The following is a 455,338-nucleotide window of genomic DNA, read 5'->3' as shown; positions in this document are numbered from 1 at the left end:
TGAAGAGACTATCACTTTTTGTTCTACGTCATAAAATACACAAGCACATGCCTGATGTGAATTTTCACATTGATGTGTTTTTTAAGTGAGTACCACTTTATTTGTTTGAAAACTGTTGTAGTTCTTCAACTGGTGTCAAAAAGCTTTTCAAATATGATTAATAAGTAAAGGTGCAATAAGCATTATTAATAAGATTAATAAGCAAAGTCTTAAAGACTGTATATAGATATTTATTAAACAAGGTTAAACTTGTGTCGGAAAACATGTAAATTAACAATCTGCTGGAGTCGTGCACATGATGCAAATGTGTTAAAGGTTAAAGACAGACTCCATCTACTCATTTGTGGAGTGTGTTTAGTGTAGTTGTGTTCTAATGACATCAGTCAGATCTCAACATGAGCAACATGTTTATCTGTTTTATCTTGTGCACACTGTATGTACACAGAAAGAAAGAAAGAAATTAAATGATATGATATCAGGGTTAATGAATAGGGGAACGATGAAGTTCTAATTTTGACATAAAAATAAAAATACCTAAAGAATACAAATAAATGTAATTTTGGCTAACACAACATGATGAAAGAACAGAAAAAAATTCAGGCAGGAACATGTTGACAGACATATTGTCCTTTAGCAAACAATGCACGGAGGATGGTGCAATTCCCCATCAGTCCCGGGCAACGTAAAGGACAGTCTGGAAAGTGGCCAGGATTTCAGCATCAGTAAGAGGATGTAATCCTGACATCGGGTTAGATAGACCAAGGGGTAGGACCTTTCCTTCAGGATCCAGACTGTCCTTTACGTTACTGTCTGGGACTGATGGGGAGTTGCACGATCCTCCGTAACAACGTGGGATGAGTTTGAATCCGCTTTCCTCTCTGCTTTTCTCTCAGAGAATTATGAAGACAAACTGTCTGAAAGGGTTCGGACAAGAACACAGGGTGAAGGAGAGTATAAGAGACTTTGCATTTACATACAGAGCTCTCTGCAAGAGGTGCACCTTGACAGACAGTGAATTTGTGAAAATGGTTCTAAAAAATATCAACCCATACCTTACGCAATCAGGTGAACACAGTCAACAAACTGTTGAAATTAGGCTAACAGCTCGAAAAAGACAATGAACAACAATTACAATATGATGAACGTGTGAGTTCCAAGCAACCCCTATCCATGCCTTAAAGACCCATTTCCAACTGTCAGGCAGATAACCTGCCTTCAGTGCAATGCTGGTGATGTAAAGGCCATCACTCACCTGGCAACTATCCTCACATTGTCTCTTCTCAGTCCCAGTCACCTCAGTCCACCTGCCAACACCATTCCTCCAGTAGCAAGCGGAAAACATTTCCAGGTTCTGAAATTGCTGGTCCACCTGACAGTTGCTCTGTGTCTGCCAACTTCCCACACAAGTCACCAACAACTTGTAAGAAACCACCACCTACTTCAGTTGTTCCACAACAATTGACCTATGGCTAAGCCACGCCCCCTCCACTCACTCGGACAAACAGTCAACATTCGGTGACAGGCGCTATATTTAGTTATGTTGAAGAGGAGTGAAAAGGCTACATATTTTGCTATAAAAAAAAAAAAAAGTTCCCCAGTTGTTTTTGTAGAAACTTGTCTAAAATGTTGTGCTTTAATATGTAATTAATGGTTCATGATCAAATTAAATATGTACAGGTCTAAGTTGCATACGTTTCCAGGACAAGCCTTTTTACCATCTTTACCAAGAGTACCTCTCCGTTAGTTTGGTGCTACAGTATTTACATGAATCATTCAGCACAACACTGCTAACATTTGTTATCTTGGTTATTTACAGATACATTAATGAAGCTAAGTGGCATGATGTTCAACGCAGCTAGAAGCTAACGTTAAAGTTTTCTAATGTTAGGCTAACGTTAGCCTAACGTTACGTTAGAGATGTTAAAAATAACGTTCAAATAAGTTGTTGACTTAACGTTACCTTAAAACAGATGTAGACATCCTTGTTTAATTTATCCATGTTTAGTTGGTGTTGTGGTCTACCGCATAATTTAATCCAGAGCAGACACTTATCTCGGTTGAGATGTGGCTTAATTTGGAAAGGGTAAAAAATACACACTGTCGCCCAGCCTCTCGGGATACCTAGTGTCGGAGTTGCATGTACTCCATGCACACCGTTTGAACATTTTAAACTTAAAATGACAAGAAAAAACATAAAAACGAATGAATACTGATTAACTGCAATGCATTTCAATGTACATGGAAGCAGAGAATGTCCGAGTGTATTGGGAGCTATGCGCACTGTGATTGGCTCATCGTGTTTGGGGGCGTGGCTTAGCCATAGGTCAATTAGTTATACCACTCAGTACTGGTACATGGAAGGGAAAGGCCATAGTTGATACTGGTCCTAGCTACACTCTTCTACATTAATATCTCCGGAAGGAGCTCAGAAAGTCTCCATCCATGGACCCGGGTCCTCTCTATCTAGACAATGAGGAAGCAGAAATTCCATTAGGATGGATAAACATACCAAAAAGTGTTCACCATACCTTCATTGTCCTTTCTGCCAAAGCCCTGGTCTATGCAGACATGTTAGAATTGGATTTATCTTCTCTAGTGGGCTGCAGATCAATGTTGCAGATCAAAAAATATTAATTTAAGTCTAATCCTAAAGAGGATTATCCTTTCCACCCAGGACATTCGTGTGTACCAGTTATAAACTCCCAACAGCCTCTCCTTACTAACTTTTGTTCCTCCTCTTCAACTTGATATACTGTATCTCAACCACCAGCCTACCTGGACCGAAAGACACTAATTCATATTGCCGTGAATGATGCCCACTTACCTCCTGAAGGCAAGTAACAGATATGACAGATCCCAGAGTCAACCCCTCAAGTTTATACCCTTCGTCCAGGACGTACTGAAGTACTAAAGCATCACATACCACCAACCAGGTGCCTATAAAACAATGACTGTACAACACGACACCGGCCAAACAAGCTGTCATAAAAGAGCAGCTGAAGGAGATGTTGACTGCTGGCATCATAGGACCATCGTACACTGGATGGGACCTCATCTTGGAAACTAAAAAATATGGAAGCCTCAGATTTTTTGTGGACTACAGGAAAGTGATTACCATTACAGAGAATGATCCATACTTTTTACCCAACATTACTGAGATCATGGACTCATTGTCTGGAACGGCCGTTTTTCCACCGCTGACCTTAACAGTGGCTACTGGCAGGTGATCATGGATCAAGAGCGTAAGCCAAAGACTGCCTTCACAACTCCATCAGGACTGTTCCAGTTTAATGTAATTAACCTTTTGGGTTAAAGAATGCTCCAGCAACTTTCCAGAGGCGTGGAATTGCCTGGAAACATTTGTTTTGTCTACATTAATGACATAAGTATTTACTCACTATCTGTAGCCCAGCACTTTTTCGACCTCAAGGCTATTCTTCACAAGCTGCAAATGGCTGGCTTAACCATCACGTTGACCTAACAAGCACGTTCTGCCATCAGGAAATAACATTTCTGGGACATGTTGTCAATGTCTAAGGCATATCTGCAGACCCAAGTAAAGTGGAGTCTATACGGTCATACCCTGTGCCTAACAACATCAAAGAGGTCCAGCGCTTCCTGGAGTTAGCCGGGTGGTACCACTGGTTTGTACCAAACTTCTCCGGGATTGCTGAACCTATCAATGCACTGAAAAAAAAGGATGTTCATTCCTTTGGACACCGCAATGTCAGGAAGCCTTTGAACATTTGTAATCCTGTCTTACCTCTCCTCCCATTCTTGGCCATCCATTCCTTACCTTCAACTTTCTTTCACTGTCTACATTGATTAGTGACACTGGTTTGGGTGCCGAGTTGACCCACCGGAAGAAACAGAGATCGGAATAGGTTATTGCTTATCCCAGCAGAACCTTGAACTAAGCAGAGACCAATTACTCAGTTACAGAAAATGAATGTTTAGCTGTAATATGGGCGCTGGAAAAATGGCAGCACTACCTAGAGCACAAACTGTTTACTGTCATCACGAACCACTCAGCACTAAAATGGGTAATGTTGTCACGTGACAACTAAAGAAAACTAGGTGAGGACTCAATTGCAAAAGAATAGTGATTTATTTAATAAAAGAAACATAAAGTAAAACAAAAACCCACAAGGGGGAAAAACATAATATAAAACAAAACAACAACTTCAAAATCAAACATACCGGAGGTCACGGGAAAACAGGAGACGTATACAAAACATTAGACAACGATCCGACAAAGACTGCAAACAAGAGGAGACTTAAGAAAGGAACAAATCAAGAGGGGACAGGTGGAAGAACTCAAACAATAATCAGGGCGGGACGGGAGGGACAGGAGGGACAGACCAGGGCTGGACGGAAGCGACAGACCAGGGCGGGACGGGAGGGACAGACCAGGGCGGGACGGGAGGGACAGAACGCTTAGTCCTGGGAGGCCAGGGCGAAGCACACAGGTCATCGGGCGGCCAGGGCGAAGCAGACAGTCCATCGGGCGGCCAGGGCGGCGAAGCAGACGACCCATCGGGCGGCCAGGGCGGCGAAGCAGACGACCCATCGGGCGGCCAGGGCGGCGAAGCAGACGACCCATCGGGCGGCCAGGGCGGCGAAGCAGACGACCCATCGGGCGGCCAGGGCGGCGAAGCAGACGACCCATCGGGCGGCCAGGGCGGCGAAGCAGACGACCCATCGGGCGGCCAGGGCGGCGAAGACCCCCCATCGGGCGGCCAGGGCGGCGAAGACCCCCCATCGGGCGGCCAGGGCGGCGAAGACCCCCCATCGGGCGGCCAGGGCGGCGAAGACCCCCCATCGGGCGGCCAGGGCGGCGAGGACCCCCCATCGGGCGGCCAGGGCGGCGAGGACCCCTCGGGTGGCCACGACGGTGGCTCAGGCTCAGGAACAGCAGACACCGGCTCAGGTACAGCAGACACCGGCTCAGGTACAGCAGACACCGGCTCAGGTACAGCAGACACCGGCTCAGGTACAGCAGACACCGGCTCAGGTACAGCAGACACCGGCTCAGGTACAGCAGACACCGGCTCAGGTACAGCAGACACCGGCTCAGGTACAGCAGACACCGGCTCAGGTACAGCAGACACCGGCTCAGGAACAACAAACACCGCCTCAGGAACAACAGACACCGGCTCAGGAACAACAGACACCGGCTCAGGAACAGACACAAGAACTGTAACAGTCACAAGAACAAACACAAACACAGAAACAAACACTGGCTCTGGCGCTGGAACAGGCGCTGGTTCTGGAACAGACATTGGCTCCAGCTCTGGAACAGGCCTTGGCTCTGCCTCCGGCTCAGGAACAACAGACACCGGCTCAGGAACAGACACAAGAACTGTAACAGTCACAAGAACAAACACAAACACAGAAACAAACACTGGCCCTTGGCGCTGGAACAGGCGCTGGCTCTGGAACAGACATTGGCTCCAGCTCTGGAACAGGCCTTGGCTCTGCCTCCGGCTCTGGAACAAGCACTGGCTCTGCCTCCGGCTCTGGAACAGCAGACACTGGCTCCGGCTCTGGAACAGACACTGGCTCTGCCTCCGGCTCTGGAACGCGCACTGGCTCTGCCTCCGGCTCTGGAACGGGCACTGGCTCTGTCTCCGGCTCCGGAACAGGCATTGGCTCTGCCTCTGGCTCCGGAACAGGCATTGGCTCTGCCTCTGGCTCCGGAACAGGCAATAGCTCTGCCTCTGGCTCCGGAACAGGCATTGGCTCTGCCTCTGGCTCCGGAACGGGCACTGGCTCTGCCTCCGGCTCCGGAACGGGCACTGGCTCTGCCTCCGGCTCCGGAACGGGCATTGGCTCTGCCTCCGGCTCCGGAACGGGCATTGGCTCTGCCTCTGGCTCCGGAACAGGCATTGGCTCTGCCTCCGGCTCCGGAACAGGCACTGGCTCTGCCTCCGGCTCCGGAACAGGCACTGGCTCTGCCTCTGGCTCCGGAACGGGCACTGGCTCTGCCTCCGGCTCTGGAACGGGCACTGGCTCTGTCTCCGGCTCCAGAACGGGCATTGGCTCTGTCTCCGGCTCCAGAACGGGCATTGGCTCTGCCTCTGGCTCCGGAACAGGCATTGGCTCTGCCTCCGGCTCCGGAACAGGCACTGGCTCAGCCTCCTGCTCTGGAACAGCAGATACTGGCTCCGGCTCTGGAACAGGAGACACTGGCTCCGGCTCTGGAACAGGAGACGCGGGCATGTCCAGGATCCGAGCCAGACGCTCCAGATAGTCCGTAAGTGCCTTGGCGGCCACACAAATGGGCATTTCTGGATCGGTCTCTGACTGGGCAGACTCGACGTGCTCAGTCTCTGACTGGGCAGACTGGACGTGCTCCGTCTCTGACTGGGCAGACTGGACGTGCTCCGTCTCTGACTGGGCAGACTGGACGTGCTCCGTCTCTGACTGGGCAGACTGGACGTGCTCCGTCTCTGACTGGGCAGACTGGACGTGCTCCGTCTCTGACTGGGCAGACTGGACGTGCTCCGTCTCTGACTGGGCAGACTGGACGTGCTCCGTCTCTGACTGGGCAGACTGGACGTGCTCCGTCTCTGACTGGGCAGACTGGACGTGCTCCGTCTCTGACTGGGCAGACTGGACGTGCGCCGTCTCTGACTGGGCAGACTGGACGTGCGCCGTCTCTGACTGGGCAGACTGGACGTGCTCCGTCTCTGACTGGGAAGACAGAGCGTGCACTGTCTCTCGCTGGGCAGACGTGACGTGCACTGTCTCTCGCTGGGCAGACGTGACGTGAACAGTCTCTCACTGGGCAGACGTGACGTGAACAGTCTCTCGCTGGGCAGACGTGACGTGAACAGTCTCTCGCTGGGCAGACGTCAGACGTGACGTGAACAGTCTCTCGCTGGGCAGACGTGACGTGAACAGTCTCTCGCTGGGCAGACGTGACGTGAACGGTCTCTCGCTGGGCAAACGGAGCGTGAACAGTCCCTGGCATGGCCCCTCTTCTCCGCTGAGTCCTCATTTGGTCGGATCGTTATGTCACGTGACAACTAAAGAAAACTAGGTGAGGACTCAATTGCAAAAGAATAGTGATTTATTTAATAAAAGAAACATAAAGTAAAACAAAAACCCACAAGTGGGAAAAACATAATATAAAACAAAACAACAACTTCAAAATCAAACATACCGGAGGTCACGGGAAAACAGGAGACGTATACAAAACATTAGACAACGATCCGACAAAGACTGCAAACAAGAGGAGACTTAAGAAAGGAACAAATCAAGAGGGGACAGGTGGAAGAACTCAAACAATAATCAGGTAACGAGGGGGAGGGATCAGACAAGGACAAGAGCACATGGCCCACAATAACAAAACACCCATGTGCAACACAAGACAGGACAGGCATGTGACAAATGTCTTCCACAAAAACCACAAGTTGCCTCATCAGGTGGGCCTTGCGACTTTAGAGATTTGATTTTATCTTTGAATATCATAAAGAAAAACTAAATATGGCACCTGATGCTCTGTCTCAGATTCTCACCAGTTGTAGCCTGTACACCATCAAACAGGAGAATGCTGAACTTCCGATGTCTCCTGCTACCATCTGGGAGGAACAGCACAGAGACCCTGCAATCACAAACACACTCGAAGCACCAGCAGACAATTATTCACCTCTAAAAGACAAGTATGAGATAGTGGAGGATAAACTCGTTTAGTAATTTTCCCATATGTTATTTGAATAGCACTGGTGAGACACTACAGTAAAAAAAATATGTATATGTCAATTATCAGATTTTGGGCTATTTGGCTTTTCATAAAGTGTGGTGGTTTGTTTGTCAGATTAGTGGAAAGAAAACATCCTAAATACATTTAAGTGTATCTTTTTATGGCACTTAATCTATTGCCGTCCGTAGATTTCAATTACAGTACATATCTTTAAAGGCCATTTTTTTCTGGCTGTTGACAGTATTTTCTGATTTATGTAGTGATACAAAGAGAAGTATCCGTTAGTTGTAACATGCATGTTCTGTGCTCCCCCCTTCATTGTGTATATGGTTCTGTCCTGTCACCTAGTTTTCCTTAGTCTGTTTAATTAGTAATTTAATTCACCTGTCTGGTTAATCAACTTATTAGTTCCTTTTGTTTGGTCATGCTTATAACCCTTACAAAAAATAAGTTTATTCAAGTGTGCTATTAGTATACTTATTTTAAGATAAAAAAATAAGAAAGTATACTTTCAGTCTACTTTTTATGTACTTCTCAGAAATATACTTCAAATTGCACTTAAGTATCCTTGACTTATACTGACAGAAAAGTCTAAGTATATTTGGTCTATACTTGTTGATCGAGATATACTTAAAAGTATAATTAAGTATTCTAAGTATTCTTGGCTTGTACTTGTGTTTACTATTTTGATTGAGTAGCTTATTAAATACTTTTTTTAAAAACATAATACTGCACACTGTCTTATAAATTAACATGTTCAAGTTTATATAGTAACAAGCTTTCAGGTGGAATAGCTTAAGAGTAAATAAAATAAGCATGGAACTGAACCTGATCTTGTACACAGCGATAATAATCCCTTCCGAAAAATACGTTTATTCAAGTGTTCTATTAGTGTACTTCTTTTCAACTAAAAATAAGAAACCATCTTTCAGTCTGCATTTTATATACTTCTCAGAAATATACTTAAAATTACTCTTCAGAATACTTGACTTATACTGAGAGAAAAGTTCAAGTAGATTTGGCATGCAATTGTTCTTAATATTTTGATCGAGATATACTTAAAAGTGTAATTAAGTATTCAAAGTACACCTGGCTTGTTGTGTTAACTCTTTTGATTGAGTAGCCTATTAAATATTCTTTTTTTACATAGTTCATACAGTCTTATGAAACTTACATTGTTTGAAAATATTGATTAAAATATTTATATAAAACAGATATGTTTCTAATTCTGCGTATTTGAATTTTTGTGTTGGCTAGTCCACTGGTAGTGTACATAGGGATTTACTTTAATTGTACTTTAGTCTTTCCCCACCATTGACTGAATTTTCCAGCTATCCATGTTTTCACTGTTAAATCCATGTTCGCCGGTAGGGGCGCTACGACACATCTTCTAGTACTGACTACCGAATCTCCGCAGCAAAACACAGGAGAAGAAATAGCTGAAACAAGCGATAGAGAAGATTGCTCACTCAAATGTAAAATAACGTGATCGTCAAGCATTAATCACCGTATAAATCAAAACTGCTTAATGTTTCCAAATGAAATGAAGAGAAAACGACTGTGAAGCTTTGGGGTTGTTGGACTCGGATCTACTCCATCTGTGTTTTGATCATCGCTCTGAATCTGATCAAGGCGTAGTCTTTGACAAAAATTGATTTTTTTTCAAATTTTTTGTTTAAAATGTTGCCTTTCTTTATGAAAATTACCAACATTCAAGTTTTAATAAAAAAAGGATGCATGAAGCTAATAAAATGTTTTTAAAATTAAAGTACAGTTAAAGGTATTTTTCAAGTATAAAAAATAACATTTGAACATAGTAGTATAGGCCTTCAGCAAGTGCAAAAACAATATATAAATAGTAAACTATAAGAATAATGTTAAGTTCACTTAAAGAAAACTTGCAGTATAAAACTACTAAACTAGTAGTTTACTGAGAGTACATTAAAAGAGCACAAATATTATATAATTAGTAAACTACAAGTATGATGTTAAGTTCACTTAAAAAAACTTGTAGTATAAAACTACTAAACTAGTAGTTTACTGAGAGTATACTTTAAAGTGTAAACTAAAAATTTGCTACAAGTATTAAAATAGTAAACTACTAGTATACCCATAAGTTCACTTGCAGTACAAATGAGAAACGTCCCAAGCGGTATTAAAATAGTACACTTACAAGTTTACTACTAGTACATATTGACATTAGTATACTTACTAGATAATTATACTTAAAAATATACTTGAACATTACTTAAGTAGGCCTACACTTCATAAAATGAACTTGAAGTATACTTCTTTTTCGTAAGACTTCAGATCTCCCTTATGTTTGTCAGTTCTCGTTAACATTAGCATGTGTTTTACTCCTGTGTCTATTTCCATAATATTGTTATTAAAGTCTATTTGTTAGTTTTATTCCTTGTCTTTGTGTGCTTCATACCATGCACATTAGTAAAGTTTGAGTATATTTTTAAGTATCCTACTTACAATGAAATATACTTGTAAGTGTACTATTTCAATACTAGCTACTTGGGACTAAATTGGCCCACTTTTGAGAATATTTTAAGTGTAACAGTTGTAAACTTTGAGTACACAACTGTTTTACAACTAAGTTTTTGTTTGTACTGCAACTGTACTACAAGTGAACTTATAGGTATACTGATAGTTTACCAATTATACTTGTAGCACATCTTTAGTGTCAGTGGCAGAGAAAAAGTTGATTTAGCTTCTAGAGGTGTGGAGAGCCAAAGGGATATATAAAATAAAACTGTGTTGTCACTCATTCATCCGGAATATTGAGTATTAATGCACAAGCCTTTTAAATGGATTTGTGAAAAAGAAAATGATATGCAATACATGTTTATTCTGAATATAGCCATACAAAATGACTTAAACATCAGGGCCCGTATTCATAAAGAATCTTAATGCAAAGAGTAGCTCCTAGTGACAAAATTCTAAGAAGATTCTCAGAAATGTGGGCGTTTACTCTTAAAATTAAAGAAAAATAATAAAAGTAATTCAGAAAGCATCTTAACTCTTAAAAGAGGTCTTAAGGTCAAAATTGTTAGGAGCACGGACGAGGACTTTTAAGAGGCTTAAGCGTTTCTTTAGCAGAGGAGAAAATGGCAGAAAGACGAAGAGGGAGAAGAAATGTGTTGCAGACAATAGATGACAGTGAGTTAATAAGACACTATAGATTAGATCGTGCAGGGATCATGTTTGAGACCGATTTTATTAGAGACACAATAACATCTCCAAAACAGCGCAGGAATGGCGTAGTGCCACAAATTAAATCGCTACTGTACATTAAGATATTTGGCAGCTGGGAAAATGCATCAATGCAGCAGTGATGATTTGGGTCCGTCACAACCTTCTGTAAGCAGAGTGATCACAAACAATTACAGCTTTCCAGAACCTCTTATTGTGTCGCAGTTCATTGTATTTACACTGGACATTCCCACATTGCAGGCTCAAAAAATTGAATAAATAAACAAATAACAGGATGAACAAAACTGCAATCACACAAAAAAGAAAATATTTGCACTTAATTTTGTACTTTAGACTTTACATATAATGACACTGAGTGATTCTGTGATAATAAATGCTTATAAATAAACACAATCTGAAAGTTCCTTTATGCATGAATACTTGAAACATTTCCTCAAAACAGTTCCTTTGTGTATAAATATTTGACACACAAACATAGATGAGGAACAAAACACAGTTCACTCCAGCAGATAAACTAGTACCAAAACTGTCTGAAAGTGTAAAAGAAACTATAGAAAGAAGTACAACCTGCAAAATGAACAGCGAAGATGGACAAACCACTGATGACTACGAAAATTGTGACATTATAAAAGGTAAGATTGGAAGAGATCATAGACTCAACGCAAGTACTGAGATAAAAAAAATTCACTGTTTTCATGCTTTCAGTTGATGTGTTCTTTGTTTATGGCTAAATAAAGAGAATAACATCATGTATCTGGTGTTCAGGAAGTGCTTGTATGATGATCAGAAGCTCCAGAGCGGCTCTAATGTGTTTGGTGCTGCTGTGTGTTCTTCTGCTGACTGCAGTCATAGTGCTGGGCGTCATGTTCGCTCAAGAGAGACAACTAACCAACAATACCACAGAAGAGAGAATCCAGCTGCTAACCACGATTACCAACTTAACTCGACTAAACGTACAGTTAAAGCAGGAGAAAAATGAAATGTCAAAAAATCTTGGAGAAAGCGGTAAACGTGACGTATATTGAAACTTAACAACCAAGTGTCGTTTTTTGTTTTGTTTTTTTACAGGATAATTTACTATTTATTTAGGTGAGAAATTCAGGTTGATGGGAATAACGTGCTTAAACTTAAACTGGTTGTGTTTACAGATGGATGGATTTACTATAAATCCAATCTTTACTTCCTTTCCTCTGAGAAGAAGAGCTGGACTGAGAGCAGAAGAGACTGTACAGTGAGAGGAGCAGATCTGATCATCATAAACAACAGAGAAGAACAAGTGAGAAAACTCTAACTGGATAGTTTATAGGAAGAAAATGGGTAATAATCTTTAAGACCTAAATGTGTTATGGTTTCATTTTCTCAGGATTTTGCTTTTTGGAAAATATCTGCTGGTGTTGGTCAAGTGTGGATTGGTCTGACTGACAGTGAATTGGAGGGCAGATGGAAATGGGTTGATGGCAGCACACTGACCTCTGGGTGAGAAATGACTGAACTGATTATCTAATAAATGATTCTCACAGTCAGTATCATATCACACAGATGTTGATCTGTTGATGCAGGTTCTGGGCAGGTGCAGAGCCTGGAGGAAAAACAAGCGAGAACTGTGCCCTAACTCATGGATCAGGATGGGATGATTATCCATGCAATGATATTTTTAAATGTATCTGTGAGAAGAGAATTTTGAATTAAGTCAAGTCAAAATTAAGTCATTTCAGGTTATTTGACTGTAACCCTGTTCCCTGAAAAAGTGAGAACGAGATGCTGCCCGAATAGCGCTCTGGGGAAAGCATATTTGTTTGACCGGTTGTGAACACGTGTGGCAAACACGCCAAGATTTTGGCTTAAATAACCTATGATGATGACGTCCTCGGAATGTGCACGTCAGAGGCTATAAATAGACGTGTGACAGGTGCGATCATCTGCTAATTTTGTCTGAGCACGTCCTGAACGCCCAGTGCGGCAATGAAGCGTAGCATCTTGTTCCCGCTTTTTCAGGGAACAGGGTTAAAGTCAAGTAACCTGAGACCTACCCTTTCAAAAGCTACACTCAATGCTGCGCGAACAGCGCTATGGGAACGAGAAATACCAACGCTGCCGCACTGGAATTGTCTGGATCCCCCTCAGATTTTTTTTAATCTGTAGTGTTTTTGTAGTGTGTGCGCACAGACATGAGAAAGGCCTCAGACATGAGCTTGGGATGTCGACTCAAGGACATGTGAGCCTGGAGTAACATGAACATCCAAACTATAAAATCTAATAAAATCGTAAAAGCCTAATATCGCTCATGGTGTTTAAGATGGACGTGACCAGTGCATTGAGACAGCTTTGTCCGCATGGTGACGAAGTCCCATACAACCCCTAAATAAACAGTTCTCCAGGCCGGAGAGAGAACGCTTTTGATTCTCAACCCCAGATACAGAAGATGAGCGAGGACGACATCCGCTGTTGAAGCGGAAGCTCTTGAGACTTGGCCAAAATCAGCCAGTTATCCATGTAGTTTAAAATGCGGATGCCCTGGATTCACAACGGAGCCAAGGGGTAACAAGCCTTGGCCGAATTGAAGAACCCGATATTGGTAAGCTTCAACCCCTGAAAGCAAACCCCAGGAACTTCCTGTTTTGTGGCAGAATTTATATTTGAAAATTTGCATCATCTTCAGAGGTCAGTTAAGCCAAATTCTTGGAGTATTTGCCACACGTGTTCACAACCGTTCAAACTAAAATGTTTTTTTTTTTCCTATAGCGCTGTCCGTGCAGCATTGAGTGTAGCTTTTGAAAGGGAACTGCAGGTTTATGTCAAAAAATACATAAAAGTTATTTTTTTAGGAGTGGCCCTGTAGAACCAGAGACGCCATCCCTGTTTAAATGCAATGGGCAGATGTGGAACATGGGTTTTTTTGTATTTAAAAATCAGATTTCAACTTACTTTTTTAAAAGAATTTCACATTAAAACTGTCGGTCTTTGAAAGTTTTTACCATTATTAACTTTTTATGCTTTCAATGTATTTGTGTATAGATTTAATTGTTTTTATCTCAAATATGGAGATCACTTATTTCCCTATTCTCTCCCATACCAAAGATTGTTCCCCTAAAACAGTTTGAAAGTATACTAAGTATTTACCAAGTAGGGGGGGAAGAAGTTGAGGTTAAATTATATGATGTGTAAAAACAAAAAAGGTAAATATTACATAAACAACCTCTTCCAGTCACGTGATTTTTTTTCCCAAACCACTTCAGCGGAAATCCCGCCCTGCAGCCGATTTAAAAGTTTTCATTGGTCATGTCAATCACTGTACTGATTGCCTACACCAAACACTGATCCCTAAACCTACCCGTCACTGTAACCTAAACCAATGAAATCGGCTGCAGGGCGGGATTTCCGCTGAAGTGGTTTGGGAAAAAAAATCACGCCTTCCAGTCCATATTTAATTTAGCCAAATATTGTATGTTACTTGACATAAATAATGTGCTAGCTATGAAATTAATATAAAATTTCATAGCTAACACATTTTCCCACACCACCCATCATAACACAATTAAAATTAGCATATCCATTGAACCTCATTTAAATAAACACAATACGGATTGTTGAAACACATATTTATAGTGACCATCTTTGAAGTTCCTTATGCATTAATATTTGAAACGTTTCCACAAATAGTTCCTTTCTGAATAAATACTGACCACACAAACACAGATGAGGAACAAAACAGGAACACTCCAGGAGAGAAACAACTACTAGTTTCTTGGCATCTTGACAACAACAAAACAGTCGAAAAGTGTAAACAAAAAAAATAAAAAGTGGCACAACTCAGAAAATGCACAGAGAAGATGGTGGAAAAAACATTGATGATGTCCAAGAATATGTAGATGTTGTAAGAGGTGAAGTTGGAAAAGAGGAACTCAACTTAATGAAAATCCAGTCATCTGAACTCACAGGTACTGAGATTAATCATGTATGACATACTATTTTACCACTTTCAAATTATTTTTAATTTAGTTGAATGACTTTAACCATTTCTACTGCACTAATATTGTCTAGGTTTGTGAATGATGGTATGGATAAAGGTTTGATGATGGAATCAAAAGAGGCATCTATACATCAGTGCAGAGGCTGTAAGAGATATGAAACTTAAGATTGTACTTTTCTTCTAAATAGAAAGTGAAAGATCATGAAATATTAATACATCCTGTGGAAAAAGAATACAACATTAAAATTGTATGCTAACATCTAACAGCCACGGACCATTTCAACTAAAAAAAGAAACATTCCTGGAAGTCACAGCATTCGAAACAGGACCATTAGCCTAATTGAAAATAACTGTAACACATCTGGCAATGGACGTCCTGAATTCTAATGAAAGCTAATTGCAATAAAGTCCAGCATTTCTATTTTCCACTTTTACTAAAGTTTTAATATTTTACCCAAACAGAATGAGTCACATGGGTCATTGCAGATGAACATTTCAAAAGCGCTCAAACATCTTATTGTATTAGTTTAATACATTTTTATTTTTTAAAAAATATATCTCTTTATTGAAATAATGAAATGCTGTTGGCTTTCAGGCAGTTAAAACGTGCTGGGTCTTGAATGTCTCACTTTTAGTTGTTCTTTATTCTGTTGGATCTATCAGATCTAATGAGACTTTGGAAGAAGAAAAATGTTCCCAAAACTTTTCAGTTTTACCAGTGGATGAACAGAATTGATAAATGAATGAGCTATTTACAGACCAATTCACTAGACACTACTTTTTCTTTTAAATGTGTTGATTTAATTGGTACATTTCACTGTGTAATATGAGAGATTACATACAGTCAGCTGGTCATTTTCACAAAATAAACTCTCTCAGGTGCACTCAAAAAAATGATTCAAGCCCTTCTTAGAGGTGACACATTTAAATCTAATTTGCTTTATTTAAATAAATCTATTTAAGATCATATGTGTAAATATATTTAATTGGTTTAACTAAAAAATTATTAATAGCTCCACTCAAAAAAAATATTCATTGGATGAACTCAATTAAGTTGTGGGCAGGATTTCCATCCAATAAATATATGTAGCCCCACCTCAATCTGAGTACATCCATTCAACAGAATGTAAATCAGTTAGCCTAACTCATTTGTAATAAATAGATGCAAAAGAATATAAACGAGAGAGGCTAGCTTATTTTTAACAAATACTTATCACTAACCAGAATGACTTTATTTCTGTCAGGCGTCTACAAATGTTTTATTGAGAATTAACAGGGGTTTAACTCTATGTTTTCCATTTGAAGTCACCATAACAGTGATCAATGATTCCATTAGTTGGGCTCTTAACTCTTATTATATCTATTGTCTTTTTTTGCTGCTGTGACAGTGTGTTTGTTAAACACATTTGGAGCAGCAAAGAAAGCTAAAGTGAAATGAGATCAGCTGATGATGGTTAATGGTTGATGGTTTTATAATCATCATGAACCAGACTGATTCACTGAGGTATTTTAATCTAACAATTCTTTTCCCTTTAAGAATTTGTTTAATGCAGCATCCAAATGTATGTAGGTGTGTTTGGCTTGTTTTATATATAAAAAAATCCAACTACCCCATAAGTCATTGCGCACCGGTGACGACAGTATTTTTATTAAAAAAACGATGGATGATTGTTCTTGTCGCCTAGCAACTGTGACAGCTACCGATGACGAGCGGGAGTAACTTTTGAACTGTACTGAAAGTGTACTTTTGCGTTCATTCGTTTTTCTTTTTTTAACCCGTAATTGAAAAACGAAAAATTAACGGTTGTTGTATTTTTAAAACGCAAAGTTGAACACCAAATTTTGAATTTGAACTGTAAACAACAAATGCTGCGCAAAAAAAATGTAAAAAAAAAATTGACGTATTTTCAGATTTTTGTTTATGACTTTTTGCCACTTTATTAAAATATTCAAAAATTAATATGCTAATATTAGACAGTGTATTCAGTACCAAGAATGAGGTAGACTGTGATTGACTGACAATGTAAGCAATATATGTGGCCATAATGGGGTTTGTTTGGCTCATTTATAAGAAAACAGTTCCTTTTAGTGAAAATCTTATAACTTATAACATGCAAGTTATCTGAACACCAACATTTGCAAATTTCATCCACACATTTATTGTGTCTTGTACATAAAGATATTATAAAATGAAACACAAGACTCTTTGCCACTCTGAAAGTACCTGGGAAAACTGAAATACATTCTCATGAAGCTCCAACACTGGTTTTATGGACAGATATTACAGTGCTGGAGCTAAGCGTTTTGTTTTGTGCAGACTGAATGTATGAACACTGAAATGAACCTTTCAATGATGTAATAACAGGAATTAATCAGATTTAGTAAATAAAATTTTAAGAAACATAAAATAATGCATAAAGAATACAAAAGGCATTTACTACTTGTGGAACACTTGTGGTGCAGATTTATTCAGGCAGAAACATACTGACAGACTCACTTTTTCTTTAGCCAAAAAGGCTCCAACATCTCAGCAATGCAGTGTAAAAGGCAAGAATATACCAGCACAAAACCAGGGACTTTTACACCATAATGAACCAATGACAGCTGTAACAATTGAACTCAATGTTTTAAAAAAAATTGCGAAAGTAAAAATTGAAGCTTTTAGACCTGACTTTTCATTTCTGTCTCTGTTTGCTGTTGTTCAGAAGAGAATAAGGCAGTGTGAATTTTTTTTCTGAAGAGATATATGATTAAACCAGCTATAAGCACTAATAATACTAAAGGTAATACAATGTAAACCCAGAGCAAAGGCGATGATGTCACCACATCTGGTCCTGTTTTTTCACTTTGGTTTCCTTGATCAATTAATCCATTTCCTTTTTCTGCTGGTGATTCTGCAACAAAAAAAAGTAAAGAAAAAACAACATTACTACACTGTGATAAAGACAACAGATCCATCTATAATTATACTGGAACATTACTAGCGAATGCCAACTATGTAATGATGTATTAATAGGCCAGTTTTACACACCGTTGAGGATCAGCTGTACAGTCTGAAGTTCTGATGAGTGTGTGTTGTAGCAGATGTATTTTCCTGCATCAGTGTATTGAAGATTGTTGAGTTTGAGGGAGAAGTTTCCTCTCTGATACTCCTGTGGGAATGTTTCAGCTCGGTTCTTGTACTGTGGATTCTGTCCTGCTACCGACTCTTTACCCTTAATTATACTATACACAATTGTGTCATTATTGTCTCTCCAATGTACATTAATGTCTTGAAGTTTAAGATCATGTTCAGTTGAAGAACACGGCAGGAGAACAGAACCACCAATAACAGCCTCTACTGGTTCCTGCAGACACACTGAAACAACAGAAACTTTAACTGTAAACACACAGTCTGTGGCATGAATATATCTTTTAAATTTGGTTTGTTTTGCTCTCACCTTTATTTATCAGCACTGCAAACACACCGATGAAGCAGGAACTGCAGAAACAGAAAAAATATATTTTTTCCTGTAGGTTGCTCAATGAGCAAAGCCTCAAAGTAATTCCTTCAGATCTCTTTAGAAAATCAAGTAAATTGTTAAAATGAGGTCATTTGGTCTTTATCATTTAAAAAATAATTACTGTAATTTATTTATTATTGAATAATTCCATACATTTTAAACACATTGTTTATATTGGATAATTGAGTGGAAGCATTTCAAACAAAACAAAAAAGGCCTCCTGTTAATGCTAGCAACAAGCTAACATCGCCGTGTTTCTTCAAACAGCGTTTCATTCAGAACATACCTCACAATCATGATGCCCTAATATTGTTCAAGTATACTGTATTAAAATATGTTAAATATTTCAGAAATTACGATGAAACAATAGCTTCAAAACATATAAAAGAATTGCGTATATGTCAATATGCTATATCCGGCTTGAAGCATCTGACGAAAGCAACCACGTGAAATGATCAGACATGCGCACCAGATATGATATGTCTTAATCGTTCTCAACTATATTCAAAAATCCTGAGTATCGGGGAGAGGTTGAAGTTGACTGACACATGCTTTGAATGTTTGTTCTTTGTCTTTTGACCTTTTGAATCTTCACCATTACATTGTTTCTGCTGCAAGTCATTGTATCGACAACAATCTGTTTGTTATGTCTGTACTTTATAGTTCATCAATAAAACAGCACAAACTTCATGATATTCAAAGATATGCTATTATCAGTAAAATAAAGATGGATCATTTAATCAGCATACATCTGTCATGATTTAGGGAATTCTACTGATGAGGAACATCCAGGAATGGACTGGGACAAAAACATCGGGCCTGGCATTGACCCAGACTGGCCCACTATCATTAACACTACCCATCTTTTCCACACAACTCCTATTTCTTAAAACCTATAAAGCCGTGTAAAGAGTAAGCACGTATGAGTGAGAGTTGACACAGTAAATACTTCAAAAAATGTTGATTTATTAATAGGCTAAAATTAAACAGTGATAAATCCTAAAATAAGCTATAAGCGGCATTGGCATTGTGTGGAAGTCTCAATTTCATTTCAACCTTCACAAAAGCTACCTCACAAACAGGTCCTAAAAATACACCCTATTCACCCTACAGCCTAATAAATAAACAAAACAAGAAAACTGCCAGTTGACTAACTTAATGTTGATGAATGGTGAGTAACAAAATAATGTTCTCAATTTCAATAAGACAACATATCAAATACAAATTAAAAAACTTTTAGCTCAGCAGGGAAGACATAAAATTTGCTCACATCAGTCATACGTGAGGTTGCATTCTTTTTCACACCTTTTTTAAATTTAATGAATGTCAATTATAAAAGCACTGTATAAATAATCATGAACAAAAATGTATTGAATAATGTTTACATTTCATTATTAACTTACATGAGTATGAGATTGAAGCGTCCTTTCGTAAACTCCTGGAAAACACTGCGTTCTGGATCCTGATTCTCAAGTGAATAAGTGAATGATTCTCAAGTGAATGATGTCTTATATATTGCTGTCTTTGAATCTTAGTACATCATCATGGCTTGACTTTAGTTCATTGATACTGTAAAAACATACTGTATGTTTCCAGTGACACCCACAATCATGAGCTGAAGAGAAAATTCCCTTTCAGATGTTGCCTGTTTTTAACAGCATCAGTAAATGCTGATAGAAAAAACAGCTCTTACTCTCTCCTGAAAAGAAGAAATAAATCAATAAAAACACAATTTTTTTTCTACAACAATACCTGCATTGTCATGTCATGAGAAGAGACGCAGGAGGACAGTTTTCAGACCAGACAAGTGAGTGATTTTCCCTCTGAAAATGAACAAAATATTGATAACAGTACACACACACAGAGAGAAAAAAGGTTTAAAAAAATATAGATATCTGATCTATTTAACCTGTGAACTTGTTTTTCTGTTGTGTCTTCCACATTCCTGCTGTCAATCCCAGTCTTGACTTTAGTTTACTGTCACTTAAAAAGCATGATATGAATGCAGAATGTCCAGTAACACCCACATTTGTGTGCAGAAACCATGAATACAAGACCACATTTGCGACTTTAGTTAAACAACGCATTCGTCTTTAATATTTGCATTGTTTTCATAAATCCCGGAAGAGAATTTGAATTTGAGCCATTCATGGTTCCATCAGGAATTTCCTGTTGGATTTTAGAATTTGTATTCACTATTTGTGAATAAAATAAGGTTAACATTACGTGAAGAGACTTTCAATTTTTGTTCTACATCATAAAATACACAAAACCATGCCTGATGTGAATTTTCACGTTGATGTGTTTTTAGATACCTTGTGTTTGATGCAAGAAAACTGCTGTAGTTCTTCAATAGTAACTGGTCTCAAAAAACTTTTCCAGTGTGATTAATAAGTAAAGGTGCATAAAAGTCTTAAAAACTGTATATAGATATTTATTAAACAAGGTTAAACTGGTGTTGGGAAACATGTAAATGAACAGTCTGCGGAGTCGTGCACACGATGCAAATGTGTTAAAGGTGAAAGACAAAGACACCATTTGTGGAGTGTGTTTAGTGTAGTTGTGTTATTCTGACATCAGTCAGATCTCAACATGAGCAACACGTTTATCTGTTTTATCTTGTGCACACTGTATGTACACAGAAAGAAAGAAAGAAATTAAATGATGTGATATAAATACGTGAATGATGAGCAGTGCATATTTTAACATAAACATGAAAATACATTAAGAAAATACAAAATAATTTTATTATTGGAAAGCACAACACCATGAAAGAATAGAAATGTTCAAGCAGCAACATATTAATATATCAACACTCTTTTAGCAAACAATCTTCCTGTTTGTGTTTCAAGATCCTTTTCTGTTGTACATTCTGTATAAGAATAATGTGATGCCAATAGAACTTAACAGCTCAAAACAAAGAACCAATGAAATCTGAAACAATTTGTCAGAAAAGTGAAAGGTGAAACTTTTAAATCTGCCAGTCACGTTTTGTTCTTTCATGACAGAAGAGAATAAGGCAGCTTGAATTCTTTTTACAAGGACAATTATGATCAAATAATACAGACAATATAAGCCAATGCCATGATATCACCACCTTGTCCTGAAACATCTTGTTCAACTGATTCATTTTCTGCTGTTTAATCTGGAAAACAAATTCTGATTGTTCTGATGGTAACATTCTTCTCATTTATGAGAAAACGTTTACTTTTAGTGAAAATCGTGTTACTTATATTCAAATCAATGCAAATGAATTGAACACCGACATTTGCAAATTTCATCTACAGATTTTTGTCTCTTATACATAAAGAGATCATCCACATACAGAAAGCACAAGGCTCTTGTGAACACTGAAAGTATGAACACTGAAATAAACATTTAAACATAGTTTAAGCAGATTCCCCTCCTGAAGTTCTGTTTGCTTCCCTGTGTTAATAAATTTCATTTTTTGTATCAACAATGTTAATGTGCGTTGTTCCTCCTTTCCCCACAATTTTCTTTATTGCTCCTTCCTAAAATGCATTTAATACTGGCAAACACAACATGATGAAAGAACACTTGTGGTGCAGATTTGTTCAGGCAGAAACATACTGACAGTCTCATTCATTTTATCTTGAGCAAAATATCAGAAAAGCTTTTAGACCTGACTTTCTATATCTGGTTATTGTTGTTCAGAAGAGAATATGGCAGTGTGATTTTTTTTTTCTGAAGAGATATATGATTAAACCAGCTATAAGCACTAATAATACTAAAGGTAATACAATGTAAACCCAGAGCAAAGGCGATGATGTCACCACATCTGGTCCTGTTTTTTCACTTTGGTTTCCTTGATCAATTAATCCATTTCCTTTTTCTGCTGGTGATTCTGCAACAAAAAAAAGTAAAGAAAAAACAACATGACTGCACTGTGATAAAGACAACAGATCCGACTATAATTTATATACAGCAGCATCACTAGTGAACATCAACTTTCTAATCATGCATTAATTAACAAGTTTCACACACCGTTGATGATCAGCTGTACAGTCTGAAGCTCAGATGAGTGTGAGATGAGGCAGCTGAACTCTCCTGCATCAGTGTGTGTGAGATCTGTGAGTTTGATGGAGTAGTTTCCTCTCTCATACTCCTGTGGGAAACTTTCTACTCTGTTCTTGTAGTTTGGGTCCTGTGTCTCTGAATGAAGGCCTTTAATTATATCACACACAATCTTGCTGCCATTGTGTCTCCAGTGTACATTAATGTCTTGAAGTTTAAAATCTTTAGTGGAAGAACACGGCAGGAGAACAGAACCACCAGTAACAGCCTCTACTGTTTCCCGAAGAGAAACTGAAATGATACAAACATTAAGTGGAAACACACAGTCTACCGTTTTGCAGTTTAAGTGTTTGTTTCATGCTCACCTTTGTTAATCAGCACTGCAAACACACAGATGAAGCTGAAACTGTAGAAACACAAAAAAACGATTTCCTTAACCTCAACCAGAAGAGCATTTTGCTAGCAACTTTTAAACATTCATAGAAAGCTCACACACCCAAATTAATGAAAATCAGGTGCAAGACAAAAAATAGAAGGCACTCAATGTCATCTCAACACAATCATTGAATGGTTATTCTCTTATTAATCAGAACATCAATATTTGTAAGATTTATTCTATCTGAACATTTGTTGGGTCATTGGGTAACAGTGATCTGTGAATTTGACTTTGTGAACCAGGCCATGCCATTTGTGGACACAGTTTTTCATGTAGATTTTGTAAAAAATTAAAAATAAAATATATATATATATATATATATATATATATGTGTGTGTGTGTATATATATATATATATATATATATATATATATATATATGTGTGTGTGTGTATATATATACATATATATATATATTGTTTTTATTTTGAAGTGAACTTAACTTATGTAAGATGCCCCATCACAACTGGGGCAGAATGTCTTCATTTAAAGTTTGCACGAAACGGAAGTTGCAACAAAAGTCTTTTCTTTCTTATTATGACGTACTGTATATGAGATTTTGTCCACAGGGAATTAATTGTGGGTGGTTGTGGTTTGCTACTGGTCAAACTTATGTGAGAGACAGTTTCTTCTGCCCTCACACCAGGACACATGAATTTTAAAATAATGATGTGCATGGATGATTCATTTATAATAAATACTGTAATATTCCATACAGAAATAAGAACTTTCAATTTTGGTTCCATGGTGAATTTAATCAATATGCATTATAATCCATGTAGTTTTTATTTAAATTTAACTTTTTCACTAATTATCATCATCACTTATGTATAGGTCAATTAAAAAAATAATTCATAGTCTGTTGCTATTATTGATAAAAAATATATATAAAACATAGGCCTATAGCCTAACTCATAGTGTGCTTAAGATGAATCTCTCTTTGAATGCATTCAGTCATTTGACCATCGTTATTCAACTAAACTGTTCAAATCCATCAATTTTGCAAATATTCAAATTATTTCCCTTAATAATATATTGGATGTGGCATCATCATCGTGCACAGGTTAAAATCTCTAAATTATTACAGTTTAGCAGTTGATCTTAAGTTGGCTCTTCACACATCTTACCTTTCTGGGAAACCTTAAATGCAGTGTAATGCTAGGCAAATCAAAATATATAAACTAAAACTATAACAGTGCACATGCACTGAGAAAGGTAGGCTAATACAAAATGCTAACACTATGCTTATTGGCTAAATTAAAATGTTAGTAGCTATTTACTGCAGATAACCTCTTTATCGTTAATAAACCAAGCCATATTTAATGTATTCATTACGTTAAATGCTTGTTAATAAAAATAAAAAACAGTTGATGGCCAAAGCAGACAAACCAGACCAAAAGCAAACACCAGCGCTTCAGTGCTGTCATGGGCTAAAAACTTGAACCTAATATACACGTCTTTGTCCAAACAGCGTTTCATTCAAAATCATCCTACCTGGTGATCACCATATTTCAATATTAGATTCAAATATATAGCGTAGGCTATAGATATTTATTAAATTATGGTCATGTGCTACTTTTTAAACTGAAAGTAAGTTATCGCAAAACTTCCGCATTAAAATGCCAGACATCCCAAGTCTCCCGGAAGTTCCCTGATGCCCCCGCAAATTAGTTCAAATCTCCCGGAATCAGAGCGAGCGAGCAAGAGCTCGCGAGACATAATACACTGTGTGCTCCGTAGCGCGCGCACGAGAGAGAGAGAGAGAGAGAGAGAGAGAGAGAGAGAGAGAGAGAGAGAGAGAGAGAGAGAGAGACCTTGCGTGTGTGTGCCTCATGAAGCGCAGCCCTGAAATGACTTTTTTACAGGCTGGAAAGTTGTTTCGTCAAATATCCAAATACATGAAAAGTGTTTACCCATCCAGCACATGTCCAACACATTAACCATATTGTAGCTATATTATGTATGTCACTTCTAAAATGTGGCTAAAACCAAATTAATTGCCTCCTTGGTCAACCAGCATCACAAAAAAAAGACAATGGCGTCGACATGATGACTTGAGTGTGAGAGGGAAGCTTCGTAGACTCATCTGAGAAAACAAGAAAGAAAGTTTTCCATGAATGTGCCTTTCAAATGTTTCTTGTTTATTCACATTTACAGATGCAGCTGAAAACAGCACTCAAGGAAGAAAGAAAATAAATAAAGGCTGACATAAGAACTTACATGTATTGTTTTTTGTGTTCTTTTTTTCTTCATATCTCAATCCAGAAAGATCTGCTCCTCTCGCTTTTCATTCCGATGTGCTGTAAGTCAGTTAGTTTAGCAGCAGCTTTTATTTGAACACATACGAACATCCTCTGAAAATGAACAAATATGAATACAATGCACACACAAATAGTTATCTCACAGGACAAGAGTGCAGTGACGCCCTCAGGGAACTGAAAGAAAGAGAAGCGTAACAAACAGCATGGACTACTTTGCATTTCAAATTGTAGACAGATAGGCTGAAAAAAATATGTAGGCCTATGCATATAGGTTTGATTGCATGTGTTTGCTAGTTTGATCTAATTTAGGCCTAATTGAACTGTTTGGCACACCAGGCTATGTGCTTTTGTTATTTAATTATTTATAGACTCATTTATAATGTAATCTCTCTCTCTCTCTCTCTCTCTCTCTCTCTCTCTCTCTCTCTCTCTCTCTATATATATATATATATATATATATGTGTGTGTGTGTGTGTGTGTGTGTGTGTGTGTGTGTGTGTGTGTGTGTGTGTGTGTGTGTGTGTGTGTGTGTGTGTGTGTGTGTGCAATTCATGCAAATATCTTACCTGCAAAAGCAGAACATTTGTATTGTGTGTATTATTTTGTCTAGTTCGTTTCTAGTCAAATATTATTGAACCATTGAAGAAAAAGTCAGGTAAATTGACTTTTTTTAATAGGAAGTGAGAAAGCAATTTATTATGAGGCCCAGCACACGTGACATTCTGATCTCGGGAGCTTGGTTTGTTTTCTGACCATCATGGGACGATTTTATGGATTTAATTTTAATTTATTAAAGTAGTTTTAATTCAATTAAATTGGAAATAACCTATTAAACATGACAGTATTATTATTTACGTCATTATTTAAAGTAGATCCTGAGGTTCTCTGCTGCCCTCTAGAGGCTGTAATGATAGTTCTCCACAATATCCACCCGCTGGAGATTTGTGGTCTCACCACTGGATGGCAACTGTTACTGACTGACTCTCTCTGTGTTTCATGTGATTGGCTGTTCACTGCAGAGTTGTCAACTTTTGAGTTTTGCTTGGAGTGAGATTTGTTGACGGGGGTGGGGGTTATGAGATTTGTTGGCGGGGGGGTTGTAGGCTACTGTATCACGTGCCGTTTGAACTGACGCGCTACAGCGATCTGTCACATTTAAATGCGCCAAAACGTTGGAAATATTGACAGAATCTGACAGCTGAGAATTTGTTCCATATCAAAAGTAACCTTCTCTGTCTAGTCTGTCGGTGTCAGTGTCCTCTTTGTCCGCGATTTTTCGCTGCGTGACAAAATGCAGTGGTCCAATTCAGTAGTTAAGAGCCTGAACTTGCTTATAGTAATTCGGAAATTAGTGCACATGAGTGAAAACAAATACAGCACAGAAGAATGTCTTATTTAGCGTGAGATTTCATTGTTGAACGTGAGACCGTGAGATTGAGGCTGAATGCGTGAGTGTCACGCCAGATGCGTGAGAGTTGGCAACCCTGTCACTGTAAAATGTCACACTTTCATGCGCACACACTTAAGATTAATCATACACACAAGATCAAACCCCGAGTTGACAGAGAACGGTTATGAAGCGTGACCCACCGTGTTGGATTAGTTTGGTCTTCTCAGCTCAGTAACTGTGAGTTTGTTCACTCCACAGAATCAACCCTGAAGTTTTCAGTGACTCAGGAGATTTAGTCGATGTTTCTCTGCAGTCACTCAGTTTAATCAAACACAAACATCTCACTTTAATATGATTAACAATATCAAAGGTCTTATGAAAACAGTGGTTATTAAAGATCAAAATCATTTTGAGAAGTGATGATGGAGCATTAGATGTTGTGGTCAGAGTTTTTGACTTCCTCTTCTTGATGTGGAAGGTTTTTGTCTTCCTGTCTTTTCTTCAGATCTGCAGTAGATTCATCTTAATGTTGTGTGGAGGGAAACAGAATCAAATTGAAGTGTTTTATTCTCGACAACATGAAGATCATTCAGCTTCAGCTCTGTGAGTTTTTATGAATATATTTGCATATGTTTTGTCATTAATTGTTTTGTTATAGGTTTAAGTGATCTTAATTATAATGCTATTGCATTTTTTTTTATCTTATAGATGTATTAATCTGTTGTCATGCTGCAGTATCAGATCAACTCACTGATTCGGGATCAAATGTGACCATAAACTGTGATCTTGATGAAAATGAGGTTTATTGGATTTTACTGAAAACACCAGATCCTCCAACAGTGATTCTACGGTCAATGTCAACAACGTCATCACCTTTTTACACGAATGAAACATTCAGACAGAAATATTCAGTGCAGTTTAAACATTGTCTGGTTATTAATAATGTAACCGCTGATGAATTAGGAGTTTATTACTGTATGAACACACGCACACCTCCAAAACTCAGCAACAGCACCAGACTGCACTTCACCGGTGAGTTCATTTACTCCTCTATTGATCAGAATGATGATTAGTGCAGTTATTTACTTATTTATTCACTACTTCAGTTTTTTTTTACACATAACCAACATAATTATTTATTTTCATTGGTTGCTCCACACAGATATGAATATATTATAAGCTAGATGTTGAAACGTGCTCCAGACTGTTACTGTAATTATGAACACTTTCTTTACAGAATCAACTCAAATAACTGAGTGTCACAATCAGAAAGTGGTGAATAATATTGATCAGAATCAGACACAATGGCAGATTATTATTATCATCATATCTGGACTGATGAACGGGCTTCTGCTCATTGTGCTGATTGGTGAGAGACTGTTCTTTAGTTTAGAAAATTAAATATAAAAATATCAATATGATTCTCCTTTCCACTGGCAGGTGCGATTTAGTTATTGTGTAAAAGTTCTTTGTTTAGAATTGTTTATTTTGACTGTTCATCAATGAATTTGGCAGTTTTGTGTATTAAAATATGACTTTTAAATTTTAAGAAAGAAAAATACAACCTTTGGTAAATATTGAATCTGATTTCTCTGTTCTATTTTTAGGACTATTCAAAGTTTTTATTGTTGGAAACAGAAGGTCAGCAGAAGAATCACAACTCAACACTGATCTACAGCAGAAGCGAGTTATAGAAGAGCATCAGGACCAGTTGCAGGTGAACTCAAATTTAGAACCAAAATTTATTTCTGTCTTGATAATTATTGAGAATTCTTGCTGACTCACTGTATTTCAACAAACTTATTATTTAGATTATGAAATTCATTTTGGTTCAGCGATCAATGTCTACCACGTCACCTACTTTAATACAACATTCAAGTCAAGATTTAATAAATTTAATTGATGAGTCACATCTGTGAGAAAAAAGAAAAGGAAAAACATTTGTCATTGAGCCAAAACCTTACATCAAATTTACTTGACCTTAAAACAAGTTTATTTTAATCAAATACTGTCATGGAACAGAAGAATGCAGACAAAGATTAAATCCAAGAAGAATTTGTTCTCATTTGTAAGTCGCTTTGGATAAAAGCGTCTGCTAAATGAATAAGTGTAAATGTAATACTGTTTTCCTCTTTGCTCTTTCAGTACGCTGAGGTGGATTTTTCCAAACTGCGTAGAAATATTCACTCCAGCCAAATCAACAGCACATATGCTGCAATAAAGCTGCCGAAGTCATGAACACACGAGTATGACTGATCTATATCTAAAAATAAAAGTTTGTGTTGTTCTTGTTATTGCAGTTGCTGTTTTACAACTTAAAACAGTGTGTGCATTAATTCTAAGTGGTACTTTGGAAATCTATAGTTCTTTGTTGTTTACTCAAACATGTTCATGTTCATTTGGGTGAGGTTTCATGCATTCTTTAGAATATTAATACAATTATTATAATTATAAGTATTACTGAAATTTTTACTTAAATAGCAAAAATAGTTCTAATGTAGTCGAGACAAATGTAGACAAGAAAATGTTTTCAGCACTTCAAGTTCTCGGAGAGATAAGAGAGACGCATTCATGAGTATTTATTCATCTGGGTTTTTTCTCTGTCTCTCTGTATGTTTTCCATAGTTAGCGTACTTATGACAAAAACAGGGTGAAAGCAGGTCACGTTCTTGAGCCTTGTGACATGAATGAACACTGCACACTTTTGCACGTATTGGTTTTTGTATACTGGTAACTTTTTTATTTTCAGTAAAGTTGTTGCAAATGGTTTACTATATTTAAGTATATAATTAATATAAATTATATAGGCTGTATTATTAAACAAATGTTGATATCTTGTTTTTTGAAATCAAGAGTTTGCAAAGTCCACCGGATCATTGGTGTAAATTCAATTATTATTTTGCCTTGTGGAATATAATGTAAATATTGGTTATGTGAAAGAGTATTAAATAAAATACATAATGCAAGTTTTGTCAACCTTTCTTATTTTTTAAAATGATAATATACTTATTATATAAATGGTTTTACATTCAACGGCTCAACCATGTGGTTAAACCCAACAGAAGTGCTGAACCAAAACCAGAAATATGTTCCACTGGTTTGGTCACTGAACAGCCAATGACAAACAGAGTCTCTCACCTTTGTCTATAGTCAGGCTTGTTTATCATGAACTGAGTGCAGTGTTTTCCCAATACCTTTGTGTGTTCATGTATCTCAGTTCTCACAATTGTCTAAACCTCAAATGGAAACAACAGCGCTGCAGTACGTCTGCTAAACACTGGCTCTTTGTCTGAATATCTTGATCAACCCATTTAATATCCAGAGCATTAGACAATTGTGTTGTAACATGAAAAGCGCCTTCGCACTTGAAAGTTTCTATTGCTGTGAATGGTAAGACTGCAGTTAGTCTGCAAATGTCAAAGCAGTTTCACATGAATCTAGGCCAGGGGTCTGTAACACATAGCACACGAAGATAGGCCTACTGAAATGTGTGCATCAGAGAGAAAGAGAGAGAGAAAGAGAGAGAGAAAGAGAGAGTACATTTTGAGGTGGCACTTTCTCGTAGCCATGCAACACTTTTACATAACCAGGCCTATATGGCCAAATAAAAAGTGAAAAGAAATCGTAAAATGAACATTCACGCTACAGTCTTTGTGAAGTCAGAGCTGAACCCAATCTCAATGCACTTATTGTGTGATAGATGAACATAGATGTGCATATAAAAGTATGTAATAAGAGCAATTATGCCGTTCCTTTTTAATTACAGATCGTACTGCTTCTGTAACTAATTGATATAATCTTTTTGAATATTTGCAGGGAAAGGCTTTTTGATTTGTATCATTCAGAGCTTCTGCTTCTCTCCGCAGGAGTGGCTCATCTCTATACAGAAAACAGTGGGAAATATCTGATTTTATGTGCATTAACATACGCCGTTTTATGATCTTGAGATATTTAAAATGGGGCAAAATGTATGTCTATAAAGGAACGTTTGTGGATTTTTTCTTTTCTTTTTACTTTAGATTTCATTTGGTTGGTGGCCAAAAAAAAGTACAGAAGACAAGAAAATAAACTCAAGGATGTGCAAAGAAAATGTATATCAGTAAAGAAGCACAACAAATGCAGAGCATATGGCTACATGCACTCTTATTAATGAATAATTTATTTAGCTTGCATGAGTCAAGATTTAATAAGTTAAATTGATGAATCACATCTGTAAGAAAAAAGAAAAAAAAATTAATTGACCCAAAACCTTACATCAAATTTACTAAATAAAACAAGTTCATTTTAATCAAATACTACTGTCATGGAACAGAAGAATGCAGACAAAGATCAAATCCAAGAAGAGTTTGTTGAAACACAAACACATGATGTAAAAAGATGAGCGACTGGAATGTCGATCATTTAAAATGAAACTGGAAGGAGAATGACTGTTCGTATCTGGTTGCAGGCAGAGATTACTGGTAACTGGAAGGATGGCTGCTTGAAGAGGAGAGGATCTGAAGACTGAGGAAGACAGAAGACTTGACAGCTCCAGACTGATTCCCAGGTGAGGATTCAGTTAGGTGTTCACGGTTGATATTCGAATGAGAAACGAGTTACGGCAGATTTCACTTTCCATGCATGCTTTGCACAAGTTAAATGGGATCTTGGGTTTAATCTTATGTTGGGATTTAAACAGATTTTTGTTTTCTGTAGAGACTGTACTGTGGTTTGGTCTATTTCTGAGGATATGCCAAAGAACATTAAAACTATATTGCATTATTTAAATGCAACATATAGTTTTACAGTCAAGTGTTAACTACTGTATGTGTGCTTGTGCTATTGCTATAGTTGGAGGTTTAAAGATTCTGATGTTAATGGTTTTAAGCAATTAAGTTAAGTTTCAGATAGCTACACTGTAAAAAAAAACGTTTTCATCTTTTATCAAATCAACTTAGATAATTAATGTGGTTAAGACAACATAATATTTTTGAGTTTCTATTCATTAAACCAATCTCCTTTGTTGTATTAACTCAAATGTTTAGTTTCAATTAACTCAAAATTGTAAGGTAACCACACTGGAAAAAACAATAAGTAAAATGTACTTGTTTTTTCTTTGGCAAGTTTTTGCTCGCATATTTTTTTAAGTAAATTTCACATATGGAATTAAGTAAACTCTTCTTAACTAAGTTAAGTGAAACAAAGAAAAAAAGTAATTTTCTCGTAAAAGGTTGAGTAAAATCTATTTAGTTGAAGTTTCCTTTGCAATACATTTCGCTCAAACAATATAACATTGAATTAAACCACACTTTTAAAGTATATGCTTAGAAACATCTAAAACAAGTAATTAATACAATAGATATTGTGTAAGACACTATACATAGCAATAGTTACACATTCAGTGAATGCAGAGACCTCAATACTTGGTAGACAATATACAATGACGGTATCATTTAATGGATCGTTTTATCTTGTTTCTGATTTGGCCGGGTTTTGCACATGTTTAGTTCAGTTTCCTATGTTTGTTATATGGTTTTTCATTGACTATTTGAGTTGTTGCACCTGTTGTTCATTTCATTGATTACTTTGCCTTGATATTTTAGCCCTGTGTGTTTATATCAGTTGTTCTGTTCATGGTTTTTGCCCTAGTTTGTTTTGAGTTTTGTTGCATTTAGATCCATTCTTATCGTTTTTTGCAACTATATGCTGAGATTTGTCAAGTATGTTAAAATGTTGCAAGATTGTTTTTTTAATACTACAAAAGAAAGACTAACACAGATGTATGTGACCAAACCAAACCAAAGTAAAAGATCATATGTTGTAGACGGACAAGAGGCTGCGAATGGTAGCTTTACTCAACTCACCAAGATCCACCCACTGACTCTTACTCTTACTCTGATTGATGTGGGAAACATCTTTTTTGTTCCTATCTTTGATTCAGAGCTCTGCAAAAGAGTTGATCTTAAATGGTGTGTGGATGTAGTGTTTTAATACTCCGCAACAACATGAGGGTCTTTCAGCTTTTACTGTGTGAGTTTATTGCATTATGAATATATTTACACGCACTTCATAAATTGTTTTACGCTGTGGATTCACAGTGGTTTTATGTGATTAATTATAAAGCTATTGTATTTATTTATTTTATATTATAGATGTATTAATCTGTTGTCGAGCTGCAGTCTCAGATCAACTCACTGATTTGGGATCAAATGTGACCATAAACTGTGATCTTGATGAAAATGAGGTTTATTGGATTTTACTGAAAACACCAGATCCTCCAACAGTGATTCTACGATCAATGTCAACCACGTCATCACCTTATTACTTTAATACAACATTCAGAAAGAAATATTCAGTGCAGTTTAAACATTGTCTGGTTATTAATAATGTGACCGCTGATGAATTAGGAGTTTATTACTGTATGAACACATACACACCTCCAAAACTCAGCAACAGCACCAGACTGCACTTCACCGGTGAGTTCATTTACTCCGTGGCTATACAGTTATTATTAACTACTTTGTTTTTTTTTGTTTTTTTTTTAAGCGCCAAAAAGAAAATTTATTGGATGCTTCAGTCCACAGAGAGATGAATATGTTTAAGTTTTGAAATTGCAGTGTGGAAACCGACAGTAACAAAGTGTGGACACTTTCTTTACAGAATCAACTCAAATAACAATGTCACAATCATAACGTGGTGAATAATATTGATCAGAATCAGACACAATGGCAGATTATCATCATAATATCTGCTCTGATGAACGGGCTTCTGCTCATTTTGCTGATCGGTGAGTGACTCTTCTTTAAGAAAAAATAATTAAAACAGCAAATGAAATGCAGTTTAGTCAAAAAATATATACAGTATATACATATGATGCTCTTCATATTCAGCTGATGTTGTCGTAATTGTGAATTTCCCATTATATAGTCTTTTGACTATTATTTGGCATCTCTACTATTTAAGAAAGATATATAACTGTCAGTAAATATTGAATCTGATTTCACTTTCTTGTTCTTATAGTGTTTGCTGTTGAAAAAACAGACATGTTGGAAAAACACATTCATGATGTTGATCAACTGCAGACACGAGTTACATATCAGCTTCAAGACCCAAACAAAATGCCATCAATAAAGAAGACCTAGTACTTTAGTTGCATTAAGCAAATTTAAAAATGTGTTTGTATTCTTCAATAAATGAACTAAAAGGTTCTTTGGAAATGGTCCGGCATGAGTCACAGATTTTCTATTTTAATGTTGTTGACTTATACATTGGTGTATTAGAGATATTTATATAACTTTTATATAAAATATATTAATATGTACATTAATTATTATGTTACTATTATTGTGAACATATATATATATATTAAAATTTTAAATCTACATGCTATAGTGTGGTTAAACTCTAAAAAGTGCTAAAGAAAAAACAGAAATGTGTTCCAGTTGGTCACTTGTTCATTTGACAGCCATTGACAAACACAATCTGTCACCTTTGTCTAAAGTGGAGGTTTAACCTTAAACCGCATATACCAATGCTTTTATGCATGTCAGTTTCTCATTGTTTTCTTAACCTCAAATGGAAACAGCAGCATGCATGTCTACTGGGGTTTAAACACTTTACGGGATGATGCTCCTTGTTCTGTAAATTTAACGTAATTTAATTTTAAATTACTATTCAATAAATGTACTTAGATATGCTATGTTGATGCACATTTTGCACCGTTTTCTGTAGGGTGGTGACACACCACTCTGAAAGATCATATACGACCTGCAGATGGCAATAGAGAACCTAGGATACACAGAAATAATGTCTAAAATATAGCTTAAATTGTTATTAATGATTAAAATCACAGTTATTATCATCGACGCTGTTATAGTGAACTGTGTTATGGAGTAAACAGAGTGTACTTTTCCTATTAAGAAAAAATTCATTGTCAATATTGACATTGTTCGAATTGTCAATAATGACCTTTGAAATTTACTTTTTTTCTACTATCATAGACTTGCTGTATGTTCTACCTCATTTAGAGAAACATTAGATGAAGAACCAGAAACATTCCCAATTATTTAATCTAATTAAAACAATTTGTTTTTATTATATTAAAAAAAAAAAATTATCAAACATACACAGTCTGAAATTGTTTTTAAAAATAACTAAATGGATGATTGAATAAAATGAGTCAATTAGCAAATAAGTTATTATTAATCAGTAAATCAGCAATTTATATCAACGTAAAACAGATTTTACTGACAGATTGGCATATTGACGGCTTGTCTGATCTTCTGACGATGTTGTAGAATTATAATTTAAGCAAATTTGTATGCTGAAGCTTAACTCTTTCTCCGAAATAGCAACTTCACCTATACCAGGGAAGAGCATTAAGGTAATATAATCACATCATGTGACACCAGGTTAAACTTGAGCTGGACCTATACGTCATGTTCAAGAGAATAAAGAAGCAACGGTTTCTGATGAAATAATCAGAACAAATGATCTATACAATATACGGTTCCATACAATATTTGCAGTATGTTCATATATGAATAGCCTATCTATAGATGTTTTAACCCATCTTGACCTACGTAGGATTATGATTTTTGTAATAATCTTAAAGAAGTTGTGAATTATACGATTCAAAGTTTATGTATGTGAATGTCCTGAAATTAAAAGTGTAGTTATGCCTAAATACCTCATTATTATTGTCAATATCATAAACATACATGCAAGCACAAACCATAACATCACTATTTTAAAACATAAACGTTAGTGTCTGTATGTGTTTGTATACTTGTACATGTCTTTTTATGACATTATCATACTAACCTGATATGAAGCTTATTCTTGAAATGACAGATAAGCCCGAAATGAAACACAGCCGTCTGTGTAACCATGATCAGAACGGACATCTGATGGAAGAATAGCTGCTCTCATTCTAACAATGAAGTGAAAGTGGAGATATGATCATTAGGGAACAAAAGATTAGAAGCAGTTTCTTTATTTGTGGACTGCTTGTTTAGTCATTATATTTCTTGTATACACCAGCTATAATTAGCCATTCTAATGTGAATCTTTCCATAGAAAAAATGAGTCTGTCTTTAAATGAACTCTTGTCTACATCACATTTCCTCATTAAGCCCTCAACGGTCATTATCAAAAATAGCACCAGTTGAAGAACCTCAAGAGAATTGGGGCAGCTCATGCCAAAAATAAAACCTACGGCTCCTATTTTTTATCAGAAAAATATGTTGTATTTGCCACATTGAGGAGAAATTGAACAGCAAGAAACAGAAAAGTAGAAAAAATACCAATGACCGTAGGTTTTATTTGTTACATTTGCTCCTTAATCTATGCCTAACACCAAAATGTTGAGATTTATTTTCCTGTAGTGTGTTCATCACTTCCATAAACCTTAATTCTGGGGAAAACCTGCAATATTTCCATGGTTTTAAGTGATGCTTTGTTTATATTGTGTCTATGTCAAGAAAAGTGTGAACGCAAGATGTTGAAAAAGCCACTCCCTCTCCTGCCCTCCCTGGAGACTATAGAGACAAGCCACAGTCTCATTCAATCCGGCTACACACTGAGACATTGAAGAATTCACACACACACACACACACACACACACACACACATGCACACATCAGTATAGACTGCTCTAGTACAGAAGGTTATAGACACACGCAGAGGGGCTTCCCTTGTGAAACCACTCACACAACTGCCTATAACACTTTCTACCTCTTGCTTGCAATCTCACACATAAACAACAGCTGGTAACATGTTGCTGCCAAGAGCTTTGAGCCTGTTCATCCTGTGGGGTAAGAGCCAACTCTTTTTTTTTCTTTACCCCAAAATATAGGGTTTTGCATGTTCAAAGTGTGTGGTCTCTCAACTTTGAGTTTCTGGAAAATTGTTGCAAAGTCAAGGGTAAAGTTAACGATTTGCATCATATTATGTCACTGTAAGATATTATACATTCTTAGATATCGTATTAGCATGTGACAGTCTGTAATTGTTTAACAATTGTTAAATTATTCAGTGACCTTGTGATACCTGGTGATATCTAGTGTTTGTATGTCATACCTATAGTGTTTCATAAGGTATAACTTGATGCTAAATGCATAACAGGCACTATAAACAAACTTCAAGGTTGATGAATGTGAGAGTGCTGCATTTTTACTGCACTTAAAATACTGTTAATTTCTAAGCCCTCTTTTTAAGTTAACATAGTTAAACTGTATCCTTAGTTACGGTGTATGAGTTAAAATTTGAATTTAACCTTCACACCTATTACACAGGAGAAAGTGCTGAAAAAGTAAAATCATGCTTCCATGTCTTTGATATTTTTTATGAATGGGAGTTTTGCATAGTTGAAAACTTTGCTTTTTGTATGGATTACTGTTGTTCAGTATGACTCAGCTCGTCTGTGACATTATTTATTTATGTGTTAAACCGCACAATTCCCAGAATTCGACAGGACACTCCCAAAGTTCTTCTTAGACAATCTCTTAGAAATGTGACACCTGAACCCACATGACACCTGAGCACATCTGAAGCTAGTAATAATGTCCTTTAATCAGCGTTATTAGTGTCTAACAAAAGTATAACACAGAGGTCTACAACCCTGCTCCCAGCGACCCACTGTCCAACAAAGTTTATTTCTAACCTGCTTTAACACAACTGCCTGTGATTTTCAAGCAATCCTGAAGAGCTTGATTAGCGGGTTCAGGTGTGTTTGATTAGGGTTGGAGTTAAACTCTGCAGGACAGTGGGTCTCCAGGAGAAGGGTTGAAAACCTCTGGTATAACAGATGAGCTGTTGACATGAGTAACATGTCAAATTTTACACTGGAATCTGACTGATCTGTTTGATATATCTGCACGTGATCTGCTAAAATTAAACGCTTGAAGTCATAAATGGTTTGTAGACTTCCTGAAAAGAATGAATGTGCTTAATTTGAACTCCTGTTATATTTTGATTATTCCATTGACTCTGTTTAGGTTGTGCCTCTTGTGTGCGGTATCGGGCTGAATTCAACATGGTGGGGATCACTGGTTGGATCACCTTTGACTCCACGGAGCTAAAGCCCACTGTTAATCTCACAGGAATCGGAGCGTGTCGATCATTCAATATCTCCCTTACTACGTTCCCTGTTATGTACGGCCATTTTGCTTCACCCTGTCAAAAGTCATACATAGGAGACAGTGTTTTCACCTTTTCTGTAGATTCTGTAGGCACGCCCCAGGCTGCGGTGAATGTGTCTGCTCTATTTGAACAGCACCTTAGTCTGGAAGCCCTCTCAGTGCTAGTGGAGACATGTAACGGCACAAGGATTTGTGCCGGACTCATGTCGGAGTCCCGGGTCAGAACGTGGCAGGCGCGGTTTTTCAGTCCCGTGGGTGGGAACATCTTCATCCGGCAAGTAACAGGAGAAACAGGGGCGAGGGTTCTCTCAGATCTAAGAACTGTCAATCAAACCAGGACTTTTACAAATGTCACAATGTTAGTGTCACAAAGCTCTGTCACCAGCTGCACTACACTTCTTGGTAGCCTTGATCCCAGAAGTCTTACAAAGCTGGGCCTTCTGAGTGTGGGATCACCTCTAGAACCTGTGAAGTCTCGGCTGGAAATCTCCGCTCTCAGTTCTGGTGTCCGCTTCGCTGTTCTCAACTTGACCTCAAGCTACGCGTGTGCAGAGATCCGAAGCGTTGAAATGAAGGTTGTCAGTGCTGTCCTAAACATGCAAGGGATTAAAGGCTACTTCACCTTCCATCAAGCATCTCCGTTCGATCCCACCACCATCACTGTTAACCTGACAAACCTGGACAGAAGAGTTGGGCCGTACCACGTTCATCAGTTTCCCCTACCCCAGATGAGATCTCCCTCGGATAGCAGCTGTAGCAACAACAATGTTGGGGGTCACTGGAACCCCTTCAATGTAAATGTTCAGGCACCAGCGTATCCGCCACCAAGAGGGTCCACGCATGATCGCTTTGAGGTCGGAGATCTGAGTGCCAGGCATGGTTCTCTGGAGAATGAGAATGACTTTCAGGCCACTTTAATAGACTGGAACCTACCTCTGTTTGGGCGGAATAGCATTGTGGGTCGATCTGTCGTGATACACTTGCCCAATTCGACCAGATTTGCCTGTGCAAGTATAGGCTACCCTGGCCAAGTGACTGTCGCCAAGGCGGTCTTTCGTGGACCGGTTGTAGGGACGGTCCTGTTCACCCAGCTCAGTGGTGACCCATATTCTGATGTCTCCGTTTTCATGGACCTATCTTACGGACAACTCTCTGCAACTTCTACACTGAATCACAACTGGCACGTCCACAACTATCCCATCAGCACAGAGACAGACAGTGACAAGTCAAGTTGTCTGTCCACTGGAGGACACTGGAACCCATTCTACGTAGACACCACGGTGAGTGCATACACTGTTAACTGTGGTCCTGACAGTCCTTTTGCCTGTGAAGTTGGGGATATCGCTGGCAAGCAAAAGACTCTGGACCTACAGTCTGAGATGGGTACGGTGGCTACCAAGAACTTTTTTACGGACACAACCTCTTGGGTGTCTGGAATGATTGGTCGTTCCTTGGTGGTACATGGTCCAAACCAAACAGCTCCACGGATCGCTTGCGCAAACCTCACCTTGTTCCGCTTTCCCTCTGCTCGCTCAAGTTCTTGGTACGGGCCTGAATCTTCTGAAGGTCAAGTCCGACTCTCCCAAGTCTCTCCTCAAGGGCCAACAATCCTAAATATCTCCTTCACCGGGCTTAACGCCAGAGCCGTTGGTTACCACGTCCATATTCTTCCAATCAAGAGTGTACAGGAACCCTGCTCCGACAGTAACATCATGGGGCACTTCAACCCGTTTTCTGTGAACGCAGCCTTATCTCCAGATTCAGGGATTGGCACGGTCGACCAGTATGAGATTGGAGACATCAGTGGGAAGTTTGGATCCCTGACGGGTCAGAACAACTTTCAGAACCAGTACATGGATGGTAATATGCCACTTTCAGGTCCGAACAGCATCATTGGCCGGTCCCTGGTCATACATTATAACAACGGCTCAAGGTCAGTTATTTTATGAATCATACATCCTCAAAGCAGTCATCTGGCATTTGGCCTTTCACAACTTTTTGAACTTTAAAATAAATATAAGGGATAAGTTTGCTTCTTCTTAAGCTATTTAGAAGCAGAACCATGAATAGGAAAACAACTGCAGGTGCAGGTTGTGATACAATTCCCATTTCTGCATCTTGTCTCAGTTCCTCATTAAGTTTATGTCAAAGTCTGGCACATTTGCCACATTGAGGCAGCAGTGAGACTGTCAACTTTAAAAAAAAAAATTGTTCCCAACGGGAAAAACAGAGTATTCCGCAAAAAGACCTCATATCAGTTTTCTGTAAAGCTATTTAGAACATTATGGAGTCAGATATCTGAAATACCTAGCCATCCTGTCATGAAAAGCATGCGTGGAAAGATTCACACAGCTCATTCCTCTACACACGTCATTCATAATGTTTATTTATACAAGTAATACACCAGTTTCCTTTACTCACCTAGGAATGTGGGAAGAAAACTGGATAACTTAAGGATAACTTAAAATGGTTTCTTTCCCTATTTACAGAATGAGGTGTACAGACATCTCAGCAGAGGACGCCCCAGATGGAAATTGGGTGATTGCTGAGGCCATGTTCAGTGGTGCTGTAAATGGGACAGTGATGATGGTAAAAAAAAAACACACAAAAAAACAAATAGCAGATCTAAAATGGGTGTTTTTAAGAATACATCACATAAGTATATTTTTTATAGCTGGTGTTTGCCTGATCAAAACTCATCATCATGATGGTATGGTTTTCTGGGTGGTTGCCAGGATCTAAGGTGTTGCTACAAAATTGCCTATTTTGAATTTCTTCTACTGTTTTCATTGCAGCTAAATTAGAGGGAACTGTAAAAATAAGTATCTCCCTCATCTCCACTCTCTCTCAGCCTAAAGTGGTTTGAAATCTACCGTCACTTTAAATCTGCCACAAAAAGATGACACTGCTAATAATGTTAGATGGAGGAGGAAGGGGTGGTGAGGGGTAACTGGGTGAGGCTGTGGTTGTGCAGGGGTACAGCTCTTGTCCTGCTGGGACGGTATGACGCTCATCTCTACCACAGGCAGATGGATCTGTCACATGCCGCACAACCGACCTGCAGCTGTCTTGTGGTCTTGGTGTTGTGTGCGGAAGAACGATTCACATGATTTACAATAACAACAAAAAATATATATATTTTATGTTTAACACATTTTTGTAAAGTGTGTTAATTTGTCGCCTTTTTCGCCTTTTTTCGCCATTGGCTTTTGGCTTGCTTAGTTTGGGACATTTAACCTTTAATTTTGAATTTAACAATACTATTACAACTTTACTTTCATTTTATCTCTGTAAAGCTGCTTTGAAACTATTTGTATTGTAAAAAGCACTATATAAATAAAGGTGACTTGACTTGACTTGACTAAAGAGCATCTGGTGCACTGAAGAATTTGTCAATAATTTTGTTTTAAATCTTTGCTTCCGTCCATTTCACCTGTCAAGTAATTTCTTAGTTTTACTTGATTTTTTCAAGTTCTTCATTAGTAATTGAATTCAAAGTGGTCAAACAAGGCAGTAATACCCCATGATACTTATTGTTTTTTTCCAGCACAATAGGATGCATAATACAATACTTAATATAATAATACAATTGAATGTTTTTTTTCCCAAAAACATTGCTTAAACAGTAATCATTACATATATTATTATGTATCATTTTTACAAATATATATAAATATATAAAAACATACAAATATTTATATAGCCCATAGTTTAAAAAAAAAGATATTATATTTAATATATTAATGATAAGTGATACACTGTATGTGTTTTTAGAACCAGCAGACCTTTCCAGATGGCAGCTATGGTGACGTTATGTTAGAGGTGGATGTACTGGCATCACAACCATTACAAGTAAGTTTGATTTAATCCGATTTTTCATTAGTCATGTTAGCTGTCATAATAAATTTTAATTTCAATGAATGTGACAACCTTTATTATTGGTTTCTAGTTTGCAGAGGCTTCCTGGTACATTGCAGATGAGCCGGTGAGGTCAGATGGTTCATGTCCGGGGGAAGATGAAATGTTTAATCCATTCAACATTACAAATGTGAGAGAAGATTAAGGCCTGTTTTCTCATACATTTTTGAATATATCATGCAAAATAATTAAGACAGAATAATTGTCTCTCAGATGAACAACTGTTCTCAGATGATGGCTCTGTCCTGTTTGGCTGGAGATCTGACGGGCAGACATGGATCCATAAGTCTCACCAAGAGACAACTGTTCACTGACACTCTGTTGCAGCTGGCCGGAGACTTCACAGGTAGCAAATATGAATAACTTTCACACTTGCATTATATACATTGTATCTTCATGCGTTGGAATGAAATTATTCATAACGATTAAAATAGAAATTGTCTCAATGTTTAACCCCCAGTTGTCCAGAGGTCACTAGTTCTCAGACTCAATAGCACCACAACTACATGTGCAGATATTCACCCAGAATCCCCTTCTGCCACGCAGATCTTCCCCAAAAAGGCGTCCTTCAGCAGGTGCGTTCAAAAATACAGAAATGTCCTTTATACAATTAACTTGCAATTTATCTGCTTTTTATGTTCAAACTATTAACTGTATCAACCTGACTACCAAAAATCTAGTTTTTAAGGATTAGATTAGGTAGAAGTACTGTAGATCCTTAAGGGAGTTCACTGTATTAAATAACTACTTGAATTTGTCATGTCATGGCCCATGTAATGATGCATCATGATACAAATTGGTGTTTATATCTCAATAACTATACTAAGAATATCAGGAAATTTCACAGAGAAAAACAAAAAAATCAACAAGGAAGAACAATGCTTAGATAATTAGATCTGTTCATTTCCGTGTGTAAACAGAAACCACAAAACTAAGTCAACAATCAAAAAACACCATGGATGGGAAATGTTTGCTATAATTCAAAAAGAAACACACGCTTATTTACAGATGACAATGACTCTTGACATTACACAATGACTCCTGGCTTTCTTTAACACATGATATGTCACATAAGTGTTTAGTATATGTTGTGATGATATTGAAATTTGGATCCATTTTATCACATACAAATAATCAAAAGTTAGATTACAAATTAAATATATATTTTTCAACAGCAATACATGTTTTATTACGGCCCGTTGACTGTTGTGTGCAGGTATGATTTCCGTAAGAGAGTGGCGGATGTGCTAAACCTCCACATATCCAGAGTTTCCATCTTACCTGGTTCTCCTTCACAGAGGTCTGATGGGAAATGCCAGGATGTCAATTATATGGTGTCAGGTAAACAAAAGAATATTACTTTTGGGTCGATTTGACCCCATTCAGTGTTTAGCGTCTCTAAATACATCATTTAAAAAAAAAATTTGCTTCATATTTAAAGACTTTTCCTAATTTAATGGGGACAACTGGGTAAACATAAAATTAACATGATGACATGTTTTCAATGTTCTGTACACATTTTGTAGCATCGGTGTTCTTTGGGGTCAATTTGACCCAAGGCTCATTTTGCTGTATAAAGTGACAGTGACAGAGGCGAATGTGTCTGAGATAGACGATAATTTCTGATTGGGAGGCATCCTACTCAGATGAGCATGAGACTCCTAGTGTTGGCCCTCATGTTGTCTAGCAGATAAATTAACTTCCAAAAATGGAACTTTATTATGGTCCCGTTTCCCACTTGAATGACAGGGTACAGCTGTGGCCGAATTTGAAAACTTTGCTGCTTCAGTTGTTATGATGTTGATTCACATTTTTCTAGTTTATTGTGCAGGGTGATCAGAGGCATTTTACAGATTTGCAAAAAGCTTTATCACAAAACCCCAAATTTCACTTTTTTTGTCCTTGGCACCAAATGACCAGCTAACACAGTTTTACTAATCATATCATCAGCACATGATTGCTATAAAAGGAAGGAAGAAGTGCTTCCAATCATGTGTTCTTCGGTTAGCAAAGATGTGCAGCCATCATCTTTGCATCAAAATGGCCTCACACATAAGGAAATTTCTCTCCAATAAAAACATCAAGGATTGACTGAAATTTGGAAGTACAAGATTTGGACAGAAGACTGGTGTAAAGTTATTGTATCTGATGAAGCATCCTTCTGACTGTTTGGAACATTGTCCAGAGAAGAAAAGGCGGGGGTGGGGTTGAGGGGTTGGTGGTGTTTAAAAAAAATCACATTCTGGGGGTTTAAGTGAGATGGTTCTCACTGCGGAACATGAAATCCACGGGGAGGAGTCGGATCCAGATCCAACTCCTCCCACCTTACATACACCTCAACCTAGCCAACTCCGCCCCCTGATCCCTAAACACACCCCTAATCCCTAAACCCAACCCTAATCCCTAAACCCACCCCTAATCCCTAAACCCACCCCTAATCCCTAAACCCACCCCTAATCCTACCCCTCTCCACCCCTTGGATCTTGATCCGACTCCTCCCTGTGGATCTCATGTACTGCATTGAGGTGCTACTGGTTTAAGTTGCTGGGCTCAAATTGACCTCTGTGGGTAAACAATGTTGGTAGATTTGAGGGTAACAGGAAGGTTACATTTTTACTTCAGCTTCACTCGACATAGCGTTCATAGCGTGAGAAGCTGAAAAAAAAAAACAGTGAGATCTGACGCATGTTTTCACAGACTAATGATTAAAAATGGCTCAGTGTTTAATGATATGAAAATAATGCTAACAATATATATTGTTATACAATAATAAGAATCATATATTCAAGCACAAGAGCTGACAGAAAAGAGCCACACTTGTATTAGATCTTTTGAGGGTCGGGGGGTGTCTCTTCATATATTATTGAAGTTATTGCTTTCCTCTGCTCAACTGACTTAGTATGGTTTTTCTTTCAAAACAATGAACAATCCAGTCCATTCAAAAGACACAAAAAAGGGAAATTGTGCGGTAATCTGATGCGCTGGTGGAGCATAGAGACATGGTGAAACAGGAGAGCGGTATATGACAGAGGTCTATACCACAGGACAGCAAGAACAACGGGAGACATGAAACTAAAGTGTAAACTATTTGTATTTTTAGATGGTGTGTTTTATAAGAAACTTTTTGAACTATACTTCATTTTTTTAAAGAAAATGTGATGGGTGAATGTTGTAACTGGGCTGTGGGGGGTGGTTGCATACTAAATATAGTAGACATATTGTTGTAGTTCTCTATAGGGCATAGTTGAAAAGATCATTATAATATTTTAAGATGACTGGTCAAAAGACACTACTAGCAAAACATAGTGTTTTCATGCACTGGTCAATTTTGAGATTTTGGTCCATTTGGCTGTTCATAACATGTTTGAAACTAGTGCAAAGAAAACATCCAAATACAATTTAAGTGTTTATTTTATTGCACTTTATCTATTTGCATCTGTAGATGTCAGATGCAATAGGCCTACATGTACACCAAATACACCAAACTTTACAGTTTTATTTCTATCTATATTCTGAAGGTTTTTACTGAGGGGTTTGTTCATATATAATTTTCTTAATTATATACAACACTTTATTCCCAGTGGAAATGTATTTTTTTCTGGCTGTTGACAGTATTTTCTGATTTATGGAGTGATATGAATAGATATCAAAAATCCCCTCATGTAAAAACTCTTGACTCTAATATGTCAACAAAATAAAACAAGAATTTTGAACCTAGCTTTGTCCAATGTTCATATTTATGTTCTGGGAATTTACGCAAATAAGTGCATATTTAATTATTTTAAACATGTATTTTTAGAAAACTGGTTATACAAAAAATACTTGCATGTTTTCTTACTGAAAGCAATCAAATGGTGAAGTATGATGATATCTATTAGTTACTTCTTTTTTCACTCTATTCACCTGAATTGTCTTGCGTTGAAATTTGAAAAATCCAATATAAGTCATAAAAATGAACGAACTTTAATAGGTTAAAACTGTGGGGGGGAAAATCATTATAAATGACCAAAAGTTAAATGGATAGAAACAATGATGTTGTAATAACCTGTTTTCCAGGTAAGGTGAGCCTCGAGAAGCTGAGCTCAGTTAAGACCAGTGACAAGATGGGTGTGTTCAAAGAATCAAAGACGTGCACTCCAAGTAAGCCTGACCTCAGTGTTTATCAACATTTACATCATGGAAAAGTGTTTTACACTTTTAAACCTGGAATATATTCCTTTTTCAGGTGGAAATGCAGGACTGATGCTGGTCTCCTGCAGGATGTTACTGTCCGTCATGATGGCTGCAGTCTTCCTGCTCGGGTTACTGAGGCACTAGATGGACCTTTTGAGGCATTTTTTTTTTTTTACGTTTCATCAGCTGAACAATCGGCATGTTGTTAAACAACAGTACAATCCATTAAACACATACTTCTATCTCTTATAGCCAACTTTTCACTATTGTCAGTAAATTAAATGAAGCGCTACCCTGTATACTGTAAAGAACATTTCTCCTTTCGTCATTTGCATTTTACAAACCCATATTCATTTAAGACATTTACATGATCATGTTTCAAACGTCTTGAACTTGCTGCTCTGCTCTTAATGGTTTTCAAAGTAAATTCCATTGTAAATGTGTTGTAAATTCACTGTAAATTCATCAAAAGCCTAACTTAATACTGTATTATGCTCCTTTATTCCCATGCAACTCAGATTTCTATTATGTGTATGTTTTATGATGCAATCCGTTTGAAAAACAACACAGCCCTGGTTTTCATGCAACATGACTATAATTTGTTATTTGAGCCTGTCTTAGGCCTTACTAACTGTTTGTTTTGGGTTTTGTGTGTGTGTGTGTTTTGTGGATGCCTGACAGATGACTTACTAAGAATAATTACAAATAAAAAGTTGGGGGGTTAAAAAATTAGTCAAAAGTGTTAGTAATGACTTTTACATTGTTTAAATAAAATCTATTTCAAATAAATGCTATTCTTCAGAACTTTCTATTCATTAAAGAATCCTGGAAAAAAGTATAAAGTATCAATATTAAGCATGCAGCACAACAATTTCCAACATTGATAATAAGTAATGACCGCATAGAATGAAGGATCATGTGACTGAAGACTGGAGTAATGATGCTGACAATTCTGCTTTGATCACAGGAATAAATTACATATTCAATTAGATTTTTTTTAAATAATAATATTTCACAATATTACAGTTTTTACAGTATCGATTAAATAAATAGGCCCATAGCCATTGCGAGCTTAAAATAATTCTTTCAAAAAAACAATACACTCAAAAAAATGAAAATTGGTAGTTGTTGGTCCTAAGAATCTAATTATGTTTAAATTAAATAATGCTCTTACGTTTGTGCATTAAAATTAAAACAGTTGTGTTGACAAAATTAGAAAAAGTGATATTTCCCATTTACACAGCTCACTTGTGTTAAAAGAATGAAATGCAGTTGTGTTGCTTCTGCAGTACCGCACTTTGGTCAGCAGGTGGAGCTGTATTTGGATGGTCAGAGGACAGAGGACGCTGGCGCTGACTGTTCGCCACTTCTGCTTCTGACTCCTGGCTGATTTTAGATATTAGATATTAGATCTTTAGATTTTTAAACTCTAGATTTTATTTTTTATTTTTTAGTTCTGTCTTATATGTCTTTGTAGCTATCACTGGGTGAAGCATCTACTCGTTTTTTTTTTTTTTTTTTTTTTTTTGGACCTCCCTGCACGGTTTTCCACTGGATTTGTATGACTGTGTAGCTTACCTGCTACTTTCCTCGCTCACACTGGCTTACAGCAAATCGTCCTCTCGCAAATAGAGGCACGACCTGGACAATCCCGACGCTTTCTAGCTCCCACTGTTAGTGGTATTGTCCCGGACAGTCCTTCAGCTGTTTCGGTGAGGTTTGGCATTGTTTTGCCTCCGATCACCTGTCCAGCTTCTATCTCTGTGTCGCCAGCTTGTGGCAAACGGCAATCATCAGGCGAACATTCAACGCGATTGGTACGCACGATGTTGATATACTCCAATCTGCAACTGCTCAAATATAACAACTACTCCGCTCCAGTATGCATCTCAGACATCAAACAGTCTGGACTCCTACGCAGACCACGTTACATCCACAGAAGTTCCCGCAGAAAGTTTGTTTACACCCGGTCTTCTATTACATCTATCTGGTCAGCTGAGCGCAACGTCGCACCATTGCTACGTCATCAGAGCGCTGTTACTGCTTGGTCTAGTGTCCTTGGAAACGCTGTGAGGCACACTGAGTGGGACAGAAAACCAGGAGTGGACCATAGCCTGCTCAGACCCGTGCAGAAAATCACAAATTCTTCACACATTAAAATAGAAAAATAGAACTTTTAAACACACAATCATTGAATGGAAAAGCAAGCTTCATACATGATCACATCTTGGAAAATCGGACTGACTTCATGTGCCTCACTGAAACTTGGAATCAGCCAGAGGTGTATTCTGCCATAAATGAAGCCTGTCCCTCTGCTTACACCTACCTTCAGAAAGCTCGCAGCACTGGGCGGGGTGGTGGTCTTGTGATAATACACCAAACTAAATTCAAACTGTCCGCTTTGTCACTACCTGAGTTTTCCTCATTTGAATGCTTAGCTTTCAAATGCAAACCCCCTTTTCCGATGACAATATTACTTATCTACCGCCCACCCAAACCAAACTCAGCCTTTATTGATGAGATGCACAATCTACTCACAACACTTGGTCCTACCTCTGCCAATCTTTTAATACTTGGAGACATGAATATTCACGTTGACACCCCTGCTTGTCACTCAGCTGCAAAATTTTTACAATTACTAGACTGTCTGAATCTTATACAGCATGTTGACGTCCCAACACACACCAGAGGGCATACTCTTGATCTGGTCATCACTGATTCTGTTTCCATCAACAACCTGCAAGTGTATGATCTTGGCTTATCTGATCATAAGTTAATTTCTATGGAATTGCCATTCCTGCCCCCTCACTCCAAGCCTAAACGCCAAATCTGCTTTCGTAACATAAAAAACATTGACCCAGACACCTTGACCTTGGATCTCCTGCATCTCTCCTCTGCCAATCTCTCATCAGCCAGCGAATCAGTCACATTTTACAACAATTCACTGTGCAGACTTTTGGATCTTCACGCCCCCATCAAGACCAAAACAGTGTCTTTCGCTCGCTCATCCCCATGGTACACCTCGGAGCTGCGGAGAATGAAGACACTTGGCCGTGCCCTTGAGCGTCGTTTTAAAACATCTGCACTAACCGTACACAGACTAGCCTATAGAGAACACCAACAAGCCTACTCCAAGTCACTTAAAGATGCACGGTCACAGTTCTTTTCGGACATCATCAACAACAATCCTGGAAACTCCAAGCAGCTCTTCTCTACAATAAACCATCTTCTTAAACCTCAGATTAAAATTCACACAGAAAACACAGAGGAACACTGCAACAACTTTATCACTTTCTTTAGAACAAAAATAGACTCCATCCGATCGCATCTCACTGGTCCCTCTGCACTACCTGCCCTTTCTGTCAGTTCACAGACTGGATTCTCCCACTCTCTCCACTGTTTCTCCGAGGTTTCACAACTTGAAATCGAGGGAATCATCAAAAAAATGAAATCATCTTCCTGTGCCCTGGACCCCTTCCCTACTACCCTCATAAAATCAAATCTCTCTGCCATAAGTCCCCTTATCACAAAAACAGTAAACCACTCCCTCCGGTCTGGCCATGTTCCTTCACCCCTCAAAATTGCGGCTATCACACCACTTCTTAAAAAAAACCACTTTGGATCCGGAAAACCTTGCCAATTTCAGGCCCATATCCAACCTTCCATTCCTTTCCAAGGTATTGGAAAAAGCAGTTGCTGCTCAGCTCCAGGACCATCTTCAACATCATAACCTATACGATAAGTTTCAGTCAGGCTTCCGGTCCGCCCACAGCACAGAAACAGCTCTGGTCAGAGTCACAAATGACCTTCTGATGGCAGCCGATGCTGGCTCTCCTTCACTTCTCATCCTTCTTGACCTCACCGCAGCTTTTGACACTGTCGACCACAACATCCTTCTCAACCGCCTCCACAGTGATATAGGATTATCATATTCTGCCTTGGACTGGTTCACATCCTACCTTTCTGGAAGGACCGAGTATGTCAGTTTGGGTGGAGCTAAATCTCACCCACATGCTGTCACATGTGGTGTCCCTCAAGGGTCGGTACTTGATCCAACCCTTTTCATTCTTTACATGCTCCCCCTTGGCCGCATCATAAGCCAACATGGTATCTCCTTCCATTGCTACGCTGATGACACACAACTTTACCTCAAAACAAACTCAACCCCCCACCCCCTCACTTCTCTGCCTTCATCCTCATCCACACCACTCCTACTGACCTCTTGCCTGGAGGAGATTAAGGCCTGGATGAGTCAGAACTTCCTTCAGTTGAACTGTTCCAAAACTGAGGCAATCCTTGTCGGCACTCTTCATCAGGTCCAGTCGTCCCTGATTACCTCTATCACCTTTTCCGGAAAAGACATCCCCCTCTCATCAACAGTAACCAACCTCGGTGTAAGACTTGACCCTCACCTTACATTCGACAACCATATCAAACATCTGTGCAAATCATCCTTTTTCCACCTCAGGAATATTGCCAAACTCCGTCCCACACTCACCCTTTCCGACGCCACAAAACTTGTCCATGCCTTTGTCTCCTCCAGGCTGGACTACTGCAACGCACTTCTCTATGGGATCTCTAGCAAGAGTCTGCAGAAACTCCAACACATACAGAACAGTGCTGCTAGGATCCTGATGAGAGTGCGTAAATATGAACACATAACACCCATCCTTCAAGCACTTCACTGGCTTCCCATCTCCGCCAGGATTCACTACAAAATCACTCTCCTCACCCACCAATGCATCTATGGCAATGCACCACTATACCTCAAGGAACTTCTCACCCAGCAAACATCAACCAGAAACCTCCGCTCACAAAATGGTAATTTTCTCTGTCCACCCAGAACCAAGCTCCGGACCATGGGAGACCGTGCTTTCTCCTCTGTTGCCCCACAACTGTGGAACTCATTGCCAGACCACCTGAGGGTTCCACAGTCAGTTGACCATTTTAAAAAAGGCTTAAAGAGTTTTCTATTTAAAAATAGCTACAACTAATGCTGAACTTAACTGTTTTTACGTTTTCCTTTTCTTGCCCCTGTTTTTACTTTTGAAATAGGTTTGCTGTAGCACTTTGAGATTTGTTCGCAAATGAAAAGTGCATTACAAATAAAATTTATTATTATTATTATTATTTGCACATGCGCAGATGGAAAGCACATCCAACGATCCTTCAGCTCACTCAAATTCCCTCATCGCCATTTTGTGCAGTCAAATGCAACATTTCACAATCAACGTTTTGTCTTTGTGGACACAGAGGTGAGGTATTTTACTTTTATGCATTTATATAAGCTAGAAGCTGTCAGTAGATTATCGCGAATATCGTGTTTTGTATGTTAGGCTATTTTAATGAAGTTGCCGCGTTCCTCGTCTGGTTTTCGCATTTTTGTTAGTTAACGTTAGGCATAACGTTACATTCGTGTGTTTCCATCTTTTATAATATGTATACTTGTTAACTTTGATGTGAATTTCCTCACACAAAGACACAAATAACTTATTAAATTGTTAGTTAATAAGAGTTTCTCCATTTATGTGTTAACAGAGATTGTTGTGTGTACGTTACTGTATAAAGCAAAGCACTTTCACATTTTAGTAATGTTATCAGTTTTAATAACTGTCTCAAATAATGGTGTTGAGCATTTTTATTTAATGTCAAATGTTAACTCTCAAACTTTGGAAGACCCAAATAACAGCTATAAACACATTTGACATGTGAATAAGATGGCATCTGATGTTAGCTAACGTTAAGTAATACAAGCTTGGTGGTTAGGCCTAATCTAAAGTGTAAACTATTTATCATGGATATACAGATTTTTACTGTATAGCATACCACTTATTAATAATTTATAAACCTGTATTAACTAATAATTTAAAAATTAATTATATCTGAATTAACAAAACAATAAAAAAAAATTGCATACCACTTATTAGTCATTTATAAATGTAGTCATGTTTTGTAAATGATTAGTTCATCATTAACTAATAACCTTATAAGTGACTTATAACTAATTTAACAAAACATTCATAAAATGTTAGCACAGCACTTATTAATCATATGTGAATATAGACATGTTTTGTAAATTATTAGTTTATCATTAACTAATAACTTTTAAGTCACTTATAACTGAACGTTATTATAAAGTGTCACAGTGTTGTTTATATCATTATTATTCTTTGGTGACTTACATCTTGTTTTTTTTCTCACAGAGTTTTGGAGTTCTAGAGTCCTACATGTGGCTGTGCAGAGATTGTGGCTCGTCTCACACATCAAGATCAAAGCTTTTAAAACACTTCAGGTTGGTACATGGACACTATGGCCGCAGACAAGCATATCCATGCGCATATTCTTACTGTCCATGCACTTTTAAAACCTGGAATGCACTGCGGTCCCACTTATGCAGATCACATGGTAGTGAGCAGCAACCTCAAAAGCAAAATTCTAGCGAAAGTACAAAGATAAATTGTCATGTTTGTGGTGTTACTGACATTCCTTCAGTAAATGATTACTTTCTCCACATAAATAAGCATTTGCGCAGTCATGAGACAGTAAGTTGTATGTTTAAGGACTGCTTGTTTAAATCAAATGTGTATAGCACATTTAATTCACATAAGAGGCGAAAACATTGTCAGTGTTCGTTGACTGATTTTAAGGAAGGAATAGTGAAAACACAAGAAGTAAGAGGAATATCTGATGACACTCTTTCAAACGAAGAAATCAATACATCTACGTTAGAGGAGGATTCCGATTGTATTGATACAGGAGAGGTTCCAGAGAACTTGCCAAAGTTGGTAGAGCTAAAATTTGCTTCCTTGCTGTTGAAGCTTGAGAATCACTATCATGTCCCAGGCACAGCTGTCGATGAGTTGTTGGAGGACTTGCATTATTTACTGAGTGATGCTTCTTTCCCTTTGTCATACAGAATTATTGTAGACACCTTACAAAAGCACAGGATTGACAATGATGAGTTTCTAGTCAAAGACCTTGTTACATCTTTAAGTACAACAAATCCTTTACTCACAGCAATAAAGCATGGTGGTCCACTAGCCTCTGCATTTAAGCGTAAAGAATATTACAGGGAAAATTTTAAAGTTGTAGACTCCGTGGAGTATGTTCTTGAGGCCAAGAGAAACAGAACTTTTCAATATGTTCCAATACTTGAGTCTTTACAGAATCTACTTGGTCAGAATGACCTACTCGACAAAGTGGTTGAAAGTCACAGTTCTCAACAGTTAAGAAGAGATGTCCATCAGTACAGGTCAATTCAGGATGGTCAGTTTTTTAATGCAAATGATTTCTTCTCAGATGAGTTGAGGATATCTGTGTGCTTATATGTCGATGACTTTGAAATTTGCAACCCTCTCGGGACGTCAAGAAAGAAGCACAAGATATGTGCAATCTACTGGATTTTGGGTAATGTGCCATCCATGTTTCAGTCAACTTTGTCTTCAATTTATCTTGCCGTTTTGTGCAAAACAGAAGACGTGAAGACATACGGATTTGAGAAAATCTTGCGACCTCTTTTGCAAGATCTCCAAACTTTGGAACAGCAAGGTGTGTATGTCCACCAGCTGGGAACATTCCTTAAAGGAACAGTACAATGTGTTGTAGCCGATAATCTTGCTGCACATTCAATGGCTGGCTTCATTGAGAACTTTTCAGGAGAGTACTGTTGTCGATTTTGTACAGCTTCTCATGCAGATTCTCAGACCAATGAAGTGAAGGCAGGTGAATTTACACTAAGGACTGCAGAACAACACCAAGGATATGTGAAACTTGCAAAGGAGAAAGGTGTGAATGTCATGGCTGTGAAAAAAGCATGTGTTTTCAGTGACAGCCTTAGCTACTTTAATGTTACAACAGGCTATCCTCCTGATTTGGCTCATGATCTTTTTGAAGGCATAGTACCAGTTGAGCTGGCAGAGTGCTTTTCTGTACTTATTTCAAAGAAGATCTTGTCTCTTGATCTGCTCAATGAACTTATCCATAATTTTCCGTACAAGTGGGGTGATAAAACAAATCGACCTCAATTGGTTCCACAGACATTTGCAAGGAGAAAATCCGTTGGTGGCAATGCGCATGAAAATTGGTGTCTGTTAAGACTGCTGCCATTGATTATTGGGCATTTGGTGCCTGCAGATGAACCTGTGTGGCTTATGATTTTAGACTTGAAGGATATTGTGGAACTGGTTGTGTCTTCAGTTCATACAGATGAGACCATTGCATATTTGGAATGCAAGATCTCTGAACACCGTCAGAAGTATCAGGAGCTGTTCCCACTTAAACGACTGCTTCCAAAGCATCACTTTTTGGAGCACTATCCAGAAATGATTCGCTGCTTTGGTCCTTTAGTTTTGCTTTGGACATTACGTTTTGAAGCTAAGCATACCTACTTCAAACAAGTAGTTCGACACACAAATTGCTTCAAGAACATAACACTAACTTTGGCAAGAAAACACCAATTGATGGTTGGATATAACCTCCACATACCCAGCCCTGAAAAGACCACCTTGCAGGTCAGACGTGTCTCTACCATCACAGTTGAGGTCATGAAAGAGGATGTCGTACAATGCCTTAATTCTAGATATCCTGGCATCACCACTGTCAATGTTGCTCAGAATGTTTCTTATGATGGCATTATGTATCGAAATGGCATGATAATTGCCCATGGGTCTCTTGGTGGACTTCCAGAATTTGCAGAAATTGCTCAAATTTGTATAATCGAAGACAACCTTGCTTTCATTGCCAAAAAAATGTGTTCATGGTATCGAGATCACTTCAGGGCGTTTGAATTGGTACCAACTCTTGAAATGTGCTTAATTACCCACAATGAGTTGAAAGACCCGTACCCTCTTGCAGACTATAAGGTTGGCGGTGTCCGAATGATTACCCTAAAACGACACATACTAATAGATGAGGTGTAATAACCAGCCACTGAAGTCCTGTGTGGACTTGTCTATTTGATGTCTATTTCATTTTATAGTAAACATCTATTTAATGTCAATAGTTTGGATTGGTCTTCTGGTATTGTATTCATATATTCATCCCCTCTCTCTCTCTCTTTCAGATAAGTTTGACAGGATGGGTACCCCAGCCAAACTTCTAGTAATCTTGGGAGAAAATAATTGTGAAAGGTTAAATCTCCCAACTGGTATACCAAACTCGTTGAATGACCTTAAAAGAGAGATCCAGACACAACTGAGAGTACTTGAAGATTTTCGACTTCAATTCAAAGATCCAGACTTTAATGATTTTGTCAACCTCACTTCTACTTCAGACATACAGGATAGAGCTACACTTAAGGTCATTCAGTTGCCTACATCTACAAGTTTTCCAACTACTTCATCTGTGCCAGAAATAAATGAGACCTCTTCAGTATCATCTTGTGACACAGACATAATCTCTTCCTCACAGTCATCTTTACTTTCAACTCCAGAATCTGTGTCCTCAGTTAGAAGTCAGGCATGGCCTGAACGTTTCCCAGTACCACAGTTTAGTTTTGATGCTGAGATTCAACTGCAAAAAGCTCAACTTGCTTATCAGACTGATGGTTCTGTCCTGAGCCCCAATGCCAAGCTGAAGTCTGATATTTTGGATGCTTTAGCTTCAGAAATAATAAAGTACAAGGCATACCCTACAAGTGCAGATCTTGATGATGTTGCTGCTGCTATGGTACAGAAGCACCCGTGCCTCAAAGAAAAAGGCTCTGTGAGCGGCTACTATGGCTGGAAAATAAGTTTGAAATATAAGATGGCAAACTACAGAACTAAATTGAGGAACATAGGATGTTCTGAGTTAAACATCAACTCCCACAAGCGAAAAGGATCCATGGGAAGTCCCAACCAAGTGAAAAAACCTAGAAAAGCCGAGGTTAATTACTGTCCAGATTACCCATACGGTGAAACAAAAGATACCCTTGAAAAGCAAAGGATGACACTACTGTCTGAGGTGACTAAAAGAAACAATGAGCAGGTTATCAAGGTCCTGATGGAGAGAACATTTGCGCTCCGGAGGCATGAGGTGGTAGAAGATATGCTGTTCATCGCCGAATTTAGGAACAGATGGCCAGCACTCTTTACTGAGAGAGAGGTAAGTCTTTATATGTAATGTCAGTTATGATTAGATACTTGGATGGTTTTTATAATTCTAAAATATGAAAATGTTAATTTGTAATTTTGTATGTCATCTTTTAGTGAAGGTAAAAAAAAAAAAAATTGTTCAATGTTTTTTAAACATGTTTATCAGCAGCCAACATGATTTGTCCTTTCAAAATTGTATTAGGTATCTGCAGAATTCAGTAGGATTACAACTATCCCTTTGGTGTCCAAATTTATGGGTCAGCTGGATCATTTCTCAGCCCAGCTCCTCAGAATCTTCAGGAAGAAAGGAGGAACAGCAACACAGAAGATGACAAACATCCTGTCAGTTATGGATCAGGTATGTTCTCTAAATTCATCATAATTTTAAATCTGACAATAATTAATAATAGATCCAAGATGTCCATGTCTTTCTTTCTTCAGTCGAAAATAAATTAAGGTTTTTGATGAAAACATTCCAGGATTTTTCTCCATATAATGGACTTCAATGGGAACCAAACGGTCCAAGGTCCAAATGACAGTTTCAGTGCAGCTTTAAATGGCTTTAAACAATACCAGACGATGAATAAGGGTCTTATCTAGCGAAACGAGCAGTCATTTCAAAAATAAATAAAAAAGTTTAAGTTTTATAAGCACAAATGCTCGCCTTGCTCTGTTTTGTGATGCGCGTTCGTGACGTAACGTGATACGCAATTACATTGAAAAGGTCACGAACAAACGTCACGAACACGCATTACAGAACAGAGCAAGGCGAGCATTTGTGCTTATAAAACTTAAACTTTTTTATTTATTTTTTAAATGGCCGATGGTTTCGCTAGATAAGACCCTTATTCATCGTCTGGTATCGTTTAAAGCCCTTTGAAGCTGCACTGAAACTGTCATTTGGACCTTGAACCGTTTGGGTCCCATTGAAGTCCATTATATGGAGAAAAATCCTAGAATGTTTTCATCAAAAACCTTAATTTCTTTTCAACTGAAGAAAGAAAGACATGGACATCTTGGATGACATGGGGGTGAGTAAATTATCAGCAAAAGTTTTTTTAAAAGTGAACTAATCCTTTAAGTATCCCTTTAAAGTCTGGTATATACAGTACTGTGCAAAAGTCTTAGGCATGTTAATATTTTCACCCCAAAAAAATGGTTTTAAGCCAGGTATTTAAATCTTTTACTGCAGTGTGTCAGTACAAAATGTCGGTTTACATTTCCAAACATTCTTTTTGCCATTAATTGTAATAATCCAGTGACATCTTTATATGCACAAGGAGTCTGACAATAGCCAATATGATCCACACAGAGATTGGATCTCATCATCATCAAGTCTGTCTATGATTACATGAAGAAACAGAAACACTGAGAAAGATTCAATCCAGAAGATCTGCGTCAACATCTCTAAGACACCTGAAGAAACCTTCCTGCGAAGCTACAGTAATTTTTGTACTGTTTTAAAACATAATGCCATAAATAGATTTTATTTACTTAACTTCTATTAACTACATAAAACCAATACTTGGTGTGACCAGCCTTTGCTTTTGTCCAGGTACACTTGCTCATAGTTTTTCAGTTAGCTTTGCAGGAAGGTTTCTTCAGGTGTCTTGGAGATGTTGACGCAGCTCTTCTGGATTTAATCTTTCTCAGTTTTTCTGTTTCTTCATGTAATCACAAGAATGACAAACTTGACTTGAATGAAAACATCACAGTGGAATAATCTGTATAATGCTACTTAAAATGTTACAGGTACAGTAACAAGTCTAAAAAGCAAAGTGCTAACTAATGCTCATTTCAAATTTTTTCAGAATGACACCATCGAAAAAAAACGGGAATGCATCTTGAAAGCCCTTATGGTTTACATGAACGAAGACCCCACAAACCTTGTGAAGGAGTACTTGGTAAGTTATTTACTTAAAAAAAAACCTATTGTATGTTTCTTTACAACCAACTCCCACTTTCACCCCACATCTGTTATTAATTATTTCTATTTGTGTTTTACTTTTTTAGGATGTTGAACATGATGAAGCCCAAACTTCAGTGCGCAACACCACCCTAGGCATTTATGTCATCGTACATGAAGGGGCAGATGCTACAGACGCTTATGAAGATGTCGGCATTATCATTGAAGGCGTCCAAATACTCGAAAACCTGAACAATGTGGCTAATGCTTGTTCTGTGATGCTTGGTCTAATTTACACTTTAAACTTGGCTTACCCACAGGACCTGAGGTACACTTTTGAAGTATTTCAAAAGATTTTTATGGAGCTAGATGCACACAAGCTTTCAAACAAGGTCCATGTCCTGAAAAATAAACTCCTTTCGTAAACGCTGTAACTTGATGTCAGGAGTAACTTGATGTCAGGACCAAGAGCCAGGAAGGCGTAATGGAGTTTGTTTTCTCCATAATGTTGCATACTGTTGCATACAGTACATACATAATACTGTTATTTTTTTGTTTTGTTTTTATGCAATTAAAAGGAGGCAAAAGAAGACTGCTATTATTTTTCAAGTATAACACATGTATGTGAATATTTTATAAATCCTTTAATTTAAAGACAACATGCTTTTATTTATTTTTATTTTCTTGTAATAAGCAGATTCTTTACATTTTGAAAAGTAAAGTTAGTCTTTTGAGATTACATATTTTGTATAAGTTATTCTTGTTGGAATTTTGGTTGAAAGTTTTCAGAATTGTTATTGAATGGATTCAATAAAAAACTGGAACAGAATGAAAATGGATTATTTATTTTGGATGAATTTAAAAAAATTAATTTTAGGATAATTGTAGTTAATTAACTTTATTGTTTAAAACAAAACCAAGACTGGTAAGTTGATTCAACTAAACAACATTGCATTTACCTTAAGTAATTCACTTACGTTTACCGAAATAAATAATGTTACTTAAATCCAACATAACCCAGTTATGTGCATTCTGTTGACATAAAAAAGTTAAGTTAGTCCAACATATCATTTTTTTGAGTGTATATAGGACTTTATCTATCAATATATAGGACATGCTTTATCAGTTTTTTTATCTGATAAAGTTTTTTATCTGTGGAAATTCTTCATCTCGTGTTAATATGGGGTACCACAGGGCTCAATTCTGGGTCCAGTTTTATTTTCACTATACATGCTCCTCACTTTATATGCAATTTTTAGAAAATATAACATCTCATTTCATTGTTGATTTCATCAATTTTTATTCAGTTATGACTTTTGTCTAACAAGTCATGCTGTAGTCAGAAGCTGTTTCTATCAACTCAATATATAATATAGTTTAACTAAATATAATTTAACTTAAAAAAAATAGTTTTCATTTGCTCTTCATTAGCAATACATGTCCACTAGACTTCTGTAAATCAGAAATCAAAATAGACTAGAAGTGGGAGATTCCCATGTGTGCCGCTATGTGACTGGAAGAGCATGTCACGTGCCCGCACACGTCATCACTGTAATGGCAGCTTCCTTTGCACACTAACACAAGGAACAGCAGAGTTTTACCAATAGTTTACATTTCAGGACTCGCTTCTCCAAGGTAAATGGTGAATTGTTTGATGTCGGTCATTCACTATATGGGGTGCATGCACAGAAAGCGGCAGTGGATTGTGCAGCGTGAGACCAAGACGAGTGTTATTGTTGTCGCTTGCATAACATGCGTTTGTTTTGATAATCGAGGAAGCGTCTGCCTGCGCGCACCACACAATCTCTCATTTGATAAAATAGAAAAAAATGTATCAATGTGCGTGCTAAATAAATAAAACTTAGTAAGTGTGTAGACTAATACCATTTCTGTAATCGAGCAAATTTAGATTAACAGTACGGGGGACTGCCACACCTACCACGGATATAACATAAATAAATTCTAACTATAGTATTGTTTTGGTTTAATTTCAGTTTACTTATGCGCTGTTAATTCCTCGTACACTGCAAATCTTTCGCCTAGATGAAAGCTCGCTAATTGACTGTTTAGATGTAGATTGTTTATATTGTTGAACTGTGGATCCCGTCCACCCAATCAGATGTCGATATGATAATTCCATTGCAGTGATTGGATGATGAAACCGTTACCTCTCGATGATGTAGCTTTTTGACAACAGTGCATGTTATTTGTGAATGAATAGAGCGCGGCTAAAATATGTATCCACAAAAATAAACTGTAAAGTATTTAAAATATCTTTGACTTAATTTTACTGGAAGCTTACAAAAAAGCATTAACCATTCTTTCCTCTAAATCAGGCATAGTAAGCTATACTGTTTTATTAATACTGTAAAATCATAATCAATTACAATAATAGTCTCTCATAGAAAATATGAATATTTATTTATTCACTCATTTGAATCCTTCATTCATTGACGACAATGACAGAATCTTTTATCTTTGAAAAATAATGTTTTAAGTGTTAGTCTTTTGCGAAAGGAACCAATAAAGCGCTTCAATTTCACATTTGGTAAATGGTTGCGTAATGACAAAATAAGAAGACGTAGACAGTAAATCTTTAACTATGGGATGGACGCATTGTGCCACCTGAGAGACAGTCTGTGCAAGGTAAAGGTTAACAATCTCATATCTTTCCAACTTTGAGCGCCACGTTAACAGTAAGACCTCAGGTTCACAGAGGGAAAATGACTACAGGTAATTCACAAAAGCCTTTTTATTCTTATATCCAGTCTTGCACAGCCAGAAACCATTTAGCTTCTGTCGACACTATAATAACCTGTTGATTTCATGTCGATAGACTTGGAAATTGATCTGATGTCACTTAAGTATTAAAAAGTAGTCTAGCACTTGTTTTAATTTATTACAATCTTATATCAAAGTTGAAAAAAATCACAATCCTGTGAACAGATTTACTAAATTAATATTTTGGTTTGCATATAAATGTAGATTTCTTTCAAACAGGGATCATTCGACTGAGATTATAGTTGATTAGCATAGGCCTGAAAGTGAAAAGTTAATGTGTATTAGAATTAAATAGGGGTGTAACAGTATATTGTGCCACAATATATCGCAATACAAAAATGCAACAATACGTATCGTGGATAGTGGCAATATGTATCGTGGATAGTCCGCCCAAAATAAAAATTACTGTGTGAGAAAAAATTCAAGTTTGAGAGTTTTAGTGTAAGTACTACATTAAACTACTATATATATATATATATAATGTTGATTATAATGTAAAATAATGCAATGGGGGAATATTTGTGGGTCCTGATAATGCCAAATGTCTGATGTTACCAGTAAAAAGTGCCCGACATTATTTTAAATGTATCTAGTCAGTGAAAGCATATTCATCTACAATAACTCCGTAATTTCAGGTTCAGAATCATGAATATTTTTATTCTGGTGTCACCATTGTCCTTGCGTTACAAGCACCAAGTCCAAGGCTATTCATTTAAACCCACAATGTAATATCAAATTTAGCATTTTAATCAACAGTACATTTTTTGTTAACCTTTTATCATATGTCTTGGAGTATCCAATAATATCGTATCGTGAGTTCAGTATCGTAATATGTATCGAATCGTGACGTGAGGGTATCGTTACACCCCTAGAATTAGATATCGACTAAAATATTACATTGGCAAATTACTAATTTTTTTGTCACTTTGTAGTCATTATTGTGTAAATTTTGCCACTGACCTTTCTTTCTCTCTGAACAGACGCTATGTCCCCAAAGATCACGGTGGAGTTGCTCCGGCAGCTCCGGCAGGCCATGAGGAACGGCAAGTGCATCTCAGAGCCCATCCAAGCTTACATCATCCCTTCAGGAGACGCACATCAGGTGAACCTGCTCGAAAAACACATGAGCTGTGCTCCACTAATGTGAACCCTGTGATTTATAAACACACAGTCTGTGATTTATAAATATACAGCCTCTGTTTTATAAACACTCCACTTTACAAAAATGCTGCCTGTGATTTATAAACATGCAGTCTGTGATTTACAAATGTACAGACTGTGCTTTATAAACATACAGTCTGTGATTTATAAACGTATAACCTGTGATTTATAAACATACAGTCTGTGATTTATAAACGTATAACCTGTGATTTATAAACATACAGTCTTTGATTTATAAACATATAACCTGTGATTTATAAACATACAGTCTGTGATTTATAAACATATAACCTGTGATTTATAAACATACAGTCTGTGATTTATAAACATATAACCTGTGATTTATAAACATACAGTCTTTGATTTATAAACATATAACCTGTGATTTATAAACATACAGCCTGTGATTAACAAATGTACAGACTGTGATTTATAAACATACAGTCTGTGATTTATGACATACTACCTGGGATTTTAAAAAATTCAGCCTAATAAATATTCAACTTGTGATTTGTAAACATAAAGCTTGAGATTTATATATACAACCTGTGATTTCCAAATGTACAGACTGTGATTTATTTATATATATATTGATTCCACCTTGTAAACATTCAATCTGTCATTAAATATACAACCAGTGAATTCTAAATATACAGACTGTGATATATAAAAGTACAGAATGTGATTTATAAACATTCTGCATGTGATTTATAATAATTCTGCCTTATAAACATTCAGTGTGTGGAGTGTCTCAGTCGTGTCGTTTAATTTCTGTGTTTTATAAACATAGAAGCTGTGTCCCAAATGACACACTATGCACTCATGCACTATGTACTCATGCACTATGTACTCAACCGTGTAGTGTATGAACTTTATTCTTTTATTTTGTCTTTCAACATCAGATTCTGATTGCCCCCCCCCCCCCTCCGCTACGTAATTAAAGCTGAGACAGTCGAGTGCATGAAGTGTCCAACATTCTACACTTGTTGGTTAAATAAGTGCATCATCCGGGTACTTCAAGGGGCCATCGGATGCAAAATTCACTTTTATATGGTGTTTGCATATAAATGTGTCTTTGCAGTGTGTGGTCACAACCACCATACAATGAAAAAGAAAATCATTTTTAATCCCCAAAATTGGGGTGGGGTGAGCAGTTGCTCATTATCATTTAAAGAGAACCGAAACGGGTCGCTGTGAACAGAGCAACCATTGAGGAATTTTAACCAAAGTATGTTAAAAACTTTACATGAAGATCCTAAAGAATCATACCAACTTGTGGAAAACGGGCATCCGATGACCCCTTTAGAGTGCACTTTTTCTTTTTAGAATTTTCAGTGTGAACGCACTATTTATACTACAAAATGGCATAGAAAAGTGCACAAGTACACGATTTTGGACGCACCAACAGTCCTTGATTTATAAACGTATAGTCTATGATTTTTAAACAGACAGTTTTTGATTTATAAACATTCAACCTGAGATTTATAAACATACAGCATGTGACTTTTTGAACATTCCACCGTATAAATATTTAACCTGTGATTTAAATGTACAACCAGTGAATTGCACATGTACAGTCTTTGACTTATAAGCATACTGCCTGTGATGTATAAAAATGCTGCCTTATAAACATTCAGTGTGTGTGCGTGCGTGCGTGCGTGCGTTCGTTTCATGTGTGTTCTTTCATTCTGCTGGATGGTTAAATTAGCAGTAATTAGGACTGATTGCTGACAGAGCTGATCTCACTTTTCCCCTTCGTCTCCCTCTTTCCCCCGCTGCATCTGTCCATCCTGCAGAGTGAATACATCGCTCCCTGTGACTGCCGTCGGGAATTCATCTGCGGATTCAACGGCTCTGCAGGTGCGTGCAGGTGTCGCTCTAAGTTTACTGAATTTTGCAATAAACAAAATTGCACTATGAAAATAGTATAATTTAATACCCTCTTTAACTGGGTCACAGTCGAGATTTATCAACTATTGCTGCACAAACATCATAATTGAACACACATATTGGAACAATTATGTTTATTACAAGATATAGATTACTAGCATAAATAGAGATAAATCACAATCAGACAATATAATCCCAGATGCACACACACACACACACACACACAAAAAAATGTATCGACATTGCAACTACAAGAAGTGCAGTTCACCCCACCTCAATCTCATTCACCCAAAGAATGGGGAAGTAAAACGAGGATATGAGGTTCATATGTTATGCCTATGAGAGACCACTCGTCATGCATGATTTATATCTCAGTGACGTGGCCAGATTTAGTTTTGACTGTGGTGGTCAATGAGACACGGACTCATTCAGGAGCGGCATGAGGCATAACCCAACATCCCTCATATACTACTACTACTACTAATAATAATCTTAAATAATTTAAAAGTAATAATTTAATAAGAATAATCTAACATTTAATTTACATTTTAATAATATTATTATTATTATATTTATAAATTAACTACAATAAATTAGAAGTGAGAATTTAGTAAGAATAACTACTATTTTTTTTCTATTTGTTTTATATAATATATTATTGTTACATATTATTATATATTAACAATATAATTTTATTTTTGTTTATTATTATTAAGTGCAAATCTATTATTATTAATGAATATTTAATTATATATTATTATTTTAAAGTAATAATTTGTATTTAATAACTAAATAATAACTAACTGTATTACATTTAAATCAAATTAATATGATTATTATTAATTATAATAATACGTATTATGATGTTAATTATCATTATAAATTAACAAAAATAATTTAAAGTCATCTAAAATGTAATTACAATTTTTAACAACATTAATAATTATTATTTTAAATGAATTATTTTAATTTAATAGTAATAACAAAAACAAAAAAAGTAAAAATATTTTTTTAATCACAATTTGTATATTTTTTCACTTTTTTGATGATAATAACAAGTGCTTCTGGTTTTTGCTTGTGTTTATAATAAACAAAAAAGCGCCTGTTTGCAGGCTATAGTTAAGCGATATATTCATTAATGTTGTGTGTGCTTGTTTCAGGGACTGCTATAGTCACAGAACAGCATGCAGCTTTATGGACAGATGGGCGGTACTTCCTGCAGGCCAGCCAACAGATGGACAATAACTGGACTCTGATGAAAATGGGTACAGGGCATGTTTGCATAATTTTATGACATGCAGTTGCTAAGTCATTACATTTGTTATCAGATCGCTGCTATTGGAAGCATGTTGCCCAAGCTGCCACTTTTCATAAGCCATTAGAAAACATTAATTTGAATATTTTCTTGAATTTAATATTGAGCCACATTCTACTGATTCACATAGATCAATCTTGAGGTTTATGTCGATTAATCTATATACACCGTTGTTCAAAAGAGCAATTTGAATATGATAGTTATTTTGTATGGTCAGGACTGAAGGAAACACTGTCCCAGGAGGACTGGCTCATCAGCGTTCTCCCAGAAAACTCCAAAGTGGGAGTTGATCCTTGGATCATTGCTGCCGGTGAGGATTCAACAATAACACCTTTGAATATAAATAAAGTTATGCACACAAATATTTTCATCCATATTAGTAGGGGTATCATGCAACTTTTTCATTTAGGGGAACATATTATTTGGGTACAAATATATTTTAGGGAATTCTTTTTATTTATTAAAAAGTAAATTTATATTAATAATTTTATTTTAACTGTACATAACTCTCTCTCTCTCTATATATTAATATATATATATATATATATATATATATATATATATATATAAATTTAAATGGCATGACGCTTCTACATATTAGTTAGACTATTAAACTATTAAAATAATAGATATAGTTATCCATACAGATATTTAACTCTGTTAGAATATTTTTCAGTTGACTCTTATGGGAAGGTTTTGAATGAAGTAAGGCCAGATCTAGTTTTAGATTTTTTATCTAAGATAAAAAATGTAATTTTTAATCTCTTTTTCGCCATGAATATAGCCGGTGTAGCTGGCATGGTGTTAAACTATAAACAAACAAAGAAACAAACTTAGTTTTACTTTGCTTTTACTGTGGTTGCATTGTAAAACGTCATGCATGTGCATCAGCTGTCTGTGATTGTGTTTGTTCAGACCAGTGGAAGAACATGTCTAAGGCTCTGAGCAGTGCGGGTCACTCTTTAGTTGCGGTGCAGGACAATCTCATCGACGCCATCTGGGAGGATCGGCCGCCTCGGCCCAGCACCAAACTCATCGCCCTGGGGCTCAAATACACCGGTCAGCACTTCTCAATGGAGGATAATTACACACTATATACATTTGATTGACATTTAACCAGTCATAAAGTTTGTGCTGCTGAACATTGAGACAATTTTTTTGTTGCTGTTTCCATTGCAGGCCTAACCTGGCAAGATAAAATTACAGCTCTGAGAGGAAAAATGGCAGAAAGGAAGATTTCCTGGTTTGTGGTCACGGCTCTAGATGAGATTGCGTGTACGTATCAGCGTACGGCACGGTTTGTGTGTGATTTTTGTGGTCAGATCACGACCCAGCACTCGTTCTCCTCTCCACTTTCCTATTAAGAGAGCTCTTGTGTCAGTTTAGCTTGTGTTGATGTTGATCATTATAGACTTGATTGCGTGAGGCACATGCTCTTTGGGAGGGTGAAATTCTTGGAAATGTTTTTACAAATAAACCTCTAAAAATTACTTGTGAGATCATTGGAATGATTACTGAAGGATCATGTGACATTCAAAACATGAAATCTCACTTTCTCTCTCCAGGGCTTTTTAACCTGCGCGGGTCAGATATCGAGTACAACCCCGTGTTCTTTGCTTACGCCATCATCGGCATTAGCAGCATAAAGTAAAACTTGCATTCCTGATTCTTCACTTTATACTGATAATTTCCCAGGTTTCAAAAACATGGCCTGTGCTCATTGCTGTCATCTGGTCCATGTGTTATGTTAGATTGTTTGTAGACACCAAGCGTTTGTTGGACACTGCGATCCGGCAGCATTTGGAACTGGACGGCAAACCGGATGTGACCATACAGTGCTTTCCGTACGAGTCCGTGTTCACGGAGCTGCAGGCGGTTTGTGCGGCGCTGGCGCCCAAAGATAAGATGTGGATTTGCGACAAAGCCAGCTGCGCTCTTACACAAGTCATACCTAAGGTGAGTCAAGATCCTTTCAAAAAATCCAACTCAAAGGAAGCATATACTGGGACAATTAAAGTGGTCCCAAAATTGTACCCTGAGGGACGCCCCATACAAAAGGGGCCTATTTGGAGGAAAAATCCCTATGTTCACAGCAAATGTCCTATCCTTTTGGATAGGAAGTAAACCACTGTCATATTACAAAATATGTCATATTTTTAATGCTGTTTTATCCCTTTTTTATGGTTGCAATTTGACCAGGTTGCTGTGCTCAAAACTTGGAACGTCTAGATATTAGAATTTTCCATCTAAAGTCGTCGAATATGAATAAATATTATTAATTAAAATTGATTACAATTTTAATTGTCCAGGCCCACAGAGCTGCAATCCCATACACACCCTTATGTCTGGCAAAAGCCGTCAAGAACCCCACAGAGATCCAGGGCATGAAAATGGCACATGTAAGTCCACGTGGCTAGAGATATTCCAGAAATCGTAAACTTTTTTGCCTAATTAATCACAATATTTTTATCACAGATCAAAGACGCCGTGGCGTTGTGCAAACTTTTTGCCTGGCTGGAGAAAGAGGTATTGTTGTGTACAATTTCTGAAATTTTATCCACTGGAAATTTATTCAGGAAGACTTGTTTTCCTAGTAAAATTTCCTTATTGGTTGAATGATTATGAATGAAAATATAAGAGTATTTGTCATTTATATAGATTCCCAAAGGTACGGTCACAGAGATATCAGCAGCAGATAAAGCAGAAGAATTTCGCAGGTGAGTCAAACATGCTGCATTTGACTTGCAAAAAGAACCAAACAATAAATTTTTCCACACTTTCCACACAAATTGACTTAATTATATTTTTATATAATTTTATAAATAAAAACAGTATCATAAAACGGATGCCATCATTGGCAGTGCATTTAAAAAGCTGCATTATTTGTTGTTTTTCGCTTGTATGAGATTGTGGCACCACCATCTGGTGATCTGTGGAACTGCAGACACTAAAGCCGCAACAAAATCTGCTTTCAATTGAAAATCTTTTCTTTTTTCTCTACCTAGTCAACAGAAAGACTTTGTTGGGCTGAGTTTTCCAACCATCTCTAGTGTCGGTCCAAATGGGGCCATAATACATTACAGGTGGGCTGCTGTTGTAATATAGTATTTAACATTCTTTTAAAGGTTTTTTTTTTTTTTTGGTTGGGTTATTGTTTAAAAAAAAACTGTCTCTTTCTGATCTGTCGTTTAGGCCTCTCCCAGAAACCAACAGAACTCTTTCTCTTAATGAAGTTTATCTTATTGACTCCGGCGCTCAGTACAAGTACGTACACAAACACTGCAGAACAATAAGCGCTTCATTTATTTTGATATGAAAACATTTAAGAAATTTGTTATATAATTATATATGTATTAATATATATATATATATATATATATATATATATATATACACACACACACACACACACACACTGTATCTCACAAAAGTGAGAGACCCCTCACATTTCAGCAAACATTTTAGTACATCTTCTCAAAGGGCAATACTATAGAAATGAAACTTGGATATATTTTGGAGTAGTCAATGTGATGCTTGTATAGCAGTATATATTTACTATCCTCTGAAATTAACTCGGCATACAGCCATTATTGTCAAAATAGCTGGCAACAAAAGTGAGTATACCCTAAGTGAACATTATTATTATTATTATTATTATGCATTTTATTTATAGGCCCCTTTCTTGAGACTCAAGGTCACCATACATCATTGACAAGACAAAACAATAGTTAAGTAAAAACAATGAAATACAATACAATTAAAAAAGGCAATACAGTTGTGATCAGAGGGAGTAAGCTTTTCTAAACACATGGGTTTTGAGTTTGGATTTAAAATGTGAAAGGGAATCAATATTACGGAGATCCGGTGGAAGCGCGTTCCAGAGCTGAGGAGCAGAGCAGCTGAAAGCTCTGCTCAACATAGTAACAAGGCGGACACGGGAACAATCAAATGGATGGAAGAAGAGGATCTAAGTGTGCGAGCGGGTGTGGATATATGGAGGAGGTCAAAAAGATATGAAGGGGCAAGATTATGAATGACTTTAAAAGTGAGAAGTATTTTATAGTTGATACAGTAAATGATGGGGAGCCAATGGAGCTGTTGTAAGATAGGAGAGATGTGATGAATAGAGGGGGTACGAGTGATAATATGAGCAGCTGAGTTTTGGACCAGTTCGAAGTTTATGGAGGGTTTTATGTGGGAGGCTAAACCAAAGGGAATTGCAGTAATCTAAATGAGAAGTGACTAAACTATGAACAAGAATGGCAGTGGAGTGAAGCGTGAGGAAAGGACGCAAGCGGTTGATGTTTCGAAGATGGTAGTAAGCAGACGGGTAACATTATTAACATGAGACGTAAAAAGAGAGGGTGCTATCGAAGATGACACCCAGACTCTTAACCTGAGGGGAGGGGGAGATTAAGGAGGCATGGAATCCTAATCCTCCTAGGCATGGAGTTCACCGGTGCTGCATAGGTTGTTGCTGAACTTCTTCCACTCCTCCATAATAACATCACGGAGCTGCTGGCTGTTAGACACATGGCGCTTCTCCACCTTCTGCTTGAGGACGCCACACAGGTGCTCAATAGGGTTCAGGTCTGGAGAAATACTTGGCCACTCCATCAACTCCAGCTCCCCAGTACCAGCAGCCCTCATGCAGCCCCAGACCATGATGCTACCACCACCATGCTCGACTGTAGGCAAGACACAATTTTCTTTGTACTCGTCACCAGGGCATCGCCACACATGCTGGACACTATCTGAGCCAAAAAACGTTTATCTTAGACCCAGTCCCAATTCGCCTACTTATACTACGACCTAAAAGTATGTACTCTTTTTGTGAAGAAAAAGTACATGAGTGTGTAGCAAAAGAGTAGGCAAGCTTTGGGACATACTATCACGTCACCTTTAACGGACAGCTCTGTCGCGTGTTCCTGTCACTGTAAACTGCCCTGTCAATCATCTTGTCGCAGTTAAAATCCTCCATTCAATCTAATTTTATTTCCTACCGTTTCGGAGAGAAAAGTTCCAGCAGGTTCATCTGGCAGTCGTTGGTCTTTCATGCGGAGACTATCCTCATGTGTTTGCAATTTGAATATAGGCTAATGATGCATTTTAAAAGGTAATGGCTAAACGTATCTTTACAAAAGTTCACAATGCTGCTGCAGATGCAATATAATGTCCTCAATGTCTGTAGTTTTTTAACACTTTTCACTCGTGTTTGTAGTTCTAACCGAATCCCCGTCCAACGCGCGATGGGTTGTGGGCAATATTAGCCGTTAGAGTGCGCATCGATCTGCACTTCGGATTCTGACCGGGGGGGGGTTTGATGTTTACAGGCACACACGCACATTTGCACCCACACCCAAGGTCTTTCGCTCTCTCCCTCTCTGTCGTGCGCGTGCTACACGGTTTGGAGCTCGCGAGCTCTAGACTCCGGGAGATTTTAACTAATTTACAGGCATCAGGGAGCTGCTATCAATATGCGGGATTTTTATAGGTTAATTTTTTTAAACAATTAAGCGCGACTCCAAAAAGGAGGACAAATGAGTGTCCGGCTTGAGGCTGTGCCGGACGCCGGACAGGGGGCCTAAAATCCGGACTGTCCGGACAAAATCCGGACGTATGGCGACCCTACGCACAGCACGAGGACTCGACTTCTTTCTTTGTTCCCAATCTTCTTATAGCCTAGGCCATCTTTGTGGAGAGCAACATTTCTAATTCTCAAATCCTTAGAGAGTTATTTGCCATGAGGTGCCATGTTGAACATCCAGTGTAGCCTGGCAAGCCAGACCTACATCAAGATGTTAGGTCTGGGAACTCACAATTGGCATGCCTCAATCCGAGGGGCGGGATAAACGGTTGTCTTTCAAATTCCCTCTGCACACAATAGGACAGCGCTACAACCAACCAGAGCAACGGACAGCTGTGGCTGAGTGAGTCCCATGTGTTTTTCCACCAGCGGAGCGTTGATATATTAAACTTTTGCCGTATCCGGTCGTCGAAACTCCGAACACATCTTCCTTTTTTAAGAATGACTTAAGTGACGTTCTCTTATCTCCAAGTTCTTAACTCTTCTCTTAACGCCAGCAGCATTTTCTTTGTTTTCAAGTAGCAGGAACCGTCACAACTCTGCCGTTATTATGTTAAGCCCGCCCACCAACTCTATACACGATTTGATTGGCCTGACCAGAGTTTGGTTTTTCCAGCTCGAATGCCAACGGAGAGTTGCTAGACCACACTGGCTGCAAAATCATTTTTGCTGCCGCTAGGGTGTGTCTAGATTTTTACGCAACATCCAGTGGTCAGTATAAGAGAATTGTACTCAAAGCACAAATTTGAACTGCTCTAACACAAGATACACGAATGTGTTTGGTCCTGTCAAGCAGACAAAAACATGAACATGATGAATAGCACATGTGGCTTTGCATGGTTAAACAATGTACAGCTATTATCACTTAGGATGTACTCACTTTTGTTGCCATCTATTTTGACAATAATGGTTGTATGTTGAGTTATTTTCAGAGGACAATAAATATATACCGCTATACAAGAAGCACATTGACTACTCTAAAATATATCCAAGTTTCATTTCTATAGTATTGTCCCTTGAGTAAATATACTAAAATGTATGCTAAAATGTGAGGGATGTACTCATTTTTGTGAGTACAAAATGTATATAATGAACATTTTTATCTTTGAAATCCAGAGATGGGACTACAGATGTGACTCGTACGGTGCATTTTGGGACTCCATCTGATTATGAGAAGGTAAAACATGTTTTTTAAATTTCCTTCAAGATCAAACTCTCTCCTTACTTAATAGTCTGAAAAGAAACTATCAGTACCAAAAATGTGATCTCTACAGGAATGCTTTACATACGTCCTAAAGGGACACATCGCCGTCAGTGCTGCGGTTTTTCCCAATGGTACAAAAGGTACGTCCTTAGAATCAGAAACTTGAGGTTTGGTTTGTTTTGGAGCAGTTTGAAGTGCTCTAATGCTGTGTAGAGTAAGGTTAAGAGAAGTGTTTGGTCTCAGTTGACTGTGCTCTTTTCTACAGGTCACCTGTTGGACTCGTTTGCTCGTGCTGCTCTCTGGGACTCTGGGTTGGACTATCTTCATGGTACCGGCCACGGCGTCGGATGTTTCCTTAACGTGCACGAGGGTCCGTGTGGCATCAGCTATAAAACCTTTGCAGACGAACCACTGGAGGCCGGAATGATTGTCAGCGATGGTACAGAAACACACTTACCTTTTTTTCTGGATTTATTCATTGCAGTTTTTAAGGATCTGAAAGTGTTTTAATACTCCTTTTTTAACCTATTTCTGTAATACTATTATAAGGCAACATTATTGCAACTCTGATGACTTAGATGTTGTTAAAGTTTATGTTAAAGTTGGTTCAATATATTTTTGTACAATATAGTCTTGTGCATGTTTTATTCCAGAGCCTGGGTACTATGAAGATGGATCTTTTGGCATTCGGATCGAAAACGTTGTCCTGGTCGTTCCCACAAAAACCAGAGTAACTATTGCATCACACCACTCAATAATCAGTTCATAATTATGCTGGGGAAAAAAACATACATTTTCTGATACAACTCATTTAAAAGGTGCACAAGGTAAATTTTGTCCAAATATTTGAACACATTCTGGATGCTTCCTCCACACCAATAGGTGTCAGTATTGTGTCTAAGATGTAACAGCACAAATTAAACCAAAAATGATTTAATTCAATTTTGAGAGGTCTGAAAAACCGACATTTCAGCTTTTAACTTTCTTTTTTCAGTATAACTACAGGAACAGAGATATTCTGTCCAAATATTTGTTTGCATGATACTTCCACACCAATAGGTGTCAGTATTGAGTCCAAGACATAAACTAAACCAAAGATTACTTGATGCACGTTTGAGAGCTTTTATTTCAGCTTTCAACATCATTTTTTTTTCAGTATAACTACAGGAACAGAGGTAGTCTGACGTTTGAACCCCTCACCCTGGTCCCCATCCAGCTGAAGATGATCAAGACAGACCTGCTCACACAGAAGGAGGTAAGAACAGAGCGATACTACAGTTGGGTGGCAATGGCCGACTACTTTATCTAAAGTTTTTTTTTTTTTTTTACATAAATATAGTTCATTTTTTATATTATTATTAGTGGTGGTGCTTTAATTAGCTTGCTAACAGTTTGCTGTGTTTTAGCAACAAGGCAGTTTGTACAATAACTATGAAAAAGTCTTGCAAACATTTTTATAAGTGTTTATTTAAAAAATAAAATCTAATAACAACAACTTAAGAGAAAATGATTGGAGATGCCTAAAGCCCAAAGCGTACTTCAGTTTTGATGCGTACGCCATTTGATAGCGTGTCCGATACATTAGAGCGCACCACAAAGTACGCATACCCTAGCATAAAAACTTGTAAAAAACAAAATATACGTTCAGGCTTTATGCTTGTGACAGCTATCTTGTAATAATCCACAACATTTGAGTGCATGAATCCTTTAAACCTCTATGAAAATGTTTTTGTTAAAGCATGGATTGCTGTAATAATATATACTTGTCAACCTGCAGCGTGATTGGGTGAACGACTACCACAGGAAATGCCTGGAGACGATTGGAGCAGAGATAGAGCGGCAAGGCGGGAAGGATGCTCTGGATTGGCTGATCCGGGAAACTCAGCCGATTCTCTAAAAATTTTGTTTACAGTTTTTTTTTTCCCGTTGTAACAATCGACAGTGATTTTCTTTTTTCTCCCTGTTGTTCTCTTTCAGTCTTCGCCTCTATTTGCTTTTCTGGTGGATATATTTTATTTTCTGCATCTTTTGTAAAGCACACTTTCAGCTGTTTTATGCGCTAATTAAAAACTGTGTGAAAAAAGACACACACTGCCTTTTACTTTTGCTCATCCCAAGGAATAATTCATCCAAAAAATAGTTCAAGTTCATGTTCTTCCAAACCTGTAAGACTTTCTCAGCTGTGAAATGCAAAAATGTACTTTTTGATAAACATCCAAGCTTCTTTTTTTCCGCCTAAAAGCATATATTAACCAGATCTAAATCCATACTCTAACTTTGTGTGAGGAACAGATGTAATTAAGCTAGAATATAGCGCAGAAGTCGTGAACCACATTTATGCTGATTTTTTTTTTTTTGGTCACCATTCACTTTCATTGCAAGAAAAAGAGCAGCGTGAACATTCTGCTAAACGTCTCTTTTTGTGTTCCTCGTAAGAAAGTACATGATATGGGTTTTGGATGACATGACGGTGATCAAAGTGTTCCTTAAATACTAACTTTCCAGGACTATCTACAGCTGCATGTAAAAAATGGGCGGGACTAGGGTGATCCCGCTCTTGGGGTCGCTGGCGTAGTCCTGCAGCGTGAGTGGAGTGTGAGGGGGGATCCTGTCCTCCTCGTGTCCCACCGGCAGAGGGTTGGTGTAGATGTAGTGGATCCGCGAGTTGTCCTTCGGCCCCTCCTGTCGTCTGAAAAGGTTGAGCGGGTTACGGAAACTATGGGTTTTCTTCACACAAGTAACACCCACTGGCTCTTCGGGAACCTCGCAGGCCACGGCGCTCTCATAGATGCGTGCCCTCTTATGCTTCCTGTGACACAAAAATATGTACCATGACAGCTTTTAGACACAATTTAAGATCCAATTAGAAGGTCTTGACCAAATAAGACAGCGATATGGAACACTTGATGATGAAGGGGAAAATAAGATGGGAGGAAAAACTAAATTTAAATGCTTTTGAGGTCTCTTGCTTTGTAAATGTTGAAAATTGCTTTGGAAACTATGGATTTGCTCGCAAAAATGTTTGTCGAGGAGGGGAAAAACTATATTTCAGTGTTTTTGCGAGCAAATGCAAAGTTTCTCTGCATGGGAAACGCAATACTTTTGCGAGAGAAGGCAAATGCTTTGCGATATAAATCATATTCCAATTAATTTGCATCCCTTGTGTCAATCGCAAAGCTTTTGTGATGGAAATAATGAGCTTGGATAAAAAATGTTTCTCTGGGATACGCAATACTTCTGCTAACAAACTCAAAACCATTTAAATAAATTATATTTATTATATAACTTTGTGTTGACTTGCAAAACTTTTATGGAAATATAAGAAAGTGCGAAGAAAAGCAATATTTCGATGCTTTGCAAAACATGTGATGGGAAAAGTACAAACTTTTAGTTTTAACCCTTCGAAATAAATATATTTTTAATTTCAATGAAGTTGCCATAATGTACTATATTTTAGTTTGATAATGTTTTTTATTAAATATTTTGTATTTTTAGGTACTAATTTTATCATTTAAAAAAAAATTGATTTTATGGTACTAAATTATATTTATGCAGTATATAGTATTTATTTATTTATTTATTATATAGACCTGAAAAAGATTTCATGAATCTTGAATGCTTTTGTGCAGACTTACATTTGTTTTTGTTTTTTTAAAGACGACACATGGCAGATTACTGCCGAAGTAAAAAAAAAAAGCTATAGAATCTTAAGTTTATTGTTTTGAAAAATGCACAAAAATACTATTTACAATTTTTATATGAAAGCTATATTTTCCAAAACGTTCTACTCTAAAACTGTAAGAAAATCAAAGCCATAAAGTTGTGTTCCAAATTTGAGGTTGATATCTCAAAAAATTTGCTTTCAGTAAGATTTTGTTTGGGCGCAGTACCACACGCTTCCACTAAATGAAATTTGTCTACCATTTCCAATGCATGAACAAACGTGTGATTGTTTTATTCAGGACCATTTAACCTTTTTCAAGTGTGTGTGTGTGTGTGTGTGTGTGTGTGTGTGTGTGTGTGTGTGTGTGTGTGTGTGTGTGTGTGTGTGTGTGACAACCTTCACAAAGTTTTATAAAAATAAAATAAACTTTTTTCAGTAAAAGCACCAGAGGGTTAAAATTAAACTTCTTTCTGTGAAATATTTTGCTTGAAAAGTCTGTTTGTGCTTTTTCCTTGCCAAATTCTGAGATATTATTTAATGCACAGAAATTACAAACATTATTAAAGGGTAACTAAACCCCTGGTCAGAGCAGGTCATTAACTAAAAAACGTTGTTTTAGTGTTTAGTTACCCTTTAAGTGTGGCTGAAATGTCCAAATATTTTTTGGCCTATTTCACAAGTCTGTTTACTCACCTTCTGTGTCTCTGATATAAGATACAGGTGATGATTCCTGTCATTGTCAGGATGCACAGAGCTATTGAAGAAAGCACGATGTTGAACACTTTGACTTCTGTGTGAGGAAAGTGAGACTATTGTTTTAATGGATAAAAAATTAAGCATTTAGACTTTTAAGGAACATTAGCACATATTTTGAGACAGAAAGCTAAAGCACATTTTTGATAAAACTTCATATTAGTTAAAACACGGTTTCCTCACCATAGAGAGTGGCTTGTGTTTCTGTCTCGCCTGGTTCCAATGAGGCCGTCCCATTAAGAGACGGAGTGATCCCTGTTAGGCTCATGTTGCTGATAGCATAAGCCAAAAGTGACCAACAAACTGTTAGGTCTGGAAAGAGGTGGTCAGAATATTCATTAGTATAAAGCCATGTGACTCAAGTGGATTTGGTTCCATGGAAACGGCACAACCTCATCACCCCACAGTGGCCCCTTAAATTCATTCAAACAGTTTGGGGTCCTTAAAGATCCAGGTCACATCCCAGAAACCCACAGCAAAACATTGAAAGTGTTTTTGTGCACAATCCAAAGAATTCAGAGGACCAAATTCATCTGGAAACTTGTGGTTGCGCAAAATAAAAGTGAACAATTTCATAACGTATGCATCTCCTTTAGCAGGACCTGTTGCAGTATGAACAGATAATAAACACAAAGCCTGCATTCATTAGCGTTCATGCTTCATTTCATCTGGGATTTTACAAACAAAAATACGCAATTAACTCTGGCACTCGACATGAGAATGCTGGGAAATAATCCCATGATGCTCACATGTTTCCCACATTGTTTACAATGCACCGCATATTCTTGATTTGCCTTCAAATTAAAAGTTTCTGAAATAGTTATGGTTTCTATTATTAGACAATCCCACTGGACATTCTCTTTACAAGATAAGCAAATATCGCTTCCACATTTCCTAAAGGACATTCCTCAGACAAATATACACAGAATTTGGCCATAAGCCTCGGCTCATTAAATCATTGTGCAAATTAAATAAATTATCAGTGTCTCCACACATAACTAATGTTTCGTGGCTATAATAATAAATAGGCTGTAGCTTTCTGGTAATATTGGCTTTGGACAGATTATGGAAGATAACGACAGCGAAATATACCAGATTTGATTTCAAACAGCATTTCTGTGCACGATACGATACATAGGCGTATGCAGGCCTACACAGGATTTACATTATATGTAGCCTATGCTAGGATTTCATGCTCGTGCAGTGCTCACATCAACCACTAGATGTCAGTGTTGTCGCTCAATCATGACGCTTCTGACGTACAAACTATTTTTAATTAAATTAACGTCAAGGTAATATAGTACAAAGTATTGAAACATAAAATGTAGAGGCACGTATATATGAATATAACATGATGTATGAATAAAACATGATGTATCTGAGCCTTACAAAAATAAAACAAAATAAAAACCGAAACAAACTGCAGTTTTGAAGTTTTGCTTGGACATCTGTGTTCAAAAACAATACATTACAATTGCTACATTTTCTAAGGTGGATATACAAACTGGCATAACCGTAGACTAAACGTTTAGAAAATGAGAACATTTCCCGTCGTGCGTCTGTTTAAATCGATGATGATTTTACCGCGTCGGGATTCATGTTGGAGAGCTGACGAGTACAGGTGATGTTAACTTATCGATCACACATGTCCAGGATTTTACACATTAAACCAATAACTGACACCTTTAAATATATCTGCATTGTATTATAGCTTATAAATTAACATCGCTCTTACCGTAGGCCTATATCCAAAGTACTCGCATAAAGAGGAATGCTAACATGCACGTAAATATCAGCCATAAAGTGAATCACATTTCAAATTAGCCTACTACACGTAAACAACTCTGAGAAGATGTGTCATGAATCATTGACCTCTGAGCTACAGATCTATTGGCTCCTTTTCAATTATCTTTGTAAAGCCTTAACCAGTTGTTCTGGTGGAAATTATGCTGTTGTCTAATTTTTTTATGGCTAATGGTATCAAATATTTTAAGTTTTAAGACATATGTTGAAAGGCTCAATCATCATAAAACACTGTATTTCAAGCTTGATACCAGCAACATGTGGAATAAATTACCATCTTGTTTGGCCTCCAGCCCGAACAAGGGATGGATGCTGGATTTAATTATTTGTATAAACGTGTTCCTCTTCAAGTTGTGCCAATGTCAATTGATTTGATGCATATAACCGTGAATTCATGGGATCACTGACACCTCATGCCCTTGCTGAGAATGTTTGCTGGACAGCCTGGTGGGTAAAACACAGTTATATTGGGCTCAGACATGGGTCAATGAGAGGCTTCAATGCTGATTTATGACAAAAGCCAGTTATAACAACACAGAAAGATCTTTCTCACCATACGCCAAAGGTTGCCACACAAATACCAAGCAATTCTTGTGGTTCGTTCTCAGCGGATTGCCTGAAATGGAGCATTTTTGCTCATTTCAACAATCAGACTTTTTCCATTTGCATTCCTCACAGCGTGATGAGGCCAATACAGGTGTAAACTAAATAAAATATTGGTAATGTAAGAGAAATTCTATGGTGTAAAAGTGTCATTATTTAAGATTTTTGTGACCAACTTAAACCTGTTGCGAAATCTGTGCAGAGTTCCCAATGGCATGGATTTCTATTAAAATTGTCTATAGATTTCGCCCTCTGATTTGCCGAACAACGGGAAAAATTAAGAAATTCTGTGGCGTCTCATAAGATGCAGAAGTTGCTTAACTGCCTATAGTTTTTCTTTACAGCGCGATATCACCAACTACTGGCCTGGCATGACTAATACAGCATGATATTTTCATTACAATAAAAGCTAGATCTTCTGTAGAATTAATTTATTTGGGTTTAACAGTAATGCAAAGTGGCCGATAGTCTAAAAAAGGTTCCAAATAAAATGGTTCAGTGTCTGTATCTTTATCAAAAAATAGTTATTCTATGTTCTATATATTCTATATATTCTATATATCCGTGTGCATGATGTACAGATCTCTTCGTTCAGCGCTGTTCTGTTTGGTTCTGCACACTGAGATATATCAGGGCAGTTTTACATGGACCATGACCCATTGAACAGACTAATAGGGGCTTTGTGACCCTGGTTGACCCTACATACAGACATTGGGTATTTATAAATGCATACACACTCCAAATCACAAACGCATTTACACACACACACATATAGACATGCATGCAGCACAGAGCTGACAGAGTCATAGACTCATTATGAAAGTAGGCTGTAATATTTAGTCAAAAACCCTAATAAAACCTATACAGTTTGAATTTAGATGTTCTCTTGCAGTTTCCTGCAGAGAGTAGTGATATGATATTGTTTTTCATTAATGTCATGCATCGCAGCTTTATCTATACAGCATCAGAACATGTTCATGCTACAGAGCCAGCATGACTTCATCTAGCAGAAATGTAAATCATACTTCTATTCTTCACAGAGAAGCTTTTGTTTTCTTTTGCATTACTTTTTTGTTAAATTACGCTATAATCAAACTTTTTAACAGAAAGTTTTGGCATTGTTTGTTTGGCATTTGTTATTTATTTAGTCTCTTTAAAAAAATGATTTGATTAGACCTTTGGGGGACATTTTTAGGCAATATTTGTCCTCAAAAGTATAGCTCAGCATTACTTTAGTATTTATATTTATTTCAGGTGTCATTTTAATATCAGTTACATTTTTAGCATTTCATGTGATTTTTTTTCATTTTTATTATTATGTTTTTAAATATTACTATTTTTTCCTTGTTTTAGTTCAGTTTTAGCTTTTAATTTATTTCAAGTTAGACATTATAGTGCTTTAGCGTAAACTTATTTCATTTACATTTCCATTTTTACATGCTTTATTTCAATGAAGAAAACCTTTTTTAGCTTACGTTTTAGTTATAATAAATAATGATAATAACCCTACAGTCAGGTCAGGAAAACAATTTTAATTTTTGATCTAAATGAGGACACACCATAGACATTATATATATATATGTGTGTGTGTTTGTGTGTGTGCGTGCGTGCGTGCATGCGTGTGTGTGTGTGTAACTAATTGTTTGTATTTCATATTTTACAAAGCATTATTTATTTATATTGCAAAATGTACCCAAAAGCAGCTTTCTTTTTCTGTCAAAAAAATAATAAAACTTTCCTTAAAAAGTCTTGTCTTCATAAATGATAATTGGACACTCTTACAGTATCTAAAGTACATGACATGATTTAAACTCTACCAACAATGTTCAGTGAAATGTTAAACATGAATGCTTAACTGCATAACTTAATGCTTAACTAAAATAAGTAAAGGCTAATCATTCCCCAAACATTTTTATTAATTTCTCTGCTGATGCATCCAGTAAACAGAGAGGAAAACTGATCACTTTTGTCTCTCCTTCAGGGGTTTTTGTATGTCCCGCCTGTCCCACCTATAGAAACAGACTGGTATATGGTGCTAGTGGGGCGTTTATGGCTAAACTGACCTTTATGCAGGATCTCAGCGTGAGACGTGTGTTTCGGCTGGACCGATCTCAAAACCTGCTGGGCCAGACTGAACCGGTCCTGCTATTTTCTGCTCCAGGACTGCTTACAGTTTGGCAAGTGACCCGTCACACAATGTGGGAACCGGTGGAGAGTTCATTCAGTAAGTGAGGCAGAGACAGAGCCAAACGACAGTGAATGGAAGCAGCACTCAGACATTGTAAACTACTCAAACAAAGACGTCAAACTCCAGCTCAGCAACAGCTTCAGTGACAATGTGCAGGATAAAGACGCCGTGCTGTGAATCATTTCCAAATGTGATGTGGCAAGCCTAATTAAACTTGATTTAGTTACTTAAATAATTGTGTCCTTTTGTAAGATTTTCAGCTTTGAGAAAGAACACAACATGGCATTGTGTTCATTTGCATAGTCAAAGTCAAACTTAGATTCGCTGTGTCGCCAAAAATCACTAAAAAGAAATGTCACTGAATCTCATTAAAACAGAACAACCTCTAGTCTCTGTCACTGCAAAACTCCTTTTTGGCCAAAACCAGTTTTGAAGAGACACAACATTTTGTTGTCTACTTTGTGTATTTTCCTGTAGCCTCTTGACTGGAAACCCCGCCCACAGCCAGACTTCATTGGTCCAAAATCCCACTCCTCATAAATATTAAACAGACACGAAAATACTGATCAGAAACATCAGACATTACAGAGCTCAACAGAAAATATTTTGTGTAATTTTTCATTTTAACTGTCACCACCACAAATATGATCAAATATTATAATTGCTGAAATTCTTTTTAGATGTTTTTCATTAAATGTTAATCAAGGTGTGTGTGTGTGTGCGTGCGTGCGTGCGCGCGTGTGTGTGTGTGTGTGTGTGTGTGAAATGTAACCATTTTTTCCCCCTGCAAATTTGGAGAACATTTTTTTTGTTACACACATTAATGTAGGAAATATAATATTTGAAAGATTAAACATCAACATTTTCTACAAACCAACTTCACATGATCAAACATTGATGAACTTCCCACTAAAACACTATGACTTCATTCATTTAATAAACCTACTTTTGTCAGAAAACAATGCAAAAACTAATAAACCAATGTAATACCAACCGTAAAGTTTCCTACACATTCTGCATCTGTCATTTTTGCGAGAGAAAACAGTTTTGATTGGCTGTTATTTTGTAGCGTCGCACCGCTCTTTCAGTGTGTGTATAATCAAACTCAGTACAATCTAGATGTGTTGCGTGGTTGTGGTTTGTTTGCAGTTTAGACGTGGAGTAAAGCTGACCTGAAGCTCAAGAAGAAACTCGTGTTCATTCCAGCATCACCTCGGGATCGACTGTGTGTGGCTTTGATTATTTGATTGTTTGTATGAAGTGAAGTGGACCGACTACTATCGGCACATTGGTGATTGTGTTCGCTGAGCTGTGGTGTCTTTTACAAAAGATCAAAACAGAAGACCACCCAAAAACACACAGGGGTGCCATGCTGAATCAAGCGACGTGAAAAAGTGTGAATATAAATAGACATAAATCAGACATTATAATACATAGTATGTTTATGAATTGTAAGCCGTTATAAAATATGACGTGCCGTCAGCATGAATCTTTAAAAGAGTGCTGTGCTCTATAAGTCTGACATATTTTAGGCTGAATTGTGCATCACAGATTAATCTCTGTCTGTTGTATATCTCCGTTTCACCCTGTTTTACAGATCCTGGATGGGGGAGCCTGCCAGCCCACACAAACACCCCAGTCGGGACGCCCCGTCGGTTCATTAGTGATGGCAAGTCCTGTCTGAGCCTTTCTCTTGTGTAAACACAGATTCTGTCCATGTGATGAACGTCAGCGGAGGAGAGCGAATGAATGAGAGAAGGGGAAGAGAGGATGTTGTGATAAGTATCTATTTCAGTAAGACGACAACATCTGATCACACTGTTCCAGCTGAGCTCACTCACTATATTAACGTATTAACATGTTTCCCTCATATGCTGCTTGGTGAGTGAATTGTAGCTACAGAAACCTTGATGGGCCAGTTCATTTTTTTTTCTTCTTAATTTTGATTTATCAAAACTTCTTAAATTTGATTTATCTGCAGCATATTGTAATAAAATTGAGCAAAAAATAATAGGCTATATTTTATAATAATATATATATATATATATATATATATATATATATATATATATATATATGTATATATATATATATATATATATATATATATATATAATTTTTTGTATTTTTTAATATATATTTTAATCATAATATTTATTTTATTTTATGAAATATTATGTGTAATACATTTTATTAACATTATGTTACAAAACATACAATATATAATAAATATAATAATAAATATATAGATACTGTTTAAAATGCAATATTTTCTTTAATTATAATATTTATTTTCTTTACATTTTATAAATATTTTGTGTGTTTTTTTATAATAGTATAAGTCTGTTATGAATGTATATGTCTATATATGTGTGTGTGTGTGTGTGTGTGTGTGTGTGTGTGTGTGTGTGTGTGTGTGTGTGTGTGTGTGTGTGTGTGTGTGTGTGTGTGTGTGTGTGTGTGTGTAACATTTTTATAATACAATATATTTAATATTATACAATATTATATTTAATTATTATATATACCAATATATATTTTAGTTAGATCACATTGTATTATTTATTTTTATAGAATACATAATTTTATAATACTGTATATTATCAAATATTTGCAATTTGTAAAAACTATAATAAGAAATATACAGGTCATATTTTATAATAAAATATCATAATTACATATAATACTTAATACTATCTTTTGTAACTGAATTTTATGTATTATAATACTGTATAGTATATTATAATATATACTTATATATTTTAATTAAAAAATATTATAATTTTTCAGTCCAGCAAATAAAAAAGAAATCACTTTTTTATATTTGTCCATTTACCGTTACACTGAGAAGCAATGCATAATATACATTCAGTGAGACACTTGAATAAACAAACAAACAAACAAACCCTGCAATTGTCTGTTGTGGAAGATTTCACACATCAAGATTTTCTCCAAAACAAATTTGACATTATCCGATCAACTTTCCTCCAAAGCAGAAGATCTACTTCAACACACCTGCCTAAATAATCATGACATCAATAAGATACGGATTGTTGTTTTTTTCATATCATTATGGCTTTCGGTGGAGAATGAGCCGCATCCACAATGAAACACCACAAATGCTGCCAAACAAGATCTTCAGTGCAGCCAAAGCGATCAGCATTAGCCGGATCCTTCACTAGAGGAAGTGTGGATTGAATCAAACTCATCCCAGGAGCAGAAAGCGTTTTGAACTGGACTACACGTCAACACGGCCTCTGAAAAACCGCCAGGCTGCGGCAGTAACTCAGTCTCATCTACATGAGAGACGGACACACGTGATGATTCATTACGGGAGTGTGAACGCAGACACTAGCCATGCCAGAACTGAGACATTCCTCTCTGTCTGTCGGCTGATAACAACCTCCAGCAGAATCCGTCAGGACAACGGTGGCGGACCATTCCCGTGCCAAACGCAGAACTGGCTTAATGTTTTACTGAAGAAATGAAATCTTTTACACCTGCCAAAAGCAAAAACAAGATTTTTATATTTTCTGGGAAAACATACTCTTTTGCAAAATATGCCACTGCAAAGCAAAGTTTGAGAAGGTGCTGCCAAGACGTTCTGAGAGGTTATTAGACCATTGAGAAGTACAGAGATATAATATAATTCCATTCAAAAGATTGAGGGCAGTAATTTTAAAGAATTCATTTAAAAAAAATTAGGACATTTTAAAGATATTATTACTTTTATTCAACAAGGATGCATTCAATTGATTAAAAGTGACAATAAAGACATTTATAATGTTCCAAAAAAATCTATTCAAAATAAATGCAGTTCTTTTAAATGTTCACTCTAAAAAATGCTGGGTTGTTTCAACCCAATTTTGGATCAAATATGGACCAAACCCCAAATTTGAGTTGAAACAACCCAAAACAATTTAGAGTGGAGACATCTTTAACAAAAATAAAAACAACAATATAATAGATATAATATTATTTATATAATTTTAATTTATAAATAATAAACATTTTAACGACTGAATGGATAAATTCACCGGAAAGTGGAAACTATGAAGTAGATGACTCTTACATAACCCAACACTGACATATGCCAACACTGTCTGTGTTAAAGACATCCAATAAATGTTGAAATATTAGGAGCACATCCAATACATCTGCAAGCCATGAGAATTAGGTTCTAAGGGACCCGATGGAGAGCCGGGTGCTCGAAACCTGCTGAGAATAAAACTCAAGATCAGTCAAATTTAAGCACTGTTTCCGGCACAGTAATAACCATCCATTATGAGCTCATTAATCTTTGAGTCTGACAGCTATTTTCTCTCACACTCCACGCTCTTATTGGTACAGCTTTATGGACGAGATTTTATTTCTGCGGTTTTGCAGCAGGGCAGCAGCTCAGATCCATCAGGTGGGTCTTGCACTACAGGAACAATGTCAGAACAATGTGTTTCTGTAAAACGTCAGACTTCTGAGTGTGTGCATGATACTGCACAGCGGGCGCTCGTATCAGTGGATACTTCTAAACACATTCCAGCGGTGAAGTTTATGCAAAAGAGCCGTTTTGCTACATTACATATCCGATGCTATCAGCAGATCTCTCCTGAAGCGGGAACAGAATGAGACTTATGGAATGAAACTGCATTTTTTGATGTAATTGTATTTGTACTGCAACAATGCAGGCAAATGGGAAACAGAAAAATGAAAATAGGTCCAAAAAGCTACTTTTTTTCAGTTACTAATGGGGTGAAGGGAATGTTTGTGATTATATACAAGTACTTTTTGTAGTGGGAGTAATTTTCTCCTTTTTGCGATGAAAATTTGAGATGATACTTAGAAACTAAATAGTATAAGCTGCATGGTTTGCAGTATCATTCATGTAGCACAAATTGTTGAGGAAAATTACATGCCAAAATTGGTTAAAATCCTTAACGCTACAGTACACGATGCTAGCCTTCATAAACACTACTAATGAGGGGTGTAATACGCTGTATCTATTCACGAGTTTGATACAAAACACTGTTTCGGACTAGCATACCTAAATGAATGAACTCACCCTGGAGTCGCTCCAGAACAGATGTGGTCTTGGAGTCCGTCCATGTTTCGCCTCCTTTGAGAAAATACAGAGCCGAATCGTTTGATTAGCACAAATCGGAGTGATTAATCATGACATATTTACGCTGCAGTTGTGGAAACAAAACTTTAAGCACAAAAAGATGCGGCTCTCATTTCTACATTTCTACCGTAAAATATCTCACCACCTTTGAGGGAATTTCACATTGGCTCTGAGTCAACGGAGATTTGATACAACTCACAAAACAACTATAAAACTGGCAGAAATCTTTACTCTGAAGGCTTAATTTTAGCATTTTCAGCAAACCAGACATTACAGGGCCGGTAAATCTGGCTGAGATTAACCCACCGTTCAAACGCTCAACATATCAGATGCAACGTCTGATGGATGCACTTGTTCGAATTTATGGGAATGCTCATAAGATGGTGTTTTTCCATGGGCACGTACTCATCAAGAAAGATATTCTTGCAAAACGCACTCTCGGTTTCTCAGGGAAAGAGGCTCAGACACTCTGGGGAGAGATGGATGTGAGGAGGCAGCAGGAGGCCCAAAAATAGGCTGACATCTCTCACATGGAGCGCATAGGAAAAATGTGCCCTCGAAGAACAGTTTTCACAGGAGACAGAGGACCACAAACTGCCAGAACATCTCCAGAACACCATGAACTATGTATAGACTCCTTTAGAAATGATATTTGCTTTCTGAGGTTAACTGCAAGTCCAAGAACAACAGGGTTGAGGGTTTAACATTGTACAGGCAACAGGTTCAAACTGCAGGTGATTTCACCAAGTACATCTTTGTTGATCCTGGAACAACATTCCAATTAACCAATCAGATTTGAGGGACAAGTTTAGCTTAGGTTTACAACCAGGGTTAAGTGCTTCTACATCAGTTAGCCTATTCACCAATCATTTCCCTCTGATTTTAGGGATACATTATTGGTAAGATTAGGTTTAGGGGTAAGGATAAGGTTAGGACAAAATTTTCGGACAGGAATGTTGTTCCAGGATCAACAAAACATGTTGACCCAGGAACATGTCTTGGAAAAATCACAGTGACCCAAACTGCAATCTTCTAAACTCAAGAAAAAAGTTAAGAATAGTTTGTATTTATAAGAATGTAATTTTTTTTGGGGACTGTTCTCAAGAAGAAGAAAAAAATAATTATTATAAACGTTATAGTCATTGTAAATAACTCTTCTCTTTCAACAATGAATGTAGTCATCACTGTGTTGCATTCTGAAGGGCTAATCCTTGTGAGAGCTTCCAAGGTATAAAGGGTGTAGGGGACCAAAAAACTGTTACTTTGGAACGCACTTCTGCGTCAATTTGTCAAGCCAACAAAGGAGGCGCCATCGTCGCACAATTGTGTATGTAAAGAATAATGGGAGTGAAGTGTCCATCACTTGTACACTTAGAAATCCTTAATTCAAAAGGGCCCTTTGAAATGGCCAGTTTTGATCACTTCGGTTTGGAATGACCCTTCGATATGGTGGCCATGATTGTTCTCGACACCAAAGTGCTATTTGGAGGCGGATTTATCGCGTATTGGATTTGTTGTATTAAGTTGTGGTCACATTTATCATTATTCTGCGAATTTCAATAGGAATCCCGTCAATTAGGAATTTGCCGTGAGAGTGAAAGATTTACCCACACAGATTTCGCAATTTATTCAAGTTGGTCACGAAATTCACTGCGTTGAGCATTCAGACGATGGAGGTTTTTTACTTATGAAATTGACCAGAAATTGAGCAAATGTGACCACACATTACTATAGAAGCTTGTTTCAGCCACAGAATAAAAAATGAAAATGGTAACTACAACCTTTTATCTCACAATTCTGACTTTTTATCTCAAAATTGCGTGTTATTAAGTCAGAATTGCGTGATATTAAGCCGCAATTGTGTGTTATAAAGCCAGATTTGCGTGATATATAGTTGTAATTGCGTAGCCTGGGGAAACCCAGACAAACTTCCGGCAAATTTAGATTTGCTCTGCAAGTTAGTCTGGAGAAGAGCCCATTCAAGCTCATTTCCAATCTTTCCAAATCAAGGCACCAATCACAAACGTTGAGGCGGGCTTTACAAGATGACGATCGATCTGATTGGTTGTTATGGTCTAGGCTGTCCAATTGCGCCCAGAGACATTTGAGCGACGTCCGTTGGTGACGCCCCTTTGGAAGTGAGCTGTCAATGAACCTTCCCCAGACCCTAACTCAGTTACAACCGAGAAGGGTCTGGTTTTAACCAAGCTAATAATTGCGTGTTATAAAGTCAGAATTGCGTGATATAAAGTCGCAATTGCATGTTATAAAGTCAGAATTGTGAGAAATAAACTTGCAAAATGCATGTTTATATCTTGCAATTCTGACTTTATAACTCGCAATTGCGACAATATATCACGCAATCGCGACTTATCACTCAATTCTGACTTGCGAGATGTAAACTTGCAATTGTGAGATAAAAAGTCATAATTTATCTTTTAAAATGTTCTATTCGGTGGAAACAAGGCTCCATACTTCTCAGTACTCATTACAATCCTTTTATTCTCGAGAATGTTTAGATGTTAATATCGAGATGTTCTTTTGAAAATATGCAAGAACTTTCTATTAAATGTTAACTGTAGCAATAACACATATTCTTTAACCCTTATTTGCATAAAATGAGATGTGTTTGTGCTGAAAATAATGACTTAAAAATAAAAATGCTCGTGAATAATTACTTGCTTACTAAACCAGTACATATATCACCGCTCTTACACTCTTACACGCATACACATATGCGGCAGGTGTAAGAGGCGTGAATCAGGTGTCGCCAGTGACCGTGTCAAGCTAGACTAGCTCAAAACCAGCAGGTCTAAGCTGGTTTTGACAACAGGGTGCCCTGTGAAATATTTCCTCCATGTCAGGAGTTTCTCAAAATGCTGTTTTACGCAGATGCTTCTCTTTTTTCATCAACTATTAGGTGGGCTTTCCTGAGGGAGACAGCAGGCAGGTTTCATCCAAGCTGCCAACTTAAACATTGAAACTACATACAGTGTAGTTTACGCTACAGTGCACGCAGTCATCCGAGCGTGGAGGACCGGAGAGGGGAACAGAGCCGAACTGTGTCCCAGGAGAGGGGGTTTAGTGTGATACCACTGCTGCCAGCAGCAACTCGCAGAAAACCTCTGCCCGTCCACTGTGGAGAGCTTCTCGCGTCTCCGCTGTCAACATTTAATCCCTTTGTACAGGTTTGTCGGATCATGCTGTTTTAACTGGCATCACTCAGAGACGGACCAAACAAACTGTTCAGACACGTATATCGACTGGGACGCAAAGCATAGGAAACGCAGCATGATTAGACTCTCATATGTGTGATTTACTGTAAATGAGAGTCGGATCGTGAGCTGAATGTCAGGCGGTGAATGTTTACTTTTCCAATGCGTCGTGAGCAGGAAGAACCGCATGTGCTCAAACAAGCAAGAATGTATTCGTGATGATGGTCAGTTGGTTCATGAGCGATACTTACAAAGTCCACTGAGAGGTTCAGCTGGAGAACAGTGTTTCAGCAAACTCATGAAAGATATTTATAAAAACAAATATTCCAGGCTGGTTTATTTTCTGGCTTGGTGTTGACGGATCAGCACAGTCCTGCTGCTTAGCGATAAAACTTCTGATCAATGTTTAATTTATTCAAATATACATCAAAAAAGCAATTTATGCATGCAATGACTAGAATGCAACTCTGTTATGTATGAATTACAAATATTTTTGTGGGGCATAGTGTCAACAAAAAATGATAGGGTGATACAACTGCCCAGATAACAATGAAGAAAAATAACTTTAAAATTAAAAGAATGAAATTCTAATTAAAAAACTTTATGTTTGGCATAATATTGAACTATCATTTCTTTCAAAAAAGTATATTATAATTATTTTTGAACTTGTCTGAAGTTGAAACAAGTTGAAAAACTTGTCTGACAAATCAAAGGCATGTGATGCACCAATATTGGGAAACATGCAGGTTAAAAAAGGTCACAAATTCTCCTAAAATATCAGATAATTTGACATTTTTATGATGAGGCAAGATTAGGATGTAAAATGTCATGGTACCCCCAAAAAAACAATCATATTTATAATGGTCAAATCTAACTCTGTGTAAAAGCTTGTGTGTGTGTGTGTGTATATACAGTATATATATATATATATATATATATATATATATATATATATATATATATATATATATATATATATATACATATATATACACACATATATATATACACATATATATATATATATATATACACTGTATATTATAGTCTATAAAAACTTTTTTGTTTGATGTGATTAATTGCAGCAAATCATTTATTTGACTGCACTAACAATCGATCATATTTAAAAAAAAAATAATAATAATAATGATGTTAAAATAATAAGGTTTAACCATATTTTCGATTTGAAAGGAAAATGTGTTGTTACTTTTTCTTGATGGTTTGGTCACATGACATTTGTAGAGCCATTAAATCATTTTTGGGGGAAAAAAAAGATGTGTTTTAAACTTGACCTTCATTGTCATAGACATGCAATTGTCATTGATGAATTGGAAGAAAAAGAAAAGCAGAGAGTTCAGTTCGCCACACCCCAAATGCTCAATGTTCTCACAAAGAGAAAAGAGGTTAAGAGGTTGAATGAGCACTGAACTTGAGTAAGAGCCATGAATCCATGTGTCCGTGAGCCAGACCCTTGACGATCATTCCTGTGTAGTTCTCAAAGCTGTCGGATGATCTAACTGACAAAAACCATACAGAGAGAAATCCACAATAAGACAGTTATTCCCAAGACTTCTGTGAAAATATTCACTCAAAGGTGTAAATGCGAACAGACTGTAAGCTTTTTGTAGGCTTCTGGTTTCCAATTTAATCAACTTCTGAAGGAGTGTTTTCCTGATCGAACACATATGTCTACCAGTACATGTTATTTTACTAATCTGCAACACTGAAGATGTCTACTGAAAAATGACATCAAGTTATTCTGGGTAAGATCATCTATAGGTGTTTCCTGACTGAGTCCTGTTTGCATTTCACAGATCATCTTTTGGCATAAACAGCAACCTCTCCAGACTATATGGAGGAAACCACTAGAGATACTGTCAGTATGCATTGTCTTTGATGAACAATAAGGAAGCGGTGTGTGTGTGTGTGTGTGTGTGTGTGTTGGGGGCTCCCAAAACAAGCCACAAATCACTATTGATGTAAAACTACTAAAATATGAGTTAGACCAGGAGTTTTTAAACTTGATGCTAGGACACTGTATACTGTACTGTATAAAGAACCTGTTGTGGCAAAAATTCTGTTAAACATCATCACTGCGTAAGAGACACTCAGAGTCAAATTAATAAAAAGAAAAGTATTTATGTCCATGGTGACCAAGGTGGCTAACCAGGGGCGCAACTACCCAGTGTTAGAGGGGTATGCAGCAACAATTTTTTGGCGCCCCCCCCAATACACACACACATATCATATATATATATATATATATATATATATATATATATATATATATATATATATATATATTAACAATGTTAACAAATAATAAAAAGTAACAGAATAAACAGTTACAAACATACACATATACACATACATACATACACACATATATATATAATCATATTGTGTGTAGCTGTCATTTGTATCAAAATGATCATCCATCAAATCTTCCTTATACCAGAAAATGTTCTTTTTTTCTTTGCAAATCCCTGTACTTGTGACAATGACAACAATGATGAGATAAATTATGTCAGTGAACAAAAAAAAAAAAAAAACAGAAACAGATTTTGTCCAAGTGGTCAACAAAAGCCTCGTTGCTGTTTGCCACTTGATCATACATATTATATAGCACAGATCTTTAAAGAGAGAGAGAGAGATGTGACCCTAAATACAGCTTCCATGTCACCCAGCAGATGTAACTATAGCTTGTATGTCTGACAGCACAGATAACATGAACATACATGAATGGTAAAACAAAATCTATTTGTTTCCATGATAAACCAGCCTTATTGCATAAGTCATGTTTTCCAGCTTCTAGTCATTTATTGTGCATGCTACCTTATATTTTTCAGTTGTTATTTTACTTTAATAAAATTGAGATATGTCATGCATGGGATTGGTACCATAAGATTTAACCAAAATCTAAATGTAGATATCAGCGATATTATTTTGCATTAAGTTAGCAAACACTTGCTGTTAACATTAATATTTGCAAGCCTCCAAGCTTGGTAGCAAATCTACGCATGATTCCATGGTAAACCAGAGATATTGCATTAGTTGTTTTCCAGATTCTTGTCATTTATTGTACATGCTACCTTATATTTTTTAGTTTTCAGCTCATCAACCTCCATCTCCTCCAACATGCCATCTCCTTTAACCTCCTTCTTTTTCTATTTTTAGCCACCGACCGCTTTTTTGCTTCATTCATCTTTTTCGAGTTTCAACGATAACGCACTCCTGTGCTGCTCACTCAGCGCTCACGCGCGCGCCCCCGCCCGCTCGCGATACCCTTCTATGTCAAAATAAATTCAATGATGGAATATTATGAGGGCGCCGACGCCTACTCTAGCCTGTTAGTCCTCTAAAATTTATATACCTTTTTTTATATTTAACTTGTATAAATTTTATATAAATGTATATAACTTATAAAAAATAGATTTTTTTTTAACCATCGCTTTGGCGCCCTCATGATGCCCGCATATAGCGCATACCCACTTTTTGCGCCACTGTGGCTAACGATGCTTTTGGGAAACGCACCCCAGAACATCCTAGCACCTACACAGCAATATGATGAAAAACAAATCAGTTAGTAACACCCTAGCAACCATCCAGCACACCTTAGCAAAAATCACTTAGTTGGCAAAAAAAAAATTTCTATTTGTAAAGTATTCTTGGGTGCGTAGTTTTAGTTTATAAAACTTGAAAAACAAAAGTAGGAATTCACACCAAACAAAGGATTCTGACAGCGAAATCTGCACTGGCAAACATGTCTTGCATTTAAAAAAAAAAATAATTGATTTCTCGATTTTTATCGTTTTTTTAAACGATATCGAAGAATGGTCATTATGCCGTTTTCAGTTGATGAATGAACATAATGTAACGCCTCCCAATAAATCGCAATAAGCTTTGTGCTTCCTTACATTTTATATCATATGAAAGGTCACAGATTAGTTCAGTTTTATTACGAAATTCAAACAATAAATACCTTTTTGGCGCTCTTTCGTGGCAGATCTGTTTCTGCCTCAGTTCAAACAGCAACAGCTCGAAGCGCTCGTGAACTGCTCATCTCTTCCTCTTTCCTATAACAGCACGAAATGAACATGAATGAACATCAGCAGCAGGTAATGGTACGTTAAAAGATGCAGTAGCCCACAACTTACCAAATTTTGTATCATGTCTAATGTAATGGCTCAATCTGTGTTTCAACAGCTCGTAAAATCAATGTCATAACGTCAGGAAAGCCATTCAACGACCCGTTAGTCAGGTAAAAAAGGATCATTTTGCTAAATATATGATCCATATTACATATTCATTAGCCTATATATATATATATATATATATATATATATATATATATATATATATATATATATAATTTTTTTACATTTAATTGAATAAATATTTCAAGTTTTATGACAGACATCATTTGAAGGTTTAAATGCTATTTTAAAAAAAATTGGAGTAGAAACATCATTATGTAATTATAAAGTTAGTATTATAACTCTATTACTATAAACATTGTCCTTGTCTGTAATTTTTGTGTTTGTAGACAATCTATTACAATTATTGTAATTTAACTGACTCTCTGTAGCCTGTAGTTTACAGCAGTAGTTGAGATTTTTTCCTTAAGAAGATTTGCCACATACCGTACCTGATACATCCAAGATATCTAATCAGAATTTAATCGAATCACAAGCTTGTGAAATCATGAAATTTTTGTCAATACCCAGCCCTAGTAATTAACCTAACTATAGTTTAAAAATAATTGAGCAATCATTATGTAAGTGCATCAGCTGCATGAATTCCCCTCAGTTGACATGTGTACGTGTTAGCAAGAGCGTTAACAGTCAGCAGAGCAATGCCTTCAGAGATGTACAGATGTGCGGACAGAAGCAGTATTGTGTGTGTTGCGTATGAGTTGTGTAAAACAGATCGTTGCCTGCTCACCCTCATCTCATACCACCCAGATCACTGCATACGAACACGCCTGAGTGACCGCCAGCACTCCCATAATCCTCTCTGTTCCTTGATACTGAACAGAGAACAAGAAAGCACATTTTGCAGCAGTTACCTCAAATTTACCATGGTAACATTTACACTTCAAAGGTCCTTCTGCAGTTTTCCTCCAGGTTTGCCAGTGCTACTGTAGAGTTCGCACACAGAATTTCCACCATCTCTTTCTCAGTGCTAAGAGGCTAGCCAACATCAACAAACCTTTATCCCACAATTAAACATAAGACGTAAGTTGTATACATCATCTCCTTTGTTTCAGCTGCTTATACACCCACAATTCCATTGGGTTCACCCCACCCTGAAAAAAAGAAAGGTTAGCAAGATTTTAAAAACACAATAAGACATCTGCTTTGACGCTAATTGCTAGCGAAGCTGGAACATGTTGACGTGCTAGTGCACTACATGACTTACTGGGAGATATCTACTCTACGAGAGCGGACTGGAGGCCAAAATCACTCCAGAGTTGATTTGCAAATCCCAAATAAACTGAATCATCAAGGCCCGAGTGGGCGGCATTGACAACTATTACACTAAGATATATAGCTTTGTTGAGAAGAGGAAACGAGTGGGGTCATAAAGCAGATCCTAGATCCATCCAGTCTGGGAGTATTAGCTTTAAAAATCAGTTCTATTCTCCTACTTAAACGCCATGATGTGATGTCAGAGTAATCGAAAGCATCTGAACTCTCTGCTGCGTTCACACTTAGGAAACCTACTTGAACTTACGACCCTCAAAGCCAAACAGGAAAAGGAGACCCTCGACCGAAAGGGTTTAACGTCAATATCAGGTGTAGATCTTCAGCAGCTATTATAATCAGAGACCGATCGATCGTAATTGTGCAAAGCGATTTGAGAAATCGGACAAACAGTGAATGCTTGAAGGCCAAGAAATCACAATTCTGAATCCAGGTCGTAAGATTTGAAAGGACTTTAAAAGATGAATCAACGCCAAAGATTAATTACATGATAAATACGGGTCCAAGCTAAATCAACACAATCAATCTTTTGAAGGTTAGATGCTGAGGTTAGACGTTTGAAGTTTATTCATTTAAGTATATTTTCATTTAGATAAAATAAAAAGTACATTAAATATATTCAATAACAATGGAAGATGCACCTAATTAACTCACAATGCTCAGACATAAAATTGCACAAAAAAGCCCAAAATAAAACTAAATATTTATATAATTATCTGTATGCATGTGCAACAATAAATAAAATAAAGCTACACTTAACTCAAATATGATCCAATATAAAATAAACATGCATAAAAAATAAAATAAGAACAACAACTATTTAACTCCAATAGATACAATGAATGCATTAAAATAAAATAAAATATATTTGGATAAAAGCACCTACTAAATGCATTAATGTCAATATAAAAAATAAAAAATATTGTTGGCTTTTTGACAAATTGCTTTTGTTCCTCTTTTGTAAGTCGCTTTGAATAAAAGCATCTGCTAAATGCATAAATGTACAAATAAACAAATACATTTAAAGAAATTAAATAAAAATTAAATAAAATATAATATTGTTGGCTCTTTGACAAATTGCTTTTGTTCCCCTTTTGTAAGTCACTTTGGATAAAAGCATAGATGTGCAAATGAATAAAATAAATAAATAAAATCCAAAATAAAACTAAACCTAACTAAGATATAAAAATAAGTTAACATTAATACAAAATATATATATATATATAAAATGATTTTTTGGTAAGGTAAATACTACTGAAAAACAATGTAATTTACAAGAAAAAGTTAGTTCAGGCAAGAATTAAAAAAAACTAAGTAAATTCCATATCAGTACTTAATAGGGGTGGGGTAAAAAATCGATTCTTAGATGCATCGCGATGCGGACGTGGACGATTCTGAATCGATTCACAAATGTCAAAAATCGATTTACAAAAAAAAAAAAACGCAAAAGACGGAACTCTGAAGCGCGGAAGTGCAGTGCCCGGACCGTCTGTCTGTGGCGTGCGCACATAACAGAGACGCGATGGCTGAGCGCGAAATCCAAACACCCTCCTCGTTAAAAGCTGACGTGTGGAAATATTTCGGCTTCTATGAAGTTGAAGGGGGAAAGGAGCTGGACAAGAGCCACACTAGTTGTAAGCTTTGTAGAATAAAACTAAAATATTTCGGCAACACGACAAATATGAGAAGCCATATGACACGTTTCCACCCAGAGGAAGAAAAACACTCGGCTGTACCAGAGCCGTTTCTCTCATGGCTCTGGGCTGTACCGGTGTTCAGACGATTTCTGCTGCCTTGTCTAAAAATGCTACCCAAACGCAAATCGATCATAGATAATGTTGATTCATTCTCTATTGTTTCCATAATGGTGTAAATCTCACAATATTATAACATCGTTATTTCATTTTAATCAGGGTAAGTGTATGGGGAGCATATTTGGATATTTTAAATGAACTAGCAATTATCACATTTGATATAACAAGTAAAAATGATATTATTATATGAAATAAAATTATAATAAAATTCGAAGTTAAGAGTACAGTATAATGTACTGTTTTTATTTTTAAAACGGTGTGAAAAGTAAAAATTATCATGAAATATTCATCTTTGACCTGTCAAAGTTTCCTACAAGTCTCCACAGCAAGGATGCATAGATTTATGGGCGTGGTAAGCAGAAGAAAAATGAGTCTGTACATGTGCATAACCAGTAAGTAGCACATCTCGATGGGTAGCATGAATCGTCAGAACACCTGTTGTTGTTATATTATTAATTTACTACAAGTATGCTGCTAGTTCAGGCACACATTTATTTTCCTGTTGGTTCTTTGCAATGTTAATAAAATATATTGTATGTTAATTCTTTATGGGTCATTACTTTGTGCTTTTAAAGCAAAGTATTTATATTCACACACACACACACACACACACACACACACACACACACACACACACACACACACACACACAAGATTCAGATAATCGATAATCGCTTTTGAATCGAATCGCAGGCCTCTGAATCGTAATCGAATCGAATCGTGAGGTGCCTAGAGATTCCCACCCCTAGTACTTAATGCAAGCGAGTAGAAATGAAAGCGTAAATATCAACTCAATAAAATTAAGTAAAAATTACTCAACTTTTCTGATACTGGGGTTCCCATCATGCACTGGACCTTGCATAATTAATGAGGTTCATTTTTTCACTGGTTTCCAGCTGTATTTACACTGTTTTATCATTGCTTTTGTTTGTCAGGATTAGTAACTTGCCATTTTGTGACATTTCGAGTAAATTTTCTGCTCAAAATGACACATTCAAACACAAAAACGATCCATCAAATGTTACCGTCATTGTGTATTGTCTACCAAGTATTGAGGTCTTTGCATTCAAGTCATTTTTGAACATCTGACATGATGAAGTATAAATTACTTAGATACTCTAAGTAAAACACATACTATAAATGACTGGTATAGTACAATAAAATTGTTTGAGTGAAATGTAATGCAAAGGAAATTTCAACTAAATCGATATTAATCAACCTTTTACTAGCCAAGATAAAATTACTTATTTTCTGTGTTACTTTCACTTAACTGGGTTAAGTAAAGTTTACTTAATTCCATATTCCAAGTAAATTTTAACTTAAAGATTTCTAATTAAAGCTACTGATAAATATGTTTAGGTTTTTACTTGGCAAATCTTTATTTACAAGCATTTTCTGAGTGGAAAAAGTTGCCTAGCTTTTTTCAAGTAAATCCTACTCCAAATTTTTTTCAGTGTAACAAGAACAAGCTACAACTAATTAACTCAAATACATAAAAAAAATATAGTAAAAAGGAACGAGTGCCACACCTAATTCACACATAATGCACACACCTGCACACTAAAAGAAAAAAAGGTCACTGCAGTGTGACATCGGAGATGAGAGGACGTGTGTGTCTGAAAACATAAAATATGAGGGTCAGAAATGTAATGAGTGGTCATTAATTTTTATAGTCGGAGATCTTTTGGCAGGTCCTGGAGGCAGACAGAGATCAGGAGTGTTGACCTTCAGAGTGTCTGGACAGAAGAGGTCAGGGACAGCCCATAAAAAAGACATTAACTGTCAATACTGCTTTCCCCAGTAATTCAATACGCTTGGGTGGATAAATTGTGTAACTTGAATTTCAACACCTTTTAAAAGAATTTGGGAGTAAATTCATGTATTACACTGCAGTTTTGGGACGAATGGAGCGAGAAATTAAATGTCTCCTCTGCGAGCTCTTGCATATAAAAATGTTATGTATCTATCCTCTTGATACAACTTGTAACAAACCAGGAATTCAGAACATTGTTTTCTTTCATAACTCACCAACTGTGACTTTAATTTCAAGGTTTATTGTTTCTAAAGTGCTTGAAAAAAGTGCCCTTTAAGAGGGAAATTACATTATTTTCAACTAACTGCCAACTAAAACTTTAAGCTAATTAATTTTCCCCTTTTTATGACAGATCTCGAGCCGGAGCTGGACACGAAACACATTTTCTGCCTGCTTAGAGGTGCTAATGAGAGGGAAATGACTGCGGGCCATGCAATTCAGGTCAGTCAAAGACTCTTCAAATAAACCACTTCCCTCTTATCGTACCATCTAAACAGTGAGTGAGGGGATAAAACGTGTAATCTTACACAGCGTACGACCTGACTATCAGTTAGCAGCTGAAAGTGCACAACTATCAGTAAACCTGCCTTCCGTACAGTCGTGGTCTCTTACTGTATGCCGACGGCCAAAAGAAATAAACAAAGCAGAGATGGCAGATAGTGTGAAAGCCACTCACCACCAGTCAGAGAAAACACACATCACTCAGTCGGCTCACAAAACCACAACACAATCTCAGCAACACGAATGAGTGACGAGCGTCAAACTCTCGCCCACACTGATCAAATAGAGGCGCTTGCTTTAAATAGATGTGAGAAAGAGATATGAGGTTCAAATAAAATATACAGTGACTGCACAACGTGTGTGAGATTTTTTACATCGACTGTTTTTTCTTCTTCTCTGTATTTGTAAAGATTTGGATTTTAGATTGTTAAAAAAACAATGGCAATACAATATTATGGCTATCATTTATTAGGGTTATCAAAAGATTATAATTTAAAACAATTAGAAGTTGTTTTTATGTTCATTATAATAACAGCTTGACACTCCGTTAGTTTTTAAGAAAAGAAAAGTAAAACAAAAGCGAACATTTTGTAAAAATGTTTGAGTGCTCAGCTGGTGAGTCTCATTTTTCAAACACAATATTGTTGGTAAATTAAAATTATACTAAATTCACTAAGATACAAATTGTATTCAACCCAATAAGAACAGAAGATGCATCTAGTTAACTTACATTAACAAACATATAAATGAAAACGTAAGCTACAGAACTTAAACCCTCAGACATAAACCCCTCGGTGTAGCTTCCCAAAAAACTGAACACAAAAGCTACACCTAATTAACTCAAATCTTCAGACATAAAAATGCCAAAACCGAAACACACACACACACAAAAAAAAAATCTGAAGAGAAGCTACAACTAACTCAATTTCTCGAACAAAATGTTAAATAAAAACTACCAACAAAAGCTACACCTAATTAACTCAAATTCTTAGACATAAAACCTCCGAAACAAAAAACAAAACCTGAAAAGAGAACCTACAACTAACTCAAATTCTCGAACATTAAAATGGCAAACAAAACAAACAAAAAACAAAACCTGAAAAGAGAAGCTACTACTCACTCAGTTCAATTTCACTCAAGATCTTCAGACATAAAAACACCAAACAAAAAAACCTGAAAATAGAAGCTACAGTTAAAATTCTCAAACTTTAAAACGCCAAACAAAACAAAACAAAACATAAAACTTAAAACAAAAGCTACACCTGTCAAGGTCGCTGGTTGCAGCACAAATGAAAGTTGGCAGGATCTAGATGCAGCAGCTTCTTTTATTAAACAAACTCAAATCTTGACAAAAACCTAAAAGGACTCTGAAACAAAACAACGAACACGATCCGTGCAGACCAAGAACTGAAGAAAACACAGGATAAAATACACTGGGCAAACAAATGATCTACTGAGATATAATTGAGAAAAGATGTTTGAACAGAAACTCAAATCAAATCAGCAACCATAGTAACAGAAGAGAACTGAACAAACAAACTGTCAGCAAAAACTAGAACTGAAATACAAACATGAATCAAAACACACTAAACAAGTGACAACACCTAATTAACTCAAATTCTCAGACAAAAATGCCAAACAAAACATAAAACTGCAAACAAAAGCTACACCTAATTAACTCATATGCTCAAGACAATGCCAAACAAAACAAAACAAAAACCAACAAAAAACTGAAAACAGAAGCTACACCTAATTAATTCAAATCCTTTAAAAAACTGCCAAACAAAACAAAATAAAACAAAGCAAAACAAAGTTTATAAGTGAATGAATGTAAAAATGGCGATTTTGACAGCATTAAGGACAGTGCGGCACATCTGATGCTGATGAAGGGCTTGAATCTTACTGATGTACCTGTTGTGGTACATGTGACAAAACCAGTGTGAAATGCTGCCGTAGAGTGTGTGATGAAGTCCTGACGCGTGAGGGGACTCGGTCAGGTCAAGGACTGGTTCCACACACTCCACAGGGTTTCAGTCTGCGACAGTAAACACAGAGCGAGAAGTAATTGCCTGTTTTGGCAGTTTTTCCAATGAAATTGTTAACAGCTTTGTCATAAAAATAACATTTTGTAATGTATCATTTTTTGTTATTGTGACTATAAATACTGCAACATATATATATATATATATATATATATATATATATATGTAAATGTTTGTCTTGAAAGAATATCAAAATAGCTCACAAACGTATTCTAGGTTACAGCAGCTGAGAAAATGTCTGTAAAACTTTTGGAGTTTGCGTATTTACAACATTTAAAACATTTGACCATTATTCTTTCATAAATTTTATAGGTCAATAATTTCAGTTCAGGGTATAAAAACCAATGACATGAGAAAAATTTTCTCACTTGACCTAACTTGTTAGAGAGCATGTGAAAACTATAATATTCAGCAATACTTATAATCTTTCAGGAAGAAATTATTTAATGTATTGAAGAAGAGAAACACCACAATGTGCAATATGTTTTTAGAATCACAAAGGGTAAAAAAAATAATACTTTTCAAAGTTCACATGACTTACTGGAGATCGGAGACTTAAGGTTTTGTTTTATTTAAAGGCACACTATGCAGGAATTCCGTTTTTGTCTCCCAAGATATTGAACAGGTAATGTTTCACGATTTCATACAAATATTAGGCTACTGCATAGTCTACTGAACTACTGATGACGGTAAAAGGATAATAATAACTATATGTCATGTGTTATTCTACTTTATAACAATAAAGTTGCCTACCGCGTTTGCTGGCTTATAACGTTTTTACATGATTGCTGCTAAATCACAAGTAAATAGCCTATAAACTAGGCCTACTGTATAATTTCATTTCTGTTTTTTGAGTGTAATGTAAACATTGTAAAACGCCAGATGACATCAATAAAGTTAAATGTACGTCGCATTATTTAATAACATTCGCCGTTATGATGTCATTAGACATGATTATTGCAATTTATCATAATAGTTTGCCAATTGTGCTCGTTTATTTACAACCTCTAGGCTTATTTGTGTCCTGATAATTATGTGAGATATTGACAACTGTTGTCATGATAATCTCATGATAAATTGTTGGACTGGTCTAATTATCAACAATGGATGAATGAACAGCATCGTAAAAAATGACATACTACAAGCAAGCGCAACAACATACAATATAGAACGCAAACAAGTTTACAAATAAGATATTTACTTACTAGTCCATCAACAAGATGCTGTTGCATCCAGTGCTGCTGTTTAGCTCGCGCCAACGAGTAAATGCCCGAGCGAGTGGGACTCTTGTCCGGCTCCTCACGCGGTCAGATTCTCATTTCCTTTTCCTAGTCTCTTCCGACGGCGTTTTCTTTGCTTTTTCCATCTTCGACTCGAGTATCACGTCTGAAATGCGCGCAAGTGTCTTCGTGCTTCATATGTTGTTGTTGATCTATGGATGTGTGTGACGTCGTTGCCGTAAAGCATTTCGTGATTCTCGCGAGATTTGTCGGGGGCGCTCCTCTCACACTTGCATTGCTGGTTTTTCCAGCGGCGTCCCTCCCTAGCTTTACTACCAGGATGATTCATCCTACTATGAGTTTGTTTACCACCTAAATGACTTTGAAACTGTTATATTAAGGTAAAATTCTTGCATAGTGTGCCTTTAAGAAACAACTGAAATGATCAATAAATCATTTGCGATTTTAATAAGCAAAAGCATTTAAAAAAAAAAAAGTGTTTTAATGTTTCAAACAGTTCAAAAGTTATTACTGATAATTAAAGAACCTTTAAACATATATATAGAAAAATTTAAGGATTTGTAAATTAAATGAATAAAAATAACATGTTTTTTGTTGTTGTTTTTTTGGTATTTGTTGCTATGAATACATATATTTTTTAATTGATATTAATATCAGATTATAAAAGATTTTTAAATTTTAGTAATTTTTTGTTGTTAGATTATTAACACATTAATATTTTAAGAGGAGTACAGAAAATACATACATACGTTATACTCAAATTGTTAAATAACGACAACACAATATGATTTACTTCACGTTTCTTATCCTAGACGTGCTACAGATCTCTGGTGAAAACTTTAGACTTTTTCTCAGGCCAAAACTTGACACCCATCAGAGTATCAGTCATAATTAACAGAAATGCATCTCTATAAAGGAGGACAGTTTCTCTCTACAGCCCCGATGATCACAGACATGTTTCGAAGGTCCGTCTTGATGTTTCTGGCTGAACTCCAAACCTGCAGCTTTTCATCCTGAGATAAAAGTGCTTGTTTGTGATGCATGGCGCTTACTTGAAGATAAACACCTTTAACTAATGGCTATCAGGATTTTCTCTTTAACCACAAGACAAATACTTCCTTCCCACACAGAGGAGGACTCATCAGCTTCATTAGTCATTTGAAGTAAGTGTATATTAACAGATGTGTGAAGTTTGCCCGCCTGTAAATCACACAAGTGAACGCCTCCGAGCTCTAAATCGTGAAGCGGGCGACAGAAATTCAGGAACAAACTCACTCAATATCACATAAGCAAGATGTCAGACGCTGAGAGCCTCCGTACAGGAATTATTATGTGAGCTGAAGAAATGAGCAGCGTGTGTGAGCGTTTGAGGCTGGCGGTTTGCAGTTTCATCAAATACCGCCTTTACATTAACATACTAATACTATCGCTGCAGTATGTAGTAAACCTAAGTTACTAGCCACACAGCATTTTCACTGGCCACAATTTTGACATCGATACCATGGGAAAAAAATGCTACATAGATATTTTTAATATTATCTCATAATTTGACTGCAGGTATATTAGGGTGCTGTCACTTTAAGACCTGACGCACAGATCCATTATGCTGTTACACATGCATTTTCTTTCTTAACTGTTTACGTTCACTTAAAACATAACTACTACTCGTCAAGACTGGCAATATAACATTATTTTGTGTGTATTTGACTGTTAACAAGAAATAAGCAGCGAAATTCCCATACAGAAATGTAATATATGTAAATATATGTAATTTACATATATAATGTCAGTGCCCATGTATGTCTGCTGCCTATATGAGAATGTATGCAAAATTCATATATATAAAAGACATAGACATATATGAAACATATATTTCAAAATATAGCAAAAATGGCCGTTTTCATGTAAGTGCCATATATTTTCCAGTATATGCACATGAATGTTAAATATATGTAAGACGCATATATGTATATATGCATATATGTACTTATTTCAATGCATCAGTATCACATGCATGTATGTTTACATACATTTATTAAATATGTGGGAAACAAATATCTATGTCACATATTTATACTTAATGTTGTCCATATATGCGAGAAACCAATGCTATACTGTAATATATGCAGATATTTGGTATCATATATGGATGAACTCAAATATTTTCTTCACATGTTTGGACACATAAATGTTCATATATGTGGCAGGCATATATTGTGTTCTCAGATAAGTCAAATAAATGTATAGATATATGTCATGCTATTTAAAATATAAGTACATATATGGCCATATATTACATTTTTGTATGAACTCAATTTAGTACTGAGAGGCGGCTTCAAGTGCGCGCAGTTTGAGTGTAAGCACAAAATCAATACGTGCAACAATCCTATGGTGAAATTCAAGCCCTGTAACAGCAACAATATTCATCCGGAGCAAATGAAACGAGTGAGTGAACTGTCGGAGAGAAAGCGCAGCTGGTATCGTGTATCTATTCGATATGAATCGAATTTTTTTTGACAATGCACTTGTGCGGTATACAACTGAGCAAACCACAAAGAATACTGTCTCCCACAATGCAATGCGCTACAGTAGTAGAGGCCACTATTATCATGATTATCACTTATTTAATCGCAAAATTTTTATGCAAATTTGTATTAAATGCAAAATAACATTTTATTTCCAAATGTAAATGGAACCCAACCTGATCTTATGCCAATTTTCATATAAATTCGTATGATGTCATTTGTACGGAAAATATACGATTTTTAAAAAAAAATCTAAGCATGAAATCTATAACATTCGGCGTAAGCAAATCATAAGAAAACGTACAGTATGAATGAGATTGAACAAAATCAATCGAATTAGCCACAAATGCACTAAAGTAGTTGCAATTTGCCATGAGTGTGTTGAGACCAAACATGCTAAATTAAAGGCAATGGAATAAAGTAATGCAACATTAACATACTACTCATACTATTTCTGCAGTATATAGTATTCGAGCTGTACACAGAATGCAAATTCAGTGTGTTTAGAATAAACAGATCAAATAACATTTTCAAAACATGCAGTCTTCACAATAACAATGCTGTCTCCTATAATGCAATTTGCCACAGTAATAGAGACCACGACTATCACTTTTTTCAGTCATTAAGCACAAAGGTTTTATGCAAATTTGAATTAAATGCAAAATTACCACATTTCATTTATAGCATGTATATTGAATCCAATCTAATCTCATGAGAAAACTATTACAAAGTTGGTAATTTCATATTTTTAAAAAAAGCATGAAGGTCCAGCCCTAAATCTAACCATCTATGGCGCATAAGCAGATCGTATGAAAACATACAAAGAGAATTAAATTAAAATGGTTACAAATTGCCATGAGAGTGTGTTGTAACAAAACATTCTAAATTAAATGCAATGTAATAAAGTGATTACTACTATGTGAAACATTTTCACATTCACATTCTGAGTACTTGGCCAACAATGCACTTGGTTGAATGAATCCCTGTGGATCATAAAAACTTCTCACGTTTAAAAATGTGTAATATTATTTTTGATTAAATTAACTATTAAATTAGATTTGGATTTCAATCAATCAATTGGTCGTACTGTTGCAGCTGTCAGCACGTGTGTAAAACCAAATTAAGAGTAAAAACAATAAAAACCAAAACAGATCCACTAAATGATATATTAATTGAATACATGTTTGTGATGACCTGTACTTTCACTAGAAACCACTCACCGTCCCTGAGGCAAACCTCTTAGAGGATATGACATCATCATGTCTGGAGTACTCCAGAACTCTCTGTATTAGATCGCACTGTGAGTTTTAATGGAAGGGTCATTAGATCTGATTGACAGCCCAAGGGATCGCCCTTCATTAAGTTACACCAGTAGATTAACCCCTCATGTAGGAAACATCACGTAAAAAGTCTCGGCTGGGTTGTAGAACAATCAAAAGCTGAAGAGCTGAATTTTCAGCATCATTACTCCAGTCTTCAGTGTCACATGATCCTTCAGAAATCATTCTAATATGCTGATTTATAATCAATGTTGGAAACAGTTGTGCTACTTTTTATAACTTACAATACCTTTTTTCAGGAATCTTTGATGAATAAAAAGTTTTAAAAAAGAACAGCATTTATTTATAATAGAACTTTTGTAACAATATAAACTACAATTAAAAAGTTTGGGTTCAGTCATTTTTTATTAGAATTCAGAATTGTTTTGTTAAATTGATTAAAAAAAAAGTAATAGTAAAGATTTATATTGTTAGAAAAGATTATTATTCAGAAATCTATTTTGAATTAATATATACTCACACAATTTATATTTACAAACGTTTATGTTAGATGACATTAATCCTGACTAAGCGATTTGACTGCAATAGTACCAACGCTTTAGTTTCAACTTAAGTAAATCTTTGCAGCTGGATGCAAATCCCTTAAATTAAGAAAACATTCAGTGATAATACCTTTACAATTTTCACTAATGGATTTTTTTAACTTTCTTTATGCAAATGGGAACTGAAACTCTAAACCTACAGGATGAGATTTCCAGAACTCTGACTGAGCTCATTATTAAATTCCTAATCTACATTTAGATGCATTAACTGACAGTTGATGTCATTGCTGTTACCTACTTTTGTAATATCAGTGAACCGAGATGTATTCAAATCGCAATTTTTAATAAACTGTAGTCAACAGATAGCCTGACTACGTCAGACATCGTACTTCCGCTCAATTTCAATTCGCATCTGTACTTAGTCTGAGACATCGACATGTCTCTCAGTTTTTCTCTGGCCTGAAAACAGCCAGCCAATCAACGAACAGAGGGCGGGCTGAGAGCCATGACGTAGACGCTAAGCGCCGAGTTTAAGATTGGGGAAATCGAAAACCACCGCGGATATGGAGACACAGGACGCAATTCGCTCAGTTGTGGAGAATATTCCTGGCATTTCCAAACTGAAGGCCGAACAAGAAGAGTGCTTGGTAAACATTTTGAATGGAGGTGATGTCGTGGCCCTACTCCCGACAGGTTTTGGTAAAAGTTTAATGTATCAAATATTACCGATCGTCAGCGAGAAACTGGGGAGGCCAAAGGCCGGCCAGGCGATAGTTGTGATTGTGTCCCCCTTGGTTGCACTCATGGAGGATCAGGTTAAGTAGGCAGCAAAACTCGGTCAGCCATGTTCACTCCGGTATTTCGCTCGATGGTTTCGTTTTCACATTATGCATGTGTTTACAGTGGAAGTTCGCATGCGGCTGAGCTGGCGAATACCACAAGTCATAACCAAACGTGATTGGCTTACGGGTAACCAATGATTTTATACTTCACACAAGCGCCCCCCCAAATCCCCCCCCCCCCCCCCCTCCGCCCCCCGGGGATAAAGACAACACTTTTCAATGATGCCATTCCAGACTCTGTCTATGAAGCAAAGCGAAGTAGCAGAGTTTGGTATTACCAGGCTAGTCAACAGAAGCATTGTCTTTCATTTATGTGTGTTAACTCAACAATGCTGTCTAGGTATCCAGTGACTGGGTTTTGAGGTTACTGTGTCCCACAGGGAAACCATGGCGTCACAAACTACATTAAACATAAATAGGCAGCAGTGCTTACTCATACACATACTTCATTTACTTAGGCTGAAGAATGTGTATTCTTCTGTGAACCCTCATGTAACAGTCAAACAAAAAGTGAGGGCTCTTCTTACGGTTTCTATTATATCTGATGCATCAACACTGTTTCAATATGACCCTAAAGATTGATGAACGCGGGTAAAAACACACAGACATACTCCCTGCCTGCACAATATCGGACAAATTATCAAGATAAAATCACCATTTAGCTCCTGCTGATGACATACTCCCTGTTTTTCATTCCTGCAACAAGGAAAATTCCCTCTCGCTGTTAGCTTTTAAAATCAAACCTTGTGCTGGATGTCTAACTATATAATATAAACATCTGAAGACATGCACTCATGTTCGATCTGACACTAAAAGCCAAGGGAAAGTGAGAAAGTTGGACGGGCATGGCTTCATGGATCCCAATATTTTTGACGTTACCGAATTATCTCAAGAATAAGAACCCTTTTTAGGATTTTTTTTGCTGAACACAAAAGAAGATATTTAAAAAATATATGATTAACCAAACAGTTGATGGACCCAATGGACTTCCATAATATGGAGAAAAAAATCTATGTCAATGGGGTCCATCAACTGTTTGATTTCCGACATTCTTCAAACTAATTTATTTTGTGTTCAGCAGAAGAAAGAAACGCATACAGGTTTGGAACAACTTGACGGTGAGTAAATGATGACAGAATTTTTATTTTTATTTAAACATTTATCTGGGCAAGCCAAACTGCATCTAATGGCCTCTGATTCAGCCAAGCAAGACCAGACACTGACAAACACACAAAGTAGCCCGACAATGGGTGGAGGTAAACAATCTGAGCCAGTTGATGTTGTCTTCAAGCGCACATGCGGCACAAACTCTCTCTCTCTCTCTCTCCCGGTTATGGATCAGTGGAGGCTAACATAACGCTAGGATAAACAGGAATGGAATCCATGAGACAGCTTAAAGCCTGATTTCTCAGGAATGAGGGCGGGGGTGTAGTAAAGCTGTCTTACTGAAAGGTGTCTTCTTACCTTCAGGTCGAGCGGAGAGGAGGGAAAAAAACACACGCTGACACACTCCTTGCATTCCTAAGGGATCTAAATGACATTTTATGAGGAACGCACAGGCCCAAAGATCATCAAGAGTTTATAGCCAACAATAAACAACAATAAAGGTAAGCGGAGCTACGGAAGCCCGTGACACACGTCCTGTCTCTAAAGATTAGGGTTTTGCCCTTTTAAACTCACTCTCTGGGTTTTCCTCTCAACATCCCTCTGTCGCTTTTATGACCGAAGCTCTGGATTAAGGCTGGTGGATGGTGGTCGTTTCACACTCCATTGGTGTTATAAATCAAGCACCTCCAATTCTGGCTATAGGAGGCTCGTTAAAAAAAAGATTTTGTTAGGATTACCTTTATTTGACATAAATAGTGCTTACCTTAAATCGAATTGCTCGCGAAACAATTGGATTTACGATTAAAAGTATGTAGACTTACAAAGGGCTGGATCTAGAAACCAGGTTTTAATAGAAACTTGGAGGTGAGCTCTTTTGACTTTGTTTTAGTAAGTAATAAGTTATTCCCTAGTATATCAACATACTAACAACCCCTCAGAACACCTTACAAACAACATAACATCTTAAAACCCACCCAGAAAACCTTAGCAACTACATAGCAACAACCTAACAACCACTCAGAACACCTTAGTTATTATTGCAACACCCTGGTAAGGAACCACATAACTAACAACTAACCAGCAGAGCCATAGAGAGAAAGAGTTGTGACACGCTTTGATCTCGCCGCTATGGCTGTCACATGGTTCATGTAAGCCCCAATAGTTCCAAAACATACGCTGGCTGTCATGTTCTTCTATGGGACAGACAGCAGCGATTGCACTATTGAACGGTAAATATAAAATAAAACACACACCCAAGTACTTTTTAAGCTGTTATTGCATTATTGCATTTTGTTAATGTTAGTTTTTCATTTGGAGAGGCAGGGTGACAACGAAATACTGTATATTCTGTCACAGCTGACGAAGTCGCGCTAGCTAACTATAACTAGCAGGCAGGGCTTGAAAATTGGTTGAAACAACCAACATAAAATATAAATAATTACGCTGTGCATGTACAAATGAAGACCAGTATAAGCATCGCAAAGGTCCTCTGATACAATATAGACAGTTGACAATTCAAAAGAGGTCGATATTTCAGAAACTTAGGTTACCTCCGGAACAACTCGCATTCACCACTCAAAACACAGCCAACACGTCACACAATGAAAAGTTAGGATATCCCAAAAATACAATTAAATAAATTTTGCTATGAAGGTGGTAGCGATTCATTACATTGATTATTACGTTGACACTTAAATGGCTTGCATATAATAGTATTTTTTTCCCAATACTTTTTTGTGTTTATTTTTGTAGGGAAATGGGGTGCTCACATAACGTAGAATACAGTTACAGCACAGCAACGACCATTTGCAGCAAATTGTAGTAAATACGAAGGAGAGACGGCATTAACGTTAACAGTGTGGTCAGTTGAAATGAAACTGGAGATATGGTTACTGACTGGTTAGTAAGAAACATCACATTTAACTATGAACTCCGTATTTACACATTTCTGACTGGTAGCTAACGTTATGAAGTGTTGATCACATAAGCTAGCTGCAATTAACTATTATCTTCCAATAAACATTAACTAAAGTTGGCTACATAAATTACAACTACTGACTAGATTCATGAGAGGACAGCTAATGCATTCAAATGTAAAAAATATAGTAATTTCATCAACTTAACAGCGAGCGTACTTCGGAAACACTGAAAATGAATGGGGTTCAGTGCTGGAACTATCAGTGTTTGGAACTATCGGCTGCTCCACGACACACGTTACTTCCGCATTCCAAAGTTCCCATGGCGGTCTATGGGAGTGTCGTAACTCTGTTTTTCAACGGCTCTGCTCACCAGCAACAACATTTCAGGGAATCTTAGTAACGGCATAGCAACACCATAGCAATAACCTAGAACACCATAACAACAACAAAGCAAAACTCAAAAAACTGTCAAATGCATAACAACACCCTGGCAACATACAGATCCCCCTAGCAACGCACTACAGTTGCTTCTATGTGGTTGGTTGCCAAGGTGTGGTTAGTTTGTTGCTTGCTATGGTATTCTGGGTGATTGCCAAATTTATTAACAGCTTCGAAGAGCACATTAGTAACAACTTAGCAACACCTTGACAATCACAGAATACCCTCACAATCACATAGCTACATGTTAAAAAACACCTTAATTACCACATGGCAGCTGATACACTTCAGAAAATCTTAGTAATGGTATAGCAACACCATAGAAAACACCTAGATCACCATAGCAACCACATAGATACATGTTAAACAGCACCCAGAACATCTTAATTACCACATGGCAACACCCTAGCAACCACATAACAACACACCAGCAGCAACACTTCAGAAAATCTTAGTAATGGTATAGCAATGCCATAGCAATCACCTAAAACACCCAAACAAAACACATAGCTGCATGTTAAAAACACTCAGAACACCTTAATTACCACATGGCAACACCCTAGCAACCGCATAACATCATACCAGGAGCAACACTTCAGAGAATCTTGGTAATGGTAGAACCACACCAAATAAAACACCTATAACACTGTAGCAACCACATTGCAAGACTCTAATAATGCCTCAAAACACTTCATTAACTGCATAGTAACACTGAGACAACCATCCAGATCACCAGCACACTACGATTGCTTAAAGGTGTGTTGAGGGTTTGTTAGTGTGTCTCTATGTGGTTACTAGGGTGTTCAGGGTGATTGTCAAGCTAATTAACAGCCTCTCAGAGCCCCTTAGTAACCACAGACCCCCACCTTGGTAATTACCCAAAACACCCTAGCAACCAAATAGCAACATAAAAAAAATACGCAGAAGACCTTAGCTACACCCTAGGAACCCCTTAGAACATGATAAAGCTCTTCTGTAAAAGCTCTTCTGTGCTGATTTTGTTTATGCGTATGTGGCTGTAATTTTTGATGGTTCATACATGTATCCAACATGTGGGTAGGTGTTGTACAAGTTGAAGGTTTATGCTCACTGAACTCTGTCTTGGAGCACACTCTCATAATTGGGCCCATATTACCACCCGTGGAGGAGATGACAGTGTGAGCGCAACGAACAGAACCAGGCCTTCTCTATAAACCAAAGAACGGGTCAGGAACAACAGGCATCCGCTGTTGAAGCACCGTGGCAGTGATATGCTTTAACCAACACAGTGTAGATCAAATGCCACGATAGACGCGGCGGGCAGCAGACGCCTGCAGAGACGAGGCGGGGGTTCTTTGATTGAAACAATCTAGGAGTGCATTAGACAATTTTTTTATGTAGTTGTCAATGTACGTCAAACTGAGCAAGAAAGGCCTGCTGGGCTTCAATCAACCACGGCTCTTGACAATTTTTTATATTTTTTTTTAGTTAGCTCCAAAACTGTATGACTTCCTTTGGTTTTTGGAACACTAAAGAATATATATTTGAAAGTAACTTTTATTGTATGGACAGAAACACAACACATTTTACACAATATTTGTGTGTGTGTGTGTTGCATGGAAGAAAAAGTCATACCGGTTTGGAACAACAAGGTTAGTAGACTAAATGACAGAATTTCCATTTTTGGGTGAACTACCCCTTTAACGTTCAAGAAGTGTAATTAATTATCCATTTTATTACACAATTTTAGCTTATCATTTAGCTTGTAAGGCAGCTTCTTTCTCTTCAGAGTAGCTTAGCTAATGTTTTTTTTAGAGAAGTTGATAGCTAGCTAATATTTTTGAGTATAGCTTGTCAGAAACTTTAGAAATTGAAGAATATTTTATAAAGACTGACTAAAATCATGCTCCAACGTGTTTACGCAATTTTAACTTTTACTTATTTTATCATGTAGCTTGTAAGGCAACTAGCTAATTTCTCTTCAGGATAGCTTAGCTAATGTCTATGTAGAGTTGTTGTTAGCTCAGCTAATATTTTTGAGTATAGCTTGCCAAAAACTTTAGATATCAAAGGGGAATTTTAAAAGAATGTCTTTAAAGTACTACGAAATGTTTACAGTTTTAACTTTTTACTATTTTATCATGTAGCTTGTAAGACAGCATAGGCCTACTTTTTCTTCAGAGAGCGTAGCTAATGTCTCTGTAGAGTAGTTGATAGCTCAGCTAGCTAATAATCTTTGAGTATGACATGCCAATAACTGTAGATATCTAAGTAGATTTGATAAAGACTGACTTCAGCATGGCATGTAGCTTCCTGTCTATTCCGGGATATGTCTTCAGTTTTGTTTATTTTCTTTGTGTTAAACACTTGTAATGACTAGCTGTTTCACAGATAGCAGCTCAGAAATCAGAAAGCCTTTTACATAATTGAGATTTAATAGAAAAATTACGGCATAGTTGACGAAGCACTCAGGGTTATTATTTAACCAGCTGTGAAAATATGACTCAGGTTTCACTGAGAGGAGGAAAAATATTCATTAAATATTCACACTCGCTGCCAAAAAAGATTCAATCCACCTCAACTTCGGTACATGTTTCACTAAAACACAAACTTGATTAGAAAGACGCTGAGGTGTTATGCAGTGATATTTTGGAAAAACATTTTTACAGCTAACATTACCACAGGAACTTATGTTCTACTAATTAAGGCTCAAAAACGCTTACGGCTAACGCTAATTCAAGCAGAATGTGCTACGATTGACTGAATTACGTAATTTCCTCACGATTATTTGATAACATTTTCATGTTTGTGAAGTCCTGTTATGTCTTCACTCTAGTGTTCTGATATCTACAGTACACATACATGTTCACATAAATGGCTCCATTAAGTTCTCACTCTCACCAGCCGCCTACGACAAATCCAAGACAAGCAGGAGTTGGTGAAAGGTTGAAATCGCTGGCAAATAGAACAATCAGCAGCTGAGCCTTTGATAAGCAGCCTGGCCCGGAGGCCAGACACGTCTCTGTGAGTGTGTGCGCGAGAGATTGACCCTAAGAGGTCTGGGCGGTCATAACTCAGACTGAGAGGGTACTGTGAAAGGGTACATGGCAGGATTTAAACTCTTCTGCCCTGACAAATTATTCTCTTTTTCTACACGGCTACACACACACAGTGTGTGACATGTCTTAATCGCACCCTTTAATTATAGATTGCAGTCTGTCAGCGAAGAAACAGATCTAAGCCTGAGCTATGATGGGTTTAGTTAAGTTGTTAGTTCTTAAAGGGCCAGTTCACCCAAAAAAGAAAATTCTCACTCTCACATTGTTCCAAAGCCATATGATCTTCATTGTTCGCTAAAAAATCTTCCCCTTCATAGTATCCCTCAAATCTAATATGCACTTCCGCATATTGCAATGTAGAGGCGTTTTCTGTAAATAACGACTAAAATTGTGCATTGTTTGTCACATTTCAGATGTTCCTGAAGACTAAGCAACGCAAACATATAAAATGTTTTTAACCACAAATATTTTTCCACACAAATGTACATATTTTGAGTCAATCCCAATTATGTTAGACCACGAAATGGAACACTAGAGACTTAATAGCCAAAATATTAATCAGTAAGCAATTTCTGATTTGCCTTACAGTAATAGTATAACTTTTTTCAGTTTTACCCATAATCCTTTGTTTTTCTTAAAGGCTTTCTTCAATGAACTCATTTAGCAGATCATTTCCAACAAGTAAGTGGGTGTTTCTCGTGTGTGAGCAGGACAAAGAGAAACAAGTTAGATTAATGGCTGCCATCTTGTAGCCGCCTATGAGGAAACCTGTAACATGTTACTCTAATGTGGTGTAGCTAGCCTATATAAATCAAACGTCTTTGTGGCATTTAAATAATAATCTGAAACATCTCTCAACGTGTAAAGGAAGGAATAACCATTTATTACACACAATGGCTTTAAACAGAAAAGGAGGCACTCGCACAAAGAATGGTGGTTGAGTTTGACCTTCAACCTTTCTATTTGAAATCATGTTAATGTGGATGTGTGAATAGTCTGAGGCGAACAACTTCCTCTGAATGCGCTTTCACACTTCATGGTTCAAAGCCGGACCCAGACGGAGACCTCTGGAAGTTTGTCCATCTTTGTGAACGTGCCCTTAGTTAGAACGGCCTCTGAACGTTGCCTTAACATTTGTGTTCGGAATAAAGAAAAGGAGAAGGGGAGTCCAAACTCAACATCCAGGCTGGAGTCTGGGAGTTCAGGCATTGTTTGCAGCAATCAGAGGTTCGGGGAATTCTGATCGGAATTCAGTGAGCGACGCTGCCTCTGTAAAGTGGTACTTGTCAAGGAAAAAGAGGGAGAAAGGGGAACAACGGGAAAGAGAAGGGATTAGAAGGGATTCTTTTATTTTTTGCATTCACTGACGCGTGCGTATTAAAAGCATTTTAGGTAATGACTGGGTCAATAAAGTGACAGATCCCACCTGTTTACCATTCAAGAAGAGGCAAAAGTAGAATTTGATTTTCTACAATTTATAATCTGCAATTACGACTGTTTCCATCTCTCTATCAGCCTCACTGAGATAGGATACTCCTATACTCTAATTCTCTACTCTAAAGTCCAAATCTATTTCTGAGAAACAATAAAAGACTACGGTAAGGAAGTTTTCCAGAGCTCATTTTAATGGAGTAATCAGGCGACAGCTCCAACTGGAATAGGCTTTACAGATATCCAATGGCAATAAAGTCCAAATGCCAAAGCCTTTAATCCAACCATTAACAGAGAGAGAGAGAGAGAGAGAGAGAGAGAGAGAGAGAGAGAGAGAGAGAGAGAGAGAGAGAGAGAGAGAGAGAGAGAGAGAGAGAGAGAGAGAGAGAGAGACCTGACAAGACTCTTAAATCCTCCCTTAACTAAAGCTGAGTTTGACCAACTGGCCAGAATTTCTGTTTCTTTTAATCAGTTTGATCCTCCCTGTAAATGGTGTTCAATAGTAAACACCATAAAACAATTCATTGGGTTAAATAAATATTGTCTAAAATAAAAGGAAACTCATCAAATCAAGTCTTAATAAATAGACTTGATTTGATGAATTTCCTTTTGTTTTAGACAATGTCTATTTAACCCAATGAACTGTTTTTGAATGAATAAGTATTTTGTTAATGCTAAGGATAATTAAGGAGATTTGATCTTGTCCAAAAAAAAGGGTTTTGTGTTCTCTCAGTTTACCATGTTGCTTTTCTGCTTTTGTTGCATAACAATTGTGACTATCTGTTTAAACAATGTTTAGATGATTTTCTCTAATCAGTGAAACGTCTCACATCAGCGATAACTGTGATTTCAGGATTTTCTCTCATTGAAATGTAAACCTGGTCTGGATCTGGCTCTTGATGCGTCTAGTCTTGGTCTGGTCTCGACTCCTTCTCTACTTTAAGGCACAGTGGAGCATTTAAGTTTCCAGATGCAGGAAATTGAAGATGATTCATCAAAGTCAAGTAACACAGATTGCGGGTTAGTTTTACTGAATTTGGCTGCTGTTTGTGAGTGGCTTGACGCATGCATTGGGCAGCTGTTCATATGTCACGACCTTGGCAGTAATCGCAGATGTGAATTTGTAACAGCTAACTGTTTCGGTGATTAAAATCTAAATGTTTAAACAGGCGGACACATTTGTTTCTGCACAAGAACAACCAGAAATATTTTATGACTTCACTCCACATTTGCAGAGGAAATCTAGATGGAAAACTAGTATGCAAAACTTGCAATGTTCAGACGGTTGCTAAGGTGTTGGTAGGGTGTTCTGAGTGGTTCCTAGGGCATTGCTAGAGTGCTATGTGTGGTTGCTAGGCAGCTGGAGTTTTGAGTTTTGCTATGATGATAATAAACCCATTACTGGTTCCATCCTCAAGTCTCAGGCCACATTTTCAATAATAACATCCTGCAAACAACATCGTTTTCAAAAAAGTTGTCATTTACATCAACCCGCATAAATACGCCGTCGAGCGCCATCATAACTATGCCAAACTGGTCGCTCACATGACGTTAAGCATTTTCTGGTGCGTAATGTGACTTTGAGAACCCTGTTTCTCCCAGTTGACACGGCAACACATAACCGGCGTTCAGAAATCTCCACTTTGGCCGGAGTTTTTAGAAATAATTGTTTTCTGTGATAAAAACTGGGTTTTCGTGTAAATGAGAGGCCAAACCACAGGGAAATATCTGCGTCTTCCCTTCGTATAAATGGGCCATCAATGATGTTATGAACCTTAGAAATGTGTAGGATCCCTTTTAAATGTTAGCCTGTGGGATTTTTCCACCCAGTTTTCCATCTGTCAAACGAAAATCAGTTTTAAGTGGAAGAAGACTCTTATTTACATCTGATTAAGAGATTGAGATAAAGGGATTGAGATAAAAGGAGTGTTAAAGTATCTCTTTTCCACGAATAGATAATATTAACACTAGTGCATTACATTTTTAGATAAGCAAACACATGAATTGGCCAAACCTCTGCTTACACACACAAATCATTTTATGCCTGAAAAATCCAATCAACCATGTCTCAACAGAAAATTTACATTCTGTGTAGATTATTGGCGCCAGATAGAAAGCAGTGATCTGAGATAACCCTCCGTCTGATAGCAGCTCTCGATCCATTGTTATGGTACATGACTGTTTATTATTGCTTCTGTAGTAAAGATAACTAAAGATCTCGCTCTAGTAAACACATGGATCAGCGACCTCTAAACATCTTCATTCATATAACGTCAACATCAGCCATGTTTGGACAATATTTTCCCCAGAATATCCTAAGTAAAATCCATTAGGAACATCTAGTATACATTTAACAAATATTTTTCTATAAGGAAACAATAAGAGATAGTAAAATGTATCAGGTATAACAAATCAAGAGTAGATAGTGACCAGGTGTGAAAAATAAAAACACATTACCTTAAAGAACATCAACTAATATTTCCAGTTGTCTGTCTTCCATTTTATATCTCTGCTTCACTCTTATATTTTATTATAAAACATAATGTGTTTTTTGGGTGATTTAAAATATCATCAGTTTTTCTCAGAAATTGCTTGTAATCGGACTACAGTTACTTTTCTATTGATTACATGATTAGATGTTATTCATACAAGGACAGTAAGGGGTTCATAATTTACGTTTTTTTATTATTTTAAAATTATTTTAATCTAAAAATATATGTGATTTTTTAAATGATTAGCTTTAAAAAAAACTGCAGTTCCTTCACAATCTCCAGTCTGGGAAAACCTGACATAATGTAATATTGAATGCACTCCATGTTGTTGATACATTTTTTAAATATATTTTCTTTCTCTTTGTATTTTTATATCAATATAGTATAAGATAATCCTATTCAATTCAATGTGATAAATGAGTTAGGACAAAAGGTAATCTAAAAGTAATCCAAAAGTAGTCAGATTATATTACCTAAAATGTGTAATGTAATGGATTACGTTACTAACCACAGTTTTTGTCATGTAATTTGGAATCAGTAACAGATTACAATTTGTAGTAATCTACACACCACTGCATATTTGTGTATAAGCATCTAATAAACCTCTTAAAAAGAGCAAATAACCAACAGTTACCAATATGCCAACCAACTGAGAATGTTTTAGTTGCGTACTGCAGATTAGCAAATTCATTCAATTTTGTAGCTAAGTAGCTTAGCTTGTCCTGCACTTTACCTTGAGCGCCCGTTTGACACAAGCTCATATTCTTCTAACACACCGATTATGGCTTTGCAGTAGTCTCATATGTAAATATTTGCCCTCCAAAACGGTCATTAGCGTTGGGTTATGAATCACAAAACTCGTTAAGAGGAAGAGTAAATAAACAGCAGAAAGACCAGGTGGAGGAAAGTGTGTGTGTGCGTGTGCAAAAGAGTCTATATTTCAGTCACCACACCAGGACTGCTGTACCAACATACCCTCATCCAACTACCTGAGAGTATTTTTCTTGTTCGGGGCAGTAAAATGTGTCTGAGAGGAAGTCATTAAGATGATGTGTTATCTGAGCTCCAGATGAGTTTGGAGTGTTTATTCCCTGCTAGTTTAACTGACCGTCAGATTGCATCTACACATATGCAGGCTTTGTTTCCTTGAGATATTTTATACCCTCTGCAAAAACATTTCTTAAATTATGATCCATTTATCACCAAAACCAACAAACTTCTAGGTGACCCCATAACCCCCTGTTGTGGTTGTTTGCTTTCTGTAAGTGCTTCTTGAATGTGCTTAGAACATTTAAACCGCAGAGTAAGATCTCTAGGAGTTCTTCTTTAACAAATCCAATACAAAAGCCATGAGACCCTTCACCCTGCGGGTTGGCAGTTAAAGCCATCTTGACAGGGGTCATGGTAGTGTTAAGGCAAACCACAATCCCTCAAATGTGTTTGTTGGTGTGACAAAAAACAAACATTTACCCGAACACAAAAGCCACTCCATATCGAAGGCAGCTGCTGTGAAGAGTTTACAAAGGCTTTGGTAGAGCATGGTGGTCTGGGAGGCATCTATCTCTCTCTTTCCCGTTTTCTGTCATATTGATCAGGATCACCTTGTTATTTCATCTGCTGAAAGCCACCAGTCAGTTGTTCATTCAGACCTGGGTGTGATTACCTCATTGCATTAGCTCAAATGGCCGATTTAAGCTGGAAAATACAGATAACGCAAGTTATTCTGTTAGGTGTACAAGGTTTCCAGTTGGTAATTTACAGCTATTAGCTGGCTAAGTTGGTTGATCTGCTAGACTAGCAGTGGGTAAGTCTGAAGTGAACCTAGTGGACCATCTTGGTCAAGTTTATTAGAGATGCTAAAACACCTTGGCTTAAATTCTAGGGGTCTATGGACCTTGTCCCAAGTGGCACGCTTCATGTGGACTGTAGCCTTTGTTTGTGCAAGTCCATGATGTCCATAATCCATAGGGTATCTCATTTCCCATTTTATGATTAAGAAGGGTCTTCAAGATTAACTAGATTTTGCTAATGGAGCTTGAGCTTAAGTTTTGGCGTCATGATCAATACGCCATTTTATGTTGCTAGTCATTTTATGTTGCTTATGTTGGCTAGTCAGTAGACGTAGGTTGTAGCAGCAAACACTGTGAGATAATCATGCTAAATTTCTTCGCAAAATAGGCCAACTTGGCTTGACATTTTTACTAGTGGAGCTTTTGCTTAAGTTTTAGCGCCATGTCGCGTCAATCAATATGCCATTTCATGTTGCATTTTTATTGGCTAGTCAGTAGACGTATAGCAGCAAACACACTGTGAGATGATCATGCTAAATTTCTGACACTGTCAGAAAATTATCGCAGGCTATCTTTGGTCACAAGACCATGATAACACCCGTCTTTTAACCTCTTTAAATGTACGACGTATGACCACCATTTAGGAGCAACGACCACAGAAATTGTCTATTGGTCATCTTTCGTCTGGGATAGCCCAAAATCGTACAATGTGTACAGAGCATAAAGTGTGGTGTTCGAGCAGAACAGCAACTGGTGAGGGTGGCATTTGGGACAGGACCTTTGGCTTAACCTACTATGAGCAACATACCAGCTACCAACTGTGCCATTCTCGCTTCTCCTCTCCATCCTCCCTTCTTTTTTCAGTTTTATTCCCTGTCGTCTTCTCAGTAGGAGCATTCCTCCAGATTTAATGACACTTGTCGTGAGACAGTGGGTCAGAGAGGGTTGGAAGGACATGTTGTGATGAAAGTCAGGATTGAGAGAGAGGGGGATGGGGTCAGTGGTCAATCTACCCCTGCACTCTGGCCTCTGTCACCCCCTTCTCCACGCCGTTGAGTTTATCTGTCAGCAGATGGCTTACCCACCCGCATACTGTTGATTCAGGCAAAGACACAAAACAAACGGAGAATTCACCTCAGGCTTAGACCCGCTCACCCGTATCCAAGACTGAATGTGCCATTCACCTACAGCTCCCAAAGGGCACCCTAAAGCCTCCCGCCATGTCCACGCTTTGGTGACATATTGTCGCATGGACTGCTGGGTAGTAGACTAATGTAAGTTACACACCAATTTAGGGTGATTGTGAGAACCCTTTTGAACCATCAAATGACATATGGGACTCCCTGTAGTCTCTTGGACTTTACAGATACACAACAACTGTCATAAGTATGCAAGTCTGCATATAGTACTTGATTTGGAAAAGGGTTAGCTTCTCTCTGGTCCTATTCCAAATGCTGCACGTCTCGTGTTCTTCTTGATTCTGTAGTGATGTTATTCAGTCTAATCCTTCTCCTGGAGGGCCACTTTCCTGTGCAGTTTAGCTCCAACACACTGGCCTAGAAGTTTCTAGTGATCCTAAAACCCTGATTAGCTGGTTCAGGTGTGTTTAATTAGGGCTGGAGCTAAACTCTGCTGGATGGTGGCCCTCCAGTAACAGGATTGGACACCCCTGATGTAATGCATATACTGCATGTAATGTGGTTGTGTCGAGCACCCCTATGAACCATAGATGTGCTTACAAGAAGGCCAAGAAACCACACATCCACATCCTACAACCAATCCTACAGTTCTAGGGCCAGTTGAGTAAGATCACTAAATATATTTCAAATAAGATCTCATCATGATAAACAGGATGTGGCAGATACGGGAAATGAACAATCAGCTCTCTTGTGACCAGAGCATTGCCAGAGAAACGTATCATGGAAACATTAACCTGATGGGCACAGCCAAGGTCACCATTAGCATCTAGTTTAGTGCTAACTTTATCTCTGTCATAGTTACACACTCCAGGGATTAATGAGGACTAATCTGGCCTTGGATGGAAGATAAAAGGAGCACATTTGTTTTTAGATGCAGGGGAAGGATTGGGAATTATTGCTGCATGGGTCGGTTATGCACAAGACCAATGAGGAGCCTTTGTTTGAATGAGTGCCAAGTTATCTACTATGGTGAAATAAATGCCTAAAATGATATCTGGACTTTTGGATGCCCATGTTTAGCAGAAATAGCTTGTGAAAATGGACCAATACTCTAAGGATGCATAACTCATGTTTACCGACTGCAGGGAAAATCAATTAGAGAGTATTGCCTAGATGGATGGTAGTTTACCTCACACAGAGTTCAAGTATGCGCACCTCTACATCTCCTTTAGGGAAGAGATAACTCCGTGTTCAGCTCCAGAACAATCGTGGGGGACAAGGAATGTCATTCAAAAGGCTCATAAAATGGGATGCAAGTAGCTGAGTAAGGAATTTAGAAGGGGGAAATGCTCCATCTTTCTCCAGAGTCCCATTTCCCAAATGTGTTTCACATGAGATTTACTGCATGTGATGTTGGTGATTTTGATGACAATTGTTCGCATAATTATTCATTATTATATAATTAGAGTATAATAATTCCAAACCTGTATAACTTCATTTCTTCTTAGGGACACAAAAGGTGAATTTTTAATAATTGAACTGGCTGCTCTTTTCAATGTAATTTATCCACAAGATTCATAAATGACACAAAAGCACCATAAATGTACTCCATAAAACTCATACATTATATTCCAAGAATTCAAGACATGAGGGTAAAATAATGATGGAATTAAAATTTTTAGTTGAACTAATACTTTAAAGGCAAGGATGTGTCTAAAGTATTTACGCTGACGTAATTTAAAAGCGCAGACAGGAACTATGGAGGTATGTCCTGGTGAGCCTCTTGTGTTTCTCTTGTTGGTTTTGCTTTGTTTGTTTCCAATGAAGCAACCACTTCACCATCTGCTCCTGCATTCAGAGGAACTTGAGCCCTGAAGTCCGACCCTAGAGCCTGGGATGTGGGGTCGAAGAGGACGTTGCTGGACAATGGTTCGGCCAAATGACCTCCTCTCACTTCAAAAACAGCCCCAGCACCAACAGCCTGGACTCATCTCCTAATGGCCTCAGCTCAATTACTAGAGAAAAAAAAGCCCTCGCCAGGGCTTGTTCATCAAACCGTATCCAAGACAAGCAGGAAATTTCAAAAGGACAAATTAGAGACATGCATGCAAACAATGGCGAATAAAAAAAAAAGTTTATACAAATTAGCCAAAACAGTGTCACTGGAGGCACATTTGACGATACCTCAGAGATACCGCGGGGCTACAGACAGCGACAAAAGAAGTGTGGGAGAGGCAGAAGTACAATAAGCTTGTTTAAAAAAACAATTCCTTCTTAAATTTGCTGGCATGATTTGCTTCGCCTAATGAGAACACAGCCGATCAATCTGAATGGAGGAGAACAAATACTCAATCTGTTGCTGAACATCTGTTTGGAACAGAGTTGGGGAAGATAAACATTAAAAGTTGTACAACAGTCAAGTTGACCTTTAAAAAATGAGCTACAAACTATTCAAAATATTATGTTTAAATAAATAAGATGCACACAAAAATGTAAAACAGTTAAAAATATATAACTTTACATATGATACCTACATTATTCAAAACAATGAGAGTCAACTTTAATTAGACAAAGAGTGAGAGTTTTACAGTTGCATTGACCATATGGGATCCATCTTTAAAGCAACCCCAATCAGACGTAAATCACTCCGGCTGTCGGATCGAGAGTGGATCATGTTTTTAGTGTTTTCTCAGAAACGGCAGGTGTTGAGAGGGTGACACTTTAACGATGTGCCCATTATACAAAAAAATGGATTGAGAACCAGCCAGCATCAGTTAAATTACCAACAGACCCAGAATCACAAAAGTTGAAACGGTGTTCAACATAGAAAAATAACTCTAGGCAGGAACAGAATGATAAACTCAACTAGAGTAATTTGACAGCGTCATTCTTCTGCATTTTGCAGTCAGTAACATCTCTTCTTCAGAATTTTATATATCTACTAGAAATACGACATATAGCTAAATTTCAGACTTGCACAACTGAATTCACCTCCATAACAATCCAAATAGTATCAGAAAACATGTCACTGTAATTCAACACCCAAAATACAAAATGGCTGCCAAGTTTTGAAAAAAAACAAAATGATAAAAAGTAAATTGTAAAATGTGTCATTGTAAAATAAAGAAAATCTAAAACTGCACATTTATTACACAATAAGCATGCGGTGGATTTTTCAGTGGAATTCGATTTGAAGACAGATTCAATGAAGAAAATGGTTTAAACCTCAGACAATTTTGGCTTGATTGACAATTTGATGCTCCTATTGCGCCTCAGTGTTCTGTTCAAACAAAACGCACACATTAAACATCCTTTTCATACCTCGAGTGCAATCACTGTCCATAATTACGCATGTAATGTGGCTAAGGGTAACATGACTGAAAAAGTCCACTTGTCGCTTCATGCGGAGAGGAAGAGAGCAGTCGTGATTGTGAGAGTTCTGCTCTAATGAACCTGCACCTGCTTCCAATCCAGGCTTCTTGGCTGAGCAGGAGGAAGTTTGTCCTCTCTGATTATATCACAGAAATGTGCTCTTAATGTGTCCGTCCTCCATTTCAGCGCTGAGAGGGAAACGTAATGCTCCGTAATGAGCCTCATTTTTCTTTGCTTGATAAAGGGAGGACAGAAAAAGCACTTCAGTGCAGAGGTCCTGCTGAGCACAAATAAGTTTAATAGGAAGTTTTCGGACATATTATTAGCTTAGATTATTTGCTTATTATCAGTTATGGTAATACATTTAGAAAGAATAGAACAGAACAGAATAGAATAGAATTAGTTATTTATCATACATTTTGTTTACATTTTTGGTTATAAATGTAGAAGTTTGGAAGAAGAATATAATATAAGATAATTTTATTCATACATTTTGTTGACATTTTGGTTATAAATTTTGAAAGAATATTATAGAATTGTATAGAATTGAATATTTTCAGAAATGTGTTTACTTTTTATGATTATTTTATGATTATTATATTATATCATATTATATTATTAGAATAATTTCTGTTAATATAATTATTATTAATAAATGTGTAAATAATAGAATAGAATAATATTTCCAAAATCTATTGATTTCTTATTATTTTAGGACATATATTATATTATATTATATTATATTATATTATATTATATTATATTATATTATATTATATTATATTATATTATATTATATTAGTAATTTTCCTAAATAATTTGTTGACATTTTTGGTAATAAATGTAGATATAATATAAAATATGCTGTATCTGCTGTGCTATGTTCATGCACATTTCATGGCTCCCTTTTCTAATGTTATCTTGGCTTTTTCAACCTCCTCCTCAGCATTTAAAATTTGCTGTCAATTAAAACTGACTGGTTGCTACGTTTCCACCAACACCGAGCAAAACACGAGCCGAATGTGCGCTTGCCCTGCTGGAGAACTCAATCTGATGTCATGTGCCCCGTCTCGGCCTGCCACGATCTTTACTGACTGTCAGTCGAGGGAATCTCAGGACAAAATCCCCAAATTACTTACTCAACCCCCTTTATTCTCACTGATGGCCCATAATCAGTGTATTTAGTGTCACTTCTTTGTCTCATAAGATTTATGTTCCTTCTATGGCTCAGATTTAGAAGATCTTCTATATTTGACGACCGCCCCAAACCCTGTATGAGGTCTGTAATACCTGGAGAAAGCTATACGGTTGCATTCCCATTCCTGATTGGCTGCCTCAAGACTCCTTTGAAAGTATGTGACATGAAATCTGTGTGAAAAAAAAAATATAGGTCTATGCTGTATTCATGACATCCACCAGCTTGGGCTAACGGGTCATGCTAACCAGCCAAAACCCTGACCTTCTTGCATTTCAGCCATACGGCCTCAAACAAGCAAACAATGAGCCCTATCTGCCCCCAACATCAGGATCCATGGAGATGGGGCAAAATTCAGAATATGCACTTGACAAATATGGCCGTCTGGAAGTGTGGGGTGGGAGTAGTTTCTGAGGCAGAGCGTTTACGTCTTTTGTTTAATAGAAAGAAGAAAAAATGCTTATTGAAGGTCTGCCAGAATCCGACACACAATGCTGCAAAGTAAACGTCTTGCCATCATTTAAAGGATCTTTTTTTCCCTCTTGCAAGCACAGTTTCAAAGAAACTTTAGAGAAAATCCATTAGGCACTTAAAGACAAATGCCTGAAATAAGGCTTTCAAAGCTGATATCTGGGAAAGATCAGATCTTGTTGTAAAAACGCATTGGAATTTTGCTCCAACTCTCCAATGATTCATTAACTGATTCACTGGAAAAATCCAACATGGATTTTCAGTGAAGAAAAAAATGAATTTCAGTCTTTTTATCACATAAAACTATCACATGACTTCACAAGACTTACAATATAGAGCACTTGCCGTATGGACCACTTGTTTTTGTGTAAATTGTGTTACGCTTCAAAGCTTTAGTCCACATTTATTGTAATTGGATGGAACAGAGGAACACAAAAGAAGATATTTTGGCGAATGATTTGTACATTTAATGAAAGTCAATGGGGTCCAAAACAACACGGCACCGCATTGACTTTCATTGTATGGACAAATAACACTGAGATAGGTCTGTGTGTTCAGCAAGAAGAAAGTCAGTCATACCGGTTTGGAATAAATGATGACAGAATTTTTCATTTTTGAGTGTGGCAAAATTTCAGATGCGTGCATTAAACATTAAAACATGGTGTAAAAGCAGCCCAGAAGTCTTAGCAAATTTTCCTTTGGCTCACACACGTTTGTTACTCAAAGGAGTAATAAAGAAGCGAGAAAGCAGACCGAACTTAGACAGAAGTGTTCTCTCTTTGTTCAGGGCTGATCCTTGTAAACCTGGTCTGGCTGAAGCGATTAGACCTGGTCTATAGGGGGTCTCTCATGCAGACTTGACAGGAACCAGCTGAGACTCCAGGAGAAGTGTTAAACTGATAACTACCCCAACACAAGACCCCCCAGCATTCACTGTTTACACAGGATGGACTTTCCCTTATCTCCTCTGCATCTGATATCTACTTTAAACACTGGATATATGGAAACCATTCCAGTTCTTTTTCCTCATTCACTTGAGCTAACAATCGTGGCGCTTTTGGTATTTCATTTCCTCGCCTTGTTTTCCGAGCAAAACCTACTGTAGCACACCGTAAAAAGTCAAAATGTACCTTGAGGAGCAAATTTTAGCTGATCAGACACTTAAAAACTTCTTTTGTTGTTGTAACCTAGCGTAATCTGGTTGATTCAGTCGTACTAAATGATATTCCAACAAGAATAAATCCAGTAAATTTAGATGTTACCAAATAAAGAACTTTTGTTTAAATTACCTGAAACTTGACTTATTTTTGCAGAATTGCCATTTTTTCATTTTATTGAAATTTTAACTTAACTTTGTTTTTGCTATTTTGCATCATTACATAATGATATAATAAAATATTTCAATATAGCCTACGGTAAATAATAATAATTATAATATTGTATATACTATTTTATATTATATATACAGAATATATATATATATATATATATATATATATATATATATATATATATATATACATACATACTCAACAATAAATAATGTTATAATTTTATTAAATTATGTAATGTAATACAATTATAATCACTATTGCAGTAGTATAAATAATTACATATTTTAATATATGACAATACATATATTAATATATTTTATGTATTACTAGATTATATATATATATATATTAACAATAGAATATGCAACATATTAACAAATATATACAAAATATATATTATATATACAATATATAAAATGTATATACACACAATTATATATATATAAAATCTTTAAAAAAAAAATTAAACACTATTGAAGTAGCATTTGTTTCCGGTGACTGCGTTGCCGCAAGTTGCCATCAAATAGACTGAACGGTTGAACGGTTTGTTTAAAAAGTCTGATAGAGAGTGATTGTTTTGTATTTGCTGTGCAGCCGCAGAGACCAGCAGAGGGAAGCCTTTCATCCCCTTAATGTGTTCCCTCTTTTCAGAGATGACAAAAGTTGTCCTCTGATTCCTAACAAACATCTCAGCTTCTCAGTTTGGAACATAATAAACCGTGCGTGCGTAAGGAGCGAGTCTCTCAGGACAGATGAGAGCGCTAGCATGGATCAGACCACAGGCTTTGCTTTGAGTGCTACGACACACCTGCTGCTTCTAGAGGCCTATCGGCCAATGTATACTGATTCTGAGGACTGAAGTCTGAGTATGGCTCGAATGTGTAAATGTATATTGTTTAATGGGTTTGTGTTTCTTTGACTTCTTCCCTTTTTTGTAAGGTTTGTATGTTTAGTATATTTGAATTAACTGTAATCACGAATGGATGTAAATAATCTCCATATGGAATCTTGGACCAACAAAAGTCTATCATCACATTCATTAAAGTTTGTACTAGATGGGAATCAATACCGTAACATAAAAAGAAACAACTTGAACAGAAGAGAGAAGGAAACCTACTATACCACCAAAAACCTTTAGAACGCAGTCATTTTTATTATGCAACCATAAAGGGCCAATTATATATAGTCAGCTTAGTCCTGATTAAAAGATTATTGTGAAAAAATTACAGTAAGCATTTTTTATGTTGAAAATAGCTTTTAGGTTTCATTTGGTAAAGATCTGGCTAAATGTATCCAAGTACACATTATTTAATATATGGAATAACTATTGTTATTGAATTAGAAAATTGTAAATGTACAACATATAAACAAACAAATATATTCACATCAATATATTAGTTATTATAATTACATATTTTTTTCACTGTTGTAGTAGCCATTAGTTTCCAGTTCCAATCAAAAAGACTAAACAGTTTGTTTACAAATGTCTGACAGAGAGTGATTTTATATTACCTCTTTATAGTCCATCATTTTTGTACATTTTATAATTGGTATCTCATATAATTTCATAAAAATATGTCTTACATTTTGGTTAACTGCCAATAAATAAACCCATATAAATTAGGGTACGACAACGATGTACTAAAAACTGAAAAGTTTTTACTTTGTGTTTTTCAAATACAGACGACAACATTGTCAAAACGTTCCAGATCAGGGAAAACGATTGAAAATGCTGTATGATTCGTGCCAGACCAGTAGAAGTCACTTTGTAAAGAAACGCTACGCACCTATAGACTAAACATGTAATACACATACGCATGACGTCACAGTTTTCACAAATTTGCGTTTTTGTAGTTTACACTGATACGAAAACGGTATCGTTTTCAAAAACTTGCTCTGAAACCCATTTTCAAACATTTACGTTTTCAGGCCCCCAAAGCACCATTATCGTGTAAATGAAAGGCCAAAATGCATATAAAGTTTTCTGTTTTTAGTTAAAAATGGTGTAGTGGCCCCTCAGTTGCTAAATTATTAGTCATGAATTAATAATACAACTTTTTTTTTACTAAAATGGTACCTTTGGGGTAAGTTGTGCCAGATGCATTGGGGTAAGTTGTGCCAGTTCCATCAACTAACAGTGATATTTTTTACAGCATTTAGAGGCGAATCTCAAAAATTACAAATAATGTTTCAGTAACAAAGACCAAAAATTCGCAACATTTATATATTCTGAATATTAAAAAAAAATCCTAGATAGTTTAAGATAAAATAAATAATATGCATTGTGCATTACTAAACTGTTGGTACTCATTTATGCAAATTGTTCATGTATTCCCCAACAATTAAACTTAAACCCATCTTGTCTCAATCCTCATGGCCCAGAAGAAATAGGTAAAAAGTGGCACAACTTACCCCCACTCTCACCTAGTGTAATCTGTTTCAGTGAAAAGTAAATAAACACAAATATAAAGTGATTTATTCACTGTCTTGCGTCATGCATTCGTCTTCAGTTGTCCGTCAGCTCTTTGTGAGAACAAAGTGAAGGAAAACGTTTCTCTGAAACACGAAACCTGAGGATATGAAACGTGCCCTCTGACTTCTAAAGTGATACAAGTTGCAGAGTTGTCACTTAGGTCAGTAGTGATGTTTAGTAATCTTTTCAACATCCTCCTGCTCACTTGCACTTTAAAAAAGGCCAAGGGTTGAGATCAACAATGTGAACATTAACGCAGGATTTACAAATATCACTGGACGCTCCAAAGCCAGAAAAAACAACTAAGTCAAAAAAGTTTTAAAGCTGAAAATCCAAGCGTTTGATCTCAGATCAAAAGGGATCCCTAAAATACTCCAGGTATACATTTAAACAACAAAGAAAATACTTCTGTTGTTTAACAGGGATGATTGTTTTTCCACCTGCAATATTGTTTGTTATCCGTGCCAAACGTCATTCCAGTGACTAAATATTACGAACTCCAAGACTTTTGAAGTGCCACTGAAACACAACAGACTCTCGATGACCTCAAAAACATATAATTAATGTTAAGTTTGTATACTACTCCTTTTCACATGCCTGTTGTTTGCACCTCGGCTGACCGCTTGATAACTATCAACACCCTCTAAAGTTTACGGGCTGTTAAGGGGGTTTGGTGCAGCAGGGTCTCTCAGCGTGAGGGTCTGAATGTAGCCTATTAAAAGTGTAACACAGTGTCTCCACTGACTCTGTTTGAAAGGTACTTCACCAGCCACTGTTTTATGGAGACGGACACTCACATGCCCTTGCTTTGGTCTGTGCTCGTTTTTTTTGTTTTTTTTTCGCATGGTTGCAAAGGCCTGTTCAACTGGACGAGAACTTTGTTGTTCAATCAATCAATGCATTCGAATATGCTGCGTCAGGACGCGTCACGCGAGTGATAGTGATCGTGAAAAAATGTCATGACGCGTCTTAACGCCCCATTTGAATGAAAACAAATGCAAATTAATTTTTTTAAGAGCTTTGGCAGAGCAGATGATAACAGTTTGGTCTATTAATTACGCAAAGGTATCGTATGGCTTCAGAGAAGTTTAAAAAGTAATAAATATATAATTAAAAAAAAACGTTAAATAAAAAAGTTATAATTTTTACATTATATAATTTCTTTCAAATATTCTTACATGTTAGTTAACAGCCGATAAATATTTGGCAGATTAGTCAAATTATTATTGAATTTTTCTTTTAACTAAAATGGCAGATTTGGGGTAAGATGTGCCAGCTGCTTTGGGGTAAGTTGTGCCAGTAGCATCGACTAACCGTGATGATATTTACAGAATTTGGAGGCAAAGCTTACTATAACAAATATTATTTCTAGCACAAATACAATTACAAAATGCAGAAAATTATTTCCCAACATTGAAATATTCTGAATACTTAATACTTTTCCTGAATAGAGAAAAAAAAAATGCTGCAAAATAAAATGTTTTAATGTAGTGGTAAAGTCAATCCAATTTCCCATGGCTTTTATCTCGTGACCAAAAATATATATAATTTTGTAACACTTGTTTGGCAGCTTTTCCTTCACATTTCTTTAATTATATTTGTCTACAAAACTAATTTCCAGCATTTAAGCATAAGCTTTTAGGTCTTAAAAGATCACAGAAAGTGTGTATTCAAACTTTTGCCTGTATAAAATTAAGATACACCCGAATCATATAGAATCCTAAAATGGAGGGAATCTGAATGCGGCTGGTAAACTGAGAGCCAGGAAATACAGCAGCGCCAGTTAAGTGAAAGTCGACTACCAGAAAAACATGACATGAAACAAACAATAACAAATCGAAGCATTGAGAAACAACAATACTGAGATAGCAGCAGGGACTCTGCTTTCTCCGCTCCACTGAGAAAAAAAAAAAGATGCAGAGGAAGATAGAAACAAGAGAGAGAGAGAGAGAGAGAGAGAGAGAAAGAGAGAGAGAGAGTCAGACTGTCACTGTTGAATCTATGCCAGAACATTTTGGGACCTTCGCTGGAGAAGGTGTCTGTCGAAGGAGCGGGTCCAGCCCCCCTCCTCCTCCTCCTCCTCCTCCTCCTTCCCCTCCTCCTGAGACGGGGGGAGTGTTTCCCTCTGGTCCTCAGTCTTAACACTTCGCAGAGCTCTGAGACGCCACACTGAGCTCTGGAAGTTAGCTGTGACGGACAAAGCCACACACACACACACACACACACACACTTGGCATGGATAGCAAAGTTCTAGCGCTGGTGGCCCTGCTGACGCTCGCCATACGGAGCCCAGAGACTGACGGTAAGTGGGTTACGACTAACATTTACAGATTTACAGCATTTCAGTTTTCAGATGATGCTTTGACGTGTTGCAATTCAGTTAAGTATAAATAACAAAACATTGTAAAATAAAGTCGCTGCCTTACATTTTTAAGTACAATCAACTCACAATCAATTTATATTTTACTGACTTGAGTTGTTGTTTAATCTTGTTTAACATAAAAAAGTTGAAAATTGCTTAACTTATTTTAATAAGTTAAAGCAATGTAAAAACATATGTTGTCATAACTTACTGATCTTTTTTTTTTTTAAGTGTAGCAAGACGGATACTGGTGTATCATCCTGGGCATCTTACGCTAAAATGTTTTATTTATTTTGAATAACACATTTATAAAAAAAATTATTATTTTATTTATTATAAATGTATTAAAATAATATAGAGTAATGTACAAGCAATGTAATGTCGTAATGTAACAAAATAAATGTATTCAAAAAGACTTAAAATGTTTTTGGTATTTTGAAAAATACATTTATATTGTGTAATATTTAACTCATTTTAAATTCATCACTCAAAATGAAATATATAAAAAAAGCAAAGCTAAGCTTAATGAAATTACAAACTAAACAAAAACAAAGCAAAACAAAACAAAACAACTACACTGAACAAAAACAAAGCAAACTAAAAAGTAAACAAAAACAAAGCAAAACTAAACTAAACAAAAACTGAACTGAACTAAACAAAACAAAACAAGAACTCAAAGCTTTCCTATTGAACACTGAATAAAATGGTGTAGGATTTACTTTGAAACAATTTTCATTGTTTGAGAAATTGCTTGTAAAATTCACAATAATTACAAATAAACAGCAAGTAACATTTAATAAAACAGGAAATCTTTAAGTAGAAACCCTGCAATTGTATTTTCTTGTAAAACATACTCCAATAATCTTTGTTTTATTTACAACTTCGTAAAAGTTTTTACAGTGTATGTTCTGCAGAAATGTTTTATTACTTGAGTCATAAATTGCAGAACTGCTTCCAGAATAGTGACTGTTTTCAGTTAATGGTCATTAAGGAGTTAACGATCATTAAGAGGTTCCATTAATATCATCTTACAGCTGCTAAATGCCCTGCATAAATTAGCATATATGTCTTCACTTATCTGTACATGTCTTTACATGTTATCGGGCCTGATCTAGAAGGACAGAAGGTTTCGGCGAGATGTTTACTTGGCGGGTCTCTTTGTTGTTTCTGCTGTGCAAAAAAAAACAAAAAACCTAGCACTGTTTACTTATCCGCAAGCTCTATTAATTACTGTCTAATTAGGGAATAGTAAGCAGAAAGTTCCTGCGCTGTTCACTTGGCACAGTGTTTAGTCAAGGCTTAATGGGCCGGTGTTTAACATGATAAAGGGAACAGAGAGTGTCAGAAATATCTGTGGGAATTCAGAGTTTGACTTGCTTCATAACCGGGTCGGTTTCGGCAAAGAGAAACCAGGGAGATGTGAAACCATTCAGAGAATGTTCTTCAACAGATTCATTTAATGCACATATTCAGGACTAAACCTGTAGTGGCATAGTGCGATTATGGGATTGTGCCGTATTTAATGTTGAGGACCCTTAGAAAGGCTCCTGATGAAAAATGTGGCGAGTGAAAAGCCAGGCCGGCCCCTGCGTGAATGAACGAGGGCCACTCGAATGCAGACTAATCTCTTTTTAATGATCAGGGTTTGTTAATGGACGCAGGTGATCGGACACTTTCAGAAGATGCTTTCGAGAGTTCGGGGATTTGTGTTGCACTGTAGGATGATATTGCATTAACATGAATTATGGATTGCTTTAGTTGGGAATTAAGTTTCTAATATGTCATTTCATTGTGTCTTTTTTTCTAAGTTCTGAATACAAAGGTTATGTCAAGTCATTTTAAAGGTTCAGATTAGCTAACAGCTGTTTAAACTGGGGGGAAAGTTGTTTTGAAAGATTTTGACTTTTTTACTGAGATTGTTTAGTCTTTACAAAAAGACTAAGTTTGATAATCTGTGGCAATGTCAAAAAAAACTATTGGGTCTTTTTTTTTACATAGGAAACAAATCAGTACATTCAATTTTAAAATTGAAAACGCATGGGGTTCTGTTTTAAAACATCTATGCAACATTTAAATACATTTTAAGCTCAATTTCCATGAATTAATGAAAATAATAAAAAGAGGAGCAAAGGAATCATCTTGAGCAATTTAAATATTTTAAAATGAGTTTATAAAATCTGTATTTTGAAGATTTTATTCATTACAATTGAAACATTTTGGATTTTTACGTTTAAAAAAAAAAAAGAAGTCTCTTCTGCTCACCAAGGCTGCATTTATGTGATCAACAACAGTGAAAATAGTAAAATTGTGAAATCTTTTTGAATATATTTTAAAATCCAATTTATTCCTGTGATGCAAAGCTGAATTTTCAGCATCATTACTCCAGTCTTCAGTGTCACGTGATCCTTCAGAAATCAGTATTTAATGTTCAAGAAACATTTATGATTATTATCAATGTTGAAAACAGTTGTGCTGCTTAACATTTTTAAGGAAACAGTGAAACATTTTGTCTCAAGTTTCCTTAATGAATAGAAAATTCAAAAGAACAGCCTTTATTTAAAATAGAAATATTATGTAACATTATGAATGTGTTTACTGTCACTTTTGATCAATTTAATGCATCCTTGCTGAATAAAAGTATTAATTTCTTTCAAAAACAATATACCGACCCCAAACTTTTGAATTCATTAATTAAAATGCATTAATTTATCACTTCAATAAAAACTGTAACTTTAAATCTCTTTGATATGAGGCATTTTTCATATTTCTCCTTCACTGACTCCATACTCTCGGTTCTGATCCCGTCACAGCTAAACCCATCAGTCTGGTGGAGAGATGTTGGTGCCGGTCCACTCTCAACACCGTCCCACAGAGGAGCATCCGTGAGATTAAGTTCCTCCACACACCCAGCTGCCCGTTCCAAGTCATGTGAGTCGACATCCCACGGCCATCTATCTCTCAACAGCAAAACTCTACCACATTTTTCATGCTTTACACAACTGCATTAAAGTACACCAACGATAGTCCTTTTAAGCGCTCCAGAAATAGCTCTTAAAGTTGCACATTTCCACAGTTTTAGGAGTCAAACCATCCGGGAAAGAAGCAATGTCCTGTTATTCAGTAACAGAGTAACAAAAAAGGACCAAATGAGAAAATTTGAGAGAGTGATTTTATCTATTATGAGCATTCAGGTTTTCATGACAATAATTGTTAAGGGTCAAAATGATTAGCTTTGTGTTACGGGTGACCTTGTCCTTTTCATTTTACCAGCATTTGGTATTACTTCAGTGGTCTGGAATGTATTAAACCGAACCATTTGTACCCCGTCAGCAGGAGAAAAGCCAAAGCGCTACAGGGGATCAAGGTTACAGGGGTTACAGAGGTTAGCATGTAGCCAAGGGTCATTTGGGGAACAAACTTTGGCCGGAGGAAATCACCTTTAATCTGCCACTTTCCACACATCTTGTTTAGAAATCCTTTCGGATTCATTGGCGTAGATGAAAGACAGCCACCTACCCTTTCCCCCCTAGACACGCACATCACTCATTTTGTTGTTAGCATTAGCTAGCTGTGAGGTAATTACTACCTGCTGGCTCGGTCCCAGACCACCGACAAGCTCGCCCAAAAGATCGTTTAGACTAGCTAGATTAACTCAGAGCCCAAATCACAAACAAACAAACAAATAAAGCAAACTCTCTCAAGATAAACTCAATGGAAGACATCCCGCCGGAAAACAAACAAGGGGTAGCATTACACTTTTAGTTAGCTTACTGATCGGGAGGTTGATTGGGAGGATTCGTGTGTAGATTCGGGGTTAAGCGGATCTTTTATCTGAGCCGACGGCCTCCATTTGTCTAGACAGATTGAGAGATCCGTGTGTGTGTGAGGCGTAAGCAATACGAATAGGAGCCATTTGAATGGCAACGTGAGCCGCTAACTCTCAAACACAACCTTTTGCCACTGAGGTGCGAAGTCTGGGTGTCATTTGTGTTGTTTTCTCCATGTGTGGGTGAACGAAGCGTTCGAGGGTATTATTCCTGGCTGGGCCGAAGCAAATTTGGAGGTCAGATATCAATCAAAAAGATTTCTGCTCAAGTTATTTCAGACACTTTACTTTTTTTATTTGTCATTAACCAAAACAATCTCCCAGCAAACGTTGTTTTTTTTTTGCAAATACCAAGGTAAATATTGCTAGGCCTAGTTATTGCAAGGATGTGATGGATAGATAGTTAGATAGATAGATAGATAGATAGATAGATAGATAGATAGATAGATAGATAGATAGATAGATAGATAGATAGATAGATAGATAGATAGATAGTTAGATAGATAGATAGATAGATAGATAGATAGATAGATAGATAGATAGATAGATAGATAGATAGATAGATAGATAGATAGATAGATAGATAGATAGATAGATAGATAGATAGATAGATAGATAGATTGATTGATAGATAGATATACAATACCTTTTCTATGACTTTCCAAAAGAGGAAAAAACGTAGCAGTTTTAATCAGTTTTCTATATATTAATGCCAAGGTAATAAAACAGAATTTACAGTATTACAAATGTAGATTCATTCTTGAAATTGAAAATGTAAAAAAAAATCTAGATTTACGATGTTAATAACTGGAAACACATCATCACAGTCTGTTTACTTCAAGAATGATAATTATTAAGATATTAATGTATCAGTGTATTGATAATTTTAGAGGAAATCAAATAATGAATGTTACTTTAGACAAACTATATGCACATGGACAGTTCTGGCAATCTCAGTCAAACTCTTCAGAATCATCAAATATTCCGAACTTCCAGACAGCACAACATTATCCTTACGAACCGACCCGCCTCTAATTCAATCCAGTTATCTGATGGAGCGCAGTGACTCAAGCCAGTACAGTAGAGGAGCTGAATAGAGGAGCTGAAACGCAGTCCATGACGGACAGCTGATACGATCTGATGAAACACACTGTAGAACCGCAGAGGGAGAAAGGTACAGTCTCTCTTTTACTCTCGTCCGAAACAAATCCCTTCTTTTCTCTCTCTCATTACCAGTGCCAAGCTGAAGAACAACAGAGAGGTCTGCATCAACCCCAAGACCAAATGGCTTCAGCAGTATCTAAAGAATGCCATTAACAAGTAAGAAGAAACTCTTTCTACACTAGAAAAAAAAACAGTTCAGTGGGAATCATGGGATAAGATACAGTCTGTTTCCTTATAGACTTCAAAACGTTGAATTAAAATGTAAACAAATCTACTGAAAAACAAATTGTGTTTAAAACTTACACTACAAAATGTTTATTCTAAGGTGCCACGACACGGTTTTCAACAATACACTGAGAACTCTTTGTGTTTTGGTCGTTCATTTACACAACAACAGTGATTTGAGAGCCTGAAAATGCATTTTTCAACAGGTTTCAAAGTGCACATTTTTGAAAACGATACCGTTATCGTATCCGTGTAAACCGTGAAAACGGTGTCGTCGTGTGCACGTGTATTACGTGTTCATTCAATAGGCTCGTAGTGTTTCTTTACAAAGTGACAATGCCATCTACTGGGCTGGCCTGAATAATACAGCGTCTTTAGTCGTTTTTCGCGGATCCGCTTGAACCGGGATCGTTTTGACAACGTTGTCAGCTGTACAGAGAAAAATGCAAAGGAAGCTTTTCTGTTTTTAGTACGTCGATGTTGTGTAAGCGTACCCTTACTGATCTCTGTAATAAGTTTAATTTAATGTACATAACTTTACACATAACACTAGCTTCGTTTCCATTACCCTTCATATTGAAAATGCTAATTGAGAATACGCCCAATGGAAACACATACATTTTGCAAAAACGTTTTTACGCTAACATGAGGTGGTTTTTCAGCCAATTCGAAAAAGGAAAATTTCGCAAAACTGCAAACAGTTTTTCCGCACTTAGAGATCGCCTGGTGAGACACCTGGTCACCTCACACAGTTCCTCTGTGAAATCGCGAGCTATAACCTCCCAGAAACACTGCCAAGTATAAGGGGCTTTTTTCTTGTCATTAATGCTTTGATAACACGCTTACGTGTCATTCGATTAAAAATAATGGCTAGTGCAGTGGCTGCGATATACATAGACCTACCAACATTCGTTGCCATGATATCTGGAATGACTTATCGCACGAGACAAAAATTATGTTTTAGTCACATAACATAGGTTAATGGAAACGGCGTCATTTTTTTTATCGACATTTAGGAAATATCGCAAAAGTTTTGCGCAAATCTGTAATGGAAACCAGGCTACTGATACAGTATGTGTGATTTTTCAATGTTTTCAAAAAAATAAACTATAATACAAGATTCGTTCAAACTGTCAAATAGCTATGGCTTTTGAGGTAATTTTACACCTCTAATTAAAAAACACACAAAAAATTAAAACAATGCCTCACATAAGAAAAAATATCATGGAATTTTTCACCGATTTATTAAAAATAAATAATGAAATGCATATGTTCTGATGTAATGCGTGTAATCTGTATGCAATCAACTGCATTCAATTTTCAGTGAGAAGGATTTACAGAATGTGTCAATTTACTTTATTACATCAAAAGCAAATGTAAAGGTGCTGTAGCATTAAGTGATTTAAAACAAATCTTAGCAGCAATTTACAAGTTGTTGTTCTTGACAATTAAATGGCATATGTGGAATGTTATTGGGTAATTTAAGATTATATAAATTACACGTTTACCTAAGTAGGTAATTAGGCTCCAGCACAGAGCCTTAAGCATTTAACCTCTGTTCATTGATTACACTAATTGTAGATTAATGATGAGGTAACAGGCAGAACAGAGAGGTTTTACACCACTATAATCAGCCTCCTTTTGTGCCACTGAGCCAAACTAACTGATGCCATTAAAACATAAAAAGGGAGAAAAAAACACTATTGGTGTGTTGATTATTATGGGTCAGTCTGGAGCAGAGAAAAAAATTGAAAATCCAAAATTTTGCCACTCCAAAACTAATAATAATGACAAAAGCAAATAACAGTAAAACTGCTAATTTACAAACAAAAACCCATTCAAAAATATGAATAAGTGCTATATTAGTATTCTAAATACAGTCTGCTCTCTAAGGCATTCTGTGAATTATCTAAATTTATTACAATAAATCTAAAACTTAGTAATCTTTTTGTTCCAAGTGACCTATTTGCAAAATACTTTTTGACAAAACTATGTTCTAGATTCATTAAAAAAAACATGCTGCATGCATTAACAGAATAGTTCATTCAAAGACTACAATTACAACTTTCATCCTCAGAAATGTAATAAATGTTCCAGCATTGACATCTACAGTATCAGTCTTGAAAGTAGTTCTGTATGGAAAACAAAACAAGTGGTAGTTCATCTCTAATATTATGACTTTTCTTTCCCTTTCAGAATAAAGAAGTCAAAGAAGCGTTCAGAGTAAACACGCGAGGATGTGCGGGGAGGACCATAGTGCATCTCTGACCTCTACAGAGGCACACGTCCTCTTCCCTCGCTCTCTTAGATCACTCTTCCTCTTTCTGGACTGCTTGCACAAACAGCACTTCACCTAAACCAGCCTGCAGCTCACCAAAACACAACCAAACGCCTTCATACCGACGCACTGCTACTGCTGGCTGTGACTATTTACTGGTGCACGAGTGAGTGTATGAGTGAATGAAGCGATTGAATGTGACCTTGAACGTGTGAATGTGAAGAGAAATATTTACAGGTTTTCCGCAACTTAAAGGGCCGTAAAAATGAGAGTTTGCGGATTTGTGTCATAGGGATGTTTAATCTTTAGGATAGTTTGGGAGTAATAAGGGACGCAAGCAAGTGAAAAATACGCAGAAAGTTAAAACTGCCCCTGTTCAAGCTCACTTTTAATCTAGTCTAGGTGTCTAAAAGCTCATCAGCACACATGAATGATCTAGCATGCCAACGCTACCTCTGTTCCAAAACCTAATGAGCCGCCTACCAAGACACCCAATGGGAGAAACGACAAAGTAAACAGCCTTTTATTACATTTACGTCAGTATCCGTTGTATTTCACAACTGAAGCAATCCCAAAAATCATTGCGACAAGCTCAATTCAAAATCCAAGGCGGGTATGAAAAGCAATTCATAAATATACTCAAATTTTATTCAATATTAATAAAAAGTTAAAACTGGACTATTGTTCCTTGTATTTCCATGTGTTTTTATTCTGAAAAACTGCGCAATTAGCTTAGCAACATGCTAACGCCAAACTGTTTGGAATCGATTGTGAGCTGAACATTTGTGTGTGTTTCAAATCAATCACTTACAAAGTTCCAAAACAGTTTACATGACACCAATTTCAACTAAAAACGTTGAACATTTTATGCGTTTTGGACGTTCATTTACACGACTACGCCGTTTTGAAGGGCTGAAAACGCAATCTTTTGAAAACGGGCTTCAAAGTGCACGTTTTTGAAAACGATACTGTTATCGTCTCCGTGTAAGCAACAAAAATGCGAATTTGTGAAAAGATTTTCAGTCTAAGGGTGTCTAGTGTTTCTCTACAAAGTGACATCGCCATCTACTGGCTTGGCATGAATAATACAGTGTCTTTAGTTGTTTTCACGGATCCGTGTGAATTGAAATCGTTTTGACAATGTTGTCGTCTCTATGTGATTAATACAAACGAAAAACGTTTTGATTTTTAGTACATCGTTGTGTAAATCTACCCTTAGAAGATAGGCAGTATGTGTTGTGCACTTAGCAGTGCACTATGTAAGTAAGAGATAGCAAGGTTTTGGAACAGAGACACGTTTGGCACAGGGCTCCAACTACAAGAATCATAGTTTCCTGCCTTCCTCTTCCTCTCTGCTACCTGTGTGTAGCAAATGCCATACACTGAAATTCAAGAAATATGCAGTTTAAAGCAGATATGCTATATGTATAAAGCAGGTGTTGTTAATGCAATCACGCCATGGCAGCTTAAAACTTCTGCTCATGTGTAACGAGCGACATTCCGTGACTCAGGCCTTCATTAACAGCATCTGCATACAGATCTGTACTGTCGAGTGACCTAAATGTGTGTCATACTGGTTGTGACTTGGATCCAACAAGAACAACCAACATGTAAATATTCTCCAGCACTAAATGGCTGTCAGTAAATGGGTTGAACAGGGACCAAAACTGAACCGCATAAATGCTAGCGATTTTTTGTAGACTAAATTAATATTACTTTATGTATTCCATATGTATCGTCAATTGTTTTTAGCCACAAAAATAAGATATGACTGTGATTATGGTTTCCATGACATTAACACATTTATCTAACACACATTGTTTCTGATCATGTTTTGACTCAAATGCCCAATTGCTGTAATGTTTTTGAGCCACTTTAAAAATATAAGGAGTTTGTAATGTAATGATTTATTTTTGTATTTTGTATTGATCAATATGAATAAAAACACAGCAGTACAATATGAAGTCATTTCTAGAGAGCATTGTATTACAGATCACACTTCCACAATTATTCACTTGTCCGAGTTATATGCTGAATAAATAAGCTTTCCACTGAGTTATGGTTTGTTAGGATATAGGACAATATTTGGCCGAGATACAACTATTCTGGAATCTGGAATCTGAAGGTGCAAAAAAATCGAAACATTGAGAAAATCGCCTTTAAAGTTGTCCATTCATATTCGCAATTGTGCTGCATTCACACACAGCAATTAATGTTTTTTTTATATTTACAGTAGGAAATTTACAAAATATCTTCATGGAACATGATCTTTACTTAATATCCTAATGATTTTTGGCATAAAAGAAAATATATATATAAGCACATTTTTCAAATATATATTTATATATTGTTTTTATATACACATATGTATACATACATAAATTCATCCTCACATTTCCTTATATGGATTTTCCTCTGTAAACTCTAGGAACCATAAACAAATCCAACATGTGCTTTTCATCAGGTCTTTCTAATAAGCACTGGACAGATGTATGTTTCTTTTGTTTTCCACTGTAACTATATGCAACTTTTTTATTGTGAAAATGTCCTATTAAAAGGGCCCCAGTGTGAATGTTGCCTCAGGGTCAGTAGAGCCAGACGTCTGCACCCTAAAACAGGGATTTCGGGAAACGACATTTGCTGGACCGTGACATATCAAATGCATTAATATTTACTAAGATTATCAATGATAATGGGAAAGGACTGAGAACTGAAATCTCTACATTATTAATCACCTTTTTCTATTAGATATATTTTTTAAAAAGTCTCTGAGACATGTAATGTACAACCACACCTACAAAAAGGTGGTTCAGTTTAACTCCACTGTTGGTTTGTGTCAATCAGAGATTGTCAGTCAGTAAATAATTTTCAGAGTGCTGAAATCAATACAGCTGGAATTTATTGTAAAAATCACGCGTCATTTCTTCAAGATGTTTGACCCTGAGGAAAGGCTGGACCCCTGGACTCATTTTTAACACCTGAGTGTATGATATCTGTAGTGAAAGTTTGATACGGGTCCTCCGCACCAAGGTGTCACTTCTAAAACTGGAAACTTTTGACACAAATTGATTCCTGGTCTGACTAAGCTTAACATACTGAGAACAGAGGGGAACGGTTTATGTGGACGGGTTTAAAATGTGCTTTCAAAAGTAATCAGGGATTGTATAATATACGTAAATCAGCAATACTAATAATCTGTGTTGGGAGTAATTAATTAATAAATTATCTAATTGCTGAAGTTTAATACTTTTCCCTTGAGGGATTACTCTTAATATTCCTGTAATTTAATTACAGCTACTTCTGCAGTAATTGCATGAAATAGTGTTTAGACAATATAACACAATAGTGAATAGTAAAAAAAAATTATCTGTTTTCATTTAAAAAAGTAGCCTAAAGTTACCAGGTTGCCGTAAAAAATTTTTTGTAAATGCAATGAAGGAGATTGGTTTAATAAATAGCAACTCAACATATCATGTTATCTGAATCACGTTAGTTATCTAAGTTGATTAGACTGAAAAGTATTGTTTATTTGAAAGAATCGAAAGTACAGTTTGGTGTCCCTTTATTGTTTAACTGGTCGAGGTTAATAGGATTTAATTAGTAGCCTAATAATCCAATATTTTTTAGAGAAAGTAATTACAATCTGATTACACTGTTGAAGATGTAGGCCTAATTAGTAGCTTGTAATGCATTTTTTAGAGTAACTTAACACTGCTAATAATGAACTCATGCGCTTCACAAGTAAGCTAATCGAGTGGGTTTCGTTTTGGGATATAAATAGAGCCGCATACCAAAATCAAGCTCCAGTCCTCCGGTTTTTTACATCCAGATGTTCATTACCGAAATACATTGACATTCTGCATAATAATCTGGTGTATAGGCCTACGTGCTGCGATAAAGAAATGTTTCTGGTTCAATGACTAAATTCACGAAAGGCCATCAAATTCAGCTGGAGATCAATCTAAAAGTCCATGTTATCCTGTCTCTGGAGAGTTGGAGTAATCCAGGGAGTGAGTTTCGGTCATGTTTTACTGTACGGCTCTGAACAGCTCAATCTAGTACTAATAAGAACCACACACAGCAGGTCTCGCTCTTTGGGCGCACAGGAACCGCAGCGCATTGGGCTCGAATCAATCTCACGGCAATTTGTCCCGTCTTTCCTCCGCGCGGGAGAATAGGCTCGTGACAGCGCGATCCTGAGGGAAACGGTACCGGACACCTTCATTTCCTCAAACACAAGTCTATTTGTTCGTGAGCCAAATAAATGAAGACTTATCTGTAGCGTGCTATTTCATCTGATGCGCCTGTAGATCTTCATTTTGAAAGTTCTTGGAAGGTTCTCGGGGTTCTGCAAATTGTTATCAGAAGAGTGATTTAAGATCCTCGAAAATGTTTGAAACCGCTCCAAACCACACAGAAACTGGGAAATCAGTGTCACAGCAACTGGTCTATTTGCTAATGAAATGAAAATGCCAAAAATGAAAATGATGTCATCATTTACTCACCTTCAAGTTGTTCCAAAACCTGTATGAGTTTCTTTCTTCTGTTGAACACAAAAGAAGATATTTTGAAAAATGTTGGTAACCAGTTGACAGGATTTTTTGTCACCCTATGGAAGTCAATGGCCACCGTCAACTGTTTGGTTACCAACGTTCTCATCTTCTTTTATGTTCAACAGAAGAAAGAAACTCTTGGTCTGAGTCAGAGCGGTTGTATATCTTTTATTAAATAAATGTTTGATATTTTTAGACAAAAATACTGATGTATTCTTTCACAATGACATAACACTATTAAAAAACATGCATTATGTGAAATGGTTTAAGCAGAAGTCTGAACCAGGTCAGTCCTTTTTGAGATCTCTTACCTCCAGTGTTGATGTATCGCTTCCTGGCGGTAGTTTTCATTCATATTTAATTAACTTTTTTAATGTCTTTTACAGAAACAGAAAGTTGATATAGGCTAATTCAAATAAAACCTCTGTGTTACACAAATGAATTCTACAAGATCAGGACGAATCCTGTAGTTGGGATCAAAAAGTTTGGATCAAACTGGGGATATTCCTACATTTTTATGTTGCCAGAACAAAATATGATAGGTTAATTGTACAAAACTACCACAATGCTACAGTGCGTTGCAAGGGCATTGCTATACAGTTGCCAAGATGTTCCTGGTGGTTTTTAGCACATTTCCATAGGGTAGTTAAAAGTGCCCTATAGGCCTATCTAATGGTGTCCCTCTATCAGTGTGTCTATGGTATTTTTGAACCCATTTTTCATCTTCCAGGTGTAACTCTCATTAGCCTACTTTTAAAGCTGCACAAGTGTGTTCATGACAAAAGTGCAGGACGAGTTAGACACAAAAAGTTTGTTTTCAAGGATATGCTCCATCAAGCTGAAATCTGATGTTGTCCACACATTTTGTTGTGCCAGCAAAACAACATGAAAATCTACAAGCTTGAAAATAAAAGAGCTATTGCAGTTTTCTGGTTTGGGTCAGGCTCTCAAAAATGATCAGAGGCTACATTAACGATATGGAGAATCACCATCCTGACAGACAAATGTCTGAGTGCAGGACAGGACAGGACAAAAAGTTCATAGCATCCTATCAAACATCCCTCGTGTTTGACAAGCGACATCCATAATGGGCGGTTCGTAACTGTAAACAGATCTGGAATGTTCCAAGATCCATCATGACTCGGGAAAACTGTTTCCTTAACCCTGGGATGGAGTGAAGGGTCAAGCTGCTGCAGTAGGCCTATTGAAAACAGGCTGTTCAGAGGAACAAGACAGAGAAAGATGGAAAAGGGAGAGAAAGGTGAGGCTGTTGATTCATATGCGGGTTTGGGCACACACTTTATTGATGTGATTTTAATGGGATGATTTATCAACCATGTTATAGCAGCTCTGGTTTTTCACTGGAACGGAAATTTCGATGGCTATACAGGATTCATTCATTACTCATAGGATAATTTCTTAGTTTGTCTGTGTGGGTTTGTTTAGAATTTATTTATTGGTAAGTTAGCCTACGTCATGTCCATTAGTACATTTTTATTTAAGATTAATCACTTCAGATTTTGGCTTCATTGTTGTGTTTGTGTAGGACTCAATAACCACACCGTGTAGCTTCGTTCATGTTGCGTTTACTCAACTCACGCAAAACTCACATTTGTTGACCCTTGCCGTAAATCACTGCCGAAAGCCTTAAAGGCCCAGTAACATGTCACTAGCAGTGCATAGCATACAGAGTCCAACAGGAAAACAATGCTGAACATTTTCAGACATAACATTTTCTCCCCCCCCTGGAAACTGAAACATAACATTCAGCCCACATTCCCCAGTGTCACAATCACCCTGTCACATAGTCCCCATGCCAGACGGGCGGGACCCTCATTCTCTGAGGGCGTGCTGGCCGTGAAGCTGCGTCGGGCGGCCCTGGTGGATTACCCCCCAACCGGTTAGCTCTTGGCCTGGGCTGCCAACCTAGAGCCACTGCTGGGGACAGAGGTGATACAGGTGCTGTGGGGGCTGCGACTCTGTGCAGGCGGTTTGAGTGCCAACGAGTCCCATTCTCCAGTCTGTAAGTGGCAGGACCCAACTGCTTAGTCACCCGCAGGGGCTCTGACCAGTATGACTGCAGCTTATTTTGGCGGTGGAGGTGTTTGATCCTGACCCAAACCCCTGCAGAAAGTGAGGGGTTTTGCACTCTGTGCGTGGCATCAAACTTTGCCTTCATCCGAGCCTGCGAACCTTTCACCTGAGCTCTGGCTTTTTGGAGCCCTGGGCTTCCACGTGTAGGAGCTGGCTCAGCTCTCAAACAGTCCAGTGGTTGCTTTAGTTCGCGCCCAATCATGAGCAATGCAGGTGACACTCCAGTGGTGGAATGTTTGGATGTCCGGATGGTAAGGAGAGTTTGGTCGAGTGCGTTGCTGAAGGTTTTCCCTTCCTCCAGACAAGCTCGGATTCCATTTTTAAGAGTTTTATTCAGTCTTTCCACCCCCCCCCATTACTCTCTGGGTGATACACTGCCGTCCTGATGTGCTTGATGGACCGTATCGTTAGAAACTCAGTGAACTCTGCCGACACAAATTGGGGCCCGTTATCCGTTGTGACAACACTGGGGAGGCCCCAGCGCCCAAACAGGTGGTCCAGGCGGTCGATGATGGAGTGTGCAGTAATGGAGCTCAGCTGAAAAACCTCTGGCCACTTTGAATGAAGATCGTGCACAACCAGCAGGTAGCGAGCATGAGCAGGTGCCCCGTGAAGTTTTCCACAGAGGTCGACCTGAATATGTTCCCAGGGTGAAGACGGCCAAGGGGTCGGGGTGAGAGGGGCTGTGGCAGGCTGACCAGTTTTCCCACTCAGGAGGCAGCAGGCGCAGTTACGTACCAGCTCCTCAACATCAGAGTCTATGTGGGGCCACCACACTGTGTCACGGCAGCGCTGCTTCACCTTGACCACCCCCAGGTGTCCCTCATGCGCCATGTGTAGTACTCTGGACCTGAGAATCTCTGGAACGACCGCACGGTGGCCCCGGGCCAGACACACTGCCCCCCAGCAGGAGAGCTCGTTGCGGAAGCGGTAATAGGGAAGCAGCCTGTCATCCACTTTGGCCGGCCAGCCTTCCTGGAGGTAGGTACGGAGAGTTGTGAGGGCCTCGTCTGTAGCTGAGGCCTGCTGCAGCTCCGCCAGAGTGACTACTGAACTGAGGGGCCCGTGCAGGATGTGGACCCAGTCTTCGTCACTCTCTGTGTCTGGTGTCACCTCGCCCGTGTCCTTCGTCACAGACACAGCTCTAGACAGGAGGTCGGCCACCGTGTTGGCCCGCCCAGGCATAAACTCCAGACTGAAGTTATACTGGTTCAGCCTGTCAGCCCACCGCAGCAGTCTCATGGGCCTGTGCCCCGAGCCTTTAGTCGCCAGCAGTGCCGTCAGCGCTTGGTGGTCTGTGCGGATGGTGAAAGGCCTCCCGTATAGGTAAACATGCCAGCGTTGGCACGCCCACAGGCAGGCCAGGGCTTCCCTCTCCCCCACCGAATACTTCTGCTCTGCTGGAGTAAGTGCCCGTGAGGCGAAAGCCACCGGGCGTTCCACCCCCTCTTGAATCTGTGAGAGCACAGCGCCTAGCGCCACCCCGGAGGCGTCGCAGGTGACCATAGTGGGCGCGGTCAGGCTGAAATGGGACAGTGTGGGTGGGGACGTGAGCTGCCGTTTGATGATGCACACGGCTTCGTGGCAGGCCGGGGTCCAGTCCCACGTAACATCCTTCCTGAGCAGCCGGCGGAGGGGGGCCGTTGAGTCAGAGTAGTGTGGCATGAATCTGAGGTAGTAAGCGGCCATCCCCAGGAAGGAAGACAGCTGGGATGGTGAATGCGGGTCTGGCAGGGACAGAATGGCCTCAGTGTGGGACATAATCGGGGCGATGCCCTCCTTCGAGAGCCTGAAGCCCAGGAACTCGACCTCCTCAACCCCGAACATGCATTTCTCAGAGTTCAATGTGACCCCATGCTGTTCGAAACGCTGAAAGACCTGCTCCAGGCGATCGTCATGCAGTGCGGTGGAGGGCGCATGCACCACCACGTCATCCAGGTAGATGGAGACACCCTGGATACCAGCCAGTATGAGCGACATTATCTTCTGAAAACAGCTCGGGGCTGATGAAAGCTGAAACCTGCATTTAAACCTGAAAACCCCCACGTGTGTGACAAACGCTGTAAGATCCATGCTGGCCGGTGCCAGAGGGACCTGGAGGTAGCCGTTACGTAAGTCCATCTTACTGAAAACAGTGGAGCCGTGGAAATGGCTAGTGAGCTCCTCAGCCGTAGGTAGGGGGTACTTATCAGGGATGATGGCTTTGTTGACATCTGTGAGGTCGACACAGAGCCGCAGTCCGCCCCCCCTTTTCTTGGCTATCACCAGGTTAGACACCCACGGCGAGGCGTCGACGGGCTCTATGACGTTCGCCTCCACCAGGCGATGCAGTTCGGCCTCCACCGCGTCACGGAGGGCCAGGGGAATGCGCCGTAGGGGCTGGATAACAGGGCGGACTGACAGGTCCACAGTGGGCTGGTGTACAAAACCAGTCATGCGTCCCAGCCCGTTGAACAGTTGTGGGTAGCGGTGAGGCCAGGAGGCGGCAACCTGCAGGACATGCAGACCCCTAGCATCACTCACAGTAAAACCTAAGGCAAGGAACAAGTCTAGGCCCATAATGTTAGCTCCCTTCCGGGTGATGCAGAACTTGGTGGCAGGCGCACATTGTTGATCATACCTGACGGGTAGGCGGGCCACACCCAGAGTGGAGATGGGAAAATGGCCGTAGCCTAACAGGGGTTTAGCCGCTGCTTCCAGAGGCACGTGACTGAAAAAGCGGTCATATGTGCATTTGTTCAGAATTGACACTTTCGCCCCTGTGTCCACGAGGAGTGGAATGAGAGCTGTGCCCACACGGCATGTGCAGAGCTTGAACGAAGTATGTGAGGTCTGTACAGTGTTTATAGGGACAGCCGCAGTATCATGGCAAGCAGGGGAGGAGCGACAGCAGCGTGCAAAATGGTTCAACTTGTTGCAGTTACGACAACGTTTCCCCTGGGCAGGGCATGACTGATCTCTGGTTGCATGTTTAGGGGAGCCACAGTTGCTACAGCTCTTGTGCCCCCTCTCCCTGGGCCCCCTGTCCACTCTCTGCACATCCAAACGGTCACTCACCCAGTCAGCCGCCTCTGCAGTCTCTGTGTGCTGAACTGACGGTGGTGATGATGTCATAGGCTCGTGCACAGCGCGGCCGAACTTGCGCGCCTCCATTAGGGCCGTTTCTAACTGCTTTCCAATTACTAAAGCGTCCGTTAGTGTCGTGGAGTCTGGCTCTAGTAAAAGTCTCTCCCTCAGTTGGTTACATGACGTTTTCTCTATTAACTGGTCAACTATAAGTCCGTCCTCCAAAGCCCCAAAATCACAAAGTCTAGCCAGCTCACGTAATGCTGATACATAGTGGACAACGGTCTCACCCGGCTTTTGTGTTCTCTGACGAAACTCAAAACGGTGCATCCGCCGGCTTCTTCCGGAGCTGAAGTGGGTCTTCAAGGCGGCCGTGGCTGTGACGTACTTATCATCCGATAAAGTGAGCGTGGCGAAGATTCGCTGTCCTTCCTGCCCGAGACAATGGCGCAGGAGCGCGCACTTCCTCGCCTCCGCTAGATCCGAGTGTCCCAAAGCCAGCAAATAATCCTCAAACGACGTCAGCCAGCGATCCCAAGGAACAGCTGGGTCACCGGGAACAGGTAGGAAAGGTGGCGGTGGTGGTAAGACGAGTTCAGACATCCTCGTTCGCCAAATGTTGTGTTTGTGTAGGACTCAATAACCACACCGTGTAGCTTCGTTCATGTTGCGTTTACTCAACTCACGCAAAACTCACATTTGTTGACCCTTGCCGTAAATCACTGCCGAAAGCCTTAAAGGCCCAGTAACATGTCACTAGCAGTGCATAGCATACAGAGTCCAACAGGAAATCAATGCTGAACATTTTCAGACATAACATTCATGACTCCCAAAAGATTGCGGCGCCCATGGACTTGGCTTGATTTTTTATATAAATTATTATGTTTTCGTTTTATTATGCATGAGTTCAACTTATTTCAAATAATTTTACTGAATAACTTGAGAATATTTACCAACAGGCCTAACTCTTGCATCCTTTGAAGCTCCATTATATCATGTGACTCCAGTTTCCATGTCTTATTGCAGCTTTAGGATATTTCTTTTCTCAAGATTTAACAACAACAATTTGAATGAACATAGATAAACATATAGCCTATAGGCATACAGTAGCCTAATTCAGTAATATCACTTGAGCAAGAGCGTTGTTCTTTCCCTTATGCCTCGTGCCACACGGAAGACCACGTCACGCCTCTATACATCAGTTCAATAAACAAGAAATGCATATTAAGTATTCATGTTTTTGGACACAACACCGCAAGATATGCTATTCATTTTTGGTCCGCCAAAGAAAATAGATCCAAACGAAATAGTTCCGTTTCTGATCAACATTTAGCAGTGGTGATTCGTTTATGAATGAATCAAAGTTTTTGAACAAATCAATTCAGTGATTCATTCAAAAACTCTCTCAATATTGCACTTGTCGCCGCCTACTGGAGAAATCATGTAACCTGCAGAAAGGCCACTAGAAATCCTCACCATTTACAGCCTTTCTGAACTAAGCGGAGTGATACAAAAGTGATACAAAAGTATCGGCCAATCAAACTCGAGGGTCTAAACTAAACTGCAGAATCAATTTGGTCTGGTGACCTGCTGCCTGGTGTTGAAATCTAAATTACACAACCATAATGTTTGTTAATCTAGGCCGTGAGAAACATTTTTCTGACATCCACAACTTTCTTGAGAACAACAGTGTTCTGATATTTTGTTAGCAGTAATTTGTCAAAACAATGGGTTCATATCTATGTCTCTTATGCTGGCTGACCGTTGCATGGGTGAAAATAGTTCAGAAGGAAACTAGTTTCTTGGCAGGACAATTTGGATCTTGAAACAAAAATGCAAAAACTATATTATGGTCAGTTAAAAATTGTACAAGAGATGAAATATTAAGTCTTTCAAAACCTATATGTAAAAGTTCAGTGAAAAATACATAGTTTGTCTATAAGTCTGGCAAGAATTAAGGTACAAAAACGAAGGACCAAATTTCACATCAACATGAATGAAGTGGTTGTCAGATCGCACTGAAGTCAGCCAAAAGTCCAGAGTTCCCAGAAAACCATTTATTCAAAAATGAAAGTGTATATTTTCACAAGGTCAGCGACACAAAGTTGGTCATAAATGGTTTCACACATCAACCTAACCTATTTAAAAAGCACCCAGTATCATATTTACACACATGTCTGCTTGCCAACTATCCAAGGGTTAACAGCACATGGAAGAGCAATAAAACCATGTTAAATAACACAATAAATGATTTCTCGCACATTCTTCAGTGAATATTAAGTATTATTGTCAGTTCTAGACCTGATTCAATAGATGACATGGCCCTGTTGCTCCCTGCAAATAGGAACAATCTGCTCTGTGATATGGCTTCCTATCTGAAATTAAAGGAAGATATTTTTGGAGGCCGAATGAGAGCAGATGAGATATATGGCCGACTGGGTCGCGTCAGAGACATAAGGAGCCTCTTTTGGTCCTACAGGAGCAATAACCACAGTAGCAAATGAACCGATCCAGGTTCCTCTAGTGCTGTCTTGGGAGCACATCAGTCTATTATAAACAGACACCTTTTTAAGCCGTGAGAGAAGATTCAATGAAGACCGGTCTGACCTTCAGAAGGACCACACAGGTGAAAGGTCATGGGACCCCGGTCTGGGTGGCATGATGGAATGCTCTCCAAATAGCGCCCCTGGGGTACCATGAGGACATCATGATGCAGCAGTGGGAACAGTTTCACGGATCATTTTGAGTAGCGTTAAATCATTTATGCGTAAACCTGGAAGTTAGCATCAACTCTGGTTCCCTCAATTCATTTGGCTTCTGGATTACTGCAGATAATAAGCTCAGTGACCGACAAAAGTTAATGGCTCTTACATGTTGTCTTCATCAAGATAATCATTACAAATGAACACAACTTTTATGAATTTTGAAGCCTAAATATGATCGCCAATAACCCATTCACAAATCCATTGTCTTCTGGAGAATTGAGTGCAAAAATGCTCAATCGTTTCCGTAGTTTACGACTCATTTCTGCAGCACTTTACTGGTTATTAGCTGGTCAACCAGCCACCGTGTTCTCAAAGATGTCCTACAAACTCAGACTAACCACTAGCTCAGTGTTTCCCAATCCTTTTCCTTAATCCGCAGCAACACACATTTTTGAACTCTTCAAACAAACCTGATTAAATTTCATCAGCTTGTTGGTAAAGACTCCAAGACCAGAAATAGATAGGTAAGGCTAGGTCTACATTAATCCGGATACATTTGAAAATGGCGTTTCCAATTAAAAATGCTCACCGTCCACTCTAGCGTTTTCAGGAGTTTTCCAAAAGTCTCTCATCCACACTGAAACGCTGGAAAACGCTAAATTACCTTTACTGCATGCGCATGCGTAAAACCTCACAAAAGCTCACTGAGATGATAGGCCCTACAGACGCAAATTGTACAATTCTTCAGACAGGAGTGTATAGAGTATTTGACAAATATAGCATTTGTATAACTTCAGCTGTTGTAAAGTATGCAAACACAGTGTAAGCATCCCAACGGGAAGCAGAAATTGTCCAACTTCAGGTCTCCGTTTTCAGGTCCTCCCCTCCTGCACACAGCAACTCTCGCCGATCACTTACATCCAGACGCAGCCGATGTCCAACACACCTATTATCTTGGACTAGCAAATGACCTATAGACCACCTTGAACCACCTAATGAGCTAATGCCCATCTTGAACTAACAAATAAGATTACCAAATTGAACTAGCTAATAAGCTAATGACCAGATTGGACTAACAAATGACCTATAGACCAATTTGAACTGGCTAATGAGATGATGTATATATTGGACTAGCAAATGACCTATAGACCATCTTGTACTAGTTAATGAGCTAATGGCCATCCTGGACTAGCTAAAGAGTTGATGGCCGTTTTGGACTAGCTAATGAGCTAATGACCAGGGCTGTTTCTCACAAGCGTTGTGAGCTAAGTTTATCATATTGACTGTTGGTGGCAATGATTCTTGGGATGCTTTTGGGAATGCTTTTGGGAAACGCTGGCTAGGCCAGTTGGAAACCAACTACCATACTCCAAAACACAGCTATCATCTTAGGCAGGATTTTGTTTCAGCCGGGTAAAAGTGGTGTACAAACTGATATGGCTAATGCCAGTGGGTTCTGTGGGAGTGATGCTATTGCAATGTGACTGTATTGGTCTCCATGTTCGCAGAACCGCTTGGCACAGTTTCATCACCATCCTGGGACCATAAACAGAAGGTTGAGACAGAGAGGTCTGACCTCTGGCCATTTATCCTCAACTTTGACAAGTCACATCAGAGTCCACGACCCACCGGGCACCACTGGCACTCCCATAACAAAGAAAGAAACCTCCCTGTTACCATACACAGTCATATCGAGCTATGCTAAATTATATTGATGAATTATGTAGACAACAAGATTGCTTGGAAAACACACAAGACTTCAGTTAAATATGAGATATATTTAATGCCAGAACATGATCAGCGGTTTGATAGCCATCATACTTTTATAGGCTATAGCTAGCTAATGTTTTTGATATAATTATAGTGTAAGATGACAATGACATCTTAATCACCACTATAATAAAACATACTTGGTGGCAATTACACAGAAATAAATTAAGAAATGATTCTATATATGTAATCAAACCTGTAAATGTAATCTGATATGAATGAAAATGACAAACAATAATTCAAATATGCCTTACTTATTCAGGACAACTTTTGTTAGCAAATGGCTAAGACATCACAAAGCTATGGTGAAGCTAAACAACACAATCACTGTACTTTTAGTTTTAAAGACATGACATGGCATTCATAACACACTTTTCTTTAAGGGAAAATGAATTATCACATGGAAGTAAAGTAGGATAGGACTTTCTTTAATCTATAATTGGATCACTAGGCTAATACAATATGGTTAATATTATTTCCCCCCTTCTATGGTTACATCAACAAAGAAGAAAAAGCAGAGAAAGTTAATGAAAACTGCAACAACAAACATTTTATTTCTTCAAATATAATGCAGATTGATGGTCATTGATCTTCTAATCATAATCAAATTAACACAATTTTAAAGAAATAGGTCAATTGTGATTCATTATTTTTTTCTTTAGTGCATATCAAATTTCGGAAGTGTTTCTCACAGTTGTTATGGGAATTTTGGATGTCATGTATGGAAGCAAGTCAAAAATGAGTCTACAGTAGAGAGGTCAAATGATTTGACTTTGGACTCTAGAGAGACAAACTCTAGTGAATATTAGCTTGAGACCTGAGATTCTTGCTAAAGGACATCAAATATCTTTAAACATGAGAAAAACATACTTTCTCTTCTAGAAACTCTTTTTTGCCCCCCATAAGTCAGACCACAGACAACCCAATGGGAGTGAGAGGAGCTGCAAATACAGGAATAAAATGCCCTAGTGAAAAAAAGTATACTTTATTGTATTTGAAATATATTCCCTTTTCAATACTATAATGCATATACTAACAGAACATTTTTTATCTTTTTAAACATATTAAAAGTATTAGCATCATGCTTTTACACTTTTTTACAATACAACTTAACAACTTTAAAATAATTGTACTTTGTACAAAGTATAGCTAGGTTTTATTTGATTATTAATGTGTATTTGTCATTGGAGACAAAGTTTGCAATTTGTTTGAAATAAGCCAAAGGTATTACTGAGCATATACTTTTTACTCATATATAATACATGTATGGTATATTGATTGTATGTTTCGAAGACACTCGTAATGAATTTGTAATGTACTTGTAACACAAATAATGTACACTTTAATATCACTAATCAAGCATGTAATTAGTCCCTACAGGCATATACTTAAACTATACTAAGTATACTTGAAGTTGTTCCAATTTAGTACACAACAGTACACTAAATACACTTAAAGTCATGCTTTACTACAATGTAATTACAGCTAAAATATACTTAGTACAAAATTAGTTAAAAATAGCACACTTCAAGTTACCTAATCATTAACACACTTGAAGTATACTACATTAGTCTGGCTGCAAGTATACTTGGTATATCTTTTTTCACCAGGTGGGGTGCAGGAGTTTTGACCATATCAGATCTATGCTTTGGCAAAAGGCGTGAATGTTGATGGAAGTCGTATTTATTGTGTTCAAAAAGACAATATGGGTTAATTGAAAAAAAAAAAATGAAAGAAATATTCAGCTGCTTATAAACGGCATCTTATCAAGGATGTCTCAATTTCACCCCTAGTTTTGTTGGCTTGATCTGCAAATTCAAGGGAAGCTTTTTGGAGCTCAATTTTTCTTTTTAATGATGCTCTGTGGGATTAATTTTGGTCGCTTGGAATGCTTTTTGTTTATTAGTACATCCTGTCATGTTCTGCCAAAAGAATTACTCTAAAAGTTCTCTAAAGTTTACACTATTTGCATGACTTCAATTATCTCTCAACAGGCGTTTAACCTTTAACATAGAATAAAGCCATCCGTTTATGACTGCATGATTGTTCGCACCACTCTAAAAAGCAGAAATGTGTTTAAATCATCTGTTCAATAGCGTAAATGTGATTCTTCCTATAGCAGTTATGAGAATTCCAGATGTGAGCCGCGTTTAAAGTATTCACAAAGGACGTGTCACATTAAATTAACTGCTGGTGGTAAGTCCAGGGGCTTATTTTAATTGAGATGAAATGTCCTTTTATTATGAAGAGAAAGACTTGTTTATTTTAGAGGCGAGGCAGTATTGAAAAGCCTGTTTCAGCTGAATACATTTAACAGGGGAACATGCAAGTTCATAGGAAATGAAAGAAATCGAACGGGGTATTTACACTCAAAACAAAATGAATATGTAGGCTATATAAAATAGTGTTTTCAGCAGGATATATTGCATGGCTTACATTAAACAATAGAATAGCAATAAAACAGATGTGTTAAGGTTCACCTGTCACATATTTCGCCAGAACAATCGCCAAAACAAGCTTCAGTTCTCAATAGTGCAAAGAAACTAGTGATGACATGATGTGAAAAATAAGTTGTGCAGATATGCCGCAAAAAAAAAATCAGTGCTTAAATGTGAGCATCAGACATTTTTATACTATACTTCCTGAATCTAGCGAGCTGTATCTACTCTAGACAGCATGTTTTTGACAATATAAGCTCAACACAATGGATGCGTTCCAAAAGGTAGGCAGCAATATTATGCTTCCTTTTAAGATACCACATTTCGACCAAATTCTAAGACAGAATTGCATGTATCCTACTCATCCAAGGCAATCCCAAAATTGCGACAAGCTTAGTGAAAAGAAATCATTCAAAATGACCGACAAGCTAAGCGATTTGTTTACTACAAATACTTGTATTCCATTCAATACTGAAGTCTTAATAAAAAAAGTTAAAATTACTATTTTACAATTCTCAATATTTGAGTTTATGTATATTTTATGCATGCGTATTGTTAGCTTAGCAACATGCTAACATCAAACTCTGTTGGAATCAATAGAGCGCAATAGTTCCCGTCCACTTTTTAAGCGGCGTTGGTTCCAGAAGTATTCTTTCCATTCATTTCTCTGATCATAGGGATTACAAAAAAGTCTTTGGCTGTGTTCGAAATCGCCCCCTATACCCTCATTCACTACTCCATTAACATAGTCCACTTGAAGGAGTGAATGAAAACGAGTGAGTGAATTCGGACACTGAATGCGCAAGAAGGGCTGCTGCTTTTGCATAGCTTGTGCTTGCTGTATAATAATCAGTTGAAACTTAGCAAACTGGAAGCTCCAGTAGTAATGAAAAGAGTTATCTTGTACTCTGTCATGTGAAATATGTAAAAGCCTTAATTAAACAATTCAGCAATCAAGTAAAAATGAAAATCAGACAAAATACAATGGTAAAAGACTGTGTACTTAACGGCTGAGGAAAAGAACTACAATCCAATATATAACATAAAAAAATATGCATATTCAAAGATTTAAGTACTTTGAGAGCGTTGGGAGACCGACTGGATTATGTCATTGTTGTTCACCACAAATTCCACTGTTGATTCAACTAAGTTGAACTAATAAGGACAGACAGCTTCAACAGAAGCAAATACAAAAAATAACTGAGTTTATAAGTTGCTCATGGAGGAAATTAATGAGTTTTACTTCCTGAACCGACTGCTGTGAGTTTTGCGCACTTCATGCGTGTAGATTTGCTTCCTAAATTCCTAATAAGAGGACTGCTAATCAGTCACTTATTTTCCAAGTTGTCTTAGAAGGTGTTGCATATGTAGGCAGTAGGAAGCAAACTAAGTTTCGTAACAGAGCCCATCAGTGCCGACTCAAAAACAGGACTGTGGCATCCGCCTGATTCGTTCTGAAATAATGTTACATACCAAAGATTGTTACATGCAAATCTTCAGGCCGCTGGGATTTAAAACTGACACCGTGAAGAGATGTACTTGAATTTCATTACAGCTCCATATGTTTTATATAAAAACCGTTCAGCCCACTACCACAACAGTGGACTAACAAAGCACCCTTTATCCATCCAGTTCTATTGAATGAAAATCCGAAATCATATTCAGGATAAAGGTTTGCGTAAACATTATTGATGGTGTATATTACACAGAAAAAAGCAATGCTACTCCCGGGTTATAGAGTTGTCCTTAAAACGAACCAGGCTATAGCTGTACAGTAGAGTACATTAGGACAGTGTGCAGAATTATTGGGAGGATTGTTTTGCTTGCATTTGTGTTGTGGGTGAAAAGGGAGGTTCTGATTCCTGTTTGACTTGTCGAAAGCCAGGCAAAATGTTTATTAGTCTAACAGTTGGACGTCAGTCTCTCAGGGTGGGGCGCACTTGTTCAATACAGTTTTATATACATGTTGACACATATTCATTGCCATCAGCACAATGGTAGCAAAATAGTTTTTTAGAAAAAAGTGAGCACTGCACAAAACTTGCCACCGTCATTCTTAGGGTACGCTTACATGACAACAAAGTACTAAAAACGTTTTTGTACGTAAACGACAACAACGTTGTCAAAGCGATTCTTGATCATCTGGATCCACGAAAACGATTAAAAACACTGTATTATTCAGGCCAGGCCAATAGATGGCGATGTCACTTTGTAAAGAAACACTATGCACCTGTAGACTGAACACGTCGCATGACAACACCGTTTTCACAAATTTGCTTTTTGTAGTTTACACAGAGATGATAATGGTATCATTTTCAAAAACTAGCACTTTGAATCCCGTTTTCGAAAGTTTACATTTTCAGGCCCCCAAAACGCTGTTGATGTGTAAATTAATAAGATTATCTTACCGGAAAAACAAACAAACATTTTACCATTTTATAATTGAATATTTTTTATAGTACTTGCAGTATTTTTCAGAGTACAAAAGATATATTAAACGAAATAATTCCAGTATGTGCATGTAAAGCAGGTCTTAGGGATGTAGAAAACCTCCAGGCTTTCCTGAAGTTTTTTTTTTTAAGGAGTCTATAGCTTACTTTTCCACTACCCCAAATCAGAGTCGCCCCTGGGGCAGCCATTATGCAAACTGAAGAGAGCGACCCAAGATCCTCAACGGTCTTCCAGAGGAGCTGGTAAAGACGCCCTAGAGCACCCGAGCCGAACATCATCCGCACATGTGTGGAGAACAGATCCAGCTGTAGGTGAGTGAGAGGGTTTGGTTAAAAACACTTTGTAGGTGTTAACATAATAAACCGGGACTTATTCTGAGAGTGAATGGATAGTGATGTTGTTTAAGAGACTTGCTAAAGGCCTGTGGGCTTCAAAGTCTCCACACGGCAGCTGAGTAAATATAACGTAGGAAACCAGGGGTCAAAAAAGGGGGGGACATGATGAAGGCATGATGAGAAAGATGGTAAATGCAAATTTGAAGTTATCTATATGAATTACTGGGAATAAAAGCATTTAGTAAGATCAAAAGAGTCTGAAAGCATAATTTATCGTAACTGCAGGTAAAAGGACACCAAATTAGTGCTCTTGCTAGATCAGAAGGTGAAAATATCCAGATATGAAGTATGTCGATATTCGGTTCATGATAGTTTTAAGTGCCATGAGAGACAAAAACCAGCCGTGGCCCTTAAAACACAATCAGCAGTTAAAACAGAGATGATTACTGAAATAATATTTCTACATATGACCCATCACATTCCTTAAAGAACATCTGTATTTCAGTGAGAAACTCCATTTTGTCTTTTTAGCACTGCTTGAGTGAGCCAGGACAAGATCCAGAACAAATACTTTGGAGTTTTACTTTGCTTCGCTAGTCACTAACTGTCAACGCTGTCAAGGATGTAAATGTTGCGCTAATTCGCCAAATCCAACATAAATGGAAGCCCTGGGGTCTAAATCAAATAAAGCCTCTGCAGAGAGACCTCACAGCAGATAATCTGGGCAGTACATCTCATGATGTAAAGGATTCAAGCTAAATTACTTGTAGTTCTGGGCTATTTGATTTTATACAAATGGAAAAATAACTGAAGTGCTATCTTGTTGCAGCCCGATTAACAAAACCTCACTCGTGCTCACAAATCTTGGCCAAATTATAAAATTGTGCTTTTGTAGAATAAAGAAAACAGCTTGTGGAGCTCGTCACAAAAATGAATAGAAACTCAGCGTATAGGTTACTAGCAAGCTCTAGAGTGCCATCTTAACTTTTGTTTTGGGTTGGCGCATGGATCGTCTCGTCTTCTTCTGCTATTTTTCCTGTTGTGACGGTTAGCAAACAGCGTTGCACTACCGCACGCACCCCCTCCTGGATTGGAGTGTGGATCGCCTGTGACTGACTGTAGCAGAGTTTCCATTACAGATTTGCGCAAAACTTGTGTGATATTTTCTAATGTCGATAAAAAACTATTGAGAAATGACGGTGTTTCCATTAACCGATGTTATACGGCTAAAACGCCATTTTGTCCTCTTGCAATAAGTCGTTCCAGAAATCATGGCAACGGATGTTGGTAGGTTTATGTATATCTCAGCCACTGCTCTAGCCATTATTTTTAATCGAAGGAGACGTAGGCGTGTTATCCAAGCATTAATGGCAAGGAAAGTCCTTGGGAGCGACCACGTATGAGGTGTTTTTGGGCGTTTCTCCCTCATATCTGCTTCAAGGTCTTGATAAATTGCCATTTCTTTGTTGTTTAGAATCCAGTATTCCAGTAATACTTTTGTCTTTTAAGAGTTTAATGAAGAACACCGTCTCGTCTTCTGTCCAAACATACCGCGTCATCTTTAATGAATGATTGACATTTACGTACGGCAGGTGACCTGTAAATACGGGGAAAAAAATCCATTGCAGTTTTGCGAAATATTCCTTTTCAGAGTTGCCTGAAAACCACCGAGCTTAAAAACATTTTTGTGATATATGGGAGTTTTTGTGAAATTGACGCGTTTCCATTGGGCATGTTTTCAACTGGCATTTTTAATTTGCGCAATTTGAAGGGTAATGGAAACGTGGCTTGTATTCGTCGTCTGACTGTATGCACCGAACCGTGACGTCCATAGCTTGACACTCCTAATATATATTGGAAAATACAACCTCTGAGCAGCAAACTGTTTCTAGGGTAGGTTCAGCGAAGATCAGTCTAGATTCCTTAACTGTCTTGAAGGCACGTTTACAAGTCCTTTAAAAGTGACTCATGCAGGCCTGTATTTGATGGCTCAAGAGATGTTTACCTGCATCAGTGTTTACCAGGGAAAGTCCTCTCTCTCCCCAGAGACACACTGCTCAGTGAGATTCGGAAAGAGGTATACACGTGGGTTTTGAGCACAATGCGTTATTGATTGTGTGGTGTGCTAGTAGTTTGTGTGTGTACCCCCTAACGAGGCCAATGCCGCCCTCTACGGAAGCATTGGCGACTGCAGAGCAGTGACAGCAGGAGACAGGAAGAGCCACAAATACAGGAACAAAGTGTACCAGAGACAGAGAGCAGACGCGGGGAGTAATGAGAGGAGAATCACACGTCCACTAATCAGAGAGAGAGAGAGAGAGAGAGAGAGAGAGAGAGAGAGAGAGAGAGAGAGAGAGAGAGAGAGAGAGAGAGAGAGAGAGAGAGAGTGGGGACGGACGGAGGGAGGGATGCTGTAAAAAGATTTCTGGTAAGAACAGTATAGAGTCATGGTATAGTGGTAGTGCTCTCATTTTCAATTTGGCCTACACCACATTACCCAATCCTTTCTTCCACAATCCCCTTCCTTTGATAATTGGTGAAAAAGTCCCATGGATTTACATTTGAGGAGGGATCCGAGTTGTCTCTAGGTATTAGTATATCATAATGGCTTTAAAGGGATGGTTCACCCAAAAATGAAAATTCTGTCAGTATTTACTCACCCTCGTGTTGTTCCAACCCCGTAAGACCTTCGTTCATCTTCGGAACACGAATTAAGATATTTTTGATTAAATCTGAGAGCTGGATCACTCCTCCATAGGCTTCTAAGGGATTGACACTTGCCAGCCCCGAAAAGTTATTAAAGACATCGTTAAAATAGTCCAAGTGACTACAGTGGCTCAATCTTAAGTTTATCAAGCGATGAGAATACTTTTTGTGCGAAACCCCTTCAAAAATAACAACTTTATTTCAACTATTAATTTCCTTCTCTATGGGCCTCTAGTCAGTTCACTAGTGTGATAGCGTAAGCTTCTGTGTTGTACGTCACATATAGGCTCACTATTGGCCGACGGCCGATGACGCTGGTCATGTGTGTGATGCGTGTGACGTAAAACAACAGAAGCTTACGCTATTACACTACTGAACTGACTCGAGGCCCACAGAGAAGGAAATGAATAGTTGAAATAAAGTCGTTATTTTTGCGTACAAAAAGTATTCTCGTCTCTTGATAAACTTAAGATTGAGCCACTGTAGTCACTTGGACTATTTTAACGATGTCTTTAATAACTTTTCGGGGCTGGCAAGTATCAATCCCTTAGAAGCCTATGGACTAGTATGGAGGAGTGATCCAGCTCTCAGATTTAATCAAAAATATCTTAATTTGTGTTCCGAAGATGAACGAAGGTCTTACGGGGAACAACATGAGGGTGAGTAAATACTGACAGAATTTTCATTTTTGGTGAACTAATCCAACCACCAGTAACCAAAAACGACTTGAAAAAAATTAACTGCCTAGAATTCACCTAGCCACGTGGAAAGCAGCACACACTTTTTTTTTAAACACAATGTAAAAACTATGTAACTATATGTAAAAAAATATAGTTTTTATATCTTGAACTCATTTTATTATTAAAAAAATTTATTGAATAATATTCATATAATATAACATTATAAATAATTAATTATATCATGTATAATTAAGAATCGGAATACGACCTGTGGCTCTTCTCACCAGGGTGACCCTCATTATCATTAACTAAAACTATTAAAACATTGGTATTCATTTAAATAAAGCTGAAATAAAAAATACTAATATTCAATGAAAAAAGTTAACTAAACAACATTGAGAAATTTGCCATGGTAAGTTAAGTAAAAACTAAATCGGAAATACAAATAAATTACATGATCTAAATAGTAATATTTCAACAACAAAAAATACAAATGACAAAAGCACATATCAAACAAAACTAAAAATGAATCTTAATTAAAATGAATACTGAAAAATCAAATTAAAAGTTAATTCAAAATATTAATACAAATTATCATTGTATATAAATAATACTAAAATACCCCACACATGCATAAGTACACGCCAACAAATATACGTACACAAATGCCAACACATAGCAGCACACACCCTCACACATGATGCGAAATATGCAGAAATATTAGTCAGCACACAAGTATGTGCATTCAAACAACACACATTCACTGCTCTTTTGAGAACCGTATTTAGCATCAGTTGTGCATTATAGTCAACACAATCAGCGGACCACACAATAGATCTGTGTCATAATTTATGTTTGAGTCTGCAGACAGACCATCTAAGAATAAACAATTGTTTCCACGGCTGTTGTACTAACGGTATGTGTAGCAGGAATCCCCCAGGGTTTTGTCTTCAGTCCCATACAGTTCTTGTAATGGTCTATAACTGGCCCTCCGTGGGTCGTTACTGCGTAGGGAACCCGAATCACCTACTCCCAGAGACCTGCTATCTGAAATCAGCCGCCAAACATAACACAACAAATCAACTTATCAGCCATAAACCATGTTCACTTCAGATTACAGACTTTGAGAAACAGATTGAGGGAGTCAGGGAAAGAGGTAACAGGAACCATGTAATTTGCAAGAGAGGGATTGTCGTGTGTGTGTGTGTGTGTGTGTGTGTGTGTGTGTGTGTGTGTGTGTGTGTGTGTGTGTGTGTGTGTGTGTGTGTGTGTGTGTGTGTGTGTGTGTGTGTGTGTACGTACATGTACAGAACAATCTGAGCCAGGCTGGGTGTATTCACTATGAACCCCCTGCTGAGACAGAGGCCTGGGATAGAGCAATACAGACATACAGCTCGATCCCTTTGTCCAGCCTTGAGAACAGACTTGTGGTCACCATCTGATGATAATAATATAATAATAATGCGTTACATTTATATAGCGCTTTTCTAGGTACTCAAAGCGCTTTACATGGAAGGGGGAATCTCCTCAACCACCACCAATGTGCAGCACCACCTGGATGATGCGACGGCAGCCATGATCTGCAAAAGGAATAAAACAAAATGTAAAAGTCAATTATCATTTACCTACAGTTATGCATTTCTAACATTCTTTTTTCCATTCTATAAAAAGTAGAAATCACAACCAGGATTGACAGCAGGATTACTGCATAAATTCAGCATATACAGTACTAATATCTTTTTATAACATCAATTAAAAGTTGACATTAACACTATTTAATGTAAAAAAAAAAATTAAACATTTTAACATGAATGCATTAAATATATGTACATTTAATACATTTATTGCATTATAAAAAATATAATTATTTATTTGCGAATTATATAAATTCCGTAAAAAAAGGTTCATTATTTGGTCATAATACCATTATGGGACGCTTTACTATTATAAATGGTCTACATACCATTATATGCATAGTCCATAAGTTATTTCCGTGTTAGAAGACAACAAGTATTTTGCATCTAAAGCTTTAGTGGACAATTATACTCTGTACATACACATTTAAGACTGGCATTCTCATAACATCTCTGTGAGTCTTCTGAATGCTTCTAAATCAAACCAATATAAGGCAGTTAATTGTCCATATAAGGGTGAATTAAGTTTTGAGTAAGTATATGAAATATATTTAAACCAGACCAAATAAGGCAATGTTTCTGTCTTTAAGATCATTTTTCCATGAAAAAGAATGAGAGAGATACATACAAAAATGTACAAAATAGAAAAATATAGGAGGGGGAAAAAAGTACTGCTAAGGATTCTCAAAAATAGCAGCATTGGATTCTTAAAGGATTACTCCCAAGTGAAAATGGAAGGGGGAACATGGTAACGGTTCAAAAAGGAGACTATATGAACTCCAAAAATCAATTTAACAGACATTTGGCATGCTAAACAATAACTCCCCAAATGAAAACTGTCTATTGTCTATTGTATGGGGATGTCGCGCTTTTCTCATGTACTGAAAATATCAGCGATCAGAACACTATTACTGGAAAAAACACTAACTCAGAGAATGGACTCTCAGCTTGTTATCTTCTAACAGTCCTATGTGTTGTGTCTTATGTCTAACACAATACGTGTAAGACACTTAGAACATATCAGAACTAAATAGAGCTTCGGTAGAATCTCATAAAAATATGTAAGAAAAAATATACATATCATTTTAGATAGATAGATAGATAGATAGATAGATAGATAGATAGATAGATAGATAGATAGATAGATAGATAGATAGATAGATAGATAGATAGATAGATGGAAGGATGAAGGAAGGGATGGATGGATAGAAGGAAGGATGGATGGATGGAAGGAAGAATGAATGGAAGGATGAAAGCTGAGATGATGGAATGATAGATGGAAGGATGGATAGAAGGGTGAAATGATAGATAGATGGAAGGATGGATGATAAAAGGATGGATGGATAGAAGGAAGGATGGAAGGAAGAGATGGATTGATGGTGGATGAAGGTAGGATGGATAGAAAAGATGAAATAATAGATAGATGGATGAAAGGATGGATGGAAGGAAGGATGGCTGGCTGGATGGAAGGAAGGATGGCTGGATGGATGGATGGATGGATGGAACGAAGGATGGATGGATGGATGGATGGATGGATGGATGGATGGATGGATGGATAGAAGGATGGCTGGAAGGATGGCTGGAAGGAAGGAAGGAAGGAAGGATGGCTGGATGGAACGAAGGATGGCTGGAAGGATGGCTGGAAGGAAGAAAGTAAGGAAGGAAGGATGGCTGGAAGGAATGAATGATGGATGGAAGGAAGGAAGGAAGGAAGGAAGGAAGGAAGGAAGGGAGGGAGGAAGGCTGGATGGAAGAGAGGATGGAAGGGAGGAAGGAAGGATGGATGGATGGAAGGAAGGAAGGCTAGATGGAAGGCTGGATGGAAGGAAGGAAGGAAGGAAGGAAGGAAGGGAGGCTGGATGAAGGAAGGAAGGAAGGATGGCTGGAAGGAATGAATGAATGATGATGGATGGAAGGAAGGATGGATGGATGGATGGATGGATGGATGGATGGATGGATGGATGGAAGGCTGGATGGAAGGAAGGCTGGATGGAAGGAAGGAAGGGAGGAAAGAAGGCTGGATGGAAGGGAGGGAGGAAGGCTGGATGGAAGGAAGGAAGGAAGTGAGGAAGGAAGGAAGGCTGGATGGATGGAAGGCTGGATGGAAGGAAGGCTGGATGGAAGGAAGGAAGGAAGGAAGGGTGGAAGGAAGGCTGGATGGAAGGAAGGCTGGATGGATGGAAGGCTGGATGGAAGGAAGGAAGGAAGAGAGGGAGGAAGGAAGGCTGGAAGGAAGGAAGGAAGGGAGGAAGGAAGGGAGGAAGGCTGGATGGAAGGAAGGAAGGAAGTGAGGAAGGAAGGAAGGCTGGATGGATGGAAGGCTGGATGGAAGGAAGGCTGGATGGAAGGAAGGAAGGAAGGAAGGAAGGGAGGAAGGAAGGCTGGATGGAAGGAAGGGAGGAAGGCTGGATGGAAGGAAGGCTGGATGGATGGAAGGCTGGATGGAAGGAAGGAAGTAAGGAAGGAAGGAAGGAAGGAAGGAAGGGAGGAAGGAAGGCTGGATGGAAGGAAGGGAGGAAGGCTGGATGGAAGGAAGGAAGGAAGGGAGGAAGGCTGGATGGAAGGAAGGAAGGAAGAAAGGCTGGATGGAAGGAAGGAAGGGAGGCTGGAAGGAATGAATGATGGATGGATGGAAGGAAGGATGGATAGATGGATGGAAGGAAGGTTGGATGGAAGGAAGGAAGGAAGGTTGGATGGAAGGAAGGAAGGAAGGTTGGATGGAAGGAAGGAAGGTTGGATGGAAGGAAGGAAGGCTGGATGGAAGGAAGGAAGGAAGGTTGGATGGAAGGAAGGAAGGAAGGTTGGATGGAAGGAAGGAAGGAAGGCTGGATGGAAGGAAGGGAGGAAGGAAGGCTGGATGGAAGGAAGGGAGGAAGGAAGGCTGGATGGAAGGAAGGAAGAAAGGGAGGAAGGAAGGCTGGATGGAAGGAAGGGAGGAAGGAAGGCTGGAAGGAATGATGGATGGATGGATGGATGGAAGGATGGAGTGGTGGATGGATGGAAGGAAGGGAGGAAGGAAGGAAGGGAGGAAGGAAGGGAGGAAGGAAGGATGGATGGAAGGAAGGAGGGAAGAAAAGGAAGGCAGGCTGGATGGAAGGAAGGAAGGAAGGAAGGGGGGAAGGAAGGAAGGAAGGCTGGATGGAAGGAAGGAAGGAAGGAAGGGAGGAAGGAAAGAAGGATGGATGGAAGGAGGGATGGATGGATTAGATTAAACTATAATTGCAGCATATGAAACAGGTTAACATATTACAGTAGGTAAAGGAAGGCTGGATGGAAGGAAGGATGAAAGAAAAGGAAGGCAGGCTGGATGGAAGGAAGGAAGGAAGGAAGGAAGGAAGGGAGGAAGGAAGGCTGGAAGGAATGAATGATGGATGTATGGATGGAAGGAAGGAATGAATGATGGATGGATGGATGGAAGGAAGGAAGGAAGGATGGATGGATGGATGGAAGGAAGGAAGGAAGGAAGGCTGGATGGAAGGAAGGAAGGGAGGAAGGAAAGAAGGATGGATGGAAGGAAGGATGGATGGATTAGATTAAACTATAATTGCAGCATATGAAACAGGTTAACATATTACAGTAGGTAAAGGAAGGGAGGAAGGAAGGCTGGATGGAAGGAAGGGAGGAAGGAAGGCTGGATGGAAGGAAGGAAGGATGGAGTGATGGATGGATGGAAGGGAGGAAGGGAGGAAGGAAGGCTGGATGGAAGGAAGGATGGAAGAAAAGGAAGGCAGTCGGGATGGAAGGAAGGAAGGAAGGAATGAATGATGGATGGATGGATGAAAGGAAGGAAGGAAGGAAGGAAGGAAGGAAGGAAGGAAGGAAGGAAGGAAGGATGGATGGATGGAAGGAAGGAAGGCTGGATGGAAGGAAGGAAGGAAGGCTGGATGGAAGGAAGGAAGGAAGGGAGGAAGGAAAGAAGGATGGATGGAAGGAAGGATGGATGGATTAGATTAAACTATAATTGCAGCATATGATACAGGTTAACATATTACAGTAGGTAAATGTATAAGCTCTATCCATTGTTACTATGACACCTGTGAAGGACAGGCCAGATCTTCTCCAGGAATGACAGTGGACAGAAACATCAGCGTGTGCAGGTGTCCTTGACAGTCCAGAAATGTTCTCAACCTCAAATCTCATATTCTATTACTCATGGCTGATATATGTCGGTACAGTGCATCTGGTGTTCAGCAGGGCTCAGGGAAAAGCTCGTACATGAAGCCTGTCAGCGGGAGCTGTTTTTACAGTTCCTAACCCCATCCACCCTTGAGACTCATTCGTTGGCTTGCATGCGTGTCACAATGCAATCTCAGTATCTGAGGGGAAACTCTAAAAAATCATATCTAAGACCCATTTCCATGTCCCACCTGTGATTATAGGTCTTGTATATTTGAGTAAAGCAGGCAGTCAAGCCAACATAAATGTTTAGAAGTCCTTCAAATGTCCAGTACACATTATTAACGGCTTCTCAGTCGTCTGCTACACAATACATGAATGGTGTCTTGGTGTTCGAGTCTTGTAGTCACGTATTATTCATCATTAGTCATCTATGAGCTGGAGTTTGTGTGCCCCTCGAGGCCTCCACTCCTTGCCCCGCAACCTGTGTGTGATAATGAGGGAACGGGAGAAGTCAGAGAAAAAATGCCAAGCTACAATCCCGGTACATGCCTGCCTGATGCAAAAACTTTCCTTCCTTTGTTATCCAAACTGTTTTCTGCGAGCAGCGCGAGGCATGTTTCTAATTATAGTCCAGCGGAGGCTCCCGCCAACATGTGATTCATGGAGCAGGTGATCCAGAGACTCTTCCCTTGAACGTCTGGAGGAGAAGGACTCGCAGGATTTACACTCAGAGTCTTGCTGTGCTAAATCAATACTGCACTACTGTAAACTATATGCCCTATCACCTACAGTATTTGGTGATGTTTGCAAAGTCCCTACTTACTAATAGCCTACTTAAGCCATTTTGGTACTAGCTCATCCTGCACTAGTCTACAGACATGATTGACTGAAATCATGCGGCTTGTTTGTTTGGACAACAAAACAGACAATTAAAAGTGTGAAAATCTCATAGACTCCCATTGAAGAAGGGTCAACAATATCTAATATTTATAAATCTTTATATTCTGCACTGTACATGGCTCCTAGAAACATAGAACTATAGATAGAATGATGGATGGAACGATACACAGATAGATGGATAAACAGATAGACTGATAGACAGACAGACAGATGGAACGATACACAGATAGATGGATAAACAGATAGACTGATATACAGACAGACAGATGGAACGATACATAGATAGATGGATAAACAGATAGACTGATATACAGACAGACAGATGGAACGATACATAGATAGACAGACAAATAAGATGGATGGATGGAATGATAGATGGATAGAACAATAGATGATATATGGATGGATAGAGCGATAGATGGATGGAACAATAGATGGATGGATGGAACGATAGTTGGATAGAACAATAGATGATATATGGATGGATAGAGCGATAGATGGATGGAACAATAGATGGATGGAACGATAGATGGATAGAACAATAGATGATAGATGGATGGATAGAGCGATAGATGGATGGAAAAATAGATGGATGGAACGATAGATGGATAGAACAATAGATGATAGATGGATGGATAGAGCGATAGATGGATGGAACAATAGATGGATGGATAGAGCGATAGATGGATGGAACAATAGATGGATGCAACAATAGATGGATAGAACAATAAATGATAGATGGATGGATAGAGCGATAGATGGATGGTACAATAGATGGATGGATAGAGCGATAGATGGATGGTACAATAGATGGATGGATAGAGCGATAGATGGATGGAACAATAGATGGATGCAACAATAGATGGATAGAACAATAAATGATAGATGGATGGATAGAGCGATAGATGGATGGAACAATAGATGGATGGATGGAACGATAGATGGATAACTAGATGGGTGGGTGAATGGATGGATGAATGGAACGATAGCTAGACAGATAAGATGGATGGATGAATGGAAAGATAGATAGATATAACAAATGATGATCGATGGATGGAATGATAGATAGATAGACAGATAAGATAGAGGGAACGATGGATGATAGAACTATAAATGGGTGGAACGATAGATAGACAGATAAATGGACAGATGGATGGAACGATAGATGGACAGACAGATTGATGGATAGATAGAACGATAGATGAATAGATGGATATTAAAGGGATAGTTCACCCAAATATTAAAATTCTGTCAGTAATTACTCTCCCTCATGTTGTTCTAACCCCAGTTCCAGTTCAATAGTGTAATAGCGTAAGCTTCTGTTGTTGTACGTCACACGCATCACACACATGACCAGTGTCGGCCAATAGTGAGCCTACGTGTGACGTACAACAAAGAATTTTACGCTATTATACTAGTGAACTGACTAGAGGCCCACAGAGAAGGAAATTAATAGTTGAAATAAAGTCGTTATTTTTGCGCACAAAAAGTATTTTTGTCGCTTGATAAACTTAAGATTGAGCCACTGTAGTCACTTGGACTATTTTAATGATATCTTTAATAACTTTTAGGGGAACAAGTGTCAATCCCTTAGAAGCCTATGGAGGAGTGATCCAGCTCTCAGATTTAATCAAAAATATCTTAATCCGTGTTCCGAAGATGAACGAAGGTCTTACGGGGTTGGAACAACATGAGGGTGAGTAAATACTGACAGAATTTTCATTTTTCGGGTGAACTATCCCTTCAAGCCACAACATCATTTACACATTAAATAGAACTAGCACACTCTCTAATTAATTCAACGCAACACAGCTATGGACTATAAGGCTTAGTAAAATGTTCACATTCATCCTGTTGAAAAAGCAGCTTAAACCTTCTAAGTTAGCTGGTTGTAAAGTAGTTAGGGGAAGATGAAGCTGGTTAGCCCAACTAAATAAACTGAACACCAGCTTGACCAGACCAGCAGACCATCAAAACCAGCTTAAACCACCTCAAACCTGCTTCTTTTCCAACGGGATCAGCTCTTGAAATACATTCAGCCTGTTTTTCCAAGAGCAAATGCTCCACAGATTTGTCACACCCTTGTTGATCAGTTTACTTAAACTGTTCATTGGAGAAAACAAGGGGAAATCCTAACAGACAGGAAGGTTCTCCCTTTATAAAACGAGACTCAAAACTCGCAGTGCCGAAAATATTCAGGCAACAAAACAATGCGAGAGCAAAATATCTGGATGACAAATTTGAGCCTCGACGACTAACAATTGATCAGAGTGATGTCACCGCCACTATCACCGACTCAAAGTACTCCTGATCCGTGTACAGGAATCCAGCCCGCGTGATAATCACTCTCGGGTCCCAAATATGCACAAAAACAAAGGAACTCGCATTCAATATGAAATAGCACAGCGGTGAAGTCAAGGCCAAAGCAATATTGTTGATCTTAGGAAGTGCGTCCCTAATAAACACAGAGGTGGGCGGTCATCACGCTGAGCACAAAATAAAGAAGTCAAATCAGGAGCACTTGAAGACATAAAAGAGCTATGAAAGTGCCAAGGGCTTTTCAATACTCGGACGTGGTTTTGCAGAGGGAAAACGTCTTTGTTCCTTTGTTTAAGTGGAGCGGCTTGTCTTGTGGTCCGATCTAAGGTGCATTATAGTTGTATCCTTATGTGCAGGTCATATGCCCTGTCAAACTCATTGCAGGCTGACCCCATATTCATAAGAACACACTGACTTTTTCATAAATAGAAGGAAGTACTTCAGATCACTATAGGCTTTTGGAAAACACGACTTCCTGATTATGTGGTAGTAGGCCTATATGCTGATTAAAGATGATAAATGTGTCTGACACATGTGCTTCCAACGTCTTAGCGAATTTTAAGCATGACTGAAATCATTTTTATTGTTATAGCAATAGCCTAATATACGGGGCTCATGCAAGAACATCAAGATCATATAGCCTTCTCTGTGCCGTAACAACTGGGTAGGGGTGCCGCAGAATCTCAGCTTTTTTCCAACTTAAACAGCCTAAAATTACTACCCTAGGCTACCATATAATAACATCTTATAGAATATATTTTAAAAATATATCAAAACCCCAACATATGAGCATGTCCAAACGAATATAAATAGGCTACAACAATGGTATATTTCAAATATAGCCTATTTAAAGTTTAAATCGCCCGCTCCGCTCAGCCCTCTGTACTGGTGCGCGCTCAATTTAATATTTCACACAGAGACAAGATCGGGCAAAGATGGAGCTAGCGTTCTCATCGCTGGCATACGTGAAAAACAAAAAAGGCAGCGCCTGTCAGTGGAGCAGATCTACGAGTTGCACTATCCTCGATTTACCCCCGTTTCAAGTGTCCTAACTACACGCGATAAAAGGTATCTCTTCCATGTTAGTCATACGGTGTTTGTCCTAACCAGCCGCGACGGCGACAATTCTATTTTAGAAACAATTTCTATTTTTCTGCGACGTTGCGGCTGGAACAACAAACAGTGTGGCATTGATAATCTCAGGTACTGTTTATGTGCTTAATTTAATTTTAAAAGAATGCAATGTGACTTTGAATATCCTTTAGTGCTCCAGCTTTGTAGCTGTAAAATCAATAATTCACCTCAGATCTTGAAATTAAACAAATGGAAACAAGAACGTTCAAACTGTGAACAAAAAAGTGTATTCTTTGACAAAGATTTTAACTTGACAAAGTTTTAGTAACTCAGTAGCTTATGTATTTTAAATAATATTTAAATGGAGTAATATTTGTAAATTTGATTATGTAGCCTACTTATCCGTTTTCTTGCTAGTGCCGTCAAGATTACTCTCTGGTGCTGTGCACTTGCCACGAGACTCCGCCCACACGCTGTTCTGATTGGCTGTGGGTTTTGATTGATTTTGACGCATCTCGCAGTCACTCCGCGTCTAGTGTGGACAGACAAATATTTGTGCTGGAATCTAATCGCATTGCATCTGGATAATCATTGCGTGTCGCCGTCTCGGCTGGTTAGACGGAAAACTCTGATTAAAGGTGCTCTAAGCGATGTCGGGTGATGTCACTTCTTGTTGACGGTTAAAGTATTGTCAAACAAAACAAAGGCTAGCTAGACCCTCCCTCCTCCTCATCCGCGTACTAACCCCCCAAACCCCGCCCCCAAATCCTTCTTGTCGGTTATTGGCTGGAACAGTTTGTTATGTTTCGTGGTGCGGGTTAGCCCAGTTTGTTTTTGTTGCCGTTTGTGGAGCCTGGGGTGTCTGCAGAGACCACGTTTTTTACAGTGTGTTCAGGGGACAGGCAGCTAGCGGATGGTGAGGAGATGTTTGCTGTATGTGACAAAAAATGTTTTGGCCTAAAAAATGTGTGACATCGCTTAGACCACCTTTAACATGGAAAAGATACCTTTTATCGCGCGTCATGTCTGGTTAGGACACGGTGTAGGCCTATCTCTGTTGTGATGCATTCTTTATAAATTCATGCTGCTGTTTATGCTTCATTTGTTGTTTGCTTAATTTTATATAGGCTATGCATGGGCAGAGATCGGCATAAATACATGGGCATTTAATTAAAATAAAAATACAAAATACTTTGTGAAAAATGTATTTAGATACAAATACAAAATACTGTGTGAAAAAAAAGTATTTACATAGCCTACAGTATTTTGTATTTTGAAAATACACAAAATACATGTGAAATTGGCCATCCAGTGCAGGTATAGCCTAGGTCACAGACAGTGAATGAAGAATCTACATAGGCCAACTGACTTTTAATTAATAACCTCATCTCTGTCATTCTTTCTTTCTTTCTTGTAGTGTCATATCACCCATCTCTAACATGCAGTGATGCTCTAAACACATTTGACAAGCTCGCTGATAAAAATCAACAACCGATCAAGACCGATTGGCTAACACTATTTTGCCACTTGTCTGTGCTTTTATTCTTTCATGTTAACTGAAGGCAAATCTGAATAATACACTATATTAACTTTAATCAGCAAGGAGCCTAGAATTGATCATGACATCCTCACCTTATTCCAAAGAAATCGCTGATCCAATGCGGAGATGTACTGCAGCTCACACATGCATGAATGTTGGGGTCGGGGGTGTGTGTGGACTAGTTGATGCATGAACCATACCCTGATAAAGAAGTTGACTGGCAAAAAGTATTTTATGTATTTTGAAAATACAAAAATACTCATCTTTAATGTATTTAAATACAAAATACATTTTTTTTTCAAAGGCTTTAAAATACAAAATAGTAGGCTATTTTGTATTTCAAATACATATTTTGAATATGTAGCCTATCTGAAATACTGCCCATCCCTGGCTATCAAAATCACTATAAAGTGCCTTTGGTGTTCTTATCAGAATCACTCAGTCATCATGAACATAAATCAACAAATATTTACACACGTGGTGCAGTGGATAAGACACATGACTTTGGTGTGAGAGACCCGGGTTCGAATCCACTGTGATACACCAATGTGTCCCTGAGAAAGACACTTAACCCCTAGTTGCCACAGGCGTGCGACCTCTGAAATATAGCAATTGTAAGTCGCTTTGGATAAAAGCATCAGCTAAATGAATAAATGTAAGTGTACACATAGAAGTACAATGAGAAATCTCTTGAAATGTGTTTTTCTCATTTTATACCATTTTCTTTGATTGGACGTATGTGACTTTGGTCCACACGCTGCTCAGCTAACTTTAGAGAGTGTAAAAAGTGGTTAAATGACAAATTTTTAAAAATAAAATTAATATTCTTATTTTTCTCAAAAAGTTGTTTTATAAAACAAGTCAATGTGATAATTTATATTCTATTTTCATAAAAATATTAAACATATGCATGTATACACGTTTCGTTTAATTGGGTTGGGGTGCGTGGGGAAAACGCTACAAAGGGGTGCATGCTTTCAAAGTTCTGGAACCACTGGCCTACACCATGGGCCTTTGTGAGTTCTGATTTTTAACAGGTTTTAACAGTACATTACGTATTGATTTGCGGTCAAAGGTGGTATTCCTGCCTCAAAGCCAATAGATAAACAAACAGACTTGTGCGTTTTCTGAACATGTCGGTGCTGCTTGCTAGGAAAAAACTCACCGTCATTACGTTGGAGTTGGCCTGAAAAATACCAGAATATGCAAAAGCAGCAATTCCCAAACTGTGGTCCGTGGGGGTACTGCAGGTGGTCAGTGGAAAGGCAAAATAAATATAAAATTAATTTTTTTAATGTGAATTTCCTGGTAAAATGAAGGTAAAAAAAATATTAAGTAAAAATAATATGTAGGCTTATATTGATATAAAATTTTAATTAAATTGTCAAGTTATTGTGTGATTAGTGGGGCTCGGCCGTGACGTTCAAGTTCAGTGCCGTAGAACCACAACAGGTTAGGTGAGCATTTATTTAGTTGTTTGTTTGTTTTTAATATAAGCCTATATTAGACAGACGATAAAAAGAAGGGAAAGATGTGGAGGGGGACAAATGGGGGTTTTACGTTCATATCGGGCTGGCAAATAGACTCCAATGGCTTTTCCTTTTGACAACTTTTGTTTATTTTTTAACCTGGAGTAACGTTAGGCCTACTGTGTTTTCATTAAATGTGGCAGAGGCAAATATGTTCTCATTATCACATCACACGCATAGCCTTTATAGTTTATATGAATCGAAATGTTTCGAATGAATAAGGCCTGTTATTATTTTAATTTCCAGTTCGTTTCTTGATCTCGCGTTTCTCTGAAGATAAATAATCCCCTAAAATCGCCAAAGGTTTTTGAAATGTTGACTATATCCAAGTGTTCTTATTACTGTATAGATTTCATACTCCATTGCTATGGAAATAAGCCTGTTGTTCAAATGAACCTGATTATGCCCTCGGGCGCTTGAGTAGGCCTAAATAAATAAATTAACGTTAAATATGTGACAGCCGTTGCGTGCAGTAAACTTTCTTTTAACAAGCCGGTTGTACTGATGTGATGACCAGTTATAGTTTTAGTGCTAGTAAGCCTTAGAGACATCTTTTATTATGTGTATTTATTATGAGGTGGTCCGCGAAAATTCTTGATTACAAATAGTGGTCCATACACACAAAACGTTTGAAAACCCCTGTGCTATGGCACTTGTTCTGGGCAGTTGCTTACCACCCTGAATCAAAAATAACCCCTCTACCAAGTTTCAGTAGCGTTTTAATGCCAAAATATGTGTGTGGCCCTAAGTAAGTCAACGGTGGGATACAGGAGATTGTTTTTTTCACCCCGTCCGCTGCGTGATTAGAGATATTATCTAGTTTCTACTGACATCTACTGGTGAACGTTGAAATCGCTCATGGAATTAAATCATAGGTTAAAAAACAACTTTATATTATATTATTTTATATTATATTATATTTACATTGTCTAATTCCTGGTATAAACAACACTATTATAATTTATTTCATTTATCAAAATGATCATAGGTCAAAATACAACTTTATTATATTATATTATATTATATTGATATTATCAGATTCCTGATACAGACAACAATATAATAATTTATTTAATTTATCATTTAGCAGACGTTTTATTTAAAAGGACATACATTCAAGCTATACAATTTCAACTCGGTTCATTTTTATTTTTTTATTTTTTTATTGTCAGTTCAGGCTCATATTGTAGCCTACTGAAATGTTTTTGATATCAGACAAAATAAATATCTCAGAATTTACAGATTACCAATTGTCTCTCACAACAACAACCCTTTGTCAAAAACGTTCAATAAAAAAGACAACATGATACAAATAGATCGAATAAGAGACTTATAAACAAAGTACTGGCATATTGCACGCACGTTCACTCATGCACTCTTTCCGATGACACTTGTCCACTATAAAGGTAAAAAGTGAACGAAAACGAGTGAGCGAAGTCTGACGTCATTCTGCTTCCTGTTTGAGGCGGGATTAGTTTTGTAAACACGCATTCAATATGATGTGAACGGCAGCAGACTGTAAACACAGCATTATCAGGTAAAATAACAGCGGTCCTGTTTTACACAACCGAAGAACGCTTTATCCGATTTCAGCTGCATCTAAATTAATGTAATAACAGTCATTTATATGAATAAACTTACATGCCGACTGTCTTACACAAGTCAATGTCACGCGAATGACTAATAATGTCACAATGGATATGAGTTGCGCAATGAAGACACTAGACAGTGTTGATGTGGTTTATCACTACTGACAGAAGAGTATCTAAACATGTTTGCTTTTAAACGCCACAGTTCATCTTCTTTGTTTATCAAGCAGACATAAATAACTGGCACAAGTTCATGATGGCTGCAGATTCAGCAGAGAACATCCTCACTGAAAGCAATGATGACATTCTCAGGTACCCTGTTCCCTTACAGTGCTATTAAGAAATGTATCTTAAAAAACGATCTAGAAAGCACATCATATTGACCTTGAATGTACTTGCTTTGAGGGGGCATTACATTTCTCCTTGTTAAAAAAAGTTTTACACCTACAGAAATAAATAGTTGGCCTTCTTTTGACAAAAATGCTAAAACTCATGAAAGCTTTTATTTTGGCTTTGTCCAGACTTGACAGGCTTGTGTAAATATCAAAGATGATTGTATTATACTATGCATGTTTGTATTCTATAGTATTTACTGTAGTATAGTTAGTAGACTTTATAAGTTATACAAGATTTAACTCATTTAAGTCAGTTTAATATGAAGTTGTTTGTACTTCTTTTTTTTTTTTACAGTGTAAATACTGCCTACTTAAAAAAAAATTCAATATTATATATAGAATGCATTATAAAACCTATGGAAGCTTGTTTCCGCTAGAAATAAAGAAATAAATGCTAGAATTAAAGTCAGAATTGCGTGTTATAAAGTAAAAATGTGAGATATAAAATTAAAAAAAGTTAGTCGACCCCCCCCCTCAGAATTGTTTTTTATATCTTGCAATTGCGACTTTGCTGTATATCTCACAATTCTGAAAAAATAAAAAGTCAAAATCGCGTTTATATCTCGTAAATTTGACTTTATAACTTGCAATTGAGAGAAAAAAGTCAGAATTGTGAGATTTAAAAAAAACGCAAATACTTTTTTCTTTTTTTATTCTGTGACGGAAAAAAGCTTCCGTAGAAAGCCCCTTGATGTGACAACAATGTTGGTATCACATGACCTACCAAACCTATACAATTCACCTCAGTAATTAACCCTCATTATATCAGATCGATTGAACGGTATCGGTAGTTATTCATATGTAGTGCCATTCAAAACTCAAACAGGCTATTGCATGATTTTAAATCCAAGCCAATAGGTGGCGGTATAGAGCATAACAGATTTTTATCTTTATACATCTGTTTTTCAGTCCTGATGACCTGTCAGAAGTGTTGGCGGCTGGAACCAAGGAATCTCACGATAAAGCAGAGAACTCGCCATTTGTCAAGGACTTCCTGAGGGGCCGAATCAAACGAGAACTTTTTAAGGTGAGTCTATTGACTCATGTAGGGTTTGATAAAAAACAGCTTATCATGTTCTGACCTTCACGCTTGTGCTATTTTGTCATCTTATCAACCCCAGCTTGGCACAACTGGCCTGTACTATGTTTATTCTGCCATTGAGGAAGAGATCGAGAAGAATAAGGACCATCCCATGTTTGCCCCACTATATTTACCCTCTGAGCTTCATCGGCGAGACGCCCTGGCCAAAGACCTGGAGTATTTCTACGGTGAAGACTGGGAGAGCAAGATCTCCTGCTCGGCGGCCACCAGGCCCTACGTAGACCGCATTCACGAGGTGGGTCGCAACGACCCGGTTCTTTTGGTTGCGCATGCTTGGACCCGCTACATGGGTGACCTATCAGGAGGGCAGATTCTAAAGAAAGTGGCTCAGCGGGCCCTCAAACTGCCCCCTACTGGTGAGGGGTTGAACTTCTACCATTTCGAGGGCATCCACAACCCCACGGCCTTCAAGAGGCTGTACCGCAGTCGGATGAACGAGCTGGAAGTGGATGCTGAGACCAAAGAGAGGCTGCTAGACGAAGCCAACCTGGCTTTTAAATATAATTTGGACGTAAGAGGATTATCATAGACCAAGTCTTTTAGGTTATGTGATGTGCAAATACATGAATAAAATAAGTCATTTTCGTACCTCACTCCATGTTCTTTGCTTTTCCGTCAGGTATTCTCAGAGTTGCAGGAGATTGGGAAAGACATTGAGGAGGAAGTGCAGGACGTTGGCTTCCCTGCACATGGGGATATGGATGGAGACATCAGTAAATGTCCCTACTATGCAGCCAAAATGGGTGAGGAAGTTGTTAGCGACAACATTTAAAAATGTTTAAAACTTAAATTTTTACTGTACTGCTTTCCTTCTTGTCTGTCTAGCGGTGAGTGGAAACACGACCTACGCATGTCAGTTTGCTAGGATGTTGCTTCGACAATCCACAGTACAGGTGATTCTGGCCACATGGGTCGCTGCTGTTGCCGGATTGGCTGCCTGGTACCTCATGTGATCACCTTTTCCCGAGTCAACCAATCAGAGATGAAAATAGGAAACGACTGGGCTTCAAAGTAAAAATCTTTCACTCACTGGGTCTTGTTGTGAAAATGTTAATGCTGTTCATATAAATGTTAACCCTCAATCTATACAACATATGTGTATTAAAAACAATGCAAGTTTTTAGTCATACTGAGAGAGGGGATATAATGTTCTTTATCCTGTTTTCACTCTCAGTCAAGAGTGTTAGCACACTTTTAAGGGCATGCAAGAAGTAAAGACATTGGAGTTGCTTAAAAGGAAACAATTTATGTCAGAACTTTATTTTTCTGTTGCACATTGTAATACACACGGTCATTGAAAATATATCTAGGTACATCACTATGCAGTGAATGATTCATAAGAATTAACTCAAACATGAATGTTATAGTTTCCTACAATGCTAATCACAGTAACCACATCAACTCAGAAACGAGAAGTGAGATAGAGATAGAAAGTGCAATTAAATGCAATTTCATTCAACTGTCTAACACTGTAAACATCTGTATGGGTTATAGAAACTATGAATCATAGGAACAAACATCAGATTTTGAACACAATCCCACCAGTTACCAAATTTATCTAATAGCTAGTAATGAGTTTAGAGAAGTATTTAATTCAACAGTATACTTTATTTTAAGTACGCCTATATGTATATACTTATATTTAAGTATATTCAACTATATACATATAACTATTTATTTAGCAGCACCTATAAGGATTTTATGATCTTAAAGGGTTACTTTCTTCTGTTGAACACATAAATAAGATATTTTGAAGAATGTTGTTAACCAGCCAGTTGATGGTAGCCACTGACTTCCGTAGTATTTTTTTCCTACTATAGAAGTCAATGGCTACCGTCGACTGTTTGATTACCAACATTCTTCAAAACTCAGAGGTGCAAATTCATGTGTGAAAATTATTCTACATGCTCCCTCCCAACCATTCTTTCACAATTTGAGCCTGATGAATCTTGACATTGTCATCCTGGAATATGGCCATGATGTGACTTTCCTACATGGTTGTTTAAGAAATGAAAAGCTACACACTCTATCAATTAGAATTAGAAGAACTGTTGCCAAATATATAACATGGTAGAAACATCATAATCACTGCAATAAAGATCCAATTACAGACTCTTAAGTATTTGCCTATTTAAATCCAAACATTTAAATCACTGTTTTCAATCAAATCAATGTATACTTTAACACAGCATCTTTATTAGTCACGTTTTCAATGAGAAAACAATATCCAGTGGTGTATGACATGACATTACACAAAAAAAGTAAATTCATGACAAACTCCCGAAAACCTTCTCAAATGCATTCCTGTCCACCACTCGCCCCAGTCTGGTGGAAAAGTACATAGTGTCAGAACCGCTGTAGCGCTTTAAACGAAGGATCGGCTCTCCTTTGGTGTCCCCTGAGTCTCCAAGCGTCATGACATCAGACACGGGCACGTATACGTCCCGCCTGTGACCCCAGAAGGTCAGGTGCGACACCTTTAGGACGGTCTGCGTTGAATCCAGATACATCATGCCCACCACTCTTCTGACAAAGTGGCTTATAGAATACAGCATGAAGCCAGCAAACACTGAAATGCCTGTGGTGTAACTCATCAGCATCCCTGAGGCCTGTCCCTGCAGGTACAGATAATACACAGCGGGCAGTAAGACCACAGTGATGCCCGTCTGCATCAGTTTGAGTCTCGAAAGAGCTCGCAGGCCTTTGATAGCCGGGAAAGCATACATTAGATTGAATTCTCTTGAGGCAAGGTCAGAGCAGAATGACACAGGTTGAATCTGCAGGGTGCGTGAGCACGTAATGGGCATCCGTGTACTTGCGTGTGTTGGGTCATTGCTGTAGAGCACCTTAGCTTGTGGAACGAGTCCTGCATGATGACACCGGCGCCCATTTAGAGGAAGACGGGAAATTAAGCGTGATGACATCATCTGAGGAGACAGTAACCATGGCAACAATTGTTATAATTAATACAACGGGCTGAAATTAACTTTTCAACTTTGGTAATATAGCTCACTTGCTCAAAAATACTTTTAACACGTTTATTCTGTTGATGAAATTAAAGACACTGTCAAGGACAATCATAATGCGATTGGGCTGCTAATATATGATAATGTCAAAGGAAATACACCAAAAAAAAGGTCACAATAATACAATTAAATGTATTAAAAGTAACAATTTGTGCTGTTTTGAAAGCACTTACCATCTCTACTCAAGTTTAGTGCGTCGCCCGGTGCTTCTGTGAAGCTGGACATAATAGAAAGTCAATTAAACTTCAAAATAAAAGTAGGAGTTTTATTGCTTCACAATATTTTTATATTAACTTGTCAAATGTAAAACTGTTTTCAGTTTTAAAATAGAAAATAAAGCGAATAATAAACGTTGTCTTATTGTTTTGACGCGTTTACATTTTTGCGATTTGCAATTGCAGGTTTGGAGGACACTTTCTACCGTATTATAGGCAGCAATGATAATGACAAAGAAATACATCAAACAAATGGTCAAAATAATATAACAAATTGTATTATATTAACAATTTGTGCAGTTTTTAGACTCACTTACCATCTCCACATCAGTTCAGTGGTTCAGTTCATCTCGCAGTGCTGCTGTGAACATGCACTTCATAAATAACAATCTTTAAGTTTTTATGGCAATAAAAATAATTGTATATAACGTTAAATATATATATATATATATATATATATATATATATATATATATATACACAAATGTTTAAAAAAATAATAATAACATAAACCGTTGTTTTGATGTCACATTATGTTTTTGCTAAATGTTTCCTTATCAACCAAAAATCATTTACGCACAGGGACTTTTATTTCTTAGTCAAGTTATCCTGTTCTATTGTAGGACTTTTCAATCACAGCATGGCATAGAGAGTATTTTAAAGATCTTGCGCTCTTTGTCCGAAATGCAGTTTAAAGCAATTTATTCCGGAATGTCTTCAACATCAGATGACGCTCTTTATCGTGATGAGGTCAGAAGTCAGTGGGTTCACGCAAGCAATTTCGAACGTTATTCGTGATGTCATCAATACATCATGACAGTTCGTTTAGCAGGTTTCTGACAGACAGACAGTTGTGTGTGGCAATGAATTACTCAAACTGAACAAACATTTTGATGACACTCGCAATGTGGATTTCCTCTGAAAGCAACGATCAAGCAGTATCCTATATTTATTGATTTAGTTGCAGAAACAGCGCTTGGTTTGGGTTTGTAGGTTCGTTTCCTCATCATGCTTCAGTTAGGAGACGGGCTCACACTCTTCTCTGCTTTCTTCGTCGTGGTTCTGCTGGGAACCCGAAGCGCCGTCTGGCCCACGGTGCTCACGGCTTCTCTCTACCTGTTTCTGGTGATTTTTCGGTTCCCGCAGGTGCCCTCCAGCCGGGCCAGACAGGTGTTGCGGCCCGGGACTAGAGCGTTTCCGAGCGGCGTGTCAGCAGTGGCGCACCGCGGCGGAGGACACGACGCTCCCGAGAACACCATCGCTGCTATACGGACGGTGGGATCAACATACTGATTGATTTCGGTTTAATGCGAATAGATTTATTTTTTCTCGCGTGGCAGTATTAATTTAAAGCCACTGTATGCTTATTTTTAAAGTCCCTTCATAAAGTGGTATTTCACAGGTAACGTTAGGGAAAAAACACATCACTGACAACATGAACGAATTATTGTTTTGATTCGGATCTTGTTTTGAATCGATTCAAATAAATGATTTTTAACGAATCAAATAAAAATGTTAATTGAAACTTGACAGAAGACCTGAACATGTCCGACTCGCGATGAACCGACGAGTATTGCAGTGCAAAATAATATCGATTTAAGTTCGATAAACACTATATTTACACTTAGCAGACGCTTTATCAAAAGTAACTTAGATGAGCAGAGAAAGCAAACAATATTCACGGTAGACAATGTCACGTGTTAGAAAGCTAACTTCTATTAGGAAACAGAGAAATGCAGAGAAGATATACAATTACAATATAATATGAAATATATAATTTACATAATACATTATATGGGTCATTCCTTGTATTCGGTGGCTTTTGGCCAACATAAAATGTAGAAAATCAAACTCGGTTTTTAAAAGAAAATGTTTGTGTTTTCGTTTTCAGTTGAATGTGTTTTTGTTTACTTTTTAAAGTACTGCATTATTGATTATTCAGAAAAGTTAATTTTCACTGAATTATTAGTATGTTTTGTTTTGTGCTGATTTTATGAAATTATTGTAAAAGAAAAGCTGAACGGGTTGGACAATGTGATATCAGGATGGACAAAATAATTACAGGGTGGACGAGTGGTATACAGAATGGATGGATGATTTCATATCTCTCACATACAACCAGTTACATAATTAGTTTGAACTGGATTTAGATGGGAAACAATATGTAAAACATTGTCAAAGAGCTTTAAATACACTACTTCTTTAATTGGTTAACCAACTGTTAGCATTTGTTGTATATTCATTAACTGCGTTTTGACTAAAAAAAAAAATCACATGAAAGCAGACATTTATATAATAGAGTGCATAATACATAGCCTACTGTGCACTTGTGATAAGCATCACATGCTCCTCAACCTTAAATTCATCATTTCTTGTAATACACATTATGAAAGCATTGCGTTAACTGTTTTCCTCAATCTACAGATCTAAGCAGTGGTTTCTTCCTCTTTCACTGACTCTGATTTCTGACTGAAAGGCAAGTGAGAATGGAGCCACGGGTGTAGAGCTGGACCTGGAGTTCTCGGCGGACGGGGTTCCCATTCTGATGCACGACGACACCGTGGACCGGACCACCAACGGGTCGGGACCGCTGAACAAGCTGCTCTTCTCTGAACTGCGCAAACTAGATGCAGCCGCCAAACACAGATTCAGGTTAGATGGGAAGAACGACAGACTTGTTTTCAAACAGAGAGTATGAATAAGCAAGTGCAAGTTGAAGACAGCGGGCGGCATGTTTGTGTGTATTGCCGAGCAGTGAGCGTTTTCGAGGTGAGAGGGTCCCGACGCTGCAGGAGGCTGTAGAGGAATGCATCAAGCACCAGTTGATCGTTTACTTCGATGTCAAAGGTCATCCAGATGAGGTACTGTCGCAACTTGCATTGTCTCTGCGTGAGTCCATTATTGGTGGGATCCCTTGAGCTCTTACTTGCAATCGTTTATTGATTTAATGCTTCCAGAATGGTAGTGCTTTCATGCATGTTATCTGTTGTCCATAGGCAGCTGCAGCACTAAAAGAATTATTTCGGAAGTATCCAGTGCTCTACAACAATAGTATCGTCTGCTCATTTGAGCCCAAAGTCATCTATAGGGTAATATCATTCAGTTTATTTGCATCTGATGGGACTTGAGTTTATCTCGGGACATTTTTGGACTGGGGTACATTGCCGTTCGAAAGTTTTGGATCTGTGAGATTTTTTGTTTTTAAAAGAAGACTCTTCTGCTCACCAAGGCTGCATTTATTCGATAACAACAAAAAAAACAGTAATATTGTGAAATATTATTACAATTTAAAACAGCTGTTTTCTATGTGAATATATAGTAAAGTGTCATTTATTCCTGTGATCTAAGCTGAATTTTCAGCATCATTACTCCAGTCTTCAGTGTCACGTGATCCTTCAGAAATCAGTATAATATGATGATTTGATGCACAAAATGCATTTCTCATTATTATCAATGTTGAAATCAGTTATTTACATTTCAGGATTCTTTGATGAATAGAAAGTTCAAAAGGACAGCATTTATCTGAACTAGAAAGCTTTCGTAACATTAAACACTACCGTTCAAAAGTTAGGGGTCAGAAAGAATTTTTATTTAATTTCTTTTGGCTGAAAGAAAAAAATAAATCAATACTTTTATTCATCAAGGATGTATATAAAAGACATTTAATATATATATATATATATATATATATATATATATATATATATATATATATATATACACACAAAATATTCTATTTCAAATAAATTGTTCTTTTGAACTTTCTATACATCAAAGAATCCTGAAAACAATTGTACACAACTGTTCTCAACGTTGATAATCAGAAATGTTTCTTGAGCATCAAATCATCATATTATACTGATTTCTGAAGGATCATGTGACACTGAAGACTGGAGTAATGATGCTGAAAATTCAGCTTTGACATCACATGAATAAATTACACTTTACGATATATTCGCATAGAACAGCTGTTTAAAATTGTAATAATATTTAACAATATTACTGTTTTTTTATATAAGAAATTAAGCCTTGATGAGCAGAAGAGACTTCTTTTAAAAAAAATAACAAAATAAAACAAATCTCACCGATCCAGAACTTTTGAACGGCAGTGTAAATTGGACAGTAATGCTGAATTGAATCGGCTGCTCACCTCCTTTCCAGATGCGGCAGGCGGATCCCAATGTGGTGACTGCACTGACCCATCGGCCGTGGAGTCTGAGTCGTTTGGGCGACGGGACGCCGCGGTTCTCGTCCGCGTGGAAACAGCACTGGATGTATGTGATGGACGTGCTCCTCGACTGGGCCCATCATCACCTCCTGTGGAAACTGTGCGGAGTCTCTGCCTTCCTGGTGCAGAAGAACTTTGTCTCGCCGTGAGTCATTCCCTCACTTCCAAAACTGGTCATTTCATCGCCATTTTTACATAATTATTGTGAAGCCATGTCATTATGTGCATTACATTACCGTAAGATCTTTAACACACCTGCCACAGGCCCTAAAATAAATTGCGCATATCAGTCACATTAAGGAAACCACTGTATGTAACCGCTGAAATGACCACTGTGTGGTTGTGTTTCAATACAGACTAAAGCACTGACCATTATTCTTGACCACTGCTACACAAGCCTAACACTTTTATTCTTTTAGTCGTCTCTTGAATGCTACTGCTGGGACCTTCAGTGGTTTTTGGTGCTGTCAGGGATCATATTATTGCTTATATCTATGGTTAGGGAGACATATGGACTGCTTGGTTATTCATTATCATCATACTTTTTTCAACATTTCACCTTTTCATATTTTAGGGACTACAACTCCTATTCAAAATAATCAAATATAGAATTTTCACCTGGCAAAAATAAATCAAAAATCCATAGACTTTTGCTGAAGGAGGGACCTAAGCCATAAATAGTAATTGAAATATCAGAGACATGTGACGTCCCCTAGAAACACACTAAAGGCCCGTTCACGTCAAGGATGATTACTATAAAGATAAAGATATAGTTCTAAAAATCATTCTCAATATTAAAGAATAGCAGAGATCCCACCACAGCTATAACGATAACGGCACAGAGAAACGATATTGTTGGAATCACTTTCAGAATCATTTTATCCAGCTGGTGAACAATACAAACATAGAGAGCCAATCAGAACGCATCCTGCTGTAATGAGCTCGAGCATTTAAAGTGACAGACAAGCACACGCTTAGAATAAGCAGGTCCGCTGGTGTGGACGCTAATTTGGTTATCCTTCTGGTTATCGTTCTTGGTGTGAACTGGCATTAAGGCTATGAGAGTGCAGCAGGGATGACATCATTTTTTAGGCCGTTTCAAGGGAAACCAGGGAAATCGCCCTGGGCTCTCTACAAGTTGTAAAATCTGAGTTAGAATAGTTTGCAGGAGTGCAAATTTGAAACACAATGAGGCTGTGAAAGCGACTAGTGAGTAGATGAGTTTACCTGTTCAACGTAAAAGCTTATAAAAAGTAAGCGGTGTAGCACTGATGTATTTATGCTGTAGAATAAATGAGAAAATCTCTTCACCACAGCCCTTCTTTCAGGCATTTAACCCAAAGACAGTCAAGGACATGGGAGTAAATCTGAAAATGAATCTGTGTAAGAACATGCCATAGACAAAAACACTAGATGTCGCCTTGGGGTTCTAAACATGCGTCAAAACCGGCGCCATCTTGGAACAGGGGTCTTGTCATAGGAAGTAGCTAGGTAACGCTGAATTCATGGATGATGCCGGACTTTTGTGCGGCGTATGGATGTTTACACGAACGAAATCTAAAAACCAGACAGCAATGGATTACATTTCACAAGATTGTGAAATTTTGTACATTTTTTGAAAATTTCTCTGGACTCTATAATAAATTCATGTCTGACCGTTGGAACGAACCAAAACAACTAGAAAATCGCATTCATGACGATTTATGGTGATTTTATTTCCGTTAGACCTTTTCCTACATTGACGCTGATGAGGGGCTCCCCTGTTTCAAGATGGCGGCTCTATTGACGCATTCGTTCCAATGAACTGCCGTAGCCAAGGCGACATCTAGTGTTTATATCTATGGGAACATGCAAAGTGCATCCAAACGTCAGCGCCATCTACAGCGTGGGAGTGTGTGTTGTGCTTTGAGATGGTGACTGTGTTGTTTCATCAGGGACTATGTGCAATACTGGGCAGCCCGAGGTGTGGAGGTGGTGGGCTGGACGGTGAACACGGCTGTGGAGCAGCAGTACTACCAGCAACTACTGAAGATCAACTACATCACCGACAGTCTCGTAGAAGACTGTGAACCGCACTACTGAAACGCCACTTGCTAATCATTAGGCCTTTTATAATTCGAGCAGCTAACCTCTGTGGTTCTTTACTCAAAATACTACAATATGTGTCTGTATTGAATTGCTTTAGGCAGCATGCTATAGAGACTTAAATTTACAGGGTAACAAAGTGCTTTCATTGTGTGAAATTTTTTAAACGGGAGATGTAAAGTATTAATGTTTGATTGTACTGTACACACCCACTCAGGTGAGCCAAGTTATGACTTTATAGATATTATTACATAATTCATTTGATACGGTTCCCATTTTAATGATATTATTTATGAGTTTAATGTATGGCTTCGTTCTCAGTCATGACATTGTGTATGCCTTGCTATTTAGGTTTGTTCATTGTTTGGGAGTTTTGTATTAATAGCTAATGAACAGGTTGCATTTAAACAACATGTCTATAGTTATATCTTACTTATGGGGGTTCAATAAATTTATTATATGCAATAACAATGGTCGTAATCTGAGGTCAGTTCTCTGGCAGCTACCAAATGTCAACCTAATGTTGGACAGATACATACTAATTCAGGAATACTTGAAAGTGGCACGTTTCTCTGTGTTCTCTGCTGATTATAATATAATAAAATGAATACATTCTTAATTAAGAGTCATTTTGTCACAGACGTTGTTTTTCAAGGACTGTTGTACAACAGTTGTTGTGTAACAAATGCATCAGACGGTTTTCTTATTTTATTCCATCATGTTTAATGAGTGAAAGGTGTAACTTCAGTACCTGCATCGCAGGTTAGTGAGATTAACGTTATGGTTTAATTAACCCAAACACAGCGAGGATCAGGACTGTGTATCAGGTAAAGCCTGTCCGGCTCCCACATGGTGCGTGAAGCGCCTCATAGTTGCACACATTTGCGCAAACCGCAGTCTTTACTATTACGCATTCGTTATATTGTATATTAATCCATATTTGAAGGCATGAAGAAACTAATTTTTAGATTTTACACAAGAAGAGTCAGTAGCTTGCATGTTCCCCACGTGGTGTGTGTGTGTGTGTGTGTGTGTGTGTGTGAAGCCCCTCGTTGCAGCGCACATGTGCGCAACCTTAAGTTATCATTATCAAGCAGTCTTTTATGAGCGTTTATCAGTTGTACGTTTGTCGGCATGATGAAACCCGTGTTTAGACTGTACACAGCGCCCGTTTTACGTCCACAAGGTGAGTAGGTGAAAGGTGACCCCGGTTGTACGTCGCGGGGGGCGTGTCGTGACGTCACGAGGAAGGTTGCAATCTGAACGTCCGAATTTTATAGCATAGTCCAGACTGAACCAGAACTCTGAAAGTTTCTCCGCAGCGACACATCGCACACAGGACACTCCGCGAATTAACCCGACGCGTAATTAGGGTAATAAACGCGCTTAACCTTCATTGACCTTACGCCTGCTGCTGTGAATGTGAGTAAATACACGGCGCTTAAGTCCCGTTGGCTGCAAGCGACTGAACGACAGATTTGCGAACCGGATCGACGCTGCTGATTTCCAAGGTGGCTGCGTCAGGAGAGCTCCGTCCTGAAGGGGGATCGCGTGACGTTTCCTGGTGTGCACATCGTGACATTCGCACTGACCGATCCGTAGACCTCGCGTGGATCTATCGTGCCGCAGGGGTCCTTCAGAAACCGTCTCGCACATGATGTACACAATAACCAGAGGTCCCAGCAAACTTGTTACACAACGGAGAACAGGTACAGATTTGAACGGCATGCACAGTCTATAATATAAGAGCAATCGCCGTCACTGATCGGTAATTTAACGCTAAGAATGAACAATCCTTTAATCTGGTTACTGACATTAGAGACATATTAACATATTATTTCTTGCAGGCCCTACGCAACAGATTGAGAGCAAAGCGAGCGACCTGAAACAGAAGCTAAGCCCCTGGCTTGTATCGGAGTGAGTAATTAAATGTATATGCACTAACGTTACCTGAGCTCGCGATGCTCTCTTCACGTGAGTTTAGTCGCTGAGGGGAAACTTAAAAATTATTTAACTGCACCTTTAAAAATGGGCTCAGCGTACCAGTCTCGTTTATAAGCTAAAACATACTTAAAAGTATCCATACTGAACAAGCTGGACTCTAGTATAAATCAGGACGTCCTTTTTACGTCTTTGCCAAAGTCCCTTGTTTTTTATTGCGCCGTGTGACCTTGCAAGTGTAGCGCGTGCGCGCGTGGAATGACGGCGTTTTCCAAGATTCCGTCGCGATTCTATTCGTCATCATTTCTGTAGACGGTTTAATAACAAACCTTTTGTAGTTATTATAATAACGCATGCTTGTCACACACCCCCTTATATTCCCACAAGGACGTTGTGCTGCTTTCGGAGGCTAAAGAGAGTCACGGCGTATTTTACGAAACACATTCGCGTTTGTGTCTGCCTTTTGTGTGTTTGATATTTCAATAACGATCAATTTATGTCTGGGCTATGCTGATATAACCATCAACTGGGTTTCATAACGTGTAGCTAGCTGTCACTATAGAAACGCCATTGTGTAAGGAAGGAAGTAATTGGTCTTAAAGGAACAGTTCACCCCAAAATTCCAATTCGTTTTCTCGCCCTCAAGTCGTTAACTTACAAACATGTATGAATATGTTGAAGAATGTACACGTTATTTTCCTCATAATGCACATAATGGGGTTGGCTTTCTAAATTAACAACCTGTTCTTTTATTTAAATGAAAAGCATGAGAAATGAATCGAATGTTAAATGGATCAATTAAATATAATGTATTATGAATGGGGTCCAAATGTAAAAATTCAAGGTTATTGAAAACCCATAATAATCAATGTGATTTCCCTTTGTTTGTGTAGTTCACCAGCACCGAAAATTGTATTTCACCGTCTGAACGGAAAGCGGTACCACAGATCCACCTCTCCAAAAGCTGCCAACTCTACTGAAGGATTCACCCCAGCACACGAGGACAATGTTCGATTTGTTTATGAGGGTGAGGTAATTTTCCAGAACACCAGTATTTTGGTCACCTTGATGTTTAAGACCTTGAGGAAGCCCAAGGTTGGGTAGTATTTGCCAAGACCGTAATACACTGAGGAGAGATTAACTGGATTCAAAGCTCTACAATAACTGGAAGTTGTTAAAAATTTGCGGCTGCAAATGGTGTATATTATGTGTTGAGCCATTAAAACAATTCTGAATCACTATAATTGTACTTTGCGAGGTAAGTTCAGCAGAGTTTGTGTGAAAAGGGCAGTTGTTATCTTCAGGAGGGTGGCTTTTGTCTGCAGGCCAGACTCCACCTCCACAGGCTGATGCAACGGACCCTCAAGGGCAGCTTTATGCTCTTTTGTACAGAGACAGGCTAGTCAACTGAGGCTTTAAACTTTCTAAAACTGCTTTACAGTCAATAGAAAAGACAACCGGTTTAGGGAGTGTAAAGGAAGTGTTCAGAATCTGCAAAAGTAACCACCTATTTTTCTACCAAGATCCCAACGAGAAGAGCATGTTTTTCTAGCTGTAAATTATTTTGGTGGAATACATGGCACTGTGAAATATGTATTCGTAAATAATATCAGGGTTGCTAACTCTCACGTATTCAGTCTCAATCTCACGGTCTCACGCTCAACAATGAAATCTCACGCTAAATTAGACATTCTTCTGTGCTGTATTTTTTTTGTGCACTAATTTCCGAATTACTATAAGCAAGTTCAGGCTCTTAACTACTGATTGGACCACTGCATTTTCTCACGCAGAGAAAAATCGCGGACAAAGAGGACACTGACACCGACAGACTAGACAGAGAAGGTTACTTTTGATATGGAACGAATTCTCAGCTGTCAGATTCTGTCAATATTTCCAACGTTTGGCGCTTCTAAATGTGACTGATCGCTGTAGCGCATCAGTTCAAACTACACGTGATTCAGTAGCCTACAACCCCCCCCCACCCCCCTTCAAAAAATATCACTCCCCCCTAAATCTATTTCAAATTTAATTTTAAAATCCTTTTAGTATACAAACAAATAAAAAGTATTTATTTGTATATATAATTTTTATAAAGTAAAAAATACAACTGTCCCTCCCTCCCTCATATACATGATATCATTTTTTTGATCGCAGCTTGGCAGGAGGTGGAGCAGAAGCTTGGAGAGGGATCCCAGCCGGAGAACGAGAACGGGAAAGGGCCGGTGCAGTATGCGGAGAGAAGCCCCAATCCCGGCATGAAGAGTCAGTCAATGACTTCTGTCCTACTTACTTTCTTTAAATAGTCTCTTCTTTGCTGACTTGTTCTCTCTGCTCAGCCTCTTGGTCATTAGGATATACATATTCACATTATTCAAGTAAAAATTTAAATTCTGCCATTTACTCACTCTCATGTCATTCCAAACTTGCATGACTTCCTGTCAGGAACTCAAAAGGATATATTTTGAAGAATGTTCATGTTGCTTCCACATTATGAAAGGGAAAAAAAAGTGTATATTTTGTGTGGTGTTTTATTCATATATGGTCAAATCAAAAAGAACGTATTCTCTTTTGACAGATTTTGTGCCTATTGATCTTGAGGAGTGGTGGGCCCAGCGCTTCCTGGCCAACATTGTCAACCTGTCATGACCGGTGCATGATGGGGCATGAGGAGATGGTCCTGACTGAGGCAGTGCAGCCTGACTCTCCTGAGGAGGTCAGATGATCATGTGAGATTCACGCTGTATGAATTCAGCCCTTCCTGTGGAACTGTTTGCCCAGCCGGACCCAGATTCTCTCTCGTGCACACGGAAGACGATCAGACATTTTTCTTCTGCTTGTCTTTCTTTGTTAGAATGTGAGATGTCTGTTTTTCTCCACAGATCTTTGCAAAAAAAAAGTGATGTTATAAAACAAAACAAAAAAAAGTAAAGTAGAAAAATTTTCAAGACGTCTTGGTTCTGTTTTTTTTTTCTCCAACTGTTGGTTACAATCTGAAATCATGGGGTGAATTTTGCAAAGATATGTATGGGTCATATTTTAAAATAATTTTTATTCTTCTAATCTGTATTGTCTGCATGTTTTTATGATTTAGTACAAGTGGGAATTTTATTTATTTGATACAATTATGAAAATTATAATTTCTGCACACATTACATATGTAGTTTAAAAAAAAACTTTACCTAATGCCAATTGAGTGAGTGCAATTAAATGTGCTTGTTTGTCATGAACATTTGTTAAAATATGACCCACATATGAAATCTTGACTGATTGTTTGAGGAATCTGTAAAACTGTTGGGTGAAAATAAATTATAACAGTTGAAATGAAATTAACCAATTATTGTATAAAAACACGAGGCACATTAAAAAATGTATTTTAATTACATTATCCAGACATTCAATTAAATTCATTTAAAAATTATATTTTCAATTCAAAAACTGTACAAAAAAAAACAATATGAAGCTGATAAAAAAAGGCATTATTCAAATCTTTCACTGGAAGGCTTAAGACCATGAGTGTATGTTAGGTGTTTATCAGCTACTTTTTTTTTTATTTGGGGGAAAAGATGAACATTTTAATTTAACAATTTCTTATGAAAATGTAGTATTACCACATTATTTTATTTCAGCCCTCATGCAACTCCTCCATTGGGCTTAGCTGTTTTTTTCCTCCCTCTTCCAGCTGCACTGCCATTAGATTTCATTTTCCCACCTCGCTTCCTGCGGGAAGAAGCATTCTGGCCTTGTTTGGCCGTACTGAAAGTGATGCACTGGGAGTCCAGGAAGTCTAGAAGCTTAGCAGCACCTAACCTGATGCCTGCTGCTTTCAAGCTGGACCGCAGCTCCGCCAGGGAGAGAGGCTTGTACTGCAGCACTTGTCCATACAGGTTTGGGTCCGATAAGATGAACTGACGAACTGCGAGGAGTTTGTCCTTTTCACGCACAACAGCCTGAGACGCTGTGATGCCCTCGCTGTCCGACTCATCGTCTCCGGACATACACAGCTCTGGGTTCGACCTGGATAGAAGAAAAGGGTTGAACAATATTTAATTAGGCACTTTTCCATTGCATGGTATGGCTCGGTTTGCTTTTCCACTGCAGTTTAGTACCGCTTCAAAGTGGGTGGGATTATAGACTGATCATTATAGTTGTGCCACCTCTACTACGTGACATCATCGTAAATGTGACAAACAGAGATGGTGCTCAATGCAGAGCAAAATGGGAGGAGCTCCCCGTTTTCTGGAGCTCCACCTCGCTAAACTTAGTGGGATATCAACAGGCGCTATCAAGCCTGTTAATGTTAGTGCGAGTTCAACCGTGATGGAAGGACAAGTTTGTTTTGATGCGCAAGATGCTGGCGTACATAATATTGTACTTTTCTCTAATATTTGTCATGATTATGATAAATTATTTATCGTTTCTGTGACAGACACGTAAACACTTAAGAATATTGCACTTCTTTACGGAAACCGCAGTCTTTACTATTACGCGCTCGTTGTATTGTATTATTAATCCATATTTGAAGACATGAAAAAACTAATGTTTGGATTTTACACAGGAGTCAGTAGCTTGCATGTTGATTTTACACAAGAGTCTGTAGCTTGCATGTTTCCCACGTGGTGTGTGTGTGAAGCCCCTCGTTGCACTATGTGTGTGTGTTTCTAAAAACAGTTGAAACTTTGTATCTATGTATTATTTTCTCTTTATTACGATGAACAGTTTCGTTATTTTCCTCACTTTCACTTTTAAAGCCGCTTTAGACTTAAAAGGCAATGTAAAAGCTTACTATCTGTGCAGCCCTGTTTATTTTTTGTCCACCGCAGTAACGTGTGTTATTTGTGAATTAATCTAAATCATCTGATTAATTTATGAAATAAAAAATAATAAGACTAGGTTACCTAATCTACCCTTTTTGTACGTAAATGTAAAAGCATAGGCTACTCCAACAGGCCAGTTGTAATTTTTTTTTTATATTGTAAATTTAAATAGAATATTGACTGTAATATTGTAATAACGTTACAGAATGGATGAAAGACCCAGAAGCACTAACGTTACTACCTTTCACACACCCTGACATAATCAATTACCCGGTTTATGGTATCGGTGCCTACACAATGCAAGAGTTTAGAAGCTTTAAGTCATTAGAAGCTAATGAATATTTCTGATGCGACTGGGTGCAAGACTTACAAACCAACAAACCTGTAAACTACGAAAGCTCAGTCATACTTGAGGTTTCAGGCGTCATTTATATGTGGAAATAAATCTGATACAGATATATCTATAACAGTACAGATATACAGATATATCTATAACAAATGAAACAACTCTTGTTGACTAACAGAGTATTCATTTTGTTCATTTGTGTTAGATAAAAATCGATCTGGTGCTTAAATATGCTGCTTTTGAAATCATGCTGAGTGCTCGTAGTCGCTGCTGCTGCTGCGCGAAAGTTAACCTGCGCGGCCCCGCCCACTAAATCCAGTGAGGTGAAGCTGGAGCTCCAACGAGGGGAAGGGCTGGAGCTCTAGCTCCTCCTATCTGGCTATGCATCGAGTACCACTTGCACAAACACGCAACACAAACAAACCCACAGCACAGGAGCAAAGGAGCATATCGGTTTAGTATCGGTACGCTTGGAATCTCAACCGAGGTGGTACTATTTAAATGAGCCGTAACGAGCCGTACCATGCAGTGGAAAAGCGCCATTTGTATTAATATTAATTGTGTGTATAGCAGGGATGGATTATCACACAAGCTACCGAGCATGTGCCCAGGGCACTAGACCAGAGGGGTGCCACATATAAGCTGCGGGGGGCTTTGTCCACCCCCCCACCTTTAGACAGGTCTGTGCCCAGGACACGACCGTGTCTTAATCCGTCGCTGGTATTTAGCCGTAAAGGAGCAGTACCTCTCGGACTCCGCAGTGGAGGATGTGCTAGAGTTTTGAGAGGCTGATAAAAGCTCATCTTCTTCACTTGGTGGTAGTTTCAAAGGGGAGACAGCAGGGGGCGCTGTAGGTTGCTTAAAGGAGAGCGGCACAGACTGGGAGTTGCAGGCATTCGGGGGGTGTTGGGGTCTAGAGGTCTCCTCCTCGGATTCGGAGCTCTGCAGCTGGTGGGTGTACTGATGGATCTCTTTCAGCTTCAGAACCATCTGTTTCTTGGGCAGTGGACGGACACCAAACCTTGACAAAAACAACATTATGCATCTCTGTGTTTTTGAGCATTTTGCTTTGGCTATGTGAGGCCAAAGTTGCACAACATCTGCATTTAATTCTCATTTGAAAGCTGAATATTTTAATACTTTTTAGAAATACTATTCTTAGGATGTACATAATGTTGATTTGGTTTCATAACGTGGCTATCACTGTCAATCAAGAAATGGCACGTAAGAGAGGGTGTTTGTTTATACATAAAACAATAAACACACCCTATTCAAAATTAAGACAAAGTACTTGGATAGCTTCTGTGATGAACTCAGATGAATTAAAACACCCTGAGGGGAACTGACTAAAAATGATTCTGGGACCAGCTAGTTAAAAGTCAATCCTAAAAGTTCATAACATTAGTTCTGAAAATAAAAAGTTGCAGTATAATGTATTTCACTTGGTTTGATATTTTGATAACTATTGCAATGACATGAAAACATTTTAAGTGTGACGGTGTCTAAATATTTTTATGCTCACCTATTGAGTTTGTTTTTGAGTTCAGGTGTGTCCATATCGGAGTAGCCGGGCATGGGAGTAATGGGTACCAGCGGTCCTTTATTCCTCTGTCTGCAAGCAACTGTGCAGTAAAAGTTAAAATTAGCGTTAAGACGGTTTTCTAAAACAAACAAAAATAAATGACTAACAGGAAAAAATCTTACAGGGCTTTCTGAATGCATAATTAACAGATCTGTGCAGCCATGTCAGAAAACATAATTAACATGGTTTAAAAAATAAAGAAGACAACATGTTTTACCTGGAGTCTTAAGTTCAGCAACTCTCTTGGAAGAGGGAGCTGCCAGTCTCTGAGAAAGAGGAAGGGGAGCATTCTCTTCCTCCTCCCAATCATCCCACATGTCAGGGTCAGGTAGACTGTGATTAAACGGACCTGGACTTGGATCAGGAGCTTTGTTATAAGCTCCAGATGCAAGAGGAGACGTGGCGTGTAGACCTGTCGTTTGTCCCTTACCCTTGAGACCTGGGGGACTAACTGTACCTTCACTACTATCAAGTCTTAGACTAAAGTGGGGCTTCTGGCTTGCAACCCCTCCATCCAAGCCCCAAGAGTCGTCAAACGCTATAGGAGGCTCATCCATGACACAGAATGAGTTTCCTGCAATATCCACCACTTCTTCAACACTTTGATTGGGATGCTCTTCTTCCACACTTCTTCCAAACTCATCCTTGTCACAGAATGAGTTTCCCGCAATATCCACCACTTCTCCAAAACTTTGATTGGGAAGATCTTCTCCCACTTCCATTTGCTCAATCCCATCGTTCTCGCTCTCTCTTAATCCTTCAGGATGACTATAACTCAGAGTTTTTGACGATGGACTGGAGCATTCATGCTGAAGAGAGCTACTCTGCTTCTTCTCAGGTGTTTTACTAGGGGAAGGAAAACTCAGTTGTAGAGACACAAGGCCAACTTTCCCCTCACAGTCACCAACCATAGGGGAGCCAAATGGGATCTGACGTTGTAAAGAAGAGTCTGAATGGAGAGGAGTGCTACTTGAGGGCTGTGGGACACCCTGGGCTTGTCGTCCCATGATGGTGCCAGTATGGGAGCCATCAGAAGCCCTTGTAGAAGGGACCTGAGACAGTCTTAGAAGTTGAAGTGGTCTCTGGTAACCTGGTGAGTGATCCGTATCAGCGTTAAGATGTTCTTTAGAGAGAGTCTGATCTGATTTGAACAGTTTTGACAAGGGAACCGGCTCCTCTTTAAGGCAGTTGCTGCTTAAAGATGCAAAGCTAGTAGGTTTCAAACTGTCCGAGAGAGAGGAAGAAGAAAAAGAGGACGATGCAGAGCAAGATTTTGGGAAGAGTTGGGTTCGACGCATGTTAACGCAGGTCTGGGTAGAAATACAGCGTGTGGATGCAACCGGAGTGGCTGGAATCAACCACGAAACCTCAGCAGAGCCATCAAACACACTTTCATTTGCATCCCCAGGACTACAGTGCTCTGATCGGTCAGGGGTGGCTTCTGTATCAGTTGTCACCTGCTTGGAAGCATTTACCTGTTTTCCAGCATAGCCTTGGGATCCAGATTCTTTGAAACTGTTTTCTGCAAGTTTAACTTTGCAAGCAAAGCTTGTGGATGGTTCTGAGGGAGATTTAAAAGGAGATAGAGGGGACAAACCACATTTAGTAGTAGCTGCATTGTCACCATCCACATCCTCACTGGAATCATCTGAGAGTATAATGAGCTCAACCTCTTTGCTGTGTGATTTTGGAGGGGAAGGAGGGTGTTCTTTTCCCTGGCATTTTGAATGGTCTTTTCTTAGGGGAGACTTGCCTTTATCTACTGTATCTTCACCCTTATGTGGAATAGGAGACATGCCAGGCATGGGAAAAGAAGTCTCACCTGACACACTTGAGCTTAGCGGAGGGCTTATAGACAGGTCAATCACTTCACTGACACATGAAGGGCGAAATGGGGCAGGTGTGTTTCGCTGTAGTGTGCGTGGTGTCTCGTAATGTTGTTGCTGAAAGCATGATGCTGGTGTCTGTGACGGTTCCATGTATTCGCCTACAGACTGGGAGAATAAACGATCGTAACTCTTGTCTAGACTGGCATCTGGGTCTCTGTTTTCATTTATGCCGTCATCAAATTCTGGAATCAAACTAACTCTCTCAGTCTCTGGGCTAGGCTTTTTAAGGGTTTCTGTTGGACTTGTTACTATGGCAGCCTCTGTCCCATCCACGCCTTGTTTGTTACTATGGTAACTGCCGGCAGACTTCTCTAAGAGGGATTCTGTCTCATTTTTCTCTATCCCTTCATCCTTTTCATTTTCGAGGGATGCATGTGCATGTCCCTCCTCTTCCTCGGTCTCTGTCGCAGTCTCCATCTTCCTTTGCGTCGCTGCAAACTCATAGATTTCGTCAAGCTCTTCCTCATCCACCTGGTCCTCTTTCTCTCCATCTCCTCTCTCTCTCTCCTCTTCCACATCTCCTTCCTCTCCACCAGTCTCTTTAAAATCATCCTCTTCTTCGCTGTCCTCATGCTGCCACATTGATTGGAGGAGCTCCAAGAAGTTGCTTTCTGCCAAGTTCTGGTCTTCTTGGTCCCTGAGATGAGGCTCAGGCGCTGGAAACATTTTAGATTCTCCTCTTGGGTTTTCCTCCACGCTTCCGGTATATTCCTCACACTGCTGTTGCAGCTCAGCCAAACCAAACCTGAAACACAACACAGAGTTATTATCCACAATAGACCATCACCTATAATATATTTATATAGAAAAACAATTGTAATATTTGAACCACACCATAAAGGTTGTAATACTGACCTATCAGCAAGCTCCTGTACGTGTGGTAGCAGTGCATGAGTCAGAGGACAGTGAGCAGTGTAAAGATACTGCAGGAGGGCCAGTACTGCCTCCCCAAGCACATCGCCCAACAACACCCTCTGAGCAACAGGCATACCCTCCTCCTGAACACCAAACCCTGAGTCGTGAACCTACAAACATATGGAACCATCTTGGTTATTTATCTGCACTTCTTAATGGTTATTGTTTGTGGCGTCAATGCAGAGATGCACTAACCATGTTGGCCAGCAGGGGGCATCGTGTGTACAGCATAAACGAGTGCGTGAAGAAGACGTCCCCACTGTCTACCTGTAACTGCACATCACTGAGTTGAGGGTTGTTGACCATACTGCTCAGATCTGATGATAGCTTTGAAATGAACACCTGAAAAACACATCAACGGACATAGAAAAGTACTACAGAACATTTAATATTGAGCCAATCATGATAAAGTACAGTAATATGAAGATACAATTGAAGGAAATTCTTACTGAGGCTGTTTTGGGTGTCTTATTGTCATTTTTCTCTGGAACAAACCCACTTGAGGGAAGTTCATTCGTGGCATCATCTTTATCTAAAGAACAGGGGACAGTGAGCCGAGTGTAATAGATGAGTATTTTTGTTTCACAATACCAGTATTACCTGACTTGTCCCCTGTGGCTGTGTACTGGGTGAGGGTCATGCCTTCCTCTGCAAGCTGCATCAGGTCCTGCAGAGCCTGGGTGCCTGGTGTACCCGAACAGGGATTGAGAGGACAGATAGTCCTGTGCTGTGCTGGGCTCTGATCCGAAGGCTTTTCCTGGAACAAATCGGCCTCTGTGGTCACAGCTGGAGGTTTCTCAACTGGAGTTACTTCAAGAGACTTGACTTTTTCCTTCTGAAGAAGTAATATAAAGAAACTTTAAGAAACAGCATTCACAACATCTTAAACAAACAAAATATTCAGTGAGAAATAATGTAGAACGTGATTTTATCCATTGGGATTTGAATGTAAAATGAAATTGATGGCAAGGAATGTAACAATCACGACTGTCCCTATTCTAAATTCCTAACTAATGATATGTACTAATTTTCATAATGTAGTAATGTTGGTTCATGTTTTCGTTAAATTATTTACATTCGTTATTTTTACAGTTAACATTTTTAAGAAATGCATTTAAAAATTGTTTAGAATATTTTTCTTTGACACTGTGCAGAATTAGACAAAGGGAATTTAAAGTAAATTTTCCAGTAAAAATATTAATTAATACTCTAGCTGTCACAGAGTTATACATTAAAAGTACAACTAAAGTTATTATTGTAAATTATAAATATATATGTTGTACTAAAACATAAATTCTAACGTTTACATAGTTTATATATTCATGTTTATAAAAATGCAATTTTTATAGTGATTTCATTTTGATAAAAATACACCTTTTTTATGAACAAACATTTTTGTTGTTTTGTTGAACAAACAACAAACAAGGGGAATCTCTTAAAGTAAATGTCTCACCTCTGGTGCAACCCATGGCTGTATGAAGTTGCTTAGTTCTGATGTGTAAAACTCTGAAACCGAGTCTGGTCCTCCTCCGTGAAGAGCACTTTTGTCCCAGAGGGGGGCGTGAGGATGGAGAGGGAGTGCGGAGGGGGACAGGGTGGGTGTTGGCGGAGAGGGGGGTCTGGAACGGAGCAGGAGAGATGAAACCCGCTCCTGTCGACGATTCAGTGCTGTCTGAGGGTCCTGAATGAGGAGTAGTGGTGGGTGGACAGGAGATGCTCCCTTCCTTCTTTTTCTACGACCCTTACCTGAAAGAGAACATGAATGATATGCTATGTGTAATAATCTACAATTTTACTGCTTTAACTGAAAAAAAAAGGTGAGTTTACCTGCACCAGGTCTCCACTGTAAGACAGGAGCTGCTGTTGCTGGAGGGCCGGAGAGCTGAGCCAGTATCTCTCTTTCCTCCACCATCTCTTGCTCCTTTTCCATTTCCTGCTCAAGTAGAGAGCGGGACAGAGCCAGAGCCATGATGGTGTCCTCGTCCAACTTCTGGGCTTTCCTCCTGGTTCTCTTTTTCACAGGCACACCATCCCTCCTTGTTGTGCTCCCTACTTGTTGTCTGAAGAACATAGAACATGTAATTCAATAAGTATTTTTACAAGATCTCCAGGGGACAATTTTTATTATTGTGGTGTAAAGCAGGATGGGGCCGAAAGCCGTGGGAGCGGAGCGAGGCCAGTGGAGTCAAGGCTGATGAGAGAAACCTGCGCAACACATCACTCTCAAAGACCATGGAGGAGCTCTGGAAGGTTAAAAGGAGGAGCCACAACAACGAAGGGCGAGAGAGGACCAGGCCTGTGACTTTTTAAGTTGTTTTATTATGTTATAGGCAGCAGTCGGCAGAAAGCTCACTGCTGTTCTTTCGTTTGGTTTATTTTGTCATTAAACTTTATGTTGACTGTTTGCCAGTTCCAAATTCCTTCTTCCCTGAGCCTCAACTTTACTACAATTATATTTATTTGAAAAAATGGTAACTCTTTTTGGAAGAAAGTTCCATTTGTTAACATTAATTAACATGAACTATAAATGAAAAAAGTTATAAAGAAAAACTAATAATGAACAGTTGTTGTTTTTTATTAACTTAAGTTAACAAAGATTAATAAATACTGTAACAAATGTAGCTATTGCTTATTTTTAGATAATGCACTAACTGACATTAACTAATGGGACCTTATTGTAAAGTGTTACAGAAAAATGTATTTTATGTCTATAAATATAATATAATTTTTATTTATTGTATTGAAAAAGTGAGGGTAAAATTGTGCACAAATGTCGTGAAAATGTCACATATATATATATATATATATATTAGGGCTGTCAAAATAACGCGTTAATTTCGATTAATTAATCTGAGAAGAAATAACGCGTTAAAAAAAATAACGCAGATTAATCATTGTTTGGAACATTTACTTATAACAAACGGAGCTCGTCAACTCTAAAGTACCACATCAATGCAAAGCATCCAGGAGTGTGTGCGTGAGTCGGTGAGTGTGTCTGAGAGAAAGCGCGCTTGTGTGTGTGTGTGTGTTGTAACTTTTCACGCGCTCTCACGTCACACAACCATTTTCTCACGCACAGAAAAATCGCGCACCAAAGAGAGGACACGGAAACAGACAAGACAGAGCACGTTACTTATGATATTTAAAAAAATCTCAGCTCTCAGATTCTGTCAATTTTATTACGAAAATCAAACAAAATACCGTTTTGGCGCTTGTAAATAGTGACATGAGTCATGACAGATCCCATAGCGGCACGTGAACCGATCATCTCTAGCTAATAGTAAATACACACGAATGACCAATGTTGAAAGATACAGTAGGGCAGCCTAAAACTTATCGAAATGTATATTCCTCGATCAATCAGTGTTTTTCAACCGCGAAAAGAGGTCAATAAAACAGCTGGAGAACAATTATGTCACATAACATTTAGCCTAAGTTACCTCAGGAAAGCCATTTCATGACCATATAGCACGTTATAGTTGGCTATAAAAAAAGAGCTATAGAGAGTATTTTTCTAAATTTATGTAGCCTACTAGTATATTACATGTGTATTATATTTTTACTTATAATGCGTGTTTATTACAAATAACAACTTTGATATATTTAATTTGAGCTATTTTTAACCTTAAATATACCAGCTGATATGGCTCTCTGTATTTTTACAGCATTGGGTGAGATTTTTTTTTCTTAAGAGAAATGAATGCCTATCTTGTGTACCTATTTATCCAAATGAGTCAATATTGCATCAAATCACAAGAATTAAATTATATTGAAATCGTGAAATTTGTGTCAAGCAATAATAATAAAAACGTAGCTTACCAGAAATTGTACCATGTAAACATTGTAAGATTGTGTATGTGATTAATTTAGATTAATTAATTACAGAGTATGTAATTAATTAGATTAAAAATTTTAATCGATTGACAGCCCTAATATATATATATATATATATATATTTTTTTTTTTTTTTAATACACATAAGAACATTTAAATTTTTTAATAAAATCTCACAATAAAGAAAAAAGGTTAAAATGTGTGATTAAATCAAAAGGCTGGCTTACGATTGGTCGGAGGAGTTGTGGCTCACTGTCTCAGCAGCTTGTCTCCTCAGAGCCTGGAGAAGATCATTGGGCTTCACACCCATATCAGTCGAGCAACGCTTTAGGTGGACAGACCGGCTTTTTTCTGATTTAAAACACTTTCCGCAAATGGGACACTCTGGGACCTGCGGTCTAGGGTGTGAATGATGGGATGCCGAGGAAGCGCTGCTTTCACTGGCATCCAGGCATCTGCGGAGCAGGAGAAAGAGGCAGAAGACAAAGGTGAAACTCAAAATGCAATGTTTGTGAAACATAAGAATGATGCTACATAATCTAGTGTATGTTGTGGTTATAATGCACCTGTTGATGTGCTGAGTGCGTAGCGGGGGACTCATGCTCGACAGATCTTTCTGACAGAGCTGGCAGAAGAACAATCCTGCCTCTTCCACGTTCCCAGCAGCCCGAGCCTCTCGATCCATCTCCTGCTGAAGCTGAAGTGCCAGGGCTTCGTCCCCACTCACATCTTCTGTAGGAAAACATGCACATACACTTTTAGCAAAAATTACTCTTATTGATCATGTTAAAAAAAAAAAGCCATAAAAACAAATTCTGTTTTTCAATTTAAATCATTTTTTTTCGAATTGTGGTTTAAAGTCATAAAGCAATTAGCGATGTTTTGCACCATATGCCACAATTTTTACAGTAGAAGTATGCCTTTATAGATGTTGTAGACGATTTAATTGTAAAATGAAATGCAATGACTCAATGGAAGAGTCCAGCACTCTGTAAAGTCTCCTCCAGCACATCCCAAAGACTTTCAATGAATTTAAGGTCTGGACTCATAGATGTCAATTCATGTGTGAAAATGATTCTTCATGCTCCTCCAAACTATTCTTTCATAATGTGAGCCTGATGGCATTGTCATCCTGGAATATGGACATGATGTTTCTTCCAACATGGTTGTTTAAGAAATGAAAAGCTACACACTCTATCAGTTAGGGTTAGAAGAACTGTTGCCAAACATATCACATGCAAGGAACATCATCATCACTGCAATAAAGATCCAATTACAGACTAAGCATTTGCATATTTAAAGCAAAGCCCAGACTTTTTGGTATATGTGTGTATATGTATGTGTGTATTCATATTAATAACTAGATAATTTATGTATGTTTTACAGACCTCAGCTCAGCAATAATATATATATAAATATAAGCAAACCAAAAATACGTATTGCTAAGCTGAGGTCTGTAAAACATACAGAAATTATCTAGTTATTAACTAACCTCTAACTTCATTCCTAACAATCTGCGCAACTTAATATGATGTGTCAAAATAAGTGAATGCGTTGATGAAAATTGACAGGCTTGGGTGGGTGATCACTGGGTTTGTAAAGATTCGACACCATACCTGTGTGCTGGATCCCGGCAGTGGTGGGACAGTTTCCCTCAGACTCTGAGGCTGTGGGTTGGTTAATCTCAGCATGTAGGAGTCTCTCTGGACTGGCTCTCTTAAACTGTTGCATTCTGCGGATCACGGCATCTTTGACCTTCCCTGTGCCAGATACATCAGGGACAGGCTGGGAAGCATCGCCAGATACTACAGCCTGTTTAGTCTTGATGTTACTCTTTATTTCAGTCTTAGCAGCATCCTTAGTCTTCTTTCTCCTCTTAGGGGGGTTTCTTCTAGAAGAGGGGGAAGATGGCTCCTCATCCTTGGCTGCTGATCTTTTCTCATCTCCAGATCCTCCTGCTCCTTTCCTCCTCACTCTTTTAAGGAGACGAGAACAGAGGTCGGTGAAGTCCTGATCCGAGTCGTCCATGATGAGCCAATTACACACATGATCTGTCACATCAGTATGTATTATTAAACATCATTTTAATCTTTATATTGAGGATGAAATGCATGAAGCTACATCAAGATTGTCTGTTTGGTTTTAAAAAGTCAAGGAAGAGATGTAATGCATCATATTTACCTTTGTTTACATTTTACTTTGCAACTAGTTAATATCGGTGAACGTACTTTTATCACGATTCATATAATAACTTAAATACAGACCGTCGGCAAGACGCACTTCATTTGATGTCTTTAATACAGATGATTTTATGTCGTCAAACGACAATTTCCTTTCCGTAAAATGTGCTGCAGAGGTTTATGTTGTTCAAAATACTGTCCCGCAAACCGCCGCAGTGTAACGTTACTTCCGGTGACGTGCAGAGCGCGGTGACGTATGACTGCATCGATTGCGAAACAATCATGTGATGTAACCACAAAACTTACGAAAGGGTGAAATTGTTGAAAAGAGGGTAAATCACACTAAATATGTCAAATAACTAATTTAATTTATCATATTACAGTAAGTATTAATCTATTATATACACTTCTAAATCTGACAGGAATTAAATAAGCCCACGGACGCAACAATCTAACGTTAATATATATATATATATATATATATATATATATATATATATATATATATATATATATAACATTATAACAATAACATTAAAGACACATGGTTTTGATCTGTTGCACACAGTTTATTTAACAATATGGTATACAAGTAAGAAATAAGTTTTTCAACCAGTTTATACAATGATTCCATTCTCTCTTCCTTATATTTATAGTACTTTACTTAATAACTTGCATGATTTACATTAAGGGAAAGAGGAGAGCCCCTGTTCAAGTTTGTGTGAGAGGAATGAGGGTCAATCCCAGAATCCATAACCGCTCAGACAAGCGCTTGATCGCCCATTCCCCCTCGCTCAGCTTAGGGTCCCCTCTCTCTCCCTCTCACTCTCTTTCTAGCTCTCTTTACATTTATATATCTGTATAACAAAATTAGGACAAAAAGCAACAATTTTCTACATCTGCAAGACAGAACCTCTGGATCCAGGCCAGTGAGATGTTGTAAATGTGTACATGTCCTCTTGGATTCTGTGTTGTATTGTCTGAGCGATGCATATGTGTGTCTCTGTGTGTCTGCATACATGCGTATGCACAGTTCCTATCAATACAAACAAATAGTTATCCTCATACAAACTTCACAATGAGGAGAGGAGGAAATGCCTCCGAATGCATGTCTGAAAAAAATGGTACAAACACTAGAATACAATCGCCAGGAAGAATGACAGACAGAGCAGAGAAACCCTGACCTAAACTCCCAAACAAATTTTACAGTCTTCCAACACAAAAATGCTGTAAAGTTAGATAAGGTACAAAACAAATGGTATGAATATTATAATGAAGTTTCGTAATTTTCTTAAAAAAAGAAAGGGCATAAAACCAGACACCCCGCACCCCCGAAACAAAACAAAAATTAAACTGTAAAACAAAGCATTGACCACACATGGGTCTAAACTGAACAAAAAATATATTCTTTGTGATTTATATTTCTCTCAAACAATTTTCAAATCCCTCTTAAAAGGAAGAAATCAGTCTTGTTTTTATGAAACAATAACATTTCCCTATCCTTATCAACATAAATTTTTTTCTTTTTTTCATACATTTCTTCAAACTTTTTACATGTCATTACAAAAATTTTAGAATATTAGAGAAAAACCAACAGAACCACAAAAAAAAAAAAAAGGAACGGGGAGACCGTGGTGGGTGGAGTCTCCCATTAAACGCTACAATCCCTCCACAAATTTCTCCAGCGTGTCTCCTGTTGTGTCTCCCACCATACCTAAGTCACTGGGCAGCCCTCCGCGGTTGGGCGTGTTAAGCTGCGGGAGCATTGCACTCTGCTCAGGTGTGCCCAGGTGTCCCTGCTCCATGGAGCCAGACATGGGTGTCGTCAGGCCGGGGTGTGGTGACCCTGTGTGAGACGGCACGTGCTGCGGTGACGGCTGTGGCTGAACCTGTGGGGAAGGACTGGAATGTGGAGGAAGTTGCCGCGACGGAGGTCTAGGTGACTGTACGGGAGCCGGTGAGCACACCTGGTTACTGAGTGCATTAGCCATGGGCTGGCCGGGTAGGTGTGCACCTTGCGGCTGACCGGAAAGCAGGTGAGCTTGTGGGCTCATGGGACTTGGTTGCCCCGGTGAGCCCATTGGAGGCTTGAGGACGACCTGCTGTTGCGAAAGCTGCTGCTGCTGCTGTTGGAGCATGCGTTGGTGCAGGAGGTTGGGTGTGCCGTCCATTCCCATCTGGGCCATGGGTCCACCTGCTCCCTGCATGGCCAACTGCTGCTGCATTCGGAGTTGGGTGTAGTTGGTAGCAGTCCCCTGTGCCTGGGGGAACTGGCCATGTGTCTGCGGCATCACTCCCTGCTGCTGCTGCTGTTGTTGCTGCTGCTGCTGCTGTTGTTGCTGCTGCTGTTGTTGTTGCTGCTGCTGTTGTTGTTGCTGCTGCTGGTGTCGCAAAAGCTGACGGCGGTACATCTCCTGCAGCTGCGGGTTGTTAATGAGCTGACTCTGCGGTCCAAGAGCTGCCATGCCTTGTGGTGTGGGCTGTTGCTGCTGAGGTGCCATGCCAGGTCGAGGCACTCCCTGCATGGGAGCCATGTTGGGCATCGCTGGCTGTGTTGCATGCATGCCCTGTGGTGGTTGTTGCTGCTGCGGCTGGTTGGCATGGTACTTCAAAGTCCTCTGTTTGATGAAGGCAGCCATGAGTTGCGGGTTCGATTTAAGGATGTTCAACACCTGCTGCTGTTGTTGGGGCGAGCTGGGTGACTTGAGGGTTGCTAGCAGCTCCTGCAAGGCATTGGAGGCGATGGCTCCGGGTCTCTGTGGTGCTTGCAGTCGCGGACCCTGTGTGGGCACCAACATGCGTGGCTGTTGCGTTTGCTGGGGCATTGTGGGTCTCTGCATAGGCATGGTCTGCTGTGGGCCCTGTGTAGTCTGTTGCGGAGCAACCTGCTGCTGAGCCACTTGCATGCCTGATTGAGGGCCTCCAGTCCACTGTCCTTGCGACATAGGCTGCATCACTTGCTGTCCGCGTGGTCCGACAAGCTGCATGGGCTGCTGCATCAGGCCTGGCATGCGCGGCTGCTGGTGGTTCATGGGAAGGCCGTTCATGGTCATGCGATAGTTCTGGTTGTGTTGAGCCTGTGCGACCATCTCTATGTGCCGTGCCATTTTGACCGCCATAGGCGGAGGCTGCTGCTGAGGAGGCTGTTGGGGCGCCGGCTGCAGTTGGGGAGGCTGCGGGAGCGGAGACGGCTGCTGGTGTAGCGGGGAGGCCTGTGGGCCAGGCTTGCCTTGTGAAGCTTGAGGAGGGGGATGTCCATTTCGGGGTGCACTGGGATAAGCCGGAGACATGACGCCTGCTTTGGGCGTAGCTGGCTGGTTGGACAGTGGTTGCTGCGTTTGAGGGGTGTTGGGTTGCTGATGCGAGGTGGGTGTGCTGGGGGTTGTTGATGCAGGTGGTGACGGCAGGCTCTGAGGCACGGCTCGGCCCTGCATAGTGGCCATGCGTCTCCGCATCATCTGCGCCTGCTGCACCCTGTGTTGCAGCTGCTGCTGACGCAGTTTGTGCTTGATATTGAGGCAGAAGGGCACGGGGCACTTGTTCTCCTGGCAGTGCTTGGCATGATAGCAGCAGAGAGCAATGAGCTGCTTGCACACCGGACAGCCACCGTTTGTCTTGCGCTTGCAGCCCTTAGTGTGCTGCACCACACGCTTCATCTTCTGGCAAGATGGCAGGGAGCAGTTGGCATTGCGGCACTGGCAGGCATGCACCAGAGACTGGATGCAACGCTGGATGCTCAGACGCCGACTCTCCTGAGGACTCTTGGAGGCCTCGCCACTTTGGTTGTTGCTGTCATCGTCCAGACCCAGACCCCACTTAACCATCTGGTGCTCATGGCCCTTAGTGTTGTAGCAACTAATGCACAGGTCAAAGTCCTGAGGAAAGATGAGGACACTGATCAAGCAAGGGATTACTAGAACATAAAAAGTCATCTCATTATAAGAAGTCAAGTAAAAGTTAAGATGCATTAAGAACTGAACACAACATATAAGGATTTGTTTACACAAGGGCTGCAACAACTAATCGATAAAATCGATTATAATCGATTATGAAAATCGTTGTCAACGAATGTCATTATCGATTAGTTGGTCTGCTTATGTCACGGGGAGCGTTTACTGGTACGCACACACACGCAAGGTCTCTCTCCCTCAGGCGCTCTGCCGAGCGCGCGCGCTACACGGTTTGGAGCAGTCTCTTCTGTCTCGCATGCGCGGTCTTGCTTGCGCGCTCTAGATTTCGGGAGTTTGAACTAATTCGCGGGCATCAGGGAGCCGCAATCAATATGCGGGAGACTCCCGGGACTTCCGGGATGTCTGTATTTTGTCTCGAGCATCAGGTTGTGCAATCAGTTCGCTCGCAACGTAAGTGATGGATTAAAATAGCGCTACCGCAGAAATAGGTTAAATTAAAACGGTGTTTACAAAGTGAAGCATTAAATATAAAGGCAGTTAATAACAGCAGCAGTAAAATATTGTTTTTTAGTCACTGTACTCAGTGGTTTTCAGCGAATGCTTGTGCACTAATGCATAATTTCTCCTGTCCTTTACTCAAGCCTGTTAGCTTGCTGGGTAACGTTACCTCCATTCCGTTCTCTTTTTATAGCATTTGTCTACTAAGTTTTAATTGTTTTTCAAACGCGATCTACTGCGGCTCTACATTCACACAATTGTTTTCAGTCTTTCTATATTTATTTAATCAATTTATCCTTATATTATATTCTTTTATATATTATATATATAATATATATTATATTCTTTATCCTTATATTCCTTATATATAATTAATTTTAAATAAAAATTAAATGAATTATATATTTTAGATGTTTTTAGTTTGTTTTTAGTTCAGATATTCACATCTGAACAACATGTCTGTGTAAATTTGTTTTAACAAAAATTGTGTTAAAACATTATATGTTGGATATAATTTTTTTAACAATAATCATGTTTGTCAACTTGCCATCAGCAATTATCATTAAAAACAATGCAAATATTGATATTAGTAAAACTCGATGTGTGGCTTTTGCACTTTTTAAAGTACACTTTTACACATAAATACCCTGATTTACGGTTTTATTTAGTTATAATAAAAAAAAATCTAATTTAATTTCTATCCGATTAATCGATTAATAGAAAAAATAATCGTCCGATTAATCGATTATCAAAATAATCGTTAGTTGCAGCCCTAGTTTACACTACTAGTAGAATATTAGCTATCCCCTAATACGTTTCCCTAAGTTTCATACTCCCAAGAGGTTTATTTCTTTTGCGCTCCAATCAAAATAAAACCAATAAATGCACCCATCCACTACTGATCATTAAGGACAACTATAGCATGTTACAGGAGGCTCTGGATCTTACCTCACAGAGAGTACAGTGCCAACGTGTCTCGACATGGTGTTTACATTCATTGCAGGTGTAGACAAAGCGGTCCTGGCCCTGGTTGTGCAATTCCACCAGCATGCACATGGTGCTCCACTTACAGCGCCGCAAAGAGCTGAACTCCCAGTGCTTATCCCGTGCTAATGTCAAGAAGGCATCCCTTCCGTCCATTAGATCGCAGGTCAGCGGGGGATCGGGGTCAATGATGGGTAGTAGTGAGTTGACTATGGGCCCAGAGTGCAGATGGATTACAAAAAACACCTGGGAGAACAAGTAGGAACAGGAAAGAGGTTTCTTCAAGTCATTCCCAAGGAAACCACTTGGCTTACATGCATATCAAAAGCTGACATTCAAAACAAACAATGCAAATGAATCATGCAATGCCTCAGAGAGCAGGCTAACGGTCAGATGAAGAACATATAGTAGACCTCTTTGTGTTTCTCCATTGCGGCGTAGAGTTTCTGAGAAAGGTCATTGGCTACATTCGGCATCCCAGGTTTCTTTTTATTAGCTCGGCTCACGCTGCTTTTATTCTTATTTGTTTTCTTATTGTTCTTCTTCTTCGCATTCTTACTGTCCCCTGGCGTGCCCTGTTATAAAGGAGGAAAAATTCAGGATGTGTAAATAGGACGTTTCAGGTTTATAAAAAACAGGAATTACTTAAACATCACATAGGCCAGAGATGTGCATTCATCTACAGAGTATCAAAATATATATAAAATAGGCTTCTCTCATTTACCTCTGGAGTTTCACAAGCAGCTGTGTTTTCTTCTTTTTTCCTCTCCTCTTCCTCTTGTTCCAACTCCTTGATGCTCTCCTCCAGTACATTGGGCCAAAAATCACCCTCAAAATATGGAAGTTCGTTTGCACTTGTCAAACGGTCCTCTGTGGCTTGCTTAAAGATATCCTATCAAATAAAAACACCTTTCATTTATACCATATACTGAGGTACTCGTTGGCATATTCACAATTAGTTGGTTTCTATTTTACAAAAAGATCATATGGTCTCTGCTATACCTTGTAGTCGTGCAGTATTCGCTCAGCAAAGGCCTTGTCCAGCATTTTGCGGTACCAGTCTTGCAGGCGCTTGGGTTTGGGGATTTTCTGGTCGGCAGGGTGACAGTGGAAGATATAGTCATCACCTTCACTAGGCGGACATGCCCAGATGTGCGCCGTAACGAATCTACAGTGGAAATGTTCAAAGTTCAGGCCATGAATGGCAACTGTACTTGTTGGACTTGAATTAAAAGTAAATGGTGAAACCTACCCAAGCTTCTTGACGTATTCCAAATAGCCAATGAGAATTTCGTGATAGACTGCCGTTCTCAGCAAGCGAGGTCTGAAGAAGTGAATACTATCGAGGTACGATACGTATACCCGTCTAGGTAGGTAAAAAAGACAAAGAGACTTTTAACTTCATTGCATATCGAGCACTATAAGTTTTTGCTTTAAGTATCTGTTTTTCGCTAAATAACTTGGGTAACAGTTTACCTGGTGTTAGGGAAAGGACAATCAGAGCTGTACTCTTGAACGTGCATGCCGAAGAAACACACGTCCACTCCGTCAATCTCCTCAAAGGCGAAAAGTGCTTTGGTTCTGTAGGGGAAGGTCTCTGACATCTCTCCTGTGTCTACAAACCTGAAACGAAACAGGGGATTAAGCCACCTTTACCTTTTCAAAGAACAAATATTAACACGCCACTATAGAATCACCGTTTTGCTTAATGAACCAATATTGAAACGGGTGAAACTTTGATCAGGCAAATAAGTCTATCACAATATTTTTTTTCTATACACAACACAGTAATACAGAGCAACCAAATCAGTTAACTGATTGGATTTGGCATCCATACTTGCCCTCTGAAGGATCTTCTGAAGGTTAAAACACCATATTGTGAGATTGGCTTATAGGAAAATAAAAGGTAAGCAAGGTTAAATTTACCTGGCCTTCATGCCAGGTTTGATTTCTACCATCTTGTCTGAACTGGCTACAACTCGCACAAACACCTCTCCAGCTTCCGGATGGTTCTGTCGCTTCAAGTACTTGTTCACCCGATCCTCTATGTACGTGCCTAACCGTGTTGTCTGCAACCCTGGATTGAAGACGACAACATTTAGCACAAAAACAATATTAAAGGGATAGTTTTTAATGAAAGCTGAAAGATTTCACCATCAAATATGGTTAATGGAACATGCAAATTTGAGCTTCCATTTACCATATTTGATGTGCTTTGTGTGTGCGATGATCAGTGTTTAAGGCTAAATATGTCCATTATTTAAACCAATCAAATATCTTCAGAAGACTTAAGATAAAACCGCTCTATTTATATGGATTACTCTTACGATGTCTTTATGAACTTTTTTTAATCGTCAAAGTTTTGGTTGCATGGACTTTCAAAGGGACAGAAATCTCACAGGTTTCATGAAAAATATCTTCATTTGTGCTTCAAAGATGAACGAAAGTCTTACGGGTTTGGAGCGACATGATGGGGAGTAATTGATGACAGCATTTTCAGTTTTCAGGGTGAACTATTCATTTAATATTAATGCATTACATGAACAGACCCATTACTTACTTTTTGCTGAAAACTTGTTCTCTTTTCTCGATTTTCCGCTCTTTTTCAAACAGTTAGAACAGATGAAACTGCAGAGAGAAACACTTCATTAGTACCGATTTCCCACATTGTGTCTAGACTCGATATCAAAGCAACAATGTTCACTCTGCGGTGCTTTAAAACTCACCCAGAAGACCAGATGACATCATAATGCAGGACACATATCTGATGCATCTTCCGCCCACAATCTTTACATTCAACAAACCTGAGAAGAGGAAAATTGATTAATGGGGGATATAAGCTCTGTATTCTTGCAGGTTTCACTTTGGCAAGTGTCTGAATGTGTAATCACTAACTGCAAGTGCAGGTAGTTAAGATGAAACATCATTCGGATTATTTTCCTCCAGTTCTTACGCATTTGCAAGCAGGCCAATGCAATTGCGCCTTTGTAGGAGGTGTGGACTTGGACAACTTTAGGATATAATACTGATACTTGGAGACTGTTAGTGCTACGTTTGTGTGGTGGGAGTGTTTGTATGCTCCATGTTGTTAGAACAGGGGGCGCCACTGAGCAGAAACAATGTGGTGTAACGATCCAGAGCGGACAACAGTATGAGGCAATACCGACCATACGGCTATTCTATTAGAGCATGTGTTACTTGATAGTGTGTTGATTGCTGCCTCATGGAATTCTGGGAAACAAAGTTTAGCATTTACTCACGGCTCAGGATCTAACGTGTCATTCTTCTTCCTTTCAAACTGGTGTTTAGAGATCATGCTGCATTCAAAGAAGATCAGATAAAGATTGAACATTTAAAACATTCAAAGGTTTCAAAAAAGATTAATTTGGATTCTTGATCCATAAAATCTCCTAAACAAAGCTTGAATATAACTATTAAAAGAGAAGGGGAACAATCACTTACGTCTGTGGCTGAGCAGGATCATCTCCAAGCGTCACACTGTCACCCTGAATCTCGTTGAAGCACTTTTCGCAGAAATGATACCTATAAAGTCACAATAAACACAAGTGGAGTCATTAATCACTTTAGGAATTACATGCAGGTGCACAAGCGATTCACACAAGAGCGATTTATTTATTAACATTGGTATGATGGTTATTCCCTGAATGCCTGTTGAATATGACAGTACAAATGTAATGTGAATGCTTCCAAGAGTTAACTGAGAAAAGTTAATGCCAGGATGTATATAACTAAGAATAAGTGGAAACTCTGCCAAATGCTGACATAAAAAAGACCAAATTCAGTGGATGTGAGTGTAGAGTGAGTGGCTGTGTCTGTTTGCCAGTGACATGCTCTTTGCTACAGGGGGCGCAAGGGAGCTTGTTCTGAGGTAGCAGGCAATTTGCAGGAAAAAGAAAAACTCATAAATGTGCCAGTGCAAATATTACAACTGCCAATAAATTAAGACTGGCTGGAGACTTCAAACTGAGTAACCGTGAAGAAAGAGAAAAGGGGAGGGGGTTGAGAGTGAGTATGCCATCAAATGTTTAGCAATTACAGGTCCTTCTCAAAAAATTTGCATATTGTGATAAAGTTCATTATTTTCCATAATGTAATGATAAAAATTAAACTTTCATATATTTTAGATTCATTGCACACCAACTGAAATATTTCAGGTCTTTTATTGTTTTAATACTGATGATTTTGGCATACAGCTCATGAAAACCCAAAATTCCTATCTCAAAAAATTAGCATATCATGAAAAGGGTCTCTAAACGAGCTATTAACCTAATCATCTGAATCAACTAATTAATTATAAACACCTGCAAAAGATTCCTGCGGCTTTTAAAAACTCCCAGCCTGTTTCATTACTCAAAACCGCAATCATGGGTAAGACTGCCGACCTGACTGCTGTCCAGAAGGCCATCATTGACACCCTCATGCAAGAGGGTAAGACACAGAAAGAAATTTCTGAACAAATAGGCTGTTCCCAGAGTGCTGTATCAAGGCACCTCAGTGGGAAGTCTGTGGGAAGGAAAAAGTGTGGCAAAAAACGCTGCACAACGAGAAGAGGTGACCGGACCCTGAGGAAGATTGTGGAGAAGGACCGATTCCAGACCTTGGGGGACCTGCGGAAGCAGTGGACTGAGTCTGGAGTAGAAACATCCAGAGCCACCGTCCACAGGCGTGTGCAGGAAATGGGCTACAGGTGCCGCATTACCCAGGTCAAGCCACTTTTGAACCAGAAACAGCGGCAGAAGCGCCTGACCTGGGCTACAGAGAAGCAGCACTGGACTGTTGCTCAGTGGTCCAAAGTACTTTTTTCGAATGAAAGCAAATTTTGCATGTCATTCGGAAATCAAGGTGCCAGAGTCTGGAGGAAGACTGGGGAGAAGGAAATGCCAAAATGCCTGAAGTCCAGTGTCAAGTACCCACAGTCAGTGATGGTCTGGGGTGCCATGTCAGCTGCTGGTGTTGGTCTACTGTTTTATATCAAGGGCAGCAATGCAGCTAGCTATCAGGAGATTTTGGAGCACTTCATGCTTCCATCTGCTGAAAAGCTTTATGGAGATGAAGATTTCATTTTTCATCATTTCTGCAAAAGGATTCCCGACCAAGTATTGAGTGCATAACTGAACATAATTATTTGAAGGTTGACTTTTTTTATATTAAAAACACTTATTTTATTGGTCGGATGAAATATGCTATTTTTTTGAGATAGGAATTTTGGGTTTTCATGAGCTGTATGCCAAAATCATCAGTATTAAAACAATGAAAGACCTGAAATATTTCAGTTGGTGTGCAATGAATCTAAAATATATGAAAGTTTAATTTTTATCATTACATTATGGAAAATAATGAACTTTATCACAATATGGTAATTTTTTTAGAAGGACCTGTACATGTGAACAGGCCTGAGAGTAAACTATGCTAGCGTACACATATCCACACAGGGAGGTTTAATGCCAGTGTTTAATCTGACGAATCAAAAAAAAAAAAGCTATCGCTCCTTGCCAAACCCTGCACACACAAAACTAAAAACCACACATGACAGGGAGCACGTCTGCTTGAATTGCAAGTGTCCTCTTAAACGTATCCTAAGGCTGTTGACAACATGGATGTTACCACAAGGAATGGTAAGTGTGTCGTCTCACCTGTTCTGATAACTGTAATAAGTGCCATCTCTGGGTATCGTACACAGTTGCTTCCCGTAACAACACAGTGTCTGAGGAGAAAACTCGTACTGTTGGAGGAAAGGAGAAAAGAGTTTAGAAACATGAATGGAAAATCCTGTTTATGTCAGTTTGTGTACAGATAACCAGTATGAGTCAGTTGACCATCTAATATCAAAATACTGGAGGTACTTCAACAGTAGCACTGAAGATATGACAATAATTGAACTACTGTTGTATTACTACTACTTGCGCCACAAAAACTGAATCAAAATTATGTTGGCAAAATTAACGACTTAATTAATAGACAAAACTGGATAATGTCTGATGTGGATAACATGCTTAGAAAATAACGGCATGTCAAAAACTGCATGTGTTAGATATCCACTTTATTTTTACGTTTCCATAAATCCAAATATTTTGCCTTTTGACATTTTTGCAGTTATTGTTTAATAGTATATTTCCCCATTATTACTTATTATCATTATTATTATAATCTTTGTGGAGAGATTGTTGCACACTCATTTACTATAAATAATATAAATGTATTATTTTTGTGGAGAGATATTGTATAACCATTTATCATGCAATTTATACAATATTTATTAGACATTTGCTTGCACATATACTATTATCATTATTGTCATGCAAAATGATTATATAACCATTTATTATACACTTATATATTTAATATACATTTATTTGCACATTAGTATTGTGGAAAAATATTATTGGATAATTTATTAAACAATTATATATTTAATACACATTTATTTGCACATTATTATTACACATTATTGATATTTTATAATAATTCTTATGAATTATTTCTGTGAAGATATTATAAAGCAACCATTTACTAAACAATACAAAATTTCACATAACCATTTATTATACAACACACACACTTATTAGCACATTTATAATTATTATTAATAACAGAGGAGCAATATAACTACGACTTATTAAAAAATCAAGTCACCTTTATTTATATAGCATTTTATACAATACAGATTGTTTCAAAGCAGCTTAACAGAGATAACAGGAAAATAACAGCATCAGATATGCAAACCTTCAATTCTGCAGTAAAGCAGCTATTACAAGACAATAGTGGCATTGTTCAGTTCTGTATTCAATAATACATTAATTTGCACATTATTATTACCGCTGTTATTATCAGCGGAATTAATATGACAACAGAATCGAAGCTGAAAGTCAGTGATCATCTCACCTTCCTCCCGCAGCAGTAACCGAGGCCCTGCATGACCGGGTCGATCTCCTGCTCGAACACCTCAGCCAGTTTAGAGCAGTACTTGTACACGCGCGATGTCTTCCTGTTGTACAGCCACGCGTTGTTGAACATCAGCCACACGTCGTCTACGTACTGCCAGGGCTCCTGATACTGACCCGTGTCTAGTTTGCGTTTGATAGTGGACAGGTCAATGGGGTTCTTCACGATATCGAAGTAGTCCTTAAGGCAGGAAAGGAAACGCCTTCATAATGCAGTCAAATATGTACTCGTAGAGTTTTCACACTTGGGTATTAGAAATATTTTCCAGTCATTTCACAGAGGTGTAAGCACATATGTATTTAAGACTCACAGGGATGCCCAGAAGTGTTGGGTCCACAGGCTGTCGGAAGGGCAGAGACTCTGGATCCTGCCTGTATAGAGACTCCAGCGTCGGCATCAATGCCTGCCGCAATTCTTCTGGCTTAAAGACTGAGAAGAAAGAGAGAGCAGGAAACACAACAGACAGGGACAGACAAAAGATTAATGAGGACCTATTATACTTTTTCACATTCACAACTTTCTTTAGTGCATAATGTAGCACAAAGTCACTCCAGAGAGAGTTATTCTCTATATAAGTGCTCAGTTTCCGAACTCCCTGAAATTATAGTCTTTCTTCCGGGAACAAACATGTCACAATATTCCTCATTTAAATAATTTTGGTCCAAGGCATAGGCGAGGCTCGGTTGAGTTAGTAGTGTGTTGAAACTCATGGTTATAGTAAGGGGCGTGACATTTCCCAACATGGCCAAAGTGGGCCAATTAGAGAACATTGTGCTTTTCAGAAGAAGTAGGGGCTTCATAGAGACAGAAACTAAACCGAACGTTACTAACAGACTGGAAAGAGAGGAGCTGCAACAATTGAGAAAATGTGAAAAATAATAACATTGTTGAACATTTAAGCTTGAAAACCTCTTCTTCTAGTGGACCCCAAAAACAAAACGAAGACTTTGAAAAGGGGCATAATATGGTATCTTTAATGAAACTAACAACAAAAAAAACTACAAGGACAGAGAATTGTAGAGCTCACAGAAGAGAAAAATAGAGAAATAGGTTCATACTTTTCCTGCGAGACTGGGGCGGTGAAGAGGACGTTGTGCCGTTTGTCCTGCTTTCATCTTCCTCTTTGGTCTCGGTTTTCAAGTCCATCTTCTTGTCTTCCGTCTCCATTGGCTCCTGCTTGGCCTCCAACCCATCTTGCTCCTCCTTTTTGACCAATAGGGAGCCTGTGTCATCCTCCGTCTAAAAGAGACCAGAACAATCATCAGAATCTGACACTCTCATGCCAAGTGTCTCACTCTCAAGTTTGGGATTGTTACATTTTTTTTAAGTCATCATTTTTAAAGAGAAAAGTGCTCATCAAGGCTGCATTTATTAGATCAGAAATACGGTAAAAACAGTAATATTGTGAAAAATTACAATGTTACGTTTTCTATTTGAATATATATTTTAAAATGTAACTTATTCCTGTGATTCAAAGCTGAATTTTAAGCATCATTACTCCAGTCTTGAGGCTCACATGATTATTCAGAAATCTGAAAATAAAATACAATACACATACACAACCATATATAACTATAATACACACCTCCATCTTGGGCTCTGTTTTGATGCTTATGTCATAGTCCTGCTCTTCTGTTTTAGTGTCACTGTGCGGTACGTCAGGTACGGCATGCTGGGAGTGCAGCTCGGCGCTGGCTGCTGATGCTGGAGTGGGTACACGGTTTTCACCACTCTGAAAAAGAGAGAGTGTCTGATTTACTGCCTTTAAAACATTTTTATTTGAATTTTTTCTTAAAACTGAAAAATTACCGTCTCATTTTTGGCAGATGACAGTTTTGCTTGATAACAATAACATAACTTTGTTCCAAAACCTAGTGAGCGGCCTACTGAGGTCAAAGTTGAGCCTTTTTCCCTAAAGGTGGCGAAATTTCACGGGCAAAAGGTCCATGTTCTATTTTGTAGTGATGTATGAAGCAGATTTGTGTTGGTCAACACAGGCGAATGTATGAATGACTTGAACCCGTTGCGAAATTTGCATGGGGAAATCTTTTACCTTCTCGATTTCATGCTATTAAAATGACTGGATTTCGGCCACAAAAATTTGCCGAATAACTGCAAAAGTTACCGAACATTAAAGGGCGTTACACACCAAGCCGTTGGCCAATGTCAGACCTTCAATGATTGTCTGTCGGAATAGTTTTTTTCCAATGTGTTCTGCATCATCAGCAGTAGTTAGACTTTTTGGTCAACTGATAATGTTGAATCGGTAGCGAAGCATGTCGGTGACAGGTATCACCCTGACTGGCTGTTCTGACTGGCTTAGTGAACTAGTACAGAAAAAGACAAACGGAAGTTACGAAGCAAGCAAACGATGGTAAACGATAGTAGAGAGGTAAACCAGCACTGCTTTATGTCCTAACCTCTAAGCTAAGGTTTCCCTTCTTGAATAAGGAATGAAACGAAAAACAACTACTGCCACCTGCTGGTATGGAGTTATATCCTCTCACGCAGGCGGAGGTCGTACTTGCTAGTTGGCCATTGGTTGTAGTCTTTGCAGAGTGTTCAAGAGCAACCTTTGGCCTGGATGCATGCGACGTGATGCAAAACCACAGTTGGCTTTCGTCCAAAATCATGCAGCAGTTGAGCTGACTGAAAAATGTAACCAAAGAGTGCTATAAATTGACCAAAATAAAAGCTTGATGGTTTACCGTTTGAAAATAAAGATATTAAAGATATAGTTGTTACAAAAATGAAAATTCTGTCATTATTTACTCTCCCTCAAGTTTTTTGTTTTGTTCTGCTTAAGCCAGAAGAAGATATTTTCAAGAACGTGGGCAACCAAACAGTTGATAGATCCCATTGACTTCCATAGTAAAAATGTATTGTTTTATAGTCATATTGATGTATAAATCACAAATATTTGGGCCAAATTGTGCAGCCCTACAAACAAGCATTTCAAACCTGGCCTCTTCAAAACAAAACACATTTTAAATTAAAAAAAAATAAAGAAGGGCGTGGAAAAAAAGAAAATCGCAATTAATTCCCCCAAATCATGTAGCCCTAGTTTCATATGAGGTGCGATTTGTATGGTGCCTAAAAATATTCTGTCCATGTCCTGTATGAGTTGGATATAAGGTTTAATTTGGGTCAGGATGCTGCCTATGTGGGGCAGCTCACTAGGTTTTGTCACGCTCATTTGAGGACGGCTCTGCGGGGTCTCACCGGTGTTCCAGGGAGGGGCAGCTCCGCCTGGGGCTGCATGTGGGGCGGGGTGCCCTGAGCAGGGGCGGGGTTGGGTGTGGAGGCCTGACTGGGCTGCAGTGCTACTGGCAGGTTAGTGGTGCTGGCGGTGGCGTTGGGGGGTGGTGTGGCGCGGAGTGGAGCCTGAGGGGGCGCGGGGCAGCCTAGTGAGGGGCCCAAGGGCCCAAGTGCATTCAGGGGAAGGTTAGCGTTCGGCTGCTGCTGGGGAAGGAGAGATTGCACGCACACAAGCAGGGACAAAACTTGTTAAGAGGGGAATCGGCATGCGGAATGATTACTTTAGGAACGTGAGTGCATGTGTGCACCTGTGAAACGGCCGCCTGCGCGTTGGGTTGGCCCATGTTGACGTTCATGGCATTGGTGTTGGCAGGGAACTGCGGTTGAGCCATGAACGGCGTCTGGTTGGCCGTCTGCGCCACCATGTTCCCAGCGTGAGCTCCCAACATGCCTTGCGTTGGGGGCATTCGCGTGGGAGACATATTTATCTGAAAAAGAAAAAATGGCGAGAAATAGACAATGAGGTGCGTGTTCAGAAAATATCGAAAGTTTTAAACCTAAATGAAAAATACCTTTTTAGTGAGGCTTTCTTGTAATAGTACATTAACTTTAGTACATGTTTAAATTAATCATTACTCATATCCCGTTTTTTTATTATCATTATTGATTTTCCATTTTATGCTTTTAACTTTTAATGTTATTGTTATTATCTATTATTGGGTCTTATTTTTAATCCTAGCGTCGATTTCTTGTTCTTGCCTCCTGCAAAACACTTTGAACTGCATTGATTTGTTTGGAAAAGTGATATATAAATAACATTTTATTGATTGATTGATTGGGCAAGGAGCCAGAATTGAAGACTGACCGTAGGGACTTGGTTCATGTTGATCTGCTGATGGTTTATCGGAGAGGCAGCACGGGTTGCCATGGGAGCCTGAGACATCGGCACATTGGGCATTGCACTGAATGGATTTATCCCTGTTGGAAAACACATCACACAAGATTGATAACGCAGAGTTTTTTGTTTCAAGTTGAGAAAACAAATGTGTTTCCCAGACACGATTTGCGGCAAATGGGACTGGCGAAGTACCATGAGACGTCTGTAAGCGATTGATGATCTGATTTGTCACATTAGGTATGGGCACGGGTCCATCTGAAGAGAAGGACGAGACAAAATGAGATCAGAAAACTGGCAAAGTTTGTGCGTTTTTAAACCTCATGTTGTGTTCAGGTTATTTTAAACCGAAAGAGTTTTTTCTCCCTGCTAATTAATGTTATCACATTGGACTAAAACGTACTCGCATAGGGTATAACAACTTCTTCCCCATTTGACAAAACGATTGAATCCTATATTTGGTGATAATATAGCATAAATGAGAGATGTAGGGTTCTATGACTCACTCTGCCGAGGTCCCATGACATTAGGCTGGTTGAGGGCCGGTGGCTGTTGTCCCGCTGCGGTCATGGGTGCTTGGTTAATAATCTGCTTCTGTAATCGAGACCTTCTCTTCTCCTCCAGTTCTTTCTGTATCTTATAGATCTTCTCCGCCAGGAAGTGATAGTACTCGTCCTGTACAACACACACAGACTACATTATTAAAATCAACAGTACCGAAGAATTTCACTTTATCCGCCTTTAGGATGAGGTGTAAGCTTGACTGTTGGTTTGCGCTCACCCTGCTGTTGGCAGACTCGTACATATCCCCTTCCACTTTTCGTGCGTACGCCACCAGGTTCTCCATACGGCGGTCCTTCAGGGCGGCGGGGTCTGGCGTAGGGAAGATGGCCTGCACACTAAAACACACAGAGTTCAAAACTATGTTTTTTCTAAGTTTAAGTTACTTATTACAAAGAACAATACCCCTGGATCAACAGGGCATTGTTTCAATTTAAAATATACATAAATTATATAGCTGAAGTTTATTTTATTTTATTTAAGATGTCTTAAACTTGGTCACGGAAACAGGAATCGCAATATGGCTCAATGTGAATATTAAACTTCAATAGGCGATGATTTGCTACACATTTCAAAGTGAAAACGTGGCGCTGTTGCACTGTTCTACAGGCTCGAGGTTTCAGAAAATATGGTGTATATTAAATAAAAATAAACTGCATAGTGCATTTAATCCAATGGTAATATACATAATTCCATAATTATCAAATAAACAGAAATATTTAAAAACCTAGCACAGTTTTTGTATTCAAATAAATTAAATAATTTTGCTTGTACATGTCTCCTGTCCCATTTTTTTGTTAAATTATTTGATGAATTGTTATTGTGCAATACTGGAGTAATGATGCTGAAAATTCAGCTTTGATCACAGGAATAAATGACATCTTAAAATATATTAAAAAAGAAAACTTATTTTAAACTAATAATATTTCACAATATTACCGTTTTTACTGCATTTTTTATTAAATAAATGCAGCCTTGGTGAGCAAAAAGATTTAAATTTTATAAAATATATGGTTACACTAGGTTTAGGGTCCAATTCTCACTAGTTGCTTATTAGCAGGCATATTACTAGGATATTGGCTGTTTATTAGTACTTATTAAGCACATATTAATGCCTTATTCTATAGGACCATATTCTACATCCCTTAATCCTACTCAATACCTAAACTTAACAACTACCTTACTAACTATTAATAAGCAGTATTTATGAGTTTATTGAGACAAAAGTCATAGTTAATAGTGAAAATTGAACCCTAAACTAAAGTGTGACAAAATCTATATAGTGCAAGAGCAGCTTGTACTAACAGTTTGTGTACGAGGTGGTTCCGGAGGTCCTGAGTGACATGCTCGTGCCAGGCTTTCCTCACACCGGTGGCTGACAGAGGGGCCGCTGTGGGCAGGTTACCCATGCTGCTTATCGTAGTGCCGTCCGGCATCAGCTGACTGCGCCAGGGGAATCAGGAGACTTAGTTAGCAAACAGATTTAAAACATACATTTGTAGCAAATAAGAGCTGGGGTGTGTTTTGGTTGGTGCGTGTCCGTGTCGTACTTGTTAGAGTTAAGTGTTGACGACATGGTGCCATCTGGGAGCAGCTTAGACTGTTCTGATGTCGGGACGCCGATTTGGTTCAACTGACCACCCCCTTGACAAAAAACAATATATAAATATACATAAATGATATACTATATATAGTTTAAATATCATTTATATACAAATTTCATATATTTTAACAATATATATGTACTTGTTTTAATTTATTATATTCATTTATGATTTGACACCATATCAGCAGCAATGGCAAAATCAACATTTAAATTTCCAAAAAACAAAACAAAAAAGTTACAAAATCATTTAAATACATTGTTTGTAATAATTTAATAAAAAAAATTATATATATATATAAAAATAATATTCAATATTAAATTGTTCACATTATATTTTTATATAAACTAATATATATATATATATATATATATATATACACATTTATATATATATTTTTATAAATATATATATATTTATAAATATATATATATTAATTTAATATATTTTTATATATACACTATATATGTGTGTGTGTGTGTGTGTGTGTGCATATACACATACATACTAGGGCTGTCACTTTACGTTCGAAAATCGATTGCACAATCGATCGGACCAACCAACACAAGTTTCGAAAACGAAAATAGAGAATCGATTTTAACTGCCTTTTTTTTTAACCAAAAATGTTTTTTAGATAGACAGATCAATACAGTACACAGAACATGTAGGATGTTGGAAAATAACAATGTCTTTTCTGTTAACCAAATGCTTTTTAATATTCGCTATTACTTCAGTGCAAGTGAACAAGGGCGCCGTTATTTGTTGCTTAGTGACGTGTGTGTTCAAGCAAGCCAGAAATGCGCAGATTCTGCGCAATACGCTGTATTTAATATATCACGAGGACTCACGAGTTGCGTATTTGCGCTAAATCCACGCAGATTTGGCTTACACGAACTTCCCCAGCAAAGTGGGTAAACATAGAAACCTGCCAAATTGGCTCGTGATATGACAGCGTTACCCGCCAAGGTTCAATTTATCCGAATTTGAAGGGGGTTAATTTCAATCCTTGAATGCTGCACTCCTGTTTGTCATTGTGCAAAAAACTTCACGCCAATAAATCATCAGAAATATTGCTGACTTGTGCGCGTCTCAAGCGCCCTCTTTACGTTCGTCCTAATGCCTGTTAGTTGTCTGTGGATTTGCCAATATTTGGTGTTGAAAATGGAAACGTCGTTAGACATGGAAAAATCGATTTTATAATCGATTCAATGAACACATATGTCTCAAAAATCGAACAGGATTTTTTCACAAAAGTGACAGCCCTAATACATACATGTATACACACACACACACACACACACACACACACACACACACACACACACACACACACACACAGACACACACACACACACACACACACACACACACACACACACACACACACACACACACACACACACACACACACACACACACACACACACACACACACACACACACACTACCATTTACTACTATTAATACTACTATTATTATTTCTTTACAATAAAGAAATTAAGTGTTTACCGAGCGCATTGATGGGTCTCATCTGCTGCTGATGTGGCGTCTGTGCAGTCGGCTGCCCGGGGCCCTGCGTCTGTGCAGGGGACTGGGTCTGTGTGGGGCTCTGGTTGCTGTAGGGGAGGCCGAGGGCAGCGTATGCCCGCTTCATGGAGCTGGGGTCGATGGGCGTGGAGCTGGGTAGAGCGGGCGCCGCCTGCTGCCCCGTGCCGACCGACCCGATGGGGGATTGCAAACCAGCGCTGGGGGGACTCAGCATTGCTGTAATGCAGGTAAGAGATGTTAGAAGCCTTCTGGGAAGACGACGTCTGCATATTTCAAACAAGATATAAAAATATATATATATATAAAAAAAAATCAAAACCTGCCAAACAGCCATCTGGAAGAAAACATTATTTGTGGGGGAAAAAAATGAGGAAAGTAGAAAGGAAGGGGAGTGAGTCCAAGACGCCATTTGCATGAGGAAGAAATATCACAACGCAGACTCTCCAACATGTAAATCCCACAGTGCAAAAACAAACACTTTAGCAGCCTCACACTCTCCGGGTCATGATGAGAGACGCTTGGAAGAGGGAGAGGCAGTTTTCAGGTTTGCTGGAGCTGTAACAGCGTGAGATTTTAATGAGTCACCGGCGCACTCAGCCAGCGGGGCGGCACGATTCTCCTCATCTTTCGAGCCCCTCCTCCTCAGCACACATACACGGGCCACATAAAACATTCATGCACTTTTCCTCACAGATTCCAACTGAATATTTACATATCCAGAAAACACCATGCAACTGAATTTGTTCTAATTCTGAATTTTGATCTAAACATTTAAATGCTTGATGGACAAACAGCTCTGTGGACAAATATAAACATTGATTACAACTATTTTAATGGATAATGTTTAAAGCATGAGTCGGAAAAAGTAATGTTTTGGATACTGTTTAAAGCTTGTCAAAAAGTAGTGCACTTAATTGTAGAAGAACAGAGGTTGCAGTGCGCACACAGAAAAATTCAGGAGCACAGAATCTTATCAACGCTGTCCCGCGACTTTTAGTAATAAAATAGCGGCTATTCTGAAGTAATTAAACTCACAGCTTCGTTATTAATAGAAAGAGAGAAACGCTGAACAGACGCAGGTAATTGACACACGCATCTCTCATCTCTCTCAATAATTAATTCAAATAAATACTATAATTCATTCATTCAAATAAATGTAATCTTAAATCTCAACAAAAGGAATTATGAAATGAAATATAAAGATATCAAGTCTTACTTGGGTGGATAAAAAAAAATTGCATTTAATTTAAATTATAACTATAAAACATTCTCATTTGATGGCAATTAACATGTAATTAAGTGTCTGAAACATGTAATTAATTTTGAACTACTAAACTGGAATCTGACAAATCTACTTTAGAAACTACTACAGAAACTCAAATATAAGGCAGTTTTGGATTATTTCATAATTTATAATTCTCAAGCAAAAATTTCATTTTTTATAAATGAATTACAACTATAATACATAAATAGTATTATCGAGTAATATAAATATATAAATAATAATAAACATAAAATACAGAATTATTAACTGTGCGCGTAATTATTTGATATTGCAGTGAAGTAAAGAAGAGGCGGATGTTTGCCGCAGGAAAGACTCACGTTGCTGGTTGCGCTTGTCACTGGCGTTCTTCAGCGGGAGGCAGACGGGACAGTCGTGTCTCGTGCAGTTCTTCCAGTGCGAGATGATCTGTCTCGATGAAGCACAGTGAGCCACTGCAGAGACAGAGAGAGAAGAAAGCCTGAGCCAAAGTACAAAAGGTCCTGTGGGAAAGCAGGTCTTCAAGGAACTGTACGCAGCAGACGCGCGCACACACACACACACAGACGTGATTTTAAAGCATTCAGTAGTACTCGACTGAACACACACAAAGTGCTTTTCATGAATTATTGCACTTAAACGGTCATAAATGCACAGAATTGTCAAAATGCCCATCTTGGCAAGTACTAGGGCTGCACGTTTTCAAGTTTTTCATTAACCGTTAACCGAGGCCCTTAGCGGTTAATACTCGGTTAACCATAGTGTACGCACCGCAACCCCGAGATAGAGACACACGAGAAAGGGGTAGTTCATTTTTAACACCTTTAATAACTGCACAAAACATCTTTAACTTTTAGGTGGCAAAATTTTGTTTTAGGCTACCTAATTCTGTGAATTACACTGCACAAACCAAAAGTACTACTGCCAAATGAAGGAGGGTCAGTTCTCCCCAGAACATAAAATATTCATTTTATTTTATTTTTCGTATTCGCATTTATATGGAACAAACAATTGGACGTGGCAGTTCTGGAAGCGGCACTAAAACTTTCACAGAGACCTCAAACAGAATGCACAAAGCCTTTCTTTAAAGTGAATTTCGTTTTGTATTAATTGTATCTTAATTTTAATCAATGTTTCATCAACCAATTACCTGGAAATAAGAAGTAAATATAGCAGACATTAGATAATACGGAGCCGCCGGCACGTGAACTGGAGCTCATCTCATAAACGAATTCCGAAACTCAGCGTAGGCTATAAGGTAGCCTAGTTGTCTCACAGACCTGATAAATAAATCTATATTGAAATCTCTACTTTTAAACACAACAATTCAAAACGAAAGAATACAGACTGCTCTCTGCTTATGTAATCCGTATGAAAAGTGCATTTCTCTCTGGCGCGTTCACTGCGAAGATCGCGAATCAGCATTGTCAACTTCATCTTTCCAGCTGAGTGAGCCTGGAAACAATTAAAATGTCTCCTTGCTATATTTGACATATTCATAATCATTACTTTTGCCTGTTCTTTTTGAGAGCTTTTAGGTTATTGGCAGCGCAACCCAGGCTACATTACATGAACGCGTCAGCACCGAAAACATGGAGATGGAGATTTTTTTTAAATAATCGCACAACCTATTTGATATTCCAATTAAATAGGCTACTCAGTTAGGCTACTCATCCCAACCAACTATTAAAAAAATGTTTACTTGTAAGCGGTCTTTTTACATGTTAGTTTTTTTCTGTGAGCGGGAATTGAAAACCAGGAGTGGACTGTTAGCGAAGTGATTACAGAATGCTAGAGTGGAGAGAGGAACGTGCTTTCGCTCCACTCCAGGCTTTCATCACATCCCCCTCAGCAAGGTGAATACACCTCGTCTTTCCTTAATTTAAGACCTATTCAAACTAAAATTAAGACATTACACTATTTGAGAAATGAAAGCCTATTTACGGCCTTAAAATTATGAAAAGTGAACTTCTTGTGGACAATTCAAATGTCTGGGAGCGCTCTGGCGGTGCAAAAATGTATTACAACTAAATTCAATGCACGCCATTGACGCCACTTAAACGAGCAAAATGTTTCACTCGGTTACGCAATTTTTAACGGTTAATCGGTTAACCATGGACACCCCTAGCAAGTACTCACATAAACAGTCGGTGATGTCTTGACGTGAATGTAAACAGTAAAGAAATAATGCATGTGTATCATTATATTGGATGACAATTTATTCAATTTCTGTAGTATTCCTGTACCTGAATACTGCTGGACCAAAATTAAATCCTTAAAGCACTCTGTGTTTCCTTTGTATTTTTATTTTATTGTATTTACTTGTGCTTCTGCTTTTTCTTTTGTTCTTGTTTACTTGTCTATTTTTGTAAAATTCAATTCAATTGAATTTCAAATCAAGCTTCCTTGTGCTGTGTGCAACAAAGTGACCCCATTGTAAAAACACAAATGCATAGAATCACCTAAGGGGGGAATTCCCCCCCGATTTTCCAAAATGAAATTCAGGCGCTATTCCTCACGTATTTTTAAAGCAGTGGTGTTAAGTGTTTGAGTAATTATAATTAGTCAAGTTTCTTTTTTTATATCATACACAGCGATCAAGACAATGATTTATTGCTGCTGTGATTTACTGTTTTGAATGAGGTGCAAGAATAACGATGATGATGGTTCTAGAGAGACACGGGTGTCACCGCGGGCAGGGAACGACAGGAAATGAGCTGGCAGCGTGGAGGGTACGTTTGGCACCACGCTTGCGTTTGAGTTGAAATGAAGCCCTGTGCTCCGGGTCCAACAACAATTACAGCCCTAAGGGCAAAGCATCGGGCCACTGCAAGCCCTCTCGTGCCGTTTGCCAACTCCTTTTACAGCATTATACCATAAAAGCACGAGTTTCTCTCTAAATGGACTGTTATATTTGAGACCGAGCAAAACATTTGCTCTGGAAACTCCCTGTTTGTGAGAATAAAACATTACTAGTTGTGAAACGAAAAGTGTTAGGCTAGAAATAAACTTATGAAAGTGCACAAATGTGATATTTGACATCCTTTCTTGTGGTGGTTACAAACCTCAATGGGGCTACTTTCGAATGTGCCATTAAATCGGATGTTATTGAAAAGCTTGGTATAGAGCTGCAGCATAGTCTGACGCACACAATGCTCTAAACCCCACATCAGGACAAAAAACATCTCATTACCGCTCTCGTCGAGACTAAACAGAGCACAGAATGCAGGTTAAAGCTGTCTGCTACTGCACACCTCAACCCACAAAATACAGCAGACACACCTCAATGGATTCTCTCTCTCTCTCTCACACACACACACACACACACACACACACACACACACACACACACACACACACACACACACACACACACACACACACACACACACACACACACAAACTTTCTGCACGAAAATCATTCTCCACGCAACCCTTGTTCCAAACCCAACTTGTTCCTTTTTAAGATTTGAACTTGTTTTAATAAAATTTCATGTTATATGAAAATAATATTGTATACATGCATGAAAATAAACATTTTAATTAATGAATATTTTGTTTCAATGCATGTAATTCTTCAAATTATTAATTCTTCATTAATTTGTATAAAATACCAGATAAAAAATGTGCACTTTATTTATTTATATATATATATATATATATATATAAATAAACACAAACATATTACATATAAATTTAATCATTTAATAAATAATTTTATTGTTTATAAGTTAACATATTAATTCCTGTTAATGAATATGGTATTACTAAAATTAGTATAAATTAGCAAAGAAATAGATATCTTGTAATACTTTAGAACAACATTCTCAACCAATCTTTAGTAAACATTTTCACGGTTTACTGTCTGCTATCTATTCTTGCCACCTCTGTTTAGCAACTTTATAATATCGCCCTTCTGTAACACCATCGGCACAAGTTTTCATGTTGTGGTCAAAAGCAGAGAGTGACACTCATTCAATGTCGACTCACCTTGGCAGGATTTGCCGGCCTGGCAGTGTGTCATGTGGTTGAGGACGTTCTTCATGGTCCTACAGTGGGGCAGGGCACAGGCTCGCACCTCGCCGTTGGCCTGCTCGCGCCGCTGGCACTTGTGGGCGTGGAGCAGCAGAACCAGCTGCTGTTGGATCAGCTTGCGCTTCTCCGGGTCGGCCGTGGGGCCTGCGGACACGCTCTGACCTGCCACCATCCCCACCGACACCTGCTGCTGCTGAGGCTGCGGGCGAGAGAACCAGCGACGGCATCACAGAATTAACTTTGGCCTGCAAGCTCCATCCAGTTTGTGTGCATGATGGGAAACTCACCATGTTTGGCACGCTGGTGACCGTCGCTCCTTTAAGGTCAGCTGGAAATGGGGGCAGGCTGTTGGGAAGGCCGCCTTTATTCTGAGCGTTCACGCCAGTCGTGCCCATTTGTTGCCCTCCACCCTGGAACTGACCAAACGGACTGTTGCCACCTGCCATGCCCATCTACAAACGAAAGAAAAATGGAAACATCATTCCAGATGAGTCATCATAAGTTCCGGACAGAATCTCATGTAGAAAATTACACCTGGTAAACTACACAAAATTTGATTTCGCTAAGGAAGATCTCTCCAATATTCCTTGAGCATTGTGAAGAGTTTTTCAGGATCTTTGTTATTGTAGTATAGGATAATTTAGAATTGTTTAGTGCATTTCCGCAGGTCAAATCCAGCCATTTCAACAGGAATCAATGCGATCAAGTATTATATAAAACCAGTTTGTTTGAAAATGACTTCTGTGTGAGCTGTGCTTCATACAACACCACACTATTGACAACAATGGACCTTTTCGGTCCACAAAATTTTGCCGAAATGTCCCTGCACCCTAACAGATTTTTTTTATCAGGCAGGTTTCAATATGAGCGTTCATTTCTCCTTTTTTACAGTTAAGATTTTCACCAAACGCTCACTTAAAGGTATAGCGGAGGATTTTCTTTTTCCGGGTGGGTAGCCTATACTATTTGTCCACCTAAGTGTCAATCATTCTGGTGATATGTTTACGTAAGGCCGTCGTACGTGCTCGTCCCAATGTAGTTTTCTCGTTCTGCGCATGCGCACTTTCAGGTGTATTATGTGTGATGAGTTACTGTTTCAGCCATTCCTTTGAAAATGGCCGAGGGTCGAAAGAGAAAAAATGTATACGTAGTGTATGATAAGAAGAGAAAGGCCGCAGAATATAGAAACAAGACCAGAGTGATTTTGGGTGAATATTTCACACGCTAGCGTGCGCTAAAAGCACAGGTTGGGCTTCCCACTGATGCCGCAGTCACGAAGATTCTACTAGACAGGTAAAGTTTGTCCTGCTATTTGGTGAAATCCATTTAAAATCACTGCTAGTAAAAGTTAATGTAAGCTATGATTAGCGATGCTAGCCCTGGCACAAGTCATGCATCGCGTAGACACGGTAAACATCTCAATTTGTCTAAAGTAGCCTTATGACCAAATGGTAAATGGTATCACGCTGAAATATTCTAAAAAATTGTGTGTTCATTTTCGATAATTACAATGTGTTCACCATAGTATTTATTACACAAATGCAACAAGCTACTTCTCCATTGATTACCATGTCTTGAGTCCTCGGTCACTCAACACGTTTAATAGGCGTTCCCTCTCGGGAGCAAATAGAGTGTTGCGCATGTGCATTTTTAAAAAAAATTGGAGAGCTAGTCTTCTCTAAAATTCGGAAAGATCCTCCGCTATACCTTTAAACTTCCTTAATTTAATAACGCTTACATTTAACCTTTAGTATATCTCAATATGAATATTCTAATCGATAATGAAAACAATCAATTCTGTTATTTTAGTATCACTGCGATACGATTAGTCTTTTATTAATATTTGTAATGTTTTTTTAGTTAGAAATTTTGGTGTATTTTTATATAGTCTATATAACTTTTATTATTTTTTATTTCTTTATTTCCTCTCGCCTTAGGAGCCCTTTTAAGCGCTAGGAATCTTGAGGAATAGCTTTTATATTAACTGGGATTTTCCTGTCACTTTTAGGGGAAATTCTAAGAAAACGTCATGACTCTGAGAATTTTCTTAGAATTTGGCCGCTAGGAGCCATTTTTGCACAAAAATTCTTTAGGGATACGGGCCCTGGTCACAGGGTTCCTGCACACTTTTTAAAGTCAAATTTAAGGCTTTTTAAGACCTTTTTAAGACTTGAAGAAATCAAAATTAAGACCGTACATTAGGGGTGTGCAATATTGACAAAAATATATCTCGATATTTTAAACGTTTTGTTGATAATAATTAGATGATATTTTACTGATTGTGTTTTTGTGCTGGTGCAATGGCTGGTTTAGGCCTGTTGTTGACAGCAGACTCACGAAGATATTCATATTTTTCATATTCTATGCAGTGGTCAGTTCACAGCAGTGACAGAAATGATTAATTAACGTGCAATATTTGCCACCTTAAATTGATTTCCAGGGGCATTTTCACCTATATATGGACATTTTTTCTAAACTTATTTAGAGTTATGCATCACCTTTTATGTAAAATACTAACATTCAAATTATTCAAATTAAATTATACAGTAATTATACTTATTTATACAATAATACTTAATTACACAATAATTATACAGTACCACCGTTACCAGTCAAATTAAATCATTCAATCAAAATCCATCTTTGCAGTTCAGAGGTGACACAGAAGCAGCATCAGAAGAGGCATTATTATTTACACTCCATTTACAATTGCATAAATAAAGCTATGAGATAGTTTAAAAAAAATCCATATTCAATATTTAAATATGAAATGATTTCTAATTTTAACGTTTTAATTAAAGGGTACTTTAAATATGAAACTAAAACCGCCAGTAGGCGGCAGCAAGTCACTGTCTTAATACCGTAAGCGAGTTGAGGGATTCATTCATTCATTCAACCGATTTGTTCAAACGGCTGATTCATTCGGGAAAGAAACAAGTGATTGTTCATTGAATCGTTAAAATGACTCGTTTAAAACGTGGATTTCAGTCAAGAAATCATCGGTGTCTGTTGCATTAGACTCTGCTACGGTTTCATTTTGAAATTCTCGTCAGCGAAATAAAGGGAAAACAAATAATATTGTCAATATGGTGTCTAAAAAGTAACTCACAATGTTAATTTATTTTTAATTTAACTATTGTATAACAAAATATCACACTTGTGCACGGGAAAACGGCACTCTTACTGATGTGATATTCTAATATAAGAACATAATATAAATATAAGACAAAAACTAATTTGGGGACATAGGCCTACCTATCTGACACATCACGCACTGACACATCACGCAGTGAAAGCACGAGAGACAAATGCGATGTCAGCTCACAGTGCCTCGTACATCGTTAAAACAATGATTACAATATCATAGTAGACAATACAGATCGCACACCCCTACGCACAAAGAATGAACTTACTACTGAACTGATATTTGCCAACTTTCTTCTTTTCTCCTGTCTCGCGTGCAGGAGACAGACGTTATTCTGCCGGCCGCGAATGTGATGCGAATTGTCACGTGAACAAGCAAATCCACAAAGATAGAATAATAAAAAATAATACTACGCTAATTAGATAGTTTTAATTTGGAAAACATTTAGATATGTCTAAGTCGAAGTGTCATCTAAAATTTAAGACCTTTCATAAGTAAAAATAAGACTTTATAAGACTTTTTATGGCCTTAAATTTTAAAAATCTAATTTAAGACTTTTTAAGACTTTTTAAGGATCCGCGGGAACCCTGTGGTCAGAGCCTGACTCCACCTACTGGCAATATTTTAAAAATGCTGGAAAAGTGGGCAGAACCCAGCGGAGGGGGGCGTGCACCTGAGGTGCATCTCTTTGTATGGAACCCTTCAACGTCACCAACAACCGCTGCGTCACGAACCACCGCAAACATCCAATAGGAAAATTCAACTGCAGTAGCCACCGTTCAACCTGAAGAGGGCAGCACTCAGACGTTTTTACACCATATATTGTAGAATTAAGACACTTTAAACCCAAATGTCAAAAAATTCACTGGAATCAATGAACAGAATTTATGAAGCTCCATTCTAACAGATCATTAACTAAAAAAAGTTGTTTTAGTGTTTAGTTACCCTTTAACTAAAATGTTTATGGTTTTAGTTTTAATTAACAATAATAATCCTTCAGTCAACAATTAAAGGATTAGTTCACCTCAAAATGAAAATTTCCTAATAATTTACTCACCCCAATGCCATCCAAGATATCCATGTCTTTCTTTCCTCAATGGAAGAGAAAATCAGTTTTTTGAGGAAAACATTTCTGGGTTTTTCTTCGAATAATGGACTTCAATGGTAACCAGCGTTTTGAAGTCCAAATTAATGCAGTTTCAAAGATCTTTGAAGTGCTTGAAACGACTGTGCACGATCGCAGCTGAGGAGGAGAGTCTTATCTGGCGAAACGATAGGTCTTTAAATCTTTTAAAACCTAAACATTTTTTTTTTTCGAGTGTGACCTTTCAACGTGACGACATAGTTCCCGGCGCATTGCAGATCAGATCCGAACAATTGTAGTTAAAAAGTATATATATATATATATTTGGGGTGGCACGATCCACCTTTTTTGCCTCCAATACCGATTCCGATACCTGGGACTCAGTATTGGCCGATACCGATCCGATCCGATACTAAAATAATAATAAAAAAAACAGTGCCAAATTACCAATAAACTGTATCTGTATGCCTCACTGTGGGGAAGAGACTGTGATTATTATTTTGTTAAAGGCATCAAAGCTTGACTTAAACATTATTTTCCTTACTTTGTAAAACAATACAGATAAAATATGTACTATATACTTAAAAGACATTTATTTTTAAATTTTAAGCGCAACTTTTTAATGAAGCAGCAACATATGATAGATTGGACAGAACAACTAAGGCTATCAATAAACTGCCATTCCGCAAAAGTATTGTAATATGAAAGGCTCCAATTCAGAGCTGCACGAAACACTTATGCACATCCCGTGCGCAGAATGATGCGCTCGAAGCAACATGGAGTCACGGCGCGCAGCGCGTCGCATTGAAAAGTTCAAAGCACAAAAGTAAGATATACATATATTTCTTTATTTATTCATTAGTTTGAGCCTTTTAACAGTTTTAAATTTCAGTTACTGTGCGTGTGAAGAGCAATTATATCGCTCTCTACTCCAGTGTTGTGATCACTGAGGAGTTGTGTTGTGATCTAACAGACACCCGGTTGTAAGTAACATGTGAAACTTCAGCACGTTAAAGTCCTTTTATGCAAACCATAGACCTTTATCTACAGATCTACAGTATAATAATAGGAACATTGACTCATCTTGGAGAGAGTTTCATCGTGATGACTGTTTTACCCGAGCGCGACGCGCTGTTTGAGTGCTGAGAATGACTGACAGCCGCAGCGGAGGGAAGCACTTAGGTGAAGATTAATTTAACGATTTAAATCTGTACCTCACATTAAACTATATGTAATGGCTTCAGAAAACTTGGAATATAGTACACGGAAACATTATAGTGCTTTATAATGTTTTTGTGCCTTTTGTGTTGTATAACAATAACATTCGTAGGCTATACAATATCGGATCGGATTTGGATGGTCTCGTCTGGCGATACCCGATCCGGCAAATATTACTAGTATCGGAGCAATACCGATACTGAATATCGGATCGGCGCACCTCTAATAAATATATATATATATATATGCACACTTTTTTTTTTAAATGACATGGATATCTAGACATGGATATCTTGGATGACATTGGGGTGAGGAAATAATTAGGAAATTTTCATTTTGAGGTGAACTAATCCTTTAATTTTATTCAGCAACGCCACGAAAAATCCTCACAATTTCTATGGAAAAAACCGACAACATTTACTTAATTTTGCTATCATATTTATATAACATGAGCATTTGCATTATGCAAAACATCATGGCTCAACAGTAAACAGACAATTAAATGTTAAAGTCGCACATGTATATCAATCAAACAACACACATTAATTTTGATCAAAGCATTACTACATTTTTCGCAGCTCAACATGATCTTCAGTATGCAGGGCTTCCCCCGTCACACAGACTGCCCTCCCTCTCCCTGTGCTGATCTCCAGCAGTGTGCCGGCCGTCCACTCTCCTCTGTTGACATCGCTCCAGCAAACCACATAAAAGAGGCCAGCGGAGTGGCACACGCACCAACAGCCCCTCCTCTCTGCTCACTCATTCAGGAACACCAACACACTTCTCACGCTACTCGCTCTGCTTACTCATCCACACACATACACTCACTCTCTCTCTCTCTCTCTCTCCAGGAGCAGCCAGGATTCCCTTTCCCAGTAGATTTAAAGGCCCATTCACACCGAGACTAACTATATAAATAATATCTATTAAGATTTAATAATCATTCTATTTCAGGGTGGGAAATTAGCACCCGCCACCAGGCAATGGCTGGTACTTTTTCAAAGTGGCGGGTGACTTTGCCTTGTATACCAGCCACAGTGGCGGGTAGATTGTAAAACATATTTTTATTGGTTACTATTTAAAACATTCCTTGTAACGGATTGGACATCTTTTGTCAAAGAATGCTGTTGCTAAGTAAAAATAATGCACTTTTGTCGAATAACTAATTTGATTGGTATTCAGCGCTGTGCGTCACGGACACAGCGCACGGACATGGCGCTGAACGGACCGTGACACATATAGCTGAGCTGAGGTAGCCTACAGACGAAAGGAAAATTTAAAAAATGTGGCGACATATACCCGGTGTTAAGAGGCCCGCCGCGGAGTCAGCAGTATATGAATGTACAAACTATTGAGGGCGAAGTAAATAAAAAGTGAAGGTACTTTTCGAACAAGTGGCGCATTGATGACGAAGGGAAAACGAGGGAATGGTTAGCCTACCTTCCCGTTGAACAGTCCATGCACTGTACTTACTGTCGAACCTATGCGTCGTCCGAAAATGCAAACAATTTGTTCATTAGAGGAACAACTAACCTTAAAATAGAGTCAATAATGAATATGACCAATTCTATTCAGAAACGTCCATGCGATCGGCAAAAAGGGCAGACCTTTTCGGGACTACGTTTGGATGTGCAAGTAAGCAAATTACTAACTTGAAGTTGTGTTTTGTGATGGCTAGATAGCTATCGTTTTTTTAGTTTAGCGATAGTTTTAGCAGCCGCGAGGATAAGAGCCGATACCATGGGTGCTCCGGAGCTCGATTATGTGTCAGTTAAACTTTTCATCTCCAATCCTATCTGTATTTGTGCGAAGTGGTGCTGTCCTGAGTTGAAAGATAGCCTACTTTACGGCTTTATTATCGAGTTAAGCCTCTGGGGTCGACAAACGCACAGGCGCGTTTTGCTGGATTTTTTTTCAAATAGCAGCAAAATACATTTAAATACTCCATCATTTATGGTCATACAGACTTAACTAATATTAAAAACTAAACTGTAAAATAACCATGCATAAAACTCTCTCAAAAATACAAACATGTACATACATGTTGCTCACATATTATGGTAGCCCTGTTTGTGCTAAATAGTGCTTTTTTTTTTTTTTAAAGGGCGTGCGCCTGTGAGCATCCACGGACGAAAACATAAATTGGCGCCTGAGTGCAGCATAACTCATATTGTTAAATGGATAATACTAATTACATATTTGTAATGGACGTCAATGTTATCAAAGTCACAGTTCTCATTCATAAATTTTAATTCCAGAAAAAGTGGCTGGTAGATAATACAAGTGTCTGGTAAAATTGGGCATCCAGCAGCCACTGTGGCTGGTGGGCAAAAAAGTTAATTTCCCACCCTGTTCTATTTCTATGAGAATAGTAGAGTCCACACCACAACTATAAAGATAACAATGAATAATATTGGTGGAATCACTTTTAGAATTTTTTTCCAGCTGATAAATGATAAAAAACAACAGCCAATCAGAATCCATCCTGCTTGAAAAAGCTTGAGCACGTAAATTCGCAAGAAAATATAAAACAAACAGAGCGTTATCATGCATTGGTGTCGGATGCTAATATAGCCTAGTTACCGTTATATCGCTATTGGTGTGACTGAATGGGACTTCAGATGTGAAATTATTACTTTATTGTAACTGGACACTATCGTACACAAATGTTACATGTGCTCGAGACTCATATACTGGCACAGACTTCCTTAAAATGGCCCATCGTTTTAAAAATGAAACTGATGTGGCCAATAACAAAAGCTGAAGTACGTTTAACTTCTTTTAAAACCATGAAACTACACCAGGATGAAAAATAAAAAACATACAATGCAACAGCCCAAGCTGCACGGTACACATGGCCTAACGGGAAGCACAGATGCTTCAATAAGTTGAGCAGATATGCTTGAGGTTGAGTTCGGCTTGAATCCTTATCGATCAACTGGAAACAACAATAGCACAGAGAGAACGCAATGATACATGGATTCACTTACAAACACTAACAGCAGAGCTCCAATAGGCCCCTTTTTCAGTTTGTAAACATGATGACTTTATGTGGGCGGAGCTTATGTGGAGGCAGAACGATCCCTCTGGCCGCTTCACTAACGCTAGTTTACAAGTTTTGTTAGCTTGTTTTTCAACAATGACGGGAGAAAATCAGATTTTATCTTAATGTGCAAGGTCACTCACTGTCCAGGACTGCGATTGTTTTTTGCAAAAGTTAATTTTAACGGACGGAACCAGATTGGCTGACCCATACACGCTCACTCAATGGATGGACGATCTGACAGGATTAACGTTACCTCGGATAAGTGGCCTGCCTTCTACACCTATCCGATAGAGAAACCGAGCGTAAAGACAAACTGAGGGCATATAAATCTTTAGATGAATATAACTATGTGATGAATTGTCTTGACTTGTGGCAACGTTACATTGTGCGGTCCTGCCCGGCACCAAGGCCAGAAGACCACAATGTAAAGAGTGACATTACAGTGCAATTTTAATGATGTGAATATTTTCTAGAAATAAAAATATTTTTTATGTATTAAAATGATATTAACTATGTATTTGATTATTCTTTCTTACCAGGTTCTTCGAAAAGTCTATATACAATCATAGATGATACACAAATAATCACAATAATTAAGAAAACATTATGCGATAAAATTTCAAATTGGATCCTGTAGGTGATTCTTGCACCCACAAACGCAACAAGATGACATTTAATAAAAATAATAATAATTTAAGATCCTTATTATGTAGCCGAATCTGTGCTGGTTTTTATTGGCAGCCTGCAGTTTTCACTTTGTTTTGCCTCCAGCTAACGCCGTGACGTAATTGTGACGTTGGCGCAAAAGGGGTCTATACAAGTGGACGGTTGCTGCTTTACCATTTACTCGAAATAAAATGTGTCTGAAGAGAGCGAGCTGCACAGCCCAAAGCCACTCCCGATGTGCCTCTTGTGCGGTGAGAGCATTCAACCGCCTGTGTGACACCGAAAATGTATAACAGCTTCCTGATGATACCCCGTTAAACCTCAGGCCAGAAAACAATCCCTCCCATCTGACACCACAGCATTCAACTATGAGTTCGACTGCCTATATTCTTGCCGATTTTTTATTTTTAATTGGTCACACTGGTCATGATGTGAGAGATGGTCCAATGGTCTTTATTTGAAGCTGAAAGTCATGCTGGCGAACATGATACTAGGACCAAACCAAAAACCAAGGGTGCTTTCACACTTGGTTCGTTTGTTCCCTCCTCCCCCACTGGATTGTGCTCACATTATATTATTATGTTATTTATATGCATCTAATTTGTGGAAGGTGAAGGACTATAAAATGTTTGTCCCATCATTGCATTTGGTCCTGTCAAAATATGTATTTCTATACCTATGCGCACCTGCTTGCGCAGACATCGGCGATCCGATGGGCGAAACCGCACAGGGATAAAAATAAATAAATAGCCTGAATAAAACGCACATTGGCAAACCTGACCTTACTAGGCTACTGTACAATTTTATCATTTCATTTTGAATTTTGTTTAAAAGTAGACATTTCAAGCTTTCTATTTCTCATGTCTGTGAGGCAGTTAGCCTATACGCTGGCAAGAGATCGCACTGGCGCCTCCACGTCCTGATTATATGTCTGCTATATTTGCTTCTTATGTATTAATGCCAAGCAATTGGTTGATGAAACAGTGATAAAAATTAAGATACAATTTATACAAAACGAAATTCAATTTAAAGAAAGGCTTTCTACAAAACAAAACTTAATAAAGTGGTCAAAATCATGTCTGACCCATAATCATCTTACTCATGCTGTTCGCTTTTCATATAATCAACAGATTCAATTAAAAAATAACATAATATTATGTAAACATAAATATGGAATATAATTTTTGTAATTGACATGTTGGAAAACATGTTTCTCTTTTATTTCCAATGTGAAAATCATAATGTATTGTCCTGAAAATGATGTATTGTCAAATGTGTGCTGAATGTAAACTCTTCTTAGGGATTTCACATTCAATGCAAATGTATCTGAAAATATTCTTAAATAAGGAAATTTATTCAGTGATTGGTCCATGCCAAATTACTGTCTGATGAAAAGCGGTTTAAAGCGGTTTACCGCTATACCGCGGGAATTTCTTGCTTTTCAACCGCAGTTAGAAAAAATCCATACCGTGCCAGCCCTAAAACCAACATGAATGTTTTGCAGATATTATTAATAAATAAAGATTCTAATGTAGGCTACAACATAACTCGAGAATTTATTCTGATTCAAGGGGAATCAGAATCCCAAATCCTGACTGAAGAGAGGATGAGCTGGGGATGGAGGAGGGTAATTCGCTCCTGAAGGAGCGTATATATGTATACAGTGATAGGCGTCGTATTTCTATAGGTAGACGTGGATCATCTGGGAGTCACTGATGCGAGCTTGACTAACGTGACCTGCCAGAACTCAAGACATTCTCAAATTCATGATAATTTTTCAATTCAAAGTTTCACTCAAATTGTTTTACTTGTGATAATGATTAGTAATAATAAAAAAAGCTAAATAAAAGCACTTTCCAGGCCTAACCCCAATAAATCACTAGCTATTTGCCCACTGGGATTTAAATTTGTAATACAAATGCACACACCTGCCAATTCTGACACAGGAGTGCTGCTTTCAGACCCCATCAGTCAACAACCCATCTATCATGGAGAGATACGTTCTATTAATCAAATTTGCATAGAGCATGGACGATATATGTATGTATGTAACATGGCACTTTACGTGGAGAGCTTTTCATTTGCCTTCCCATCAAGCATAATTCTGCCGCTGCCTTTATCGCAGGCCTTAAAACAAAATGGCAGAGTTTAAGAGCGTTCTGGCATGTACGCTCTCATAAAACAAGCTTTTAAGCCTAATAAAAAAACAAGTGCAGGAATGAGTCATGCAAACAAACAATGAGGCAGCAAAGAGCTGCTTCAGATAAAGAGTGATAAAGTGAGTGTGTCTGCTGCTACACTGGCATATGAAACTGTACGTATAGCCTGATTTACACACTGATCAGATTCCACCAGCATACTAGAGCTCTAAAAAAAGACATGAAACACATTTCACCAGACATAACTGTCATGACTTATTGCACAGTGAAACAGGGACCCATGTGGATTTAAACTATTTAAATTTAAATGCAGGATCCAACGTTAATACTGTTTTGTGAAAATAAATTAAAACTAGTGGTGGGCCGTTATCGGCGTTAACGTGAGACTCTTATCGGGCGATAAAAAAAATATCTCCGTTAATCTATTCTCAAAGTTGGGTTGGGAGCTGAGCTGAGTCTATACTATGCAAGCTATGATGACTTTCACCTTGATATTTTAGCGCTGATGTAACTTATACCTAGCCGAATTGCACTGTAGGGGGTAGGGATGGGAATTGAAAACAGGTTCAACTCGAAAACCGGTTCTAAGTTTTACGAACCATCGATATTGTATGCCCTCGACGTTAACGATTCCTCTTATCGATGCTCCAGCTCCGAGTCCCAGCCATAATACACAGACCGCAAACTCAACTTTCCCTTTCGTCCTTTATCGGGCACCATAGCGTGACGTTCTATGCGCATCTGTGCGTCATTCGTGATGTCAAAGCGATTTGAGCAGAGGAGGTAAACATGGAGTGGAAAAGACGATCTAAAGCTTGGCTTTATTTTACTAAACGAGACAAATTATGCTGTTTCCTGTTTGCATAAACAGGGGTTTTCCTGCATTAAGTTCGGTGAGTAATGTAGATGAACTGCTGCGCTTGTGACAGGGCACATGTTTAACTGAAAGAACGAGAGAGAGAGAGAGAGAGAGAGAGAGAGAGAGAGAGAGAGAGAGAGAGTGTACAAGCCTAGACTTCACCATCTCCACACGAAGCGCTGTCTTGCTCTCTCTCCCTCACACATATTAACCAAAATAAATCGACACAATGTTAAAAATGTCGGAAGACCAAAGTTTCATGTGGTCCATTCGGAGATTTTGTTTTCCTGAATTACCGCTGGGTGTGAATTGTGCTAAAATAAGTTACCTTATATTCTCTGAAAAGCATTCCACACATTCAGCTGACAGTCTCAAGTACCACCTAAACGCAAAGCATCCCTTAGCTAATGCGGTAGATGCCGGGCCAAGCACTGATGTAATGTTAAACTACTATGTTTGAGTGCAACCGAGGCAAGGCCGTCAGCACAGCTCTATCAGTTAAATCTAAAGATGTATCCAATAGTAAACAAGTACATCTGATTGAACTTGATTTATTTTCATCACCAATTATCATAGTAGAAAAGCTTTCTAAAGCAGTTTGTGATGCATTTTGGAAACAGGAGATGAGCCACTGGTCTAATGCGCCACCTGGCTTGAGAAACCCATTCTCAAAGACTTAGGCCTACTTTTAGTCATTATTTGGGTAGCACACATATTCTGAATGCCTTCGACAGAATTTAAATGAGCCATTTTAATCTAGATGAATTCCAAGATTACAGTGAGATTAATCTAGATTAAAAAATGAATCTATGCCCACCTCTAATTAAAACACTAAAAATTAAAAATCAATCGTTGTAGATACTACAAGTGAATATAGGCATCCTAACATGATAATGTACAGTATGAAAAATTTATATTGATTTTGAAATTTGCTAAAGATTATATTTAACAGTTTATTCAATTTTTACTGATGTTACTGTTAATTTACATTGAGTGTTACATGGTCTAAAAATAGGAAATGAGCTGCACAATTCAGTGTTATTATAGTAATATATTATTATTATTATTATTATAGTATGCATAGTATTCATAATATTTTATATTTTCAGTTTTCATTTTTCATTTTAAAGCTTCCGTCAGTAACTTTTTTGGGGTTAAAAATTATCCAAAATAAATTGAGCAAGTACATAACCAGCCAGTTTTCAAAACTAGCCTATCCGCCTGCCTTAGCACGATTCAAAACGGTAAGCTTGTAATAATGTTTTTAACTCCAGTGGTACTGGTGGATTTCTGCAGGAAATTCGAGCATGTACAAACATCTGTACACATAAAGAGTCTCGGCTAGTAGGCTATATTGTGTGTGAGGATGTTGGAGGTGGAGATTTAGAGTCTTTTCTCACAGCACTTGATATAATTAAACATTAATTTGATGGCGGATCCAGAAAGGTTCAAACGACAATCACCAGTGACAACTGCAGATTCACCCGTTGTAAAATGCAAAAGACTTCCTTCGGACTTCGGAGTGGCTACAAAAAAAAAAATAGAGACTGTATCCGGGCCCATGCGAAAACAAGGATAACTGAAGGGCATTAAATGTATTCGCTCAATGCTGATGTTGTTAACTAGGGATTGGCATTCGACAACAATTAACAATTTGAGAACAAAGTATAATTTGCACGGTTTGGCGTTATATGATAAGTGATCGCTAGATTTAATCCGCGCGATTTAGTGCAATGCTTTTTTCCCCTTAGTTGGTCAGAACCAAGCGTGCCGCACAAGCCCTGAAAAGTTAAGCCAATGCGCCTCGATCGCCCCCCGGTGAGCAGACCTAGTACAGGTCATAAACCCCGCCTCTCCATGTTATTCAATGGGAGGTGAGACCAACTAAACAATTAAATTACACTTCACTTTTCTTTTTTCCAAAGATAGTGTCTTTCATTTACTGTAGTTTTTATCACGCTGATGTAATTTCAAGTGTTTGTTTTTAAAATAAGTTTGTTTTTAGTTCGTTTTTTGATGCTTTAAAAATGGTGATGTGACGACATGATTTACAGGTTCTCTAAGCGAAGCACCAACGGACTTCAGGATCTTCGGAGGACTGAGGAGATTGTATTTACTTTATTTTAACAAGCCTCTTGTCGTACAGCAATCAACAGATATCAAAATTGGAGCAGAACGGAGGAACGGAGCAGACATAGGCCACTTAAAAAAAGTGAAGAGTGCATTCGGCGAGAGTGAGGGCGGAGCGTTGATTTCGCGGTTTTACTTCCTGCTCACTACTGCGCAGGTATGGTACCGAGATCGCTACTGCGCAGACTCAAGTCCCAAGATGTCAGCGCCATATCGGGACACTGGCGGCTTCACTTCTCGCCAATGGAAGTGAGCGAAGGGGCGTCGTCCATCTTTTTTTACAGTCTATGGTCAGAACAAGTGTATGTTACTTACTTGTTCAGATGACATTTTCTGGTGAAAATTCTTATGTTGGTCATACTTCCAAAAAGTAGAATCTGTGATTCCGAATGCCAGTATCGACACCGGCGTGACTGATTAATTTTTTGTATTTGTCATCTTAACACGACTATGAACTCTAAATGAGTGAAAGTACACCACAGCAAAGGAAACCGGTCATCTCACCTTGTTGATGTTGCCAGCTTGTTGTGCGTTGATGCCCATCTGCTGTGCCCCTTGTGTGAGAGCCTCTGACAGGACACTTGCCGCTCCTCCTGGTGCTGCCGCCCCCCCTGCCCCTCCCGCCCCAACAGAAGTTGGCACCTGCATGGTGGCACCCTGGTACTGCATCCCCGGCGTGCCTCGACCGCGGCCTACAGATCCATTGATCACCTGACCCGGCTGAGCGCCCGTATTCTGTCCCATCATGCCGCTGTTCAGCATGGCCTGGTTAAATCCCGTGCCGAGTCCCATGCCAGCTGAGCCAGCGTTATTGCCCTGCGTCCCTGGGGTACCACCTGGTTTCTGTGTTTGAGAAGGGTGAGAAGGGGAGCCCTGGCCCAGGGGACTCTTTCCAAGCCCACCCAGCTGAGGTCCGATGCCGCCAGGCTGCGGACTGTTCGAGTTCCTCCCAGCGCTGCTTCCCGGCCGGAGGAGCTCGGAGAGCTGCTTGTGTTTGGCAGCAGCATCGGGGACCATGGGGCCGTGACCGCCTGTACCTGCACCACCGTTAGAGGGCATGGATATCAGCCCCAGGTCTCCGTTAGGAATCAGCTCATCCGGAAGATCGTTCTCCAGGTCATCCCAGGAAAGTGAACCCAACTCTGAAGGAAGAAAGAGAGGGAGGATGGTTATTTATTCGCTTCTTGTATCTTAATATGATATTATTCAAGATTATGCGGCACAAACAAATACGCCACTGTCTACGTTCTGCTGTATTTTAAAGTCCTCCACGGATTCTTCCATCATATTTTGCGTCCCATGTGTTGTTGATTGAAATGTAGAAATAATCAAATATTTAAATCCCAAATGAAATAATCTAATTAAAATACTTAATAAACAAAGTAAATAAATAAAAGATTGGCGATTTCTACAGCTTAACCTTAAAAACAAATTTCGCCGAAAGATGAATCTGCATATTTCTGCCAAATAAATATCCTGTCTACACTAAGGTCAATTAAATTTCATATTATAAAAGGGTCTAATCTAAGCTATGGTTTTGACGGCATGAAAACAGCAGAGAGTAGCAGCCTAAATCAATACGCCTGCATGAGGCTTGATCTGCTAATAGCCCTAATAAATCCACCTCATCTGTTAAAATCTGCTAATGAACGCCTGACACCTGATATAGCAGAACAGCTGGGAGGACGGAGACGTTCTCCATCACCTCCGTGACAGTGCGAGACTAACGGCAGCTGTTAGCATGTTTAGCAGAGTAAATACCACCAACACAATCAGGAGGGATGCGAAGAGATGATGTCACCACTCATTCAGGTGCGAGGGCAATAAACTAATAGATTTAATAATGATTAACTATTTATCCCAATGAGAATAAGCCCACTTAAATAAAGTAAAATAAATGGGAGAAAATAAAATGTACTATTTGAATAAAATTGCAGATTGTAAGCTATATAGTACATACAATGCTGTACACTACTAGTGATGTCAAATGACAATGTGCTGACTAATGCATGTAAAGTTTATTGTTGAAGGAATGTTTCATATACTATTTTTTATAAAACCGTAGGCAATATACAGTACATACTGCAGTGACCCACACACAAGTGAGGACAAGCTAGAGCTGCACGATGACAAAAATCATAATTGACGATTATTCCCTTGAAATTGTAATTGCGATTATTAATTACGATTACCACAATTTACATTGAATATATATAGGCATATTATAATACATGTTTAGACAAAAACTGTTAACACACACACAAGCACGGTCCCCCTTTATTTAACATGCACATAAATTGTAAGAATGACTAATAGTAAAGACTACTAATAGAAAAACATTAGGACTATGCTAAAGCAATTAAATAGCAGTCCCAAACTAGTTTTTGTTAATACAATGTTGATATGAGCCACCACAGTCATTTAAAAATATAAAAAATAACACAAAGTGAAAATAAAGTGGCATTTTGGGGTTATGGAAACGACAGTTACCATGGTGAATACACAATACTAACAAGAACTGTTAATAAAACAGCTCCTGGTGAATAGAATGAAAATCATACCTGCATGCAAATCCTTCTCAGCTAACACGTGATTTATTGGTATTTTACTTTTATTTCGTGACTTACTAATTTACATTGTAACGACGTTGCATGCTCGTAGTTTCTTTTGCACTTTATACAGTGAAGCGATACACAGCGCGCGCCGCCGCATTTGCGCTTGCAATTGAAGAGTGCACGCTAAGGGCAGTCTATAGTACATACTGCATAGCCATACACTAGTGTGGTCAAAAGACAAAGTTTGTAACATTTCCCACTGTAGACTGTTTCATAAACTATTTGTGTTAAAATCACTGGCAGTATTCAGTACATACTGTGTACTAAATAGGGACGGGCATTTTTCAAAAATAGAATATTCGAATATTTAAATGACGTTTAACGAGAAGACGTTATTTTTTAAGTCTAAGGTTTTTTTTAAAGTTTTTCTCACCATTTCTTGAGCTTACGATTAGGCAATATACACATCAAGCTTACTATATATCTTTAGGTTTTCTTTTAGTTGAAAACAGTAAACATGAACAGTAAACAAAGAACAAAAGCATTTAAGCTCAAGCCGCACGAACGGAAAAAAACACTAATAAAGCAGACTGTGCAGTTATCGTAGTTTCTAAAAGCCCTTTAGTTCTCTGTTCTTAAACAAGTCTCCCTTGCAAGTGATGGACAGCTGTCTTTCCTCCGTCGACTGCTGTTTGGATTTCATGCGATTTCTCATTGTGGTGGTGATATTATGATAACTCAGTTTCATTAATTCATTTGGTGAAAAGTACTTCCATTTTGAAATATCATTTTCATCCAAGTAATTCCAAACTTCGCGAGGCAGACGACGACATTATGTGATCAATTACAATCAACACGTTCCATGTATGATTTTTATAAAATCATAAGCAGTATACAGTATGCATCATGGAGTGTAGCGTACAATGTAGCGTACTACTTTTGTAATCTTACCCGTGGCATATAGTTTCACGTGTCTTTTTATATAAAATAATAGGCAGAACAAAGTATATACTACACAATATGCCGTACACTTGTAACCCATTCAGATATTAGCCTGTTTTGGCAGCCCTGAAAAAAAAAGTGGTATTTCCCAGATTAGCATTGTGCAGTCTTTCCCCGGCTCTGATTGAGATGCAGCATGGGCAGCATTGAGGCCGCAACGGTCCAGGAGTAAACACAGACACGCACACTGCCAGACACAGCAGGTGCTAAACACGAAGGAGGCAGGAGTAGGGAACATCCCTTTTCTTTTGCTTCCTGACGGGACGGCTGGCTGCTTAGTGACCCACATCACAGAGCCAGACTCGTGCACGTGCTCAGTTACACACTCAGCTGTGTAGTGCCAACACCCCGCCCCCTACAACCTTGAAGCCGTGCCAAAATGCAAAGTAACGTTTGGGTTTGAAAGCACTTTTGAGTCAAGAGTCCCAATGGGGATCCAGATTTCTCCCTCCATCATCGTGCTGAAGCCCGTTATAGTGGCTCCGGCGCTGGGCTAATAATAGTCTCTCAGCGCGGCAGTAGACCACAGCTGTCGTTCACAGAGTCTAAAAGATAGCGGGTCATCTGAGCTTGGACAGGTGCGCCTCGCCTGGGATTTCACTCGGATGGGGAGGATGGCAACGGATCCACATGAACGGAGACTTTCAGCTTGGCTATCCATCTTTGTCAAACTAAATAGGCCTAGTCCTGATGTGAATGGTTGTGTCATGTGGAAAAAATGTGTCATGGTTCCACAAAAATATAAAGTAGCACAACTTTCAAAATTGTTAATACATTTTTTTTTTCAATGTTGATAATAATAATAAATAGGACACAAATCAGCATATTAGAATTAAGGGTGCTCAGATTGATCGATCGTTTTTGGACGATAATCATTTTATATAGTTTGATCTGTTGACTTTATAAAGGCTGATCAGAAGAGCAGATCAAATGACGCAAAACTCGCAAGACAATTTTTGTATGCGCAGCTAAAATTGCGTCACTATATTTCACAGGTTTAGGTTTCTCAAAAAGTAGCGATACGCGATATTTCGGCCACCATATCAATATAAGTTCATTTTTAATGTTATTGTTATCAGCTTGATAAGAGAATTTGGCCGATATGTTAAAGCCGATAATGTATCATTTCCTTCAGCTGAGACACTTGAGATGCGCACTGTTCACCATGATGCTTTTGAATTCCTTATAATTGGAATCACTTCAAAAAGGAAAATACAGTTAAGAGCAACAGATGCAGCACAAGTCTGTCATACAAGCTACATAAAATAATGAGAACATAATTGTGTGCTTTGGACTTGGCTTTTAAATGGTGAGAAATCTTTTTTTTTTTTCATAGCAATGCGCTTTCTTTCCTCCCTAAAAGCCCAAACTTAACCACCAAATCAGCTAAATAAGAGATTGTTGTAAAATACAGTCTACTGTTGCTAAACTGCAGGTCGTGCTCGATAATGAAAATTTATTAAAACAGCAGTAAGCCGCAAGAGCACACGAGATTTCTTTCAAAAACATAAAACATTTTACCGACCCCAAACTTTTGAATAATAGATTTTGTAAAACATACAGGGAACCTTATGTGGTACATTACAAAAATATGAGTTAAAAAAGGCCCAAGGATGACAGTCATTAAACAAAAGCTCAGTGGATACCAACTGAAGTAACATTTGAATTATATTATAGCATATAATAATAACCGTATTATAGCAATGTGTAAAATCATTATAAACTCATAAACACTAAGGTTTTAAATTCTGCAATGCTATGGTGAAAGGTAGTGCGGGAAACACTGGCATAGAGTAAAAGATCTTAGAGTTTAAGGGATCGATATGATGATGTTCAAAAGAGGATAACATTTTTTTTTTTAATCAATATTTTTTCCCAGCCCTACTTTATGGCCTAAGAAGAGCAGAAGAACAAAGTGTGAATCAGGATTTAAAGATCTAAGAAATATATCCCTATAATTCCTTTTCAGGTTTAGGATTGTTTGCACACACGAGACTGCGAGCATGTGCCGGATCTGAGCGGCAGACGGGTTCAAGTTTCACGAGGCTGTGTAGACCAGACCTGCTGCTGATAGACAGCAGTGTAGTGGAAGGAGAGACGCGAGGAGACGCCTGGCACTGTGGTGGAAGGTTAACACATGGCTGGTTTGGTCACATGGCGTACCACTAAACGTTTTTATTGGGCTGAAACGCATCTTGTAAAGGTGTCATGTTTCCCTCCTTTCATCCCACTTCACAAACACTGCATTCTGTCTAATCACTGCTTTGGTCTGAACCAAAGCTTTTCTCTAAAAAAACTTCTAAGTTTTGAATGTTTAAATCTTCTAATAGGGGTGGGCGATATAGCCTAAAAATTATATTACGATATTTCAAGAATATTTGCGATAATGATATTAATGACGATATAGATTTTTTTTTTTTGTTGTTGAAAATTTTCTTATGTTTATCTCGCCTAAATGTTTCCTCACTCATTGCGTTTTTACAATTAGGGTTGCGGCGGTGAGGAAATTTTCCCACCGGTTAATCGACGTGTGACAACACCGGTAATCGCGGTGTCACTGTGGGGGGCGGGGCGGGGAAGTTAAATAGCTTTTAAATGCGTGCGCGTTATACTTTCACTTTCAAATAAGCGTCAATTGGCAATTCAGCGTCAATTGCTTGAATGGACAAAAAAAAAAAAACTCGCTGATAATAAAACTTTTATTTATAGACAGAACTTTTATTAGCATAACGAACGAATAAAAATAACCACATGCATAGGCTGAAAAAAGTGAAAATCGGCAAACTGGGCCCAAACAAATAAGAACCATAAAACATTTATTAACGAATAAGAAAATAAAATAGGCCTAAATAAATTACACAAAGTTTAAATAAGATAAAACCAAATAAATAAGACCCCATTTACACCTGGTATTAAAATGCGATCTGTATCCAGATAAGTTATCCAGATAATAAAAACCGCATGTTAATGCAAGGTGTAAATACGTTGTGATCGGATTGTGATCGGATCTGCCTGACCACATCTGGAGGTAGTCTGGCTGCATTGTGTTCGGATCTTTACTAGGTGTAAACGCAATCTGGTTGTTGAAACCACATATGTATATTTTACTCCTCCCAAAAATGCTAAAAAAAATAAACGTGTGAGAGTGTTATATAGGCTATTTCATGTCAGATATGACGACGCTACTGCAACACGCATTACCGCAGATGAGCAGCTGAGCGTCTATTCATCAAGCCAACGTGCAAACATCGCAAATAAAAGTGAAAGTAAGTCACAGACACAGACGCTTAACACACAATCATCTTCAAGTAAAAAAACGAAATTATCTTACCAGGGCTGTTGCCACTTTTTCTTATTGCTGTCTTTGATTTTGAAATGAGCTGATGATCAATAAAATGCAGCTCACCTCTGTAGCTTTCGGTGGCGTGCAATCCATTAAATCATAGCGCGGGAGTTGAAGTCGGATTTATATCCGTTTTGCAAAAACACATTTATGTGGCCAGGTGTAAATGGAATCGGTAAGATCAGAACACTTATTATCCGGATAACTTATCTGGATACAGATCTCATTTTAATACCAGGTGTAAATGGGGTCTAAGAGACGAATATAAAATCTCCACACGTGCTAAATGGAATTTGACTCCTGATGCTTGCTGATCATGACTGGCTCTTGGCACGCACTGCGCAGTTCAGTTTTTAATTATAATGTATGCTCTCTTCTGAACTAAATAATTGATAATTATTATTTTTAATTAATTCAAATAAATATTTTAGCAAAAACGAATACTTTAAAAAAGTCAAGACATCGCGGTGTCACGGTGGGAAAGTGATGTCACCGGTGATGGCGCTTAAAACCGGTAACACCGTCAACACCGTCTATCGCGGCAAGCCTATTTACAATGTGGTAATTTTGTTGTTAAGAGTTTACACAACACAAGGAAGCTTGATTTCAATCTTTGAATTAAATGTTAAATGTTTGTAGGTCTAACACCAGTATTCAGAAATACTACAGAAACATAATAAAGTAATCAAATGTAAAATAACACAGTCTTTTAGTTCTGTTTCCTGATTAAATTAAATACATAGGCTAATAATTCTCATTCATTACAATTAAAGCTATCTTTTGTTGTTTTGACGACAACATTAATGACAGACGCATAGCCTATGGCTGCTGTCACTTTTACAGCTAGTGCACGGATCCATTGCTGTTTTCATTATACTGTCTGTCACACTGTCACATGCGTTTTATACATAACCCACTGTGTTTATGAGTATACTTACCAAGACAGGAAGTTTTACACAATTTTGCGTTTTTCCCCCCATTAAAGCGATATAATCCGCGAAAAATAACTTTAGTTTCTCGCGAGCTGTACTCTGTATGCACGCAGTGCAACTCTCTCAGAGAGTGCGTGAGTAGCTTACTGGATAGTTTAAAACCGCGTAAATGTTTAAACTGATGAGAATTAAGAAGACTTGAAGATTATAAACTTTAGTTACGATGCACTGATGGCTAGATTGTGCAAGAGACCATTCAGTCATGTCCCGACTCCTAAACGCGCGCGAGAGAAGACGCGCATCGGCAGCCCCGCTGAACACTCAAGCTGTTTGTGAAATTGCTAAATCGTCATCGAAGGCTGACAGGCTGCTCTCGCGCTCAACAGGTGTTGTTGTTGTGCGTGCTAGGGAATGTAAATGCGCCATACGTCATCGCGTCGCTATATCATTGATATCGCGATATGACACTTTTTTTATCATGTAAAAATGTATACCGGTATTATCGTGGACGGTATGATATGGCACACCCCTACTTCAATGAGCTCATTGTTTCTGCCTTAACTTAATGCATTGTTTAACAATGAAACTGAATGAAAATTAATTGAAATGCATTACACACAGTCACCCCTGATAACAGATCACTCTAAATTGTAATTTAGACACATACATTTTCTGTAAAGCTCCTTTGAAACGATATGTATTGTGAAAAATGCTATACAAATAAATGTGAATTGAATTAAATATAGGCATATGGGGTGCGGGATATATGCCTCACGCTCAGCACACAGCAACAAAATATGGTGGATTTTGATTTGTCAGATCGCATCAAACTCCATGCGAAGGACGAATTGACGCTAATTTAAAAGTGAAGTGCACACTGCTGCACCAGCTTTTTATAAGCGATGTAAAAAAAATACTTTTTTTTTTCAAATTAGCGCCAATTCAGCGCACAATAACAAAACAGTGTTGCTCCGCACGACCACCAATTATGCATGTCCGTAAAAATGCGCGCATTTTACGTTTGCCTTTAAATTAGTGATTTAAAAGCCCCCGCCGGTGATACCGGTATTACCAGTGTTGTCACACGTCGATTAACCGGTGGGACAATATCCTCACAGTCACATCCCTACTGCACACCAGAGTTGTCCAACGAGTGCCGTAACATGAGACACTGTGCAAGCTTAAGAATGTGGCTAGAGTTCTTGATATGCCTGGGTTAATGGTCGTTTTGATGGCTGTGTTTGGGTATGATCAACTGCTGCAAAATATACATTGTAAATAGAAGACAAATGATGCTAAAGGAGCAGAATACATTACTTCATAATCATGATTATTCAGTGATTAGCCTAGTTGTGCAGCACTAGTTAATTGATCATTTTATTGGTTTAGGTAATTGAACAGCTACAGAGCTTAATTTAGCAAGAGAACTGATCTGTAATTCATCACAAATGGATAGTTTCTCTACTGTACGGTTCAGGGTACACAATTTGGTAATTATTAGCTGTATTATAAGGGATGTGTCAGGTTGGTTTACTAGTTGATTGAGTTAACTAGGTTTTTCTTTCCTTTTTTTGTGATGTTCTTAGAAAAGGGTGAATTTAGATGGATACATTTTCAAAGATGGTTTAATTGTGCTGATGTTTAGCACTTTATCACAAGGGCCCTGTGAAATCTTTCCTAAATTCTATTATTTTTCCACATTTTCGCAGAACATGCAGACTTTATATTAAAAACAACAGTCACAGACACTAATCCATATCGCAGTTTAAATTTAACTGTACAGCCCTATTTTTGATTTATTCATATAAAATCTGAGTTTTATATTTGAAAATCTGAAACAACAGTAAATTCTATTTTTATAACTGGGTTCCTCAATTCAATTCAAAATTTTGCATGTCCCTGAAGGCTTGAATACACTACATGACTTTTAAAGTCACCATGAAATCAAGTTTTTTGGCTTTTAGTATGAATATGCTAGCCTAACTGTTATCAATGTGAAGATTGATAGGGGTGTGCCATATCATACCGTCCACGATAATACCGGTATCCATTTTTACATGATAAAAAAAGTGTTATGATATAATAAACAATATGATATAATATATAATGATATAGCGACGCGATGACGTATGGCGCATTTACGTTCCCTAGCACGCACAACAACAACACATGTCTGAGCGCGAGAGCAGCCTGTCAGCCTTCGATGACGATTTAGCAATTTCACAAACAGCTTGAGTGTTCAGCGGGGCTGCCGACGCGCGTCTTCTCTCGCGCGCGTTTAGGACCCTAATAAATGTTATTTTTATTGTGCTGACCAACATATTTTTTGTCCATCCTTCAAAGATTATTCTAAAACTAAAAAATGTAAGATGTAGGAAAACTCTTATTTAAACACTTATTTAAAAAAAAATAAACTAAATTTCCATTGTCAACAGGATGCTTATTGGCTATTTTCACTCCCTAATATCATTTTTTCACTCATTTTGCTTTTTAATTAATATTAAGACTACCAGATGGTACCAGATATGTTTTGTAGAACTCAGTGGCTCCGGTGCTGCTGCCCTCAAATGTTAGTCTGGAGCCCTGTAAACTTAAATAAAAATGCACACTGTAATATCTGTATGTTAAGTCTATTTATTATTAAATAATTTGTCAGTATTAAAGTTATTTTGGGGGAAATTTGAATAATTGCATTGCAAGCTGATGTAAGGTGTGCCCCCAAATTTTCTGCTTGTGCTCCTTAAAATTCTCAGTCAGGGGCTACAGAGCTCCTAGTAAAAAAAGTTAGTCTCGAGCCCTGACTGTTGAGTGGAATCATAAACACCTCTGATTGGCCATTGTGTTCACGTGCTCATCGATATGTCTGTGATTGGCTACAATGATCAACGCATGTGAGCATTTGAGAGCGCGCAGAACTGTTTGAAAGTGTAAGCACTCAGTGAAGAGCGTCATTGATGTATATTTACAACATGTTTTTGAAGCACTGAGCATTGTAGCCAATCACAGACAATCAGAGGCGTTTATGATTCTGCTCAACAGCGCTCAAAGCGTCACATTTTTTAAATTTCTTTACAGACTTAATTCTGAAGTTGGTACTTTTTAACAACAATATAGTAACTTAAATTATTTTTGCAGAAAAAAGAAAAATGCATAATGCTGCAAACAATGTGCCTGTATGAATTTGCATAAATTCGATCTCAAAATTGCTAAATCCTGGAGGTGCTGCATGGTTTTTAACATCAAAGACTTTCCACCACTAGGCAAAAAAAAAAAACTTTTGTTGCAAAAACGTGTGCCATTCTGGGGCAGTTAGATTACAATAAATTACCTCAGTAGCTACATTTACTAGGGGTGGGGGAAAAAATCGATTCTTAGATGCATCGCGATGCGGACGTGGACGATTCTGAATCGATTCACAAATGTCAAAAATCGATTTTCAAAAAAAACTACTTTTTTTTTTTTAGATATGTAGCCTATTTATAATGACGTAATATTGACGGAACGCAAAAGACGGAACTCTGAAGCGCGGAAGTGCAGTGCCCGGACCGTCTGTCTGTGGCGTGCGCACATAACAGAGACGCGATGGCTGAGCGCGAAATCCAAACACCCTCCTCGTTAAAAGCTGACGTGTGGAAATATTTTGGCTTCTATTTATGTTGAAGGGGGAAAGGAGCTGGACAAGAGCCACACTAGTTGTAAGCTTTGTAGAATAAAACTAAAATATTTCGGCAACACGACAAATATGAGAAGCCATATGACACGTTTCCACCCAGAGGAGGAAAAACACTCGGCTGTACCAGAGCCGTTTCTCTATGGCTCTGGTGTTCAGACGATTTCTGCTGCCTTGTCGAAAAATGCTACCCAAACGCAAATCGATCATAGATAATGTTGATTCATTCTCTATTGTTTCCATAATGGTGTAAATCTCACAATATTATAACATCGTTATTTCATTTTAATCAGGGTAAGTGTATGGGGAGCATATTTGGATATTTTAAATGAACTAGCAATTATCACATTTGATATAACAAGTAAAAATGATATTATTATATGAAATAAAATTATAATAAAATTCGAAGTTAAGAGTACAGTATAATGTACTGTTTTTATTTTTAAAACGGTGTGAAAAGTAAAAATTATCATCAAATATTCATCTTTGACCTGTCAAAGTTTCCTACAAGTATCCACAGCAAGGATGCATAGATCTATGGGCGTGGTAAGCAGAAGAAAAATGAGTCTGAACATGTGCATAACCAGTAAGTAGCACATCTCGATGGGTAGCATTAATCGTCAGAACACCTGTTGTTGTTATATTATTAATTTACTACAAGTATGCTGCTAGTTCAGGCACACATTTATTTTCCTGTTAGTTCTTTGCAATGTTAATAAAATATATTGTACGTTAATTCTTTATGGGTCATTACTTTGTACTTTTAAAGCAAAGTATTTATATTCACACACACACACACACACAAAAGATTCAGATAATCGATAATCGCTTTTGAATCGAATCGCAGGCCTCTGAATCGTAATCGAATCGAATCGTGAGGTGCCTAGAGATTCCCACCCCTAACATTTACATGCACTTAAATAATTAGTTGGTGATCAGATTGAAACGGCCACATGTAAACATCTCAATCGATCCCACTAGGGCTGGGCAATATGGCCTAAAAAAAATCCCAGATTTTTTCACAAATAAATCCGATTTACGATTTAAATCGATTTTTTTCTCTCCCTACTTAAAATCAATCTGCAGATGACAAAGAAATTGTTCAAAACAAGTTTTAACTTTATTTTGTGGTAACATTCCCTTCTGGGATTTGATCTCGATTAAAGTGCAATCAGAAACAACAAGCCAAAAAGACAAGAGGACAGGCCCTGTCTGTGAAAACAATGAAAATGTAACATAAAATAAAATCGGTGGATTGGGGGGATGTGTAAAAAAACTAAAAACTTGCATCAAATTATTTAAAAAAACATAATTTTATTAAGTTTACTGGTATGCTACTGTTTTTATTATTGCTTAACACAAATTTCAGCCCTGCAGATTCAGCTGGTAAATGTTTTCGGCGGGTGTGCTTCTGCTGCCGCGGTCTTGTTCATTTGCCATGTTGTTTGTGCATCTCTATCATGGCAAGCGCTCAGCCCGGTCGGAACTACGGGAGCCCAGATGGGAGCGTCGGCGGTTGTTAAAGAGAAAACCGATTTTAATTTTAAAAAAATCGGCGTAAAGTACACATTCGAGTTAATCGATAAAATCGATTTATCGCCCAGCCCTAGATCCCACTGAGCTCAATCCAAATGAAACTTCGATGTGAGTATGGTGGTGTAGACCCGACATAATCCGATCAATAAGAAAGAACTAAGCATATATGCTTGAAAATTACTATCTTCTCAATCGAATTCAAAAATACCTCACACAAGTTACACACATTACCAGAGCCTTTTGGTAACATCTCTGTTTACATACGTTTGACTTCTTACAAACATGTGTATGTTTATTTATGTCGGAAATTTAATAAAACATATCTGTCAGCTTTCCTTCTATGTCATCAAAGCAAAAACAGAAATTATACTCTCAATAGCTTCGATAACTTTCAGAATATTAAATCGGATTGGATTCATTCAGACTAATGAAAACGAGTGCATGTAAACAGGAGTACCAGCACGGTTAGCACTGCTCAATAGCAAATAGAAACTGGAACATCTCAGACTTGATGGTGGAAAAACACTTATTAAAACAAATTGCACACATCATCCATTAAAATCATCAGCTCATTAAGTAGTAGCTATAGTCTGAACGCACGTAGGCAAAATAGATGCTGAAGCGTGTGATGGTCCAACAGAAGCCAGAGAAACAAGTCTCTACAGGTGGAACAAGACTCCTCGGCTGTTAAACCGAGAGCTCAAGTTCACATACAAACAAACTAGCTGCCCGTGGACAGATAATCAGACACATTACATGCTGATTAGGACAAACGAGGGGATGTTGAACTTTACGCAACCTGTATGCGCTAACTGACAGCTTAACACATTTGAGCGCTAGTCATTGCACGCATGTTGCAAATTTAGGCTATTGCATGCAGCCATTTATATGGTTAATGACAGCTGACGTAATGCGTCATAAGACACTTCGAATGGGTTTGTTCAAAGTAACTGAGAAACGGTTAGAACATGATGTTCTAACTGGTCAATAATACAAACCCCAAACAGGTTAATTAATCTATCTACACAAGTATCAACAATTATGGCTAACAAGATCACCAGTATGATCCCATGTGTCTGAACATGATAACTTGAGCAATTAAGCATCACATTCAACAAAGCAGCAGTAGCCGCTGTACTTCAGACAATCTTAGAGAATTTTACTTTCTCACAAGAGCACTAGTTTGGCTTTTCGCTAGTTTAGTTTTGCTTGGTCATGTGATTTGAACATAGCGGTGCCCATCATATACTGAACAAGAATTAGTGCTGGTTTAACTTAAAAAAAAAAAATTAGTTACCGGGTTGCCTTAAAATTGAGTTCTTTAAAATTAAATTTATTTGTTAATACAATGAACGAGATTGGTTTAAAACTTTAATAAATAGAAACTTAAAATATGTTACCTGAACTGCATTACTTATCTCAATTGATTTGACAAAAGAAAAAAGTTGTGATAATTTTTTACAGCGTAGTTTTGAAAACGTACTAATCTGTAAACTTTCTAATAAGCACATGTATTGGGTGCACCTTTATGACTGTATCATAGTGACCACAAACTAAAACTTTCACTTTCAGAAACTGTCCCGGGACAATCTCATGGAGTTCCCTTTCCTTCATTCACTATCAACTGGAACTCTTTCCATGTGCAGATCTGAAAGAAGACTGAAGGATAGATGTGATGATTTTCACAGCCAGACTGATGCAATACATAACAAAAGTGACAAGATGGGCAACCAGAGTATCAGTTGGACTTTTCTATATGCACACAAGTTTGATTGGAAACTACTTCTTAACCTCATGTCGACCAAGTTTAAACTTCATTCTCTAAACATTATTGGGAAAGCAACCATATTCACGCTATGCTAGTTTTATTAGTTACTAGACTGAAAGCACTATAGGTGAAAACGAAAATGGTCATCATTTATTCACCCTCCTGAATCTCAAAACTCGTAGGATTAACTTTCACTGTATGGAAAACGACGTTGTTTCTCCTTTAGTCTCATACGAGTTTCGGAGGGTTCCCAGATAACATGAACATTTCTCAGAGATGTAGCAAACGGTCTGGACATGTTCTCTCAAAGCTACGAACAACTAATCTTCCATTAACGCTAATAGAATATTCGTTCAAAGTTATCTGGTCTTTAATAACGTTCTCAAAGCGTTTAATTCTACATTGTTCAGGTAACTTTTTCCTGAAATGCTTTAGTTGGACGTTCGGCTACGTTACTACTTGCAACGGAATGTTTCAGAGAACATTCACAAATAACGTTTGTAACGTTATAGCGTAACGAGGACTTTACAAAAACGTTCTTATTTTGGTTAAACTTTATTTTAAGGTGTCATTGTTACAGTGTAACTATATATTAAAATTACCGAGTACAACATGTACCTGCTGATTGTTGGTTGCATGTAATTATGCATAATTTACTGTTAGTACTATGATAACTTAACAAATGTAACGAAGACACTGTAAAATAAAGTGTTGCCCATATTTTTGTTAGCTGAGTTATACGATGATGACAGAAACTTTGGTGTGCCTGGTTCAGTGAAGCTGACTGAAGTGTTTCTGGGCTCATCTGACAGCTGCGTTACACACATGGCGCATGAATAGGTGTATGGTAACGTTAGTGCTTCATACGAGTGTATAACAAGAGTTTGGGATCAGGCCTGCTGGACTTTTACCTGGTGCATCTGGAGCAGGTGCTGTCAGCTTCGCTCGCTTTGCGCTTGAAGGACCAACATCAAGCACATTTTCAGCCATTGCGATTAAGAGTAGCTTCTGGCCGAATGTTGTGTGGGGAAATGCAAAGTGAAGGATCCTTTCGTCAGAAGAACAGATGTTACCTTACTTTTGCAAGACGTGGGGAGTGTGGAGCGGCTCGGCGGAGGATTTTCTCAAAAAAGCAGCAACAGCGCCCCGCGTCGCCAACCACCATTCACCCCATGATAATCCAACACCCAACACCCACATTATCATCGTTATATTGCCGAGAGAAAACGCCTCCTTTCCACCAATTCAACGTAAAATCCCAAATAAAATATCCACAGGAATCCTCTCGCACCAGCGTCGTTAGTTTTGCAACGGAATGCGATCCATTTTCGGACATCAATTTTTTTCGTGCAAAAACATTCTTGCTCCGTGTAAAAATGCACGGTTGCATGAAAATGAAATATTTGTGCAAAATTGTCCCCTCGGCGCTGTCTGTCCTCCAAAAGCGTCCGGTAAACAATCTCCGCTCCGAGCGAAATACAGACGCAAGAGTCGCTCTGAAGGGGAAATCAGATATGCGAGGGTTTCGTGGCCGACGAACGCCGATTAAATCCAGGATTTTTCGCCAAAAAATCCTTCGCGGCGATATAAAGGTTTCATTTTCCACTGAACGGTGTCGTCAAACCTCGGTTTAGATACTCCGTGTTCAAAAATAAAAAATAGTGCTCTATCGAAATCCTGATTCCGAGCCGCGACAAGATGGCGGCTGTTGATTCCTTCGATACAAAAAGTTTTTTTTTCTTTTTCCAGATAGACGGAGCCGAGGGGGAGGGGGAGCGCAATCACGCCCTACGTCAAACCTGCTGTGAACGCGCAAAGCGGCCGCTGGAGGCAGCAGACGATCACAGATGAGTATCTATGGCTCAATAGTTGTTAATTGCGTCAATAATCTTGTAGACAAAGTCATATTTGGGATAAGAATTTGAGATAAATTAATAGTTTTAAATTCAGACGATATTAGGTCTCTAGTAATTTGCAGTAAAACAACTCAAATTGCACTTGTACTAAATTTATAAAACGTATTGAACAAAAATAAACAATGATCTTGTGTCTGTCCTGTACTTATATTTTTGGTTTCATAGCTTCTGACATACATAAATAGTACAGGTGCCACTTCTGGTACCAAAAGTGCCAATTTTAAAAATGTTCATAAGTAATAGTTAATAATAATAATAATAGTGAAGTGAATTTAAAGTTAGAAAACAATAATAGTAAAAATAGATATAGACCACTATATTTAATTTTTGACATGAATGAAAGTGAGGCTGTGAGTGATAGAAGTACAGTGTGTTCAATGGATTTGTAATGTAGTTTAACAACATGTCAACTGTACAGCTGACAAAACTTTCCCAATAAACTTTCAGTAGATTTACATTCAATAAATTTCATAAAGCAGTTTTGAAAAATACATGATCTAGCACCTTTATACAATACATATCATTGTCATTTTTAACAATGCCTCATTTTCATCAATGTAAAACTCAATATGGTGTCACTGGTGAATAAATGTAAGTTTTACAGATATTCTACATGCTTATTAACTATTTTACCCCAGCTGGCCCACACATGAAACAGACACACGCCATTTCTGATATCTTTTCATTGTTTCTCTACTCTCGAAATCTGGCACATGCACATGTATGTAGCATCAATTTTGAAAAATAAAAATCAAATAAAACAATACATGATATGTACATACAAAGTGAGTGCACTGTGCAAATGTATACAGATTATGTTTTTTGCCTGAATATAAAGGCTAATAAATCAATACCTGCTGTGTCTCATGTGCATAAAAACAAATGATTGAAGAACATCTGCTGCATGGAAAAAAAAACATCTAGCCCACAATGCACAGATCTGTCTTGCAGCGTCTGCCCACACTTTTACAATTCTTTGGTATACACATATTCCCACAAAAAGCCACACATAATTATTACACAGTTAATAAAAGCCAGTGAAATCATATTTGATGGCATTTTTTTTTAACACTCTTGAGCACCAATACTATAGATTTGATGTGCACTCTGTCTCTTAACCCATTAACATTTGTTACATTTTCATAAAAAAAAAAATGAAGCAGTGAATACCATGTGACGATGTTAATTGGCAAAATATTTCAAACTACTAGGATGCAGGCAGTGGTGAGAAAGTGGAAAATCACACATAAAACAATTTTAACATCACACTTTTCCATTTTTGCTCATTCAAAATATCATAAAACTTTAGTTGAATTAAATCTGAGGCACTTTTTAGAGTTCAGGCTTTGAGGACTGAAACAGGTGCTTGTTACGTTAGGTGGGACTGGTCATAAAGACCCATCCCCTCCCTGCTTTAAGTGACTCCTTTTCATAAATATGCCCTTTTGATATTAGGCTCTGTGGCTGCACACCGATTCATGCACAGCCACAATAAATATGAATGCATTTAATACAAAACCACATACATTATGCACGAGTAATTATAATTCAATACTGTCAGCACTGGGGCTTCTTTAGCCAATGGAGTGATACAATAACTCAAAGGTGAATGTGTTTGCTGGAAAGCAGTGCACCATAAAACTATTAACAGTAAAAACAAATCCCTTTTCCATCCCGAAAAGTTCCATTTAAAGATACACAGTGTACATTAAAAAAAGAAAAGGGGAAAATAAGGCTGGAATTATAATTCACATCAAAGAGGAAATAATAATATGATACAATAACAATATTGCAGGTGTTCTGAAAGCTGATATTTTGATTCAGAAGCAACCTAGTATTATAATTGGGGGAGGGGGGGGGGATTAAGTCAACAAAAAGGCACTGGATTTTATTCATTTTTTGAGAACAAATTAGTGATTTCTCTGTAAACAAAACAAAGAACAAATTATTTCCTCAACCTCAGAGGCCAGCTTATTCATTATACATGATGGCAGAGGATACTGATCCAACTGGTGTGGACTGATAGAGGACTTGCTGCTTATCTTGCTTTGCTCCATTGACTAATGTAAGACGCAAGACGCATCGCAAGATATACTGCAGATTATTCTCTAGTGTTCTGAATCAATCGGAGTCGAAAATCGGATAAAGAAAAACAAAGAAAATACCATTTCCTCTACACAGTTGTGTTTGTAAAAAACACTCTAAACTGCTGTCTAATCCCAACAGAATCGACACCAAGAAATGTAATAAAAAAATCTGACTATAACATACATTTACTTCTGCCTACTTTCTTAGTAGATTTGATTTATACCAAAACTGCAACTTCAGCTGCTCGCCGACTATGGCAACACCAGAACCATTTTCTTCAAGGCCCTGGAGTGAACTGGTATCATAAGTGCACGGTAATCAATAAAAACGATGGCGATACCAACTCTGATACGAAAAAGTTTGAGGCACTGAATGAAATTAATTAAAATGCACTGATTGATAATTCAGCTACAAAACCTGTTTAACTGAATACTTCGTTGAAGGCCTCATTGGCAGTAGTTCACTGAAAATATTTAGGGGAAAACAGTACCACTCGTTCTGCTGTATATTGTAAGTGCCATGCTTATTTGAAAAATGAGTTTATTAATTTAGCTTTGAATCCTGTAGGACATTCCCTTACATGCGGAATGTGCTACGGATATGAGGGATAAGGACCTGTCAGGCAATGAGAAACAAATTATAAGGTCCACACTGCAAAACAATGCATTGAAAACGTTTACAACGAAAATTGCACTCTGAATTTCTGAATGCATTACAAATCACCAGCCCTTGTGTCCTCTAATGAAGTGGAGAGATCGCAAAGCATGGTTTCTGCCATCTTTCTTGATTGCGTTTCAAACATATAAGGCTGATTGTGCCGTTTTTCTCATTTAATGAGTTCAGGGTGCTATTGTGCGTGAGACACTTTTACCTTCTATTGATAAAAGCTACATTATTTGCTGCCAGATATATTAGATATTAATTTGGGCATTGTGGACCGAAGTGCCGGAAGCCCATCTCTATCTTTCCACCCTTGTCTTCCTTGGTTTTCTTTTAATGTGATGTAGGTGACCGCCCAATGAGTAGTGAAACTAATACGCTGTATATTCATTATAATAACCATAATGCATTTGCCTGTAATCCTGTCCTAATTAGCAATTGGCACTTTGATTATTTTGAGAGAGAAAAAAACACTGAAATTAAGGGAAAGAATTAATATGCCATAAGAGGTGTAATACATTACATTTTTACGTTACGAAAAACAGCATTTTTCCACTGTCCAGATCTTTTCGAAAAGCCATGCTGATATATTTGTTCAAATATCTCTGAGTTGTTCATTTGACTGATCTTATTCGGTTTACATATCGTGAAGGCACTTTATAAACAAAAAAATAATCTTTTGAGAACACCAGAAATAATAAATTCATTTTCCCCTCTGTGCTACACTGTGATCCACACAGCAGATGCTTAGTAAACCCATTTTTCTATTTAGGTCATATCATCGACACATATGCCCTCTACAGGCTGCTAATGCTACTCATTGGAACTCCAACAGTTGTGGTCAGAAAAGCCCCTTCAAGGAAGTAGAGCCTCGATATTAACAGCTGATTGACTCTTAAGGAAAGACCGCTGCTCAGCCGAGGTGAGGAGGAAATTTGAATCACTCCACTGTCCTGAGCTTTGTATGCTCATCTACTTCATCATCCTCTCCTTGTAAAGGTGTCTCTGGTCTGGCCAATGGTGCATACAGTTGTGCTATTGATGGAGGTTGTGAACCACTTAGCGATGGTGGTTGATAAGGACTCTCGTAATCCTTTTCTTTGAGCTCAGGGACAGGAAATGTGTCCTTAGTGTCTTGGTGCAACTCCTCTGTAATCTGAGACGGGCCTAATACACGGCCCTGAGGCACACCGTGGCCACTGATAGAGGCAACATCAGGAGAAGTGGATAAAGGGTTTAGTGGTGCGGCAGATGTTGTATTGGCAAGTGTGTTGGGCTCTAAATGCCCAATGGCACCGTCCATCTGGCATTGTTCCAGGCTTTGTGTGGACCCCGATCTGCCCTCGTTCATTTGGGGATACAGGTAAGTCCTCATCTGCCCTTTCCCTTTTACGTTTACAGTGCCACGATAGTCAAAGGTATAGTTCATTCTGCTGAGCACACAGTGGCTCTCTTCGCTAACCTGTATGCGGCACTCCACTCCAGTGCTGTCCATGCGGCTAGCGATGTTGACCGTGTCGCCCCAAATGTCGTAAAGCAGCTTGGTAGTGCCAATGACGCCAGCAGTCAAGGGCCCGTGGTTGAAGCCAATTCGCAGCTTGAACTTGAAACCCAACATGTTCTTGTTAAAATCGTCCACCACTCGCATCATTTCAAGAGCGAAGTCAAAGAGGGCACGCAGGTGAGCGTGCGGGTGCAGCTGCTCCTGGCACTGCTGCGCATTTAATCCAGATGCTGCCATGTAGGTGGCACCAATGGTTTTAATCTTCTCCACATTGGAGAAAGCAGGCTTGCGCAAGAGTTCGTCAAAGTCCCCAATGAGTTCGTTAAGTACTCGGTAGCACTCTTTCCCTCCCTCGTAGCTCTCTTCGTAGAACTCGCTAAAGTTGACAATACTTGCGAAGATGACCCCGACAATGTCGTGATTTTTAGAGTAACTCTGGTTCACTTTCAGCTGCTCAGCAACATGGATGGGGATGATGTTACGCAGCAGCCAGTCCGCTTGATCTCGCATGGTCTGAATCTTGATGCGATGCTTGTCGGCTTCCACATTACCATGGTAATGTAGGCGGTAGCTGACCTCGAATTCCCGGTTGAGGAACCAAACCAGCAGCAACAGAAGGAAGAAGGAGAGCACGGTCTCGAGGACGAGCAGGTCGAGAGCTGTGGGCGCAGAGTCCAATTTACCTGTGTGATCTACTCCGACACTCTGGTTACTCATGTTCCTGGAGCCAAGGGAAAGAGATTTTAGATTTGATTAAGTGGTGTATCGCGTTCTACAGAATAACAACACAAACAATAACAGATGCTCAAAAATGCCCTTTCATTTGTAAGATGTTTTAATCTTACATTTCAGGCATGGGCTGCTAGGGATTTTTAGTTTTTGTAGCCATGTCTTTATCATATGGCATTTTAAATTGTATTTTAAAACCTTCTAACCTTTGGGAATGCATGTTGCTGAGATTAAAGGCTGAAATACTTTATACAACTTTTCGCCCCAATTTGCAGTCTTGGGGGGAGTCAACGCTCGCCAAAAGTCTGAGCAAGTCTGCAGATATTTAGCAGTCAAAGCTGAAAGACTCCACAGAAAATCGTGTAGTGTATGATGGGCACAGACTCTTTTTTTTCGCTTCAGACTATGATTTCATGTAGTTGGAGGATATCAAACATGTTTGATGTTTTGAGCCGATTTTAGAACGCATATTGTTTTCACTTGTCACGTCTCCTAGCAATGAGACATGTTTCGGCGTGAGTTTGTTGCATTTAGAATGACTTGACAGTCAAGTGTGGGATCCTCAGTCGTTAAGTATATTGACCTTATTCAGAGCAGCACCATGACAGGTATGAAAGCAAGGCTGTGAGGGATAGACTTACCGTGTGTTCAATGGCATCCGCTGTAAAAAGCTGTATAAAGCTCCTAGATAACTAATAATTTTCCACATTTTTCCACAAAACCTAGATAACTAATCATTTTCCACATATTTCCACATCTCATATTATCTCATATTATCTCTCATATTATCTATAGTTTTTTGTCTACTGAAATTTCTTAAAACTGAAAAATATTTTTGCAGTGTTTTGTCAGCAGAAAAAGCCTAAAACACATTAAGTAACAGTACAACCCACTGAAGAGATGAATGTCTATCCCTCATTCATTCACTTGTCGACAAGTGTATGATGCCTAATGTTTTAAAAACGTTAATATTTTAAAAAGACGTGTAGTATATTTCAGCCTTGAGGCAAGTTCACACCAAGAACAATAACTATAAAGATGACTGTAACGATAACTATATTAGCACCCACACGATAACTTTGTTTAATTTAAGCCATTTTCACAGGAAGATCCAGTTATGACATTGATAAAAATGAATTGTTCAAAACATTTTCTTTTTAAATGAATGCACAGATTAATTGTTCAGAAAAAGATGAAAAATTAGAATTTAGAAAACTGGATGAATTTCCATTTCATGTCAAATTTAAGGTTAATGGGGCCTTTTTAGTTTTGAGTTATATTATTAGATTAATGTCATTAAAATTACTTCTTGCAGATGTAGTGTTTCAGCATTTATTTTTTTACAGGTAAGTGCATCATATTTGAGTATTATATCAACACATTCATATTCATATAAAATTTAAAAAATCATGATCTCCCACAAATGTCAGCTCAAATCAGAGTCAGCACAAGAAAGCAGTTACAGAAACACTCACCCAAACGCTGGAACAGTGTCAGTGGCACTGCAAAAAGAAAACAGTTATCATAAATCAGATTTCTCTACAGAAACTGTACCATCTGACAGTCACCGTACATGTCCACCGGAGATAAGCAGGCGTTTTCAATACACTCTCTATGGAAGCTGAATGGCAGAAGTGTGTGACGAATTGTGGGATTCACTGCAGAGCATTGAGAGCATAACATTTTTTAAAAAGGACTTATTCACTATGTATTGAAAGCAATCATAGATCATAGTGAAAACACCCATACAGTTGTACATTTTACAGACATACCCATGTTGTTTTGGGTGGTAATGGGAATATTTCTTCAGCATCGGTGGACATTTACCATCATGAACTGTATATGTTTGTGTTTTGTTGACTCTCAGGACTATGTTCTAAAGCTATAATAGTTTTTATGTAATTAATTCAAATACTAATTTGATATTGGTAAAAAGTTGAAGTGGTAACAAAAGCAGAGGATGTCTGACCTGGGGCTGGTGGTGGCGCTGTAGAGCAGGATAAGTAAAGACGAACCAGCAACAGTGGCCAAAACAGAGCGCATCCAGAAACTGAGCTGGCAGAAGTTACAGTACTGGATAATAGCAATAATGAGAGCACAGCACAGGAACATGGTCACCTACAGAACCAGAAAAGGAACGAGCGCAAGTTTAAACAGTGGACCAATCACATACAAACATATTTACCAACCAGGGCTGTGTGATCGTCCGTGTACTTGGACCTGTAATGCACTTGTCAGTATACAATATGTTCCATTATAAAAGCCTCAATGCATCGCACACTATACTGTCACGTTACAGCTTGATCCAGTAGAGTAACAGTGTTCTCAACATCCTCGAAGCCTAAAAAGCTTCCTCTAATTACCCAAGGGATACACTTTGATCAAACAGGCTTCAAGAAACTGGGGGAAACTAATGGTAATGTTTACTTTGATTTGCATCCAGCTTTTTGAAGAATAAAAATCTGCAAGGGATCTAGGGATGTCAGAACTAATTAGATACTAAAATAATAAAAAAAACAAAGTAACTAAAATTTAATGGCAAAGAAGCCCCTCAATAAATTCCAAAAATTCAAATTTGTTTGTCTCATTTGTTAACATTAGTTCAAATATTAAATAACATTAACCATGAGCAATATATTTGTTGCAGTATTTATTCATCTTTGTTAATGTTAGTTAATAAAAAATCAGCTGTTCATTGTTTGTTCATGGTACTTCACAGTGCATTTACTAATGTTAACAAACAAATTTAGATTTTAATAGTGTATTAGTAAATGATGAAATTAACTAATTAAGATTAATAAATTCTGTAGAAGTATTGTTTATTGATAGTTTATGTTAACTATAGTTAACTAATTAAACCTTATTGTAAAGTGTTACCGTTTAAATGTTATCTAACATTTAATACATTTCATAATATTCTAAATCTATTAAGTTTCGAGTTTGTTAAAAAGGCGAAAAATGTAAATTTATATGTACATTAATTGCATTATACTAGAGAACTTTAACTTCAAGTAGAGATCTGAGAAAGCAGGAGTTAATATATTCCATTGTATTAATTTGTTACATGATTTCATTCACTTCTGATGTTTTCAGACTTCTAAAGAAGTCTCTTATGCTCTACATTTATATGATCAAAAATACAGTGAAAATTATAAAAAAATATATTATTAAAATTTAAAACAACTGTTTTCTATGTGAATATATTTTAAAATGTAATTTATTCCTGTAATGCAAAGCTGCAGTTTCAGCATCACTTCAGTGTCACATGATCCTTAAGAAATCATTCTAATTTGCTGCTACATTTCTGATTATTATCAATGTTGAAATGTAATAAAAAGTGTAATAGTTTTTTACAGGATACAGGATACATAGAAAGTTGAAAAGATATTTAAATAAAACGGAATAGGAGGAATGTTGAGGACGTCACCTGGATGGGCAGCTTCAGACTGCAAGCCCAAGTCAGGTGGGAGAAGACCGACACGGCAGGAAGTGAAACGAGCACAGCCCCGATCACATGACGTGGGATCCAGCCAGAGACCAGCTTCAACAGAGACCGGGTACAGTTCTGCACATCATCCAGGCAAAAGATCATACTGCCAGACAGGGATTAGAAAAGTTACACTGATATTAAAATTATGACCGATAATGTGCACATTGTTTTCAATTTATGTCTGCAAACCGAAAAAAAGTTCAATATTGCAATTCCACACTATTTTGTCTAAATAAATTCAAAATGATACACTAAAAACTAAAACTGTTTCAAATGCTTCAAATTAATTTAGGCATCACAACATTATAATGTCCAGTATGAAAAATGGATTTTTTGATTTTGAGATTTGCTGAAGATTACATTTCACTTAAACTATTTTACAAATGATGGAGCCCCACTTTGACATGTGGACAAAATATATTTATATATTGAGGCCATGAATAAGCATTTGTTCCCCATTTATTTTTAAAATCATGGCCACATTGTAATAATTCATTCCCTTGTTTTGATTAAATCAAAACTAGAGAACAAGTTAGTACAAAGTGGCCACAATTTAGTAAAACGAGGGAATGAGTTCTTAATTCGTGGCTACAATATCATTTATGACATAGGCAGGGCTCTTTAATAAATTATTAATCATTAGTGTTAATAATTTACAATAATAATGTATTTATAAATTATTTAAATTATCAGTTTAATTTTAATAAATTATAACTTAAAAGTTCATTTTTAAAAACACTAATAATTTAAGTGAGCGTGAAATGACAGTAAAGGAAATTTAATTGTAAAAACAATGGAAATTATCATTAATTAAATCAACCAATAACCATTTGTATGATGTGTAAACAAACATACGTGTTGTCATATGATTTCTGTATGATTGTTTTCATAATCTGTATGGGCTGTACATCAAACTCGCCATGATTTGACCCCTTTAAAATGTTTTCTACGTGTTGTTACTAACCGAACGGACAAAATGAGAGAAACCAGTTCCAACAGAGCGGCAGTGATTGCCAGTCCGAGCGTGGTTGCCAGGGGTGTCTTCATGAAAACAAGGGGATACAGGAAGCAGGCGATGGTGAGGGCGAGGAAAACGGCACAAGACAGCAAAACATCAAGCAGAGAGCTGAAGACTGGACTCGCAAACGTCTTCACCGGCACGTGATTCACCACCTGGTGGAAACACAGAGCAGAACACACTCATATATGCACACTGATTTGATGAGATTGCAGTACTCTGAATAACCAGAAGAGGTCTATGCATGACTGTTTTAAGATCTACATGTTTATTTGGTAGGAGAAGGTGTGCCATTGTTTTGTTATACCATTGGTAGAGTTTGACCATTGGTAGAGTTTGTTAGTAGTGCGTTTAAAACTCACGGTTATGGTAAGGGGCGTGACATTTCCCAAACACGCATGAATCGGTCAACCAATCCCAATACACGGTGCATCTGACCAATCAGGACACATTGTGCTTTTCGGAGGAAGGGGCTTCACAGAGACCGGAACTAAATTGAGGTGTGTTGCCAGGACAACAATGGAACTCGCTGATCAACTACCATACGAATGCATTCTTGGAGAAACTAACCAACTAGTCACGACGGTTTCCTAAAACTGTAGAAACATGGTCGCACCTGTCATTTGAACCACAAATCACACGCAGGTCAAGGAGTAATAACTTCGGCTTATTAATCTATTCAAGATCTCAAAGATGCTGAAGTAACGAACATGATACCTAATGACTACTTCATTGTCATTTTGCTTTATTTGATGCATGATTCATCTTGGGTTCCCTAATACGTCACTTTACGCACATGCGCTGATTGTTGACATACTAAATGTATATATGTATAAATCGGATTAAAGTTATAGAATGCACTAAATATTAGCTGTGCCCAAAAGAGCATGATTTAAAGGCAGGTTAGGTAATTTGTGGTTGAAAGTCTCTTCACATCCTTATAGCAATCACTAAGCTAAGTGGTCTTTAAAGCATTTAATATATCATCTGTGGAAGGCGTAGGACCATAAAATGTTCGTCAAATCATTGCATTTGGTCCGAATGCAACGATACGCTATCCTACCTGCCTGTCAAAATATGTATTTCAATACCAACACGCACCTGCTCGCGCAGACGTCGCATGTCGTCAGCTTTATGCTATGCAGAGTAAGACAGACGCAAGCCAATGAGACCCGCAACCAAAACAGCAGCCGCCTTTCACAGTTCCTCCTGAACCAAAACAACCAGCTTATGCTGCGTTCACAACATAACTACTGTAATTTGGAGGAGATGGAAACCCGTGATGTTATACTCAGAGCAGTTTGTGACTTCAATTTATGCGTTTCAATGGCAACACTATCAACGCTGAAATGAATCTGCAGCAGTCAGGTGGTACAGGTCAGCGCTCTTTGAGTTATGTTCATTATTATTGTAATGTTATGTGCTTTGAGACATGAGGTATTTTAACGAAATAGTAGGTTTGCATACTCTGCTGTACGCGTTCATGTGTTTTGAAGAAGGCTTGGATTTGGAGACGCTCTGAAGGGAGGGGGGCATTTTAATGCTTTCAAAGCTAACTTGCTATTGCTTACTGCTCCGAAAATTGCCTTTAAGTCCACATGTCATTTTAACAAGAAGCTTCTAACCACAGATTGACGACGCAAGTTTGCGATGCTGTTCGAGAACGTGCGTAGGAACTATGGTATCAGGAAACGCCTATGTTGGTAAAAACGGAACTTGCAACCATAGTTGGCTAACAATGCTTTCGGGAAACACAACCTGGAGCGTTACTGGCAGACTGGGAAGAGAGGTGCTGCAACAATGTCAAATATGTGAAAAATAATGTTTTGTGTGTATAATGTTATTATGTTAATAATAGGGATGAAACGATATTCAAACCGAACCGAAAAACCGCGATACAGAACCCACTATACGTATCGCGATTCTCTCATGGCACACCGAACACGCCCCGCCCCGCCCCGCCCCTTGCTACCCCGGCTCATTGGACCTCATGTCTTATGTGTACGCAACGAATTCAGTTTTGTAGCCTAACCACCATTAACACCATATAATAGCAAGCTCCGTGTTTTGTTACTTTCGATAATAAGCAAGGTGTAATCTTTAAAATTCTGTCTACTTGATCACAAAATTCAAACAATAAACGCCGTTTTGGCGCTCTTTGATGTGGCGTGACAGATCGCTGTACTAGACTACTCATTTCAAGCGGCAGCGCGGAGCGCGAGTAAACGTGATTATCTCTTCCTCAGTTACAGAAAAAACATGAATGGACACCTGAAGGCATGTTGAAAGATACAGTATCACTGAAAGGCATCACAACTCGTGTAATCGCTCAATCAGTGTTTCAGCAGCGGAAAGACGTCAATAAAACAGCTGTCTCACATAGCATTATATTTACCTCAGCAGGCTAGTCATCCAAATGAAATTTTGCACTAAATAAATGCACTATATTAGCCTATATTAGGCTATATTTTACTTAACCTGTTAATGATATCTTGATTATTTAATGTATGTTTAAAATATCTTTCATGAATATGACACCTGTGTAAATTATTATATTTCAATGACGAATTAGAGTAAAAACACAAGTTAATGCAAAAACTGCCTTGTGTTCAGTTTACATGATTACATACAATGTGTTGGGTGTTGATTATTAGATCTAAAAAATAAATAGCATCTGAATTTAGGCTATAAGTCTTGGCTCTGTTGTTAACCTTATGTTATAGTAATGTGCGGGCTCCTTATATAGTTTACAGCATTAGCAGATCTTTTTTTTTAATCCTTGCGAAACGTTTAATTGTAATTGAATTAATTTAAAAACAAAAGACAACATTTTTTCATTAAACCACTGTTTAAAAAACCAAAAAAAGCGATTTTAGCTTTTAAAACCCCACCCCACCAAACCGAACCAAGACGGGAAGAACCGGACCGTTAGTTTTGTGTATCGTTACACCCCTAGTTAATAATGTTAACGTGAAAACCTATAGTAGCAGACCCCACAAACAAGATTTTGTAAAAGGGCATAATAGGTTCTCTTCAGTATATTTAATTTGAGGTTTTTTATAGTTTTAGTTAACTATAATAACCCTGGCGTGTACCTCCTCATGGTAGCTGGTGCGGTATGCGGACTCCAGAGGTTTTTCCAAGAAGTTCAAACTCAGCTTGTTGATGGGTGGCTTGAAGAAGTAATCCTTCATCAGACTAACACAAACACAATATAGAGAGCACAAGAACGAACGGAAATTAAACACTGAATTACAAAAGTACTATTCAATAAAATCTTCTCTCGCTCACCTGTCTTCCTTTATCACTTCCACAAAGTGTGCGTCACTTTTCTCCCGAAAGTTTTTGGAGCGCAACGGGAGGATTGCTGAGTGGTCCTTGCTGCCGCCTCCTTCTGCGGTCAGACTTCCAGCCCAGCTCCTGTCCTTCTCCTGCAGTTTGTCACATAGAGACGACTGACTGACTCCCACCCGCTCCTCGCACAGAGGACTCAACAGCCCGTTCAGGGTTTTAGGGCTACGGCCTGCAGGAAACTGTGAAAAAGAAACAGAACTCAAAAGTCGTTCTTTGGGAATCAGACTACAGTGAACCGGCTCTTAAAGATTCATTCGTTCAGGAATTTGACTACACTGGTCATTAGGTAGGTTCATCAAAATAACCAGTTCAAAAGAGCCATTCATCAGGAATCAGTTCTACAGCAGTTCACTAAAAAGAATCGGTTCAAAAGTGCCAGGAATTTGGACTGAGGGCGTAACATTCATCAAAAAGAACCATTTGTTCAGAAATCAGTCCTAGTGCAGATCTATAAAAAGAAATTGCTCAAATGAGACACATGACTACACTGGCCACGGATTCATTAAGAACCAGTTTGAAAGATTAGTTTGTTCATGAAGTTGGACTACACTGGCCATGTTGTAAGTTTAAGGTTTTGGTTGAAAAACCAAAAAAAGCTATTTGTCCAGGAATTGGTTCTAATGCAGATCACTAAAAAGCAGCAGCTCAAAATATTAACTAAAAGGAACCAGTTCGAAAGATTAATTTGTTAGGGAATTGGACGGCAATGGTAGGTTTTTGATTCATCAAAAAGAACTGCTTCAAAAAAGCCAGTCATCAAGGAGTTGGTTATAATGCAGGTCGATAAAAAGAACCAGTTCAAAAGAGCCATACATTTGGGAATCGGACTACATTGGCCACATTTGTATGTTTTTGATTCACTAAAAAGTATCAGTCTGAAAGATTAATTTGTTCAGGAATCAGGCTGCACTAGTCTAGACTGAACAAAAAGAAATCAATTCTAATGTTGACTAAATGATTGAAATTTAGTAGTGTGTATGGAATAGAGCAGAGTTTTGGCCACGTCAAGTAAAAATCTGTCATCTCCTTAACTTTATTTGGGACTAAAAGGTACATAAAACCTCTCAGCTTAAGTGTTATACTCCTAATTACATCAACTAACATTGCACAATATATTTATTTACTCCGAACCAGTGAAGACTGACATTTCTGCTAATGAACAACTGCTGAAATTGAGTACATTGGGTTCTTGTACCAAGGTGTGTTCTTCCATTGTGCAATTTTCTGAGGTTTTGTTTATTGGTGTTCCTATCTGTTAGTTTAGTTTCGTTACATACCTTGCTGCTGTTGGCTCTATGTTCATCCTGGCAGCCATTTCGAGTTGCCTCATCTGCTATCGGATTGTCAACGGCATCTACAGAGATGCTACACACAGGCTGTGGAGGGAAAGAGACAAACAACAAAAAGAAAAAGTTCACTTAACAATTAACTGAAAAAAGGTTTAAAATTATATGAGGGCAAGTAAATAATGACAGATTTATTAGAACTATTCATCTAATATCATTTGTGTAATTAAAACAGCATTTCTGTGCGTGTTGAGAGACGTACCTTGCTGTGAGAGAGAGGTTCTGTGAGGGCGCCGTGTGAGAGATCTGGAGTGTGCGTGTTTGAGGATGGACTTAACATTTCGCCATAGTCCCGGCCCAAACTGAGCTGGAAACAGCCACACTGAGAGCCCATCTTCCGGCCCGAGATCAAATACGTCTTTAAACCTACAAACAAACAAAAAAATGCATTGAAATCCCTCATGTCAATTTCCTCGACATATTTCCCAGAAGTCTTTAGCAAGTTTTGCACAAATCTATAAGCAGATTTGTTATTCCTTACAATCTCATTACGATATTTAACTACTGAATTGGTTCATATAAAACATCTAGCTTTTTAGGCTACACGAGTAATGATTTATTACTGTAAAATTAACTGTAATTAGATAATATAACTTCAGCAAATATACGTTTCCTATGAGGGCAAACAGGGTCTGATCCCCGCTGATACTATGCAGACACACATCAAGCACTTGAAAGCACCTGAGCACGTTTGTTTCAGCACTGGTGTTTACATTAAACAACACTAAGCACGAGGATGAGCGCTTCTGTTGTACCAACACTCACACACACTTTAGTGTCCGGAGGAGAAGCTCTGTTGCACCAATACAGGCAAAAGCAAACAGAAAGTGATTACAGCAGGGCAGTATCAGCCTGTTCAAACAGAAGGCTTACAAGCTAACCGTGTTACACTCATATATAATCTCCTAAAACACACACAGGCTAAGTGTCAGCGCTAACACTGCTGCAGGGAAATGTCTGTGCATATTTGTACATAAACTACATTGTATACCCTCCAGGGACGATTTCTCAAAACCTCAGCCGAGTTCCTCAAGCAGCTTCCATGAGACATGAAAGACGCGTCTGAGAATAAACAGGTCTGTACTCTCGAGCATAACTTACCCGAGTTGTGAGCGTCCAGACTAACAACCCATCATAAAGATCAGCTCTTCTGTTTCTCATACACAACAACACAGTAGCACAACCATGCAATACTCTACACGATTATGTGACATGTTCATGGAATTGTGACAACCATCATTGTGCACTTGAAAGGCAAGTCAAATGTTTCCAGCATAAAAATATATATTTTAAACATTTACATTAACAGCAATAATTAAAAAATGATCATAATATAAACTTTATATTTAGTATAATTATTTTATATAAAACTCAGATTCTATATATATATATATATATATATATATATAGAGACAGAGATAGTATATATATATATATATATATATATATATATATATATATATATATATATTGTAGGTGTGTATCAATATATCGTGTCACAATATATCGCAATACAAAAATGCAACAATATGTATCATGGATTGTGACAATATATATTGTGTATACTTCAACCAAAATAAAAATGACGGTGTGGCGAACAGGACGAGGCCGAGGGACATGAGAGACAGCGCGAGGCCGGTCTCGCATCTCTCACGGAGGAGCGATGACGTTGATGATTGAGAGAGGAACAGGCCTGTGTTTTATGTTGTGTTTTGTTTTATTTTCGGTAGCCAGCGGTCGTCCGCGAGGGGCTGCTTGCGGTTCTTTGGTTTGTTTGTTTTATTTTAAATAAAGTATTTTTGATTGTTCGCCGCTCCCCGCCTCCTCCTTCCATGAACTTTGCTACATACGGTTTAAGAAAAAAACTCTACATTAAACTGAACATTGAACGGAAGGCTGTTCAATCTGACCCGCCTGAAAGCTAAGACTATGCAGACTATGCAGACGATACAGCCCTGAAGACTCGGCGCACGCTGAAGAAGAACTACAGCTAGGGGTGGGGCTGTGTGGATTTTTTCTAATCGCGGTTGAAAGCAAGACACTCCCCCGGTATAGCGGTAAACCGCTTTAAATACAAAGAAAAAATATGCTTTAAATAATCATTAAACATATAATCAGGAGGCCGTGGAGGCGCGGGCGCGATCTCTTCCGCGTGAACTGGAGCTCGCCTCATAAAAGAACTTGCCTCACAGACATGAGAAATACATAGAAAGCTTAATGTCTACTTTTAAAAAAAATTCAAAACGAAACGATAACATTTTAGGCTACAGTAGCCTAGTCAGGTAAGGTCAGGTTTGCCGATGTGCGTTATAGGCTATTTTTATTTTATTTTATCCTGTGCGCCGATCAGAGAATGAGTTTACTGCTTTTATTCTGGGGATACAACATAGCCAATAGCCTATACTAGGGACTTCAGCCTTTAAATATCTTTTCTGCATTGGAACAGTCTCCTTTCTAGAACAGCCAAGAGCTTTCTAGCCTCGCGGCAGCAGCGCCTCGCATCGCTCATAGAAACAGTCAGTGCCGCGGATGCGGTTTTCGAAAATTGATCAAAAAATGTTGGTGCGGACAGATGATGAGTTTTGTGATGCGGTTGCGGATGAAATAATAATAGCCCATCCGCGCATCTCTAATACAAATGGAATGTTGTCATGGCTCTCCAACTCGCGAAAGATCGGATTTGCTCCATCTTTTGATAAGTTTTGTTTGGAAAACCTTATGCAAGACACAATAGCCATGTTTCCATCCTCTTGTCAACCGAATTATCTGAAGTTCGGTAAAAAAACTCATGCGAATAAAGCTGGTGAAAGTGTGTTTCCATCCAACGGCTTCAAAGCGAATAAAAACCTGTACGTAATGACGTCACATGCTGTTTTGCGATCAAATTGGTATATCGAATTGATTTGAGACATTTTAAGGTGTTTCCATTCATTTTCGCACTGAATCGAACAACATTCAAGCAAACTTTTGCGAACAAAGTTTTGCTAGACAAAACGGAGCCTAATAGTGCTTATGTGCCAGCTGATAGCGACATATGTAAGGGAAAATGTATAGGCGGTTGTTAGCCTGAAGGGGTTGTATTCGCTAACAACCGCCTCGCTATACATTATCCTGCTTATTACATGGCTACCTACCAAATAAATCAATAATTTGACACAAAATATTAACTTAAAAAGGAGTTTATTGATTTAAAACGAGTAGTGCTTCTGCTAAAGAAAATAGTCTGTTCCGTCTCTGAACTGCGTCCATGGCAACGGTGTGTTATACTTAGCAGCTCCGCAGTCTGTTAACAAGAAATAACACCCCGCATTCTACATTAGAATTCAACCAAGCCACGTAATAACAAGCAAACCTAACATAAGAAAACAACGACGCTATAAACACATTGCTATGATGATGCAGATGCACGTAAATGCCCGACGACAACGGAGGCAAATAACGTTTCCATCAGCTTTTATCGCATTTGCCGTATATCGATCAAGATAAAATCCGATGAGACCGAACGTATTTCATTTGAGTCGATATTCATGAAATTTAATCGTATTTTACTGTTTCCATAAGGCATTTTTCATTCGATATCACTTAATTCGGATAAAAAGGTGTGGATGGAAACATGGCTAATGTCATTAAAATCAATGAATCCATGTCATTAGACACAACGTGCACATGAGCAGACCAATGTTTGTTTGTTTTTTTGCGGTGATGATGGTGACTAGCTCAGACCCGCGGTTGGAGTCACGTGACCGCGTAATTGCGGTAATGCGGTAACCGTCCCAGCCCTAACTACAGCAGCTGCTCAGTCAGTTTTCCCATACCTGTAATGAGTTCGGGCTCGCGATCAGCATTAAAAAGACCAATGTCATGAGCCCAAATGTCCCTTCGCCACCATCAGACAGTATTGAAGACGAGGTGCTAGAAAACACTGACCACGTCACGTACCTGGGTTCCACCATCACCAGTCAACTTGTCGCATGACAAAGAAATAGACACACATATTGCAAAAGCTGCTGCAGTATTGTCCAAACTCAGCAATAAATGTGGCACAACAATAATGTCACATTGAACACCAAACTCAGTGCATACCAAGCATGCGTTCTCAGCACTCAGCACTTAAATAATTCTGTATTTTCAGCTTCAGAATCATGAATGCTTGTATTCTGGTGTCACCATTGTCCTGTGCATTGAGTTTCCAGCACCAAGCCCAAGCATATCCATTTACACACACAATGTAATATCAAATTTAGCTGTTGATTAAAATGCTAAATATGGTATTACAATGGGGGTGCAAATGAATTAATTTGTGACTTGGTGCTGGTAACCCAATATACAGGACAATGGTGACACCAGAATACAAGCATTCATGATTCTGAAGCTGACAATACAGAATCATTTTGGTGAATATTCATGCACTGTCACTGACTAGATATTTAAAATAATGTAGGCCACTTTTTACTCGTAACATCAGACATTTGGCATTATCAGGACCTACAAATATTCCCCCATTACATTAAACTACTTCATAATGTTGAATATAATGTATAATAATGTAGTACTCACACTTCAACTCTGTAAACGTGTTTTTGCAGCGTTGAGCTTTGTAGCCAATTACAGATCTGTTGAGCACGTGAACAGCAAAGTTTAAACAAATCAGATGTTTAAGTTTGTCAGAATCCGCTCAAAACGGCAGAATATTTGTTCAGCGCAGGTTCTGCACGGTTGCAATTCCTTTCATTAGAACTAACAAAGTATAAACACAATGTCAATAAGAGATTCATTGCACAGTGTACACAGCTTCATTGATTATAACGGGGGGGGTTTGCAAGAGTGGAGCTGTGTACCTCGTGTTGAAAGTGAAAATGTGTTATTAATAATCGTTGTTTATTAATAACTTAATTTTTTTTTAAATCAGGTCACTTGACTTTTTATATATAAACTTACAGATTTTGAAATATAGTTCTAAGCACCTTGTTCTATGATCCTGCAGTGATTATTTTTTATTTAAAGAATAAATAGGATAAGGTAATATTACAAACAGTTTTTTTTTTTTTTCATTTATTTTGGATTTATTGTCAGTACAGGGCTCGCAGTCCTCATGGGTAGGGTACTTTGTACTGTGGATGACACTGTTTGTCTGCCACCACTGAAGACCATTTTTGACCGAGGAAAACCCCTGTAAGATGCAACTTTAGGATGTGGCAAGTTGTCCTTTCCAAAAGTATGTACTTTCCCATCACGAGCACATAGCACAAGCATGCAAACTAATATACAGCCACCGTTTCATGCTCAACGAGCCACAAACACAGGCCCACTTCCAAACAAGCTTGGTGCCAAAGTACATACAGATCTGTACACATAAAATTGACAGTTGTTCAAACACAATGGGGCCGCAGAGGCCACATCAATGAGCCATTCACGAACATCAAGCCCTTTTTAGCCTCTTTGTGCCTAGAGACACAGATTTGCAGACCTGAGCCACAATTGAGAACAGAGCTAATGATCTTCTGGGTCAGAACCTGTCTGAGATGGATGGCCATATGGGCCCGTTCCTCCCAAGAGATCTGGACTCAAGGAAGTCATAAATAGTCCTTTAACCTCTCAAACATGGGAACTGAATGCAGGCAGGGATCAGGGGATATTCTTGCAGTACACACAACCCCGGAGGCACTGCCTTCTTCAAGGGAACTGCTATAAAATAATTCAACATGGCTGGGAATCCCAGCCTGGGATTAAACCACGAGGTTCCCCAGACTAGAATTTCCACTGAATTACATTAGCATATACAGCCACACGCAAACGTTCATCTATAGTTCATTAGTAACAGAACAGGAACAAAGTGGCACCTTCCTGTCATTGCTGCCCCTTGATGATAGTATCCCCATTATATTTTACCAACTGTATTTGAGGTACGTGAATTTAAGTGTTTGTTGCTTTATTTTCAGTATGCCTGGTTAGGTCACAGAGCTTCTTTTTTTTTAAGAAGTTATTTACAGATAGAAATCAGAAAGATACAGTAGCCCAAACTACTGACAAACATTAGTGGAATTCAGTGAGGGAAAAAGCAAGCAGAACTAAAAGCAGGTGCTTCGCCTCAAGAGTTGCAATATGCCATTTCCTCTCTAGCAGTACCTAATGCTTCAGGCATTTACAAGAGAAACAGCAGTTGGGAGCCTTATAAAGTAGCATCACAACTGACAAAAGTATCATAAGAAAACACAAAAAAATGCACGTTATACCAAGCAGATCTGACACGTTGATTACTCGCATGACTCAAAAGGATAAATGAAATTGCATTAGTAGTTGTGCACTGCAGCAAACGATGAACAACAGGTCAAGAGAAAAAGATAAAATAAGATTTTAAATATTAATATAAAATATCTGATAAAAAGCAGGTCATTGCCCATCTACAGCTCATTTATCTGTTGGTGGTCATTGATCAGAGGAGGATGGAGCATCTGCATGTAAGAGAGATGGAGAGAGCGAATTATCTTCTGATGGACTTTATTGATTGCCATTAACAGAGTGAAGAATCCACCCAGCATGCCTCAGCAAAGCTCTGCTTGGGATTTTGCATCTAAAACAAAAAGATGTAAAAGGGATGCACAATAATGACAATATCTATTAATCTTTAATGTTATAATAAGCAAATAATGGATTATTTCCTTTAGCTGAGACATGTCAGATGCGCACTTTTCGCCAAGATGCTTTGAATTGCTTGAAATATGATTGGAATCACTTCGAAAAGGAAAACATTAAGTGCAACATGTGCAGTGCAAGTCCGTCATATAAGCTACATAAAATTGAAATGAGAACACCGCTGTAGAAGAATGTTGCGAATTCTTTGTGCGCCCATTTTAACGTGTTGTTACGCGAAGCGCGCATCCACCCCTACATGACTAGCAGTCAAGTTTGCTTGTGCATTCACAGCCTTTTACTGTGTGCAATTGTAAATTGTAATATTGTTTATTTTGTGTATATCTGATTTATCTCATATAGGATGTGACTTGTCTCATTTAATTAAAATGGCAGTAAAGCGCTTCAGTTTACTGGTGATCATCTTAGCATCAGCACATGCATCAACGCAAGACATTAATAACTATGATTGGGACTGAAGCAGCAGTGAGAAGCTTGAAGGCGTAGATGTTGTCCTTGTAAAAAATTCATTTACCACACACACACACACACACACACACTGAAGCACGAGTGACGCTCGGAGTGTTTTTCAGCCTCTGCAGTCTCACTATATGAGAACAGAGCCGCTCTGAGAGCCACTGAACTTCATCAGCATTCAGCAGTTTCATTTAAGAAAAACTATCGTCATATCATTAACACACGGAAACTCAAAGATCTTCACCACAACCTGTGAAAAAAGTTCGGCTTAACTTGATAATATATTACTGCTGTACAGTGGAATTTAGATGTCTCAATTTAATAATAATACTAACACTAATAATAATAATAAATTATCAAAAATGTTTTCCCTCTATTTTGTAATTTTAACAGTATAAAGCTCAGATGTGGCGCATGTTTGACAAAAAAAAAAGTTTAATTTCATTTAAAAGATCAATTAAATTAATGTTTTATGCCTTCATTTGATTACTAGAAAATTCACAACCCAGAATTTGTGGAAAACAAAACATTTTATTGAAATTATTATTATTTTTGTTATTACTAAAATGTTTTTTATTAATATTACAGAGAACGGCAGACAGCGACCAAGGCAGCTCTAGCGTAATGTCAATAGCCGCGTTTCCACTGTCGGGCAAGGGACGGGCCAGGGCTAACAGCGAGCCGAGCCGAGCCAGTGGCCTCAGGCCTTAAGCACCGTGTTTGCGTTTCCACTGCTGGGCCAGTAGCCCCGCAACACTGCCCTAAACCCCGCCCCTAACACGCCTTTCTGGATCAAATGTCATATAACCCAACCCATTTCAGAGGGTCTTATGAATTTATTTACTTTTTAAGTTAGGCAGATAGCATGTGCATTAACTCACCGGCTGTGGCTGCAATAGTGTCCGACTTGTCTCGCGAGTCGCAGCTAACAGAGGGACGGTGACCCAGCACACCGTCCATCAAGTCGTGGAAAGTTTCATCTCTGAGCTCCGCTTTGTCCATTGTGCGTTTTAATCGCCTTGTACAATACTGCGCCCGCAACTTTTTTATTTTTTTCCGAACTTGAAGTGTTGCTCGCTGAATGCTTAGATTAGAAAATTCAGCAACGATGTATTTTATAACGTCCTCGTTTCTTCACACGCCGTCAAATTGACGTTGTACACTTTCTTCTGCCCAAATGCTCAGAAGAGCTTTGGTATCTTCGACAGACCAGTACAGGTGATTCTCCATTTCGAGCAGCGATTATTTTGCGCGATATAAAAAAGTGAAATGTGCATCTTGCCGGCTTTGTCGCAGACCATTACTTTCCCTAACACCGATAAACTCCGCCTTTTACCTTGCCCACGCCTCTAGCCCGAGCTGGCCCGCTTTGGCCCAAGGTATTCGACGGGCCAGAAATCCTGGCCGTTGGCCCTGAGTAAGCCCCGATCAAGCCCCGGAAGTGACAGTGGAAACGCAACTGGCCCTGGCACGCAGTAGCACGGCTCAGCCCTGGCCCGGCAGTGGAAACGCGGCTAATAACACGTCTACAAATGACTTTGGGTACCATTGGGTTCCGGCCGGCAGCGAATCTCAGGTACCGGTAAATATGTAAACAATACCCAACCCTAATGTCACCCTAATCTGACATGTCAATTCCCGGTCTAGGAGCCTCTACTAATGAAGTAATGGTTGAGTCAGCTGTATTTGATTTTGGAGGCATCCAAAGCAATGCTCCGTTTTGGGAGCGTCCAGGAACAAGTTAGGAAGCACTGATTTAATAACTGTTAAAAGGATCAAAAACATGGACATGTAAATATAAATTACAATGTTTTAGATGTTTTAATCATCTAAGTGGACTTCAGGGGAAGATGCTAACTTTTTTTTTTTTTTTTTAAGTAGAATATAACAGCTTTTAACTCTGAAAAAAAATCTTAAATACATCAGTTTCATGTTTCACTCCAAGTGCACTTTTCTGACTTCTAAGCTGATTCAATCACTGTTTCACCATTACACTCTATTTTTGGCGTGTTTTTCTGTGTAAAGCAAACCAAAGATAAGCCTAGTCTTGAGCCTACCCTAGTCCAGGACAGGATGCCCACGGTGGGTCAGGTGAAAGAGAGATTGAGAGACTGCCTCTTCACATGGACTGACTGTGACATTCCTCATGAGCATCCAAAGTCTCCAGAATCAGTGCCTTCATATTACTCCCTTCATTCCTTCACTTCTGCATTGAATGAAGAACAGGAACCCTCCAGAAAATGTAACTTACCAGGTCAAAGTAATACAATTGCCTAATCAGTTCAGTCTCTAGGATATTTTGGTACCTAGTTTTGACTGAGGATCCTCCATGCAAGGAGGGCACGATTGCCCAAAAATATGTTAGGGGTCATGGATTTGCTCCAATCCCTAAGCTTTAAGTAGAAGCAATAGTTTGCCCAATAAAGCACCCTTTGAAATGTCACAGATTATTGTGCGGTTTTCCTACAATACCTCAGAGCTTCTTAGTAGTGAGATCTGTACTGTTAACAGATCGCAGCAAGCTTGCCCTGCATTCACTTCCTGTCACATGACCTTTGACCCAAGCAACTGTGGTCTTTGCCCTGCTGGGTCACATGATACAAGGACAACCTGTCCCTAGGTCTCAAAGTGTCTCTTCCTCTGAAAGATGGTGGTAACTTACTCCCACTCACTCTCTCTCTTCCTCTCCTGGCTAACCACAACTTTCCATTTGCTCTGGAAACCTTTGTAGTGCAGACAAAAACAGAGGGAAGGGTAGCAAAGATGAAAAAAACAATGCAAAGAGGTGATAAAGAGATAAAATCAAACAGACTAGTACAATTAGTTGAGGTTCATCTTGCAAGACCTGGTCACGTCACATTTTGAGCTGAATGGAAAGATGTTTGTCGGCTCTAGGCCAGATGTTTTCATGCCGCTTCCTGTTTGCTCATCTTTGGTTTTCTCTTTATGAATGTGTCTCAGTCTTTTCCACTCGTCCAATACCCTCGTTCTTTCTTCTTTCTTACTTTGTCTCCAGCTCTCTTTTCACATGCGTGTCTTCCGTGAACTGTGTTCTTGCTGTTCTGCTGATAATTTTGTTTCCATTTCTCTTGCTTTCTCAGAGATGGGCGGGGAATGAAGAGAAGAGTAGAAGAGGACAGAGGGGAAAAGAGTGTGTCCTGTGTGGTTTCTGATGACACCATATTAGGATACAGTGATGAGCCCAAGGATATGCACAACTCCCACCCCGCGACTTGCTCTCTTCTCAATTCAATTTAAAGCTTTGTGTGAATGAGAAAAACTGTTTTGTATTACTAAAGAAATGACAAAAGACAAAACTGAACAAGTACAGAAAACAGTAATAAATGGGCAGGGAAAAAAAAGTATAATTTAAAACTAAATCTAGGACAGTGAATTTTAAGCATTAATTTAGTGTGATTAATTACAAATAAAACAGGTATGTAAATTCTGTGATAAAGAAATTATTTTTATTGAAGCGGTGGAATACTAATCTATTTTACTTACTATTTACAACCAAAACCGACAAATAAATACAACAGAACAAAAATACAAATGAAATAAAGAGTGTGTTAAGTTTTTCAGAAAGATGTACTAAACAGTGGTTTTCTAATAAAAACTAAAAATAATAGCCTACAACAGAAATTGAATAAATGACATGTAAAATAACAGCATAGTCTTCACTGTATACATTAAATATAGACTAATCTACGAAGCCGCGGTGAAGAAAAAATATGAGATGGGAGGAAATGCATTGAAATATTTCCTCCCATCTCATATTTTTTTCCATCACCATGTCCGGCTCCGTAATCTTTATTAAAAGCACAAAAGTTACTCACTCAAGAGCAGCGAGTAATTTTATCCTTGTCTTTTGTTGATTAACATTAATGACACAGTCACTTTAAGAGCCGCACAGATCCGATAAACTGTTACACACATTTTCTCTTTCCTGTTTACATTCACTTAAGACATAACAGACGGTGTTTACGGGACACTTTCCAAAATAACATTTTTATATTTTTGTGTGTAGGCTATTTGACCGTTTAGGCACGTATACGAAGCCTGCAATATACTTTGCTTATGTGCGTTCTGCTCAGTCTCACAGTTTAAAGTTTGTTTAAGGTTACACTTTATTTAAGGTGATGTAGTAACATTGTACTTACTCTAGAAAGTACTGAGTAATATTAATTAACTAAATGTACTTAGTTACGGTAAGGGGTCATTTACTTGTAATTATGCATAATTGACTGTTATTACTATTTGTTCGACTCACATGACGTATCTGTAGCTTTGCGCCGCCATCTTTATGACGGACGGTCTCAGTAATGCCTGCAATATGTTGTGCAGTTGGCTGCAACAACAGCCGAAAGAGGTACCCCAAACTGGTATTTTATTCTATACCAAAAGAAAAGGATAGATTACAGAAAAGACCACGTCTCTCTCATATTGTATCATGTCTCATCTTTCTGTGCGCACCCCCCCGGACCCGAAGCGTGGAGCCATAGACCCCTATACAGCGCGCGTGTAATGAATTGAGTTCGGTTTCATGTCTGAATGGACAATACACACAACATTATGTTTAAATGTCTGTTTTGGAGAGTATTTACGTAAAATATGTTGGTTATGTCAGAGAGAGAGAGACGAGGAAAATAAACAAGCATGCAAATGGAAATTATTGCAGCCGGAAAAATTAGAGCTCATTTTTTTATTGTGCGATTAATTGATTTATTGACTATCGCGACAGGCCTAATCCAGATTAATGACAGCTAGCCGTGAGCCGTGGCTAACAGCTGGCAAGCTACCAGCTGTTAGCCACTTAGCTAGCTAACGACTCGCTCGCTACCTAGTCAGAGCAAACTACCACCAAAATCACACATTTTAATTTTTTTTTTATATAATACCTACATTCCCCATGATTAAATATAAATCCTTGGTGGCCAGGTGCCGCACTTTTACGTTTGTTACCCATCCAGCAACAGCATATTGATACGCGTCTGTACTCTTGAAAGCCTTCAAGCGATCCCCACTGTATGGGGAGGGGTTATGTACAAGATCATGGAAGGCAAATTGGGGCAAGTCTGGGGCAGATAATAATGGACAAAAGAAAACTGGGGGTAACAAATAAGGATCGGAGTCTAAAATTAAAATGTTATCCATGTATCTCTGTCTCTCTCTCTCATTCAAATGGGCAGTTTGGGCGGCCATACCGGGCGAGATCGGTCGTCAATATGGCGGCGTCCTATTTGGTAATGACATAGATGGCATCTATGAATAGTAAGCACATGTAGTCACATGTAACTACATCACCATAAAATAAAGTGGCACCCTGTTTAATACTAAGCATCTGCTGCAGTTTAGCAAAAGTAGACTGCATTTTACAACACACTTCTTCAGCTGATTCGAATGTTAAGTTTGGCTTAGGGAGGAAAGAAAGCATGCCACTGTGAAGTAAAAGGATGGGAGGAATGCGACAACGGCACTATAATCATTTTGCCTCGATTATCTTGTTCTCATAATAGTTGGAAGCCAAAATCAAAATTCAAAATCAATTTCGATTAAATAGCACAGCCTTACACGTATTAATGTATTCTATAACTGTAAATAAAGTACTTTATAATATATTAATAAATAAAAACCTATGCATTCTCTTCGGCAGCAGAGCACTCGCGTCTGTTGTTTGCAGATAATGTACCTGACTTTCTTTAAAGCATATTTGGGAAAATTCCGTTTTTTTATAGAAAAGAACATGCATAAATGAGACGTGCATGATGTAAAATGCAATAAACCACAAAAAAGATCTCAAATCGTTACTCGCACTGACTGACAACACTGCATATGTTGTGTCTGACACTCCGGTCAGACCGCACAGAAAATGATATAGAAACATCTGTCTTTTGCATCATATAATCTATGAACCAATAATAAATGACTTTTTTTTTTCTTTTGTAGGTATAAAATTTGCACGGGGTCAAATGTTTGTAGCCATCTCCTACTCTCTCCCTCCATTCCAAACTCTGTTGTTGCTTACAACACTTAAATGAGGCCAGGGAATGCAAAGGGAGTCTCTCTCTCTCTTCTCCATCACGCTCTCGATTTCTCTCTGGTCTTGAGCACACAGGATGACGCACAGAGTGAGTGAGCTGCGTCATACTGACACACATGGACACACAGCAATGTCCCTCAGTCAAACAGTGACCGAGATGGATAAAATGCATACTTTTCTCTTAGTTTCTCTCCCTCGGACAAGCACACAATGGTATAACGGATTGCTGACTCATTGATGCATCAAACCATATCCTGTCCCAAGAGCACATTATAATCTGATGGCATGATTGAGCATTCTTCCTGTGTCTCATTTTCACTCTCACACTGATAAATACCCCAAGAAGACACCCTGAAGACTAGAGCTGGAACTGCAACACCTATGATTCACAAACTTCTACACATCTCTCACCCCTTGTATGTTCGCTGATTAAATATTTCAGCGAATTTGAATACGCTTCGAGATGCCAATAAGAGTTCAGTACTCTTCTCTTCGTTTAACACGTTTTATTTACATTTGTATATCCTAGGACTGGGTTGGACATATTGATCCCCTGGTTTTAATTTGAATGTACCGATATAGATTCGAAATTGCAAGAGCAATCTATTAAGGCAAGTCTACTCAACAGCGATGTACTAAAAACGGAAGTTTTCCTTTGTATGCAAAAAACGCATACAGACGACAACGTTGTCAGATCTACAAAAGCAACCAAAAAAAGCTGTATTATTCATGCCAGGCCAGTAGATGGCGATGTCACTTTGTAAAAAAAATTAAATAAATATGTTCAGTCTATATGCTTGTAATGTAATATGCAGGGACGCCGCTAAGGGGGGAAAAGTTAGGACGATTCTAAGGGCCACCCACACTTTTGGGGCCCCCAGAGATCGATTTTATTGATGGAATGGGTGCGGGCGGGGCCCAACCTCATATTCTTTCATATATATCTTATAACGGCGCCCCTTGCAATATGAACAAATTTGCGTTTTTGTTGTTTACACAGAGACAATAATGGTATTTTCAAAAACATGCACTTTAAAATCTATTTTTAATAGTTTGCCTTTTTTAGGCCCCCAAAACGCTGTTGTCGTGTAAATGAATGACCAAAACACATAAAAAGTTATCCATTTTAGTTAAAAACACTGTCGTGTAAACGGCCAGAGTCTATGCTGTTTTCAGTTGATGTGTGAATAAAACTCAACTAAACAGCATAATATTACAGCATTAGTTGAGACTTTTTTGACCTTGACAAAAATGTACATGTACCTATAATAATACTTCATGAAGATTATACTTCATAGATGATTTAATACTTAAATCATGAAATACCAATATCTAGCCCAAGTAGGTTCATTTAGCAGAATCCCAAAAATTCACACAAAATCTGGACTACATGCAAATAAAAACTTTAAAAAAAGTAACAAATCAACTAAATTTAATAAAAGAATATAAGAGAGGCAAGAAAATAAACATGAAATCAATTAATTTTTTTCCGTTTAAATTTTTTTGGACCCACATTTAAAATGGTTAAATTATTTTTTAGTAATCAAAAAGCAATTTAACAATAATTTACGTAAAAAAAAGAATTAAAAAAAATTTAAATGCATGTTTTGGGCCCTATAAAATACTTTTTTTTCTTCTAAAATTCCATTTTAGTTTTTAGAGAATTAACTTTATTATTTGCACGCTGTCTGAGACTTGCAGCTTTCTGTGTGTGCTTCGATGCGTGTGCACACAACATTTCTCTTTTGAGTCTTCGTGCGCTTGAATGCTTAAATTGGCAAGTCTTGTAAACACATAAAAATGATAAACTTTCGTGAACATGCAGCACTGGCCTGATGCAGGAACTGTCTAGAACGTCTTTCCCGCTGAAAGGCACACCTGCATCTGGCATGTTAAGCACTGAATGAATAAAAGGGTCCCCGCTGTAACATCGCGTCAGGTAAATAAGAGGATAACATCTAGTGGAGAAGACTAGAAATACGATTAACATCTATTAGATATGTCCAATGTTTGCAGAAATAAATACGGAAAAAAAATGTCTATGTGTCTTTTGAGTCGATATTGAATCATCCACATTTTAAAGTCCCCCTGTGGTCAATAATACGCTTATTTCACGCAGCCGTTATTTTGAAATCGAAAGCGAGGCTCCGGTGGGAAGAACCCCGGAAGTAAAGATAAACAACAATGCCTTGGACTACCAACCTGAAGCTGCTGCTGCGATTTACACTATTGGATGTTAAGATCCAATATGTATATAGTTCGTTCCTGCTGCTTTTTTTAACTTTCTGAAAAAATGTTTTATTTATAAATGAATTTCACTGTATATAGTCTAAAGTATGAAAGAAATGTATGTACATTTTTAGAATAACTAATTTCTACATTAAACACAACAATACGCCATCGCATTCGCGACTCTCCTATGATTAAAGGCGACACTTCCGGTTTTCTTCCCACCGGAGCCTCGCTTTCGATTTCAAAATAACGGCTGCGTGAAATAAGCGTATTGTATCCCTAAAACTCCTCTTTGATCACCAAAATGACATTACTTGTTTTTTTCCTTGAAAAAAATTCTTCATGCCTTAAAATAGCTTGAATGTAACACTACACTCTTGCCTCATTTAGTATATGCGGTTCTATGAATATGCAAATTAGCCCCGCCTCCACTCACTCGCACCAGCTCAGAGATCAGCTTGATAATCACACGTTGTTGATATGATTGGTTACAAGATTATAGTTTGTGACCTCAGAGACACCAGCGATTTCAAACCGCATTTTTGTTAACTGCAGTTTTGAGGACAAAATGGACAGCACAGCAATGGAGTTGACTTATGAATTTGCACAAGGTTTGTCTTAAAGCATATTAAAAACACCACTTGGACATAATAAACAACATTAAAAACTTGATTTTCACCAGAGGGGGACTTAAACTTAACATTAAATAAAAGAAGAAAAAATATTGCCCAGAAACACCAACTGAATCATTGCTTTTAAAAATCTACACACACACACAGCTTCATGTCACCACTGGGAATCTGACATTCCAGATCTGAAGCGACAGTGTGTATGTGGGCAGGTGTGTTGCCGTGCAAACATGCAACTTGAAGGTCACAGTGCATTGTGTGTGGATTGAGCCCGTGGTCTGAGTCAATCTTTTGTAGTAGAAAAAGTGTAATGCACACATTACAAAAAAACACACATACATATAGGTATTTACATATTTTTATCCATAAAAAAAAAAAAAACTCTAACATAAGCATAAAAAACGTCTCAAAGCGCATGCTCTGTAATGCACACTTTCACACGCACACACACACAACATGACTCTGACCTCTGGCTACAGGAAGGTGTCTTATCAAAGTAATTCCCTGACCTGTTCACAAGCAACGCCAAGGCCGAAGCCTGGCAAACACACAAAACCAACCAGCTGTGTCAACACACACAAACAGTGGTGTGGTGATGTAAAAGCTGAGTATTAAGAGAAAGAGAGAAAATGAAAGGAAAAAACGAAAACCTCTGGAGGTTTTGCCAACAGTTTCCGAGCATGAGTTAGGGAACATGCAGCGGCATGTTTCTCCAAAAAAAAGAGGAAGATTTTTTAGATTAGTCAGGAACAGGTCATGACATCACCTGGCAAGACTCTTACTCTAAATCGTAGTCAAGAGCTTGCAGCTCAAGGCAGAGAGGAATCTGAAAACATGATAAAAATATTTACGCCCATTTTGGACAAACTGTTTTAGGTGAATACTCTCCAAGTGTATACTTCTCCAATACTCTCATTTTGACATTTTTGTGTGCATTTGATCATTTAGATGTGCACGCGAAGCCTAAAGAATAATTTGCTTGTCTAGTTACAGTCTGTTCTGGACTAGTTTAAACCTGATGAATCAGCGCTGATAAACAGGAAAAACACTGTGCGCAACGATACAGTCAGAAGGCTTGGATTTACAGTAGTAACTAACTGCACCATGGTATTGTGGCAGAAAGGTTGGGATTTTATTATATTATTCATTAATACGTTTTAAAAGTATAGTAATATAACAATTAAAATATTTTTTTATTAAGCTGCCGCATGTGTATTTAATACTAAATGTATTTAGGCTACTGTTTTTCATACAAATACCATAGAAACTATATAGCAACATTTGACCATGATAGTGAGGTGCTTTTCGTACCTGGTTATCATGATCTAATGTATGATGCTACAGATGAACAATGCTTCATTTTAATAAAAGTAGTGTCTTAAACAGTCCAAATATGTACATTTTACCCTATTTAGGTTGTTACAATTTTTGTTAATGAACAAATCATTCACACTGTCAAATCAAGTTATTGTCAAATGTACATTTCTAAGAGACAAAACATGTAATATTAATATTGCACTGCAAACTGTGCTGAAGATGCACATCAAAGTCAGGCAGCATGATTTGAAACAATATCACCCGTTAGAACATGCAGAAACTAAGAAATACATTTTTCTATTAAGATATGTAAGGAAAAAAGACTAGAAAACGTGTAAAGAAATCAGATTTGTGAGATGCTCACCTGTTTGGCAAGTGTTTGTCATGTTCTGATAATAAGAGTAGTTTAAAACTACAATTAACAGTCTGGTTTCTACAACCTTCCCTCAGGAGAAAAAATCTGCCTTTAAACTTGAATGAATAAAGATATGACATTTATCGCAATAATTATCGATAGATATGAACATTTTTATTGTGGTCATTTTTTGGGCCATAACGCCAAGCTTGACTAATACAGAATAAAAAATAAAAAGTTTACAGTCACAGACATCACATTTGGAATCCATTCGCCGAATTAAACATGCAACGTAATGAGATCATGAATTTAAAGTTGGAGCCGTGCCTTTTCTCTTCTCCCACGGTTCCCAGCCTGTCCAATTAGGCGAAAAAGCCCAAAAAAATATGCTTTAAAAAAATGGTGTGCAGTAAAAGCAAGCTAGTTTTTAGGGATGCACCGATCCGATACTCAGCATCGGTATCGGCTCCGATACTGCCATTTTTGCCGGATCGGGTATCGGTCAGACGAGGCCGATCCAAATCCGATATTGTGCGTCTACTATTCTGTGTTATAGTTAACCCACAAAAGGCACAAATATTTGCCCCACAAAAGGCACAAAAACATTATAAAGCACCATAAAGTTTTCGTGCACTATCTTATAAGTGTTCTGAAGCCATTATATAGTATAATGTGAGATATAAATTAATATTTAAGTCATTAAATTCGAGATCACGTAAACTTTTTCCCTCTGCTGCGGCTGTCAGTCATTCTCCATTCAGCATCAAACGGCGCGTCACGTTCGGGTACGACAGTCAACATGATGAAACTCTCTCCAAGATGATTCAATGTTAATATTATTATACTTGATCTGTAGATAAAGGTCTATGGTTTCGCATAAAACAACTTTATATTGCTGGACTTTATTGCTGTAACTAAATCATGTTACTTTCTACCGTGTGTCTGTTAGATCACAACACTGGAGTCAGAGCACTATAATTGTTCTTCACGCGCACAGTAACTGATATTTAAAACTGTTAAAAGAAAAGGCTCAATAAACTATTGCATGGAGATAGATACTGTGTAATATACTACGCATCAATATGTATTTCCTTTGTGCTTTGAACTTTTCAATGCGGACTCGACGTGCTGCGCGCTGTGACTCCGTGTTGCTTCAAGCGCATCATTCTGCGCTTGGGATGTGCATAAGCGCTTTGTGCCGCACTGAATTGGAGCCTTTTGCGCAATGAAGGATTATTAATAGCCTTTCTTGTTCTGTCCTATATATCATATGTTGCTGCCTCATTAAACAGCTGTGCTATACATTTAAAACATGTCTCAAATTACATAGCCTAGGCTACTATAAAAAATTATCTTTTTGATTTTTGTTATCTTGTTTTTCATGAATGTATTTTACAACAATATAAAGAGCAATGTGTAACGTTTTACAAGATTTAGTGTTACACTTATTGTCTCTTATTTGTTCCCCACTAAATGTTTTTTTTTTCACTAAATGTTCAGATTTTATACAATTATTGTGCACTCGTGATATTTCTAGACTAGATTTTACTGCTGAACTATCCACTAATCTAGTTTATAATAGCATTTTTGACATATATTATGATCATATATTTTTTGGATTTGTTGTTTTTCTTTATAATGAAGTTGTCTGTATTAAGTAGATTGTGTTTAACACACAAAAGAGTGATTATCAGTTCAACACACAGAGTTATAGAAATTCTACTTGATTTAAAAAAAAAAAAACTGCGCTGGTATCGGATTGGTATCGGTATCGGCCGATACTCAGAATTTTGGTATCGGATCGGATCGGTTTTGAAAAAGCGGTATCGTTGCATCCCTACTAGTTTTCCATTCCAAACATTTCCTATATATAGAACAAACTCATTTTAGGATAGATGAACCAGCAATTTACTTGCTAGCTTCTTCAGTGACTTCCAATTCACCTCAAAAAATGTATTATACATCACATAGCCTAAATCAAAACCAAGATAATGGATGTCTAAAGACAGAAAAAGCCTCACAGCTGTGTGTATTTGTACCCGCATGCACTCGCCTTGTGGCTGAAGTTCCTCGACAGACTGGACAAACCTGTCCAGCTTGACCAGACTCGTGACCTTGGAGTGAGAGAACGATACCAGAAAGAGAGGAATGAGGATAGACCACATAGACGCTCCATGTGTGTTCAATGGACAGACTCCTGCTCAAGCTCTGTGCCCTTCATGTATATACTGAGAGTATATGTATATGACACAAAAATATGACTGTTTACGCATGTCTATACGACATATGGAGGAAGGGAATTTCTTTCCCAAATAAAGAGCTCGTCTATATCTCCTGGCACGAGTGTGTCCATGCGTGTGAACAGGGTTGGGCTCCTTATCTGCAAGAACACACTCCAATCTGCTCCAACTAAACAACTTGCTTTGGGTCTATGGCTGGCTCACACAGCTTTACAAAAATATACACAAAATCCAATATTGGCATTTCAAGATGTGCGTCTATTTTAATATTTTAAACGGTAATTTAATTAGTTTATTTAGATTCTTTTTTAATCAGAGGAACCAGGTAAAATACTGTAAATTATCTAGACACAGGCTACTAAAGGAACACTAAATGCACCAATATTTAAACAGCAACGCTTAGTTACATAAATATTGCTAAATCAGATTTTTGAATTGAGCTGTTGTAATGGAAACTGACTCGCATGAAATTAATCAATTTTACAGAGTCTGAGACCAGTTTCACTACAAAGTTTAATATATAAACCCTATAAAGCCAACTGTATCATATTTTATACGCAAATTTCCATGGCCTCTAAATGATTAAATGATAAAAACCTGTTGAACATAACCTACAACATACTTTGTCGTCTGTTTGATAGTTTATACTTTTTAGCATGTAAAAGGCATTTTAATATAATTGTAAAAACGTCCTGATCATGTATCATATTTGATACAGCCTAATGTATCATATTTGATACATTTTAACATGTTTTTATATAAAACATGTTAAAATGTATCATATATGATACATCAAGCTTTTGAAAAAATGTTTATATGTTGATCTCTCAATCATCATTGTATTGCACTGCATTATGTTTTGCCCCCACAATAAAAACTACGGAGCTTTGATCATAAAAGCATTGAACTATAACCTTACTAATAAAATTATTGGGAGATATAGAGTGTGACAACTGATATTTATATGCATTTAAGGTAAGTAGTCTACTATACTGTAATAAAGATCTCATGATTTGTTACAAGCTATCAGAATTTCATCGTACTTTTTGGTCGTATAAATATCAACAACTGCCTCAAATCGCATGTTTTTGCTCAGCTTGAGCTTTTAAATAAATCAAGTTATTTTTTCCTCCTTGATTATGAGCGCCATATAACCTCACTAAAAGACTGACACAAAAAAAATGCAAACTTTTTTGATTTTGTTCAATAAAAAAAGTTTTCTGACTATTATTTTATACGACAGGTTTTACCAGGGTTAATATCTTAAAACTAAAATTAATATCGGTCCTAATTTTTGCATACTTGCAAGACAACAAAGTTATAACATTTATTAAGTTAACAGTCTTTAAATTAATGTCCAAATGAAAATCACTGTGATATTCACAAGGTTTAATTTAAAGGTTGTATCAGTGATTTCTGGCCCAAAAATAAAGGTCTAATCTTTCCTAACGATCCGCTAGCTGCCCGCCCCATAATAATGAGATTTATCCGATTTCGCGTCCAGCCGTGCACGAGCGCAAAACCTCACAACACCCGCCCCTGTCAGTGATTGGTTGGAACACTTTATTTTGGTTTTGAGTGGTGGTTGTACCCATTTGTTTTTGTGTGCAGATCTCAGAGCCTAGACTACCTACAGAGACGCGGTTTTTGGACGGCATGCTTATGGGGCGGGCAGCTAGCGGATCGTTAGGAAAGATTAGACATTTATTTTTGGGCCTGAAATCACTGATACAACCTTTAATGCAAGCGCCAAAAAATGTCATTTAAGCTCAATTTCAAACCAGGCTTGATCAGAACTCAAAATGCATATTAGCCTTACTATGGATCTGTTGACCAGGGCTGGATCATGGCCCCACAAGGCCCCTGAGCCATTTTTGGAGTCGTCCTCTGGCCGCCGTCACGGGACAATTTGGTAGGCTAACAATAGACTAACATTAACTTTTTATTTTTTAATAAATAAGATAGTAGTCTGGGGTCCCAGTGGTCAGTGTGTGATCAGGGGCCAGAGGACTGCAAAAGTGAAACAGGCAGGAGGAAAAAAACACATATAATTGGTTTCTAATTAGACTCCATGTGCTGCAGTGATAATTCACAGGTCTGTAGTTTGTTTCACAGTGTGGGAGCACAGCGGTGGAACGGATTATAGCCAAATTGAGCACATGCAAATATGAAAGTACAGACCTGCACACACACCTGTCAAACATGCACACAAATCCAAACATACACTACAGTTCAAAAGTTTGGGGTCAGTAATATATACATTTTTTAATAATAATAGCGTTTTGCAGCAAACAAAACGACAAAGCTATTCGTTTGCGCTGACATTTGACAAGCTTGAAAGTACATTAGTAATAAAAATAATAATATTGGTAATTATTCATTTAATTGTAACTATTATTGGTATAATGGCCATCTTAACCCCAGAATGAACCATTATAAATATAGTTTTACAGCTTGTGTCCAGTCGGTCTGAAAGCAGAACACACAAGGTGTACAGCAGGGTGAGACCGCAGCCAGGTAACGTCCAGGGAAACAGAAACGCTCGCGGCGATACAGACAGTGACGCATCCCTCACACGGAGGGTTACTAGCGTGCGACATTGTTCGCACCTGGAATCAGACGGTCAAATGGGGTGACATGACTGGCACCAAGGCAGAGGGCCATTTGCGAGACCACCCGGTCCACAAACGTCGGCTTCACTTCCTCCTTACAGAGGGAGAACAGAACTTTCCAGTCTACTTTGAGCTTGAGATGAATTCAACAAGTGTGCTAATTGTTCAATGACTTTTAGGAACCCGAACCCCCAATTACCAATGCGCAACGGACCTTGTCATCAACACGGAGCGAATCTAAAGATGCTGGTGAAATACAGGAGCGATTTGCTAAACCATAAAGATTGGGTTTACAGAGTGTGTAAACTGTCATGATTCAGTATATGACAAGAGGATGTCTGAAGGGGTGTAGCTGATAAAGGAGGAGATCCCGAAAGGTTCAGTTAGGAAACAAAATCAGGGTTCAGATTAAGGACACGGGTAGGGAGAGAGGCCGAGAGAAAAAAATAGAGACCTCTACTTGTATTTGTCAGTACGACTTTAAATCAACAGCTCTGCTGGATGCAGGCATTCATACAGACATTGATGTTATTGAGAAAGCAGAACCGTGAATGCAACCATGACTGTTACAAAGGGAGGCCACAATGAAAAGAGCTACAACAGCGATACAATAGAGCTACAGATGAACAACGAGCCTTGACAGCGAGTCTACATTTAAGATACAAAAGAGATTATATGAGGGCGCAGTAAAAGTGAAAAATATCTGCAGCCAAGATTAGCTTTTTGCCACACCTGGCTGTGAAGAGTTAATGAAAAACAAAAGAAGGAATATTACCAACTGTAATTTTAATTGTGTTTACATTTTTATAAAAAGCACTTTATTATAAATAAATAAAATATATTTTCCTTCTTACAATTTAATATTATAATTAATTATTACCAGCCAACTGGTTTTAATTAAGCTCCAAATGCTGCTTTTTTTAGCATCTGGCAATAGGTGAGTTAATCTTGGGCTGTGATTGGAGCTCTTTATACAGGGTCCTGAGAGGACACAGCTACAGACTGCAGAAAAAGTCTAAAACAATAATCGTTTTCCACAGTTTCACTTCAGTTAAGTAACTAAAGAGATTAAATGAGGGTGCAATAAAACTAGAGAAGAGTTGCAGCCCTTTGTACAGAGTCCTGAGAGGACATGACTACAGGGTGCACGATAAAAGATGATCATCTCTATCTTCATCATCAAAGCAAAGCTGGGAAACAGCGGTCAATAAAAGAGTAGGGAACACAAATATAAAACAGCTTAACAACATCCAATAAGTGCTTAAAGGAACATGCCACCATTTTTTGAAATTTGGCTATAATCCGTTCCACCGCTGTGCTCCCACACTGTGAAACAAACTACAGACCTGTGAATTATCACTGCAGCACATGGAGTCTAATTAGAAACCAATTATATGTGTTTATTTCCTCCTGCCTGTTTCACTTTTGCAGTCCTCTGGCCCCTGATCACACACTGACCACTGGGACCCCAGACTACTATGTTATTTATTTATTTATTTAAAAATAAAAAGTTAATGTTAGTCTATTGTTAGCCTACCAAATTGTCCCGTGGCGGCGGCCAGAGGACGACTCCAAAAATGGCTCAGGGGCCTTGTGGGGCCGTGATCCAGCCCTGGTCAACAGATCCATAGTAAGGGTAATATGCATTTTGAGTTCTGATCAAGCCTGGTTTGAAATTGAGCTTGAATGACATTTTTTGGCGCTTGTATTAAATTAAACCCTTGTGAATATCACAGTGATTTTCATTTGGCCATTAATTTAAAGACTGTTAACTTAATAAATGTTATTACTTTTTTGTCTTGCAAGTATGTAAAAAAAATTAGGACAGATATTAATTTTAAGATATTAACGAAGCACGATATCACGCAACACCTGAAATCCCTAAACTGCGTGATATCTCTGCGCCCAAGTAGCAGTGCTTTGCCTGTGCTTCATCCCAGCATAGTCCCAAGTCAATATCTGCCTAGGAAATTGCCTAGTCTTAATCAGCATTGCTATTTGTACTCGTTGTGAATACGCAGGCCCCAAGAAATAAATAGTTTGTTTTTTTTGGATCACTTTTACTCATGGCATGCTATCCGGCAACAAAGGATTCCATTAATTATACTGAGCTAAGCTAGCGTCGGCGCTGCCAGACTAAGACAATGCATGCACTGAGACGAAAATGCGTTTGCCCACCTATCTAAATGTAGGGGAGACGGTGAATAACCCCCATTTCAAAAACCGGTGGCGTGTTCCTTTAAGTGACATAGATTAGAGTGCAAAAGTCTGACATTGCAAAAAAGAAATATTTGGGATATTTAAGTAAATGTTTTTGTTTTGACCTGAAGCACAAGATGCTCACAGGATCATTCTCAAATCACACTGGATGACACGATCATCAGGTATTGTACAATCTTGTGGAGCTCATGAAGCTGTAGTGCTGCTGTCATTAAAGCAATCAGGGACAAACTAAATACTAAGACATTCTGAAATTCATGTTCATTCTCAATTAAACTTCACACTCAAAGAAAATGCAAATCCGAAGTATTTTCACTAGACTTTTGCACCCCAGTATATGCATTAAATAAAAACTTCTGGATAAAATTATTCTTGAGTCTTACCTTTCAGCTGATCAGCAACACTGTGCCCGGCACGTTCCATCACTCGTCCATCCTCCCTCTCATAACAGTCATCCAGAAAACTTGCTGTGACCTCCGACAAGTGCACCTTTCCAGCCACGCCCAGCTGTTCCATAAGATTGGCCAGGTAGACGTCATTGGACCAGACGTCAAACTTAAAGCGCTTCATTCCCAGGATGCCACAGAGCACGGTGCCAGTGTGAACGCCAACACGCATGTCCACGGTCTCTGACATCTCCTGGCAGAACTGCTCGATGGCCTGGATCATCCCAAGCCCCATTTCCACACAGCAGTATGCGTGTTCGGGGAGAGGCTCAGGACAGCCCGCCACACAATAGTAGCAATCTCCTAGAGTGCTGATCTTCTCGCAGCGGGTCAACTCACAAAGACGGTCGAAGCGGCCAAAGAGGTCGTTCAGCAGTCCTACCAGAGCATGGGCGGACTTGTTGGCACTCATTTTGGTGAATCCCACAATGTCAGCAAAGAGGATGCTGACTGGCTCCATTTGCTTCATGTTGAAGGGCCTGAAAATTATTTGTCCACGAGGAATAGAATTCTTCTTACGTTTATTGTTTTTGGGGCTGGACGAGGTCGCGGCGGCGGCAGTGCCGACGGAGCACGTACCTGCGCTGTATCGTTTCCCTGAGCTCTCGCTCTCCTCGTCTCCCTGTTTCATCAGCTCGTCCGCCACCACCTGAGGCATCACAGAATGGATCATCCGCTCCTTCAGCGCCTTCTCAACCTCCAGATCCTTCCCGTGCATGATCGCCTGGCCCACCTTGAGAAAGGTACTCCGAGAGCGCACTTCGGACATGATGAATATGTGGATGCCAATGACGTGTGCGCACAGGTGCAGCAGAACTTTACCTGGGCCAAGCCAGCTTAGATTATGCCAGTCTGAACTTCCCACTACTGAACCTACATAACTACCATCCAACTGAGCAAGGTGCAGCCAACCTAAAGCCTCATAGAGGACAGAATACAGCAGGCCTAGAAGCACCGACGCATACAGGGGCAAATGCAACACACTGTATAGCAAAAGCAGCACCTCCATACAGAGTGAAAATGTCCCAACTGGTGATATACAAGGAGCATTTTGAAAAGCAGGTAGTAGTGACTGATTGCCTGCTTTCTGGTCATCAAATAGAGCAAAGAGAGCTGTTTGCGTCTGGGGCGCCAGGGTGATGCCAAACATGATCACTGTAAGGAGGAAGGAGGCATGGTTGTAGAATCGCGCATACGGCTTTGAGAAAGTAAACCAGAGGAGGAGAAGGCAAAGCACAAGAAACCCTGCCGTGGGGACCAGGAAGTTTGTAGGGTCACACCTGGTGCTATTGATCCCAAAGTAAATCCCCCACAGCAGCGCAGCGGTGGCAAGGTAAAACAGGATAAAGCGGAATCTTCTCTGCATCTGCGGGAAGCAACGTTCCCTGCATGCCTCCTCTAGTATGGAGGAGTCAAACTTGGGGTCCCAGCACTGCGCGGCAGACCTCTCGAACAGCTGCGGGACTCTCCTCGGGCTGCTTAGACGCGTCCTCATAGCCCTGGGAACACCCAACTCCCCTGAGCTGCAGCTTGAGGAGATGCTGTATTTGCAAGGTTTGGGGGATCCCATGTCGACAGGGTCAACCTCTTGGTCTGGACCCACCTGTTGATCCCGGCTGTCGGTTATCTGCACAGTAACAGCTCCCCCTTCACTATCACACCTAACTTCGGTCTTGTGTAGCGGCTGGTGCTGCTCTGGCAATGCCATGGCAATGAGACAACAATTGACTTTTAATTATCACATATCACCTACTGCTGACAGTACAGATGAAGTGGCATTTGACACAAAAAAACACTGTTTTGTTTTCAAAAAGAGTCCAGCCAGAACGAAATTCCAAGTGCATTCACTATGAAGATGGACCTTCTTGGACTCTTCCTTATCCGATTACGTCAGCACTTGAGTTCCATTATATTCTATGGCTCAGGGGCACGTGAACGCGCATGTGTGCACTTTTGCTCCGAGAGACTGACGCACTGTCATCAGCTCAACGTGCTTTTTTGAGCACATCGTTTTAAATTTGCATTCAACACAAAAAGAGCAAGTAAGTATGGCTTAAAAATAGGAGGTTGGTTCACATGTGGCGTCCTGAAACGGGGTTTAAATTAGTTTTTTAATCCAGTCAACACTGTCCCTCAAACACCCTCTCCAATGCTCGACAATGTTTGAATTTACTTTCCATTTCCAAATGACATGCAAAGGTAATGCAAGTTTATATTTCATATTTCCAAATGTCAGATTTCACACATTTCTTTTACTCGATTTCGGTCAAATGTCAGTTAACTTTACAAGTCAGCAAATTCAAAACTTAACGGTTGCTATTTGTCGAAAGAGTATTAGCTGTTAAAAGGCGCCAATTTCACTGAGAAAACTTTTTTTAAATGCACCGCTTTTACCTTTTTAGTGTAAAAAAATCACAGAATTTTGATTCAAAAACATCTAACAACGTACTCCCTTCTGTTCTGACATCACGAAGAAGCAAGAATCGTCCAATATATCCCGTAAACCGAGTGGGAGGGGAACGCCTGATAAGACATTAAAGCTGCCCGTCTTTTCCCGTCAAATCTCGGTGCATATCCCGTTACTGCCCCACTTCTGCCCATGTCGAGGGTCAGAAGACGGCCTATCCCCATGGAGGAGCCCCGTTCTTTCCTGAACACACACTCCGGATGTCAACTGTGAATATTCCAGCTTTCAAAGCGCATTAAAATGCTTCCAAGCTCCAGCAGACGTCGTGACAATTCCAAATGACATCAGCCGTTCGCGCTAGGGTGCAACGCGGCTGTGCATATCTGCCAACTCCAGAAGACGAATAACACTTATGATTTCAACTTCCAAGAAAAAGAAAATACTGATGACATCGAGGCACTCTGACAAGTCAAAGTGGGCTGAAGTTAAGTGTATCCTCGTTTGTGTGCAATCCCTTTTAACCAGTTACTTGGAGGTAATCTCAAATAGTTTCAATGCATAGTGTTCAAAATGAAGACTAAAGTTTTTTTGTTCCTCCCCCCAGGCCTCAAGTCGTTTGATCGGGCTGGAAGATCAACACTCGTGGAGTTCAGAGGAAGAATAAGATCTTACACTCCATTGCTTAAAATCCCACGCCAATGCTCCAACATGATGCGCCTCTTTAATCCCTACTTTCTCTGTTTAACATTCCTCCAAAACTCAGTTCAAGTCCGCTTTTTTCGTAGACAAGCTCATGCCAGACGAGCGCAGCGCAGCTGTGTCGCGTTGCGTCCTCTTCCGTTCGCTCTCGGTTCTCCTCCCTGTCTGTCTGCACGAGCCTGTTGAAGGGAACGGCTGGTGTCGTGAGAGCCGAACGGCTTCAGGTAGGAGTTGAACACCGCTGGTTGAGGCTTACCCGGGCGCTGCGTTCACTAGCAACACCACCATGTTCTGAGCACACTCGGAAAAGATGGTTGTGGGCGTGCCGTGGGGTGGACAACTTAACTAGTGTTGAAATACAGGGTAGAGGGGGGGCAAGTTACAGGGGGGCGCGCACGCTGGGCTCTTTAACGGCGGCGCGCACGCACGAGAACTCTTCATACTCAAATTCTGAAGTTCTCTAGGCACTGGGCAGGGGCAGGGAGCCCGTGTGATGTCATAAAAAGAACAGGTAGGTTGAGTATAATCATGACACTTTCTACTGAACCTGAATATGACCTGTTCCGTGAATAATTGATAATTGTCACTGTGGTAAATAAGTTAGTTTGAGTAAAGTATGGAGTCAAAACCATGACACCGATTTGCAAAAGAATAAACTATTGAAAAAAAAACAAAAATAATAATAGTTTAGCCAAAAAAAATGATATAGGCCTACTTTATTTTTCCTTAGCAATTCATTATTTTTGTTTGCAAAAAAATCAATAAGTACACTGTAAAAAGTGATAAGTTGACTTAACTTTTTTTTTAAAAGTGAGACAACCGTTGCCTTAAAATTGAGTAATAAACTTTATGGGTAATTGAAAACATTAAGTTATGTGAACTTGACAATTCCACATAACTTAATATTTTATGCATTAATTACTTAGTAATTTTATGTATTTACTCATTTTATTTAAGTTAAGTCAACTGATCACTTTTTGCAGTGCATGTAATTATTATTTGTATTTTATTCTTATCAGAATGTGGTGTTAAAACTGATGAAAGCTTTTTTATGGGCACCTCAAATGTAAAGGTATTCGAGGGGGGGGAAATACAGTAAAATAAATGGTCATGGTTCCCACAGTCTTAAAAACCTGGAAATATGTTGACATAAAAAAAGTGATACAGGCCTAGAAAATCTTAAAAAGTAATGAAAATGATTATAATGAATGTATATTGTTTTTAATGTTCCAAACTTTGAAATATTTCACTTTTTGTAAGTGTAAATTGTCAAATTATATTTAAAAAATAATTGTCCAGTAATTACGAAACACCGGTGAAGTCATGAAAAAGTTGTCTGTCCAAAAAAAAACGTTTTCTTCAGGGTTATTCTTAATCTGTTGTCCTAAATCTTTAATCCACTTTACTTAAAAACAATAGAAGTATATGAATGGTATTTTTTCCCCATTGAGTGTGTGTCTGTATGTTCCAGCATCATCTAGGAACATACCTGAGATTCTGGGTGTGTTTTGACCTTTGATCTATCAGATAAGTAACATCCAAGTGATAATCGTCCCGCACTTCCTGTGTCAGACATTCATCACGTCCAGTTTCTGAGACATGCTGTGTCGTGTCAGATGGGAAAGTTTATGACACAAGAGTGTGTTGAGGAATTTGACCAACACAAGGCTGTGGACTCGTCATGCATGTACAGCGTTTATTTCTTGGTGGCCACGTCTCTAACTCACTGCTGCAGATTGTTAAACAAACAAGAGAACAACTAGCAACACAGTATTTAGTGCAAAGCTCAATTACAAACTCTTATCAATTGTATACTCAGGCTACCAATTCTAACCCTTATAGGAGTCATAAATACTTGCTTTTATGTGTATAAATGTTTTACACAAATTACCTTTTTGAATTTTATATATATATATATATATATATATATATATATAGATGCATAGATTACCGCTATCAAACCAGATAAGACTGATCATTTACATAAACAGTACTCTTTATTAAACCAAAAGTTATTGCATTGAACTGTGATCCGTATTTTTATTGGTCAGTTTAATGATATGCTACGCCATCTAGTGGACATTTTGGGTTCTCGTATGTTCTACATGTTGAAGTCAAAAATCATTATCATTTGTCTCACAATTCATCCACTTATTTAGGCATTTTATTTACTTAAATATCCAGTTTATTTTCCATATTGTGTAAATCAATAGCCACAAAAAAAAGTTAATGTCACCACAGTATTAACATGCAGTAATATGAGTGAAGTAAACTCAAAATTCTCATCTCATATACCAACAACTCATATACCACTAAATTCCACAAAGGAAAATGATCAGTATGTACAAGTGGAACTGAAGTAGCCTAATAATGAAGTCAAGATAAACGTTCTACCACATATAGCATATTCACGTGACATTCAAACAAGAAATAAATAATATTATGACATTTTATATCTATTCTTAAAAGTATAAATAAGTAATGTTTTGCAAAGCGATTTAAATTAGAACAAGGAAGAAAAAGAATAACCGAGGGAAGACACTGATTTCCTTCAATCGGATCTGTTTTATACAGACTGGTAAAAGTATCTGTTTAACTGGCTTCCCATTGATGTGAATCTCACAAATGTTTTACTCTCTCCCTTCCTTGCTTTATGTATAACATTTATTCATAACTGTTATTCTCATCCATCCATTCATTCAACGCTTTGGTGCCCTCAGACTTGACTGATTGTGCCTCAGGTAGAAAATAAACCCTCACTCCGTTCTTCTTTTACTGTCTTCGCCAACGGTTTTGGGGTTTCTCCTTGGTTTCTGCAGCTGCCTCTTCCTTGGCTTCCCTTTTCTTTGCCAAACTGCTGAGCAAAGCCGGCAGGTCATCTGTGATGGCCTTATCAATCTTCTCCAGCAGGCATCCTCCTGTCCAGCCACAGTATGAGGAGAGGACCTTAAAGCCGCTGGGAGGATTCACTCCAAAAAAGTCCCGGTACGCCTCCGGTTCTGGCAAGTCGAACTTGCTCACATTGGTCTTGGCCAGAATGGACTTGAAGATGTAAAATTTGTCGGGGTCACTGACGATATCATGGAAAACCTCCTGTGGGTCACTAAACCAGCCCAGCTTCTCATGATATGTCTGCAAGTAGCGGTCGACCAGGAGGGCGTGGATGCGTACGCGGATGCCGTGCTGGCGGATGAAGGCAATTTTGTTTTCCAGGCGGTTCTCAATGACCTGATTCAGGTCCTCCAGCAAGGAGATCTCCTCACGTTTAAAAAGGTCTCTGTTGGTGTCAGGATTGTAGTCCTGCGGCCAGAAGGAGCTCACGTAGACGCGTGGGGGTTCAGTCACATTAATCAGGGGGGCCATGCTCCAGAAGAGGGCGCCGTATACACGCATTAAGTCCTGGGTTGTCAGACTGTCGGCCTTGTTGAGGATGATGCGGATCTGCGACTCGCGTCCCTTCATCTGTCTGAACAGCATTTCGAGTTCTAATCCTACATCCAGTTTGGTTGGGTCAAACACCAGGAAGATGAGGTCAGCACGGTCGATAAACCACTGGCACACTTCGCTATAGGGGTACCCTAAAGGACAACAACACAAATTGTAAACGTGTTCAGAGGCAGAATGTTATACTTTTATCTTGTGAACTGATTCTTATTCAGAAATGGTTCTTTTGACAGAAAAAAACGAACTTAGATACTGAGGGAATACCGTACTAAAATACTCTTAAAACTATGTAAGCTATTCAGTGGTGCCAAAACATCACTAGTGAACCTGTGGAGTGAAAACTAAAAAACTAGGGCCTGGTTTCACAGACAGGGTTTAGATAAAGCCAGGATTATGCCTCAGTTAAATTGGGACATTTGAATAGCTTTTATAAACATGCCTTAGAAAAAAAAAACATTACTTGTGGTGTGAATCAAAACAATGGCACTGATATATTTTAAGAAATGCCAGTGCAAGTTGCTTTCAGTTGCATGCATTTTAGTCTAGGACTCAGCTTAAGCCTCATCTGTGAAACGGGTGGTAAATGTGCAACCAGTAAAGTATTGTCAGAGTTGGCAGGTTTGCGTAACAAAACCAGCCAAATTGATATTCAAAGCCCGCCCAATCATGGCCAAAACCAGCAACACAGGCAGTATTGTCCTCATGCGAATAATTCATACGAACTGGTTCTTTTAGTGAATCAAAGGAATTCAGCGCAAGAAGTGTAAACCAATTGCCAGAATAATTACTTTAATAAGGTCAATTATTTTTAGTGGGTCAAATATGCACAACTAACTAGTTACTGACTGGTTGTTCATATAAAGTGTAAGAAATACACTACCATTCAAGTTTAGGGTCTGTAAGATGTTTTAGATTTTTAAAGTCTCTTCACCAAGGCTGAACAATACAGTATAAAGAGTAATATTGTGAAATATTATTGCAGTTTAAATAGCTGTTTTCGATTTGAATATATTTTAAAATGTCATTTATTTCTGTGATGTCAAAGCTGAACTTTCGGCACATTACTCTAGCCTTCAGTCACATGATCCTTCAGAAATCATTCTAATATGCTGATTTGCTGCTCAAGAAACATTTCTGATTATTATTAATGTTAAAAACAGTTATGCTGCTTAATATATTTTTGTGGAAACCGTAATACATGTTTACAGGATTCTTTGATGAACAGAACATTCAAAAGAACAGGATTTATTTAAAATATAATTTTATTATAACATTATAAATGTCTATACTGTCACTTTTTATCAATATGAAGCATCCTTGCTGAATAAAAATATTATTTAAAAAAATGATACGGACCTCAAACTTTCTTTCTTTTTCTTTTTTTTTGTAGTATTGTTGTTTAATAGTTAAGCCCAATAACTTGATTGTATTTATACTACCTCTAAAAAATATTTTTGCGAGAATTGTTTTAAATTTATTCGAATGATCTCATAATTCAGAAATGGAACTTCATTTATTTTTCCAAGCCTGTTTTCCTTAGAAGTACTAAAATAATCATTAATGAAACCATAAAGGAACAGAAATGGTTTAAATCTTCGCGACAACTATTCCTGCTTCAAATAAGCCAGAACCAATGTTACCTCTAATTTTTTTTCTTGCTGAGCAAAACTTTTTTCTATTGGACGGACATTTTTCGCCACCTGAGCAAAAATATTCTTTATACCTGACCTGTAAAGCATATACGTAGAAACACAAGGGTTTCAACAGTTGTAACTTTTAACTTGAATGTGCCATTTCTATTTTAGTTGACCCTTGATGTAACTTATTGGTATTAAATCATATTTTTGAAAAACAAGCAGCTAATTAAGAAGTCACTAAATGAAGCACATTTTAGGTTACCTGATATTTTTTTTACAGTACTGTTAACTGTACAGTCTTTACCAAGAAATCCTATGAAAAATAATTTACAAAATCTTCTGAAGGACAGTTCAATTCTTTACAATAATAGAATATAGTATGAAAGAAAAGTAAGCTGTTACACTGAGATGGTTTGGGAAAACCATAAAGTGTTTTTGTACAGTCAATTAATTGTGTACAGGAAGCATTAAACAATCAAAGTTAAATTATTGTTTATTGCTTATGAATTTACAATATATTCTTTAGAAGGGGGTTTCAAACTTTTTAATGGCAATGAGCCCGTGAGATTCTTTATTTAGGCTTATAATATAATAAAATATAGGCCTAATATAACCTAAACAATACCCTTGTGAGATTCTTTATTTAGGCTTATAATATAATATAATATAATATAATATAGGCCTAATATAATATAATATATGTTTGTTTACATATTAGCTATATTATTATAATATGAAAACAAACTGAAGCATTTAAATAGATCTAATAGCTAAATATTTTCAAGAAAAGTGATTGTGTGAACTCTTTTATAGTAATCTAACCATGCCTGAAACTCCCCCACACACAAACATCTATTTAACTAATGATAGCCTATTTTGAATTTGCACGCGGGTGGGTGTGTAATTGTTACCGTTCTGTGTCCATCAACCGTTATTTCCAACACTTTTATTCAAACCACTCTTCTTTAAAACAGTATGTGATTTTATTTCACAAGTCTTTGCGTTTTTCGTTGCCTCTCGTATTGAGCTATTTGGTCCGCACACAAGACTCACTGCCAATCACACGTGCTCACATCATTCTCTTTCTATGAAACCTTTAAGCTGCATTCACCAGTTTTCACTCTATAGCGGTTGACCAGAGCACTGAAATTATTTCTCACTTAAACTACAATCAAATGGATTTCCCCACATATTTCGCAACAGTCCTCTGCGTGGCATTTTATTCTTTTCTGCGCGGCCGCGTCTTCAGAAGTGCGCGACCGCGCACGCGCCCAGCTTAGAGGGAACATAGGCCAGAACGTTTAACAATAGTAAATTCGGATTGAGAGGTGCTTTTAGCGACTCTTTATATTTTTTGTGTCTTTTTCAATGCAGTATTTTCACCTCTCTCTTGTTGTTTGCGGTTCTCAATGATTCCAGGTGTGTCCACAAATGTGACGCGCTCCAGGAGTTTGTGCGGCATCTCGATTCCCACCAGCTTTTCCAGGAACCCCTGACCAAACTTCTCCAGTGGCGAGAAAGAGCGGGAACTGTCCGCAGCCATAACAATGCCCTCGACGTTGCGAACCTTCTCGCCGTGCATTAGGACAGTGTATTCTGAGGTTGTGGGCTCAGCCCCTGAGAAAGCAAAAGAGCGAGATAAAGGATATGTTGTATGTTGAACTAATATTCTCTCATATAATAGCTCATTTAATGCGGTTCTTTCATTGTTCATTCATCCATTTAATGACTGATGTGTTACCAGTGTAAAGCTGTTGTGAAGTGTCATGGAGACCCAGAAGATAATTGATCATGGAAGACTTGCCAACGCTCCAGGGACCAAGGAACAGGACCATGGGCTTAGAGGTGATCTCTGCATCTGATCAGTGTGAAGAAAACAGACCGTTTAACTGAGGTCAGGGCTTCATTTTGACACGTTTTGTGGTAGTAAAGCAGTCATCTGATTATGTAAAACATCTGTTCACCTGATACTTCATGCTGCCTGAGCTCATTGTATTTGTAGGCATTCTCCAAGGGTTTAATCGCAGTGTGGTAGACATGCTGAAGCTTCTTCAGAGCGTCTATGAGAGGTAGAGTTGATTAAATGATTACCAAAAAATAATAATAGCAGAATGAACTTGTTTATGATCTGATCATTTTCTGGGTACGGATTTTAGTTTGCATTATATGCATTGCTATATATGATTATATAAACATTGCAATGATGATTCAAGATATTGAATAAGTAAAACAGATAAACAAGATATTAAATTAATTATTGTTTTCAATGTAAAAAAAAAGTATTGTTGGCTTAGTAACCTGGTTATGCCTTGACATTTTAAGTTAATTGTTATTTAAAAAATGAGTTAATACAATGAAAGAGATTGGTTTAATCAACAGAAACTCAAAATATTATGTCATCTGAACAAAATAAATTTGATAAAAGAAAAATCACATTTACAGTGCACATTGTGGGAAGTTCAATAAATTCTTGAAACAGTAATATTTCTGAGCAAACAATTTATTGCTTATGATTTTGCACACTATTGTGACGTGTGACCAAAAAAATGAGCTCACACAAAATTGTTTTAGTCAAGCTAAAATGTAATTGGTTAATGTAGACATAACTGGCCTGATATGGTAAATACTGAACAGCCCAGGATGTAATACTTTATTTTATAATTTTGTATTTTTATTATATGACTCACCGACAAATTCCCGTGAAGGTTCAGCTGTTGCCAGACGCAGCGTCTCTTCAATGTGAGATCGATCTCTTGTGGCAGAACCTGAGGGGGTTGCTCCCTCCACTGCCAGAGGAAAAATAGCAAGCATAAAACCTGAATCTCATGTCATCAATATTTATTTTTATGTGGCTTTAAAAAAAAAAAAAGATTACTTTACGTTTTTTTTGTTTTGTTTTTTGTTAAATAGTTACCATTTGGTTTTTATTTTATGGACATATTTCTATTTTGTTTTTATGTATTTTGTATCAGTGGCATTCTTTGTAGTTAAAGGGATAGTTCACCCAAAAATAAAAATGTTATCATCATTTACTCATCCTTAAGTTGTTCTAAACCTGTATACATTTTGGGTAGCCAAACCATTGATGGTCATTGACTTCTATAGTATGGGGAAAATACTATGGAAGTCAATGGGGCCCATCAACTGTTTGGTTACAGACATTCTTCAAAATATCTTCAAAAGAAAATAAATTATTGCAGGTTTGGAACAACATGAGGGTGAGTAAATGCTAACATAATTTTTGGGTGAACTATTGCTTTAAGGAATCAATTGTGGAATCAACAGAACATTGACACAGTTTAAATTTACACCTGAAGTAAACAAGATCTCTGAGGAAAGAAGCTGCGTCTGTATTTACACTAGAATCACAATCACAGGAAACAATGTATTGACTATTATTAATCTTAGTTGACAATAATAACCTGGCCCCAAAACAGAATACAACTGTCATTTTGGGTTTATCTACTGCAACATCTACATCAGCTCTATTTGGAGCCAGCTAAACTCACTCACTGCACTATTAAAAGCATCTGAAACATTTCTTCCCCATTACAAAGCTGTCTTCCATGCAGGCCAGAGAACATATTGTTATAAATGGCCATTGGACTTGTGCCAATTGTTATTTGTTAGGTTATTTTGGTGGTGGGTTTATTCCTGTGCCACCTTTGACCAAAGTATCAGTTGAAGAAGCACAAGGAACTGACTTTTACAATAGCGCCCCCTAACGACGGGACAAAAACATAGCTCCTTCTCTCTGGTTATTTACACTATAACGGGGTTTAACCAGAGTCTTTGTAAATATTCTGAAGCTCTTTATTACATTGGATTTAAAAGGGTAAGTTCGGCGTTTTACAAGTAAAGCCCTGTTTTAAGATCGTTTCTGATGAAATCGAACGGTTAAGATTAAAATTTGGACACATGCTGCTGTCCCGAGAATTTTAGGTTTTTGTGTTAGCACCCCCCCACCTATACAATGGTTTCATAGGGGCACTGGAACAATCATTTATATAAATGCATTAAACTATAGTTTACAAAGACGTGAAACTCACAGAGTGGTCTGGGGTGTTCACTGATATGCTCACGCAAAAATCGCTGCAATGCTAACACAAAAACCTAAAATTCCCGGGACAGCAGCATGTGTCCAAATTTTAATCTTAACCGTTCAATTTCATCAGAAACGATCTTAAAACAGGGCTTTACTTGTAGACCGCAGAACTTACCCCTTTAAATTAGAGTAAAGGTAACATTTCTGTGAAATTTTGCTAAAAAAAAGTTCCACTGTATATTGTCAACCAAAGTATTTTCTAAAATTTGTTAATTTGTCTAGCCGAACAGCAGCAGAGGTGCTGTCAGATTTTCTGTTGTCTAGCAGATTTTTGCAGGTGAAATCTAGTCATTTATACAAGATTCCAAGGAATTGAGAATTTAGCAAAGATTTCCACACACAGATTTTGCTTGGTCATGCAAATTTGCTTTGTTTACCTACACAATGCTTGTTTTTTTCTAAATTGTAGAAAACTGATCGCAATTCAACAATTAGACATTCTCTTATCTCATATTAACATGAAATGTTCAATATTATTAATGCTGACTGAACTATACAGTACCTTCAGCAGATGCTTTAGATGCTGGTATATCATCTGACACTTCTTCCACCGTTACTTCTTCAGCAGGTGCAGGAACTTCTTCTTGGACCATGATTTGCTCTGAAGTTGGTTCTACAAGCTTCTCAGTTGCCTCTTTGGCCAATTCAACAACCTCCTCAACCACATCTGCTGCAAGTTCCTCAATCTCTTCTTTTTCCACCATTTTTAAGGCTTCTGGTTCTTCTGGTTCAACCTCAGGGACCCCTTCTTCCTCTGTTACAGCTTCCTCTTCTATGTCCTCTTCCTCTGCTACCTCTTCTGATCTTTTTTCCACCTGCTCCAATAGCTCTTCAGTCTGAGAAAGTTCCTCTTCCTCACCTGCCTCCTCTTCAATTTGAAGACCCTCCTCTACCTCAACTACCTCTTCCTCAGTCTGAGAAAGTTCCTCTTCCTCACCTGCCTCCTCTTCAATTTGAAGACCCTCCTCTACCTCAACTACCTCTTCCTCAGTCTGAGAAAGTTCCTCTTCCTCACCTGCCTCCTCTTCAGTCTGAAGACCCTCCTCTACTACCTCTTCTTCAGTCTGAGAAAGTTCCTCTTCCTCACCTGCCTCCTCTTCAGTCTGAAGACCCTCCTCTACTACCTCTTCTTCAGTCTGAGAAAGTTCCTCTTCCTCACCTGCCTCCTCTTCAATTTGAAGACCCTCCTCTACCTCAACTACCTCTTCCTCAGTCTGAGAAAGTTCCTCTTCCTCACCTGCCTCCTCTTCAGTCTGAAGACCCTCCTCTACTACCTCTTCTTCAGTCTGAGAAAGTTCCTCTTCCTCACCTGCCTCCTCTTCAATATGAAGACCCTTCTCTACCTCAACCACCTCCTTCTCAATCTCCTCTTCGACAGATTCCCCAACAACCATTTTTGCCTCTAAATCACTGTCTACCTCTGAATTCTCCTCCTCCTCCTCCTCCTCCTCGTCCCTCACGTCATGTGCCTCCTCAAGAACTTCCTCCTCCACCACTTCATTGGATGCCTCTAACTCAACTTCTGCCTCCTCTTCATTTGCTTCGTCCTCAGAAATCTCTTCAGAAGAGGCCTCCTCTTGACTTAACTCATCAGATTTCTCTTCTGAAACAACCTCATCCTCTTCGTCCTCGTTAGAGCTGACATCTTCTGCTGCGGTGCCAATATGAGCACCGGTGCCACAGGGTTGGCAGACAGGTCTGTTTGGTGCAGGAGTGTCATTGGAGGAGCTTTGGCTGATATCCTCTGTGCCATCACAGCAGTTAAACAGCTCGCCTTCAGACTTCAGCTGGAGCGGCAATAGTGGCTCAGTCTCAGACCCCACTGCATCTGCTAAGGAAAACAATCAAATTAACGTAAAAGCATCTGTCAAATAAATACATTTAAATTATTACAACACAATGGCAACAAAAATGACTAGTTAGTGATCTAAGTTAGTGATGCACCAAAATATTATTTTTTTCTGAAACGCCAAAACCGAATTTAAAATTTAAATGTAATTGAAAACCAAATATCAGGTTTCACTAACAAAAATTGGGTAATTGATTAGTATTCTGTTCCAGGTATTGTTTACAGATCATAAAACAATCATTAATAATTTGTTACATTTATTCGTTACTCATTTCTTGGCATTCAGAGTGCTTGGAAGGGGGAATCTCCCCAACCACCACAAATGTGCAGCCTCCACCTGGATGATGCGACGGCAGCCATATTGCGCTAGAACGTACACCACACCAGTTTATTGGTGGAGAGGAACAGAGTGATGAAGCCAATATGTATATATGGGGATGATTAGGAGGCCATGATGATGGACAGACGCCAATGGACAAATTTGGCCAGGATGCCGGGGTTAAACCCCTTCCTTGTTTCCAGGATACAAGGAAATCCTGGGATTTTTAATGACAGAGAGTCAGGACCTCGGTTTAAAGTCTTATCGGAAGGACGGTGCTTGTTACAGTATAGTGTCCCCATCACTATACTGGGGAGTTAGGACCCACACAGGGTGAGCGCCCCCTACTGGCCTCACTAACATCTCTTCCAGCAGCAGCTTGTTTTCCCAGGAAGTCCTGACCAGGCTCAACCCTGTTTAGCTTCAGTGGGCAACCATTATTGAGCTACAGGGTTAATATGGCTGATGGCATAGTAAAGTTCTTCAGCAACAAGTCGCCTCACGATATTTCAGACTGACACATTTTAAATATTGCTGCTCTAGCATAATTTCTTGTTTTTGCCGATATATTGGTGCATCACCAGTACAAGTCGCATCTCTGTCCTCCTCATAACATCACTTCTTCTGAAGAGAAGTATCTGGCATATAACATTAGCATTTAGCATTCTGTGTTTGAGACCACACCATCTACAACGTCACAGTAAACAAAACACCCGTGGTTACTGTCCTAAATCATGTAAAAAACTATATCTTAAAATGCTATAGCTGTAATACCATGGTTTATGAATTTGAACAACATGACTTGGCTGCTTTGGTGCGAATATGTGAGTCTGTGGTTGATGACCCATGTCTGTGATTCATGTGGCGATGAATGCGCTCGATGAGAGCTAAATGCTTTTCATGTGAATCACATCCTGAAATAGGAAGCAGAGCTGGCAGGAGAAGAGAACGCCAAGTCTTTTCTGTTCATGTGGATCATAAGAGCAAGGTTTATTTTTCATGCTGTCCTCCGGCTCTGATAAGGGTGTTAGCATGGCGGCTTTGTACCAAGATTTCCACCTCTAGGTTGAATGTCAAATGCTTCCACTGAAACGTACAGCTCTGCTTTCATGCAAACAATCATCAAATTGCAAATATCAGTGCATTAATTTGTGGATCAATATTGTTTTCTGATATCATTTTTTGCAGGCTGAAGTTTTTCGGTTTTCAGTGGGCTTCAATGCAATTCATGATTTGTTATGTACTATATTATATGCCTACTTTAGGACCGCATTAGATTATTAAAGTGTAAAAAAATGCATATTCAAAGGACTTTTCAAATTACACTCATGGAAGAAAATGTTCTATATAGAACCTTAAAGTGTTCCGTCAGGCGTTTCATATAGAACCTTTTAGGGGTGCATCATGGGGTCATTTTATTGCTTTAGTTTTTATTAATTAATTGTGTTGTAATTCACTATTCATTTTAAATTATTTTTTATTAACAAAGTTCGGGAGGAGCACGTTCAGAAAATGAACACAAGTGGAGAGCACTTAGTAATCAACTATAAGAGGTGTATATATTTACAGCAGTCTCACCTCAATTCGTTGACAGTTTAGCAGCATCCCTCCACCACCCCTACTCCACTCTTCTAGTCCTAACCATTTACATACGGGGGGAGTACTCTGGTTTTGGGGCCAAACTCCGAGCTCGGAGCCCTCCCCCCGGACAGCACGCCAAATATGCATTAAACTTTACTCCCTCTAATTGTAATAAAATTCCCTCTAATAAAATTTTATGAATAAAACAGCTCGTAAACATAATTAAAAAAAATATTAATAAACTGTTAAACATCAATCATTTAAGACATTTCTCCCTATAACCTTTTTGGGATAAAGAGTTCTTTAAAACTGAGTCAAGAACCATAGGTTTCTCTATAGGAACCCAGTGAACTAAGAGTGTACCCTTAAAAGACAACCCCCAAATTCATCTGTTGGCTCGGTTTCACAGACAGGACTTAGATAAAGCCAGGGTTAGGCCTTACTTCAATTAGGACATTTTATAAATGGGCCCTAAAACATTACTGACATGCATCTTGAGACAAAACTGGCTCTGATATATTTTAAGATGCTGTATGTCAGTGCAAGTTGCTTTCAGTTAAAACAGCTCAAACATGCGCTTTAATATGAGACTTTAGGCTTAATTCTTGTCAGTGAAATTGGGGGAAAGTGTCTTCGATACACTTAAGCAACATTTCAAAATCGTTCTGACAGCAGAGGGCACCAGATTGGCTATAGTTAGTTCAGATAAACATGTTCCACCTTTGGCATTTGACCACTTGCTTGCAAAAATTCTCCCTTGACAGGCTTGTGTGTTCCTTAGGAGTCTCTAATTGATTGAATTGGCTCTGGTCAGTGTAAGTGTGATATGTTTTGCACACTTAACACGCTCACAGACCCAGGAGAGCTGTATTTAACCCATATAGACAAAGTGTAAGTGTCATCAACGCAACCATGAGTGTGCTAATACTTTTGAAGGCCTAAGGCCATGTTATGTCATAAGAGTATCTCTTTACTGCTCCTATCTTTACCTGTCCAAGATTATGGTTACATAATCGCAACAACGCTATAAGAGCAAAAATAAGAGCAGCTCAATCATGAATTATCCCAATATGAAACCAACTAAGTCATAGGTATATATATACTGTATATATATATATACTGTATATATAAGATCATCTGCATTTTTCAAGTTGTTAGTGACGGAGACCAGCCCATCCCCCTTTGACAGTATGTTCTGAGGTGAGGACAGGAATGGGCAGGTGCTCGATCCCAAGTCCCAGGTCTTCACCATGACACAAATAGCCTCCCCGCTGAGAAAGAGTTTCTCCATTTTTCTCTGCTAAAATGACATTGAGGTTCAGCTTGAATATGTATATTCCTTTTTTGATACCATTGACTTCCTTTTGCAAAGCTACTCTATTCGTATCGTATCTATAGGAGAGATTTTTCAAAGATAGCTGTGGTCGCAAAGTCCAATGCAATCATGAGAGACACTTCTGGAAGGTCATTATACCAATTTTGATGACAGACTTTGGCTCAGGCATTTCAGAACGATCAAACCAACCTTTGAGATTCTGCGCAATGAAATTGGTATAGTATTCCAATCACATCCACTGTTGTGCAAGTTTTTTTGTGTTGCGCATCAAGGGATTTATTTGGTAAATGTGTTTCCATCGGAATTGATGTGCATGTTTTTTTATCGGCTAAAAAAAAATATATGCAGTTTTAGAATGCGCATTTTGCCGTTTCCATCCAGCTTTTTTTAATGCAATATCCCAAAATGCACATGAAAAGAGGTGGATGGAAACTTAGCTTTTGTTACACTGAATACTTTGAGAGTTTTCGGCATTACTAATCACCTCGAAATATATAGTGCAATCAATGAAGTCTGATTCATGAATTAATGACTCTTATGATCCGGTCCTTCTTATTGAATATAAAAACATACAGCACTAAGTCCAATTCCTGAGAGAATGATCTTATGATCTGGATCTTTTTAGTGTATCAAAACAACTTGTGAAATAGTTGAGCAGTTTCTTAATTAATCTAAAATACATGGCACTTTTTTGACAATAAAAATGGATTTCTTTTTTCTATTCTTCAAAATAATTAATTAATGGAACCATTAAAGGACCTGAATTGTTAAGTAAAATCTGAACCAGATGAATTCCATGTTTTCCATCCCAAGTTAAGGTTCAGATTTGTTCCAGTAGAACTGCACAACTGACTGCAAGTTTCAAAAGTTGCACAGTTTCACTAATTATATGGATCAATATTCTAAAATGAAAAATATGATAACTCTCTAGTAATGACTGAAGTCATTGTAATCTTTTGAGGTTTTTGTAAGGTTTTGGATAGTGATGACTCAAGTGTTACTACATCCTTCTAAAGGAATTACTGGTCATTTGGATCAGATTTCTAATGTGAAGATCATGGAAACCCACTAGTAATGATTTTAGTGTTACCTTATACATCTGAAGCAATTACTATTTTGTAAAACTTAGAAAAAACTCAAAAGTTTACAATGACTTTAGTCATTACTAGAGAGTTATCATGTAACTTACTTTGAATACTGATCCAAATAATTAGCAGTTCCTTCTAAAGGATTTGGTAATACTTGAGTCATTTCTACTGATCTTTACTTTAGAATCAATTATACAATGTGCATTACTCTCATTAATTATGAAACGTTCTTAGTCCTGGGAGGTATTAAAACACAATAATATTGATTAGCTAATAGTGTAGAATAGCTAACTCCCACATTCAACTGAGCGCTATTACTATTTTGTTAATCAGAGTTTCTTGTTAGTTTATAGTAGTTACTAACATGTTAAAGGTACAATATGTAGGATTTTTGTAAAAAACTATATATTCAGAAAGCACTTCCACAGTGTGATTGATATAGACTATTGCATGCAGTTGTGTACTTAAATTATGCCAAAAGTTCCCAAGGATTTGTAAATCCAGAGAAATTCCAGTTTTAAATAATGGCTCGTCCCTTGTCATTGTCATGTATCAATGACGTAATATCCGCTCTATCCTTGGTTTCTGCTTGTAGAAACCATAGACGCCTCATTAGCGTCTGTTTCAATTGGCCACTTTACGTAACCCACTAATGATACTCTAAGATATATATACTCTATGTATATACAGGTAAAACTCGAAAAATTAGAATATCGAGCAGAAGTTCATGTATTTCAGTAATTCAAATTAAAAGGTGAAACTAATACATTTAGTATATATAACTATATACATATGCATGATCATACTTTTCAGAGAGCCGAAATTTCTGTATTTAATTTTTTTATTTTATTGATTTCATGTAATATTCTAATTTTCTGAGATTTTGAATTTGGGTTTTTCATAAGCTGTAAGCCATAATCATCAAAATTATAACTTTTGCACAATATTCAAATTTTTCGAGTTTCACCTGTATATCTACGATACAGTATCTCGCACGCCACTGTTGTTTCGTTCAGTCAAAAACCGTAAACGTATATCCACTGAGGCAAACAGGCTATGGGAAAAACAGAAATAAAACAAGGAACAATATCCTTGTCAGACATGGCGTTTTTGAGATGGAGAGTTTTGCGACAAACCTATTGACAAAGACACCGCTCTCGCAAGTGTTTTAATAGACAGGTAAGCAAATATATATTATTGATTGTTTACATTGTTTTGCACTTTGTTTTTACTGCAGTAACGCTTTTTAACAGGTGACCAAGGCTATGGCAGTAAAATTAAATACAGTATGTGTTGCATAATAATATTTAGCCATTACTTGCAAATACTGTGGGTTCGTTCAAATTTACTTTGAGTAAGATTGTTTTGAACGTGTAAAACTGCGCAGCATTAACCCACGAAATCATTTGACAAATAGTCACATATCAGTAACAGGCTGTAACAATGTTCAGGGAAGAAGGAGGCGGGAACCGGCGAACAATCAAAATAAACTTTATTTAAAAAACAAACAAACTAAAATACCGCCAGCAGCCCCTCGCGGACGACTGCTGGCTACCGAAAATAAACATAACGGCCAGCAGCCCCTCGCGGACGACTGCTGGCTAAAATAAAACACAAAAACCAAAACTCAACTAAAACACAGGCCTGTTCCTCTCTCGATCATCAACGTCGTCGCTCCCCCTTTATGCTTCCGCTCCTCCGTGAGAGATGCGAGACCGGTGTGCTTCACAGGTGTTGCTCATTAGCAATCGCACCACCGGCCTCGCGCCGTTCTCTCACGTCCCTCGGCCGTCCTGTTCGCCAAATACCCCCATCGCCCCTCACAGGCCGGGGGGTACCCACGAGCCTGTGCCTACTCCCCCCCCCGGCGGCGGCGATCCCTGGGGGTTATGGACCGACAAGCCGAGGGAAACGGAGACGGAAGCATGAGGAGCGACAGATCGAGAGAGGGGAGAGAGGAAAAAAAATTGGTCCGGTTCCCACAACGCGCTGCCATCTGGTCCCCCACCAGCTGGGCGATCTCCTCCACGGTGCCTGGCGGTGACGCTGGGTAGCCCTCGGTGGACGGCTCGACGCTCCTCCGCCGCCCGGTGGACGGCGACGGCTCCTTGGGCTCTAGGGCAGCCGGCAGGAGTCCCCCGCTCCCTGCTCCTCCCCTTCACTGGTGGACGGCAGCAGGCTCCGGCCTACGGCGAGCGGCGGCGACTCCTCCGCTCCCTCCCGGACGGCAGCCGCCCCTCCAACTCCCAGGCGGCCGGCAGCGAGCTCGACCGTCCCCCCGACAACTCACTCCAGCGCACCGCCTCGAGCGTCCATGGCCGCGAGTCCCCCACTCCCTGCTCCTCCCCTACCCGGCGGATGGCAGCAGGCTCCGGTCCACGGCGAGCGGCGGCGACTCGCGCACCATGCTCGATGGCACCGCGGATTCCCCACAGCGGCGAGGACTCTCTGACAGCGCGTTCCTCCCTCTTCCCGGGTTTCGGCACCAGTGTAACAATGTTCAGGGAAGAAGGAGGCGGGAACCGGCGAACAATCAAAATAAACTTTATTTAAAAAACAAACAAACTAAAATACCGCCAGCAGCCCCTCGCGGACGACTGCTGGCTAAAATAAAACACAAAAACCAAAACTCAACTAAAACACAGGCCTGTTCCTCTCTCGATCATCAACGTCGTCGCTCCCCCTTTATGCTTCCGCTCCTCCGTGAGAGATGCGAGACCGGTGTGCTTCACAGGTGTTGCTCATTAGCAATCGCACCACCGGCCTCGCGCCGTTCTCTCACGTCCCTCGGCCGTCCTGTTCGCCACACAGGCTAATATAACATTGTCTTTCACTTTCCTTTCAGCTAGTTCATTATGATGACAAAATAATGTGATCAAACATACAGGTAATACAAAATCGAATGAATTACCTTATCCGTGAACATGATTAGATAATTCTATAGATCTCATGATGGTGAAAACGACATTTCCCTTCGTTACACTCTCCTTCATAGCATCATCAAGCTTCGCCTTTGTTATTGTTTTGAAAATGCGATCTCTGGCGGCGAAAACCTACATATTGTACCTTTAATGATGAAACAGTATTCTAAAGGGTTACCGATAATTCACATGGCATTTTGTCTGTTTGGTTTAACCTCAATCTCATGAGGAATCTTTTTTTATGAGGTAACAATTTTATATAAATTCACATGACGTGATTTGTACGTAAATATATGATTTTTAGGAAAAAAATATGATTAAAGGTCCTCACCTGAACGGGTTTAGCCACCCGTTCGCCAAAACGTAAAATATTTACAAGTTGCCTTAAGAGTGTATTGATTTGGTTTCAATTTGTATTGGTTTGGTTTGGTTTTATTTGCATACTACATGTGTGGCTGTGTTTTAAAATACCTTAAGTGTGTACGGCTTGCTGATTGTATGCATTTGTGTAGCAACATTGTGTACTCTGGTTTGCGAGTAATGCTTGGCTGCTGTGAGTGGACAGTACAGGGAAAACCCCAGGTGCTTAAACAGGCCGCATACAGTAGGCAGGACAGAGAGTTTAAGTCCTGTTAACATAATGGTTGCCCCTACAAGGCCTGCAAGACAGAAATAAAGTCTGATTGAGACAGTACCGTTGTGACAGCAGCTGTGGACTGGAAGTGTAAATGCGGATAGAAAGTACAAGGGGGTGTGTAAGTGGAGCTGTGAAGCATGACCACGCAACCGCCCGAGGATGAGTGTCTGATTTCATAGTGCACTAGGCCTTTCCACCTGACCGTACAGACACAGAAAGAGAACAAGAACAATGCAAGGACAGACAAGGATAATACTTAAAAGCGAGCCAGAGGAAGCTACAGCCTCAAATTATTTGACCAACAGTAACTGGCTTTCTTGCAATACTTAGAAACAAGAAAGCCGGCAACTGTTTCTCTTAGAGTTGATTGCAATTTTGAATAGAATCATGAATTCTATAGGAGTTTTAGAGATCAAGACATAATTTATATTTACCAGGGATGCACGATATATCGGCCACCATATCATTATCGGCTGATATATGCTCATTTTTAATGTCAAATTAAAGCCGATAAATAGTGTATTATTTCCTTCAGCTGAGACACTTAAGATGCGCACTGTTCGCCATGATGCTTTTGAATTGCTTGAAATATGATTGGAATCACTTCAAAAAAAGAAAATACAGTTAAGAGCAACATGTGCAGCGCAAGTCTGTCATATAGGCTAAAATTATAATGAGAACATCATTATAATTGTATGCTTGGAACATGGCTTTAAATGGTGAAACTTTTCTTTTTGTAATCAGGCTCTAATAATTATATAAAAATTCGGATTTCGATTTATCGGCCAATATATCGGTTATTGGCTTTCAAATAAAGAATTATCTGTTATCGGTATTAGCCAAAATGTTCACAACGGTGTATCCCTAATATGTACATCTGTAAGAATAAGAAATAAGAATTAGTTTTGTTACTGCAGACTGCCTTTGTGCCAATAGCTTTTCTGATGCATCCGAGATGACAACGGCCCCGTTTACACCTGGTATTAAGATGTGTTTTGGTCGATCAGATAGTCGACTACTTTCCAGATGTAGGTGAAAACGCATCTGACCGGATTGCTTTCGTAGTGTAAACGGTCACAAAAGACAGTCTACTCTCTGCATACTGACATAATGCGTAAACTTTATGGGAAGCGATCTAGCCAGTCGGGATTTAAACTTTACCGGCTGAAAACCTAAGTTTGGTTTGATGACGAAAGAAGTACTAAGCACAATTTTCTCTCATCATTCCTGATATTTATGAATAGTATAGTACAGTATTTATGGATATTATGATATTTATGGATATTCCTGAATAAATCTTATTTTTTATTTTTAAAGGCATATTTAAAAACTTTTAAAAGTATATGTAACCAAAATGAAAAAGAGGAGTATATTTCAGAATATAGTGAATAATTCACACTTGAGATCAAGGAACAATTTAATTGCATTAACTTACTTTAACCACACATTCAAGTTCATAAAGACAAAAATGAGAGGAAATTCTGCTACCAAGAAACCCCACATCCATTCTGTAAAACACTTCACCATATACATTAGCTATATGAATATGCAACCGATGCAGCTCTCATCTTCACCAGGGACAAGCAATCCGATCTAGGATTTCAGATTACAGTCTTTATCTTGTGCTAAACCTGAGGCCAGTTTGTCCCAGACAAAAAGCCAGTCACTCTTATCATAGAAGTCAACTGAAGCTCTTCGTTCAGCTGGCCACCTGTGTTCAAATAGCATTTTATTAAGCGTCTTACCTGCAGTGGTGAGGGCCAGTAGAGACAGCAGGCAGCAGAAGGGGAGGAAAAGCCTCATTTTGACTGCCAGGACTGTCCAGTTCCCTTCTCAGTCTATATATACCCCTGGAGAGACGCAAGAGGGCCTGCGGAGGGACTGGGGGTGGGGCGGCGCTCATGGACATTGAAGCATTTGCACAAGCGTCAGCACTGGAAGCAGCTGCCTTCTCCATTCAGATGGCCTTTAACCTTTGCCTACTTTTTGGGTAACCGGACTAATGTGGAGTTGTAAGGGAAGATACAGTTATTCGCTCAGAGGGACCGAATCCAGTGACTGGTCAGTTAAACATAAATAAGAGCTTGGTTGTGTTCACCACTTTGGTGTGCTTATATTGATTACGTTTATACTAACAAAAAAGCATGAAAAGTCCCCACCTTACCATATTTTTCAATGTAAGTTGGCATGAAATGAAAGTTGCAATATTTTGACATATGTCTGAGTGAAACGGCAAAAAAGACTTGATTTTGTTAATGGGGAATTGATTGGATTGTTCTGGTTTTGAGCTATTGCTGTGATATCATGCGTGCGACAAGTGACATGCATTGCCCCGCCCTTCCGCCAATAAACACCTCATCAGAGAAGTCGCTGCATAAGTTCACATGAAGTTCATAAGGGCACATGAATTCAAAATAAATAATGTGTACAGATTGTTCATTTATAGTAAATACTCCAGTATTCCACCAAAAATAAATAAAAAAATAAACCCGAATTGTCCATTTGACTTCATGGGGACTTTAATTCTAGACTGTATCTCAAGTGACCACCAGATGGCGCTTCTATTGACTTGGGTCCTGGAGGGCCACTGTCCTGCAGAGTTTAGCACCAACCCTAATCAAACACACCTGAACCAGCTAGTGTTTTTCAACCCTGCTCCTGAAGGACCCCCAACACTCCACGTTTTCTTTGTCTCCCTAATCAAACACACCTGATTCAACTCATTATCACATATATCCCCATGTGATAATGAGCTGATGAGTTGAATTGTGTTTGATTAGGGAGACAAAGAAAACGTGCAGTGTTGGGGGTCCTTCAGGAGCAGGGTTGAAAAACACGTAATCAATGTCTTCAGGATTACTAGTTCAGGCTAAAACAGGGAGCTAACAGGACAGTGGCCCTTCAAGACAGAGATTGCATAGACACAAAAAGTATTTCACTACATTCATATACCATATAATGTATATGAATAGTATAAAGTAGGCTACAAGAATACCATGTTGTAGTGCATTGTGGTAATACTGGCACTTTTAGCGACTTGACTGGAAGCTTACACAAAAAGTGCTAAAAGTGCCAGTATTACCATAATGCATATCTACAACATGGTGCTCCAAAGCGCTCGGTATTCTTGTAGGCTAGCCTACTTTATAGCATTCATATAAATATGGTATGAATGTAGTAAAATACTTTCTGTTACGATAATTTTTTTCACAGAAACAGCTTAACAAATGTCGGACTAAAGCAGAAATCCAACTAGACATGTTGCAAAAATTAATGGCTTTAAAGTAAGCAACCTGGAAAACATTTTTATTATTATTATTATTTTTTACACAAGCAAAATGAGAGTTGAGGATAAGGCTGATATGATAAGACACTTCGACCGAAGTCGAGAGTTTTCACGACGCGAGACAGACGTCTTCACGCTACGTCTCCGGGGGGGTCACACAGCAGGGCGGGATGGAGGGAGAATAATAGCCTACAGTAATCTATGAGAGAGAGAGAGAGAGAGAGAGAGAGAGAGAGAGAGAGAGAGAGAGAGAGAGAGAGAGAGAGAGCACATCTGGAGGAAAAAATAAAGAATCATCATTTCATGTCCTCCACCCTCTGTCTTATTCTCCTCCCTCTCCCTCCGTCTCTGTTTCAGATTGAGGAAGAAGCCGGGAGACAGTAGACAGGCGTCGTAAGCAAGCGATGCTCCTTTGAAATGTATTTATTTAGGAACGATGTATCGTAACTTGACATAATATTTCCCGACAATTGTAGGCTATAGGCTATGCTCTTACCTTGAACGAACAGTTTACGTTTTTAGCCTAAACAATTTCGCATTGTGTTAGTTAGAAATGGTCAACTGGATCCAGGAGTGTTTTTGATGAAGACATCTGGCGTTTTAATCTAAGCGTTAAACGGACCGCGCGAGCTCTTCAAGTCGTCTCAGCGCGTCACGTATTTCGGAATCCGACGGAACGTCATTATTGAGGTAAAACCGCCGGGCATGTCGCGGACATTCACAAAATGTATCGGCAGATTCGGCGCACGCCTCTAGAAAAACATTAGGATTGTGTGTGTGTGTGTTATTTTGCTCAAGTTTTATCCAGACAGTCTGACCCAATTTCTTAATAGATATTGAAGCCCAAATTGGATTGATAAACAGACTCCGTCATAAACAGAGACTGTGTTATATAATTTATGACAATGATCATGTCAGGGCGCTACAGGTGTAAATGGAGGATACTTGAGCTAATGGGTGTCTATTTGTTTTCCAGATGCTGTAATATTATGTTACTTTGTAGGCTACGGCTTTCTAGAATGATTATGATTGATCAGTCATGACATTCCACGTCAAATATTTTTGTATTAATGCCTTCCCCCCAGATATTCTAGCTGTGCTAGTTTCACATTTCCCGTTTTACTCCGCTGTCTCTTTCCTTGCACATGTTAAAATATTTCATGTTTGTTCATGTTTTTATCTGAAGGTGTGTGAAAAGTTGGCTAATTTACAGTCAGCAGTACATTATTGTGAAATAAACCCCCTACACATCATACAAGAGACTTTTTGTTGCAGTCCAGATGTTTATTTTATTTTCATATTAGGGTATACAAATATCCTGTCCTGCCTTATTGTGATATCTCGTGGCTAATCAGAAGAACTTTTCTTAACCACACACGCTATGCTATACTAGTAGGCTAAGCTGTTAACTAATTTGAAAGACATTTTTGTGATTACGAAAAATACATATATTAGGCCTACCTGTCAGTGAGCGGGACACTTGGCGTGCTTTTATATTGCACTTTTCCCACTTACATTAGTAATCATCATAAATTATAAAACAGAATTCATCCTGTGAAACCCTTTTTGAAATTGAAAGTTGCATTTCCATGAAATGGTATTTAAAACCTTTTAGCGGGCTAAATTGTTGTGATATCAACTTCAAATTTGGAACACAACTTGGTTAGACATGGCTTTCAGCGTCTATACATTTTAGAATCCAAATTATTTAGTAAAAAATATATTTTATAAAATAAATATGATGTTTAGTTACGTAAATTTGCTTTACAGCAAACTTGATCTTCTATAAATATTTACACTTCATTCATGAACTACAACAATTTAAGTAGGCTAAAGCACATTTTTATGTCAATGCTCAAAAACGGGTGACAGTATTTTGAGGGCTACACTGTAAGTTGATGAGTTGATTTATCCGCATTTTAATAAGCCTCTGGTCATAAAGCTTTTTAGATGGATGCCATTGTTTTTTATAGGTTGGGTAGAATCTGCGATCTCTGACCCAGTTTGTTTTCTGGCTTCCATGGCTACAATACGCTGTTTTCCGCCAACTGGCAACCCGGGGTGTCTAAATACTTTTGGGTAAATTGGCATTGGGCAGGATCACAAAGTCCAAAACAAATACAGACATTTTGACACAAAACAAACATTTCATAAGTACTGGCTGTAGCATTGGTTTTCAGAGAAACAAAGAAGTGAACTAAGCATGTTTCCTAAATTTCTGCAAACACATTATGGTATTTTTGTGCTTAAGTAAAGTCAAAATAATTACATACAACACCTTTAACAGGTTTATTTTTCTCAAATGAAAATGAGGATGTGAGGTATAGATGTACATTCCGTTCAAAAGATCATACTGTTTGAAGGTCCTATATCCTATCTAATTTTTGCAAGCTGTGTTTTTTACTACAGTTTTTATACTGTATATATACGCATAATTTGCAAATGGCGTCTACCCTTTCTAAGGTCCATAAACTTTTACATATATTGCAGATGTACAGAAATATTCAAGATTGGAAGCTATCAAATGTGCATCAAAGGAATCGGTTATTGAAAACCCCATATTGATGATTGCTAATCCGAATATGTGGGTGTTTGCTGAGTCCAGCTCAGTGTCTATGGTGGTTATGGCAGTACTTTGGGAGGTTCTCGATGCAACGCCAAGCCCAGTCCTGATGCAACAAACTGCAACATTAACAGAGAGTCTAAGGAATGGAATGAGAGACAGATTGTGGCTGAATGTGTGTGGCTGGGGAGTATGTGCATGAATGTTTCAGTGGGTCGTGAGACATTGTTCACTGAGATTTTTCGCGGAATGTGTTCATAATACTTCTGTTTTGACTTATAATGTGTTTTTTTCATTGAGGTTCGTTGGGTTCAGCGGAGAGAATGGGTGAGCAAAGCAGAAAGGAGAGACGAAACCGCACATTCTTGTCTTGTGAAACGCCAACCACCAATGGCTACTTCTGAAATTCTTTGTCTTCACCTATACCTATACACCTAAACTTTACCTATTCAATAACGCTTTGTACACTCATGGTATTGAGCAATATATGTTCATTTCCAAAAGAAACACAGAGAATTCATTCCTGAGCTTCCTCCCACCCTTTTCTCTTCATCAACCCTTATGTCTCATTCTATTTTCTCAATCTCTCTCCCCCCTTGGCTTGAGATTGAGGTTGGACAGAGTTCCTGGAGGCCTTTACGAATCATGAGCAATCCAAGGGGAGGAGGAAAGGCATGGAAAATCAGAGCGAGCAAGAGAAAGAGAGAAATATGAGAGCGCTAGAGGAGAGAAAATGATGTCTGAAGAATTTCGAATTGCACTTAATCCACACCGTCCATCTGATTCTCTGCTGCGTCCTTCTCCCAGACTTCCTCTCTGCTCCGTGTCGCTGGAGAAACTGCGCACGATTGCCGCGCTCGGTCCGCAGCTGCTTCTTGTTATTGTTTATGAGCTTGGCTCTCTTTTTGCATTTCTAATGTACACTTAAAAGCGCAGTGGAAACAAATTGAGTGAATCTGCTGTGGCCAGAGGAATGTGTGTGTTTGTGTGTGTCTGGATGACAGACTATACGGAGAGAGAGAGAGAGAGAGAGAGAGAGAGAGAGAGAATGAGAGAAGTAGGAATGGGAATTTTAGAGGAGGGGAGGCTATGTTGACCTTGTCCTGTTGCCAGACGCAGGGGGTGGAGAGTGAAGAAGGAGTGATGAAGAAAAAGAGAGAGAGGCCTTCTGTAGGATGTTGTTGTTTCTTTCTCATCAGTGATTCATTATTAAGCTGTGTTTTGCTCTCCACCCTCATCCTGTTATGGATGAATGGCAGAGAGTGTTTTTTTAATCACGGGCCTTCAGCATAATCAGCTCAATCTGTGTCTTCCGCTACACTGTAAAATAGTATATGATCAATGAGTTATGACAACATATGTTTTTACATTGCTTTAACTCATTAAAATAAGTTAAGCAATTTTCTACTTTTTTTTATAAGTTATACAAGATTCAACACATTTTTAAAGTCAGTTCAATGTAATTTAAGTTGAAATGACTTAAACCTCCAAAAATGTAAAAATTCAAGGCAGCAACTTTTTTTTACAGTGTATTTTTCAGATGCGCTCATAATATCAAGCTACTGTATATCGATATAAACGGTATTGTCGCATCATTATTTGTCGTTTAAAAAAAAATACTTTGATATATCGCACAAACTTAATATACCACCCAGCCCTAATATATATATATACATCGTATTTGGGGCACTATCACTCCATTCTCATTCTTTCTTTTTCTGTCTCTTTTCCTCATGCCAGACTCTGAGATTGCAAGCTAAATAATGGGATTGCATCACTGAGATTTGGAAGTAGGAAGTGAAAAAGAGAAGTAGGAAAGGAATGATCACCCACTGCTTTTCGGTGTAAGTCATCCAAGGAAGTGAAAGGGCCAGAATTACAGACACTTGCAAATGTGGAGGAAAGAGAAACAGAGAACAAGAAAGAGAGACCTTGAGCTTGTCTGTCTGGAGATTACACTCATAAACGTAGATTTTTAAAATACATTTCTGGGTGGTATTTCACACCAAAATTAAAAGAATAAATAATAATATAAATAAATCTTTAGAATTTATGCGCATCTTTGCGTTTCCATCAAGTGTTTTTTATGTGATATCCCAAAATGTGCATAAAAATAGGTGGATCGAAACAGGGCTATTGCAAGCCAGCTTCCCATTTTTAAAACCTGTTGAATGTTACCAGCAGGTCGACATTCAGAAATGCGTGCAGTATTTGTTTTGTGTTTGTACTGTATGTCTCAATGTTAGTGTGTATATGAAGCTCAGAAAGTAAGGGTGGAGCTCTGGGAAGAAGTTGAAAACAAACCCCCATGCCAGCGACTGAGAGCGAGCGAGCGAGGGAGGAGACTAGGGGAAGTGTTCAGCACTCAAAGCTTTTGCAATACTGTGTAATATCACAGAGAGAGAGCAAATCAGAGGAATGAGGAAAAGAAAGCAAGTACGTGAAACCAGAAGTTTTTGCAGGAAGATAGACATTTCAACAGTTAAGGCAATGTTCTCTGCTAGAAAAAGGCAAATTTGGCGGAATGATGAATGTGGGGGTGTTTTAAAGGTGCTGTACTTCCTCATTCCTGTGCAAGTGAAGAAAGTAATTTTATGGCTAGATGAATATTTATGTAATGCACATCAAGGCAGGAGAGAAGTCATTCAGCGGGTCCAAAAATTTGAGATCTTTTAATTACACATGGAAACAAACAATAGAAAGTCCCCTCTTCACTTACCACATAAATTGTTAATATATTTTATAATTAAAAAAAAAACCTAGAGATGCACAATGAATTTATATTTATATATTTTTTTTTATTCGTATTGGCCAGTATTATATATTTTTGAAAATAATTATCGACCACAATTTTAATATCGGCACATTCCTAATTTTAACAAGTGGTCTATGATTGATTTAAATTGTATTTATTTTATTTACACAAAATAATACAGAATTTGATTATCGACCATTACATTCAAATAAATATCAGCCAGCATTTTAATATCGGCACATTCCTAATTTAACTACTTCTCTAAGACTATTGATTTAAGATTTATTTAATTTTATTTTTTAACTAGTGGTCTTCGACTTTTGGACCCCCTTGTACAAACAAACACATAATCCATGGATGTGGAGCTAGAGGCCCACTCTTCATCAACTTTTCCTCTGCATCACAGAAAGAAACTGAGACGAGGGAAAAGAATGAAGGAAAGCAAATAACTCAGATCTATATATCTCTGTAATGCGTTCTACATGTTTTGACTGCAGTGTGGCTGTGTGTGTGATGAACTGCATCTGTGTGTGTGTGTGTGTGTAAGACCAGTCTGGCAGAAAGAAATGTAAATGACTTACAGTTGTTTAAGTAAAGCTGCACGTGTGTGGGAGTGTGTCTGCATGTGTGTGAGAGAGAGGGTATTTCCTTCTAAAAAACAAACTGCAAAATCCCTGCTGTCTTACAGTGTTGGTGCCACCGTGAAGTCGGTAACATTATAATAATATGGTTTGATTTTCTCAGGATCGAAGCCATGCTGTCGCTGGACGAGCCCCTGGACTTGAAGATTCTCTCCGGGCCTGACAGGACGCTCAGAACGTCCATCTGTGCCCCGCTGCACTTTGCTCGTGCCCGAATATCCCGGGCACTGCACAAGTCCACAAGCCCTGGTTAGTAAACCACACAAACCACTACATAACAAGACTATATAGATGAATCTTCAAGCTAGGGGTGTGAATCTTTGTTTAGAGCAGTGTTTCTCAACCCTGCTCCTGAAGGACCCCCGACACTGCACGTTTTCTTTGTCTCCCTAATCAAACACACCTGATTCAACTCATCAGCTCATTATCACATGTGATTTGGGAGACAAAGAAAACGTGCAGTGTCGGGGGTCCTTCAGGAGCAGGGTTGAGAAACACTGGTGTAGAGTATCGATTTGATTCACAATTCACAGGTTTTCAATTCCATTCAAGAATATTTTTGCTAATTCAAAACTATTAGATTCTAGTCGATTCAGGGGGTCATAGAGTGGGGACAAAGAAAAAAACTTCAGTCCATTGTTAGATCATGTTAGTTCTTAATGATGCTACATCTCTTTATTTTAATAGCCTATTAAACATTTGCATACTGTATGTAGAAATTCACATAAGCCAAGATTTAAAAAGGCTTTATAAGTATTGTTAGTTCGTGTTAAAGCGATAGTTCACCCTAAAATGAAAATCCTGTTATTAATCACTCACCCTCATGTTGTTCCTAACCCGTAAGACTTTCATTCATCTTCAAAACACGATATTTTAATGAAATTTGAGAGATTTCTGTCCCTCCATTGACAGTCCATGCAACTACCATTTTGAAAAGATAAAGTGAAAGAGATTTTAAAACTATCAACTCAAGAGACTTGATTGCTTTATATGATGAAGGGATTGAATTTAGACTTTTATCCACAAAAAAGCCCTGTTGGTGGATCTGGCTCGAGACTCGGCAGCCCAACTGTTTGAGCTGATTAATAAAGCATTGTTGATTTGAATTTTGCTTCTAGGTCCTCTGTTGCAGAACCTTACAGGTCTAAAATCATGGGAGTTTACTTGGGGTGTAATGGTTTTAATTACTCACGGTTCGGCTTTTATCACTGTTTTAGGGTCACGGTTTCGGTACGGTTCGGTATGTGCTATGTTCAGGGGTAAAAAGGACTACTGTCAAATATAAATAAAGACAATAAGAACAAATAATCTAACTACAATAGACAGCACAAATAAATACAATAGAGCAAAGATACAAATAAATTAAACGGTGGTTTTCAGGTTATTTAGGAATCTAATAGTAGTTTTCAATACAGAAATTGAATATTAAAAAGTAATCAAATGTAAAACAACATGATTGCATATAATCGTCATTGTATCATTTAAAGAAAGATGAACGATTATCAAAGTTACAAAAGTTATTCAGTCAAGAGCAGTGAATGATTTTCTTGTCTTTTGTTGTTTGGTTAACATTAAAAACACATACAGTTGGAATATTAGGCTGCTGTCACTTTAAAACACAATGCACGGATGCAGCACACTGATACTGATGCACATGTGTTGACTTGCTCGAATGTTTACTTTCACTTAAGGCGAGACACGGGAGGCAAAAACATCGTTTTTTTTTTCACTGGTCAATTTTGAGATTTTAGGACATTTGTCTTCAATAACATGTCGTCTTTCAGACTTGTGGTGAAAAAAGTCAGAAATAGACATTTGCTCTTTATTTTACTACACTTTGCCTGTTTGCGTCTTTAGATTTCTCATAAATTCATCAAAAGTTGTCGATATAAATCATGCTCCGCGATCGCTGTCTGCACCCGGTCATCACACACCCCGTTAGAAAGCTCTCTCTCTCTCCTGAACAAAACTGCCGGATCCAAATATGGTCATTTCCTTTTTATCAGCAACCAATTGTGAAACTAAAAGGGGGGATTTAACTCTAAATGCGCAATCTTATTGGCTGATGCTAAATCTTTAAAGCCCGTTTTCTCAAAATGACTTTTCTATCGTCCTCAAAGTCCGAAATCTCCAGTTCAGTAGCACCTTTATACACAAAACTTCCCAGTCTTGTACCTAGTTATTTTATGAAGACATTTACAGAGGGATTTGTAAATATATTATTCCTAGCCTGATTTATATAACATTTTATTCCCAAAAACATGGCGAAAATCCTTTTTTTAAGGCTATTGGCAGTATATTCTGATTTACAGGATAACAAAAGTAGATATCCATAAATCCCTCTATAATTTTTCCCCATCTAATATGTGAACACAATGAAAAAATAATTTTGAACCTGGCTTTATCCAATACTCAGATTTCGTTTTTAAAAATATATTCAAATTAGCGCATATTTAATTAGATAATGCATCATTTGCATATTTAAACATTAAATTACAGAAAACTTGTAATACATTTTTTTCTCATCTTAATGTAGGTAATCAACTGGCAAAGTTTAATGGTGATATCTGCTAGTTAAAAAAATTACCCTATTCACCTGTAGTGTCACGCCTTAAGACATAACCTACTATGTCTGCTAGGATACTCGCCAAGACTGGGCATGTTGACATAATTTTTGTGTGAATTTGTCCGTTCAAGCGCAAGACTTGAAAGAACTCAATATTTGTGCAATGTCTTTCTGTGATCGCGCTTTGGATGATCGCAAACACAAATCTTCTCACTGCGCTCAAGTTCTTTTTTACTTCTTGCGGTGAATTTTTAAATTGGCAAGGCTTAAATGAGTTTGTATAAACACAGATAGCAACATGTGATGTTTAGGTCTGCGCTCGTGCACTATCAACACCCGAGTGATGACAGCGTAAATTTCTGGTCATATCGAGCAAACGGCACTCCCATTGAACAAAGTTTAGAGTAAGCCAGAATGCGCATCCATCAAGAATCTATGTTTCAATATCGATGTGCATGCATCGTCAGGATTTGTAATAATCCATTGAGAAAATTTGTTAATTGTTACACCCAGTAGTCAGTACCTTGTTTAGCTCCTGAAAAAATCAGTGGATTTGAACTAATTGCGTCAGTGATGAATGATTCAGTGACTCAATGGCTGCATCCGAAAACTGATAAATGCTGCCTTCGGAGGACGCATTGCAAGGTAGGAATGGATTGGTCAAGGCATGTCTGAATCCAAAGTTAACGTCACTTCCTGTCTCCTGAGATCCCTTCATCTGATCGATTTTTGAAGGCAGCATACAGTAGATGTATCCTTCGCTGTCTTTGATTTCCCACAAACCTGTGTTTTCCATTCCGTGACAGTTGAATTAGAAAATAAAGATTGCGCCTGAAAGTTGCGGTTGGTAGTCAGTTTGTGTGTAAATGTAAGTTTTTGACCAATGTTTTCCACTTTTGATGTCATTTCTGGCTAGAAATTACTATTGTAGTTTTTAAATATTTGCTTCGTTTCTCCACCTCGCTCTATTTTTCTGTAGATCATTAAACTGCTATGCTGCCTCAGAAGTCAGTTTCGTAAGGAACCTTCGTTCACAAATGCTGCCAGCAAAGTCATTACCTGATAGGCCAGCGAGGCAACAAGTCACATGCCTACGTTTTCGGACGCAGACGATTAGATAGTCTCTTGACCACCAACTGGTTTAAAAATGTTGTAGCAAATCAGCTCTATGAAATATTAATAATCAATAATAACTGGTTATAATTGATTATGAATATTTGGATCAGTTAATATAATTATCTTAATGTAGTAAAATTAATTTTTACTTCAACCCACCTGTTTGTCCCGTGGACACTCAGCGTTAATTGTTGATTAATTCTGAGAGATATTCATTTCCGGGGAAGGGAAATGTCTTTCTTACTGTACAGTTCTATTAAGAACATGTAGTCACAATCTAGATCGTAAGGTAAACTTCGTATGCAAGCAGAGAATCATAACCAAATACATATTGTGCACAAGTTTTATTAACAAAAACATAAATAACATACAAACAATTACACATTCATTCATGCATTCAAAGGGAGATGGTTAAAGTGAGAGAATGAAACCGGAGGTAGGAAATGGAACTATGGGAAAGATCCATTTAACTATGAAAAGCACCATCAATATTATCATTTTCAAAGCAACTTATTAAATTGATACTTGCATGGCTTTGCAGTGGACACAATTCTTGAAGTTGTTGGAAATTGAAGTCGTTGACGGTTCCGTGAGTGTCAAATGTTGAAGTTGCAATCGTTTTCTTCTCCGTTGGATGAAGAAGATGATGAACTTGCATGGGTTGTTCGTCTCTGTTCTGGGTTGGAGGTTTTCTCTCTCTCCATGAGCACATGGGTTAGCACATGCAGATTGTGTAACCTGCCGGCTTTGGGCCAGAGAGGCCATGCAGGCAACCAAGGAGTGAGGAAGTTGGCGTAGTTGGTTGCCCATTCAGTGATGGTAAAGTGGTAGTTTTCTTCTGAGTTGAAATGAAGAAAATACAGTCTGACTCTGTAAGGAGAGTGAAGGCATAGCAGGCTGTGGTCACATGGGACCCGGCGGGGGTCCCCCCAGACATCAACCAACAGTCGAGAAGCAGGAGCAAGAGAGAACTGATCTTTTGATCAGTGATTTTTAATATGAAGATGTCACACCCTTTGGGGGTCCGTGAGCTAATAAGAAGTGTTTCCTTTGGAGGGAAAATTTTACGACCCTTTGTGTTAGAGCAGGACATTTGAATCTGTAATTTCATTGGGTGTTTAAGAAAAAGAATTTTCAAGATTCTTATAATACCCATGTGTCACAAAGTTAGCAAAATGCAATGTAAATTAACAAATGGGGAACGAAGATTGGAGTTTATAGAAACCAAACATGCCACACATATGATTCTGGTTAACCATATTATGCAAAGTCTGAAACATTAACCCATTAGAGTTTACAAGAAAACATAGACCAAAACAACATCAGAAGGAAAATCATGAGATGTGAAAATAAGATACATGTTTATACATTTATCAAGTGGATATATATATATATATATATATATATATATATATATATATAGAATATATAGGATTAACAGGGCTTAAATCCAGGATTTCCGGGGTCGTAAAATTCTTATCAATGTAACCGGACGCTGAGTTCTGCCAGTGGTGTTAGTTTCAGGGGCAGTTGGCCACATATCTTAGTTGGGAGAGTGAGTTTGCCGGACTATACATTAAATATAATGAATAATTTGTGTGTGATTGGTCCAGACGCTACAATGTAACTGCAGAAATAGCCTGTAACAAACTAACCTGCTTTCTTCTTCTTTCCAGATGCAGCTGATAAAGACATGTCAGACTCTTCACCATGCACAGCTGTGGATCTGAGTCTGTCTCCATCCTCCTCTCCCTCACCACCCTCTCCCATAGACAGCGGCGCCAGCTGGAGCCCCTCAGCGCCTCTGCTGGCCTCAGTGAGTAACTCTCCCACAGCCTTTTTTTGTTTTGGAGCAAAATTGCTAGGTGAACAATACATGACTCTAAAGCCTATGTGCATGTTACTGGTGTTACCAGGGTCCAAAATGAACTATTTTTTTGTCTCAAATCAGTAAATGAATTAAACAAATTTGTCTTGAGTTTTTGTGGTAAACTATGGAAGCTTGTTTCCGCCAGATATAAACTCACAATTGCGAGAAATAAACTCTGACTTTTTTTTCTCAGAATTGTATGTTTATAACTCGCAATTGACCCTTTGCAGGGAGTTTGATTGACAGGCGATCTGACCAATCATAATCCGCCATCTGCCGAATCCGCCATTTTTGTCCAACAAAGCAGTCAGGAGAATTAGAAGAATCAGAAGAAGAAGAATCAGAAGAATCAGAATCACTTTATTGCCAAGTAGTGCTTTCACACACAAGGAATGTGCTTCGGTAACAAGATGCTACCTTCTGAGGAGAATTAGTAGATTAATGTTGGAGGATTTGAACTAGCCCTAACCCTAATCCTCTTCCCAGAGGGAAGCAGTGCCCTACCAACACTGTTTACAAATTACCCAAGCTGAAGTCACAGAGGAAGTCAAGAAGCTCCTCGGTGGTAAGGCACTGGGGGTGGAGGAGATCCGCCCTGAGTACCTCAAGTCTCTGGATGTTGTGGGGCTGTCTTGGCTGACACGCCTCTGCAACATCGTGTGACGGTCGGGGACAGTACGTTTGGGCTGGCAGACCGGGGTGGTGGTCCCTCTTTTAAAGAAGGGGGACCGGAGAGTATGTTCCAACTACAGGGATCACACTTCTCAGCCTCCCCGGGAAAGTCTATGCCAGGGTACTGGAGAGGAGAATTCGGCCGATAGTAGAACCTTGGATTCAGGAGGAACAGTGCAGTTTTCGTCCCGGTCGTGGAACACTGGACCAGCTCTATACCCTCTCCAGGTGCTGGAGGGTTCATGGGAGTTTGCCCAACCAATCCATGTGCTTTGTGTATTTGGAGAAGGCATTCGACTGTGTCCCTCGTGGTGTCCTGCGGAGGGTGCTCTGGCAGTATGGGGTCCGGGGCCCTTTGCTAAGGGCTGTCTGGTCCCTGTACGACCGGAGCAGGAGCTTGGTTCGCATTGCCGGCAGTAAGTCAGACTTGTTCCTGGTGCATTTTGGACTGCCCTTTGTCACCAGTTCTGTTCATAATTTTTATGGAATTGTGAGCGGCGTGGCTTGTCGGATATGGCAACAGTAACTAAAGGGGGCGGGTCTTTGCGAACGGTCAATTCTGACTTTATAACACACAATTGGGAGCTATAAATTCAAAATTCCATGATATAAAGTCGCAATTGCGTGATATAAAGTCAGATTTGTGAGACATAAACTCGCAATTCTGAGGAAAAAAGTAAGTATTTTTTCCTTAGAATTGGACTTTATAACTCTTTATATAACTATAAAGAGATGCAAGATATAAACTCGCAATTGCGAGAGAAAAAAAAGTCAGAATTGCAAGATATAAACTCGCAATTGCTAGAAAAAAAGGCCGAATTGTGAGTTTATTTCTCGCAATTCTGACTTTAAAACACGCAATCGCATTTACTGTCATGCTATCAGGATGGAAGACAGGAAGCAAATGCAAGTCGACAATTTATTGGAATCCGGGAAACACAAAGTCATAAGACAACGGGCGTGGAATGATGGCGCAGGGACTTCAATGGCCAGGACCAGAACCGGATGAGATGGTGCGGTGAATGAAGGTGAAATAGTCCAACGTGAAGACGGTGAAAGACGAAACTCCAAACACGGCAATGATGATCACAGGACACGAACAGGAGGGCAGACAGGAACGTAACACCGACAGGGAAGACATCAAACAACGATCTGACAAAAGGGATGAGACAACGGTAAGTATATATAGAGTGGTGTGATGGGCTGCAGCTGGTGAATGAGAAGATGATCAGCTGGAGTGGATTAGGCAATGACACACAATCACACCCACAGCGCACGTGCATGCATACAACAACAAAAACACGCGACGAGAAGGAAACAATGAATTTGTATACCGTGACAGTACCCCTCCTCCTAAGAACGCCTCCTGGCGCTCTCAGACTCCCTTACCTGTCGATTGTAATCATCGATGAGGGAGTGATCCAGAATGTCTCTAGCAGGTACCCAACTGCTCTCCTCCGGACCATAACCTTCCCAGTCCACCAAGTACTGAAACCCGCGTCCCCTCCGCCTAGAGTCCAGAATGCGATTGACCGAATATGTGGTCTCCTCATCTACGAGTCGCGGTGGGGGAGGAACCGGGACTGGCGGGTTAATACGAGAATGAAACACAGGCTTAATTTTGGAGACATGAAAAACGGGATGAACCCTCCTGTACGCTGGAGGTAAATTGAGGCGGACTGCCACCGGACTAATGATCTTGGCGACAGTGAACGGGCCAATGAATTTGGGAGCCAGTTTATTAGAAACGGAGCGGAGCGGAATGTTTCTTGTTGAAAGCCACACCCTTTGACCAACGACGTATACGGGAGGCTTCGACCGGTGGCGATCAGCCTTGGCCTTGGTGCGCGCCCCCACCTGGAGTAGAGTCTCACGGGCCCTAGTCCAGGTGCGGTGACACCTCTGGACGAAGGCGTGAGCGGAGGGGACCGCGACCTCGTATTCCAGACTGGGAAAAATTGGTGGCTGGTAACCTAAACTACACTCAAACGGAGATTGGCCCGTGGCCGACACTGGTAATGTGTTGTGGGCGTACTCCACCATGGAGAGTTGTTGGCTCCATGAGGAAGGATTCTTGGAAACCAGACATCGTAACACCCTCTCCAGATCCTGGTTGGCTCTCTCGGTTTGGCCATTGCTCTGGGGATGAAACCCTGAGGACAGACTAACCGTCGCTCCCAGTAATCTACAAAACTCTCGCCAAAATCTGGACACAAACTGGGGTCCCCTGTCGGAGACCACGTCCATCGGGAGGCCATGAAGGCGAAAGACGTGGTCCACGACTGTCAACGCTGTCTCCTTAGCTGAGGGTAATTTGGGTAAGGGAATAAAATGAGCCGCCTTCGAGAACCGGTCCACCACGGTCAAAACGACTGTGTTACCCTGGGAGGGCGGGAGGGCGGTAATAAAATCTAGAGCGATATGGGACCAGGGTCTTGAAGGGACTGGCAGCGGTTGAAGTAACCCATCGGGGGGTCGATTGGAAGTCTTACCAGTGGCACAAACCGAGCAAGCCAAAAGAAAACTGTGAATGTCACGAGCCATAAGTGGCCACCAGAATCGTTGCTTGACTAAAAAACTAGTGCGATTAACTCCTGGATGGCAAGCCACGTTGGAACAATGACCCCACTGAATGACGTCAGACCGTAATCCCTCCGGCACAAATAAACGATTAGGTGGGCAACCGGGCGGAGGCGTTACCACTTCTAAGGCCGTCTTGACCTTCGATTCGACCTCCCATGTGAGTGTGGAAACAAATAGGGTTTCGGGTAAAATGCACTCGGGAGTAACCGGGTGTTCGGAGCGATCAAAAATGCGAGATAAAGAGTCGGGTTTGATGTTCTTAGAACCCGGGCGGTACGAGAGAGAAAAATCAAAACGACCGAAAAAAAGTGCCCACCGAGCCTGCCTGGAGTTCAATCTTTTAGCAGTTCTGATATACTCTAGGTTTTTGTGGTCAGTCCAGACGATAAAAGGTACCCCCGACCCTTCTAACCAGTGGCGCCATTCCTCCAATGCTAACTTGACTGCCAACAACTCCCTGTTACCAATGTCGTAATTACGTTCGGCTGGGGATAAGCGATGAGACAAAAACGCGCAGGGATGCATCTTATCATCTGCAGGAGAGCGTTGGGACAGCACTGCACCTACCCCCACCTCTGACGCATCGACCTCCACCACGAACTGACGTGAAGAATCAGGGGCAATAAGGATGGGAGCTGAAACAAAGCGGCCTTTCAGTTTGGCAAACACAGCTTCAGCTGTGTCTGACCACCTGAACGTCGTTCTGGGGGAGGTCAAGGCGGTCAGAGGTGCTGCTAGTTGGCTGAAGTTGCGAATGAAACGCCGGTAGAAATTGGCGAACCCCAGAAACCTCTGTAGGGCCTTACGGGAATCTGGACTTGGCCACTCTACCACAGCCTTAACCTTCTCAGGGTCCATACGCACTCCCTCAGACGAAATGATGTACCCTAGGAAAGGAACAGACTGTGCATGAAAATCGCATTTCTCCGCCTTGACAAAAAGCCCATTCTCTAGCAACCTCTGAAGCACTCGTCGGACGTGTTGCACATGTTCCTGGAGAGAAGCAGAAAAAATCAATATGTCACCCAGGTAGACATATATGAACTGATCTATCATGTCTCGCAACACGTCATTGACCAATGCCTGGAAGACTGCTGGGGAGTTGGACAGCCCGAACGGCATGACCAAATATTCAAAGTGCCCCCTGGGGGTGTTAAAAGCAGTCTTCCACTCATCCCCCTCCCTAATGCGGACCAAATGATAAGCGTTACGGAAATCCAGTTTTGTGAAGATGGACGCTCCCTGCAACCTCTCGAAGGCAGAAGACATCAACGGCAAAGGATAAGTATTCTTTACCGTGATGTTGTTCAACCCCCGGTAATCAATCCAAGGTCGCAGAGACCCGTCCTTCTTCCCCACAAAAAAGAACCCCGCCCCCGCTGGAGAAGAGGAAGGTCGGATGAACTTGGTTGCTAGAGAATCAGAAATATATTTCTCCATAGCCTCCCTCTCTGGGACAGAGAGCGAATATAACTTGCCTTTGGGCGGAGACTTACCTGGTACTAAATCTATAGCACAGTCATAGGGACGGTGCGGAGGAAGAGAAGCAGCACGAGACTTACTGAACACCTTCAGGTCATGGTACTCCGTGGGCACGTTAGACAAATCCCCTGCTTCCTCCTGAAACATAGAAACAGAGACAGACGGACAGGCAGACACAAGACAAGACTTATGACATTCCTTGCTCCACTCCAGCACGACGTTATGATGCCAGTCTATGCGAGGGTTGTGACGGAGGAGCCAGGGGTGACCAAGGACGATGGGTGTCAGGGGCCAATTCAGTAAAAAAAAAGAGATAGTCTCGGAGTGGTTGCCAGAAGTGATGAGTGTGATGTCCTCAGTGATGAATGAAATGGTGGGGAGATTCTGACCGTTCAGTGCATGTACAGCGATTTTGTGAGTGAGGGGCTTGAAGGGGATCTGAAGCTTGTGTGCGAATGTATAGTCCATGAAATTACCCTCAGCCCTGGAGTCCAGAAGTGCCTTGCAGTTGTTCTGGTGCACTGACCATCTTAGTCTAACCGGGAGGAGCGTGGATGTTGATGAGGTCTTTTCGGCGGAGATCCCACCCGATAGTAGCCTCATGCTTACTATCGGGCTTGGCCTTTTAACGGGCAGTTGTAGGCAAAATGTCCCGTACCTCCGCAGTAAAGACAGAGGCCCTGGGACCTCCGCCTCTCCTTCTCCTCCCGGGAAAGCCGAGCTCGCCCTACCTGCATGGGTTTGTGATCGTAGACGGGGCTGACCGCGTCCCCGCCGCTGAACCGTGGACCCTCGGCTCCGCCAGACGTGCGGGTGGACGCTCGACTATCCAGAGTCGAACGACGAGCATTGTCCACCCGCACGCAACGCTAACGCAATGAGTCCATTTAAAGAAGTGGGGAGGTCCAGGGCGTAGATCTCCTTCTGGACGCGGTCAGCCAACCCATGCAGGAACATGTCCCACTGCGCCTCCTCGTTCCATTGACACTCTGCCGCCAGGGTCCGAAATTCGATTGAGAAATCTGAGACCGACCTGTCCCCCTGCCGCAGGTCGGCCAGTACTCTAGCCGCCTCTCTTCCCGCGACCGCTCGGTCCAACGTGAATACGGTGAAAGACGAAACTCCAAACACGGCAATGATGATCACAGGACACGAACATGAGGGCAGACAGGAACGTAACACCGACAGGGAAGACATCAAACAATGATCTGACAAAAGGGATGAGACAACGGTAAGTATATATAGAGTGGTGTGATGGGCTGCAGCTGGTGAATGAGAAGATGATCAGCTGGAGTGGATTAGGCAATGACACACAATCACACCCACAGCGCACGTGCATGCATACAACAACAAAAACACGCGACGAGAAGGAAACAATGAATTTGTATACCGTGACATTTACGAGTTTATATCTTGCAGTTCTGACTTTATAACACACAATCGCAATAGCGACTTTATAGCACTCAATTCTGACTTTATCTCGCAGTTCTGAGAAATAAAGTCAAAATTGGGAGATTGGGAGAACTCGCAAATGTGAGTTAAAAAGTTGCAAATATCTTTTAAAATGTTTTATTCTGTGGCGGAAACAATCTTCCATAATTCTAATGATTAAAATCACTGGGATGAATCAAAGTCTCTGGTGTAGGCAACGTTTCTTCTGCATTCTGCTGGAAGAATGATTGCCTTATGCACACTCTCGTAATTCATTTCAGTCCAGTCTCACACAGTGTCCTGATCTGAACCCCTGATCGGAACATGTTCGGACTTGTTCGAGCAGGAGGTGGTCTCCTACTCCTGAACCATGATGAGTCGGGCATGATTCAGAAATGAATAACTGACACATACGCTCTTCTACTCACAGGAATCCGAAAGTACCACGTATCACGAGGACAGCGCCTCTCCTCCTCCAGGTTTCCAGTTCTTTCTGCCCATTGGTGCAGAGGGTGCCCTGCGCCTGCCCTCCTCGATGCTGATTGGTCAGCACTCCCCTGAACCCTCTAGTGACGAGCAGCTGGCCTGCCGCTGGCTGAAGGTGAGTGACAGAGAGCATGTTTTACTGTTTTGATCCATGATGATGAGATTCATGACTAAATGAATGTCATACATGCTATAATCGTTTTGCAATTGAAACACATTAACAAGGAGAGTACAAACGTATTATAAAACAGGAAATAATGGACATGAGTGACGTGAGTGAATGGACATGGGTGATACAATACAAAAAAATCCAATAGACTTAAGGGCCATTCACATCAAGAACAATAACTATAATAACTATAAAGTTTTAAGCTGTACTTGCATGACTGAAATAGTTTCAAGTGGGGTGTTTCAAAGATGGCCGCCAAGTGAAATGACTTGTCTTAAAGGGATTTTGTCAACCACCCACAACATCCCAACATTGTTGATGCTAACTTTGTATTGTACATTTCAAAATAGAATAACTGGCTGTAGCATTGTTTTTCTTAGAAACATATGAGAACTTGGCATGTTACCTTACTGTTGGGAATGGTATGTATATTGTGTTGTGATAATTGTATGTAAGCTCAGTTTTGTTTGTAAAACTTTAAATTTTGAATGCCTTTCTGTTAATGTTCTACGAATTAAAAAAAATAAATAAAAAATAAAACATAGCATGTTTCCTAATTCTCTGCAATCATGTTATGATGTTTTTGTGCTTTAGTACAGTAAAAAAAAAGAACAAACAGCACCTTTAAATATTAAAAGTGCTATTTACACATTATGTTTATTCTTTGCTCCTCATCTTCCTCTCTGCTCCTCCTGTGCTCTCTGTCTTTACTCTGTAGTGCCATCTGCTGTTCGAGAGCCTGCAGGATCTTGTGGACCATGTTAATGACTCGCATGTGAAACCGGAGAAGAATTCAGGATACTGCTGCCACTGGGAGGGCTGCGCGCGCAAGGGAAGAGGCTTTAATGCCAGGTCAGACAACATACGCGCATTCATGGGATTTAAGCATTATTTCTAAGCAAAATTAGGTAAGGTTTATAATTAAAACAAGAAAAATAAAGTAGGTAAGAAAAAAATAACTCAAGATATATTTGCATTTATGTATTAGTTTTTCATAATCATATTTTTTTAAGAATGTGTGTGTGTGTGTGTGTGTGCATATATATATATATATATATATATATATATATATAGAGGTCCTTCTAAAAAAATTAGCATATTGTGATAAAGTTCATTATTTTCCATAATGTAATGATAAAAATCAAACTTTCATATATTTTAGATTCATTGCACACCAACTGAAATATTTCAGGTCTTTTATTGTTTTAATACTGGTTTTCATGAAAACTCAAATCTCAAAAAATTTGCATATCATGAAAAGCTAAACGAGCTATTAACCTAATCATCTGAATCAACTAATTAACTCTAAACACCTGCAAAAGATTCCTGAGGCTTTTAAAAACTCCCAGCCTGTTTCATTACTCAAAACCGCAATCATGGGTAAGACAGCCGACCTGACTGCTGTCCAGAAGGCCATCATTGACACCCTCAAGCAAGAGGGTAAGACAGAAAGAAATTTCTGAACAAATAGGCTGTTCCCAGAGTGCTGTATCAAGGCACCTCAGTGGGAAGTCTGTGGGAAGGAAAAAGTGTGGCAAAAAACGCTGCACAACGAGAAGAGGTGACCGGACCCTGAGGAAGATTGTGGAGAAGGACCGATTCCAGACCTTGGGGGACCTGCGGAAGCAGTGGACTGAGTCTGGAGTAGAAACATCCAGAGCCACCGTCCACAGGCGTGTGCAGGAAAAGGCCTACAGGTGCCGCATTCCCCAGGTCAAGCCACTTTTGAACCAGAAACAGCGGCAGAAGTGCCTGACCTGGGCTACAGAGAAGCAGCACTGGACTGTTGCTCAGTGGTCCAAAGTACTTTTTTCGGATGAAAGCAAATTTTGCATGTCATTCGGAAATCAAGGTGCCAGAGTCTGGAGGAAGACTGGGGAGAAGGAAATGCCTGAAGTCCAGTGTCAAGTACCCACAGTCAGTGATGGTCTGGGGTGCCATGTCAGCTGCTGGTGTTGGTCCACTGTGTTTTATCAAGGGCAGGGTCAATGCAGCTAGCTATCAGGAGATTTTGGAGCACTTCATGCTTCCATCTGCTGAAAAGCTTTATGGAGATGAAGATTTCATTTTTCAGAATGACCTGGCACCTGCTCACAGTGCCAAAACCACTGGTAAATGGTTTACTGACCATGGTATTACTGTGCTCAATTGGCCTGCCAACTCTCCTGACCTGAACCCCATAGAGAATCTGTGGGATATTGTTAAGAGAAAGTTGAGAGAAGCAAGACCCAACACTCTGGATGAGCTTAAGGCCGTTATCGAAGAATCCCGGGCCTCCATAACACCTCAGCAGATATATGCAAATTTTTTGAGATTTTTGGGTTTTCATGAGCTGTATGCCAAAACCATCAGTATTAAAACAATAAAAGACCTGAAATATTTCAGTTGGTGTGCAATGAATCTAAAACATATGAAAGTTTAATTTTTTATCATTACATTATGGAAAATAATGAACTTTATCACAATATGCTATTTTTTTGAGAAGGACCTGTATATATATAGATATACACACACACACACACACATATATATATATATATATTAGTGGTGGGCCGTTATCGGCGTTAACGTGAGACTCTAATCGGGCGATAAAAAAAATATCGCCTTTAATCTATTCTCAAAGTTGGGTTGGTCCGTTGGGATCATAAAATAGCTTTTTCGAATATCGTTATATTTTCGCGCAAATCGCGCAGCAGGGTATTTTACTTTTACATGTTAAGTTGATCGTTCCTCTCGTTACTTTAAGCCTAGTTCACACTACATGATTTTAAAACGTCGGGCTGAACTGTGCGGTTCACACTACATGACTTGCTCTCTGAGAAATCAGGAGTGTTCAAGTTGTTGAGCTGTTCACACCACACGACACAGCATGATTGATCCGCAACAGGAGGTAACGCACTACACGAGTTGACAACAACTCTGTCACCCAACGATTCTATCTTGTCTACAAATCTATCTGTCTAATGTCTATCTTGACGCGAAACAGCACGCGCCAATACACAGCAAAGAACAACACAACACGCGAATATGGACGTCAGACAGAAACTAGTGCTGCAAACTGTTTGCGCGATGATTTGCTCTGAGAAAAAACGCAAAAAAAGAAAAAATAAGAGAGTATGGGGGAAAGAGTGGATCTGCATACGCAAAGAGCAGGTCTGTGCTACAGAGAGAGTTGGAGGTGAGTACAGCATGTTTATAGCCTATCGGAGATGTAGCTGCATGTTTATGTTTAGCTGATGGCAAAAATTACGTATTTACCCGGTGACCTCAACTCATGCGCTGCTGTGATTGGCTGTTGCTCATGACATCAGTGAGATTGAGTTGTGCGACAGCTCTGGATATCTAGCATGCTAGATATTTTTCTAGGCTCGGCGACGCGTCTGCGAGGCGTCTGCGAGGGTCTTTGATGCGTTGTTGGCTCTTTCATACTAACAGATTGGCAAGCGTTCATCGCTCGCTAATCCCCCGCGATTTGCACGCGATAACACCCTGACCTGTCGGCGAGCTCAACGATTTGCAAATCGGGCTTAAATCGGGCTTAAAATCATGTAGTGTGAACTAGGCTTTACATGTTGTCAAATGAGTTTCTTCCAAGCGCGCTGTATCTTTTTTATGGGCATGAGCGATTCTCAATTTACAAATGAATCACTCTTTTGGGTCGATTTTGTTCAAAGACTTCATCAAACAAGTTGGCAGATCTGTCTAAATCGGTTCGCGAATCAGTTCTGTTCAGTTCCTCACGCACTGAATCGTCTGAACTCTGAAGCGCGTTCAATCACACTCGACACGAAGTCGTAACAGGAAGATTTAAGAACATCAAGAGCTATAGTTTAGTCTAGTGAAATTTTTTTGCCAGCGATGAAGATCTTTATTAGTTGAACATCTTCGTAAGCTGTCTGTGAATGAATGATTCCACAGGACGATACATTCGATTTCATTTCATTCAGGTAATACATTTTACAACCAAACAGATTATTACGCCACAATAGCACTACTAAAAAGTATGACATTATCCGTTGGACATATACATTCATTTATAGGCTACAAAATAAATAAGCTATTGTGTACAGTTTATGAAATGAACACCTGCCATCCCGCGGTAATGTGTGTGTATTGCGCAGGGGCATAGTCACACGAATAGTTTACATTGATTGAAACTAATTTGTTTAAAAAGGAGGAGGCTATTACCGGTAAAGGCAGGTTCACATAAAATCATTATGACATATGACATTATTTTTTGATCTAACGAGCATCTGGTTTGGCGATGCAAAAACGGACTGTAGCTACGTCGTGCTTATTGTTTTGTTCTTCTTCCAATTAGTCTACTATGTTAAAAAAAACGACGAAAACATGTTGTTTGTTCAATTAATAAACAGTTTGTTTGATGACAAATCGCTAAAGATGAAATTGGCCTCCCTTTCTGTCATTGTAATTGTGCGTTTTATTTATTTATTTTATTTTATAATTTTTTTTGACCGATATTCGACTTTTGCTCCTCTATTGTCGAATGGCATTTTTGGCAGAAATTCACATCCCTACGCGAGGCGAACTATTCTCAAAGACTTACTTTTAGTCATTATTTGGGTAGCACACATATTCTGAATGACTTCGGCAGAATTCAAATGAGCCATTTTAATCTAGATTAATCTAGAATAATTCCAAGATTCCAGTGAGATTAATCTAGATTAAAAAAAATAATCTATCCCCACCTCTAATATATATATATTCATTCTTTAAAAAAATAATTCATGATTATGGAATTGCTTCTAAAACCTTCACTCTGAGATATGTTTGCTCTTGGACAGACAGTGTGTACAGTACAGCACTAATCCAGGATCCATTTGTTTAACGCAGGTACAAGATGCTGATTCATATCCGGACTCATACCAATGAGAAACCTCATCACTGTCCTACCTGCCACAAGAGCTTTTCCCGCCTGGAAAACCTGAAAATACACACACGCTCACACACAGGTGAGATCCACGCATTTGCAATAAGAACAGAAGAAACATGCACACACAGATAATATGGTACACATCAGATATGGATATATAAAAAAACATTAGCTCACATTTAAATAAGATGTGCACAATAGGGTTTCTACAATACCGAAATTTCAGTAGTGAATACCAATATTTGAAAATGTACATATTATTATGTTAAACAAATAAAGCAATGGCATGTAGCCTACAAATATTTAGTTCACTAATATTTAGTTTTAGTTTAGGGATAGTTCACCCGAAAATGAAAATTAGCCTATGATTTACTCACCCTGAAGACACCCTAGGTGTATATGACATTCTTAAGAATAGTACATATAATATATTAAGTACATATGTAGTTTTTAAGAATGTCATATACACCTAGGATGGCTTCAGGGCTAATTTTCATTTTTGGGTGAACTATCCTTTTAAGTAATAGTTCTTCAAGTTAGAAGCCAAGCATCTTAATCACGTCTCTAGAAGAAATGAAGATAAAGTAGACTATACAAGTAAAGTAAATTGTGCTTGATGTTTTTCATCTAACAGCAGCATCAAGTATTCAAGAAAACATTCAGATATTGAAATTATAATACAAAAGCAATCAATGTTAAATAAAAGTACTTAAATTATTTTATTTAATAAATTATTCTTATTAATCCATTAATCCTAATTAATATTAGTAATTCAAAATTATTTAATAATGAATCACAATTAAATAAATAATTATTGTATAGATATAATAAAATATATTTTTATATTTATAAATCAATATGATTTTATTTTATAAATAATGAAATGGTATCTTTTTATTATATTTTTATATTTATAAATCTATATGATTATAATTATTTTTAATATTTTTAATATTTATGTTTATTATGCTATCAGACAATATTTTTAATAGGTGCACCAATATTTTAATCAGCGCTCTGAGCACCAATTTGTGTTGTTTACGTTTTTAATACCAGTACTTTTGACACTCAAAAAAACCCCTCTAACATTCAGACACGACCATTTCCCCACACAAAATGACAGGTCTCTACAGGCCTGTGCCGTCCGGTTGTCCCTGACGGACCTCAGCTGTCTCGAACCTTGCATTCCTCCACTGCAATCCTTTGATTATCTCTTGCTCTTCTGCCCTCTCAGGAGAGAAGCCGTACGTCTGTCCTTACGAAGGCTGCAACAAGCGTTACTCGAACTCCAGTGACCGCTTCAAACACACTCGCACGCACTACGTGGACAAACCCTACTGCTGTAAAATGGTGGGGTGTCTGAAGCGCTACACCGACCCCAGTTCCCTCCGCAAACACATCAAGGCACACGGCCACGCAGTAGTGCAGGAACGCGCCACCTCACCCAGAATCAACAGGCTGGAATCGGATGGCGCATCATTGGTTGATGGCCGACGTATGGAGCGATCTTACCCAGGGGCGGCTCATTTCATTTTGCCAGGTACGGCGACAACCTTATTTGGGGCTCACACCTTTACCGGGCCCCTTGGTAGTCACCCTTTCGATCTGTCCAGGCTCGGCCCGCTTTTAGGAGCAGGGCCGGTGCTGTACCCCAGCTCTGGTGCGCTTGGGCTTGGGAAGGTGCCTATCTTACACCCCTTGTTGTTGCCGCCATACGGACTCAGTGGAGGTCAGTTTGAAAGAGGGGTCGAGGAAGAAGAGGATGATGATGATGATGAAGATGAAGGCGGGATGGGAGCAGGACTGGGCCCTCACTCATGGGTCGTGATCCCTCCGGGAATGCTGTTCTTGAAACAGTTGGCGACCACGTAAAGAGAGTCATATTGCCTTGTTCAAACTGCACACAAATCTGATTTGGATTGCACACTTGATCAAACTGAATGAAAGCAGATCCCGAATGAGGCTTAAAAAAAACTACTTGGAAATATAATCTAACCGTTGGGAGTGCAGATTTTGAATTTCTCACGAATGTGATGTGAATCCGGTTTGTTTGTTTTCTGTTCAGACTTCAAAAACAAAACTGGTTTGTGTCCCGATACGCCAAAAATGCTTATTTTGCTTCTGAACAAGGCCTTACGGGCTGTTTACACTAAGGACAATGACGATAACTATAAATGGTTTTAATAATTGTTCTAACTCTGAGAAAATCGCTGTCCACACCACAACTATAACGATAACGACACAGAGGAACGATGACATTGGAATCACGTTCAGAACGTTTTTTTTCCAGGTGATAAATGATAAAAACATTGACAGCCAATCAGAATCCATCCTGCTTTAAAGAGCTGGAGGATTTAAAGCCACTGACGACAAACGCTTAGAATAAACAATGTTATCTTTTGTTGGTGTGGACTCTTAATATAGTTATCATTAAAATGATCTTTATAGTACACTTCTTAAGAGGAAACTGATTCAGTCAATCACACACACATTTGGATTCGTCATAAGGTCCTGCCTTTTGGGAGAATCATGTGGTAAAGTTAACATACGGAGTGATTAAATACACAAAATTATGTGGCAACATTCAAATATTGATTTTTCAGTACTTCCTGAAACAGTAATATTCATGCACCATATGTGCACATTATGTCATAAAAGACGTCAGAATGTATTTATATCTGACGAGTAATGCCTTGTGGGCGGAGCCTCCTAATTCATAATTATGCTGCTTTGACTCACAGTGGTCAAACAAAGTGAACAGGATGTGGATATGAATAGCATACAATACTACGCACATCTTTAGAACTATGCTGAACACCAGCTGTAAGCTAACAAAGCAGTTTGTACAATTAAAACATTTGCTTTTTTTCACGACGAGTAGGCTGGATATGTTCAATAAAAAAAAAACATTACATGAAAAATAAAACCCTAAAATCAGTCAAGTGAATTTAGGCATCACAGCATTATAATGTACAGCATGAAAAATAAACATTCATTATTAGTGTTAACGTTAAATGAGCGTTAGAAGGCGGCAGAGGTAATCTCAACTGAAAAATTAGGGTGAAATGTGATATATTTTAAAAACATTCATTTTATTAATTCCAATAAAATAAAAATATTATAACCGACATGCTCTCTATTGTAGTGTGTCTCAAACCAACTAGTTAAAAGAAATCAGATGTGCGTCTTATTCGCAAATTTTTATACCAATACGTCTCTCTCTTCCAAAAATTAACCAATTCGGGACATATAGGAAAAGTTACTTTTGAATCATTTTGTCAAGATAAATTTGCGATTGCTATAAGTAATCATCAGCTTGCATTTTCATTATTAGCCATTTAATGGTGCAACTGTGTTGACGTTTTGTACGTTTTCGAGGACGAGACATTGACTGTGTCAAAACTGTGTCATATGATTACATGAGTCCACTTGGACTCCACTATTTTTTATCCATTATTAAGTTCTGTGGCTAGCGGATTGCTAAACCTTTATGCATGGCTGACCTTTCTCACTTAAACGGCGCCTGGTTTTGCACCAGGAATCCCATTTGTAACGGTGAGGTATCGCTCTGATTTGATATCTGCCATGCACAATGGATAAATACTAAGACTATGGCCTGTCACGGCCAGCGCAAGTATTTTAATGAAATGTATTTGCACAGGATATTTTATTGAACATATTTTTACCAGTACCAAGTGCCTTCTATTGTAAGGTCGTTATTGACGAAATACAATGTATTAAATACATTTGTATGTATATTGTGAGTGTATTTTACCAGATTTAGTTCAATAGTCTTCTATCGTAAATGTTTTCTTGACGTTGAGGCTAATGTCTCATGAAGTCTTATTATACCACAGGACGTCTGTCAATGTGACCGGAATGAGATTTTTGAAATCGAGGACTATAATGCTTAAGTCCAATAAAGAGTGCAATGACCAAAGTGTGTACAGTGTTGTTTTATCTATAGGGGATTAAAGGCTTTTACATGTATTGTCACAAGGGTAAATGTTTGGTTAGTTTAATGTGAGGTTTATACGTACAATCAGCTAAAGAATTTTTCTTTATTTGTATTACAAATGAAAAGGAAGTGCTTTACATAGGTATGGAAAAATTGTGGTCTATTTGAAAATAACCATAAAACGCTAGTTCAACCCCCTTCCTCAGTGAACACCTGTATGAGGTGGGAGGGGGTGGGGCCACCTGTAACTCTTAGGCAGCTTTAACTCTCAGGTTATCAGCTAAATGGGCCATTGATTGCCTTGAAACCAGATGCACACACACCAAGACATGGAGGTGAAACTCTTCAAAGGATATGGCTGGAAGAGGTGAGCTCACACATGCTTTTGTCTTTCGTTTAAAGCATGAACTTGTGTCTATAAATTAATATTGTGGGCAGTTTATGGTCATCTGCTCTTTTAACAATGCACTGGTTTGGTAATTTTGTAAATGGGAACTGCATGGATATGACAAATATGCTGAATTCAAGAAAATTCCTATATTCTCATTCAGGGACAAGATTTCAGGATCCGTAAAAAAACGAATGTACTTCGTTTAGACAATTAATTTAGAAATTTAGAAACATTTGAATCTGGGTGGGAAGTAAAAGTAAATAATTCCAGTTAATTCAAGTTCTTGCAGCTCCTGTAGATGCTTAATGTCTAGCCTATACCCTAAATGCAAGTCACGTTGACAAAATTGTGTAAACTTGTAAATGTAATTTCGCTAAATCATAAAGCCTAAACCTCGGAAAGAATGGGCTATGGTAACAGTGTTGGAAAGTGACTGACTAAACATTAAAAATAAAGGTTCCAATAGGTTCCATAGAAGAACCATTGTTTGTTCCCCCGAAGAACATTTCAGTGACATTCTTAAAATAACAATTTTATCCCCTTTAGTGTGTAGAACAATTTTCAACAACCTTTTCCCACTCTAAATAACCTTTTGTGCAATGGAAAGGGTCCATAAATGTTAAAGGTTCTTCATGAAACCATTTATGCCAATAAAAAACCTTCATTTTGTGTAGTGACACTACATGACTGAAATCACAGTACCGAAATGGAGGCAAAAGGGTCCATTGTTTATTGTCAATGGTAGTGATGTAAGAAGAACAGCTCACACAGAAGTCACGCTAAAACCCCAACTTTCTTAAAAGTTGCCCAACTTTCTGCTTATCAACTCAGCTTGTGGAAAATTCCCGATCATGTGGATTCCCTTTAAAATGACTATATTTCGAATGGGAAAATTTAGCAAACATCGAACAACAGTAAATGGTAAAACGGTAAACAAACCTAGGCTTGCCTGGTTTATATAGCAATTAGGAGTAGAACTCGACCAGTTTAGATCGCCAATTTTATTCAAGTTGCTTCATAGGCTACTGACCTAAGCGGTCCGTTTCTCTGTATACGTTGGGTTGAAAAGCCTAATTGTAGTGAATCGGTTCATTCAGACAATTAATGTAAATTACAGTTTCAAAACAATTCACCAATTCGAATTCCTGTTATAGGCTATTCTCGACTCGGTTAATTTGGGCGTGTTTAAAAAAAATACTTAATAGCCTAGCCTATAAATACAGAAGCCCACCTGTCAAAAGTTGGAAAAACGTTTTAATGTTTTTGAAAGATGTTTCTTATGCTCACCAAGTTTGCATTTATTTAATCAAAAATACAGTAAAACAGTAATATTATAAAATATTATTGCAATTTAAAATAAAGATTTTTGTCAGTTTGATACTGACTCTTTAATTGTCTGTTCATTCATTAAAATCTTCTCACTCTTTTTGTGTCAACAAGTTTCTGATAAAATTATAAGACTAAATTATATCAATGGGATGTACCAGAGCCCGTCTAACGGAGAGCCTTGGCACTTCCTATTAGCCCCATTGTATATCATCTTGGTTGCAGTTCCATTAGAATTCCACTGGAGGTGATCGCGGGCGAGTGCAGAATGAATGGGAGTCTATGGAGCTAGACCGCTAAATGTATCCCTTTCTCCTGCTTGTCGTTGAATCAACGTAGATTTTATTGGTGATCCCGCAAGTTCAATATAGATTATAGTCCGAAGGTCGAATGAACGAGTACATATGTCCTTTCGATTTCTTACAGGTTAGGTCGTTGTTGGCTGGAACACGCTAGCATTCTGCTATTATGTGATGTCATCACATTTTTGAACGGATTTTTAGAACAGATAAGTGAACTTAAAAATGCAATTTTAAGCTGAGTGTATTATCTTAGCCTTTCTTTCTTCACTAACTTTCAAATTACTTGACAAAAAATTACATCTTGAGAAAAGTGGATTTCTGGTTGTGAAAACGTTTCAGGGTACGTATGTAACCCTGGTTCCCTGAGAGGGAACGAGACGCTGCGTTGAGAGGCGGTGGGAACGCTCTGCGTGATTGCGTTGTGAAGCACGTGTATAATCAGTCCATTGGAAGAGCAAGACGTCATTGGCGGGTGATGTCATAGACCAGGAAGCTATAAAGCACACCAGAAAACAGACCGCGACAGCTTCTTAAAAAGTATGAAGCAAGTCGACCAGGGCATGCAGGAAGTATGGCAGGAGAACGCATCGTCTCGTTCCCTCTCAGGGAACCAGGGTTACATACATAACCTGAGACGTTCCCTTTCAAGGGAACTGGAGCTGCGTTGAGACGCGGTGGGAACCCTATACCCACTACGCCATAATGAGAAATGCCTGTTCTGTGTGAAGTCCTTGCGCACACTAAGAAGCAAGCAGCCTAGCCCCGGGAGTGGAGAGGTCTAGGTCATAAAATCTGACAAATGTATGTGGTGAGGACCAGCCTGCCGCATTACAAATTTCCTGAAGGGAAACACCCGAAATTAAAGCCTAGAGGCAGCCATACTCCTTGTAGAATGGGCCTGAACAGCCATAGGTGAAGGCTGTCCGGCCGCTTCATATGCAAGTGAGATAGCCTCAACTACCCACTTGCTCATTATCTGTTTAGATGCAGGGCAATCTATCTTATGGCTCGTTTCCACTGAGCGGTACGGTACGGTACAGTTCGGTACGGTACGCAATTATTTGCGTTTCCACTGTCAAAAGTTGTGAATGGTACCAAAAAGCCGAACCGTACCGTACCACTTTTTGGGTACCCTTCCGTTGGGGTACCTAGCACAGTGGAACGGTACTAAAGGGTGGAGCTAGACTCACTGCAGAACGCTGATTGGTTGACAGAGTATCGTCACTTGCGCGAGCTACAAGGGGAATGACAACAAAAGCAGCGCCATTTTTTTAATATACAGTTGGAATATAATAGTATGGTTATTCTTTCACGAAATGTAGTTTTAAGAGTTTTTCAGACGAGAATGTAGTTGTTTAAAGCTCAAATCTGTGGTTTATTTATAATGTTTTCTGATAATTTGATCCATTCCAGGCGATCACCGGGCGCTCGGCGCTCATGTTCCCCGCCTGGAACAGCCTTTCCTCGGCTAGTCGTTCTGACGTTTGCCGCTGACTCTGTAGTGGTAATTCGTCTTGTGTAAATTTAACGGGTGATCTTTGGTCTCGTGAATCGATAATTCGTTCCCTGGCCAATCGTTTTGCTGAGGGTTAAGTGAAGTTTCATATATTTAGGCTATTTAACTTTTCCGTTGTAACGTTAATGTTAGACCAGCGCTGAATTTGTATATTTTACTGAATTTTTTGCTTTATCTCTTATTGTATAGCTTCTTGTAACGTTACCTTTTACTTATACTTTTATAATGGCTATTATTGCTAAAACTGAAATTTAACTGGGTTGAGTTTTGTCATTTTTTATTTTATTACAAGATTATCACTGTAATGTTGTTTATTGCAACATTTGTACAAATGCAAATATTGCCAGGAATATGTTTAATATTTTTAAAATTTAAACGAAAAGATGCAGGGTTGTGTTTTATATTTCGTTTTGTTATAAATAGGCTAACGTTAAACATGCAGTAAATAATATAATCAGGTCTATACATTGCCTGAACCACATTTGTGTGCCTATAATGTTTAAAATGTATTTAAATGAAAACGAAAAGGGACAGAGTGGTGTTTTATAATATATTTCGTTTTATTGTTGCCTAAAATGTACATGCAGAGCGAGCTGAGTGACGCTTTCAAGAACGCGCTGTTCCATTTGGAGAATTACCGGACTCGCGTCCTCGGGAGTCATTCTGCTGAGAACTTTGCGTACTTGTTATTGAGAAATGCCTAATGTCGGCGCTTGTCTTCTTGTGACAAACATGCCGAGAAGCAAGGACAAGATCTGCTGTATGCCATCCATTAGTGTTTACTTTGTCGCTTTCTTCTTCGCGCGAAAATGACGTTGATCGCTTCTTTCCTGCAAACACCACGCCTATCAAGTAGGGTACTGTTGGCGGTGGAAACGCTAGCCGGATCATGGTTTACTGACCCGACCCGACCCGAACCGTACTGTACCGTACCGTACTGCTCAGTGGAAACGAGCCATTAAGTTACCTGAAGCAGACAAATAATTGTTCTGATATACGCCACTGAGCAGCTCTGTGGACATAAGCATCCAAAGCCCTGACAGGGCATAACATATGAAGTTTTTCCTGAACTGGGGTATTAAAGGTGGAGGACAGAAGGAGGACAAATGACCCGCACATTTAGTAGGGACCTAGAAATACAACCCGATCTGGGGTGAAGAAATACTACCACCAAACCAGGTGCAAATCCAAGTACGTGCAGGTCTCAGCCTCATGTACCACGGAGAAGACGAAATTAAGGATCTCTCCTCAGAGATAACCCAGCAAAGAAACATTCATTACAGAAATCAAGTACTGTACCAACAGGGCAGAAACAAGATTCAGAAGGCGTTCTCTGCACCAGGCAGAGAACAGTTTCCATATCAATGCATATTTAGTCTTCTCATGGAGGGAACTCTAGACTGGAGTATGGTCTCCACGACCTCGGTCAAGAGACCTGAATCTATGAGCTGGGCCCCCTCAGAGGCCGAGCCCACAGTATCCATAACTCCAGAGGTCCCAGGAGCAAAGATATCTGCTCTGATATACGAGACCATCAGTGTGTTGTCCGGACCCTTCGCCGAGCGACCACTCATGATTGCCCCCGTCTTGTGAGGGAAGCATCCGTCAAAAGCATTATGCGTCGACAAGAAGCCCCCAACACTGGGCCTGGGCGAGGAACCAAGGTTCTTCCACATGACGAGGCACGTAGGCATAGCCGTGTGACCTTGATCATGTGAAAACGTGTTTCCCCTTGGAGAAAACCACTTGGTCCTGAGCCACCACTTCAGGGGTCTCATGTACAGAAGGCCAAAAGTAACTACGTTGGATGCAACTACCATGAGCCCCAACAGTCTCAGAGACTGTTTTGCAGTGAGTGACTGACCTAGTTTTACATTCTTCCAGGGCAAATGGCTGTAAAACCCTGACTGTCTGCCGGGAGGAGGAACCCCTTCTACAGCTCCTTTTGCAGAAGTGTCAGTACTTCCTGCTCCATAACCAAAGCCTGCTCGGGGTCCACCACAGTGGGGAGGACCCCTAGAAATCTGGGCGGACAAGAACCGAATTCTGAACCCTTTCCTATAGTGTGCAGGACCCACTGAGAAATATTTGGCAGTAGTTTCCACGCTGCCAGAAATTCTACTAGGGGAACCAGTCTCTCAAGACTTGCCTCTTGATTTGGTTGAACAGTCACTACGGTGCCCTGAAGCGGCGAACCGGAGGGAACAACTGAACTGACCGTTCTACGACCCTCCTCGGAGGATCGTATGGGGACGCTGACACCTCGGTGCCCTGAACTGCGAACCGGCAGGGAACAATCGAACTGCCAGTGCTGCGACCCTCCTCTGAGAGTCGCACCTCAGAGGGCGCCGAGGAGAAACGATTTCTCAAAACCGTCCCTGCCCCGGAGGAGCCCTCAGAAGCCTGATAGCCTAATTTTTTGCGACAGGACTTCCTGTCTAAGCTTTATTAGAGATGACGACAGTCCTCAGATCTTGCCTACCTCTAAATAGCTTAGTTCCTACGACCCTCTTCGGAGGATCATTGGAAAAAGCAGGCACCTCGGCACCCTGAAACGGTGAACCGGCAGGGAAACCGAACTGACTGCTCTACGACCCCCCTCGGAGGATCGTTTGGGGACACTGCCACCTTGGTGCCCTGAACGGCCAACCGCCAGGAAAACCGAACTGGCAGCGCTGCGACCCTCCTCAGAGAGTCGCACCCCAGAGGGGTGCCGGAGTGGACCACCCCGGAGGGGACCACCCTTAGAAGCCTGACAGCCTCGGCGTCAGGGCTTCCTCTTTGTCCAAGCTATTTTAGAGATAAAACAATCCTCAGATCTTGCATATCTCTAACTTTTTGGCTAGACTGCTACCACCACCCAGGTCCCCCTCGATTGTGGAGGAGCCCAAATGGCGATGCTCGTTTTGCACTCTGTGCTGCGAGGAGCTTAGTAGACCGAGACTGCTCCCGCCCAGTAGTCTCAGGAACGTTAGATCGGTGAGGAAGAAACCTCTGGAATGTCACTGAATGGTTTATTTCCTAGTTTTTTTTTTTTAAGCGGAGCATCCAGAAGAACAGACATAATTTATCTTATTTTTCTTTATTTTTAAATCAGAACAATGTATATATATATATATATCACTCCGTGGCCACCAGCAGGAAAACAACCGAACTGGCCGTGCTGCGACCCTCATCAGAGAGTCCCCCCCCCCCCCCCCCCCCCCCCCCAAACCCAGAGGACACAGAGGAGAAACGATTTCTCCAAACCGTCCCTCCTATAGTTTATCTGTTTTTGCACAACGCAATTCTCGAATAGCGTCAGTGCTGACTGACATCCTCACATTCATCCATGTCCTTATATTTTACCCAGTAGAGCTGCCTAATAAAATTAATTTATTTAAGATGGCTGGTGGGTAACGTCGGGGTTAAAAATGATGACGGCGACTCGGGGAAGAGAAAGCTCCCAAGCGTCTCTTTAACCCGAGGCACTGTCATACCATGATACTTAATACCCATAGCATTACTATAGTTAGACGTTTGGGCATTAAACACAAAAAATAGAAACCGGTTTATTCCACGATCTCGACACCTCAGTGGCAGAAATCAGTGGCGGTTCTAGAGGGGGGGCCAAGGGGCCCCTGTGACAACAAGCTTGGCCCCCCTTGTGGCCCCCCTAAATGTGGAGTATGAAATAATTTTTACAAAACTGTTTTGTGCTATCTTTGTTATCATTGTATGCATATTTTTATTATTATTCTATCTTTGTGGATTTGCTTGTTCACGTGACAATTCGCATCATTCGCGGGAATCGCGGCAGAATACGTCTGTCTCCTGCATGCGAGAGAGGAGAGAAGGAGAATGCTGGTTAGTTGCAAGCTCATTCTTTATGTGCGTATCGGGTGTGCGATGTTTATTGTCTATTAAAATATTGTAATCATTGTTTTAACTATGTACGAGGCACTGTGAGCTGACATCGCATTTGTCTATCGTCCTTTCACTGCTGTGTGCGGTTCATAGGTAGGCTATGTCCCCAAATTAGAATATGTCTTATATTTATATCATATTATGTTCTTATATTAGAATATCAAATCAGCTAGAGTGCCGTTTTCCCGTGCACAATTGCAACTGTGATATTGATGTTATAGGCTACAACAGTTAAATTAACAATAAGTTAACATGAGTTACTTTTAGACACAATATTGTCAATATTGTTTGTTTTCCCTTTATTTCGCCGACTAGAATTTCAAAATGAAACCGTAGCAGAGTCTCAATTCAACAGACAGCGGTGATTTATTGAAATCCGCGTTTTGAAGGAATTACTTGCTCCTTTCCCGAATGAATCAGCCGTTTGAACAAATCGGTTGAATGAATGAATCCCTCAACTCACTTCTTTGACTTTCCGCCGCCAACTGGCGGTTTTATTTTCATATTTAAAGTACACTTTAATTAAAACGTTAAAATTAGAAATCATTTCATGTTTAAATATTGATTTAAAAAAAAAATCTCATAGCTTTATTTATGCAATTGTAAATGGAGTGTAAATATATTAATGCCGCTTCTGTGTCACCTCTAGACTGCACTGCAAACATGGATTTTGATTGAATGAATTAATTTGACTGGTAACTGTGGTACTGTATAATTATTGTATAATTAAGTATTATTGTATAAACAAGTATAATTACTGAATAATTTGAATGTTAGTATTTGACATAAAAGGTGATTCATAACTCTAAATAAGTTTAGAAAGAATGTCCATATATAGGTGAAAATGCCCCTGGAAATCGATTTAAGGTGGCAAATTAAATTAATTAAAAATTAATTAAATGAATTTCGGTCCCTGCTTATTAAAAATATAATATTAAAAAATATGAATATCTTTATGAGTCTGCTGTCAACAATAGGCCTAAACCAGCCATGGCACCAGCACAAAAACACAATCAGTAAAATATCATCTAATTATCAACAAAACATTGAAAATATTGAGATATATTTTGTCAATATTGCACACCCCTAATGTACGGTATGAATTTTGATTTCTTCAGGCCTTAAAAAGCCTTAATTTTGACTTTAAAAAGTGTGCAGGAACCCTGTAAACGCTTAGATAGTTACCTAGCAAGTCAGTTATTTTCAGTAAATGAATTAATAAGCTTCTTGGTCCCCATTGCTTTTGCTCTATCTCACCAAAATGAAGAGAAAGAAGGACATCATGTCAATTACAGTTACTGTGACTAATACTGAATATGTAATGCAAATGTAAAAATATAATGGAAATGCAAATAAATTTTTGAATGATTATAAACATGGTAATTTGCCTGTTAATGCATGCAGTGCAGTGCAGAAAATGATATGACAACAATAAGGTCTATATGTAACTGGCCCCTCTAACAGTACAACTGGCCCCAGCTTGACCCCCCCAGTTGAAATGGTCTAGATCCGCCACTGGTGGCAGTTCCCAACCAGGAGGCTGAGATACAGAGTTTTTCTGTTTTTAGATATATTTCATCTAATAAACTCTTTTTATTTTCACTCTCATTATGTTCAGCTGGCAGTAACAGCACGAGATAAACCTCCTTTTAAAGCTCCTCTTTATTCAACAGAGTTATGAGCTGACTTATTTATTTATTTATTGAAAACTCAAACATCTGCCTTTTTATTAATATCTTTATTTGTTTTGTTCTCTTTTTCTAAACAAACATTGGACTGGGACTTTTTCTAAACAGACATTGGCGGGTCCCACTGTTGCCTCGGCAACAGTGGGACCCGCGCGGGGAGCGCGAACCGAACCGTCCTCCTCGAAGAACGCCCGGCGGGAGCGGAGCGTCCTCACGGACAGCTTCTCGCAATGCTCACAGTCAGACCCCTCGAGAACTGACTGTGGCATGCTCCACTCCCAAATAGTAACGAAAAAGCTGATGTGTGTCCCCACCCGTGATATAGGCTAACGTGGGCAGGAAACAACACAAAGCTGCTTGCTCTCTTTTGCCATAATATATATAAATATATATATATATATATATATATATATATATATATATATATATATATAAATATTGCAACTTGACAGACAACAATAAATATGACAAGGACAGAATACACAGATCGCTTGCTGAAGGCACAGCATAGATATAAACACTAGATGTCGCCTTGGGGTTCTAAACATGCGTCAAAACCGCCGCCATCTTGGAACAGTGGTCTTGTCATAGGAAGTAGCTAGGTAACGCTGAATTCATGGATGATGTCGGACTTTTGTGCGGCGTATGGATGTTTACACGAACTAAATCTAAAAACCAGACAGCAAGGGATTACATTTCACAAGTTTGAGAAATTTTGTAAAAATGTTTACATTTCTCTGGACTCTATAATAAATATATGTCTGACCGTTGGAACGAACCAAAACAACTAGAAAATCGCATTCATGACGATTTATGGTGATTTTATTTCCGTTAGACATTTTCCTACATTGACGCTGATGAGGGGCTCCCCTGTTTCAAGATGGCGGCTCTATTGACGCATTCGTTCCAATGAACTGCCGTAGCCAAGGCGACATCTAGTGTTTATATCTATGAAGGCACAGAAGCTGTCGCGGTCTGTTTTCTGGTGTGCTTTATAGTTTCCTGGTCGATGACGTCACCCGTCTATGATGTCTCGCTCTTCCATTGCACTGATTATACACGTGCTTCACGACCCAATCACGCAGAGCGTTCCCACCGCGTCTCAACGCAGCATCTCGTTCCCTTGAAAGGGAACCGATAGACTCCCATTCATTCTGCACTCGCCTGCGAGCGCCCCCGCATGGACAGAGACGTGTTACTGCAGCCAGTCCAGAAACTGGAAGTAACCAGACATTGCCAATTCTCTTTTATTAGAAATTCTCTGGATGTACTTTATTTAATACCTTTACTGTTTTTTTGTCTCTCTTAGATGCCATTTGGCTCAAGATAGAGGTCCACGAATGTGCCACATTAAAAAAGGATTCATTCTGCTGCTCACATTGACATTCTTATTGTCTGCCATTATTTACTTCTCTGATTTCTCTCTCAAGATCGCTGTGCCTCCTCGCACCTTGTATACAAACGTAGTAAATCAGATACGCTCCTATTACATGGTTATTAAGTTCCCTTCTGGCCATGATAATCAAACAATATTTTTAGCACCTGCGCCCACACCCAAAGCTCATCAACAAGTCCAACAAAGATCTATACAAATTTCTAAACAAACCACAGACATTTCAGTGCATTATCATGTAGCTCATCCAAGCAACTATCATTTTATTCTGGATGAACCTGAAATATGTAGTCAGTGGGATCCGTTCCTGGTCTTGATGGTCCCTGTGGCGCCCCATCAGGTAGGAGCTCGTAACGCCATCCGGAGCACGTGGGGGAATGAGAGCACAGTCCAGGGAAAAGCAGTGATGACTCTGTTCTTGGTGGGTTTGACTGGAGGATCCGACTCTGAAAAAGCTCAACAGCAGCTGGAGGAAGAGAGCCGACAACACAGAGACCTACTGCAGAGCAACTTTGTGGACTCTTACTTCAACCTGACCATAAAGACAATGGTGATCATGGACTGGTTGGCCACTCGTTGCCCTCAAGCCAATTTCAGTATGAAGGTCGATTCTGACATGTACCTAAACCTGGAAAACCTGATGACTCTCCTATTGGCACCTAACACACCCAGACAGAACTACATCACTGGAATGGTGATGTGGGACCGGCCTGTTGTCAGAAACAAAAATTCAAAATGGTACGTGTCAGAGGAGCTGTACCCCGAACCGAAATACCCCACTTACCTGCTGGGAATGGGATATGTTTTCTCCAATGATCTGCCAGAAAAAATAGTTGAGGCTTCCAAGGAAATAAAGGCCTTCAACATAGAAGACGCATATGTTGGCGCTTGTGTGAAACATGTGGGTATTACACCCTCATCCCCCCCAGACCCCTCACAGTTTAGAGCCTATCTGGGACAATATAATCGAGAGGATTTTCTCAGAGTCATTACAACAATCATAGGATCCCCACAGCAGCTAATATACATCTGGAAGGACGTAAAGAGGCCCACAAAAAGGGACCAAATTTGAGTGTTTAGTGGTTGCCTGAATTTGATTTACATAAGATGCAAGACTGTGATGATGCACAAATGTTTGGAAAAAAAAATCATAATTTTTTTTCAGGATATTTTTGTTTTTATGGCAGACACAATCAGTGAGCTCATTTTTAAAAAAAAATTTTTAAAGACTACTTGTATGTAAAGGTCATTAAGTAAATAGTTATTTATAAATGTATATTTTAACTTATTTTTTCTTTTAGATATGTCTTAACTTATTTTGTCTTTTAGATTATTTCTTTCTAGATTGTCTAATATGTATTATCAATATTATATATAATATGTATAAAGTGTGTGTGTGTGTGTGTGTGTGTGTGTGTGTGTGTGTGTGTGTGTGTGTGTGTGTGTGTGTGTGTGTGTGTGTGTGTGTGTGTGTGTGTGTGTGTGTGTGCGTGTGTGTGTCAAAAGAGTAATAATTGAAAATAAGTTACATTCGAGAATCTTATACTCAACAATACTCAACTTTGTCTTGGCATTCGGGTACAAAATTGTGTTTAATGCTCATACTTGTAACAGAGGATGTCATTCCTATTTTAAAAGTAAATAAAATGTTAAAATGTTGTAAAATGTTTGGGGTATCTGTGAATGTCTCCACTAAAATTTTAAAGATTGACAACCAGTGTTAAGGTGAGCATACAATGTGCGATTTAAGCAAGGTTACCAACTCACACTGTACGTGTATCGCATGCGATGTAAAGCCAAAGCTCACATTTTATGTGCTCACACTATATGGTCCGAACGTCGAGCGGCGACTTCCACTAACCATGATTCTAACATCTAAACCTTACTTCCCTTTTAGGCACTTCCCTTTTTACCTTTTAACACTAGGACAAAATTTACCAAATTGTAGGCTACTCTGTATTGTCTTGGTGTCGATGGAAAATTCTGAAATGTTGACCAGACAATATCAAAAATGCCTAGAATAGTCTCATGACATATTGAGTTATTAACTGATCTTCTAACCCTTGCCTTCATATTTTTTGTCTATTCGAGATAATTTTGCTCATGCCAGTAATAGAGGGGGAGGGGGAGGAGGAGGAGGAGGGGGGGGGGGGCTTGCTTTAACACAAATTGAACCAATCGTATTGAAAGAAGGTGACGCAAGTAAGTTATGAGTTAGTCACATTGATCTTATTATTGTGTCTGTCTTTACCCTATATAAAACCTGATGTAGTCTTCTTTTTTAGAGAGATTCTCTGAGAAATGCTCGAGAACTCTCCCGGCCATGATTAAAGCCTTTAGAGGTCATTTGCTGAAGTCTGTCTGTTGTGATGGTTTTTAATAGATACGATAGTAAACTGTCTTTTAGATCGAATCATTTTTCTGACTCTAAAAATCTGACCTTTAGATTATCTAACCTTATGATAAACTCTTACCTGACTTACCCTTTTAGGCATCCTAACATCCTAACATTTGAACAAATGTACTGTTCGAAACTAGTGAAAACTCATGACTTTGGTTGTGTGAGTGTAAAATGAACAAATATGGGAAATGAACCTGAAACCTTTTGGTTACCTAGTAACGAGAGGGCTTGTCTATGAAGAACCAATCAAATTGTAGGGAAATTATGGAATGTTTCATGTCATTTTTCCATACCCCTATTCTATAAAAACTGTTGTATTTGTGTTTACTGGTGGGATTCTCAATGGAATTTGTCTGAGATCCTCCGGCCTTGTTTCTTCTTGGGTGAGATGCTCTGAGAATTGCTTGAGTACTCTCCTGGCCGTTATTAAAGCATTTAGAGGACACTAACTGAAGTCTGTATGTTTATTATCGCTTTGCAGCAAGTTAGATAGGGAAGAAAGTTAGTTAGAGAAGCAAGAAGTGAGAGATTTAGAACTCGAAGCCAGTTGTCGACGGGAGATGGAGAGCTAGAGTATAAAGTATTAAGTGTCGACGGGAAACGCTTGGGTGTCGATTGGAGACGCCCCAGGTAATTAGGTTCCAGGTACATAGTTAGATTTAGGTTAAATATCTACCACACTGTTTATTATTGCTGCGCAGCAAACTGAAAAGTTAGAGTTAGGGGACTCGGCTGAAGTCGATGAGTAGACTCTCTGGAGTAATAATATTATAGGGAATATCTACAACATTATCCAGAGATATTGTCAAAAGCATCAGCTATTGATATCAATATGTATTAAATTATTATTATTATTAGGGTAGGCCTACTTTTATTATTAAATTGATATTACAAAATATTGCACGGCGGATAATAAAAGATTAGATAGATTAGCTTACTCCTTACTCCTTACTACTTATTATAATCATCTAGGTCTATTATACAATGAATTATAGGTCAATAATAAAAATTATTAACAGTCTAGATTTCCATTACACGAGAGTAGATGTTAAAACTTCATGCTGATTTGTACTCGGCTTTCGCCAAGATAATCACCAACTAAGACGTAGCTTTACAGTAACCTATGCTTCTCCATCCATTTACGCTTCTTTCCATCTAGTGACGTGAATCTTCTGTCTGGTGTTAATACAGTGTATTGCGCGTCAGCACACACAACGGCTGCAACCACAGTGCGGTCCCCCATAACAACCCTCTGGATTGAGCGGAGTAGGGAACATCTCTAGGGTCTTCAAGTGGGCACCTTCCGTCCTCAGTGTTTCGTCGACTAGCCCACGACACCTCAAGAGGGCTCGACAGTGACTCTAGCGTCCCAGAGTCACCCCCCTCCGTCCCCCACTCAACTCAGCCCAGCTTACTGACCTCTACTTCCCTCTTGCTGCTGAGACCTAACCACAATCTCACAATCTCTCCGCAACCCAACCATACGCGCCAACCCGTTTGACTAAGGCTGTCGAGCCCCACTGGTGCGTTAATATGCAGTTTCAGTGGCAACGGTTCCGTATGGCATACCACCTACCACAAAACACAATATCTGCCCAACCACCCGTCATTCACGCAATATATACAGGAACGTAATGACTGTAAATACTACAACCTATACAAATAAACCAACAGTTGCTGCTGAGACCTAACCACAATCTCACCGCAACCCAACCATACGCGCCAACCCGTTTGACTAAGGCTGTCGAGCCCCACTGGTGCGTTAATATGCAGTTTCAGTGGCAACGGTTCCGTATGGCATACCACCTACCACAAAACACAATATCTGCCCAACCACCCGTCATTCACGCAATATATACAGGAACGTAATGACTGTAAATACTATACAACCTATACAAATAAACCAACAGTTGCTGCTGAGACCTAACCACAATCTCACAATCTCTCCGCAACCCAACCATATGCGCCAACCCGTTTGACTAAGGCTGTCGAGCCCCACTGGTGCGTTAATATGCAGTTTCAGTGGCAATGGTTCCGTATGGCATACCACCTACCGCAAAACACAATATCTGCCCAACCACCCGTCATTCACGCAATATACACAGGAACTATTATATTAACTATAATAGGCTATGTCGGAACACTGCAATAATCAGTCATCAATGACAACTACGTTTTCACTTACTTTCACATTTATTGGCTGCAAGAGAAGGTTAAGAAAGAAATTAAGAATTAGGAAGTTATATACCGTCATCAGCATATGTTGAAGTAGGATCTAGTATCTCTTGTTGTTTCTGAAAGAATATGCCCCGAAAGCTCATCAGTTCTTACTTTCACTTTCTGTAGTGAATAATTTAATGGGGTTTGAGACTTCTTCACCGGCATAACTCCAGCTCAAAGTTTGCACATTGCTTGTGTGATATCCACTCACTCGCCGGCATGGTTTAAAATAATTCAGGGTACGCATTTAACCGTGGTCCCCTAGAATAGGGAGCGAGACGCTGTGTCCCCAAGGGGTCGCAAAGGGGAATGCCTCCGGCATGTCTGGTGTCTGAAGCATGAGTCTAATCATGACAATGAACTTGAGTTTGGCAGGTGGCAGCCTATGACGTCATCACCGGTGTGACCGTGAGCAAAAACCGGCACCTGTGAAATACTTAATCCACTTCTTGTCTAAAGGAGACGTGTGCAGGAATGCCAGAAGCATGTCAAAGGGATGCAGCGTCTCGTTCCCTATTCTCAGGGAACAAAAGGGAATTCGTGCTGCATCCCTATGGGGAACGGAATACCCACACCGCCACACTGAAGGGATGAGGTAAAACCAGTAACGTACCGTGGGGTTTCAGTCAGGGCCTTCAGTAACGACGCAAACCCCCCGCAACCCAATCCCCCCGACACCACACACCACCACACACGCGGATACAAAATAAAATCCCAATGCAATACTGCATAAGCGTAACACCATCGAGACAGTTGATCTTCAATCACACTGTGGATTATAACTGTACGTTCACACCGCCGCCGACTTGAGCTGCAAAGAAGCTCTGGCCGCCCTGCCAAGGACGCTTGTCAAAAAGCTTGTTGACGCTTTGGCCGCTCGTAGTAGGGAGAAGAGACGTGTCACAACATTAAATGTAATTAACAGAAAAAACAAGCATTACATTGAAGAAACCTTTTATAATGACAGCAATATAACCGTTTTGGTCACATTTGATCAGGGGAAAAAAGAATAATTAGCTATTTTTATTATTATTTGCATTAGTGCAATTGGTCAAATCGGTGTTACCGTGAGCAAATGTGGTCAGCCATGCAAATGTGGACGCCTGTATGAAGGCTACCTGTGTCCTGCATAATTTCCTGAGGAGGACCCCCAAGACACCAACCAGGGACACTGCAAGACATGCAGGACCACCACCAGCTGCAGACAGGGATGTTGCTTGCCCACAGGCAGTAACCCGAGTGGGCAGCAACAGCTCCGCACGGGAGGCCATCCGTGTCCGTGAGACATACAGGTCCTTCTCAAAAAATTAGCATATTGTGATAAAGTTCATTATTTTCAATGATGTAATGATAAAAATTAAACTTTAATATATTTTAGATTCATTGCACACCAACTGAAATATTTCAGGTCTTTTATTGTTTTAATACTGATGATTTTGGCATACAGCTCATGAAAACCCAAAATTCCTATCTCAAAAAATTAGCATATCATGAAAAGGGTCTCTAAACAAGCTATTAACCGAATCATCTGAATCAACTAATTAACTCTAAACACCTGCAAAAGATTCCTGAGGCTTTTAAAAACTCCCAAGCCTGTTTCATTACTCAAAACCGCAATCATGGGTAAGACTGCCGACCTGACTGCTGTCCAGAAGGCCATCATTGACACCCTCATGCAAGAGGGTAAGACACAGAAAGAAATTTCTGAACAAATAGGCTGTTCCCAGAGTGCTGTATCAAGGCACCTCAGTTGGAAGTCTCTGGGAAGGAAAAAGTGTGGCAAAAAACGCTGCACAACGAGAAGAGGTGACCGGACCCTGAGGAAGATTGTGGAGAAGGACCGATTCCAGACCTTGGGGGACCTGCGGAAGCAGTGGACTGAGTCTGGAGTAGAAACATCCAGAGCCACCGTGCACAGGCGTGTGCAGGAAATGGCCTACAGGTGCCGCATTCCCCAGGTCAAGCCACTTTTGAACCAGAAACAGCGGCAGAAGCCCCTGACCTGGGCTACAGAGAAGCAGCACTGGACTTCAGGCATTTTGGCATTTCCTTCTCCCCAGTCTTCCTCCAGACTCTGGCACCTTGATTTCCGAATGACATGCAAAATTTGCTTTCATCCGGAAAAAGTTCTTTGGACCACTGAGCAACAGTCCAGTCCTGCTTCTCTGTAGCCCAGGTCAGGCGCTTCTGCCGCTGTTTCTGGTTCAAAAGTGGCTTGACCTGGGGAATGCGGCACCTGTAGCCCATTTCCTGCACACGCCTGTGCACGGTGGCTCTGGATGTTTCTACTCCAGACTCAGTCCACTGCTTCCACAGGTCCCCCAAGGTCTGGAATCGGACCTTCTCCACAATCTTTTTCCTTCCCACAGACTTCTACATTTTTACAGATTTTAACATTTGGGCTTATAAACTATATGTAATGGAGATGGAACACTATGTGTTTGGTATCTATAGATTCAGAAGACCCTAAGCTAACATAAGCACACATGTAATATGTTTATAAAGGAAATATGAGTGAAAATGTACCATAAACTAGAGAATTTCAAAAACGGAAATTAGATTTTTGGCATTTATTTTTCTGTAAATCACACATCACACAACAATAGTGAACAGTTTTTGAACAAAAAATATATTTGTCAAAGCCTTTGCTTGACAGACATGTGTAATTGTTAAATAAAATGTGTAAAGAACAATGAAAAATTTAACTTTATTTACAAATAGTCCCAGCCGTTTTTCTTAGGAATGTACAGAATTTTCTAAGCAATGCTTTCTCCTCGTCACTCTCCAGTAATTGTTCCAGAGCTTGTTCCACCGTAAATCGTTTACTGCTTGCGATCATAAAAGTGCTAAAAATAATGCTATAATTGTATGTGTATATATATATATATTATAATTGTTCTGTCTCTCTGTCATATCTCTGTGCGCTCTCGCTCCGTAAAGCCTTGTTTATACTCGACGCGTCCGTTTGCTTTCTGTCATCTCTGCCACTCAACGCTGTTTGCGTAATAGTATATAGTACCACCCCTTGCAAGGCTACAGAGTCCTCCGATTTGCTAGAATACGTCATGGTAACCTTCCTCTGATTGGGTAAGAAAAATATTACTCCATCGGCAATTTTTCCATTGGTTGTTGCTCGTGAATCTGCCAAACAACATCGAATTCATTGGACTTTGACGAAGTGGTATTGCGCAACAAAGAAGTGTGTATACAAGCCGGGTAAGTTTGTTATCACTGTTTTCAGCGGAATCTGAGGAAGACGGCAAAAAAGACCGCACCTCTCTATCATTAATAGTTTTTAAGATAATTACACATTTGTAAAAGTATGTCATTTTGGGCAGTACCGCCCAATCCGTCCCCTGAGGGTTAATATCTCGTTTAGAGACCCTTTCCATGATATGCTAATTTTTTGAGATAGGAATTTTGGGTTTTCATGAGCTGTATGCCAAAATCATCAGTATTAAAATAATAAAAGACCTGAAATATTTCAGTTGGTGTGTAATGAATCTAAAATATATGAAATTTTGATTTTTTATCATTACATTATGGAAAATAATGAACTTTATCATAATATGCTAATTTTTTGAGAAGGACCCTCTATACCTCCTATTTCTCCACCAAGGGAGCTGTCAGCTGGCAACCTGGAGTATTCGTTCGGGTCACATGACGTCACTGTAGCTTTGCGCCGCCATCTTGACGACCGACGGTCTCAGTAATATGCAATATGTTGTGCAGTTATTTTATTCTATACCAAAAGAAAAGGATAGAAGAAATGTCTCATGTTGTATGAATGTCTCATATTGTATCATGTTTCATCTTTCTGTGCGCACACCCCCGACCTGAAGCGTGCAGCCATAGACCCCTATACAGCGCGCGAGTAATGAATTGAGCTCTGTTTCATGTCTGAATGTCCAAATAAACACAACATTATGTTTAAATGTCCGTTTTGGAGAGTATTCACGTAAAATATGTCGGTTATGTCTTAAACAGAGTTGTCATCCAGTCTCTTTGGTAGAGAGAGAGAGAGAGAGAGAGAGAGAGAGAGAGACGAGGAAAACAAACAAACATGCAAATGGAAATTATAATGGACGGAAAAATTATCGAGCTCATTTTTTTAATCGTGCGATTAATTGATTTATTGACTATCGCGACAGGCCTAATCCAGATTAATGACAGCTAGCCGTGAGCCAAGCTAGCCACATAGCTAGCTAACAATTGGCTACCTAGTAGGAGCAAACTACCACCAAAATCATACATTTGAATTTTTTTTATAATACCTACATTCCCCATGATTAAATATAAATCCTTGGTGGCCAGGTGCCGCACTTTTACGCAGAGGTGTCAAGTCCAGGTTCAGAAAGTAAAATTCCTCCTTAGTATTTTGTTCCAATCACGTGGATTTGCTAATTAGCACAGTTTTTCAGCCAGGAGATAGAACTAATTAGTGAAATCAGCTGGCTGAGTTAATGGGTGGAATAAACATATGGCAGGACTTTTACTTTCTGACCCCTGGAATTGACACCTCTGCTTTTACGTTTGTTACCCATCCAGCAACAGTATACTGATACGCGTCTGTACTCTTGAAAGCCTTCAACGAGCGATCCCCACTGTATGGGGAGGGGTTATGTACAAGATGAATATATATAACATGGAAGGCAAATTGGCAGATAATAAAGGACAAAAGAAGACTGGGGGTAAATAAATAAGGATCGGAGCCTAAAATTTAAATGCTATCCAGGTATCTCTGTCTTTCTCTCTCATTCAAATGGGCAGTTTGGGCGGCCATACTGGGCGAGATCGGTCGTCAATATGGCGGTGTTCTATTTCTAGTGATGTAGGTGGCATCTATGATTAAAACCCCCATCCACACGGAGACACGTTTAGCTATATACGTTAAAAAAATGTTGATCGTATCTGCGTTTCGTTCTGACGGATCCGGTGTTTTGGGAGACTGAAACCGCTATTTTTTGAAACCGGGTCCCAGAGTGGATAAATCTGAAAACAACCCCCGTGCGCTTTCGTGTGTACGGCCAATCTGTATATTTTGTGAAACGATGATGTCATCACCCCACTGGTCGACTAGTCAGACACGCTAAATCAGTAGCCTAACATCAACAACAACTGCCGACTACATGCTTGTGTCCGTGCTTCAGAAGCTACTGAGCCTCTTTTATTTCTTTATTTATTATTTAGCCCTACTTTAATCTATTTTATTTTATTTAGCTATTTCTTTTACTTCTTTATTTATTTACATTTCTTTCTTATGCTATGATGCTTGTATTTTGTCTGATTAAGACATTTCGTATTTCATATTTATGTTTAAATAATGTTATTTTTTCCATTTCATGTTGAATATATGAAAAGTGAACAGTATGAGTAGCCTAATCATAAGATGCGCAATATCGAGAGACATCATTTTGACCACTTCATTAAAAGTTGTTTTGTATAAAGACTTTCTTTAAAGTTAATTTTGTTTTGTATAAATTGTATCTTTAATCAATGTTTCATCAACCAATTGCCTGGATTTTAATAAATAAGAAGCAAATATAGCAGACAATATAATCAGGGCATGGAGGCACTGACCCGATAACTTGCATTGCTCGTGAACTGGAGCTTGTCTCATAAATGAACAGAAACTCAGAAATATATCTATAGAGAGCTTGAAATGTCTATTTTTAAAGGACAAGTTCGGTATTTTACACTTAAAGCCCTGTTTTAAGATTTTTTCTGATGAAATAGAACGGTTAAACTTTGGACAAATGTCTCACACAAAAATCGCTGCAAAAGATGCTTTCCAACAGGTTTCTGTGAGGTACGGTGAGGCAAAAACTACGATAAAACATGTTGGAAAGCATCTTTTGCAGCGATTTTTGTGTGAGCATATCAGTGAACACCCCAGACCACTCGGTGAGTTTCACGTCTTTGTAAACTAAAGTTTAATGCGTTTTATGAATGATTCTTCCAGTGGCCCTATGAGGTGGGGGGTGCTAACACAGAAACCGAAAATTCTCGGGACAGCAGAATTTGTCCAAATTTCAATCTTAACCGTTCTATTTCATCAGAAACGATCTTAAAACAGGGCTTTAAGTGTCAAAACAATTCAAAACTAAAAGAAACAAACAACTCTCTTATAATCCGTATGAAGTGTGCATTTCTCTCTGTAGGCACCTTCACAATACTGCGAAGGTGGCGAGTCAGCATCGTCACAAAAAAACACTAGTCTATTAATAAACAATTAAAAATGTCTCCTTGTTATATTTGACACATTCATAATGATTAGGCTATTTGCCGGTTCTTTGTGGCAAGCTTTATGTGTCTGCTAACTAATCGAATATCGTGACTCATCCCTATTTTGTACCAGGCCATTTATGGTTTTTAATATTGTTCAATAAAGTTCTTGGTAAAAAAGAAAAAAAAGAAAAGAAGCTACTGTGCCAAATATTATTGTATACAGCTTGTATATATAATAAGTTTTCTTCTCTGTTTTTAGTGTATCTGTGTCAGAATTACAGAGCCTCGTACTGGTCTGGCATGTAAACTACATCGGTTTGAGTCGTTTCAGTGGTTTCGTGTGTACGGAGATATTTCTTGAGACGCCGCCGTGTTTACAGAATTTTTTTTAGAACGAGGAAAAAAAACATTGGATAGGGAAAGCTCTGGCTTCGTGTGGATGTGGCCTTAAAGCCTAGTGCTACAAATGGCTCTTTTAAGAGCCACCAATTACATTTAAAGCATAGGCTAGTTTCCACTTCACTTTCACTTTTAAACTATATAACATGGATTTAAAAATAATATGAAACACACAGCCATGAATGTTGAAAATATTTTTGTGCATTTATTTTAAATTATTAAAATGTATTTAAAATTTATTACAATATTTATAAAAAATATAATAATAATAATTCATACAACGTAACTTTTTTTATTATTAAGCTAGTTGATGAAAATGCTTGCATAGCGACAAAACATTTACAAAAACTTGGTCCCAACAGGGCCTTTAACGTCAACATGTTGAACAAGCTATGCATTAAACAGACAGACGTGAAAGTGGTTCCTCACTGGAACTTCCACTGTTACTAACACCCCTCACAGTGTTGCCAACTGCACCCCGTTCCTCACTGCACTTCCTGTGTGAATGGTAAATACCCTGTTCCGCTCAGTGCTTCATAGTTACCCTCAGTGAAGTGCCGCACAAAACCTTTTCCGGCCTTGGTCAGCCCATCCAGCTTAGGTCAAGATCTTCCTTTTAAAATGATCTCTTTCTTCTCTCTTGAAAAAGGCACACGAAGGAGATCGTCAACAGGATTGGTAAGAGGTGTGAAGGCAGCGGCCATAGCTCAGTTCACTGACATTGCTCACAACCCGCCGAATGACACGTTGGCTAATGACACGTCAGTCAAAGTTATGATCAAATGGGAAATGGCAGCTTTAACGGAAAGGTAGCTATACTACTAGTGCTGGTCCACGGAGCTGTGATGCGTTTAGATGACCATATGTAAAATCCAGCTCAGCCTTACAAAAAATAACCATATTCTTTATGGAAATATAATCGTAAAAATGAAAATATATATATTTTACATATTATATTATATTATAATTATATTTTAGATTTTGACAGGGCCAGCAGAGAAGGCCCTGATGCCTCTGGTTAAAACAGTGACCAAGGAGGCTTGCAGAGAGTTTAACAACCAAGATTGCAGGACAGAGGCCTTAAGGAGATCTAGCTACATCCAAAGCCTGTCAGGGAGGCCTAGATAGGGCCTAGCTGTCACGGAAATACTGATCCAATGTTTCCTTCTCGTCTCGTGTTTATGTTGTGATATGAAAGCACGTGTGTAGTGGGCGTGATTGTGTTGTCATTCCTTGATCCGCTCCAGCTGATCATCATCATTCATCACCAGCTGCTGTTAATCTCCCTCACTGCTTAAATACTCACCGTCATCTCATTCCCTTTGTCAGATCGTTGTTTGATGTCCTGGATATCGGTGTTGAGTCTTGTTCCTGGTTTTCCCGTCATCGTGTTCCTGTGGATTGTCGTCTTGGTGTTGGATCGTTTCGTCTCGTCTTGGCACTTCACTGCACGAGGATTCACGGCACTTTGACCATCGAAGTCCCTGCGTTATCTGTCCACACCCGTGTCTATCCTGAGCCTGTCTACTGTTCCTTATTAAATTGTCGAATACTGCAATTGCTTCCTGTTCTCCTTTACCGATCATGACAGAACGATCTGACCGTTCCAGGGAAGCAGCAGGAGAGACACCTACCTCGCTGGATGAGTTCGTCCACCACAGCGTCATAAGATTGGACTCTCACGAGAGGAACATCAACGACACGGGTCGTGCGATTCAAGCTTTGGTAACGCAGGTGTCCGAGCTCACCCAGCAGGTCCAACTTCTTCGTGCTCCCACTGCGCCGCCCACACCAGCCGTTCCCCCCACACCACCGGATTTCCCCGCGCCATCTGAGCCACGCCTACCGGTTCCGGAACCCTATGCGGGTGAGTCAACTTACTGTCGTGCATTTCTGACAAGATGTTCCATGCATTTCGCTCTACAGCCCAGAACGTTCCATAGCGAACAAGCCAAGGTGGCTTTTGTCATCACGTTACTGACCGGAAAGGCGGCGTTATGAGGAACGGCGGTGTGGGAGAATCAAGACCCTTGCTGCGCCTCGTTCCAAACTCTCTCCGCAGAGATGAGACGAGTTTTTGACAGAGCCGTCGCGGGGAGAGAGGCCGCCAGGGTGCTGGCCGACCTTCGTCAGGGGGAGAGGTCGGTCTCGGACTTTTCCATCGAGTTCCGAACCCTGGCGGACGAATGTCATTGGAACGAGGAGGCGCAGTGGGACATGTTCCTGCATGGGTTGGCTGACCGCGTCCAACGAGAGATCTACGCCCTGGACCTACCCACGTCGTTAAACGGTCTCATCGAGCTGGCACTACGGGTGGATGCGCGACTTTCCCGAGTCGGAGGCAGAGTGGCATCCAACCGTCCTCCTGGAGGGATTGAGGGACAACGGTCCAGCGGCAGGGACGTGGTCAGCCCCGTCTTCGATCACGAACCCATGCAGGTGGGTCGAGCTCGGCTTCCCCGGGAGGAGAGGGAGAGGCGGAGGTCCCAGGGCCTTTGCCTATATTGTGGAGGTTCGGGACATTTCGCGTACAGCTGCCCGGTAAAAGGCCAAGCCCGATAGTAAGTATGAGGCTACTATCGGGTGGGATCTCCGCCGAGAAGACCTCATCCACATCTACACTCCTCCCGGTAAGACAAAGATGGTCAACTCACCAGCACGATTGTCAGGCACTTCTGGACTCTGGGGCTGAAGGTAATTTCATGGACAGTATGTTTGCACACAAGTTTCAAATTCCACTCAGACCACTCACTCAGAAGATTGCTGTACACGCACTAAATGGCCAAGAACTTCCCACCATCTCATTCACCACTGAAGATATCACCCTCATCACTTCTGGCAATCACACCGAGACTATTTTTTTTTATATTCTGGATTCACCGTTGGCACCTGTCGTTCTTGGTCACCCCTGGCTCATCCGTCACAACCCCTGAGTGGACTGGCAGCACAAGGCTATACTGGAGTGGAGCAAGGAATGTCATAAGTCTTGTCTTGTGTCTGCGTGTTCGTCTGTGCCTGTTTTTGTGTTTCAGGAGGAAGCAGGGGATCTGTCTAACGTGCCTGAGGAGTATCATGACCTGAAGGAAGTGTTCAGTAAGTCTAGGGCTGCTTCTCTCCCTCCTCATCGTCCCTATGACTGTGCTATAGAGTTAATGCCAGGTAAGTCTCCGCCTAAAGGCAAGTTATACTCGCTTTCTATTCCAGAAAGGGAGGCTATGGAGAAATATATTTCTGATTCTCTGGCAACCAAATTCATCCGGCCTTCCTCTTCACCAGCGGGGGCGGGGTTCTTTTTTGCGGGGAAGAAGGATGGAGCTCTGCGACCTTGTATTGATTACCGAGGGTTGAATAACATCACGGTAAAGAATACTTATCCTTTGCCGCTTTGTTTCAGCTCCCATCCTCGTTGCCCCTGACTATTCACGGCAGTTCGTGGTGGAGGTCGATGCGTCAGAGGTGGGGGTAGGAGCAGTTCTGTCCCAGCGCTCTCCCACAGACGATAAGATGCATCCTTTCGCGTTTTTTTCTCACCGATTATCCCCAGCCGAACGCAATTACGACATTGGTAACAGGGAGTTGTTGGCAGTCAAGTTAGCGTTGGAAGAATGGCGACATTGGTTAGAGGGTTCGGGGGTACCTTTTATCGTCTGGACCGACCACAAGAACTTAGAGTACATCAGAACCGCCAAAAGATTGAACTCCAGGCAGGCTCAGTGGGCACTTTTTTTCGGTCGTTTTGATTTTTCTCTCTCGTACCGCCCGGGTTCTAAAAACATCAAACCCGATTCTTTGTCTCGTATTTTTGATCGCTCCGAACGCCCGTCTACTCCCGAGTGCATTTTACCGGAGACCCTATTTGTTTCCACACTCGTATGGGAGATCGAATCGAAGGTCAAGAAGGTCTTAGAAGGGGTAACGCCTCCGCCCGAATGTCCACTGAGTCGGTTATTTGTGCCGGAGAGATTAAGGTCAGACGTTATCCGGTGGGGCCACTGTTCCAACATAGCTTGTCATCCAGGAGTTAATCGTACTAAGTTTTTAGTTAAGCAACGATTCTGGTGGCCACTTATGGCTCGTGACATTCACAGTTTTGTTTTGGCTTGCTCGGTTTGTGCCACTGGTAAGACTTCCAATCGACCCCAAAATGGGCTCCTCCAACCGCTGCCAGTCCCTTCGAGACCCTGGTCCCATATCGCTCTAGATTTTATCACCGCCCTCCCACCCTCCCAGGGTAACACTGTCATTTTGACAGTGGTGGACCGGTTCTCGAAGGCGGCTCACTTTATTCCCTTACCCAAATTACCCTCAGCTAAGGAGACAGCGTTGACAGTCGTTGACCACGTCTTTCGCTTACATGGCCTCCCGATGGACGTGGTCTCTGACAGAGGACCCCAATTTGTGTCCAAATTTTGGCAGGAATTTTGTAAATTACTGGGGGCGACGGTTAGTCTGTCTTCAGGGTTTCACCCTCAGAGCAATGGTCAGACCGAGAGAGCCAACCAAGATCTGGAGAGAGTGTTACGATGTTTGGTATCCAAGAATCCTTCCTCATGGAGCCAACAACTGTCCATGGTGGAGTACGCCCACAACACCTTACCAGTGTCGGCCACGGGCCTCTCTCCGTTTGAGTGTAGTGTAGGTTACCAGCCACCAATTTTTCCCAGTCTGGAATCCGAGGTCGCGGTCCCCTCTGCTCACGCCTTCATCCAGAGGTGTCACCGCACTTGGACTAAAGCCCGTGAGACTTTACTCCAAGTGGGGGCGCGCACCAAGGCTAAGGCCGATTGCCACCGGTCGAAGCCTCCCGTTTACGTCGTCGGTCAAAAAGTGTGGCTTTCTACCAAGAACATTCCTCTCCGCTCCGTATCTAATAAGCTGGATCCTAAATTTATTGGCCCGTTCACTGTCACCAAGATCATTAGTCCGGTGGCAGTCCGCATTAGTTTACCTCCTGCGTACAGGAGAATTCACCCCGTATTTCACGTTTCCAAGATTAAGCCCGTGTTTCATGCTCACATTAATCCGCCTGTCCCGGTTCCTCCCCCGCCACGTCTCGTAGATGGGGAGACCACCTATTCGGTAAATCGGATTCTGGATTCTAGGCGGAGGGGGCGCGGATTCCAGTACTTAGTGGACTGGGAAGGTTACGGTCAGGAGGAGAGAAGTTGGGTACCTGCCAGAGACATTCTGGATCACTCCTTGATCGATGATTACAATCGACAGGTAAGGAGGTCTGAGAACGCCAGGAGGCGTTCTTAGGAGAGGGGTACTGTCACGGTATACTGATCCAATGTTTCCTTCTCGTCTCGTGTTTATGTTGTGGTATGAAAGCACGTGTGTAGTGGGCGTGATTGTGTTGTCATTCCTTGATCCGCTCCACCTGATCATCATCATTCATCACCAGCTGCTGTTAATCTCCTTCACTGCTTAAATACTCACCGTCATCTCATTCCCTTTGTCAGATCGTTGTTTGATGTCCTGGGTGTCGGTGTTGAGTCTTGTTCCTGGTTTTTCCCGTCATCGTGTTTCTGTGGATTGTCGTCTTGGTGTTGGATCGTTTCGTCTCGTCTTGGCACTTCACTGCACAAGGATTCACCGCACTCTGACCATCGAAGTCTCTGCGTTATCTGTCCACACCCGTGTCTATCCTGAGCCTATCTACTGTTCCTTATTAAATTGTCAAATACTGCATTTGCTTCCTGTTCTCCTTTACCGATCATGACACTAGCAACTTGACAATAAAATAAAACTGGGGCTCAGTCCAACCTAGATTCACCAGAGGAGGCTCAAGATGGAGAGCCTACAACTCAGAACTTCTGCCCAAATCTGGCTCAAAGAATGGAGGCCTCAATAAGCTGACTCTCTATCTACGTTCTATACCCAAGGCAGCTCTAAGGAGGCTAATTTTTACAACTCAGAAATGTAAGGGGACGGAGCTCCTGAGGAGCAGAGGCCTAAATGAAGAGAGAAGGCCTAGCAACATTATATCAAAGAGCAGCCGATGAGGTTCCAGTAGAGCCTAACTCAGCTTGTAGCCTGTCAAGCTCCCGTTAAGGAGGAACACAGAGGGCCTAACAACTCGACGCTGCCCAAAGCGGAGCACTTGTTTCTATAAGGCAGTAACCAAGAAGGCTCAAAGGGAGCCTAATGACTTGACAACACTGCTTGCTAATGCAAAAAAAAAAAAAAATTCATAAGAGAAAAAGAAGCCTAACAATGCTCCAGACCTGGGCAATGGCTAAGGGGGCCCGAGAGCCCAAAAACAGCTTCCAGAGGAGGCTCGAAGGAGCCTAACCAACTCGCACCGTATGCAGGTGAAGCTCAAAGAGCTGAGTAAATAACTCTCTATAGCGAGAGGAGGCTTATGGCATTTCCTAAGGTAGTGGCCAAGGAACCTCAAAAGCCTGACAACTCAGCACCAGCAGAGGTGGAGCTCTGCAGACAGGGGCCTCAACATGATGACTCACCAAGCAAGAGGATACCTAACAACATCTTATACAGAACAGCTTCAATGTGGATGCCTCACCCACCGCGAGATAGCTAGCCAGCGTCTCTTCGATCAGGGGCATTGACGCAAACCCATACTCCCGCATTCCCTTCACATCAGCATCATTCGCTTGAGTGTGATGGATGCGGGCTTAATATGGCTTTCCCCAAGATCCCCCCACCTCAGTGTGAAGATCTTGTAGAAAGGGAAGGCTCATATAAGCTGGACGGTTATGTCCCAACAGGAAACGCTCATCAAGGTGGCTACGAGGTAGCTCACACTTCTTGCGTTTCCATGGCAGATCTAATCTCGCCATGGCGCGGGACATAACTTCCAGTAACTCGTCATATGCAGGCTAGGCCGGCTAAAAGCGCTCGGAAGCCTCATCGATCTCATCAGCTCGTCATGGTTTGAAGCCAGGAGCACGCTCGCTCTCGTCAGCCGCAGATGAATGAGAAATATTCATACCCTTCTCGTTTGTTATGGAATTTACAGTTAAAGACCCAAGGTTAAGATATGATTAATTAAGACCAGGAGTTAGATGTGCAGTCAATTGAAGACAAGATTCAGAATTATAATAAATTGAAGACATTTTTTACTGAAGATAGTTTGTAGTTTCATCAAGCAGGAGTCAGCTTCAAGACTCACAAAGAGTTCATGGGCTGCTCCTCTTACAGTTACAAAGATCACAGCAATTATACCCTTCACCAAGGTCTAAGCTACGTTGTTACTTCAGGTTTAAAGATTCGGATTGGCTAAGAAATAGATAAAGATGAACAAAACGCACTCTAGTTATATCTCATATTTATTAATACCATGTCCACACAGACGCGTTTCAGCCTAAGCCATCATCAACACACGCTGATGAAACACGTCTGTGTGGACATGGTATTAATAAATATATGATATATAACTAGAGAGTGCGTTTTTTTCATCTTTATTTGATCATTTTTTTATGACTCGCACCCATAAACGGTTTGGGAGTTGAGCGCGCCTATTCTCAGCACTAAGAAATACAGATAAACATAGTAAATTTCCGAACATATATTGTGTGTGTCATCGGATTTCAGAAAATGCTGACTCGGATGCACACACTGCCTGAACGACTTAGCGCCAGCCTCCAGTGCTAACCATAATCCCCTTGTTTAGACACACGTTCAAACAAACAGGTATCCTGAAGACAAGAAAGAGGATGACGTATCTGACAGGTGCCCTTTTATACTCACGGTTGCACCGGTGATGATGTCATAGGCTGCCAACTGCCAATGTCAAGTTCATTGTCGTTTAAACTAAATGTTCAAATAAAGAATAAAAAAAAATTAAAAATTAAAAACTTCAGTGTCGTTTTTAGTCATGCTGGAGTTTCCCTTTCGAAACGGAGCAGAAAATTTCCAATATGGATATGACATCTTTCTTTATCACCAATTGCAAAAATGATGGACAATGGTTCACATTTCCCGTGATAATAAAATTAAGTAAATATTAAATAAACATGTGAATAAGGTGAAAGTGAAAAGTGAAACAAGTACATTAATGATCAGGTAAATTAATTTTAAAAAAGGCACCACTGTTTACACGCAGGTATACACAAAAGTGGTTGTTTTCTGAGTTTCCCCTGCCTATTTCTGAGTGTTTGGATTAAAAAACTATTTCCACTATTTTCCACTATATTCCACTAACTATTTCTCCATTATCGTGCGCTTCTTTGATATAGCCACCTGTGACAACCAGCGTATGTTTCATTTTCAAGGACTTTGATTGTTGTTTCTTTCAATACTTTACATCTCAAATGTTGACAAGGTCATGTTGGAACCTTCATCTTATGCTTTGCATGTCATGCAAATATATTGGTAAGGTGAGGTAGCAGCTTTCAGCCTATCATAATGCCTTAGATCATCAAAACATTTAGACATTAAAAGGCACTGTATTTAGAACCATCTGAAATATTAGGAGCTATTTTAAGTAACAGTTGGCATCAGAAACACAATGGAAAACACTTTTTGACAGAAGAGAATGATTGAGAGCTGGGTGGTAACATGGTCCTTTTGAGTGGCAAAATGATTCTAGATCTTCGCAAACTCACTGTCACACCTCGACAGCCTCACCAGGTGGTTTTTAAAGGATACAACAGGTCAGGAAAAAGAACAAGAGGAGGAGCAAACCGGATACAGCAACTCTGAGGACACATGTCCAGTATCGCTGTTACTCTCAAGACATGATAAGGTATGTGCGAACACTTTACAGATTTGATGTAGTATTTTGTAATGGCTTTAAGCATCTTAGAGTAAATAGCATCTCAGATTTTTAGAAAGGAGAAAATACTGAATTTGCATCAGGGAAATTTAATATAATTGTATTTTATTGAAAAGTCTTCGAGCATCTAAGCGCAAAAGAGCCAGTGTTTTTGCATTTTATCAACTGTGCAACAATTACTCACTTAAAAAAAATATCTTTACATTTAAAGGGATAGTTCACCTAAAGTAGGATAGATTAACCTAAAAACATTCTGTCCTCACATTCCCATCCTTTGTCTGAACTATTCCTTTAAAGTTTAAATTTGAATTCATGGAGCCCCTAAAGGGACATGGTGATGGAAAAATTATGTAAAAATATATTTCTATGCTTTTGTGTTCGCTCGCAAAACTTTTGCATTCCCCTGAGAAACTTTGCATTCTCTCGCAAAACTTTTGTGTTCCCTTTTAAAACCTTTGTGTTCCTCTGAAAAACTTTACATTTCCTCACAAAACTTTTGTATTCTCCTGAGAAACTTTGCGAAACATTTGCGAGAGAACGCAAAAGCATTGACAAATAATTTTTCATCCAATTTTTTGGGACGAATTGGATGAATTGGAAATTCAGGCTAGAAATAAAACACATTTTTAAACAAAAACTTTATTTATTTTTTCAGCCTCGTTCAGATGTTCTGTAAGAGTTGGCTACTGGTTAGTCTCCTCATCCTACTTAATGTTTTATTGCTGTATTTCACTGCTTCTACCCTCGAAAGAAGAAAAGGGCAGAAGGTGTCGAAAAAAATAGGGTACTACCATGTTGCTTACCCTCAAAACTACAGATTTATCCTTGACCAGCCAGAGAAGTGTGAACAACAAAAGCCCTTTGTGGTGGTTATCGTTCCTGTGGCTCCGGAGAACTTCGAGGCGCGTAATGCCATCAGGATAACGTGGGGCAGCGAGGAGCTCGTCCGGGACAGAGTGGTGCTGGTTCTGTTTCTTCTGGGCTCGCGAAGTGGTAACGAAACACTGCAGGAGCAACTCCAGAATGAGAGCCAGCAGCACCAAGACCTTCTGCAGAGCAACTTCCAGGATTCCTACAGGAATCTGACCATTAAAACCATGGTGATGATGGAATGGCTCAGCAAAAAGTGTCAACAGGCGTCCTACGCTGCGAAAGTGGACGCCGACGTGCTCCTCAACATGAACAACCTAATAAAAATGCTTGTGAGTCTGAAAAAACTACAACATAACTACATTACCGGCCTAGTCTTGTCTGGTAACAGTGTCTTGAGAGATCCATCCAACAAGTTTTATGTTCCTCATCATGTGTATCCTAAATCCAGATATCCTCCATATCCTCTGGGAATGTGTTATATCTTTTCTATGGACTTGCCGGAGAAGATCCTACAAGTTTCGAGGCATATTAAACCTATTTTTATTGAGGACGCATATCTGGGCATGTGCTTGAAGCATTTGAGAATTACTCCTAAGAAACCTCAAAATATCAGGCAGTTTGTGGTCAAACCGCCGCCACAATTCAATCGCTGTTACTATTCTGGACTAATAGCAATACTTACAGACAGTCTGACTCAGCTGATTTCCTATTGGATGGATATCCACTCATCCAGCAAACCTTGCTGAGATGCAACATTTCTGTAGCTAAAAGTTCAGTTTAATTAATTTTACAAAAGTAACCTGTTTGTTTTACCTGATAGCTGTGTCTCTCTCTCTCTCTCTCTCTCTCTCTCTCTCTCTCTCTCTCTCTCTCTCGCTCTCTCTCTCTCTCTCTCTGTGTGTGTGTATTTCTCTCTCTCTCTCTCTCTCTCTCTCTCTGTGTGTGTGTGTATTTCTCTCTCTCTCTCTCTCTCTGTGTATTTCTCTCTCTCTCTCTCTCTCACTGTGTGTGTGTATTTCTCTCTCTCTCTCTCTCTCTCTCTCTCTCTCTCTCTGTGTGTATTTCTCTCTGTCTCTCTCTCTCTCTCTGTGTGTGTGTGTATTTCTCTCTCTCTCTCTCTCTCTCTCTCTCTCTCTCTCTCCCTCTCTCTCTGTCTCTCTCTCGCTCTCTGTGTGTGTGTGTGTGTGTGTGTGTGCTTGTGAGTTTGACACATTTCATCCTAAATGATACACTGGTCCTATAATTTGAAATCTATAACAATGCTGTCAACATTCTGTTTACGAGACTTATGTAAATTTAATTCAGGACATCATTTTTTAAGGCTGAGTGATTACAGTTTTTCTTGAAACCATTACTCACTTTTGAGTCGTTGAGAGTAAACAATGACAACAAGCACAAGTGCATGACATGTGTTTTAGTGAGTGGGAATGTGTTTAGAGTTTTGCAAAAAGAGTGCATGAGATTTGCATACAGTGTTTTAACTACCTGAACTTGTTTTAGGTTTTACAGAAAGAGTAAATTTATTCGACAAATTTGTTTAGGCTAGGTGTTTTCAGAATTTTCATTTTTGGATGAACTATCCCTTAAACCAGTTAAAGCTTAACATGAAATAATCTATAGTCAGGAAAATTGTATAATTTGAAATGGAACAGTTAATAGAAACTTCACACACACACACACACACACACACACACACACACACACACACACACACACACACACACACGCACGCACGCACGCACGCACGCACGCACGCACGCACGCACGCACGCACTCACGCACGCACACACGCACCTTTAATAGATATATATATATAATAAAAAAATACAAAGTGAAAGTAAAAGACAGCAGCCCCGCACAGATGACTGCTGTCACATATAATAAAACAAAGAAAACAAAACACAACATAAGGCCAGGCCTGTTCCTCTCTCCCTCTTCACTGTCGCCACTCCTCCTTTTATGCTTCCACTCCTCCGTGAGAGTTACGAGACTGGTGCGTAGTGTAGCGCAACCGGCCTTGCGTCATTTTCTCACAGCCCTCGGCCTGGTCCTGCTCGCCACAATTATATTTTGGCATAATATTATTTTTTTGGATATATCATATATACACAGTTATTCAAAACCTAAAGCTCTTCTTTCATGAGCTCCTATTTTAAAGTAATTGGCAGAGAGATGTTGAAAAATTCATGGTAAACACGAAAGCAAGATTTTTTTTACTGAAAGCATTTGTGGTTGTGAAAATATTGTGTCACTATAATGTCAACATTACACAGTCCGAAAAACCTATATCTTGACCTTTGAATTATTTATAGGCCTATTTTAAAGCCATGATTGGTTGGAGTTAAGTAAAGCAACGAGTGTTTGCACATGTGAGGAGTTAGTGTGAGGCTCTGATGAATTAGTATGGTTTGTTTTATGAGTCGAAGGCCGATAATTAGTGTTTGGTTTTGCAGATTTGGGGTGTGGTTCTGGTGTTTGAGTGTCAGGTTTCAAAAAATTGTATGACAAGTAAGGATTTTGTGTGTAAGCAGTTGAAAAATTATCATTGCACATATTGTACTCTGTTTTTTTTCCACTGTGCAGGTGTTCATCATGTTATACCAGATATGGGTGTTTTCACACCACATCCTCATCTATCTCAAAGTTGTGGTTTACAGCATTTCTTACACGCACACACATAATAAGGGGAAGGCTCTCAAAAAGACTGAGTAAACCTTCTGTGTTTGCGTCTTTCATGGTCCCTTACACCAGTGTCACTCTCTGTTTTTAATTCGATAAGGAAGATCCATAATTATGATCTTACAGATTGGGGGCTGTGTCCAGAATAGTCCAAGCAGAACCACGACCAATATTGGATCTTCAGGAGGCTGATCTTGTGTAAGTGTGTTTTCTTCTCTAAAGATTGAGATAACATTTGCCCGACGTCAGCCTGTATAAATCTTTGTTCAAGGACTTATGATATCTTAAGGCTGGAATTTGTCCAGGCCACTTTGGTTAAAGTGAACAAGAAGAGGGAATCATAGTCGTGTGACTTTCATATAACAAAAGACTAGAGGGGGACCAAAATATTACCAGATCTGTAATTGTTTTTTATCTGTTGATTGACATTTGATTCGTGTGTCTAAATTAATTGTTGGAATGAGGCAATGGGGTCAGATATTTCGAGATCACTCCCTGGGGAAAGACCAGTGGATTTTATTTATAAATATAGTAAAGGTTTCTGGACAGAACCTTTAGTGTCCAATCTTGCTGGTTGGAAATTTAAAAAAATGAAATCAATGGTGCTTGGTTGGGTTGACCCAAATCGGGACACAAAATGTATTAATGAATCTTACGACATTTCAAAATGTCAAAAAAACATTTCTGTCGAGCCTTCAGCTCTCAGACAGGAAACAATTGCAAAAGCAACTGCAGCAGGAAACAGGCACCACAGAAGCGCTACCACAGAAAGGGCCCTAAGTTGAGCAAGTAAACCCAATTCTATGGTCTAAATTTAAATATGACACAGGTTTTGTGAATATCAAACCATACAGGTCGCGCCAATACACTCACCCTATAACACACCAATTCATTCAGTTGTTAAAGCATATGGCACTAGCTGGCAACCCACACAAGACCTGCGCGCCATTAACCAATTAATCGTCCAACTAACGACAGAATGAATTCCATACCATGTACACTTTGGGTTCAAAGCATCTAAGACTTCAAAGTTTTCTGGGACTCATAAATTACTGGAGGTCATCGATTCCTGACTGTACATTGCACGACAAACAGTTGACAAACAAGGCACCTCCAATGGACAGAATAACATGGACAGAAGAAACCACACAGCATTGTAAGGCTTCAAAGCTAGGCTTCAAAGCTAGGCTTCAGCTATGACGTCAACTCCCACGCTGGGACTTTCTGACAACAAAAAAACTTTCCACTTACATGCTTGGTCGGCTTCAGGGGCGGTTATGGGTTCCTGTTGCAACAGCATGGCACAAGCATAGACTGTAAAAAAGATTTGTAGAAAAGTGAAGCCGCCAAAGTACCAATATGGCACTGACATCTTGCGCTGATTTGGGACCGGAGTCTGCGCATTAGTGAACGAAGAGCCGCAATATCAATGTCCTGCACTCACTCTCGCAGAAACCGATGGTTAGTAGCCTACAGTTTACTGCAGAACTGTCAGTGTGAAATAAACAGTTATGGAAATGTAGAAAATAAAGTTAAAGCTCCGATCTCCTCCCCAAAAAGTCTGTTGGTGCCTCAGTGACTACTTCATTTAGTGAAGTGTCCATCATGACATCGCATTCCCATTTTTATAGCATGAAATAAATAACTAAGACCAAATTTATTTGGAGAAAACAAACACGAAAAGATTTTTTTGAAGTGTAATTTGATTGTTTAGTTTCCCATTAGACTACATGGAGAGGGCGGGGTTAATGACCTATACTGGGACCAATCACCTGGAGGTGATCGAAACGCTTTGGCTTCACTTTTCAGGACTTGTGCGGCACGCTTGGGCACAAGCTATAGGCCGGTGGCCTATACTATGTCTAAAGGATAAGATAACATTGCCCAGGGTATGCCGGCCTGTTTAAAGGAGTAGTTCACTTTAAATTGAAAATTAGCCCATGATTTACTCACCCTCAAGCCATCCTAGGTGTAAATGACTTTCTTCTTTCAGACGAATACAATCGTAGATATATTAATAAACACCCTGACGCTTCCAAGCTTGATAATGGCAGTGGATCACAACCATTGCAACCATCAGATTGAGGCTCAAAAAATTGCATCCATCCATTATAAAAAGATTTCCACACGGCTCCTGGGGGTTAATAAAGGCATTCTGAAACAAAGCGAGGAGTTTCTGTAAGATATTAATATTTAACAATATTTAATTAAAATTCCAGCTTCCGGCAAATTTAAAGGTCACATGACTGGGGATAGTGAAGATTGCTTGGGCATCTTATAGTCATATTCAGTAGGTGTTTAGGTAACCGAAGGTCTAACAAAGTGAGTGATCACTGTCAGGGAAGCAATAGCAGTGTCTGTTCTTCTGGCCTGAAACATCAGATCATGAAGGATAAGCTTGCATTAATAAAGGGGTCTGTCCCCCCAAAAATAGCCTTGTAAACTCTGGTAAATCATAAATGATATAAAGTGGCCATTGTTAAAAGAAAGGAAATGTTTGCACATATTTAACTTTGTTTCGGAACAACATATTGTACCTTTAAGAGTCAGAACAGGAACTTGACTTTGGATTTTCTATCAGCTGCTGCTCTAAAGCCACTAGAAGGCTGCAAAGCTCTGCTAAACAAGCAGGACGCTATAATCTCTTGGTTGTTGATTATGAAAAATAAATATGTAGCCTAGCCTACAGACATAAATTCTGATATAGCCTATATATATATATATATATATATATATATATATATATATATATATATATATATATATGCTATATAGACTATAACAAATAGGTATGTTTGTTCTTATTCTGATATTGTTTGGAATGTTTCAGATTGTGCTGAAACTCTGAGGATGCTGTCAATGTAGAGATTGTGTTAATAATTAACGATTATTATCACAATTTGATGCTGAAGCATAAATATAATAAATCAAATAGCATACTACAGTTTTTAACTTTTTTTTTTTTGATATACCAGCTGTCAAGAAAAAAGTAGTTAAATTAAATGTAGGCTAAAAATTTAATTAGGCCTATTAATTTTTCTAAAGGCATCGAAGTGATCGAAGGATATCACATATTAACATAAACAGATTCGCTTCTAAAATTAAATTATGTATTTAAAAGACAATAAATTAAGGAGCAAATAGCCTGAAGTAGGCGGGTGTGGCTAGGGGTGAGGAGGACATACTTGTTTGTTTTGTTTTAAACAGAGCATCTTGTCTGCTGCCATAATAATCGACTTGGATACTTTACTGAATGTTTGAGTTATTGTGGCGTGGGCTTCAAAACGGCCGGCGTGAAATAATGCAGCCATCAGGTATTAACGCGTTTCAGAGCGGTTCGCCAGGTGTTGCTGCCGTAAACCGCGGACTGATGTAAGCAGATACCTTTATTTTCCTAATTTCGAGAGTTTAATTTACATTACAGTTGTTGTTTTTTGTTTTGTTTTTTGCCGTACTTTACAGTGCGCATTAGTAAGGATGAAACATGTGGTCTGGTTTAAGTCTACATGGTTAAGCTCATATGTAATGTGCTCTTAAAATTAGCTTATTGTAGCTACTTGCCTACTGATACAATAATGAACCATTTCAGAATCCAGGTAATTAAGACAAAAGATCAGGGCCAGCAATTATCGAATATGTGAAATCAGACTAAAAAGAGAAATGAAGATATTTGATAAAAGTATCTACTTTTTGTGTGCTGTAATTGTTCTTCAAAACATTTCTGACGTCAAGCCGACTTCGTTCATTTCCAACCAAAATCATCACCCGACTGACGTTACTACTTTCTACTCAAAGACCTTGACAGAATTAAAAAGTAGCCTACGATATTTGTCTTTTAAATGTAGTGAAGTTAAAGAAAAACGTTTCCAGAAAAAATAAAGTACATATTCAATTAAAGTACAGATACTCAAAAAGTGTACTTAAGTAGGCTACCGCAAATGTACTTTTGTTACTGTCTTTGTTACTTACTTTACTGCAAGGGTCCCTGCAGACCCTCCTGACTGTGTGAAAATAATAATCAGATAATACTCAAAAAACATCATGTGGTACTTCCCCAAAAGGTATTGGCATTCAAGAATATATATATATACTTTTTAGTTTTAAAAGGTGTACATTTGCATGTATTCAAGGTGCAACATGCAAATAATCTATTTCTTTTTACTTGATGGTTACACCATTTCCGATTCATTAGATGTAACTTTCTTTCATTAAATGTAAAAGTTGTCATTGACCTAGTCTCTTTTTGTGCTCTTTCAGTTGTGCCTTGTTCACAAAGATGTCCTTGAAGAAGGGGTTACTGCTATGTCTCCTGGTTTCAGGAACATCTTTACTGATCTATCTAACTTTTATCCCAAAAAAGATGTTGCAAAGGACAGAAGAACCAACCAAGGAACATTTTCAGGAAGGATCAGGGATATACCATGTTGCTTACCCTGGAAAATACAAATTCATCATTGACCAGCCAGATGTATGTGAACAACAAAAGCCCTACTTGGTGGCAATTGTCCCTGTGCCCCCTGGGGATGTTGATGCACGCAATGGCATCAGGAAGACGTGGGGTGAACAAAAGGTTTTTGGGGACAAAGTGGTGCTGGTTCTGTTTCTTATAGGCTTACACAGTGGAAACGATGAAGAGATGTTGCAGGAGAAACTCCGGAATGAGTCCCAACAATACAAAGACCTTCTGCAGAGCAACTTCCAGGATTCCTACAGGAATCTGACCATTAAAACCATGATGATGATGGAATGGCTCAGCAAAAAGTGTCAACAGGCGTCCTACGCGGCGAAAGTGGACGCCGATGTGCTCCTCAACATGAACAACCTAATAAATATGCTTGTGAGTCTGAACGCAGTACAACGCGACTATATGACTGGGTTAGTGTGGTATGACAGCCCTGTAATACGAGATCCGTCCAACAGGTTTTTTCTCCCCTACGACGTGTACCCTAGGGACACATATCCTCCATATCCTCTGGGCATGTGTTACATAATTTCTATGGACCTCCCACAAAAGTTTCTACTGGAAACAAATGAAATTAAGCCCATTTATATTGAGGATGCATATCTTGGAATGTGTTTGGAGCGTTTAGGTATCGTCCCCACCAAACCACCAAACATCGAACTGTTTGTGGTGAGACTACTGCGGTACAATCGCTGTTACTATTCTGGACTAATAGCAATACTTACAGAAAACACAAAACAGATGACTTCTTATTGGACAGATATTTATTCCTCCACCCAACCATGCTGAGGTGGAAACATCCCAACTAATAGAATATACCTCATATTATGTTTCTGAGAGTAAGAAAAAAACATGTTACTTTGGTGTACTGGTTCACTTTACACTTTAATTTTGTAAACTGGTGTGTGTGACCATTTTATTTGTTTCTTTGAAACCATTTGCATCATGAACATAACCTCAGGACAAATTAAACAAGTGTTACATGTAAAAACATTTATTTTTATTTTTTATTACCATAAAAAAAGATGGATGACACCCTTTGCCCTCTTCCATTGGTGAGAAGTGAAGCCGCTGTGGTGAAGTGTAGGGTCCCACTGAAGTGATGGGTCCCAGCTTAGGACCCCATTAGTATGCCAGTAGTATGCCTGATCTAAATCTGCTCTCGCGATAACTTGTAGCTAATGTGAGCTGTTTTAGCTTTATGTAGAATGCTAAATCACACTGCTATGTGCAGGATAAGATAAAAATAAAAGATAAAAGCAGTTTGTTGCCATCAAGTAATACATTTATTTGTATAGCGCTTTTCATAGGTACACACAGCTTTACAGAAGACAGACCGCTATTGTAGAGTAATTAAATTGTATATATTCTATACAAATCTCAAGTTCTGTCAATAGCAGAGGAGAAAGCCTGTGAAATTTAAAAAATACTACTTTTATTGTGTCACGAAATGTAGTTTCAAGAGTTTTTCAGTCGAGAATGTAGTTGTTTAAAACTCAAATATGTGGTCTATTTATAAAGATAGTGCCCATTTACGGTCTGACGTTTTCGGAGTTGTGAGATCCAATCACCGGGCGCTCAGCGCTCAAGTCAAGTCACCTTCATTTATGAAGCGCTTTTAACAGTATGGATTGTTTCAAAGCAGCTTTACAGTGATAATAGAAATTACCGTAACAGATTGTTTAGGCTTTACCACAGCTCTAAAGTTAAAGTCCAGATAAAGTTAGTTTAGATTGATTCACTTCCATTGCGAAGATCTTTAGTTATTAACTTTGGGGCCGCTAACATGTGTGATGGATTTTTAATAGATAAGATAGTAAACTGTCTTTTAAAACTAATCGTGTTTCTGACTCTGAAGATCTGGGTCCGTATTCATAAAGATTCTAAGAATCCTCTCAGAAAACTCTTAATTTAGCTTAAAATCTTTTACGTAGGAGTCTTAGCTTAAGAGCGATTGTCCAAGAAGGAAAAAAATAGTGATTTTAAGTATAGGGCCTATTCTAAGCCTTCACATTGACGTTACACACACACACACACACACACACACACACACACACACACACACACACACACACACACACACACACACACACACACACACACACACACACTATATATAAATCCTTTTTTTCATACTGTTAATTTCCTATAAGGTATTTGATTGGATTAGAATGATAAAAATTGTTCCAGTCTATTTAAGTGGTGGTTTGAATGTTGGTTTTAATGTAGAAACATGGAATAAAAAAACAAGAAGGACAAGAAAGCTCAACTGGACAGAGGAACAGTGTTTACTGTGAACCCAGTTTGTGGATGAACACAAGGCCATCCTTAAAGTAAAATTCAGGCCGGGTGTCACAGCACAGAAGCAGACGTGGGAGCTTATAGCGGTTAATAATAAATTATTTACGGTTCATTCCCCCTGCTTGTGCGGAAGCCTGCTATATTCATAAATGCAGTTTTTTGAGCCTGCAATGTGGGAATGTCCAGTGTAAATAAAATGAACTGCGACACAATAAGAGGTTCTGGAAAGCTGTAATTGTTTGTGATCACTCTGCTTACAGAAGGTTGTGACAGACCCAAATCATCACTGCTGCATTGATGCATTTTCCCAGCTGCCAAATATCTTAATGTACAGTAGTGATTTAATTTGTGGCACTACGCCATTCCTGCGCTGTGTCGGAGATGTTATTGTGTCTCTAATAAAATCGGTCACAAACATGATCCCTGCACGATCTAATCTATAGTGTCTTATTAACTCACTGTCATCTATTGTCTGCAACACATTTCTTCTCCCTCTTCGTCTTTCTGCCATTTTCTCCTCTGCTAAAGAAACGCTTAAGCCTCTTAAAAGTCCTCGTCAGTGCTCCTAACAATTTTGACCTTAAGACCTCTTTTAAGAGTTATGCTTTCTGAATTACTTTTTTCTTTACTAGGATTTTGTCTTTAATTTTAAGAGTAAACGCCCACATTTCTAAGAATTTTCTTAGAATTTTGTCACTAGGAGCTACTCTTTGCATTAAGATTCTTTAAGATTTAAGAAATTAAATTAAGATTTAAGAATCCTCTCAGAAAACTCTTAATTTAACTTAAAATCTTTTACGTAGGAGTCTTAGCTTAAGAGCGATTCGGGACCAATCTGAGAGCAACTGAGTAAGGAAAAGACAAAAACTTTTATCTTAGTGAGGAGGCGGGGTTGACCCCGTTGCTATGTATGACACAATCTTTTGAAGACTGTGATTGGTTGGTTGTCCAAGAAGGGAAAAAATAGTGATTTTAAGTATAGGGTCTGTTCTAAGCCTTCACTTTGAAATAACATGCGTAATTTTTCCTATTTGACACACACACACACACACACACACACACACACACACACACACACACACACACACACACACACACACACACACACACACACACACACATATGTGTATATGAATCCTTTTTTTTATTTACCATGCTGTTAATTTCCTATAAGGTATTTGATTGGCTTAGAATGATAAAAATTGTTCCACTCTTTCCAATTACACTGATTGCTGGCATGTATATTTAAGTGGTGGTTTTAATGTTGGTTTTAATGTAACAAACATGGAATCAAAACCAAGAAGGATGAGAAAGCTCAACTGGACAGAGGAACAGTGTTTACTGTTAGCCCATTTAGTGGATGAACATAAGGCCATCCTTAAAGGAAAATTCGCGCCGGGTGTCAATCTATAGTGTCTTATTAACTCACTGTCATCCATTGTCTGCAACTAATTTCTTCTCCCTCTTCGTCTTTCTGCCATTTTCTCCTCTGCTAAAGAAACTCTTAAGCCTCTTAAAAGTCCTCGTCCGTACTCCTAACAATTTTGACATTAAGACCTCTTTTAAGGGTTAAGATGCTTTCTGAATTACTTTTTTCTTTAGTAGGATTTTTTCTTTAATTTTAAACGCCCACATTTCTAAGAACTTTCTCACTAGGAGCTACTCTTTGCATTAAGATTCTTTATGAATTCGGGCCCTGACCTTTAGATTATATATCCTTATGATACACTTTTACCTGACTTCCCCTTTGGGTCTAATATTATGACTAACTCTTACCTGACTTCCCCTTTTAGGCATCCTAACCCTGAGTGTAAAAAATAACAAATATGGGAAATGAAACTAGACAGGGGTCTAAACTTGAAACCTTTTGGTTACCTAGTAACAAGAGGGCTTGTCTATAAAGAACCAATCAAATTGTGGGGAAATTATGTAACGTATCATGTAATTTTGCCATACCCCTGTTCTATAAAAACTGTTGTATTCGTTGAAGTATGGTTCAATATGTAGGGAAGGAAGAGGACAGTGTTGGCTTGGGAGACTGTGGGGTTTATTCCAAAAACAAAATAAAAGTACAAAGAAAAGGGGCGCACGCAACACTGCAACTAACTCCCTCACAAGCCGTCTCGCACTTGCGCACTTTCTTCACAGTCCTTTCTCCGTGCTGCTTCACACGCGCGCTCACCCACAGATCTCCCTGTTGTCTGTCTCTCTCTCTCTCGAACAATGTTTCCCTGTCGCTTATATGCGGTCTCTCCACGCCAATCATTGAAACAAGATACAGGTGTTTGTCATTTGCACTTGACCCATGCGCACCTGTTCTCTCTCCTGTCTCAGACTTCGCTAGATCACGCCCCCCTTGCCACATTCGTGTTTACTGGTGGGATTCTCAATGGAGTTTGTCTGAGATCCTCCGGCCTTGCTTCTTCAAGGGAGATATTCTCTGAAAACTGCTCGGGATGATCTCCCACCTGTTATTAAAGTATTTAGAGGACATTACTAAAGTCTGTTTGTTTATTACTTCTGTGCAGCAAGTTAGATAGGGAAGCAAGAAGAGAGATTTAGAACTCGAGGCCTGATGTCGACGGTAGACGCAGAGCTAGAGTATAAAGTATTAAGAGTCGACGGAAGACGCTTGAGTGTTGATTGGAGACGCCCTAGGTAAATTTAGTTCCAGGTACATAGGTGTAGGAAAAAATCTAACACACATGACACCATTCTAACAGAAAAACCCTTAACGTGCTCCGGCCGCCCATCCGCATGAAACAGTGCCTGGTGTCTCAAGAACGCACTCCCTGAAATAGGTTCAAAGGTGTAAACGGTTATCTCTGAGCAAACCTCAAAAACGAGTATGGGGTCTCTGCGGAATAATAGTGGGTGTTTCAATAGACGCCTTTCACCCTGACACCGCCCCTAAACCTACCATCACTGTGACATGGGCAAATCAGGTAACGCGGTTGAAAACGCCCCTCTGTCGCCCACTGATCTGGTAACTCCTATAACTGTCCTGCAGAGACCTATATTTCTCAAAAACGCGAAAACGCAGACGGCGTGCAAATGCACATCACCTGTTCAGTCGATAGGTATGCGTGTTTGAATATATATGTGCGTAGGCGTGTAGTTCTTCACAAATCAACCCTCAACAAACTACTTGTCTGGCCTTAAGAATTTATAATAAAGAAAATTTTGTCGCGTCTGCGTAGCGTCTAAACTATGCAGCCTAACATTGAATTATAGAAGTCTATAATGCTCATGTACCCCGCCTGAACAGCCTTACCTCGGCTAGTCCCTCTGACATTTGCCACTGGCTCTGATGTCTAGTCTAGTGGTTAAACATGAGATATAATTCGACTTATGTATATCTAACGGGCGATCTTTGGTCTCATTAAACTATAATTTGTTCCCTGGCAAATCGTTTTGGCCTAGGGTAAAGTGAAGTTTCATAACTATATATTGAGGCTATATATCTAACTTTGTAGCCTGCTTATGTTTGACTGAATCGTTTAACTTACTTTATTTCTTGACTTGTATAGCTTCTTATACCTTTTAGGCTACTTATACTTTTATAATGGCTATTTTTGATCAATAAAACTGAAATTTAACAAAAAGAGACCGGGTTGTGTCATTTTATTTTATAGCCTATGTACGAATATTTTAAAATATATAAAATATAATATAACCAACACGTCATGTATTTTTTCATGTATGGGATGGGAAGTATTTCAGAGTATGTTGTCTTGAAAGAAATCAAGCATCACTGGCAAAGGCTCAAAAGGACCATGCCTTTCAAAGAGATCTTTTAAAAACGGGTTGCTGATAATATATGCAAAAAAAGTTTTTGTTCTGTACTTAGCTAATAAGATGTACTGCGATATTAAATATATAATACTTCAATGTGTATATAATATAGCCTAATGTGTGTTGTTGCTCTGTAAATTTAAATCAGGAATGGGTAACTCAGTCCCTTTTTTAGGTTTCCTTTTGAGGTGAAGAGTTTACCACCAAACCTAATCAAGCACCCCTACATTTTTTAACCAAAGTCTTCAAGTTTACTTATAGACAATCGTGGGTTTGAGGTTGGAGCTAAATCTGCAGGACAGTGGATGCCAGAGTAGCCCATCACCACTGCTTTAAATAATGCAGAACTATATGGTAAGATTCACCGATTTGCATCGGGATAAAAGCTAACGATGCGATGCATCGATTTAAATAAGTGTGCATCGGATAAAAGTTGGCACTTCTATCGCGATGCATCGTTTTTAACATATCTGCATCGGTAAAAAAACGATTTATTCATATATAATTATTAGTAGATGCGCTATACTTTTATTTAGAAAGTGACCAACATTTTATTATGTTACTGTTAGATTGATTTCTCCTTTCTGAACTGTTGCTCAAGCGCGTTCTCTCAAGACCACTGCTGCTGCTGCTGCTACGTTAATATGACATTTCACAACACTACGGAGACTGAGGCATGTCCTGAGAGTCACTTACCTAGAACAGATCAACATGGCGGAGCTCTATCTTCCATCAAATAATTATAAATCCAGTGTTTGGAAACACTTTTTTTTTTGGAAACTGCAATTTTTAAAATATGTCACGTTAAAATATGGCAGTTACTAATTTAACAACTTGAAGTGCCGACATAGAGTGAGTGCAGCGAGCATATTGTTGTCCTACTGTTAGTTTCACTGCTTCAGGGGCGTTGCTAGGGGCACAGGTCCCCCATTGTTTGTCTGAGATAGCAACAGTAAGCAAGGAGGGCGGGGCTTACTGATAAGTCAATTATATATAAATTTCATATCCAAAAGAATGATTCATTGTTATCACACAAAATCAAAGACAGCTGTAGAACACAACCATGTGTTTATTTTCTGAGCTATGCAGTGCTGCAGCCGCAGGGTCGTTTGTTTCAAAGACACCGGACTGGTTAGGTAACTTAGACCTACATGTGCATTTTAAGGTGTTTGAAGGCCAAAAAATTGGATAACAATAGCTTTAAAAGCATGTTAGTGGGCAGCAGTAGCATAAATGATTTGTCGAGCAGATAACAGAATCTCAAACATGAGAATGAGGATAAATGTTGCAATGAATGATCCACACTACAAAATGTTAATGTGTATTGTCAGCATTCAAAACTATTTTAACTCATCCAAAAATTGTTTTTGCGTAGTAACTCTGCACACAAACATAAAATGATTAGTCCACAATCCCACATACACACCAAACTACACACTCCACGGGTGTGCCAGTGCCACCCACAGTGGCAACTGTTTCGCTGCACTTTCTCTAATGCAGGACTAGTGCGCTATTTTTCTGTATAAAAAGTCTTTGCTTATAGTAAATTATATTATAAATTATAATAGCAATTCCATTTCTTGGCAGAGGTTTTTCATATGGGTTTTTCTGAGGCTTGATGCTTTTGCATCTGATGTGTGATGATGATGTACTAACTTGTTTATCAAGTCTTCTTACCTCCCTCAAACTCATCATCTCTCTTTTCTGCTTCCCTGTCCCTGCTTCGTACAAAAAAAGTCTGATGTCCATCTAATGAAGCTAATAATAACTAAAAATAAGATTATTTGTATTATTTACAAACTTTAGTTTAGTGATGTGTGGGCGCTGCAGTTGCTAGGAAACACAGAAGCGCGGATTTCTGTCGCGTGGGTCCTCACGGTGCTGATCCACTTGTCCGACATGACTGTCGCGTGGTGTCGCGACGCCTCCCCACATTTGTACGTTGATGGGCGTTCATTTGTTTGCCGCTATGGGCGTGGTTTTGACCGAGTGGGAAATGTTTGCGTATCAGAACAGAGGACCTGCGAGAGACATCCCTCCGTCACCATATGATCTACTTCTATTGGATAGACGCCTCGCGTTCAACGGACTTCATTTGCATAAAGATGGGCATCGGCCAGCTTCTTGACGCGCGACAATTTTCAAAATGAAGCGCCGCCTTCCCGGAATGCTTTGCGGTTGCGACAAAGTCGCGTGACGTCACCCACAGGAATAAAGCGGAGCGCGGCTTGAACGGACAAGTGGATCAGCACCGATAGACACGTCACGGTGCTGACTGCTGATCCACTTGTCCGTTGTACATTTCTTAATTTCACAAATGTACATTTCTTAATTTCTTTTTTTTGTACAAAAGCAATGCATTCCGAAATACTTGAGACTTTGGAAAATGGACTGTGGAGAAAGTTACCCAGAACAGTGGAGGTTGGGTGACTCTAACAACTGTGGGGTTTTGGTTTGTACAGGAAGTTAAATAAATGCTTTTATTTTTATATTTTTTGTGTATTACATAGATCACTTTAACAACTGTGTTTATTGCATTAGATGGCAGAAATGTGAGGGACAAATGGACCTCTATGAAAAATGAGGTAATACAGGGAAAAGATCTGTGGTATCTGAGAAGATATCACACATCATCAATGGCAGTGTAGTACTCCCTTTAGTAATAAATGAGAGTGAGAGAGACAAAACTGTGTGTTATTCCAGTGGTCCTCTCTGTGTTGTTTGAGGATGCTCCACGATTGTCATGGCAACTCTCAACTCCCAACTGCCACTCTTAATTCAGAAAATGCAACTGAACTGTTCAGTGCAAACTCATTATAATTAAAGCAATTTAGATAAAACATATATATATATATATATATATATATATATATATATATACATTTGTGATAAAGTTAATTATTTTCCATAATGTAATGATAAAAATTAAACTTTCATATATTTTAGATTCATTGCACACCAACTGAAATATTTCAGGTCTTTTATTGTTTTAATACGGATGATTTTGGCATACAGCTGATGAAAACCCAAAATTCCTATCTCAAAAAATTAGCATATTTCATCCGAAATGAAAATTCCGTGTGTTTTTAATACAAAAAAAGTCAACCTTCAAATAATTATGTTCAATTTTATGCACTCAATACTTGATCGGGAATCCTTTTGCAGAAATGACTGCTTCAATGCGGCGTGGCATGGAGGCAATCAGCCTGTGGCACTGCTGGGCTGAGGTGCCCAGGATGCTTCGATAGCGGCCTTAAGCTCATCCAGAGTGTTGGGTCTTGCGTCTCTCAACTTTCTCTTCACAATATCCCACAGATTCTCTATGGGGTTCAGGTCAGGAGAGTTGGCAGGCCAATTGAGCACAGTAATACCATGGTCAGTAAACCATTTACCAGTGGTTTTGGCACTGTGAGCAGGTGCCAGATCGTGCTGAAAAATGAAATCTTCATCTCCATAAAGCTTTTCAGCAGATGGAAGCATGAAGTGCTCCAAAATCTCCAGATAGCTAGCTGCATTGACCCTGCCCTTGATAAAGCACAGTGGACCAACACCAGCAGCTGTGTGCGAATGACATGCAAAACTTGCTTTCATCCGAAAAAAGTACTTTGGACCACTGAGCAACAGTCCGGTGCTGCTTCTCTGTAGCCCAGGTTCTGCACACGCCTGTGCACGGTGGCTCTGGATGTTTCTACTCCAGACTCAGTCCACTGCTTCCTCAGGTCCCCCAAGGTCTGGAATCGGTCCTTCTCCCCAATCTTCCTCAGGGTCCGGTCACCTCTTCTCGTTGTGCAGCGTGTTTTGTCACACTTTTTCCTTCCAACAGACTTCCCACTGAGGGGCCTTGATACAGCACTCTGGGAACAGCCTATTTGTTCAGAAATTTCTTTCTGTGTCTTACCCTCTTGCTTGAGGGTGTCAATGATGGCCTTCTGGACAGCAGTCAGGTCGGCAGTCTTACCCATGATTGCGGTTTTGAGTAATGAAACAGGCTGGGAGTTTTTAAAAGCCTCAGGAATCTTTTGCATGTGTTACTGTATGCCAAAATCATCAGTATTAAAACAATAAAAGACCTGAAATATTTCAGTTGGTGTGCAATGAATCTAAAATATTTGAAAGTTTAATTTTTATCATTACATTATGGAAAATAATGAACTTTATCACAATATGCTATTTTTTTTAGAAGGACCTGTGTATATATATATATATATATATATATATATATACTGTATATAAATTTAAATATACATATATAAATACAAATAAAATACACTCAAACAACTAAATACCTTTGTGACCCAAATATGTGCATTTTTGCACACTGTAGCATTTAGGAGTTCCACAGTTTTTATATGTGAATCTCTTTGGTGGCCGTCGTTGTCGAGCTCCAGATGGTTCCTCTACAGGATTCCTCTGCACAGTTAAGTGTTGATCAGGTAAACGTTGCTCTTCAGCAGGTATGTTTTGTCCCGGTAAGTATCGTTCAGGTAACTGTCTTCAGTAGGTGTTTTTTTCTCTTTAGTGGGTGACTGTTGTTCCGGTAAGTGTCATTCAAGTAACTGTTGTTCTTCAGTAGGTGTTTTTTGTTCTTTAGTGGGTGAGTCGACATGAGCTAGAGAACAATAGTGAAAGTGACGATGAGTACTATGCCCAAGTAAAACCCTAACAGTTTAGGGCCCAACTAAATAGTCATAACCAGATAGAAGTGGAAACCACAACACAACTGTTACCTGCCTGTGAAAAATCATCAGAACAGTCAGAACAAATGCTTAACTTCGACTGTGTTGCCACATCTAGCTGAATTGGAACATGTAGCCTACTAGTCTAGCACATGTCGACTCACCCACTAAAGAACAAAAAACACCTACTTCTCTTGGAAGGGGAAGCTGTGTGTTTTTGTTGGTGTTTTCACTACGGTGTGGTGTTTTGAGAGAACGAAGCAAATTAACATATGAATTTCTCTCTTATGCACCATTCGAGATGCAAGTCTAAGCAATGTGAGGCATATGGCATATGGCCTCATGTTCTCAGAATGTGTAAACTCAATTCAAATTCCATTGTTAGCAAATGGTTCCATGTAAATCAACTTCTGCCCCCAGTAAGTCTGGGACGGTGATTAATTCTACTGTGAACTCATGTTTACATTTGAAATGAGGTTTGTCTATATTATGAAATGCAACTAGAGCTCGGGGAGTTCCCTTTCGAGGGAACTCGCGATGCGTCGATGATGCTTTGGGAACGCCTTTGCGTGATTACGTCTGAAGCACGTATGTCAACTAGTCCAGTGGAATGAATGAACGAACGCCACGGGCGGGTGACGTCATGACCAGGAAAGGATTAAAGCACATCCGGTGCATTACTCTTGTTAGCTTTTGTGCTTCAGCAAAGTGCTCTATGTCAAAACTGTCTGTGAATATTTACTGTTGTCTGTCTCTCATATATATATTTAAAGTATGGCGAAACAACTATTTAAAGCTTGTGCTTCTCCCTGCCCTTGTTACCTTATGGGTAGGGATACACATGAGCTTTGTGTAGTTTGTTTGGGAGTGGAGCATGCTGTGTCAGCCTTCGAGGGGGCTGACTGTCAGCATTGTGAGCGTCTCCCACTACGCACGCTCCGCTCCCGTCTGTCCACATTCGAGGATGATGGACAGGCTCGCGAACCCCAGGGTGCTGGACCCGCGGCTGCCGAGGCAGCTCGGAGAAGGCTCTCCTGGGGTTCACAAATGGATCTTTCGGTGGGGATGGAGACGTGCTCTGCCTTATCTCCTCCTTTACCCGAGGAATCCATTGCTCTCTTGCCGGTGTCGGAAGCCCGCCCTGCGGCTTCTTCTGCCCGGGAAGAGAGCCCGATGCTTCGGTGCTCTAGCTCTGAGGAGGTAGAGTTACTGAGTATTGGTGAGAGTGACACAAACACAAACACAAATATTACGGGAGAGGATTCGCCATCCTTCTCCCCCGCATATGAGGAGCTTATGGAGGTGATAACTCATGCTGTTGATAAATTAAATATTGACTGGCCAGCAGAGAAAAAAGATGCTCGTCCTAAAAGCAAATCAAATGAGTGATTTTAACTTCCAATATATCATCTCCATCACGGTCCCTTCCATTTTCTCCTGATCTACATAGTGAGCTATGTAGATCGTGGGAAAAACCATATTCGTCACGTCTCTTCAGTCCCCAAGTTCATACATATTCAAATATAAGGGGGCTGAAGGAATATGGTTATGGGTCAAAGCCCCCAGTGGAACAGACGCTCGCGAGCTATCTGTCTCATTGGTCAGCATCGTCCCTGAAGGCGCCTGTGTTGCCTAATAAACCCCTAAAAACTACATCTGATTTAGTGGGCAAGGCTTATACGGCAGCAGGTCAAGCTGGAGCCTGTCTGCACACGATGGCAGTGCTCCAAGCCTACCAGGCAGACCTGTTGGGGGATATCGATAGGAGTGAGGGAGTTAGTCCCGACGAAATTCGAGAACTTCGTCGGGCTACAGATCTTTCTCTCAGGGCTACGAAGGAGACCGCTCGTGCTATTGGACGGTCTATGGCAACCCTCGTAGCTATTGAGAGACACCTTTGGCTTAACTGAGCTGAGATTAAGGATAAAGATCGGGCTTTTCTCATTGATGCCCCTATTTCTCCCTCTGGTCTTTCGGTGACACGGTGAACACAGTTGTTGAGAGATTTTAAGAAACTAAAAGATAGTCAGAGGCTTTTAAAAAATTCCTCCCTCGCCGAGTCCATCCCGACAGCATCGACATTGCGTCGGACTCGCGCCCTCTGAGGGGGGTTCAAAAACAGTCGGTTCGGTTGTTTCCTGCCAGTACATTTCAGGTTGCCGAAGTGGCTGTTTCTCTAACACCAGAGGCCCGTCTCGAGAGCGTAGATGCAGCTCTAGCCCCACTCAGGCTGCAGGGTATACGCATTCTGAACTACATCGACGACTGGTTGATTCTGGCGTAATCGGAACAGTTAGCGGTTCGGCATCGAGATGCCGTCCTCGCTCATATGAAGAGATTGGGGTTGAGACTCAATACCAAGAAGAGTGTGCTTACTCCACTACAGAGAACCACTTTCCTTGGTGTGGTATTGGATTCAGTCACGATGCGGGCCACATTATCACCCCTTCGTGTAGCTGCTATCATTACAGCCACGAAAGAGTTGAAGCTAGGCCAGTCACGCACTGTGAGACAGTTTGAGAGACTGTTGGGTCTCATGGCAGCAGCGTCCAATGTGATCCCCTTTGGCCTGCTGTACATGAGACCCTTGCAGTGTTGGCTCAGAACCAGAGGGTTATCCCTGAAGGGGAAACACTGAGTGCCTCCGTGCCTTGGTTATATGGAGGAAACACTGGTTCCTGTCCCAGGGTCCGGTATTGGGAGCTCTTTGCCATCGAGTTGCTATCTTGACAGATGCTTCTCTCAACGGCTGGTGAGCGGTAATGGAAGGCCGCTCAGCTCAGGGTCTGTGGCGGAGTCATCATCTCATTTGGCACATAAACTGCCTGGAGGTGATGGCGGTCTTCAATGCATTGAAACATTTCCTTCCAGACCTGAGGGGCCATCATGTGCTCGTCCACACAGACAACACATCGGTCGTCTCTTACATAAATCGTCAGGGGGGTCTGCGTTCGCTTCCACTCTGCAAACTGGCGCACCAGATCCTCTTGTGGTCCCTATGGAAGATACTCTCTCTGAGGGCAGTGTATATCCCAGGGTGCCAGAATATAGGAGCAGACACCCTGATCGAGACAGGGGCTGAGGCTAGGGGATTGGAGACTTCACCCCGAGGCGGTGGAGCTCATATGGGACTTCTACGGCCAAGCAGAAGTGGATCTGTTTGCGTCTCAGCATACGACGCACTGACCACTTTTGTTCTCCCTTACTCATCCAGCCCCCCTGGGGCTGGACACTATGGTGCAGACATGGCCGAGGCTGCGTCTGTACGCATTTCCCCCTGTTGCTCTGCTCCCAGGAGTTCTGGAGAGAGCCAGGACGGGATCCAGGTCAACTGTTCAGTTAACACAGTGCTTGAGTTTCTCCAGTGTCGCTTTTCATCAGGTTCATGTCCTTCTACTCTAAAGGTCTATGTGGCTGCCATTGCGGCTTTCCACGCCCCGGTGGGTAGTGCATCTTTGGGTCGAGACCCCCGGATTATACGTTTCCTTCGTGGCACCTTGAGGCTGAGGCTTGCAACCCGTACTAGGGACCCGGCTTGGGATCTGGCAACAGTCTTCGAAGGCCTTTCAGGGGCTCCCTTCGAATGCCTAGAGTCGGTTTATGAGAAATTTCTGACTTTCAAGACCATTTTTCTGCTGGCTATTTCATCCCTTTCGGTTTCTCCCACATGTCTTGAATTTGCACCTGGGATGGTTAAGGCATTCTTATACCCTAAACAGGGATACGTCCCTAAGGTGCCAACCAATATTCCGAGGCCTATTGTACTGCAGGCTTTCTATCCTCCTCCGTTTGCATCTTCGGACCAGGAAAAACTGAATCTTTGTGCGAGCGCTGGACACTTATGTCCACAGGGCTGCCCCATGGCGAAAATCGGATCAGTTGTTTGTCTGTTTTGGTTCACCTAAGAAAGGTCTTCCTGCCTCTAAACAGACAATTAGCAAGTGGATAGTCGAGGCTATCTCTCTTGCGTATGTGTCCTCTGGCCAGCCGTGCCCTTTTGGTGGTCAGAGCTCACTCTACTAGGAGTATGGCGGCCTCTAAAGCCTTATTGGGGGTTTCCCTTCAGGAGGTTTGTTATGCGGCAGGCTGGTCCTCACCGCTCACATTTGTGTGGTTCTACCACTTTTTTTATAGCATCAAGTAACTAACTAAAACTAAAAACAATCTTATTTTAAAAACAAACACTTGAACGTACACCAGCATGATAAAAACTACAGCAAATGACAGAAACCATCTTTGGAAAAAATATAATTGTAGTGTAATTTAATTGTTTAGTTGGTCTCACGTCCCGTTAAATAACATGGAGAGGCGGGGTTTAAGACCTATACTAGGACCAGTCACCGAGGGCTGATCGAGACGCTTTGGCTTAGCTTTTCAGGGTTTGTGCGGCACGCTTGTTTATTACTTGTTGATCTACTCTGATGATTTACTGTTTTGTTTGAGAACTGACATGAAAAAAATATGCAGATATTACTTTTAATACATCCAATTAATATTTGAGTTTTTTTTTGTTATTCCCATTACTCTCAGTGGTACTGTAATTAGATTTTTATTGCTGTAATACAATAATTTTTACTTAAAGTAAAAAAATTGCACAGTTGCGATAGTCTTTTCTTCCCAATTGTGACATAGGTTACATCTGAAACCGCTTGTCGAAACAAGAACAAATGTAGGGCAGGACTTGATTTTATCCAATAATTGATTGGATTGGATTGGATCGGTTTGCTATTGGTCGATCTGAGTGACAGGTTGTCCCGCCCTTCTGCCAGTAAACACATCATCAGAGAAGAGATGACGCTGCAAGAGGGAGGGGAAGTTATTTTATATAAAGAATATGATGGCACATTAATTTAAAAAAGAAATTGCACAGACAAATCATTTATTATAAACTGCAATATTCAATAAACAAATTCAAAGTTTTTTTTTTTAAATATGAAGTGTTAACTAGCATGATATAATCATTTTCTTTCTGAATAGCCTGCTAATTTAAATATTCTTTAAGTCATTGGTCATATAAACCTACATGGACACTCCCACAGCATTTATATAACCATACTTTCAACTTTATATAACCATACTTTCAATATTAATTAATATTAATAACTTAAATAAAACTAAAGTTAAAGTTGTGCAAATTTGTATGACTACATCACAAAGAGTCAAGTCTTTTAAAAGCATTAGATTGAAAACATGGACATTTCATAAAAGTGTCTAAATAATAGAAACACAGTTCAAAATGGCCTTTATTTAAATGCAAATGCTATACTCCTAATTACAAGAAGAAAATAACTTCACATTGGGTGTGTAACAGGCTGTGGAATGTGGTTTGGCCGAGGAAATATTTTCAGTCAAAAGATTCTTTTTTGCTTTAATCCCTGACGCCAACACTGCCCTTATATTTCCCAATTACCCCAAAAATCCTTATTTAATAGAAGACTTAGTAACTTTAATAATAAATATTTCTAAAGCGTTAGTAATTGAAGTGCATGGCAATTTTTTATAGAGGTGTTGCTGTTTAAAATGCTTGTAATTACCGTCAAGATAGGTAGTGGCTGATTATATGTAATCTGGATTATGTAATCAGATTCCAAAAATTAAGCATTTGTAATTAGATTACATTTTAAAATACTCATAATCAGACTAGAGTAAAATTTTTTATTGATTACATGTTATTCTCACATTGGCAGTCAAATATTCACAAGTAATTGATTCTCCCTACTTTTTTAATCTGTTAAATTTTCCTTACTATAAAAACGCCTACTGCTTATACGTTCAGAAGGTCTTCCAGGTTTGTGGAATTACTCACAGACCAGCCACTAGTCATGTGACTATAACTGAAAACTGAGACCCACGCAGCATTTCATCACAGAAATCATTTCGGTGGGTAACACTTTAGTTTAGGGTCCAATTCTCACTATTAGCTAGTTGCTTATTAGCATGCATATTATTGGCTGTTTATTAGTACTTTTAAAATGCATATGAATTCCTTATTCTGCATGACCATATTCTACATCCTTAACCCTACCCAATACCTAGACTTAACATCTACCTTATTAATGTTAATAAGCAATATTTAGGAGTTTCTTGAGGCAAAGGTCGTAGTTAATAGTTAGTTATTAGTAAGAATTGGACCCTAAACTAAAATGTTATCAACTTGCATTTGTTGCCATTGCATATGTAATCAACTCCTGATTCACACATAAATTATTATTTTAATTATCCCTAAGTTTCAGTGAGTTATTTATGCATTAATGTCTTTGTAAGGCTTTTGTCTCTCAAACGCTTTAAAATGTACAAATTCATATAATTTCATTCACATGCAATGCCCCAACTTTTTGTCAGCTGAAATTTCTTTGACCTGTTATAGTCACTTGAGATTTATTTTTTTAAGTTAATAACAACATTAAGTCAATAAAAATAATAATAAATAAAAAAATTAAGTTCACGGTTCACTGATGTCGGGTAATGTTCACATGACATGCAGCCATGTTTTACATGACATGTTTTATTTGTATTCTTTTTATTAAAATTTTTTTTATTTTAATTTAAAATGTTTATGATTAATTAATTAGCTTTTCATGAAACTCAGGAACCCCTGCAGTTCCATCACAAACTCCAGTCTGAGAAACCCTGATGTAATATTTAATGCACTTCATGTTGTCAAGATTATTCTACTCAAATCAATGTGATAAACAAGTTAGTTCAAAAGTAATCTAAAAGTAATCCAAAAGTAGTCAGATTATATTACCTAAAACGTGTAATGTAAAAGATTGCGTTACTAACTACTATTTTTGTCATGTAATTTGTTATCAGTAACCGATTACAATTTGTAAGTAATCTACCCAGCACTGTGTACAGTTTACCTAAACACTTCAGTTTACATTATCAGATCTATTCAGTCTGGTTTCAGCTTTCGATTCACCACAGAGCTTTTAATGTTCACATATGTTTTTCTTGTGTCAAAATTAAAATGGGTCAAGCGACTTGCGCTTCAATAGAGCAACTGGAGAATCCAGTTTAGTTGCTCTTGCGCGCCTATTCAACACTTGGCTTCTGATGTTTTGTTTCCCATGCATTTCAGTAAATAATTGTGTTTAATGTCAGGGTTTGGTCCTGACAGCTCTGTCTTTCTTGTCTTTGTTTAATGTTTCTATGCTTGTCTTGTGCTTTAGGATCGATCGGTGTGTGACATTAAGGTACCACGAGAGCGATTAGAGAGCAGACGGCTCCGTATGCCTTCAAATGAATCTTGCGGTACTTCGATGTCACACACCGATCGGTCTGCGCAGCGCCGCTTCAAGTCGAACACACTACTTGTCTAGTCCTCGTTTGCCTCACCTGTGCCTTGTGTGCTTTCCTCACAATTTATTGTGCTCTTCACCCTTTACCCTCTTGTCTTTGCCAGTTCGTTTTGTGCCAAGTGAAGTCATTTTTTAAGCTGTCTTAGTCTGCATCCGAAAGCTTAAAAATGATGCCTTGACGCATTCCAAGGCTGGAAGGTCTTAAAGGAGAACTCCGGCGCAAAATGAACCTGGGGTTTAATAACACATTGGTACCAACACATAGTCGACTGTTCTCTGGGATTTGTTTTCATGATGTAGGGTATGGACCAATCAGACACATACTAATTATTCATTATATACAAAGGTTTATGAAACTCCTCACACAGCCCAAATGAACAAACACAAGGGCAGAAACAGTGTCATGTTACAGGGCATGATAAGGAGATTTTACGACCTCCGAGGAATGTGGCCACATACTCAAGAGAGAGACTATGAAACAGAAACCCTCTTTAAAACAGACTTTGCTGCATTAATCATAGACTAACTGATCTATAAATGAACATGCATAAAACTGTGAAAGAAACAGTGTAAATGGTTTACTGTCTCGTGTACTATTAGGTATATATTATGGTATGTATCCTGGTATACAACCAACTAACGATCAATGTAACCTCACCTGTACCATGCCTCCTATCTAACTAATCCTCATTTAATGACTCACACTTTGATCTACATCACTTTCTTCTAGAATGCAGTGTGGATGTGTTATAGCTATTTTAGCATTAATGAAGGTATAATCATGCTAGGGACAAAGATCCGTAAATCAACTAATAGCCACTTTCCCTCTCAGACATGTCCCCTTTCTGATTGGTCGAGTTCAACCCTTAGGGGAGGATCTTCTCCAGGCCTTATTAGAGACAGTTCTCTCTCCCAAAGAACAAAGGACAATCTCAAAAGTTTTGGAACAAAGACTCCAACCAACAACGACTCCAATCACCCATCCTTCCGACTTCCTCACTTCTCCTGGGTGCTCGGCGTGGCCTCAACAGAGTCCCAGGCCTTCACCAAACCAGCGATGCGTTCCTGGAGAAAGAGAACGCTCAACCAACTTCCACTTGACACTGCCGGAACCATCAACGACTTCAATTTTCAACAACTTCAAGAATTGTTCCCATTACAAATGCAAGTATTCAATTCAATGAAATGTGAAAATGAAATTCTGATGGTTCTTCTCATAGACCCTCTTCCGGTTTCCAATTTCATCCTATCACTAACCTATTTATGTATTCATTTGTGTATGTTGTTTAGTTTATTTATATTCATATAAATATCTATATTTAGTTAATAAAACTTGTACATAATATGTATTTGGTTCTGTTCTGTTTGCAATACAAGTCACTTTACGATCACGGTTTTTGCTACTGGCTCAAAGTTCTGTACAGGCGAAGAAATAATTATTCTTCGGTGGCCATGGAAGATACCCTTTTCTTAGAATAAATTAATAATCAAAAGAGTTCGTTGGAAGAACTGATTAATTGATTGTAATATTAATTCAGCCACATCAAGTTAATCCAATTAACTGACCCAAATATTTATAATTAATAATAACAAGATATTATTGATTATTAATATTTCCAAAAAGCTGAGTTCCTTACATGATAATCGAGTGTAAAGAGTTTTATCTCTAAAAACTGTTTAGCTTATAACGCTAGTATATGGGGCATATAATAAGTAAAAAGAGATCGCTAGTTAATACCACTAACAAGGCTCAAAATAGCCCCACACTAACACGGTAGCTTAATGAGGGTCTCTACATATAAACCGAAGCATTGAGAACTTTGTAAGTGTACAGACAGTTTAATAATAGGTTCATTTTGCGCCGGAGTTCTCCTTTAAGGTACGTTCGAATCCAATGTTCGCTTCACTTCCTGTCTCCTTCATCTGATGGATTTTTGAAGGCAGCATAGATGTATCATTTGATATCCCACAATCCTGTGCTTTCCATTCCGTGACAGTTGAACTAAAAAATAAAGATGGGATCGGAAAGTTGCGGTTGGTGGTCAGTTTGTGTGTAAATGTAAGTTTTTGACCAACATTTTCCACTTCTGATGCCATTTCTGGTGAGAAATTACTATTGTAGTAATTAAATATTAACTTAGGTTTCACCAAAGGTCGCTCTGATTTCAGACACACTTTTGAGGCAGTGTTACTGTTTAATGATGAACAACAAAATAGTTTTGTGAGGAACCTTTGTGCGCAAACGCTGCATTAAGGCAGTTTTCGAATGCAGCCAAAGTCTTTGCAACAGTTTCTTGTGTATCCTTGTCAAAGATTTGCTAGTTTGTTTTTTTGATAAGTTGCTTATTCAAGACTTCTACTTTAGTATTTTTATAGTATTTTCGTTATTTTGTTTCTTTAGCAATTTCTGTCAGCCTTATATATTTTCCTTTTATTTTTGTTTTGTATAATGTAGTTATTTGCTTTCAGTTTTGTCCAATTCTCTTGTTCTTATCGTATGTTTTTGTTACTTGAGTCATTGTGCTGCTCCTTTAAGAAAGCAGGTAGAAGAATTGTAGCGGTTATAACTTAGGAACACGTAGGACTTTTACCCTTGTGATACACAAGCAACAGACATACACAAATCTTAGAAAAGAATTCAAAAATGTATTTATACAGTAATTTAAGACTATACAGTCATATGCATGAAAACAAAAGTACAAAAACAAACACAATAAATGTAATTTGCTGAGTCCGTTCAATGGCTGAGAAGAATGCTAAAATCTGGCACCCCCTAGTGACCAGCGGATAAACAGTGAGAGGCTACCACACTTATTACCTCAATACGTTGTATCCAACTCCACACACAATCACACGTGAAATTTACACAGCAAAGGAAAAGGTATAAAAATGTACAGGTGCAATCACTTCACATAAACCCCACACTTGAGAGATAAATCTACAACGCCAGTGATAAGCAAAAGCAGCCTTCAAACATTAGTTCACTCCATTGGGGATAACAGTAGAATAATACTAAAAACCTAGGTAAGCAGCCTCAGTAACTATTCCCCTAAGCCAAAAGAAGTCCAAGCAGGCAAAACTTCGCGATTGCATACATTTAACAGAGTTTCATAAAAACAACAATCAAGTCACTCACGACCCAGCCCAGCTGGCGCTCGTAGCGCGCAAGGGAAAGCTCTGCCGGCAAGATGGCAGTGGTCTGCGGTGGCGCACACGAGTCCCGGCTTCAAAAAATTTGCACTCCAGTTGACCAGCGGGGAAATCCGGAACCGTTGATCCGAGCTGCGAGACAGGAGAAAGGAAATGAGTTTTGAACAACACACGTCAGTGCTCACTCGTTCGTCAGTTGAGTGGTAAGAGTTCCCACTTCCCTTAATCAAGATAGATAGAGTGGGGTGATTATCATAGACCTCTCGCTGCCGGAGACCAATCGCGATCGTTATCACTGCGTGGAATCGTGCATGAACTCTTCATTAGGCGTGGATACACTCGGGTTTGTAGCGTTACGTCGTCGGCTTCGATTACGGGCTCCCTTTAGGCGGGGATTTACTCGAGCAGCGTTACGGTGGAAGGCTTTTTTATTTTTTTTCTCCCGTAGGATTGGGCACTCATCTTCTTATTCAGTGGGTCTGCCAATCCAGTTGGACTGCTGGCTCATTAACAAGATTGGGCGCACCTGTAAACAAAGATTTGCCGACATGCATGCGCACCTGATTAACATTAAACCAGAGAACTATAGGGCCTGGAAGGCATCCTTCTACAGCTCTATACACCGCAGTCTACACCTTGCACCAAGAGAGGAGTTAGATCTCCTTTGCAAATGGCTGGGACCAAAATCTTCTGAGCAGGCAAGGAGGATAAGAGCGGTTCATATCCATGATGCAGCAGCGGGTGTGAATATGGTGTGGCAAAGGATGGAGGACTGTTTTGGATCGCCGGAAGCCATAGAAAATGCTCTCTTCAGGAACATAGAGGATTTCCCAAAAATCAGCAACAGAGACAATCAAAAGCTGAGAGAGTTTGGAGACATTCTTTTGGAGCTAGAGGCTGCCAGAACAGATGGCTTCTGAACTGGGCTCAGTTACTTGGATACATCTCGTGGCATCACTCCAATTGTTCAGAAACTGCCATACTCCCTGCATGACAAGTGGGTCTCTCTAGCATCACATTACAAAGAAGCCTACAGAGTTCCATACCCACCATTCTCTATATTTGCAAAGTTTGTCTGCGACCAAGCCAAGATTCTGAACGACCCGAATTTTGCAGTACTTACTGGTCCAAGCATGAACAAAACTGAAAGACCCTTTAAACAAAACTTAAAATCACCTGTTTCTGTCAGGAGGACGGATGTTTCAGTAGACACTGATAACCATCAAGACAACACGGGAGAAAATGCACCGATCGACCTTGACAAGCAGTGTCCCCTATACCTCAAACCACATCCCCTGAGGAAATGCCGTGGTTTCCGAAGCAAACCTTTGGATGAGAGAAAACCCTACCTTAGGGACAAGAACATCTGTTACAGGTGTTGTGCTTCATCCAGTCATCTAGCCAAGAACTGCGACAAAAATATACAATGCAGAGAGTGCAATAGTGATAGTCACCCAACAGCACTTTATCCGGGACCAGCTCTGTAGACTTCTGGAGCCTCTGTAATGGCGAAAGATCAAGGCGGGGAGCAAAGGGAAGGAGCCTCTTTAGTGCAGCCGTACTCGCGGTAGAGCTTGCAGACATGTTGGTGGAAGAGTTGGACATGAAGGTGCACACAGTTAAGTTCTACACAGATAGTAGAGTAGTGCTTGGTTATATATACAACACTAACAGAAGGTTTTACGTATATGTTGCCATCAGAGTAGCATGCATCCGAAAGTCAATACGCTCCGAGCAATGGCATTTTATCAACACAGGACACAATCCTGCAGATCACGGCACACGAGACATACCAGTTACTCTCTTGAAGGAAACCAACTGATTTTGCGGACCCCCCTTTCTCAAGAGAGAAAGAAAGAAAGATAACGCTGCTTCGTCTCAGCAGGAAGTCTTCGAGCTCGTGGAACCAGACGTGGACGCAGAGGTGCGTCCCCTGATTAAAACCCTGGCTACTAATGTTTCCAAGGCTCACCTTGGCTCACACATATTCGAGCGCTTTTCCAGCTGGAAGCAACTGAACCTTGGAGTAGCTAGACTTATTCAGAAGGTTAGACTTGTTTTAATACTTTGGACGAAACAAAGATGGACAATTTATCACAGGAAAGGACTGTAATAGTCCGTTGTGTACAACACGAAATCTTCAAAGAGGAAATTAAGAATTTGTCCAAAGGAGAGAGTGTGTCAAAAGACAGGCATCTCAGAAAACTTGATCCCATCATGGACACTGACGGTTTGTTGAGAATTGGTGGTCGCCTGTCCTCGGTCGCAATTTCTTAGGAAGAGAAACATCCAATAATCATCCCTAAACTCCATCACATTGCAACACTGTTAGTGCGTTATTACCATGAACGGGTCGCACACCAAGGCAGACACATCACCGAAGGCGCCATTCGGTCGGCCGGTTTATGGATATTGGGAGGAAAGAGATTGGTTTCAAGTGTCCTACACAAATGTGTTACTTGTTTGAAGTTAAGAGGCGAGACAGAAAAGCAAAAAATGTCCAACCCTACCTGTCGATCGAGTTACCCAAGTTCCTCCATTTACTCATGTCGGGATGGACGTGTTTGGCCGGTGGACAGTTTGTGCTCGTCGCACCAGAGGATGTCTTTCTGAAGGAAAATGCTGGGCAGTGTTGTTTACCTGTCTAGTCACAAGCAAGGTTATTATAGTTTTGCTTTTTTAAATTAGTTTTTATTTTAATATCGTTTTCAAATTTTCTTTAAATTTCAGTTTAGTTTTAGTTAGTTTTATTAATGGTTTTGTTAGTTTTAGTTTAGTTTTTATTTTGCAAACACATTTCTATTTAGTTTTTATTTTATTTAGTTTCAGTTTTAGTTTTAGTAATTATAGTTTAGCAGAGCAAACAGAACACTTCCAGTGTAGACCAAAGCGAGACGATTAATGTCAGCAAAGTTTAATGTTTTCCCAGATTACAGTTAACTCTTGAGAAGACATCTTAATAATAAAAATAAAATAATGGTTTGAGATTGAACAAAGCACCAAATAAATGGAACTTAAAAGTATACAAGAAAAAAATATGAAAAATTCAGACAAACTAATTCATATTAAAGATGAAATCTTGTTAAACGTGCCTAGTTTACTTTTTTTCAGCTGTAAATGTGGCAGAGTGACCACTGGTACATTAAAAAATCCCCAGCTCAATTCATCTGACTACAGGCAACACAACCTGCTGTGAAGCCCGTGTGACTAAATAATGAAGTATCTTTGCAGTGTGAGTGTGTATATGTTTTTCTATCCTGGTGGGGACTTAAACCTGAATGCACAGAGACTCATGGGGACTCGTGTCACTGTGGAGACCCAAATTGAGGTACACAAGCTTCTAAATCATACATAATTACTTTTTTTGTAAATGTAAAATGCAGAAAGTTGTGTGATGGGTAGGTTTAGGGGTCAGGTTAGTGTAAGAAGACAGAATAGTTTGTGCAGTATAAAAACCATTACGTCTATGAAGAGTCCCCACAAAGATAGTGCACCAGTGTGTGTGTGTGCGTGTGTGTGTGTGTGTGCGTGTGTGTGTCGTGTCCTGGTATTCCATACATTGCGGGGAAATGTCTCCACGTGGATATTATTAACAGTAAATGTTTTATAAAAACAAAAATAATAACAGCACCTTTCAGCCTGTCAACCTCCATGCAAACATGACATCTCAAACATAGTAGCCTAGAACATTAAAGTTTTTTTGTGCTTGACAAACTTGTTTTGCTGTCGCATCCGCGTCTCGCGAATGAAACGGAATTCTAAAAATGCTGCGCTCAAGTTAAAAGAAGTCCAACTTGCCTCTTATTACCTTGTGTTTTTCCCATTCCACTGCAACAGATGCATCCTTTATGAACAGCGCTTGAACTAGCCATGTGTTATACGTTACGGTCCTTCATTGAGCGCGTCACAGCAGGACAGCGGTTAATCGCCTCAGAAACTTCACGCGTATGAAGCGCCATATCAGCCACAGGTCAGATTTTCCGCCAAAGTAAAGAGCTTAATAACGAAAACTATTATTTATTTTTGCTAATTATTATTTTATTTCAGTTAGTTTTTCAGTAACTGTTGTTAGTTTCGTTTAGTTTTAGTTTTTCATTTATTATGAATTTTTAATTTTATTTCAGTTTACGAAAATGTTTTTTGACCAATAGTTTTAGTCTTAGTTTCAGTTTTCGTTTACGAAAATAACCTTGAGCAGTGCAGTGCAGATAGAGGTCAAGAGCAGTGCAGATAGAGGTAGTGGAGTCTCTATCAACATCGAGCTTCATAAATGCTCTAAGATTCATCGCTATCAGAGGACCAGCAAAGCTTTTTCGTTCCGATCGTGGAACAAACTTTGTCGGTGCCTGTAGAGAACTAGGAATAACACCGCAAGAGGCGGAGCTTCAGTCTTATCTGAAGGAACAAGGCTGTACTTGGGATTTCAATGTACCCAATGGATGAATTCAATGGATGATAGGTGTTGCTCGCCGCATTCTGGATGCCATGCTACTCAAGGTGCACTCCCCCAAACTCTCACATGAGGTCTTAGTCACGCTATTGGCCGAAGTTGTTGCTATAATGAACGCAAGGCCAATAGTCCCAGTGTCATCGGATCCAGACAGTCCTGCTGTCCTCACGCCTACCATGCTTTTGACACAGAAAACAGATTAATTGACCGGTCCTTTGGGATACTTTGACTTAAAGGATCTTTACCGGAGTCAATGGAAGCAGGTCCAAAACCTTGGGGATCACTTCTGGAAACAATGGCGTCATGAATACCTTGCCACACTACAACCAAGACGGAAATCGCAGACAAGTCAACCCAACTTACAAGTTGGAGATGTCGTGCTTCTAAAAGACAAGGGAGCCAGGCGGAATGAATGGCCTATGGGACTGATAGTCAATACGTTTCCTGGTCGAGATGGTAGAGTTCGCCAAGTGGAGGTTAGGGTAGTTCAAGGAGGTTCTGCTTGAGTTTATTCAAGACCCCTCTCAGAAGTCGTTCTTTTATTCAGAGAGACGTAGTGGTATACTATATTATACCAGGCGGGGAGTGTGCTGCTCCTTTAAGAAAGCAGGTAGAAGAATTACTACTCCGCGCTGTCTGTCTCTTTAGACTTGCCTTAGTTCTCAATGCATGCAACAACCTTGAAACACAGCTGAGCACTTCATCATCTTTTACACGTTTTGTCTTCATAATTCTGAAGAACTTATGTCTGTAAGTGATCGTTGTGGCGAGGGGGGCGTAGTCTCGCGAAGTCTGTAGCGAGAGACGAGTCAGCGAGCTGTGCGGTGAGTAAGTAGGTCAAGTGCAGATGATGAAAACATGTGTCTGATTGCAGTGATTGGCGTGGAGACCGCATATAAGCTGCCAGGAATGAGTGAGCGGGGAGAGAGTGGCTTGGGACTCGCACGCGACCCGCAGCAGATAGCAGCAGGAGTGGAAAGAGTTTTGGACTGAATGGACTGAGTTATTTATGAAACGGGATGAGTGGTCGTTTGACTGAACCTTGAGAGCTGGAGACATACAGCGAGAGCTAGTACAGCGGGCAGATTATTTCTTATACATGAGCTGTAGTGGTTTACTACAGTGAAGGCGCACGAGCGCACGAAACTTTTATTTTCCTGAATAAAGTGCAAGTCCCAAATTCGCCGACCCTGTCTTCTTCTTCCTTCACTCACACACACTAAGATTGACTACAATCGTTAAAGTGCGTTTTTATGACAACCTTAAGTGAAGATCGTTTGAATTACATATTTGTGTGAAAAGTGTTGAAAATGGTAAAGATGCTAATCGCGTTAGCCTGTCTGTGCTAAGTTAAGTTTCCATGTTAAGTTAGCATTTATGCTAATCGCTATATAACCATGTGTGGTTAATGGGTAAATTAAATTTATGTTACTGTATTTTGTGTTTTTTAAAGTAGTATTAATCCTGTGTTAATAAGAACTTAACCTATTCAATTTTATTAATAAGTACATTTTGTATTTCTGTATTGCAGTTTCACAGTGCTTCTGATAAAGCATCCTAAACGTCGTATTGCTTCCTGGGTGTTTATTGAATAACCTGTTAGCTGTCTGCCAAGCTAGAAGTCCTACCCAAATTTTAGTAAGGGCAGAATAGTCATTATCTTTTATCAGTTTTATTTTGTCCGTTCTTTTGCTGCCTCTTCCCATTGTGTTGTCCTTGTGATCTTGAGTCTTGCAGGTAGACACGGAGGCTTTTGTTTGCTGGGGATAGACATCCTGAGGGCCCTCATTCCTCCTGTGTCAACCAGTATGAACTTGTCTATCTCCAAGAAAACTCCCCAGGATACTGAAATTACCATACATGACTAAGTTCTGTTGATACAACCATCACATACCATAACTAACTGCATAACAAGTCATCACTTATCTACAAGTCTTGTTTTATTAAGACCTGTTGTGTTGTGTTCTATCTTGTGTTCTCCTGAAATGTATCCTGAGACTATCCACTGGTTTCCTTTACCTGGCAACTGGTATTTGTGATCAAGTATCAGTTCTCTGGTTCGTTGTGTTCACTTCTCCACAACTATTTGTCTTGTGTTGCCACCTGGGACTGGTTCCAGCAATTATCTGCCCCTTTCCTAGTTTTTGGCGTTTGTTTCACACCACACCTGCTTGTGTCATGTCTGCTCTACTCACTGCACGTCCTGCATTTGCTTCGTCTCTCACTCAGATCCTGATTGTTTAATATGTTGCATGGTGGAATTTTGGCAATTGGCCCATTGGGGAAATGTTCAGGTTCTCCCAATTGCCTATTTTTCCATCCCTCTATAGCCAATTTCGGGTCCACTCCTAGCCCTTATGTTGATCCGCCCCCTCGGTCTAAATGTCACTCTACAGGAAAGATGAGAATTACCTAATTGTGAGAGTCTTGAAAGAAAGACCTGTCACAACAACACTACATGGCCAGTATGTGGACACCTCAACACCACAACCATAAGTGTTGCTTGTAACTCGACAGATCATACTGCTTCTGCAAAAACGGGTAAAAAAAACATTTTCTATTTGTATCAGATCTCCTCTGCTGCCCTCTGCAGATCAATCGTGACTGAGTAAAATATCGGAGTCCTTGTGCATTAAAGGGTTTGTTCACCCAAAAATGAATATTATCCCATAATTTACTCACCCTCAAGTCATCCTAGGTGTATACAACTTTCTTCTTTACATTGTCCGGGAAGCAGACTGTTACATCTGTCAGCTGCAGGTGCCATCATGTGCCAACTGATGGCAGCCTAGGCCCTCACCGTTTACATAGACAGTTATTCCCGGACTTCATTTCCCAGAACCCAATGCTCATTATTAGTTTATCTGTTTCAGCTGTGTCTTGTTTCATTTGATCATCACCCTGTCTAGTTAAATGCCTTTTGCCTTAATTCAGGATGAAGTCTGTGTGTTTGCTTGTTTGGTTTGATTCACACTCTGTCAGTATTTTGAGCAGTTCCTGGTTTCTTTATATTTATCGTTTCCTGTGTTTTGGATTTCTTGTTCCTGTATTCCTCTGTGGATTGGATTTGTATTTCGGACTGTTTACATGTGCTTGACCCTCTGCCTGGTATGGACTATGACCTTATATTACATTTGATAACAAACTGCGTTTGGATTTTCACTCTGTCTGCTGAATGCTGTCTCACCACTAGTGATGGCCAAATGAAGCGTTGTGTCGAAAATGGTTCATTACTCGAAGCTTCATTCAGATAGAAATTGCAGCACCATCTCCTGGTGAAGTAAATGTAATGCAACAAAGCTGACAACCATAAAATGCAAGTAGACTTATATGTTAACGCCCCATTAATTACGTGTTTACTGAGGCGATCAAAGCTGAAACAGTGTTAGTGTTGTGAAACTCATTTATGTAGGTGAATTTTACAGATACTGATAAATTTCATGTGTTCACCTTGATAATAAAACATTAAGCATGATGTGTGTGTAATTATTTCTTTAGACAAGGACAGAAGATCAGACCAGCTTAAAAAAAGTTGGAAACCATCACAGAAATTCTAATGGTTTCTATTAAAATACCAATAGGAACCATTGGCTTTTACCATTTAAACCACTACAGAATTCTTTTTTGCAGTGTGTTTGGGACATATTCCATTAGGATTTAATGCCCCCACCAATAGAACCTAACACATATCAGTAGAGACCCACAGAGACCACTATAATTCCCATGAATTCGTAGAACATGAAAACCATTAAATCCAATAGAATTTCTGTAATGGTTTCTGTATATTGATATTTTTTTTTAGCAGGGCAGTATCATGTGTGAAAGCTTTATCTTGTCTCACGAGTTCACACGTACATGAAATCTAAAGTTGTATTTATGCGTATTTGGCTTGCTGTCCGGGGGAATTTTGCCCGAACCCAGAGTACTCCTCCCTATACTGGGGTAGACTCAGCCTAGTGTAAGGTGATGGGGTGGTGGAGGGATACTGAGACACTTGTCGTTAGACAGGAGGTGAGGAAAAGCTTTGTTTATACCGGCTTCTGCTTGAGCTGATTGGCTGATTACCTGAACATGCTCCTCCCTGAACTTTGTTACATAAAACTTAATTTAGCTTTGGGAAGCAGAACCTGTCAACACTGGATTGGGCTGTCAAAGCAGTCAGCCAGATGGTTCACTACAGGAGTAAACCAGTGTGTTTGCTTCAGACGTCATTTTCACGTGACTAGTGACGTAATGATACAAGCTCCGAAGCAGTGGTTCATTGCAAGGCCGTTCGAGTTTGAAGCAAGCTTCGGAGCGTCGGTGTCAGACGTAACATCACTACTCACCACCACAACCAAATCATTACACAGACACACTCTTGTCAGTATAAAACTAGACTAAAAGCTATGCAATACGAAGTGACCGTTAGTGATGGCAAAATGAGGCTTCCTGAACCACTGAGACCTCGCAGTAGAGGTCTTCACGGGTCCAAAAATTCATGCCCGAACCGGAAGAGACCCGTAATGTGCTACACCGAACCGACCCGGACCCGTCTATTATTTCAAAAGTTGGACCCGGACCCGTGCAGATCCGAGAAATGCCATAAATGTACTGCCCGGACCCGACCTGGACCCATCTATTATTTGAAAACTGGACCCGAAGCCGGCGGGAAGACACAAACCCGACTGGACCCGATTGTCACATATTATTTCACACAAGTTACGAAAAATAAAACTTTTTGTCTTACCCAATTTTAGTAGCCGTCGTCTCACTTCCTTGTAACGTTACCTGACTAACTGTGATGCATTACAATCCACCGACAAGAAAGTTCTATCCATGTTACTTCTCTCGTTATTCCAAGCTTAATCCACTCATTATTTCAGCTTTAAAAGTCCATTTGATGTCACAGTGATGGATGACAAATGCAACTTTGCACATGTACATTCTGACTCGAGTTAACTTGCATAAAAACTTTAACTGTTTGCCCTTTTGAACTATAATAACGATTGCTCGTTCAGTGCCATGGCCGCTGACGTTATTTATTTGCTATCATAACTGTGCTCTGCATTGAGTCTGAATCTGACCACAAAAACTTTAAGATTAAACAAGACGGTTCATTTATATTATTATAAAAATGGGAGAAAATGTAAAGCGCGGTTTGGCGGAAGCTCTGCTTGCCATAGAAACATGACACGCGCTTGAGACTGCACATGCGCGCCAGCTGGATGGATCAACCTAAAATATGTTTTTAACGCAATTTGAGCGTCATAGAAAACATTTATGTGACAGTTCACCTCAGATGTTGTTGCTGATTTGAATATTATCAATGTATTACACATGTTAAACAGACCCGGGACCCGAAGTAATAGATTCGGTTCCGACCCGGACCCGGCCGATTATTTAAAATATAGACCCGAACCCGTACGGGTCCCGGGTCGGGTCCCGGGTCGACGGGTCTCGGGTGCACTGTGAAGACCTCTACCTCGCAGCCCATTGCTTCACCCAAAGGTTCATTTCTCGAAGCTTCATTCAGCATTGCTCACTAGTGACACCTAGCTACTGTGCAAAGAAGTAGCAGACAAATAAATAAATTATGAACCAATGACCTGAGCCAACTTATGATGTCCGTATACCCCCCCCCCCCCCCCTCCCTTCTGTTGTATTTATTTATTTATTTATTTATTTATTTTCTTCTCACTGTTAATGTCTGTAACCTTTCATTTACAATAATAAAAAGACCTGAACAGACATTTGTCCATTGCCTGGGTATAAAATAAAATATAGGCCTATCTTTATCTGTCTGAATTTACTTGCTACTTGTGCAGAGACAACTGTCACACGCACAGTTAATTAATTATTCATACATTTTTTAGATAGTGACAGTATGAACAACAAAAGTGACACTGTGTAGCGTGCAGTGCTTATGGTGGAGGGAGTGTAATAAAGTTAACTGCAACAGAATAGTCTGGGGTGGAAAAAGTTAAGAATTGTTTCTGGGGGGGTTTGTGCAGTGAACTGTTACTAGTTTTAGTGCAGTGTTGTGCTTATAGGACTGGGGATTTAGAGGAGCAAACTGCAACACTGCAGTTCGGGGTGGGTGAAGGAAGGATAACAACAGATTTTTATTGAGAAACAGAATTTTTTCAAGTGTGTTGGGGTTTAGACGATTCCTCTTCTTGGACAGAACCTCTCCGGCCTTGGAATGGATCCTTTCACAAGGAACAGAGGATGCATGGGAACATAAAAAAGCCAGTGCCAGCTGGTATAAATGAGGATACTGATGCTTCTGTTGAGGCCAGACGGGGAGGATCTCCTCTTTCTTGATTACCAAGAAAAAAAGGAAGAGTCACAAAAAGCAAACAAATCCAAAAGGGCAATCCAAAACAAAAAGCAGTCCAGATCCAAAAATCCAAAGCAATCCAATAATCTTATCTAATTAATATAACAAGACTATAATATAGCTACTATAATTAATAATAACAATATACTATAAGTATTCTAACCTGATATAATGTAATAATATACAGCCCTAACACATATATGATGTGTTAGGGCTATAATGACACACAGTAACGACAATGACAATGAGAGTTCTCGGACTCTCTGACTCTGACACTAATACACCTGATTCTACTACTCCTGACAACACCCACAAGTTGGCACGAGTTTCGAACCCCCTTTATCCGGAAGCGACACTCAGACCGAACCGATGACGTATCCACACAAACCGAGGCCTCGTTTGTCATTAGCCAAGTGATTTTCACGTTAACAACACAAACCTCGAATCGCGGCTTCATATGGCACGCCAATTTTTTCTCGACACAAGCTCCGACGCCTCAGTTCAAATGTCACATCACTAGTGACCATTCTCGAGAGGGAAACAACTATGTTTTCCTAGAATGTTGGCTGCTGGTACGTAGAAAATTTCTTGCGTATGTCTATCTCACACCTACCAAACGGGGTTGCCTGCACTGCCTAATCTACAGCAAAAGAAAACATTTACTGAAGAGTTGCGAATGTGCGTTTGTATATTTTCTGAATTCGGTAATGACGTGTTTTATGCAATATTTATATCACGTTTTAAGTCGAGACAATTTAATACACACCTCATGGGCTGAACTTTAATATTTGGTAAAAGTTAACTTAAAACCAAAAGAATATGGTGTTTAAATAAGGGTTACGATACAGTAATTAAAACATTACTGATTTCCATTGAAATCAATGGGTAGACAGTAAAAGAAATGGACACAGCGACCCCATTGATTTCAACGGAGAAGACTGATGCCCGATTATTGCAATTCCTGTCTGATGGCTGAGCGACTCAAACTGAGCGTGACGACAGTCTGACAGTTGTAAATCTTCTAGTAGCTGTGCCAAGACAAATCTGAATCACCTAATTCCTCAAAAACGTTGTTGAAATATTTTGTCCCGTTGCTTTTATGGATACTCTATCTATGGGTTTCTCCCTTGACTTTATGCCTCTATGGCCCTCATAGACAGTAAAAGATTGCCTGCGAGCTTCTCCCCCCTGTCTATATGCTAATGTTTCTATTGTGCGACAGAAAGTCGCATGGTAATGACGCAATCGTTGGCCTATTTTTACAAAAACGGCTTCTACGGGGCCATAACGTAAGATACAGAAGTAATGGAGCCTTTTATACATTGTCGTGTTTCTTTAGAAATGAATAATGGACAAATGAAATCTCTGGACGCCTCCGATGTACAGTTTTATTCGCTGTCAAAGTGACGCCAAAATGAATGGGAGTCAATGGAATGCTAAAAGCAGGTGAAGTTCTGCTACAATGGCGGCTCCCGCGAAACTTCAGGCTAAGGGCTGTCCGGTCCCTGTACGACCGGAGCAGGAGCTTGGTTCGCATTGCCGGCAGTAAGTCAGACTTGTTCCTGGTGCATGTTGGACTGCCCTTTGTCACCAGTTCTGTTCATCATTTTCATTGACAGAATTTCTAGGCGCAGCCAGGAGTCAGAGGGTGTCAGGTTTGGGGACCACACAATTTCGTCTCTGCTCTTTGCGGATGATGTTGTCGTGTTGGCCCCATCAGACCAGGACCTTCAGCATGCACTGGGACGGTTTGCAGCCGAGTGTGATGCGGCTGGGATGAGAATCAGCGCCTCCAAATCTGAGGGCATGGGTGGCTTGCCCACTTCAGGTTGGTGGAGAGTTCCTGCCTTAAGTGGAGGAGTTCAAGTATCTTGGGGTCTTGTTCACAAGTGAGGGAAGGATGGAACGGGAGATTGACAGACGGATCTGTGCAGCTTCTGCAGTAATGTATGTAATGATGTACCGGTCTGTCGGGGTGAAGAAGGTCAATCTACGTTCCTACTCTCACTTATGGTCCTGAGCTGTTGGTCATGACCGAAAGAACAAGATCCCGGATACAGGCGGCCGAAATGAGTTTTCTCCGCAGAGTGGCTGGGCGATCCCTTAGAGATAGGGTGAGGAGCTCAGTCACTCGGGAGGAGCTCGGAGTAGAGCCGCTGCTCCTCCACATCGACAGGAGCCAACTGAGGTGGCTCAGGCATCTGTTCCGGATGCGTCTCCCGGCTGGCCAAGGAACGCCTCGGTGTCCCCCCCCCCCCCCCCCCCCCCCCCCCCGAAAGAGCTGGAGGAAGTGTCTAGGGAGAGGGAAGTCTAGGCCTCTCTGCTTAGACTGCTGCCCCCACGACCTGGCCCCTGATAAGTGGAAGAAGATGATAATGATGATGATGATGATGATGATGATGATAATTTGAACTTGAAAAACGGTGTGTACTGACGTCTTTCCGTGGTTAAAACAACATTCTTTCTTATGTTCATTCATGTTTATTTGATGCTATAAATTAACTAGAAGGAAGAGATGATCGGTTCACAAGCAGATTTAACTGAGGCTCTACAGCTATGTGTCAGACACATTAAAGAGCCACAAAACGGTATTTATTGTTTAAATTTCATTAAAAAATGACCAAAGTTGAGACTTTGTTTCATATCAAAAGTATCCTGGTCTGTCCTGTCTGTCAGCGCGTTGTCAGTGTCCTCTCTGCTCCGCAATGTATTTTTCACTGCGTGAGAACATGGTGGGGCGTGAGAGTGGCGTGGCTTGTCGGACATAGCATCAGTAACTAAAGGGGGCGGGTCTTTGGGAACGGTCAATTCTGACTTTATAACACACAATTGGGAGCTATAAAGTCAAAATTCCATGATATAAAGTCGCAATTGCGTGATATAAAGTCAGATTTGTGAGACATAAACTCGCAATTCTGAGGAAAAAAGTAAGTATTTTTTTCCTTAGAATTGGACTTTATAACTCTTTATATAACTATAAAGAGATGCAAGATATAAACTCGCAATTGCGAGAGAAAAAAAAGTCAGAATTGCAAGATATAAACTCGCAATTGCTAGAAAAAAAGTCCGAATTGTGAGTTTATTTCTCGCAATTGTGAGTTTATATCTCGCAATTCTGACTTTAAAACACGCAATCGCAATTGCGAGTTTATATCTTGCAGTTCTGACTTTATAACACACAATCGCAATAGCGACTTTATAGCACTCAATTCTGACTTTATCTCGCAGTTCTGGGAAATAAAGTCAGAATTGGGAGATGTAAACTCGCAAATGTGAGTTATAAAAGTCTCAAATATCTTTTAAAATGTTTTATTCTGTGGCGGAAACAATCTTCCATAATTCTAATGATTAAAATCACTGGGATGAATCAAAGTCTCTGGTGTAGACAACGTTTCTTCTGCGTTCTGCTGGAAGAATGATTGCCTTATGCACACTCTCGTAATTCATTTCAGTCCAGTCTCACACAGTGTCCTGATCTGAACCCCTGATCGGAACATGTTCGGACTTGTTCGAGCAGGAGGTGGTCTCCTACTCCTGAACCATGATAAGTCGGGCATGATTCAGAAGTGAATAACTGACAGATACGCTCTTCTACTCACAGGAATCCGAAAGTACCAGGTATCACGAGGACAGCGCCTCTCCTCCTCCAGGTTTCCAGTTCTTTCTGCCCATTGGTGCAGAGGGTGCCCTGCGCCTGCCCTCCTCGATGCTGATTGGTCGGCACTCCCCTGAACCCTCTAGTGACGAGCAGCTGGCCTGCCGCTGGCTGAAGGTGAGTGACAGAGAGCCTGTTTTACTGTTTTGATCCATGATCATGAGATTCATGACTAAATGAATGTCATACATGCTATAATCGTTTTCCAATTGAAACACATTAACAAGGAGAGTACAAACGTATTATAAAACAGGAAATAATGGACATGAGTGACGTGAGTGAATGGACATGGGTGATTAAATACAAAAAAATCCAATAGACTTAAGGGCCATTCACATCAAGAACAATAACTATAATAACTATAAAGTTTTAAGCTGTACTTGCATGACTGAAATAGTTTCAAGTGGGGTGTTTCAAAGATGGCCACCAAGTGAAATGACTTGTCTTAAAGGGATTTTGTCAACCACCCACAACATCCCAACATTGTTGATGCTAACTTTGTATTGTACATTTCAAAGTAGAATAACTGGCTGTAGCATTGTTTTTCTTAGAAACATATGTGAACTTGGCATGTTTCCTTACTGTTGGGAATGGTATGTATATTGTTTTGTGATAATTGTATGTAAGGTCAGTTTTTTGTAAAACTTTAAATTATGAATGCCTTTCTATTAATGTTCTACGAATTTAAAAAAATAAATAAAAAATAAAACATAGCATGTTTCCTAATCCTCTGCAATCATGTTATGATGTTTTTGTGCTTTAGTACAGTAAAAAAAATAACAAACAGCACCTTTAAATATTAAAAGTGCTATTTACACATTATGTTTATTCTTTGCTCCTCATCTTCCTCTCTGCTCCTCCTGTGCTCTCTGTCTTTACTCTGTAGTGCCATCTGCTGTTCGAGGGCCTGCAGGATCTTGTGGACCATGTGAATGACTCGCATGTGAAACCGGAGAAGAATTCAGGATACTGCTGCCACTAGGCTTTAATGCCCGGTCAGACAACATACGCGCATTCATGGGATTTAAGCATTATTTCTAAGCAAAATTAGGTAAGGTTTATAATTAAAACAAGAAAAATAAAGTAGGTAAGAAAAAAAGAACTCAAGATATATTTGCATTTATGTATTAGTTTTTCATAATCATATTTTTTTTAATAATGTGTGTGTGTGTATATTAGTGCTGGGCGGTTTGACCAAAAATTTATATCACGGTTTTTTTCAAAATTATGCCGGTTTTCCGGTTTATGACGGGGTTTTTTATGCATAATCAGGTGTTCAAAGCATTTTCTACTGGTTGAGAGAGGAATTACTGCAGTAAATTGACTTAGGATGGTCTATTTTTTTTTTAGAACAATTACAATGCTTTTCAACCATAGAACAAAAAGAGTTAAATAAACTTATCACTTCATCTAAAACAACAACATGTTTATTAGATCCTATACCAACTGAACTACTGAAAGAAGTGTTACCTATAGTGGAAGAGCCTCTTCTCAATATTATTAACTCATCTTTATCTTTAGGTCATGTTCCAAGAATGTTCAAGCTGGCAGTTATAAAACCTCTTATTAAGAAACCACAATTAGATCCAAATAACCTAGCAAATTATAGACCCATTTCGAATCTTCCATTTATGTCAAAAATATTAGAAAAAGTTGTGTCCGCTCAACTCGGCTCTTTCTTGCAAGAAAACGACATCTATGAAAAGTTTCAGTCTGGATTCAGGCCACATCATAGCACTGAAACTGCTGAAACTTGTTATAATCACAAATGATTTACTTTTAGCTTCGGACCAAGGCTGTATCTCAGTACTAGTTTTACTTGATCTTAGTGCTGCGTTCGATACTATAGATCACACAATACTCTTAGATCGACTACAAAATTACACTGGTGTTCAAGGACAAGCATTAAGCTGGTTCAGGTCATACTTATCTGACCGCTACCATTTCGTCTACTTAAATGGAGAAAAATCGATTATACCTTCGGCAAACTATGGAGTGCCGCAGGGATCTGTGTTAGGCCCTATATTATTCTCAATATATATGCTGCCACTTGGTAATATTCTAAGGAAACATGGAATTAGTTTCCATTGTTATGCTGATGACACTCAAATATATATTTCATCACGGCCAGATGAATACGCTAAATTATCCAAATTGACAGATTGTGTTAATGATATAAAAGATTGGATGACGCGTAATTTTCTTTTATTAAATCCAGACAAGACAGAGGTAATACTTATCGGTTCTAAAAACCGTCCACAAAACCCTTCACAGCATGACTTTAACATAGTAGGATGCCCTGTTACTTTATCCGCTACAGTAAAAGACCTGGGTGTTATACTAGACCGCAACCTGTCTTTTGAAAAGCATATTTCATATGTTACAAAAACAGCCTTTTTCCACCTTAGAAACATTGCTAAGCTACGTAATATGCTATCAGTCTCTGATGCAGAAAAGTTAGTTCATGCATTCATGACCTCGAGACTAGATTACTGTAATGCTTTATTAGCTGGTTGTCCTGCATCTTCAATAAACAAGCTACAGTTAGTCCAAAATGCAGCCGCTAGAGTTCTTACTAGATCAAGAAAATATGATCATATAACACCGATTTTATCATCACTTCATTGGTTACCTATAAAGTTCCGTATTAAATACAAAGTATTGCTTTTGACTTATAAAGCTCTAAATGGTTTAGCTCCAGTCTATTTAACGGATCTTCTATCGCCTTACAATCCATCGCGCTCTTTAAGATCACTAGATTCGAGGCTTCTGGTCATTCCTAGGATATCCAGATCCACCAAAGGAGGCAGAGCATTTTCACATTTAGCTCCGAAGCTCTGGAATAGCCTTCCTGATATTGTTCGTAGCTCAGACTCTCTCTCCCAGTTTAAAACTAGACTGAAGACGCATCTATTTAGCCAGGCATTCATATAAATTTTTTATCTTACAGTTACTGTAAATTCGGCCTCTAGTTCATAAACGCCAGAGGAGAACTGGCCCCCGACTGAGCCTGGGTTCTCCCAAGGTTTTTTTTTTCTCCATTGGGTCATTTGATGGGGTGTTAGGACACCATTAGGTCACTGGATGGAGTTTTTTCGGTTCCTTGCCACTGTTGCCTTTGGCTTGCTCAGTTGGGGATATTCAAATTAATTAACCAATCATACCATTGATCAGCTCTACCAAACTAGGATGTCTTTTTTTCCAGTAATAAACAAACATTGTTAAGTTGTTTTGATTGATACTGTGAAGCAGCTTTGATACAATCTGTATTGTGAAAAGCGCTATATAAATATATTTGACTTGACTTGACTTGACTTGACTTATTTTACTGTCATTAGTGAATATTGTAGAATAGAATAGCGCCCATAACCTAAAATTGTTATTTCTTAACGTTCTAATAACGTTCTTATAACCAGGAAATAACGTTAATACAACGTTTATATAACAGGAGAATTGTACGTTCTAATGACGTTTGAATGATGTTCTTATAACCAAGCAAGAACGTTAATACAACGTTTATATAACGGGAGAATTGAACGTTCTTATAACGTTTTGAATAAAGTTCTTATAACCAAGAAATAACGTTAATACAACGTCTAAAAAACTGGACATTTTGAATGTCCCAAGAACATTCAGAAATAAAGTTAACGTTTTTATAACTTAATGGGAACGTTATGAAAACGTTCTTATAACCTAAAATTGTTAGCTGGGGAAGAGGAGAAATTCGCGATTGCACTGATCACGTTTTAAGTGCAGGATTCTCTGAGCGAGCCCAGAGAAAATAGACCTATTTTAACAAGAGCAGCGTGTATCTGAGAGCGCGGCACATTATATTCCGCGCGCGAGCAGAGAGATTCGCGCTCGCGCATTATATTAACTACTTTCGCGCTACAATAATGCGCTCAGCATCCATCGTCCATGTAACGTAACAGAGCACTGCTGTTTGTTTACCCTCACTCGTCGCTGCTTAGAAGTGCAACATTGTAAAGGGTCCGTCTGAAACAGTGTCGCGCAGCGTAAAACGTTAAACGTTGTTTAATTAAATACACCGCTATGGCGGTTTATTCAAAATCAATATCGTGAGGAAAATATAAACCGGTTTTCGGTTTGAACCGGTTTACCGCCCAGCACTAGTATATATATATATATATATATATATATATATATATATATACACACACACACACACACACACATATATATATATACACACACACATATATATATATATATATATATATATATATATATATATATATATATATATATATATATATTCATTCTTTAAAAAAAAATTCATGAATATGGAATTGCTCCTAAAACCTTCACTCTGAGATATGTTTGCTCTTGGACAGAGTTTGTGTACAGTACAGCACTAATCCAGGATCCATTTGTTTAACGCAGGTACAAGATGCTGATTCATATCCGGACTCATACCAATGAGAAACCTCATCACTGTCCTACCTGCCACAAGAGATTTTCCCGCCTGGAAAATCTGAAAATACAAACACGCTCACACACAGGTGAGATCCACGCATTTGCATTAAGAACAGAAGAAACATGCACACACAGATAATATGGTACACATCAGATATGGATATATAAAAAAAACATTAGCTCACATTTAAATAAGATGTGCACAATAGGGTTTCTACCATACCGAAATTTCAGTAGTGAATACCAATATTTGAAAACGTACATATTATTATATTAAACAAATAAAGCAATGGCATGTCGCCTACAAATATTTAGTTCACTAATATTTAGTTTTAGTTTAGGGATAGTTCACCCGAAAATGAAATATTAGCCTATGATTTACTCACCCTGAAGACACCCCAGGTGTATATGACATTCTTAAGAATAGTACATGTAATATATTAAGTACATATGTAGTTTTTAAGAATGTCATATACACCTACGATGGCTTCTGGGCTAATTTTCATTTTTGGGTGAACTATCCTTTTAAGTAATAGTTCTTCAAGTTAGAAGCCAAGCATCTTAATCACGTCTCTAGAAGAAATGAAGATAAAGTAGACTATACAAGTAAAGTAAATTGTGCTTGATGTTTTTCATCTAACAGCAGCATCAAGTATTCAAGAAAACATTCAGATATTGAAATTATAATACAAAAGCAATCAATGTTAAATAAAAGTACTTCAATTATTTTATTTAATAAATTATTCTTATTAATCCATTAATCCTAATTAATATTAGTAATTCAAAATTATTTAATAATGAATTACAATTAAATAAATAATTATTGTATAGATATAATAAAATATATTTTTATATTTATAAATCAATATGATTTTATTTTATAAATAATGAAATGGTATCTTTTTAATATATTTTTATATTTATAAATCTATATGATTATAATTATTTTGAGGGTGGAGAAAGAGGAAGCATTTAGGAGTGGGGATAGAGATAGATTCAAGGAGTCGAAAAACAGGTTTGAAAAAGCCGTGAAGGAGGCTAAACGACTGTACTCAGAGAGGCTGCAGCACCAGTTCTCTGTTGACGACTCCGCTTCTGTCTGGAGAGGGCTTAGGCAGATTACAAACTATAAGCCCAGAGCCCCCCACACCACTAATGACTCTCGCTTGGCTAACGACCTGAATGTATTTTACTGTAGATTCGACAGGCAATTGGGCAGTCCTGTTCTACACCCCTCTTCACCAGAGCTCCCTCCCCATACCACAGCGTTGGCTCTCTTCATTCAAGAGGGTGAAGTAAACAGACTCTTCAAGAAGCAGAACCCACGAAAATCAGCCGGGCCAGACTCCATCTCTCCAGCCACCCTTAAGCACTGTGCGGACCAGCTGTCTCCTGTGTTTACCACCATCTTCAACACCTCTCTGGAGACATGCCATGTACCAGCTTGTCTTAAGTCCTCCATCATTATCCCTGTGCCCAAAAAGCCAAGGCCTATAGGACATAAAGACTACAGACCCGTCGCCTTGACCTCGGTGGTAATGAAGTCCTTTGAGCGGTTGGTGCTGGCCCACCTCAAATCTATCACAGACTCTCTCCTGGATCCCCTGCAGTTTGCCTACAGAGCCAATAGGTCTGTGGATGACGCAATCAACATGGCTCTGCACTTCACCCTCCAGCACCTGGACTTTCCGGCAACCTATGCCAGGATCTTGTTTGTGGACTTCAGTTCCGCCTTTAATAACATCATCCCTGCCCTGTTACAGGACAAGCTCACCAAGCTCAATATACCGGATTCTACCTGTAGGTGGATTACGGACTTTCTGTCTGACAGGAAGCAGTGCGTCAAGCTGGGGTCACAAGTCTCTGACCCCCAGTTTATCAGCACCGGCTCCCCTCAGGGCTGCGTCCTTTCTCTTCAGCTTTTCTCCCTATACACCAACAGCTGCACCTCCAGTCACCCATCCGTCAAACTCTTGAAGTTTGCGGATGACACCACCCTCATTGGGCTCATCTCTGATGGGGATGAGTCTGACTACAGGTGGGAAGTTGACAACCTGGTGTCCTGGTGTAGTCAGAACAATTTAGAGCTCAATGCTCTAAAGACAGTGGAGATGGTAGTGGACTTTAGAAGGAGTACAGCCCCACCTACTCCCATCAACCTGTGTGACTCCCCAGTAAACATTGTGGAGTCCTTCTGTTTCCTGGGCACTATCCTCTCCCAGAACCTAAAGTGGGAACTGAACATCAGCTCCCTCGCCAAGAAAGCACTTCAGCGGATGTATTTCCTACGGCAACTGAAGAAATTCAAGCTCCCGAAGACAATGATGGTTCACTTTTATACAGCCATCATAGAGTCCATTCTTACCTCCTCCATCACCACATGGCATGCTGCTGCCACGGCCAAGGATAAGAGCAGACTGCAGCGTATCATCCGCACTGCGGAGAAGGTGATTGGTTGCAATCTGCCTTCCCTCGAGGACTTGTACTCCTCAAGGGCGCTGAAACGGGCGAAGAAGATTGTGGCAGATCCCTCCCATCCTGGTAATTCCCTGTTTCAGCTACTCCCCTCTGGCAGAAGGCTGCGGTCCGTCAAGACCAGCACCTCACGTCATAAGAACAGTTTTTTCCCTTCTGCTACTGGTCTCCTTAACAAGGCCTTGAGCTCTCAGTGACACTGGCTTTAAACTTGAACTTATTGCTATTGTTGCACTTTGGCATATTTGCACCATTGCTTTATTGGATACCCCATGTGGGCACATTTGTGGTGTTATTATAGCATGTACCTTATATGTTGTATGTTATATGTATGCACCTCCTGCCAAAGTAAATTCCTTGTCTGTAAATATTCAAGGCGATTAAAACCTCCCATTCTGATTCTGATTCCCATTCTGATTATTTTTAATATTTTTAATATTTATATTTATTATGCTATCAGACAATATTTTTAATAGGTGCACCAATATTTTAATCAGCGCTCTGAGCACCAATTTGTGTTGTTTACGTTTTTAATACCGGTACTTTTGACACTCAAAAAAACCCCTCTAACATTCAGACACGACCATTTCCCCACACAAAATTACAGGTCTCTACAGGCCTGTGCCGTCCGGTTGTCCCTGACGGACCTCAGCTGTCTCGAACCTTGCATTCCTCCACTGCAATCCTTTGATTATCTCTTGCTCTTCTGCCCTCTCAGGAGAGAAGCCGTACATCTGTCCTTACGAAGGCTGCAACAAGCGTTACTCGAACTCCAGTGACCGCTTCAAACACACTCGCACGCACTACGTGGACAAACCCTACTGCTGTAAAATGGTGGGGTGTCTGAAGCGCTACACCGACCCCAGTTCCCTCCGCAAACACATCCATGCACACGGCCACGCAGTAGTGCAGGAACACGCCACCTCACCCAGAATCAACAGGCTGGAATCGGATGGCACATCATTGGTTGATGGCCGAGGTATGGAGCGATCTTACCCAGGGGCGGCTCATTTCATTTTGCCAGGTACGGCGACAACCTTATTTGGGGCTCACACCTTTACCGGGCCCCTTGGTGGTCACCCTTTGGATCCGTCCAGGCTCGGCCCGCTTTTAGGAGCAGGGCCGGTGCTGTACCCCAGCTCTGGTGCGCTTGGGCTTGGGAAGGTGCCTATCTTACACCCCTTGTTGTTGCCGCCATTCGGACTCAGTGAAGGTCAGTTTGAAAGAGGGGTCGAGGAAGAAGAGGATGCTGATGATGATGAAGATGAAGGCAGGATGGGAGCAGGACTGGGCCCTCACTCATGGGTCGTTATCCCTCCGGGAATGCTGTTCTTGAAACAGGTGGCGACCACGTAAAGAGAGTCATATTGCCTTGTTCAAACTGCACACAAATCTGATTTGGATTGCACACTTGATCAAACTGAATGAAAGCAGATCCGTTACATCTCGTCCCGAATGAGGCTTAAAAAAAACTACTCGGAAATATAATCTAACCGTTGGGAGTTCAGATTTTGAATTTCTCACGAATGTGATGTGAATTCGGTTTGTTTGTTTTCAGTTCACACTACAAAAACAAAACTGGTTTGTGTCCCGATACGCCAAAAATGCTTATTTTGCTTCTGAACAAGGCCTTACGGGCTGTTTACACTAAGGACAATGACGATAACTATAAATGGTTTTAATAATTGTTCTAACTCTGAGAAAATCGCTGTCCACACCACAACTATAACGATAACGACACAGAGGAACGATGACAGTGGAATCACTTTCAGAACGTTTTTTTCCAGGTGATAAATGATAAAAACATTGACAGCCAATCATAATCCATCCTGCTTTAAAGAGCTGGAGCATTTAAAGCCACTGACGACAAAACGCTTAGAATAAACAATGTTATCTTTTGTTGGTGTGGACTCATAATTTAGTTATCATTAGAATGATCTTTATAGTACACTTCTTAAGAGGAAACTGATTCAGTCAATCACACACACATTTGGATTCGTCATAAGGTCCTGCCTTTGGGGAGAATCATGTGGTAAAGTTAACATACGGAGTGATTAAATACACAAAATTATGTGGCAACATTCAAATATTGATTTTTCAGTACTTCCTGAAACAGTAATATTCATGCACCATATGTGCACATTATGTCATAAAAGACGTCAGAATGTATTTATATCTGACGAGTAATGCCTTGTGGGTGGAGCTTCCTAATTCATAATTATGCTGCTTTGACTCACAGTGGTCAAACAAAGTGAACAGGATGTGGATATGAATAGCATACAATACTACGCACATCTTTAGAACTATGCTGAACACCAGCTGTAAGCTAACAAAGCAGTTTGTACAATTAAAACATTTGCTTTTTTCCACGACGAGTACGCTGGATATGTTCAATAAAAAAAAAATCAGGCATCACATTGACTGGTGAATTTAGGCATCACAGCATTATAATGTACAGCATGAAAAATAAACATTCCTCACTCATTCTTACTTTTAAAAGTATTATTAAATTATTAGTGTTAACGTTAAATGAGCGTTAGAAGGCGGCAGAGGTAATCTCAACTGAAAAATTAGGGTGAAATGTGATATATTTTAAAAAGATTCATTTCATTAATTCCAATAAAATAAAAATATTATAACCGACATGCTCTCTATTGTAGTGTGTCTCAAACCAACTAGTTAAAAGAAATCAGATGTGCGTCTTATTCGCAAATTTTGATACCAGTACGTGTCAGGGTATTGTAAATTACCTATCTTATGGTGTTATATCCAGCCCACTAGGGGGACTCACAGGAGTAATACAGGTCAGAGTAATAGCAGAGTAAAACAGTTGATTCTGATGTAAACAAGCTGAGTGCAGTTGTTCCATGTGGCTCTTCAATAAACAGACAAAATACGATTAATGCCTCCTTGCAAATGCATACAAGACATGGTGTCAGAAGTATAAAGACAAGAGAAGAGCATTATGTCGAAATTTCATCCACCAGAAAGTTTTAACTTTGATCGTCCAACGGAATGGCCAACGTGGCGGCAGAGGTTCGCGCGCTACAGGACCGCAACAAAACTGAGCAAAGAAGATAAAGAGGTACAGATAAGCACTTTAATATATGCCATGGGCATTGAAGCTGAGAACATTTTCAAATCGTTCACATTTGGAGAAGAGGAAAGTGCTGAGGAGTACGAAACGGTGCTTGGAAAATTTGACGAGTATTTCTTGCCGAAAAAGAACGTGATACACGAACGGGCGTGTTTTCACCAGAGAGTGCAGAGGCCCGGGGAAAAAGCGGAGTGCTCTATCAGAGCCCTCTACGAACTCAGTGAGAACTGTGAATTCGGTGCAAGTCGAAACGAACATATAAGAGACAGACTTGTAGTTGGAATTCATGATAAAGAGCTTTCTAGGAGGATGCAGCTAATGACAGCACTTAACCTGGAAACTGCGGTGCAGATGACGCGGCAAGCCGAGGATGTCGCGCAGCAGATTAGTCAGCAGGAGGGTCAGTCGACAAACAGCGTGCACGAGGTAGCCTCCAGGCGTTCATCAAAGGCGGCAAATCGGCCCTGGACGAAAGAGAAATATAAAAGAGCTGGTGAGAAAACAGAAAACGAGTGTGGCAGGTGTGGTAAGACAGGATACAAAGACATCAGAAAATGCCCAGCAGCAGATACTGAATGCAGAAAATGCAAAAGAAAAGGACACTGGGCGAGAATGTGCAAGTCGAAAACGGTGAGACAAGTGACGGCGAACGAAGTGAGTGAAGACAGCTTTTATCTGGGCGCAGTGAGTAACAAAAATGAGTCAGAAGAAGATAAATGGAGTGTGTTACTTAAGATAGGTGATACCCCAGTTAGTTTTAAGATCGATACGGGAGCGGATGTTACCATAATGAACACTGTGACATATGAAAAGCTTCACCCAAAGGCTCAGCTCCTTCATTCGAACATAGCACTAGATAGCCCAGGCGGATCATTGAATTGCATCGGACAGTTCACTGCAGCAGTGGAGCATAAAGGTAGAAAATATACCATTACAGTGTATGTGGTTGATGGAAGAACTGTCAGTAATCTTCTAAGCCGACAGACAGCAGCTGAAATGGGGCTAGTCAAAAGAATAGAGCAGATAACCACAGTTTTTGAAGGAAGTGGTATAATGAAAACTGAGCCGGTAAAAATACACCTGAAAGAAGGCGCGGAGCCATACGCAGTACATACTGCACGGAGAGTACCATTACCACTGCTTTCTAAAGTAACAGCAGAACTGCAGAGAATGTAGGAACAAGGTGTTGTGGAAAAAGTCACACAGCCTACAGATTGGTGTGCACCCATGGTTCCGGTCATGAAGCCCAATGGCACTATCAGAATTTGTGTTGGGTTAAATAAACTAAACGACAACATAAAAAGAGAGAGGTACATGCTTCCCACAACAGACGAAATTCTAGCTAAATTAGCTGGAGCAAGCGTCTTTACATCATTAGATGCAGCGTCAGGATTCTGGCAGATTCCGCTATGTGATGAGAGCAGCTTGCTGATGACATTTATCACTCCGGTGGGACGCTATTGCTTTAAGAGGCTTCCTTTCGGAATCAGCATAGCCCCGGAAATCTTCCAAAGAAAAATGAATGGACTTCTCAGGGACTTGGAAGGAGTCGCGGTGTACATGGATGATGTGATCGTGTAGGGGAAGGATCGGGCCGAGCATGACAAATACCTGGAAAAAGTGCTGAAAAGGGTGGAAAGTGTGGGGCTCAAATTGAATAAAGAAAAGTGCGTTTTCAGGAAAGCAGAGTTGAGTTTCCTGGGTCACGTCGTGGATGCACAAGGAGTCAGAGCAGACCCAGAAAAGGTACGTGCAATAAGTGACTTGCAAGAACCGAACAATGTAAATGAGTTGAGAAGGGCTTTAGGCCTCATAAACTACATGGGTAAATACATTCCGGACTTGGCAACGAAGGGAGGTCCTTTGTATGAGCTGCTTAGGAACGGACATGCATGGACATGGGACCAACCGCAGAAAAGCGCATTCAACATTCTGAAAAGCTCGCTCACAAAAGCTCCAGTCCTGGCACACTATGATCTGGAAAACGAAACCGTAGTATCAGCAGATGCTAGCAGTAACGGTATCGGCGGCGTTTTAATGCAAAAACATGAGGACAGCTGCAAACCGGTCGCATACTGTTCTAGAAGACTGACGGATTCTGAAACAAGATACGCCCAGATTGAGAAGGAATGCCTTGCAGGCGTGTGGGCGTGTGAAAGGTTCCAGAAATACTTAGTGGGCTTGGACACATTCAAATTGATCACTGATCACAAGCCATTAGTACCACTGATTAATAGTAAAGATTTGGACACAGTGCCAGTAAGATGTCAGAGACTTTTGATGAGACTCATGCGGTTTAATGCAAAAGCGGAGTACGCACCTGGCAAAACCTTGGTTGTTGCAGATGCACTGTCGCGTAGCCCATTGCACACCACCGAAGACTTCATGACAGCAGATGTGAGTTGTCACGTGAATGCGATCATCAGTTGCCTGCCTGTGTCACAGCGTAAGCTAACAGAAATGAAAACTGAGACACAAAAGGATGAGCAGCTACAAACCGTAGAGAAGTTCGTAACAGAAGGGTGGCCAGAATATGCTAAAAGCGTTCCTGATAGTGTACAGAGCTTTTACAAATGGAAAGACTCTTTGTCAGTGAGTGAGGGACTGATTGTGCTGGGGAACCGCATAGTAATTCCAAAAGTGATGAGACACGAGATGCTTAGCAGAATTCATGACGGACACCAAGGTTTGTCGAAATGCAGGGCACGCACTCAAGAGACTGTGTGGTGGCCTGGAATTACTGAGGATCTTAGACGTAAGATCGAGACGTGTAAGTTTTGCATTGAGAATAAACGTGCACAGCACAAAGAACCTTTACCGTCAACACCACTGCCGGAAAGGCCATGGCAACGAATAGCCATAGACTTGTGTATGCACAGAGCGCAACCGTATCTGGTAGTATCTGACTATTATTCACGCTACTTGGAAATTCTTCTGCTACACGTCACAACATCTGAACATGTTATTCAGAGACTCAAAGTGTTGTTTGCGAGATTCGGCATACCCGAACAAATTGTTAGCGACAACGGACCGCAGTTCTCTAGTGAAGCTTGGAGGGGCTTTTGTGATATGTACGATATTCAACACATTACATCGAGTCCGCATAATCCACAAGGTAACGGACATGCCGAGCGAGCAGTTCAGACAGCGAAGCGCATTCTGAAACAGGACGACCCGTTGATGGCACTCATGTGTTTCAGAGCCACACCCACCACCTCTACAGGAGTTAGTCCAGCGGAATTGCTTATGGGAAGAAAAATCCGTACTACTCTACCCACTTTACTGAAAAATCTGAGACCAAAGTGGCCAAACAAGTCAAGTGTGAAAGAGAAAGACAAACAAGTGAAAGAAAAGCAAACATTCTACTTTAACAGACGACATGGTGTAAAGGACCTACCTCTCCTTAGACCAGGTGATTCAGTCTTGTTAAAGCTGGACAACGAATCTAAATGGAAAGGGCCTGCGACGGTGCTGAGAGAAAGCACAACTCCTCGGTCGTATGAAGTTTTTAATGACGAGGGGGGAGAGAAACGGAGAAATCGAAGGCATCTTCAGTTGCTTCCGGATGGAGTTCCAGGAACTACGTTAAAGACAATTGACTCTGATTTATTTGCAGAGAAAATAGCAACAAAACATACTATCACCAGATCAGGAAGAGTAAGTAAGCCGGCTGAGCGGTTGGACTTATGAAAGAGCCTGATAATATGTTGCCAGAAACAGTGCTACTTAACAATTTAAGTGTGTTAAATGGCCAGGTTTGGTTATTCCTGAACATAATAATTAATATTATTTCGTTTGAGGTGAAAATATGTTTTGGTAGTGAGTTCAAGAGGGTTAAATACATAGTCATCTGTGTTATGTTAGGTTACTGAGTTTTAGCCACAAGATAGACAGAATTGTGCCCTGGAGTATTATACTAAGAGAGGGAGGTGTCAGGGTATTGTAAATTACCTATCTTATGGTGTTATATCCAGCCCACTAGGGGGACTCACAGGAGTAATACAGGTCAGAGTAATAGCAGAGTAAAACAGTTGATTCTGATGTAAACAAGCTGAGTGCAGTTGTTCCATGTGGCTCTTCAATAAACAGACAAAATACGATTAATGCCTCCTTGCAAATGCATACAAGACAGTGCGTCTCTCTCTTCCAAAAAATTAACCAATTCGGGACATATAGGAAAAGTTACTTTTAAATAATTTTGTCAAGCAAAATTTGCGATTGCTATAAGTAATCATCAGCTTGCATTTTTCATTATTAGCCATTTAATGGTGCAACTGTGTTGACGTTTTGTACGTTTTCGAAGATGGTTTTGCACCAGGAATCCCATTTGTAACGATGATGTATCGCTCTGATTTGATATCTGCCATGCACAATGGATAAATGCTAAGACTATGGCCTGTCACGGCCAGCGCATGTATTTTAATCAAATGTATTTGCACAGGATATTTTATTGAACATATTTTTTGTCATGATCCCGGTATCCTCCTCTTACACTCTACCACCCTCTCCTGGTCACACTCTTTATTACATCCATTTACACACACACATTCCCATTCATTATCTCTGCCGCTCTCAGCTGTCTCTCATCACCTCATCACTCTCCCTCTTCTCCTCCCCAGCTGGTTCCCTCTTTCTCTGATTAGACTCTCTATTTCTAGTCTTCCCTGTCCTTTGTTCTTTGTCAGATTATTGCCATAGGTTACGTACCTGTGTACCTGCTGAACCAAGCCCTGTCGTGTCGTGTCCTGTCTGGTGCGTGCCTCAATCTGTCTACCGTGTTACCTCGTCTCTGCTTTGTTACTTCTTCAGCTAACGTGAGTGGTCAAGGATTGGCGTTCCCGTGCTCTCTACGGACCCAGCCTGTCTCATCCTCCGGGGATTTCCCGTTGCCGGTCCTGACCGTACATTTCTGTTCTATTACTGAGAGACTTTCCGTTTTCCTTTGGATGAGACTTTCTTCAGTTGGATTTATTCGCCTTATGTGCCACCTGTGTTATTTTGCCTGAACTAATAAACTTTGTCAAACTGCCCTTTGCTTTTGGGTCCTCTCTCCTACACGTGACAGAATAATCTGACCAGAAATGGACCCAGCAAGGGAGAGTCCTCTTCAATCTGCACTTGAGATCCAGGGAGCCATGCTGGGCCGTCATGAGGATGAACTGGCCGCCGCTCACCATGCCATGGATTCTCTTGCTACTCGCATGACCGATATCTCACAACAGCTTAATCACCTCCGAGTGGAATCCTCCACCTCTAGAAGCCGTGACACGCCTGAGCCGAGAGTGAACAACCCGCCGTGCTATTCCGGTGAGCCCAAGGAATGTAGATCCTTTTTGACTCAGTGTGAGGTTGTCTTTTCACTACAGACTTCCACATACGCTGAGGATCGCTCTCGCATCGCCTTCGTCATCTCCTTGCTGGCTGGCCGGGCGCGGGAGTGGGGAACAGCTGTGTGGAGTTCGGAGGCTGACTGTCTCAGCCGTTATTCCTCCTTCAAGGAGGAGATGCTGCGGGTTTTTGACCGTTCTGCATTCGGAGCGGAGGCTTCCCGTCTTTTGTCTACGCTTCGTCAAGGGAGAAGGTCAGCAGCAGATTTTTCGATTGAATTTCGTACCTTATCTGCTTCATGTGACTGGAACGAGCCTGCCTTAGTAGCCCGTTTCCTCGAAGGGCTCAATGCTGACATTAAGGATGAGATCCTCGCCCGTGAATCACCCACTCGACTGGATCCTCTTATTGATATGGCCATTCGTGTGGAGAGGCGCTTCGACATGCGCCGCCGCAGCCGCAGCCTTGAGAGGGCACTTTTCTCTACCCCGGCTCGCTCTTCTACACCGCCGCCTTTCACTGACTCCGAGCCTATGCAGCTGGGTGGTTTACGAATCTCCGCGGCCGAACGCCAGCGCCGTATAACGGCTCGTCTCTGCATGTACTGCGCTTCCGCCTCCCATCGTGTCGCCTCCTGCCCGGTAAAAGCCAAGGCTCACCAGTAGAGAGAGGGTTACTGGTGAGCGCTTCAACCCTAGACCCTCCGTCACGCGCACGCACTACTTTCTCTGCTCTTCTCCGCTGGCCAGGGTTTTCCACCTCCTGTCCGGTTTTGATCGATTCGGGAGCCGAGGGAAATTTTGTGGATGAGACTTGGGCTCGAGAACAGGGGATTGCCCTCATTGAACGTAAAGACTCCACCCCTGTCCACGCCCTTGATGGTAGTATCCTCTCTAGAGTGCGCTTTGCCACTGCTCCGGTGAGTCTCACCATCTCTGGTAATCATCAAGAGACAATTTCTTTTCTAGTTTTGCATTCTCCTTTTAACCCTGTTGTTTTAGGACATCCCTGGTTAGTCGAGCATAATCCTCAGATTAACTGGTCTAGAGGTTCAATTCTTTCATGGAATTTGTCGTGTCATGTCAAGTGTTTGATGTCTGCTGTTTCTCCTGTCTCTTCTGTCTCTGTCTTTCAGGAGGAGCCGGGTGATTTGTCCGGGGTCCCGCGGGAGTACCATGATCTTCGAGCGGTCTTCAGTCGTTCCAGGGCCACTTCTCTTCCTCCCCATCGACCGTATGACTGCGCTATCGACCTCCTTCCTGGCACCACCCCTCCCCGGGGTAGACTTTACTCTCTCTCCGCCCCCGAACGCGAAGCTCTAGAGAAGTATCTTTCTGACTCGCTCGAAGCTGGTACCATTGTGTCTTCCTCCTCCCCTGCCGGTGCGGGTTTTTTCTTCGTTAAAAAGAAGGATGGTACATTACGCCCCTGCATAGATTATCGAGGCTTGAATGACATCACGGTCAAGAACCGTTATCCCTTGCCTCTCATGTCTTCTGCCTTCGAAATCTTGCAGGGGGCCAAGATCTTTTCTAAACTAGATCTTCGTAATGCTTACCACCTTGTCCGCATTAGGGAGGGGGACGAGTGGAAGACGGCGTTTAACACCCCCTTAGGACACTTTGAATATCGCGTTCTTCCTTTCGGGCTGGTCAACGCTCCCGCCGTGTTCCAGGCGTTAATTAACGACGTGCTCAGAGACATGTTGAACATTTTCGTTTTTGTCTACCTTGACGATATTTTAATTTTCTCTCCCTCTCTCCAAGTACACACTCTACACGTTCGACAAGTTCTCCAACGTCTCCTCGAGAACCGACTGTTTGTTAAGGCCGAGAAATGTACCTTCCACGCGCAGTCCATCTCATTTCTTGGTTCGGTAATTTCCGCTGAGGGCGTTAGCATGGATTCCTCCAAGGTCCGTGCGGTCATGGAATGGCCAGTGCCTGAGTCGCGCGTTGCTCTTCAACGTTTTTTAGGCTTTGCAAATTTTTATCGTCGGTTTATCCGTAACTTTAGTCAGATCGCCGCCCCTCTATCTGCCCTCACGTCCGCCAGGGTCCGATTTTCCTGGTCGGAGGGAGCTCAGACAGCTTTTGATCGCCTCAAGTCCCTTTTTTCCTCCGCCCCGATCTTACGAACTCCTGATATCTCTAGACAGTTCATTGTTGAAGTTGATGCATCAGAGGTGGGCGTTGGAGCTATTCTCTCCCAACGCTCATCTTCTGATGAGAAGGTTCATCCCTGCGCCTACTATTCGCATCGTCTTTCGCCCGCCGAACGAAATTATGATGTTGGCAATCGCGAGTTATTGGCCATCCGTTTAGCTCTCGGAGAGTGGCGTCACTGGCTTGAGGGTGCCTCAGTCCCGTTCGTTGTCTGGACGGACCATAGAAATTTAGAGTACATTCGTTCTGCGAAGAGGCTCTGCGCTCGTCAGGCTCGTTGGGCACTTTTCTTTACGCGTTTCGATTTTTCCATCTCCTTCCGCCCCGGGTCTAAGAACCTCAAGCCTGATGCTCTTTCGCGACAGTTTGCTTCCCCAGAGGTTGTTCCCAATAAGGAGGAGATCCTTCCTCAGGGCGTGGTGGTGGGCGCAGCTGTCTGGGGAATAGAACGTTTGGTCAAGCGCTCTCTGGCCCACGCCGTTACTCCTCGTCTTTGTCCTAAGGGTCTTTTGTACGTTCCTCCTTCTGCTCGTCTCGCGGTCTTTCAGTGGGGCCATTCATCCAAACTGTTTGCCCATCCCGGCGTTAGGGGCACGCTCGCCGCGGTCCGCCAAAGATTCTGGTGGCCCTCTCGTGAGCGCGACATTCGCCGTTTCGTCGCTTCGTGTGCCGTTTGCGCTCAGACTAAATCTGGTAATTCTCCCCCGGCCGGGTTGCTGCGTCCCCTTCCGTTACCGTCTCGCCCATGGTCTCACGTCGCCATGGACTTTATCACGGGTCTCCCCTCCTCTGAGGGGAACACCGTGATACTTACTGTCGTTGATCGTTTTTCTAAGACCGCCCGCTTTATTCCTTTACCTAAACTCCCGTCTGCTAGGGAGACCGCCCAGATTGTCGTCGACAAGATCTTTAAGATACATGGTCTTCCCTCCGACGTCGTTTCCGATAGGGGTCCCCAGTTCTCTTCCCTGTTCTGGAGGGAGTTTTGTCGCCTTATTGGAGCGTCGGCTAGTCTCTCCTCCGGCTTTCACCCACAGACCAATGGCCAAGCCGAACGAGCAAACCAGATAATCGGTCGCATTCTCCGTAGCCTCGCTTTCCGCAATCCGGCTTCCTGGTCAGAGCAGCTCCCCTGGGCGGAGTACGCACTTAATTCCGCTCCGTCTTCTGCCACTGGTCTATCCCCTTTTCAGTGTTGTCTCGGCTACCAGCCTCCGCTTTTTTCGTCACAAGATACAGACTCTAAGATGCCGTCGGTACAAGCCTTCATTCAACGTGCTAAGCGTACTTGGAGAGGGGTCAGGTCTGCTCTATTGAAGTCTCGTGCTCGCACCCGGCGGGCCGCTAATAGACGTCGTGTCAAAAGCCCCCGTTATTCCGTTGGGCAGAGGGTTTGGCTGTCTACCCTTAATCTTCCTCTCCAATCCTCTTCGCGTAAACTGGCCCCTAAATTCATCGGGCCTTTCCGCGTCCTTAAGATACTCAGTCCTGTCTCAGTCAGACTCAAATTGTCTGCCAATCTTCGACGCGTTCACCCGGTTTTTCACGTATCATGTATTAAACCCGTTACTCGTGTTCCTCCCCGTCCTGTCACTACCCCTATCCGTGTTGAAGGCGCTCCCATCTACAGGGTTCGCAAACTTCTCGACGTGCGCCCCCGGGGTCGGGGTCATCAGTTTCTGGTTGATTGGGAAGGATACGGTCCTGAGGAGAGAAGTTGGATTCCTTCCCGGGACGTCGTGGACCGCTCGTTGATCGATGACTTCTACCGCTCCCGCCAGTCCTCCTCCTCCGTTGCGCCAGGAGGCGCTCCTTGAGGGGGGGGGTACTGTCATGATCCCGGTATCCTCCTCTTACACTCTACCACCCTCTCCTGGTCACACTCTTTATTACATCCATTTACACACACACATTCCCATTCATTATCTCTGCCGCTCTCAGCTGTCTCTCATCACCTCATCACTCTCCCTCTTCTCCTCCCCAGCTGGTTCCCTCTTTCTCTGATTAGACTCTCTATTTCTAGTCTTCCCTGTCCTTTGTTCTTTGTCAGATTATTGCCATAGGTTACGTACCTGTGTACCTGCTGAACCAAGCCCTGTCGTGTCGTGTCCTGTCTGGTGCGTGCCTCAATCTGTCTACCGTGTTACCTCGTCTCTGCTTTGTTACTTCTTCAGCTAACGTGAGTGGTCAAGGATTGGCGTTCCCGTGCTCTCTACGGACCCAGCCTATCTCATCCTCCGGGGATTTCCCGTTGCCGGTCCTGACCGTACATTTCTGTTCTATTACTGAGAGACTTTCCGTTTTCCTTTGGATGAGACTTTCTTCAGTTGGATTTATTCGCCTTATGTGCCACCTGTGTTATTTTGCCTGAACTAATAAACTTTGTCAAACTGCCCTTTGCTTTTGGGTCCTCTCTCCTACACGTGACATTTTTACCAGTACCAAGTGCCTTCTATTGTAAGGTCGTTATTGACGAAATACAATGTATTAAATACGTATATTGTGAGTGTATTTTACCAGATTTAGTTCAATAGTCTTCTATCGTAAATGTTTTCTTGACGTTGAGGCTAATGTCTCATGAAGTCTTACTTCAACCGTAAGGACGTCTGTCAATGTGACCGGAATGAGATTTTTGAAATCGAGGACTATAATGCTTAAGTCCAATAAAGAGTGCAATGACCAAAGTGTGTACAGTGTTGTTTTATCTATAGGGGATTAAAGGCTTTTACATGTATTGTCACAAGGGTAAATGTTTGGTTAGTTTAATGTGAGGTTTATACGTACAATCAGCTAAAGCATTTTTCTTTATTTGTATTACAAATGAAAAGGAAGTGCTTTACATACGTATGGAAAAATTGTGGTCTATTTGAAAATAACCATAAAACGCTAGTTCAACCCCCTTCCTCAGTGAACACCTGTATGAGGTGGGAGGGGGTGGGGCCACCTGTAACTCTTAGGCAGCTTTAACTCTCAGGTTTTCAGCTAAATGGGCCATTGATTGCCTTGAAACCAGATGCACACACACCAAGACATGGAGGTGAAACTCTTCAAAGGATATGGCTGGAAGAGGTGAGCTCACACCAGTGGCGGATGCAGAACGTGACAGATGGGTGGGCCTGGATTAAGTCGAGGTGGGCCTGAATCTAGGGTTTAGTAGGCTATATTTATGGAGCTGAGAAATAAAAACCGCACTGTACAGCTATGATCAGCTGTTCGGCCGAGCTTTCGAAGTTGTTAATACGGAAAGACCGAAGCTGACCGGTTGGTTGCGTGCAGGCAGGTGAGCCTGCAAAATGATTCTGGGTCAGAGAGAGAAGCGGTAGGATGTGTGTTTGGACGAACGACTGAAAACTCTGAAATTATCGTTCATTATGGGATTTTTTTCATTATTGATCGTAGGCTACATCGTACAGAGGTCAAAATTATCGTACAAATACGATAATTATCGTACATCTGGCAACACTGATGGCAAGCTAAAGTATTCATAAGGCATGCGGGACGCGCGATTTGCCATAAAAGCGCGCATTCTTAACGTGCACTTTGTGGTCACGGAAAACGCGCGCCAGAAATTTGTGGTTTTTGCATAAAAAAAAATAAAGTTTGAAACTTTATTGTAAAGTGTTACCGGAATTAGGCTACAACTGGAAAATTTGCGAGATGTGTCTCGAACGAAGGGATTAAGGGACTGTCCGAGGTGCTGAAATAAAAAACAGTGAACTTGAAACCGAGAGTTGTTTTTCTTTTCTTGTTACAAAAACACTTCAGAGGCATAAAACAACTTCAGACAGAAACAATATCATTTAAATAGCAGATCACACGTCGAGGACGCACGTTTTGATGCAAAAAACGCGCGTTTCTGACGCGCTTTTTCCGTGACCACAAAGCGCACGTTAAGAACGCGCGCTTTTATGACAAATCGCGAGTCCCTTGGCAGTCGAAACGCATGCGTTTGACGAGTCAATCAGATGCCTGACCACGTCTTTCACGACCACGTCGCTTCCATTATGAGCGCGAACATCTGAAATAACAAACTTGAGCGCGCAAAAAACGCGATATGTGAACGGGCCCGTCTTTGTCTTTCCAAGACACGGTGTTCATGTGAACAATGAGCCTCGTCCCCTCTCCTTGCAAGGGTGTCAAAGTCTGGACAAAATATGTACAGTGACATGACATAACTGCCAGATTCAAACTGTGCGTTCGCGCGTTGTCTGGCGCTGAGCCAGAGATGGACGCGCTCAGGCTTGTCATATATCATATAAAGTGTTCGGCGGGCCGTATATGGCCAAACTTAATTCATTATTATTATTATTATTAAAATTAAAAATTTAAATTTCGTTTTTATTAATCTGATTGGATGGGCCACCTGTCAATCTGGGTGGGCACGTGCCCACCCAGGCCCGCCCATAAATCCGCGCCTGGCTCACACATGCTTTTGTCTTTCGTTTAAAGCATGAACTTGTGTCTATAAATTAATATTGTGGGCAGTTTATGGTCATCTGCTCTTTTAACAATGCACTGGTTTGGTAATTTTGTAAATGGGAACTGCATGGATATGACAAATATGCTGAATTCAAGAAAATTCATATATTCTCATTCAGGGACAAGATTTCAGGATCCGTAAAAAAACGAATGTACTTCGTTTAGAAAATTAATTTAGAAATTTAGAAACATTTGAATCTGGGTGGGAAGTAAAAGTAAATAATTCCAGTTAATTCAAGTTCTTGCAGCTCCTGTAGATGCTTAATGTCTAGCCTATACCCTAAATGCAAGTCACGTTGACAAAATTGTGTAAACTTGTAAATGTAATTTCGCTAAATCATAGAGCCTAAACCTCGGAAATAATGGGCTATGGTAACAGTTTTGGAAAGTGACTGACTAAACATTAGAAATAAAGGTTCCAATAGATTCCATAGAAGAACCATTGTTTGTTCCCCCGAAGAACATTTCAGTGACATTCTTAAAATAACAATTTTATCCCCTTTAATGTGTAGAACAATTTTCAACAACGTTTTCCCACTCTAAATAACCTTTTGTGCAATGGAAAGGGTCCATAAATGTTAAAGGTTCTTCATGAAACCATTTATGCCAATAAAAAAACCTTCATTTTGTGTAGTGACACTACATGACTGAAATCACAGTACCGAAATGGAGGCAAAAGGGTCCATTGTTTATTGTCAATGGTAGTGATGTAAGAAGAACAGCTCACACAGAAGTCACGCTAAAACCCCAACTTTCTTAAAAGTTGCCCAACTTTCTGCTTATCAACTCAGCTTGTGGAAAATTCCCGATCATGTGGATTCCCTTTAAAATGACTATATTTCGAATGGGAAAATTTAGCGAACTTCGAACAACAGTAAATGGTAAAACGGTAAACAAACCTAGGCTTGCCTGGTTTATATAGCAATTAGGAGTAGAACTCGACCAGTTTAGATCGCCAATTTTATTCAAGTTGCTTCATAGGCTACTGACAAGCGGTCCGGTTCTCTGTATACGTTGGGTTGAAAAGCCTAATTGCAGTGAATCGGTTCATTCAGACAATTAATGTAAATTACAGTTTAAAAACAATTCACCAATTCGAATTCCTGTTATTGGCTATTCTCGACTCGGTTAATTTGGGCGTGTTTTAAAAAAATACTTAATAGCGAATAAATACAGAAGCCCACCTGTCAAAAGTTGGAAAAACGTTTTAATGTTTTTGAAAGATGTTTCTTATGCTCACCAAGTTTGCATTTATTTAATCAAAAATACAGTAAAACAGTAATATTATAAAATATTATTGCAATTTAAAATAAAGATTTTCTACTCTAGTAGTAGAACCTACATTTAAAAGTGTAATTTATTTCAGCATCATCTTCATAATGTTTCATTATGTGCAGTCTTCAGAAATTATTAGAATGATTTCTGAAGGATCATGTGACACTGAAGAGTAATGTTGCTGAAAATTCAGCTTTGCAATCACAGGAATAAAAAAGTTTTTTTAAATAGTTCTTTTAATTTTCTAATATTTTTATATATTACTGTTTTAAATGTATTTTTATTAAATAAATGCAGTCTCTGTGAGCCTAAAAGACTTAAAAGAAATTTACATGTTTCCAAACCTTTGACAGGTACTGAATCTGTTCAAGTGTGATACTGACTCTTTAATTGTCTGTTCATTCATTAAAATCTTCTCACTCTTTTTGTGTCAACAAGTTTCCGATAAAGCCTAAATTATATCAATGGGATGTACCAGAGCCCGTCTAACGGAGAGCCTTGGCACTTCCTATTAGCCCCATTGTATATCATCTTGGTTGCAGTTCCATTAGAATTCCACTGGAGGTGATCGCGGGCGAGTGCAGAATGAATGGGAGTCTATGGAGCTAGACCGCTAAATGTATCCCTTTCTCCTGCTTGTCGTTGAATCAACGTAGATTTTATTGTTGATCCCGCAAGTTCAATATAGATTATAGTCCAAAAGTCGAATGAATGAGTACTTATGTCCTTTTGATTTCTTACAGGTTAGGTCGTTGTTGGCTGGAACACGCTAGCATTCTGCTATTATGTGACGTCATCACATTTTTGAACGGATTTTTAGAACAGATAAGTGAACTTAAAAATGCAATTTTAAGCTGAGTTAGTCACCACACTATTAGGCTTTTAAATCAATACAGCCATAACAATTTATATAAAAATACGTAACAGATGTTTACTTTAGCTCAATATTACCAATGGTATTTACATAATTTATGGCTCTTATTCGCCATTTACCCCTGTGAGATCACAATTATGATCATATGATAGTTTTTTTTTGTGAGAAAACAAGGAAATTCAATTATAAAAAATGTTTTTAAAAAAATAACAACAAAATGTGATCATTATTGGTGCTCATTTCTTAGAACTTAATCAGAACAGGTGAAAGTGCTTGAAATGTAACAATTTTGTAACTTTGTGTGGGAATAGCAGTTGCAGAAGAAAAAAAACATTCGCGCACACAGACAATACACATACACACACACACACACAGCAGGCCCAGTTAGGAGGAGGACACAGTTAAGTTTCATAGCACCTACAATTATTACTCTCGGGTTCAGTAGAGCCGAACACCTCATATGTAATAGTTACTGTATGTGTAGGAGGGTGTAGCATGTGCAGTCATTGAAAATAAGTTATTTTTTATGTTCTTCACAGAAAATGAGCCATGGCCAGTGAGTTTGAGTTAGAAGAAATAATAAATAGCATAACTTTTTCTTTTAGCAAACATTGAAAACAGGTCCCACAGACCAGAACACAACAAGCTACAAGAACAAAGAGACCAGTAATCCAATTAATTACGTTTTTATTTAAGTAAAATTTATGACAACATGCTTTTGCAATGTTCCCTCAGTTTCACAGACAGAATTAGTTTCTTTCCACCTCAAATGAGCCTGAAGCCTGAAGTCTTTTTTTGAGGGGTTGCCTGTCGGGCCTGTCTATTACCCCCCCGGTCCCTAGCACCAATGAGCCACTTGGAGACCGCCTTCTCGGCATCTTTACGGGTGATTTGGCTGGTCATGGTGTTTTTCTTTAAGCCTCCTTCAAGAAACAAATATAACGTTCACTTACATCATATGTGCCAACACAACTCTCAGCCAGGACTGTAAAGACAACTATGTTAAGAAAAGCACTATATAAATTGAGATTATTATTAGAAATACACACATTCTCTTAAACACACAAGCTAAGCAACTGAGAGACATGTGCGAACACACTGCTTAGCCAGGACAACAGACGCTCCATTAACAATATTTAAAATTGATATGTTTATAATGTTAGGGAATTGTGACACCTTTCTATTATCGGTACAACTTAAAACATTATCCACATGCACACCTACCACATATTACTTCATACAGTTTTAAGGCCTTGAACTCTCTCTTCCCATTTCGGCCCATAAAGTTATACTGCCTGGATAGGCCATGGTCTAGGAGGAAGGTCATCATCCTTTTTGTGGCCTCGTCAACAGTCCCCCCCCCCCCTATGTCAGTCACAGCTGCAACCTGAGGGGGAACAAAGGCAATACAAAGCAAATTTATCTACAGTATATTGCTCACTGGGGCAAACCACTCAACATGAAAAAACTGCCAGAGGCATAGGTGTGAGCTAGGGGTGGAACGGTACATGTATTCGTATTGAACCGAAATGGTACGGGCGTCACGGTTCGGTGCATGAATATACACGGAGAATACACGGTATAAAAATAAATAAAACTTGCGTGCAAATTAATGTAATGTGGAACTACTGCGGAACATTGTGCTTTTGTCAAACTGTAACCTACAACTGTCACCCATCCAAAATCTCTCTCTCTCTCTCACACACACACACACACACACACACACACACACACACACACACACACACACACACACACACACACACACACACACACACACACACTCTCTCTGTTTAAAAGCAAAAAATATTTATCCAACCCCATTTAAAAACAGTCGGTGCCGTCTTTTGGACATTCATCATATTGCATTGGTTTTCATTTCTTGAACAGAGCACTAATCTGTTTATTTTTAAAGGTTGTATCAGTGATTTCAGGCCCAAAAATAAATGTCTAATCTTTCCTAACGATCCGCTAGCTGCTCGCCCCATAAGCATGCCGTCCAAAAACCGCGTCTCTGTAGGCAGCCTTGGCTCTGAGATCAGCACACAAAAACAAATGGGTACAACCACCACTCAAAACCAAAATAAAGTGTTCCAACCAATCACTGACAGGGGCGGGTGTTGCTCCGATTTCGCGTCCAGCCGTGCACGAGCGCAAAACCTCACAACACCCGCCCCTGTCAGTGATTGGTTGGAACACTTTATTTTGGTTTTGAGTGGTGGTTGTACACATTTGTTTTTGTGTGCAGATCTCAGAGCCTAGGCTGCCTACAGAGACGCGGTTTTTGGACGGCATGCTTATGGGGCGAGCAGCTAGCGGATCGTTAGGAAAGATTAGACCTTTATTTTTGGGCCTGAAATCATCAATCTTGAGGTTTATGTCGATTAATCTATATACACCGTTGTTCAAAAGAGCAATTTGAATATGATTGTTATTTTGTATGGTCAGGACTGAAGGAAACACTGTCCCAGGAGGACTGGCTCATCAGCGTTCTCCCAGAAAACTCCAAAGTGGGAGTTGATCCTTGGATCATTGCTGCCGGTGAGGATTCAACAATAACACCTTTGAATATAAATAAAGTTATGCACACAAATATGTTCATCCATATTAGTAGGGGTATCATGCAACTTTTTCTTTTAGGGGAACATATTATTTGGGTACAAATATATTTTAGGGAATTCTTTTTATTTATTAAAAAGTAAATTTATATTAATAATTGTATTTTAACTGTACATAATGTTAACAAATACAACTTTTGATTTTAATAATGTTTTAGTAAATGCTGAAATTAATATTAACTAAGATTAATAAATGCTGTAGAAGTGCAGTTCATTATAAGTTCATGTCAACAAAATTAACTAATGAAACCTTATTGTAAAGTGGTACTGCTAACTGATAGCTAACACTATATGCATATAAAACATAGGCTACATAAAATTCACAACATCAACAAAACTAAACATGAATTCCTCATAATTACCTTCTTGATTCTCACTGTTTTGTTTGGTAAAGTAAATAATATTTAGTAATATTATAATAATTTCGTTTGATGTGTTATGCATTCTTTGCATCAGCATATTTTCATAGAATGCCAAGGAAATAAAGGATAAAAAGAAAAAAAAACAAGGAACTCTTCTTCTTCTTTTTCTTTTTGCCCTTTTTGGTTCTTCCGCCCAGCTGCCCCTGAGGAGGTCTGTGCACGCCACTCTCTGTGTGTGCGTGTGTGTGCGCGCATGATGCTTGAAATTATTAGGCTTGAAAGATTTAATATTGAATTAATAACTAAATTAAATATTTTATTCTTATTTTATATAAGATTTAATGAATTAAATCTACACATTGATGTGTGTATGGCTATGCGTACCTTTCCAACACACCCGGTCCGGTCCATCCTCATTCAAACGTTTGACGTTCGCG

General features: G+C 39.3%; 19 protein-coding genes, 1 long non-coding RNA gene and 1 pseudogene across 42 annotated transcripts; 13 read left to right on the top strand and 8 right to left on the bottom strand.

The window, feature by feature from the left end:
• Window positions 1–11,750: 11,750 nt before the first annotated feature.
• On the top strand, window positions 11,751–13,930 carry LOC143735618 (C-type lectin domain family 4 member M-like). The gene is made up of 4 exons (XM_077225777.1): window positions 11,751–11,935; window positions 12,079–12,206; window positions 12,294–12,406; window positions 12,490–13,930. The coding sequence occupies exons 1-4, from the start codon at window positions 11,794–11,796 to the stop codon at window positions 12,617–12,619; spliced, it is 513 nt and encodes a 170-aa protein (XP_077081892.1). The 5' UTR covers window positions 11,751–11,793; the 3' UTR covers window positions 12,620–13,930.
• Window positions 13,931–21,127: 7,197 nt separating this feature from the next.
• On the bottom strand, window positions 21,128–25,209 carry LOC143736143 (sodium channel regulatory subunit beta-4-like). Of its 3 annotated transcripts, none has more exons than XR_013203360.1 (5): window positions 25,094–25,209; window positions 24,863–24,959; window positions 22,804–22,844; window positions 22,409–22,729; window positions 21,128–22,268 (listed from the first exon to the last, which is right to left on the bottom strand). XR_013203360.1 is itself a non-coding variant. In XM_077226765.1 (4 exons), the coding sequence occupies exons 1-4, from the start codon at window positions 24,379–24,381 to the stop codon at window positions 22,075–22,077; spliced, it is 570 nt and encodes a 189-aa protein (XP_077082880.1). In that variant the 5' UTR covers window positions 24,382–24,547; the 3' UTR covers window positions 21,128–22,074. The 3 variants fall into 3 exon arrangements, 1 of the variants encoding a protein (XP_077082880.1); XR_013203361.1 differs by having other exon boundaries at window positions 24,875–24,959; window positions 25,094–25,208; XM_077226765.1 differs by lacking the exons at window positions 24,863–24,959; window positions 25,094–25,209 and adding an exon at window positions 24,368–24,547.
• A 1,818-nt stretch (window positions 25,210–27,027) lies between these two features.
• On the top strand, window positions 27,028–29,496 carry LOC143735616 (uncharacterized). Its single transcript, XM_077225776.1, has 5 exons — window positions 27,028–27,127; window positions 27,233–27,556; window positions 27,762–27,893; window positions 28,132–28,241; window positions 28,670–29,496. The coding sequence occupies exons 1-5, from the start codon at window positions 27,103–27,105 to the stop codon at window positions 28,760–28,762; spliced, it is 684 nt and encodes a 227-aa protein (XP_077081891.1). The 5' UTR covers window positions 27,028–27,102; the 3' UTR covers window positions 28,763–29,496.
• Window positions 29,497–36,028: 6,532 nt separating this feature from the next.
• On the top strand, window positions 36,029–46,524 carry cusr (Copper-only SOD repeat protein). Its single transcript, XM_077226764.1, has 10 exons — window positions 36,029–36,318; window positions 37,501–39,577; window positions 40,134–40,233; window positions 41,419–41,496; window positions 41,594–41,692; window positions 41,776–41,908; window positions 42,023–42,137; window positions 42,779–42,903; window positions 45,619–45,702; window positions 45,788–46,524. The coding sequence occupies exons 1-10, from the start codon at window positions 36,279–36,281 to the stop codon at window positions 45,877–45,879; spliced, it is 2,943 nt and encodes a 980-aa protein (XP_077082879.1). The 5' UTR covers window positions 36,029–36,278; the 3' UTR covers window positions 45,880–46,524.
• Window positions 46,525–59,232: 12,708 nt separating this feature from the next.
• Window positions 59,233–75,080, top strand: xpnpep1 (X-prolyl aminopeptidase (aminopeptidase P) 1, soluble). 3 transcript variants are annotated; one of them, XM_077226760.1, is made up of 20 exons: window positions 59,233–59,349; window positions 61,476–61,597; window positions 63,453–63,516; window positions 64,707–64,811; window positions 65,079–65,171; window positions 65,777–65,920; window positions 66,041–66,136; window positions 66,427–66,508; window positions 66,613–66,817; window positions 67,171–67,260; window positions 67,337–67,387; window positions 67,520–67,578; window positions 67,867–67,944; window positions 68,054–68,125; window positions 71,565–71,625; window positions 71,723–71,792; window positions 71,918–72,091; window positions 72,306–72,382; window positions 72,809–72,907; window positions 73,430–75,080. In XM_077226760.1, the coding sequence occupies exons 2-20, from the start codon at window positions 61,481–61,483 to the stop codon at window positions 73,547–73,549; spliced, it is 1,857 nt and encodes a 618-aa protein (XP_077082875.1). In that variant the 5' UTR covers window positions 59,233–59,349; window positions 61,476–61,480; the 3' UTR covers window positions 73,550–75,080. The 3 variants fall into 3 exon arrangements, with proteins under 3 accessions (XP_077082875.1, XP_077082874.1, XP_077082876.1); XM_077226759.1 differs by lacking the exon at window positions 59,233–59,349 and adding an exon at window positions 60,328–60,447; XM_077226761.1 differs by lacking the exons at window positions 59,233–59,349; window positions 72,809–72,907; window positions 73,430–75,080 and adding exons at window positions 60,328–60,447; window positions 72,647–72,791.
• LOC143736141 (uncharacterized) lies at window positions 73,100–76,416 on the bottom strand. The gene is made up of 3 exons (XM_077226762.1): window positions 76,253–76,416; window positions 76,010–76,106; window positions 73,100–74,461 (listed from the first exon to the last, which is right to left on the bottom strand). The coding sequence occupies exons 1-3, from the start codon at window positions 76,335–76,337 to the stop codon at window positions 74,164–74,166; spliced, it is 480 nt and encodes a 159-aa protein (XP_077082877.1). The 5' UTR covers window positions 76,338–76,416; the 3' UTR covers window positions 73,100–74,163.
• Window positions 76,417–83,743: 7,327 nt separating this feature from the next.
• Window positions 83,744–174,766, bottom strand: LOC143736181 (uncharacterized). Of its 2 annotated transcripts, XR_013203378.1 has the most exons (5): window positions 174,684–174,766; window positions 118,976–119,200; window positions 85,720–85,773; window positions 84,736–84,878; window positions 83,744–84,163 (listed from the first exon to the last, which is right to left on the bottom strand). It is a non-coding gene; the product is annotated as an uncharacterized LOC143736181 (long non-coding RNA). The 2 variants fall into 2 exon arrangements; XR_013203379.1 differs by lacking the exons at window positions 83,744–84,163; window positions 84,736–84,878; window positions 85,720–85,773 and adding an exon at window positions 114,503–114,864.
• Window positions 131,286–141,098, top strand: cxcl12b (chemokine (C-X-C motif) ligand 12b (stromal cell-derived factor 1)). The gene is made up of 4 exons (XM_077226758.1): window positions 131,286–131,581; window positions 134,452–134,569; window positions 136,704–136,787; window positions 139,053–141,098. The coding sequence occupies exons 1-4, from the start codon at window positions 131,515–131,517 to the stop codon at window positions 139,081–139,083; spliced, it is 300 nt and encodes a 99-aa protein (XP_077082873.1). The 5' UTR covers window positions 131,286–131,514; the 3' UTR covers window positions 139,084–141,098.
• Window positions 174,767–174,941: 175 nt separating the features above from the next.
• Window positions 174,942–180,252, top strand: hmox2a (heme oxygenase 2a). Of its 3 annotated transcripts, none has more exons than XM_077226797.1 (6): window positions 174,942–174,975; window positions 176,867–176,948; window positions 177,941–178,058; window positions 178,153–178,644; window positions 178,753–178,876; window positions 178,959–180,252. In XM_077226797.1, the coding sequence occupies exons 2-6, from the start codon at window positions 176,890–176,892 to the stop codon at window positions 179,084–179,086; spliced, it is 921 nt and encodes a 306-aa protein (XP_077082912.1). In that variant the 5' UTR covers window positions 174,942–174,975; window positions 176,867–176,889; the 3' UTR covers window positions 179,087–180,252. The 3 variants fall into 3 exon arrangements, with proteins under 3 accessions (XP_077082912.1, XP_077082909.1, XP_077082910.1); XM_077226794.1 differs by lacking the exon at window positions 174,942–174,975 and adding an exon at window positions 176,494–176,584; XM_077226795.1 differs by lacking the exon at window positions 174,942–174,975 and adding an exon at window positions 176,507–176,584 and having other exon boundaries at window positions 176,864–176,948.
• On the bottom strand, window positions 179,364–189,911 carry tmem186 (transmembrane protein 186). 3 transcript variants are annotated; one of them, XM_077226801.1, is made up of 4 exons: window positions 189,638–189,911; window positions 181,692–181,735; window positions 181,333–181,376; window positions 179,364–181,060 (listed from the first exon to the last, which is right to left on the bottom strand). In XM_077226801.1, the coding sequence occupies exons 3-4, from the start codon at window positions 181,333–181,335 to the stop codon at window positions 180,401–180,403; spliced, it is 663 nt and encodes a 220-aa protein (XP_077082916.1). In that variant the 5' UTR covers window positions 181,336–181,376; window positions 181,692–181,735; window positions 189,638–189,911; the 3' UTR covers window positions 179,364–180,400. The 3 variants fall into 3 exon arrangements, with proteins under 3 accessions (XP_077082916.1, XP_077082917.1, XP_077082915.1); XM_077226802.1 differs by having other exon boundaries at window positions 181,692–181,732; XM_077226800.1 differs by lacking the exon at window positions 189,638–189,911 and having other exon boundaries at window positions 181,692–181,788.
• Window positions 181,991–188,312, top strand: gde1 (glycerophosphodiester phosphodiesterase 1). 2 transcript variants are annotated; one of them, XM_077226789.1, is made up of 7 exons: window positions 181,991–182,312; window positions 182,392–182,649; window positions 183,851–184,026; window positions 184,130–184,235; window positions 184,371–184,463; window positions 185,536–185,747; window positions 187,537–188,312. In XM_077226789.1, exons 1-7 carry the CDS (start codon window positions 182,268–182,270, stop codon window positions 187,682–187,684), a joined length of 1,038 nt encoding a protein of 345 aa, XP_077082904.1. In that variant the 5' UTR covers window positions 181,991–182,267; the 3' UTR covers window positions 187,685–188,312. The 2 variants fall into 2 exon arrangements, with proteins under 2 accessions (XP_077082904.1, XP_077082905.1); XM_077226790.1 differs by lacking the exons at window positions 181,991–182,312; window positions 182,392–182,649 and adding an exon at window positions 182,720–182,776.
• mcrip2 (MAPK regulated corepressor interacting protein 2) lies at window positions 188,581–192,573 on the top strand. The gene is made up of 5 exons (XM_077226807.1): window positions 188,581–189,396; window positions 189,535–189,604; window positions 190,522–190,655; window positions 191,783–191,890; window positions 192,204–192,573. The coding sequence occupies exons 1-5, from the start codon at window positions 189,342–189,344 to the stop codon at window positions 192,272–192,274; spliced, it is 438 nt and encodes a 145-aa protein (XP_077082922.1). The 5' UTR covers window positions 188,581–189,341; the 3' UTR covers window positions 192,275–192,573.
• slx4 (SLX4 structure-specific endonuclease subunit homolog (S. cerevisiae)) lies at window positions 192,141–205,479 on the bottom strand. Of its 4 annotated transcripts, XM_077226769.1 has the most exons (15): window positions 205,190–205,479; window positions 204,625–205,059; window positions 203,575–203,740; window positions 203,236–203,463; window positions 201,002–201,234; window positions 200,628–200,920; window positions 199,775–200,009; window positions 199,624–199,706; window positions 199,370–199,516; window positions 199,115–199,284; window positions 196,588–199,004; window positions 196,311–196,410; window positions 195,534–195,809; window positions 193,237–193,642; window positions 192,141–192,509 (listed from the first exon to the last, which is right to left on the bottom strand). In XM_077226769.1, exons 2-14 carry the CDS (start codon window positions 205,034–205,036, stop codon window positions 193,258–193,260), a joined length of 5,145 nt encoding a protein of 1,714 aa, XP_077082884.1. In that variant the 5' UTR covers window positions 205,037–205,059; window positions 205,190–205,479; the 3' UTR covers window positions 192,141–192,509; window positions 193,237–193,257. The 4 variants fall into 4 exon arrangements, with proteins under 4 accessions (XP_077082884.1, XP_077082883.1, XP_077082885.1 ...); XM_077226768.1 differs by lacking the exon at window positions 192,141–192,509 and having other exon boundaries at window positions 192,984–193,642; XM_077226770.1 differs by lacking the exon at window positions 192,141–192,509 and having other exon boundaries at window positions 192,984–193,642; window positions 203,575–203,737; window positions 205,190–205,438.
• Window positions 205,480–205,736: 257 nt separating this feature from the next.
• crebbpa (CREB binding lysine acetyltransferase a) lies at window positions 205,737–261,570 on the bottom strand. 3 transcript variants are annotated; one of them, XM_077226755.1, is made up of 31 exons: window positions 260,731–261,570; window positions 245,518–246,155; window positions 230,994–231,158; window positions 230,662–230,905; window positions 227,013–227,126; window positions 225,372–225,626; window positions 223,809–223,902; window positions 223,564–223,701; window positions 222,479–222,596; window positions 222,204–222,372; window positions 221,893–221,955; window positions 221,668–221,780; window positions 221,111–221,290; window positions 220,767–221,003; window positions 219,130–219,276; window positions 218,603–218,783; window positions 217,855–217,973; window positions 217,485–217,724; window positions 216,236–216,324; window positions 214,044–214,124; window positions 213,842–213,898; window positions 213,308–213,385; window positions 213,142–213,209; window positions 212,508–212,658; window positions 212,058–212,204; window positions 211,834–211,947; window positions 211,584–211,749; window positions 211,306–211,473; window positions 210,995–211,156; window positions 210,546–210,827; window positions 205,737–209,063 (listed from the first exon to the last, which is right to left on the bottom strand). In XM_077226755.1, the coding sequence occupies exons 1-31, from the start codon at window positions 260,807–260,809 to the stop codon at window positions 206,847–206,849; spliced, it is 7,074 nt and encodes a 2,357-aa protein (XP_077082870.1). In that variant the 5' UTR covers window positions 260,810–261,570; the 3' UTR covers window positions 205,737–206,846. The 3 variants fall into 3 exon arrangements, with proteins under 3 accessions (XP_077082870.1, XP_077082869.1, XP_077082871.1); XM_077226754.1 differs by having other exon boundaries at window positions 220,767–221,006; window positions 260,731–261,552; XM_077226756.1 differs by lacking the exon at window positions 220,767–221,003 and having other exon boundaries at window positions 260,731–261,552.
• Window positions 261,571–262,403: 833 nt separating this feature from the next.
• Window positions 262,404–304,580, bottom strand: adcy9a (adenylate cyclase 9a). The gene is made up of 10 exons (XM_077226757.1): window positions 301,060–304,580; window positions 276,127–276,290; window positions 275,856–275,954; window positions 274,516–274,757; window positions 274,320–274,422; window positions 271,171–271,379; window positions 270,144–270,309; window positions 268,686–268,834; window positions 268,192–268,218; window positions 262,404–266,708 (listed from the first exon to the last, which is right to left on the bottom strand). The coding sequence occupies exons 1-10, from the start codon at window positions 302,828–302,830 to the stop codon at window positions 265,424–265,426; spliced, it is 4,215 nt and encodes a 1,404-aa protein (XP_077082872.1). The 5' UTR covers window positions 302,831–304,580; the 3' UTR covers window positions 262,404–265,423.
• A 1,810-nt stretch (window positions 304,581–306,390) lies between these two features.
• LOC143736134 (sarcalumenin) lies at window positions 306,391–325,032 on the bottom strand. Of its 5 annotated transcripts, none has more exons than XM_077226749.1 (8): window positions 324,891–325,032; window positions 314,728–315,245; window positions 313,917–314,505; window positions 311,997–312,095; window positions 311,274–311,369; window positions 311,051–311,167; window positions 310,693–310,926; window positions 306,391–307,806 (listed from the first exon to the last, which is right to left on the bottom strand). In XM_077226749.1, the coding sequence occupies exons 1-8, from the start codon at window positions 324,946–324,948 to the stop codon at window positions 307,001–307,003; spliced, it is 2,517 nt and encodes an 838-aa protein (XP_077082864.1). In that variant the 5' UTR covers window positions 324,949–325,032; the 3' UTR covers window positions 306,391–307,000. The 5 variants fall into 5 exon arrangements, with proteins under 5 accessions (XP_077082864.1, XP_077082863.1, XP_077082866.1 ...); XM_077226748.1 differs by having other exon boundaries at window positions 313,917–314,651; window positions 314,724–315,245; window positions 324,891–325,031; XM_077226751.1 differs by having other exon boundaries at window positions 314,728–315,242; window positions 324,891–325,028.
• On the top strand, window positions 324,895–353,599 carry LOC143736135 (zinc finger protein GLIS2-like). 2 transcript variants are annotated; one of them, XM_077226752.1, is made up of 7 exons: window positions 324,895–325,206; window positions 332,494–332,639; window positions 337,749–337,888; window positions 344,541–344,711; window positions 345,484–345,617; window positions 349,620–349,738; window positions 350,894–353,599. In XM_077226752.1, exons 1-7 carry the CDS (start codon window positions 325,148–325,150, stop codon window positions 351,529–351,531), a joined length of 1,407 nt encoding a protein of 468 aa, XP_077082867.1. In that variant the 5' UTR covers window positions 324,895–325,147; the 3' UTR covers window positions 351,532–353,599. The 2 variants fall into 2 exon arrangements, with proteins under 2 accessions (XP_077082867.1, XP_077082868.1); XM_077226753.1 differs by lacking the exon at window positions 324,895–325,206 and adding an exon at window positions 326,641–327,121.
• A 10,464-nt stretch (window positions 353,600–364,063) lies between these two features.
• On the top strand, window positions 364,064–365,215 carry b3galt10.1 (beta-1,3-galactosyltransferase 10, tandem duplicate 1). Its single transcript, XM_077225775.1, has one exon. The coding sequence runs from the start codon at window positions 364,087–364,089 to the stop codon at window positions 365,209–365,211; it is 1,125 nt and encodes a 374-aa protein (XP_077081890.1). The 5' UTR covers window positions 364,064–364,086; the 3' UTR covers window positions 365,212–365,215.
• Window positions 365,216–384,792: 19,577 nt separating this feature from the next.
• LOC143735614 (beta-1,3-galactosyltransferase 2) lies at window positions 384,793–385,746 on the top strand. Its single transcript, XM_077225774.1, has one exon. The coding sequence runs from the start codon at window positions 384,793–384,795 to the stop codon at window positions 385,744–385,746; it is 954 nt and encodes a 317-aa protein (XP_077081889.1).
• Window positions 385,747–387,746: 2,000 nt separating this feature from the next.
• Window positions 387,747–394,862, top strand: LOC143736162 (beta-1,3-galactosyltransferase 2-like). Of its 2 annotated transcripts, none has more exons than XM_077226788.1 (2): window positions 387,747–387,877; window positions 391,937–394,862. In XM_077226788.1, the coding sequence occupies exon 2, from the start codon at window positions 391,956–391,958 to the stop codon at window positions 392,928–392,930; it is 975 nt and encodes a 324-aa protein (XP_077082903.1). In that variant the 5' UTR covers window positions 387,747–387,877; window positions 391,937–391,955; the 3' UTR covers window positions 392,931–394,862. The 2 variants fall into 2 exon arrangements, with proteins under 2 accessions (XP_077082903.1, XP_077082902.1); XM_077226787.1 differs by lacking the exon at window positions 387,747–387,877 and adding an exon at window positions 390,860–391,051.
• Window positions 394,863–425,598: 30,736 nt separating this feature from the next.
• LOC143735532 (uncharacterized) lies at window positions 425,599–436,210 on the top strand (annotated as a pseudogene). The gene is made up of 6 exons (XR_013203211.1): window positions 425,599–425,681; window positions 425,756–426,002; window positions 427,738–427,908; window positions 428,678–428,786; window positions 432,196–432,314; window positions 435,422–436,210. The product of XR_013203211.1 is annotated as an uncharacterized LOC143735532 (transcript).
• The last annotated feature ends 19,128 nt before the right edge of the window (window positions 436,211–455,338 follow it).

The sequence above is a fragment of the Siphateles boraxobius genome, unplaced genomic scaffold (assembly GCF_051911475.1).
Source record: "Siphateles boraxobius isolate OS27281-9 unplaced genomic scaffold, OSU_SipBor_1 13, whole genome shotgun sequence".
In the NCBI taxonomy this organism is placed as follows: Eukaryota; Metazoa; Chordata; class Actinopteri; order Cypriniformes; family Leuciscidae; genus Siphateles; species Siphateles boraxobius.
Note: the sequence above shows the minus strand (reverse complement) of the source record. Positions and strands in the feature narration are given on the sequence as shown.

Coding starts and splice junctions, on each gene's coding strand:
- cxcl12b (XM_077226758.1), top strand. CDS start 131,515: ATGGATAGCAAAGTTCTAGCGCTGGTGGCCCTGCTGACGCTCGCCATA. Junction 131,582..134,451: donor ACGGAGCCCAGAGACTGACG/GTAAGTGGGTTA, acceptor ATCCCGTCACAG/CTAAACCCATCAGTCTGGTG. Junction 136,788..139,052: donor CTAAAGAATGCCATTAACAA/GTAAGAAGAAAC, acceptor TTTCCCTTTCAG/AATAAAGAAGTCAAAGAAGC.
- LOC143736134 (XM_077226746.1), bottom strand. CDS start 324,948: ATGAGGCTTTTCCTCCCCTTCTGCTGCCTGCTGTCTCTACTGGCCCTC. Junction 310,927..311,050: donor TTCACAACAGCTTTACACTG/GTAACACATCAG, acceptor TTGCTTTCTCAG/GGGCTGAGCCCACAACCTCA. Junction 307,807..310,692: donor CCGCAAACAACAAGAGAGAG/GTGAAAATACTG, acceptor GTTGTCCTTTAG/GGTACCCCTATAGCGAAGTG.
- LOC143735614 (XM_077225774.1), top strand. CDS start 384,793: ATGTTCTGTAAGAGTTGGCTACTGGTTAGTCTCCTCATCCTACTTAAT.
- b3galt10.1 (XM_077225775.1), top strand. CDS start 364,087: ATGTGCCACATTAAAAAAGGATTCATTCTGCTGCTCACATTGACATTC.
- LOC143735616 (XM_077225776.1), top strand. CDS start 27,103: ATGAAGATCATTCAGCTTCAGCTCT. Junction 27,128..27,232: donor GATCATTCAGCTTCAGCTCT/GTGAGTTTTTAT, acceptor TTTATCTTATAG/ATGTATTAATCTGTTGTCAT. Junction 28,242..28,669: donor AGCATCAGGACCAGTTGCAG/GTGAACTCAAAT, acceptor TTGCTCTTTCAG/TACGCTGAGGTGGATTTTTC.
- adcy9a (XM_077226757.1), bottom strand. CDS start 302,830: ATGGCATTGCCAGAGCAGCACCAGCCGCTACACAAGACCGAAGTTAGG. Junction 276,291..301,059: donor TGTTGCTGATCAGCTGAAAG/GTAAGACTCAAG, acceptor GTTTGTTTGTAG/GTTTAAAGACGTATTTGATC. Junction 274,758..275,855: donor ATAGAGCCAACAGCAGCAAG/GTATGTAACGAA, acceptor TCTTTTTCACAG/TTTCCTGCAGGCCGTAGCCC.
- LOC143735618 (XM_077225777.1), top strand. CDS start 11,794: ATGTTCGCTCAAGAGAGACAACTAACCAACAATACCACAGAAGAGAGA. Junction 11,936..12,078: donor AAAAAATCTTGGAGAAAGCG/GTAAACGTGACG, acceptor TTGTGTTTACAG/ATGGATGGATTTACTATAAA. Junction 12,407..12,489: donor GGCAGCACACTGACCTCTGG/GTGAGAAATGAC, acceptor CTGTTGATGCAG/GTTCTGGGCAGGTGCAGAGC.
- slx4 (XM_077226769.1), bottom strand. CDS start 205,036: ATGGACGACTCGGATCAGGACTTCACCGACCTCTGTTCTCGTCTCCTT. Junction 199,707..199,774: donor AGCCACAGGGGACAAGTCAG/GTAATACTGGTA, acceptor CCTGTTCTTTAG/ATAAAGATGATGCCACGAAT. Junction 199,285..199,369: donor GCCCCCTGCTGGCCAACATG/GTTAGTGCATCT, acceptor ATATGTTTGTAG/GTTCACGACTCAGGGTTTGG.
- hmox2a (XM_077226797.1), top strand. CDS start 176,890: ATGATGGCTGCAGATTCAGCAGAGAACATCCTCACTGAAAGCAATGAT. Junction 178,059..178,152: donor TCAAACGAGAACTTTTTAAG/GTGAGTCTATTG, acceptor TATCAACCCCAG/CTTGGCACAACTGGCCTGTA. Junction 178,645..178,752: donor CTTTTAAATATAATTTGGAC/GTAAGAGGATTA, acceptor CTTTTCCGTCAG/GTATTCTCAGAGTTGCAGGA.
- gde1 (XM_077226789.1), top strand. CDS start 182,268: ATGACACTCGCAATGTGGATTTCCTCTGAAAGCAACGATCAAGCA. Junction 182,650..183,850: donor CCATCGCTGCTATACGGACG/GTGGGATCAACA, acceptor TCTGACTGAAAG/GCAAGTGAGAATGGAGCCAC. Junction 184,027..184,129: donor GCCGCCAAACACAGATTCAG/GTTAGATGGGAA, acceptor ATTGCCGAGCAG/TGAGCGTTTTCGAGGTGAGA.
- mcrip2 (XM_077226807.1), top strand. CDS start 189,342: ATGATGTACACAATAACCAGAGGTCCCAGCAAACTTGTTACACAACGG. Junction 190,656..191,782: donor TGTTCGATTTGTTTATGAGG/GTGAGGTAATTT, acceptor TTTTGATCGCAG/CTTGGCAGGAGGTGGAGCAG. Junction 191,891..192,203: donor CCCCAATCCCGGCATGAAGA/GTCAGTCAATGA, acceptor CTCTTTTGACAG/ATTTTGTGCCTATTGATCTT.
- LOC143736162 (XM_077226787.1), top strand. CDS start 390,933: ATGTTTGAGTTATTGTGGCGTGGGCTTCAAAACGGCCGGCGTGAAATA. Junction 391,052..391,936: donor GCCGTAAACCGCGGACTGAT/GTAAGCAGATAC, acceptor GTGCTCTTTCAG/TTGTGCCTTGTTCACAAAGA.
- LOC143736135 (XM_077226752.1), top strand. CDS start 325,148: ATGTGGAGTTGTAAGGGAAGATACAGTTATTCGCTCAGAGGGACCGAA. Junction 344,712..345,483: donor TGGCCTGCCGCTGGCTGAAG/GTGAGTGACAGA, acceptor TTTACTCTGTAG/TGCCATCTGCTGTTCGAGAG. Junction 345,618..349,619: donor GGAAGAGGCTTTAATGCCAG/GTCAGACAACAT, acceptor TGTTTAACGCAG/GTACAAGATGCTGATTCATA.
- crebbpa (XM_077226754.1), bottom strand. CDS start 260,809: ATGGCTGAAAATGTGCTTGATGTTGGTCCTTCAAGCGCAAAGCGAGCG. Junction 246,156..260,730: donor ACCTGCTCCAGATGCACCAG/GTAAAAGTCCAG, acceptor TTCTTCCTTCAG/AGTTGGGTTCACTTTCCTGG. Junction 211,750..211,833: donor GAATACGTCAAGAAGCTTGG/GTAGGTTTCACC, acceptor TTTCCACTGTAG/ATTCGTTACGGCGCACATCT.
- xpnpep1 (XM_077226759.1), top strand. Junction 63,517..64,706: donor CGGATTCAACGGCTCTGCAG/GTGCGTGCAGGT, acceptor TGCTTGTTTCAG/GGACTGCTATAGTCACAGAA. Junction 72,092..72,305: donor CGGAATGATTGTCAGCGATG/GTACAGAAACAC, acceptor GTTTTATTCCAG/AGCCTGGGTACTATGAAGAT.
- LOC143736143 (XM_077226765.1), bottom strand. Junction 22,730..22,803: donor TGCAGTGCTGATTAACAAAG/GTGAGCATGAAA, acceptor GTATCATTTCAG/TTTCTCTTCGGGAAACAGTA. Junction 22,269..22,408: donor TGTACAGCTGATCATCAACG/GTGTGTGAAACT, acceptor TTTTTGTTGCAG/AATCACCAGCAGAAAAAGGA.
- cusr (XM_077226764.1), top strand. CDS start 36,279: ATGTTGCTGCCAAGAGCTTTGAGCCTGTTCATCCTGTGGG. Junction 39,578..40,133: donor CATTATAACAACGGCTCAAG/GTCAGTTATTTT, acceptor CCCTATTTACAG/AATGAGGTGTACAGACATCT. Junction 40,234..41,418: donor TAAATGGGACAGTGATGATG/GTAAAAAAAAAA, acceptor ATGTGTTTTTAG/AACCAGCAGACCTTTCCAGA.
- LOC143736141 (XM_077226762.1), bottom strand. CDS start 76,337: ATGAGCCTAACAGGGATCACTCCGTCTCTTAATGGGACGGCCTCATTG. Junction 76,107..76,252: donor AACACAAGCCACTCTCTATG/GTGAGGAAACCG, acceptor TTCCTCACACAG/AAGTCAAAGTGTTCAACATC. Junction 74,462..76,009: donor TTATATCAGAGACACAGAAG/GTGAGTAAACAG, acceptor TTTGTGTCACAG/GAAGCATAAGAGGGCACGCA.